General features: G+C 41.8%; 2 protein-coding genes and 1 non-coding gene across 6 annotated transcripts; 2 read left to right on the forward strand and 1 right to left on the reverse strand.

Moving 5' to 3' along the window:
• Positions 1–80,573: 80,573 nt before the first annotated feature.
• LOC126481449 (tubulin epsilon chain-like) lies at positions 80,574–241,634 on the reverse strand. Of its 4 annotated transcripts, XM_050105220.1 has the most exons (11): positions 241,368–241,634; positions 212,191–212,414; positions 211,941–212,056; positions 192,789–192,977; positions 149,996–150,116; positions 136,104–136,231; positions 134,755–134,874; positions 134,057–134,197; positions 93,999–94,173; positions 92,465–92,570; positions 80,574–82,349 (listed from the first exon to the last, which is right to left on the reverse strand). In XM_050105220.1, exons 1-11 carry the CDS (start codon positions 241,390–241,392, stop codon positions 82,321–82,323), a joined length of 1,374 nt encoding a protein of 457 aa, XP_049961177.1. In that variant the 5' UTR covers positions 241,393–241,634; the 3' UTR covers positions 80,574–82,320. The 4 variants fall into 4 exon arrangements, with proteins under 4 accessions (XP_049961177.1, XP_049961175.1, XP_049961173.1 ...); XM_050105218.1 differs by lacking the exon at positions 92,465–92,570 and having other exon boundaries at positions 80,577–82,349; positions 241,368–241,633; XM_050105216.1 differs by lacking the exons at positions 80,574–82,349; positions 92,465–92,570 and adding an exon at positions 84,604–84,996.
• Positions 241,635–241,905: 271 nt separating this feature from the next.
• On the forward strand, positions 241,906–354,231 carry LOC126481438 (nuclear envelope integral membrane protein 1a). The gene is made up of 8 exons (XM_050105194.1): positions 241,906–242,056; positions 242,192–242,310; positions 260,586–260,799; positions 297,060–297,226; positions 304,239–304,454; positions 333,393–333,517; positions 348,560–348,721; positions 353,667–354,231. The coding sequence occupies exons 1-8, from the start codon at positions 241,942–241,944 to the stop codon at positions 353,785–353,787; spliced, it is 1,239 nt and encodes a 412-aa protein (XP_049961151.1). The 5' UTR covers positions 241,906–241,941; the 3' UTR covers positions 353,788–354,231.
• A 136,976-nt stretch (positions 354,232–491,207) lies between these two features.
• On the forward strand, positions 491,208–491,281 carry Trnat-cgu (transfer RNA threonine (anticodon CGU)). The gene has a single exon. It is a non-coding gene; the product is annotated as a tRNA-Thr (tRNA).
• The last annotated feature ends 85,435 nt before the right edge of the window (positions 491,282–576,716 follow it).

A 576,716-nucleotide genomic window follows, 5' to 3' on the forward strand; every position in this document is an offset into this window, starting at 1 on the left:
GGGTGTCACAAGACTTTTCCGTACGAGAGCTGAAACTTTCACGTTGCTTCCCATTCGACTCCTCTCGGACTGGTACTAACATGGGAAAACCCCCATCGCACCCCTCTCAGCTTTAGTGGTAAGAGGGGCCAGCGGGCAACCCGTTAAAAACTGAACACAAATGAAGCAAGAAAACAGGAAGAAACTGTGCTGGAGTGTGAAACAGGGAAAAATAGAAACAGTGAACGCTCCAGGAACAAGAACTGCAATATGGAGCAAATTGAGAGACGGATGATGTCGTGGACGTGGGTGAGTGGTAACGGCGTTGGGCGGCCAACTAGAGGAACCGTATTCAAACCCCCCCCCCCCCCCCCGCGTGCAATTAATTAATTTATTTTTTGCTGCTCGCTTTATTCAAATTTGTGTCTGTGTCGTGGTGTAACGTTCATTTTCAACAGCGAGGTGTAAGGTAGGAACATATAATGACAGTTGACTCTGCCCAATTAATGCATTACCAGCCGAAGGAAGTGACTTCCGAATGGCAACCACGAACGTTTGATCACAAGAAACAAATCAACCGAATCCTCGACCGGAAAACACGTCTGGTGTGTCATACACCGTATTAGTGACAATACGTGTGTCATATGATAGGAATCTCTTATCGACGCATCCAATTTGTACAACTGTTAACTGAGTGAGATATGCCTCCTTGCCCGATATAGGCGTTCGTATGGATGTAAATGTGATCACTTCCAAGAAAATGATGAAAACATAATAGTTTGCCACATAAGCTGCATCAAATGGACGCAGCAGTTTCGCAACCACACAGTTTCTCTGTGCTCTATCAAAACATATGTTTTTAACGTTTTTGAAGTTGCGTTCTGTTTTGGAAGTCTTGGCTCTTGAATTCCTTTCTTGTAATACACTTCGTACCTGGGGTGTAGAAAAATATCCGCTAGCAGTCACAATAAAAGGTTATTTATTTGTCACACGACCGGTTTCGGGCTTGCGCCCATATTCAGGTGTTTATACATTCATGTACATGTTTGTACTTTTGGAGATCACTGTATAAATACAAAAAAATTATTTGCTGGTGACTATACAGATACAAGTGGGACAATTGTAAGTGGTAAGGCAGCATTTGACGAAAATATATCTGTACTTACATAAAGATGAAGCACCATTATTACAGTTATGCTTTGGTGATAGTTTTGCCACTTAGTTACACACTTATGGTCATTTCCACGTCCATATTTAAGTTTTACCAGGTGTAGCTTCATATTACACTATAGTGATGTGCAGTCGTGAAATACACTATGTTTACATACAAACATGTGGGCTGTGGTCAAAGAACTTAGATGTAGCAGATGTAAAGATGTTGCTCACACAGAAACTTGTAGGTAGTTCGACAGCATCCACTACGGATAAAATTCATTCATACTTTGTACCGTTTATGTGTTGTTTTCATTTCTGTGAGACGTCTTTGTGGTAGGTCGTCTGCTCTCACTTTTCATCACATTTACTTGGGACGGTAACGTATTCTTACCACATGACTCATATTCTATAACCAATGTATAGTATGACAACTGCTAAAACTACAGAAAAAGAATAAACATTTCAATGACCAGATGGATATAATATAAAGTTATGATTACAAAAAGCATATGGCACGAGGGACTTTTCAACACGGCTCGCCCCCTTGGCAGTCCAACTCCACGACCGCTTAACCACGACACGACTGCTGTTTCGCGCTACTGTTAATTGCACTTCTTGTTCTCGGGAGGTCACTGTTTCTATTTTGCTTCTTTTCCACAGTCCAGTACACCTTCTTTCTGTTTTCGTGCTCGATCCTTGTTCAGTTTCTGACGGGCTATCCATCGGGCCATCTTACCACTAAACCAGGTGGGTGCGATGGGGAGCTTCCCTTGTAAGCATCGGCATAGCCGTCCGCGGGGACCACTATGTTGTTGAGAAGCAGGGTCGCGATTTTCTGTTTGCTACAAGCGGATATCACCGCACATCTATCCTGCGATAATAGCATTGGCGTAAATAGACTTGGGGACCGGGGATAAGATGCGCCCCTAGCGTCCGAAGGAACGAAAGGAGAAAAATGAGAACAAATTAAAATAGAGAAGAAGAGTGGAAAAACTAGTAAAACCGATCAGTCAAGAGTAATCTTTCGTTATGTCAAAATAAAAAAAGCTGTTTTTAAAAATCCTTCACATGTAAAGATATGCGGCTCACATACCTTCTTCACTCAGGTCAAAGATCAAACTGCATTACCGCTCAAAAATCAATTACTTTAATGTATAGAATGAAACAGTTTACCTGTGAGCAAATACGTATCGGCCACATCTGTGAAGAAGCATCCATTGTGGGTGGTGTATTAAGTAATGTACAAGAAATAATCAAATCAAAATTTAAATTTAATCCATAAAACTGCATTAGCACTCAAATATCAATGATTTTAATTTACAGAACGAAACGGTTTACACATGAGCAAATATATACTGGCTACATCTATCAAGGAGCATCCATCGTGGGAGATGTACACAGTGGTGTACAAAAAAAGAATCGAGTCAAAGTTTAAATTTAATCCATAAAGATACTGTAGAGGCTAAGGGATGATCACGATATAGCCCTGTTCCTCGAACAAGCAACTACATATGTACTGAAATTTATTTCCTATGTCACTTGAGTTGAAATGCTGTTGAGCTATCCATATAGAAGCTGCGTCTTACAGGCCTAAATGGTGCACTGTTTTTTTTTCTTTCTTTTCACGCCACTAAAACCCTTAGCAATTGCGAACCCCACTGTGTTAAAATATACTGAGGAGGAAACACTAACTTTGAAACTTCTCTGAAATTGAAACTCTAGCAGGCACTTTAATGAATGTTTTCTTGACACTGGAAACAAGATGGTCAGCTTCTAGATATTGTGATCTCACAGTTTCTGATACGCATAGTACCCATGGACTAAACAGGTCAAATTTATTAGTTTGGGTTAAAGAGCTTTTAATGGTTTAGTCTTTCTAATAGTATTGGGTTAAAGCTAGTTCGGAGGGCATTTAATTTGTGTGAGTTGCATATATTCAATGGAAAGCACACATTCAGGGGCAAATTATCCCCCTCCACTTAACCTATTGTTATGTTTATTGATTTATGACCCTATAGGGGTTGATTTACAACCCCCTGGGGATAATCTGTACTTCTGAGAGACAACTTTATAAAAATAATTAACTACAGAACCTTTTATACATTTTGGAACGTATAAGTGTTGAATTAAGAAGGATTAATTAACTAAATAATCTGATGCCAAATAAAAACATTGTTTTTACCTGAGTAATGAGTTAAGTGGTGTCAATATGATATGGTAGAGTACAACAGTCCTATACAATTTTCACCAATAGTAATTTGCGTAGTATTCAAATTTTTTTATGTTGATTACCTCTATAATTAACTGTGAGTTTAACTTAAAAAGATCCGTGAGATCGGTATAAAGTTACATTGCTGGAATGCTTACTTACCAATTCGATCAGGTACACGAGTGCAGACTATTTTCAGATTTGCTCACACAGTGCTATCAAGAACATGTTATCTTCTGAGAGGTTACATTGCGCCTCTCCACGAATTATTAGCAAATTTACTGCATCTATATTTAATATTTTTTTCGAGTTCCTATTGTGCTGGGTTGGAGTGATGCCTGGACACTCATAGGCAGCAATTCTAGCACAGTGCAGGGAGAGAAAGAGTGATGACCCTGCCAGAATTCAAATCTGGAATCTCGAAACTATTCAAAATTAATTTTGACATGTTATGCCCCTTCCCCCTCGCTGATATGAGCAACTTTTGATATTAAATTGATATGCTAATTAATTAAATTGATCAATCAAAGCACCCCCTCTCCTCAACCTATTGTTCCACTAAGTGGTTTATGACCTCCTGGGGGTTGACTTACGACTAACAGGGGATAATCTATCCTTCTGAGGAACCCTTCTCGTCTCCTCCTCCTCCTCCTCCACCCCAATGGGGAAGGGACCCTTTTTTTTTGGTTGCTCCTTCCCAAGTCGGTTCTGAGCCTCTTTTCCCTCTCCTGGAAAACCTGCCAGCCCTTCCCTCCCATTCCCCACTCCCCCCTCTCACTCTATTCTGCAGACAAGGATCTCACAACAGGAAATTAAAATCTGTGTCAACTGATATATAACATATTGCTCAGTTCAATCTGCATATACTTCATTTAATCACTTTGGGGGGACAGGGCTCCATCACTTCCTATGATGGAATAGCTGTAAGCAGTGAGGCATGGAATGAAGTATGATATGTTAGCTGCTGTTTTGGATTGCCCGTGCATGTGTCTGTCAGCCAGGCATTGCCAGACACATCTGCATGTTGCGGAGGTCAGGCCACATCTCTCAACTCAAGAAAAAGATGTGTGAAAATAGTATTGTGTCTGCTTATGAAAGTGTAAAATTACTTTTAAATTGGATGAAAAATATATGAATTTTTACTTCACAATCTGTGTATGGTTTGTTTTCACACTACTCCCAGCTTGATAGTACACAAAGTCCCCCAGATATTATGTCTATGATTTTCTTCAAGTGCTGATGATATTATTTTGCTGTATGTCTTTGGAAGCTGACATAGTCACGTACCTCCTGCTCCCATAAGGCAATTTGTGTTGCATAGCAGGCGTAATCCATGCAACCATTCTGTATAATCATTGTTATCCTCCATGGTATATATATATATATATATATATATATGTATATACATATATATATATAGTGTGGTCCATTGATCGTGACTGGGCCAAGTATCTCACGAAATAAGCGTCAAACGGAAAAAATACAATGACCGAAACTTGTCTAGCTTGAATGGCTGGAAATGCTCGCAGCAAAGGGTAGAAAAGCCACCGATTTGCAGGTATCTTCTGGTGGTTCAGGCGAAGGTCCAAATTGGAAAGCACGACGGATCTGTTTATCTGTATAGCCATCCTGCTTGAACACAACCTTGGGATAGTCCAATTCCGTGAAGATAGGAAGAATTCTAAAAATATATAATATCAAAAGTATGTTTCGTCCGCCAGCAAAGATTAGAGCGCTTCTTGGCTCTGTTAAGGATGACTGGGTTTGAGGAAGCCAGGTTTGTACAAAATCTCTTGTCACTGTGGGAAGGCTTATATTGGTCAGACACTTCGGACCATTCACGACCGATGTGTTGAGCACCAGCGGTACACACAGTTGTTTCAGCCTGAGAAATCTGCAGTGGCGGAACACTGTCTCACCGAGGGACATAGAATGCTGTATGACTAGACACAAATGGTTGCCCCCTGCATCTCGCAATTGGGACTGTGTTTTAAAAGAATCCATAGAGATTCGTTTATCTGATAATCTTATTAATAGAGACAAGGGTTACCTTTTAAGTAAGACTTGGAACCCCGTATTATCAGACATTAAAAAACAACGGACTGTGTTTCGATCGTCGGAATAATTTTTAATTTGTGATAGCGATATCTCGATTTTGCCTGTTTCCACCACTGGCGGGCAGTATGTTTACTTGCGCTAGAGGGCAGTTACGGCACCTTCTCGCGCACGCGTTGTGGGCCTTCTGCGTCCTGTATAGGGGCCGCCTCTTGCGCTGGGAAGTCAGTTCCGGCGAGATCGTGTACCAGCACTCTCACCTGAAGATAGCGGCCAGTTGGACCACTGCAATATTGTCTCAAGATGACGTTATGATCCGGCTGCACACCCGAGAAGAATGTTATCAATTACTACACCGGGAAAGCCTTCGTAATCATATCAGCCACTATCTGCTGAAAATTATTCCTCCTATGCTCATCCATTATCACCTCCTTCCATTCCTTGTGTAGGAGGCTATGGACAAAGTCCTCAGCTGTATGCTTCCAGTTAATACCCCTCTCTCAACATCTCCTCAATTGATTTTGACAGCACCTTCTCAGGAGAGCACTACATTCTCAGACTCTGCAGTAACATAGCTCCGAAATGAGCTAAAATATCCAGCAAAATGCATACTGTATCACAATATCTCTCATTTTGTTTACATCATAACACGAGTGCTCCATAGTGAGACCCTTCCTGTCATCACAGACTGACAGATTTAGGGGTGTGAGCCAACTGGAACGCTGCTGCTACCTGGTTACCCAACCCTGGAACTAGAGCCTCAGTAGCATCCCTCTGCAGCATGTAGATGCGTGCACTCACCGTTCTGCCCAGTGCCTGGCCGGCTGACATACATGCGGGCGACCCAAAATGGTGGCTAATATATCGCACCTCATTCCATTCCCACATGCTTACAGTTGTTACGTCATGAGAAGTGGGTACAGATGTGAGCTCTACTCAAGAGAGGGAGACCTGTTTCCCACAAATTGATTAAAAGAATACACAAATTGATCAATATATTATTATGTCAATTGACAGTGATATGAATTTTGTGAAGTGAGATCCTCTCCAGCGGCTCAGCACACACTGTTTTTCCCATCAGTTTCCAGATGGGAGAGGTGAGTGGGGAAGTGGGGGATGGGACAGCTGGAGGATATCCCAGAGGGAGAGGGGGAAATTAATTGATCAGTTTAATGAATTAATCAATTAATTTGATATCAAAAATATACTCATATCAGCGAGTGGGGAGGGATAGGGTTGATGAATTCCCAGAGGAATGGGGGAGAGGGAAGGATGGGGGAGGGATAGGTGTTTCTCAGAAGGGTGGACTATCCTCAGGGTGTCGTAAATCAACCCCCTGGATGTCATAAATCAACCAGTATAACAATAGGCTAAGGGCAGGCAGAGGGTGGTAATTAGCCCCTGAAAGTATGCAACCCGCACAAACAAAATTGCCCAGAACTGGCTTTATCCCAATAGTTCTAATGTTTGAGTAATGACTCATTACAGACAGACTACAAACTCGAATATAGGAATAATGGGGAAAGAAATCGAGCTGTCCTCAAATGAACCATCCCATCGTTTGACTTAAGCCAAGACTGTAGACACCACAGAAACCCTAAACTGAGTGGTCAGATGGGGTTTTGAGCTGTCATTTTTTTCAGCAATGTATATAAGAGGGCCATTTTATCTTTGAGGTATGATTGGTCGCGAAATTAAAACCATAGTGGAAATGCGATGGAGCTCTGCGCATATGTGTTCTGCAGTGTCTCTAGTATACCTGTCGATTGCGTCACGTCACAGTTTCCAGTTCTGGGCGCACGGTGAGCACGTGAAGTTGCCTACAACAATAGTCTCCTGCCAAGTGTGAAGTGGGTGCTGATGGGTTCCGCTTGGTTTCCATGCACCCCTCGTAATTTAACTGTCACTCGCGACAGCAAAGTGCGGCAATAGTGCTTGAACTTTGAATCAAAGCGTACAGACGTTTACGATGGGAAGTGTTTGATAACCTACCATGCAACCCGCATTTGGCTCCTTCTGATTTTAATCTCCTTGCACACATTGAGTGGTGGATATGAGGACAGCATTTTGGTACAGACAGCAAGCTGCAGACCGGGGCAAAGAATTGGCGGAAAGCACAAGCGGTTGCTTCTATGACGAAGGCATTGAAAAATTGATAACAGGCTACGATAAATATCTAAGTCGAAGCGGCGACTTTGCATAGAAGTAGCTGGAAGGCGTAGCTGAATATTGCAATTACAACATTTTTGATTTTCACTTGAAAAGAGAATAGCCGTCATACTATGTGATTTGGTTTTTATGAGGTGTTCTGCATTCTTGAATGGTCTTATCACTATGGATATAGGGAACGAAAAGCATCTATATTTATAAATCTGTCTGCACTCATTTCTATATCTGACTAAAATACTTAACATCCAATTGCCGTTAGTCCCATGTATCAGGCTGTAACTCTAATCGAACCTTTTTCTCTGTTTGCCGATTTGCGCCAACAGAAGTTACTGAAACACTCGTATTGCTTAGTGAGCAAAAAGGCATTAATGAGCAACACTAATTTCAGCCTAAAGAGTAGCCAAAATATACGCAATAAAGCATCGTAGTTCAGTACAAGTGGCTGCTTTTTATAGCAACCTATCAAGATGAAACAGATAAAATAAATTAATCTATAGTAACGAAATTTCGGAAATACATTTGTGTAGATAGCGTATTTAAGTGATTAACTTTACAGTTAAATTCTGGTACATTAATAACCGGTGTAACCGGCAGTATGTTGAATTAAAACGTGCATGTATTGTCATACAGGTGCCGGGCGTCAGTTTGTGGGATGGAGTTTCGTGCTTGTTGTACTTGTTCAGTCAGTACAGGGACGGTTAATACTGTTTGTGGACGACTCTGGAATTGTCACATATCTGGTGACTGAGCAGGTCAAGACACCGTGCCGACATTCTGTAGAGCAAGTTGTGTTGTAACAACAGTATGTGGGCAAGCGTTACCCTGTTGGGAAACAACTCCTGGAATGCACTGTCACCAAGGCAGGACCAGCTTTCATCAGTAAACACAACGGGCCTCAACCCTGCGCTCCAATGAGCTCTCATTAGACACCACTGCAGTAGCAAATGATGGTGGTTCGGGGTCAGTAGAATGCACGCTACAGGACGTCTGGCTCGGAGCCTGCATAACTGATATGTAACAATACGCTGTGTCACTGTGGAGCCAATTACTGCTGCATATGCAGTACGATACGAAAGAGCCATACACCGAACACTATGTTTTCCCTTTTGGTAGCGCCACGTGGCCGTCCGGAACCCGGTCTTCTTGCGAGCGTTGATAATGGTGTGTTTGACGCCTTAAAGGCATTCTTGACTAACATCAGCTCTCCACATCCAAAAGGCATTCTTGACTAACATCAACGCACCGCATTCATTCTCAAAGGTAACTAACACTCACGACCGTTACAGCGTGTCCTTAAAGCAAATCTGATTTGCACCCTCATGGTGGTGCTTCTAGCTTCACTCTTATGTAACTGGTGGTAATATGAATAGACTTCTTTCAGATGTAGAAACACGCCTACCAACTTTTATTTATGTCACACAACTGCTTCTTCGTGTTTCGATTCATTTTCCGTCAGTGAATTTATAAAAGGAGAATTATACTAATACATCTTTCACAGATCCTAAGTGAAATGGCCAAGAACGTGGATGATTTAAAAGTTAGTGGAAAACATGTCACAAACATGTAAATACACTACTGGCCATTAAAATTAACCGACAGGAAGAAGATGATGTGATATGCAAACTATTAGTTTTTCAGAGCATTCACACAAGGTTGGCCCCGGTGACGACACCTACAACGTGCTGACATGACGAAATTTTTCAACCGATTTCTCATACACAAACAGCAGTTGACCGGCGTTGCCTGGTGAAACGTTGTTTGATGCCTCGTGTAAGGAGGAGAAATGCGTACCATCACGTTTCCGACTTTGATAAAGATCGGATTGTAGCCTATCGCGATCGCTGTTTATCGTATCGCGACATTGCTGCTCGCGTTGGTCGAGATCCAATGACTGTTAGCAGAATATGGAATCGGTGGGTTCAGGAGGGTAATACGGAACGCCGTACTGGATCCCAACGACCTCGTATCATTAGCAGTCGAGATGACAGGCATCTTATCCGCATGGCTGTAACGGATCGTGCAGTCACGTCTCGATCCCTGAGTCAACAGATGGGGACATTTGCAAGACAACAACCATCTGCACGAACAGTTCGACGACGTTTGCAGCAGCATGGACTATCAGCTCGGAGACCACGACTGCGGTTACCCCTGACGCTGCATCACAGACAGGAGCGCCAGCGATAGTGTACTCAACGACAAACCTGGGTGCACGAATGGCAATCCAGGTTCTGTTTACAGCATCATTCGTCGTCGTCATACTGGCGTATCACCAGGCGTGATGGTATGGGGTGCCATTGGTTACACGTCTCGGTAACCTCTTGTTCGCATTGACGGCACTCTGAAGAGTGGACGTTACATTTCAGATGTGTTACGACCCGTGGCTCTACCTTTCTTTCGATTCCTGCGAAACCCTACATTTCAGCAGGATAGTGCACGACCGCATGTTGCAGGTCCTGTACGGGCCTTTCTGGATACAGAAAATGTTGGACTGCTGCCCTGGCCAGCACATTCTCCAGATCTCTCACCAATTGAAAACGTCTGGTCAATGGTGGCCGAGCAACTGGCTCGTCACAATGCGCCATTCACTACTCTTGATGAACTGTGGTATCGTGTTGAAGCTACATGGGCAGCTGTACCTGTACAAGCCATCCAAGCTCTGTTTGACTCAATTCCCAGGCGTATCAAGACCGTTGTTGCGGCCAGAGGCGGTTATTCTGGGTACTGATTTCTCAGGATCTATGCACCCACATTGCGTGAAAATGTAATCACAGTCAGTTCTAGTATAATATATTTGTCCAATGAATGCCCGTTTATCATCTGCATTTCTTCTTGGTGTAGCAATTTTAATGGCCAGTAGTGTCAGCTGAGCGTAGCGATTCTCTGATGCCGGTACACAAGAACCAACATGTAGCCAAGGGATTAATGTGGCATCCGAGTCTTCTGGACGGGGGTGCGGCGACGTTACTACGAAATGCGGCCAAACATGACAAAGCGCTGTTATTCTTTTCTTGGCTGTCCAAAGACAAACACTGGTAGATATCCAATGGAGAATGAAGAATGTCTATGGGGCAGCACATTTGTTGAAAACCACAATTGTGCTGCTGCTTCATGATAATGCAAGTCTTCATTTCGCAAAGGTAATGCAGAAGTTCGCAAAGGTAACGCAGGAGTTACGTCAACTCAAGTGGAAGACACTCAAGCACGTGCCCTGTAGTGCTGCTCGCTCCCCATGCGATTATGAAGCATTCGATCCCTTACAAATGGCCTCGAACGTTCGACGATTCCTGTCTGATGAGGACCTACAACAGGCAGCACACAGTTTTCACCAAACAGGTTTCTTAAACCTGGTGCGACGGTGGGGTGCTTGCAATTTTTATGGCGATTCTGCCTGATTGCATGACGATTCTTGACTTGACGGCCTTCGAACAGAGAGTTTTTGATCGCCCCTTATACGAGGTGCATTCAAGTTCTAAGGCCTCCAATTTTTTTTTCTCCGGACTGGAAAGAGATAGAAACATGCGCATTGTTTTAAAATGAGGCCGCGTTCATTGCCAATACGTCCCAGAGATGGCAGCACCGTACGGCAGATGGAATTTTACCGCCAGCGGCGAGAATGAAAACTGTTTTAAATACTTAAAATGGCGACGTTTTCCTTACTTGAACAGCATCCAATCATTCGTTTTCTGAATTTGCGTGGTGTGAAACCAATTGAAATTCATCGACAGTTGAAGGAGGCATGTGGTGATGGAGTTATGGATGTGCCGAAAGTGCGTTCATGGGTGCGACAGTTTAATGAAGGCAGAACATCGTGTGACAACAAACCGAAACAACCTTGGGCTCGCACAAGCCGGTCTGATGACATGATCGAGAAAGTGGAGAGAATTGTTTTGGGGGATCGCCGAATGACTGTTGAACAGATCGCCTCCAGAGTTGGCATCTGTGGGTTCTGTGCACACAATCCTGCATGACGACCTGAAAATGCGAAAAGTGTCATCCAGGTGGGTGCCACGAATGCTGACGGACGATCACATGGCTGCCCGTGTGGCATGTTGCCAAGCAATGTTGACGTGCAACGGCATCATGAATGGGACTTTCTTTTCGTCGGTTGTGACAATGGATGAGACGTGGATGCCATTTTTCAATCCAGAAACAAAGCGCCAGTCAGCTCAATGGAAGCACACAGATTCACCGCCACCAAAAAAATTTCGGGTAACCGCCAGTGCTGAAAAAATGATGGTGTCCATGTTCTGGGACAGCGAGGGCGTAATCCTTACCCATTGCGTTCCAAAGGGCACTACGGTAACAGGTCCATCCTACGAAAATGTTTTGAAGAACAAATTCCTTCCTGCACTGCAACAAAAACGTCCAGGAAGGGCTGCGCGTGTGCTGTTTCACCAAGACAACGCACCCGCACATCGAGCTAACGTTACGCAACAGTTTCTTCGTGATAACAACTTTGAAGTGATTCCTCATGCTCCCTACTCACCTGACCAGGCTCCTAGTGACTTTTGGCTTTTTCCAACAATGAAAGACACTCTCCGTGGCCGCACATTCACCAGCCGTGCTGCTATTGCCTCAGCGATTTTCCAGTGGTCAAAACATACTCCTAAAGAAGCCTTCTCCGCTGCCATGGAATCATGTCGTCAGCGTTGTGAAAAATGTGTACGTCTACAGGGCGATTACGTCGAGAAGTAACGCCAGTTTCATCGATTTCGGGTGAGTAGTCAATTAGAAAAAAAATCGGAGGCCTTAGAACTTGAATGCACCTCGTACAGGGTGGCCAGAAACTGTATGAAAAACTTGTCAGGGTGTTCCAGGATAGGTGAGCTGAGGAATAACGGTTGAGAAAAATAGATACGTTGCGCTGTTTCCGAGTTAATTATCACTGAAGTTAGTCGATAGACGGTTGCGTGAAATTATCATTGAAATTAGCCAACCAAGCCGTTGCGTGGGGAAATTCAAGCGGCCCGCCAGATGCAGTTAGTACGATATTGCATTGCCTTTGTTATTCCGAATAATTACGATCTAATTTTCCTTCGGGCATGTGTTATTCCCAATTACGATGCAATGTCCGAAGGAACATTATGATCCAATGTCCGAGGGTACATTGCATTGTAATTCACAATAACACAGGCACTGCAATGTCGTATTTATTAGCCGACGCCGGGCAAACGACCTTCAATTAAAGTGTCTCCCCTGTACGGAAATATAAATAATGGATGTACGAGTCAGGTTGTTGACACATGGTTGACGACACATGGAACTACGGGTATCGCCGTGAGTAGTCCTGGGATTGCCATTAGGCTAATAGTAAGGCGACCGCTCGCGATAAGTGAGAAATCGGGTTTTCTTTGTCGTCATTATATTATAAGGTTGATGGTTGTCCCTATTCACATATGCAAATAATTTTCATGTATTGATACAATAAGCGTTCGATACAGTTTCGCACTGTCGCCTGATAAACAAAGTAAGAGCCTACGGAATATCAGACCAGCTGTGTGGCTGGATTGAAGAGTTTTTAGCAAACAGAACACAGCATGTTGTTCTCAAAGGAGAGACGTCTACAGACGTTAAAGTAACCTCTGGCGTAGCACAGGGGAGTGTTATGGGATCATTGCTTTTCACAATATATATAAATGACCTAGTAGATAGTGTCGCAAGTTCCATGCGGCTTTTCGCAGATGATGCTGTAGTATACAGAGAAGTTGCAGCATTAGAAAATTGCAGCGAAATGCAGGAAGATCTGCGGCGGATAGGCACTTGGTGCAGGGAGTGGCATCTGACCATTAACATAGACAAATGTAATGTAAAAAATGATTCAAATGGCTCTGAGCACTATGGGACTTAACATCTATGGTCATCAGTCCCCTAGAACTTAGAACTACTTAAACCTAACTAACCTAAGGACATCACACATATCCATGCCCGAGGCAGGATTCGAACCTGCGACCGTAGCAGTCGCGCGGCTCCGGACTGAGCGCCTAGAACCGCTAGACCACCGCGGCTGGCAAATGTAATGTATTGGGAATACATAGAAAGAAGGATCCTTTATTGTATGATTATATGATAGCGGAACAAACACTGGCAGCAGTTACTTCTGTAAAATATCTGGGAGTATGCGTGCGGAACCATTTGAAGTGAAATGATCATATAAAATTAATTGTTGGTAAGGCGGGTGCCAGGTTGAGATTCATTGGGAGAGTCCTTAAAAAATGTAGTCCATCAACAAAGGAGGTGGCTTGCAAAACACTCGTTCAACCTATACTTGAGTATTGATCATCAGTGTGGGATCTGTACCAGGTCGAGTTGGCAGAGGAGATAGAGAAGATCCAAAGAAGAGCGGCGCGTTTCGTCACAGGGTTATTTGGTAAGCGTGGTAGCGTTACGGAGATGTTAAGCAAACTCAAGTGGCGGACTGTTCAAGAGAGGCGCTCTGCATCGCGGTGTAGCTTGCTGTCCAGGTTTAGAGAGGGTGCGTTTCTAGATGTATCGAATATATTGCCTCCCCCTACTTATACCTCCCGAGGAGATCACGAATGTAAAATTAGAGAGATTCGAACGCGCACGGAGGCTTTCCGGCAGTCGTTCTTCCCGCGAACCATAAGCGAGTGGAACAGGAAAGGGAGGTAATGACAGTGGCACGTAAAGTGCCCTCCGCCGCACACCGTTGGATGGCTTGCGGAGTATAAATGTAGATGTAGGTGAATTGTTCTCATGGCGTACATGATAGAGCTGCAGACAGCTCAACTTTTGGCTCGTGTTCGATCCTTACTACTGACCTAAGACCAATTTTTGTATCGGACTTTTAGTAAACCAAACTAAGAATACTTTTGGCGCCACCGCCTCTGGTTGTCCGCTTGAATTTGCGCCCGCAACGGCCTGATTGGCTAACTTCAATGCCAATTAAAGCGGAAGCGGTGCATCGTACACGTAGCAGTCTACATTACTTAATTACGGAGATCTTATCACTGCACTGAAGATGTGCAGAAGTAAAATTTTAATTATCATTCACATTATCTGATATTATTACTAATAAAAGGTTGTTCATAATTACCTCTGGGGTTTCACAAAATGTCTGTGTGAAAACTACAAGACGCACGTTCCGGACCGGGACTCAAACTAGGGACCTCCTGCTTACCAGACAGTTCCGTTAACCACTGAGCAATGCGGACATAGTGTTTCTCGCAAATGCACAGATTATCTCGGCAAGTTCACCGGCCAGCTCTCACTTACACCTAGCACCACCTATCCGCAGTCCTTGTTCTCTCTAATTTTAGATCACCACTGGAGGTCGAACGATATTGTGCATCCGCACAGAAGGTTGTAGGCTCATTGCTCATCAAAGTGCACTAATTATATGAATGCGTGCTGTCTGTACTTTCGGAAGAGTGCATAAGAACAGAGGCCACGCATTCAAGGAATTACACGGGTTGCGAACTTGGTTAATAACCAGCTTTAGTCCTGGATTCTCTTTGGGATATGTCCGAAAGAACAGACACCACGCATTCATAGAAATACATCGGTTGTGGACTCTGATAACAATCAGCTTTCGTCTTGGATTGTTTTGTGTTGCTTGCTGACGGTTCTCGGAATTGATTGACTCGTGATTGATATGGACCATGAGATAGCTCTTAATGAACTTGGTATTCACGGATTTTCGTAGTGTCATTGTGTGAGTATTCGACCGTGAACTAGTTGACACAATACAGTTTGAGTCTCTTCCGGCATATAGGAATGGATTGTGAGTGATGGACCAAGTGGTGGCTGATTCTTTCTTGACTCGATTCAAACATTTCACGCTACTCAAGAAGCATCATGGAGAATCCTTCAGTAGTCACACTGTTGAGTTACAGCTTGCTCTGCCGGCCGGTGTGGCCGTGCGTTTCTAGGCGCTTGAAAGGTGACTACACTGAGCCACTGCGCCAGAGATTGCGCCAAAGAGTATTATTCAGCCGCCTCCACAGTGCTTGTTAAGAACTCGTAGTAGTCTGTGCTGAGATGTCGTAGTGAGGAGTGTTTGTTGAGATGTGCTATTAGGCAGTGCTTGCTGAGATGTGATATTGGAGAGTTCTGGTTGAGATGTGGTAGTAGCGAGTCGGTGTGGAGAGATTGTAATGTCTAGAGTGCTTTTCATCAATATAAATTAAGGTAACAAACTACTTTTCCTTTTTTTTCTCATTATTTCAATGTCCTGAATAATGCGTCATTACAGGTTCAGTCAACAAAGCATCTGGCGTGTGTTCTTGTATTAGAGTGTAATTCTGGGTTTCTTGCGCAATTATAGTATTTCTAACTTTTTTTTATCACGTCAGTATAAATGGTATTTGAAATTTCTTGTCTTATTGAAGAAGAACCGTGCCAGATGTGTACGTTGAGTCATACTTCCACACACAGAACAGTTATACTTGTGCCTTGGTTTTGTAGGTTTTATAGTTGCTGGGGACTTAATTAATTAATTAATTGTGTTAACGAACATTTTCTTTCATTCTTTGTTGTTGTTCTATGCAGTCAGATTGCGTAATAATACTAGTCAGGGCCAACCGTTTACGAGACATAGCGTAATCGGACAGACAGCTACCAAAAACAAAAAAAATATTTGCATTTTATATTTAATTAAGCCCCCATGCACGTGGCGACCGCTGCTTCGGATCGTCCCTTGGAATCTTCTGATTGTAAAAATAGTAGACAGTAGTATTGTTGTAGTATTGTTGTAGTAATTTGTAGTCTAGTAATTGTAGTCTATATTGCATGTGTAGATTTGGTAATTGGCATTCTTCTAATGGTATTTTTCAAAATTTTTTTTTTGTTGTCTTGTCTATGGGTTTGATAATTTAGTGCAATTATTTCAATTTTTCGTTAATCGTGTTTGAGGGAAACATTTCGTGTGAATGATATTGTTGATGATAAAGTGTCGTTGTGTGTAATTTTCATATAGTGACGAATTTTGTATGTTTTGTAAATGATTACGCGATCAATGAAAAAGGCAAAAATGATGAATAGTGAGAATGACGAAATTGTTAACATGGCGAACTCGCCAACAGAGGAAAACAGTGTCATAAATAATGTAGTGGAAAACAATGTAATAAGTCGGGAAAATAGTCCGGAAACAGTTCAAAATTTTTCTCAATCAGAAAATTCACAGAATACGAGATTAACGATAGAAGATTCTGAAATAGTATCGAACACAGATAGCTTTATGGCTATGCAGAAGGAAGTTAGTTTTGTGGGAAATGTTAGGGGTGAAAAGAATTTCGAACCGGCTGATATGGAGCAGTTGATGGGTGCTATATTAAATTTGGGAGCACGAATGGAAACACAGTTTAGATCTGAATTAAAAACACAGATGGGAACGATGGAAACACGGTTAGACTCACTGGGATCACAAATAGGAACAATTAAAACAGAGATGGGAACTTTACGATCTGAATTAAAAACTGATATGGGAACAATGGAAACACGGTTTGGATCTGAATTAAAAACACAGATGGGAACAATGGAAACACGGTTAGACTCACGAATAGGGACATGTTTCAAAAACATGAAAGATGAATTAAAGAAAGAAATCAGAGAAGTACAACCGATTTTGAATGCTCACAATAATAGATTAGTTGCAGTAGAGATTAGACAAAGGGAACAGGATAGAGAACAGGAAGAAAGAGATCGCGTGATAGTACAAAAATTTTCGGAGTTAAATTTACAACGTGCACACGATAAGAAAGAAATATTTGAGAGAATCGAGGAATCCGTACCAAATGACAGAATAAATAATCTAACACAACAATATGAACAGTTAACTACCAAATGTGTCAATACTGAAACCCGAGTTGCGACACTTACGGAAGACGTAAATAAACAGAAAGAAAAAATAGGTGACTTATCGGAAAGAGTTGAGGAGATTTCAGACAAATTGACAAATCTTAGTTTAAATGGGGACAGAGATTCAGATGATACAGCACCATTGCCATTTGCAGAAACCGAAGAGTACCAGAACATAAATAAGCATGTTGAAAGTCAGGGAAAATTTAATGAACGCGTTAAAAAGGAGGTTGAGGCATTACGAAAGCAAGTCAAACAAATCGAAGGCAAAATTGTAGGAAAAGACAGTAGAAGAAATTTAGAATCACAGATAGCAGAGGGGTTTGAAGAAAATAATTTGTTTCATTTACGGGATGCAACAAGAGAGCGCCAGGCGCACGAACTAAACAATAATCGTCATTGGGACTGGGACAGACGCGGTAGGTATAAACACTTTTTGACTGTTGGAAATTTAAGATCTTCCGCAATTCTAAGAATGACATACATCCATGTGCATGGTTAGATCAATTTATGTACGCACTTCCACCAAATTGGCCACTAAGTCACAAACTGGAATTTATGTGTGGATATTTAGAAAACGAACCGGCGACGCGGATGCGCGCACTCATTAGAGATTGTAATAATCTGAATGATTTTTATCATGCATTTCTATCGGCATATTGGTCCGAAAACACGCAAGACAGAGTCAAACACAGTCTTATTATGCAGCGTAATTTCAAACAGTCTGAGTTCCGCACGCCCGCAGAATATTTTAAAGACATGATTCGAAAGAATCAGTTCCTTTCCAACCCTTATAGCCCGACTGAATTAATTCGCATTTGTTTAACTAAGCTGCCACAATCCATAAGACAAATTGCTTTTGGCCGGCCGAAGTGGCCGTGCGGTTAAAGGCGCTACAGTCTGGAACTGCAAGACCGCTACGGTCGCAGGTTCGAATCCTGCCTCGGGCATGGATGTTTGTGATGTCCTTAGGTTAGTTAGGTTTAACTAGTTCTAAGTTCTAGGGGACTAATGACCTCAGCAGTTGAGTCCCATAGTGCTCAGAGCCATTTGAACCATTTTTGAACAAATTGCTTTAGCTGGAAGATGTAAAGACGACATTGAGACTTTTAAGACTTTGCTACAAGAACTCGAGTATGACAATGACGACGGGACTTCCTGTAATTTTTTCAGTAACAGTAATTACAATAGATTTTCAGAGAAAAGGGATAGTGATCGGAACGGACGTTATAGCGGTAATTTTGAGAATGACAGACGTAACAGACAGGACAATAGATACCAGCCTTATGACAATAACAGACGTTCTAACAGAAATTACACAGACAATTATAATAACGGTAATTCCTACCGGAATGATCAATCATACGGAAACAGTAATCGGTATCATCAAGACAGAAATTATTCATACAGTAATAGAAATTCTTACTACAGAAATAACCAGGGTAGTAGATACAACAATAATTTCAGAAGTGACAGTCGAAATTACACAAGAAGTAGTTATGCAGACAGACAGGAAAACAGAAATTTTAATAACAGACACAACCAAGAATTTGCATCTAACAGACAGGAGGGACCTAATTGGCATCCTCCACGTGACAGAACTTCAGAGAGACAAGTGCAAATAGTAGAAATTGATCCGCGAAATGACGCGAATAATCAAAGACGTGACGCAAACAATCGACAATGACTTGCAGCTTCGGCTTCTGGCAGCAATATAGACGGTTCAGAAAGTAATGACACTACGACTTTACACTACGTACGCCTGGAAGACATGAGAGACATTTTGTTAGACGAAAAGGAAAATAATGTAGACGCATTTTTACATCCTGTTATTGAAGTGTGTGTGGGTAAGAATAAGTTCACTGCAGTTTTAGATTCTGGGAGCCCATTGAACGTCATTAGTGAATCAGTTTTTCGTATATGTGTAAGAACTATTGCTTGTCCTGTGTTACCTATTTCTAAAACTACAATTCGAGGAGCGATTTCTGGAAAAAGTGTGGAAGTTAAACAACAGACCAACTTAAATTTCATTTGTCAAGGATACGAATTTTCTGCTAATTTTATTATTGTTCCATTACTCAGTACACAAATTATATTAGGTATGGAGTTTCTTAACGCACATAAGGCAATTTTGAACTTTAAAGAAGGAAGTGTGAATTTGACTGTTGCCGGAATGCCGAAATGTTTGAAATTTTTCGAGTGTTTAACAAGATCTGAGTCAGATATAAAATGTTTAAGGTTTCTTACTTCTGATGTTTTCGTTGAGCATTATGACGACAGTGTGTTTATTCATGACAATGACAATAGATACAGAGACGCGATGGATGATATAATTAATAGCGAAGAATTAATTAATGAAAAGGTTAAGAAAGCTGAAGTGCCAGATGACGTTGCAAGAGAAGAGCTGCACCACATTTTGACTTCACATGCTACAGTGTTTAGTCATCACACAGGAACTATACAAGGCTTACAATATTTATTTAAAGTAAAAGAACACACACCATTTCGAGGAAAAACGTACGCTATTCCTTTGGCTTACAGAGACAAGGTTAAGAATGAACTTCAGTACATGTTAGATCAGGGCATTATTGAGCCAGCAGTCAGTCCTTATACCAGCCCATTACACGTTGTTCTTAAAAAGGATGGGTCAATTCGTTTGGTTCTGGATTCCAGACAGATAAATAACATCATCATTCCTGAAACTGACCGTCCACAAAATTTAGATGAACTTCTTCAACATTTCCATGGAATTAAAGTTTTATCCACGATTGATATGCGCGCAAGTTTTTGGCAAATAGAACTCCACCCTGATTGTAGAAAATATACTGCCTTTTTAGCCTTTGGTAACTGTTACCAGTTTCGGAAATTACCGTTTGGACTTACTGTATCTTCTGCAGCATTCATTCGTAGCTTAAATGAAATTTTACCTGCTTATCTTCGTGACAATATTACTTCATATGTTGACGACATTCTTATTGCTAAACATTCTTGGAGTGAGCACAACAAAATTTTGGATTCATTATTATGTATCTTTGCAAGAGTTGGCATTACAGTAAACTTGGAAAAATCTGAATTTGGTCGTTCTCAGGTGAAATTTCTCGGTCACATTATTTCTACAGGAGGTATTCTTCCTGATCCAGAGAAATTAGACGCTATTCGTAATTATGCTGTTCCTACCGCAAAACGTGATGTTCGGAGTTTCCTTGGTGTCTGTAATTTTCTTAGACGCTTTGTTAGATTGGACAATTTGGCCACACCTCGTTTATGTGAACTATCTGGTAAGAAATCTAATTGGTGTTGGGATGAGGAAGCTCAGTCAGAATTTGAACAGCTTCGTGATGCTTTAGTTGCTGCTCCACTTCTTTCACATCCGGATTTATCTAAAGATTTTTGTTTGGCGACGGACTCATCATACAAAGGCCTAGGTGCACATTTATTTCAAGAGATAGAAGAAAACTGCGTTGTAGTACAGAAAACTATTGCATTTGGAAGTCGTGTTCTTTCTAAATCAGAAAAGAATTATTCGATTACGGAACTTGAAGCTTTGGCTGTTGTTTGGGCTTTCACAAAATTTCGCACATTTTTGTTTGGCAGACATACTAATGTTTACACCGATCATCGAGCTCTGGAATTTCTTATGTCGACAAAATTAACTCATGGCAGATTGTCACGATGGGCGCTGTACCTACAGGAATTTGACTTTAGTATTGTTTACCTACAGGGTTCTTCAAATATTGTTGCCGATGCTTTATCACGTGCACCTATGGGGTTGAAACAAAGTGCTGAAGAGGACTGCAAGGAAAACAATTATTGTTTGATGTATATTGAAGGTGTTGCGTTTGAGAACTTTATTTCGTCTTCGCTCCAGGACATCGCTAAGGAGCAAAATAAGGATCCAATCTGGAAGGACATTAAGGAGAAGTGGAGGAGAAAGGAAAGCGTAGCGATTAGACAGCATTATTTAGTTCGCAATGACATTCTTTTTAAACGAAAATCGGTCGACAACTCTGTTTGGTTAGTTTGTATTCCTGATGAGTGGGTTAATAAGCTGATTTGGCATACGCATTTCAGTTATGCACACTTTGGTCCCAGAAAATGCTTTCATAAATTACGGGAAAATTGCTACTTCAGTAATATGGAAAAACGTATTCGATCTGTTCTGGCCAAATGCAAATTATGTCAAAAGCCTAAGCTACCAACAATTTCTCACAGAGCACCGTTGTTTCCTATCATTCCAGCGAAATTAAAGGACATGGCTGCAGTCGATTTGTTCGGTCCAGTGGTTCGTTCTACTAATGGTTTTGCGTAAATTTTCGTAGCAGTGGAGTTGACATCAAAATATGTGTGTTTTACACCGTTACGCAAAGCAACAGCTCGTTCAGTATCTAATGCTTTCATCAACCATTTTCTTAAAGAAGTTGGTCATGTTGATAAGGTTATATCAGATAATGGATCACAGTTTCGTTCTAAAATTTGGCTTCGTACTCTACGGCGTCGTGAAATTAAACCAATTTTCATTTCACTTTTTCACCCTCAATCTAACACTTCAGAGAGATGGATGAAGGAAATTAATAAATTGTGTCGTCTTTATTGTCATCAGAATCACAGAACGTGGGATCAGTATCTTCACATTTTTCAAAACATTCTGAATGAACTTCCTAATGATTCAACTTCTTTACCGCCTATACTGATATTAAAAAATAAAGCACCGGCAAATCGCATTTCTGAAATCGTTCCTTTTCCGCCTTCACGGAAACTGCGGCATTCTGAATTTGTCAACCTGGCTCTGCAAAATATTGCATCTGCGGCTGCTAGAAGAGAGAAATCAGCTATGTGTCCTGGTCGTTTAAAAATCTTGTCAGTTGGTCAAAAGGTGTTAATTAAGTCTCATCGTTTGTCTCACAAAGGAAAAGGCTTGTTTCGCAAATTTTTTCTGCTTTATAACGGTCCATATAGAATTCGCAAAATTATTCACGATAACACTGTTGAGGTAGAAACTCTTAAATCGCGACGCTCTAAGGGAATACATCATATATCTAACGTAAAAATTTTTGTGGAAATACATACTTGTGAGAAACTAACAGCTACATGTAAACATGCGGAGAGTACAAGGATACCGCGCTGTGTTTTGGCGGCGGCATATACTCAAAGCAACAGTCAAGTCTGCGCACCGCACAAGGCAGTCGTTGACCGCAAACAATCATTTCCCACGTCACGCGCCTACAGCTGATCGAGCGCTCAGTGCGAATGCACTGACAGCCGTAAACAAATACACAGTCTAATTTCTCCGACTGAATTCAATATAAAGCTATAGTGACTTGATGAATTATGTTATTAACATTCAGTATTTTTCAGGATACGGTTCTATAAAATATTTAAGAACTTCAGGTAAATTCTGTGTGTCTCTGACGTTAAGAGGACTTGCTATCGAGAAAATTTCAGAAAGAATGTAATTTCCAAGAAGAAACTAATAAACTAAAAAGGTAACTATTAATTGAGTTTATTTTTCAGGTAACATATTTCCACTTAGGTACGTACTTTAGACGTAATTTGCTGCTCGCAATTACGCGATTCATACTTTGTGCTAATTTTATGTTCTATGAATTTACTTGTGAAGCGACGTGCTTGCGTACGTTAACTGATTTTGACAATGATTATTAATGAACTGGGTTGTAACTTGTGTATATTATGCATCGCTTGGCTGCACTGCTTTTTCACTGATGTCATATTTTTTTTTAATCATGTGCCTGCTGTGCTTATTTATTTAAATTATAATTGTCACCTGATTTATTGTGCTGATGTGGTTAGGTATGTAAGTTATACTTTGTGATTTATCTGCTTGCGCCTTCATGTTTACTTATTAAGATTACATATGAACATTTATTTGCTTATGCTGATATGATGCTAATGACCTGTTTATTATGTTAGATAACATATTTGCTGCCTTGCTTATGGATTGCATATTTACACATTTCTGTTTTGTTGTCATAACTACTCTTTAATTTGGTATATAGAAATGCTGATATACTGTGTATGAACATAGAGTTTAGGTCACATTATTGTATTAATTATAGATTGTTCGCTTGGCAGAGCCTCGTTGTAGGAATTGTGCTGCATCCACTTGTTGACATTCTGTTCTCTACTGGTATATTTACTCGCTATTGCATGTTTTGCTTACGCTCAGTGCATTATATTTTTAAGATAGGAAAATGAACTGCTATAATTCGACATAAACGACATTAGTACAAGAAACTTCATAGAAGTCACATGAGCTGGAGGTTTTATGAAAGCTGTATAAATGTATGCTAATAGGAAGGAAGCTAACGACATGACATACCAAAACTAGGTTTAGACCATTGACAGTTATTACACTGCATTTTTTGTGAGCAATTGAAATAGGAAGTGACACTTGACACAAGAAATACTCCACATGTTTGCTTCTGTTTGCCATAATTCTTGAAGTGGTGTACACACTGTGAAATATTATGATAATTCACACTCCGTAATCGTACTTAATTACTGAGAGTTATTCGAACTAAGTCTGTTAGAGGTCATGTATGCATTTCTTTTGTTTATAATTCATAATGAGTAGAAGATTTGGCTCAGATGGATTACACAGAGGTTGTGTGTTGACAGTGTGTCTTCGGGTTGTATGGGATGATGAGGCTTGCATAAGTATTTATCTGTACTTGTTCGAGGAGACTGACTAGAGGAAAGAGTTGTTATGGAAGCGAAATGATATTGGTAATAAGGTTTATATGTATCGACGTATTGAAGAGGTATTATTGAGGTATTATTGAGATTATGTGAAGTTGATGATTATTGGAGTTTTTGTGGACAAGAGGTAAGGTAAATGATATTGATGATAAGATTTATATGTATCGACGTAAGAGGTATTATTGAAGTATTGAGATTATGTGATGCTGATGATTATTGGAGTTTTGGTGTATAAGAGGTGAAGTAAGTGAGGTGCATATTTTTTTTGTTGGTCTTATGGAACAAGGAGGATGAAGATAGCAGACTAGAACAGTAAAGTAGAAGGAAGATAGTCTATACACACACTTTGTTAAATCACTAAGCAGTATATACTTTTTTTTTGAAGAGAGGAAGTATTTGCATATCTTGGCTCACTGACAGTTGTTCAGCAACAGTACATTTGATCTGGCTTGGCAAACATTGGTCTTGACATGATGACTATGACGTTGACTTAACTATTATTGACTGTTATACATTGCTGCCACTACTACTTGATACACATGATGAACATCAAATTTTGACAGAATTGCTTTTACATAGTTAACACTATTCAATTACACAGTAGTACTTAATGTGGATGAAAGATGAGTGAGTGTGTTTTGTGTGTTTTCCTTTCCTAATCCTACTCACCTATCTCCTAAATATTATTTTATTTTTTTTGTAGTGGCTTGCACTGACACTCATAAATGTTATAGGTTTACTGATATTTGAGTATTTGTAATAGTTAATATGACAATTATCTGATATCATTTGTGTGTTTATTAGAATTTGTATGTTTAGTGTAAGAACATTGGAAAAGCATTTGTATGTGTATTCAAACTATTGTTGATGCTTGAACTGTCTGATTAGTGATGGTGAATATTATGAACTGTACCTGCACTTTTCAACATAATGGGTGCCACTTAGGAATGATTAATTTCTGCTGATGAACTGTGTGATTAGGATTGTGAATATTATGGACTGTTACTTGTAATTTTTCTACATGATTGGTGCCACTAGGACATGTTTAATTTCTGCTTATAAACTCTGATGAACAGTGTGATCAGTGATAGTGAATATCATGGACTGCTCTCTGGACCTGCTCTCATTGCTAGGTGCAACTGATGGACTGCTTGTACTGAAATAATGTCACTTGTTGCTGTCTGCACCTGCTCAACATTGCTGGGTGCCACTGATGAACTGCTTCTATTGAAATGAAGTCACTTGTTGGTGTCTGCACCTGCTCAACATTACTGGGTGCCACAGATGGAACTGTTTTTACTGAGATAATGTCACTTGTTGCTGTCTGCACCTGTTCAACATTGCTGGGTGCCACTGATGGACTGCTTGTACTGAAATGATGTCACTTGTTGCTGTCTGCACCTGCTCAACATTGCTGGGTGCCACTGATGAACTGCTTCTATTGAAATGAAGTCACTTGTTGGTGTCTGCACCTGCTCAACATTACTGGGTGCCACAGATGGAACTGCTTCTACTGAAATAATGTCACTTGTTGCTGTCTGCACCTGCTCAACATTGCTGGGTGCCATTGATGGACTGCTCCTACTGAAATAATGTCACTTGTTGCTGTCTGCACCTGTTCAACATTGCTGGGTGCCACTAATGGAACTGCTTATACTGAAATAATGTCACTTGTTGGTGTGTGTACCTGCTCAACTTTACTGGGTGCCACTGATGGACTGTTTTTTTTACTGAAATAATGTGACTTGTTGCTGTGTGTACCTGCTCAACATTACTGGGTGCCACAGATGGAACTGCTTCTACTGAAATAATGTCACTTGTTGCTGTCTGCACCTGCTCAACATTGCTGGGTGCCACTGATGGACTGCTCCTACTGAAATAATGTCGCTTGTTGGTGTCTGCACCTGTTCAACATTGCTGGGTGCCACTAATGGAACTGCTTATACTGAAATAATGTCACTTGTTGGTGTGTGTACCTGCTCAACTTTACTGGGAGCCACTGATGGACTGTTTTTTTTTTTTACTGAAATAATGTGACTTGTTGCTGTGTGTACCTGCTCAACTTTACTGGGTGCCACTGATGGACTGCTTCTACTGAAAAGATGTCACCTGTTGGTGTCTTTTTTGTATAAACTAATCATTGAAAGCATTTTATGTGAACATTTGTATAAACTGATTTTTTGTGTATTGTGTAAACTGTTATGTAAAGCCACATGTACACACCTGGAAATTGAAATAAGAACACCGTGAATTCATTGTCCCAGGAAGGGGAAACTTTATTGACACATTCCTGGGGTCAGATACATCACATGATCACACTGACAGAACCACAGGCACATAGACACAGGCAACAGAGCATGCACAATGTCAGCACTAGTACAGTGTATATCCACCTTTCGCAGCAATGCAGGCTGCTATTCTCCCATGGAGACGATCGTAGAGATGCTGGATGTAGTCCTGTGGAACGGCTTGCCATGCCATTTCCACCTGGCGCCTCAGTTGGACCAGCGTTCATGCAGGACGTGCAGACCGTGTGAGACGACGCTTCATCCAGTCCCAAACATGCTCAATGGGGGACAGATCCGGAGATCTTGCTGGCCAGGGTAGTTGACGTACACCTTCTAGAGCACGTTGGGTGGCACGGGATACATGCGGACGTGCATTGTCCTGTTGGAATAGCAAGTTCCCTTGCCGGTCTAGGAATGGTAGAACGATGGGTTCGATGACGGTTTGGATGTACCGTGCACTATGAAGTGTCCCCTCGACGATCACCAGTGGTGTACGGCCAGTGTAGGAGATCGCTCCCCACACCATGATGCCGGGTGTTGGCCCTGTGTGCCTCGGTCGTATGCAGTCCTGATTGTGGCACTCACCTGCACGTCGCCAAACACGCATACGACCATCATTGGCACCAAGGCAGAAGCAACTCTCATCGCTGAAGACGACACGTCCCCATTCGTCCCTCCATTCACTCCTGTCGCGACACCACTGGAGGCGGGCTGCACAATGTTGGGGCGTGAGCGGAAGACGGCCTAACGGTGTGCGGGACCGTAGCCCAGCTTCATGGAGACGGTTGCGAATGGTCCTCGCCGATACCCCAGGAGCAACAGTGTCCCTAATTTGCTGGGAAGTGGCGGTGCGGTCCCCTACGGCACTGTGTAGGATCCTACGGTCTTGGCGTGCATCCGTGCGTCGCTGCGGTCCGGTCCCAGGTCGACGGGCACGTGCACCTTCCGCCGACCACTGGCGACAACATCGATGTACTGTGGAGACCTCACGCCCCACGTGTTGAGCAATTCGGGGGTACGTCCACCCAGCCTCCCGCATGCCCACTATACGCCCTCGCTCAAAGTCCGTCAACTGCACATACGGTTCACGTCCACGCTGTCGCGGCATGCTACCAGTGTTAAAGACTGCGATGGAGCTCCATATGCCACGGCAAACTGGCTGACACTGACGGCGGCGGTGCACAAATGCTGCGCAGCTAGCGCCATTCGACGGCCAACACCGCGGTTCCTGGTGTGTCCGCTGTGCCGTGCATGTGATCATTGCTTGTACAGTCCTCTCGCAGTGTCCGGAGCAAGTATGGTGGGTCTGACACACCGGTGTCAATGTGTTCTTTTTTCCATTTCCAGGATTGTATGAAAGAATTTGTATTGCCTACTGTATTTTATATATTAGGTTATTCAAAGGTCAGTGCAAAGCCAAAATTTTAACTAAATATGTGATATTTAGGTATTAATATTATCTTTTATTTTTGTCTGTATTTTTGTGGATGAATTTGGTGGTATTTTCACCGCCAATGCTGGCAAAAATACCATCAAATTCTGGCCTGTGGAGGAGGGGCATATGAAAGGTGGCTACACTGAGCCACTGCGCCAGAGATTGCGCCAAAGAGTATTATTCAGCCGTCTCCACAGTGCTTGTTAAGAACTCGTAGTAGTCTGTGCTGAGATGTCGTAGTGAGGAGTGTTTGTTGAGATGTGCTAGTAGGCAGTGCTTGCTGAGATGTGATATTGGAGAGTTCTGGTTGAGATGTGGTAGTAGCGAGTCGGTGTGGAGAGATTGTAATGTCTAGAGTGCTTTTCATCAATATAAATTAAGGTAACAAACTACTTTTCTTTTTTTCTCATTATTTCAATGTCCTGAATAATGCGTCATTACAGGTTCAGTCAACAAAGCATCTGGCGTGTGTTCTTGTATTAGGGTGTAATTCTGGGTTTCTTGCGCAATTATAGTATTTCTAACTTTTTTTTATCACGTCAGTATAAATGGTATTTGAAATTTCTTGTCTTATTGAAGAAGAACCGTGCCAGATGTGTACGTTGAGTCATACTTCCACACACAGAACAGTTATACTTGTGCCTTGGTTTTGTAGGTTTTATAGTTGCTGGGGACTTAATTAATTAATTAATTGTGTTAACGAACATTTTCTTTCATTCTTTGTTGTTGTTCTATGCAGTCAGATTGCGTAATAATACTAGTCAGGGCCAATCGTTTACGAGACATAGCGTAATCGGACAGACAGCTACAAAAAATTTAAAAATTATTTTCATTTTATTTAATTAAGCCCCCATGCACGCTTCAGTTTGGAACGGCGTGACCGCTACGATCGCAGGTTCGAATCCTGCCTCGGGCATGGATGTGTGTGATGTCCTTAGGTTAGTTAGGTTTAAGTAGTTCTAAGTTCTAGGGGACTGATGACCACAGATGTTAAGTCCCATAGTGCTCAGAGCCATTTGAACCATTTTTTACAGCTTGCTCTGACATTCATAGAAACATATCTATACTATGAAAGCATCACATGAAATAAAATGTGTTTGAAGCTTCGAGGTATTCCGTGTGACAGAAATAAAAGTGCGAGTAACGCGAATCGATGGCAAAAGGCGGAGTCGAAACGGTACGTCGCTAGATAGAATTTATGCCACTACCGGATTGTGCTCCGTCCATTTTCTGTGGCAAATCACGTAAAGCAAACGTAACCGAAAAGAGAGAACAAAAAGTCCGCGTGGACGAGAAAAGCAGTCCTTCCCACGATCGGACAGCAACGAGAGATTTGCAAGGGAAATGCGCGTTCAGAGGGGGCGGTGCCTTTGAAATGCAGAGTGCAGTAAACACCGCGGACGGTGGGAACGAAAGTTCCGCCTGGCTATACTGTCCCGCCTCTCTTTCGGCACTATAAATTTGTTACCTGCCCACTCGACCGTCAACGGTGGGGTCATTAGAGGCGGATTACATTATGTAAGGACCGGAAGGCCGGCGAGCCACGCTCACCACTGCCTCGAACCCGCAAGGATAACACCCGCCGTTGGACAAGAGTCCACCCGTGTCGCCTCGTTAAGAAAACTGGAGATCCGTTCTCGAAGCGACATCTAAAATGCCTCCGTATTGTGATCCCACGCCTCCACCTACGTAGAGAGAAGCGTAAATAAGCAAACATTACTTAAAGTTGCGAATCACTAGCGTAGTAGTTGAATCGCCTTAATGGTGACAGAATATGCTCGATAATCATAGTGCAAGAAATAAATCGATCAAAGAGTACAAAGCAACAGAGCTGCCAACCATAGTCTGTTCAAAATAACTTTAATACTGACGCTTCGACATGGACACACAGAGTCGCGGAGTAGAATTGCCACATCTTGCACAGAACACAGGCGTGATTTCGCACTTCACTCGTTCAAACTCGCAATATAGTTGATGTACAAAGACGCAATTGGCATCAGTGGCTTCTGGAAGAGTTTGCTCGATATTTTCCATCTACTTTTATTTGCTGCAGCAAATTTGTAAGACGATAAATCGAAATTTTACAAAAATGTATTCGTGACGACGTTACCGAATTTTCGACATAAAGGAAACTTTTTTGTTACTGAATTTACGTGGACACACTAAGCGACAGAAATCTTAAGAATATATCATATTTGCGTTTGCTGTAAACCGGAAATGTGTCGAAGATCTCTAACATGAAACAATTTGAGTTAAGTGTGAAGCATGATGCTACGCTTGCGGGTCAAAATCTCTGTGGTCACCAGTTTGGTTTCACTGTGAAAAATAGAGCTCCTGGTTTGTAATTAACCTGTTATTGCGTTTTCTGACCGAACTCCCTACTTATCTATAATGTAACAAAAAATGCATTGATTGACTATTCCGTCAGTTCTTGATGTAATATTCTGCAATATTTGTTTCACCAGCCGGGTTTCGGCTGTTACGCTATCATTAGGTACCATGATGATTGTGTAGCAGCCGAAAACCGGGTCGTGAACAAATGATAAATATTGTAGATAATTACACTAGTGTTGTGTGTGTTTAACTCATAGTAACAAAAAATTATGGCTGTTAATCGATTTGAAGAAATGTATCAGCTTGTAATAAATAAGATCAGTGCCAATAAAATACACAATCTCAGTACTGCAACAATCGTTATGCAGACATTGAGCAGGATTTGTTATTGCGATTGAGTTCTTTAAATGAACTCCTTTCGGACTTCGTTACTGTCAACAGTCTTCATGTTAATAGTTTTGTATACGACAATATAATTGTGTCATACAGGTACTTAAGCACATCAAACACTCGGCTGAAGCTGCAGGTGAATCTCTCTTGCTTTGCTTTTATCATGATACGCTACATATTATTTGCAGCTTTTTTCCAGTCTTCAAATATGACTTTCCTAACGGTTCAGCTACCGAGTACCTCGACTGCAGGTACTACCAATGTACCGTTTAATTTGGGTCCGTATCAGTTCTTTTGGTTTGAAATGTCAGTTCGTCTCTTTCGTGTTTGAGAAATTATGCTTTATGGAGAAGTATTAGATCCATAAGCTCCACCTTTTTAAATTTATAACTCACTCCGATGTTCTGACGCTGGAACCAATCATCTCCTCCATCCGCTTTGCCATGGTAGGCGTCTTAACTGTTACGGCGTAAAGTCAAGCGCCGGCACGCCAGGCGGGAACGTTAGAGCATAATGGGCTGTAAGACGACTGCAAGCTGACCGACCCCTCTCCAAGACGACAATGCGATGGCAGCGCTCTCTACACGAAGAGGACATAAGCACCTCACCACCTACCCGCCCTAGTTTTGCGAGTTCTACAGAAGTGCTACGAGTAGCGACCTGAACAGAAGCATCAGCTGTATTACATCACTTGTACGAGGTGCATTCAAGTTCTAAGGCCTCCGATTTTTTTTCTAATTAACTACTCACCCGAAATCGATGAAACTGGCGTTACTTCTCGACGTAATCGCCCTGCAGACGTACACATTTTTCACAACACTGACGACATGATTCCATGGCAGCGGCGAAGGCTTCTTTAGGAGTATGTTTTGACCACTGGAAAATCGCTGAGGCAATAGCAGCACGGCTGGTGAATGTGCGGCCACGGAGAGTGTCTTTCATTGTTGGAAAAAGCCAAAAGCCACTAGGAGCCAGGTCAGGTGAGTAGGGAGCATGAGGAATCACTTCAAAGTTGTTATCACGAAGAAACTGTTGCGTAACGTTAGCTCGATGTGCGGGTGCGTTGTCTTGGTGAAACAGCACACGCGCAGCCCTTCCCGGACGTTTTTGTTGCAGTGCAGGAAGGAATTTGTTCTTCAAAACATTTTCGTAGGATGGACCTGTTACCGTAGTGCCCTATGGAACGCAATGGGTAAGGATTACGCCCTCGCTGTCCCAGAACATGGACACCATCATTTTTTCAGCACTGGCGGTTACCCGAAATTTTTTTGGTGGTGGTGAATCTGTGTGCTTCCATTGAGCTGACTGGCGCTTTGTTTCTGGATTGAAAAATGGCATCCACGTCTCATCCATTGTCACAACCGACGAAAAGAAAGTCCCATTCATGCTGTCGTTGCACGTCAACATTGCTCGGCAACATGCCACACGGGCAGCCATGTGGTCATCCGTCAGCATTCGTAGCACCCACCTGGATGACACTTTTCGCATTTTCAGGTCATCATGCAGGATTGTGTGCACAGAACCCACAGAAATGCCAACTCTGGAGGCGATCTGTTCAACAGTCATTCGGCGATCCCCCAAAACAATTCTCTCCACTTTCTCGATCATGTCGTCAGACCGGCTTATGCGAGCCCGAGGTTGTTTCGGTTTGTTGTCACACGATGTTCTGCCTTCATTAAACCGTCGCACCCACGAACGCACTTTTGACACATCCATAACTCCTTCACCACATGTCTCCTTCAACTGTCGATGAATTTCAATTGGTTACACACCACGCAAATTCAGAAAACGAATGGTTGCACGCTGTTCAAGTAAGGAAAACGTCCCCATTTTAAGTATTTAAAACAGTTCTCATTCTCACCGCTGGCAGTAAAATTCCATCTGCCATACGGTGCTGCCATCTCTGGGACGTATTGACAATAAACGCGGCCTCATTTTAAAACAATGTGCATGTTTCTATCTCTTTCCAGTCTGGAGAAAAAAAATTGGAGGCCTTAGAACTTGAATGCACCTCTTATTACTAATAGTATATACTGAAGGAAATTCTTATTTCCGTATCACATTTTGCTTACGATACACCTGTATTTCTCAAAGTTAAGTATTGTCATTTATCTTATTGTAATAAAAACTCATTAATACGATTTGCTTGAATTGTTGTCTAGTAGGCGGAGGAGCAGGTTTCTTAGACACCACATATTGGACGAGTAGGTAGGATACAACAATAACTACAACAACAAATGAATGGTCGAGAGCATTATAAAGAACAATTGTTGACAGGCAAGTAATGCACAAACTATTTCTCTCAGAAGATCTCGTACAACAATGTGCTGGCCAAGAGAGCGACTTTGAATATGTCTACCATATAACATTTGACGAACTTGTTCTACGTCTACATCTACATATATATAGTCTGCAAAACACCGTAAGGTGCATGGCAGAGGGCACGTCCCATTTTACCAGTTAATATTGTGTCTTCACGTCCCATTCACGTATAGAGTGCGGCAAGAATGATTGTTTGAATGCCTCTGTGCCTGCAGTAATTATTCTAATCTCATCCTCACGACTGCTATGTAAGCGATATGTAGGGGACTGTAGTATTTACCTATAATCAACATTTAAAGCCGATTCTTGAAACTTTGTTAACAGACCTTCTCGGGATGCGCGCCGACTACGTAGGTGTGCCGCAGCTTGAGCATCCACATAACATATTCTTATGGGTGCGCTGCACACACAAAATTTTTAGTTTGATAAAAACAAAATTCAATAAATATTTCTCATTCGCCTGTACAAAAAAGTATATTGACTGCCAATCACTATAATGTGTATAATCTTTAATAACATTTATCGGTATTAATAAGCTTTGTTTAATACTTTGAATACAGTAAACGAATGATCTCTTTGTTTATATTTTTGAGATTTTACAACACATTCCATTAACTTCCTATTTCTACCTGCTACAATCAAAGTTGTGTTAGTTAGTAATGGGTTATACATTTTATGTGAGTGGGGCTCAGGATTTTTATTTTTGCAGAGGAGCCCTTATCGGGTACAATACGCCTCTGAGTCTGTGGGTTCGTCCAGGTACATTTGAACCCGAATTTGATCTCATTTCTGTTGCTTATAAGTCAGCTGTGTTGTCACTGAGCTAGGGCCGTCTTTACGTATGGTTATAGTACCAGTATATTTTACCTCATCACACCACGGATCTTTATGACACAGACAGTGTTCATAAAAGATTATAAATGAAAGGTAATCATTTTAAAAAATTGTCGAGACTCCCCAGAAAACATATATTACATACCGCCATTTATATGCACCCAAAGAAATTGTAGAAAGTCGGCGCCCTTGCTTGGGTTAGTTTACGTCTATCTTCAAGAGTCTTCTAGTACTGTGCCTTCACTATTTCTGTGGCAGTCTCCCACGGATCAAACAATCCTGTGACCATTCGTGATGCCCTTCCTTCTCTGCATACGTTCAATATCTCCTGTTAGTTCTATTTGGTACAGGTCCCACACACTTGAGCAATATTCTAGAACTGGTCGCGTGAGTGATTTGTAACCAATCTCCTTTGTAGAGTGACTGCACTTCCCCAGTATTCCACCAATTAACCGAGGTCCACCAACTGCTTTAACCACCTCTGAGTTTATGTGTTCACTCCATTTCATATTTCTACAATGTGTTGCTCCCAGGTATTTGTATGATTTTCCAACTCCAACAATCATTCACTGATATTATAGTCATAGGATATCATGTTTTTTCGTTTTGTGAAGTGCACATTTTACATTTCTGACTGCTTAATGCTATTTGCCAGTCTATGCATCACTTCTAAATCTGATCGAGATCTGACTGAATGTTTATGCAGCTTCTTTCAGATAGTACTTCGTCATAGTTAACTGCATCACCCCAAAAAATCTGAAGTTACTATTGATATTGTTTGCTAGGTCATTAATATACAACATGAACAGCAAGGATATTTTCCTGGTGCATACCTGAAGTTACTTCTATATCGGACGATGACTCTCCATCTAGGAGAACATGCTGCGCCCTACCTACCAACCAAATAGTCCTCAATCCAGTCACAAATTTCACTTGATACCCTATATGATGGTACTTTCGACAATAAGCGTAGTTGTGTTCCTGAGTCAACGCTTTTCGGACCTCAAGAAACGCTGCAGTTACCTGAGTGGATTGATCCAAAGCTTTCAGTATGTCACGTGAAAAAAGTGCGAGTTGGATTTCATATGAGCGATGTTTCCAGAATCCATCCTGGTTGGCGTTGAGGAAGCCATTCTTTTCAAGATACCTCATTATTATTGAGGTCAAAATATGTTCTGAGTCTCTACAACAAATCGACGTCAAGGATATTGAACGTTAGTTTTGTGGATTACTTCCACTACCCTACTTCGAGACGGGCATGACCTTTGCTTTTTTTTCAAGAACTGGAAATGGCTTTTTGTTCGATGTATCTACAATAGATTATAGTTAGAAGAATGGCTATCTCAGTCGCAAACTGAGTATAGAATCTGACAGGAAATCCATCAAGCTCTGGAGCTTTGTTCAGTTTTGCCGATTTCAGCTATTTCTCAACACCAGTGACATTGGTACTTGTTTCATTTACCTTTTCAGTGGTATGAATATTAAATTGGGGCAATTCTCCTGGACTTGCTTTTGTAAAGGAACATTTGTAAAGGAACTTTTGCTTTGCTATCCTAAATTTCAGTTCCTGTCCTATTCACTAGAGACTGGATAACTTTGGTGCCAGTAACAGTCTTTACATAAGATCGCAATTTCTGTGGGTTTTGTGAAATATCATTTGACAATATCCTGCTACGGTAGTCACTGAAGGCATTATGCATTGCTCGACAGTCACATGCGTTCCATTCAGCATCTCTCTGCCTATAGCCCTATGCTTTGTTTTACACCTATTACGCAGTAATCACTATTTCTTTAGAAGTTTCTTTACTGTAACTGTATACCATGGATGTCTCTCCGCCCCCCTCCCCACCCGCCCCCCACTCCCCTCCACTGATTATGAAATGTTCTACTGGGTACATATCTATCCAGTGCATGGTCAACTATTCTTTTAAACTTAAGCCAGAGTTCCTTTGGATGCTCCTGACCTTTGATGAAAGTTTCAAGTTCCTCAGTGAGATACGACTCTACTGATTTTTTTATCTAGTTTACTGAACATATATTTTTCTGCTTGTTTTACTTGTCCTTTGTAATTTGGTATCATTGTTACCACAACCGCATCATGGTCACTGATACCATTTTCGACGTGACATGTTCAGAGAGGTCACATCTATTTGTTGACATGAGATCCCATATACATCCATCATGAGTGGGTTTCCTAACTATCTGTTCTAGGTAGTTTTCAGAGAAGGAATTTATTAATGTCTTATCTCACCCGCCACTAACAAAACTGTAATTTCCCTAATTAATTGTTGGATGATTAAAAAATGGCTCTGAGCACTATGCGACTTAACTTCTGAGTTCATCAGTCACCTAGAACTTAGAACTAATTAAACCTAACTAACCTAAGAACAGAGCACACATCCATGCCCGAGGCAGGATTCGAACCTGCGACCGTAGCGGACGCTCGGCTCCAGACTGTAGCGCCTAGAACCGCACGGCCAGCCCGGCCGGCAACCGGATGATTAAAGTCGCCACCGATGCTTAGAGAAGTGAACTGAGGTTTTCTCTAAAGTTTCGGTTACATCAGGAGATGAATCCGGTGGGCGATAGAAGGATCCAGTTATTATTTTATGCCCATCTCTGATACTGAGTCTAGGCCAACAATCTCACATGCAGCTTCAATTTCTACCTAGGTGGATTTGAGTTTCTTGTCTACTGCAACAAATAGACCACCTCCATTTCCCATTTGCCTATCCTTTCGACGTATACTTAAATTTTCCCCAAAAAGCTCACTGCTATCGATTTCAGCTTTCAACCAGCTTCCTGTACCCTGTATTATGTAAAGTACCTCTTATTATGTGAACTTCATCTCTTTTTCTGAGCGCTTCAAACTCTGGCACTTTGTTGCGAATGCTTCAGCGGTTTACCATTAGTATTTTAATACTCTCACCTGTGAGAGACATTTCTTTCGATCTTTGACACTGATACTTCCGGGTTTCCTACAGCTATCGTTATCTGATCGGATGGAAAGGCGCCTAATCTAAAAAAAAAAAACGTTGTGTGCACGCCACAGTCAGTTACCTGAGTAGCAACCTCTGTTGTGTAGTGCGCACCTTACCCATTGCGGACGACCCTACAGTTCTCAACCTTATAGCACAAGTCCAGGAAGTCTCAGCCTAGCTTGTCATAGAGTGTTCTCAACCTTCTCTGTCATTTATAAATAAAATTTGACCCATTTTAGTTGATGCAATACTCTTTCTCTTCTTAGTAACATTCGTCAATCTTTTGAAAATATTCATTCACAGGACACTGATATCGCTGTGATATGTCATACTCTTAGAAACAGAGATACAGTGCTGGCCACAGCAATTTTCTTGTTTCCCACCAGTTTAAGGGATTGCTGTCTCTGAAAATTTGTAGTCTGAAAATCCTTGCCTTTGAATTCGGGGCCCAGTAACGTTACCTGACTGATCAGATTGTGACGGAACCGGTTTATTGTATTTCGTGACTTTAATTACTTATAAATGATATTTCAGGTAGATTATATATATATATATCCAGTTACCTGTTGTCAGCGTAACAATTCGTTTGATCTCAAAAATTATTACCCCGGCTAATATTTGTCTCTCTGCTAAGGAAATCTCCAGTTGACGTTGTGTAGAAATGTTGTCTGTAAAGTCGTGTGAGTGGCACTAAATTGCACATCATTTATCAGGTTTTACACAACTGTTACTTAAGATGGGAGCACCTTCCTCTAGCAAAAGGAACATTTAGTAACAAAAATCCTACCCGCGCAAAACACTGACGTATGTCTCCTATTAAAATATTTCATGTAAATCGTCCGAAATAATTAGACTTCATACATCAGTAAATAAGAAATTGATATTACGAAACGTGCTGTGAGCACTATTTTTAAAGATTCTAGCTGAGTTGAACTCTGTCTTTTAAAGTAGATTCGGGACCACCGGTGCACATTTATTTCCATTCATTTATATCTAACAACATTTATGTGTGTTAAAATTCTCGATTCAAAACTGCCGCGGAGATATTTTTGCTAAGATGGCGGCAGACAGACGATAGTCAATTTGTGTATTGTTGTTGTCGATTTATTTTATATCAAGGTAATATATTTTGATAAAACTCTTTAAGCCTTTTATCTCTATTCTTTAGCAGTTAAAATCATTTTCAATGTAAATACCGTCATATTTTTTATACCAGCTACTAGTAAACTCCGCTGAAAGTTACTAGCTCTACTGGCTGCGTTCCCAATTGCGGAGCTGAAAATTAACACTTAAAACATTAATTAGATTGTATTGCAATTGAAATAAAATACAAATCCACGTCTAGACAATAGCGACTTTATTTTTTCAAATAATAACTAACAATATAGTTGCAGGTTTTCTCTTTACAGACCTCACACCTCTCACGTCCAAACAGTTCATCCGTTAGCACAGGAAGAACAACTGAACCACAATTATCACAGATAACAAAAAAAGACTATAATTATCGTTGTCTATGAATGTAGCTCTCTGAAATTAAATTATTACAGAAATAATGAAATAATTATCGTCATTTTTACACGATAGTCTTTTTATATGTAGTATCGATAATATTGGTTGAAGTTTGTACACTTAGTTCATTTTAACATCTCGTGGCTTGTCGTGGATATTACAAGGTCGTTGCTGGAAGCCACTCTGATAACACTTTAAACAAATTATCAAGCAATGACTCTACTTCTTGAGGATATTCTTTATTTTTGTCTTTAAAAGATTTTAGCTGCCATTCCATTAATCCTGGAAAATATTTTCATTTTTAAAAATTAGACTTTTCTCTGAGGACACTTCTTTGGTTGCCTTATCTAAAACTTTCAAAATCCTTAAAAGGCTGTTGCATTATCTTCCAATCTGTACCTTTTTAAGTTGAAGGTGATCGATTTTTCACCTGAAATAGCGAGGCGAGAAATTATGGGAGCTTTATTTAAAGTAAATCTTTGCAACATTTCGTAAGTAGAGTTCCACCTGGTTTGGGACAGCTTGTTTTATTTTCAGTCGGTCTTTTTTTAAATTTTCTAGCATTTCAGCAAGTTAGCTTAAAGGAAAGGGTCTCTCCTTAAGAAAGATAACAGCTGATTTGACTTCGTCAACAGTTTTCTATATGGACTTCTATATAGCGTGTTGCGCAGTGATGTTTAAAGAATGTGCAAAGCGAGGGATATGTGGAAATTTCAAAAGCATGGAGTTAATTTCATATTTGACGCTTCTTCTGTAATTATGGAAGTGATATTAAAATTGATACTGTATCTGGGATAACAGACTTTACTCACCTAAAACTTCTGGGCTGATAGAGCGTGATCGATGTGTAAAACTCTCTCCTGACGTTTCGTCTCCGATTGCGGGTGACATTCTCCGAGATAAAGCGGCGAACTGCAAAGAGAACTCGAGGAAGTGCTGATTATATAGGCAGTGCAGAGGGCGCCACTGTCCATCACGTGGCGTCGTAGCCTATCAGCTCGGAAGTTTTAACTAATGACAATATCGGCCGTGAAAGCCTGCATTGTATGATCAGACATTACTCAGTTTGTTTTCTGCAGTGTGTCTTCGAATTGTGAGCACTCTAAAAGGTATGACTTTACTTCACTCTTCTCATCTATGAAACGTTCAGCGAGTGCATAGAAACTGATGATATTTACACTCGCCCACGCATCAGACGACAGGCAGACTGGCTTTGCGGTGGTCAAATCATTCTCAATTTTATCAAACAATTCATGAATAAAACTTGGCATTAGAGAGTTTGACGACGTTTTTCGACTTGGTTAATTTGGGCGAATATATATATATATATATATATATATATATATATATATATATATATATATATATATATATCCTTGTCTTGGTGGCGGAGCCTGTGCTTCATGGTGTGAATCACTTTCTCATCGTCCTCAAAATGTGTTCCACGAAAAAAAAAATTACTAACTGTTTATTGTAAATGAAAAGCAGTTGAGGGTGAGGACAGCACTAAAAGAAATAAATCAGGACTTCACTGCTAAAAGATAAAAATTTGGGCGAATATATATATATATATATATATATATGTATATATTCGCCCAAATTACACAGAATATCATCCATTCTCTGTAGTGTAATTGGTTAATTAACCAATATTCTGTGGAAATCATCTTTAAAAGCTGTACATCTAATTCCACACTTTTATTTAATGTGAGCGGCTTTATAATAAGAGGGGTGCCCAAAAAATAATGCACCACATTTTTTCTTCAACAATTCTTTATTGAACATAATGAGAATTACACACACGAAAGAATGGCGTTTTATCTACACACCCTATTTTTCCATGCAATCTCCATCCTGTTCTATGGCCTTCCTCCAGCGCGAAACAAGGGCGTATATGCCATGTTGGTACAAATCCTTGTCTTGGTGGCGGAGCCTGTGCTTCATGGTGTGAATCACTTTCTCATCGTCCTCAAAATGTGTTCCACGAAAAAAAAAATTACTAACTGTTTATTGTAAATGAAAAGCAGTTCAGGGTGAGGACAGCACTAAAAGAAATAAATCAGGACTTCACTGCTAAAAGATAAAAATTTTGAATAATGTGATATCAAAATTTGGGCTACACACCATGTGAACGAGAGATGGCAGGATAATGGTGCGGATAAAGACTGGAAAAAAGCAGTGCAAATGAACTCTAAATACTGTGCTTTAGGAGCTACGAACTGGTCTATTCATGCAGCCACAAGCATGCTCCATGCTCCACAGTTCCCTAAATGTAGACTCCCCTGTCCTAAGACACCGCAGAAACAACAGATTAGTAGGTGGAAAAGTGGCTTACAAATACTTTAACTTATTGCCGACCGTGCTGCTCACATCCATTACTGATGAAGACAAACAAGCCAAATATATGTTTGTAAAATATCAAATCCCTTAAGAAAATTTTCCTAAAGTGCGTTCTCTTCACTTCCGAAAGTAGGTGGGATAGAATGTTTCAAAACTGACCTTTCAAATTTCGATTATACTTGGGAGCATATAAATAATGCTAGGAACACTAACATAAATATTCTGCACCTTCACTGTGAAATTCAACTGTGTAGTTTCTTCTTCAAATGTAACAGTATTTCAGCTTGCACCTACTCATAATGCAACATATAGTCTGGCCCCCATACATATATTTGCCACGAAGTCCACAACCAAAGAAATTTGTACCTGGAATATCAGCTGACAACATAATAATAATAACTTACTCTCTAAACTGCGCATGGAATAAACTACGCCAACATACAGAGACTTTAAATGTATGAGTGTGCCTGAACTTGCAGCGGAGGCACAAGAGATAATTCGGGAGACGACTTTCATACCATTCATGGATGTGAAAGACCAACTCCATAGATTTACTATCAAAGTTACTCTATAAATATGCTCCCCCATAGACCGGAAACCTGAAGGGAGAAACTGCACCTTGGCTAACGGAAGAACGAAAACAGTTCATGAATCTCTAAGACGCTGCACATCGTGCTTACAAACGACCTCCTACCCTTGAAAATAAAATTGACTAGAAGCAGAAAGCAAACAGTCAATCAATCTGAGACAAAGGATAACTAAGACATGTCAGTACATTAATCTAAAACATAAAAACAAGATGCTCTATGCAAAGCATCTGCATCTAGGGAAGAGTAGGCAAGGTAGAAGCTGCAGCTGATCCCGTCGTCCCAACAAAGGAACTAAACCAGTATTTGACTTTGGCGATCACCTTCATTGAACCGTAAACAAAACCTAGACTTACTGATTATTTCACGGAGGTAAATGATAGTAGTAGCGAAGAATTCTTTCTTGAGCTGACAACGCTGTCGAAAAATCTTTCAGCTCAGCATTTACTGTACAGAACGCCGTCGCACTCCATATGATCAAGCTCATTGTTGACCACACACATTCATGGGTGTTGCTACGCCTTTGGAAGTGGTCCCTATTATTCACTGGTTGGTTGGATGTTTGGAGGGGAAGTGGGCAGAGGTAACCAAACAGCGAGGTCATCAGTCCCACGATCTAAGGTGCAGAAACTGAGGGAGGAACAACACCTAAAAGCACATTCCAGTCAATGGGAAGGGAAAATGGGTAAAAAGGCAAAAGGAATATCAATGCAACGGGAAGAGTAAATAATGCAACAAGGAGGGGGGCAGGGGCAGGCGAGAGCAGGGAGTGCCCCAAAGGCTCTAAATGCATTGGTGTGCTGATCCATCCCGATCCCCCCACCATATCACGATAGCGACACAATAGGGACAAGACCAGCGAAAGCAGATGCAAGAAAAGGGGAAACAAAGTGGCATAAAAGACCAGACAAAATGTTGAGAAAAGGGGGAGGGGAATACCTGGCCGACATGGAGACAAGGCTGAAGGCCTCCCAAATCAGTGCCAATGCTAACTGCTAGATTCCAGTTCCAGAAGGAAATTCAAGTGCTTAAATCTTCGCAAAGAAAACTGAGGATAAGCACAACCATGGGAGGGTCATCTGCTAATACCTGGGACAACAAAAGGTGGGACAGTGTATTTAGTGCAAGGGGGCAAATGGCGGGGGAATACTGGCAAAACGTGGATCACCTTCAGGGGCCTCACAACTACAAAGAGGGGCCCGACTCATTATAAGAGGTGCTGACTCACTACAAATCAATAACGATGGCTGAACTTGGTATGGCTGACACAGAAATGGCAGAGGATGGTAGATTGCCACTGGGATAGGTGGAGGACAGAACACCACATTGTGGAAGTCTTCTTGATCTCATAAAGTTTATTAGACAGGGGTAACCCCCCCCCCCCCCCCCCAACTGAGTTAGCCCATGGCTGAGTAAAAAGGAATTTAACGTAAAGTTACAAATCCCCGCCCAGAGAGATCATATGGAAAAGGCACGGGGTAGGTGGCTGCCCCCCCCCCCCCCAACCAGCAAGACAATTGACAAGCTCATTCATTACCTGGGATACCCACATGGCTGGGAACCCAAAGGAAATCAGCCAAACAAGTAACATGGTCAAGATCGGTGATAAGGTCATGAATGGCAAAGATAAAGGAGTGGTGGGGAAAAAACACTGGGTGATAGCCTGAAGGCAACTCATTGGGTCTGTACATAATAAAACTTGGGTGAGTGAGCCTCATTAAATAACGCACAGGACCTGATAGATGGTCATCACTTCTGCAGCAAACACCCCATATGTGGCAGGCAAGAAGTGGTGTTCTGTGCCAGCAAAAGATGCAGAGGCATATACTATTAACTAGAGGTTTTAGAACCGAAACTCCTGTTTGAGTGGGCAGAATGAACAACAAAACACCATCAGAGCAATGGAGGCTTTCGGACCCTGGAAGAGGTCCTTCCGAATATGTGAGCAAGGAGCTAACCATGGGAGGGGGGGGGGCGATGTATGAGGGAGAATGTGGGGAACAAAACAAAGAAGAAGATGGAAACCATGGCAGAGAGAAGTGAAGGTGGGGCCCAACCAGTAAACCCACTCAAGGGTGGGCAGGTGACATCCCAAGGATGCAAAAAAATAATAGGAGAGATTAGCAGGGAAAGGGCAGATAGCAATGGCATCGGAAATCAGGAGCTGGGACTGCCAAACCAAAAGGGGGGGGCAGGGGAGGGGGATCTCAGCATCGACCAGAAGACCACCAACAGGGCTAGTGCAAAAGGCACTAGTGGCCAAATGGATACAACGATTGTCAGCTGGGTGGAAGAGAAGCAGTGAGGAAGGGGCAGCTGATCCATAAACTTTACAACCATAGGCCGGCCGGAGTGGCCGAGCGGTTCTAGGTGCTACAGTCTGGAGCTGCGGGACCACTACGGTCGCAGGTTTGAATCCTGCCTCGGGCATGGATGTGTGTGATGTCCTTAGTTTAGTTAGATTTAAGTAGTTCTAAGGTCTAGGGGACTGATGACCTCAGAAGTTAAGTCTCATAGTGCTCAGAGCCATTTGAACCATTTTTTTTTTTACAACCATAGTCCAGACATGACAGAAATAAAGTATGATTAAGGCCCCCAGGAGGCATAGGTAAGGAAGCAAAGGACATCGTGTTTACAGAAACAGCCAACCTTCAGAATGAGGATGTGGGGCAACACAGTAAACTTGTTGTCAACAAAGGAGACCCAAAAAACCGAAGTGAGGGACCACAATATGGTGCTGGGCATTGAAACACAGCTCCAGATTGGGACAGGCTATAGTACTATGGAAGAAATGCACCATCCTGGATTTAAGGGGGGAAAACAGATAACTTTGTGACAGTATCCATGTGTAAGCGTATTGGATGGCACCCTGGGGCTGTTGTTCCTCAGTGGCCACCAAATTGGGACTAGCCTGAATACAGAAATCATCCACATACAGAGTGGCACTAAAATGTGAAGGGGAACTATCATGAAGAAGGCACAGGTCAAGATCTACAAGATACTACTCTATAAGGAGTCCCTGTCTAAGTGAAAAAGCATTGTCCCACAAGGAATAACAGGCATTAAATCCCCAATGTGGAGGAAGGGAGGTGGAAGTTGCTGCAGAAGGGCCATTAGGTCAACATGTGTAGGTGGTCTGTCAGGAGGAAGAAAGAGATTGCTAACCAAGTGGACCCAGATGGCAACTGCTTCTAATATGGTATGAGGGGGGATCTATGTACTAAAAACACTCATATGGGCCAACATGCAGATACCACTGGAAGCCCTCAAAGGGCTGACCCAGCTCCAACAGAAAGAATGGGACCCACAAACGGTTGGTGAGTGAGCATCAGCGAAATGGGATTTCTAGAGAATGACACTAGCTGTGGCATAAAATGAAATAATGGATTGCAACTCCAGGTGACAGTAGTATCCATTACAGCTCCATTGAATAAGTATGGAATGGGGTTCCAAATGAGAGATGAATGGGCTGAAGTTGGTCACACTGCCAGGTCACCATCCAACAAGGACTTGGTATACAAAAATAAGAGGTCAGACTCAGGTTGTGAGAAAGGAGTCAACACCTCTGGGGGCACACAAGAGGCCTTGTCAGGGACTTATGTTTCCTCCTCTTCTCTTTCATAGATCGAGGAGGGCAGGGTCTGGAGACTGAGCAGATTTCAGGGAGATCTGGAATCAAGAGAGAGTCGGTGACCTTGGGGCACAAGAACTGTGGGTCTCATGGTCGACTTTTGGGAGAAGGTCTCCAGTCTGGGAACACTTCTCTGGCCACATAGGGGAATCAGCACCAGGAGCTGAGGGTGTGGGAACTGCAGGGGAGGAGAGAGGAGAGGTGAGGAGGGGGAAAGGATGTAACACAAGCACAGTTTGATGTAACAGGCACAGGTGAAGCCAATCATATTTCTGATGAGTCTCAGTGTAGGGTCTTTTCCTTTTTATAACCCAGGTAACCCGACAAGTATGGAGAGTGATGAATGTGACAATTAACACATGCAGGCAGCAGAACACCGTCGCCCTGTGGAATGGGTGTCCACATTCACTGCTGGAGGGTCCGCTGTGCAGCAGGAGGACATGTGCCTTGTAACCTCCCCACAAAAAAATGAATATTATTGTGTTAATGATTCCAATTTAAGTGTAACGTCCCCACAAAATTCATTACTTTCACATTTGTAACCTCCCTACAGAAATTCATTCACATTTAACCTCCACACAAAATTTGTTTCCCATTTAATGTAAGCTCGAAACAGAAAAATTCCTAAACCTCATAATAAAAAATAAATTCAGTAACCTGGTAGAATTTGGACGACAGCAGCGCTGCGTCATGGCCCTGTAAGATCATTCTGAATAAAAAAGGAAAAATTCTTACCTTAATAAAAACGGCGAATATATCTGTTCTTATATAAAATATTTCTGGGACAGCTCTGTGCAATGCTGGCTGATAGATTTCTCATTTATGAAAGGAAGCAACTGATTTTTCTTTTGTAACAATAGGAATGATCATGGATTGAAGAAATTAGTAAATTCTTTAAATTGAAATGAATGTTTTTTTAAATTACTTTATATCACCAAGATTATTATTAGGACATTTTTAAAAGATTTACATGGGACTTTACATAACATTACTAGATATGCACAAGGCTGCTTTTTACATTATACAATAATACTCAGGCTCCGACATCGCTGCACTGCGACCGGCCCAGCCAACATGATACACCAGACTAGACTGACAAGCGCAGACAGGCGACTGCTCGCTAGCAACAACTTACTGCTACTGCTACACAGTTCGTACTGCAGTCAACACTGCTCTTTGGTCACAGATTCTCTTATAGCTTACATATCGCAGGCAGCACACACCTCTTACATAACCCTCCACTGAGGGGGGGGGGGGGGGGGGGCAAAAATTTGGCAGCGATGGTGAGTCAATTGGACTTGCCATAAGCAACAAATTTTTCTAAAATCAACTTAATTAACTAAGTTGACAGTCACAGAGTATATACATATATATAAGTGCATAACATGAAATGAAATATAGTGCAGATGCACTGAGTACAGAACATATCAAGCAATGACAAAATGTATACGCAATGAGTACAAATAATATTAACAAATGACATAAAGTGCATACACACTGTAGTACAGAACATATCAAGCAATGACAAAATGTATACGCAATGAGTACAAAACATATTAACAAATGACATAAAGTGCATACACACTGCAGTACAGAACATATCAAGCAATGACAAAATGTATACGCAATGAGTACAAATAATATTAACAAATGACATAAAGTGCATACACACTGTAGTACAGAACATATCAAGCAATGACAAAATGTATACGCAATGAGTACAAAACATATTAACAAATGACATAAAGTGCATACACACTGCAGTACAGAACATATCAAGCAATGACAAAATGTATACGCAATGAGTACAAAACATATTAACAAATGACATAAAGTGCATACACACTGCAGTACAGAACATATCAAGCAATGACAAAATGTATACGCAATGAGTACAGAACATATTAACAAATGACATAAAGTGGATACGCACTGGAGTATTTTTTTCTTTTTTACCATTTTACTAGAACTAGGATAGGAAAGGGAAGGATTGCATCATGGTTGTAGCACATTAGGTTGCACGTAGCTGCACTGAAAGTCCATATCTTTCTACAGAAGCACAACACCAAGTGAGACAATCTGAAGTTTTCTTCCCTGAAGTATTAATCAGTGTAGCCAAGACACTGAAATGTCGTATTAATATTCCATGTTATCAAACTTTGGAACCATAATAACATCTCCATTGTTCAAGGTGGTGGACACCATGATGTGTCAACACCACACTCATTCAACAACGTAGAATTAGTGCAGAAACCAAATATAGTGCTCCATGACCATAAGGATAGACAGGACAAACGTATATTGCAGTAATTTCTGGTAATTAGGTCAGAAGGTGAAGGACATTAAGTCTCATGCTAGTCATCATTGAGAATTACACTAGTCTATCAACCGATTTGACTAATTGTTGGCACTCATTGCCTAGTTACTGAACATTTCTATACTATGTATGAAGTATTACAGAATAATGATCATAAATCATCTGATTACAGTGAACATTGGCACTCATTGGCCAGTTACAAACCATCAGAAGTCATCATTCAAAACAGGAGCTAATGAATGGCATAGTATTAACATAATTCACCTAGTTATAGTAATCATTGACACTCATTGGCTAGTTACAAACCATCAGAAGTCATTATTCAAAACAGGAGATAACGAGTGGCGTAGTATTAACATAATTCACCTAGTTATAGTAATCATTGGCACTCATTGGCCAGTTACTAAACGTATAGCAAGTATTGAATATTACAAAACATTTTTCATCATTCAAGTGAGATATGACATATTTAAAATAATTATTGGCACTCATTGGCCAGTTACTAAACATATAGCAAGTATTGAATATTACAAAACATTTTTCATCATTCAAGTGACATATGACATATTTAAAATAATTATTGGCACTCATTGGCCAGTGACAAACCATCAGAAGTCATCATTCAAAATGAGAGTTAATTATTGGCATAGCATTTATAGAGTATAACAAAAATATTATTTACAGAAATTATTGGCAAGCATGTATGCATTATTACAAAATATCATTCACTATTACTCAGAACTCATTATTCAAGTGACATAGGACAATTTAAAATGTAACACACTGTAACTATTACTCAAGGTCTGCGGTTAGAAAACATCATTCAGTATTACCCGGAACTCTCTTAAACCGGTAGCATTATTTGGGACTGGTAGTACATTTTTTTTGTGCTAGCAATGCATTGCGTTGGGACCGATAATTAATTGCTGGGGTATGAAAATATTTGCTTTTGACTTATTGCTACAAATGAGAATAGGTAACATCATTCGTCATGAGTCAGCTGTAGCAAGTTTATGAAACAAGTAGAGTATATGTGGTCACATTCATGAATGACACACACAAATGGGTAAAAAAAATGCAAGTACTAGAACAGGTTTAATGACTAACTGCTTATAGCACATTAATTTCATGAATAGCTTCTCGTGGAAAAAATGCAAAACAGATTATTAAGCTGAAAGAAGAAACGCATATTATGCTGAAAAGTTGTGAACTTCGAATTAACAGGTAATGAAATGTGTACTCAATATGTATGTACTCTAGCTGTCCTTTCCAAAACATTAAGTCATTATACCATGCAATATAAGACATACTGTCAAAACGAACTGCAACAAATACTTAAGTAACTACATAGCATCTCTTCAGATGGTTCAGATGGCTCTGAGCACTATGGGACTCAACATCTTAGGTCATAAGTCCCCTAGAACTTAGAACTACTTAAACCTAACTAACCTAAGGACATCACACACACCCATGCCCGAGGCAGGATTCGAACCTGTGACCGTAGCAGTCCCGCAGTTCCGGACTGCAGTGCCAGAACCGCTAGACCACCGCGGCCGGCTAGCATCTCTTAATTAATATTAAATATATAAACTTCATCATTATTCTCATCTGCAAAGAAAAACTTAAAAGTGGTGCGTTAAGTGGCCATATAAAATTTATCACTATCATCACCTGCAAAGAAAAACTTCATTATTCATATTAGCATATTCTTCATATAACTATTCATCACCATTCATCATTACTATCATCACCTGCAAAGATTATCATTATTCATATTACCATTTACTTCATACAACTATTCATAGTATAGAGTTTCTTATTTCTACCATATTTCATCACTAAAACTAAGATGTGTAGTTCTGTCTGACAGCCTGCATCAATCACTTCGTATTCAGAAAGAAAAAATTAGTTAAGACTGCTACCATACGATGTGTATAGTATATTCTTGTTAATGCTTATTAATTCTGATCCATTTACTCTTCATGACGAGGTATTGCATCTTCTTTCGTTCATTCCGAAGGTGAAATTCCCATTTCATAGTAATCCACTGTGGTTTGTTTAATTTATTTCTTTTACACGTTATTGATTTCTGAAAATGATGAACAATGATTAATGTCTTGCATTTAAATCATATACCCATTAAATGAAAACTGGTTTCTAGTGATATAATTAAGCATACAGCATAGCATGACAGAAAACGTATTATGTCAAAAACATAGACAGTTTTCAAGTGCAAAAAAAAAGTACACAGAGTATCATAATGTAGTAGCAAAAAAATAAATGTAAAATAGTCACGATGTTGAGATATGATAAGACAAAATGTCAAAGTCAGCTGGTATTTGTTACATCTTAAACATTTCATAGTGCATATAAATAAACAGGAAAACCATCATACATACATGAAAAATGGAAAATGTGCACGGTCTGATGTGTAACGACAAGAAAAGCGACCTGCTAACCTTACCTTGCCGGGCACTTGCCAAGAAAAAAATCCGATAATCATTAGTAAGTAGTCACATAATTATAATTGCATAAGTGGTCATATAAGAATCAGGAAATGGCATTACAGTGTGATAAATCATAAAGTATGTTCATTCAATAAAGGGTTTAATTTTGGAGACATGGTGATTGCCTTTACTTTTTCTGGTTCTCAGAGTTTCGACGTGTACTACATTGGGGTTAGGAATGCTGCGAATTCGATATGGACCTGCATATAGAAGCTCCAATTTACTACATCTATTCTTTCCTCTGTTGGATAGATAGTGTGTACGTACTAATATCTTCTGTCCCATGGAGGTAAGAATAGAGGGAGACGCCGTGACGTCACAGCTGCGAAGCTATGTGAAGCCGAGGGTAGCCATCTCAGTCTGACCAAAACATTGCTGCTGTAAGCTTGTGTCCATAGGCTTGTCGCTCGCTTTTGGAAGAATTTTGCGTTATTATGGTGACTTGTGTGGTGTTCGGATGTACGAATCGTTCTGATTGTGATGCGAAATCGAAGGGAATAACATTTCATGTGTAAGTTGTCTCGTTAAGTGTGATTTTTCAACTTTATTGTGAATGAACGTGTGCTACATCGGTACTTGTACTATAGCGTTTTTTTCTCCTGTATGATTTTAGATTTCCTAAAAATGAAAGTGGGAAAGCTCTGTGGGAGAATGCCGTGAAAAGGAAGAATTGGCGTGCGTCTAAATGGAGCACTATATGTTCTCAGCATTTCCGAGAAGAGGACATAGACCGAACTTCCCTTTCAACAGTAAGGCTCCGAGAAAATGCTGTACCATCAGTTTTCCCTACTCACCCAAAACATTTGCAAAAGGTATGTTAATTCAAAGAATTAAATTCTTAGTTTTCAAGTTCACATTTCAGTATAATACGTACGTATCGTCGATAATCGAAGTGTTGAGTAACTCACTTTGTCTTCATCATGTACCAAATTAAAAGCTAACACTACATTAACTGGCGTAAAGTATAGGCCTAAACAGTACACTGTGTAGATTTGCCATTCTATGTACCGTATTTCAGTAAATATTGGTGGTAATGAACAATGTTTCCAGTAGAGTAACGTAACTGAAATGTCCCAGTACGTATTACAAACAAAATGTATTTATGGGGCTTTGGATGGAGGGTATAGCTAACTTAGTTTTCAGTTTCTATTATTTAGCTCTAACTCCGAAAGTAGTGGAATACACGTGTGAATTAAATTATATCAGTTATGTGAATATTTAAGGCAGTAGTTTGTGCACATCTCACTTTGTCTGGTCTACTGTGTTGTACAACATTTTTATTGCACTGTCTTTGCTAGTTAATGGCAGTTATGTTTTAGAAGTAATTGATACAGCTCCAGTTTTACTTATATATGTTGATTTTGGGAGGATTCCTTCAGGTCATTTGAATACATTGATTTCACTTTCCACCTGATTAGGTGCAATGTTGGCCTATAAATTTGTTATTTATGAAAGGAACCAACTGATTTTTCTTTTGTAACAATAGGAATGATCATGGATTGAAGAAATTAGTAAATTCTTTAAATTGAAATGAATGTTTTTTTTAAATTACTTTATATCACCAAGATTATTATTAGGACATTTTTAAATGATTTACATGGGACTTTACATAACATTACTAGATATGCGTGAGGCTACCTTTTACCTTATACAATAATACTCAGGCTCCGACATCGCTGCACTGCGACCGGCCCAGCCAACATGATACACCAGACTAGACTGACAAGCGCAGACAGGCGACTGCTCGCTAGCAACAACTTACTGCTACTGCTACACAGTTCATACTGCAGTCAACACTGCTCTTTGGTCTCAGATTCTCTTATAGCTTACATATCGCAGGCAGCATATACCTCTTACAGCCTGAACTGCAAACAGTGAAAACACCACAAGGGTCGCAGGACATACTGCTTGACATTACACCAATAAATTACTATCTTGACCTTCTCTGGGAAGGTATCCCCTTCAAATGTCAGAATAAAAGGGCTGGTATCATCCAATGGTCCTTATGGCCTTTCTGAATACGCTGAACAACATGAATGTTCTGACTGCCCCAGCGTTCATCAGTTTCAACGATGAGGTCCCTATGAAAGATGACTTCCTGAGCTATATTGAAAGACTGGTGAGGAGTAATGGACGCTGGGAGGACGCCAAGAAGAGCTGCAGATTGGGCAGCAGGAGAAGTTTCGGTCGACAGCAAAGATGATCGCATCTTACTCACAGAGTCCACTTCACCAAACATGTCCACGATAGTTTCCACGAAAAATAACAGCTTGGTGGTGGTAAAAGTGACACTGTCAGTTCTGGTGCACCCCAACCCAGCGAGCCTAGCGCTCTTCCCAGGGCGTAGCCAGCGAAGGGAAGGCTGCACGATCATAAGAAGCAACATTAAATGCTCCATTGCCAACTAAAGAGAGAGCCGTAGAAAAATGGGCACTTTTTGAAGATTAATGAGTTTCATACGCAAAGCGTCCACTCTGATAAAACCCAGTTTCATCAGGGGCTCTCTACATGCACCCAGCCATAGCAAAGACCGTCTGGCCTAGAGGCCATTGCCAGGGGTTCTGACGCTCCAGAATGACAAGCAACGACTCCTAGGCATATAAGGCATATACAGGGAAGGCAGCAGCTCAGGTATCAGAAGTGTGATCCCTATGTTGTCAGGGAGGAGGAGGAGATTATTGTTTAAAGTCCCAGGTCATTAGAGATGGAGCACAAACTGGGATTAGAGAATGATTAGGAAGGAAATCGGATGTGCTCTTTCAAAAGAACCATCCCGACATTTGCCTGAAGCGATTTAGGGAAATCACGGAAAACCTAACTCAGGATGGTCGGAAGTGGACTTGAACAGTTGTCTTCTCGAACACGAGTCCAGTGCGGTATCACTGCACCACCTCATTTGCTACACGTTGTCAGGGTGCTCACCCAAAAGGGTACATTACAGCCTCGCCACACGGACTGGCTACTTGCTGACATAAAAAACAACGGCGTCAAGGAAAAAATGGAAGAGGCGGTAAGGCCACACGCCGAAGACGCTAAGTAAGGTGTTCTTCCCCAGTTGGCTCACACCACCGAGAGAAAATTTAGAACAGGAGGTCAAATTCTAAAGGGGGACGAAAAACGCCAAAAAGGAAAAAACAAGAGAAACAAAAACTGAAAGGAATACCAGAAACCAGGAGGATAGCCGGGCCAAGGGAGGCAAGGCACCGAGAGAGAGGCAGGAGGGCGCAGAGGGGAAGGAACGAGGACAGGGAGAGAGGGGACGGGGAAGGAAATGCAGCCCGGAAAGAAAGGAAGAGCCGCAAATAGCTTTGTTCCCCGTGTGCGCCACATGCAAAATCACGAAGATACCTTGAGCCCCCTGGAGTGATAATTATTATTAGATATTCTGTGTTATACCACGGCTAATGAAACTTCAAAACGTTTTAAAGCATTAACAGGCAGCAATGGTTTCGCTGATCAGTATGCTAAATGCTTACGCAATGTATTTTGTTATTTCAGATCTCAGTGTACAGTCGCTTTCTCTAAACAATTCGTGCACGACTTTATGGCTAGTTCTGTTCGGTATAAGTCGCCTTGGTTTGCAAATACTCTTGATCTCTCCTTTCAACTAGAAATGCTGAAACGCGTAATTTCTCAGCTTTTGCTTAATAAATTTGAGAAACAAGGCATAGTATCAAACTATCTCCAAATATACACAGTTGTAGTAGCGTATTGGACACAGTAATTGACGCGTACAAGCAAGGTTGTGGGTTGGATTCCAATTTTTTTAAGGGTTATCGAAATGACATCCTGTGTTGTACACTTGAGAGTAGATGAAGTGTGCGGAGGAAGGTCAACCTTTGTATGTGACAATGCACAACTCGCCATAGCTCAGTTTGTACGTGGTGATCTTCCTGTACAAGAGCATTCGGTTATCGTGTCATTCTGAAGAAACGTCTGGGGGGTAAGGGTTTGCAAAGGATCTCTCCCCATGTGAGCGCTGAAGAAAATGACGGGAAGACTCCCCCCTCCCAAAAAAAAAATGCGGGCAGTAATTGTGGTGCTGCTCACACGTTCGTGTTTCCCACATGTACGGCGAAAATGGCTGTTAACTGCATCGTGTTATTTTGTGAAACGCGAAACAGGAACACCGTCAATAAGGGTGAAAAATTTATAGTTCTCGACGTTTTTGAGAAGTTACCGGAAAATGCATCTTCTGCTTCTGTAAAGAAACTTGCAGTTACGACATCCGAGTTTACCGGTGTTTCTGTGACAACTGTAATGAGTTGCAATGTAAAGAAACACAGAAAACAGATAACCTGTCAACTCCAGAAAAAAAGACAGGAAGAAACCAGTCGTACGTTTTAGGAAAATGTGACCATTTCGTTAAAAACGCTGTGGTCAAAGGGGCACACATTTTTCTTCTAGAACGAAGCACCTACAATAAACAAGATACTTCTAACGGTAAATAATCACGATGACTCGCCTACTTTTAGAGGAACGGCATTTCATAAACTGATAAAAGATATTCGTTTTCAGTCCGAAAGCAGGAAACTAAATAGCGTAATTACAGGTAGGGAGGATACTGCTTAGCGGAGGAGGCGTCATCTCCGGCAAATTCAACAGTTCAGATGCGAGAAATGGAAGATTTACTACCTTGACGAAACACAGGTTTGCGCAGGACATGTAACACAAGAAGCATGGACTGACTAAACAGTGATTGAAAAGAGACGATGTTTTGTTGCAAGTCTGTCACGGGCGTTAAAAAATCCGACAGGAAAAGGAAAACAGCTAATTATAGCTCATCTAGGGAGCTCAGTGGTTTTGTGACAGGTGGCTGAATTGATTTTTGAATCAAAGAAGACTGGAGATTATCGAGAAGACACTAATGGCGAAATGTTCCTAAAATGGTTCAAAGATATTCTCCCAGATTAGAGCCCAACAGTGTTATAATTACGGACAATGCTACACATCACAGCGTTAAGGCTGAGCGTAGGCCACAAAAACGTCGGAGGAAGGAAGGCTTTGTAAATCACCACATGTCGATCTTACTGCCATTTAACCTGAATTACAGAAACAGGTTGAAGCTTATGTTGTAGATCAGTAGATTAGTGATGAAACAGCGCAGTCTGTGGGTCACATTGTCGTTAGGTTACTGCCGTACCACTGCAATTTGCACCCTATGGAACTTATCTGGAGCCAAGTTTAAGGATATTTTGCAAGAAATAATACATTTTTTAAGCTACCGGGCGTGCTTAAATTAATGCACGAAGCTCTGTCGCACGTCTCCCCAACACCGGTGGGATGCAGAATAACACTTTGTTAATAAAATAAGAAGATAAAATGTGGCACTTGGGACGTTACACAGGTTGAGCTGTTGATCGCCTACTCATCAGTGCTGAAGTTGGTTGTTCCAGTGATGAAAGTCTTCTTCAGATTGAGATACTGAAGTTCAGGCTTACCACATGACTGAGGTGAGTAATACCTTAAGTGGCTTCAGTATTTCATTATACAACAAATCTCTGCAGTAGTATCTCAAAATTCCATACTGCTCTCACAAATAGCTCATACTGTGTTTATACGAGTATTTGTTGATATTCTTTCTCCAAGCGGAAATATGGTTTCCCGCTAGTTCATTAAGAAGTATATTATCGGAGTATTACTGTGTATTAATGTACCCCTTTAAAAGTTTACATGGCATTTCGAGTTTTATCATTTGTCCGCAGTTTGTCGATTTTATTAATTATCTGCATGTGTAATGTTTGGTGTGATCTGCTTCCGAATGTTTCGTTTAATACCTTTGACTCAAATGATTTCAGTGATCCACAATTTTCAAATACCTTTCTGTGAGAAGTGTTAAAATAAAGCGATTGGGAACAGATTAAACGAACTTCATTAACATTCAGTTGAGTAGTGTCAAATAGACACAAATAAGCTTACATACGATTATCTGTAGTTTTTAACACATCACTGCGGTGCTGATGGACTGGTTTCCCTACGTAAATGCACTGGTCAAGTGTGGGCGAGCTGCACTGCCACATAAAAAGTGCAGGATGCGGCACTTAAATCCGGACAAATGAAACTTTTTTAAAAGCAAATTTATTAAAACAAAATACAAATAAAAATGGAAATCCTTTTACATAGAATCAGTGGTATCTTTCAAGAGTAACATTACTCGATGTAACCCACTTCATCCGCAATAACTGCCTCCAATCTTGTACTGAAGCGATCGCACGCACTCTTTAAAACAACACTGTCCATATTCGCGAATGTTGCTCCTATAGCGCTGCCTAGAAATGCGATATTAAGGTGCCTCGTCTTATTGGTAACTCTTTCGACTACACTCCAAACATTGTAGTTGAGGAGATTCAAATCCGGGCTACTCGGGGGCCAGAATTCCTTTGACCAGAACATGTCAACGTTATCCGAGAGCCAGTTTTGGACTAAATAGTTCATATAAGGTCCTCCTCTACCATCCGACTCATTTCTTGCTCGCTGAAATTTAATACTGGTGCCAATTTAGTCAGCGATTGCCACGGGTCCTCCGAAATTAGCGCTTGAGCCTTTTCAATGAGTGCTGCAGTTCGTGACACGCGTTTCCTCGAATGAGGTTTCCTCGTCTTGTTAGCGGAACTTTCCCCAGACTTCTCCGAAGCATTTTACTTGGCCACAATATCGTACACAGTTGATCGCGGATACCCGAAGAATCGAACTATTTCAATGGGCGAACGTCCAGCGCGAAGACTTTCGATAATCGCGGGTCCTCCGTTGTATTTTGCACTTGCCCGTAACATCTCGGCCATTTTAATCTTCTGACTGTGTACTAGATGCCTATGGCTTTCAAGAACGCCAATCGCGACCTCCGGCAGAACTACGATATGGCGGGAAATTCAAATTGAAATCAGTCCGCATTTACGTGCCACACCCTGTAGGGTTACTATTGCACTCAACTATACACAGCTGAAGCTCCATGGGAAGTAAAATCCAATGCGGTAATACTAAACGCGGAAGATTTAGCAGTGTAATGTTTACATCCGGATTGTTCTTACTATGAACAGACTATAGTAGTGGGGAATGAATTCTCACTATGAACAGACTACAGTGGTGGGGGATGAAGCTTCGCAACCTCAAGTGTTTGCTGTGGCTACAGTTGTGGGATTGGTTGAATACGTAGCGCGCCTTCCTCACCATCTGACGTTACTTGATCGTTGAGGCGCATGTAGGACTGTAGATATTGTCTGCCTTCTTTTTCCTTATGCTTCTTTCTTGATGTTCCTTCTACCTGGCAAAGTTGGCTCGAACTGAACAGTAATCAGGAGTTAATGTTGTTGTGTAAACTACTAATTTATTTCCATTGTTGGTTCCGGCGGCATTTGCTCGCCCTGCAGTTTGTTCCCGGAAAATTCTCTCACATTATCACTGAAAATGACATCCTATACTATTATTCTCCCTTCAGCCCTTCAGGTCTCTCAGAAGCAAAGCATACTTCGCATTTATTGACGTTTTCTGTAATGTCTGGAGCAAATATAGACTTTTGCAAAAAGTCGGAGTTTTCGACACCCTATAACAAAGGCAAACATTGGCTTTTGAAAGGAAAAAAATTCAACAGGTCATGCATGGCAATAAGCTTGATCTGTAACTATAACTTTGGAAAAAGCTCTCCTCAAATATCGAGCGCTGTTTTCTAAGAGACAGTTATCAGTGTATAATAGTGTAAGCTAAAGATGAAAGAAGCAACAAAATTCTCTAAGAGACCCTATCCAATGTCCTTCAGTATATAGGATGTGGGAAGAAGAAAAGGACACAGAATTTCAGCTTGGGGCATTATTGAGAAGTCAAGTAGCTTCTTTAAGTCGATAGGACCGGTCAGAAAAGCCAATGCCGATATTCACGTAGTGCTTGATACCCTAACATTAAATCAGCACATTGAGGCAAAAAGATATCATCCAATGGACACTGAATTGTTAGCCAGATTTACTGGAGTTAAATATTTTAGTTCAATGGGCTTTAACACTGGATACAGGTAGGTAGCACTGGTTTTGAGGGTAAGCAGCCTAAATTCTTATCATTCAAACTTAATATTTCAGTTTCAGAAGTTATACAGGTTCTTGATATGACATTAGGAGATAAAAGTTTGACAAAACGTGGTATACACTGAAGAGCCAAAGAAACTTGCACACCTGTCTAATATCGTATAGCCCCTCCCCCCCCCCCCCCCCCCCGCCCTCGAGCTGGCAGAAATCCCGCAAGACGACGTGGCATGGACTCGACTAATGTCTGAAGTAGTGCTGGAGCGCATTGTCACCTTGAGTCCTGCAAGGCTGTCTATAAATCCATAAGAGTAGGAGGGGGTGGAGATCTTTTCTGAACAGCACGTTGCTCAACAATGTTCATGTATGGGGAGTCTGGTGGCCAGCGGATGTGTTTAAACTCAGAAGAGTGTTCCTGGAGAGACTCTGTAACAATTCAGACTGTGTGGGGTGTCGCATTGTCCTGCTGGAATTTCACAACTCCGTCGGAATGCACAATGGACATAAATAGATGCAAGTTAGCAACAGGATGCTTACTTAGCGCGTCACCAGTCAGACTCGTATCTAGACATATCAGAGGTCCCACCCCACACCGTTACAGGCCCGCCATCAGCTTGAACAGTCCCCTGCTGACATGCAGGGTCTATGGATTTATGAGGTTGTCTCCATACTTGTACACGTCCATACGCTCGATACAGTTTGAAAGGGCCTCGTCTGACCATGCAACATGTTTCCAGTCATCAATAGTCCAATGTCGGTATTCACAGTCCCAGGCGAAGCATATAGCTTTGTGTTGTGGAGTCATCAGGGTACTCGAGTGAGCCTTTGGCTTCAAAAGCTCATAGCAATTACGTTTCATTAAATCGTTCAAACACTGACACTTGCAGACGGCCCAGCATCGAAATCTACACCAATTTGCGCAAGGGTTGCATTTCTTTCACATTGAACGATTCTCTTCCGTCGTTGTTGGTCCCGTTCTTGCAAGATCTTTTTCCGGCCGCAGTGATGTCGGAGATTTGATGTTTCACCGAGTTCCTGATATTGACGGCTCTCTTGTGAAGTGGTCGTATGGGAAAATCCCCACTTCATCGCTACCTCGTGGGTGCTCTGTCCCACCACTCGTGTGCCGACTATAACACCATGTTCGAACTCACTTACATCTTAATAATCTGTCATTGTAGTAGCTAGGCACTTGTTCAAATGGCTCTGAGCACTATGGGACTTAACTTCTGAGGTCATCAGTCCCCTAGGACTTAGAACTACTTAAACCTTACTAACCTAAGGGCATCACACACATCCATGCCCGAGGCAGGATTCGAACCTGCGACCGTTGCGGTCGCGCGGTTCCAGACTGTAGCGCCTAGAACCGCTCGACCACTAAGGCCGGCCAGCATTTGTCTTATATAGGCATTGCCGACCGCAACGCCCTATTCTGGCTGTTTACAAATGTCTGCAATTGAATACGCCTGCCTGTACCAGTTTCTTTGGCGCTTCAGTGTATGTTGTTGTAGTTGGTATGGAGACCTGGAGCGAGCATCTTCACACACTTAAGCTACTGCCTGAGAAGCTCAAGGATTGCAATCAAACTTATTAGGTTCATTTTGTGTGTGTGTGTGTGTGTGTGTGTGTGTGTGTGTGTGTGTGTGTGTGTGCGGAACATTTTTAAGGCATATAATAAGTAAAGAAATTTAAAAGCCCAAGTCAAAAAAGACCCAAATCTTAGTAAAATGCCCCAAATAAAAAATTAAATAAGTAAAAAATAAAATAAAAAAACAGAAGCGACATAAAGCATTTCTACCAGAGATCCTTGATATGTACAAAATCAAGTTTTGAATTGTGTCAAAATGACAAAGTTGTCAAAGAAAAATGTAGGGTAGGAATGGAGGGAAGACAGAGAGAAAGAATTTTGTCAAATTCTAAGTAACCAAAATTTTAAGTAACCTTGTGTTCTCAGACACAGGGATTTAGCTAATACATTACGAGTAACTACAGATACATCGAGATTTGGATTGGGTACTTAGGCCTATCAGTTAGAGAACTTCGGAAACCAAATGAGGTAGAGGACTATCGCATTTGAAAGACACAGGATAAGAGTGATCTAAGTCCAGTTTCATAAATTTTACAGCATATTAATATTTCATTTTAAATCTTTTCTTGAACTTACAGTTCTGTAGCTGCTGTGTCTCACCCAGCGAGATGCCTGCTCCAGATCAACAAGAGAAAGGTTTATAACGAAACAAAAGGACACTGTCAAAACAAGAACTACTTCTCACTCACATTACACACAACTGTCTCAGTCTTCTATCAAGCAGGCACCTGGAAAACGACAAAGTGAATTAAGATGACTGGATGTAGAGATTAATCCAAAGAAGTTTTTCACGAGAAGGAGACAGAGTGTACTCGGCAGAAGCTGCCCAAAAATACTTCTCAGGGGCGATGTTTGAGAGGTCTGAAGTCCATTTTGGTGGCTCCTACTGGGCTCTGATTGAATGGCTAGAATTAGTGGGCACATGAGTTGGTCCAGAACATAGGCAGAGAACTCCCATGAGTGGAGCTGCGCCGCTGTACATAGACGGCGCAGAGGGGTACACTTATGAATCCATTTCCACATACTGTTGGCGCCGTTACCTGAAGTCCTGGGAGGTGACACCTTGGAGGTATGTATGTATGTATGTGATGGCTCTAGGTCTGAAAGGTTGGCGATCTTTCAGGCACACTGCTGATATTCAGCATTTCTCCCCCACAAGAAGAGGAGACAGATAGTAGCCAGTCCTGAGGTCTATCTCGACAACCACAGTGTCAGGAAGTATCCCAGGCATGTGTTGATCCAGGGCATTCTTGTTGTGTCCATGGGGGTTGATTAGGGGGCAGGTGCTGGATGGCCACCATCCGCTGTTAGAGGCAGAGGGGCTGCTGTATGTAGCACTTAGGCGATGCTTCCCAAAGCAGATCTGATGAATCAAATCAAAAAGTATTTGCCGAGCCCAATGGTGGGTTCCTGGTGTGGGCTTGATTTAGATGTTTGCGACAGCAGGAACCATTTGAGAGCTTGAAGTCCATCTTTTCCAATTCCAACAGTCACGTTACTACCACCAGAATCCAAAAGTGGTCGCTTTAGGAGAATGTCAGTACCCATACGTCATTGTGAACGGAGAAACGATGCCAACAACCCCATAAGGTTGGCTCCATTGGCTGTTGTGGCTGGAGAAGGTGAGAGGAATGAACACTGTGACCGCCCATTGAGTCATTCAACTGGACTATCCCCCTCTTGTGAGGTTGTCCGATAAGAGTCCAAAAAGATGGAGAGTGTGTTGCCCAGTAAGTGGTGAAGCCAGAGTTTCAACAGTTAAATGTTGAGATGGAACACTGCCAGACCACTAGAAGTGGGTGGAACAGCACCTTGTTGACGAGAGCGATTACAATGGAATCACAGAAGAATGTGAACTCAGTGAACATAAATTGATGCACAGAGTCCTTGACGATTGTTTTGGGAATACCTTCAATCATGTAGACTCTTGTCAAGGCTTGGATCGTCCGCATAGAGGGCCTAGAAAACATCCAGGAGACGCAGGGAAAACCAGATCCAGTGTCGACCACAATAAACAATGAATAACCCCGAGAAGGGCCCACGAAATCCAGATGGAGCCATGACGATGGCGTCACTGCCTCCAGCCATGGGAAACACTGACACACTAGGACTACATGTTCGCTTTGACAGGATATGCAGCTTGTCACCATTGCAGCAATGACCAGTATACATGCTGATATGCCAGGCATTTTGTTAGAACGACACCCCAATGACCACGGTGATTCAGCTGTAGGATCTGGTATTAGGAGGAGGACGGAATGACCACACGAGTTCAGCCATTTCCGTCCTGGTGCAGCAGAAAACTACTGAAGGCAGAGAATACATGGCTGCAATGCCAGTAACTGTGAATTTTTATGTTGAGCAACTTCCAGCAATCCATTGCCCGTGCCTTCCAGACCAGGAGGAGAAACTTGCGAAGAATCAGGTCTTATGCCAAATGCTAAGCCACTAGTCTCGAATCTACAGGGAGTGAGGCAATGGGTTCTTCATCACCTGCGTCCAGGTGGCAGCATATTTCCAAATCGGTGTTAAAGGAGGATTCCTGACCCACCAGCAATCTTGAAAGAAAGTCACCATTGGCATGGTGAGTCGCAGAACAGTACTGGTAAGACCTGAAAGTAAAGGGAAGGCAGGATTCGGTTACGATTGTGGACAGAGCTGTAATCAGTTACTATTGGTTGCCTTTTACAGTTACACACAATTTATTTTAAGCTAGTAATTCCAGACTCAACAATAAATAAAATACCACATGTTATTAATGAAGGAATAAACAACTGTGTAAATAATAGTGTTTTCAGTGAGCTACAATTTAGCAGATCATCATTCAATACAGATACAACAGTTAATGTTTTAAAAACGAGCCACTGTGATCTGGGCAGAAGGCCTTACACGCCAGGAATGGCAATAAATTAAGAATTGCTTAAAACTCGCTGCAACTTACAAATTACAGATATTGAAATATTAAAGGTAAGTCACCACAAAAACAGCAGAAGGCATCAGATGCCAGGAATGGCAGTAAGTAAGGTTTTAAGGCTTACTGCTAAAATACAAATATCAAATTAGAATTTTAAGGCAAATGACCACAATCATGGCTGAAGGCCTTACACTTCAGGAACAGCAGTAATACAAAAAAAATTAGAAACCTGCTGTAAAACAGCAAATACAGTAGCAAAGGTTAATTAAAAAAAAAAAAAAAAAAAAAAGCAACTGATCACCAAATGGGTGAAGTAAGGTGGTGGTAAACTTTGCAACACAACCCTTAACATCCATTGAACACTACGCTGCTACATTTATTCCAGAAGGCAACCAGAACTATTAACTAGACATATATAACCTTTAATGTAGGCATTACAAGGTATTGTAATAGATAATACAATAATAAAACACAGGAACCAGTACATAAGTTCCTTAAAGGGTACTGAGGCAGATTATAGACGCAGAGGGCGTGGACTGAAGGAGCGTTACACTGAACTACTGTCCATCAGACCTCCTTCTAGAACACACGTCTTACAAGAACCAAGGTGCTCCAGGAATCGACCTCCGAGAAGGCCGGGCAACAAACACTTTCGCGAGCGATGAGTTAGGCAGCCAAGAGTTGAATTCACTCAACAAGGTGGTAACTCAGACTAGTGGCAGTCTAACGAATGACTAATAATAATCTTGCTTTAGCTACCTGACGTCAGATAAACCAAACGCAACGATTGAACAATACACCAATGCCGGAACCGGCAGTCTGCACTATATCCCCAGAATACTGTGTTTAGAGCGCTCGGAACGAGAAAGGAACCACTACCACCAGAGTAGAAGAATCACCAACCGGCCTACAGTCAAGAAAGCTGTCAAAACGCCAAACGGTCGCACTCCACTCGCTGCTCTTCGCCTCGGCGACACTACAAGCAGCAACACGAACGCAAGTCACTGGAGAATCGCGAGATATCACAATGGTGGAGGTTTCTCTAATGGTATTAAAATGCATTCATCTTAAAGCTTTCTGGATTCGGTTTACGACGAGGTCGTGCACCCTCATGACCACAGCCCTTCCATCCAGCAGTCCATGTGTGCCGCCAGTGGTCCCGGCGTGTTCTGGCACTACATGGACCTGGCTCCTCCTGGGTCCCCAACCGAACTGGCCCACTCACACGACCCAGAAAAACAACGACGTCGCCCCATAGATAGGGCAATAGTTACTACACATCGATAACCGCCGCTGCTGCCACTAGCGAACAGGCAATGCTTGCGAAACCGTGTGGCGCCAGTCAACACGAGAAGAAGACAAACAACCGCCACCATGCCAACTAAACTATACCGTCTGGCCTCCAACAGAGGGCAGAAACCTACAAACAGCACCAACGCGGGTCGCAGCACGGTTCAACTGGATATTGCTGGAGTAACTGACAAGAAACAAAGCCCATCATTGAAGGTAGGGAGCTGATTTTTTGGGAATGTTCGCATCAGATCGAAATAAGGGCAGCAATGGTTTTTGATCCGTCAACAGGGTCAAATGGCGACCACACACAGTCATGGAATTATGAAACCAACAAGTATCCCTGTCGACGATGTGAGGGATTACAACTCCTAATCGATAGTCAGATGGGTGTGCTGCGACAGGCACAGGGAATGAGGGATTGTAAACCACCAGACACGTGGGCCAAAGCAATTCCTGCTCAAAGCCCAAAGGCACGGCCACATGCATTGTCCCAGTTCCATGCCACAGTCAAGTATAAGAGACAGTGCGCCAGTTCCTCGACTACTGCAGCATTGGGGATGGACTTACAATAGTAATTAACCTGGCCTAATACAAGCTGAAGTTGCTTCACGTTCTTCAGAGGTGGAAAATCTTGCACAGCTTGGACATAAACTGTGGCATTGCTCGAATACCCATGGTGCTGAATACATGCCCCAAATATTCCACTTGAGAAAAGAAAAACAGGCACTTCTCCAAGCTGCAACGAAGGTTTGCCGCTTGCAGGACGGAAAAAAGGGGGTCCATGTTATCAGTTAGGTGTTGGGCAGACTGCCCTGCAAATATTATCTCATCTAGGTAGTTAGCTGCACGCAGGCCTTCTCATGTACGGTGTTCCAAATATCTCTGAATATCACTAGGGCACTCACGATTGTAGTGGAAGAGACCAAAAGGCGTTTCGATCGCTAGCAATTCCTGCAGCATGGTATCCAAAGGGAGCTATACACATATGGGTCCTTAAGATCAATTTCCATTAAGATTTTATCCTCAGTCAGCCGAGTAAGAATCTCGTCCAACTTCAGGATAGGGTAAGCATAAACGATGGACTGTGCATTAATGATGTTCTCCAAATTACCACTTATACGGAGGAAGCAACCCACTTTGTCGACCAGCATAATGGTCGTTGCTCACTAACTATTGGAAGCAGACGTCAAGATGCCAGTGCCCTGCACACTGCAGCTCTGCTCGCAACATATCCGTAATAAAGAATGGAATGTTCCATGCCTTGAAAAAACAGGGCATGGGTGAAGGTAGGAGGGTTAATACGCTTCAAATCCCGCAATGCCTTAGCAGATGAGTTAAAAACAACGAAACGTCGAGTGCAGTGCGTGTAAGTAAGAATTGTCAGTGCATGGCTGGATGCCATTGACTGGATTATGCATTTCTAGCTCCAAAGCCTCGACGAGATCAAAGCCCAATAAGTCAGTCGCCCATTACATATTGATGACAAGGAGGCGCATCCTGCATGTTGTGGCACTATGTTGGATGAAGTCCGTGAACTAGCCTTTGGCCACCACTATGTCGTTGCTCTCATCAGAATCGACAGCAAACCAACTTCGACTACAATAGCTGAGGCATACATGCCGACGTGGCAAGCCGAATATGAAGAGATAGAAAACTTATAAGAGGATATTGAACTGGTAATTCAGTACCAAATAGGAGAAGAAAATCTAATTGTTAAGAGGAACTGGAATGCGGTTGTAGAGGGAGGAGTGAAAGAAAAGGTTACAGGAGAATACGGGCTTGGTACTAGGAATAAGAGAGAAGAAAGATTAATTGAGTTGTGCAGCAAATTTCAGCTAGTAATAGCGATAATCTGTTCAAGAATCACAGGAGGAGGAGGAGGTATAGTCGGAAAAGGCCGGCAGATGCAGGAAAATTTCAGTTAGATTACGTGATTGTCAGGCAGAGATTCCAAAATCAAATACTGGATTGTAAGGAGCATCCAAAAGCAGATACAGGACCAGATCACAATTTAGTATTGATGAAAAGTAGGCTGAAGTTTAAACTAGTCAGGAAGAGTCTATGCACAAACAAGTGACATACAGAAGTACAGGGTGGCGCAGGGAAATGGGAAATTTCGAAATAACGTCATTTCCATGAATAAATTCATAAAACTAGTAATTTATTAACGACAGTGAATGTATTCAGTATGTCATTACTCAGTATGTTTTTACAATCAAAATGTCCAAAAGTGTCTACTTTTTAAAGATGACATCGGTAAGATGTGCTCCCATTTGGTGTTCACACTCTAACAGCCTGTTATGAAAACTCTGGAATGCGCGGTGTAGCAAATCTTGGGGAATGGCAGTGATTTCGTTTTCAATGTTCTCCTTCAGTGCATGGATTGTTGCAGGACGTGTATGGTACACCTTGCCTTTAAGATATCTCCACAGGAAGAAGTCGCACACACTAAGATCAGGGGATCTCACAGGCCACGCAGTGTCACCGTTACGTGAAATAATGCGTCTTCCAAACAATTGACGAACTGCCGCCATCGATTGTCGAGCAGTGTGTGACCTGGCTCCGTCCTGCTGAAACCACGTTTTCGACGTTAAGATTAAGCTCGTACAGTCTCGGTGTAAAGAATGTTTGAAGCAATTCAACATGTCGAGCCGATGTTACTGTCACTGCACTGCCATCCTCACGTTCAAAAAAATAAGGGCCGATAACACCATGACATGATACAGCACACTATATTGTGACCTTGGCGCTATGTAGTGGTCACTGGTGAAACTCACAAGGATTGTCCTGTGCCCAATAACGAAAATTCTGTTTGTTCACGAATCCGTTCAGGTGGAAATGGGGTTCGTCTGATATCCGTAAGTTACCAAGGAAATTCGCGTCCTCGTTGATTTTAGCCAATATCTGGCTACTAAACTCCATACGTGACGCTGGGTCTCGTTCATGTAAGTGTTGCACAATCTGCAACTTATAGTGATGGAAGTCTAATTCGTGCAGTATTCTTTGTAAGCTTCATCGCTTAATCCCTAGCGAAGATGCATGCTGTCGAACGGAGCGGCGAGGACTTCTCTCGATTGCAGCTCTACCAGCTGCAATGTTCTCTGGGGTAAGTACCGTTGGAATGCCACCTGGAGGTTTCTTTTTCAAGGCAGATCCTGTTTCTTCAAAATTACGCACCCACGTTGTAATCGCATGCGCAGATGGGACACGTCCATGACGTCCAAGCTGGTAATGCTGTCGAAATGTTCTCTGCGCGGCAGTCGCACTATCACCATTTTTGTAAAACGCTCTCACAGCTACAGCACGTTCCGCACCAGTCCAATTCTCCATGATTACTAAATGGCAATGCGTTCACATCAATTGTGCAAAGTTTCGAACATCTGCCAGCGCTACAGTGCTGCCAACTGTAACGTTCAAAATTTCCTGTTCCCCTGCGCCACCCTGTACTAAGGAACGAACGATACACTTGGAGTTCTCTGAGGCTATAGATACTGACATAAGGAATAGCACAGTAGGCAGATCAGTACAAGAAGAATGGACAGCTCTTGAAAGGGCAATCACAGAAGTTGGAAAGAAAAACAAAGGTACCAAGAAAGTACCGGCAAAGAAACTGTGGATAACAGAAGAAATACTTCAGTAGATTGGTGAAAGAAGAAAGTACAAAAATGTTCATGGAAATCCAGGAATACAGAAATGTAAGTTTCTGAGGAACGAAATAACTAGGAAATGCCGGGAAGCTAAGACGAAATGGCTCCATGAAATATGTGAAGAAATCGAAAAAGAAATAATTGTCGTAAGGTCTCACTCAGCATACAGAAAAGTCGAAACAACATTCGGTGAAATTAAACGAAAGGGTGGTAACATTATGAGTGCTGTGGGAAATCTATTGCTAAATGTAGAAGAGAGCAAATAAGTGGAAAAAGTGTATCGAAGGCCTCTATGAGGGGAAGACTTGTCTGATGAAGTGACACAAGGTGAATAGCAGTCAATATATAAGACATACAGGATCCAGTATTAGAATCGGAATCTAAAAGAGCTTCATCGGAATTTCTGAGGGGGAAGTGCCAACAAAACGACTATTCCCTTTGGTGTGTAGAATGTATGATTGGCGATTTACCATCTGAATTTTGGGAAAACATCGTCCACACTGTTCCCAAGGCTGCAAGAGCCGAGAAGTGCGAGAACTATCACACAATCAGCTTAACAGCTCATGCATCCAAGTTGCTGACGAGAATAATAAACAGAAGAATGGAAAACAAAATTGAAAAAGCGTTAGATGACTATCAGTTCGACCTCAGGAAAGATAAAGGCAACAGAGTGGCAGTTCTGACGTTGCGTCTGATGATACAAGCAAGAATGAGGAAAAATCGAGATATGTTATTAGCATTCGTCGACTTGGAAAAAGCGTTTGATAATGTCGGATGGTGCAAGATGTTCGAAATTGTGAGAAAAATTGTGGTAAGCTATAGGAAAAAGACAGGTAATATACAATACGTACAAGAGCCAAGATGGAAAAGCAAGGGATTACAATTCAAGGTGGAAGGATATCACTGATAATTTTTGCTGACGACACTGCTGTCCTCAATTACAGGATGTGCTAAACGGAGGAGGCCAACTGTTGAGTGTGGCAGAGCGGATGGGGAATGCCAGTTACTGGGAGAGGGGGAGAGGGAAACTCCGTGGAGTGTGGGAGCTGCTGGGGTTGCAAGCGGTGAGGGGAGGGGAGGGGAGGGGAGACGGGAGGGGGGGGGGGCAAGACATGACATGGATCACACAGGGATACTGACGCATGAAGGGACTGCTTGAACACCCAGACAATCAGAAGACAAGAGTTGTATGTGGGGTCTTTCAACTTCAGTAAGTCCGTACGAAGCCCCTCAGTGTGGCACACTCCAAGATCATGTACTGAATTAGCAAAATGGGATACAACTGTTGACACTTATAATTTGTGCACTGACAATGGCATTTCCGAGAGACCTACCAATACAATTACTCCTATTGCTTATGGCAGCTTAAGACTTCGTGCTATGCTACCGCAATGTGCACCTGGGTTTAAAGTATTCCTGTAAGCAAAATTTCAGTTCCCCATATGGCAGGGCATGTGATTTAAGTTTATGTTTTAATTGTTGAAGAAGGACATCACTGCTCCAATGTAGATGAAGAGGAATGCCCGATGATGTGCATTGCCAGAGATACCATATGACAGAAAGTGCTGCTTGAGGCAGCCACATAGTTTGCTGAAAGTTGCACTTTCCTCTCAAAGACCAGAAAAGATGGGAGCCCTTTGCCACAACCTTTAGCAAAGGAGTCCATTCGAGAAGGGCACTGCAATCCATTAGAGGATGCTGATGTAATATCCGCCATCCATCATGTTTACCTGCCCTTCCATGATGTGCTGCATACCTCGCAGGAATAGCAACATTTGTTGTGTCTTGTTGCAGGATTTGGGGACCGGGTGTTAGGTTATAGGGAAGCAAGAATATCCAACCTATCTGTAAACCTGGTAAAAGTACAGGACAGAAAAACACACACTTGACCCCTAGGTCCAAAGAAAACCTCATCACCATTGACATATCTCAAATGTTGGAAATCTAAGAGACAACATGTTCCAGATCAACAAGAAAAAGGTTTATTATCAAAACAACAGGATATTGACAAAACAAAACCTCCTTCTCACAAAAAGCAATATGAAATCTCTGTCTTCTATCAGGCATGACCCTGGCAAACAACAAAGTGAATGAAGATGATGGGACTTCGAGACTAATCCAATGAAGTTTCCTACAGGAAGGAAGCAGAGTGTACTCAGTGGAAGTTTGCTGAAGATACTACTCGGGAGTGATGTTGGAGCTCTGAAGTCCAGCTACAGTGGCTTCTACGGGGTTTTGACTGGAGGGACAGGATTAACCAGCATGAGTTGGCCCGGATCATCAGCACATGCAAGAATCATATACATGTGTAGGTCTTATTCAGGCCAGAACATGAACCATAAGAATAGCAAGATTTTACAGGGCCATGTCATCATAATTGTAACAAAATATATGACCCATTGAACAGACACCATCACTACCTTTTTCGGCAACATATTCGGTATAAAGGAAAAATATACTCTCTGCATTTGATAAACAGTGGATTTTGAAAGCATACATAGTTACTGTTTATAGTATACAGCATTAGTTGTAACATTAGCCAGAGACAGATTCTTGCCAAAATTCATACATTTGGCTTTCTTTACCATGCTCTTTCGGCTTTGCTTCTTGGCTTTTTTCTTCCTATCATAAAATGTGTTCTCTTGTAATTTGTGAAAATCATTTAAAGTTTGAAGATTCTTCAACTCAGTCTCAATATCTCATATTTATGCTAGTCCATTTCACTTTGACTGCATATTTGTCATAAGTACTTCATGTATCCCTATGGGGATACCCAATGGAAATACTGAAGTTCGTATTAAATGTGTGTCTATATGTTTCATAAGATGCCTTAACTGTTGGGTAAGCCTCTTTGAATAAACTGAAAATTTTACCTTACATAGTTCCTGTGATTTCCATTGCCTTCTGCATCCTCATATTGTTGATCATTGCTCGTTCTTTCATCCTTAGGGGCAGTTTACCCACCCCAAGAACAAGAGAGTGCCCTGAACTTCTGTCCACTCCTCCACCCTCTTTGACAAGGCCGTTCGCCGAATGAGGGTGACTTCTTATGATGGAAGTCATTGGCTGCCTATGGTAAAGATTTTTATTCAGATTTTAAGCAGTGATGGGGTTTGAACCCAGGACCAATAATGTTTTTATTACAAAGCACAGATGTTACTGCTAGGCCACAAGGACTACTCTTACTTTTTGATATACAGAGCATGCCATAGATGCCTTACGACAAACTAATACTTCTTTCACTCCATCCCCTATTTGTTCACGAACTTTGTACTTGTAGGTTGTATTGTTAAATCTAGCTTCACATTCATTTTTCCTATGCCGTCAATGCTGTATTGGATGTAGAGAAACGAGAGGGCATAAATAAGTGTTCTACAAATCTACAGATTTCAATAAAGTGAATCCTTTTAATATCTTTTAAAATACATTGTCAAAATATTGTAACCTACAATGGCAGTTTTCTCCCATCTCATGAGACATCAAAATAATCTTTTTGTTTACTTCAGATAAGTGGTGATGCTTTTTTTGGTTTCTTTCTTAGTTGGTGACCACCTTCCATACTTTCACTACAGGTATCACTCAACGGCTCATCTCCCTTATCAGTATTTCCACAAAACTGCAGAAACTTTAGTGCACTACATAGAAACCCACATACAAAAGCTTAAGATACCAATATACATACTTTCACTACTGGTATCACTCAACGGCTCATCTCCCTTATCAGTATTTCCACAAAACTGCAGAAACTTTAGTGCACTACATAGAAACCCACACACAAAAGCTGGGATACCAATATACATAATTATAACAATGTTTGACAACCACTGTTTGTCAGGGCTGCAACCTATATCATTATTTACTTTAAAGACCAGCCTTTAATGGACTAAGTCCTTTTCCCTATTTCACATGGACTGAGCTCTTTCTTTTCCTGTACAGCTTCTTTTCAAAGCTCGTTCACAGAGTAACTGAGCTCATTCTTTCCTACTTGCTACAGAAGGAAATATTGGGTCTATTCCATACTTTTATATACCAGCAGAAATTCAAAAATTGTAAAAAAGAAGAAGAAGAGGAGGACCTAACTCTTTCTTTTCCTGGACCATTCATCTGTGAGTCGCTTGCTTACTGCTTGTTAATGAAGTTATTCTCTAACAGAAATCGAAACATTACTGGTGGTTTGTACTTTTAAGTAATTTACTAGCAGGGCACAAAACAGTGGTACAGTCAATCTCTCCAATTCTTAATGCAGAGCAGATTGTTGAACAACTGATTGAAAAGGTGGATACTCTTTCTACCACAACGCACATTAAGTGTGAGATGAAAAAGATTGCTGATGTGCTGTTGAGACTACCTCTAGGAATGAAAGATAGTATGAGTATACGAGAAAGAGACAAGGGAGCAAGAGTTTATTTTCTGAAAAAAGCACCATATGACCGAGATGTGATGGAAATGAAAAAAATCAAGAAGAAACAAGATAAAAAAGTTGGACTGAAAAGAATTATTGGTGAAATGGAAAAAGATACAAAATAAATTAATAAATAAAGGAGAGAGTTATGGCAGATGAGGGAATGGAGAATTTCTAGCATACCATTTTGGTAACTTTGCATCCCAACTCCCTGTACTATGCCTGCAGTTAAAGTACACATACAAGATATAGTCACTATGGTGCAAGAAAATGTACAACTGGCCCACTTCAGAAAATAAAATAGAATACCATCAGACATTATACACAAATTACTTGACAGTTCCAGGAGGAATCTGGGACCTTAGTGTGATAGATTTTTTGGATCCCTTCCTCGTGGGCAGGGAAAAGTGCAATATCTCTCTATATTTTAAAGGAGATGTCCTGACCAACTGACTGACATCACCCAGCCCAAACAGCTAAGGATAGAAATTTGAAATTTGGAGAGGGTGTTTATCTTACACAGTAAGCATCGTTTAAGAAGGGATTTTTCAAAACTACGTCTCTAAGGAGGTGAAATAATGCATGAAAATTTTTAAGAAAATATTTTGCAATATTAAAACATTTTTAAAGCTAAATCTATGAAAAGGAGTACCTTATTTGCTTCTCTCTTTGAAATAAGGAAATATGTGTCATGGGATGAAAGTTTCTATGGAAATTTCACCACAAGAATTCAAACGGCAGGATTAATGAAAACCTTGATTCCAGCTAACAGAATTTGTTTTCGGTCAGAAAGACCATGCTTCTACGGCCTTAATTGCCAAGGAAAGTTTAGAAAGCATTGCAATTTGTGAACAACAAAAATTTGATTAAAGAAAAACAAAAAACTCTTTGCAGGCCATACAGTCTATGCGAGCTAAGCAGCATACACTAAGCTAGTATATTCATAATTTCAGAGATGTGATACGAATGGGTTATGCATTACACTTAGTGAAAGCAGCTAGAAAGGCAGTACTGTAAGTTCGCAAAAACAATTATTCTGGGAGAGTGGGTAAACCCAAGAACCTATCATCAGACAAAAGACCATAATTTACACCCAAAATATGTGACTTTCTCTCAGCAAACAAGTTGTGAAACATTACTCATTTCACAGTTCTGCCTACAGGGCACCCCATCAAAAATTGTTTTAGGATAATTAATTATGTTGATCTGCACCTTCGGTGAAAAAAGATATACCCAATGACCGTAGTATGTTCATGAATCTAAATGACCCTATAAAAGAACAGGACTGTCACGAAGGGTAGCCATATGGGAAAGTATTGAACGAGAGCTAAATTCTGAAAAGGGGAGAATGGTCAGACATTAGTGAGACTAACGAGGATCACTGGACGTTGATTGTCACCAGGAACATGCAGAAGGGGCAGAAAATTATCACGAGATATACTACACTATCTGGTTAAAAATATCTGGACAACCCTAAGTAATGCCGAACTGACCACTAAACATCACAAGAGCTGGACTCGCCAATATAAAAGGAGGTGGGAAATATTGTGTTGTCGGTAGAGAAGCACTAACAGCAGAATGGGTCAGTTAGGATGGCTTAGTGACTTCGAACATGGACTAGTCATTGAATGTCGTAAGTATGAGAGCCATCAGGGACATTTCAACCCCTCTGAAGCTGCCCAAATCTACTGCTGGTGACATGGCTGTGAAGTGGAAACATGAAGGAACAACCTTAGCTAAAGCAAAAGCAGGCAGATGTCATGTACTGACATGACAGATAATGTCATGGATGGCACAAGTAAAAAATCACAAGAAATATGTGGAAGGAATCACTCATTGGTTCCAAAGCGCTACTAACAGTCCAGTTATAGTGCAATGACTGTGCATAGAGGGTTAAAAGGAATGGGGCATAATGGTTGAGAAACAGGCCATAAGCCACACATTTCTGTAGTGAATGTTAAGCATTGACTGAGAAGTCTAAAGAGCAATGCACTGCACAGTGCAGGGAGTAAATGAGTGATAAATCACACTATATTCTGCAGCAATCCAATGGAAGGGTTTGGATTTGGCGGATCCCTGGAGAACATTACCTGCTGTCATGTGAAGTGCCTACAGTGAAGTACAGAGGAGGTGGTATTATGGTATGAGGGTGTTTGTCATGATTGGGAGTGGTCCCCTTAATGCACTTAAGAAAACATTAAATGCAAAATGGTGTGAAAACATTTTACAGCATTGCGTTCTGCATACAGAGGAACAGTTTGGAGATGAGGGTTATGTGTGTCAGCATGACAATGCACCCTATCAGAAAGCTGTGTGTGTGTGTGTGTGTGTGTGTGTGTTCAGTGGATGAGTTAAGAACCTACGCATCACTCCAGACCTCAGTGTCCAACATCACTATCTTCTCTGGCTTTGGCTCTTGAGGAAGACTGAGCTGCCATTCCTCCATGGACATTCAGACAGCTCACTGAAAGTGCCACCAGCGGTGTTCCAGCCACCATAAAGGTGGAAGGTGAGCACTCCCCATAGTAATATCCATAATATGGTGTCCAGATATTTTTGATGGGATAGCCATTTGAGACAAAAGAATAATGACAGACAGTGCTTTTTTCTAAAAAAAGTTAAGGGTACTCCGACATTGGATATAATGCAACAAAAATTACTAATAACTGAAGCATGGGATACCACCCATCTGCTTTTAGCCATGACGTCATCACTTTCGTCATCCACTGATGTTGAACTTCATGGCTTTACACTCGCACACAAATTATTGACAGTTTTTGGTTTTTTAGATGCAGGAGAACAAGTAAAATAGTTTGATAGTTTTCTGCTCATCTCTCACCTCCAACTTAAATCACAGGTTGCTACGAAAGACATGACACACTGTAAAACTTCGCACAACCGACAAGAACAGAACAGCAAACACAAACGAGTAAAGAACAACAAAACAAAGATGGCAATGAATCGCAAAGGATCATGGTAGTGGGACTGTAGAGACATCTATCGCCCACTATTAGCAGGCGATGTCGCTTGTCGAACTGGCTGCCAGCGATTCAGTTGTCGAGAACGGTTGCCGCAGCTTCGAAATGCTTGAAACAGTCAATGACATTGCTTTTTCCCACCAAAAACTGCACTGGTACCGTTCGTGTTGCAATTACCAACACAAAAAAAAGACATAAAAAATTTACGTCTGTGAAATAAATCTTTGGCACTCTTCCAAGTTCTCAACATCTTAAAAAAATTACTTTGTTGATGAAAAAGTTTAGGGGTACGCATCCCCCAGCGTTCCCCGAGAAAAACTGCACTGATGACAGAAAGAATGGATGAAGAAGTAGTATTATAGACGAACTCTTAGCAACATTTTTTCTTTTATTTGTAGAGGTAATAGGTTTTTGTTACATGTAACTCCTTAGTTTTAAGTACTGTATTTCTGTTTTATTGTTTGCATTTGGATGACCTATAATTAATACAGAGAGCTGGGCTGATCACAAAGTATAGAGAGCAGTTAAAGAGAGAGTGAGAGAACCAGAATCTATTTTTACTCCAAGGGCGATGGAGATTGTAGGAAAGGCTGAAGCAGGTCTGTAGAATACCACAGATGAATTATGTTGTGGCTGAGTAACATCTGAAGATAAAAAGAAAAGGAAAGGGAGCACTGAATCTAAAAGGACAGTAGTTCTTCATGAAAGCATAATGGATAGTACATGGGCAGCCTAAGCAAAGTAGTGCTCAGGTGAATGTGAGATGCTGGTCAATCATTATTGGTACAGTGAATAACAGGAGAGGCAACATATATGGATTCGGGAAAGGAATGTATAAGTAATAGATACCAGTATAGATTATTCCATGAGGATCTAAGGATAGAGGACAAATAGGGACTGTAGGAGACAGCTGAGAAGGTGTATTAAAAAGTTAATTAATACAGTAGGTTTGATTATATGTATGATAAAGGGTTGGGTTCGGTTGGGTTGTTTTGAGAGAGGAGACCAGACAACGCAGTCATCGGTCTCATCGGATTAGGGAAGGACGGGGAAGGAAGTCGGCCACACCCTTTCAAAGGAACCATCCCGGCATTTGCCTGGAGCAATTTAGGGAAATCACGGAAAACCTAAATCAGGATGGCCAGACGCGGGATTGAACCATTATCCTCCCGAATGTGAGTCCAGTGTGCTAACCACTGCGCCACCTTGCTCGGTATATGATAAAGGGGATGGGAGAAGCCATAAAGAGGAGAAATGAAAATACAGCGAGTATAGTTTGTGTGGTAGCTATTTTGTGTTATGGTGGATCCAGATCACGTTGTTAAAACCTGGAGTACTTCCACCTTATATACATACTCCATAAGCCACCATATGGTGTGTGGCAGTTGGTAACCCGTACCAATGTTAGTCATTCCCTTTGCTGTTCCCCTTGCAAATGGAATGAGCTTCTATACAAATCCTTATTTCTCTTATCTTGTCTATGTGGTAGCAGTAGGATCATATGTAGTCTCTTGTGAATGTCAGTTCCTTAAACTCTCTTTATAGTCTTGAAATGTATTTACAAATACGGTACCACAACAGTTATACAATTTACTGGGAACTTTGAAAATTTGTGTTGGACAGGGACTCAAACCCAAGTTTCCCACTTGTCGTGATTGAGGACACCAACTATTTCGGCTATTCGAGCATGCTTCCAGGACTGACCCAAATCCCCTCATGTCCCAGTGTCTGCTCATCATAGTACTCGCACAGATATGTGACTTCCGCACAGGGAGACATTTATTTTGCTTGTCAGGTTGCCTTGGTTTTGACATGAAATACCAATTTAATCCCTCCTTATACAGGAATCACATACTTGGGCAAGAACTATGGGAAGCAGGCACTAGGACATATGGAAAGCAACCGCCCACAACAAGAAAGAAATCTGGGTTTGAGTAGTGGTCTGGCACAAATTTTCGTATGTTCCCAGTAAACTGAACAGCTGTTGTGATACAATATTCATAAAATTGCAAATACATTTCGTGATTTAATACTGCTATTGATTGCTGTCAGTGTTTCACTGAACTATACAGACACTATTAAATACAGACAGTACAGTACTGTGTCTAAATAGTGTTTTGTGGAAAGAATATCTTGTTCCCTCTATGGATTCGCATTTCTGTAATATTCATGTGCTGCTCAAACCTACCAGACACAAATCTAGCGGCACACCTCTGAGTTGCCGGGATGTCTTCCTTTAACTTGATCTGGTGAGGATCCCAAAGACAACTTAATGATGTGTGTTGATCAAACATACTGGCATTAGAAATTCTCTCATGTGCCAATAAGCTATGGATAAGTAACCATCCAGAAGCTGACAATATTCGCATGTCTTTATTCCATTTTTTTCCCTCCTCCTCCTTCTTCTTCTTCTTCTTCTTCTTCTTCAAGCAGCAGCAGATGACTGGTACCTGGCGTTACCATAACTACAATGAACTTTACAATGAAGAAATTCCCCACTGGGTGTGATTTGAATTCAGCTAGAGACTGGACATTATCTGTGTAGTGAACATGTTGTGTATCTATAAACTTTTATGTCATTGTCGAATATGTTTTATTAAATTCCCTTATTATGTAAAATTCATAGAATGTAAGTATTAAATTGCACCTACCATTTTGAATCACCTAGTCCACATCAGGCAGGGCAATGTGTGTAAGAGGTCACATGCAGGGGTGTATATTCAATGTGTGCTAGCTGTCCTATGCACACCCTCTCACATTTTGTCCATTTTATGAATACTTCTATTTCTGAAATCTTTGGAAAATATTTAGGAGAGGCACAAGGAACAACAGAGTGCTCTGTTCTGGTCGTGAGTATGTTAACTGCATCATATGGCAGAAAATGAGCTAAGACACTTATTTTATGTGCTGTAGGCAACAGCCCTCTTGTCATCAGACTCGGGGTTAGAGGGAAACACAGAACCCCTGGCCAGCAGGTAAGCTGAGTCTTATGGAGAGGGATGCATTTGCTGGTGAGAAAGTGTGGGCAGAGAGGGTAAAGATGGAAGAGTGCACATGCTTTCAGTTTTCAGGAGGGGATGTGACTCGATGGAGTGTAGTGAAAGTCCTGCACAACTAACTCTGACCAGCTTCCACATGTGGATGTTGCGTATTCTAGACATATTCATTAAGATGGTTTTGGTTTTTGTTTTTAACTGTATATATTTGTGATGATCTAAAATACATTGCAATGTTTGTTACAAAAAATGTGATAATTTCAGTGTTTTTGGTCCAGTTCATAACTGATAATGGAAGTAAATGTAAGTGTGGAACACTTGCTAAAAAAACATATTTTCATGTGATCTGTTCAAGAAAAACTGTAAAAATTTAGAAAAGGTAAGCCGAAGCCACCATTGCCTGATCTACTATCAGAGCATAAGGGCAAAAAAAATTTGCTACACTACACATTTTTCTGTTTTGTACTATGTAAGTGTTGACTGATTGACAGGTTGTCCCAATTTAAACAAACTTTTCTGTTGGCCATGTTTGCTGTTTTGCAGAGAAAAATTGGAATGGAATAAACATAGTTTTTCAGATTTAAATCACTTGTTAGTCAGGCAACAAAGACACCTGAAATCATGATGATGATAATGATGATGATCGGTTTGGGGGGCACTCAACAGCGTGGTCATCAGTGCCTGTACAAAGTCCCGATTATACAGTCCAATTTTTCAATTCTCACGAATCATGATGGTGGTGATGAAATGATGAGGACAACACAAACGCCCAGTCCCTGGGCAGAGAAAATCCCTAACCTGACCGGGAATCGAACCTGGGACCCTGTGATCCAGAGGCAGCAACACTAGCCACCAGACCACGAGCTGCGGACAGTCTGAAATCATAAAATCACATTCAGTCATTTTTGCACTTAAAAATGTTTGGGAAGGACAGAGTTGAATTCTTATCAACTGAACAGCACCAAAGTAATATTAACCAGCAAAACAAACAAACTCAAAGGAACGGCAAATTTTGGAAAGACTCATTAATGCAGTGTGTTATTTTGCTAAAAAAGAACTCTCACTTCGAAGGTATAATGAGTGAGATGCTTTTATCAAAAACAGGAAATTACATGGATTTACTAAACGTTTTGAAAAACGTATGAACCTATATTGGAGGCACACTTGAGTAAACCTATAGTATTTCGAGGAACTTCCACAACTATGGAAAATGACATTATTAAAGCTATTTCTGAGGTAGTCAAAGAATCCCTGGCACAAGAAATAAAATCAGCAGACTTTGTAGCCTAATGTTTGACAAGCTTCTGTCATATCATGTAAATTGCAACTGTCAACAATTTTGAGTCATATTCTTGCAGGTAATGCGAATGAAAGATTCGTTGGTTTTGCTTATGTCAGCGCAGACAGAACAGCTAATGGTTTGTTTGCTCATGTTGACTTCATAATTGATGAATATTCTGTCACAGAGAAGTTGGTTGGCCTGACATATGAAGGAGCACCAGCAGTGAGTGTTCATATTAATGCCAAGCAGAGTAAGATTTTGTCTAAATATCTGGAAGCTATCTTCACTCACTGCTGATTTTCCAAACTCTGAGTGGTCTCCCTTCATTTTTTTTCAGCTTCTACAAGAACTTGCTAATTACAGGAATTTGTTCAAAGACATTCACACAGTTAAAGAACACAGTGTAGAACTATTACAATTCTTTGAGTGTTTCTGTATAACAGTGATAATTGGTACAGCAATGGAGTGGTGAAGTCTCAGGGTTTTTTGGCTTTTCTGAACAATTTTCAATGATTTTTTTTGTTGGAAACATTTTATGAGCTGTTCAGTTACATAGATGTCTTGTATAACATACTGCAAACCTGAAACTATGATGATGAGTATTGCAACAAGAAGATTAAGGAGATTTCAGAACAGCTTTAATTTGACAGGGAAAACAGTTCTGATATTTTGTGGGAAGTGTCTGTGACTCAAAACTGTGATAAAGATTGTAAACAGTGACTGAAGAGACTGTTCAGTCCAGATGTACAGAAATGGACATTTATCATTGTCTATATTTTGAAATAGTTGATTACACCCTTGAGAGATAGGAGAAAGAAAGATACTTTTTTTTTAAGCTGGAATTTTTTCACCTGATTTACTCTTGGAACTATGAAAATTACAAACTAAAATTTCCTGACCATCTTGTGCCCAATTTATGGACTGCTTTTTGACTATGTTGCTTTGAAAAATGAACTCATTATACATTTCACCCAAGATTTCTTCGAAGAATGTGTATGAGGTAGTTTCATTAATGAATGAGTATGGCCTGATTTCAGGGTTCAGTGAAGTGCATTAATTATAAACTTTGAGACTGATAATTCCATGTACTACATCATCAGTGGAATGATCTATCCTGACTATAGCAAGAATCAACACATATCTAAGAAGCACACAGCCACAGGGAAGACTAAGTGATGTTAAGTCTACTTTCCACAGAGAAGCACACCCTTATCATTCTGAAGAGCAACCTCCTGTTTTACGACAATATCATACAGAAATTCTTGTGCTTGTTCCAGGAAAGAAGAATTGAACTGCTGTACGAGTGACTCTTTTGTAAATAAATCCGCCCATTAGTACCTTCTTTGCAAAATTAATTCTGTAGTTGCAAACTGATGCCAAAACTGAAAAAAATGTCATTTCTCTGGAGAGTGTTTCAAAGATAAAAGTTACAATCCACAACCTGTGTACTATCCTACATTATGCCTAGTTTCCTCAGTAGTGGCATTATTAATTTCAGTCACTGTTTGTGACCCTCCCCGCAATGTATATGAGTGTAATTGCTCACTACTCTGGAGACCAGGTTCTATTCCCGATATCTTCAACAATTTTGAAAGGTACAAGCATGGTTGCCCAAATGCTGCCAAGATTAGAAAGGCCTAAGATTGCGGTTTTTTCACCATTTGTCTGCAATTTCAAGAAAAGTGACACTCCTTGGCTGGCAAACATTCGGAAAACCATCGTTAAACTATCACAAACTCCAGAAACTACTACTACAGTGTTTAAAAGTGTGTAATTAATTTTTTAAAAGACATGTGTCTCTTAACATAAATCACAAATGTATTTGTACCTAATTTTTATTTCCCATTATATTTTTACAAAGTTGTAAATATTATCAAATGCTTAAATCCTATATTTGTAAATGTTATTGCAACAAACTGCAACTGTCAGTGCCTAACCACTAACTTTACAAGTAGATCTTATTCTCAAACTTTGTTTTTTGTAAAAACAATTTACAGAATGGTGTTATTTGCTAAAAGAATTTACCATTCAGTAGTCTTGTTGACTAAATGTACTGAAAATGTTTTTTCAGTTCAAAAAACTTATTTCTAAAAAAATTATAAAAGTGTAATAACATAGTCAGAGTAACAAATTGCAGAAAAAAGTGCTGGTGGCTCACACAAAATATTCTTTTAGTCTTTTTAGCAACATTACTGCTAATGCTCAAAGTAGCAAGCATATTAACAAATCAAAATTATAATTAATAATGTGTAACATAGTTGTGGAGGCCACAGCAGTTGTACTGGAGATAACAATTTAGGCGCAAGGTGCATTGGGGCCAGTACAACTGAATACGGCACTGTTGGAGCTTCTTCCTTACAAGGCAGTATATCATAGGAAAACATGTGACTTACTGTCCATTCATAGTAGCCAAGGAGGCCGACCTGGATCAGGTAGTGGTTTTTGAAATGCTTATTAAAAACTATAAGATTAATAAAGAAGACTTGCTGTCCAAAACTTCATTTGTTATGAGAGTCAATTTTCTAGTCTGTTCCACTTATGAGAGGTGATCGCAGAGCGAAGTTTGTACTTCTGCTTGACATTTTGTACCACAGCAGATGACCATCACAAAACACATTTTGACAGTACTACTGCAACTACTACCCTCTTTCTCAGCCCCCCACCCCATTCAATTTGGGATCAAGATAACAGCATGCCCATCACATTTGTTAACAAGATTTCACTGGTCACATGACACAACTCCACTGTAACTTCTGTATGGCCTGTTATGGGGGCATGACCACCCTTGCTGTGCAAGATGGCTGCAGCACATGGACATTGTCACTATTTGTGTAAATATGCATTTATGGACTCTAAATGAGGACAACAGTTTGTAAACTGAGCAACCACCTTTAAGTCCTTGTTTACACCTCTATCTATTGCTCAAAGTAAACACTACACACTGGATAGTTATGTTTACTCATCCTATGGTTTCTATTCAGTACAAAATATTTTAGTATGATATAAAGGTAGAGTAAAGTTAGGCAACAGCCTTAGATAAATTTCTGTCAGTTCACGTTAAGAGAATTGTTCTGAATGCTGCTACTTACACTTCTATCTGCCAACATTTAGCTGACAAGTAATACAGCCTGTTTGCTCACAAAAAATTTAAATGTTAACTCTGATTGTTGTGTTTCAGAATGTATTCAAATTTGCACAGGAGTGTGTTCACAAGATAAATTTAAATAAAGCGAGTGATAAAAACCATTAAAAAAGGGAACAGAATATTATAATAGTAGGACTGTATACTTGTTAACCAACTTTCACCTTCCATTACAGTGTAATTTACAAAATTCAACATTCCAATGCTGACTGTTCACAGTACCATGATTACTTAATAAAACACCAAAGTCAAAAAATCAGAGTGCTGTCAGGCACAAAAATATGCAATATTTACATGTTTGCAACCGTCTTTTATCTCAGCGTTTAGTAAAAATTTATTTGTTTGCATTACAAACACAATCTCACTACAGCACAGATCACACAACCTGTATTCTAGGTATTTTCACAACATCCTGGTGCAATATCTTTTTGTAGTCTGCAGCTGAAGTTTGGAGACTTTCCATACTTGAGAGAAAATATGACTCATCAAACCCATCAACTTGAAGGTAATGATGTGTATGAGCCTGTAAGGTAACACTTCATTCATCATATGAGAATATTAAGAAAATTTATATAATAATCACAGAAAGAAACATACTGAATAGATAAATATACACACAGAGTGAATGAAACATGACATATGACATGACACCATTACAGTAAATGGTATACAATTAACTAATCATAAACCAAATAACAATTACTCTGATAGACTACAGTGTTCTTCTTGTAGAACATAAACCCAAATTGTAAAATGTTCTGTTCTCAGTAACATCTCACAGAACAGTTGGTTGCTGGTATAGGTTCCAACTGACAGATTGGAGGACAGTCAAATGCATCAGTACACCCACTTTCAAAAGCACTTAAAAAAGCTGATTGATAATAGTAATTCTTTTATATCAGAGCATTAGCTGTGTCTGCTCCACTAACTCTTCAATGTTCATACTTTTATCAGTTTTTATATTAAGAGAAATAAGATCATCAGACAAAGTAGTGTCATCTTAATGTTTAAAGGTCCATGAGCCTTGATAGCAGCCACAGCTCACTGGGGCATGAGCCAGAGAACAGCTTTCACAGATGTCTATACCCAACCCACTCATACTGAAACTACTAGTACATGTTGGTCAGAATACAGTGTCTACGTGATGCAGGACTGGCCAATAAAGGTCACAAGTTGCAGATCTTCCAATATACAAGGAGGTGGGAAGTACTGTGTTGTTAACACTAGAACACAAACATTCTTCAATTATCTAATGTTACAAACATTCGTAATTTTTATGGCATAACAAAATGTAAGCAAAATTTGGTAACACATTTTATTATTTATTAATTATCACTAATAAACAATACAGGCCACAGTCTATAATCACAGAAACAATAGTTTTTGACAACAATAACAACATTTATTTCGAACAATTAGTGTATAATTGTGCTCAATGCTCTTTGCAAAAGCCTTACGACAAACAGCACAAAACGTTGTTGTCATTCTTCTCTTTTTTGATGGACATATGTGGCAGATAGTTCTCCTCAGGGCAGATGATATTCCAGCATTTCCACCAATGTCCTCACGATGGTGTTCAATTCCAAGGACAGAATGTATAGCGAGGCGGAGGTCATTTGATACTCCTGGTATGTGTAGCCTGCTTTGCATCCATGGTGAGAGTAGCTCTTCACTCAGTCGTATTACAAAGTTTTTCCTCTTTAGGACATTCTCCTTCTCACGGGTGGTGTTGTGAACGTGACTTACCTGCACCTAATGTTCAAAATTCCGTAAAAGACACACAAAGGCCAGCATTTAGTCTTCCGGCTGCAAGAAATGTTGCACGACATCTGGGCTAATGAATCAACGCCACCTTTTGTGTTGTAGCAATGAATCACCTTAGGTTTCTTAGTTACTTCATCTATTTCAGCTTGGTCGTGCGTCATTGTTAACAGAAGGACTATTTTATTTGCCTTAGATTTATGAGAGACAAGAGTCATTTCCTTGTAAAAGATGAACATAGATGTTCCTATCTCTCTCTTCTTGGTTATAAGTAATTCTGGAGGTATTTCTTGCTTATTGTGTCTCAAAGTACCAACGAGAGCAAGTTTCTCCTTAAGCAGATCATAGGCTAACTTGATAGATGTGAACCAGTTATCAACTGTAACATTTCAGTTAGATCCTCTCATTGTTTTTGAGAGCCCCTTCACTTAGTATTCTCAGACCTTCAGTATCTGTGCTTTGCCGGGATATGGGGAAGCATCAACCATATATTTTGTTCCTGCATCACACGCCATGACAATTTTAATCCCCTATTTAGCAGGCTTGTTGGCTATGAACATATGAAATGGACATCTACCACAAAATGCAAGGAGTTGTGCACCCACTGTAATGAATGAGCCTGGTCTGTAATAGATACAGTAATTGATAACAAATTCATCCTATAATTCCTTTACCATCGAACCTCAGACAAGAAATTAAAAACTCAAATCACTTGAAACTCATGGCTGCTTTATATCTAGGGCTACATGAATTACTGTCAAATAATTCCCAAGTAGATAAATGGTTATTCTTCAAAGCTGATGTCAAGATCAGGATACCACTTAAAGTTTTTAATTCTTCAGTGGAAGTTGTACTCTTGAGTGCTCTTTGGATTTTGATATTTTCCTCATTACCTCTTTATTCATGTGATTTACTATTAATTGTAACATGTCATCTGTGACAAATAAAGAAAATATTTCTAACGGTGTAGCAGCATTTCTAGCACCACTAATAGGGGACTGAATATGATGGATAATATTTTTTTGAGGTGTAGGCACTGTCTTGTTTTTAGGAGCTGAAGATGACCAGCGACGTCCATCCTTACCCTTCAGAGAGATCTTTTGAGTCCAAATGATGTAGTCCTAGCCACCGAAAGATGAAGAAACAATCCTGGATCGTTTTCTTGATCAGAACAGAGTATCGCTCCATTTTTTGCCAGAATTTGGAAGGTCTGCACCAATGACTGTAATTTGGCGATCTTCACTCTCACCATCTGTAAGGTCAATATCATCCTCTTCAATGTTATTGGGTTCATCTTCACTTGTCGGGTCATAAATGTTGCTGTCATTCTCCTCTTGCTCCAGCTCATTAAGTAATTTCTGTATTTTATCTAAAAGATTTGGGCCATTTGCCTTTATTAAATCTGGGATCTGAAATGAAATATGAGATAGTAATACACTGAATTTATAAATGCTCGTATTATCATCTCAGGAAACAAATCTTGGATCACGTATAAAAGTAATCATAAACCCATATTGTGAGCATTACTGGCATTATAAGATGTAACGAAGTTACAAACATTTGTAAAAATGACGACTTTCAGAAAAGCTGCCACTGTTTTCTAAGCAGTGCATGGAGTTTCTTCTTGGCAGTCATAAGCACATCTGAAGCTAGAAAGGTACTTATGAGACGGAAGCGCTTGTGACCTTCCCGCACTTTTCAAGTGACAATGAAAAATTGGCAGTCATAATAATTATGAAAGTTTGTGTTCTAGAGTTAATGTAGAAGCAGGAACAGAAAAATCTGGTTGGTCAGGAGAGCTCAGTGACTTTGAATGTGGACTATTTACTGAAAGTCACACAAGTATGAGATCAATCAGGGATATTTCAATCCATCTAAACCTGACGAAGTCTACTGTTGGTTACGTGACTGTGAAGTGGAAATACGAAGGAGTGACCACAGCTAAACTGAGACGTGACAGGAAACATTGACCACTGCAGAGGGTGGATCTAAAAAAAAAATCACAAGAAATCTGTGGAAGGTCTAACTCACAAGTTCCAATGTGCTACCAACAGTCCAGTTATCACTACTGTTAGTTAGTTAGTTGGTTGCATGTTCCACTGATCAATTGCATGGTACAGTAGCTGCTATCATGTGGAACACGTCAAGTGCACAAGAAATGCACATATGAAACAAGATTCAGAGTTAAAGATTAATATTTCTATTATTTACGCCATTCCCTTAAATGGCACAAAAGGCATAGTATATATTTATAGATTTATTTATTCCTATTCAAGAATTCATCTATGGTAGAGAAGGAGTTGACAAGGAGATATGATTTCAATCTATTTTTGAAGCTATTACTGCTGTCTGTCAGACATTTTATTTCCTCTGGTAATTTGTCGAAAAATTTTATAGCAGCATATTTTACTCCTTTCTAAGCCAAAGATAGGTTCAGTAAAGGATAGTGTAAGTCTTTCCTTTCTCTGGTATTATACTCATGAATGTCACTGTTGTTTTTAAATTGGTCCATGTTGCTGAGAAAAAATTTCATTAGTGAGTAAATGTACTGTGAGGCTGTTGTAAGACTTCCCAATCTTTTAAAAAGATGCCTACCAGATGTGTGACTATGAACCCCACACGTTATTCTAACCACTTTCTTTTGAGCAGTGAATACTTTTTGTCTAAATGTTGAGTTACCCCAATATATTATTCCGTATGACATCAGAGAGTGAAAGTATGCAAAGTATGTTAGCTTACTAATTTCGATATCCTCAAAATTGGCAAATAACTTTTTGCAGCAGAAAATTGGATGTACTGTGTTTTTTCAAAGTTTAGAGAAAGCCCATTTGCAGAAAACCAATTAATGACTTTTTCAAAGACCTTACTTGCATCATTTTCAATTGGAGTTTCTTTTACTGGATTAATAATGAAGCTTGTATCATCAGCAAACATTGTCAGTTCAGCTTCCTGTCTAAGGTAGGAAGGGAGATCTATCACATATATCAAGAACAGAAGGGGACCCATGATTGAACCCTGCGGAACACCTAATGTAATTTCACCCCAGTCAGATGAAGTGGGAAACTTATTTAAATCACTTGACCCACAGAAGGAAACTTTTTGCTTCCTGTTCTGTAGGTATGACTTAAACCACTCATATGCTATTCCATTTATACCATAGAATTGGAATTTCTGTAACATAATTTCATGGTTCACACAGTAAAATGCTTTGGACAAGTCACAGAAAATTCCTATTGGTGACATTTACTATTTAAAGACTCTATTATGTGGACAGTGAAATTGTATATTGCTTTATCAGTGGAACAGCATTTTTGAAATCTGAACTGTGATTTACGAAGTATCCCAGTATTGTTTAGATGGCTAACCACTCGAGTACATTACTTTCTTGAAGATTTTTGAACATTCTGTAAGGAAGGATACTGGCTGATAATTATTGACATCTGTGGTGTCTCCCTTTTGGAAGAGAGGCCTGACAATGGCATATTTTAACCTGTCTGGGAAAATACCTCCAGTTAGTGATGCATTACATGCGTGACTCAGAAGATCAGCTGTAATTGCTCCACATCATTTTAATATCTTATTAGAGATGTCATCTACTCCAACAGAGCATTTATTTTTCAAAGATTTAATAGTTTTACTTATTTCACAAGAGGTTGTTAGGTGAAATGTAATCTGTCTAAATTTTTCCAAAACAGACTCTTAAGAAATGGTTGTTAAATACATTAGCTACTTGTGTACTGTTGGTTAGGATGGTCTCATTCTCTTTAATAGTAATACTACCTACCCCAGTGGTTACTTTTCCCGTCTCCCTTCTAACAACATTCCATATTGATTTGATTTTATTGTCGGAATTGTTAATTACTTCTCTAACATACATATTTCTTGATTTCCTTACAAGTGCTCTGATCCTCAAGTGAAGACACAGAAGTAGTAATTTTACCTGCTGACAAGGGAAATGGTACTGTTCTTCTGACTTCAAAACCTTACTTCGGCAAGATGACGGGTTTACTGGAGGACTCTGTTGTCTCCAGAGGATCAAACTGATGCAGTATAATGGAAGGCATCTGCCCTCCTCAGGTCCAACCAGTTTCCTGAATATCTTAAAAAGAGCTTAGGAGTACAAGTGCAAGTTCCACCATGTCTTTATGGACTCTCTAAGATAAGTACAGAATGAGTTCCGCTTGGCCCTATTGTGAGCAATGTAGAAGCCCCAACACATTACCTGGCAAAATATCTGACTTCTTTACTGAGGAAAATGTGAACATCACATTCAAGAACTCAGAAGATTTTATGTAGTAACTGAAGATTTTGCATCTCAAACCAGCTGACACATTAGTGAGTTTTGATGTGGTCTCTTTGTTCACACAAATACCTCTGGTGGATTACAACTTATTGGAGCAAAGTTGGAGGAGAACATCTTACATCTATTCAAACTTGTGCTCACCTCAACTTACTTTTTATTTAATGAACAATATTTTGAGTAAACTGGCAGAGTTGCTATGGGCAGCCCCTTGTCTTCCACAGTTGCTAACCTTTTTATGAAGGCTTTGAGTAAAAAGCACTTCAGTCAGCAGTACTGACACCTAAATGTTTCTGGAGATGTGTGGGCGACAACCTTTGTAGTATGGCCACATGGGGCAACAACACTTCAGCATTTCTTTAATGTATTAGTTCCCTCCACCCAAGCATTTGCTTCATCATGAAAGTGAAGAAAAATGGAGACCTCCCATTCTTAGATGTCTTCATCTGCAGAGAATAAGACTGTTCCTTGAGTCACAGTGTGTTTTGTAAACCAACTCACACTGACCTATATATATGAGCTATGAGCTGCCATCACCCACCCCAATGCAGTGACATATTGTGGACTCTCATTTATAGGGCTAGAATTATCTCAGATGCAGGGCAGTTATCAGCAGAGCTTAGCCATCTTTGTTCTGCCTTTGTACAAAACGGGTACTCAGACAAACAGGTTCATATTGTATGTCAGCCTGTATGCAATAAACCTCAAGAAAAGCCAGAAGAAATAAAGAACTCCATGAGGATGGTTTTTCTACCCTATGTTGCTCATGTGTCTTTTGAGACTGGCAGGCTGTTCAAGAAACATGAAATAAAATGTGTCCTCCACCCTCCAGTGTGAGTTTATAAGATACTGGGTTCTGTTAAAGAAAACCTAGGTCTATGGAGACCAGGGATATATAAAATCTCGTGCCAATGAGGCAAATCATACAATGGCAATACATGTCACACTGTTACCGATACAGGTGCCAGATTCGGTCAGCCAGAAAAGTTTGCTTAACACTGTCTTGGCACGAGACATAGCACGAACTAAGGAGAGACAAAGATCCTTTCATTTCCTACCACCTACTTCGACTCTGTCATTAAAGAAATAGTTGAAATACATACAAGCAACAGCCTGATTAATAGATACATAGGACTTAAGCTCAGCAAGGCATGGGAATAAGCATGCGTTACTAAGGCATCGACAGCCACCAAGGAGCAAATACCAGTCAACAAAGACAGGAAATCGGAGTCCGCACACTTAAACTGGGCACAAACACTCTGGCTGCATGCGCAGGGCAGCAATTTGTGCCTGCATTTTTCTAATGTCACGCATATGAAGATGCTAGCCTGTTTCTCAGACAGCGGGCACTGGATCTCGCCGTGCTCTATGATTCATCTATGATGTCTGTGCTTTTCTGGCAAGTCAGCATATTTATTGGCAAGCCACTGTAACAAAATGTCAGTAAGCATCTGAAGATGATGAGCAGCTGTCTTGTTCAAATATTGTTCAGCTTCCACAACATTATCCAATATGTAGCCTATGAACCAATGGATTAGGTAAAAACTTTGGCTGAGCCTGTCTCTGGCTTTAGCTAGCTTTCAATACACATAACTATATCTGTTTCAGTGCATTCTATGAGCACTTGAGCTCTGGTCCTTTCCCTACACAACTATGATAATTTGTAACTATAATACCTATGTTTTCTATGTCTACCCTTGTCTCATGTTTGGCCTGCTCTTTTTGAGTCTGTATCACTGTTAGAACTTTTCCAAGACCCTTTAACCTTTATAAAATAAAATAATATGTGCCTAGTCCACAGCACACAGCTCTTGCTACCACAGCAGCCACATTCTGTGTATAAGAACCCTCTGAACCTTTGATTCAGACCCCTTACTCAGCCACGCACCAAAGGTGCACGCTCAGTCCTGTCAGTGATGCTGCAGATGGTGAAATCTGTCTTCATCTTGCAAACAAGATTGGATGTGTTTACTACTTCAGACAGTAAACAGAAATCAGAGCGAATCTCTTCTGATTCAAAGGGGCATACTATGTTAGTACTGAGATAAGCCACCACTTGCAATTGGCTGCACTCATTGCTTGTCATGTAATCTGCAATGCCCTGTTCCACATTTGGGTTGCCTCCCTCTGGTATGTACTCTAAGAGTAAACACTGGATTTCTTCCCCACCTTGGCAGTCATATCCTAAGGGGATCGATTACACACCTAACAGTGGAGCTCCCAACCACCAATAATCCCACCGTTTGTGAATGCCCAGACCTTGCAAGCTGAGAGACAATTTTTGGAACATGACAAACAATTGAAGCTGGCTCAGGATCATTATCAGCCACATACAGCTCCTACCTAAAACCTGTTTGTTGAACAAACATGGGATGCATTTCAGTTTGTCTCCTGGAAAGTCTTACCTTGTCCACAAACGTTGAAAGAACCTCTCACTTGACCAGGGAACAGGGTTCAACCTCAATGCAGCCAATAATGGCTAAACATGGGTAGAGGCCTTTCTGGGGATGCATAGGACATGCTGGACACCCCTTGGATACCCCCAACCGGCACTATGGTGTAGGTTATTGGTAACAGCCTCAAAATTGTGTGACCGAAGCCAGCACTGCCTGGAGCTGTGAGTTTATGGACTGAGTACGCAAACCAAAACCAAAATATCTCAGAAAATGCCACAGGATTATGAAGAGAAAATATTATCTTTCCATTGGTTTATTACTCAACACCAAAAGAAAACCAGTGTGGAACTATGCCAAACAGCGGCACATAACTATGTGTAAATGATGGTTGTTTTTGGAATCATTATGATTTTTCACACTAGAAAAATCAAACATAGGAGAAATTTTACAATTAGTACAACTTTTAAGGTTTGTAAACATGTTAAAGTTAATATAAGGGCTAGTCAAAAAGTATCCGACTTTTATTTATAAAATCAGTGTTTATTCAGATTCAACTGTTTGACACCAGTCACTTTCAAAGTAGTCTTCTCCAAATTCTACACATCTTTCCCAACACTGGTGAAAGCAATGCCAGAAAGTCTTTTTTTGATGTGATGCACAGCTGCTTTGTTGAATTCTGCATAGTGCCTTCCCTGTTCTGAAGTCATAACATTTCCTTGCTCTGAACTTTGATCCTTTTCAGAGTTTTTCCAGTCTGGGGAAAAGCTAGAAGTCACTTGGTGATAGGTCAAGGTAATAGGGAGGCTGACAGACCACAGTCATGTTGTGTTTGGCCAAAAAACTCTGAAGTAACTGAGAACAATGAGCAAGTGCATTATCGTGATGAAGGTACCAACAGCCCACAAGTTCAGCTGTCTTCGCCACTGCTTCATGAAGGCGATGCAGAATGTATTGGCAGTTCTCCTCATTGACATTAGTATCTTTTGGGACTGACTTGTCATGGACAACTCCACATTCACTTTGTTGCAGATGTGCCTTGCTGTTTTGGTCTTCAGGATGCTGGATACTTCTACTGCGATGACTGGAACTTTGTTTCTGGGGCATAACCATAAACACAGGACTTATCAGTGATAACTGGGTTAAGAAAGTTGGGGTTACTGTTCACCATATCCAGCACGCCCTGTGTGATTGCTGAATGAAGTTGATTTTGCTCAGTTGGTTGCAGCTTTAGCATAAAATTTTCTAAGATCCTTCTGAGGTCCAAATGTCCCATTAAAATGGAATCAATGGATCCAGTACTGATTATAATGTCATCTGCAACTTCTCTGATCATAATTCATCTATCCTGCATACCATGATTCTTACATGATCTGTAACAACCTCATTTGTGGATTCTGAGGGCCAACCTGAAAGTGCTTCACTCTTCATTTGATGAGCAGCCACCTATGACATGGTTGTACCACTCCTTTATCTGTCTGGTACCCATTATTTCATCCCAAACACTTGTTGAACCTTGTGGATTGTTCCAACTTGAGAATCACCAAGCTTAAAACAAAATTTCATGCAGTAACATTGCTCCACTTTTTCTGTCATTTTGTCCACAACACAAAATCAGACTACTACCACTTACACGTGTTGACTTGTCCAAAGCTAAGCAGAGACTGGTTGTCCCTGCAGCCATGAAAAAGTCAGGCATACACAATATGCATGTCTACAGACAGAGAGCACGTGACTGGATTCCATTGTTGGTTTCAACAATAAAAAATAAAGTCGGATCCTTTTCGAACAGCCCTTGTAGTAAGTTCACACACCTGCAGATAACATTAAACAAGATGTAGCAGACAGAAAATGCTTGGGGAGTGTAAACTGTTCTTTAGATGATTCATGAAAGTGAAACAGTGCAATGAGTTTCACTTTCCTAGTGTGGAACACATGTTGCAAGGCTTATGTGATGGCATGTCAAAATTGTGATTACCTTTAGGCCTACAAAAGGTAGTCCTTGGCAGGCAGTGAAGATTTAATATCCTATGGCCTTACAGGTAGTCTTATATATCCTAGTCTATAAAGAAATCACCTTATAATTGTGGCTGAAAAATGGACACACTGAGATTGCAGGTTTGTGTACTGGAATTTGTATAAAAATTACACACCTGCACATGACAATACTTTGCTTACTCCTACCTTCAAAGTTTTCTGGTGAAAATGGATACAGATACACCAGTAGCGGACATGGATTTATGCCATCTGTAGCACAGACATCATTGGTTTTGAACAGCTGTTGTAGTTCCTGTAAGGCCCCATCATCAGTTCAAACATCATCAGCAGTGTGGAACATTTGTTTGTTCATTATATGACAAGCTTCTAAGTGGAAGAAAGTCATTTGTTTAGCTTTGTGTGAGTGCTTCTATTGTCTGATCTTTAATTTTGCATGCATTTGTATATTTACAAGGCATAAGCTCGTGCATATTAACTGTATAGTTTAGATTTACACTGTCTTTTGTGACATTGTTTGGTACAGATAGGGACTGGATGTGAGCTAAGCTGAAGCTCAAAACCAAATCCATCCTTAAAATCTGTTAAGTTCCACTGTAGCACTAGCTTATGAGCAGGTATTTGAATCATTTTGACAGTGTCCTTGAATCCATTTCAATAACTCATATTCTAGTTTTAGCCATTTTGCATTCAGTCCTCTATTTACACATTTAGTCTTCCTCTTTTTACCTATATCTTCTTTATTAGTAGGCCAAATGCGAATGGTTTTGTTCTGTTGGCGCAGGACTGAAATGCTGCTCCATGTTCTTTTGCATATGCTATTACTTTCCATTTGCAGCCCACATGATATGAATACTTTTCTTTTTTTCATTACAAAACTAGCTACTAACAGAAATATTGTACTGTTACTGACAACATAAATCATTTTCAATTCAAATTCACTGGCACTGCAGACTGCAATGACACATCATGGCCCAGACAGTGTTCTGGGTTTATGATGGCAGAGCAGGAGGGAGGCATTGTTAGCAAGCTTGTGAATCCCCTGACGTTCATCACATCACGGCACTACAGCTGTCAGCTGAATATGATGTTGCCAGAGAGCGAGAGGTTTCCCACGGCATCAAATATATGACAATTTTTAAGACTGGCCGGAATTTTAAATCAAACATTCGGCATGTTTGTATTAATTTCGAGTGTAAGTCGCACCTCAATTTTGGAGGCAATTTTTCGAAGAAAAAAGTGTGTATTATACTCCATAAAATACAGCATAAATTTTTCCCCACACATGAATTAGCAGTTCTCATGTAAATAAGTCATAAACACAACAGATGAACTGCCTGAATTTTCATTTACAAAAAATATATAGATAAAATCTTGACCCATATTACCACAATACATTATGTAAACCACTGTCAAGTTACATAAAAATGTTACTGCATTGCTTTATATTCCAAATAAAATATGTCTTTCTTGTAAATAACCAACTAGTCATTACTTAGAAAACAAGTTCCCCATTTCCACCCACATATTTTAAGACCATTTAAACTGAACTATGTAAACCGCAACTCACTAGTTTTTTAATTCTACTGTCTGTATGTTTCACCTAGCCTTTTGGGACAAAATATTTAATATCTAAAACACAATCAAGAAATTTCTTACCCACAGCCTACACTGCATAACTTTACAACACTTCTGTTATGAAACTAAATAAGGATAGAGTTACCTTTCGGCTATAGAGTTTTTTAAACTGTGTTAATACGTTCTCAAAAAGATCAGTCATTGATGATGTGTTATAAAGTCCCAAAACTGATGAAGGGCAATAAGCTGGAGGGACAGAACAAAGACCAGTTTTAATTGCATCCTCACTCCATGGGGCAACTTTAATCTTCTTCTGATACCTGTGAACATTTATAAAGAACATGATGTTAGAACATTATTGAGCATTTCCCTCAAATAATTATTTACTAAAAGCACATAATGTCAATAATTTCTCCTGGAAAGCAATTGCACAAACTGGTATCACGGCATTAACAACTCTAGTCCTAAGCTTCCTTGTGAAGGGAAAAGCGAATTATATCTGCTTTCAAGAACAAGTAAAGATCCTGCAGTAGATGCACACTACAAAAACTACTCAAAATTACTAAGAAAAATTCTTAAAAATCAAGGAACATGCATGTTTTGTTCGAAATCAATGATTCCGGCGGCTGACTTAAGGCTACATTAAATGTACTGAAACGAGAGACAGGACAACCAGCCAAAGAACAGGATAATCACCACAATGTAAGGGTTGTAAATGATGCGACACAGGTAGCAAATGCGTTCCATAATCATTTTTTAAATATAGTAGAAAATTCAAGGACAAACAGTTCAAGATAACCACAACAGTATATTGAAAAAGCAACTCTCATAAAATTCAATCATATGATTATAAGACCAACTTCTCCCTCTAAATTAAGAAAACGAATACTCCCTCAGAAATATAAGCTCATATGGATTTGATGGTGTTTCCAACAGAGTGCTAGAGATTCATTCCCATAAAATAAGCCCTGTATTATTTGCAATAAATAAGGCTCACTTACTTGACACATTTTTTCAGAGAGATTCAAATATTCCATTGTTAAACCCCATATATAAGCAAGGTGATCGAAGAGATGTCAATAAATACTTAAACCCAGAACGAGATTTTCACTCTGCAGCGGAGTGTGCACTGATATGAAACTTCCTCACAGATTAAAACTGTGTGCCGAACCGAGACTCGAACTTGGAACCTTTGCCTTTTGCGGGTAAGTGCTCTACCAACTGAGCTACCCTAGCACAACTCACGACCCGTCCTCACAGCTCCAATTCTGACAGTATCTTGTCTCCTACCTTCCGCACTTCACAGAAGCTCTTCTGCGAACCTAGCAGAACTAGCACTCCTGGAAGAAAGGATATAGCGCAGACATGGCTTAGCCACAGCCATCCCCTAGGCTTTTGAAATGACAACGGGAGTGCGACAGGGGGATGGGCTCTGACCGTTGCTGTTCAATTGTGTGCTTGAGAAAGCAGTCAGAGGATGGAACACAAATATTAAGAGTGGTATAAGACTGGGTTCCAAAAAGAAGAACCTTAAAGTAAATTGCATCGCTTTTGCAGATGATATGGCCCTGTTTGCTGAAACAATGCAAGAAGCATGGGAGCAAATCCTTGAACTAAAGAAACAAGCAGCTAAAATAGGTCTTCACATCTCCTTTGAAGAAATTAATATATTGACAAACATCAAGCACTCATGTAAATACCTGTAAGTTCAAGAACAGAAGACTGAAATAGTAAAAAAATTCAAATATCTCGAGAATGGATTAGTTGGAATGCTGGAGAAAGCAAAGCAATGGAATCCAGAAAAAATAAACTTGAATTGGCCTTCCAACTAACAAAAAATACATACAACAAAAAATCCCTTTCATGGGGGTCCAAAATTACACATTACAAGACAGTGATTAAGCCAAAGCACTGTATGCAGCAGAAACACTTAACATGAATTTCAAAGGCCAAATGGAGAAACTTGAGCTAAAGGAAAGAAAAATTTTAATAAAAATCATTGGGCCAAAATTTCAAGACAATAAGATTATATACATCAAAAATGAAACACTCTACAAGAAAACTGAAAAACCTTCAGATCCTATGCAGAAAGGGAGAACCCAGTTCCCTCTGAGCAGCCATAGCGTACGGATCTCCGTGCCGGCACGTTCACAGGAGCTCAGTCCGTCAGTTCACCTGATGATGGCAACATGTATGATCGCCGAAATATTGTGCCCGTTGGACACTATAGACCAGCAGCATACCCGTGGATATTTTGATTATCAAATATGCCGGGAGAAACTCAAGAATCACAAAGAAAATTTAATAGTCGTGGGTGACTGGAATTCGAGAGTAGGAAAAGGGAGAGAAGGAAACATAGTGGGTGAATATGGATTGGGGCTAAGAAATGAAAGAGGAAGCTGCATGGTAGAGTTTTGCACAGAGCATAACTTAATCATAGCTAACACTTGGTTCAAGAATCATGAAAGAAGGTTGTATACATGGAAGAATTCTGGAGATACTAGACGGTATCAGATAGATTATATAATGGTAAGACAGAGATTCAGGAACCGGGTTTTAAATTGTAAGAAATTTCCAGGGGCAGATGTGGACTCTGACCACAATCTATTGGTTATGAACTGTAGATTAAAACTGAAGAAACTGCAAAAAGGTGGGAATTTAAGGAGATGGGACCTGGATAAACTGACTAAACCAGAGGTTGTACAGAGTTTCAGGAAGAGCATAAGGGAACAATTGACAAGAATGGGGGAATGTTATAATGTCACGTTGAACACATATATTTCAAACCAACTCAACACATATAAGTCACTGAGCAAGTTGACAAAGCAAGACATGTGAACACGGTAACATTCGAATGAGCACTCAGTCCAAGTCTAGCGGCCACTGGCTGGCTGGCCGCTTAGGTGGCACGGCTGCTGCATGGCTGGCAGACAGCGCCGCATGTAGAGGACGCACGTAATTGTGCGGTGGCACTTTGAATGATTGGCGAGTCACAACACTTTTCCCCTCTTTGAATTTTTTGCACTGGTCTTGATGGAGGTGGCCTGTAGATTGCTAATGTCCATAGGCGTTGTTTGACTGGCCGTAAAGTCTCGAGGAGGAGGCTTCTCGTACGGACGGAAGTGTCCCCGATGATAACGGGTTGAGATGACAGGAGACGTAGGAGTCGAATCTGCTGGGGCCCCGTGCACCAATCTGCCCGTTGCGGCAAGTCCAGTTGATATAACAGAAGACATGGGCGATGTGTCGGCATCCGTAGGAGAAGGAGGTGAGTACATTGGCTCCGACAGATGATGGTCATCTGGTTCCTGCATAAGCATGTCTCCTGGTGGCGTCCGTTCTTGTACTGGCACCGAGATGATGGTGAGAGGGCTGCTTTGTGAGTAATGAGAGATGCTACGATCCCGACCATCAGGTAGAGCCGAAGGTGGTGTAGCAGCATTTGGAACAGGTGTTGCCAGCACATGAGGCCGAAGCTGGTCCGAATGATGCACTGCAACACCTGTGTCCGTCTGGATTTCATACAGGCATCGGCCACGGTGGCGTAAGATGCGGCCCGGACTCCATTTTGACCGCCTGCCATATCCCCGTACCCAGACAGGGTCGTCGGTGGTGAAACGGCCAAGCGAAGGCACCCTCGGCTGTGAGGTGGAAGGCCACAGAAGATGAAGTAGCGTGCAGGGCTGTCAGCCATGTAAGAGATCAGCCGGGCTGTGGTCGCCCATGGCGGTGAAACGTTAAGATGCCAGTAATTGGAGAAGTGCATCATCAGCAGGAGAATAAGTCAGGAGTTCCCGCATCTGAGCCTTAAAAGTGCGGACCAGTCGTTCAGCCTCACCGTTTGATTGTGGATGGAACGGAGAGGCCGTGACATGCATAACGCCATTACGAGTACAAAAATCTGCAAATTTGGAAGAGGCAAATTTTGGACCATTATCAGTAACAAGAGTAGAGGGAAGGCCTTCCAAAGAAAAAATGCGGGTGAGAGCACTTGTGGTTGCCGCAGTGGTAGGCGACATGCAACAGACAATGAAAGGAAAGTTAGAGTAGGCGTCAATTACGAGGAGCCAATAAGTACCTACAAAAAGGTCCCGCGAAGTCAGCATGAATGCGCTCCCAGGGCGTCTCAGGCGAAGGCCACGGTGACAAAGGTGACTTCGGAGTGGTGGCCTGTGACCCACAAGGGCCAGAGGCAATGACCATGTGTGCTATTTCAGAGTCGATGCCAGGCCAGTACACATAACGGCGCGCCAGAGATTTTGTGTGGTGGTGGTGGTTGTTGACTAAACAGCTAAGGTCATCAGTCCCCCATTCCAAAAACAGGCGAGACATAAAGGCGCGGAGCAGATAAAACCCCAAGGGGAAGGAGACTCCCCCCCCCCAGGCACTAAAGAACACAAATTAGGCAACGAACACTACAGAAAAGAAGAGTACAGACAAACACCAGACAGAAAGAAATACAAGAAAAGAAGAAGGCCAGAGACTGGTTGGCTGACCACAAGAAGAAAAAAAGGGAAAGAGTCAACCATCCGACGACACATCAAAACAGCAACAAAGATTGAGAGACGCGAGGACAAAAGACACAGAAAGGGAAAGGTGCAGAACCCCCCTAAATGGAACCATAAAAAGGACTACCACGGATAAAATGTAAAACACTGTCAGCCATGGAGGCATCGTCGCATAAAATCAAAGGCAAAGTGCCCGGGAGATTAAAAGACTGCCGGAGGGTGCGCAGTTGGGGACACTCCAATAAAATGTGGGCAACCGTCAGCCAGGACCCACACCGACACAGGGGGGGATCCTCCTGACGCAAAAGATGGCCGTGCGTCAGGTAGGTATGGCCGATGCGCAGCCGACACAAGATTACAGAGTCCCTGCGAGAAGGCCGCAGGGAGGAGCGCCACACATCGGTCGTCTCCTTGACAGCCCGCAGTTTATTCGGGGCTGTCATGCCACGCCACTCAACAGACCACATCCCAAGCACCTTACGGCGCAACACCAGCTGCTGATCGCGAGCCGTAAGGCCGATTTCCAAAGCTGGGGCGTCGATCGCCCCTTTGGCCAGCCTGTCAACACGTTCGTTCCCCGGGATGCCAACGTGACCTGGCGTCCAAACAAAGACCACCGAACGACCAGAGCGGGTAATGGTGGAAACAGACTCCCGAATAGAGGACACCAGAGGAGAAGAGGGATAGCAGCAGTCGATGGCCTGGAGGCTGCTCAGGGAGTCACTGCAGATGACGATGGACGTACCTGAGCAGGAACGCATATGCTCAAGAGCGCGCAATATGGCCACCAGCTCTGCAGTAAAAATACTGCAGCCAGCCGGCAAGGAGCGCTGTTCAACATGGGCAGTGTGAGCAAAAGCGTAGGCAGTGCGACCATCAACCAGGGAACCATCAGTGTAGACAGGCTCACAGCCCGGAAATCAGGCGAGGAGCGCAAGAAAACGGCGACGGAGGGCCACAGGCGGAACCGAGTCCTTGGGTCCCTGTGCCAAGTCCAGACGGACGGACGGCCGGGGCAAACACCAGGGAGGCGTAGGTGCACGGACCCGGAAGGGAGGCAGAAGAGGAAATGAGCCCAGTTCCGACAGCAGGGACTGGACACGGACAGCTATGGAAAGCCCAGACCTAGGTCACCGTTCGGGCAGATGGAGGACCACGGCAGGGAAAAGCAGGCGATGATTGGGATGGCCAGGCGAGCAATGCTCGTGGACAGCATAGTCGTCGAGCAGTCGATGGCGGCGAATCCGCAGCGGGTGAACCCCGGCCTCCACCAGTAGACTATCCACGGGGCTCATACGGAAAGCACCAGTTGCAAGCCGAACCCCACAGTGGTGTATGGGGTCTAACAACTTCAACACTGAGGGTGATGCAGACCCATAGGCCTGGCTCCCATAATCAAGCCGGGATTGCACAAGGGCTCTGTACAATCGCAGCAGCGTGCAGCGATCTGCACCCCAAGACGTGTGGCTAAGGCATTGGAGGGCGTTGAGGTGCCGCCAGCATTTTTGCTTCAGCTGAGTAAGATGAGGAACCCACGTGAGCCGGGCATCAAACACGAGTCCTAAGAAGCGGCAAGTGTCCACCACTTCAAGCAGGTGGCCGTCGAGGTAAAGGTCAGGATGAGGGTGGACCGTCCGATGCCTGCAGAAGTGCATAACTCGAGTCTTGGCTGCAGAGAACTGAAAACTGTGAGTCAGAGCCCATGATGCTGCCTTGCGAACAGCTACTTGCAGCCTGCGATCGGCGACTCCTGTAGTCGTGGAGCGAAAGGAGATGCAGAAGTCGTCGGCATACAAAGAAGGAGACACCGACGACCCCACGGCTGCAGCCAGACCATTAATGGCCACGAGAAATAAGGAGACACTCAACACCGAGCCCTGCGGGACCCCATTTTCCTGCATATAAGATTAACTAGAGGCGGCACCCACTTGCACCCGGAAAGAGCGGCGCAATAAAAAGGTTTGAAGAAAAGCCGGGAGCTGACCACGAAGACCCCAGTCATGTAACATAGCAAGGATGTGATGCCTCCATGTGGTGTCATACGCCTTCCTCAGATCAAAAAATACAGCAACGAGATGCTGACGTCGGGCAAAGGCCGTACGGACAGCAGATTCCAGCCGCACCAAATTGTCTGCTGCAGACCGGCCCCGACGGAAGCCACCCTGGGATGGAGCGAGGAGACCGCGTGACTCAAGGACCCAACACAAACGCCGCACCACCATATGTTCGAGCAATTTGCACAAAACGTTGGTGAGGGTAATGGGACGATAGCTGTCCACCGCCAGTGGGTCCGCACCGGGCTTCAAGATGGGGACAATAACACCCTCTCGCCATTGCGACTGAAACACGCCTTCACTCCAAATGCGATTAAATATCGCGAGAATGTGTCTCTGGCAGTCCCTGGAGAGATGCTTCAGCATCTGCGCGTGGATGCAGTCTGGTCCTGGTGCTTTATCAGGGCAATCGGCGAAGGCAGCGAGGAATTCCCTCTCGCTGAAAGGAGCATTGTATTTTTCAGAACGACACGTGTGGAATGAGAACGGTGTCCGCTCGGCTCGCTCCTTTAGAGAGCGAAAGGCGGGGGGATAAGATGCAGTCGCAGAGCTCTTAGCAAAGTGCGCGGCAAGCCGTTCAGCAATGGCGGCAGCGTCCGTGCAGACAGCACCGTCCAAGGAAAGCCCAGGGACACACATAGGGGTCTGGTATCCATAAATCCGCCGGATCCGGGACCACACGAGCGAGGGGGAGACATGGGAGCCCAAGGATGAGACATACCTCTCCCAGCACTCCTGCTTACGCCGTGCACTAAGACGACGGGCCAAGGCACGGAGCCTCTTAAAGGCGATGAGGGTCTCGAGAGACGGGTGCCGCCTATGACACCGGAGAGCCCGCCAACGGTCGCGAATAGCCTCAGCAATCTCCGGCGACCACCAGGGTACAGCCTTCCTCCGAGGGAGGCCAGAAGAACGGGGGATGGCAGCCTCGGCCGCTGAAATGATGGACGTGGTTAAAACACGGACCACCTCGTCAATGTCACCCTGTGGGGGAGACTCAATGGTTGCAGCGGAAGTAAAAGACGGCCAGTCAGCCCTGTGGAGAGCCCAGCGGGGCAGGCACCCAGAAGAATGACACTGGGGCAGTGACAAATAGATGGGAAAATGGTCACTACCACACAGGTCAGGATGCACTCTCCAGTGGAGGGATGGGACAAGTCCAGGGCTGCAAATAGAGAGATCGATGGCCGAGAACGAGCCATGGGCCACACTGAAATGCGTGGGAGCACCGGTGTTCAAGAGGCTAAGGTCGAGCTGAGCCAACACATGCTCCACGGCCCGACCGCGGTCATCGGAGACAGTCCCACCCCAGAGAGGGTTGTGGGCATTGAAATCGCCCAGAAGCAGCAAAGGTGGCGGGAGTTGAGCCAGCAGCGCAGCCAAGACATTGTAGGGAAGCAGCCTACTCACGCTGTAATAAATTCACATCAGTTTCCGTTGTGTGCCAGCCAGTCTGCTGTAACTAGCTCTGACGTCATAAATGTTGCGCAATACATTAAAAATCAAGCAAATGAACTAAAACTTTTCTAGCATGTCAGAAATAATACTAAATTAATGTGTGTTAAATATCAGTTTGATAACTTCAGCCATTTCCGAGATTTGGACGTTTTTCTGGAAAAATCATTGGCGCAACAGAAAAGAGCTAGAGACTTCAAAATTTATATTTAGATTCATCTTTCATAATGATTTAATAAAAACAGTACTTTGAATTTCACAAATTAAGACTTTAGTGGAAATTCATGATTTTCTGGTTTTCATCTCAAAACTGAAGGAAGCAAGATAAATTAAGTAGGCTAGTAAATAAGGCTAGGATGTTTAGATTTAAATAGGTTGGAGGTCCGCTATGATTATGAAAATGTGTAAAGTTTCTTTTTAATACCTATAAAATTATAGCGATAGCGGATCTCAACAGGGCCAGTTCAGAGCTCTTCTGCTGCGTGCAGGGTAATTTAATTAATTCTCTCGCCCAAAGTATTTAACTTAGCCACGTCAAAATTTTATTATCAATACTTACCTGCGTGCTGAATGCACGTTTAAATTAAGAGCTTCTTCGGCCATCAGCCAAAGAAGCTATAAATTATTATGTAACTTGTAGTGGTGCGTTACTAGCCCAGCGGCTAGTCGAGAGAGCCGGAAAGATCAGGCGATCCCTCAGCCGTCCGCACCGCGGCTTTTTATATAAGAACACAGCGCGAGGAAGCAAGGCCCCAGTTCTCTCCAGACGCTGAATGACACGCCATCTGTGTCGGTAGTCGCGTCGCATCAGTGTATCTGCTACAAACAGCCTCGGGTGCCGTATTAAGTTACTAGAGATACGCGGAACTATGAAAACATTTTATGTGAAGTGTTAATTCTGGAATGATTTTCATTATCTAGCTTCAGTTTGCGTAGTGTCGTAATTTTCACGCGCCGTCGCGGGACAGACATTCTACCAAATATTTAGCGTGGCGTTTGATGAAATATTTCATCAAATTATGGCGAGCATTCTTTTTAACATTTGATTCGGACATTTATAGTTGCATCAGCGCATTAGACTCTGAACTGTTCTGTTAGTTAGGTTGTAGGGATACTTGTGGTTTTTATTAGTGAATTTCAGAATATACTCAACTATTTTGGAAAAACGTTTTTGATTAGAAATCCCGGACAATCTCCTAATTCCTCAGAGCTATAAGCTGCAGCTATAAGAACATTCTCAGGTAAAGTGGGCACTAGGATATCTATTTACTGGCTCCAAGTTTTATTAAATCACTTTCTGGGGGTCACGGAGTAAATAGAGAGCCAGTGTTGAGAACGGCAAAAGACAGCAATAACAACATTCTAAAAGCTAGAAACTGATTCAACACGCAAGCGTTTATACAGCATCAGATTTTTATTATTTTTACAAACTTACACATCCGCCGCCCCACATATGGTGCATCGGCCGGGAAATCAACTGAGTGAAAGTGATTTTAACTATTCGGATTCGCGAGTGAAATGCGACACGCAACTGAGAATAGAACAGTGAATGTGTTACGTGTGTGTGTGGACGACGCAATTGGATTAACAACGCATCTGGATTGACGGAGCTGGTACTGAGTCTAGCGGTGCTGCCGGCATCGCGAGAAACCAATTTTCGCCGTACCGCAGTCGTCCGCTGGAGCAGCCGGCGCAGAGCCTGCAATTGCGGGCCACGCAAACACACAACAGCCGTCGGAGAGCCGTCTGCAGTTCAACGTGCCACGTCGCATCAGGAATCCTGGTACGCCGCGCCGGCAACGCCCTACGTCGTGCAGAAGGAACTAAGTTAAGTGAAAAGCTGTTAAAAATTTTACTAACCTGCACTAAAAGACTGTCGGCGATGGAACCGCCAAAAGAAACTGAGGTTAAACTTAAATCAGAACCTATGTCTGTTGAGGGAACTGTAAATACAGACAACGGTTCAAGTGTAAATATGCATGAAAGTAGTAATGTTAAGGTGAAACATGAAGTATTGTCTCCTGACAGGAGTGTGGGAAGGGGCAATGATTCAATAATAGAGACCCCTGTAGTAAAGCGGAAAGTAGAAATTGTAAATTTATTGGATGATAGTTTCTCTGATGAATTAAAAATGAAACAGTCATCAGAGATGGTAGAGTTTAAGAAGGAGAAGTTAGATATGACTAATCAATCAGAAGTTTCATTTAGTTTTGATGATTCTGGTATTGGAGCTAGTTTTTCGTCACCTGAGTGTGATAAAAAGCCAGCTCGTGAGCAACCCAAAGATGCTGGGGCTGTTGATCTAAATGTTATATTACAAGCAATAGCTGCCAGTCAAACAAATTTTAATATGCGGTTTGAGGCAATGGACAATAAATTAGAATCCAATAATGCTGAATTAAAGTCTGAAATAAGTGAGGTCAAGAGCAGTAATGCTAGAATGAATGCTGAGTTAAAGTCTGAAATAAGTGAACAGGTCAAAAGCAGTAATGCTGAAATGTCAGCCAGTAATGCTAGGATGAACGCTGAATTAAAGTCTGAAATTTTGGCCAGCCAAACTAATTTTAATAAACGATTGGAGGTAATGGACGATACCTTCAAGGCTGGTTGCAATAAGTTGAAAGAGGATCTAGACAGTTTGAATTACAAAATTGATTGCAATCATGAGGATATTAAGAAAAAGGTTGCTCAACAGTTTTCTGAAATGTATAAGACAATAAAATCCGAAGTCGCTGAGGTTCGCAAAGACTTCCAAATGGAAGATGCGAAGCTGGAGCACAAGTTAACAGAAAAGATCGAGGCGGAGTCTGAACTGTGCTCAGATAGATTTAAAGATGTTAATATTAAAGTAAACATATGTCAAGCAGACGTAGATGCAATTAAAACTGATACTACTCATATTGTACAAAGAGTAGATAATGTTGAATTGAGAGTAGAAAATATCAGTACTAACATTGCTAACATTGAGAGTAAAGTAGCTTCAGTAACTTCTGGTAATGGTAGTATACAACAAGTTGTAGCTGCAAACGCCGCTTTTATCGGGTGTCGGCAGTTCTTGCGGTTCGATCCAGATAAAAATATCCATCCGCTAGATTTCTGGAACGATTTTGAAGATGTGATTCCACCAACTTGGTCTGAGCGAGAGAAAATCTCATTTATTAGAAGCCATTTAGCAGGTGACGCCATGCGTTGGTCAGCTGATGTTATGTTGAAATGTAAAACATTAGCGGAATTTAAAACAGCTTTTATTAATGAATATTGGTCTAGCAATAAGCAAAATGAAGTGTTGAGAGAATTTTGGAGTGGAAAACGCTTCAATGCAGGCAAGGAATCTATTAAAGAGTTTGCTAGGTCATGGATTTCACGTTTGTCACATTTGGCGGAAAAGCTAAAACCAGAAATGATTATACTAGGTCTGGAAGCCAAACTGCCATGGTACTGGCAAACTAGAATTATATCAGCCCCTAGAGACAATCTGGATCGTTTCATTGAATATTTGGAACGTGTAGAACGTGTTGCTGCCAATGAGGAGCAAGCACGTAATAACCGTAATGCCAATAATAATAATAGTAATTTTAGGAACGAGCAAAATGGCAGTGTAAACATCAGAACAGTAGGTGTTCGTCATCCTAAGAAAGATAGGAATTGGGGAAATAATTATCAGAACCAACAATGGCGTCCAAGGGATAATAATGTTGTTCCAAACAGAAATATGCATGTAAGCAACAGTACGCAAAGTAATGCTATGCCAGCTAACTATAATGAAACTAAAGGAAACAGTAGTATGCCGAGGCAGGAAAACTAGTTCCCGTCTATGAGGACACTGGCGCTCACCAGGCGGTTACTTTTCCTATGCCAGTAGTTAAGGGAAATGGTAAGACAGATCAGAATACTCAAACTGAACATGTGGATGAAGAGTCGGTAGCACCTAAGGATACAACAGAAATATTAGATCACTCACAGTATTTGATAGATACCGTGTTAGAGACGCTTTCTAAGTGGGAAGAGAAAGAGAAGGCGCAGCAGTGTAACAGTAGGGATGAGCTACAGAATACTGAATTGACAGGTGAAGAAGCAGAAGAAATTCATGCTTATATTTACGATGAGGATGATGTGCTCTTATCTAAAGTGCCTGTGCAGGATGTTGATAATGTACTAATAGATTTAGGACAGGAGATAAGTGAGAATGTAGAGGGTAGGCTGTTGAGGGTCGATGAACCCAGTAGCTGTGACCAGTTGTCACTGGAGAAGGAAACCGACGAAAATAGTAAAAGTGGTTTAGCTGTAACTAGTGTTATGCCCGGTCTGGAGGCGCAGAATCGCTCAGACTACAGTAATTTGGGTCATGTTCAGCAAACTAAATGTAATGAAGTCGTGCGGTGTTTCGATTTAAAATTAATAGACCGACTGGAAAAGGCAGCTGAAAATGTAATTCAGGAAACCCCTACACACTGTGACCTAAATGTAATGAAGACAGATGTCGATCACTTTAGTTGGAGACAAATCCAAAAGGAACTACTAGATGAATGTAAGGAACCACCTGTACAACCTAGAATAAGCCATCCTATAATAATAGTGAATATGTTGGGTATCAATGTACGTTGTCTCTTAGACAGTGGAAGTGAGGTGAGTGCAATATCTCAATCCTTCTTTGATGCATTACCTGGTAAAGACAAGCTTACAGTAATGAGGGTATCAGGACTAAGAATAATTGGTGCTACTGGCAAGGTTTCAAAAACGGTAAAGCAAGAAGCTTTACTGCCCTTTAACATTAATGGTAATTTAATTGATCATCCATGTTTAATTGTAAACAATCTCAGTATTGAGGTTTTAATTGGCATAGATTTCTTGTCAAAATATCAGAGTGTTGTTGACTTTGAAAGAAGCCAGTTAAAAATGGTCTTGCCAATAACCGGAGTAATTATAGTACCTTTTAGTGATAAACATGTAGTAACTGATCATGAAACTTGGGAGCTGCCTATACGAGTTCTGAAAAACAGGAGATATTGGGACGAAGGTGTTAATCTTAATAACAATAAGCTGAACACAGAAGAAGAAGAAGAAGCAATTATTTTAGACAAAATAGAAGCTAAATTGCAGGAAATCGATAGGATTTCAGCCAATCAAAAGGAAGAACTGAAACAGGTTCTAAAAAGGCATCATAAAGTATTTTCAGATCGACCTGGCAGATTCATAGGTAGCCAATGAATGCTGTAGGGAGGAGGTTGTTCTTTAACCTCTACACAGTGTGGCAGCTGTGCAGTCCCAGCTGTGTGAGATCTTCTTTCCATTTCAGGTCTCACTCACTCTTCATCTTTTCTACCCACCTAAAATTTCTAACTCTTCTTTACAGCATTAAACCAATGAATGCTGTAGGGAGGAGGTTGTTCTGTAACCTCTACACAGTGTGGCAGCTGTGCAGTCCCAGCTGTGTGAGATCTTCTTTCCCTTTCAGGTCTCACTCATTCTTCATCTTTCCTATCTACAAAAATTTCGACCTCTTCTTTCATGCATTAAAATTTTCCGTTATGACTATCAAGCCATGAGTTATGTAACCATTCTATCTACCGATTAGTGAAGAAAAATACCTAATGTGACAAACCTAATAGTGACAAACAGTAGAGAAGTATGACGTAATGAAGATATAAAATGTATTTGAGTAACAATTATGTATAGTACCCTGGTAATAAAGTAAGTACAAAGTGTTGTTGTATTGGAAATGGTCCACCAACAGTAATTTAAAAAGATATATGAATTCATGTACAAGCAGGATCTGAAGTGGTAGTGAAACCTAGTGTATGCATTAGAGCTAACTAATTAATTATAAAAGAGATTGCTTAGTGTTATGAAAAATATGCAGATAAGTTGTAAGATTAAACTCACCTGGTGTAGTAAGGAAAGGCAATGTAATAGAATTGAGCAGTGTTTGTGGTTGAGACGTGAAGGACACGTCCCTGAAGTATTTATAAGGTTGGAGCTGGCCATTATTTTAGTGTAGTGTGTGATAGGATACACCTACACGTATTGGGGTTATGAGTTGGAGGCGTGAATGCGACCATAGGTATCCTTATGTTAGATGAGACAGAGCAGCTCATGGTGTCCTATAGGTTTAAGGAATTTAGCATTACGTTCGTCCATAATTATTTGATGCAGTTTAGTGGTAGGTCCGAGAGAGACTACCTGAGGTTTCAGCGTTCGATCGAGTGGAAATGGATTGCCACGTGAGCAAACTAATCTGCTGCAATACACTATGAATATGAAATAAATGTGCTATCCTATGCTTTAAATATTAATAGAGTGAGTGTTAAATAAGTACATACACTAGCAAAATAAATAAATAACATACTGACAGATGTGAAACATAATTTTAGCTCAGCATAAATACACTTCAAAGTAAGTAAGTACGTAATTGCAGATGTGGAACTGACAACAGCAGTGGACCAATAAGTGGATTTAGTAGTCAACTAAACGTAGTGTGTTTTGAACACTCAAAACTGTACTATTACCAAAAGTTACTCACATGTACATGGAAGCTGAGAAAACAACCACTAATCATACTCATACTATCTCTAAGAATAAAGTAATCAAAGATGAGTCAGTTAAGTAAATAAGATGCATATTTGTCAGGAATGTACCGAGCATTGGTTCAGTGTTCCGGCCCAGAAATAAGAAATTCAGATTAAATATGATTTATGATTGTATGCCTTAGGAGCATAAATTTTCTCCAGTACGTGACTGACGGCGTTTTGAGCCACTTGTTTAACGATTTTATGACAATTAAGTAACCGCGAGAGTAATACTGAGGAAGCTCTGTTAACTTTGTTCCAGCAACATACTGAAGGATAAAATGTATATATCCCCATTTCATTGTGACCCACCCTTAGATATTAAGTGAACAGAGTCTGAGGCACTCTTTTTGTTTGTTCTACAGGACAAACCAGATAATGGCAGCCTGGTAGCTGCGTGAAAGCGTGGAGTGACTTGGACACAACTCACAGTGACCCCTCCCCTTTCCCCCATGTAATTTAGAGAGAACGAGAAGGACGCACACCATAGCAACTTCCCCTCCTCTACCCTGGTGAATGAAAGTGTAGGACGCCAGCCAAAGCGGCTACAACCACGTGTGTAAAAATTATTTGTGAACTTTTTCTTTCAGGTTTAGAAAAGACTGCTAAGAGATAATCATCGGTTTATGTATCATGTTATTTTCTTTGAATTTGTGTATGGAAAAATGTATTTCATGTATTTAATGGATTTAAGATTTTCATAATTTTTCAATTTGTATGTGTTTGTTTGTCTAAGGCAATATGTATGCCAAAATATTTCATTTACTTTGCTTAAAATTTTGAGTAATGACATTGTTTGAAAGGCAGTGAGCATGCCCACAATTTAAATAATTAATGTAGGTAATCAGTTTTCTTTAATGTTTCTACAGGTTTATATTTCAATTTTGATTTTCATAGGGAGTTAAACTGTACTCTTGCTTCCCTTTTTGTAATTAAATTTTTTTTTTCATTCATTAACATTCATAAACAAAAAATTTAAGTAGAGGGTGATGTAGGGAAGCAGCCTACTCACGCTGTAATAAATTCACATCAGTTTCCGTTGTGTGCCAGCCAGTCTGCTGTAACTAGCTCTGACGTCATAAATGTTGCGCAATACATTAAAAATCAAGCAAATGAACTAAAACTTTTCTAGCATGTCAGAAATAATACTAAATTAATGTGTGTTAAATATCAGTTTGATAACTTCAGCCATTTCCGAGATTTGGACGTTTTTCTGGAAAAATCATTGGCGCAACAGAAAAGAGCTAGAGACTTCAAAATTTATATTTAGATTCATCTTTCATAATGATTTAATAAAAACAGTACTTTGAATTTCACAAATTAAGACTTTAGTGGAAATTCATGATTTTCTGGTTTTCATCTCAAAACTGAAGGAAGCAAGATAGATTAAGTAGGCTAGTAAATAAGGCTAGGATGTTTAGATTTAAATAGGTTGGAGGTCCGCTATGATTATGAAAATGTGTAAAGTTTCTTTTTAATACCTATAAAATTATAGCGATAGCGGATCTCAACAGGGCCAGTTCAGAGCTCTTCTGCTGCGTGCAGGGTAATTTAATTAATTCTCTCGCCCAAAGTATTTAACTTAGCCACGTCAAAATTTTATTATCAATACTTACCTGCGTGCTGAATGCACGTTTAAATTAAGAGCTTCTTCGGCCATCAGCCAAAGAAGCTATAAATTATTATGTAACTTGTAGTGGTGCGTTACTAGCCCAGCGGCTAGTCGAGAGAGCCGGAAAGATCAGGCGATCCCTCAGCCGTCCGCACCGCGGCTTTTTATATAAGAACACAGCGCGAGGAAGCAAGGCCCCAGTTCTCTCCAGACGCTGAATGACACGCCATCTGTGTCGGTAGTCGCGTCGCATCAGTGTATCTGCTACAAACAGCCTCGGGTGCCGTATTAAGTTACTAGAGATACGCGGAACTATGAAAACATTTTATGTGAAGTGTTAATTCTGGAATGATTTTCATTATCTAGCTTCAGTTTGCGTAGTGTCGTAATTTTCACGCGCCGTCGCGGGACAGACATTCTACCAAATATTTAGCGTGGCGTTTGATGAAATATTTCATCAAATTATGGCGAGCATTCTTTTTAACATTTGATTCGGACATTTATAGTTGCATCAGCGCATTAGACTCTGAACTGTTCTGTTAGTTAGGTTGTAGGGATACTTGTGGTTTTTATTAGTGAATTTCAGAATATACTCAACTATTTTGGAAAAACGTTTTTGATTAGAAATCCCGGACAATCTCCTAATTCCTCAGAGCTATAAGCTGCAGCTATAAGAACATTCTCAGGTAAAGTGGGCACTAGGATATCTATTTACTGGCTCCAAGTTTTATTAAATCACTTTCTGGGGGTCACGGAGTAAATAGAGAGCCAGTGTTGAGAACGGCAAAAGACAGCAATAACAACATTCTAAAAGCTAGAAACTGATTCAATATGCAAGCTTTTCCTATGCAGAAAATTATTATTATAACAAACTTAAATAACCGCCGCCCCACAACATGTCGGGGGAGCTCCCCATCCGGAGGAATGTAAACAGAGCAAACAGTAATAGCCGGCGAGAGCGCAACCCCGGCAGCGACTGCCTCTAAAGGCGTCAGAAGGGGTACTGGCGAGCTACAGGCAGAGTGGTGAACAAAGAGGCAAACCCCACCTGACGCTCGTTGACAGGCAGCGCGTTTCTTATAGTATCCCCGATAACCGTGAAGGGCGGGGGTCCGCATTGCCGGAAACCAAGTTTCCTGCAGAGCAATGCAGAGAACAGGGGAAACACTCAGAAGCATCCAGAGCTCAGGCAGGTGGCGGAAATAACTGCCGCAGTTCCATTGGAGAATGGAAGCAGGAAGGGACTGGGAGGGCGTGAATGCGACTAAGAGGGAGACAGCGCCTCAGAGCCAACTGCCACCACCGGGGGAGAGTCAGCTGAGTCCATAGGAGAGGCCCCCAAGGGTTCCGTGAGGGCGAGATCCGCGGCAGAGACGAGGATCTCCACCTCATCCCCGGAGCCAGGACTATGTACAGCAGGCGGTGCTGAAACCGCCGGAACGTCCTTCTTCTTGGACACATGCCGTTCCTTCTTCTCATGTCGGCCCTTAGGGTGAGAGGGCTGGGAGAGCTTCTCTGAAGGAGCGTCGGAGGCTGACGACGACGCAGAAGCCCTACGACCAGCAGGTGGCGGAACCTTCAGCCACTGGCTGACATCCGGCTGGGTAGGAGAAGAAACGGAGGAAGGGAGAGCCCCGAGGGACCCCTTCCGCGAGAGAGGAACTGGCGGAGGCAACGCCGGCGGAGAAGGAGGGGGAGGGATCGAGCCTCCCGGTTGTGGAGCAGATGTCACTCCCGAAGTAAGCGTGGGGGGAGCGACAGAAGAGGGTTTGCCCCCAACTGCTAAGGAGGCAACAGAGGAAGGCTTGCCCCCAGACACGAGAGGGGGCAGACAGAGATACACGGCCCCGAGGCCCACTGAAGGCGGCACAGATGAGGCGACAACCGTCGCTCGCGTGGGAGACGATAACGTGGCTGCAGCATAAGATGTTCGAATGGAAGCAGGATACAACCTTTCATATTTCAGTTTTGCCTCTCGATAAGTAAGCCGGTCCAGAGTCTTAAATTCCATGATCTTCTTATCCTTATGGAGAATGGGGCAATCCGGCGAACATGGAGAGTGGTGCTCCCCACAGTTGACACATACAGGCGGAGGCGCACATGGAGAATCGGGATGAGAGGGGCGTCCGCAATCTCGACATGTAGCGCTGGATGGTCAACGGGAGGACATATGCCCAAACTTCCAGCACTGGGAGCACCGCATCGGTGGAGGGACGTATGGCTTGACGTCGCAACGGTAAACCATCACCTTGACCTTCTCGGGCAAGACATCACCCTCGAAGGCCAAGATAAAGGCACCGGTGGCCACTCTGTTAGTCTTGGGTCCTCGATGTACACGACGGACAAAATGTACACCACGCCGTTCCAAGTCGGCTCTCAGCTCGTCATCGGATTGTAACAAGAGGTCACGATGGTAAATAATCCCCTGGACCATATTTAAGCTACTGTGGGGAGTGACGGTAACAGGGACGTCACCCAGCTTATCACACAAGAGCAACGCTCGTGACTGGGCTGGGGAGGACGTCTTGAGGAGGATGGACCCATTCCTCATTTTAGACAACTCCGCCACTTCCCCAAACTTATCCTCCAGGTGTTCCACAAGAAACAGAGGCTTCGTCGTAAGAAAGGAGTCACCATCAGTCCTGCTGCAGACAAGGTATTGCGGTACGTAAGGCTCCCGCTTGGCACTAGATCGGCGTCCCTCCCATGGCACAGCCAACGAGGGGAACGACTGAGGGTCATATTGCGCAGCATCAAAGTCTACTCTACCTCGCTTAGAGACGCTGGTGGCCGTGCGACCACCAGCTTGGTGTGATTTATTGCGCTTCATTGCGCCACATCCGCCCAGATGCCACCTACTCCGAACGAGGGCTCTCCCCAAGGGCGCCACCCAGCCAAAGCAACGGGTACCTGGCCGATATCCCGTTGCCCGGAGTCCCCGTGCCCCAGACAAGATGGGCACATACTCCTTGGCATGCATGGGGAGGAAACAGCTCTGGCATCTGTAGTGCGATCCCTGCGTGGTCAGGGGGCTACCACCAAGAGGGTACATGACGACCCCACCACAACGGACTGGCTACCGTGCTGGATTTTAGGTGTTGAAAGGGTCCACAGTTGTCGTGGGCGCTAAGAAGAAGAGTGAGCACAAGGCGAGAAGGAGACAACCCAGAAGATGTTGGGTGTAGTCCCCCCCCACACAACAATAGGTAACATGCAAGATGGTGGAGCATGATGGACTAATAGAAAAACACCACGTAAGGTGTCCTTCCCCAAATGGCACGCACTAACAATGGAAATTTGGAAAAAAAAGGAGGTCAAACCCAAGAGGGGACCATCACAGAAGGCCGAAACGTTTGAGACTCCTTTTAGTCGCCTCTTACGACAGGCAGGAATACCGCGGGCCTATTCTTACCCCCGAACCCACAGGGGGAAGATTTTGTGTGAGAGACACCCCAGTGCCCTTGGTGAAGGAGGCGCAAGACCGAAGCACGCAAAGACGCAGGTACCACAACACGCGGCGAAACATTGTCGGTGGAAAGGAGGATAACACCATTCCTCGCCGTGAGGCGGTAGCGCAAAGCATAGTAGTTCCGCAACGGGTCAGAAGTCTTAGCGGACGGACAATCTGGCCAACCCTTCTGAATACAGCGTAAAACCCGGGAGAGGGTAGGATGAAAACCCGTAGCAGCCACCAGCCGGTCCCCGGTGATGGGGAATCCATCCACAACCCGCTGCTCGGCAAAATCCAGGTGGAAACACAAAAGTTCGTCCCTATCGAATGCCAGATCCTGACCCATGGGAAGGCAAGACAGTGAATCAGCATTCGCATGTTGAGCCATCGGCCAGAAATGAATCTCATAATTGAAACGAGACAAGTAAAGAGCCCAATGCTGGAGGCGGTGTGCAGCCTTGTTGGGAAGTGACAATGATGGATGACACAAGGTTGTGATCCGTAACAAGATGAAATTTGGATCCGTAGAAAAAAAACACCAAACTTATGAAGAGCATAAATAATGGCCAAAGCTTCTTTTTCAATTTGAGAATACTTTTGTTGCGCATCCATGAGCGTTTTGGAGGCATAAGCAATGGGTTGTTCAGAGCCGTCAGAAAAACGGTGCGCAAGGACTGCACCGACCCCGTATTGAGAGGCGTCCGTGGCAAGAACAAGATGTTGGCCAGGTCGATAAGTAGCCAGGCACGGGGCATGTTTCAGCATAGTCTTCAATTTCTGGAAAGCTGCATCGCATGACGCGGACCAGTGAAAAGGCACGTTTTTATGCAACAGGCGATGCAACGGCTGAGCCACCGACGCAGCAGACGGTAAAAACTTGTGATAGTATGCTATTGTATGCTATTTTCCCCAAGAAGGCCTGCAGTTCCTTAACAGATGTAGGGCGAGGAAGGGCATCGATTGCAGTGACAGTTTGCTGAAGCGGACAAATACCATCCCGAGAGATTTGAAACCCCAAGTACGTGATAGACGCCTGAAAAAATTGTGATTTCTGAAGATTACACTTAAGACAGGCAGTTTGTAAGACATGAAAAAGTGTGTGGAGATTTTGAAGATGTTCTTCAGTGGTGGAGCCAGTGACAACAATGTCGTCCAGGGACAGGAAGCAATAATTGTTCCAAGAATTGCTGAAAGAGAGCAGGGGCGCTGGCAACCCCGGATGGCAATCGTTGGTATTGATAGAGGCCGAAAGGCGTGTTAAGGACCAGAAACTACCGGGAAGCAGCGTCGGGAGGAAGTTGATGATAAGCTTCTGACAGGTCAATTTTAGAAAAATACTGGCCTCCCGCAAGTTTAGTCAACAATTCTTCAGGTCGGGGCATTGCGCATTTACAGTGGCTTTAAAATCGCTACAGAGACTAATATCACCATTGGGCTTAGCAATGACAATGACAGGAGAGGACCTCTCACTGGAAGTGACAGGAAGCAAGACCCCTGAAGTAGTGAGACGATCCAGCTCCCGATCACGAAGGGCCACAGGAATGGGCCGAGCCCGAAAAAACTTAGGCCAAGCAGTGGGTTTGAGAGTGACATGAGCTTCAAAGCTGTTTGCACGGCCTAACCCATCACAGAGTCATCTATGGAGAACCAAAAACGCGAAAGGCATCAAAACCAAAAAGATTCTCTGCGTTACTCTGATCGACCAAAAATATGGGAACAGTTCGAACGACGGATTTGTAAGATACATCAGCATTAAATTGTCCCAAGAGAGAAATCTTCTGTTTATTGTACGTCCGCAATTGTAGAGTGACAGGTGATAAGAGTGAAGAACCCAACTGAAGATACATCTGAGAATTAATTATAGTGGCAGCAGAACCGGTATCCATCTGCATGCGAACATCCTGACCAAGGATTTGGACAGTGAGGAATAACTTCCCTGAAAGGGAAGAAGTGCAATTGACAGACAACACAGAAGCAGAATCAGCGACACGGTCATGAACATCATGTATTCGGTCAGTTTTGCAAACGGCAGACACATGACCCTTCTTTTTGCAATTATGACACACGGCCCAAAGTTGGGGACAGTCCTCCCGTGAATGTTTCATAAAACACCGCGGACATGAAGGAAGTTGCCGGGTGTTTTGCTGCAGTGTCTTAGAGGGTTGTTTACGGTTAGGCCAAGGCTGCGCGTGGGAGCGTACTGCGGCCACGTCGGCCGGTGGGGACGCACCGCACGCGTCGTCAACAGCGCACAGAGGTTGTATTTCCCAAACGTCACCCCACACCTCTATTTGCGCCCCAGCAGCGCGAGAAATTTCAAAAGACTGCGCGATGGATAGGACTTCATCTAGAGTCAGATTTGCCAACTGAAGGGCACGTTGCCAAACTTCTTTGTCGGGCACCGACCAGATAATGGCATCCCGTACCATGGAATCAGCATAGGATTCTTTGTGAACGTCAGTAACAAATTGACACTTTCAACTGAGGCCGTGAAGTTCAGCAGCCCAAGCGCAACAGGATTGATGCGGTTGTTTTTGACAACGATAAAAGGCAACACGAGAGGCTACCACATGCGTTTGCTTCTGAAAATAGACAGACAGCATATTTCAGCAAAGGTCAAAGACGCAGGATCTTTCAAAGGAGCCAATTGCGACAACAACTGATACATTTGAGGTGAAATCTATGAAAGGAACAGAGACTTACATGTTTGTTCGTCCGTGACATGAAATGCCAAGAAATGCTGTCGAAGACGTTTTTCGTAATCAGACCAATCTTCCGCCGTCTCGTCATAAGGAGGAAAAGGAGGTATACACAACGACGAGAAATGCCCCGTAGTTGATGCCGTGACGAAATCGCGAATCGCCGATGTTAGAAGCGTTTGCTGTTCAATGAGACCTTGGAATAGTTGCTCGACAGTAGCCATGGAAACCTGTGGGTCAACGATGAAAAGGAAAAATCCACTACCTCGTTGCCAATTGTTATAACGTCAAGTTGAACACACATATTTCAAAACGACATTGAGCAAAGCAAGACATGTGAACACAGTAACATTCAAATGAGCACTCAGTCCAAGTCTAGCGGCCGCTGGCTGGCCGCTTAGGTGGCGCGACTGCTGCATGGATGGCAGACAGCGCCGCATGTAGAGGACGCACGTAATTGCGCGGCAGCACTTTGAATGATCGGCGAGTCACAACAGGGAAAGAAGTACAGTAGAAGAAGAATGGGTAGCTCTGAGGGATCAAGTAGTGAAGGCAGCAGAGCATCAAGTAGGTAAAAAGACAAGGGCTAGTAGAAATCCTTGGGTAACAGAAGAAATATTGAATTTAATTGATGAAAGGAGAAAATATAAAAATGCAGTAACTGAAGCAGGCAAAAAGGAATACAAACGTCTCAAAACTGAGATTGACAGGAAGTGCAAAACTGCTAAGCAGGGATGGCTAGAGGACAAATGTAAGGATGTAGAGGCTTATCTCACTAGGGGTAAGATAGATACTGCCTACAGGAAAATTAAAGAGACCTTTGGAGAAAGGAGAACCACTTGCATGAATGTCAAGAGCTTTGATGGAAACCCAGTTCTAAGCAAAGAAGGGAAAGCAGAAAGGTGGAAGGAGTATATAGAGGCCCTATACAAGGGCGATGTACTTGAGGACAATATTATGGAAATGGAATAGGATGTGGGTGAAGATGAAATGGGAGATATAATACTGCGTGAAGAGTTTGACAGAGCACTGAAAGACCTGAGTCGAAACAAGGCCCCGGGAGTACAATATTCCATTAGAACTACTGACAGCCTTGGGAGAGCCAGCCCTGACAAAACTCTACCATCTGGTGAGCAAGATGTACGAGACAGGCGAAATACCCTCAGACCTCAAGAAGAATATAATAATTACAATCCCAAAGAAAGCAGGTGTTGACAGATGTGAAAATTACCGAACTATCAGTTTAATAAGTCACAGCTGCAAAATACTAACACGAATTCTTTACAGACAAATGGAAAAATTGGTAGAAGCCGACCTTGGGGAAGACCAGTTGGGATTCCATAGAAATGTTGGAACAAGTGAGGCAATATTGACCCAACAACTTACCTTAAAAGATAGATTAAGGAAAGGCAAACATGTGTTTCTAACATTTGTAGACTTGGAGAAAGCTTTTGATACTGTTGACTGGAATACTCTCTTTCAAATTCTGAAGGTGGCAGGGGTAAAATACAGGGAGCGAAAGGCTATTTACAATTTGTACAGAAACCAGATGGCAGTTATAAGAGTCGAGGGGCATGAAAGGGAAGCAGTGGTTGGGAAGAGAGTGAGACAGGGTTGTAGCCTATCCCCAATGTTATTCAATCTGTATATTGAGCAAGCAGTAAAGGAAACAAAAGAAAAATTCAGAATAGGAATTAAAATCCATGGAGAAGAAATAAAAACTTTGAGGTTCGCCAGTGACATTGTAATTCGGTCAGAGAAAACAAAGGACCTGGAAGAGCAGCTGAACTGAATGGACAGTGTCTTGAAAGGCCCATATAAAATTAACATCAACAAAAGCAAAATGAAGATAATGGAATGTAGTCGAATTAAATCGAGTGATGCTGCGGTAATTAGTTTAGGAAATGAGATGCTTAAAATAGTAGAAGAGTTTTGCTACTTGGGGAGCAAAACAACTGATGATGGTCGAAGTAGAGAGGATATAAAATGTACATTGGCAATGGCAAGAAAAGCATTTCTGGAGAAGAGAAATTTGTTAACATCAAGTATAGATTTAAGTGTCAGGAAGTCGTTTCTGAACGTATTTGTATGGAGTGTAACCATGTATGGAAGTGAAACATGGATGAGAAATAGTTTGGACAAGAAGAGAATAGAAGCTTTCAAAATGTGGTGCTACAGAAGAATGCTCAAGATTAGATGGGTAGATCACATAACTAATGATGAAGTATTGAATAGAACTGGGGAGAAGAGGAGTCTGTGGCACAACTTGACAAAAAGAAGGGACCGGTTAGTAGGACATGCTCTGAGGCATCAAGGGATCACAAATTTAGCATTGGAGAGCAGTGTGGAGGGCAAAAATCATAGAGGGAGACCAAGACATGAATACACTAAGCAGATTCAGAAGGATGTAGGTTGCAGTAAGTACTGGGAGATGAAGAAGATTGCACAGGATAGGGTAGCATGGAGAGCTGCATCAAACCAGTCTCAGGACTGAAGACCACAACAACAACCACATCATTTTGGCCGCATCACCCATTACATATTTTTAATCAGGAGGCATTTTCTCACAAAGGCTTGCTCATGCAAGATAGTGACTACTGGTGGCTCCTGTAGCTACATGCAGTATACATGATAAAACTTCCTTGGTTTTTCTACCATGGTTGTAGAACCATCTGTGCAAATATCAATAATCTTCTCCCAACCATTCTCACATTTTATAATGTAATCATTAATATAACTGCATATATCTTCTCTTGTAGTTTTTTCATGTAAATATCCACTCATGGGGAACTGTTATTCAATACTTTTATCAGATGTGTAATGAACAAATACTAGTAGTACACCTACTCTTGCAACATATGTGGGTTCATCCATTTGCAGTGTGCCCTCTTTACAAAGCCCAGTTGGTAAATTAGCTCCTTCTCTATGACAGCAGAAACAACATTGATGCATTGCAAAAACATATTATTAGATAGCCACACGGCATCTACTCTTTTTTGATAGCCTGTTCGTTAATAACATGAGTCACTATCTTGCACACAGATTAATAAGTTTTCTTCAATTGAATAAGCTCCACCTTTAAACACAATATAATAACTTGCACGGTATGTGCTTCAGTTAGATTCCCTTTTTCAGTTTTTGTAAAAGTAATTATTTGATGTTTAGACTTTTCTATTGTGTCATGCTGTCTTTTAGAAAAGTGAACTTTTCCCCCTTTGTAATCAGCATGCATTATTTCTAACTGCCTACAAAGTTTGGGTGGGATCAAAGAACTAGTTGCATGTTTTGATTGACACAAAACACACACTGCAACAACAGCAACTGACTCTCCAGTACACATGAACCCAAATTTTCAGTAGCTTTCGTTGTACATCCATTTAGGTCTATTTGTACAGGACACATGTTCTTTCATATTATCTTTTGAAGAAATCCCAGTTTGTGCATCCTTTTCTTCTACAGTAGTAGATGTATCAGTTGAGTTACTATGCCTTCCTTCCCTCAAAGTTCCTCTCTTTAACCATGAATCTATGGACACGTTTTAGCAACATACAAATTCTGTAAAAAGAGAAACAATTTTGTTCAAATATATTATTAATGCTTTAAATAGCATATTTACAAAAGTACATAAAACTCTAACTTGTCAATGCTAAGTTTAAGTGCGGCCTCAAGGGAGATCAGGAAGAGGAGAGAGAATGTGGCCATTGTAAGGTGTATGGAAGTGAGACAGGAACATTGCCATGTTTGTCTTTCAGTGGTGACCATTCAGGCACACACTCACCTCATAACTGCTGCATAAATTACAAATGGAAATAAAAAATTTCGTCAAAGCCCATCACAGAGACACTGAAGTTCTAACACATTATTTACATTCATGTCTCTCCTGACACATACAAAACAACTTCGTCAGGATAGTGCCTCATGTGTTAGATAGCTGAGACTGGCGGCAGGCGGACACATAACACAGTGGATGCAAAGTGTACTGACATGCTAGGTTTGAATCTGGAATGTCGCACAGAGCAAGCCAATGTGAAAACCCATTTAAAAACCTGTTTTCATACTATGTCCGCATATATGCTTTACGCACTTTTGAATGTGTGAAATTTTGAACTTTCTCTCTCTCTCTCTCTCTCTCTCTCTCTCTCTCTCTCTCTCTCTCTCTCTCTCTCTCTCTCTTTTTCCCCATGAACAACAGAGGTAAAACTGTCCCATTTAGTGTGTTCATTCATAGTGCACAGAAATAACCTTGGCCTCAGACTGCTAGTACACTTCTATTACAGATGGACATGTACCATTAGGTTTCAAGGAGTGTGTTTGCTGTTTCTTTGCCAACCTTGCTCTTTCTTTTTTGACTGTTCACTAATTAGGACTGCCTGACAATCAGTTGTACAGTGCATACTATTCTTATTGTTACCTCTATTGTGTGCCTCCTCAGCAACAGTGGTCATTAAATTACACTACGCTTAATTAACAACAGAGTACACATTTTACAACATTGGCAAATCATTGTTGTATGTAATGTAGCTGGTTGTGTAGTAACATTTGTTCTGTAGTGAGCCCACCTCTGTCATGTTAATTTCAAAGTGTTGTATGTATGTACAGTGTATTCAGCATATGTAACTATGTGTTTCTTAATGTTTTAATTTATGCATTACAATGAGTGGTAGGGGTAAGAGAAAATTTGGCCCACTGAGTATGAAACTGCAGGCTTTGAAAAGACTAGACAAAGGAGAAACATTAAAAAAACTTGCTGCTGGGAATGGAGTCAGTAAACTGACAGTTGGAGATTGGCATACAAACAGAGACGAAATTGAGAATTTTTCATCAAACAAGTATTCTATTTCGTCATTTGAACGGGAGTCAATGAAGACATCTCATTATGAGAAAACGAGTGAAGCTTTGTCCGTTCGGTTTACTCAACAAAGACAAAAAGGAAATCCAATTACAGGGCACATTCTCCAAGAAAAAGCAGTACTTTTTAGAAATGAGTTAAGGAATGTGAGGACAATTTTACTACAAGTTCAGCATGGTTGGATAGGTGGAAGAAGCTATACAGTGTAAAGCAGTTTGAAATTTGCAGTGAAAAACTTTCTGCGGATTCTCAAACTGTTACACAATTTTGTGAGAAATTAAGAAAAGTTATACTATGAGAAAATCTTACTCCTCATCAACTGTATAACTGTGACGACACAGGGCTAAATTATAAAATGCTTCCATCTAAAACTCTAGCCTCAAAAGAAGGAAAGGCTGCCCTGAGCTACAAAAAACAAAGTGATGTTAATAATTCTTGCTGATTGAATGCAAGGGAAGGCCATAAACTGAAGCTGCTGGTAAGAGCAAAGTCTGCTAAACTTAGAGCTTTAAAAAATATCACTGCTTCTGCACTGCCTGTTACATACGAGGTCTGTACAAAAAATTCCAGAACTTTGTCCACAAAATTTTTGTATGCTTACCTTTTACTTGTTGTGCATATTTCGAAATACTCTCCTCCACAATTGATACACCGCTCCCAATTCCATTGCGACTTTCAGAAGCAGTCTTGGTACAACTCTTACGGGATTGCATGAAGCGCCATCTGTGAATTTTCTTTTATCTTATCTACCATGGCAAATCTTTGCCCTTTCAATGGGTTTTTTTGACTTTCGGTGTAAAAAAAGAAATCTGCCAGGGCCAGGTCTGGACAGTAGAGAGGGTGAGGCAGCACAGTGCTTTCGTTTTTTGTGCAATAGTCGTGCACTAGTTGGGATAAATGTGCAGGTGCATTATTGTGACGAAAGAGCCATGATTTGTCTCACCACATTTAACGCCGCTTCCTTCTCACATATGTCGCAACACATCGCGATAGTACCACTGAGTACCATTTTGTCACTATAGCGTGAACTCATGATGAATTAGTCCTTCAAAGTCAAAGAGAACTATCAACATGGCTTTGACGTTTAACCTGATCTGATGAGCTTTTTTTGGCCTTGGAGAAGCTTTCCCAACCCATTGTGAAAATTGAACCCCGGACTCAACATCATAACCATAGACCCACGTCTCATCACCAGTTATGATTCTCTTAAGGAACATCTCTTTCTCATCTGTGTGATCCAAAGGCTCTTCATAGACTCCGAAGAAAAGGCCTTTCTGGTCCTGACTCATGAGACATAGGATGAACTTGGTGACAACAAGATGCATTCCAAGATGCTGTGTCAGGAGTTCATGATATGATCCACCTGTAATGTCACATTCTTCTGCGATCTCTCAGTCAGTCAGTCCTCGATTAGCACACACAATTTCATTGATCTTCCTGACATGAGCATCGTTGGTAGATGTTGAAGGGAATCCTGAACAAAGGTCATCTTTAACTTCCATCCCGCCATTTTTAAACTGTGTGAACCATTTGTAACAAGGCATATGGCTTAAGCACTCATCACGATAGGCTTCCTGCATCATTTGATGAGTCTCTGCACAGATTTCATTGAGTTTCACACAAAATTTAATGCGGACGCGTTGCTGCTCTAACTCTGCCACCTCGAAATTCGCAAACTGTATGACACAATGTTCTACTCAGTACACCACTGAACAATAACTAATAGCCATACAACGATGAATCTTCCAGCAGTTACTCATTAAACACAGGTGTCTGCGGGGATGTCAACCGCATTTTATTCCAACACACCATTGGCAAGAAATTAAGAATATTACAGAATTTTTTGAACAGACCTCGTATGTCCACCAAAAATCTGTTTTGATGGACAAAAATGTTTTTAAGAAGTGGTTTTTCGAAGATTTTGTTCCAGAGACCAAAAGATACCTAAAGAAAAAGCGACTGTCTTCCAAAGCCATTTTACACTTGACAGTACTGTTTCACAACCTGATTAGGAAGAATTATAATGTGATGGCATTCGTGCACTGTTCTTACCCCCTAACTTGATGAGTTTAATATAGGCTATGGACCATGGTATTTTATAATTCTTGAAAAACAGGTATCATCGCCATTTGCTACAGACACTTCTACGAACAACAGAAGGTGATTGGTTGGTTGGTTTGTGGGATTGAAGGGACCAGACTACTAGGGCCATCGGTCCCTTTTCCACAAACTTTAAACACCGACAAAGAATAAGAACAAACAATGGTGATGACGAGACAACACAGGACAAGAAAGACACAGACAGAGACCAGAAAAAAGGAATTAAAATCACACCGAGTGTGACAGTGGTTGGCCGACCATAGAAACAAAAAAGGAAAAGCCAACCACCAAGAAACGCACTAAAAACCCCAGTCTAAAATCGTAGGCCAAAGGCCAGACTCAACACAAAAAACAGGACAAACACTTAGATAAGCGATAAAAAACCCCTGCACAAATAAAACTCAAAACTTAACCTGCCATTGCAACGTCATCTGATAAAAGTGCAGGAAGTGTATCAGGCAGTGCAAATGCCTGCCTGAGCAAAGTTAAAAGCCGGCAGTCCAACAAGACATGGACAACCATCAAAGCTGACCCGCAGCGACATAAAGGTGGGTCCTCGCGGCGCAATAAATAGCTATGTGTTATCCAGGTGTGGTCAATGCGCACCAGCACAGGACAACAGAGTCCTTGTGGGAGACCCACAAGGAGGAGCGCTACGCACTGGTAGCCTCCTTGATGGCCCGAAGTTTGTTGGGTGAAGGAAGGGTGCGTCATTCTTCAACCAAGGTGCGAAGTACATTCTGCTGCAAAACAGACCTGAGGTTGCTATCTGAAAGGCCAATCTCCCAGGCTGGTGCACCGACAGCCTGTTTGGCCAGCGCATCAACACGTTCATTTCCTGGGATGCCGACTGTGGTGTCACCGCCAGACACCAAACTTGCTAGGTGGTAGCCTTTAAATCGGCCGCGGTCCATTAGTATACGTCGGACCTGCGTGTCGCCACTATCAGTGATTGCAGACCGAGCGCCGCCACACGGCAGGTCCAGAGAGACTTCCTAGCACTCGCCCCAGTTGTACAGCCGACTTTGCTAGCGATGGTTCACTGACAATTTACGCTCTCATTTGCCGAGACGATAGTTAGCATAGCCTTCAGCTACGTCATTTGCTACGACCTAGCAAGGCGCCATTATCATTTGCTATTTATCTTGCGATGCATGTACCGTCAGACCGATGTTCACCAATTATGGATTAAAGTTAAGTATTCCAGAAGCTACGTACCTTTTTTGCTAGTCTCAATTCTTTGTCATTTTCCAGACCCCACGCCAGTCTGCAAGAGCTTAAACGCATGCCTTTCGGCTACATGTCATAGTGGATTGGCTGTCTTGCCAGTCCACAACACCGACATGACCCGGGGTCCACACAAATACCACAGAGTGGCCGCAACGGGCAAGAGTATGGAGGGTCTCCTGGATACCCATCACCAGACGCGAGCGAAGGAAACACTGCTCGATAGCTCGTAAACCACTCAGGGAGTCACTACAGATAACGAAGGACTCAGCTGAGCGGAGCGGATATACTCTAGGGCGCGAGAGATGGCGACCAGCTCGGCAGTGAAAATACTGCAGCCAGCCGGCAATGAGTGTTGTTCATAATGATCCCCTAGCGTAAGAGCATAACCGACACAACCAGCAACCATCGAACCATCAGTATAGACAACGTCAGAGCCTTGAAATGCAGCAAGGATTGAAAGATAGCAGCGGTGCAGGACCTCAGGAGGGACTGAGTCCTTCGGGCCCTGTGCCAAATCAAGCTGAAGGTGTGAGTGGGGCACACATCACAGGGGTATACGCAGAGGGGCCCGGAAAAGAGGTGGAAGAGGGAAAACCTCAAGCCCAGAGAGAAGAGCTCTGACACGAACCACGATCATACACCCTGGCCGGGGCCGCCATTCCAGAAGATGGACGACTGACTGAGGGAACAGGAGACAATAATTGGGATGCCTGGGCAAGCTACAAGTCCTTCGGGCCCTGTGCCAAATCAAGCTGAAGGTGTGAGCGGGGCAAACATCACAGGGGTATACGCAGAGGGGCCCGGAAAAGAGGTGGAAGAGGGAAAACCTCAAGCCCAGAGAGAAGAGCTCTGACACGAACCACGATCATACACCCTGGCCGGGGCCGCCATTCCAGAAGATGGACGACTGACTGAGGGAACAGGAGACAATAATTGGGATGCCTGGGCAAGCTACAAACGTGTGTAGCATAAGCGGCCAGTAATCGTTGGTGCTGGAACCGCAATGGAGGTACACCTGCCTCCACAAGTATGCTGTTGACAGGGCTTGTCCGGAAAGCTCTAGTGGCAAGTCGGATCCCGCTGTGAAGGATGGAGTCCAGCAACTGCAATGCGGAAGGTGATGCTGAACCATAAGCTAGGCTCCCACAACCTAGACGGGACTGAATTAACACCTGGTACAGCTGTAGAAGGGTACACCGATCAGCACCCCAACTGGTGTGACTCAAGCAACGAAAAGCATTAAGATGCCGCCAGCACGTCTGTTTAAGCTACCAAATATGAGGGCACCAAGTCAACCGGGTACCAAAAACCTATCCCAAAAACCGATGGGTCTCCACCACAGCAAGAGGTTTGCTGTCAAGATAAAGCCATGGCTCTGGGTGAACAGTACATCGCCGGCAGAAATGTATAATGCAGGTCTTGGTAGCCAAAAACTGGAAGCCATGCACTACAGCCCAAGACTGTGCCTTGCGAATAGCACCCTGCAGCTGCCGTTCAGCAGCTACAATGCCAGTGGAGCTAAAGTATAGGCAGAAGTCGTCAGCACACAAGGAAGCTGAGACAGACGTTCCCACCGCCGCAACGAGCCCATTAATTGCAATTAAAAAGAGGCAGAAACTTAAGACAGATCTTTGCGGTATCCCATTCTCCTAAACTCGGGAAGAACTATGGCAGGCAGCACACTTGCACATGGAAGGAACGAAGCAACAGAAAATTTTGTATGATAATCGGGAGCGGACCCCGAAGACCCCAACCATGAAGCATAGAGAGGATGTGATGTCGCCATGTCGTATTGTACGCCTTCCGCATGTCAAAAAAGACGGCGACCATATGCTGATGGCGGGCAAAGGCCATACGGATGGCAGACTCCAAACACACCAGATTATCGGCGGCAGAGTGGCCCTTACAGAACCCACCCTGAGACAGAGCCAGAAGGCCCCGAGACTCAAGTAGCCAACTCAACCTCCGGCTCACCAAGCGTTCGAGTAACTTGCAAACAACGTTGTTGAGGCTAATGGGGCGGTAGCTGTCCACCTCCAGTGGGTTCTTGCCAGGTTTCAACATGGGGATTACGCTGCTTTCCCGCCACTGCGACGGGAACTCACCCTCAACCCAGATACAGTAGTAAAAGTCTAGGAGGCGTTGCTGGCAGTCTACCGAGAGGTGCTTGAGCATCTGACAGTGGATGCGATCTGGCCCGGGAGCTGTATCATGACAAGCGACTAGAGCACTTTGGAATTCCCTCACCGAACGGAGCATTGTACAGTTCAGGTTGGCGCGTGTGAAATGAAAGGCTCCGACGTTCCAACCGCTCTTTCAGGGAGCGGAAGGCCAGTGGGTAATATGCAGAAGCAGAACTCTGAGCAAAATGCTCCACTAAGCGGTTTGCAATTGTGTCGCAGTCAGTACAGACTGCTCCATTCAGTGAAAGCGTAGGGATGCTGGCGGGGTCCGATAGCCATAGAGTCACCTAATCTTGGCCCAAACCTGCGATGGAGAGGTACGGAGGCCAATGGTGGAGACATACCTCTCCCAGCACTCCTTGTGTTGGCGAATGAGGCAGCGGGCTCGCGCACGGAGCCGTTTAAAGGTGATGAGGTGTTCCAATGAGGGATGCCGCTTGTGATGCTGGAGTGCCCGTCTGCAATCTTTAATCGCCTCAGCGATCTCAGGCGACCACCAAGGCACAGTTCTCCGCCAAGGGGACCCAGAAGATCAGGGAATGGCAGATTCTGCGGCAGTAACAAAGCCAATGGTGACCGAGTGAACCACTGCATCAATGGCGTCATTGGAAAGAGGCTCAATAGTGGCAATGGAGGTGAACAAGTCCCAGTCAGCCTTATTCATAGCCCATCTGCAGGGGCGCCCAGAAGAGTGATGCTGTGGCAGATCGGAAAGTGGTCACTACCAGGCAAGTCATCACGCACACTCCATTGGACAGATGGTAATAGGCTAGGGCTGCAGATCAAAAGGTCAATGGCTGAGTACGTGCCATGTGCCACACTGAAATGTATGAAGGCACCATTATGTAAAAGGGAAAGGTCGAGCTGTGCCAATACTTGCTCAACGATGCTGCCTCGGCCTGTTGCCACTGATCCACCCCACAGAGGGTTATGGGCATTGAAGTCGCCCAGTAACGGAAAAGGAGGCAGCAATTGGGCTATCAGCACAGCCAGGACAGGCTGCAGGACGTCACCATCCGGTGTAAGATAGAGACTGCAGACAGTAATAGCGTCATTTAGAGGTCTTCTTCTTGGACTTTTCTGGCTGCTCCTTGGGTTTCACTGGCCGGGAGGGCTTTACCGATTCAGTCTCCGGGACGGAGTAGGACCGCGAAGCCCTACGACCAGCTGCTTGTGGGCACTTATGCCACTATCGGGCGTCATCTTTCCCACTTGTGGAAACCTGGAAAGGGAGGGACCCAAGGAACCCCTTGCAAGCAAGAGGAGCTGAAGAAGTTGGACGCTTCTCTGGCTTAGAAGTGGGGACGGACGTCCGCAATGGGTGGGTGGGTGGCAGGGGGGAGGGGGGGGGGGGTTTGCTCCTGAGGTAGGTGGCGCAGGAGCAACAGGGTGGGTAGCGCCCCCCCCCTCCCCCCATGGGCAAGGGGGCATGTGGAGTTGTACTGCTTGGTGAGCCAACTGGAATTCACTGAACTGATGGGGCTATCACGGTTGTCGTAGTGGTGGCATATGAGGAAGTCATTCGCACAGGATGGAGTCGTTCATATTTCCTCTTAACCTCAGTATAGGTCAGTCGGTCCAGGGTCTTGTATTCCATGATTATCCACTCTTTCTGTAAGATCCTGCAGTCTGGCAAGCAAGGTGAATGATTCTCTTTGCAGTTGACACAGATGGGAGGCGGGGCACATAGAGTATTGGCATCTGATGGTCGTCTCCAATCTCGACATGTGAGGCTGGAAGTACAGCAGGAAGACATATGGCCTAACTTCTAGTACTTAAAGCACTGCGTCGGGGGAAAGGGAGAGGGGGGGGGGGGGGGGGGGGGGGGTGCGGGCGCTCATCATCAGACTGCAAAAGGAGGTCCCTATGGAAAATAATGCCCTGGACCAGCAAGCAGGTAACTTTCTTGACTGCTCTACGAAGAATTGAGGCTTTGTTGATATGAAAGACTCCCCATCAGTTCTCGTACAAACTAGGAACTGGGGAGAATAAGTGTCACTGCCATCCTGAGCCTTACGCTCCTCCCACGGTGTGGCCAGGGAGGGGAACGTTTTGGGATCGTATTTCTGAGCGTTGAATTGAGCCTGAGAACGCTTAGAGACTGCTGGCAGCTGGCCACCAGCGAGAGATGATGTACCACGCTTCATTGCGGGTCATCCCCCCTGATGCCACCCACTCCGACCAAGGGCCTTCCACACGGGCGCCACCCAGCCGCAGCAAGGGCCACCTGACAGGATGGCCATTGCCTGGAGTCCCGATGCCCCATGGTGATAGGCATCTACTCCTTGGCATACGTGGGGAGTCAACGGCACAGGCATCAGCAGAGCGATCCCTGTGTTGTCAGGGGGCTACAACCAACAGGGTACATTGTGGCCCCACCACAACGGACTGGCTACCGTGCTGGATATTAGGTGCAAGGAAGTCCATGATCGTCGTGTCTGCAAAAAGCAACACTGCACAGTGCATGGTGGAAATCACACCCAGGCATGTATCCTTGCCCAAGAGATGGAGAACGATTGGGACAGCAATGCAACGACGAGAAAGCTGGCTAAAGGTCTCAATGCACGATGGACACAATGCACCATGTAAGGCGCCCTTCCCCAATTGGCCTGCTCTTCAGAAGAATTTGGAAAAATGGAGGTCAAACCCAAGAGGGGATCTTCATATATAGGCCGAAATGTTTGAGACTCCTTTTAGTCACCTCTTATGACAGGCAGGAATACCACGGGCCTATTCTAACCCCTGAACCCGCAGAGAGCGGGTGGGTGGGTGGGGGGGGGGGTGGGGGGGGGGGCAATAGAAGGTGAAGGAACCATCAAAGAATTTCTAAAAAGAAAAAAACCTACGATAAAAGATGTAGTTCACTGGATAGCTGATTCATGGCAGAGACTAAAAAAGTTTGGAATCCAATTTTACGGAACGAAACGGATATCTACAGTACAGGCGAAGACGACGTACCATTGGCAGAACTGATGAAAAAGCTTGCTGGATGTGAAAATGCATATACGAGTGATGTTTCAGAATGGATGATCAATGGTGAACAGTTTGAAGTAACCGATCTTGCAATTGTTGAAATGGTTAGTGAGCCCACTGAAGACAGTGACAACAAGGAATTGTCTGAAGAAATTGTACGAGCAATCATTCACACCAAGGGTTTGGCAGCACTAGATGTGGCATTGTGTTAAATTGAGCAGCAAGCAGAAGCTACTCCAACTGACAACATGTTTCTTAGAAGATGAAGCGACATTTCTGCTAAAAAATGATGCTCCATTTTAAAACAAAAGACTATGGACAGTTTCTTTATAATGTAACTTGTGTTTTTGCAACTTGGAAAGGTGTTCCCTACTTACGTACACATAACCCAGGTATGTACTATATTGCTTTTTTATTTATTTGATCATAATTGTACTCATTAAATCTTTAATCATGATTTACCCGTTGATTTAGTGATATTTCTATATTATCTGAGTTTTCTGTAATTCAAGGTAGCCTCAGCCCCAATCAGCTCAAATTACCAGGGCTCTATTGTATACATATATAAAATTTCTTCAACATGAATCAAGTCAGTGGAGAATCAAGATATTGATCAGCTGATTGACTTTTTCGTTCTCCATTGACTTGTTTTACCATGAAGAATTTATTTGGCTGTGGTCAACATCAGAACTTCAGAAATGGCAAATGATAAAATTTTATGTATAAATGTGCTCTTTACTAAGGCATACTCAAATTAATAACCTGTTCAGCAGGTTGCACATGAAATATTGGTAAAGTATTTCGTGCTTCATTTTTTTCTGGTTTTCAACTAACCGTAATTCACTTCTGTTTACAAAGTTCAAAAATTTAGATTTATGGATGTAAATTTTAGAACATGAAATGTATTCGCAGTTGCGAATTCAAACAACCATCAGCTGTACGAGGAAATGACGACAATGAAACTTTGTGTTGGACCAGGACTCATACGTGGATTGCTCACTTCACACAAGCAGTTGCCTTAACCGCTTTGTCTATCCATGCACAACTCATTGCCATACCCAAACTTCCATATGTCGTCATTCCTGTGTCAACCCGTACTCATACATACACTATGTAATTCCCATAGAGGGGAGGACACTTTTATTGAAAGTTGTTGCCTGGTATCAGCAGATAAATACGATATTGCAGTGCCTGTTTTTTTAAGAATGCAATGTTTCTTCGGAGATGCATATATGTCTGAAGGAGCAGGCACTGCAGCAAAAACAGCCACTATGACAAGCATACATATTGAAATTAACTTTGCATCATACTTCTGAACAACACAGGCACTGCAATATTGTATTTATCTGCCAACACCAGGAAAGCAGCTTTCAATTAAAATGTCTCCCCTGTACAGGAATATACTTGATGAATGTACAAATGTGGGTTGTAGAAGCATGGCTGACACCATATGGAAGTCTGGATCTGGCCTTGAGTCATGCTCAGATAGCCTAAAAGTAAGGTGACCACTTGTGATAAGCAGGAAATCCAGGTTCGAGTCCCAGTCTGGAACAAATTGTTGACATTTCATTATACAGCTGATGGTTGTTCATATTCACAAATGTGAATACATTCCATATTTTTCATTTTTTCTTTCGAGTATTCTGGTTATTTTCAGTCCCCCACCCCCAACAACCCTTTTGGGTGCATTTCTGTTCCATCATCCAAGGCATGTGATTCTACACTTCCTGTTGCACAGGAACTTCATAGGGTATGTAGTTCAGCAGGGGGCACCATGGGATCTGCAGCACCACTCATGGAACTATGGAATCTATTAATCCTCAATGTGAAATGAAGCAAGGCAAGTTGATGCAGTTCACATCAGAACTTTCAACTTTAATCATGCTCTTAAAGTTAACACCACTACACCGCAATATCACTCCTGTTTATATTTGCCAACTTCCTTAGGTGAATGCTAGTCTCCTTCCAACCACTGTAACTCAGTCCCCAAGTCAGTTTTAACATATTTCTCAACTTTTGTAACATACTTTCTTCGTACAAAATACTTTCTGCTGGTAGTGATCCACTGGTCTTAAATGATTACAGAAAGACCTCTCAAAATCACGAAAAGCTGTTACATCAATAATTTTTATTATTTTTGACTAGTTTCAGTTTTAAAACTGTCATCATATCAACAAAAATTATCAACATAACATGGAATGGTGGCATTAAAAGTACAGGTAGAACACAATAAGGCACCATTGTTTTAAAATATGTTTTTCTGACATTCCAGAGTATTTGCACTATTACAATGGGTACTCGTAACTTGTTCATCCGATGCCAAAAAACTGAACTATATTGTAAAAACCATGATCCTTGGTAACAGTGAACTCCTCTGTTCTGCCTGCACTTTTGATGTCAATGAACTATTCTTCCATGTTACATTGCTAATATTTTTGTCAACCTGATGATTTAAAATTAAAAGAAGTTGAAAATAACAAACAATTGTTGTAAGAGTTTTTGATGGTTCTAAGATGTCTTTTCTTAAAGAAATAATTTACCATAAGAGTTGACTATATAGTTATGAAGAGCTTGAAAGACTGATCTACATAATCCTGCATATTTTTTTCTGTATTCTTATTGGCAGTTACAACCTTTTTACTTCTAATTTCCCCCTTGCTTTACTTATGTAATATTTTTTACTTTCTTACTGTTCTTTGACATCCCCACTTATTTCAACTCAATTCAGATACACCAACTGCATTTATATGCTATGAGACTGAGAGAAGGGACTTAACTTATACCACAAATTATTCTCATTCACATAAGGAGGCAACCAACAGAAATTAAGCCAATGCTAAATTTTTTTTCTAATTCACCAATGAAACAATGCTGAAAACTGATGAGTGAAATACAATCAGGAAAAGAGCAAAGGTAGCCTTTAATCATATTAATAGCCCATTGAATCATATACAGAAACTTGACTGAAGTGGTTTGGGCCTTTAGTGAGAAGGGAGGGCAGGAGGAAAGTCACAGGGTTGGCGTGGAGTGTAGTGGGACAGGAGCTTGTGGAGATTGAGACCAGAGGAACTGTGGGATCGAAGGATGTGTTGAAATGACAATTCCCAACTACAGCACAAAGTAAAAATTGCCGGAGAGGGAGAGGGGGATCCAGTAGGGTGTCTCCAGATGACAAGGTATGCCTCTGAAATCAAGCAAGTTGTGCTGAAGTACATGCACTGTCACTGCAGGTTCTATTCTTGGCCATGGCAGTGACACTTCAATTGAGTGCACAGCTGGTTCATAGTCATGTTTAAATAAAAGTCTCAGTAAAAGTTACAATAGAGCTAGTATAAGGCATGAGTGCTTCCACAGGTGGCCCTTCCTCTGATAGGATGATGTACACCTTTGACAGGAGAGGAATAGAATGTGATGAATGGGTGCATAGGACAAGTCCGTGAGCTGGGTCCCGTGCAGGGTCATGTGGCAAGAGGTTGGTAATACGGGTGGGATATGGATGGACTAGGATTCAAATGGCTCTGAGCACTATGGGACTCAACATCTTAGGTCATAAGTCCCCTACTTAAACCTAACTAACCTAAGGACATCACACACACCCATGCCCGAGGCAGGATTCGAACCTGCGACCGTAGCAGTTCCGCGGTTCCGGACTGTGGCGCCAGAACCGCTAGACCACCGCGGCCGGCAATGGACTAGGATATTTCACATATTGGGTGAGCAGTAGAAAACTACTTTGTGATAGGTTGAAATGATTATGTGATGCATGTTCTTCACTTCAGGTCGCAAAGAAAGACAATCAAAGACCAGAGGATGTGGTTAAGCTGTTTTAATTGGATATGGTATTGGTTAATAAGGGAGTGTTCCTTTGTAGTTGGTTTGTAAGGTTGGTTGAATAAATAGGAGCATGTGTGGATATGGCTCAGGGGCTGATTTGTGGACTAGATTTGGAGTGTAGTGCATGTCTCTGGAGGCCTTGGTAACACCTTCAGTTTATTGGGTAAGGTATTGCTTATCTCAGTGGAAGTGCCATCCACTGGTGGGTGTAGTGTAGAAGAGACGACAACAAAATGGAGGTACTGTTTTCTCTGAATCTCTGTGTTCCCCTGTTCTATCCTGCCCACAGACGTACTCCTCTCATTGTTCATCGTGTATCACACACAGCTCCATGTGCCCTCATCTGTGAGACGTTGTTGGTGCTAGATTTCAAATGCATTTCTTTGCTGCCTCTCCTTATCCTAGCCATCATCCTGCCTTCGCTTCACCCCTCCCTTGTCATCCCCTTCTCCTAATTCCTCTCACTTAATACCCTCAACACACCCTGTCACCCAAGTCAAGCTGCAGCCCCATGTCAATGTACCCGTATGCGTATTTTTGTTACAAGTTCAACTTTGTTTATTTGCCAGTGTATAACTCAAAGCTTCAACTATAAGGTGTGAAATTAATTTTACTTTTCTTTAAGATACATGGGAATAGAAATAAGCAAAGAAAAGAACTGAAATATTAATCAACTGAGAATAATGTACCTGTCAATATTTGAGCGCATTTCAACAAGAGACACAGCTCCTCTGGCAACAAGAAGAGATGCCATAGTGACTCCTGACACAGGATCAACATTAATTAATTGGTTGTCCCTTGACCAAACAGCAGGAAAAAGTTCTTCTTTCCTGAAAACAAATATTCACATACAAATCTGCAATGGTAGATACACTGGAAACCAGGGAGAAAAAAACACTAGTCATTATGAGACATAAGAAAATGTTCATGATAACAAAGTCAGAGCAAATATGAAATGCCATATTTTTTCAAAGAAACAGCATTGGTAAACAGGTAAGACCTTGACGTAAATGAGATACAGAATGAGTGGATGAAATGAGAGGATGATGGAGTTGTAAATCCGGAAAATTTCATGGAAATTTTGTTAATAGATATGGCTGTTGTTAAGCTTCATTCTCCATTTTTGTGACAATTTTGTTTGAACTTCCTGCTCTTTCAATCATCCCCAAATTAGTAGTATCAAGAGGACACTACAGCTGGAAGGTGAAGTACGACTGGAAATGTGATTTCTTAGATGGCTGATTATCACGAGGTGCTCAGCTGAGAAAGGAGGCAAGAGTGCTGGAGACTGGTAAGACCTTCTGTGTATGAGATGATATAGACAGACAGACAGGGCGAGAGAGAGAGAAGTGTAAATAACAATCATTAATATTTGGAGTGGAATTACCTCAACAGTGCCCCCAGGGGACTAATAGCACTGGAAATATAATGCAGTCCTGGGAATGGCACCATATTAGTTGGAATGTCACCCATATCTACATTGAGAGTCCCAGGAAATCTAGCTCCACTGCAAAAAATGTACTTTGATTAAACATAGTCAATTACTTCAAAAATGTGCATTTCTCCAGCAATATGGAGTTCAGTACATAATCAAACATGACATAATCAGTTAAAGGATAAAAAAGTACACACTATTAAAATTAATTCTAAACTTTTGAAATGAAGAGTTCATCTTTATAATAAGTGCCACAGAATAAGGTGTGCAACGTCTTTAAAGGATTCCTAGGTGAGTTACCCAAACTATGAGGTAATGACAACACACAATGGGAATATGAAATGAATGTTAATAGTGAATGTAAAAACTTTAGATTTTTTAGTAAATGTGCCCATATTGCTCTTCCATATTTCCTAGTCATCTACCCTTCCCAGCAGTTTTCCCCAAGAGGACCTGTCTCCGTCTATTCTTGTTTGTCCTAGTAACAAACAACATACTTCTTCAATTGCTCACTGAACAAACATTTATTTTTGAGTGGTTTTCACATTAGCCCTTGTGAGATGACAGGATTTCAAAGTCCCATTTTATAAAAAAGAATATATAATATTTTTTTGTCATCTGAGGCTTGCTTTGGTATATTGTCAATGTATCGAAGAACTTCCATGGACTTGTTACGTGGGACATCAAAGCAGTTTGAATGTCAGGGCACACAGTTGTAACCATGGATTACACATTTATGAAAAAGTATAACACATCCAAAGTATGACTGTATATCATATCATCATAAATAAAATGTTATGAAATTGTTTTAAGGCACCATTTATAGTGCAAAAGGAAAACAAGATTAAGACAACTGTAGTCACTTGGCATTATGTTGCTCAAATCATTATTTTTTCCTTATTTAAGTAGTAGTAGTAGCTATCTTCTGTACATATTATAAATTGAGGCCCCCCACCATGGTTTTTGTCTGTGTGTTCAGGTTATTCTCAGGTACTAACGTAGAAATTTTGATACCGTTTTCACCAATAGGTATATTGTTCATGAGCAAAATCTGAGTATATCACTACATATTATAAACAAGTCATCCAGCTGTAGATACTTATTGCTACCCATGTGAAGCCTAGGTGGGTTGCTAGTTATTATTTATTTCTAAACTTTAATGCGAATCTGAGTAAAATATTCAAATACAAAAAGAATTAATTCTGCACATGATATTTAAAATGAAGAAAAAGGATCATTATGTAATAATGATACTATTTTTTTTTACTTAATTGTCTAACATTTTATTTGGAATACCATACCTTGTTAAATTGAGAAGCATATGAACAATGATATGATTCATATCCTGAAATGGTTTGGATCTGACAATTCGACGAACCACTTCCTCATCTCGACTTCTGCGCATGCGGCTGCATATATCAATCAGTGCCTTCACATACAAAAAGCATAATTTTAAACAAACATTGTTTCCACAAGTACAGAAATAAACTACTCGTAAAGCATCTCACAAAGTTCTTTCACTGCCTCTTAGTTAGTCCCCATTTCAAACTATAAATATTTATTGCCTGTTTTTCCTTCTACCTTATCTCTTCTTTAGGCAATATGCTATTATGTGTGACACATTAATTGATTTTGTAGTGAGAATTACCGGCAGCTAGAATTGCATTTTCTCTGTTATCTCCATCTGTTCAGTTACATTTTTCATATCAAGAAAACTCAGTTTGTTTGTTGCTTTGTCCACTGTAGCTTTCAGATTCACAGTTAATGTGCTCATTAAACAATTGCTGCGAACCCAGTGTGTTGCAGACTGGTGTGGAGAAGGTCACAGTTTGCTAAAAGTCTGATTATGGTTCACTAGCTTCAGATTAATGTTTTGAGTTGAAACAGTTATGAGGTAAATGGGGGCAACATTCAGAGCACTGTATATCTCTCAGATTACACACATTTTAATTGGGCAGAATCTGGTACTGCTCTAAAAGAATCATGTCATACCTGTCTCATTAAGTGACAAATAATAAGCAAAGGGTGGATGTGGATACTGATGATTTCACAAATGTTACATCCAGTACACTGATGCCAGAAGTGACTCAAGGGACTTTACTACCACGTTATCAGTCCCTCTGCCCTCATGAAGTCTGTGAAAGATGGTACAAATAAGGTGTCTCTTGATCTTACTATTTTTCTCATCTTGAATAGTATCTTTCACATTTTGCTTTCACAAGTTGGGTTAAGAGAAGCAAATACACCCATTAATAGTGGCAAAAGTTGTTAGATCTAAAAGTAAAGCGGATGGGGACTGCTAGTTTGAAGCTGGATGCCCCTTGGTGCAGTGCATTACCTGTGGTAAGAAGCATTTCCCCACCACATTCGCTCCACTGACATAAATACTCATAAAACAGTATTATATGTAAAATGGAAAGGAGCTAGACATGTAGATTCAGGAAGTAAATGTAGTAGGACACATTAGTTGGGGACTGCAGCATAGCTGAGAGCCTATAGAAGTTAAGGTACCAGCAAATGGTACCACCTCCATGCTCACTCTCTGGTTATTCTGAGTTTGTATTCTTCTAATTATTGTTAATGGTCTGCTGTTAATGTTGATGTCTGTGGCTAGCAACTAACTTCATGCTTTCATGCTGCAGCTTTTCTGCAGTTTTCAGTGAGGAAATTCTCATAAATGCAATAACTAAACAAAAGCAATATTTTTTTGCTGGCAGACTTACTTTAATACAAGCTGCTTGTGAAAAGCATTCTCTGTGCTGACTATGTTGTATTCTATAAATGGAATGGATCAAACAAACATTAAGAGTTCGTGTTTGATTTGATTTTACATTTTGCTTTATTTCAGCATATCAGGAAGGAAACGCCCAATAGTGGATGAAAGAGCACGAGTAGTTTTGCCTGAGGCAACAAATCAGGACTGCAAAAGCCATTTTATTTTCCTGCAGTTGCACTACTGTGCAGAAATAAAAAATAAGAGTAAGTGAGAAAGCACATTTACCAACCTAACATGTGGTGGTTCCATGTTACAGAGAGGAGAACTGTGAGAAATATGCCAAGCCGCACTTTGAGTATTAACATTTTGTTGCCCTTCCTTTGTAGGAATACTACTTTACGTAAGACAATGACACTGATGAAAGAATGTAGATGCATATCCAACACTGCAACTCACTGAGTATACTTGTTGTTATTAGTGAAGTGTATTTGAGAAAACAAGTCACTCTCTCATGCTACCATTTCTGCACAGTTTTCAGTATTATCAATGGTTCACCAATGAACAGTTTGTTACTGGCCGACGTAATTTTTTTTTTTTTTTTTTTTTTTTTTTTTTTTTTTTTTTTTTTTTTTTTTTTTTTTTTTTACTTTGAGCAATATTAATGACTCTTGTATAAGTATTATTAAGAAATGAAATGAATAAACAGTAACTGCGAGAGACAAGTGAATAACACATCAGTATTGAGGAGACCACAATAGGTGTGGAATGCAATGAAAATGATTATATGTTCTCATACATATAGGCACTGGCAATTCACTAGCCATGTAGTTGTACGGAGAAATGGAATGAGACGTTCACCACTGACATTTTGTTTCTATTCTAATATTTATCACAGCAAAATAGTGCTTCCAGAATTCACCTACATACAAGTTTTTGTACAAACAATAGTTTACACAGACACCTTTAAACAGGCAACAACAGTTTGCATAATCAATTCCACGTTAAATATTGTAACATGTATGTTGTATAATACTGTGTCAATTTTCTGTTTCCAGTAATCACAAGAATTATCTGCCACCCCCCTCCTCCACCCCCCTTTCAGTACCTCAGAGTTCACCCCATCCAATACAGAGGGAGCCATATATTTCAACAAACAAAAAGCATGAGACAGACAAAAAGATGAACTGGGCACCTCAACACTGTCCACTTTGAAAGGCATTTGAGAGGCAACTGAAGGCAACAAAGATGATGACAAGTTGCAGCAATATGTTGCTGCAGAGTAGAGTACTCAAAAGATGACAACCCGGCAATTAAACAGAAACAAAAGTCAATGTGATGAAGGCCATCACAAATGACATTCAGAAACATATTAACAACTGATTTTAAAATAAAAGTAGCTTTTTTATATTATTAATGCTCAAAATTGTACTTCTTTACTGCTTTCCATTGCCACAGAACAACACCTGTAGAACTGAAATATTTGCAAAACTTCTCTGGCACACAACGCCATGCAATTTCCACTCTGCTGACGTGTGCTTAGAAGAGATTTCTCCACATAACAAGTATAATTGTTTATGGTGTCCAAGTGAAGTGTCCTCTACATCAGCACTTGTGAGGTACATGCTTTCAGATTTTTCAGTTAAGTAATTTTGTCTGTATAATTAATTTCACTTTCTCAACAGGCAGTCAAATATTACTCAGGAGAATTTTATAGCGGCTGGCCTGAATATCATACGTTTTCAGCTAGCCCCCCCCCCGACACACACACACACACACACACACACACACACACACACACACACACACACACACACACACACACACACACACACACACACACACACACACACTTCTAGTGCTGGCAGTCTCTGCTGGGCTTCATGATGTATGGTTTCAGGTGAAAGGCATCATAGACAAGTATCCAATGTGGAAATGTTACGTTATTACAAGGAAGTGAATTTTTGCTGAGGTAAATAAATGTCATGTACCTTCCGTCAATATTCTCAAGTAGTGTGCTGATCTCACATTTGACATATATCCCATCACCACTTGTCCATTGCACCCAACATCAGTTAATAAGAAATGGTATCTAGTAATCACAACAAATGGTAATACAACGCTGTGGAATTTTTTGTAATTAGAGTACACCAAGCCAGCAGTTTGTGGGGGGGGGAAAAATGCTATTTGTTTCCTATCTATTGGATCTGAAAATAAGTTGAGAAGATTATTAAATAATAGCGTATACATTTTTGGAGATTAAGGTAGAAAACAGCCTCAAACACAGTCTGCTCAACTATTTCACTGAAAGTAATATTTTTACTTATTTCCAGATTTTCTCCACATTACATAATTTAATTTTATGGCTTATCAATGCAGTTTGGCAACTGCCACAGCTCAAAGTTATTTTGTCACTTTGTTCTTTTGAGCTTCTGTTGGTATGTCTAACATTTTATATCAATGTAATGTCTCAATGACACATTTACATATTTGACACTCGAAAATATAATGTTGGAAAAAAATTCCAACACCAAGAGGGAGCTGTGTGACAAAAATGAAAACTGGTTGGCACATTCCTACATCTAAAACATGACTTCTATTCAAATTTCATGCCAGTTGCATAAGAGTGGCACTAGCAGAACCACTATGAGGATGCAAATCAGATTTGTTTTAATTACATGCTCTAACAGTCATGAGCATTAGTTACCCTCGAGATTGGTCGCAGTGAGCTGATTTAGTCAAGAAAATCCTTTAAGGCAACCAAAATGCAATTTTCAACACCCCACTGAGTTTGAACGAGGTCATGTAATAAGGCTATGAGAAGCTGGATGTTCCTTCTGCAATACTGCAGAAAGATTTGGCAGGAATGATCCACTGTATGTGATTGCTTGCAGTGGTGGTCACAGAAATGTAAGGTCGCGAGAAGACCTTATCAACATCTCACTGAGATTGAACAGGATTGTGTAATAGTTCTACGAGAAGCTGGCTGTTTCTTCTGTGATGTTGGAGAAAGATTTGGCAGGAACAAACCTCTGTACATGATTGCTGGCAGCGTTGGTCATGGAAATGTACGGTTGCAAGAAGACCGAGCTCTGGATGGCCATATGTCACTACTATCAGCATATGGCTTTGGTTCATCATACTGCAATTGGAGCAGCAGCTGGCACCACAGTGACACAACAAACTGTTACAAAACGGTTGCCTCAAGGACAGCTCTGAGCCAGATGCCTTGTAGCATGCATTCCACTGACCCCAAACCGCCACCATTTGCAACTTCTGTGTTGTCAAGACAGAACTAATTGGAGGACAGGATGGAGGTCTGTTGTGTTTTCTGATAAAGCTGGTTCTGCCTTGGTGCCACTGACAACTGTATGCTGGTGAAGAGGGCCAGTTGAGGGCCTGCAAACGATCTGTCTGTGTGCTAAACACACTGGACCAACACCTGGAGTTGTGTGTCTGGGGTACGATTTTGTATGAAAGCAGGCACACTCTTGTGGTTATCACATGCACCCTGACCACGTATTTGTATGTCAGTCTGGTGACTTGACCTGTTGTGCTGCCATTCATGAGCAGCATTTCAGGGGTGTTTTCCAACAGCATAACATTTCCCACATACCACTGTTGTAACCCAACATGCTCTACAGAGTGTTGACATGTTGTGTTATCCTGCTCGATCACCAGATCTGTCTCCAATCGAGCACATTTGGGATACCATCAGATGACAACTCCAGCACCATCCACCACCACCGTTAGCTGTCCTTGTGTTCATGGAACTCCATCCCAGAAACTGACATACGGCACCTGTACAGCACCTGTGACCAATACATAAGCTGTGCAATCAACATTTGGGCAGTTACACCACCAGTTATAAACATACTAGCATTTTAAATTTGCAATGGCTTATCCTGCACATACATTAACCTGTGGTCTTTCAATGTCAATCACTTGGATATGTTAACTAGACAAAGCCATTCCCGAAATTTCATTACTCTACATTAATTATGTTTTGGTGTTGCAATTTTCTTTTGTCCACCTTTAAGTATTAGTCCTCTGCAGTGTTGTGAATTTTAGTGCAGACACCCACAATAACTTTCAAAATGTTGGGCTTTGATATTCTATTGCTGAAGGCCAGACTCTTAAAACATTTACCAGTTGCAGGAAACATAATGTGACAACCAGACTGCAACACAACTGGGAACGCGTTTTATCAATGATATGAGGTAGTAGGATAACAAAATGTATAAAAAATATGCATATGTACACATTAGATGCATTGTGTAACATGGGCTTTAGATTTATTGTACGCTCTTTTAAAAAATGTAAGATGTGATCAGCAGCTGTTGTGTGCTCTGTTAGCATTTCAGGTACAGGTACATGCAATTAAGAGTTTATTTGTAGGTCAGTTCAGACAGTGTATTCTTTGACTATATGAAGTAAAGTCAATGGAGCTCCACACGCAGAATTGGGGGGGGGGGGGGGGGTAGAGGTTCCTATTTGCAAGTAATATTCTGATATTCAGGTGCAAGTTTGGTGTGACCAATACATAAGCAGCATAGAATGACTGCTGCTTTGCAGGGGGCCAGGAGTGAAGTTCAACACTCTAGTAGTATCTTGTAATGATTCGGTGTTTGTTGGTATGTGCGGTATTTTGCCATTCTGTGTCCCACACCCTCAAGATATGGTGTCTGGGATGTGACCGAATGTCAGTGTCTAGGGCTCTCAGTTGCAATGTTTCTGTTACAGCAAGAACAAACACACTTTTTGGAACATAGTACTCTACAGAGCAATACGTAACATACAGGTTGTTTGTACCACTGAACACATTGACTGTAAAACGGTAATTTAGGGCACAGAATAGGCCAAGCAGTTATTTGTGATTGCTTAAATAATACTTTTTCTTTAGCAGCTCACCAGAGTGTAACTGGGAGTCAACCAAGATAGCCTCTATATGTGGAACTGTGAACTGAATGGAGGTGCAATCTCTGAAACTGCACACATCTTGGGCGAAGGTACATCACTCCTCCCTTCTAGGAGGGAGGAAAACCACATCCACACACAAAAACTATAAGCACAGAAAAATGTAGGGCACAGAAAAAATTCAGGGTACTAAAAAAAAGCACTGCTACCGAAAAAAAGCACTCTGGTACCGAAAAAAGCACTGGTACTGTGAAAAAACGCAATGATCTCACAAGACACTGAGATTATTAGTCATGAAAAATGCCAATGATGGCACTGAAGACCATTCCATCACCCAACAATGGCAGCTGTTGAATCATGTGGGCAAGCACCGGCAAATAGAAGTGGAAGTGATGAGGGGGCAGTTTGGCACATCGTACCTCCTCTAATGAGGAGCCACATGGCAGGACCCTGAATGGCGTCTCCATAGCAATGTCTTTGTCAAGGATAGTGGTCAGCGCCGGAGGCAACAGCAGGGCCACAAGAGACAACAACAGCACCGGCCTCAGCAATGTCGGAGGCAGTGGACACTGAGTCAGATGCAGCAGGTGAAGGAGGGCCCACAGTTGGTGTGCATATAGCAGCTCTACTGAGTTCTTGTTCCCTACCAGAGTGAAATGGTACAAACGCAAAGAACAGTCTAAGGCAGCTTCAAGGGACCTGTTCAAACCAGGCGTTCAGCCTCACCATTACATTGAGGATGACAAGCCTCACAAAAAGATGCAAATTCTTGAGAAACAAGCTAGGGGGGCATTACTGGTAACCGTAGTGTACAGAAGTGCCTCAACTGCAAAAGTCTTAGAAACAGCCGAAATATTGGCTGCCATGGATGTGGATAGACAATGCACCATGTACAGACTCTTGGAATAGGCGTACACTACAATGAGCCAATATTGATTTAGGAAGGGCCCCAGTAAAATCAGCACACAGTCACTCCCATGGGCACTGCCACGTCAGCCCGGGGAAAGCGAAGCCCACGGGGCCACCTGTTCCTGAACACAGCGAGTGCAAGTGGCAATAAGCTGTGTATTGGCCCATCTATGACCGTCCAATACCCATGCTGGCAGGCCATAGTTGTGGTATGAAAGATCCCCCAATGAGTGACACACGAAAGCCACAGTATGTTATGGTCTAAAGAAGTGGGAATCACTACCCGTAGAGCAATGTCCACCAGAGCTAACAAAAGAGCCCCAGCAAATACTAAATTGTGTCCTGGAGTGAGAAGTAATTACGCAAGAGATCCGAGGCAAAACCTGGGGGTTTTTCCAGCCAATCGTACAGCACAAACAAGAGAAACCGATTAAGTACAGGGTCTATGGCAACAGCCGATGCTATCATGGCACTAGTGATGGCAAAACCATTGAACGCATTCTGGTTCTCAGTATCTAAATAGAAACAAAGCAGCTTGTCCTGATTGAATGCCAGGTGTAGATCAATCAAAAGGTGAGACAATGCATCGGTGTTGGCATTTTGCACCGTAGGCCGGTATTGGATTTGATAATTATAACAGGAGAAGAAGAGAGGACTGCTTGTCCAGCACAGAAGCTAAAGGATTATAAAGAGCAAACAACGGCTTGTGATCTGTGATTAAATGGAACTTAGAACCATAAGAGAAGATGTGAAATTTCTTAAGGGCGAAATAATCATTAAAGCCTCCACTTCATCACAGAGAATATCGCTGCTGAGTGGAAAGCTTGCATTTGGTCACAAACTGGGGGCCAGAAAAAAGGCAAATTTTTAAACAAAGTGCGTACAGTAAAAACTTATGGTAGTTCACAACTTTACCTAGAAATGCAGGCAGTTCCTTAATAGAGGTCAGCCGCAATAAAGGTGCAACTACATCAACACGGTGATGCAGTGGCTTGACCCCTGTATGAGAATTCTCAAACCTAGGTACTCAGTTCATGGATGAAAAAATTGAGATTTGGCAAGATTGCACTTGAGACCCGCAGACTGCAAAACAGAAAACAACAATCAGAGATTTCTAAGGTGGTCTTTGGTGGAAGAATCTGAAACATTGATATCATCGAGATAATTAATGCAGCTGGGCAAAAAAAAAAAAAAAAAAAAAAAAAAATTAAACACATGGACTAGTGACACCAAAAGTAAGTGTTGATATTGGTATAGGCTGAAACATGTATTAACAACAAGAAGGCCTCTAGTGGCATCATCCAAGGGGAGCTGGAGGTACACTTTCCACAAATCAATCTTGGAAACGTAGTGGCCACCTGATAATTTTGGGAGCAACTTGTCAGGTCATGACAAAGGATATATATCTATAAAGGAATGTACATTAATCATAACACTGAAATCGGCGCAGAGGCGAAGCTTACCCGTCGGCTTCTTAATGATGACCAGTGGCATAGCCCATTCACTGGAAGAAATAGGCCGAATGACATCGAACATCATCAAACTAGTAGCACAACTGAGCCCCAAGGAAAACAGTCATGAAAACTCAGGCCACAGGGCTCCCGTTGCTGATATAGAATTTGATCAGACACTAAATTTACCTCATGGCAACTGAGAAACTGTAAGCAGTAAATGTATCTAACCTGAAAAGGTCTGTGGTATGGGAATGATCCACAACAAGGAAGGTGAGAGGGCAAACAACAGATTTGTATGATACAGGAGCAGAGAACTTATCTAGGATCAGAATCTGCAGTTTATTGTAACTAACCAACTTAAATAAAATCTATGTGAGGGGAGAGGACCGCAAGTCCAGGTATGTTCTTGTGTTTACTAAAACCACTGCAGCTCACAAGGCCACTTCCAATTTTAAGCGGTTTATTAAACACAAGTGTGTCAAGAAATATTTTGTTCAGGGAGACAGTCATTGCAGAAATAAAGTTGATGTCCATTGGTACTACAGTGTCCGCCACATTTGGAGAAGAGTTACATACTGATGCCATGTGGCCTTAATTTCGACACTTGTGGCAAACAGCCGAAAGCTAGGGGCATGCAACATGCTCGCTGGATGAAGCAGTATGGGCGAGGACGCAAGGGGGGGGGGGGGGGGGGGGGGGGGGGGGGGGATATCGTCTGTTGTTGCTGTGGCCATAACCAATGCTCCCCATGCAATGTTAAGTTGAAGGTTGTACTGCTGCAACAGCTTCCCAATCATCCTCAACACTTGCAGCGAGCCTAACAGGGTTGACTGAGCAACTTCCAATACCTCTCCCCATCGCATTCGGGAGGACGACGGTTCAATCCCGTCTCCAGCCATCCTGATTTAGGTTTTCCGTGATTTCCCTAAATCGTTTCAGGCAAATGCCGGGATGGTTCCTTTGAAAGGGCACGGCCGATTTCCTTCCCCATCCTTCCCTAACCCGAGCTTGCGCTCCGTCTCTAATGACCTCGTTGTCGACGGGACGTTAAACAACACTAACCTAACCTAACCTCTCCCCATGCAGCAAGCTAACTGCCTGCTGCCCACGACACTTCAAAGGACTGTGCTACATTAAGCACATCCTTAAGTGCTAGATTCTTGGATTGAAGTGCTTTTTTGTGACTTTCCCATCCGAAGCTAGATGAATAATAGCATCACGCACCATGTGATCAGTGTAGGATTTGTGATGGGTACTAGTGACAGCTTAACCCGTGTAATTCAGCAGCCCAGGCTTTGTAAGATTGGTATGGGCATTTCTGACAGCAATAAAATGCTACGTGCATTGTATTGACGTGCGTTCAGTCACAGTAACAGGTACAGAGAAGCTTGTACATTTCATCAAATGATAAGCTGTCCAGTTCTTGTAAAGGTGCAAGTCTGCACAACAACCGATACATTTGTTGCAAAAGCTACAAGTGAAAGAAAGCCCTACACAACTTTGCACTGTCCTGGAACTTCTGGCATAACCAAGTCTTGCAGGAGTCCCAATCTTCCGCCGATTCATCGTATGCCAGAGAGGGTGATGGTCACACCATTGGGAATATAACCTACCACGAACATGCAAATACCACTCGATTGAGGGCTGTGGCAAGAGCCTGCTGTTGTTTTGTGAAAGCTTGCTGCTTGGCAATGATATGTTGGAGTGTTTCTTGCATTGAGATGTTTGTCAGGTGACTTAGGATTGACACTAACAAGTGGAGAAAACATAACCCTCACTCAATGCAAAGTTTGTTACAGCAAGAACAAACACAATTAATGGAACTTGGTACTTTATACAGCAACACATAAGATGAAGATTTGCAACGTTAGACAAGATAAACGAAAATTCGCAGACGGCACTTCGTGCGATCCAGCAAGAGGCATACCGAGACTGTTTCCAAAAGTGGAAACTGTGTTGGGAGATGATTATCACTTGTGAAAGATACTATTTTCGAAGTAGACAATGCATGAAAGGTAAGCATAGAAAAATTTTGTGGACCAAGTTCTACTATTGTCTGAACAGAGACCTCATATACGTTTTTAATCCCTTGGACAATCATGATATGCAGAGTTAAATATCCAGTGGTAAGTGATGGGATCTTAGTACACTTGGTGCCGGGGCACAAGTCCACCCACATTACTGGGCTGGGGAGACACCATGCGGGAGTCCAAGATATGGTTATTTGCATATAAGCAGGTCGAGAGTAAGGGGAAGAGGGCAGGGGAGGTGGGGGGAGGGTGGAGAGTGGGGGCAGGAGTCCTCTACACAGGTTCTGAAACTGGACCTCAGCTAGTCCACCTGTTCAGAGGCTGCTCATCAGCAGCCAGATTCTGTCATTTTGGAACAGCATTGGACAACAAGGTCGTTCAGGCTGCTGGTTGGTAGTGACCACATAGTTCATCAGGTGGAGCTGGCATCATTCTCTAAAAGATGTGATGCCTCTTTTGCAAAGGAGGCTATTGACTGGGCTTGTACTGAAAGCTCCAGCTCCTAATCTTACAAGGTCCAATAAGACTATTGCAGATGGTGTTGTTGAGCGATGAGCAACACATACATAGTTTACATGAGACAAAAATTACCATTTTATAAAACCTTAATAAAACCTCTCAATCTGTTCCCCAAGAGGTTTTTGCGAAGAAACACAGAGTGTTTAGTTTCCTCATACAGTTATTCCTGAGTTGTCGTACAGATGGTGTCCACGTTAGTTTACTATCAAATAATAATGTTAACAAGTAGAATTGATCAACTACTTCTAGAAGCTGGTCTCCTAAGTAAACCTGCGGCCAGGAACTTAGACTGAAGTTTGCAAAAATGCACTACACAAGATTTCTTTGGGGAAAAACAGTAGCTTGCTTTTGAGCCCAATCTTGTGCCTTTAGCGTAGCATTCTGAAAGTGCCATTAAACAGCATGGACTAATGTCACGCTGTAATACATACAGAAGTCACGTACACATAATGCCAATGAGACTCACAGACGCCACAGTAGTCATGATATCATTGACTGCAATAGCAAAGAAGTTTGCATGTACCACTGACTTCTGTGGGACTCCATTCTCATGCATTTATCTAAAGGTCAGGCTAACTCAAACACAGAACAGTCTGTGTCATAAAAGGTTTCACATAAAAATGGGAATGCAGACAAAATGTGATAGCACCACATGGTGTTACATACTTTTTTTAAATCCAACAATATGGTAATCAATTGTCATTAGTGTGCCAGGATGCCTCTGATTGCAGACTCTAGTCTCAGCAGGTGGTCAGTGGTAAACTGAGATTCTTGGAAGCTGCACATGAACTGAGACAGGAGTCATTTTGAATTTAAATACCAACATTGTCACCTATTAATCATTCTTTCCAATAATTTACATAAATTAACTGTTAGACAAGTTGGTCTGTTATTATCTGTGTTGTTGGCCCTTTCCCCCAGTTTCAGGATGGGTACTACAATGCTCACCCTAATCCTGGTGGGGAAACTCCCTCTTGCATATTCGATTCAAAATCTCCATGAAACCATTTTTTTGTTCAGTTTTGAAGAACCTGGTTGTGTATTTGTTGATATCTGGGGCTATATCTCGATATGAAGCTAATTGGCTATTGAGTCCCCATTCATTAAAAGGACCAATGTTAAGTTTCTAGATGTTGCAGGTGAAAGGATAAGGTTTTGTGTTCCACTAGATGTGGTAATTTGTAAAGGTATAGTAGCAATTACGGGATGCAGATTTTTCTGTGTAAAGTGTGTGGCAAAAAGTTCATCAATACTCAGGCAGTTGCTAATAATGTCAATTTTATGAGAAATGCTAGAAATTTCTGTGGGTAGTAGCTGCCCACAAATACAGCAAAGTTCAGCCGATATCTGGATGGAACACGTGTCCTCGTAAAGCAGATGTGCTGTTTCCAAGACTTTTTAATTACAAACCTTTCCTTCGCTCTGAGTAATTTAAATGTAATTAACTTTGTCACAGAGGGACGGCATTTATAGTGCTGTAGCACTCTTCACTGTTCTCCAGTTGCCTCAGCTATTTCATCGCACAATCGGCACAAAGATTTCCTATGGTGGTCCTGTGAAAAAAGGTAATGTTGCTTCCGTGGCAGTTAAAATCACAGAAGCAGCATTCTGCACCAACTCACTATTTTCTTTCTCCTGGTAGATTTGAATCTGCACTTTGGAGACATAGGCTGTACTGTTAGCTATTCTAAGAGACCAGTGTTGCAAAAATTTGTCAGTGCTTCAATACAGTAGGGATAGCATGATCAAGAGATGTCACTATTACACAGGTCTCCATGGACATTCCACAACATTACGGTGGTAAGGCTTGGGGTGAATATTGAAAGACAGAGTAGGTAACAAAGGCAGCACTAAAATGCATTGGTATGCCTATGTTTAATAAGCAAAGTTCCAATTCCAAGAGAAGTCTTCCCAATAGTTATCCCCCACCGGTCTTAGCATCACTGGCCCACACAGGATTATGAGCATTAAAGGTGTTCATTAATGTAAAGTGACGGTGTAGTTGTGCTACAAGGGTAGGTATCTCTTGATAAGAGTCACAGATAGGCACAACAAATAGACTGTCAGAAAGTGAGCTTTCAGCCAACAAGACCTTCATCAGAAACAGACAACATACACACACATACACAACTCACACACAAATGACCACAGTCTCTGGCTGCTGAGGCCAGACCAGACTGGCCTCAGCAGCCAGAGACTGCGCAGTCACGTGTGTGTGTGTGTGTGTGTGTGTGTGGGGGGGGGGGGGGGGGGGGGGGGGTGTTTGGCGGGTGGGTGGGTGTGCTGTCTGTTTCTGACGAAGGCCTTGTTGGTCTAAGGCTTACTTTTTGACAGTCTTTTTGTTGTGCCAATCTGTGATGCAGCATCTTCACTATATGGTGAGTAACTACCCTTTTCATATTATTTTGTATTTCTGTTTCTCTGATATGATGTTCCATATCCTTGTGGATCTCCTCACTACAGGGCTACAGAACAAACAGTATATTGTAACTAATCTAACACTCCACAGAATATTTATTCAATGTTGAAGCCTGTAGGAACAGATTCTTTATGATTACATACACAAAATAGTCTAACTAATATGGCTGATGGTTGTCAGAGAGAGAGAGAGAGAGGGGGGGGGGGGGGGTAGGTAATAAGTGTCAACGTACCTTATTTCCAACTGGAAAGACACAGTCGGCATGATCTGTCAATTGTTGTGTGGCTAGAGCAGCATTATAAGGAGCTGTTATAACATCATCATTGCCAGCAGGATAAACACATGTCACCAACCTGGAATGTTGTATGAGAAGCATGCCTGTAAAGTAGTTTGTAGTTCAATATAATTTTAAATCTAAAGCAAATTCGATGACAGGACAGAGAAAGAATTGCAGACATAACTGAAACCCCAACTTAAAATACAAAAAGATTCTAAACCATATTCCATGAAAGAAAACTTTGTTCCTTACTATTAAGCAGAAGTGGAAGGCTATAGGCAAGAGCAGCACCAACACAAAAAATTATCTATCTCCAGTTTTCAAAATTAATATTGTCTTCATCATGAGCTGAAGGAAAAATGAGAAGAAAGAAAATTTTTAAAATATGAAAAAGAAAAAAATATCCTTTAGAAGAATGTCCAGAGAGACATACAGTGTCCTTCGAAGGAAAGAAATAATGACAAAATACACAATTTGAGATGTTCAGAAGCAAAATGTAGAGAGTGCACCAGAACCTTCCCACCCCCCCCCCCCCCCCCCTCCTTCTCCCTTACTTCCTTCGTATGGCAGATATTCAAAATTCCTTTTTGTCATAATTTATGTTTACCTAGTGAGTGTATTTATGACAGTCCTTGAAATATCCAGCTTTTCTTTTATAAATTATAAAGAAAAATAATTTGGATTTGCCGAGCTTTGCATTTGGATCTCCACAGTTTTGCTTATGTAGAGATGACTGTGCATATATTATCATAACATAACAGTAAAAAGACACTTTACTACAAGTACAATGGAGAAAAGAAAAATATTTCATGACAACCAACTGTGATTATGGCGTATATGACATTAACCAAAAATTTGAAAGGAATTAAGCTGTCACAATCTTACAAGTCTAATCCTGTCCAGTCTAAATTACACTGGAACTCACTATCCTTTGGGTGAATTTTAAAGTCAAAGTCCTTCTCACCACAGATTATACTCATGTACAAAGTATGATTTTCATTTTCTTCCCAATTCTGCCTGAAAATAACTTTTGGGCAGCAAATCAACGTCCCTCACTTTTGCTTTCTCTAATGCTCTTCCAATTCAGATGGCATTTGGTCCCATGGACAAATTATTAATTGACTTATGTGAGTTTAGTAGACTGCTAAAAATGCAAATGGTCACAAAAGCTTCAGTGATTTTTAGTAAATGCAAGAACATGCATTGATTTGGGCTCTCCTCCCCTCACACAGGTTCCACAGAAGTTGGTTAGCTACAATAAACAGCAGATTCCAATCCTAGGTCAGTTTTCCACTCCTATATCTAACAGATCTGTTGTTTGCCCTCCCACCTGCCTTGTTGTGGGCCATTCTCATACTGCAGACTTGTTCAGGTTAGATGTGTTTATAGCTTTCCGTTTCTCCATTGCCAATTCGGTAAATTTAGTGTCAGATCAAATTCTGGATCAGCAACAGGAGTACCTCTGGTCTGAGTTTTCATCACTGCTTCCCCCTGGACTCAGCTGTGCTACCAGTTTTCAGGCCCACTTACCATGAGAGAGTCCACCTGCCCTCATTTTTTTCGGGCATGGCAGATGCCTGTTGCATTGCGCAACTCAGTCAAGGCTGAGTTAGAAGGTCTGACATTGTTCAATGTCATTCGGCCTATTTCTTATAGTGAATGAGCTTCGCCACTACATCGTTAAGAAGTCCACGGGTAAGCTTCACCTCTGCACCGACTTCAGTGTCATGATTAATGCACATTCCTTGATTGATACATACCCTTTGCCACAACCTGACAAGTTTCTCCCTAAATTATCACACAGCCACTACTTTTCCAAGATTTATTTGTAGAAAATGTACTTCCAGCTCCCCTTGGATGAGGCCACTAGGTGCCTTCTTGTTGTCATTACATGTTTCGGCCTATACCAATATCAACACTTACCTTTGGTGTCACTAGCGCACCCGCAATTTTTCAATTTTTTTTGTTTTAAGAATTGGTGATGGCCTCTGTGCCCAGCTGCATTAATTATCTCGATGATATCAATGTTTTGGGTTCTTCCACCAAAGACCACCTTAGAAATCTCTGATTGTTGTTTTCTGTTTTGCAGTCTGCAGGTCTCAGGTGCAATCTTGCCAAATCTCAATTTTTTCACCCATCAACTGCATACCTAGGTTTGATGTTTCTTGCACAGGGGCCAGGCCATTGCATCACCATGCTGATGCAGTTGCAGCTTTGCTGTGGCCAACCTCTATTAAGGGACTGCATACATTTTTAGGTAAAGTTGCGAACTACCTTAAGTTTTCACCGGGTGCATCCACTGTTGCTCAGTCTCTGCATGCACTTTATTTAAAAATTTGCCTCTTTTCTGGTCCCCAGGTTGTGACCAATTATAAGCTTTCCTTAAATCAAAGATTCTATCTGTCCCGTTCTCTGACCACTTTTCAGTCAGGTCAGCATCTCGTGTTGGCTACAAATGCCTCTCAGCATGGTCTTGGCATGGGTTAGCACACACATATGCAGACGGGTCTCAACGAGCCACTGCTTACGATTCCAAGACTAACTCCCACTCAGCAACGATGTTGTCAAACTGGAAAGGCATTAACAAGTGTGGTCATCCTCAAGTCTCCTTGTATGGCTCTAATTTCCATTTAATCATGGATTACAAACTGTTGGTTGCTGTTTTTAATCCTTTGGCTTTCGTGCCAGACAAGGCAGCGCATCATTTGCAGCAGTGGGCTCTCTTCCTCTCCAGTTATCATTACCAGATCCATTACTGGCCAACTGCGCAACACGCCAATGCCAATGTCTTATGTAGCCTACCGACTAGGCCAGACTTGGCGTTCGATCAGGACGCATTGTTTTGTTTCTATTTAGACACTGAGAACCAGAATGCAGTTGATGGTTTTCCATCACTATTGCCCTGATAGTATTGACCATTGCCGCCAATCCTAGTTGCGTCTTCTCTTTTGCGCAGCACAGTTGACCGAAAAATCATGTGGGGTGTACCTCAGATCCCTTACATAATTACTTCTCCCTCCAGCCCACCCTTTCTGTGTTTGATGAAATTCTTTTGTTAGCTATGGAGGACACTGCTCCCCGGATTGTGATTTCCGCTTCCTCATGCTGTAATGTACTGTGACTTCTGCATGTCAGTCACAGGGGGCCCTCTCACCCCAAACCGATGGCCCGCCAGCATGTTTGTGATAAGAGCCTGGCGTAACTCCTACATGGACGCCAACCAGAAACCCTTCTCCACCTCCATCAGCTCCTGTGTCCACTGGCGTCACTGGCTCCGTGACAGTTATGGCCAATTGCGCCTGTCTAGGCTTGTAATTTCAGCCCCTGGCTGAACTGGGTTCCTGCCATCATCAAGTGTCGCTAGAACTGGCACTGGCACTGTCCGCACTCCTGACAGGGAGACATTGCATCACTTCGACCAGCTGCAGCCGCACACAGTGGGGGTCTGTTCCAGAGGGCACATTGCTTCACCCGCCCCCAACAATACCCGTTCCTGTGTTGCAGATGGTCCAATCCACACCGCAGCATGGCCATCGGATGGTAGAGCGCTGTCTTGGGCCCCTGCTCCTGGCTGCAGTCACCAGCGCAGCCCCCAAAGCACCTGGTGCCGCAGCCACCGCCACCTCCATTGCTGGGTCCTTTGCAGCCATCATCTCTGACTGGCCTGTGATGCGCTGACTGCTGACCTTGACGGGAACGTGTTATAGAAACACCATCCCCGGTCCTGCTCTACGGCCTGTCACGAAAGGGGGGACAGTGTGCCTAACTGCCCCCTCATCACTCCCACCACTACTTGCTGGTCTCTGTCCCCCTCCCCCCCCCCCCCACACACACCACACGCTCTGTTTTTATGTATGTATGTGTTTTTTCCCATTCCCAAGAAGAGAGGAGTGGTGTACCTTCATTCATTATGCACGCCATTTCAGAGATCGTGCATCCATACCGTTCACAGGCCCACTTATAGAGGCCACCTGGATGGGTCTCCTGGCATGCTCTAGTGAGCCACCAAGTAAACAGTATTATTTAAGCAATCAAAAACAAGTGCTCATCTATTCCTTATACTGTATTACTGTTGTCCATTCAATACGTTCAGTGCTACGCACAACCTGTAGCTTACATGTTGCTCTAAAAAGTACTATGGTCCATAAATTGTGTTTATTCTTGCTATAACAAGAACCTTTTCTATTCAACCAAAAATTCTGGTTACAGTAATGGCCACCATCATTCTGTCTGCCAACTGGTATCAATCACTTGTGGTGGAACAGAGGAAGGCTCTGCGAATGGCCAACTACGAATCCACACAAGACATGGCCAGCTCCCATCTGGTACTCACTGCCAGGCAGGCAGAGCAGGGGCTACCAACATAGACGGCAGCATAGACAACTGAGAACCAGAAGAATGCAGACAAAGCCAACTCCCATCTGGCACTCCTTGCTGAGCAGTCCGTGCTTCAACTTCCACCCGTCACCATGGAGATTACAAAGGACTATTAAGGATTTCTGCAGCACTTCAGACAATGGACGACTGCTGTCTTTACTGTGAGGGTTACAGGAGTCAACAATGTGAGAGTCCAACTTTCAAATGTCGGAGACCTCTAGAGGATCACAAGCAAGACAGCACAGCTCTCTCTTCCTTTCTACACCTAAGCTGTGGTCCCAGACAATTTCATCAAGGTGGTCTTCAAGAGTTTTCCAAATTGTACAGTTCATGACTTCCGAAATTATCCCCTGGAGGGCAATGGATTTGGAGTGCGCAGCACAATGACATGCATCAAATCCACCCAGGTGCAGAGAGTATCATCTTCATTCCTCATGATTGCCAAGAACAATCCCGAAAACAAGCAGCTCACTTCAGAGAGTGCCCAACACTCAGGTTACCATCAGAAGTCTACATAATAAGAAAGGCTCACCCCAGAACTTCCTCCGTCAAGGGGTGGGATAGGTGGCACGCTACTGTACCTTTCCTGAGGCATGCATACACGTATTCCACCATTAATATCCGTAACTATGGAGGAAATGACAAAGCATTCTGCACATTTTACACAACAAAAAGCAAGATAAATGTTCTACATGCACTCACAAGCAAGCCAAATCAAGAAAAACAGATAGGTAACAGGCAGCTTGCTACTGTTTTTTGTTTTACAGTAGCGTGAAGTCTGAAGAACTTGACGAAACTGCCACACACGGACCCACAATTAACGTTTACAAAGTAATACCTTGGGAAAGCAGCATTATTTAGGCAAAATATATAACTTGTACAAAGTGATTTTCGCATCTTCAAAGCTTCTTAGACAATGGCGCTTGCTAAGGATACACTAAGTTCTGTTACTTTGTCAAGCAATGGATTCACTTAGTTTCGCTTTGCAACCACAAGTGGATTCAAGTTTTGCACCTGTAGCCTACTTTGCAGGTTTGTTTTATGGCAGACACAAACTGCTTTGCTTGTGTTTTAAGGACCTAATCAATAGATGATGGCACAGAGAACAAAATGGTGGCAGTAATTCATTTTCAAGAAAAAGTGTATTTACTACAGATTGCTTCTGGACACCTCATTTATCAGCCTTTGCCTTACACCACTTTTCATACATAATACGTCAGTTCTAGTTTCAGTAAAGGCAAGGACATTATTTTGTTATACCATAACGTAGACCAGTTTCACTCATACAGCAAATAACAGACTACCTGAAAGGCAGTGGTTCACATTTCAGTTCCGTTCTAACACATAATTGTAATCTGTCCTGACATATTTACCCAACACACTGTGAACAATAAAGTGGAGAATCTCATTCTGGTACCAACAACAAGAACATGTCTAAGCTCATGTAAACCAGATCCTTTCCCCAATGGGCACTATCACCAGGGTATCCATGCAGTAAAAAAGAAAGGTGGAGGGAAGGTTAAGGTGTAATATACCATCAGCATCAATGTCATTATAAATGGCACAGTAACTCATTTCATCAAAGAAGGAGTAAGAAATTAGACATGGGTTTCTTGGAGGAACAAGATTGGCATTTGCAGACAGTAATTTAGAAAAATCATGAAAAATCTAAATCACACTTAATATTTGTGAATCTGAACCTCACTAGTTTGAGATTCAACTCCAGCTACTTAACCACCGTGTCATCCTATTTCATAAAAATTTTTACGTAAATTCGTAAATCTACTACATCATTGTATGGCTTCAGCTGTGCATTAGCACACGATTCATTCACTGACCTATTTTAGAACAGATCTAAATACGGCAATCAACATCAGTTCTCTCTTGACAAAATACTCTCTTAGCATAAGCAATATTGTTTCTTCATATTTCCATACTGATTCCAACAATGTGTAGTACATAATTTAGGCAGCTCAGTATAGCAGCTACTTTTTGGTCAACGTTCTGTTTCAACATCTTATTCAAGTTCAAGATATTTTCTGTCTTGTAAAAATTGATTAGTAGTAGTTCCAGATGTGCACAATAAAAAGATTGTCACAAATAAATAAAGCTCTCGACCATTAAGGCCTTCGTCAAAACACACACACACACACACACACACACACACACCATTTTTACCTGTGATCCATGCACAACCTTTACCTAGCCGAAAATGGACAATACGGACATAAATTTAAAACCTTATGATATTTTAATGGCGATGGCACTGTAGTAATCTTTTTGAGTGCTAATCACAACAAGAAAATGATACTCTAGATTTATTTAGGCTCCTTAAATCCTTCCAGCAGGCAGATTCTGCCACCTAGCAGATGGAAACTGCATGCTGGACCAAGACTCAAGACTAGAAACCTTGCCTTCCACAAGCAATTTTCTTATCCAATGAACTATCCATGTGTAAATTGTGACCCATCCTCACAACTTCACTTTTTCCAACATCTCTCTCCTACGTTCAAACCTTTACATAAGCTCTCCTGCATATATTGTTGTACCGACACTGCTTGAATGAATCTTTCATTCCAGAAACAATCCCCCACCTTGTGACTAGACCATCTTTCCACAATATCCTTTCTTCTAGCAGCGCTCATCCAGCGGTGTCTGCAGGAGGGCTTGAGATGTGGCAGTGTGTATTAGCTCCACTTGCTACAATTTCACTGTTCTTCTTCTTCTTCTTCTTCTTCTTCTACTTCTTCTCCTCCTCCTCCTCTTCCTCTATCTCTATCTATCTATCTACACATAATTCATATATCATGAATATTTGAAATTGCTGAATTCTTATACATACTGTATTTCACAAAACTTTATTACTCAATTGTACAGTTTTCAGACCACTCATGACAACAACATAGTTATAACACTGTCTACAAAATGCCTCTCAGAAAGTCTGAAAACCACACTGGCTGTAAATGGTACCAAAAAAATTATTTTGGTGACCGAAACAATTGTGCCAGCATTAAACAATAAAATTCGTTTTAAGGAAACATTTTCCTTGATGAGCTACTCTACATTTACATTTCACTAAAACCATATGCTCTTCAAAATTTGAACCGAATAATAATTATTTATTTTAGGACAGACTTACATTAATTGAAAACCTCTCTACTATGTAACAAACAACTTATGTTTTCCAAGAATTGTGTATTTAAAAAAATCATACTTATTCAAAATTATTGTATGCCATAATGCTTGAATTTCAAACATGATCCTCTCAAAATTTCACTATTATAGTATTGTAGCCCTGATTTTTCAGAAAGTGAAAATGAGTAGCTTGCCTACAATAACATGTTAATTTTTAAAATACTACAATTAGACAATTTAACTTTCCAGAAAATTTTTGGCAGGGTATGGAATTCTCAATGCACATTACAACTTGCACTTCATAAAGCAGTAAATATCATTTTTCCATTTTTGGATTGTACAGTTTACAGTTAACTTCACTGCCTACTGCATTTTTTTATTTTTTACTTTTGCTGTCAGATAAGAGGCATGTAAAGCTGGTCAGTAAATATGTAAGTTTATTTAGTGAAGCAGTGTTTCCAGAAAGATTGTAAATCTTAGAAACGAGAGCATTACTTAAAAACAGTGGAAAGCATAAGACGAAAACAATACACCAATATCACTCCCTCAACGTTCTCCTAAATAAGATAAAAATTGATGAAGCACCATATCAACAAATATACAAATGGCCATAAGTTCCTAAGCAGTAATCAGAATGGCTTTCAGACTAGGGATGGTGGTTATAACTGAAACAACCAGTTTTGGGTTATATCACATTTTTTTCCATGCCAGTTTAATCTACTGTTAAAATGCAGAAAATAGCTGTTTCTGTAATCACCGGTTTTTTATTCCTATCATTTCCTGCAATAAATGTAGAAACTGAACATAGCTTGAAAATGTTTGATTCACTCAGTATCAACTTACATAAAATCAAAATACTAAATTGAATAGGCAAATAAAACTTAATCTGCCCACCGTTCACTGCTTTTCTCAGAAGGTTGAATACTATTGATTCTAATTTTTTGAAGCTCTGCTAATAAATCATGTTATAGATCATACCACTATTTGGGCATTACAAATAGTCAGTCAATGCTAAAGGGTGAAAACTGAGGTCAAAGCACTCCGTTTTCCCTGTTAATTTATCTGTTTTCAAGGCTAGAAGTATATGAACACACATTATGTAGACACAGGCAGCAGATCAGCTACTTTCTGTTTTAATTGTATATTAAGAATGAACAGTTAAGTTTTTTAATTTATTACAGTCACTACAATTTCTTTCCTCCTTTGCTACTAATCTTTTAAATTTTTATCTTTTAAAGCAAATGAAGCATTGTCCTTCGCTACTAGGGTTGGTGCCTTTCTGCGATACAACGGATGTCCTGTAACGACAGCAAGAAACTATCACATAGACCAGATGGAGGAGAAACTTGCACACTGCACATATGTGCATACCGTAAGCCATGATACATGGCAACATGGATATTATTGTCTCAGCTTTGCTGAGACCAGTTCTTATACCACAGGTTTGTTGCTTGTTTCTGTTAGCACTGTTATTAAATAGCACCGATTGCTTTCCCCATTTTTTAATATTTTGCATTTAATAATGCACTATTTCAAACCATTATGCAAATTTTACAAATAAAATTTACTCCCTTTTAAAAAAAAATTTAGAAACATAAAATTTTCAGCACTGCTGGCATGGCTAACTGATATTTCATTTCTTACTCAGTTATTAGTAAAAAATAAAAAACACCTAAGATCAAACAAACACCAAAAAATATTGGTTATTCAGAACTAAAATACCAGAATTGTTCTTAACGAGTTGTTTGTTCCCACCCCCATTCCATACTGGTAAACGCAGAAATAGCAGTAATGTGTTGCATTGAACAAATACACAGAAATCCGGAAGAAAAAAAGACTAGAGTAGTGAGAGTTAATTTAGACCTCTCCAAAGCATCTGAAATTGTCAGTCATTGCACCCTTTTAGAAAAATTGGAAGCACTAGGTATTCGAGAGTTTGGCAAAAACTGGATTGAATCGTACATATAAAACTGAACACAGATGTAGGTCTGATGTCAGCTTATTTCAATCACAAAATCAATTTATAACAACGAAAATAATCAATTACACTGTGCAACAATGAAAATGTAAATCACATGAAAATAGCCAATTCCTATCAATTGTAGTGAAGGCAGCAGAGGATCAAGTAGGTAAAAAGACGAGGGCTACTAGAAATCCTTGGGTGACAGAAGAAATATTGAATTTAATTGACGGAAGGAGAAAATATAAAAATGCAGTAAATGAAGCAGGCAAAAAGGAATACAAATGTCTCAAAAATGAGTTCGACAGGAAGTGCAAATTGGCTAAGCAGGCATGGCTAGAGGACAAATGTAAGGATGTAGAGGCTTATCTCACTAGGGGTAAGATAGATATTGCCTACAGAAAAATTAAAGAGACCTTTGGAGAAAAGAGAACCACTTGTATGAATATCAAAAGCTCAGATGGAAACCCAGTTCTAAGCAAAGAAGGGAAAGTAGAAAGGTGGAAGGAGTATATAGAGGGTCTATACAAGGACGATGTACTTCAGGGCAATGGAAGAGGATGTAGATGAAGATGAAATGGGAGATATGATACTGTGTGAAGAGTTTGACAGAGCACTGAAAGACCTGAGTTGAAACACGGCCCCAGGAGTACACAACATTGCATTAGAACTACTGACAGCCTTGGGAGAGCCAGTCCTGACAAAACTCTACCATCTGGTGAACAAAATATATGAGACAGGCAAAATACCCTCAGACTTCAAGAAGAATATAATAATTACAATCCCAAAGAAAGCAGGTGTTGACAGATGTGAAAATTACCGAACTATCAGTTTAATAAGTCACGGCTGTAAAATACTAACGTGAATTCTTTACAGACGAATGGAAAAACTGGTAGAAGCCGACCACGGGCAAGATCAGTTTGGATTCCGTAGAAACATGGGAACACGTGAGGCAATACTGATCCTACGACTTATTTTAGAAGCTAGATTAAGAAAAGGCAAACCTACGTTTCTAGCATTTGTAAACTTAGAGAAAGCTTTTGACACTGTTGACTGGAATACTCTCTTTCAAATTCTGAAGGTGACAGGGATAAAATACAGGGAGCGAAGGGCTATTTACAATTTGTACAGAAACCAGATGGCAGGTATAAGAGTCGAGGGTCATGAAAGGGAAGCAGTGGTTGGGAAGAGAGTGAGACAGGGTTGTAGTCTCTCCCCGATGTTATTCAATCTTTATATTGAGCAAGCAATGAAGGAAACAAAAGAAAAGTTCATAGTAGGTATTAAAATCCATGGAGAAGAAATAAAAACTTTGAGGTTTGCCGATGACATTGTAATTCTGTCAGAGACATCAAAGGACTTGGAAGAGCAGTTGAATGGAATGGACAGTGTCTTGAAAAGAGGATATAAGATGAACATCAACAAAAGCAAAACGAGGATATTGGAATGTAGTCGAATTAAGTCGGGTGATGCTGAGGGAATTAGATTGAGAAATGAGACACTTAAAGTAGTAAAAGAGTTTTGCTATTTGGGGAGCAAAATAACTGATGATGGTCGAAGTAGAGAGGATATAAAATGTAGACTGGCAATGGCAAGGAAAGCATTTCTGAAGAAGAGAAATTTGTTAACATCGAGTATAGATTTAAGTGTCAGGAAGTCGTTTCTGAAAGTATTTGTATGGAGTGTAGCCATGTATGGAAGTGAAACATGGACAATAACTAGTTTGGACAAGAAGAGAATAGAAGCTTTCGAAATGTGGTGCTACAAAAGAATGCTCAAGATTAGATGGGTAGATCATGACTACTATGACAGCTAATGAGGAGGTACTGAATAGGATTGGGGAGAAGAGGAGTTTGTGGCACAACTTGACTAGAAGAAGGGATCGATTGGTAGGACATGTTCTGAGGCATCAAGGGATCACCAATTTAGTATTGGAGGGCAGCGTGGAGGGTAAAAATCGTAGAGGGAGACCAAGAGATGAATACACTAAGCAGATTCACAAGGATGTATGCTGCAGTACATACTGGGAGATGAAGAAGCTTGCACAGGATAGAGCAGCATGGAAAGCTGCATCAAACCAGTCTCAGGACTGAAGACCACAACAACAACAACAACAACAACAAGTACTACTACTAATGTGCTGATCGCAAATATCACAAAGACAATTAAAAATTAGCTCTAGTTTTCATTTTACACTGTTTTATTACAGTGAGATAATTATATATGGATTTTTATGTTAAGTTTAAAATCAAATACCATACTGGTTTGCCAAAGTCATAATGACTTGTAACAATGGAATATATTATTGTCCCTGGTGTTACCTGCGTGCAATATTTTGGATATAAACATTAATAGAAGCCATCAAGTATAATGACTCTCAATGGCATATTTGTGGTGACTTGAAAGTGGTTTCACTGCTATTAGGTATGCAGTTAAAGTATACTAAATACTGCTCCTTTCTCTGTGAATGGGAGAGTGGAGCTCATGCATCTCATTACAGTAAACACAAATGGCCAACCAGAAAATCTCTTCAACCAGGTATAAAGAACATTAAGAGTGAACCTCTAGTAGACCCTAATAAGATTCTGCTCCCACCCCTGCACATCAATTTGGATCTCATGAAAACTTTGTTAAGGGAATGAACAAATATGGTCATGTGTTTAAGTACTTAAGGCAAAAATTCCCTTACTTAAGTGATGCCAAAGTAAAGGAGGGCACCTTTGTAGGCCCACAGATGAGAGCTTTTTAGACCATACTTTTGATGGAATCATACAAGGTGATGAGAAGCATGCATGGGAATGTTTTAAGACAGTCTGTTTACAGTTCTTAGGGAACAAACGAGAAATAAATTATAAGGAAATTCTAGATAACATGTTGTCTTCTTACGAAAAACTTGGTTGCAACATGTCATTGAAAATGCATTTCTTACATAGTCATTTTGACTTCTTTCCCAAAGATTGTGGTGCAGTAAGTGATGAACATGGGGAGCGAATTCATCAAGATATTGCCACATTTGAGAGGAGATATGCCGGAAAGTTGAGCCCTACTATTTTAGCAGATTACTGCTGAACTGTCATAAGGGATGTTCCCAAGTATGTGTATAAATGTTAAGCCAAGCAAAAACCGTCATGTTCTGAATTTATCTTTGAACAGAATATGTAATTGCATATACTGTACATATATAGACATTTAACAGTTGTAATCCTTTATATACATTTGTGACCAGTTAATTTACATATTTTCTTTTGTGCTTTACATAGTTCTGGTACAAAGTAGACTTACAAAGTATTTTCATTCATGTTTTCTCAATACTTTACTTTTGTACTTCCAGAATGGCACTGAAATTTATCATAATATAATTCAAGAACTTATTCACTTAAAATTTGTTATGCTGAATCTTGGAACATGAATGCATACTTAGTTAGTGAGTTATTTATACAAAAATGTAGATTACTTATTTTAAAAATACTAGAGCTAAATATTTATGAAGATGATGATTTTGTATCATTTTATACTGAAATAAACATAACTAACTCAAAATCATGCAATTTACACACTTTCACTTCAAATTTGTTGTTCAGCATTATTGACACTATAATGCATATAATGCAAATAGATAGATAAAAAATCTACTCACCAAGCGGTGGTAGGGGAACACACACACAAAGGGATTTAACTTTTACAAGCTTTCGGAGCCAGTGGCTCCTTCTTCTGGCAGAAGAGCTGAAGGGGAAGGAAGAGGGGTGAAGGGAAAGGACTTGAGGGGTTTAGGGAAAAGGGTACAGTTCAGAAAAGTCACCCGGAACCCTGGGTCAGGGGAGACATACCGGACGGGATGAAAATGATAGACTCTGTGCTGACAGAGTCTGTCAGAACTTGTGGCAACCTTGTCTAACAGATCCTCAGTTTTCTTTTCCATTCATTCTGTATATTATCTTGTCAGCAACTTGAATGCATGAGCTGTTAAGCTGACTGTGCGATAATTATCACACCTGTCAGCTCTTTCAGTCTTATTTGAGCTTAAGTCTCTCACATTCTGATTCTAATACTGAATATCTATCTCTTCTATATCAATTCTTGTTTCTTCTTTACACTGAAGCACTGAAGAAACTGGTATAGGCACGCGTATTCAAATACTGAGACACGTAAACAGGCAGAATACGGCACAGCGGTTGGCAATGCCTATATAAGACAACAAGTGTCTGGCAGAATTGTTAGATCGGTTACTGCTGCTGCATAGGCAGGTTATCAAGATTTAAGAGTGTGAACATGGTGTTATAGTCAGCACAAGAGCGATGGAACACAGCATCTCTGAGGTAGCGATGAAGTGGAGATTTTCCCATACGACCATTTCACAAGTGCACCACAGGTATCAGGAATCTGGTAGAACATCAAATCTCTGACAGCACTGTAGCCGGAAAAAGATCCTGCAAGAATGGGACCAATGATGACTGAAGAGAATCATTCAAAATGACGGAAGTGCAAACCTTCTGCAAATTCCTGCAGATTTCAATGCTGGGCCATCAACAAGTGTCAGCACACGAACCATTCAACGAAACATCATTGATATGGGACTTCAGAGTCAAAGGCCCACTCTGTACCCTTGATGACTGCACAATACAAAGCTTTACGCCTTCCCTGGGACCATCAACACTGGCATTGGACTGTTGATGATGGGAAACACACTGCCTGGTCGGACACGCCTTGTTTCAAATTTCTTTGAGCAGATGGACATGTAGGGGTATGGAGACAACCTTATGAATCTATGGACCCTGTATGTCACCAGGGGACTGTTCAAGCTGATGGAGGCTTTGCAATGGTCTGGGGCGTGTGCAGTTGGAGTGATAGGGGACCCCTGATACTTCTGGATACGACTCTGACAGGTGATATGTATGCGAGCATCCTGTCTGATCACCTGCATCCATTCAAATCCATTGTGCATTCCGACAGACTAGGGCAGTTCCAGCAGGACGATGCAACACCCCACACATCAGAATTGCTACAGAGTGGTTCCACGAACACTCTTCTGAGTTTAAACCCTTCAGCTGGCCATCAAACTCCTCAGACAAGAACATTATCGGGCATATCTCGGATGCCTTGCAACACGCTGTTCAGAAGAGACCTCCACCCCCAAGAGACCTCCATCCCCTCATACTCTTACAGATTTATGGACATCCCTACAGGATTCATGGTGTCAATTCCCTCCAGCACTACCTCAGACATTAGTTGAGTCCATGCCACATCCTATTGCGGCATTTCTGCATGCTCGCATGGGCCCTATACAATATTAGGCAGGTGTACCAGTTTCTTTGCCTCTTCAGTGTATGACATTATCAGACACCTCTTTCCCCTCACAGCAGCTGTCAATGTGCTCCCTCCACCTATCTGAGCACTCCACTGGATTTAACACGGAAATTCCTGTTGCACTCTTAATGTTACCAACCTTGCTTTTAATTTCTACAAGGATTTTCTAACTTTCCTATATGCTGAGTCAGTCCTTCCAACAATCATTTCTTTTTCTATTTCTTCACATGTTTCGTGAAGCCATTTCATCTTAGCTTCCCTGCACTTCCTATTTATTTCATTCGTCAGCTGCTTGTATTTCTGTGTTCCTGAATTTCCCTGAACATTTTTGTACTTCCTTCTTTCATCAATCAACTGAAGTATTTCTTCTGTTACCCATGGTTTCTTTGCACTTGCCTTCTTTGTACCTATGTTTTTCTTCCCAACTTCTGTAATCGCCTTTTTTAGATATATCAATTCCTCTTCAACTGCACTGCCTACTGAGCTATTCCTTACTGTGATGTCTATAGCTTTAGAGAACCTCAAGCATATCTCATCATTCCTTAGTGCTTCCATATCCCACTTCTTTGCAAAACTGATTCTTACTGATTAATCTCTTGAACTTCAGCCTACTCTACATCGCTACAGCATTGTGGTCTGAGTCTGTATCTGCTCCTACATATGCTTTACAATCCAGCACCTGATTTTAGAATCTCTGTTTGACCCTGATGTAATGTAACTGAAATCTTCCTGTATCTCCCAGTCCCCAGTCTTTTCCAAGTATACCTGCTCCCATTGTGATTCTTGAACTGAGTATTTGCTATTACTAGCTGAAATTTATCACACAACTCAATTAGTCTTTCTCCTCTCTGATTTCTAGTATCAAGTCCATATTCTCATGTAACCCTTTCTTCTACTTCTTCCCCTACATCCGCATTCCAGTCGCCTATGACTATTTTACTTTCATCCCCCTTTATGTACTGCATTACCCATTCAGTATCATCATATACTTTCTCTATCTCTTCATTTTCGACTTGCGACATCAGCATGTATACCTGTATTATAGTTGTTGGTGTCGTTTTGCTGCCGATTCTGGTGAGAACAAGCCTATCACTGAACTGTTCACAATAATACCCTCTCTGCCCTACCTTCCTATTCCTATTCATAACAAATCCTACTCCTGTTATGCCATTTTCCATTGCTGTTGATATTACCCTCTACTCATCTGATGAGAAATCCTTGTCTTCTTTCCATTTCACTTCATTGACCACTGCTATATCTCAATTGAGCTTTTGCTTTTCCTTTTTCAGATTTTTTAACTATCCTGTCACATTCAAGCTTCTGACATTCCATGCTCATACTTGTAGAACATTATCCTTTCGTTGGTTATTCAATGTTTTTGTCATGGTCGCCTCCCCCTCAGCAGTCTCCTGCCAGATTGGTTGGTTGGTTGTTTGAGGGTAAAGGGACCAAACAGCAAGGTCATCAGTCCCTTGTTTCAAATAGACTCCATTCTGCTAACGGGACATCTCAGTATAGTCAGAAAAATAAAACAGAAAAAGGGGAAACGTAAAAGGGCAGTCACGTTGTCATTAGTAAAAACAAATGAAGGAAGTAGGCAAGAGAACGGACCCAACACTATGCTGAAGCAGCATAAGCAAGACCACCTGTGTCTTAAAAGGTACAACTGCTATAATGCAGAAAGTACGGATGGGAATAGAAAAACTAACCAAGCCTTAAAAAGAAGGGGTAAAAACAGAGTAAAAGGGAAAGAATAGAGGATTCCGGTCAGGGAGGTGAATCGGGAATCTCTGAACACTGCCTACAGTGGGAGACACCCAAACACTCACCGCCCCGCCCCAACACCAGAGGGAGATTAAAAACTTTAAAACTGAGAATAAAAACCACTCTCCCGGAGGAAACCTAGAACCAGAGAGACCATCCGGGAATCGTCAGCCAACATCAAAGGTAAAGTGTGGGGGAGTCTGTACTTAGCACGCAGAGCCAAAAGAAGGGGGCATTCAACCAAAATGTGGGCCACTGACTGGAAGGCTCCACAACCACAGAGCGGGGGTGGCTCATCACGCAAAAGGAAACCATGGGTCAGCCTGGTATGGCCAATGCGGAGACGACACAGTGTGGTCGAGTCCTTGCGGGAGAGGCTAAAGGAAGAACGCCATGGGCCTGGATTCACCTTAATGGCACGAAGTTTATTAGACAGTGGAGTAGCCTCCCAAGAATTGGCCCATGACTGTGCAAAGTGGGATTTGATGTGAAGCCGTAAATCCGCTGCAGGAGGGATTACAGAAAACGGGGGGTAAGTAACTGCTCCCCCAGCCAAACGATCAGCGAGCTCATTACCCGGGATACCCACATGGCCCGGGACCCATAGGAAATCAATGGAACAAGCAGCACGGTGAAGATCAGCGAGATGGTCATGGATGGCAGAGACCAAGGGATGGCGCGAAAAACACCGGTCAATAGCAACAAGGCCACTCAACGAGTCCGTACATAACAAAACGCGGTTGTGTTGGGATTGTTTAATAAAGGTAAGGGCCTGGGAAATTGCCATCAATTCCGCAGTAAACACCCCACATGAGGGTGGCAGTAGATGATTTTCCGTTCCAACAGAGGACGTGAAGGCATACCCAACATGATCAGCAGATTTAGAGCCATCAGTGTAAAAAACAACAGCATCCCGAAACTCCCATAAAATTTGGCGGAAAAAGGAACGGAACACCACCGGGGGGGTGGAATCTTTCGGACCGCGGCGGAGATCCATCCGAATTCGAGGCCGAGGAACTAACCAAGGAGGGGTGGAGGGGAGGGAGCGAGGAAGACAGGACAAAGAAGGAAGCCGAAAATCACGGGTAAGAGACGCAAGGCGCAGCCCAACCGGTAAACCCGCCCGAGGGCGGGAGTCAGGCGGGCGACGTCCATGGTCTGGGAATAGGATAGAATAGGAAGGATGAGCGGGAGAAGAACGGATAGTAAGGGCATAAGACACCAGAAGCTGGGACCGCCGAACAGAAAGGGGGGGGATCCCAGCTTCAACCAAGAGACTATCAACAGGGCTCGTAGGGAATGCACCGGTGGCCAAACGGATACCACGATGGTGGACTGGATCCAGCACGTGCAGCGTGGAAGGAGCAGCTGAACCATAAACTTGACAACCATAGTCCAAACGTGACAGAACTAGAGCACGATAAAGACGGAGGAGGAGGGAACGGTCCGCACCCCAAGAGGAGTGGGCAAGGAAGCGAAGGACATTGAGTTTTCGGAAACATCCTACCTTCAGGAGTCTGATATGGGGCAGCCAAGTGAGCTTGTTGTCGAAAAGAAGACCTAGGAAACGAAACTGTGGAACCACAGGCAATCTTTGTGCAGCGAGATAGAGCTCTGGATCAGGGTGGACCGTAGTACGGCGACAGAAGTGGACCACCCGCGATTTTAAAGGAGAGAATTGAAACCCGTGTGAGAGGGTCCATGCAGAGGCACGCCGTATAGCCACCTGGAGCTGCCGTTCTGCAGATGGCATCGAGGAGGAACTAACCCAAATGCAGAAATCATCCACATACAGGGCAGGGGCGACCAAGGGACCGACAGAGGCCACAAGTCCATCGATAGCAATGAGGAAAAGAAGAACACTCAAGACAGAACCCTGTGGGATGCCCGTCTCCTGGGTCCGTGGAGAACTAAAAGCAGTACCAACTCGAACTCTGAATGACCGATGGATCAGGAACTGGCGGATAAAAATCGGGAGTGGGCCCCGAAGACCCCACTGATGAAGGGTTAGTAAGATGTGATGGCGCCAGGCCGTGTCATAGGCCTTGCGAAGGTCAAAAAACACTGCAACCAAATGGCGGCGCTGGGAAAAAGCCTGCCGAACTGCGGATTCCAAGCGAAGCAAATGATCGATTGGAGATCGTCCCTCTCGAAAGCCACACTGGTAAGGGGACAATAGATCCCGAGATTCGAGGACCCAAGTGAGCCGACGGGCTACCAGCCGTTCAAGTAACTTACAACCAACATTGGTCAAACTAATTGGCCGATAGCTGTCAACAGATAGGGGGTTCTGACCAGGCTTAAGGACAGGAACCACAATGCTATCCCTCCACTGAGAAGGGAAGTCACCCTGGAGCCAGATACGGTTAAACACCCGAAGAAGATGGTGCCGTTGTGGAGCACTGAGATGTTGAAGCAGCTGGTTATGAATGGAATCTGGGCCAGGGGCCGTATCATGAGAAGAAGATAGAGCAGAAAGAAATTCCCATTCAGTGAAAGGTTCGTTGTAAGATTCTGACTCACAAGTGGTGAAACATAAGGTGACAGCTTCAGCCTGCTGTTTTTGATGAAGGAAAGCAGCTGGATAGGAGGCCGACGCTGATGCCACTGCAAAATGGGTCGCAAGATGTTCTGCGAGAACTAATGGGTCCGTACAAATGCCATCTGGGAGGTGAAGGCCTGGGAGGGTGGACTGCCGATGGCAACCTTGGAGAGAGCGAAGTGTAGCCCATACCCGTGACAGAGGGACAGTGGAACCAAGGGAAGAAACGAATCGTTCCCAACATATCCGTTTGCTCTGTTTAATTAAATAACGGGCTTTAGCGCGAAGGCGCTTAAAGGTAGAAAGGCTGGCTACAGATGGGTGCCTCTTAAAGTGTTGCAAAGCTCGACGGCGATCACGGATGGCAATGGCAATGGCCGTACTCCACCACGGGACTTGCCGACGACGAAATTGTCCAGATGAGCGCGGGACAGCAAGGTTAGCAGCGCGAACAATCGCGGCAGACACGTCACGTAGGACGTCATCAATACAACCCAACAAAGAGGGAGAAAACTCGACCTGTGCAGTATATAGAGGCCAATCGGCGCGGTGGAAAGACCAACGAGGTAACCTGTCCATCGGGGAGCGGGAAGGGAGCGTGATAATCAACGGGAAATGGTCACTATCACAAAGGTCGTCGTGTGGCGACCAGTGTAATGAAGGGAGGAGAGAGGGAGAAGAAAGAGAAAGATCAATGGCAGAAAAGGTACCATGACCAGCACTGAAATGAGTAGGGGAGCCATCATTAAGAAGGCATAGGTCGTGGTCTGCAATAAATTGGTCTATAAGAAGACCTCGTCTAGATGGAAAGGCACTGCCCCACAAAGGATGATGAGCATTAAAATCCCCAAGGAGGAGGAAGGGAGGAGGAAGTTGCTGAAGAAGGGTGGTTAAGGCAGCAGGTGTAAGAGTCCTGTCAGGAGGGAGATAAAGATTGCATACTGTGACTGCAGAGTCTAAGTGGACCCTAACAGCAACCGCTTCCAATGTAGTGTGGAGAGGAATCCACGTGCTAGCAATGTCTGTACGGACTAACGTACAAACGCCACCAGAAGCCCGCAAGGGTCCGACCCGATTTCGACAGAAAGCACGGAACCCACGGAGGGTCGGTGAGTGAGCATCAGTAAAATGAGATTCCTGGAGAACCACACAAGCTGCTGAGTAGGACGAAAGAAGGGATTTCAATTCCGGAAGGTGACGATAGTAGCCATTACAATTCCACTGGAGAACCACAGAACGATGGTTTAAATGAGGGCTGAACACGCTAAATCCAGTCATACCGCCGGGTCCCCACCCGTCACCGACAAGGAGGGGGCGACATCCATAAACGACAGGTCAGAATCCGGTTGTGAAGCCGGGGAAGGGACCTCTGGTGACACCAGAGGCTCCTTGTCCCGGGACTTATGTTTCTTCTTCTTTTCAGGCTGAGATCGAGGAGGGCTGTGTGGCATAATGGAGCCAGCTGCAGCAAGATCAGGAACAGAAAGAGACCGGGCGACCGGGGGGCCGATAGACCGCGGCTCTCGCGGTCGCCGCGCTGCAGCAGACCTTTGACCTGGAAGGTGCCGGGAAGGGGCATCCCGGGAGAGGCGCCCTTGACCGGCAGACGCCGAAGGAGTGGGACACTTCTCCGGCTGGGGAGGGGGAGCAGCGCCCAGAGGAGAAGGTGTGGGAGCCGCAGGGGAGGGGGGAAGGAGAGGGGTCCGGGATGGGGGTAAGGAAGGGGGAGGAAGGGATGAAGATGTAACCAAGGCGTAACTAGATGTCATGGACACAGGGTGCAATCGTGCGTATTTCTTACGGGCCTCTGTGTAGCTTAAACGATCAAGAGACTTATACTCCTGTATCTTTTTTTCTTTCTTATAGACGGGGCAATCTGCTGAACGAGGAGAATGACTACCACGACAATTTACACATACAGGAGGGGGAACACAGGGACTCCCCTCATGGAGTGGACGTCCACAGTCACCACAGAGAGGGTCCTGGGTACAGCGAGAAGACATGTGGCCAAAACGCAAGCACTTAAAACACCGCATAGGAGGTGGGATGTACGGCTTCACATCACAGCGATAGACCATAATCTTAACTTTCTCAGGAAGGGTATCCCCTTCAAAGGCCAGGATAAAGGCACCAGTGTCAATACGATTATCTTTAGGACCCTTCTGAACACGCCGAACAAAGTGAACACCCCGCCGTCCGAGATTGTCCCGAAGTTCCTCATCAGTTTGAAGGATGAGGTCTCTGTGAAAAATCACACCTTGTACCATATTTAGAGACTGGTGAGGGGTAATGGACACGGGAATTGTGCCAAGATGGGTACAGGCACGAAGGGCCGCAGATTGGGCGGCCGAAGCAGTTTTTATCAGTAACGAACCCGACCGCATCTTGCTCAGGGAGTCCACTTCGCCGAACTTGTCTTCAATGTGTTCCACAAAGAATAAAGGTTTGACACTGGTGAAAGTATCTCCATCAGTCCTGGTGCAAACTAGATAACGGGGGAAAGGTTTTGCCCCTAGACGACGCGCCTGACCCTCCTCCCAGGGGGTAGCCACGGAAGGGAAGGCCGAAGGGGCAAGAGAAGCAGCACTTGAGGAATCAGTACCACGCAGAGAGACGGCCGCAGAAGAGCGGCCAGAGTTTTGGACCCGTATGCGTTTCATCTGCATAGCGTCCGCCCTGATACCACCCACTCCGATCAGGGGCTCTCCTCACGGGCGCCACCCAGCCACAGCAAGGGCCGTCTGGCACGGCGGCCATTGCCGGGAGTTCCGATGCTCCAGGATGACGAGCAACCACTCCAAGGCATGCATGAGGAGGTCACAGCTCAGGTATCAGAAGTGTGATCCCTGTGTGTTCAGGGGGCTCAACCAAAAGGGTACATAGCGACCCCACCACACGGGCTGGCTACCGTGCTGGCTATGCACCCTAGCATCAGACAACGACGTAAAAGAAAAGGTGGAATGTACTATGAGGGCACACGTCGGAGACACTAGGTAAGGTGCTCTTCCCCAAATGGCTCACACTACGGAAGAGAAATTTTGGAATGGAGGTCAAACCCCAGAGGGGGACCAAGGAACGCCAAAAGGAGGAGATGATTACGCAAAAAAAAAGCCGGAGTGTAGAACCAACAGAACCAGGAGGATAGCGGGGGCCAACATAAGCAAGGACACCAATAGAGAGAGAGGAGAGGGTGAGGGGAAAGGAGCATGGAGGGGAAAGGAGGGGAAGGGAAAGGAAAAGAAATGCAGCCCGGGAGAGAAAGAAGGCTGCAATGGCTCGGGGCCCCGTGCTCGCCACGCACGTATCCACAAAAGAGTTGTGGACCCCCTGGGGGGGTCTCCTGCCAGAGATCGAAATGGGGGACTATTCTGGAATCTTTTGCCAATGGAGAGATCATCCTTGCACTTTTTCAATTCCAGGCCACATGTCCTGTGAATGGTTTCCATCAGTTTCTGCACCCCTATGCCATTGATCATTGCTGTTTCTTCTGCCTTTAGGGGTAGTTTCCCACACCAAAGGCAAGAGAGTGCCCTGAACCTCTATCCACACCTCCGCCCTCTTTGACAAGGCCGTTGGCAGAATGAGGGTGACTTCTTGTGCTGGAAGTCTTCGGCCACTAATTCTGATTATTATTATAAATTTAAGAAGTGGCGGGGTTCGAACCTGGGACCAAGGACATTTTGATTATTAGTCATTTTGATTATTAGTCAAAGACGCTACCCCTATACCACGGGTGCTCTTACCAACTTAAATCTGGACTCATTTGACCAGCCCACGGTTTTCCAGTCATTTATGGTCCGATCAGTATGGTCACAAGCTCAGGAGGGGCACTGGAGGTGGTGTCATGCTGTTAGGAAAGGCACTTATGTTGGTCATCTGCTGTCACAGCCCATTAATGCCAAATTTCGCTGCACTATCCAAACAGATACATTCCCTGTATGTCCCACATAGATTTTTTTTGTTATTTCATGCAGTGTTGCTGTCTGTCTGCACTGACAACTCTACGCAAATGCCACTGCTCTCAGTCATTAAGTGAAGGCCATCAGCCACTATGTTGTCTGTGATGAGAGGTAATGCCTGAAATTTGGTATTTTTGGTATACTCTTGATACTGTGGATCTCAAAATATTGAATTCCCTAATGATTTCGGAAATGGAATGCCCCATGCATCTAGCTCCAGCTAGCATTCCAAATACAAAGTCTTTTTTCCTGTCGCGCAGCTAAAATGACAGACCTTTTCACATGAATCATCTGAGTACAAATGACAGCTCTGCCAATGCACTGCCCTTTGATACCTTGTGTACATGATACTACCATCAAATGTATATGTGCATATCGCTATCCCTTGACTTTTGTCACCTCAGTGTACGTCGGCTAGTAGCATTTTTCATTGTAGTCCATGGAAAGTTCCTTACTGCTGTGGTATTCTGCCAGCTGTAAAATTTGAATGCATTATCAATATGCACAAGTAAGTTATATTGCCTATCCATAGGAACAGAGGCACAGAGGATCTTTAAGACAACTGCTTTATGGGGGCATCAAATCATCATTAATGCAACCAAGAAGAATTGCCACCTCCAACACAGGGTGAAAGATCATTTCAATCTAGTAATTTGTGAGGATATTCTTTATCTTTGAGGACAAACTTTCTACAGACGACAGCTGCAAGGCTCAAAACCTTGTAGGTCATACTTTGTGATGGAAAAATACATGGATGTTTATCTCACGAAATCTGTATCTCAAAAACAGCATTGGATGCTGGATGATACTTTCAAATAATATTTGTAGAAGAAGTTTCAAGTTAACGCTGTGTCACATTTCAAATAATTTTCTTTAAAATTGGTTGTAGTGTGAACGGGATGCCTAATTAACATGGAATAGCTCTGCTTGCTCTGATAACACTGCTAATATAAATACTATTTTTCCCTGTTCTTATTTCTCTTAAATACTAGATACAAACACTACATATACATAAAGTATCGAAATTCCTTGCTAATCTCTGATTTTATGAGCATTATTGTTAACAGTATATAAGGGGCAGTAAAATGAAAACAAGAAGGATGAAAAAAAAGTAAGCAAGCTTTTTATTATATCAAAAGTAATCACCGTAACTGTCAATACATTTATCCCACTAAGAGAGAAGACAATCAATGCATTCATGGGAAAATATTTGCGGTTGCCTATGGAGATACGATTATACCCAGATATGCACCTCTTTGTCTGAAACAAATCAGTGGCCACGATCTTCACAGTTCCAAAAATTTGGAAATTGCATGGGGAGAGATGGGACTTTATGGAGGATATGGAAGGACTTCCCCACAAAACTTCTGGAGTGTAGTCAAAAAAACCTTGGCACCAAGTGAGTGGGCATTATCTTGCAACAAAATGATTATGTCTTTCAACATTCTTGGGCATTGGGAGTTGAATCTGTGTTTCAGTTTTTGCAAAGAGTCCACTTGTTTCAAAATAGCAGACTTTAAGAGATTGAGGATTTACAAAATTGATGAGCGCTTTCATGGCCACTTGTGATCTTCGGCTGACATTTGTTTAATGATATGTTTTTTTTACCTCTTGTCAACATAAGTGGCAGACATTCTCAAAGATTCACGCACCATTGCTGGTGGCAAACAGGAGATCAGCCTGGGGCCAGTGATTATATACACTATTGATGTTAATGTCCATGAGAGCAAGGTATTTCCATGGTCATTATCACTGTAGCTCGACACACCCAGAATTCGGGGAGGTGCATCTGCACCAGATCAAATCCACCCAGCAGATTAACAATGAGGATCAGCATGCCAGTCAGATTGGACATGGTTTTTAGGTCGTTTCCCACATCCATCTAGGTGAATAACAGGCTGCTATCCATGTCCTCCCCTCAGTTAAATTTGCAAACATCTAGAAAATGCTTGCATGCTTTCACATGGGTTAACACTAGACATTGACAGATGAGGTAAACAAATTCCATTCCAAGGTGGGAAGTGGTGTGTCAGGAAAGGCATCCAGTCACCCTCTACCACTAGCATCACCAAATCCAGTAATTAATATGCTGACCCTGGGCAGATGTGGGATAATGGTCAGGAGGAAGTATGTAACTCATCCAATGTTAAAAGCAATGATCATTCATTACAGTACGAGAATCCAGGATCAAGATGATCTGATTCTGGATTCCTGTGCTTCAACAAAAAACTGTGTATGGTTTTTGAGACAGACAGAGTCAGAATGTCAGTTTTGTATATTTGCACTAATTTTTAAGAGAATATAAAAGTATTACGAAAATACATAATTTGGAGTGTTCTGTTGGAAAACAGAAGCCAAAAGAGATAAGCGCAACACTGTATTAACATGTTCCTATATGTGGACCAAGTAGTACATTATAAGTGGATTTCAGCCTTTAATATTAATAATTACTATTAAAAACAGTCTTGATCACGATTTATTTTATAAGGTGACCGGTTTCGACCACTACTGTGGTCATCTTCAGACCATTGAGTGGGAAGCCCTTTCTGTTGGAGATTCTCCAACAGAAAGGGGTTCCCACTCAATGGTCTGAAGATGACCACAGTAGTGGTCGAAACCGGTCACCTTATAAAATAAATCGTGATCAAGACTGTTTTTAATAGTAATTATTTACAAGACATTGATCACTGCTGTTCCCATAATGCATTCAAAAGTAATTTAATATTAATAATCATTAGAGGCCAGATTTCTAAGTAATTACATATTCTTTTCCTTTTCCCTTATTCACATGAAAAATGTAAGCATTCATGAATTATAGAATGAGATTTTCACTCTGCAGCAGAGTGTGCGCTGATATGAAACTTCCTGGCAGATTAAAACTGTGTGCCCGACCGAGACTCGAACTCGGGACCTTTGCCTTTCGCGGGCAAGTGCTCTACCATCTGAGCTACCGAAGCACGACTCACGCCCGGTACTCACAGCTTTACTTCTGCCAGTATCTCGTCTCCTACCTTCCAAACTTCACAGAAGCTCTCCTGCGAACCTTGCAGAACTAGCACTCCTGAAAGAAAGGATATAGCGGAGACATGGCTTAGCCACAGCCTGAGAGATGTTTCCAGAATGAGATTTTCACTCTGCAGGGCAGTGTGCGCTGATATGAAACTTCCTGGCAGATTAAAACTGTGTGCCCGACCAAGACACGAACTCGGGACCTTTGCCTTTCGCGGGCAAGTGCTCTACCATCTGAGCTACCGAAGCACGACTCACACCCGGTACTCACAGCGTGAGTCGTGCTTCGGTAGCTCAGATGGTAGAGCACTTGCCCGCGAAAGGCAAAGGTCCCGAGTTCGAGTCTCGGTCAGGCACACAGTTTTAATCTGTCAGGAAGTTTCATTCATGAATTATGTTGTCTGCATTGATTACTTTATTTTATCATTGCATATTTTTACATATTTCACTACAATTTCACGATTTTATATATTTTAACTTTATGCTACATAAAACTGCCCTTTTTTTCATATTTCCCCACACATCAGTAGCTCATTCCTTTAGAAAAATACCTGAACCCAAAGTTACATAGAAGATAAATACAGGAAATAAATTATCTCTAAAAATCAAGGTCTAGTGTGATAAAACATGGTTAACGAAACTATAAGTTGGATTATGAAGGATGTTCTTCTACTTCATTTCCCAAGTTTCTGAATTTTAGCCTGATGTTTTCCAATAGTATTGACTTCTACTGATTCAGAACTATGCCAAATAATATGAGTACTTTTTAAAAGTTCCCAACTGTTTGTATTCACAGTGCCTTCTGTTGCACCAAAATTATAATCTAAATTAAAATCTTGGTTTACAATAGATGAAGCTTTCACTATTAACGGAGAGAGTGTTCTATGTCCAGCCTGCAATAAGTAGATCAGGTGCTCTATGAAATCCCAACTTTAGTAAAATGTGCATGTGATGTGCACACAACAGCGCAATCATCAAAGAAGCAAATGTCATTCACTCAGACACTAAAGACTCCCATGATAGAAACTTGAAGTTGCTGAATATGACACGTATCTACACACGTATTCGGGTGACAGATCCCTAGTGAATCAACATAAAAAACTATATAGATTTTTGCTATCAGTAAGCTCTTTAAAGTGTGTGGCGCTACATAATTAACCATCACAAATGGATAGCCACTGACGAAACAGACGTATGTGGATGGTTCACTGGCAATATCATTGGGCAAACGAGGCAGAAAAATGTTCAAAGCAATTTTTTATTTCCTGCAAATGGCTGAAACACACTTCTTTCAACATTAGCTCATTTTGTGAATGACAGTCCCAAAGTGCTGTGGCCTGAGGGAATTCAAGATGAAATCATTTTTGTTATGTATTCAGATGCTACAGCCTGCATTCAGGAGGAGGTAACTATCCTAAGCTTATGCAGTCTCAATTTAATCCACTTCACCTGTCTGGCCAATGCACTATAAAGTATCATCAAAAGAAGTACACAGCAGCTAAGCAGAAGCAAATAAAATAGTTTCAAAGACAAAGAAAGTGTTACTCAAAATCCACCACTGATGTCATTCTGCAGAGAACTGTTCCCGAACCTAGCACTGCCATCTGAACCTCTCCTAATGAGGTGGAGTACATGTTTTCACTGAAGCTAAAATCAAAACAACAACTTTGTCTTCCTTGCCAGCAGCATTAGACAGTTAAAATCCATCGGCTTGCTGTTGCATTTAGATTTTGTTGAGAATGTCAACTGCATGCAGACTGATATTAGAAGTGGTATGGGGCAGAGGGTAGTGAATATGTTTGACCCTTTTGGCAATAAATCCACACTACTTGACTTTTGTTAATATCTGCAACGTCCTCAGTGGGGCAGAAGAAGACACTCCCGTGGACATCTCTGCAGAAATATTTCATATCCTAACATTTGCACCATCAATACATAATAACACAGGGTGTCCCAAAAAGAATAACCCGATTTTAAATAGAATTATTTATTAGGAACAAGGGCTTAACACCCACAAATTGCATACTAAATTACTCAGAAAAGACAGAAGTTCATAAAAATCCATCATAAATGTTCAATATGTCCTCCATTGGCTGCACAGACGACATCTAGCCAACAGTCAAATCCATCCCAAACTGAGTGTAAGGTGTCTTCTGTCACTGAAGCTACAGCAGCTGATGTTCTGGTTTTTAGTTCATCAATGTCACGAGGTAAGTGAGGAATGTAAACACATTTTTTAACATATCCCCACAGGAAGAAATCACATGGTGTTAAGTCAGGGGACCAAGAAGGCCAAGACTGTAAAGCCTGGTCTCACGGTCCTGTATGCCCTATCTAACGTTGAGGCACATTGGCATTGAGGAAACTGCGCACATTGTTATGCCAGTGCGGTGGCATTCCATCTTGCTGATAGATGAAATGGTCAGAGCCAAGTTGTGGGAATAACCAGTTCCATAGCATTGCAAGATATGATTGTCCTGTTACGGTTTCTTCCTCAAAAAAGTAGGGTCCATAAACCTAGCTTTGGGAAACAGCACAAAAACCATTCACTTTTGGTGAATCACATTTGTGTCCAATTGTTTCATGAGGATTTTCGAGCCCCCATATATGCACATTATGACGGTGAACCTTACTGCTAATATGGAAAGTTGCTTCATCACTGAAAATCAACCGTAACATAAAAGTGTCATCTTCCATGTCCTCTACAATAGCACTGCTAAGTCCACTCATTTCACTTTGTCAGTATCTCGAAGAGCTTGTACCAGTTGTAATCGGTATGGTTTGAGGGCTAAATGATGCCGTAACACACACCACATTGTCATGTGTGATAACTCAAGTTCTTGGCTAGCACGACGCGTACACTTGCAGGGGCTCTGCTCAAATGCTCGTCAGATTTGTTCCACTGTTTGTTCAGGACATGTGGCCGGCCAGGACTTTTGTCTTTACAGAGGCACCCTGTTTCTTCAAACTGGTTATACCACCATCAAATGTTCTTTGGTGATGGTGGTTTAGCACGAAATCGAATAGGAAATGCCCACTGAAGTGCAATCACTGATCGAGTACGACTAAATTCAATAACACAATACGCCTTCCATTGTGTGAACGCCATATTGCGTGAGACTGGCTGCACGCTCCAGGTCAGCGCTCGTAGCAACATCTAGCAGATTTTTTCTGAAACTCTAGACCATGCCAATTACACATAGTGTTGTTTCAGTTACCTAGTGACATTTGTCTCAATATTATTGCAAGTTAAAATTGGGTCATTCTTTTTGGGACACCCTGTATAAGGAGATCATTTTCCTCCAACAAAAATGGTCTTTCTGATCAATGACATTCTATAATCACAGAGATCTGTAGAAGTACCCGATTGTTCAAAATTAAATGTAAGGTGGTGGACCCTAGTAATTTCAGTGAAGGTGGACTATTTTGTAAACAGATGTGACCAAATATAATTTTCTTCTGTTAGTGCAGTACAGACTTGAAAAATCAAAAAATAAGCAATGTAAAATGTAACTTCTTAATGCACTATTTTTTTCTTTCTGGGTTATTTAAGTGCATATTAAGACAATATAACATGCTGTGGAGTAATTCAGAAATTGAATTCAGTTTGTATTATTGTTAACAAAACATTTTTGTGATATTACTTATTTTCTTACTTATTTTACTCATTTTCATTACATGAATATGTACATATTTTGCATGTTGATATTACAAAAAACATACATGCTTACAAAAACATACATACTCTAATAAATGTTCGGTAAGGGGAAAACTGCATTACATATTAGATTAAATGCAACCAAAGAGATGTCACCCGCTCAGCTTTGAACTTGGATTTTCTCAAACTGTGGTTAAGTCCACTTATCTCCCTTGGTTTCTAGCCACCTCCAAGGAAACAGAGAGAGAAGTGTCAAAAGGGAGTCAATACAACATTAATACACCAAAACATTAGGGAAGGCAATGTGTATGATGGAGATGGGATATATTAATGCATGGAAAGTTCTGGTTGAGAATAAATAAATAAATAAAAAAATTATAACAACAAAATCAATTACTGACAAAATTATTTAATTGGATAGATAAAAAAACTACTCACCAAGTGGTGGCAGAACACACACATAAAAGACGGTTGTAATTGGCAAGCTTTCAGAGCCAGTGGCTCCCTCTTCAGGCAGAAGGCTTGAAGGGGAAGGAGTTTTCTTATCTGCTACTGCAACAATACCTAACCACAGAACTATGGATATATATCAGAACAACGCCAGTAACAAGTCCTAAGGGTCTTCAAGAAGGTATGGCTGACTAAACTGTTCTTGGTTTTAAAGCTCCATCACCTGAATTACAATTATTAACTTTCAACAGTTGTCATCACCATTGCCTTTAGGAGCTAAAAACCACTGACTGCTGCGAATGGCAGTGTCTTCCACATACGAATGAAGCAGTACAGTTCAGGGGACTGAATTTCCACATAAATGGAAAGGCAAGTCAAGTAATTTGTAGCAGATGTGTTCTTCCACAGGACAATGTGACACCAAGGACTGGGTGGGGTGAACATCTCCTTTGAAACTGATGCTCGACGGATGTAGGAGGTGAGAATAGAGTTCTTTGTAATAATATATGTTTTTGAGTGGGGTCCATCTTTAGCAAAACACAATTTTGTTTTTTGTACCAGACATGTTTCACTGCAGTTGCAGCATCATTAGTGGGTATTTTATTATTCTGGCTATTTAACATAAGGAATGTTCTTTACTGTTTAAATACATACAAATATTAGTTTCTAAATTGTAATTACAGGTTTGCGGAGAGCACATAAAATTCTGTATTCGTACCTTCTTACCATATGGTGTGGTTTTCCTGCTGTATTATATTTTTACAGTGACTGTTTTCCTTTACAGCTTGTCACCTGCACCTATATAACTTAATGTAGTCAAAACATTTATGCTGTTATCGCTATGCCTGAGATTAATAATTCATGTCAAAGGTTGTGTATAAAGAGAGAAAGAGAGAGAGATAATTGGTTTGAGGGTTTGTCATTATAATTATATTTATTTATTTTTTTAATGTGTGTGTGTGTGGGGGGGGGGGGGGGGTAGTTCTATAGGTTGGTATTATCTAATAATTCTTTGAGGGCAGAGAACAGACTTCCATTGCAGAGAGCTGTGTATTCATTTACTACTTGCTTTCCTTCAACTCTGGCTTTTTGTATTTGATAATTTTCTTCAATTATTGGTTTTTGTAGGGGGCTATTGCTGCATTTGAAAATTTTCAAATCAGTGTTGATGTCTGTTGGGCGGTGTCCATAAGGTGTTCAGCAAATGTGGAATGACAGCTGTTGCTTTCTAATGCTCTTCTGTGTTTCTGGTATTAAAGTTTCTGCTTGTCTGTCCTATATAAACTGATTTGCAGTTCTGGGATGTTAGTTGGTAAATACCAGATGTGTTGTGTTTGTCTGTGCTTGTGTTGGTTGTCCTTATTTTCCTCTGGTTGTCCTTATTTTCCTCTGCGTTGAGTTGTCTGTCCTGTAGGCTATTTTAAGCCCTTGTTTTTTGAGTATGTTGCCTATTCTGTGGGCTACTTTGTTGTTTTAGGTGAGAGTGAACCACTTGTTTATTGTTGTGGATTTCTTGTTCATTTGTGTGTTTGTAAGTTAGTGAGAAGGCTTTTGTGTGTTGGGGGTCTTTTTTAATTTTGTTTTAATTTTGTGGTTCAGTTTATCTGTAGTGTTTGTGTCATATCCATTCTCTACAGCTATTTGTCTGATTGTCTGTAATTCAGTGTTATAGTTGCTTTCAATGAGTGGAGTTTTGTTCAGTCTGTGTAGCATATATTGGAAACCAGCTAGTTTGTGTGTAGTCAGATGATTGGAATGTTTGTGAATGGCTGTGCTGGTGGTGGTTCCTTTTCTGAATAAGGAGAACTGGTGTTGGTTGTTGTGTCTGTGTAGTGTGAGGCCAAGGAAATGTAACATTTTCTTGTTATCTGTTTCTAAGGTGGTTTTATATCATTATGGCATTGTTGGATGCAACTGGGTGTTTCATCTAGCTGGTAAACAGTGACAGTGACAACTCAATAATAGAACTTGACAATGAAGAAGATGACAAAAAAAGAAACAGTAAGTGAAAACACACACACACACACACACACACACACACACACACACACACACACACACACACACACACACAACCTTTCACATGACTTATTAATCTCAGGCATAGCCATTACAGTTTAGAAATCGTAATTTTTGAGTAAATGTTTTGACTACATTAAGTTGTATATAGTTGCAGATGACAAACTTTCAAAAAAATAAAAAAAATAAAATAAAAACAGTCACTGTAAAAACGTAACACTGCACGAAAATGACACCGTGTGCTAAGAAGGTATTAGCACTCCGTCTTCAGACCACAAGTGGCCCATCAGGACCATCCGACCGCCGTGTCATCCTCAGTTGAGGATGCGGATAGGAGGGGCGTGTGGTCAGCACACCGCTCTCCCGGTTGTTATGATGGTTGTCTTTGCCCGGAGCCACTACTATTCGGTCTAGTAGCTCCTCAATTGGCATCACGAGGCTGAGTGCACCCCGAAAAATGGCAAAAGCACTTGGCAGCTAGATGGTCACCCATCCAAGTGACAGGCATGCCCAACAGCGCTTAACTTCAGTGATCTCACAGGAACTGGTGTATCTGTTGTGATTCGCCAACCATTCAAAGCTTGGGCTGCTGAGTTTCACGGCCTCAGTCGAAAGTGTCAATTTGTTACTGACGTTCACAAAGAATCCTACGCAGATTCCATGGTACGGGATCCTATTATCCGGTCGGCGCCTGACAAAGAAGCAAGGCAACGTGCCCTTCAGTTGGCAAATCCGACTCTAGATGAAGTCCTCTCCATTGCGCAGTCCATTGAAATTTCTCGCGCCGCTGGAGCGCAAATAGAGATGTGGGGTGACATCAGGGACATACAACCTCTGTGCGCTGTTGATGACGTGTGCGGCGTGTCCCCGCCGGCAGACGTGGCTGCAGTACGCTCCCACGTGCAGCCTCGGCCTAACCGTAAACAACCCTCTCAGAAACTGCAGCACAACCCCCGGCAACTTCCTTCATGTCCATGGTGTTTTACGAAATATTCACGCGAAGATTGTCCCCAACGTTGGGCCGTGTGTCACAATTGCAAAAAGAAGGGCCATGTGTCTTCCATTTGCAAATCCAACCGCATACATGATGTTCATGACCATGACGCTGATTCTGCTTCTGTGTTGTCTGTCAATTGCACTTCTTCCGTTTCAGGGAAGTTATTCTTCACAGTCCAAATCCTTGGTCGGAATGTTCGCATGCAGATGGATACTGGTTCTGCTGCCACTATCATTAATTCTCAAATGTATCTTCAGTTGCATTCTCCACTCCTATCACCTGTCACTCGGCCATTACGGACGTACAATAAACAGAAGATTTCTCTCTAGGGACAATTTAATGCTGAGGTATCTTACAAATCCGTCGTTCGCACTGTTCCCATATTTGTGGTCGACCAGAGTAATGCAGAAAATCTTTTTGGTTTCGATGCCTTTCGCGTTTTTGGGTTCTCCATAGATGACTCTGTCAATATCGTCTCTGATGCTATTCCTTATGCTCAAGTGGATTCCTAGTCGACGACATTTTCGTCCCTTTTTTCTCCTGGGTTAGGCCGAGCAAACGACTTTGAAGCTCCTATCATGCTCAAACCCACTGCTCGGCCTAAGTTTTTTCAGGCTCGGCCCATTCCTGTGGCCCTTCGTGATTGGGTAAAACGGGAGCTGGATCGTCTCACTACTTCAGGGGTCTTGCTTCCTGTCACTTCCAGTGAGTGGTCCTCTCCTGTCGTTGTTGTTGCTAAGCCCAATGGTGATATTCATCTCTGTGGCGATTTTAAAGCCAGTCAATGCACAATGTCTCATCGACACTTACCATATGTCCTGGCCTGAAGAATTGTTCACTAAACTTTCAACTTTCGGGTGGCCAGTATTTTTCTAAAATTGACCTGTCAGAAGCTTATCATCAACTTCCTCTTGACGCTGCTTCCCGGCAGTTTCTGGTCCTTAACACGCCTTTCGGCCTCTATCAATACCAACAATTGTCCTTCGGGGTTGCCAGCGCCCCTGCTCTCTTTCAGCGATTCTTGGAACAATTATTGCTCCCTGTCCCGGGGTGTACCAATTACATGGACGACATTGTTGTCACTGGCTCCACCACTGAAGAACATCTTCAGAACCTCCGCACACTTTTTCATGTCTTACAGACTGCCGATCTTAAGTGTAATCTTCAGAAATCACAATTTTTTCAGGCATCTATCACGTACTTGGGGTTTCAACTCTCTCGGGATGGTATTAGTCCACTTCAGCAAACTGTCGCTGTGATCGATGCCCTTCCTTAACCTTCATCTGTTAAGGAACTGCAGGCCTTCTTGGGGAAAATAGCATACTTTCACAATTTTTTACCGTCTGCTGCTTCGGTGGCTCAGCTGTTGCATCGTCTGTTGCAAAAAAAACGTGCCTTTTCACTGGTCCGCGTCATGCGATGCGGCTTTCCAGAAATTGAAGACTATGCTGAAACAGGCCCCGTGCCTGGCTACTTATCGACCTGGCCAACATCTTGTTCTTGCCACGGACGCCTCTCAATACGGGGTCGGTGCAGTACTTGTGCACCGTTTTTCTGACGGTTCTGAACAACCCATTGCTTATGCCTCCAAAACGCCCACAGATGCCCAACAAAAGTATTCTCAAATTGAAAAAGAAGCTTTGGCCATTATTTATGCTCTTCATAAGTTTTGTATTTTTCTCTATGGATCAAAATTTCATCTTGTTACGGATCACAAACTACTTGTTTGCTTGTTTCATCCATCAACGTCACTTCCCAACAACGTCACTTCGCCGCGTGTTGTGGTACCTGCGTCTTTGCATGCTTCGGTCTTGCGCCTCCTTCACCAAGGGCACTGGGGTGTCTCTCGCACAAAATCTCTGGCGCGCCGTCATGTGTACTGGCCTGGCATTGACTCTGAAATAGCACACATGGTCACTGCCTGCGGCCCTTCTGCATCACAGGCCACCGCCCCGAAGTCATCTTTGTTACTGTGGCCTTCGCCTGAGATGCCCTGGGAGTGCATTCATGCTGACTTTGCGGGACCTTTTTTAGGTACTTATTGGCTACTCATAATTGATGCCTACTCTACCTGTCCTTTCATTGTCCGTTGCATGTCGCCTACCACCGCGGCAACCACAAGTGCTCTCGCCCGCATTTTTTCTTTGGAAGGCCTTCCCTCTACTCTTGTTACTGACAATGGTCCGCAATTTGCCTCTTCCGAATTTGCGGATTTTTGTGCTCGTCACAGAGTCATGCATGTCACGGCCCCTCCGTTCCATCCACAATCAAACGGTGAGGCTGAACGACTAGTCCGCACGTTTAAGGCTCAGATGACGAAACTCCTGACTTCTTCTGCTGCTGATGATACGCTTCTCCAATTACTGGCTTCTTGCCGTTTCACCCCCATGGGCGACCACAGCCCAGCTGAGCTCTTACATGGCCGATAGCCCCGCACGCTACTTCATCTTCTGCGGCCTTCCACCTCATGGTCGCAGGTGCCTTCGCTTGGCTGGTTCACCGCCGACGACCTTGTATGAGAACGGGGATATGGCAGGCGGCCAAAATGGAGTCCGGGCCGCATCTTATGACACCGTGGCCGACGCCTGTATGAAATCCAGACGGACACGGGTGTTGCAGTGCGTCATTCGGACCAGCTTCGGCCTCGTGTGCTGGCAACGCCTGTTCTGAATGCTGCTACACCACCTTCAGCTCTACCTGACGCTCGGATTCTTGACATCTCTCATTACTCACAACACAGCCCTCTTCCCGTCATCTCCGTGCCCGTACAAGAACGGACGCCACCAGGAGACGTGCCCATGCAGGAACCGGATGACCATCATCTGTTGAAGCAACTCTACTCACCTCCTTCTCCTACGGACGCCGACACATCGCCCATGTCTCCTGTTATATCAACCGGACTTGCCGCAACAGGCAAATTGGTGCACGGGGCCCCAGCAGATTTGACCCCTACATCTCCTGTCATCTCAACCCATTATCATCGGGGACACTTCCGTCCGTACGGGAAGCCTCCTCCTCGAGACTTTACGACCAGTCATACAACGCCTATGGACATTAGCAATCTACAGGCCACTTCCATCAAGATCAGTGCAAAAATTTCAAAAGGGGGGAAAAGTGTTGTGACTCGCCGATCAATCAAAGTGCCGCCACGCAATTACGCGCGTCCTCTACATGCGGTGCTGTCTGCCAGCAATGCAGCAGCTGCGCCAACTAAGCGGCCTGCCAGCCAGCGGCCGCTAGACTTGGACTCAGTGCTCACTTGAATGTTATCATGATCACATCTCTTGCTTTGTCAACTTGCTCAGTGACTTACATGTGTTGTGTCGTTTTGAAATATATGTGTTCAAATTGACGTTATAACAGTATCCACTGTGGCAAGGCCGTTGCCTAGGAAGGTAAGAATGCACAATTTTATGTGCTCTTCAAAAACCTGTAATTACAATTTAGAAACTAATATTTACATGTATTTAAACAGTAAAGAACATTCCTTATGTTTAACAGCCATAATCATAAAAAAAAAAAACCACTGATGATGCTGCAACTGCAGTGAAACATGTCTGGTACAAAAAACAAAATTTTGTTTTGCTAAAGGTGGACCCCACTCAAAAACACATGTTATTGTTAAAGCAACCACAGACAAAAGAGCTTCAACATCAAGATGATTAGTGTTCTTTGTGTTTACTTAGTGTCCAAAGCCCACCCGATCTTCCACAAAACTTGTAATTCTAGACTCTGCTGAAATTACTGTGTTTTGGTTTAATTTTGAATGCTTCATTAATAACCAAACTTCAATAAGTTTAATATTTTGCAATAGTGGTCATTCTCTAAGCAGTTTTCCACCACAATCTATTTGGTTCACTTCATTTTATACAGCACATGTTTGGCACAGTGCTCAGAAAAAGAGCAAAAGGTTTCTCTCACTTAAACACTGAGATGTTCACAAGAAATACTGCACACACCTGACACTTGAAACCCCATGTAATGAAATATCAGAATAGGTCAGAATACGAGTCTTCACCAATACCTCTGGAGAACATATCCCATCTTGCAAGTCACTACTTCACAATGTGGAGGAAATGCTGCTAGTTTGGTTTCTTACATTGACATACAATGCATATGTCCCCAACTGCACACGAAAGCATTCAAAACTTCTTATCTGCTGTAGCTGTCACCGCTGAGTGTGCCTTAACTGGAGCCATCTTAGCACTATTTACTAATGTGTTCATGTCAGCAGTAAGTGGCTTTAACTTCTGAAGATTATGACATTGAGAGTTTTGACAGTTCTTGAATTGTAACTCAATTGACACACCATGATAACTGAATGGTTTTTACTCAACACAGGTTACATTTATCATGGTTGCCACAAGTATCCTCAAGTGAAATTCCCTGATATTTCCCTGATTTCCAGACAAGTTTTAGCATTTTTCCCTGACAAATTTTGAGATCCCAAGGGTAAGTACAGACATTAAGTTGACAATCCATCTTTGCAGCTATGGTACACGAAAAATAGTGCCAAACAAGGAAATATCTAAATAAAACTTTCAAGCAGACTGTGTTTCCTAATGTGAGCAAAAATCTTAAGAACTAACATCAACATCTTTTGTAATGAACTGTTTTTAGATGGAGAAAGCAAGCCAAACAGTACATGTGTTTCATTAAGACCACAGATGTTATTGTATTTCAATAAAACAAAACACATTTTGTGACAAAAATAAGCATTTCCTTGGTGTCACAAGACAGATTTAAAATACCTTCACTGATTTCAGAAATAACCTCGGAAAAACATAGGGCCCTTGAAAGTTATGTATAAGGTGGGGAAGAGCTGTGTAACCCAACAATATAGGTAGTTGCCAATAAAATGTTGGTTCTACTATGTTCATTACTGTCGGTTATCACAAACTATGTAACATCTATTATTTTACAGCTATTATGTGATTTTTCTTTTGAGAAATATTTGGGTACACAGCGTACAAACTGCCAGCGACAGCCATATTTTTTTTCTTCTCATTGCACATACTTTCTAATATATAAATTACTTTCAAAATGCCAAAATGTGCTAGAATAAATAAAATGTCCATAAAACGCCACACCTTGCAATGTATTTGAGGTGAGACAGTCGCAATTTTTGAAATTCAATGCCTGTGGCCTCTGACCTGCTGAGGAGCACTAGAGTCCTGGGTCCATGGATAAACCACAAAAATCTGTTGTATTATGCCACATACAAACAGACGCGACCTGCAGGCAGGTCGGTGAGACTAGATCTTATGGGCAGGACACGCACGTTAGTGGGAAACGAAGGGCTTCAGATCGGCAGGCCTGACCTCTTAGAGATACCTGCAGAAATGGCCTGCTGTTTTGACCTGCTGCAGGAATCCAATAGTGTGCCCAGCTATTCAGGAGTCACAGACACCATGTTGATGAAATGGGACCGCAGTGATCAATCCATGAAATGGATAACTTGGGCAAATACTCTGAGGATCAATAATAATGATAGGTAGCAACTCACCGTAAAGATGACCTCTGATCCGCAGACAGGCACATAGAAAAGACAATCGCATTCTCACAACTAAATTTTCGGCCATAGCCTTTGTCAGAAACCGAGAATTCACATAATCACTCAGACAAAACTTACGCACAGATGACCGCCATCTCCGGCCACAGCGTCTACAGTCTCTGAGAATCAGATCCAAACAAACCACTCCTCGTGCCTCCCTGCCTCTCATCCGCAGCTGCTACACTAACAGTGACAAGTGGTGGCAGCATCAACTGCAAGCTGAGGGGATGGGTAGGAAGATGAGAAGCACTAATAATGAGTGAGTAGGGAAGCAACGCACGTGCTCAGCTGCACCCAACCACTGACAATGCATGATGTCTCAGTAAAGAAATCATTTCATCTACTGAGACAAAAATGAGATTTTTTTCAGTGTTTTTTCCCCCCAGATTTCCCTGACACGTTAGGAATTCCTTGATATTCCCTGATTTCCAGAGCCTGTGACAACCCTTTTCATTACTTGATTCTTTCATTTATTAATTATTCACCCAGTTGCATACATTTCATCCTGAAGAAGAAACTTCATGGATGTGGAACTAGTAATGTATACATTAACCACAGGATGTATCTGTCACAAACTGCATCAATGATTAACAACTGTTAAATTTTTCAGTTGTTGTAATCTATTCTCACCAATTCAGAAAGAATCTGGCATAGTGAGATTAACAGGGAAGCTGATAATTGAAAAATACCATAATTTGTAACAGTTAGCTAATCTTGGACTGTCAGGTTAATGCTCAGTGCAACAGATATTCTGATCTTTCCTACACCATAGAGGAAAAAAAATGAAAGCAGTTCTATCCCTTTGGAAGAAATACTTAAAATAGCTATGTCAATTTGAAGCTGCCAGATTTAGTAAAGACAATTGCTCAGCCAATGCTACTGACAAAGGCGTACAAACCACAAAATAAGTTTCGGCAGTCTTGAGAAAAGCAGGCAAACTGAAAAGTTACTGAGTGTAGAACTCACTGTCAAGTGGCTGTTTCAAGACAGTGTATGACATGATGGGTCAATACGACAGAAACTGAGACAGCTGCGAGTTTTTTCAGTTGTCACAAAAGTAAAACAAGAACGATACCCAGATCAGAATAACCAAGTGACTGACAGCGAAGCACATCTGAGTAAGGAAGGGGGCGATGTTGTTGGTTCGTCAGGGCACGTGTGCACAGTATGGCGCAGCAGCGACACCTGTGCTATTCCTTACTGCTCTATCTTCTCATGCTGCCTTTTAATGAAGCTTAACAAACGCATTCCTGCGTATAAAATGATACCTGGCTGCTATTATTTGTATATCTCTTATAAGCAACAGGTAACACACTGTAATGCCACTTAGTTCAGAATCACTTTCGTCCTTTGCACCACTGTTATCTGAGCTCTCGTCCATGGACGAGTCACTGGAATTGTTCAAGGATATAATTCAATTTTCAGACTTACTCTCCACATTCAATTCACTTTTCAATGCTTCTTTAACAACCGTTTCTCTGTGTGGGGCACAACATTACTCCACTTCTCTGGCATCATTTGTGACACTGCTTCCTCTAATGGTCTTTGAATTTCTGTCGTAGCGAAGCTTTTGTTACTTGTTGCTACTTTATGTTTAATCTGTGCCCAAACCATTTTGATGGTGTTGAAGTGGCAGCGGTATGGTGGAAGCTTAAGAACTCTGTGCCCACGTTCTTTAGCTACTTCGTCCACAACATACTGTTCAAACTGTGGCTTTTTTTCTGAGCTGTGCCATACATAAAGGTCCTGAATTTTCACATTAGGGCATTTCAATCATTCAACAGTGGCAGCTTTCTTCATTGCCATCTTTAATAACTGAACTGTAGGGAGGGCCGATTTAGATTTTCCAATAGTTGCCACTTCAACATGGTTTTCTGACAGAATAATTGGCCTTCATCCAGGTTTTGTAGACACACAAAATGCCTTCAAATGGCACATTAATGATATTTCTTAAAAATCAACAATGCCACGCTACACTGTCACCTTTCTCCTTTATAATTTTCTGTCCATTAATTTTTTTGTACAGAATACCGAGGGCTCTGACAATTGTTGACAAAGACATCTTGCTGCCACTGAATAACTCTGCCTCACGAAGAGTGACACACACCTTTTTTTTACAGTTGAATGTTCTTTTCTTAATACCCATATATATGGCGATGAACTGCAACTTGTTGAAAAGGGTCAAAGTTTCTTATACGTGGTTCTGTTCTTTCCGTTTTACTGGGTGTCTGCAGTTTGGATGAACCAAGCTCTTCCCCTTCTGGACAGTATTTCTCCATACAAATTTAACGGCAGTATTTTTGCGTGTCTTCAAAGCATCTACAGTTCTTTCGACTCCCTTCATTACAGGCAATAGAGTACACCATTGCCTCTCTCCTTCTTGAAATATTTTCACATCAAGCACACAAACTCATATGTGTGACCAAGTAAAACATGGGCAGATTGCTGAATTTTCCATTTAGCAACCAAACTTGATTGTACACTTCCACTGCAAGCTTCAGACATTCTGTAGTGCAATATAAATTCCCCACACAGAGAAATGAAGCACACAGCAAAACAGACCACAACTGTTTACATTACCGCTCACGAGCGTCATCTGCAACGAGCTGCAATAGTTGTTACTGCAGTAGCAGAGAGATCTGACAATGGTGAACAGAACAGGAGGTGCAGCCAAATGTGCTCTCAAACTGGCTGTTGCTATGGTTACAGCCATGTAAACAGCTAGATGTCAATCACTTTTATTCTGATCTGGATATAATTAAGTTACCTAACAAACACTGCCACTGAGTAAAAGAATGTTTAAAGATACACGCTGCAGATGAAATATTACATTATCTCAAGTCAATGAAATATGTATATCTATTTTTGTTCTTTACAGATTAATAACTTTCAAATTCATCAAGCTATCAAAACAAATAAAATGTCCACTGACAGCTCTTGACTAGCACTGTCGAAAGAAAGCACTATAATTTTTAATAAGCAAGTACAACTTGAATAGCGAGTTGGAATATTTATTGTGATGATTAAAAAACTCACTTCAGTAATTTAATATGCACAGCAGCAGTATGGAATATGAAAGAGCAATCTGCAAATAAATCATAAATGAAGTGTCCAAGAAAAATACCATCATCACCATGTAAAACCTATTATAGATCTAATCCCGTTGGGTGTGTAACACTATTGTTGGTAATAAGTTTTAATATTATTTATATCTGCTGAAGCGTCCACACATAATGGATGAGAGGCAATATGTAAGATTTACTGTCAATCATATGTCAGAGGAAGCAGTGCATAAGCATGAATTGTGTGTTTGATTTAGATATGCTGTTTTAGTAATAAATGCACAATAAAAGCCTTTTTATGTTTTCCAATGGCAGACTGATGGCTACACAAGCCTTGGTCAGTTTTTTGTATGTGCTGGTTGAGGTAAGACTCGCGCAGATGTTAAGTACATCACACATTCCTAAAAAGAGTTTAAAATTTTTTGTGCAATAGGTCTAGGAACTTACATTTTTTATTTACTCGTGAGGTAAGGAAAGTTTTCTACAGCACATTTTGCAGATTTAACTCTGAACTGCAGTTTGGTGTTCAGAGATCTCTTATGAGTTTACATATTCATAATACTTAAAAATAGATATGTAATGATTTTCACGGAGCACTAATGAACAAAACTTTAAATTATTTTGATAAAGTATAATACTTGTAACCCAGATGCTCAACTGTCGAAGAAAGAGGAAGCATATCAATCCGTCATTGCACTTACAGTGTTTCGAAACATGTTGAAAAGGCACTAACAGATATCCATAGCTGCTTCCCAATGTAACTTGTATTCTTTCCCATATATGAACATTTCAAAGAGTATACAGTTCACATTTCTGTGAAACATTTGTGACTTTTCCATTAACTGAACCCAAAATTCCTTCAATTGTAATTTGTTAATAAATTTTTCTTATCTAATATGACGACAAAAATTTCATAAACCAGGTACGAAATATTTAGTTGTAGTACAGTGCACAGTACCTGTGTACATCTGGAAAAATGTCTGATAATAATGGCAGCAGAGAAGATCCCAGACCAGAGCCTGTGCCACCTCCCACTGAGAAAAGGAGCAAGAAACCATGCAACTGATCGCAAGATTCTGCTGACTTCCGAAGCAAGTTTTCTATCTTGCTTGCGTATCTTCTACCATGAGACAAGTTTCCTTCAGCCCTGAAAGGAAAGAAAAATGTAGAAATCTCTGTTGCATATAATCTCTCAAGAAAATTAAAGGACCAGTCAGGACAAGGTTGTTAAACTTAGTAAACAATTTATTCTATTCTAATCTAGAAGTCATGCTGTAAGGTTATGACTCTTAAAATGTTCAACGCAATATATTTATCAATATTCATCTTGTCAGACAGATGATAACACCAACTCAACTTCCTTCCAGATTTGTTGCAACATCTGTTGGAGACATTGTACTGTCATTTAGAACATTCTTTCTCGAAGAACCAGATGGAACTGTTGAGACATTGTAATGCTAGTGATTGAGTAGAGTGACTGGTAGACCATCAGAATTTACAGCTAATTCGAAGAATCACCGCATGACATGAATTTAATTTTCTTATTCTATCATACGAAAAATGACAGAAAACACTACTTCAAGTATAACTGGTAGGACATGGATATTGAATTGCAGCTGCATGTGTGAATTACTGTAACAAGACCTCCTGCTGTGGAAGATATCATCAAAGGACCTTCTTCAACTCCCTTATATTCCCTGGAAACTCTGAGACACGTATAGTCACAGTTCATACAACAATGATGTGTCACATAAATAGCGGGATGAAGAGAGAAGTAGGTTTAAAATTTTTTCTGCAGCCTGTCTTTGCATATGGCTATCTAACTGCTAGCTTCATCAAGTCAGTATCACTGGTAATGTGATTTATTTTATTTATCGTATCCAAGACATCACCATTTTACAAAAAAAATTATATTACAATGCAAGAGAAACAGTTATAATACAATAATACATGGTTATAAGGTAAATTGATTTAAGTGTCAGGAAGTCATTTCTGAAAGTATTCGTATGGAGTGTAGCCATGTATGGAAGTGAAACATGGACGATAAATAGTTTGGACAAGAAGAGAATAGAAGCTTTCGAAATGTGGTGCTACAGAAGAATGCTGAAGATTAGATGGGTAGATCACATAACTAATGAGGAAGTATTGAATAGGATTGGGGAGAAGAGAAGTTTGTGGCACAACTTGACCAGAAGAAGGGATCGGTTGGTAGGACATGTTCTGAGGCATCAAGGGATCACCAATTTAGTATTGGAGGGCAGCGTGGAGGGTAAAAATCGTAGAGGGAGACCAAGAGATGAATACACTAAGCAGATTCAGAAGGATGTAGGTTGCAGTAGGTACTGGGAGATGAAAAAGCTTGCACAGGATAGAGTAGCATGGAGAGCTGCATCAAACCAGTCTCAGGACTGAAGACCACAACAACAACAAGGTAAATTAACTACAATAATATAGAAAAGTATGTAACATATAATGATAAGCGCTAAGGATGCGAAACAGAGCGATTTTCATATCCCACGTGAAGCCCAATACACTGCAGCTTGAATAGCCTTGTCATTTGCTTCAAATAGGTCTTGAGTCGAACACGGGTTGTTTAGTTTCCTGCAGACCAGTAGGTGTTGTGGGTCTTGCTGTTCTCCACACTCACAGGGCTCGTCTGCACTGATGTAGCCCCATTTTTCCATGTTTGCTCTGCATCTTGATACGCCTGTTCGTAGTCTATTCAGGGCTTTCCAGGTCGTATATGGGAGTTCAGAGCCAGCTGTGGGTTCTTCCCTGGGGCTATTCCCTGGTCTTCCTGGGTCCACATTGTACCACAGCTCTTCTCATCGTGCTCTAGGCGATAAAAGAGTTGCTTCAGTTGTTCGTAGGAAACTCTTCCTTGATTTAAGTCGGCGAGGTTGAAGATTGTATCCAAACACTGGATGCCTGGGATCTGTCTCCTGTTTATGTTTCTCGATTTCTGCGGCAGTCCTTCTTCTGATGTCTGGCGGGGCTATGCCCATGAGGTGGTAAAGCTGCTTTGTGGGAGTTGGGCGGAGGCATCCTGTCACCATGCGTCCAGTCTCATTCAATGCTATATTTACTTGTTCAGCGTGGGTGGAATTTTGCCAAACGGGTGCCGAGTACTCCGCAGTGGAGAAACATAAAGCTAAAGCTGACGTGCGGAGAACTGTAGGTTGCACTCCCCATCTGCTATTTGTTAGCTTGCAGATGATGTTGTTCCTGGCACTCACTTTCATCTTTGTGGCCAAACGGTGTTCCTTGTAGGTGAGAGCACGGTCAAGTTTAATCCCAAGATATTTTGGTGTGTCACAGTGAGATAGATGTTGTCCCTTCCAGCTTATGTTGAGTTTCCTCCTTGCTTCCTTATTACGTAGGTGAAAAGCACAGACCTGGGTTTTTGCTGGGTTTGGCTTGAGGTGGTTATTATCATAATAGTCACCCAGCTTTTCAATCGCTAAAGTTAATTTACTTTCTACCTCTTCAGAGGTTTTTCCCTGGGTGGCAACGACTGTATCGTCTGCATAGATGAAGGAGCGAGCGTCCATGCTGATCGGTTGGTCATTGGTATAAATATTATACAGCAATGGGGCGAGGACGCTACCTTGAGGTAGGCCGTTTTTCTGGGTCCGCCATCGGCTCTTCTTCGACTGCAGCGTGACAAAATACCGTCTATTCTGCAACAGGCACTGGATGAATTGCGCCAGTCGGTAGTCTTTTGTGGTGTTATATATTTTTGATATTAACTTACTGTGGTTTATGGTGTCGTAAGCTGCTGTAAGGTCGATAAAGGTTGCACCTGTAATTTGTTTCCGCTCATATCCATCTTCTATGTACTGTGTAAGGTTGAGGATTTGTCCGCAGCATGACCTTCCTGGGCGGAATCCTGCTTGCTCTTTAATTATATTCTTGTCTACATGTTCTGAGATGCGGTTAAGGATCATTCTTTCTAAGACTTTATAGAGCTGACAAAGCAGGGAGATAGGCCAAAAATTTTTGGGGTCTGTGGGGTTTTTTCCAGGTTTTGGTATAGCTACTATATTTGCCGTCCGCCAAGTCTTGGGGATTTTCATTTCAAGAACACATTTGTTCATCATATCTAGTAACCACCGTCTGGTAACAGGTCCGAACATTTTTATTTATTCTGGGCGTAGATCATCTAGGCCAGCGGCTTTATTAATTTTCATTATGGAGATGGAATCTTCTAATTCTTTCAGAGTAAAAAGGGTGCCTAGGTGGTCTTTTTCTTGAGTGCCTCTCTGTAGTTTCTTTCTTGGGTGCTTCCTGTTGGTTTTACCATTAAGTAGAAGTTGATTTGCTATTTGATTTGGTGTGACCTTATACAAATTTTGTGTATTAGATGAGGGGTCATTATTGATGTTTTTAAGAAGTTGCCAGGCCTTTCGGCTATTCTGTTTCATGTCTAGGTTTGTGATTAGATTACACCATTTCATTGTTCTTGAGGCTGATATGGTCTGGAGGAGATCTTCTCCCGCCATAGTTGTTTCCTCTGAAAAAGGGTTTTCCTCGAAGAGCTGTTGGTAATGTTCCAGAAGAACCTTTGAGTTTCCGTCAAGTCCAGGGATATAACTAGTTCTGCAGCCTCGGGGGATATTTCTTCGGGAGACAGTTTTAACTAATTCAATGAAAGTGTCATATTTTTCCGGGCTAGCATCAAGGTTCTGCACCTCTTTGTCAAGTTCTTCAGAGAATTTGTCCCATAGGGCACGTTTAAAATTAAAACGTCTTTGGAAATGGGTGGTTGCTGGTTTAACAACTGCTTCAACCAGACATAATATAGCTCGGTGCTGTGTATGTGGGAGGGGTTCTCCCACATCCTTCCTGGTTTGATGTGCTACGTTTTCGCTGACAAAGATGTTATCTGGATTGTATCCACGGTTCCACCTGCTGCTGTTGAAGGAATATGGAAGTTTGGGGTCGTGTATTAATTTAAGGCCAGTTGAGTCTGCCCAGGTTTCTAGGTCGTCCCCACTTTTGTATGTGTGCCTGTACCCCCAGGCTGATCCATGACAGTTGAAGTCGCCCATTACTATTTTCGTTGGTTGTGAGTTGAAGTTGGTTGGCTCACTGAATCTGAACTCCCTGCTCGGAGGCTTATATATATACGTCACAGTGCAGGACTGTAACTCTACAGTCAAGATTTTGATGTCTTCTTGAGATGTCAGTTCTGCAGATATAATACCTAAGCCCATTTTGGCGAAGATTGCGCTGCCATATAGCTCATGTGGTCTTTCAATTACTAATTTCATTCTGTGGATCTTTGGTCTTCTATTTGTGGGGCCAATGTGGGTCTCTTGGATTAGTAAGAGATCACAGTTGTGAGTTTTACATGCTACAGCAAGTAGTACTTCTTTCTCATGAGAGAGCCCTTCAATGTTTATGGACATTATATTTAGCGCTGGCTTTGATAAAAGCCTTTTTGTGGTGTCTTGGTGTTGAAAGGATTGGCCGTTAGGCACAGGCCTAACGTTGCCCAGGGCACGCCCGATCGTTGTCATGATCTTTGGGAAGGCTCCTTTCGTGTATCCCATGTGATGACAGAAGAGCAGCACAATGTTTAACAGGTTTACTTTGTTGTTGAACAAGTCACATAAAGATGGTTAATGTATCAAACAATGGAAAATTCAGGATGAAATATAACAATATTATGAAAAGGAAATTTGCTACCCACCGTATGTCTACTTTCGACAAAGACCTTGTTGGCAAAAAGCTTATTTGTGACAGTTTTCTTGTTGTGCCTATCTGCGACTCAGCATTTCCACTATATGGTGAGTAGCAACTTTCCTTTTCAAAAGATGGTTAATGTGTTCTAGTCAGGCACTGTCCAACATTCAGTCCACATTACATGAAGAACTATTTTTAAATTAGAAGTACAGGTGGTGACTTCTACAAATGTGTTTCTTACTATAGGTATATTGTACAAACATAATCAATAAAGTTAGGAATATTATAGGACTTGCAGAGTAAAAATGTAGCTGTAAGCATAATCAAAACATGAAGGAGACGTGTGTTCAGTATCCCATCATCATCAGTGTTATTAGAGAGGGAGTACAAACCCATGTTACGCAAGAAGAAGGAGACTAAGATAGCCCTGTCCTTTTGGACCCAATCAGAACCAGGAAAATCAGTTATTTTCAACCACTCACATTCACACACTGCATACCACTGTGAAGTGCATGGCAGGGCTTCTTCCCATTCCAATCACATACGGACTGCGGGAAGAATGACTGTTTAAATGCCTCTGTGCACCTGTAATTAAGCTAATCTTGACCTTCCAGTCCCTTTGAGAGCCATATGTATGGGTTGTAATATATTCCTCAATTCATCACTTAAAGCTGATTCTTGGAACTTTGTAAGCAAGCTTTCTCACGATAGTTCACATATGTATTCAAGTGCCTGCCAGTTCTGTATCTTCACTGACTCCATGACTTTCTCTCTTGGGTCAAACACACCTGTGACCTGTGATTTGTGGCTTTCCCGGAATATATGCTGCTGACTGTTCTTGGGCGTACTGATGGATACAACTGTCAAAAGCCCATGATGTTTCAGCAGACAACTGTTCCACCACCACCATGTAGCTGATGGAATAAGTGTATGCTACATGCATGGGTGTATTTATATCTGCTGGTCAAGAGACAGGTCTCATCGGTCCTGCACGGTGCTCAGTGGTGGAATCCATGCAGCAAGAACAATGGTAGGCAGAGTCTCAATTGCATTCCACCTGCCATATTTGTTGCATCTTGCATCCAGGTGTCACATTTTGCTTTGACGGAGCTTAGTATTGGGTCCCATGCCGTGCTCAGTTGGAAGCCAGTGTCTCTGTTGATTAAATTATCCATCAATTGAATTTCAATAGCTTCTTCGAACATGCAATCCCAAAATTTATTATGGGTAGCCAGAATTTTTGTTTGCTGGTAACTCATTTTATTACTGTTTTCAATGCTGTGTTCTGCACTGAAGATTGATGTACAGAACGTGAGTGCCATGCCCACTTACTACAGACTAACAACTTTCCTATAGCAGAAAACTGCACTTAAAAAGGACATTAAATGAATTACCAGCAAACGGAAGTCCTGGCCACAACTGATATATTTTAGGGCTACGTTTTATCCAACTGATAATTTCATTTACAGGGACTCTGGCTTCAAAGTGAGCACGGCACAGGAGCAAATACTAAGATTCATCAAAGCAAAACGTGATACGCAGATGGAAGGTGCAACATGGACGGCAGGTGAAAGCCAAATGAGGCTCTCCCCTCCACTATCACAGCTGCACACGCCCTTACTACCACAGGGCCTGAACTCTGGACAGGCAGGTTAAATACTGCAAGCCCACAGCAGACACTTCACTCCATCAGCAGCATCTAATGACAGTGGAACAATAGTCCGCCAATATATCATGGACTTATGACAATCAGCTCTGGCAATACTCTTGAAACCAAGGATGCAAACCTGCGAATGTCTGTGCTGCCATTAAAATAACTGTATACCCAGTAATGTGATATACAGTTAGGATAAATAAGACAGTGTGTTACAGAATAGACACTTCTCAGTGGAAAGCACTTAGAATAATTAAAGAGATCGGCACAAACATTTATGAGAACAGTTCACAACAGATGAGAAGGGATGAAATTTATAATGAACCAAATGCTGACATAAAATTTAATCTATTACATGACAAATTCATACCATTATTTGAAAATAGCTTTCCACATAAGCTAATCAGAAAGGACATTAAACGGCTGTTGTGGGGGGAGGGGGGGGGGGGGGACAAAAGAAAACATGGATCACTAGAGGAATTAAAGTGTCTTGTGAAAAGAAAAGGGAACTGCATCTGTTCGCAACACCAAGTAAAGATTCTGCAGTAGTTGCTGAACATGTAAATCTTTCTACTTGTTTTAGTTGCCTTTAATAGACTACTTTGGTAATCATTGTTGCTGCAACTGCCTCATAGTCACTGAAACCAGTTTCAAATGTGGACATCATCAAAGAGAACAGGTCTATTTGTTGCTATTAGATCCAATTTAATTCCATCATAAGTGGACTTTTGAAGCATTTGGTGTAGGCAGTTTGAAGAGACATCATCCAGCAATGTTTCACAAAACATCTCCTTAAGCCCACCATGTACAAAACTGTAATTTTTCTAATTGATTATTGGACAATTACAGTCTCCTCTGACAGTGACAGTATGATTAGGGAATTGCACACTAGTGGACTTTGGCTTTCTTTAATGTTTTTGGTTACATCTGGAGGTGAGTCTAATGGTCAATAGAAGGATCTGGTAAGAAGTTTATGCCCACCCTTGACATTTAGTCTTGCCCACACAGTCTCATTTGCAGTTTCAATATCTACCTTGATGGATATGAGTTTCTCGTCTACTGTAGGGTTGTCCATTCGTCCCGTTTTTTACCAAAATGTCCCGCTGTCCCGAAAGTTTTTTTGGGGACGCTCAAATGTCCCGTTTTTTTATGACTCTGCTTGGCTAGAGTATTTTACGCTACTGGTTGTTTGACTTGCTATTAATTGCGCAATTATTTACGCTAGGAAGCGTGTGATGACTTTCAACATACCCCAAACATGTACCGAACTGTCAAAAATCGCGAGTAATTTTAAACGCACTATAGGTTACGAATAACAACGAAGATTCTTCTCTTCTAAATCGATCCACTGAATCCATCCTTTCGGTCCAGAGATACTCTACACCAATGATACTTTCTCTCTGGCTTCCGTCACCACACTGTTAATGTTTTGCACTGTGCAATCACTGTTTCATTATGCCAAAACGAAAGTGTAATTTTAACAGCAATGTAAAAAGTGAGTTTCCTTTTATCACTGGTAGTGGAGAAACTGTAAAATGTACGTTGTGCAGATCAAAATTTGCTATTGGTCATGGTGAAAGGTCTGACATTGTGAATCACATTAAGACGAAGAAACAGCGCATGAGTGATCAAACGAAAAGAGCAAATAAATGCGTGAGTGACTACTATGTAAACTTAAAATCAGTAACAGAAATGGATAGGCAGTTGGCAGCACAAGAAGTTAGGTTTCCATACCACAGTGCAATGCATAACCATAGCTTTAAGTCAATGGACTGTACTACAGCAGTTGTTAAAAAACTTTTCAGTCCTAAATTCACATGTGGACACACAAAATGTAATGCAATCATTTCAAATGTTATTGAACCGTATGCAGCTCAGCAGGCTTTAAATGAACTGGAAAGCGCTCGATTCATTTCTGTAATGATTGATACATGGAATCATCTGGATTTGAAGTTGGTTCCTCTCCTTATCAGGTATTTTCACCCTGAAAGTGGCACCACGGTCAAAGTGCTCGAATTGGTTAACTTAGCTGGAGAAACTTCAGATTTACTTCAGAATTATGTGCTGGAGGTTTTAAAGAAATATGATCTTGAGGGAAAGGTGATTGCAGTTTCTTCAGACAACACTAACCCCAATTTTGGTGGTAAGCAGAGGAAAGTAAAAAACAATTTGTTCTATAAACTGCAACAGAACACAGTGAATAATATAGTAGGTGTTGGCTGTCCAGCACATGTGGTGCACAATTCCTTACAAACTGGCTCAGAGTGCCTACCCATCGACTGCCAATTAATTGTAAACAAAATCTACCAGCATTTCCACATATATACAGTAAAGGTTGAATCTCTGACGTCATTCTGTAAGTTTACTGAAACTGAATACAAAACTGTACTTGAGCACAGCAAGACAAGGTGGCTATCTCTGCTACCAGCATTGGAAAGAATTGTAAAGATATTTCCTGCTTTGAAATCATATATCATTTCCCTTGGTAAGTGTCCTGTTGTCCTTAAACAATTCTTTGATAACTCTGTGTCTATTGTTCTTCTACATTTTCTTGTTACCCAGCTAAATCCTTTCTCCACAACAATTAAATGTATCGAGAAACAAGAAATCACAATAATGGAAGTTTATCAATAAACAAACAAATTATTGGGCAAATTACAATGTAGAAAATCTGAAAGATTTCTCACCTCCTTTGTACATGAGAATCTAAGAAAGCTGGAAGAAGAGGGTGAAATTACTGTAGAACAATTCCATATTTACGCTGACATCTTCTATGACTCTTGCATTGAGTATATTAAAGAATGGTGTTTACCATTTGTCACACCTTTTAAAGAATTTCACTAGGTTAATACTGAAAAGAAGCAGGTACAGTGGGAGGATATTCAGGACTGTTGTGTTTTTGTTAAACGTATTGTACCAAATTTTCCTGTTGACGAACACGAACTGTTCGATGAATTTTCATGTGCACAGAACTTCACAAAAAATGAAGGAGACAAAGAAAGTGTTAATGAAACGTGGTGTAAAATATTTGCTTATTTCAAAAGTAAAAACATTAACATGAAAAACATGATTCATTTGATGGAGTTTTGTCTGGCAATTCCTGGGTCAAATGCTGCTGTGGAACATGTATTTTCGTTAGTGAACTCTTTGTGGTCAGATGAAAAAAAAAAAACAGAATGAAAGTTGAAACAGTGAGAGCCTTGCTCATTGTCAAGACACGCTTTAATGGTGTATCATGTACTGACTTTTATGATACAATTTCAAACGAAAATGCACTTCTTTATAAAGTACATAAAAGTGAAAAGTACAGTGATAGTGTGGCAGAATAATTGTAAAAAGTGATTTGGGAGCACCTGAGTGCATGTGTATTAAATTTAGTCAATGCAATATTTATGTCACGTTTTTTTTTTTTCTTCATTGTCCCAGGTTTTTCTCTACTTTACTTTAAATGTCCCCTTTTTCAATGAAAATGAAATGGACACCCTAGTCTACTGTGACAAATACACTGTCTCCATTAACCATTAGCCTATCCTTTTGGTATACACTTCAATTTTTTGCAAAATCTCACTGCTGTCAATTTCAGGTTTTAAGAAGCTTCCTGTAACTTGTATTTTGTGAGCTCCAATGCCTTCAAACACTGATACTTTGTTGTCACACTGGTACTTTGTTGTCAATGCTTCTGCAATTAATAGCTAAGATTTTAAAAGTATTCTTATCTGTAGGGGGCATTTCTCTTGATCTTATACTGACACTTTGTAATGTAGCAGAATGGAATAGTACGTGCTGAAAAGGTCAATGCCAAGCATTTTGGTGGCTGCAATAATATTTATGTGATATTATATACTCACAAACCTTTCAATTGCATTGTCCTGCATGTGCCACATTTATGAACACTGATAATGTGTGCTGAAATTTTGTGCAAATTTAACTAACCTCTGAGATTATTATTTTTGAGAAGAGGATACAGAAAAGCAGTAGTAGCAATAATACCGGAACTCAATGTAAAGAGACTGAAATCATGTTAGTATCAAAAGTCATGGTGCAATTACAAAGCAATTAAGGAATGTAGTCAATCACTTGTTAGCAATACATATTTCATGCAATTTTTATGTAAAACCAGATTTCTTTCAACATAATAATTACTTAAAACTTGTTATCACTATCTGCCAAACTTAAGTCTGTAATCAGTCTCATGAAAGCACTGAGATTTCAATTGTAAGTTTAATTATTACTATATAAAGAATGCTTTTGTAACTGCTGAATGTTTGACAACACCAGTGGCGATAGCTGCACTGCATGTCTTGAACCAGTTTTGTAACCAGTACACCTGTGTCAGTTTTATCTGTGATGTGATGAAATAAACATATTTTACAAGTACTTCTGTGCATTTTTGACTACATTATTTGTTGCTGAACAGAATGCAAAGTGCCTGTCAATGCATAACAACTGCGCCCAGATGATATTTTAAAATGCATTATAACTGAGTTACACACTCAACACCTATTTGACGATCAGCAAGTTAAGAATTTGAAACGTAAAAGAATTTGAAATCTAACCATGACAGCTGCTTACATTTTAACTTCTGGGTCCCCTGTAGTTATCAATTTCTGGACTGGAAGCACAATCGCCTAATCTAAAATGCCATTTCTCCGAAAATTACTTGTTCCAGTGTCTGCCACAATTTGCAGATAGTTACAGCCCATTCCATCGATGGCTGCCAGAACAGCCTCTTCAACATGTTTAATGAGGCCCCCAGGCGCACATAATGAGTGCAGCTGGTGTTCCTTCCCAACACTTGCTCTCACTTCCCTGAGGGGTGCCATTTCCTACCAAGTTTTAAATTTCAAATACCGAACAGAGACCACTGCAACTATGTTCACTAAGTAACATACCATATTTACTCAAATCTAAGCTGCACTTTTTTTCAGTTTTTGTAATACAAAAAAAAAAACCGCCTGCGGCTTAGAATTGAGTGCAAAGTAAGCGGAAGTTCTGAAAAATGTTGGTAAGTGCCATCACAACTAACTTCTGCCGTCGAACATATGTTCTATAGGCATGCTTTGCAGGCACAAAGATAAATATTGGCGCCAAACCTCTGCATAAGTAAATAATTTTTTTTAAAAAAAGGTATTAGACAAGCTATTTTCTCCGCCCCGAGTTCCGACCACTGCATTTTCATATATTATCCAACGAAGTAAATAGGAATTCCGAATTGTTCATCTTCGAATGTAGCAGCTTTTCAAAATTCGTAGCAACAAAAATAAATTTCTTTACATAAAAATATCAACAATGCACAAGGCTTTAGGATTGTTGCACGAGTTGATAGGCTGGGGCTCATTAAGATTTCACGTAGCGGCACCTATTGCTTCGTGGAATTTTGTGAAGTGCTTGTTGGTGTTAGTGAACCATGATGAAACGCTTTCATTATAGTTCCAAATTCAAGAGGGGCATTATTTCTTTTGCGGATCAACGTTCTAATCGTGCTGCTGGTCTGCGATACGGGATTGATGTGACCAACTTCAGGCGATCGCGACTGCAGAGAGACAAATTATTTGAATGTTCAAGTAGGAGGAAAGCATTTAGTGCGCCAAAGTGTGGCCGATATCATGCACTAGAAGTGATTTTAAAACGAATTTGTTAAGGAACAATGTCAGAAATTCCTGCCTGTGAACGCTGAAATTTTAAAAATTAAGGCACATGAAATTGCGAGACAGCAAAAAATCGAAAATTTTAAGGCTAGTCGCAGCTGGTGGTGTTGGTTAGTGTTTAACATCCCGTCGGCAACGAGGTCATTAGAGACGGAGCGCAAGCTCGGGTTAGGGAAGGATTGGGAAGGAAATCGGCCGTGCCCTTTCAAAGGAGCCATCCTGGCATTTGCCTGAAACGATTTAGGGAAATCACGGAAAACCTAAATCAGGATGGCCGGAGATGGGATTGAACCGTCGTCCTCCCGAATGTGAGTCCAGTGTGCTAACCACTGCGCTAGTCGCAGCTGAATTGATCTGTTTATGAAGCGCTGGGGTTTTTCACTTCAGAGGCGAACAGAAGCACAGAAGCTGCCGAAAAATTATGAAGAAAAACTTGTGGAATTTCAGCGCTTCATAATTAGACGGCACACAGAAAAGCAATACCTTCTTGATCAGATTGAAAATGATGACCAACTCCCATATATTTTGACATGCCGTCAAATTATACGGTTGATGCCATAAGAAAGAAAAACATAAGTTTTCTTACATCAGGGGGTGAAAAACAGCAGATGTCCATCATGCTTGGTTGCACAGCAGATGGATATAAATTACCCCAATTCATAGTTTTCTAGCGAAAGACTTTACCGAAATCAGAAGTGTTTCCAAAAACTGTAATTGTACGAGCAAACGAAACTGGGTGGTTTTCGGAGGGCATGGTGCCGGAATGGATTAGGCGTGTGTGGAATCGTCGTCCTGGCGCAATACTTGGTTTGTGCAGTCTGCTGGTATTGGATGCGTACGAAGGCCATACACCAGCTGCAGTAAAACGAAAATTAAAGGAAAGCAAAACGGACTTGGCGGTAATTCCAGGCGGGATGACGTCAATTGTGCAACCACTTGACGTCTGTTGAATAAACCATTTAAGGACAAGCTTAAACGCATGTACACAGACTGGCTTTCGAAAAGCGACAGACAACTGACACCAACAGGGCATGTAAAACGCACAAGTTTGTCACAAGTATGCCAATGGATTTATGATGCATGGAAGTGTGTTCCAAATTAGACTGTGCAACAAGCATTTAAAAAATGTTCGATATCCAATGCACTACAGGTACGGACGACGATGCTCTGTATGAAGAAATACGCAACAAAGAATAGAGTGATACTGATTCAGAATCATGACTGATGTTTTAAAATTTTCGTATAAGATGTTTTACAAACCTAATAAAATTTTGTTTTAAATTTCAGCGTTTAATTTCTAAGTTATTTTCATTCTTATTTTATAAGTGTTGTTACTCTGCATTGCACAGGATAGAAAAGTGTGGAGAGCTGCAGCAAACCAGTCTACGGTCTGAAGACAACAACACACTCTTCATTTGAAGTCATCACTAAAAATCTACTACGGAAATCCAACTGGCAAGACTGTTTGGGATGTGTGTCAATATGGCCAACTCTTACGTTCTGAATTTTTTCCTAACCTGTGACATGAGATGGTTGCTAATAGGAACTTTTACGAATCGTGAATCACTTGCAGTATTCTCTTCACCATAAGAATAATACGAATGTAAACATTATGCCATGTATTCTTTCGTGTTTGCTGCTATCTCATTTAAACCCTGTCTGCCTAATAAACTACGAAACTAGAGTGAGAAAACAGCAAACGCCGAAGAATATATATATCACGTCATGTTTATATATTTGTATTATTCTTATACTGAATAGTGATACAGTCAGAAATGAAGCACGGCAACAGACTAGATTTTTACATCTAAGATGACTAATTTCTGTGCAGAATATCTGCAAAGATTTTCAAACAGAGAAAAATTTTCGCTAAGGCCGGTCCACATGCAACGATCTGTCTGCGCAGTTTACGTGCAAAAGATCGCTGCAAATGTGTTGTTTTCACACGACAAACTCAAATCTACTACTCGCCTGCCATTTGTCGGTGTAGAAAACAAATATCAGTGGCAAGCGACTACACTCGCCGAAAACGTCAGAAGTTTAATTAATTTATTTTGAAATTTAGGAATTGAAGAAATTCTGTTGTGGTCTGTGTTCGCAACTTGTGTTGCAAAAAACAGTCACACAAAACGCAGGAAACAGAGAGAGCGGTCAAAATGGTATACATAGTGGCTGCTAAAGCGAAAGCATTTTTTGCACGTACATTTACTGCGAGAGTTGCAGGGCCACCCTAACGACTGGCGTAATTATTTACAGATGGATGTCGAAACTTATAATTGTCTCTTAACGCTCATAACCTCTCATATTATACAAAATAATACCTGAATGAGAAGAGTAATTTCTCTCCATGAACGGCTGACGGTGACATTAACCCATTACTGGCCATTGTCCCTTTTTTGGGACGCGTATATTTTACTTATTTCTATGTAAGCAATGGAGCTTTTAGCCTTTATTGTTGCACCTGTAGGTTCAACTAACTGCTATAATGCCTGTAAATGTAAAATAAATAACTTTTTTCTAAGTACTTCACGTCAGGAAAATTATAAACTTGCTGATTTTTTGTTCTCGCGCTTGGCAGCACTGTATGTCTGCTGGTAGTTCCTGGACGACAATGAGCTGTGATTTAGTTGTTGGGGCGTGTTTGTTATGAACATATGAATGTCTGTGTAAGATTAAGTATACATCAGATTTTTTCAAGTAAGTGCAATATCGATATATTTTATGCGTCCCAATAATGGGACAATGGCATGTTACACTATCATTTATTGTTGATGTGCCCTATTCTCGTATACACATATTATACAGAGAAGAATTGCATTTTACGTTCTTTATATCTGTTTTTTTTTTCATATTCTATTCGAATTTTACAATTTCAACAGGATAAAAACATGCTGTGTGGACTTACACTTGAAGAAATTCTAGAAGAACTAGAGAACCATCAAGAGAGTGACGATGAAGATGCTGACGTAGAATTGGCGATTATTCCACCCGATGCAGGTGTAATAACAGATGAAGAAGACATTGACGAAAATGTACTGAACAATGAATCTGTTGTACAAGATGTAGCCGGTACTTTAAAGCTCATAACCAGCCGAGATGAAGCTAATGCTACAGTTGTATCTCCAGAAGCCAAAAGAAGGAAAGCATTAGGACATGGAGCAGAAAGTGGTACGTTATCTACAAAAAAATATAAATGTAAGTGGTATAAATGTCAACCAACGTACACAAACACTAGTGAATCAGGGAAGAGCAATGAACATTATGTTGCGAAATGTTTAGCAAATAAGACAGTGTGCCAGGTGTTTGAGGATTTCTTTTTTTTTTTCTGAGAAACTAATAGATATTATTATTGAACAAAGCGAAATCTATGCTTGCCAATTTAACAAAATAAATTTTCTGCTAACCAAAGAAGAACTAAAATCATTTATTGGCATACTACTTCTGAGTGGTTATCATAAGCTTCCCCATGAGAATATGTACTGGGAACAGGCTCCTGATGTCGGTGTTCCTTTAGTCTTCAACTCCATGTCAAGAAATAGGTTTTGGGAAATAAAGAGATTCATTCATCTCAATGACAACTCCAAAATAGACAGAAACGACAAGAGGTACAAAATGAGGTTGTACTTTGAAATTCTGAAAAAGGAATTTGGCATATTTCATTCAGAACTCTCAATTGATGAAATGATGGTATGTTATTATGGCAAACATTCAGCTAAAATGTTCCTGAGGGAAAAGCCTATCAAATTTGGTGTCTCACAAGTTCCAATGGCTTTCTTTATAATTTTTCGCCATACTGTGGCAAGACTGACAACCTTGCCTTTAGGTGCAAGGGTAATAAATGAACTAACCAGCATGATTCCAGAATCAGAGTATCCGAATGATAAGCTTTTTTTTGACAACTTTTTCACCAGTGTCGACACACTGATCACACTCAGAAAGAGTAAAATGAAAGTTACAGGAACAATAAGAGAGATCCGAACTAATGCATGTCCTTTGAATGACTCAAAAAGAATGGCGAAAGAAAAGGAACGAGGATTCTATGACTACATGTTTGACAAAGAGAATGAAGTTCTGGTTGCTAAATGGAGTGACAACACACCGGTATGTGCAGCGACAAATTACAAATTACAATACTATTACTCCTCTGAGTTCTACTAAAAGATACTCATGGGCAAATAAAAGGAAATATCCGTTACAATGCCACATCTCATTGAAGAATACAGTGTTCATATGGGTGGCGTAGATCTACTGGACAAACAGATATCACTTTATAGGACGAGGATAAGGTCAAAGAAATGGTGGTTGCTACTATTCACACAGATGATAGATATCTGCGTAGTAAACACATGGCGTGCATACCAAATTGCTAACTCTAATGAGAAGCTCCCACTTTTGGATGTCCGATGGAGAATAGTGATGTTTTACGTATCAAAGAAAACAGGATCAGTACCAAAAACCAGAGGACCACAAGGAAGCAAATTGATGTGGGGACGGGTGAGCACAGATGTACGACTAGATCCAGGAAATCATTTCATTGTGCCAAGTAAAACACAGAAGAGATGTGCTTACTGCAAGAAAAAAACAACAAAAATTTGTGATAGGTGCAATGTTAGTGTACACGACAAGTGTTTTGCTTCAGTTCATACTGAATAGACATTCAATAATATTAAAACATTCTTTATTGTTTGTGTTGTTTCTTACAATATTATGCATGGAGAATAAGCTTGTGAATTTGGATAGCGCATTTGGCCAATGTCCCAAAAATGGGACAGTCTGTAGTTTTTGTTCTAATAAACTGAAAATTTCCAAAACAACTTTTTCTTTTTATTCAATTAATCGCTCAATGTAATGTATTTATGTATAAAAATTTGCAAAATATGATCCGACAGAGTTCTGGCCAGTAATGGGTTAAGATTCCTGGCAACAGGAAGGAGCTATAAGGACTTTAAATTTTCAGCTGCAATTTCTAAACAAGCATTGAGCGAAATTATACTCGACACAAGTGAAGCTACTTACGCTGTCCTGAAGGATAAGTTCATGAAGGCAAGTAAAGTACATTAATTCTGTCAAGTTACAAATAATATTTTTGCTCATGAAGAATCACAATATTTTTGCTGTTTTAGACGTGTTTGAATTACAAAATACCACAAACTTGGCTGGTATATTTCATCCACTCCAACACCAGATCTTTGAACTTTTGATAATTATTTACAGTAAACAGTCCACAACGATTTTTATTATTACGGTTTCTCAGTTCGCTGGTGCGTCAACTTCTCGTAATTTTTCAATTAATGCATTGTAAGCAGCTGTCTTTTTGTTCCTGTCACTGAACTCTTTACTTTTAATCTTCCACAAACATGGGTCATTTCTATAAAGTTCAATGGATTCACTGATAAACTGTCTAGAACACTGACGAGCGTCAGCCATTTTAATGCTCTGTGCGCACAAAGACAAACACTAGACTGAACAGGCAGCTGCTTCGCACCAGATTTACTCCAACTTGTCTGCACAGATGTGGTTTGAACCCACAGATTTGAGATGATTCGCTCAAGCCTCCAACTCAAACTTCCAGGTTTGCACACACCTCATGTTGGTGCAAATCTCCTGTCCACACGCAACGATCTGTCTGCGCAGAAGTGATGTGCACAGACATTTGCGCAGACAGAGCGTTGCATGCGGACGGGCCTTAAACTCTCGTTCAGAACATCTATCATAAGCAGTCTATTATTTGGTTCTTGTTGATCATTATCAAAGAAAGCAGCAGTGTAAGTAACAACAAATAGCAGTCTATTGCCATTGTTCATTGTTTCGCTAATGGGGCAATCAATCCCCCCCCCCCCCCTCTCTCTCTCTCTCTCTCTCTCTCTCTCTCTCTCTCTCTCTCTCTCTCTCTCTCTCTCCCCCCAAGTGGCGGTAGTGCCCACAACAGCAAACCATGCCCCTAGCGGTGTAAACACTCATTATCTGAATGCGATAAACAATGCATGACACAATGCATTTTCAGCTTAGAGTGACGTCAACACCTTTATCAAAGAGAACGGCACTTATCGGATCAAAGCAAAATAAGCAAGCGATTCAAACCAGAGGAAGCACGTGGAAAAGGAAGGGTATCCGCATAAACACAGACGGAGCGCCTGATGCATAGCAATGGCTACCTGGTAAATCATAACTGCTAGGCTTACAACTCGAACCAAACTACTGTAGCTGTGTCTTCATCCATTCAACCTAAATTTTGTCTCACGTTACAATGGACCAACTTTGTTTCTCTCCCCTTGAATCTCGAGTCTCAAATTTCAGGTGCGGCTTAGATTTGGGAAACACGTTTTTCCTTGATTTCGAGTCTCATTTTTCAGGTGCGGCTTAGATTCGAGTAAATACGGTACTCATCCTTCAAGGATGTCATAAAAAGTAAGATCATTTTATTCATCTAAGAACCTGACATTGGAGGCTATGATTTCAATCTCAGTAAAATGTTAAATACAATTATTCATTGTCTAAGGCACAGTTGAAATTGTTACCCTAAACACAGAATAAGTGCCTGCAGTGAGCAGACTGAGGAACTAAGAAACCAACTACTGCTTTCTTATTGAATGCTGGGCAAGTAAGGTGGCAGTAAGTCAGTAGTAGCACTGGGAATCAATGGGAATGGAAATGAAATGCACAAATGCCTGTGTTGTTCCCAATACAACAGTAGTCTGTATCACCTGCATACTTGGGTCACTGCTGAAGTATTGTGTGAGACATTTGCACTGTCCAGCCACATGATTAGAAACTTAATGTTTACTCATTTGTTTTCCATTATATGTCGCACAGCTGTTGTTGTCTCTCTCCCCTCCCTCCCACGTGACTTCTACGCACGTATCTCCTGAGATTAATTTTGCTTTGTTTCCTACTTGTAGAGAGATTGACTGTGAGTTGTATTGTAGACATGTGGATTAAAACAGAATTGAAATTTTGTAGTTGACCTCTAGCACTGGTAAAGAGTGTGTGTGTGTGTGTGTGTGTGTGTGTGTGTGTGTGTGTGTGTGTGTGTGTGTGTGTGTGTGGGCACATGCATATGGGCATGCGTGCATGCAAGTGAAAGAAATACAGTGCTTGCTATTAGGACAAAATCTCTTACCAATTATTTCCCGAGCCAGGATAATTTGTCAGTAAGCAGGCTTTATCAAATATGTTGCGCAATGGCCCATTTCTGTAATTAGCTACAACACTGTCTTCCATGTCAATGCATAAAGCCTGGAAATAAATATTTTTCATCAAAACAGCACTTGAAATTTGGCTGTAATACACTTTGTTTCCAGCTTACCGAAATATGTTAGCTGGAAAATGGTCACTAACACAGATGCCATGTGCAAATACTTGGAACTTACCCTTGCTTTTACCTTTCCTCTCTCCAAGTCAGCCACAGTTTTGTACGTGGATTCTGTTGAAGATTTGGGTACGGAGAAGAAACTGTGGAGTGCTTTTGATAGTTCCATTTGCTTAGATTTCTGTAGCTTCTGTGTGGAAATTTTCTGATTCTTCCAATGGATACCATGTTCCTGAAGAACAAGTGGCCAGAATTCATTTCCTATCTGATTACCACATTGGCCAACTGAAAAAAGATATAAGGGACCATGCAACACATTGATTATAAATTGTATTTACATTTGCAATGTTGACAAAATAGCATTTATGTTATTTCTAAATGTTTCTTTAAATATGAGGGTGACTGACCGTTCATACTTCAGTTACAATCTTGTTTGTCTTAGCTGTATCACTTTATGCACAGTTCCTCAACCTATGACATATTTATGTACATTTGCCAACTTTTAAGCACTGGGTAAATTTACAGTAAACAGACATTTTCTGTTCACTCCAAAGGAGGGGAAAACTTAGCCATCCAGTTTCTGATATGTGATGGTGCTAGTGGAACCAGATTCCACTGAAAACTATGTGTACAACATAGGGGCAGTGTTTCATCTTGGTGGTGAATAGTTCATCAATGGGTTCAAATTTTGTCATAAAAGCACTAAAAATGGAGGAAATAGGTACATCTAGTCTCAAGCACTATTCTTACCAACTAAAGACTATAACACATATTTACATGTGCTACCTGAAGATGAAGTGAGGAAGTGGATTGGTTGATTGGTTGGGTGGAGAAGGGACCAAACTACGCGGTCGTCAGTGAAAGTGACTAATGACAGGGACGTGAAGGAAAAAGCACAGGAGATAAGAGAAACGCTCAAGACATAACAGACCCCATAAGGAAAGGAGTGGAAAAGCAGAGGGCCGGGGTGAACCACCAAGCCCAGTTGAAGCCAATCCAGTCGGGGCGAAGGAGGCAGCAAGAGGGCCTGCCATCCCCTCCACTCACCGATAAGGTGGAAGGTCCCTACATTAAATAAAGCGATAAAAACCCCCATCACGAATAAAACGTAAAATGAGATCTGCCGCTGAGGTCGTGTCAGTCAACACCAGGGGTAGCGAGTCTGGAAAGCCAAAAGTCCGTCGCAGGGCGACTAAGTTTGGGCAGTCCAATGAGATGTGAGCTACAGTCAACATCGATCCAAAACAACAGAGAGGGGGGGGGGGGGGGGGGGTCCTCACGACAGAGGAGATAACCATGAGTCAGCCAAGTATGGCCGATGCGGAGGCGGCGTAGGACAACAGAGGCCTTACGAGAGGCCCGTAAGGAGGACCACCATGCAGTTGTAGAATCCTTAATCACCCTGAGGTTGTTCAGCAAAGGAAGAGTGTGCCATTCTGCATCCCAAAGGCCCAAAACCTGATGACGTAATGCCGAGTGAAGGTCTATTTGTGGAATGCCAATAACAAGAGACAGCCTGGTAGTAGCTAACTGAGCCAGTCGGTCGGCAAGTTCATTGCCAGGGATCCCAACATGACCCAGGATCCAAATGAAAACCACCAAGCATCCACGTTGAGCAAGGAGAGAAAGGGAGTCCTGGATAGTGATGACCAAGGGTGGCGAGGGAAGCACTGGCCGATAGCGTGCAAGCTGCTCAATGACTCACTACAGATATTGAAGGATAGTCCTGAGCATGAGCGGATATGGTCCAAGCGCGCAAGATGGCTACCAATTCTGCAATAAAAACACTACAGCCATCTGGCAAGAAACAAAGTTCCGTGCATCGCGCAGAGGTGTAAGCAAAACAAGTGCGGCTAGCAACCACGGAGCCATCCGTATAGATCACTTCTCAACCCTGAAAGGAATGGAGGAGACAGTAGAACTGGTGGTGAAGAGCCGTCGGAGGGACAGAATCCTTTGAAGCGATTGAAAGATCAAGACAGAGCTGTGGCTGAGAGACGCACCATGGAGGGGTACATGCGTGAGCAGCGAAAAGTGGCGGTGAAGGGAATTTCTGGAGCTCAGAAAAGAGCGACTGAATGCGGACAGCCATGTTAAGCCCACATCGTGGTCGCCGCTGCAGCAGGTTGATCTCCGTGTCTGGATAAAGACCATACTTGGCGTGCTTTGGGGTGCAGCAAATGCGGAGCGCATAAGATATCAGCTGTTGTTGGCGCAAAACTCGCAGTGGTGGAATACCCGCCTCTGCGAGAAGGCTGGTCACAGGGCTAGTCCAGAAGGCACCAGCTGCAAGTCGGACCCCGCAGTGATGGATGGGGTCTAGTATCTGCAACGTCAAAGGCGACGCAGAACCACAGTCTAAACGAGATTGGACCAGCACTTGATACAATTGCAGGAGAACAGAGCGGTCTGCACCCCAGGTGGTATTGCACAGACACCTAAGAACACTGAGATGGGACCAGCACGTCCTCTTCAGCTGGTGAAGATGAGAGAGCCATGTCAACCGGGCATCAAAGACCAAACCCAAGAAGCGATGGGTGTCCACCACCTCAAGGGGCTGGCCATCAAGGAACAGGTCCAGATGGGGATGGACTGTACGGCGACGGCAGAAATGCATGACACACAACTTGGCCGCCGAAAACTGAAAGCAATGGGAGAGAGCCCATGAGAGCGCCCGGCAGATTGCCCCCTGTAGACGGCGTTCTGCAGTGCCCATTACGGAGGAAACAACATAGATACAAAAATCGTCAGCATACAAAGAGGGGGACACTGTCGGCCCAACAGCTGTCACCAGACCATTAATGGCTATGAGAAAGAGAGGGACGCTCAGCACGGAACCCTGTGGAACCCCATTTCCTTGCTGATGGGGAGTGCTGTAGGAGGAGCCAACTTGGATCCGGAAAGAGTGACAAGAAAGCAAGTTACACATAAAAATGGGCAGAGTGCCACATAGGCCCCATTCATGAAGGGTGGTGAGGATGTTGTGGCACCAGGTGGTGTCATAGGCCTTATGCGGATCAAAGAAGACCACAAGGAGGTGTTGCCGATGGGCAAAAGCTGACCAGATAGCAGACTCCAGGTGGACCAAGTTATCCAACATAGAGCGGCCACAGCGAAAACCACTTTGAGTCAATGACAAAAGGTCGCGGGATTCAAGGATCCAAAACAGCCGCCGACTCACCAAGCATTCAAGGGGCTTGCGGAGGGTGTTGGTAAGGTTAATTGGATGGTAGCTATCCAACTGAAGAGGTGGCTTCCCTGGCTTCAACACCGGAACAATGCTTTCCTGTCACTGGGTAGGAAAGAATCCCTCACTCCACAGACGGTTGAAGAGGGTCAGTATACGATGGAGGCCAGCCACTGGTAAGTGTTGGAGCATTTGGTTATGTATCTGATCCGGTTCAGGGGCCATGTCGGGACAAAAGGCGAGGGTACTGGCGAATTCCCACTCGCTGAATGGGACATTATAGGGCTCCGAGCAGCGAGAAACAAAAGATAAAGTCAGTCGTTCTGAGCACTTTTTCAGGAGAAGGAACATGGGTGGATGCTGAGCCAATGCTGAAGCTTGAGCAAAGTGTTGAGAGAAATTTTCTGCTACAAAGTCCGGATTGGTAAGGACAACACAACGCACAGAAATTCCTGCAACCCCAGTGGGAGGAGGGTGGCCAAAAATTTGCCTGAGTTTCGCCCAGACTTCTGAAGAGGGGTTGTATGGTCCTATGGCAGCTACATATCGTTCCCAGCAAATCCATTCTGAAATCTGATTAGGTAGCTGTCCCAGGCATAGAGTCATTTAAAGGCCAGAAGAAGAGCAGTAGAAGGGTGCCGCATGAAGTGTTGAAGAGCACGGCAGCAGTCTGTTATGGCTGCAGCAATTTCCGGAGTCCACCAATGGACTATCTTCCAATGGGGGGAACCTGAGGAAGAAGGGATTGCTGAAACAGCTGCTGAAAGGATGGTGGCAGTCAAAAAATCTGTGTAGATTCATCAACATTGTCGTGTAGCAGTACAGGGGGGATGGGAGCAGAGGAGAAGGCACCCCAATCACCCTTAGATATATGGCCCACTTGGGAGGGTGACGGAGCGAGAGACGCTGAAGGAAGGTCAAAACAATCAGGTAATGGTCGCTGTCACATAAGTCATGGTGGACACCCCACTGAATGGAGAGAAGAAGGCCGGGACTGCAGATGGAGAGGTCAATGGTAGAGAAAGTGCCGTGCGCCACACTAAAGTGTGTGGGAGTGCCTGTGTTTAGTAAACAGAGGTCAAGCCCTGCCAGAATAGCTTCAACTGTCCTGCCCAGGGCAGTAGTTGTATGACTACCCAAAGAGGGTTGCGGGGATTAAAGTCCCCTAGTGGCAGGAAGGGAGTTGTTGAAGAAGTGTGGTTAGAGCAAGGGATGTGGGCGAGCCTGTCAGGTGGGAGGTAGAGATTACAGATTGTGATTGGAGTGGCTAGATGGACCCCAACAGCAATGGCTTCCAGAGTGGTACGGAGGGGAACCCATTTACTAACAATGTCCTTGCGGGCCAAGCTGCAAACACCACCAGAATACCGCAAGGTGCCAATTTGGTTCCGACAGAAAGTGTGGAACCCACGAAGGGCAGGTGAGTAAGAATTTACAAAATGGGTCTCCTGTGGCGCAATACAAGCAGCAGAGTAGAAGGAAAGAAGGGGCTGCATCTCTGGAAGGTAACGCAAATATCCATTACAATTTCACTGGAGGATTCTCAAACCAGAGTCCAAATGAGAAGCAAATGGATCTGAGTTGGTCACGCCGCCGAGTCGCCATCTGTTACCAATAAGGATATGGTAATATCCATATAGGTGGGGTCAGACTATGTTGATTCAATGGCTGGAGGAGGGGAATGCTGCACCTCACAGGGTACCAGAGGGGCCTTGCCCTTGTTCTTGCGTTTCTGCTTCTTCTCTTGGGAAGAAAGAGAAGGGCAGGCTTCAGCAAGGGCGGGCACGCAATTACACCAGGCAATCTTGGCAGCCACTGGCAGCGGATCACGCTGCCAATGTGGAGCAGCATATCGCCTTTCAGGGGGATGCCAGGAAGAGGAGTCCCGGGAGGGAACTCCAGTACTGGGGGCCGCCAAAGAAGGGGAGCACTTCTCTGGCGGGGGAGCAGCACCCAAAGGGGTAGGTATGGGTACTGATGGGGAGGGGGAGCAGCACCGGGAGGAGTGAGTATGGGTACTGATGGGGAGGGGGAGGGAGAGTGGGTGAGTGAGGAGGAGGCAGAAGGCATGGGGCGAATGGGGTGGGGCTAGGAAGAGGAGGGGGTAGGAGGGGGAGTGGATGTAACTGAAGCAAAAGTAGAAGTCATAGACATGGGATGGAGCCGGTCATACTTTCGATGAGCCTCAGTGTAAGTGAGCCGATCTAAGGTTTTGTACTCTTGAATCCTTTCTATCACAAACACCGGGCATGCAGGTGAACATTGAGAATGCTGTCCACGACAATTTATACACACTGGCGGAGGAGCACAGGCACTCCCCCATGGAGGGGACACTCACAGTCACTGCAGAGGGATCAGTGGTGCAGTGGGAAAACATGTGTCCAAACTGTACGCATTTAAAGCATCTCATCAGTGGTGGAATAGAAGGTTCTACATCACACCGATAGACCATTACCTTGACCTTCTCTGGGAGGACATTCCCCTCAAGGGCCAGGATAAAGGCGCCCGTAGCAGTGCAATTGTTTGGAGGGCCTCGCTGCACACGGCGAATAAAACGAACTCCTCTTCGCTCGAGGTTATCACGGAGCTCCTCATCAGTTTGGAGAAAAAGATCGCAGTGGAAAATAATGCCCTGTACCATGTTCAAAGATTGGTAGGGCGTGACAGAGACTGGGACTTCACCGAGATGGTCACAAGCATGCAGGGCTTCAGATTGGGCAGTAGAAGATGTCTTTATGAGCAAAGCATCGGACTGCATTTTACTTATCAATTCAACTTTGCCATACTTATTTTCAATCGTCTCCATGAAAAACAAAGGCTTGTTGGTGGCAAAACTTGCACCATCCATCCTAGTACAAACCAGGTACCAAGGGAAAGGTTTCAACCCAAGCCGGCAAGCCTGACCCTCCTCCCAGTGAGTGGCCAGGGAGGGGAAGGCCGAAGGATCAGAAGAAGGAGTGTCACGTCTGCTATCACTCTTAGAGACGGCCACAGAATGACCAAGATGGTGAAGCTTTTGTCACTTCATGCGCAAGGTGTCCGCCCTAGTACCACCCACTCCGCTCAGGGGCTCGCCCCAAGGGTGCCAATCAGCCACAGCGAGAGCTGCCTGGCACAGCAGCCATTTCCAGGAGTTCTGGTGCCCCAAAGTGATGAGCATTGACTCCCGGGCATACACGAGGCATTAACAGCTCAGGTACTAGCAGTGTGATCCCTGTGGTTTCAGGGGGCTCAGCCAAGTGGGTACTTAACAGCCCCACCACACAGACTGGCTACCCTGCTGGTGACCCAGCAGGAGGGGGCCAGGGTGCAAAGAGAAAGGGGAGGGGAGGGGGAGAGGAACCTGCAACATGGATGCTAGGTAGGGATTTCATCCTCAAATGGCTCACACTGAACGGAGAATTTTGGAAATGGAGGTCAAACCCCAAAGGGACCAAAAACACTGAAAAGGAGATGGGAACAGTAAACTAAACAATAGCACAGACCAAAACAAAGCCAGGATGGTAGCCAGGTCGACATAAAGTAGTCCACTAAGAGGGAAAACGGGGCAGGGACAAAGGAGCAAGGATAGGGAGGGAGAGGAACAGGGATGGTAATGCAGCCTGGAAGGGAAAGAAGACTGCAATAGCTCGGGGCCCCATGTGTGCCACACACATACCCACAAAAGGACTATGGGGCCCCGGGGGGAGGGGGGGGGGGGGTGATATATATAACAAATATAATTCATAAGATTATCTTCAATTTCCACAGCTTAATAATGCGCAAAGAATGGGCCTGTCCACAAGTCAATTCGTCAGTCAGCTGGTATCACACTGCCTGGCCAAAAAACGAAGCATCAAGAAGGGGAGAAAGAAATGTAATGAAACTTCACAGGTTAAGAGGACATGTGATGTTACTGCAGTTATTACAAAACTGAGACAAATATTAGAACTCAGCAGTATGAACCCACTTATCAGTATGATGTCGCACACACTCATTCGGTTGGAAAGAGTGTCATAAAGCCATTGTATCCTCTCCTAAGGCAAGCTGGCCTACAACTGCTGTAACTGGCCCTTGATATTTAGGGTACTGGCACAGAAATGGAATTGACATCCGAGTTGGTCCCACACTTTCTATCAGGTACAGATCTGGGGCCATTACTGGCCACAGGAGCACTTCAACATCATGCAGACAGTTCAGAGAGACATGTCCCATGTGTGAACAACTGTTGTCCTGTTGAAAAATGGCTCCACGATACTGTTGCTTGAGAGGTAACACATGAGGATGTAGGAAGTTTGTGACACACTGTTGTGCCATCAGAGTTCCCTTAATCACTACTAATAGTCACAGCGGACACCTCCCTGCCCCCTCCCCACAATAATGCGCAAGGCGTAACACCACTGTACCTCTCTAAAATATTGTAAGAGTGAGTCGTCTCTCCAGCTTGTCTCCATACAACCCAACGATGGTTATCCAGAGTAGTGCAGAACAGCGATCAGTTGTTGAACACAATGTAACGCCATTCATCAGCAATCCATGCTTCCCAGTCACAGCATCATTCCATGCACAACGGTTCGTGTTTGTTGTTAACAGCAGCTAATGTATGCAATTTAATTACTTAGTCTGGCTGCTGCTCCAACCAATGGTGCAGGATGACCCAGAATGTTGCAGGGAGTCTATTACTTGTTCTCGGATGGCAGGCACAAATGTGAAGGATTACAAAGTGCTTGGTGCACAATACTGTGATCCTCTCATGGTGGCCAAATGGAACCTTAGCAACTAGTATGCCTGCCCTCACATTTCAATGCAGTCCAACGACAGGCCACTGCCACATCTGAATGCCCCACAAATCTGGATATTGCACAATTTGACCAGCTGGCCAAATTAAGACACACAATGAAGCCCATTAAAACTCTGTCAGATGCTGATAATGCTGTCTCATATGAGTATGCAGCATCTCCATAGCTTTCACGGCAATCGTTCAGCATCTGATGCTGTTCATACCCCTTAACAACATAAACGTCAGTAACGCTAATTGCTCTATGGCTGCCATTCTTACTGACATAGAGAACTATAAGTCTGTAATTTATGTACCTGCCAAAGGCGCTTACATGTACAAAGTTATGGCACAAAATAGCACTGCTAACACTATGAGAATTCTAACAGTACAGTGTTGCAGGGACCAACCGCCAGATGGTGGCTCCGCTGCAATAGTGACGCAAGAGCCATCTTCCACTCTGTTACCAATCAGCCTTGTGTGACCAAGGGCACATTTTAAAAGCATCATCTGCAGATAGCGCTGTTCATGACTACTTCTAGTTGTATCAACACTGTGATCTTCCTGCCCATCTTGCATAAATCAGCGAGAGCTACGTTATGATTTGAAACTTTACTAGAACTAGGTATGGCATACAAACATTTGCCAATTTTTCATGCAGAAATAATATCTCTCTCGCAACTGTACCAACATTTCAGCAGTGATACTGGCCATTAACTTGTGCCACATTCCTCATGCTAATAATTGTAAAGTTTGACACTGAGTTTACCACTTTTTTGGAACTGTATTTCCACGTTGATGACCCCTAGTAGCCACATTCTAAAGTAAATTGATTATTAGGGCACTATATATTCTATTTGTTTCAATATCCGACAGAAAATTAATAAGTTCTGCTCACAAAATTAGCCACTATTCTTCAGTAGGCACTTACTAAAATATTTTTGAGACTATTAAAAGGAGTAAATTGGTCTGCAATGAGAGGTGATTTGTTTGCCTTCTGTTTAAACTGGCACTATTACTGCATACACATTTGAATGTGTTAGGAAATGTGTCTCTAATCATCACCTAATTATAAAATTACCTTGAGAAAGGTCCTTTCAATTCAGCAGTGATTTAAACATGGCAGTTAGCAACCACTATCATAACCAAAAGAACTACTAATCTTTATAGTCAGTTAATGACTTACAAAAATCTGATTATACATTTATTAAACTACGCCTGTTTGTGATGTATCTAACTTTTGATTGTTTACTTATAGGGACAACATTTTCTATCACTATCTGAAATCACTAACAAACTAGAAGGTACCAGATAGTTTATATAATTGTAAGACAGAGATTTAGGAACCAGGTTTTAAATAGTAAGGCATTTCCAGGGGCAGGTGTGGACTCTGACCACAATCTATTGGTTATGAACTGTAGATTAAAAATGAAGAAACTGCAAAAAGGTGGGAATTTAAGGAAATGGGACCTGGATAAACTGACTAAACCAGAGGTTGTACAGAGTTTCGGGGAGAGCATAAGGGAACAATTGACAGGAATGGGGGAAAGAAATACAGTAGAAGAAGAATGGGTAGCTCTGAGGGATGAAATAGTGAAGGCAGCAGAGGATCAAGTAGGTAAAAAGAAGAGGGCTAGTAGAAATCCTTAGGTAACAGAAGAAATATTGAATTTAATTGATGAAAGGAGAAAATATAAAAACACAGTAAATGAAGCAGGCAAAAAGGAATACAAACGTCTCAAAAATGAGATCGACAGGAAGTGCAAAATGATTATGCAGGGATGGCTAGAGGACAAATGTAAGGATGTAGAGGCTTTTCTCACTAGGGGTAAGATAGATACTGCCTACAGGAAAATTAAAGAGACCTTTGGAGAAAAGCGAGCCACCTCTATGAATATCAAGAGCTCAGATGGAAACCCAGTTCTAAGCAAAGAAGGGAAAGCAGAAAGGTGGAAGGAGTATATAGAGGATCTATACAAGGGCAATGTACTCGAGAACAATATTATGGGAATGGAAGAGGATGTAGATGAAGATGAAATGGGAGATACGACACTGCGTGAAGAGTTTGACAGAGCACTGAAAGACCTGAGTCGAAACAAGGCCCCGGGAGTAGACAATATTCCATTAGAACTACTGCCGGCCTTGGGTGAGCCAGTCCTGACAAAACTCTACCATCTGGTGAGCAAGATGTATGAGACAGGCGAAATACCCTCACACTTCAAGAAGAATATAATAATTACAATCCCAAAGAAAGCAGGTGTTGACAGATGTGAAAATTACCAAACTATCAGTATAATAAGTCACAGCTGCAAAATACTATTGCGAATTCTTTACAGACGAATGGAAAAACTAGTAGAAGCCGACCTTGGGCAAGATCAGTTTGGATTCCGTAGAAATGTTGGAACACGTGAAGCAATACTGACTCTACGACTTATCTTAGAAAATAGATTAAGGAAAGACAAACCTACATTTCTAGCATTTGTAGACTTAGAGAAAGCTTTTGACAATGTTTACTGGAATACTCTCTTTCAAATTCTAAAGGTGGCAGGGGTAAAATACAGGGAGCGAAAGTCTGTTTACAATTTGTACAGAAACCAGATGGCAGTTATAAGAGTCGAGAGGCATGAAAGGGAAGCAGTGGTTGGGAACGGAGTGAGACAGGGTTGTAGCCTGTCCCCGATGTTATTCAATCTGTATATTGAGCAAGCAGTAAAGGAAACAAAAGAAAAATTCAGAGTAGGTACTAAAGTCCACGGAGAAGAAATAAAAACGTTGAGGTTCGCCGATGACACTGTAATTCTGTCAGAGACAGCAAAGGATTGGAAGAACTGTTGAACGGAATGGACAGTGTCTTGAAAGGAGGATATAAAATGAACACCAACAAAAGCAAAACGAGGATAATGGTATGTAGTCGAATTAAGTCGGGTGATGCTGTGGGAATTAGATTAGGAAATGGGACACTTAAAGTAGTAAAGGAGTTTTGCTATTTGGGGAGCAAAATAACTGATGTTGGTCGAAGTAGAGAGGATGTAAAATGTAGACTGGCAATGGCAAGGAAAGCGTTTCTGAAGAAGAGAAATTTGTTAACATCGAGTATAGATTTAAGTGTCAGGAAGTCATTTCCGAAAGTATTTGTATGGAGTGTAGCCTTGTATGGAAGTGAAACACGGACGATAAATAGTTTGGACAAGAAGAGAATAGAAGCTTTCGAAATGTGCTGCTACAGAAGAGTGCTGAAGATTAGATGGGTAGATCACATAATGAGGAGGTATGGAATAGAATTGGGGAGAAGAGGAGTTTGTGGCACAACTTGACAAGAAGAAGGGACCGGTTGGTAGGACATTTTCTAAGGCATCAAGGGATCACAAATTTAGCACTGGAGGGCAGTGTGGAGGGTAAAAATCGTAGAGGGAGACCAAGAGATGAATATACTAAGCAGATTCAGAAGGATGTAGGTTGCAGTAAGTACGGGGAGATGAAGAAGCTTGCACAGGATAGAGTAGCATGGAGAGCTGCATCAAACCAGTCTCAGGACTGACAACAACAACAACAACAACAAACAACAAACAACAACAAACAAATTCAACAATTATCAATGTGTCAGCACGTCTGGCATTATTGTCGAGTAACAAAATTTTATTTTCATCATAATGTTGATTTCTGGTTTAATACTGTACTGCTGGAGTGTTTTATTTTCCTAATATCTCTCTACCCATGATACAAAGCCTACATCACAGTTCCATCCTTTCCTTTTCAAGGGGCACAGTAAATCTTTCAAGAGATAGCAGGAAGCTTATCTGGGACAGCAGCTATTGTTGAGGAAAATGTGTTCATGCAGTTGGTGGGTGAGCATTATTCATTTCCACTTTCAGCCTCTCATTAATGGCAGCCTCATCTCTGTGTACCGAAAGAGACATTATTCCCAATGAGTTACAGAACTAGAAGTTGCACAGTGCACTAAACAATAAAAACAAAACAAGGAAATGTATTGTACATGAAGCCCTAACCACAGAATGCAGAGATAATAATGACAAATGAGTGGTGACTATTTTTCTAAATGTTCAGTTTTCTATGTAGAGTTTGCTTAGCAATACAGATATTTATGATTCCTTCGTTTCATAACAAATTGCAGTCAAATTTTCATTATATTGAGAATGTGCAGTTTTTAACACCACATCGCTGTATTGGAAATAACATAAGCTTTATTTCTGTTTACTATTGGTAAAATTTTTGCCTTTCTTGCAGCTAAAGGTACATGAAGTAAATTTCCTTTTCAGTTACGCTCCATGAAAGATGCATAAATAAGGGTTGGAAAGTTGCACATGTCATGCCAAGACACGAGAAAGTAAACAGAATTAAACCATTAAATTACAGTCCCTTATCACGGATGTCGACTTCCAGTAGGATTTGGAACATGTACTGTTGTAGTGATATAGTGATTGACAAATATGTTGGTTGGTTGGTTGATTTGGGGATGATGATGATAATGATGATGATGATTAGTGTTTTAGGGCGCACAACAATGAGGTTATCAGCACCCGCTGTTTGGTTGATTTGGGGATGATGATGATAATGATGATGATGATTAGTGTTTTAGGGCGCACAACAATGAGGTTATCAGCACCCGCTGTTTGGTTGATTTGGGGGAAGGGACCAAACAACGAGGTCATCGGTCCCATCGGATTAGGGAAGGCTGGGGAAGGAAGTCGGCAGTGCCCTTTCAAAGGAACCATCCCGGCATTTGCCTGAAGTGGTTTAGGGAACTCACAGAAAAACTAAATCAGGATGGCCGGACTCATGTTTGAACCGTCATCCTCCCAAATGCGAGTCCAGTGTTCTAATCACTACGCCGCCTCCTTTGGTGGCAACTAAGTGATTGCAACAGTGAAGAGGAGTATATTTTTATAAATTACTTTGTCTTTGTTTTTCTGGTATCTTTTGAGATTGTGCAGTCGAATGTTACTGGATCTACCTCTCCATTTAGCATTCCTACACTGTTGGCCCGACTTTGAATAAAAACACTGACGACTCCAACAGGCAATGGTAGGGTAAAACACAAGGACAGTGGCAATGTTCAGCTCCCACTCCAAACCGCAGGAGCAGATCCTTTCAAGGCCGTATAATGGCAACTTCAAAAGTCTCCAGCACAAGTTATGGCTGCACAGCATGTAAGATTGCCAATGTTCTGGGCATACAGACTTGAACTTTGGTTCTTGCATGTGGGGAGAATTTGGCAGCATAACATTCACAATGACACCATGCCATTCCAATGCATCACAGCACACCTCAGCAAATCACAAACAAGGCTGTTGATGCTGTGCTTAAGAACTACTTAATTGAACACTTCACCCCTATACAAGAAAACAGATTACAGAGGTTAATTACCTACGAAGGCTTGGGTAACAAGTCACACTGTCAACTTCTGTGTAAAATTTGTTTGCCAGGAGAGCCGAATTTACTGCTGGAAAAGTCCTTATGCGTGCTTTGGCTTAAGAGGCTACCAGAAAATATAAGGATAACTATGGCCGGGGACAAAGATAACCCTCTTCAAGTGTTAGCAGAAAAAGCTGGGGCTATGGCGGCATGCTAAGAATTGAAATTTGACACCTCTGTTGATGGCATTATTTCAGCTGGAGGACCCAAACTGAGCATTCCGGAAACAGACATGAGCAACAGCCCCGAAGCAGACATAAAGGGGACAGAACCACCAGCTTCTGCTTTTGAGCAGTTAGCAGAAAGCATTCTGATTCTGGCCAGGCAAGTGGCATCCCTGAAAAACAAGCAGCATGTATCAGGCACAAATTCCAGCGGTTGGCAAAGGCAAGGCAGCAAACAGTGCGACGAGAGGTTAAGGAAGGATAAGACTCTCTGGTGCTGGTTCCATCAGAGATTCACCCTCTCCTATCCCCCTCTGCTGCAGCTACCACAGTGGATCCACAGGGCTCGTTTACAAACAATATTTTCCATAGTGCACATACAGATGTACAGGAAGATGTCTGCGGTGGAAAAGTCAGATCAACATTCTTCATTCACACCCAACTGTTCTAATTGGCACATGTCCCTGAGTTCAATTACAGCAGCAACAGAGGAGTTTGAGCCCATTCCTGGAAGGGAGATAACACACACCCAGTGACACTGAATTTCAGCCACACACAGATGTGAGAGTTTTAGCTTCAAAGGGTCACGATCCTAATGTCACAATCCATCAAAGAGTAATTCTGAATATGAAGGGCAATATCTGAGAGTCATATTTATAACTGTCTCAGAATATTTCCATACAACTGTTCAAAATGGATAGACAGTCAGAAGGGCTTTTTGGTTGACACAGGGTCTGATATTAGTATGTTGCCGAGAGACTTGTTTCACCCAGACATCATGGCGGCACATCTCCATTTAACACCCATGAATAATTCAACAATTACAGCATACAGCAGAATATGGTCTCAGATTTCGGTATAGAAGAACACTTAGTATGGAGCTTCTTGATAGCAAACATCACTGAGCCCACCCTGGGAGCAGAATTTTTGCACTATTTCGACTTCATCGTGTATGTCAAGAGGGGCAACTCAAAAAGGCAATAGTTGTGATGGCTAGTCACAATGAAGTGTGGTGCCTTAATCTCAATGAATTCCTAAGTATTTCTTTTATGTCAAAAACTAGGCAACGGTTCTTGCATAACATAGAGGCTGTGCAACGACTGCTGGGTACTAAGTTCTGGAATGACTCCAGATTGATATCCTGCACCACATGTTATGGACAAACAAGTCAGTGGCAGGCGCAACAATATTCTCCATTACTGATTGCAGCTGCCCATACTCCCTAATTCACGTGGCACCATCTTACACAATCAAGACAGCAATCCCCACACCCCTTGGGTAATTTAAATATTATTATATGGCATACGGATTGAAAAACTCTGCCCAAACATGGCACCATTTCATTCGCCAAGTGCTCCATGGACTCTACTAAATATTCTGTTATATGGACACCACTCTAGTTTTTCGCAGTCTCGAGACAAACAAAAGTCTCTACAGTAAATAAACTGCCTACAAGATGCCAGTGCCATATTCAACAAAGATAAATGTGTTTTCAGCCAGGCCAGCATGAAATTCCTCAGTTCTAAGGTGTCAGCAGAAAGTTCTCACTGCTTGCAGAATACATAACAGCCATTCAAAATGTTCCCTGGTGAAAAACATTCAAAAATCTAAGAACATTCCTCAGAATGCTAAACTATGGTCAGCGGCATTTACTTCAAACCACAACATCACTGGCAACAGTAACAAAACTGCTAAAAGGTTAACACACAGTGGGCTCAAAAAAGGCATCTTGTAATCTCGAACATATAAGAGCATTCAAGAAAGTGAAGAAAGATGCGGTGCAGGCAGTTCTGCTAGCACATCCACAGCTTAAGATGCCTGCAGCTCTCATTGCTGACGCAAGTCAAGTGGCCACGGGGGAGGTAACACAGCAATTTGTTGAGGGTGCTTGGCAATCTTCAGCTTTCTTTTCCCAGCTATTTGCAGACATGCAAAGGTCTTAGAGTATTACTGAAAAGGAGCATTATGCAGTGTATGCAGCAGTCTGACACTTCAGGGATTCAGTCAAGGGAAGAAACTTCATGATTAATACAGATCACAAGCCAATCATGGCTCTATTCAAGAAAGGAATGCCAGACAGTCCTCCAAGGTTGATTAGACATCTGGCTCACAATTAACAACATACACACATAGGCGGCAGTAAAAACATAGTTGCCGCCTGCCTGTCAAGATGTTCTGAAAGCACGGGAACTGTATAATGGGACAAAATTGCCCATGTACAAGCACTTGACCCAGTGCAATGTGCCCTACAGGGGCATGAACTATCCAGTTCAAACCTGAAGTAACTGAAGATACCATCAGTACTTTAACCTTGTGGTAAGATGTTTTGCTTAGGATGATACGGGTTTTCATACTCAGCTTTTTCGGTGCAGACTGTTGCAACAAGGAATATGGACCACTACACGCCTGCTGCCAAAAAAGGTGTCTGGTCTGCAATCAGTAAAGACTGTTGTAAATGGGCACAGCAGTGTGATTGCTACCAGAATTGCAAAGTGGGCACGCATGTTCCACCTACAGCACGGGTTGCACACATCCGTGTTGACTGGGTGGGCTGCTATCATGCTCGGACAGCTGCTGTTATTTGGCTACCATTGCGGACTGTTTCACAAGATGGCCTCAGGCTTTCCCCATCGCTGATCTCACATCAGCGTACCGAGGGAGATGGCACAGTGGTTAGAACACTGAACTAACATTCGGGAGGATGATGGTTCAAACCCATGTCCAGCCATCCTGATTTAGGTTTTCCATAATTTCCCTAAATCGCTTCAGATAAATGCCAGGATAGCTCCTTTGAAGAGCATGGCGACTTCCTTCCCCTTCCTTCCCTAAGCTGATGGGACTGATGACGTTGCTGTTTCCTCCCCTCCCCCAAATCAACCAACCAACCAACCAACCAACCAACCGCCACCACTGCAACTATGTCAAGGATACTACTCAGCTGTTAGACTGCAAGACTTGGCATGCCCCAAACAATAACAAACAACTGAGGTCAACAGACTGAGGCCACATTATTCCAGGAGTTACTTTGCCTGAGCAACTGCATCCACATTCATACGAGTTATCACCCACCCAGCAACAGGGTGGTGGGAAGATTCCACTGCAAACTGAAGGCGGCACTGATGTGTAATGAAGTTACATGGACAGAGACTCTATTGACTGTATTGTTAGCGTTGCAGTCAGACTTCAAGAAAAGCATGGAATATATACCAGCACAGCTGAATTATGGTGAAGCATTATGTCTATCAGCTGAAATGATCTCTGACAAGCCGACAGGTACGCCTTCAATACCGCCGATTTCTGAATTTGGAAGACAGTTCCCTGCAACCACGGGTCTGTGTCAGACCACGGGTCTAAGTTGCTTCGACCAATGGTTCCCAGGCCTCACAGGGACTAACTCATTTTTGTCCACAAGGACTTGTTCAGCTCATTCGACATGTGGCTTCATGACAACTCTGCTCGCCCCCACAATCGCCTCCTTACATAGTCCATTCAAAGTAGTGCAACAGGGGCCACACACCTTCAAAATGTGCTGGAACAGACTGAGGAGGACCCGTTCAGCTCGTTCAACATGTGGCTTCACGACGACTCTGCTCACCCCCCACAATCACTTCCTTACATAGTACCATTCAAAGTAATGCAACATGGACCATACACCTTCAAAATTAACTGGAACAGATGTGAGGAGGTTGTGTGAACTGCGTGTCTTAAACTGGCGCATTTCGATATGGAGGCAAAGCGGGTGATGGCCACCACCCTTACACTTCTGGGCAGTATTATTCCAGCAGTCTACACATGATTGACAGTCAAGATGGGCGACTGCAGCTCAAACACCAGGCACAGGACTCATAAGCAGGCACAGAGGAATTTATGCTGACAACGACGCGAGCCAGATGTGTGATCAAATACCAGTTAAAAAAATTGATGGGGACAGGGGCTGCTGGTGTGGCAGCCTAGCTACCAACAAATAACAAGTATATCTTTTATATAATTGTCTTGTCTTTGTTAAAAAAAATTTTTTGTGCTCTTTTGAGGTTGTGAAATTGAATGTTCATTTGTATGTTGGTGATTATTAAAAGAGTGTTCTCCACATTCATTCAGGTCTGCCAACTGAATCAACCTCTCCTTTTAGCAGTCCCACACTGTATCTGAACTTATGAATTACCTCAATAAAATCGTCTACTGACATGTTGTCAGCACAGATTAAGAAAACATCATTCTTGTGAAACACAACTGGCTCTTTATTCACATAAAGTAATAAGTACTATCGAAGAAGGATCTGACATTAATGGCATATTTCTAATTTGCATACGACTTTTGAGGCCATTCCTCACAAGCAGCTTCTAATTAAATTGCATGCCTATGAAGTACCATCTCAGTTGTTTGTCTGGATTCATCATTTTCTGTTAAAAAGGTCACAGTTGACAGTAACTGATGGAAAGTCATCCAGTAAAACAGAAGTGATATCCGGCAGTCCCCAAAGAATTGTTCTAGGCCCTCTGCTGTTCCTAATCCACATAGACAATTTAGGAGACAATTTGAGAAGCTCTCCTAGATTGTTTGCAGATGACACCGTCATTAAGCATCCATTAATGTCATTAGAAGATCAAAACCAATTGCAAAATGATTTAGACAATATATCAGTATGAGGCAAAAGGTGGCAATTGGCTCTATACAACAGAAAGTGAGAGATTATCCACACGAGTACTAAAAGGAATTTGTTAAAACTTCAATTACACCATAAATTCCACACATTTAAAGGCTTTCAATACTACTAAAGACCTATGGATTACAATTATGAACAACTTGAATACAAGTGATCACATGCACAATGTTGGAGGGGGGGGAAGGGGGGGAGGGGGGGAGGGCCAAAAACTGTACTTTATTGGCTAAACACTTAGGAGATAAAACAGATCAACTAAAGAGACTGCTTGCCCATTGCTTATCTATCCCATTCCAAAGCACAGCTGCGCAATATGGGAACCATGCCAGACAGGAATCACGGAGGACATTGAAAAAGATCGAAGAACAGCAAAAGAAGGGGAGTTCATTTTATATTATCAAGAAATTCGGGAGAGTGGGTGTCACCAATATCATATGTGGACTGGGGTGGCAGTTAGAAAAAAAAGGTGGCTTTTTGTTGCAGTGAAATCTTTTCATGAAATTTCAATCACCAATTTTCTCCTCCATATGTGAAAATATTGTGTTGATGCCCACCTACATAGAGAGAAATGATCACTGTGATGAAACAAGAGAAATCAGTGCTCGCACAGAAAAAATTATGTGTTTGTTTTTCCTGTATGCTATTTGAGAGTGGAGTGGTAAAGAAACAGTCTGAAGGTGGTTTGATGCCCACTCTGCTGGGCAATTAAGTGTGAAATTGCAGAGCAGCCTGCTGTATGTAGACATATTACTAATATGGGAGACTAAACAGTAGTCAACCCCCAAGCAGGCACATTGATTTTTGTAACACGAGTGGATGCAGGGAGTACTTTTCACACAAGTAAAAAATAGTGGTCTTTATGTTACCAAGGTAAACATGTATGAGCAAAATTACAGTTTAATCTTACTTTAATTAAACAACAATAAAATAACTTATATGAGGTAATTAAAAGTAATAAAATAAACTTTCATTGTATCATTCTGATGCTCCACACAAATGTTACCCCACAGTAATGACACATGCAAAGCATTAGGCAGCACAGTTGCATCACATAACAGCCAACAGCTTATCTGACTGCTAACTATCTCGTAGACAACTGCCTCACTGTGGGGTTGAGCCACTGGCTAGGAATCTGCTTCATTTTCTTGCATGAATAGTAAATTTTTTTCTCTCCTAACTCACTGCTTATATTGCTGCTGTTCACTTGGACATATGACAGCACAACTTAGCAGTGTGTCAGCTGAAGCAATAATGAAGGAATAGGTATGGACTCACAATTTTAAAGCAACAACAGAGTGGTAAAAGACAATGTTATTTCTGGTTGCTGCACTTTATACATAGACATTTCTCCTCAAAGGTTAAGTTTAGATAAATGCAAAACACTAGAAAAGTTATGATGACCAAATATTAAAGTGTCATGTGGTTCCAGTCCATAATAAGCCATATCAACTACAACTACCACCTACCAACTACCATTCAAAATTCACAGCTGCGTGTAGGCCTCTTCTACACAGCTCCAGACATTACACTATTTACCCACTTACATCCAACTTGTTCTCCTATCCATCTTCTACCAGGTTAACATCATCAGATACAGCTTACGAGTGGCAAAGGTGGTTGTAGCAGCTGATTTTGCCCTAGGCATTTCAGATACAATGGAAGCTCGGTTCTGATAACGATATTTAGTCTACCACTCACTCATGCTCATATGTATTCTTCTGTTTACTTATTTCCCTGTTCACTCATTTTTTGTCTTGTTGTTGTTGTCATTTTCAGTCCAGAGACTGGTTTGATGCAGCTCTCCATGCCTGTGCAAGCTGCTTCATCTCCAAGTACCTACTGCAACCTGCATCCTTCTGAATCTGCTTATTGTATTCATCTCTTGGTCTCTGTCTACAATTTTTACCATCCACGCTGCCCTCCAATACTAAATTGGTGATCCGTTGATGCCTTAGAACACGTCCTATCAACTGATCCCTTCTTCTAGTCAAGTTATGCCACAAATTCCTATTCTCCCCAATCCTATTCAGTACCTCCTCATTAGTTATGTGATCTACCCATCTAATCTTCAGCATTCTTTTGTAGCACCACATTTCGAAAGCTTATATTCTCTTCTTGTCCAAACTAGTTATTGTCCATGTTTCACTTCCATACATGGTTACACTCCATACAAATACTTTCAGAAATGACTTCCTGACACTTAAAATCTATACTCGATGTTAACAAATTTCTCTTCTTCAGAAATGCTTTCCTTGCCATTGCTAGTCTACATTTTATATCCTCTCTACTTCGACTATCATACATTATTTTGTTCCCCAAATAGCAAAACTCCTTTACTACTTTAAGTGTCTCATTTCCTAATCTAATTCCCTCAGCATCACCTGATTTAATTCAACTACATTCCATTATCCTCATTTTGCTTTTGTTGATGTTCATCTCATATCCCCCTTTCAAGACACTGTCCATTCCGTTCAACTTCTCTTCCAGGTCCTTTGTTTTCTCTGACAGAATTACAATGTCATCGGCAAACCTCCAGGTTTTTATTTCTTCTCCATGGGTTTTAATTCCTACTCCAATTTTTTTTTTTTTTTTTTGTTTCCTTTACTGCTTGCTCAATATACAGATTGAATAACATTGGGGATAGGCTACAACCCTGTCTCACTCCCTTCCCAATCACTGCTTCCCTTTCATGCCCCTCTACTCTTATAAGTGACATCTGGCTTCTGTACAAATTGTACATAGCCTTTCGTTCCCTGTTTTTTTGCCCCTGCCACCTTCAGAATTTGAAAGAGAGTATTACAATCAACATTGTCAAAAGCTTTCTCTAAGTCTACAAATGTGAGAAACGTAGGTTTGCCTTTCCTCAATTTATCTTCTACGATAAGTCGTAGGGTCAGTATTGCCTCACTTGTTCCAAAATTTCTAGGGAATCCAAGCTGGTCTTTCCCCAAGGTTGGCTTCTGCCAGTTTTTCCACTCGTCTATAAGGAATTCATGGTAGTATTTTGTAGCTGTGACTTATTAAACTGATACTTCGATAATTTTCACACCTGTCAATGCCTGCTTTCTTTGGGATTGTAATTATTATCTTCTTCTCGAAGACTGAGGGTATTACGCCTGTCTCATACATCTTGCTCATTAGATGGTAGAGTTTTGTTAGACTTGGCTCTCCCAAGTAGTTCTAATGGAATGTTGTGTACTCCCATGACCTTCTTTCAACATAGGTCTTTCAGTGCTCTGTCAAACTCTTCATGCAGTATCATATCTCCTATTTCATATTCATTTACATTCTCTTCCATTCTTTAATATTGTTCTCAAGAACATCACCCTTTTATAGTCCCTCTATATACTCCTTCCACCTTTCTGTTTTCCCTTCTTTGCTCGGAACTAGTTCTCCATCCGAGCTCTTGACATTCATACAAGTGGTTCTCTTTTTTTCCAAAGGTCTCGTTAATTTTCTGCAGGCAGTATCTATTTTACCCCTAGTGATCTATGCCTCTACATCTTTACATTTGTCCTCTGCACTAATACTTTTTTTTAAAAAAAAAATCTCACGAGATAGATAAGGATGCTTCACAACTTTATAGTGAACAATAAAATTAAAAATAAGAGATAAAGAATCTAAAACTAAGGGATACATAATCAGAGAATCAACACAAAGCATCAGAGTGAGAGAAAGAGAACATCCCAGAGTGCCCCAGAGAGCATAACAGAGTGCACCAGAGAGCATAACAGAGTACCCCAGAGAGCTAAAACACTATGAAGAATCGCTTCTCGGCTTTTGGCAAGATCAATGTGTAGTAGTATTTAATAGATAAGAAAATAAACCCACCCACCTCCCCAGGAGTCGGAACTCATGAAGAAATAATAAATAATATAATAATAATATTAGTAATCAATAAGAACGCAGCATGGCTGCGTAAAACATGCAGTTGCCTCGTGTTAAAATAAATGCAGCAGCTAGATAATACAAATGAACTGAAAGCGTATAAACAAGCAGTAACTGACTGCATGTACTGATAAGAGCTGCGCCATACGTCACACTTCCTGCTGATAATTAGAAGCTCGCTGGGCGCGGCAGGAAGTAGCGCCCCAATAAACCACAATGGCGGCACCGGAAACGGGTCTTTCCAGCAGATCGCGCTTAGCGCGATAGCGCGATCCGCGAGGCGCCTCGTGCTGCGGCTAAGTCCTGCTCAAGGTCACCCGCCAATATGGCAGCGAACATAGCCCCCCCCCCCCCCCCAGTGGACTGCAAGTTCTACCCTACACCATACACATAAAGAGTTTCACCATTATCTATGCAATGGCTTCCCTTGAAGTGAGATGGAGTACCGTTATCCTGTACAGCCACAGCAGAATGTGCATTACCATTCTCATTGATCTTTCTCTTCAAGTCCCATGCCTTTGTTGATGGTGTGGAAAAGCTAATACATCACACTCATTCTTGCCATGACTTTTTGCTCTCTCTAGTAATCTGTACAGCTTTAGCTAGAGCAATGCTACAGGCCGCAAGCTTGTCAGTAGATGATTATAGTAGAACTTTTGCAGATCCAACTGATTATTGCTGATGGGCTAAATGTCACTCCTTGCTCCACCACGGGACTGGTCATCTGCCAGGTTTAATAGACAACTACAGGATAGGCACACCAGCAGCCCTTTGGATGACGGTAGTTACATTTTCTACCATGTCTAGGATGTTGGATTGAAGATGAAATACAGTCAGGTTACTGTAAAGCATCCAACTGGGTTCATTTAACATCCATTTAGATGGCTTAATGACCCATGCTGTCTCGTTTCTCAAGTAGCTTTCATACCACTTGAGTGCACTACCCAGAAACTTTAGCAGACTCATTTTTCTAAGCAGTATGTTCAAAGCTGACTGTATCAAATGCTTCCTGTAAATCATGGGCATGACGTAGAAATTGTCACAAATGTAATTAACATGCAAAGTACATGTAATATAAACATAATAACAGAATATCGCTTAAATAGCTATTGTCAATGCATTTTTGAAAGTACAACATTTGTCATGAACATGTAAATAAATCTTAAGACAATAACTTTACACACACTCAAAGCACTCATCTATGTCATAGGAACTTCTGCTTAAAATATAATTTTTAAGCTCAGTGTTAAATTTTACTTCATCTGTTATTTCTTTCGTGTACACTGGCAGAGCATTGTAAAGTTTTATTCCAAAATAACTTACATGCTTTTGGGTTTGTGTTATCCTTACTCTTTCTACATGTAATTTTTTACTATTGCAAGTATTATAATTGTGGCAGTCCTCATTGGAATGTAAATTGTTTAGGTGTGATCTTGTATGTAAGACACTTTTAAATATATACAGTGATGGTAGTGTGAGCATTTGTAATTTTTTGAAGAGCAGCCTACAATGAGTTCTTGGAGAATTGTGTGTTGTAATTCGAATAGCTCTTTTCTGTAGTTTGACGGTATCTATTAAGGGTGATTTAGTTTCACCCCAGGATACTGCACCGTTAGACACAATAGACTGAACGTAAGCAAAATACACTAAACTAGCACACGCTATGCTGCATACTCTAGACATTATCCTCTATTGTGAAACATGCCAAATTGAGACTGTGGGATAAAAATTCGATATGGTCTTTTCACCGTATGTTTTGATCAATATGCATGATCAGAAACTTTGTGGATTGCACATTCTCTTTGTCACTCAGTTTTAACTGGAGGTCATTTCCTTGGGTTGCTTTGCCATACTGTATATAATTTGTTTTACTTGAGTGTTAACTCATTTGCATTAAGCCACTGTTGTATATATTTCAGGACTATGTCAGTACTGATGGATAGTGATTTTTATCATAATTTTAATTATTCTTATGTCATCTGTGAACAACATAATTTTGGTAGAAATATTTGGATTCTCTGTGTCATTTATATACAGCAAGATAAGGGACCAAGAACACTGCCCCGCGGGACGCCTATTTCCACTTTCTTTGCATCTGAAATCCACTTGATTTTCTGGTTATTATGATCTGAGATGATTTCTATGCCTGAGTTCTGTCTTGAAGGTAAGATTCAAACTATTTCCACACAACCTCTCTTACTCCTATTGCCCCCATCTTGTTTAACAAGTTTTGGTGATTTATTGTATCAAAGCCTTTCGACAGATCTAAGTTAATTCCCACTACATATTTTTTATTGTCAAGATTCCTAACAATCTCTTCAGTATATGCATGGATGGCTGATTCTGTGCTGGGGCCTGAATGGAAGCCACGCTGATTGCAGTTCAGAAGTTTGTATGCATCTAAGTAATTTTTGAGTCTGATTTTCATTAACGTCTCTAAAATTTTGGGAAATGATGGGAGAAGTGAAATTGATCTGCAATTTTCTATCTTATATGGATCTCCTTTTTTTTAAACAGCACTCTAAACTTGAAGATTTTCAACCTCTGTGGAAACACACCTGCACTGAATGACACATTGGCAATATGTACCAGGGGCTTTATAATTTTTTGGGCAACTTTTTAAATTAGTGACACAACACTTCATCCTCACTACCAGATATTATTGAGTTTAGACTCATCACCACCCTTAATATTTCATTTTCATTTGTGGGAGTTAACTTCATACTGCTGTCTACTTTTGAAGCTGTTAATTCCTAATGTTTGGTAAATTTTTTGCTTAATAACACGGGTACTTAAAAAACCATTGTTAATGTAATCTGCCGATTTCATTTTTTAATTCAATATTTTCAGTATTTTTGAGTACTATTTCCTGATCCACAAGGCTCTTACCTGTTTCCCTTCTCACTAGGCCCTATTTCCCAAGCAGTTCTTGAGTTATTGCCTGATTTTCTTATTAATCTGTCATTACTTACCTTTTTATATATTTTTTGTAGTTTATTACATGTTTTTTAAACTTAGTGGCACCACAACTTTTCAATTTAGAGTTCAGCATTTTCATTGGCCCGGAGGAATTTCTAATACCAAGCGTAATCCAGGAATTAGTATGTAAATGCTCGCACGAGTCCATTCTGACAAGTTTTTTAGGACAACACATTTCAAATTTTAACATAAAGAGGGAAGAGAAAACATTACATGCAGCATTTGTGCTTTGTTTGTAGCAATACTTCTGCCCATGATTGATTAACCAGTGTATTCACAAAATAACTGCAACTGTTTGAGGAGAAAGTTCTTTTGTATATTTGATGTGAAGTATTTTCAGTCACTGGGGCTGTGAGAATTTTAAGGATTAGTGCACTGTGATCGGATATTACTAGGTCAACATTAATTACATCTGTATCTATGGCTCTTATATTTGTGAAGAAATTATCCATGAGGCTTGTTGCCAGAGACTGCAGTCATGTGTGTGCGAGTTGCATTTGCGTGAGGCTTTCTGAAGAGTTTGTTACTCTTCATGACTAGTTATATGTGAATACAAGTTGAAGCTCTGCAGAACAATCAGAAACTGATCTTTAGATGCATTTTCGGTTAACAAGTTGACATTAAAGTCTCTACTTATAATTATTGCTATTTTTTATCATATAATATGTTGTGCAATGCCTCTAATTTACTTCTAAAAAGTTCAGGATCACCACACGGTGATCGGTACACTGACGTTAATATTAAATTATTCTTTTGTTTTTTCAGCTGTATTGCTGCAACCTCAAAATGTTTTTCTTCCCTCACAGATTCTGCTGCAGACAAGTTTTTAACTTTTACTCCATGTTTTACATAAATACAAACTTCACCATGTCTTGTATCCTTCCTGCAATAATGACTGGCTAAATTATATAGGGAAATAGGCCTACTAAGGTTTACTAGTTCATTACTCTTGCACAAATATTTTTGAACACAAATGCCATCTATACTAGCTTCACTGGTTGCCATCTTAAGTTCTAATATTTTATTTTTAATACACTGTATATCAAGGCTCCTTATTTTTAAATTATTAAAAATAACTTGAGAGGAGTTCATACTTATGCTATCCAATGTTACCAGCTGTTCCTTGTTGAGGCTGGGTACCGAAAATCCATAAGAATTACACTTTCCTACCCCTTGTATCTCTTACCCTCGGAGGTGCTGCCATTCTTGATGTTGCATCTGATGTTGTAGCTAATGTTTCCATGGATGATGGAATTGTTTCTGTATCTGATGTTTCAATGGATGCTGGGGATGCTGCCAGTTTTGACGTTGAATCCATTAATGCAGCTAATGTTTTGGTGGATGCTGGAATTTTTTTGCAGAAGCTGTAGTTTGAAAGAAAGCTTGCACTGTAGATGCCGCTGGAGTTTCAAAAGATGTTTGTGCTGCAGGTGAAGTAGGTAACTGACACTCTGTTGATGTTGATTTGGCTACTGCTGTCTGTGTGGCAGTTTGTAGCACTGGTCTTGGCTCTGTTCTTCTGATTACTGGCTAGTCACCAATGCTAAACTTGCTGTTGAAACTGATAAGTCTGCAGATAGAGATGGTTCAGCTCTTATTGACGATTTTGACGCCACTGGTGAGTTGTCTGTTGTACTGGGAGACATTTCAGATGTAGATACAAATTGTTTTATTTAGTTTAATGCATATGATTCATTAATTATTACAAATGATTGAAGGACATCAGCTCTTTCTGATATTCCACTGATGCTGATATTGCAGTAAGTTCTTTATGAGACTGTGTAACAGTGTGTTGCACTACTTTTAGAGTATTTGATAGCCTTCAATATTTCAGCACTGATGGCTTCTTTCCCTTTCAAGTTTCTGTGAAGACCATATTTTGTAAGTTGCTCTCTGCAATCACTATTTATCCTTAAATATGTTGCATTAGAATAACCTCTACATATCTTGGCAAAGAGTCTGTAGGCACTAATAATCTCAGTATTCGCGCACGAGTTTTCCGTGATATCATACCTATGAGGAATACTGAGAATGAAAAATTTAACTTCACGCATTTTGCAGATTACTTCCTTTAACATTTTCATAGCATGTCTAGTTTCATTGTGGTATATGCAGTCGACATCTCCAATTATCACACATGTGGTACCACTCATCTGAGATTTTTTTTACAGCTGTTTAAAACTTCACATAGTGGAGTTCCTGGTTTGATTATGCCTGGTACCTTGAATCCTGTTTTATTAGTACTCATAATTTCAGCTATTTCTCTGTGCTATTTTCAAGGAAACTAAACTTATTACTTAGTTCTATAGGAAGTTCTGCAGCTTTTGTTATAGGTCATGCATTGTTTCTTTAGTCTGACACTGGAGAAATGTTGCCTAGATTTTGAAGAATAACTCCCTATTCTTACCAAATTTTCAAGCATTTTGATGTATTTTATGACAAAACCAAGTTCTTTCCTAAGTTTATTCTCTAAATTAACTTGCAAACCTGCACTGTACATTTCAAGTCTCAACCGTTACGGTACAGTATAGTTGCTTTATAGCTGTCTCGTAATATTTCAAGTCACCCGTTAACTCAACTGGTGCAATGTTTGTTCTCTTGTGTTTACAAAAACCAGACAGAGATCTGTTGGATTTGCTTAAGGATTCATTCAGTTGATCATGAACAAGTCACTCGAGAGCTTTGGGTAGAGTTGATAAAAATTATGATTGGACTGTAAACACAAGACGGTTATGGGCTGAGTCAGACTAAGCTCCTTTCCCACTGAATGGAATGCGTCCCATTCACAAACAGAAAATTAAATATGTTTGTGAAGGCATACATCACAGCAGTCACAAAAAATATCATTGTTACTTCCAGCGTAACCTTAATAGCTTGTAATAATGTGCTCAACTGTAAATTCAGACTATATAGACTATAGGTATAACAATGTACTACAGTATTGTTGCCCTCCCTGTCCACCTACCGTTTCATTTCAGCACACCAAAGAAATAACTGGGAAGCCTCAATTTAAGACTTTATGATCCACCCACACAGCTAAGCATGCAAACGCATCTAGGTGAATCTGCCTGGATAAAATCCATCATACAGATTAAGGATGAGGATTGGTGAGCCCCAGAGAGCCAAGAAGAGGTTTTTTGGTGATTCACACATCCAACGAGATGAATACAGGTAGTGTTCCCACATTCTGCCCCTGATACACACATGCAAACATTCAGAAAATGTTCTCACACTTGCACATGTAATTTACTCAAAACACAGACAGATAGGATACATAGATTCCATCCTGGGGAGAGTGGTGGCGTCAGGAAGTGCAGTCAGCTGCTGTCACAAACACTGCCAAAATTGATATAACACATGGTGACCCTGTAGAAGAAAAGATCATTTGAAGATATTATATCGGAAAGCTTGTTCTAATATTCAGTGCATGTAGCCTAATGCGTAAGGAGTGAAAAGAAAAATAAAGAAGTTCAGATAACTGTTCCACCCTTTTCTTGCCTGTATGCAATTACACTTTGCCAAGATCAGTTCTTTTCCGTGATCACAGACTGGAAAAAAATTAACTCAATTATCACGTTGCACACTTTCTAAGTGGCTGTTATGTCATTCTTTGACAAAGGAGTTACAGGATATGGAATGACAGGGCCTGTGCTACAACCATCACTTTCTCAGAATGATATATAGGCTACCATATTCTTAGGAACTGCACTGTCCCTGCCCAAAGTACTGAAATAGATTCAGTTGCACTTCATGCACACGCATTGAAATACTAGTTTAACAGGGAAGTCCTAAATGCATGTAGACTTCACACATCCAATTACAATCCTAATTGAACCACTGTGTTTTCCTTGATTGCTTCCATGAAAGGTGAGTTATGCAAAAAATACATACCACATAGGGCCAATGATGTTGCACCTCATAATTAACAATATGCTTCAAAGAAAATATAAATACATAAATCACGTTTTTCCAAAACCTTTTGTTGTTTTCAAACAATGTGAAAGGGGAAAAATTATACGTGCTTTGGCCGCTACTTAATAAACCAACTCGACAACCAATTAAAAGAAATTTATTATTTGTTAATTGTCAACAAATTCATAAGGTATCTCAATTTTGCACAAACAAACACATATCCCCTCTAATTAACAGCAACGAAAATATCTTCGCATACCTTGGACGATGATGAATTCGCTCATTACTTGCTGCAAGTTTGACAACACAGACACTTCATTTCGGAAAACACTTTCACTAATTTCTTTATTGGTAGATAGTGCAGGATTCTTAGATAACGTACGTACTACAGCGAAGATGTAATTCAAAAGTAGTTACGATGCATTACAGCAAAAATAACCTCCAAAAGTCAGTGAACAAAACACGGAACACACAACACTTTCAAATTTCAATTAACCGCGCTTTGTTGATGTTCAAAGATTGCTAAAATTAGTGGCCAAATATCAGAGACTCGACATACTTCGAAGCCATGTCATCAATGTTTTCATAAGTATGCAACAGGGTAAATATTTAAAAATATATGCTATCAGAGATGCACGATCATTAAACCACTCAAATTACGGATGTTATACTAAATTTGACGATAGAAGAAACATTGACAAATACTTGACACTCTTAGAAAATATTATCAAAGTTCTTAGATGCGAGCTAGTCACACAGACACCGGTGGTCATACAGCCATATACACAAGTCACAAAACGAGTGCAACCTCTGTCCAGATACGATCCTTGAAGATGGCGCTATTCATGAAATTCGTAAACGAACCGATGTGGAAAATTACCTATATTTTATTAATTATTGTTGTCTGTCAGCCAATTTTATCAGAAACTTACACATTACCATTCAAAGGTAAGTAGAATGGGAAGCTGCGAATAATAATATCACTTTTTGTTTCATATTTGGAACAAAGTCTCAACAGTGATTGTGAAAATATCAGTAAAGCACAACTGCTGGATTTAAATATCGAATTATGGTTTCACTTAGTGCATGACATGTATCCTGACGACCACGTGACCTGCGATTGCGCATATGAACGACATTTTGAGATATATTGTTACCCTGGAAAACCGAAGCACGTTCTCCACACCTTCGAAACAGTGACGGTGAGTAGTCGAAACTACTACTCGTTTTGGCCTTTTTATGCTAATGTTCTGTAGTGTATCTCTACTACCATCGTTAAGGAAAGGTTGATTATTGCTGTGCAATGCATTGGTACTTGTTTAGTCACACTATTAAAATACTCGTTGACATAGTCACGGCCGGCCGGGATGGCCGAGCGGTTCTAGGCGCTACAGTCTGGAACCGCGCGACCGCTACGGTCGCAGGTTCGAATCCTGCCTCGGGCATGGGTGTGTGCTATGTCCTCAGGTTAGTTAGGTTTAAGTAGTTCTAAGTTCTAGGGGACTGATGACATTAGAAGTTAAGTCCCATAGTGCTCAGAGCCATTTGACACAGTCACGTAGACCTAGGGTAACATCAGAGATACGCATTGAGTCGAGGTATATAGTAACAGAAAGTAGTTGTTAGAAAATAGTGGTGTACATCATATTAGCACTAAATGATACTGAGCTATTTGACATCTATTGTTGGACAAGGACCTCTTGTGCACTACCGTAATCTTAGCGTTTTGGTTTGTAGTGAAAGGCACCCATGTAGCTCCTACTCTGAGAGTTGGCAGTATCTCTAGTACTTAAACCTTGTTCTTCACGTATAATAAAAATATTCATATACGCAAAACATTACAGAGGACATTCCCAGAGAGCCTGAAATACGTTGTCAGACCACATTTACAAGAAATGTAGTGAGATAGGTATTAATAATAACCTAGCAGTCTCATTACTTACATCCTTATTGAAGGTACTAGAAGAAAATTTGTATAAGAGAACCATACTAAGTTGCCCTCAAAATGAGGTACTTAGCCATTCTGAGCTTATATTTTAAAAAGGGTACCTCAACAATACGTCCGTTTTTCGACCCACAAATTGGATTACACAAAACTGAAATGATAGAACATTGTTTCTGGAGATTTTTAAAGTATTTGATTATGCAATTCGCAGTATTCTCCCAGAGGCTCAATTATTATAGTGTCAGAGATTTTCCTGGTTTTCTGTCTTTAAATAATGATACAGCATCTTCAGAAAAGGAAATGACCACTACAAGTTTATCGCAAGGATCAGTATTGGGTCCACTCTTGTTAATGTAAATGATATTCCTTCATGTATCTAAGAAGTGAATAGTTAACTTTTGCATTGTGAATATCATCACATTCAAGCTAGAAAAATGTCAAAACATAACTGACTTCAACTATGTTCTTTCACTAGTGTTTTATGTCATAATATTCTGGGGTAACTCATCATTGATGCAAAAAAAAGTTTTTGCAGCACAGAAGTGAGTAAAAAGACTGATGTCTGAGGTCCATTCTAGAACCTCTTGCAAACCGATCTTGAAAACAGTTGGGTATATTAACAGCCTCAGAGTCCCTTTACTCCCATATGGAATTAGCCAACAGTCAGTTATAGATTGCAAATAAGACTAAGGATTTGGCGTCTTATATAGAACTGTTCTTATATAGAAGAGTGTGTGTGTGTGTGTGTGTGTGTGTGTGTGTGTGTGTGTGTGTGTGTGTGTGTGTGTGTGTGTGTGTGTGTCCCATAAACCATGGACCTTGCCATTGGTGGGGAGGCTTGCGTCCCTCAGCAATACAGACAGCCGTACTGTAGGTGCAACGGAAGGGTATCTGTTGAGAGGCCAGACAAATGTGTGGTTCCTGAAGAGGGGCAGCAGCCTTTTCAGTAGTTGCAGGGGCAACATATGGATGATTGACTGATCTGGCCTTGTAACACTAAGCAAAACGGCCTTGCTGTGCTGGTACTGCGAACGGCTGACAGCAAGGGGAAACTACAGCCATAATTTTTCCCGAGGGCATGCAGCTTTACTGTATGGTTAAATGATGATGGCGTCCTCTTGAGTAAAATATTCCGGATGTAAAATAGTCCCCCATTCAGATCTCCAGGCGGGGACTACTCAGGAGGACGTTGTTATCAGGAGAAAGAAAATGCATTCTACGGATAGGAGCATGGAATGTCCGATCCCTTGATCGGGCAGGTAGGTTAGAAAATTTAAAAACAGAAATGTATAGGTTAAAATTATATATAGTGGGAAAATTACTGAAGTTCGGTGGCAGGAGGAACAAGACTTCTGGTGAGGTGAATACAGGGTTAGAAGTACAAAATCAAATAGGGGTTATGCAGGAGTAGGTTTAATAATGAATAGGAAAATACGAATGCGGGTAAGCTGCTACAAACAGCATAGTGAACGCATTATTGTGGCCAAGATAGATATGAAGCCCACACTTACCACAGTAGTACAAATTTATATGCCAACTAGCTCACAGATGACAAAGAGATTGATGAAATGTATGAGATAAAAGAAATTATTCAGATAGTGAAGGGAGACGAATATTTAATAGTCGTGGGTGACTGGAACTCGATAGTGGGAAAAGGAAGAGAAGCAAACAGTATGTGAATATGGAATAGGAGTAAGGAATGAAAGAACAAGCCGCTTGGTAGAATTTTGCATAGAGCATAACTTAATCACAGCTAACACTTGGTTCAAGAATCATAAAAGAAGGTTGTATACAAGGAAGAAGCCTGGAGATACTGGAAGGTCTCAGATTATATAATGGTAAGACAGAGATTCAGGAACCAGTTTTTAAATTGTAAGACATTTCCAGGGGCAGATGTGGACTCTGACCACAATCTATTGGTTATGAACTGTAGATTAAAACTGAAGAAACTGCAAAAAGGTAGGAATTTGAGGAGATGGGACCTGGATAAACTGAAAGAGCCAGAGGTTGTAGAGAGCTTCAGGGAGAGCATTAGGGAACGATTGACAGGAATGGGGGAAAGAAATACAGTAGAACAAGAATGGGTAGCTTTGAGAGATGAAATAGTGAAGGTAGCAGAGGATCAAGTAGGTAAAAAGATGAGGGCTAATATAAATCCTTGGGTAACAGAAGAGATATTGAATTTAATTGATGACAGGAGAAAATATAAAAATGCAGTAAATGAAACAGGCAAAAAGGAATACAAACACCTCAAAAATGAGATTGACAGGAAGTGCAAAATGGCTAAGCAGCGATGGGTAGAGGACAAATGTAACGATGTAGAGGTGCATATCACTAGGGGTAAGATGGATAGGCCTACCGCCTATAGGAAAATTGAAGAGACCTTTGGAGAAAAGAGAACCACTTGCAAGAATATCAAGAACTCAGATGGAGCAAAGAAGGGAAAGCAAAAAGGTGGAAGGAGTACATAGAGGGTCTATACAAGGGCGATGTTCTTGAGAACAATATTATGGAAATGGAAGAAAATGTAGATGAAGATGAAATAGGAGATATGATACTGCATGAAGAGTTTGACAGAGCACTGAAAGACCTATGTCGAAACTAGGCCACAGGAGTAGACAACATTCCATTAGAACTACTGACAGCCTTGGGAGAGCCAGTCCTGACAAAACTCTACCATCTAATGAGCAAGATGTATGAGACCGGCGAAATACCCTCAGACTTCAAGAAGAATATAATAATTCCAATCCCAAAGAAAGCAGGTGTTGACAGATGTGAAAATTACCGAACTATCAGTTTAATAAGTCACAGCTGCAAAATACTAATGTGAATTCTTTACAGACGAATGGAAAAACTGGTAGAAGCCGACTTCGGGGAAGATCAGTTTGGATTCCGTAGAAATGTTGGAACACGTGAGGCAATACTGACCTTACACCTTATCTTAGAAGAAAGATTAAGGAAAGGCAAACCTACGTTTCTAGCATTTGTAGACTTAGAGAAAGCTTTTGTCAATGTTGACTGTAATACTCTCTTTCAAATTCTGAAGGTGGCAGGGGTAAAATACAGGGAGCGAAAGGCTATTTACAATTTCTACAGAAACCAAATGGCAGTTGTAAGAGTCAAGGGGCATGAATGGGAAGCAGTGGTTGGGAAGGGAGTGAGACATGGTTGTAGCCTCTCCCTGATGTTATTCAATCTGTATATTGAGCAAGCAGTAAAGGAAACAAAAGAAGGGGGTTTGGAGTAGGTATTAAAATCCGTGGAGAAGAAATAAAAACTTTGAGGTTCACCAATGACATTGTAATTCTGTCAAAGACAGCAAAGGACTTGGAAGAGCAGTTGAACGGAATGGCCAGTGTCTTGAAAGGCCCATATAAGATTAACATCAACAAAAGCAAAATGAAGCTAATGGAATGTAGTCGAATTAAATCGGGTGATGCTGCGGTAATTAGTTTAGGAAATGAGATGCTTAAAATAGTAGAAGAGTTTTGCTACTTGGGGAGCAAAATAACTGATGATGGTCGAAGTAGAGAGGATATAAAATGTAGATTGGCAATGGCAAGGAAAGCATTTCTGATGAAGAGAAATTTGTTAACGTCGAGTATAGATTTAAGTGTCGGGAAGGCGTTTCTGAAAGTATTTGTATGGAGTGTAGCCATGTATTGAAGTGAAACATGGATGATAAATAGTTTGGACAAGAAGAGAATAGTAGCTTTTGAAATGTTGTGCTACAGAAGAACGCTGAAGATTAGATGGGTAGATCATATAACTAATGAGGAGGTACTGAATAGAATTGGAGAGAAGAGAAATTAATGGCACAACCTGACTAGAAGAAGGGTTCGTTTGGTAGGGCATATTCTGACTCGTCAAGGGATCACCAATTTAGTATTGGAGGGCAGCGTGAAGGGTAAAAATCGTAGAGGGAGACGAAGAAATGAATACACTAAACAGATTCAGAAAGATGTAGGTTGCAGTCGGTACTGGGAGATGAAGCGGCTTGCAGAGGATAGAGTAGCATGGAGAGCTGCATCGAACCAGTCTCAGGATTGAAGATGACGACAACAACAACAACAACAACACATATAGAAACATATGTATATTGTACATCTCCTAAACTACTGGGTCAGTTTCAACCAAAGTTGGTAGATGAAGATGGTTCTTACCCCCAAGATGCTTCTTTCCAAATGGTATCAAAGAGGTGAGATGGGGCTAAAAAAGAAGCATAATACACTGTGCACAGATAATCAGACAATATTCATCCAGTATTGGAGAATGAAAGCACTTAGCAACTTTGCAGCAAACCTTAAGCATAATTTCAAAACTTTTTCTCACATACATGCTCAATGTGAGATATGTAACACATTAATTCATTTGCAAAGTAATCAAACGTTTGAATGTTTTTACACAAGGGAGTTAGTTTCTTTAAAGGAGGCGGGCGGGCTTACGTCTCATAGGGGTCGGATTGAAAAGAGGGTTACATTGAAGCATAACTCAGGAACATGTTGGGCAATTTGAGCCTAGCTTGTTAGCTACATGACTTATTATTTGTAGAAATATACTGTGGTTGTAAGATGCTCTACTAGCATTAGGGTGGTGTGGATGAGAAGGGGTGACAAAAAATGTTCAGAAATGACCTTTTGGTATTTATTTCTTGTATTGAGACTGACTTGGAATGCTATTAAAACGAAGAGGAGCAATTTCCCTTTGTGCTGTTCAGCGAGTCAACCAGTGTGCATTAAACATCTCTTCCTAAGGCCATGGATCTGTTCGTGAAACCTTAAACATATTTCTTACTGTCTGGAAAATCCAGATAAGATTATCGGAATTTATGAAAGGGATAGGCCCTAGATTGCTATTTGCCATAGAGGTGACATGTTGAGTTGAAGACCGGCACAATGAAAAGGCAGTTATGCAGTGAGCTTTCGGCCAGATCCTGCTTCAGAAAAGAAAGGAAAATGTGCGCACACACGTACACACTTTCACACCAGCGGGCGCACCTCACACACACATGGTATTATTTCTGGCTGGAGATCGTAGTAAAACATACAGTTTACACATGCATCATTCAGCCATACTATGCCACAGAAAGGAGTGAGGTATTCAGCCTTAAAGTTATTGACCATGTACCCAGTGATGTAAATAATTTAATGAATAGTAGAATTACTTCCAAACAAGCCGACATCATAAATGTTTGACAACTCCTCCAATCCATAGGTCACTGTTTGCACAAAGAAAAAAAATTTAAAAAGTCTCATTGATGGTTTCATATTTGTTTTACATGCCTATCGACCACTCAGTGCTTCAACTTTATAATACAGAAGTGTCTGATTCCACCCATCTGCTTTGACCCATAACGTCGCCAGTATGGCGGAAACGACCATTCCCTACGGTTCCAATATGGCGCGTATGACGTCATTACATAAACATGACAACAAAGACGAATATAGATAGAAAAACTAACACACACATCTTCCTCCAAAAATATAATCAAACTAACGGGACAAGCATGGGAAATTGGGGGTTTTGGGGTGGAGACAAACTAAATTTAAACACAGACCACCATACCAAATGACACAAAACGACGAAATAAATCGACAACACACAATTCCCAAATTCCACTACACACAATATCCCCCGGAATTTGTCACTTCGCTTCACCTATGTAGCTCAACCGCAATTGTCGGTACCACGTTATAAACCTCCAAAAATTACACTAGCACCACAGCTATTGGTACCACAAAACCAACACCTAGACAAGCAAAATTGGAATTGAACACATCCCTTGACCTATTTAGCTCAGCAGCAGCTCACAATACCAAAACACCCATAGCTACAACCATGCATTGTTAGCTCAGCAGCAGCTCACAATACCAAAACACCCATAGCTACAACCATGCATTGGAATCGGACACTTCCCTACACCTATATAGGTTAGCAGCAGTTCACGATACCAAAACACTCATAGCTACGACCGCGCATTGGAATCGGACACTTCCCTTCAACAGCAACTCAAGATACCAAAACACTGATACCACCAAACAACACAGAAGTACCCCACGTACCACCATAACAGGCAAAAAGTACACCGAAAAGCACGACTACTTACCACAAAAAAGTTCCGGCACTGCAGTGTAGGTCAGTCAACAAATATAAACAAAAAAATAAACAAATCTCAATCACACACTACAACTCAACAACTGCAACAAAATAGATCTTCCACAATATAATCAAAAACCAATCACCACCCCTCACCCACCTACCTCCACAAACATTGTCAACTACCCCCCCCCCCCCCCCCCAACAAGCCACAGCCACCAACCCTCACAACACCTCCTTTGGCATATACATTTTTCTAATTGCCCTTAAAAAAAAAAACCTAAAAACGCAGTAGCCCTCAGGTATGCGCTTCCACCAACAGTATTCATCTAAAAGAGACCGAAGGTTAGAAGAGCGACTCTTCCCCTTCCCAATAGCTGACTTAACCGCCCCCCAAAACCCCTCTATCGTATTTGTACAAGCCCCAGTCTCATGATTTTTGAATTCCAAACCATGGTTAACTACTACATGCTGATACCCCTCTTGCCCGACCCTCTATAAGATGAAAAAGCATCTGAAACTACTGTACTGCTCTCTTCAATAAACTCCCCAGTTAATCTCACCAATTCCCTTTTCGTCCGCCCCTCCAAAACCCTAAAAATGCACTCTGAAAAACCATCCCCAGCTACAACAGCCCCCCACTCCCATAAGCCAACCAGAGACTTACCCCACCCATGCTACTTCTTCTCAAACTGCGACTTGTCAACCACCACCACCAACCCAGGCCCACCCAGCTTACCCTTGCACTTACTGTACTCAGAACACACTTCCCTACAAAACGAAAACCAGTCAAGAACTGTCCTCTCTCTCTCTCTCACCAGTCTCACGTGCACAAAAACTGTGAGAGGATCTATAACAAAAATAATACGTCAACAACACAATCTCTGTCATGCCCAACCTAGACCTCTTGAACCAGGTACCACGCCTTATGGAGCGTCATAGGTTGTCCCTACGGCACCGCCACGTGTAGCCATCCCTGGTCCGAGATGCCGGAACTTTTGGCAACTGTATTTCCTGCCGACGCGCGCTGCCCCTAAACACTTCTGCCAGCAGCTCATACAATTGCAAAAATTTTATAAGGGACAACGCATTGCCCCCCATTTCCGCATGCGAACACGCCCACACACACACACACACACACACACACACACACACACACACACACACACACACACACACACACACACACACACAAAGACATTGCTAGAAATGCTTAAAAACTTATAAAAGCTAGTGGTTGAATGTGAGTTTCTTCAGTTGTTTGTGTGTGTGTGTGTCAGCTGTTCTTCATTTATTTAACGGAGGAGTGAAAGTAACAACCCAGGGTCAATGGTGGCGTCAGATCCGGGAATGGGCATGGGAGTGTTCGCGTGCACGTAACATACATATCTCCAATTGAAAAAAAATGTGAGAAATGGAACTGGGTTTCCTGAAAATCGCCAAGGCAGAAATGACATGTTGAAATCTTTGTCCACCAATTGCAGTTTCTTTATTGCTGAACTTATTAAATGAACATCCGAAGGCAAGCACACCACGCATAATGTCAGACACAGTATTCACATCTAACAGACATTAGTTTTAAGAAATAAAGCTACAGAGATCAAATTGTCAGGCTGATAGTAAGTGGTGATTCATCTGGCTGTAATTGTGTTGTTAGTACAGTATCAATAATCTGTCTTTTTAAATCATCCAGAAGGTCAAGATATATTGCTTGATAGACCTAAACATGCCACAGTGATGCTTCAGTCTTTTCAAAGATGCCTCAGAAAGTAGCACGGATAATATATAACCCCCATGCAGCATGACTTGGGAAATTCATCCCCCTCATACAGCCTGATAAATGTTTGCTGTTATCCATTGCATCATCTAGAAATTTTATTGTGTGGATAATAATATTGTATTTAATCAACTTAAATATTATGAAATTAATGGCATTTTTCTTGAATATATGGAGTCCTATCTTCTGTATCTACTTCCGTTCTCACCAAGCCAACATAGAATGTGTGGCAGACATTACACAACAGATCTTAATTTCCCCTTCTTAATCCACTCAAAGCTTCAACTACATAACGAGCTCTTGTTGTAACCAACAGTACAATATGCTATGTTGCAGGCAAAGTTTCTCAGTTTACTAAGTTGGCTACACAACTACTGAGTGACAGAACTGAATCAGTCGCCATATTTATTACAAGTGCAGTAAATACTATTCTAACTCTTCTGAAGAGCATAAATGTAAAACACACAAGTTCACTCATCCCTTGACCACGAGACTGTGAACAAAGTAGGTTACTCATCCCAGAATCTAAATCCATTTGGAGGGCACTGGCTTGCCAGGTCTCATCCAAGAAGCAGACATTCGTAAACCATGTGGAGATCTCTCACTTGTAGACCTCACACACACTCACAAGACTTTTTCAAACACACACTCGGCTAATGCAGTAAAATAATGGCCCACAGTAACTAATCAGCAAATGATTGCTTACACGTATTGTTAACACACTGAAATTTGGAATCGTGTGTTAATCTCTACAACTCACCAGTTCGCTCACTTTTCTTACTACAATTCAGAAATTTGTGTTGCAGCAGCCACATGAATTTGAGAGTCTTAATAATCAGCCAACCTCTCTTTCATCTTAAGTATATTAATTCACTAGGGTCTACTTCGGGGTTAAGTTTATGTATTAGTGTATTGACATCTACACTAGTATAGACGAATAAAAACACTTTCTGCTGCATGTCATCTTTGATTCTGTTTGCACTGAATGCCTTCTAACCTGGCAATGTAGTTCAGCCAGAGCTGCAAATTAGTTTCAAAACATGGGAACAGAGGTGGCAGCAACCATGTAGCATGTGCTATTTCAGTGTCTGGACTGGAGAATTTCGTTAACAAAAGCTCCTGAGTCTCTGCACATTTTGTAACAAGATAAGCACTTGCGTTAGACATTCACCAATGAAATTGCCAAACTGAAACGTAACAAGTTACTGTTACAACAGATGAAGATAACAGAATTACTCCACAAAATTGTTGAAAAATTGCACTGAATTATGTAGCCACAAGTTGATTTTATCACTTGTTTCCAATAATCCTTGTCACAATCTTTGCTGCGACCATTGTCACTGTGTGCTGCATTGTGTGCATAATTTGTCTGTTTTCAATGCGGCTACACAGTTACTGAGTGACAACTGAATCAGTCTCACCACATTTGTTTCAAGTTAGACTTAAAGTTCTAAACAAAGTACTTTACTCACCCCAGAATCTTAGTCAGTACAAGAGACACTGACTTACAGAACATTATCCAAGAAGTGGGCACTTGTAGGCCTTGGTAAGGCTCTGTGACATTCTTTTTACACCCAAGGCAACTCAAAGACAGTTGTCATGAGGTTGTGGGACCCTCTAAACACACAGTGAATGGAAGCATACTGTCACACACTTGTTCAGCATACTTGACTGGCTTTCTAGAATAGTGCGGCCACATTGGCGACCAGTGTCAAGAGTTGATGCCATCAGTGAACCTGACTGGAACTACGCATATGATGATGCTACACTGTTTACATCAGCCAAACAGGCAACCCTGCATACGACTGTATCACGATAGGTCATAGTTTTCCTTGAATGCACATGTGTTAAATATAGGTTTGAGGCTGAAGGTAAGGCCTTTCAGAGAGATGGCGAGTTCTGCAAGGATCAAGGTTTTTGAAGATAGATTGACAATAGTATTGGGAGTCAGAAGAGAGTATATGGGAATAGTATTTTTCATTGGTTATGAAGATATTTGAAGTGGAGTAGATCGTCACAGCGAAGTTTGACTGCTGTGAGGGGTTAACATTGAGGGAATTTTACAGGATTGGTTGGTTATTTGGGAGAGGGGATGGTATTTACAGGCAGGGGTAGGATAAAAATAGGTTTGATGGTTTCTGCAGATGGTGTTGAGTATAGTGTTTCTGATTTGGGGAGTGAGGATCTTTATCCTTCTGAAGGAAGGTAGGAAACTGCAAAAATATTGGAAGTATTTGGCAAAATGATAGGCTTCATGTAGGTCTGTGCTTGAATAGTGTAAAGGACATGAAAAGTGAGGGTTAGGTGCTGATGGAATTTGAAAAATGAAAGTCTTTATAGAACAATGTGTGGTAGATAAAGAGGGAGAGTTTTGTGTAAGCAACTATTACGTACAAAAAGTGACAAGTAGGCTTTCAGTAAGAGTATGACAGGGTAAAATGTGTCAAAGGCAGAGTTCTCTGAACTGATGGAGGTAGAATAAATAAGGATTTATAGTGGGCTGTTCATAGAAAAACCTAGTAATACGAAGGTGGAAAATTAGGAAAATAACAAAGCAAAAATTTAAAGGTTTAAGAGGAGAATTCAGTATCAGGGTCTTGCGACAGTCCCCACCCTCCTTACGAGCATGACCTGTTAGCACCACATTATGACAGTCCCAAGAAACACTCATCACTTTGTCTGATGAAGGTTGAGTATTCACCTTTTTCAGCTGTAGGTTCTGCTTCTTGCTTTACACCTTTATCTACTCTAGGTCATAGTGATACACCCAGAACTCATCCATTGTGATGAGGGGGCTAGAGAAATTACATGGATTGGCTTGACTCAGGTGCACAGTGCCACTGCTGCCTTGGCTCAGCAGCCTTTCTGAATGGTTATGGCCACTCACAGAACCACAAGCAGTGACCTTTGTTATGTTCAAAATGTTGTTCTGTATGTTGAATACTGACCCATGGTTGATCTTCGTTTTCTCCACGATCACCCCTCTTGTGATACACCCACTTTCCTTGAGATTCCCAGGTTTTCATAGAGATGGACTGCCACTTCATCCAAGAGATTTGGCTAACTACACTGGAAGTGTCTGTGACACTTAACACATCTTGTGTGATATAATGGTGCATTATTTCCAGACATTAACTCCATATGAATTGTTGCTGTGTTGTTCCCCTCCAAACACAAAAAAACCAATTACCACGCAATTCTCCACATTGTCAGTGGACTTCCCCATTTTCTTTTGGCTCCTGTAGTGATGTGCTATGGTACTGTGGCATAGGGCTTTCAGTGTGTAGCAGGGCTGTGGATATGTACTGTGAACAAACAAATAAAAATAATTGTTACCTTATTTCTTAAAGACAAAAATAAAAACTTTGACTACAACTTGTATGGAAATAATATGCATTGAAATATTTGTAGATTTGTCTGTTATGCAATGCTGATTTATAAATTTACCTTGCAGTTTTAATTACTTATAGAAAAATGTGTTTCAGATTTTCTTCTTCCAACCAAACACAGAATTTACCCCTCAGGGGCTCAGCATTCGTTTGCTGAGTACGGGCGTGGCGACCCCGGGGTTCCTGAGCTGGGGACTGGTAGGCGCCACCAGTCCTCTGACACCGTAAGCTCTGGTCGTACTTCAACGACCACCCTGCGGCGCGGCGGTGGAACCTCTATTTCAAAAAAAAAAAAAAAAAAAAAAAAAAAACACCTCAGCCTCAAGGTTTGCTACCCGCTGAGGAGGGGAATAGCTGTTGAGGTTAAACAGTCTTTAGCGAGCAACCTCTGGGGCACCTTCCGCACCCCAGTTGAATCAGGCATGCAGGGCTCTGCCTGGGTCAATGGTTGTTTCCCTAGCGTCTTGTGGGATCCTTATGGAACTGTCTCATGAAACTACCACTCCTCAAAGAGAGCTCGGTTGGTCAGTCCTCCCGAAAAGAAGTCTAAGAGTAATAGTAACAGGGCATTAGTGTGCCATAACACTTTCATTGTATACTAAAATGTAGACTTTCACAGCCAGAAATATCATGTCCACTATAATTATCTGGGCTGTTATGCCGTGGTCGGTTGATGAATTTTTTCTCAATTCCCAACTATTCGTCTCCGACTGCGGGAGACATCTTCAAGGGGGTCCGTAGGTCGATGGAAGGTCCAACACACCCACTGGCTCGCTACTGACTGGGTTAGTGTGTTGGACCTTCCATCGACCTACGGACCCCCTTGAAGATGTCTCCCGCAGTCGGAGACGAATAGTTGGGAATTGAGACAAAATTCATCAACCGACCACAGCATAACAGCCCGGATAATTATAATGGACACTTTCATTGTAATCAAGCGAAACGGGGGAAGCTTTGAGAAGATATCCCCTTTCTATATTAACGAGGTATTGGAAGGTATAGCTGGGTCTCTGGAAAGTGTCAAACGACTACGTAATGGAACATTTTTGGTGGAAACCGCTAATTCCACCCAAATATCTAAGCTTCTAGGATGTAAGGCCGTAGGTGACTACCCAATCGAGGCTGAATTGCATAACACCCTTAACTATAGTAAGGGCGTGTTTACCTGCTCCAATATAATGGAGATGGACCCTGCAGAGTTGCGTGAAGAGTAGAAGAATGTGGGTGTCAAAAAGGTGCAGAATTATACGAGGAGAATCAATGGGAAATTGGAAAAATCGGCAAGGTTTATTCTAACATTTAGTACTCCCGAGTTACTGGAATATATCCTTGCCAGTTGTATCCGCCTTAAGGTTCACCCATTTGTTCCTAACCCCATGCACTGCTATAAATGTCAAAGATTTGGCCATACCAATATGGGATGTAACAGGAAGGCTACATGTGGCAGTTGTGGAGGCTCTGCTCACGAGTCGGGGACTTCTTGTACACTCCATCCGAAATGTGTTAACTGCTCTGGGGATCACCCAGTGTGGGGTTTACAACAAGGAAAAGAAAATCAAAGAGTTGAAAGTATAGAGACGCATACCCTATGGTGAAGCTAAAAAGGCTTACAAAGCCATGTAACCACCGGTTTTTGCAACTTCTTTTGCATCAGCCCTTAAAACACCAATAGCTGAATGTGATGCCTTCACACAATCTCGGACCACAGATTCAAGTATGAGCACATGCACTTGTTGCTGTACCTGTGGGGGAAATGCTTCACTTGCAACTGATGTTACTTGGAAGCCGTCAGCAGTAGACTTACCACCTAAGCCACATACCACTCCCCACCTTCAGAAGCCACCTAAGCCATCCCAGCAACCCAGACAGCCTCCTCCTCCTCCTGTCAGTAAAGAAAAAGTTCTTCTAAAAGTAGTTCTAAGTCCAAGAAAGCGGTAGGTAAGCCTTCTGATCGACGAGCACTCTCCCTTTCTGATGGCGACTATGCTCTTGAAGATATGGACTTCGAATCAGAAGAACTAGAGAATGCGGAACCAGCTAATGTTCCCCCTGATCTCCCCGGTAAATCACCGCCTACGATGGAGAAAGGAAAGAACCATCATCGCTAACCAATGGCTTCCATAGGGACTTCTGTGTTGCAGTGGAATTTGAATGGATATCACTCACATTTGGAAGAATTGCATCTGCTGGTCCAGGATAAACCATTCTGCATCTGCTTACAAGAAACGCATTTTAAAGTCACAGGCACACCTACCACGTGTACAGGAAAGATGATACTGCTGTAGGCAGGGCTAAAGGTGGAGTGGCTATTTTTCTTTATGACAGATACCACTCCTCTGCTGTCCCTCTTGCCACAGCCATCCAAGCAATTGCTGTGAAAGTTTTCTCACCATTTACTATCACAGTCTGTTCTTTGTACCCTCCCCCCTCCCCGACACTTCGCACTGGCAGACCTCTTCCAGGCACTTCCACGCCCATTCCTTCTTTTGGGGGACTTCAATCGCCACAATGTGTTGTGGGGCTCGGCTCCAGGGGTAGGCTGATCGAGTGACTCGTCCATTCTGAAGATATCTGCCTTCTGAACGGTCAGGTGACTTACTTTTCCACAGCTACAGGGTCTTTTTCAGCTATTGATCTTTGCTTTTGTTCCTCAGCTATTGCAGATTCAGTTCAGTGGGAAGTGGCTCCAGATTTACATTCTAGTGACCACTTCCCAGTGTGGATTCGTCTGCCACCGACTAACAGGAGACCACGCAGGTGGATGATACAAAGGGCAAATTGGTTACAGTACAGTCAACAGGCTAATTTTGAACGAAAGGATTGTGCACAAGAGGCGGCAGCCCATATCACTCATTAGATCCAAAGGGATGCCACAGAGTCCATCCCCAGGTCTAGTAACCACCTCGGACGACAGCCTGTACCGTGGTGGAATGACAACTGTCGATTGGCAATCAGGCCCAGACGGACAGCTCGTCGGAACTTCAAAATGGTGTCCAACTGCAGACAGTCTTCATGTCTTCACGTCTGTGAGAGCATATGCAAGGCGAGTGATCAAAGAAAGGAAGAGGGCTTCCTGGAGGGAATTAACAACTTCCATTAATCAGTCCACTTCCGTTGCGCACATTTGGGAATCAATAAGACAGATTTCAGGCAAGGGTAATCCACATCCCCTTACGGCCTTGTCACATAATGGGGTCTTGGTGGAAACACCAGAAGAGATGGCTCACGTTTTAGCTGAACACTTCTTTACTGTTACTAAATCATCCAGACAAGCTCCTGTTGTTCAGGTATTCCGTCGGACTGCAGAGATGAGGAAGCTCAATTTTTTCTCACGTAATGTAGTAGTCTACAACCTCCCATTCTCCATGTGGTAACTGGAATCAGCTTTCTCTGCAGCCAAAGACACTGCTCCAGGACCTGATGAGATCCATTATGTCATGCTTCGTCATCTGTGCCCTGAAGCAGAAGGTCAGCTCCTCTCTTGTTTCAATCAGATTTGGTTTGATGGACGGTACCCCATGAGTTGGAAGGAGGCAATCTCAATTCCATTCTGGAAACCAGGTAAAGACTGGAGCGCTCCTAACAGTTATCGGAGTGTCGCTCTTACTAGTTGTATGGGTAAGACTCTTGAATGCATGGTCAACTGCCGCCTCGTTTGGCTGCTCGAATCCTAAGGTTACCTGAGCCACTCCCAGTGTGGTTTCATGTGCTACCATTCCACTCTTGACAACTTAATACTACTGGAAATGGCGATACAGGAGTCCTTCTTACACCGAAACCATTCAGTTTGTGTGTTTTTCGACCTCGAAAAAGCATGACACTACTTGGAGGTACAATATCCTTCGCCAACTTCATGAATGGGAACTACGTGTATGCCTGCCACTTCTGATCCAATCCTTCCTCGAGGACAGGCGTTTTCGTTATCACATTGGCGGTGCCATATCTGATTGCTATGTTCAGGAGAGTGCTGTGCCCCAGGGCAGTGTCTTCAGTGTTACATTGTTTGCCATCGCTATCAATGGCATTTCCTCTGCAGTCAGGAGCCCTGTCAAATGCTCTTTGTTTGTGGATGACTTTGCAATCTTCTGCTCTTCCTCTGGTCTTATGACGATGACAAGGCAGTTACAGCTCAGCATTAGGAGGCTGGAAACCTGGGCCCAGACAACTGGTTTTCGGTTCTCACCTGAGAAGACTGTGTGTGCCAATTTTAATCATGCTCTTCGGAGTTTTAACCAACTATAGCTTACAGTGGGGGGGGGACGTATTTTACTTTTTCAAGACACAGTGTGCTTTTTGGGTCTATTATTTGACTCAAAATTGACATGGCTCCCACACCTGAAAGACCTACGAACAAAGGGCGTCCGCTTGTTGAACATTTTGAAATGCCTTGGCGGAAAAACATGGGGAGCTGACAGGTCCTGCCTCCTACAGTTTTATAAGGTATTTGTTTGATCACGCTTAGACTATGGCAGCATGGTCTATGGATCGACCCATCCTTCCTACCTCTGGATGTTAGATGCTGTCCACCGTGCGGGCATTTGGATATCAACTGGAGCCTCTCGGACCAGCCCAATTCAGAGTCTGTGTGCAGAGGCTGGTGAACCACCACTCTGGATTTGGCGACGTATCCTTTTGGCTTGAGAGGCGCTGAAAATCTCAGCATCACCTCAGTCTTTGGCATTTAGTTCAGTGATCCAACCCGCCTTCGAACGACTATTCAGGAATTGGCCCCACGTGACCCAGCCATTTGGTATACGTGCTATGGCCTGCCTCAAGGATCTGGATCTCTCGGGCATGAAAATACACACCCAGGGATGGAACGCACTGCCGCCTTGGTGTCTTCGGAGGCACAAAGTGATTTTAAGCTTGACGCAGTACCCGAAAAATTGTACTCCAGATATGGTTTTTACAACTTTGTTTTCGTCTATTTTAAGTACGTACCATCGTTTTATCGTTATTTATACAGATGGATCCCGGCAGGGGAATGCTCTTGGTTGTTCTGTGGTTTTTCCCTGATAGGATTTTTAAAGTGCGTCTTCCAGAACAATTTACAAATTATGATGCTGAGTTATATGGCATTCTAATGGCACTGTAGAGGGTTCACACACATCACCATACGAGTTTTTTTGTCTGTTCCAATTCTCATAGTGCACTGCAAGCGCTTCACCAACTGTATCCGGTAAACCCGCTGATTCAGCTGATCCATGACTGCTTACAGCGGCTCCAACGCCATGGCAAGGAGGTGATCTTTTGCTGGGTACCTGGCCACGTTGGGATACAGGGTAATGACATGGCTGATAAAGCTGCCAAGGAAGCATGTTGGGATGGTGCTGTACGTCAATGTCCCATCCCGTTGCATGCCATTATCTCATTTTCTGACAGATGCATCATGCATCAGTGGGAGACTGAATGGTTGCAGGTGTCGAACAACAAACTGTGGTCACTCAAACCGACCACAAAAGCTTGGCGGACTTCGTGTCAGCCTCACCGCTGGAAGGTTTTGCTTACCAAACTGCACATTGGGCATAGCCCTTTCACACATAGCTTCCTCCTCCGGGGGGAGGATCCACCTTTCTGTGAAGTTTGTGGCGTGCCACTTTCAGTTCAGCATATTGTGGTTACATGCGTCCTGTATACTGATAATAGGACAGCCCTTGGTCTCACAGGAGATCTGCCAACCGTCCTCGCAGATACCGATACCAGTGTTAACAGAGTGGTGAAATTTTGTGAACTATCAGGCTTCATCCCTAAACTGGTGGGGAAGGGTGGCAGACTTTAGTACGTTATAAACTGTTCTGCATGTGGGGACAGCCTTCGTCTCCACCCATGAGATTTCCTGTTGATTTTTCATCAGAGCGCTGATGACCGTGATGTTGAGCGCCCCCTCAACCCATATCATCATCATCATCATCATCATCATCATCAAACACAGACTTTAGGCTATGCTATAGATCAGTCCGTCTTCACAAATAAGATTTCGTTAGGGGACCCCATTGCTCTGTATCTGTAATTTATAGTTACATAGCAGGGAGCTTTCATTCCTCACTGGCATAGAAGAAATAGTGACTTGAAATTATTATAAAATAGTATCTTTCTTATATAAATGAAAGTAAAATTAAATTTTTTTTTTCCTCTAGATGCCCATCAGTGCTATGTGGCATATGCCTATAAATATTTGTAACCAGTTTATTGCCTTTAGTAGATAAGTTGTGTGAATTGCATTTTTATAGGAACCTCTTTTTTCTGAAATTGTTCTAAAATATGTTACAGTTGAAAATAAATGTGGATCCTAGTAATTATGATGTCTATTTGGGACACACGCCAGAAGAAGTTGCAGAGCAGCTGGAATTGCAGCAGTCCTCGTGGAGTTTCAGTCTGCTTTCTTCTAAGTCTAATATACACCATCTTGATCCTTTCAACCGCACATGTGTTGGTGTGTACAATATGAAGCGGGGAAAATATACTGTGGAGCTCCTCCATCTGCGTAAGTGCTATTTTTTTCATCAGCTGCAACAAGAGTGAAATGTGTGATATAGAAGGTAACTGAAAAGAGAAAAATGCCACAGTGCTTTAGACAGTATTATTTCAGGACAAGAAGCTTACTAGTCCCTTTAACTGCTGTTCCAACTCTCAGTATGCATGAATTGTGTTTCTGTAGAATTAACAAATCCTGCATGTTGCTTGTATATTTTCTCTCTCCTAAGAGCCACGAGGCACATTTTCTCTGGCCTTTCAGCAGATGCCATTTTGTTTTTGCATTGTGTGGCTGGAGTCAGCCCAAACAAATAGCTCTCACTCCATCTTTTATGCAACACCCAGTGTCCATGAAAATTATCAGTTTGTTAACCATTACAAACAAAATTATTTTTAAAGGGGATTTTATGTGCTAATTAGATAAAGACGTCCCAGATTTGTCATGTTTGATATTTGTTTTAGTTTTATGTACTAACGGGGACAGTAGGACTCAAAGAATATGAGTATTCCAGCGTGACAGCACTGCCTTGGCTCGCACTGAGTGCTACTGCCAAGCATGCATCGCTACTGAGTTGCAGCTAGATTGCTGTTTATTCTTCATGTTTCACTGTCTCTCTTGATACATATTGATAAAACAAATATCAGGCTAGAATCAAACAATGGAAAATCCAGGATGGAATGTAACAAAATTAGAGAAGGAAAGTTGCTACTCACCATATAGCGGAGATGCTGATTCATGATAGGCACAACAAAAGATTCACACAATCATAGCTTTTGGTCATTAAGGCCTTTGTCAGCAACACACACACACACACACACACACACACACACACACACACACACACACACAACTTGCGTGGTTTCAGTTATCTGAGACTGCAGATGTGTGTGCAAGTTGCATTTGCGCATGTGTGTGTGTGTGTGTGTGTGTGTGTGTGTGTCTGTTGCTGACAAAGGCCTTAATGGACAAAAGCTATAAATATCAGGCTAAGCTATTTTGGAGCACTTCATAAAATTGGCACATAAAATTTTTGTTGTAATTAGAAACACTTTCCATTGGCAGTTGGCATCACATAAGACATGATGAGCAGTAATGGTTTGGGCTGACTCCATCTACACAGTGCAGAAACAAAATTGCAAATATCTGCCAAAACACCAGAGAAAATGGCTCTTAGAAGAGAGACCCAATCTGTCTGTGTGTGTGTGTGTGTGTGTGTGTGTGTGTGTGTGTGTGTGTGTGTGTGTGTGTGTATGAATGAGTTCATACTCACCATGATCATTTGTTTGCTCAGAACACACTGTCACTGCCAGTCTCTTTTCCCGCGTAGCCACCTACACTGATAGGAGACACCTCATACTGTGTGCACTTTAGGTGAATTTGACATTTGTGCTGAAATATTGAGTATGTATCAACTATAATAGCTGGTTTCATTTACCAAGAAATCATCTTTTAAGAGTACTGTATATTATAAACGTCTAAACGTTCCTTCAAATAACTTACTCACCTTCTTCACATTTCTTCCCGTTGTGTCTTCAAAGTGAGACAACTCCTATAGAAAATGGGTGAGTGAGGTCTCAAGCTGGCATCTCCACTTGTCCAATTTACTCCATCATGAGGTAAACGGTCTTATACTGGATACGTTCCAACATGATTGCAAGTTTTACTCACAGCCTCACATAAAGGATGGGTAACATCGTTTACAAGCAAGGATATGGTTGAACAGGAGTGTAACTAACCACTGCAGCCTGGAATGTTCAACATACTGGTGCAAAAGGAAAGGAACTAAGTAAGATTATCAGAGTGTACGAGGTAAATACTGTGGTGGTAGCAAATATTCAAATGACTATCGGGTACCAGAGGTTTAGAACACTGCCATATTGTAGATAGGAGTAGGTAAGAAGAAATGAGCACAGTGTGTGGTGGTTACATCAGTAGATGAGAAATATATTAGAGAAACATATTAGAACATGCACATCAATCAGTTGCCAATGACGTTGCTGCAGTGGTAATACCAGTTCCCATCAGATCACCAAAGTTAAGCACTGTCAGGTTTGGCCAGCATTTGGATGGGTCCCCGTCCGGGTCTGCCTAGTACTGTTGACAAGTGGGGTGCACTCAGCCCTTGTGAGGCCAATTGAGGAGCTACTTGATTAAGAAGTAGCGGCACTGGTTATGAAAACTGAGAACGGCCGCATTCAGTGATAGATAAGAGCTGAGGATGCCACGGCGGCCGGTCGGTACCTTTGGGCCTTCAAGGCCTGTTCTAACGGTGTTTGTTTTACATCACTTCAGTTAAGGAATGGCATCATAATTAAAGTTTGATAGGGAACAAGACAGAAACAGCCATGACGCTAAGAAGTGTGGCAGTTTGGTTTGAAATTAAAGATGACCTAGACAGAGTTGTTGTCTTTTAGTAACACTGTTTACCATACATATCAAAAACTCGATAATGAAGATGTTAGGTTTCCAAGAAGAAAGTAGTAAGCAAATGTCATCAGATTGAGTGCATCACATTTGCTGATGACGTGGTGCTACTTGCAGATAAAAGAATCTCTCTTTGGATAATATCTACATCGACACTCATACTTTGCAAACCACTATGAAATGCAAGACAGAGGCCACATACAGTTGCATAAGGTATTAAGACTTTCTCCGTTCCATTCACACATGGAATTTGAGAAGAATGGCTGCTTAAATGCCTCTGGGCATGCTGTAATTAATCTAATCCTGTCCTTGTGTCTGTTTACATCATACTCTGGAAGCCACCTAATGATGTATGGCACAGGCTATTTTTTGTACCACTAACTTAGCCCTCCAACCCTGTTCCACTTGCAAATAGCAGATTAGGAGAATTATTGCAGTAAGCCTTTGTATTGGCTCTAATTTCTTGAATTTTCTCCTCGTGGTCATTACGCAAGACATATTGGGGGGGGGGGGAAAGTGCTCTCTCAAAATTTCAGAAGTAAATCTCTCCACAATGCAAAATGTCTCTTGTAACATCTGCCAATGGAGTTTGTTGAGTATCTCCATAATGCTCTTGCACCCACTAAATGATCGCGTGATGAAACGTCCCACTCTTCCTTGGATCTTCTTTATCTCTTATATCAATCCTACCTGGTAGGGATTCCAGGCAGGTGAAAAATACTCAAGAATTAATTGAACAAATTCTGTGTAAGCCACTTTCATTGTGAACGAGTTACATTTTGTTGACATTCTTCATATGGATCTGTCCGACATTCGCTTTTGCTACTGTTTGTTTTATGTGGTCTTTACACTTCAGGTAGATCTGGATAGTTACTCATAGATGTTTTATGGTAGATACTGTTTCCAGTGATTTTTCATGAATAGTTTAGCTGTACAGTAGTGAATTTCTTTTCCTATGTATGCACAATGTTACATTTATTTACATTGAGGATCAACTGCCACAGCCTGCACGATTCGTCGGTTCTCTGGAGGTCATTCTGCAAATCGTTACTATCTTCTGGCGTCGCTGCTTTGTTATAAGCAACTGATCCCAACAGGAATGAGATGTACGTGGTTGTAGTGTATTCTTGTTGTCATCATTTAAAGCCGGTTCTTTGCATTTTGAAAGTAGGCTTTCTCAGATGTAAACTATCTTCGAGTCTGGTGGTTAAGGTCTTTCAACAGCTCTGTGACACTCTCCTGCAGGCACAAACAAGCCTGTAACTATTTGATCTGCTCTCCTCTGTACATGTTCAACATACCCCATATAGTGTGGTTTGGCACAGATCCCACACACTTGAGCAGTATTATAGGCTGTCACAGAGTGATTTCTAAGCCATCTCCTTTTGTAGACTGATTGCATTGCTGTAGTATTTTACCAGTAAACTGAAGTCTGTTACCCGCTTTTCCCACGACTGAGCCTATGTAATCATTGCATTCCATGTCACTACAAAGTGTTACACCCAGGCATTTATGTGAACGTATCATTTACAGTGGTTACTTATTGACATTATAGTTACAGGAGGCTAAGTCTTTTCATTTTATGAAGCACAAAGTTGTACATTTTTGAACATTTAAAGCAAGTTGCCAATCTTCGCACCACTTTGAAATCTTAAGATCTGACTGAACATTTGTGCATCTGCCTTCAGATTGTACTTCACTACAGAAAACTGCATCGTCGGCAAACATTCTGATGTTACTATTAATATTGTTCACAGGGTCATTCATATTCAACACGAACAGCAAGGAAGCCAACATACTTCCTTAGGGTACTCCCAAAGTTACATCTACATCTGCAATGACTCTCCAGGCAGAATAACTTTCTGCATTCTCCCTACCAAAAAATCGTCAGTACAGTCACAAATTTTGATTGATACCCCGTATGACCATACTTTTGGTAGTGGATGTAGGTGTGGTAAAAAATCTAATACTGTTCAGAAATCAAGAAATACTGCATCTGCCTGAGTGCCGTGGTTTTCAGTAAGTCGTGTGAGAGAAGTGTGGGTTGCATTTCACATTATTGATGTTTTTGGAATCAGTGCTGGTTGGTGTGGAGGAGGTCGTTCTGTTCAAAATACCTCAATATGTTTGATCTCAGAATATATACTAAGATTCTACAACTATAGGTGTCAATAACTGAGGCATTGCATAAGTAAAAGAGAAGATAAACACAGAAAACTAAGGTGAGGAGAATACATGGTATAAGGCATATTAAAGTGAAAACCATATGTGAAATTGGACTGTAAAGATATTTTGGAGCACTCTGATAACTCGAAGAGTGAAAAAGAAATAAGATCAAGAATTGCAATGGCAAATGAAGTGTTCCATAAAAAGAAATGCTTATTATGTATCAAATCGGCATTGGATTTAAGGGGAAGGTTGATTAAATTCTTTATGTGGAGTGTTTTTTCTGTACGGCTGTGAGTGCTGCACTTTGAAGAAGTTGGTATGGAGGAGAATGGCAAAAATAAAATGGATGGGTAAAGTGGAGAACTGTGACTTATTGCAGAGAATAAAGGAACAAAGAACCCTTCTAAACCTTATTGAGAAAAGGAAAGCAGACTGAGTGGGGCAAATATTGCAAGGAAAAGGAATTCTAATGGCTATCTGTCGTGCACTAGGGGGACAGAAGAAAATAGGAAGGAAAAGACAAAAATTCAAGATGAGGTGAAAAGAGAAGATACAATGCTTACGAAGCAGTCATGTTGGAACATTATTAGATGGAGACAACAGTGGTGTCAGAAACCTGCCAATAAGCAGAACATGTGGTGGTGGTGGTGGTGGTGGTGGTGGTGGTGGTGGTGGTATCATCTTAGTTACAGGTACTTAATGCATCAGCTGAAGGGAAAAGGAAGACTGCATCAGCTGAAGGGAAAAGGAAGACACTGACACATACTATGACGAACACTAGAAATAATCTATAAAAATAAAATAATATGGATCATGTAATGATAGTGGTGACAAACATGCTAGAATTGACAGGGAAGTCTCCTCTGTTTAACCCACATACTTTTCAAACCACTTACTGTAATCAAGCATTGATCTCTTTGCAGTTTTCTCCCTTCATAGACCCCATGCGTGCATGCCGCCTCCTCCCCCCTCCCCCCCCCCCCTCCCCACCACACACACACACACACACACACACACACACACACACACACACACACACAGAGGTAGGAACAGAGCAACACCTTTCTAATGCAGATAACAAATGTGGGGTTGGTGAAAAATCCAACAAGTGAGATTGAATGATCAAATAGTCTTCAGAAAACACATGTTGAAAGAAGAAATATCTCTATGAATGAATGCTATTTGTCTACAACCAATACTGACTGAAGAGGATGGTAAAAGGGAATTAAAGAACACCAGAGGAGCCGTTAAAGTAACGTGCCACAAAAGAAAAATAGTGCCTCAAAATTTTGAAATGGTCAGGCGAAAGGAATCTCTGAAGAGAGACAAACTTGAGACATACAGAAGTTTATAACAGCAACAGTATGTTATAGCAAGAAACAGGAAAATTTGTTATGTCAACTACTGATGATGTACATAATAGTGGTACTGGTACCTGCCCTTACGAATGTATAGAATAATGAGATTTTACATTAAAAATTACATGTTAGGTTTAGGATACCACACTGTTACAGAATTCCTCCACTCATGAACACAACTGTTGATTAATAGGTTCTGTAAATACTTCTTGAAGGAACTGTAAAGTAGCTCTTTTACTGCCAGTGGTAGTTTCTTCTGCAGCTTTGTGGCAGTATGTTTAATGTTATTCTAGCACTCACTTAGTCTAATATATTCTAAATCTATATAACTGTGTTAACCCAACAATAGGATGATGCCCTCACCACCTTAAAAAGAGCTCTTTGAGAAATTTTTATTTTGAAGTATTCTAATCAATTTTACAAACTATTTTATTGATAAAAAGTACCTTAAGGTCTGCCAAAAACAGTTAACACTATCAGTTGTAAATAGTCATGATGTTTTCTTACAAGGATATTACCAGCATTCGGATTTCTTGTAACTTTTTGTATTTATGGTATGTGAAGTAAAAGTACGTGAAGTGCTCAACTCAAATATGGAACAGGCAAAGCAGTTTGATGCAATTCTCAAAAATTCTTGAGAAAATTATGTGCGAAATTTTACAAGCCTATTTAATTCCCTAAATAAAGTTCAAAACTCCAAAGGGCTATGTGACTCTGTGGTACAATGTTTGCCTGCAAGATTGGTAACCTGGGTTCGGTTTCAGGCTGATGCAAATTTTTAAACAAATGTGAGTGTTCCACGAGCATTTCCACGAAGTGCAAAGTGCATAAATAAAAAAAGGAAAATGATACCAGCAGTACTTGAGACTGATAAGAGCCATTTTGAGTCTCATTTTGGTTAAAAATTTCCTCCTCCTTCCCTACTTGCTGTTCACTTTGAATACTTATTTAAATACAAAATTCGTCAGTTATATGCTAATTATCAACCATATCATTTTTATGAAAAATAGCATTTCTTTATTTCTATTACATATTGTGCACAAAACTTAAGTTGTAATTGCGAATACAAATTCTTAATTACCAGTACTTAATAAAATACTGTTAGCAAAGATTTTTAAAATTTAAAAAAGTTACATATAATTTTTTTGTATTTATGTATTTTTTGCTTCAGGAAATGCTCATAGGACATGCAGCTTCATTTAAAAATTTACTGTGGGATATTATCCAACACATGCCACCCATGTGGCGGCCAAGCAGAGTACCACAGAGCCACACGGCCCGTCGAAAGAAGTCAACCTTAGTTTAGAGAATTGAAGATGCTCAGAAAACTTCAGTCGATTTTCTCGAGGCTTTTTTAAAGTTTTGTCAAACTGCTTTAGCAATTGATAATTGAGTTCCAATCTTCACGTACCATAAATATAAAAAAAAATTCGGTTGCTGTGTGGTCTCCTTGTCAAAATAAGTATATGATGTTGATGTACTAGAAGTTTCTGATCAAAAGCTGTGGGAAATCGCAGAGCTAGTGTTGTTCTGCTTTATTATGTAAGCATGCCTCTCGTCTTCATTGTCCCACACCAGCTGATACTTGCTTTGAGTTCTACAACGCATGCAGCTGGAAAGTTCCTCTTTATCTTCAGTGCCTTCATTGTGCTAATTTATTAATTGGTAAGCCTCAATTGCATTACTCTAGCACACACTGAACAACTTGCTGTTGTAATTCATTTGTTCCCTTAACAGTATGACATGTAGAACTGATGATCAAGAATTCATTCATTATCTGAGACTACTTTCGAACATCCACTCCAGTGGCATCATACCTTCCTGCAGCATATATGTTTATGTCGTCTGCACCTTGAGTCACAACAAATTTAAAATTACCCTGCGTGAACCAATTATGGACTTGTAGACCCACAGCTCTCAACAGTCACAGCTGTAATTTGCATCCATTATCGATTGCTGCTGTGTATTGTTCTTACAGCATTAAGCAAACTATGTAACAAGAATATGTTACATTCTTGGCTTCTTAGTGCTCAATCTGCAGAAATCGAACCACTTCAGGCCAATAGTGTGCTTCATCATTTGTTGCTAACCATGAAAATCAACAGTGCAATCAAGCAATAGCTGCATTATCACCACTGTTGAACATCATATTTCATTTATTATGCTGTGTTTTGGATTTTTGTGTGAATCAATTTGTTAGAATTAATTTGTTGTCTGTAAAAATATTGCAGAGTACTAGTCAGTAAGAAATTCAGCTCCGTTCAGACTATATTTAGATTCACGTGAACTGTAGTTTAAACATGGTAGATTTTTATAAAAAAGCAAGATGCACATGATGCATTTTTGTGTCTGGCAACACAATGAAATTTACTGCCTGCTTGCTGCTACCTTCCCAACATTCAGCCATGCAAGTGCCACCACACTCCATCACACCCTTCTGAAATCTTCAAATTAAACCTTCCTGTGACTTCAACTACCAAAGCTTCATCAGTGCAAATACGACAAACATTAGCTGTGTCATAATGAAAAAGATTGATCTCAGCAAATAAAGCTTTGTCTGTGGATGTAAGACAACCCTGTATTTTTCAAATGATGAATTTGGGAAAAACCTCATCTTACAGTCAGGTAAATACAATGTTTCTGTTTCTTGTTCCATAATTGTGGATAGAGCTTCTACAAGTTAATACCTGATTTGCTTTTTCATTGAGAAAAAAACAAACTTTAATATTGACGGGAGATATAGTTAGTATTTTTTGTTCTTTGAAATGTGTTCAGCATTACTCCTTCTTGGGAGCACCTGTAACGTTCTCTCTAGGTTTTTTGCAACATAAACACTATTTTTGAATTGTAAGATTTGGTCCTTATAGTATTCTGGAAGTTCAGTGATAGTGGAAGAAAGTATAATGTGAAGGCAGAAGCTATTCATTATTGATGCAAGGTTTTAATTTACATAAAAGTGAATAACTTGTAATTGTTTAATGCACAATTGATCCAGATGTCCATCTCATTTCAATTATGGTTCGAGATGAATTTCTAATAGTCTGACATATTCACACTCATTAACTTTTCAGTCGGTTTATTAAGAATAAAAAATACACTTTCTGTTCTGATTTTATTTTATATTTATTTAGATTTGTGTGGAAGCCCACCCAGACATTTGTTAACTGTATTCTTTAGACTTACTCTTTGTATAAGTACGTCACGTTTTAACATATTTTGATTGATAACAGTTTTATCTCAGCACAGAAACAATAACAATAAAGATCTATGCCTAGAAGACAGTTTATGACAGGCATCAGGATGGTTCCTAGATTGATGACAATAGGAGGGAAAATACAGAAGATGGAGATGTTTAAAATATCTGGTAGAATGTACAGAAACTGGGCTAATAGAAAAGGAAGCAAAGGGAACACAAATAAACAAAATGAATTCAACATACAAACTAGATAAAAGCATCTGCAATAAGTAGAATATTCTATCAGTGCAAAATTGAGACATTACCAGACTTACCCATTATGAAGCCTTATACGCAACAGGAAATTCTTAACCTAGTAAGAACAGGAGTCGTTAGGAGACTAGAACTGGTGGAACGACAGATTCTCAGGAGAATACTGAGATGTAGAACAGAAGAAGATTGTGAATTCAGAAGTCGAGCAAACCAAGAACTCTGTACCAAGATCGAATCTCAGACATCATCAGGAAAAGGAGCATGTTCTTTGGACAGTTCCTTAAAATGGACAGGTAGGAAGGGGGGATTAACAGAGCAAATAATACAATTTCTGGTAAACAAGGGAACCAAATTATATTTGATCCAACAGATATAAAGAGATCTGGAAGAAATGGAAATACAGAAACCAGAGATACACAATAGGGTGACTTTAAAATAAAAATTTGGACTTTCACAGGTTTCGAGGATAGAAATAGACCTAGAATAGAGAAAAAGGTTACAAAGTATGAGAATGAAAGAATATTGGACAAGGAGAAAGACCAGAAGAAATAAAGCTGGCGCGAGTGAATGTGAAATAAATAAATAATAATAATGTAATGGTAAAAAAGTATATACATATTTCCTTTCATAGTATGCTGATGCAATAGCTCCAAACCCATTTTGTGCCCAAGTAGTACATTACAAGACATAGGTTGCTTATCAAAACTTTATCTACTAAATCCCCTCTGCAACCCCTAGAAGCCTGTAATATGAATTGTGAAACACCCTGTATGTTAGAAAAAGAATAGGGCCCCAGGACAGAATGGTGTCACTCCTTACAGTAACAGGTAGGACATTTGATATATAGTTACTTACCAGGGCAACTTACATCCTGTCTAACAGATGCGATTTGATTAATAGTAATAGTAGCCCTTTGTCCTTACCAACATAATGTTCAAATGTAAATGGTAAGATGTCATGTGATACAATATTGAATCGTTTGCTCAGACCAAGGAGCAGAACGCAGGCAAAAGAATGGCTGTCAAAACATTTCAGAATATCTGTAACCAGAGATTCCACATCTTCGATGATGGGTAGACTAGATCTAAAGCCATGCAGCATTCTATACCTTAGATATGAGATGAAAGATATTGGCCATAATAGTAAGTTCTATTTTTTATCTCACTTATAACTTGGGACCACTTCTTAATTCCAAGACATCAGGGAATTTTCCAGCTTAAACACACAGTTTATAAGATAAGCCTGAGGAGACACTATAACATCAATTATGTGTTTTATGGTGTAATTTGAGAAACCATTGATATCTTCATTGTGCAGGTTATCTAATTTAGATACAATTCAGTACCCAGTATAGTAGCTGACCTGAGTCCACTTGAAAGTTATGTGCATCAAATCAGATATGTGTACATATTGTCCAAAGTACCTTCAGAATTGATTTCATCTCTCTCTAAGGTAGCTGATTTCCCACATATTTCACAGCATATAAAAAAGTTATTTGACATTTCAGGTTAAACTAGTCACTTGTGTGGTTGTATTTTTCCTGCAATTGAGTATACTGCTTACCAGGACACAATTTAATACAAGTAAAATAATGATATAAACAAAGACAACAAATCATATATCAGCTAATGAAATATGTCAACAGATCAAAAGAAATATACATTCGAATATAATGTCTGTAGTTTTCAGCCAAGAGAAACGTATCAGATGATTGGTGTATTATTCTAAATCCTTACGCGCAGTTGTGTAGCAAGGGGATGTGCCTCCCTGTATCTGTTGTTTCCAGTTTAATATACATTCTTCAATGATGGTAGGCCTATTCGGCAGTTACGCTGCAAAGAAGAGGTCGGTAGTTCCTTGGTAGCATGTTAGCTTACTGTACTGTTAACTATAGTGTGTGTTGTATTGAATCTCATTGCAGCCTTTTTTCTTAATCACATCAGATGTTTTGTGCTTTATTTACTTTTTGTGATTAAAATATATTTTCCTTTTTTACTTTTTTCATATTCTCATCAGTAAATAATTAATTACGGTTTGTGAATTTGACGTCTAAAAAAATCTTTCCTGGAAGGTAGTATTTATCTGACCTCCCATAACAATAAAAATAATTGTCCTTGGGGAGTGATATTCGTCTGACCTCCCATAAAAATACTAATAATATAACAGCAAGTAAATGTATATTTTGAAATTAACATTGTTGGCCTAATAACTATGTAGGCCTAATACAGAAAAATAAAATAAAATAAAATTAAGAGTAGGCTACGTGTAGCTTCAACATATTGTCCAAATGCTATTGGCATCAAGAACAGCTTGGATCCTTTGAGGCATAGAATGGACGAGTCTATACAAAAAGTCATCATCCATTGTAGTTCTGTCCCATGAAGAATGAACAAAATCCTACCAGGCATTCTCAGTTTATGGAGGAGGGTCTGGCCAATTGGTGCGCAGTCTTCTTAATTTGAGCCCATAGGCACTCTAATGCATTGAGATCAGATGACTGGAGGCCAAGGAAGGCACTGAATAATAATTTCCTCCATTGAAAACAGCTCTGAATCTTAATGCTAGTGTGTGATGAATGATTATCATGTTGGTAAATACAACATCCTTCAGGGTACCAAAGTTAGCCTCCATGGATAATTACATTTCCAAGGAAACATTCATAGTGTGCTGAATTGAACTTGTGTTGGATACATTCTAAAGTACCTGCACCCATATAAGACATCCAGCCCCAACATTTCACACTTCTGTGTCCACTTCTAGCACGTGTGGCCACAAAGCAGGCCCTCTGCTCATGGATTCAGTTGTGCACTTGTCGGAGAAAATGACTGTCCTCCAGTTGACATCTTCCCAATAATTCACAATTGCTAGTCTATCCATGACATGTCGTCTTTGATATGAACATGACAGTTCTTTAATTTTCTGAGAGCAGTTCTCGATGACCCGGGAAATGTGAAGCTATTTAGTTCCTGGACAAGACAAAGGAGCATTCTAGGCTGCTGTGACCAATTCTTCATCTTATCTTCGTGTAGAGAATCATGGTGTTCCAGGTATAGGACTCTCGCGGCCATACCTTTATCTCTAAATCGTCTAATCCATCTCCTTCCTGTGGAAACACCATCATCATAATGATATCTTGGTTCTGATGCACTAAACCATTTCCAGAGAGAGCAGTTATTCTCTCATGAACACTCATGTCAGCCATTTTGAAGCAGACTTGTGATGTGTGCCAATCAGCTGATACTTTGCTCTTAGCTGGAAACTATAGACACACCAGGTAGTCTTCAAAGTAATTACAAATAAATAACATCCATTTTCAATATTTTTACTATGACCATTTGTCTGTTTATTTAAAGATTAGACTATTATAAAATGGAATTCGTTCAAAGAATGTGGAACCTAGAAAAGCTTGCAACTGCATTATTTGTAGTGATTTGAGATTTAAAATATTAACTGCATAGGTCAAAATAAAAAAAGACAATTGACTCCTTTATATTCATAAACTGTCAGCCTGTCCACTCAACGAATGAAACAAAAGTGAAAAGTTAGTCATTGTAGTAATTCTAGTGATGTGAAGTTCTTATATTTCAATCATTTCCACGTGCTCAAATAATGATTTTCAAGAGAAATGATACAAAGAGTTAAACTGCACTGAATCTCAACATATTCTGCATCCTAACTATTATATTGCTTCTATTTGATTATGTAAACACCAAGCTGAAGCTCCACAGACCACTAGAGTTGTGAACATTGGGATTCTGAACTTGGACATGCACAAATCTCTGTTGGCAACATTTTTGCCTCTCATTGTACATTAGACAATTTAAGCAGCACTTGCTACTTGCCAGCATAGTGCAGCGCCTAAAGGTGTGAGCTGCCTGACTGCAACCCGTAAACAATGTTAGCCTTGCTTCAAATATGTTGACCTTCCACAACCACTTACTTGGTGGCATTATGGTCATGCCAGTCTGCCATGAGTATCAAAATCCCTCCAGTAGTACCTGAGAGTAGCCTTCACATACAGGTAGCAGAAATGGTGGGGGCCTGTTGTTCATTATAGTTCAGCCAGTTTTCACCAAATATTTCTAAATTATATACACAAACCTTCCTTGTGAATCATTGTTACCCAGTAATGAAAACATTCTCATAAGCCCTACAGTAGTTCTTGAGATTATCTCTCATTTATAGGCAGAAAAATGTGGTGGGGGCTTAAGTTTATAACATGTATAGTAGTAGAATATATGCATAGATTCTGTTAATTATTTTGTATGGTGTAGTGTCCTGATGCAAGATCACTTAGGCGACTTGTCTCCCTAGCCAGTTATCCTACCAGGAAGAGGCAACCTACAGTTTAATGTGAAGTCTGAAACTTGTTTCATTTATGGCTAATCTCCACATAATTGGTAATTGATTGCTAGGTAAAAAAAGACAGAACTAAAAATCTGTAGTCTGACCAGAATTTGATCCTCCGACTTTTCCGTTACTAAGCTGGCACTTTATCGCTTACCAAACCCAGCTTCGATCCAGCTCTGGGAAAATAAGATCTAAAGTTTAACGTGGAATCCATACCATGTTTTGCTTCTCGTGAATGCCCGCATTACTGAGAGGTTAAAAAAACTGATCAAAACTTTTCAATCACCTGTCAGCACTACGGACTTCATAAGGACTTCATTTAGAATATTCAATCACATTCCCATTCCGATAATAAAACAATTATAAGTTTCTGTTGTGTATTTGACTGATTGTTCACGTAGAGGGTCGCTGATGAACGTCTACAACAACACTGACGTGCCTTTACCTAGGATGGTTCCATTCTAATTGGCCTCTTACTTTCTGCTGTCTATGTAGCAATTTGCGTTAGTTTACAGTACTTGCTTGCATCTAGTAGTGTTTATGTATACCTGATCGGGTTCATCTAAAGGGGTTCGTATTGTATTACATCTTATTCAGATGTAAACAGGAAATTAGAACTGAAAAATATGCTTTAGTTGTAGCTCTGCACCAGGAAGGCTGTTTTAGTAAGACATAGTAACAATGGCCTATACATTGCAGCGGTTAAAGCAAACTGCTGCCAGTGCAAGTGTTTCACGATCTGAAAGACCACAAGTAACATCATACTGGGAAGATCAGTTCATGTATGTACCAAGTCAACATCAGAGAACTCTTATTGCATGTGAAATTCATGAGGAAATAAATACTACGCAAGCAGCTCCAATCTCATGTCTCAGCTGTGCAGGGCTGTTTTTAAAGGGCTGTATAGTGGCCAAAATACCTTTATTACGCAAATAGATTGCACTGGGTGCAGCAACATTAAAACTGGACCGTGCAGGGTTGGTCCAAGGTGTTATTCAGATGAATCTAAGTTTGAAGTATCTGGAAGCCATTGTCAAATGCTTGTTTGTTGACTTAATGGAGAACATATGAAAAGCCAGTGTGTGACACCAATGGTGGAGTGCAATGGAGGGTCTTTCATGGTATGTGGAAGTTTTGAGAGTGATAAAGTCAGTGATGTATTGAGAATTAATGCAACATTGAAAAAGGTGGATAACACAGCATACTGATCAACAATGTAGTTCAAACTATCAGGATATTTATTAGTTGTGGGATTATTCTGCAGCAGGATGATGATCCCAAATGTCCTAATTTGTGCAGGCGGTATGTCAGTAGAAAAGAGAAATTTGGGGAACTGAAGAAAATAATTTGGTCACGTCAGTCCCTTGACTTAAATCCCATTGAACTCTTATGGGGTGAACGTGACAACAAGGTCAGAAAACTGAGGACTTGTAATGTTACAGATAAGTGGAATAATTTACAGGCATGTAATGTAAAAACAGCACAAAATTGTATCTCCAGAATGCCAAGAGTTTGTGCAGCTATTCTGAGGGCAAAGTATGGATCTTTGATGAGGCTAAAATCTACACCATATAGTATTGTCCATAATGATTGAGAAAATATTTATTTTACTGATCTGTTTAGACTATAGCTTTTTTTGTGGGTGATGGAAAACTTTTGACCGGTAGTGTAAGTCAAGTCAGTGGAAAAATCCATGCTCTAACAAGGATTTGATCCAGAGACCTTTCAGTTTTCAGGCACACACAGACCACCAGGTCCAAGTTAGGTTTCGCTCAAGCTTTGTTGGTGTGTGGAGTTGTGGTAGTTGTACCACTAGATGGCAATAGCATAGTTTTCACAGCAGCAGAGGACTTTTTCATAACAGTTCAACCAGTTTCCTTGATATATTTCTGAATTATGTGCATCAACCTTCCTCATGAATCAGTCTATCTTTAAGTCAGAATCAAAATCTGTCCAGTAGTTCCTGAGATGATTAACTCATATGTACAAACAGAAGCAAGCAGGGGACTTAAGTCTATATACATACAAGACATTTATTTGCAATCTAGGCCACTTCTCATTTGGAGCATAAAACTTAAGCCTTATTTGCCAGTTATTGTTTTACCGTTCATGAAGTATTTAGTAAGAATAAGCCACTTTTGCAGTCCCAGAATACACTGGCCAAAACTATTCTGACAAATAAAATCAACTTTTGCCTCTTGTTGCAGTTTTACCATCTTCCAGGTTTTAATTTGTTTCTTTTTGTCACTAAGTGGCAGACTTACATCTCACCTACAGTAACAAAGCAGTACATAAAATCAGTTGGATTCTTTCTGAAATGAGCCAAGTATTCCTGAGAGAATTAGTTTTCACCTTTGCTTTTGGTCAGATATCCAACAAAGGAGGCATCCATCTCGCGAAAAGCTTTCTCATGGTACTGTAATAAGTCTTATGGTAGTCTTCTGAAGTCAAGTTTTCACAGACCCTTAATTGTTGGTCTTTCAGTACCTCACTGTGCACTTTCTCAATATTGTTACCTGCCATTGAGGTTCTGGGATATCCGTGTGAACAATCTTCTGGACAAATATTTGAAATGAGCCATCCGTTTCTTGACTGTTAAAACAATGGAGCACATTCCTCATAAGCCATTACCAATTTTGTAAGAAATTACATTGACAAGACACTAAAATATATGACTGCACAGTATTGCGTAACTATTTTAAAAGGTATGTGAACAATACTATTCCATTTATCAAATTGATACATAGACGTAAAACAATATAACGGAAAAAAATATGTGAAAGCCACCTCAGAGAAGGTTTCACATAGTGCTTCTCTCTCTCTCTCTCTCTCTCTCTCTCTCTCTCTCTCTCTCTCTCTCTCTCTCTCTGCAGTGCGCCCTTTTGCATGGTTGTGTTACAGCTTTTGTTTGGACATGCGCAACTGTAAAACATAAATTCCTCTGTGATTACATAGGTTGTAGTGACACTTCAGACTATTAGGAAGACAAATAAAGCAGATACCTATTTTGTACTACTGTATTTCAAATTACACTTACCTTTTTTTTTTAAGAAAAAAGGGGGATTTTCTTTTTCCATTTTCATGTAACATCATGCTATTACTGGTGATTAAGCTGTGGCAGATCTAAACTTGTTTTACATTACCAGGTGCATCTGCTTTGTCTTGTACTCAGAATAATATAGTACAAGACATGCCATCACTTATTATTATTATTATTATTGTTGTTGTTGTTGTTAATTCTCCGTTAAGGAGAGCACTAAAACACAATCAATTTTCAAGGCTTGTTTTGTCTCTCTTCCTTTATTCTTCCCAAAAGCCTCTCTTACAGTCACTGTGTCTTCTGCTCTTCTGTCCACTTCTTTCCTGTTTTCTTATCTTTGGGCATTTGCTGAAATTTCTGTTTCCTGATCTTTTCCCTCTGCATTTTTCCCTGTCTGTCATGTCTCCTGTGGAGGTGTTCAGTTTCTTGAGGTTTACTATGGTTTCCTTTACCAGTTGACTTTTACTGTATTAGTTGTCACAATGTTAAAAATTTTCTTGGTCTATCTATTTTTGTTCATACCATGTATGTGTCCATAGAACTTTGCCCTTCTTTTCCTGATGTTGCTGGTAATCATCTCTATTTGTACAGCTCTTTTGTTGATCTCTTTATCCAGATCCCCTCTTTCTGAAGATCTGCCGTAGATCTTTCTCAGTATTTCCATCTTCTTAATTTTCACTCTTCCTTTGAGTACTGTTGTTTCTGAGGCATACAAGGCCTCTCATAAGACTACTGGCACTGATGGAAGTACTTCTTTCATTGTAATGGTTCCGTGTAAGTTTGTATACTTTTTGTAGTTTTGTGGTCATTTCTTCATTGGATGTTGCGTTCAGTCCTGTTTTTGTGTAATATCTCCCAGGTATTTGAAACTATCTACTTGTGTTACCTTTCCATACTTCGTTGCCTGTGGGTGTCTGTCTGTGGATTTTGTGTCAATGTATTGCATTTGTTCATATGACATTTATAGTCATGTTTCATGTGAAGATTTTTGTAGTGTCTCTAGAACTTCCTTGGATTCTTTTCTGTTATTTGTTATGATGGCTAGATCATCGGCAAAGGCTAGACATTTTATGTTGATGGTTTTATCCTTATCTCTCCATCTTTACCCCTTTGATTCCTTTGTCCAACGTCCTGATTATTTTCTCTGAAACCAAGTTAAATAGAATGGGTGACATGCAATCTCCCTGTCTCACTCCTTTCTTGATTTTAAATAATCCTGAGATCTCTCCATAAACTTCATTTTGGATATTGTGTTTGTTAATGTGTCCTGGATCAGAATTCTGGAGTTGTTGTCCGCCTTCATTTTTTCCAGTGTGATGAAGTGTATTTCTCTATCTATGGAGTCATAAGCTTTCATGAAGTCAACGAATGTTATTGTGGTGTTCTTGGACTTTCTCGTCAATTTTGGTCTCTGGCACCTAATTGAGGCTCCAGCCAATTTAACAGGGCTTTCGATAGAATTTTTATGTCACTGGCGGTAGTGAAATTCATCTGTAGTTGTTGGGTCTGTTGTGTCTTCTTTCTTGTGGAGTGGGTATATTATTGCTGACTTTCATTCTTCTGGTGCCTTTTCTGTTTCCTAGATGTTTTTGATGATTCTATGTATTTTGGCTGTGATGTGTTTGTGTGGTCTAATTTCCAGATTTCCGCAATCAGTCCATCTTCTCCAGGTACTCTGTGTTTTTCAGTGATTTTATTATTTTCATGATCTCCTTGTGTGTTGGAAAATTGGAATCAGGATTGCGTTCTGGATTCTCAGACTGTAGGATCTGCACCGGTTTATCACAGTTTAGTAGTGTGTCAAAGTATTGCGCCAATATTTCACAGTTCCTTTTTGGGTTTGTCTCCAGTGTTCCATCTTGCCTTTTGAAGCATAAACTTGGTGGTTGGTACCCTGTCATATTTTCTCTGAATGTTCTGTAAAACTTTCATGTGTTACTTTTGTTGAAGTCCCTTCTCTCTCTTTCAATCTGTTATTTTCATCACCTCTTTTTTCACTATGGATTTATTTTTGAAGTAGTCTTCTGCATCTTGTTGAATTTGTTGCATTTCTCAGATGTTCTATGATAAGTTTTTTCCAGGCTTGTTTTCTGTCTTCTATGGCTTGGTCACATCATGTTCAACCATATGTGTTTCCTTTTTCTTGGTGGTTGCCCCAGTTTTATCAGTTCAACTTTTTCTGACAGATCTGACCATTTGTTACTGTTGATTAGCTTAATCTTTTCTATTATTTCTTTCTTGTTTAATTCTAGATACTCCGTTTCTGCTCAGAAATTTGTTGGTTCTCTTGATTTGTCTACTGGGTATAAATTTCACTTTAATTTGAAATAGGTGGTGATCGGATTCAAAAAATCCTTTCCTTGCCCTTTCATCCATAATTTCTCTGATGTTTATCATGGATATCGCAATGTAGTCTATCTGAAATTCTCATAGGATGTTGGTGAGGGATTTCCAAGTTCATAGTTTTTTGTGTGGTTTCGGGAATTGCGTAGACATGTTTAGAGGTCGAAATCCCTGCAAAAGTGTATCAGGTTCTCTCCATTTTTGTTTGTCAGCGTAGGGCCATTTGTTTCCCTGTTGTGAGTTTGAATTTTCTTTCCCAGCCTAATTGGGCATTAAAGTCTCCTAGTAAAACTTTCATGTGCTTCATGGGGACTTTTTGGTGGTTTCTTCCAGATCTCCCCAGAAATCTTCTATCATTTATGGGGACATGTGCATTTATTAGTGTACAAGGTGTGTTCAAAAAGTAAGGTGGCTTTATATTTTTGTGAAAAAATATTTATTTATTCATCAATATTCATGTTTTCCCTTCAGAGTAATCCCCCCAGATACAATACACTTATGCCAACGCTTCTTCCAATCCTCGAAGCATTTCTCATAATCACTTTTTGGTACAGCCTTTAGTACTTCCACCAATGCAGTTTTTATTTCCTCAATCATTGAAAATCTTCGTCCTGTCATAGGTCTCTTCAGTTTTGGGAACAGGAAAAAGTCGCAGGGTGCCAAATCCGATGAATATGGTGGCTGAGGCATGATTGTCGTGTTGTTTCTGGCCGAAAAATCTCCCACAAGCAATGATGAATGATAGGTGCAGTGTCATGATGCAAAAACCATGAATTGTTTTTAGACAGTGATGGACGTTTTTTGCATATTGCTCCTCACAAACGGCGCATAACCTCAACGTAAAACTCCTTATTGATCATATGACCTTGAGGCAAAACTTCATGACGCACTACACCATAGTAATTGAGAAAAAAAAAAAAAAAAAGATAGCAAAATTTTGACAGTTGATCAGACTTGGCATGCTTTTTTTCGGTCTTGGCTGTCTGGTATGCTTCCATTGCGACAATTGGGCTTTGGTTTTGATGTCATAGTCGTAAATGCATTTTTTGTCACTAGTTATGACCATTTTGAGCAAATGAGGATCATCATTGACGCCATTCAAGAGGTCCTGAGCGATGTTCATGTGACGGTTCTTCTGATCAAAATTGAGAAGTTTTGGAACAAACTTTGCTGACACACGTCTCATGCCCAAAACATCCGAAAAAATTGCACGACGCGAGCCGACCGATATGCCAACATCCTCAGCAACTTCTCTTCTGGTAATTCGATGATTTTCCAAAATAGTTTTCTTCAGAGCTTCAACATTATCATCTGTTGTTGATGTGCTGGGGCATCCACAGTGAGGTTCATCGTTGGCATCTTCTCGGTCATCTTGGAAGAGCTTGTACTACTTGTAAACAATTTTTTTACCTAGAGCAGACTCACCATATGCCACTGTCAACATTTCAAATGTTTTAGAGCACTTAATTCCATTTTTCACACAAAATTTGATGCAAATTCTTTGCTCCATCGCCAAGCACACATAAACACACACAACCTTTCTGTATGTCAAAAACAAATGAAACTATGAACATATGTTCAGGACATGTGTACCAACATAACAAAAAAAGATCGATAATCGAATGTATATTGCCCGTACAATTTGAAAAGTCGCCTTACTTTTCCAAGAGCCCTCGTATAAACTTTGTTTACAGGCTGTATTGTGAGCATTGATATTTTTTTCAGGTTTTGAAGTGAAAACTATTAGTGTCCGGTATTGATTTGTGTGCTACAAATTCCATTCCGGAGTGTTTGAGATTTCTCCCATGAATAGTTACGGCTTGTTTCCCCTTGTATATCCTGTAGTTTTCAGAGTCAAAGTGGCTCTCATCTGACAGTCGTGTTTCCTGTATTGCCGGGTTTCTGATACTGAATTTATGCATTATGTTTGTTTCAATTTGCTTGATTTCAGTAGCGTGGTCGTGTTGAGTGTTTCCATGTCAAATATTCTCTGTTTTGAGGTTTTTTGAGAAGCTCCGATTCTTCTCTTCATGACATGCCTGACGCCTTGGAATCCAGTTATAAGGTTTATTACGCGGTCTTTTGGACTGGGGCCCAGGGTAGTTGATTGTTTCCCATTGTTCTGTCATGATATTGGTTTGTGTTGAGGTTTTGGTGGTGAAATCCCAAAGGATTTCATGTAATTTCAACTGAAATTTAGAGTTCCAGAAGACTGAATCACAGCTAAGTTCATAGAGCCAACATATGCTGACCAGAGTACCAGTGGATACCTCACAGATGTTATTATTGTTGTTGTTGAGCTTTACAAGTGAGTCAGGCTCCAACTTCAGTTAGTGACATCGGGAGAGTAACAAGGTATATAGAAGGCTTTTTCTGTATGCTCTTGTAGTTTTCTTAAATTCCTTAATTTGTTAGTATTTAAGAGTTACAGTCATGAATTTTAGTAACTGTAAAATGTAGATTCACACAATCTGTAGTGTAGTTACCATTTGTTTGTTTTGAATGACCAGCACCGCAGCTCAGTAAGGCGCCAGCCTCTGTTGGTGACACACCAGGAGAGTAGTAATAGTAATACTAGGATGAATAGAACTTGTTCATGGCGTATGAATGAGTGGGAGAAGTTGGCCACAGTTGACAAATAGCATCTGAGATGTGGAGATGGCCCTGCCAGCCATTGTCGAGGGTGCAGGGTGCAGTCATCTACAAGTTGTGGCTCGCATTTGCACCAGTTATGTCTGTCACTTGGGTTCTGATGCCATATGTAGTTTGTACAGGTGGCTGGCAGAAGTGGTGATGTTTGCTCGCCTTGCCCGTGGGGTGCAAGCAGAGCCCACAGTTTGCACCATTGTGCACAGAGTTGATAAGTCTTTGTCTGGAGCTCAGTGCAGGGTCCCAACGATAGCCTCAGTCTGTTCTGTGATGCTCTCAGATGCAGATTTCTGGATCTGCATTATGGGATGGAGAATTGTAGTGCTCCCATAGCTCTTTCCACCCTGAGAGAAAATTTCTTAGATCTTTATCTGATATGTACCAATTTCCATACAAAATGACATGTAGAATCAGGTAAAAATGCTGAAAAAAATTCGCTTAGTGATAGTTTGTTCAAGAAGTCACTAACATTATCATGCTACTCGAAATTCAGTAGTGTAAAATGCAGCTAGCATTAGCATATACAATAAGTTACACATTCTCAGTCTAAAATGATGCAGAAATTCCCCTAAACTAGTGAAATGTAGGAAAACGGAGTTCATTGGTTTCGGTACAGCATGGATTTGTCTTCTCGTTAAAGATTTAAATGGTTTCTTTTGCTCTGGTGGTCACAATAAGAAATAAAACAGCTGTCAAACAGAAGCCAGGAACTCTTACCATCATTGCAGTCTGGAGTGGTGCAGAAATGTGATGTAGTTGAACCACGAAAAATTTAAAACCGGACCCGCGCAATCGTGCAGGCCAGGTTGAAAAGGGATAGAAAGGTCAGGTGTACATTACACAAAGAAAGCAACTGCACAGGTAGTAAAGTACTTGTGAAATGCACATGGCAGTCTTTCAGGCTAGACAGTTATTTGAGGTCCTCTGAAGGATGCCTGCCAGTCAGTACGCAGAGACCACACAAAGAGTAAAGACACTTACTGTCAAAATTTTACCAATAAATTGTAGAAGCATTTGTAAAAAAAGTTCCTTAATGGGCTGCTGACCTCCAGGAAAGTTGTGCTCAAATTATTCTCGGAACCATGACTTCGCTGAAACCCGATTTAGGAAACTCTGAAATACTTACAGAGGTTTGTAAACTATATCAAAAAGAGTAGGGGCTGGGGGGGATTCATTGCAGTTGACAGTGGTACTGAATCTGTCAAGGCCGAAATTAAGTCAGTCTGTGAAGTTACATGAGTATTAGTAACAGTCCTAGATGAAGTCAAGTTAATAATGGGATATTTGTACTGAAGCCCCGATTCCACTGTGACAGTTTTAAATTCATTCAAAGAAAGATGCTCAGTAGTGTTGAAGTACTCAGATCATGCGATGTTAGTTGGAGATGACTTTAACCTACAGAGTATAGTCTGGGACTTTGTGGATTCATTTCACGTGGTAAGGACAGTCAGTCTTGTGGAGTAGTTTTGAACACAGCCTCTAAAAACTATTTTAAGCATGTAGTTCAACAGCTCATACACAGTGGAAATACATTCATGTTAAAAAAAAGAACAACTCCTTGAATGACTAAACAGGATGTTCGTATTCACAGGACATCTACATTATTATGTTCTGCAGAAATGATTAGCATTTGAACCATATTGGCCTGCAGGTTTGAGGTCAACATCTATATCGAGGTGCAACACCACCTACCAGTAAAATGTGACTGCGGCTCTTATCACTACAAAACAAAAGTAATGCATCAGTGTGGCTTGAGCAGACATGCAGAATAACTCTCAGACGTATGTGCGAACCGTACTGTCGGGTCAGTGAGTTTGAAGAGGGCACATGATTGGCATGAGAGAATGTGATGCATCCATTCGGGAAACTGCTACTCATGTGGTATGAAGTGTTTCAGCAGCACAACAGATGTGTGTAGAATGGTTCATGGAGGGCTGTAGAACCCCATGAGATGTGTCAGGTCGCACCACCCAGAAGATAAACACCTCATCCGAATGGCACTGCAGGACAGATGTGCATCATCCTCCGCTCTGGGTTGTATAACACATTGTACACTATCAAGGATGGCAGTCAGTCAAATTTTATTACAGCATGGGTAACGTGTGTGTCATCCACTTCACAGCTTACCTTTGATGAATGTGCAGAAACGTGCTAGATGGCAATGGCATATGAAACGACGTCACTGGGACAGGAATCGCATCAGCCAGTGTTTTTGAACAAATTCAGGTTTTGTTTGTTTGAAAATGATGGCTGCATCTTGTTTTACTGTGGAGAGGGGGGGGGGGGGGCGGCTGCAGCGGATTGATGTATTGGCACAAGACATACAATGCGAATGTAAGCCCTTACGGTGTGTGATACTATTGGGTACAACCACAAATCACATCTGGTGCATGTACAGGGCACTATGACTGTGTGACCTTTGTGAATGACATCCTGCAACCCATAGCCATACCCCTTTTGCACAACACCCCAGGTGCTATTTTTCAGCAAGACAATGCACAACCTCGTGTTGCTACATGAACATGTGCATTGTTGGTGTCACAGGATGGCAGTTTTTATCTGTGATGGTTGGCACTGGGTCACAGTGCTGCACCTGTTGTCTCACCCTATCCCACATGTTTTCGGTTGGTGACAAGTCTTTGTCGCCAATTGAAAATGTGTGGGATAAGGTGAAATGATGGGTGTAGTGCTGTGACCCAATGCCAACCACCACAGATAAACTTTGGAACCAGGTGAATGCAGTGTGGATGGCTATACCACAGGACACCATTTAAGCCTTATATATGTCAATTCCATCACACCTTGAAGCTATCAGTGCCTATGGGAGACCCTGTGCCTTCTAGCCAGAAGGACACATGCGAAACTGAAATGACTGAAATGCCAATTATTTCTGCAGAACATACTCCTTCCAAATTAACAATGTAAGTATAGACTGTATGTGGCTTGAATTTAAAGAAATAATATTGACATATTTATACCAAATGAATTAACAAACAATGGAGTTGATCCCCCATGGTACACACAACTGGTCAGAATACTGTGGCAGAAACAGTGAACAAAGCGTGACTACTTCAAAAGAATGCAGAACCCGCAAAGTTGGCAGTCTTTTACAAAAGCTCTAAATTTAGTGCCAACTTAAATGCAGGATACTTACAATAGTTTCCACAATGAAATGAAACTTTGTCGACGGCCAGGGTAGCTGAGTGATCCTAGGCACTACAGTCTGGAACCGCGTGACCGCTACGGTCACAGGTTCGAATCCTGCCTCGGGCATGGATGTGTGTGATGTCCTTAGGTTAGTTAGGTTTAAGTAGTTCAAAGTTCTAGGGGACTGATGACCTCAGAAGTTAAGTCTCATAGTGCTCAGAGCCATTTTTGAAACTTTGTCTTGAAACCTGGCAGAAAATCCAGAGAGATTCTGGTTGTACATAAAGTATGCTAGTGGCAAGACATAATTAATGACTTTTCTACATAATACTACAGCAGAGTTGCTATACACAGCCTTCCAAAATTTCTTCACCAAAGACACCGAAGTAAATATTCCAGAATTTGATCCAAGAACAGCTGCCAACATGAGTAACTTAAAAGTAGACATGCTTGGAGTAGTGAAGCATCTTAAATCATTTAATAAAAGCAAATCTCCAGTCCAGATTGCATACCAATTAGATTCCTTTCAAAATATGTTGATGCCAAAGCTCCTTGCTCAACATTCATATACAACTGCTCGCTTGATGAAAGATCCGTACCCAAAGACTGGAAGGTTAAACAGGTCATACCAATACTCAAGTAAGGCAATAGGAGTAATCCTCTAAATTATAGGCACACATCATTAATGTTGATATCCAGCAGGATTTTAGAATGTTAAGAATTAACTCGAAGAGAACAATCTGTTGACGCATAGTCAACACGGATTTAGAAAACAACATTCTTGTGAAGCACAACTAGCTCTTCACTCACACAGTGTCGAGTGGTATCAACAAAGGATTTCAGATTGATTCTGTATTCCAAGATGTCCAGAAGGCTTTTGACACCATCCATCACAAGCAGTTTGTAATAAAGTTGCATGCTTATGCAATATCTCTATTGTGTGACTGGATTCATGATTTGCTTTCAGAGAGGTCACAGTTTGTAGTAATTGATGGAAAGTCATAGAGTAAAGCAGAAGTGATTTCTGGAATTCCCCAAGTTAGTGTTGTAGGCCCCCTGTTGTTCATTAGGTATATAAATGATTTAGGAGACAATCTGAGCAGACATCTTAGGGTGTTTGCAGATGATGCTGTCATTTATCATCTAGTAAAGTCATCAGAAGATCAGAATCAATTCCAAAATAATTTAGATAAGATATGCAAAAATTGGCAATTGGCCCTAGACAATGAGAAGTGCGAGGTCATGTACGCGAGTGCTAAAGTTACACAATAAATCAATCAAATCTAAAGGCTGTAAATTCAACTAAATACCTATGAGCTAAAATTATGAATAACTTAAGTTGGTAAGAGCACACAGAAAATGTTGTGGAGAAGGCGAACCAAAGAAGGCATTTTATTGGCAGAATGCCTAGAAGATGCAGCAGATCTACCGAAGAGACTGCCTACACTGCTTGTCCATCCTCTTTCAGAGTACTGCAGTGCAGTGTCAGATCCTTGCCAGATAGGATTAACATAGTACTTCAAGAAAGTTCAAAGAAGGGTACCACATTTTGTATTATCTAGAAATAGGGGGGAGAGTGTTGTGGACATGATACTGGACATCATCAAAACAAAGGTGTTTTTTGCTGCGCCAGAATCCTCTCACGAAATTTTAGTCACCAACATTCCACCAAATGTAAAAATATTTTGTTGATGCTGACATACATAGGGAGAAATAATCAACATAATAAAATCAGGGAGATCAGAGCATGCTACATGGAAAGATATAGCTGCTTTTTTCCCCGCTCACTGTTAGTATGTAGAATAACAGAGAATTATTGTGAAGGTGGTTCAGTTAACCCCCTACCAGGCACTTAAGTGTGATTTGCAGATTAGCAATGTAGATGCAGACCCAAGCAACAGAACAATAGCGGAGATTGTGATGTTTGTGAGGGTAAAAGAACAGATCCCCAACATTACAGATCAGGACCCTTAATATTGGTTTTCTGCAGAATTCTTGAACATGTTCAGAGTTTGAATATAATAAATTTTCTTTAGGCGGAAAAGCTTCTGTCCATAAATCAGTACAAATCTAGAAAGCATTTCTCGTGTGACATTCAGCTTGCCCATTCCTCATGTTATCCTGTGAACCATGGGTTTATTGCATCTGGCACATTCCATATTCTTACTTTTCAAAAAAAGATTGACTTTATGCCCACTGCTTACTGTTAACGAAAGTCTAGGTATTCAGATTAGGTTCCAAGATATGAGAGAGGCTTGAAGACTTCTTAAATTATAGAATCCAGTACTATATTATAAAGACTGTAAGTCACACTTTTTTCTTTTTAAAAATTGTCTCCAAAATTCAGGAGCTTCTTGTACTCGAAATTAATATAAAAATCTCCAGTGTCTGATTTAAAATTCCCATCAGTCTTAAAAATGGTCTTATATTCAATGCTGTGGGAAACCTATCTCTGTCTACTAACATTGGATTCAACTGACGGCAGCAGTGCACCGACACGACGAACTTGAGTTGCGGTGATTCACTAGTTTGCTACCACCACCTCCCTCTCGCCCCACCATCACAAACCCAGAACACTGTCTGGCCTATGATGCGTCATTGCCGTCTGTGGTGCCAGTGAACTCGAAAGTTATTTGTGTTATTGGTAACAGTACAATATATTTGTTAGTAGCTTGTTTCATAATGGAAAAAATAAGATATTCATATGGTGCAGGCTATAAATTGAAAGTAAAAGCATGTGCAGAACAACATGGCAACAGAGCAGCTGAACAGCTTTTAGGTCCTCCACCAACAGCAAAATCCATTCGTGATTGGTGGGCTAGTAAAGAACAACTGAAAAAAATGAGGAAGACTAAATGTGCAAATAGAGGACTGAATGCAAAATGGCCAAAACTAGATAGTGACATATTGAAATTGATTCAAGAACACCATCAAAATGGCATTTGAATTAATACAAAATTATTCAAATACACATTCGTAAGCTAGTGCTACAGTGAAATGTATCAGATTTTAAGGCTGGAGTTAGTTTGTGCTACAGGTTTATGGACTGTGAATGCAAAACACCAGAATATCTCAGAAAGTGCCACAGAGTATGAGGAGAAAATATTATCTGTCCATCACTGTATATTCAACATCAAGAGAAAACTAGTGGGAAATTAACCTAAATAACGAATATGGACAAAACTCCTCTGATATGATGGGCCAAGTAACAAAACTGTTGCCATGAAAGGTGCTAAAACTGTAATTATAAAAACAAGTAGACATGACGTATTGTGCTGATGGTACTAAACTTAATCCAATGATCATTTTCAAGTGCAAAACAATGCGAAAACCGTCTGAAATTCCTCCAGGTGTTGTTCACGTACAAGTCAACGGTTGGATGGATGAGGCTGGTATGAAATTATGGATTAACAGTGTGGGGGAGGGAAAGAAAGATGCTTCATTGAAGAAGAGTTCTCTTCTTGTGTTAGATCAGTTTATTAGTTATTTGAAAAATTCTGCGAAAGAGAAATTGAGACAGGGAAGTGCAGAGCTTGCTGTTATTCTGGGAGGTTTTACATCACAATTGCAACCTCTTGATGTCTCCATAAATAAACCATTTAAAGTGTTTAAGAGAGGAATGGAACAAACGGATGATGAATAAACACAACCTGAATTCAAGCCAAAGGGAGCTTTAAAATGACATACAATCAAACAAGTGTGTCACTGGATAAAACAGTCGTGTCTAGAGTAAGAGAAGACATTACTGTTAAATCTTCCAAGGAGTGCAGCATAAGTAATGAAGACCATCTTATATACGAAGAGAGCAATGATGATGACGAAGACGAAGAGGAAGAAGGAGCAAGTTCAGATGACAATTTTTGGGGATTTATTAGATCAGTTTAGTTTCATAAACTAAGATTGCTTGATTTTTTTTTATTGATTTTTGTCTGAGTTTGCAATCTAATAATAAAGTGGTAAAAATTTTATTGAAAAATGCTTAAAATTTAAGGTGTCTTATAGTCCATAAAATATGGTACATTGTCCATGATGGTGAAGTTCATCAGAGACAAGGGTATCATCAAGTATGCCCCAGGGAAGTATGGCTGGACCACTCTTAATTTCTGTCTACGTAAATGATCTGACAGACAAAATGAGCAGCAGTCTGTGGCTATTTGCTGATAACACTTTGGTGTGTGGGAAGGTGCTCTCATTGGGTGACTATAGGAGGATACAAGATGACAGACAAAATTTCCTGTTGGTGTGATGAATGGCAGCTTGCTCTAAATGTAAGAAAATATAGTTAATGCAGACAAGTAAAAAAAAAAAAACATTCAATAATGTTTAGTTACAGCATTAATAGTGTGCTGCTTGACACAGTCACATCAGTCAAATGTCTTGGCATAAAGTTGCTCAGCGACATGAAATGGAACAAGCACATAAGGACGGCAATGGGGAAGGCAAATGGTTGACTTCGGTCTGTTGCAAGAATTTTAGGAAAGTGTAGCTCTTCTATAAAGGTGATCACATATAGAAACAACATGCAAGTATTGCGGAGATGCTTTGTGAACTCAAATGGGAGTCTCTGGAAGAAAGATGACTTTCATTCTGTGAAACACTATTGAGAAAATTTAGAGAAGTGCCATTTTAAGCTGACTGCAGGACAATTGCACTGCTGCCACACACGTTTCTTGTAAGGACCACAAATATAAGAGAATGTAGGACCGGGGTTTACGAGGGGCGTTTGAAAAGTCTGTGCAAAGTCAAAGAGATGGCACCACCAGCACATATTGATGTCATGTTTAGTTAGTAGCATCTTTGGAAAGAACACACACCAAGTTTCAGCCATATTGGTCTATTTTTTTGCGTTTGGCAGTTGTGTGAATCAAGGAAGTAGAGTGATTGTCAAAAAATGGACGAAAAAGAGTTTCGTGTACTGATTAAACATTACTTTCTGAAAGGCAAAACACCCCAGGAGACTAAAGAGAAGCTTTATAATCATTACGGTGACTCTGCACCTTCGATTAGAGCAGTTTATAAGTGGTTTCAAAATTTTCGTAGTGGCCATTTGGGCACAAGTGATGCTAAACGTTCTGGATGCCCTGTGGAGGTTACGACTCCAGAAACCATTGATAAAATCCATGATATGGTGATGGATGACAGGAGGGGTTATGAGGTTATGAACAGGTACATAATATTTTGCATAAACATTTGGACATGAGAAAGCTATCCACAAGATGCGTTCCACGATTGCTCATGCTTGACCAAAAACCCAGTCATGGAAAGTGTTGCAAGGATGGGTTGCAGCTGCTCAGAAAGAATCCGCAGGACTTCAAGCATCGTTTCGTCACTGTAGATTGAAAGATTTGAAAACTGAGCTGCAAGAAAAACGCCGACGACTGGACCGCAAAAAGTTCTTTTCCATCACCACAATGCACCAGCACTCATGCTTGACCAAAAACCCAGTCATGGAAAGTGTTGCAAGGATGGGTTGCAGCTGCTCAGAAAGAATCCGCAGGACTTCAAGCATCGTTTCGTCACTGTAGATGAAACGTGGATACATTACTACACTCCTGAGACTAAAGAACAATCTAAACAATGGGTTACCAATGGAGAATCTGCACCAAAAAAGGCAAAGACCATTCCTTCGGCCAGAAAGGTTATGGCGACTGTATTTTGGGATTTGCAAGGGATAATCCTCATCATCTATCTGGGAAAGAGTAAAACTATTACAGGTGCATATTATTCATCATTATTGGACCATTTGAAAACTGAGCTGCAAGAAAAACGCCGACGACTGGACCGCAAAAAGTTCTTTTCCATCACCACAATGCACCAGCACACACATCAGCAGTTGTGGTCGCAAAATTGATGGAAATAGGATTTCAGCTCTTTTCGCATCCCCCCTATTCTCCAAACTTGGCTCCCTCGGACTACTATTTGTTCCCCAATTTGAAGAAATGGCTGATGGGACAAAGATTTTATTCAAACAAGGAGATGATTGCAGCAACTATTAGCTATTTTGCAGCCTTGGACAATTCCTATTATTCGGAAGGGATCAACAAATTAGAACAGTGTTGGATGAAGTATATAAGTCTAAAAGGAGACTGTATCGAAAAATGAAAAAAAGTTTACCCCAAACTCTTAAGTAGTTGTTATTTTTGCACGGACTTTTCAAACGCCCCTCGTATAAACAGACTTTCTTCCTCCCTCTGTTTGTGAGTGGAAGGGGAAAGGAAATGACATGACTAGTAGCGGTACCTTGTACCTCTGCCATGCACCATATGGTAGTGTACAGAGTTTGTATGTAGGTGTAGTTGAAGGCTCTTTGCTATAGAATGGACCTTATGAAGCCACTTTGCTGTGTTACTAATAATTTTCCAGTCTCTACCCCGTCTTAATTTTTCCAAATCACTTTGAATGTTGTCAAAGTGTCTTTTATGTAGGCATCCAAGAAGTCAGCTTTAATGAGAAGCTCTTCTGTCACACTCTTGATATGTTTGTTAGTGGTCTAATGACATGCGCTATCTGTTGCAATCTATATGTCCTTCTTTGCATATATTCATCATTATATAGCATTCTCCAATCATTATTATTGGTGTCTGTTATGGGTCCAGATATTTTTCTTCAAAATTCGTATTCAAATATATTTTGTACAAGTCCAGATTTCAGACTTATTGTTTAAAACTGATACATCTAATTATTTAGATTTCCTTGAATAATCCAGTCAACAAAGGAATATTGGGGAAAAAATTCATAGAGTTGCAAATTTTTGTACAGTGGTAGGTGGGAGTGTAATGAGTAACATATTAAAAATCCTGATCATTGGGGGTGTGAGCATACATGTGTGTGGGGGTTAAAGGTCACTTTGTTTTTCGTGACTCGGGGAAAACCTCAGGTTCTAGTGAAAATATTTCTCAGTGCAGAATTCATTCAATTTCCTACATGAAAGGTCCCCCTTTTTTTTCTTTTTACTAATAGTTCCCATGTTGCACAGGATGGGACATTGCAGATTATTAAAAACAGTGTTTTTATGGTATAAAATTAATGTATATTGTCAACTGATCTACCAGTGGCCTTGCCACAGTGGTAACACTGGTCCCCAACAGATCACCGAAGTAAAGCACTAACTGCCAAGTGCTGTGGCAAGCAGGGTGCACTCAGTCGTTGTGAGGCAAACTGAGGAAATACTTGACAGAAATAGCAGCTCCGGTCTCTGGACTGAGGATGGCAGGGTGGCCGGTCGGTACCATTGGGCCTTCATGGCCTGTTCAGGCGGAATTCAGTTGTTTTTTCCAATTAATGTGGTTTAAGAACAAATATTTAATGTTTGTACCACATCAAAGGTCAATGGAACTATACTAAGGAATAAATTTTGTTCTGGGGTGTAACAGGGTGGAAAAGTGGAGGTAGAAGTTACAAGCCTGAGCAAAGGTAGTTCACTGGATTGTGGTCATGCACTTCGCTCCTCCATAGTTTCGCAAAATGAAGAATGAAAAGGCAATTCCCCATTCTCTCAACCCCACAGTATCACATAGAGCAACTACAAGATGTTTCACAAAGTTATATCAACCTTTATGCAGCTCATCTTATGATTTGCTTACGACTCAGTGTGCAGCCTGCCAGTGGGGGGGGGGGGGGGGGGGGGGGGGGTGTATTTTCTACAAAGTGTGTTAATGCTACATGGTATACAAGTATGAATTACCAACAGTACTAATGCAAGACACACATATGGTCAGAATCTAGGTAGAACTCTGCATGCGCGTACACACACACACACACACACACACTCTGTTCTACAGTGCTAGAGTGAAATTGATTCTTTAGTCATCCTGTACTGCAGTATGGGAAAGGCCACTTCCCCACCATTAGGGCTGCTCACTTTGCAGTTTATAGCCAGACTATGCCTCCTCAGAATTTCCTGTATGTTTTCCTCATGTGAATAAACAAAACAAATCCATTGAGTTGTGTTGATATAATGGAGTTATTTTCAGGTTATTAAGAAACTTTTGAAATACCCTGCAGCTGCTTTTGGTGGCATAGTGCAGTAGTCTGTGGAATTGCCTGCTTGCACTTCATTTAGCAGACCTATGAAGGAGGGAAGTGCATGATCACAATCTGGTGACTTATATTCCCTCACACTTGTAACCTCCACCCCTGTCTTTCACCCTGTTACACCCACAGAACAAAATTTATCTCTCAATACAGTTATATTGCACTTGCATGTGGTAAACACGTTTAGTATATCTTCTGAGCCCACTTCATTGAACAATAAACATCAATTTTATAACCATTAGAACACTATTTTTAATAATCTATGTTTTTTCCTTTCCCTGCAACACACAAACTATTAGTCAAAGAGGAAAAAATGGGACCTTTTATTGCAGACTATTTAATGTAGATTAATATTTCGCTGGCAAACTTTTTACCAGATGTTTTTGAGATATTAAAAAAAGAAAAAAACTCAAAGTGCCCTTTAAACACACTCCCACCCCCACACTCCCACCCCCACACTCCCACCCCCACACTCCCACCCCACTAGTTCAGGATTTTTAGTATGGTATGTTGTTCATAACACTTCCCCCTACCACTGTTCATAAATATGTGACTATAAGTTTTTCTCATTGGCCAACATTTTGTGGTCTTTTTGGGCTGGACTAAGAAAATACGTTGATTTGGAAAACTGTCAAAGGCTCTAACATTTGTTGGCCTTTTTAATCTGTGGTTCATTTTCAGCTTTTAATCAGTTGCCAGAGGATAACAGTGCTGATATAATTAATCAGTCTTAGCAAAAGTAATGTTATTAGTTTGAAATGCATTGTTATTTGGTTATTGTAAAGTTAAGACAAAAAGCTTTTAACTGTATTCATTTGAAGTTGGCTGCATTTATGAATTGTATTGTAAGAGATTTTTATTAATTTTTATGTTCACGTAATAGAGAAATGGCCTCAGCATATGTGAGCATATTAGTGTTGCTCTTCAGTTGTTCTCCATGTTGAAATAATACAGGCATTATGAAAATTTATTTTGGAATACCCCACGCTGTGGCTAAGCCATGTCTCTGCAGTATCCTTTCTTTCAGGAGTGCTAGTCCTGCAAGGTATGCAGGAGAACTTCTGTGAAGTTGAAAAGATAGAAGATGTGGTACTGGCTGAAGTGAAGCTGTGAGGGATCATGAATTGTGCCTGGATGCTCAGTTGGTGAGCACTTCCCCACGAGAGGCAAGAGTCCCAGGTTCAAGTCCTGGTTTTTAATATGCCAGGAAGTTTCCTATCAGCACACACAATCAGGGGTTAAATTTACTAGTGCCTGTTCTCCAGGTGCCCTCAGATTCTTCAGGACATTACTCAGGAAATAATCCAAGATATCTAACTCCTTTCTTCATTTGAGTTTGTAATAGTAGTAGTAGAAAACAATATTCTGCTTGGAAATAAGAAACTATAGCTTAGAGCTCTAGTGAATTAAATTATCTGACCAAAGCAGCACTCTTCCTGCTACATTGATCAATCATAATACAGGGTGTTACAAAAAGGTACGGCCAAACTTTCAGGAAACATTCCTCAACACAAATAAAGAAAAGATGTTATGTGGACATGTGTCCGGAAATGCTTAATTTCCATGTTAGAGCTCATTTTAGTTTCGTCAGTATGTACTGTACTTCCTCGATTCACTGCCTGTTGGCCCAATAGAAGGAAGTTGATGTTGACTTTGGTGCTTGTGTTTACATGCGACTCATTGCTCTACAGTACTAGCATCAAGCACATCAGTACGTAGCATCAACAGGTTAGTGTTCATCACGAACGTGGTTTTGCAGTCAGTGCAATGTTTGCAAATGCGGAGTTGGCAGATGCCCATTTGATGTATGGATTAGCACGGGGCAATAGCCGTGGCGCGGTACGTTTGTATCAGGACAGATTTCCAGAACGAAGGTGTCACGACAGGAAGACGTTCGAAGCAATTGATTGGCGTCTTAGGGAGCACGGAACATTCCAGCCTATGACTCGCAACTGGGGAAGACCTAGAACGACGAGGACACCTGCAATGGATGAGACAATTCTTCGTGCAGTTGACGATAACCCTAATGTCAGCGTCAGAGAAGTTGCTGCTGTACAAGGTAACGTTGACCACGTCACTGTATGGAGAGTGCTACGGGAGAACCAGTTGTTTCCGTACCATGTATAGCATGTGCAGGCACTATCAGCAGCTGATTGGCCTCCATGGGTACGCTTCTGCGAATGATTCATCCAACAATGTGTCAATCCTCATTTCAGTGCAAATTTTCTCTTTACGGATGAGGCTTCATTCCAACGTGATCAAATTGTAAATTTTCACAATCAACATGTGTGGGCTGACGAGAATCCGCACACAATTGTGCAGTCACGTCATCAACACAGATTTTCTGTGAACGTTTGGGCAGGCATTGTTGGTGATGTCTTGATTGGGCCCCATGTTCTTCCACCTACGCTCAATGGAGCACGTTATCATGATTTCATACGGGATACTCTACCTATGCTGCTAGAACATGTGCCTTTACAAGTACAACACATGTGGTTCATGCACGATGGAGCTCCTGTACATTTCAGTCGAAGTGTTCGTAGGCTTCTCAACAACAGATTCGGTGACTGATGGATTGGTAGAGGCGGACCAATTCCATGGTCTCCATGCTGTCCTGACCTCAACCCTCTTGGCTTTCATTTATTGTGGCATTTGAAAGCTCTTGTCTACACAACCCCGGTACCAAATGTAGAGACTCTTCGTGCTCGTATTGTGGACGGCTGTGATACAATACGCCATTCTCCAGGGCTGCATCAGGGATTCCATGCGACAGAGGGTGGATGCATGTATCCTCGATAACGGAGGACATTTTGAACATATTCTGTAACAAAGTGTTTGAAGTCACACTGGTACGTTCTGTTGCTGTGTGTTTCCATTCCATGATTAATGTGATTTGAAGAGAAGTAATGAAATGAGCTCTAACAAGGAAAGTAAGCGTTTCTGGACACATGTCCACATAACATATTTTCTTTCTTTGTGTGTGAGGAATGTTTCCTGAAAGTTTGGCTGTACCTTTTTGTAACACCCTGTATATGCCATATGCTAATTCCCTTTTTTTCGTGGCTGTCTAAAATTGGTCTTAGTAGTTTGCATCATTGTCATTGGTTAATGAAGTTATTCGCTGTATGACAGCTGATGAATCAAATTAGCTGCATCTGTAAGTTTTGTGTGGAGTGTGTACTCTCCTGTAAGCTCTTGGGAAGAACTATTTGTTAGAGAAAGCAGTTAAATTGTGATTAGCAAAGGTTGCCCTAAGAATGTGAGTAGTAGTCTGATGACCAAACACTCAATTATGTTTACTTTCCAGGTGTTGACTATTGGAGAGTGTTGTTGATTGCTGTTGCTATGCTGACCTTCATGTCTGCCCCTCAGTTAAGCGAAAATTCATTGTTTTATTACATTTGTGGAATATCACTTGGAATAACAGCCAGCTTTCTTATCTTAACCTACTTCATCAGCAGACTGTTTCCTAAGGTAAGTTCATGCAGCATGACAGTTTATTATTGTTTTCATTGTGAATGTTACAGTCTCAGAACTTGCCTGTCATCAGATAACAAGTAGAAAAATCTGTTTACATGTGATCTTATTTAATTCATTGCATGTCCTATGTAGGTAGGTAATACACACTTTATCCACAGTCTTCCATCATACAGTACTCTTTGGTTAGTGCTAAATGACAAACACTCCAGTGATCTCATCCCGGAATGGCTGAGATCAGGTTTAATGAACCAAGGTTTTCAAAATGCATTCTTAATTCTGTCACAGAGTTCTCAGTTTTTTGCTGAAACATCCAGATTGCAGAGATATGTGAGGAGGACGGCGACTTCCAGTCTGAAGGAACAGGATGGATGGGTGTTTGGGCGAAACAGTGAGCAATTTTTGTGCAGCTGTCACATCACACATCTATGAAAGCAAAAGTAGATACTTAATAGGGCACATACACTTTGCCAAACTGACAAGGTTCTTCAAATATCAGTGATATATTTATACAATTAATAGCAAAGTTCTACCACACATAAATACACTCACCAAATCTGTGTAACATATTTTGCAAATGTTCAGTGTGTCCATCATAAATAAATAAATGGCCGACATCTTTGTCAAAATCCATTACCTATAATATCATAGTCGTCTTGATTCATAGTAACATTTCTGGAAATTTTCAAGCCACAATGGCTCAGTCACAGGACCGCCTCTTTCGTCAAGTGATCAGTGTCACTGACTAGAGATACTGGTTCAGTTCCCAGATTACTCATAACACTCAGAGACCCACAAAAATTAGGTCTGACATGTACTTCAAATAGTGTCATGAATTTCCACTGGTAATAAGCAGGCAGTATTTAACACATTATAGAAAACAATGTTATGGTTAGAGGAAGGTTTACATAATAAGTATTGCGAATATTATCCCACCTAAATGTCCAGAAAGGTTCACATGAAAATTCAGGAGAAAAGGTGTCTTGGTTTAAATGTGAGAAATGAGATGCCAAACTGAAGTGTGCAAGAAAAATTTACAGTGCTCTTAAGATTAAAGAGTAAACTGTGCCATACTGGCTGGATACATAACATGGGATGAACGCTTATTCAGAAAAGTCATGTTCTCAAATAAAACAAATGAAGAATAATATGAGAAAACCTTAATGAAATAATTCTTGGGCAGCCTTCCAAAACTGTCATCAAATTACTACAGGAAATCCTACTCCAACTTCTACCCTGAACCTACTGTACAATCCAAACTACAGCTTTATGGACACTCAAGGAAAATGCAATGCACAGAAAATTCCACTACTGAAATGGACGTCCTTTAATTTGATTTACAAAGAGAGTATTCTTAGTATATGTTCCCCAAAGAATGATCATTGTTACTTGGATTCCAGTTACAAGCTTGGAAGCTTGAATGATGATGTCTGGAAGCAGGCGTAGGAGTTCCTGAAACTACATTATGCTTTAAAAATGGGGTAGGTTGGATTGTACTGTTTTAGATGAACTGTAACTAATGTGATTTGAGTTTATAAAAGAAAAATACTGCCAGACAGAAATTAAGAAAAAATATGTGGTCACTATTCTCCTTATGCAATGTGAATCCCTTTGTTCACATGGGTGAATGCCATATTGCAAATCAAAGTAAATTACATGAAATTATTAGTTATGTCATCTTGTACAGAAAAATTAAAGTAAAATTTCAACTTTAATAATTTTAGAACATAATTAATTGTAGCTAATTTCAAATACTTAACAGGAAATTGGGACTGCCAGACTTCCTATTGGTGTGGCCCACTTTTCACAAATATACAGATTACGTCATAGGTTTTTTCTGTATGCACTGTTATAAAGGAACCAGTTATTAATTTAAATTAAGGGTGCCCTTAGGAGAATCAATTACACCATTGGAAACAGAACAATCAAAATAAGAATCAGAGTACTAAATTCTAGTGAAATTTAGTCTAATCCATCCATATCATTTGTTCAAATTGTCCAGAATGTTCTTCAAACCAATCATGAGCAGTTGTGGCCTGGAGACAGTGTGCATTGTCATCCATAAAAATTGCACTGCTCTTTGGAAACACAAGGTCCATGAATGGCTGGAGACGGTCTCCAAGTAGCTGTACGTAACTGTTTCCAGTCAGTGATTGGTTCAGTTAGACCAATCAACACAGTCTATTCCATGTGAACAGCGTCTACGCCATTATGGAACCACCACCAATTTGCACAGTACCTTGTTGACAACTTGGGATCTGCGCCACACTCAGATCCTCCCATCAGCTATTCCCAACTGAAATCAGGACTCATCTGACCAGGCCATGATTTTCCAGTCACATAGGGTCCAATCGACATGGTCACAAGCCCAGGAGAGAATGTGCAGTTGTTGTGCTGTTCGTCAAGGCATCTGTCGTCTGCTGCCATTACCCACTATTTCCAAATGTTGTCACACACTCGTAACAGATACATTCATCTTGTTTCCCACATTGATCTCTGCAGTTATTTCACACACTGTTCCTTGTCTGTTAGCATTGACAATTCTACACAACTGCCGCTGCTTTCAGTCTTGAAGTGAAAGCTATCAGACACTGCATTGTCCATGATCAGAGGTAATGCCCGAAATTTGGTATTCTTGGCACACACTTGACACTGTAGATATTGGAATATTGCATTCCCTAATAATTTCCCCCCCCCCCCCCCCCCCCCCCCCCCCCCCCCCCCCCCCATGAACCATGGACCTTGCCGTTGGTGGGGAGGCTTGCGTGCCTCAGCGATACAGATAGCCGTACCATAGGTGCAACCACAACGGAGGGGTATCTGTTGAGAGGCCAGACAAACGTGTGGTTCCTGAAGAGGGGCAGCAGCCTTTTCAGTAGTTGCAAGGGCAACAGTCTGGATGATTGACTGATGTGGCCTTGTAACAATAATCAAAACGGCCTTGCTGTGCTGGTACTGCGAACGGCTGAAAGCAAGGGGAAACTACAGCCGTAATTTTTCCCGAGGGCATGCAGCTTTACTGTATGATTACATGATGATGGCGTCCTCTTGGGTAAAATATTCCGGAGGTAAAATAGTCCCCCATTCGGATCTCCGGGCGGGGACTACTCAAGAGGATGTCGTTATCAGGAGAAAGAAAACTGGCGTTCTACGGATCGGAGCGTGGAATGTCAGATCCCTTAATCGGGCAGGTAGGTTAGAAAATTTAAAAAGGGAAATGGATAGGTTGAAGTTAGATATAGTGGGAATTAGTGAAGTTCGGTGGCAGGAGGAACAAGACTTCTGGTCAGGTGACTACAGGGTTATAAACACAAAATCAAATAGGGGTAATGCAGGGGTAGGTTTAATAATGAATAGGAAAATAGGAATGCGGGTAAGCTACTACAAACAGCATAGTGAACGCATTATTGTGGCCAAGATAGATACGAAGCCCACACCTACTACAGTAGTACAAGTTTATATGCCAACTAGCTCTGCAGGTGACGAAGAAATTGAAGAAATGTATGATGAAATAAAAGAAATTATTCAGATTGTGAAGGGAGACGAAAATCTAATAGTCATGGGTGACTGGAATTCGAGTGTAGGAAAAGGGAGAGAAGGAAACATAGTAGGTGAATATGGATTGGGGGACAGAAATGAAAGAGGAAGCCGCCTGGTAGAATTTTGCACAGAGCACAACATAATCATAACTAACACTTGGTTTAAGAATCATGAAAGAAGGTTGTATACATGGAAGAACCCTGGAGATACTAAAAGGTATCAGATAGATTATATAATGGTAAGACAGAGATTTAGGAACCAGGTTTTAAATTGTAAGACATTTCTAGGGGCAGATGTGGACTCTGACCACAATCTATTGGTTATGACCTGTAGATTAAAACTGAAGAAACTGCAAAAAGGTGGGAATTTAAGGAGATGCGACCTGGATAAACTAAAAGAACCAGAGGTTGTACAGAGATTCAGGGAGAGCATAAGGGAGCAATTGACAGGAATGGGGGAACTAAATACAGTAGAAGAAGAATGGGTAGCTTTGAGGGATGAAGTAGTGAAGGCAGCAGAGGATCAAGTAGGTAAAAAGACGAGGGCTAGTAGAAATCCTTGGGTAACAGAAGAAATATTGAATTTAATTGATGAAAGGAGAAAATATAAAAATGCAGTAAGTGAAACAGGCAAAAAGGAATACAAACATCTCAAAAATGAGATCGACAGGAAGTGCAAAATGGCTAAGCAGGGATGGCTAGAGGACAAATGTAAGGATGTAGAGGCCTATCTCACTAGGGGTAAGATAGATACCGCCTACAGGAAAATTAAAGAGACCTTTGGAGATAAGAGAACGACTTGTATGAATATCAAGAGTTCAGATGGAAACCCAGTTCTAAGCAAAGAAGGGAAAGCAGAAAGGTGGAAGGAGTATATAGAGGGTCTATACAAGGGCAATGTACTTGAGGACAATATTATGGAAATGGAAGAGGATGTAGATGAAGATGAAATGGGAGATATGATACTGCGTGAAGAGTTTGACAGAGCACTGAAAGACCTGAGTCGAAACAAGGCCCCCGGAGTAGACAATATTCCATTGGAACTACTGACGGCCGTGGGAGAGCCAGTCCTGACAAAACTCTACCATCTGGTGAGCAAGATGTATGAAACAGGCGAAATACCCTCAGACTTCAAGAAGAATATAATAATTCCAATCCCAAAGAAAGCAGGTGTTGACAGATGTGAAAATTACCGAACTATCAGCTTAATAAGTCACAGCTGCAAAATACTAACACGAATTCTTTACAGACGAATGGAAAAACTAGTAGAAGCCAACCTCGGGGAAGATCAGTTTGGATTCCGCAGAAACACTGGAACACGTGAAGCAGTACTGACCTTACGACTTATCTTAGAAGAAAGATTAAGGAAAGGCAAACCTACGTTTCTAGCATTTGTAGACTTAGAGAAAGCTTTTGACAATGTTGACTGGAATACTCTCTTTCAAATTCTAAAGGTGGCAGGGGTAAAATACAGGGAGCGAAAGGCTATTTACAATTTGTACAGAAACCAGATGGCAGTTATAAGGGTCGAGGGACATGAAAGGGAAGCAGTGGTTGGGAAGGGAGTAAGACAGGGTTGTAGCCTCTCCCCGATGTTGTTCAATGTGTATATTGAGCAAGCAGTAAAGGAAACAAAAGAAAAATTCGGAGTAGGTATTAAAATTCATGGAGAAGAAATAAAAACTTTGAGGTTCGCCGATGACATTGTAATTCTGTCAGAGACAGCAAAGGACTTGGAAGAGCAGTTGAATGGAATGGACAGTGTCTTGAAAGGAGGATATAAGATGAACATCAACAAAAGCAAAACAAGGGTAATGGAATGTAGTCTAATTAAGTCGGGTAATGCTGAGGGAATTAGATTAGGAAATGAGGCACTTAAAGTAGTAAAGGAGTTTTGCTATTTGGGGAGCAAAATAACTGATGATGGTCGAAGTAGAGAGGATATAAAATGTAGGCTGGCAATGGCAAGGAAAGCGTTTCTGAAGAAGAGAAATTTGTTAACATCCAGTATTGATTTAAGTGTCAGGAAGTCATTTCTGAAAGTATTCGTATGGAGTGTAGCCATGTATGGAAGTGAAACATGAACGATAAATAGTTTGGACAAGAAGAGAATAGAAGCTTTCGAATTGTGGTGCTACAGAAGAATGCTGAAGATTAGATGGGTAGATCACATAACTAATGAGGAAGTATTGAATAGGATTGGGGAGAAGAGAAGTTTGTGGCACAACTTGACCAGAAGAAGGGATCGGTTGGTAGGACATGTTCTGAGGCATCAAGGGATCACCAATTTAGTATTGGAGGGCAGCGTGGAGGGTAAAAATCGTAGAGGGAGACCAAGAGATGAATACACTAAGCAGATTCAGAAGGATGTAGGTTACAGTAGGTACTGGGAGATGAAAAAGCTTGCACAGGATATAGTAGCATGGAGAGCTGCATCAAACCAGTCTCAGGACTGAAGACCACAACAACAACAACAACAATAATTTTCAAAATGAGATGTCCTGAATGTCTAGCTCCAACTAACATTCCACGTTCAAAGTCTGTTAATTTCTGTTCTGCAGCCATAATCACATCGGAAACTTTTTCACATGAATCAGCTGATGACTGCTCTGCCAATGTACTGCCCTATTATACCTTGGGTACATGACACTGCCACCATCTGAATGTGCAGTACCTCATTACTTTTGTTGCCTCAGTGTGTAAGAACTTGATATCTTAAAATAAATGTTACACGTAAAAAAGTTACATGTAAGTATGTGTTACATGTCAACAGGTAAATATATTGCATGTTTACCCTTATGATGTGTAAGTCACATTACATCCTCTCTGGGAAAACAGAGGGGCTATAACCAAGTAGAATGGCGTCCTGGACCTTTCAAATTATTCTTTCTCACTTACCTGCTCAACCACAAATATATCTATACATATAATAAAATCCCACACACAATTCTTCTGTCTGTATGTTATGGCTGATATCAGGAATCACTGTGGGAACTTAGATACAGTTTTCACCAATAGACTGAGTTACAAGGAAGGTTTGAGTACATCACTACATATTATAAACAAGTCATCCAGCCATAGATACTTTGAGCTACTCGTGCAAAGTCGGGTCTGATCACTATTGTGACTATAAATACAGTATTCCTACCACAGACGTTGTAAGATCTCAATAACAACATTGTTATTATTTCTGATACGGTTACAGTAATGTTTTCCTGTTTTTGGTTTCTGACTAAGCAACACTAGTTCCAGTGTTTTCTTTAAGTTTTAGAACACTTTTATGTTTCTGTATAAAAGAATTTCTTGTATATCACTTTCACAGTATGAATACTTTCAGTAATCATAGTTATTTTTGTGAGTGCTGTAGTATGTTTCTTAAGAAAATGATGAAATGTGTTGGCACTCGCTGGAAACAGTTACTAAATGTGAAACAATTCAATGCTAATGCAATGATTATTTTTAATTTTCAGAGACCTTTAATGTATGGTTTTTTAATTGGTGGATCGACTGTAGGATTGTACATCGTTCAGACCATTTGGGGAAATCTCCAGCTTATTCTGCAGCAGTACCAGAAGTATGTGTTGTTGTATATTGGATGTACTGGACTGATCAGCTTCATTGTATGCTACAGGTTAGGGCCAGTGACTGATCCACGCAGCAAAAATCTCATCAAATGGGCTTTGCAGGTAATTTTATTGAAATTAAAACTGCTCCACATATACAGTTACGTCAGCTGTAAGTTCTTCAAACACATACATACACACACTCTTCGTATAGCTTAAGTAATGCTAGTTTGAAAATACTCTGATGTTGATTGTGTTCTTGCTTGTGCTATAATGAGGAACAGTGATTTGGTATACCTGAATACATACAAATAAATTAGTGAGTGACCTACTCTTAAGTGGCACAGCTGTCAGATATGGTTCTTGATGAAGTGTATATAAGTACTTTCATAGAGACAGGAGATTAATGCTCACTACATGTTTTTTATTCTTATTAAGATTATCGTACGTAAGTTTCTGGGTTGGTAGCAGACAACACTGATTGGGTAGATAAGTTTGTTTTTTATTACTGCTGATTTTAAAATAGTCCCTAGCTACTGCTCAGACCAAAAAAAGTCTGTGATGTGAGTTAATAGCAGATGATACTTGTGTATAAATAAGATGCAGCAGAATGCAGGACTTTTGAAAGGTTGACAAGTCACAGTTCAGAAGTGATATAATTCTGGGTATGCTTGTGTTGCTGTGCGGAGAGTATAAAACAAGCGGACAAGATGTCTAAGGAAACAATAGTGAAGGTGGGGCAGGATGTGAACACAAGCAGACATCTAGTAGAATAGCCATGGCGATCTCTAGTGGATTGTGAGATGCTCAGTTGTTTTATTGTGATATCCTCCAACATCTGCATGTTTTAGGATTCTCAAACATTCTGCAAGAATGAGTGAATGGGCAAATGTCTATAAGGTACATTACATATGTAGAATTGTGGACAGTTGGAAATGTGAATCTCATGGGAAGCGTGCAAGGGATAAGTCCCTGCAGTCGCGCTATTCATCTGGGTCCTTGGTGGCTCAGATGGATAGAGCGTCTGCCATGTAAGCAGGAGATCCCGGGTTCAAGTCCCAGTCGGGGCACACATTTTCAGCTGTCCACATTGAGGTATATCAACATCATCTGTCAGCAGCTGAGTTTCAGTTAGTCATCATTCTGCAAGAAGCTTAGGAAGTTTCGTGTCCATCAATCTGTGGTTCGACAATTGGTATTAGCGTTGATCTGGTCTAATAAACCATCCTCCTTACAAGGCACTGTCCTTGGAGACTGGTTTTTTGTCTTGCACTGTTTTGGGGACAAATCTTGGTTGGAGGCCTTCTTCTGTCAGGTCACACTAATGTCGGTCTGCGACATCCACATTTTGTTGTGCTGCTGACTTAGCCAGTTGTGGGCAGAACACCCTCTTTTCAGAGCAGTGCAGTAATTCAACAACAGATGGTGGCTCCATTTCAGTGTTTGGAAGATCTTTCCTTCAAAGTTCATGTTTATAACTCATCCTTACCTTGACATTTGTTGCTTTCATAGAAATCCATGAAACTCTGCTTTGGTTTAGAACTATCGTGAACAAAAAACTTAGCATCTCTTGAAATGTGAATACTATAATCCTTTGCCACTCACACTTGATAGGCTGTAAAGCAGTCAGAATAGCCTATGGAAATGCCTTGTTTCCATTAGGACTAATGTTTCCCTGTTCGTTGACTTGGCCAGCATGTCAACCTTGTGACCAAATGTGTTAAATTGAGAGGCTGAGTGAGGTATGTTGAAGAATTACATTAATATTGCTCATCAATGGCAGAAGCAGCATTACTAGTTGTCTTTCGTGGCCTTTCGCAGGATTACAATGTAGGAGCATGTTATGAAGCAGTTTGAAGACACGCAAGCGTGGTTTATCAAATGAGGCAGTAGAATGGTTACATAAGAATAAAGATGATTGGAATGAATTTAATTTCCCTTCATTATTACAGCATCTCAGGACTGAGAATCTTTTACACATTTCTGGCTTTCACCTACCATGAGTGACACTAATGATGATAAGGAAGATAAAGAGTGTTGCCCCTCCACTCTGTGGACAATTTTCACAGGCAAGGGAACTACAGAAGTGACCAGGACATCACAGCCAGGACTGATGTATACTGTGTAACATGTTTCACAAGTGCGCTGCTGCCACCAACTCGGCAGCAAACTGTTAAACTTTTGTGGCATGCAACCACTGTCTATACACCACAGAACCTGTAACAAAACTTAACAACCATAATTCAGTCATGGTAAAACAACAATGAGCTTCACTGACTTCATTCTCAGCCCATTCATTCCGTTCCTTCTTCAAAAAGCATTCATGCTCTTTCTCTTTTTATTACAGAAGTTAACATTTGTACAGCAGTTCTGCTTCATTTGTTTTTGGTTTGATTTTTGTTCAAATTTGTCATTTTCATTCACAGCACCTTTTGACATGTTCATGAATGGTTTACAACTTCAACAAACACTGTGGTCCAAGCATTTTCATCATATTCTGAATCCCTGTGTTCAAGTATTTTTAGTTCTCATGTCTCAGCAAGAGAGAAATTGCCGTGAGACTCAATGGATCATCGTAATTGTCTGGAAGACTGCAAAGTAACATCATTGACAATAGATTACGATTAATTTTCAAATCCGTTACTTGTAATTTGTCCACAGAATCAATTCAGCAAGATACTGCATCACATCATTTCCAACTGGCATTTTGTCTGTTGAGAGACTCATAAGCAACATAGCTTTGTTAGTTGGTGCTTCAGATGCATGAAGAAATTCCAATTTAAGCTGTGGCTGACAAAATGTGGTGCATATCATGACTTGTTTTCAGCTCAGTTGGTTCGATGAGTAAAATAGCCTATGCATACTTACATTGTTAGTCGTATTTTATGTACAGTTTCCATAATAGTGAGCAAATTGCCTACACACAGCAAAAGGTTTAAAAACAGGAGAGGATGCATTTATGAATGTTTCTTTGACTTAAGCATTGCACTAACTTTTATGAGGATCCAGCCTGGAGAAGGCTCACATTTACTTGTGAATCCTGTAATAACCCAGCTCCATATTAGGGCTAGATTCAGCAGTCTTTGTCCTAGAATGTTGCACCTGGTCATGCAAGAAAATTACTGGTTTTGGCTATGCAGTAGTCATCTTCACAATCTGTAATAAAAGTAAAAGAAAGTACATTACTAGCTACTACATCAGGAGATTAAACACCAATAACAGCGTTACAACAAAAACACGATATACATCTCATTCCACTGCAGTGCAACAAGTCATGAGACGTAAAAATGAGTCAAAACTACCAAGCGTGCTTCATCCAGTTGCAAATAAGATGCAAAGCGATCATAGAGATCATTGATGCATTCATAACGTACAAATAATTATATGAAGTGATTAAAAGGATGTTCATTTTAAAGTACAGATCTTTAAAATATATTCATTTGTATATAAGAAAGCAAGAGTCTTAAAAATGTTTAACCATATGAAAAAAAGCATTCATCTCCTGACAGTTTAAACCTGGTCAGAATGTAACAGAATTTCAAAAAATAAAAATTGATTATAGAAATTAATGTACAACTAAATACATTTTGATGGCTCTATAATTAGTCTTATAAAGGAACAAGAGGGAATAAAATTGAAGAATGTGCACAGTTTTGAGCATGGCTGGCTTTCAGTAATTGTATATAAGTTTCAACACAGAAATGATACAGCCAACTGGTTGCAAAAAAATTTTTTTAATACATTGACCTAGGTTTCGACACTTCTAAGCATATCTTCATCAGAATGAAATTTTAACAATCATAAATTTACATTGCAGGGAGGCAGTAGTCAAAGATGCGAGCAGACATGCTCAAGGAAAAAATTAAAATGTTCCAGCCTTTGATATGTATACATTGCAACAAACATCATTCTTGCCTTGTAACAATGTAACTTTACGGTTGTTAAAATTTCTTTCTGATGAAGACATCATTAGAGGTGTCAAACCAAATGTGTGTATTAAAAAATTATTTGCATCTGGTTTGCTGTATTATTTCTCCATTGAAATTAAAAGAATGATTCATTACAGTAAATAAGACAGGATTATTTATTGTGGGAAGGTAGAGAAGTGCAGCAACTGTCACTAGAAGGTGCACGTTACTTGTGGTTCCATGTTGCTTTCTCTTGGCTACAGTTCTTGATCCCCCCCAGGGAGCTCACGGTTCTTTCGTGAGTACGTGCGTGGCGAGCACAGGGCCCCGAGCTATTGCAGCCTTCCTCCTTTCCGGGGCTGCATTTCCTTTCCCTTCCCTTCCTTTCCTCTCCTTGCTCCTTCCCCTTCACCCTCTCTTCTCCCTCACTTGGTGTCCTTGCTTATGTTGGTTTTGCAATTTGGTTTTGTTGCATAATCTCCGCATCCTTTTGGCATTCCCTGGTCCCCCTCTGGGGTTTGACCCCATTACTAAATTTCTATTCCATAGTGTGAGCCATTTGGGGAAGAGCACCTTACCTAGTGTCTCCGATGTGTGCCCTCCTATTTCATTCCACCTTTTTTTTCACATCGTTATCTGATGCTAGGATGCATAGCCAGCACAGTAGCCAGCCTGTGTGGTGGGGTCGCTATGTACACTTTTGGTTGAGCCCCTTGAACACACAGGGATCACACTTTTGATACCAGAGCTGTGACCACCTCATGTAAGCCTAGGAGTGGTTGCTTGTCATCCTGGAACATCAGAATTCCCGGCAATGGCCGCCGTGCCAGACGGCCCTCGCTGTTGCTGGGTTGCGCATGTGAGGAGAGCCCCTAATAGGAGTGGGTGGTATCAGGGCAGACGCTATGCAAATGAAATGCATATGGCCGTTCTTCTGCGGCCGTCTCTCTGTGTGAAACTGATTCTTTTAGTGCTGCTTCTCCTACCCCTTCGGTCTTCATTTCCATGGCTACCCCTGGGGGGCAGGGTCAGGCCCATCGGCTAGGGGCAAAACCTTTCCCCCGCCATCTGGTTTGCACCAGGACTGATGGGGATACTTTCCCCAATACCAAACCTTTATGTTTTGTGGAACAGATTGAAGACAAGTTTGGCGAAGTGGACTCTCTGAGCAAGATGCGGTCGGGTTTATTGTTGATCAAAACTGCTTCAGCTACCCAGTCTGTGGCCCTTCGTGCCTGTAACCATCTTGGCACAATTCCTGTGTCCATTACCCCTCACCAGTCTCTAAATATGGTTCAAGGTGTGATTTTTCACAGGGACCTCATCCTTCAAACTGGTGAGGAACTTTGGGACAATCTCGGACGGCGGTGTGTTCACTTCATTCGGCGTGTTCAGAAGGGTCCGAAGGACAATCACTTTGACACTGGTGCCTTTATCCTGGCCTTTGAAGGGGATACCCTCCCTCAGAAAGGAAAGATTATGGTTTATCGATGTGATGTGAAACCGTACATCCCATCTCCTATGAGGTGTTTTAAGTGCTTGCGTTTTGGACACGTCTTCCCGCTGTTTGCAGGCCCCTCTCTGTGGTGACTGTGGATGTCCACTCCATGAGGGGAGTTCCTGTGTCCCCCTCCTATGTGTGTTAATTGTCATGGCAGTCATTCTCCACGTTCACCACATTGCCCAGTATATAAGAAGGAAAAGAAGATACAGGAGTAGAAGTCCCTTGATTGTTTAACCTACACTGAGGCTCGTAAGAAGTATGCACATCTTCACCCTGTGTCCATGACACATGCTTTAGTTACATCTTCACACCTTCCTCCCCTTTCCTTACCCCAGTCCCAAATCCCCCCGCCCCCCTCCCCTCCCCTGCGGCTCCCACACCTTCTCCTCCGGGCACTGCTCCCCCTCCCCAGCCGGAGAAGTGTCCCACTTCTTCAGCGTATGCCGGTCAAGGGCGGCCCTCCTGGGATACCCCTTTCCGAATCCTCGTGGGCCAAAGGTCTGCTGCCCCACAAGGACCATGGTCTGTGGGCCCCCAGGTCGCCTGATCTCTTTCTGTTCCCGATGTTGCTGCAGCTGGCTCCTAATTGCAACACAGCCCTCCTTGATCTCAAACAGAAAAGAAGAAGAAACATAAGTCCCGGGACAAGGAGCCTCTGGTGTCACCAGAGGTCCCATCCCCGGCTTAGCAACCTGATTCTGACCTGTTGTTCATGGATGTCGCCCTCTCCTTGTCAGTGACAGGTGGTGACCCAGCAGCCTGTTCAACCCCCATTTGAATCATTGTTCTGTGGTTATCCAATGGAATTGTAATGGATATTACTGTCACCTTCCGGAGTTGAAATCCCTTATTTCGTCTTACTCTGCAGCTTGTGTGGTTCTACAGGAATCTCATTTTACTGATGATCACTCACCGACCATCTGTGAGTTCCGTGTTTTCTGTCAAAATCGGGTCGGCCCCCTCCGGGCCTCTGGTGGCGTTTGTACCTTGGTCCGTACAGACGTTGCTAGCATGTAGATTACTCTTTAAACTACATTGGAAGCAGTTGCTGTTAGGGTCCACCTGGACTCTGAGGTCACGGTCTGCAACCTTTATCTCCCTGCTGACAGGACTCTTAAGCCTGCTGCTTTAACTGCCCTTCTTCAGCAATTTCCTCCTCCCTTCCTCCTCATCAGGGATTTTAATGTTCATCATCCCTGGTGGGGCAGTGCATTTCCATCTAGACGAGGTCTTCTCATAGACCAGTTTCTTGCAGACCACGACTTGTGCCTTCTTAATGATGGCTCCCCTACTCATTTCAGTGCCGATCATAGTACCTTTTCTGCCTTTGATCTTTCTCTATCTTCTCCCTCCCTCCTCCCTTTATTACACTGGTCGCCACACGACGGCCTTTGTGATGGTTATGAATGGTGGGCTCCATGTGGTTCCCAAGTTGTGCAGCGACCGTAAACCATAACGTAACCAAATAAGCAGCAACCAGTCGCAAAATCATGTTTCATTATTTACTTTTGCAAACCAATTTTAACTGATTAACAGCAATCATCGGTGCTACAAATATAAGAATAAAAATAAAAATAACAGTGACCAAATGAATAAATGTACATAAAGCAATGTAAAACCAATTAAATGTATACATACGCATTAAACCATTTAAAATGCACATACAAATTTACCTTTCAACCAATATGTGTCCTGAGTAGTATGTCCTGAGTAGTAACACTGTCTTACGAAGAGGTCAAACATAAAGTGATACATCGAGAATTGACTATGACAACGAGAAACCATAAGGGGGTGCTGCAAAGCAAACCCTGCCCTCTATGCAAAAAGATACAGCTAAAATAAAAATGAGAAGAAGAAATGACATACAAAGTGAGGTAAAATATAATGATAAAATACTGAAATATTTACGAAAAAAGGATATATTGACAAAGATTTTGTCAACCACATAGTACAGTTATATACTCCAAAAAGTGATTGTACAAACATAGGTGAGAAGCATACCATAGAAAAAAAATTTTAAAAACTTTTTTAAAAAATTTCTGAAATTATTTATCGTATTATCGAAGAGCAAAAGTTAATCATAATGCCAAAACGTAAAACGGTGTTGGCATCCATCTAGCGTACAGTTAATGATATTCAGGAAGATCGGACTTTTTCATCAGATGGCGCCACATTGCTGAATGCACATGTGAAGTAAACTAAGTTGAGATAAGAAAATTACAGACACAAACGAAACAAACGTATTAAAGAAACAAGAACAAATGCAGAAATAAAGTGCTGGCACACTTTGTACATGGGAAAATTAACACAGGCTTGATAGGATGAATTGAGAACTCGTAGGGGCTCTTACGATGTGCTCATATATCATGAGACATAAATCCACACCATATGTCTGTTGTTGCAGCCGACAAGACGGCAAAAGCCCAATTAAAGGGCGTCAACGCAAACTTAGTCACAGTAACATAATTCATATCACCAATCTATTTGTCTCCCCCCTCCTCCCCCCTTTCACTCTTCCCTCCTCCACCCCCCTCTCGTCTTTCCTTGTCCAATCATTTCCATTCCCATCAAGCAATTGCTCGGCAAAGAGCTCCCAAAAATGAACTCCCCTCACATTCACCTGCTCATTGAGAAGGCACGCGCTAGCTGATCTATGATGACAAAAGATCTCCATATCCTCTAGCAAATCAAGATAATTTCCCCTTTTCTGCTCTATGTAATAACCTTGTATGCGTCTCAATTCGAGGAAGTTCATGTCCACTATTTATAATGTGGGCTGCAAAATTCGACCTATCAGCCGCGTCCTTTCTGTCAATGGCGACATGTTCAGCAAATCTAGTTTCAATTTTTCGTCCAGTCTGACCTACGTAACATGCTTTACAGCTTGGACCAAGTATTTTGTAAGCCTCCGACTGGTGTAAAACTTTTACTTTATCTATGCCATAATCTAAAATTTGTCCCAAATTATTCTTAGTTGAAAAAGCAATCTTAACCTTGAGTTTCCTAAAAATAGCTGCAACTTTAAGACTAACTACCCCATAGTATGGTAAAGAAATATATTTCATTGCTTCATTTTTCCCTACAATTACTCCATTTGCTCCCATGTCTTTATATTTATTGGCAAATTTTTCATAAATTTTTTGAACAAAGGGTAGCGGATAATCGTTAGATTTAGCTAGGGAAAAAATAATATCCAACTCAGTTTTACGATCCTCTTAAGAAAGTGGGGTACAGAAAACATGATTAAATGCAAATCTGAAAAACGCCATTTTACGTTGATTAGGGTGGGCTGAATGATAGTTTATGATACAGTCAGTATATGTCTTTTTTCGAAATATGCCAAAATAAAGCCTTCCATCACTATTCCTTATGTATAAATCCAAAAAAACTGTGTGGTTGACAAAATCTTTGAAATATATCCATTTTTGTGAATATTTCAGTATTTTATCATTATATTTTACCTCACTTTGTACATCATTTCTTCTTCTTCTCATTTTTATTTTAGCTGTATCTTTTTGCATAGAGGGCGGGGTTTGCTTTGCAGCGCCCCCTTATGGTTTCTCGTTGTCATAGTCAATTCTCGATGTATCACTTTATGTTTGACCTCTGCTTAAGACAGTGTTACTACTCAGGTCACATATTCGTTGAAAGGTAAATTTGTATGTGCATTTTAAATGGTTTAATGCATCTTTATACACTTAATTGGTTTTACATTGCTTTATGTACATTTATTCATTTGGCCACTGTTATTTTTATTTTTATTCTTGTATTTGTAGCACCGATGATGGCTGTTAATCAGTGGAAATCGATTCGTAAAAGTAAATAAAGAAAACATGATTTTGCGACTGGTTGCTGCTTATTTGGTAACTTTGTGATAGTGACCATTTCCCGTTGATTCTCTCACTCCCTTCCCGCTATCCAATGGATAGGTTACCTCGTTGGTCTTTCCAATGCGCCGATTGGCCTCTATACACTACATACGTCGTGTTTTCTCCCTCTTTGTCGGGTTGTATTGATGTCGTCCTACGTGACGTGTCTGATGTGATTGTTCGTGCTGCTAGCCTTCTTGTACCGCGTTCATCTGGACGATTTCACTGCCAGCAAGTCCCGTGGTGGAGTACGGCCATTGCCATTGCCATCCGTGATTGCTGTCGAGCTTTGCAACACCTTAAGAGGCACCCATTCACTGCCAATCTTATTACCTTTAAACGCCTTTGCGCTAAAGCACGTTACTTAATCAAACAAAGCAAAGAGATGTTTTGGGAACGCTTTGTTTCTTCCCTCGGTTCTGCTGTCCCTATGTCACGGGTATGGGCTACACTTCGCTCTCTCCAAGGTTGTCATCGGCAGTCCACCCTCCCAGGCCTTCACCTCCCGGATTTGCAATGGCATCAGCATGCCCCTCCTATCCAGCTGCTTTCCTTCACCAGAAACAGTGGGCCGAAGCTTCCGCCTTATGTTTTACCCCTTGTCAGTCAGAATCTTACAACGAACCTTTTACAGAATGGGAATTTATTTCAGCACTTTCTTCTTCTCATGATACGGCCCCTGGCCCAGGCTCCATTCATAACCAACTGCTTCAACATATCTGTGCTCCACAACAGCAACATCTTCTCCGGGTGTTTAACCGTATTTGGCTCCAGAGTGACTTTCCTTCTCTGTGGAGGGATAGCATCGTGGTTCCTGTCCTTAAGCCTGGTAAGAGCCCCCTGTTTGTCAAGAGCCATCGGCCAATTAGTCTGACAAATGTTGTTTGCAAGTTACTTGAATGGATGGTAGCCCGTCGGCTCAATTGGGTCCTCAAATCTCAGGATCTATTGTCCCCTTACTGGTGTGGCTTCCAAAAGGGATGGTCTCCTATCGATCATTTACTTCATTTGGAATCCGCAGTTCGGCAGGGTTTTTCCCAGCGCCGCCGTGTGGTTGCGGTATTTTTCGACCTTTGCAAGGCCTATGACATGGCTTGGCGCCATCATGTCTTTCTTATACTTCATCAGTGGGGTCTTCGGGGCCCACTGCTGATTTTTTTATCTGCCAGTTCCTGTTCCAGTGGTCATTCAGGATTAGGGTTGGTACTGTTTTTAGCTCTCCACGGACTCAGGAGAATGTCATCCCACAGGGTTCTGTATTGAGTGTACTTCTTTTCCTCATTGCTATCGATAGACTTGTGGCCTCTGTCGGTCCTTTGCTCGCCCCTGCTCTGTATGTGGATGATTTCTGTATTTGGGTTAGTTCCTCTTTGATGGCCTCTGCAGAGCAGCAGCTCCAGGGAGCTATACAGCATGCCTCTGCATGGACCCTCTCACACGGATTTCAGTTCTCTCCTTTAAAATCACGAGTGGTCCACTTTTGTCACCGTACTACGATCCACCCCGATTCGGAGCTCTATCTCGATGCACAATGATTACCTGTGGTCCCACAGTTTCTTTTCCTGGGTCTTCTTTTCAACAACAAGCTCACTTGCCTGCCACATATCAGACATCCTGAAGGTGGGATATTTCCGTAAACTCGGTGTCCTTCGCTTCCTTGCCCACACCTCTTTGGGTGCGACCGCACCATCCTTCTCTGCTTTTATCGTGCTTTAGTGCTGTCTCGCTTGGACTATGGTTGTCAAGTTTGATTCAGCTGCTCCTTCCGCACTGCACCATCGTGGCATCTGTTTGGCCACTGGTGCCTTCCGTACTAGCCCTGTTGATAGTCTCTTGGTTGAAGGTGGGATCCCCCCTCCCCCTTTCTGTTCAGCAGTCCCAGCTTCTGCTTTATTATGTAATCGCTGTCTGTTCCTCATCCTGACCATCCTGTAGTTGCTGGCTTCAAAGTACCCACTGAACATACATCTGCCTTAGTTGATCAACATCTGCAACCCATAGTACAAAAAATCCCCTTCTTCATCGAAGATACCAACCATTTCCTAGCTCATATGAAATCCGTGCCTGTACCACTCCCACCACACACTTTGCTTGTCATCATTGATGCCACCTTCCTCTATACCAACATCCTCCACGTGCATGGTCTGTCTGCTGCTGAATGTTTCCTCAGTCAGTGCCCACCTGATTCCAAACCTATGACATCCTTCCTGTTCGTCTTAATCAACATTATACTTACCAACTACTACTTCACCTTTGAGGGGCAGACATACAAACAAATCAGGGGTGGTATGGCTATGGGAACCAGGATGGCACCTTCCTATTCCAACCGTTCCATGGGTCGCTTGGAAGGAACTTTCCTGAGATCCATAAGTCTTCAGCCCCTGGTTTGGTTTAGATACATTGATGAAATCTTTACCATATGGACTCATGGTGAGACTGACCTGCTAAAATTCCTGTAATCCCTGAATATCTTCTCCCAATTAAATTTCACATGATCCTGTTCTGAATCCCATGCCACTCTCCTTGATGTTGATCTCATCCTTGCTGAAGGCCAGCTACACACTTCTGTCCACATTAAACGTACCAACAAACAACAGTATGTACATTTTGACAGTTGCCATCCTTTCCGTGTCGAACATTCCCTCCCATACAGCTTTGGCATCCGAGGCAAATGTATTTGTTAGGATGCAAACTCTTTACAGTAATAAACCACCATTCTCACTTCGGCATTCACCATACGTAATTACCCCATCAGCTTAGTTAAAAAGCAGATTTCTCGGGCCATCACATCCAATCCTGGTACTGCTTGCTCATCCCTCCTCAAAACAGCTTCGGAGCACACCAGTGGTGACTCAGTATTATTCTGGTCTGGAATGTGTCAATCAGCTACTTCAACAGGGCGATGATTTCCTAAAATCATGCCCTGAAATGAGATCCATTCTGTCTGAAATATTGCCCACCACACCTAGAATGGCTTTCCATTGTCCTCCCAATCTCCACAATATTCTTATCAGACCCTATGCTGCTTCTGCACTCATCTCCCTACCCTATAGCTCCTACCCCTGTGATGGTCCCCACTGCAAGACTTGCCCTATGCACCATCCTACCACCACCTATAATAGCCCTGTAACAGGCAAAACATATACTATGAAAGGGAGAGCCACCTGCGAAATGACACGTCATATACCAGCTATTACAGGGTGTATACGACCCGGGAGATCTGGAAAATACCCGGGAATTTTTTAGAATTCCAGGAATTTTTCATTGTTTTAGTTTTCAGTTAATTTTTTGTAATGTTGACTCGTAAGAATTGATACTCTAACAAAGGATATTACTGTATCCCGCTACTGCAGAATAATACTGCAGCAACAAAATAGGAATGAGAGAATAAAACTTAAATTGCATAGGAAAAACAACATTAAAAAACAGTGCTCATATAAGAATTTGCCAACGGCAAAATGTGTCAGAAGGTTTTGGAAGACTATGCAATGCTTCGTGACAACGAATTACCTCCGATGAGCGTGACATCACAACTGTTTGCATTAAATTCATGTAAGCAGTTACGAGCGGAATCATGCGCATGCGTAGTTAAGTCGCGTATGAGTAGTACCTCCTCCCGTTTCTGGCTACATAAATGTTGCTGTTGGTTGTGTACGCAGCAAACCGGGGGGGGCACCATCATCTAGTATTGCCCCGGTTCGAAATATCGTAGATCCAGGGCTGATGCGCAGAGCAGTCAGAGTTAAAGTGGGGGGTTTACATTTAGTGATTTTGCTGTAGCCTCTTCGTTTACTGCTCTCACATCACATGAAAAAAAGTGAATTCTGTGGCTGGGAGCTATCAAGTGAATTAAAATACATTCACATGGTTATGGAAGGCTACAATATGTTGTTAGTTACAGATCTTATTTTATTTCCACCTTTCTGACAGTCAAGCATTAATCGCCTTGTAGAAAAATGAAGTTATTTTTGTCGCTTTGCTAAAGAAATTCACTTTTTAATTATCTTTTCCACTGAGGCAGCCAGTTTGTTTCAAATGAAGTGTTTAATTCCACACTATTGGCTAGTTTCAACTATTCACTGCATTTCAAGTGGTCGTTTTCATCTTCTAGCACATATGGCATTATGCCATAATAAAGAAGCAAACATGAGATAATACAGTACTGGTACTAAAAGAAAATTTACATCCCGAAAATCACACTGAAAAGCTTAATATTAGATGGAGGCCTACTTCGCTGGGAATCTGGACATATGAATGTGAACTTTAACGCGAATTATTCATTTCAGTATGGTTCAAGAAATTCCGACTCTCTTGGAGTATCCTCTGATGTCTTGTTTCTTTTATGACGTAATGTAAGATCTTTTAATGTTTTACACATACAAACATATGGGCTTTCTATGTCACCATAGCTGCGCAAGCGCGGGGACGCCTCTTATGTGGCACACTCTGGCAAATGCTGGAACAAATCTATTTGCAACAGATCTCAGGGAAATATTGTGAATTGTGGTTTGAAAAGCGTTATTTTCAAAGTAAATTTCCTTTTGCGCAAGATGAACTATGTGCGAGAATGTGCGATGAATTTCTGAAATCACAGAGCATTTGACTCTTATTTAAAAATCAACTCTTTGATGACAAGCCATCTAGAAGAATTTCGAGCCCAGAACATCAGAGATTTATTTTGGTATTAAATAATTTACTGGCACATTTGTGTGATGTGTCTTATAGTGTAAAACGCGCAAAAAGATCAACATTATATGTGAAAGCTTAGTTTCACTTGTAACTTATTAATCTTTGCAACAAATATTATATATGAAAAGTTTGCTTTTCCTGTATCAACACTACGTATATTAATTTAAACCATTAACTTTTCCTGTTTGTATGTTTGCGCTACGTAAGTGACGTTGCTATTGGCTGACTACATCACGTGTCCTATGCTATGAATATCCGCTGTCATCAGCTGGCGAGATCTCGTGATATGAGCTACGTCTGGCATACAAAAGCGTATTGCAGTCTCGATTTCAATGCTTCGGAAAGTAACATGTGGTTTTTGGTGCAATTCAAATTTATACTTTCGTAATACAAAAATATGCAGCATACATGTTGCTGCACATCAGAGAACTTTCCAAAACGTGGTTTTTCATGCTGAGTTTCGTTTTTTAAAGTGCCGGGAAATTCTAAGCCGCTGTATAAAACCATAACCATTCAAATGACTGATAAATTTTTCAGTTCCGAGGGAACGTATAGTTTCACATAACACGGTAAAAGTGTATTTTCACCTGGGAGAAAGTGTTTCCCACCCGGGAGAAAAATGTATTTTTAACCGGGAGATCCGGGAAAAATCCGGGAATTTTTTTCCCTTGTCCACGTATACACCCTGTATTATGTAAATTGGCATGATTACCACCAACTTATCAGTTAGGATGAATGATTATAGGCAGAGGGTATATACTGGCAACTCACAATATCCTGTTGCAGAGCATGCTCTACAGTATGACATTCGTGACCTTAGCACCTGTTTCGCCACACACGCCATCTGGATTCTTCCCCCAGACACCAGTTTCTCAGAACTCTGCAGGTGGGAACTAGCACTACAACATGTCCTTGGTTCTCGCCACCTGTTGTTGTTGTTGTTGTGGTCTTCAGTCCAGAGACTGGTTTGATGCAGCTCTCCATGCTACTCTATCCTCTGCAAGCTTCATCATCTCCCAGTACTTACTGCAGCCTGCAGCCTACATCCTTCTGACTCTGCTTAGTGTATTCATCTCTTGGTCTCCCTCTACGATTTTTACCCTCCATGCTGCCCTCCAATCCTAGATTTGTGATCCCTTGATGCCTCAGAACATGCCCTACCAACTAGTCCCTTCTTCTTGTCAAGTTGTGCCACAAACTCCTTTTCTTCCCAATTCTATTCAATACCTCCTCATTAGTTATGTGATCTACCCATCTAATCTTCAGCATTCTTCTGTTGCACCACATTTCGAAAGCTTCTATTTTCTTCCTGTCTAAACTATTTATCGTCCATGTTTCACTTCCATACATGGCTACACTCCATACAAATACTTTCAGAAACGACTTCCTGACTCTTAAATCTATACTTGATGTTAACAAATTCCTTTTCTTCAGAAACGCTTTCCTTGCCCTTGCCAGTCTACATTTTATATCCTCTCTACTTCCATTATTTTGCTCCTCAAATAGCAAAACTCTTCTACTACTTTAAGTGTCTCATTTCCTAATCTAATTCCCTCAGCATCACCTGATTTAATTCAACTACATCCCATGATCCTTGTTTTGCTTTTGTTGATGTTCATCTTATATCCTCCTTTCAAGACACTGTCCATTCCGTTCAACTGCTCTTCCAAGTCCTTTGCTGTCGTTGACAGAATTACAATGTCATTGGTGAACCTCAGTTTTTATTTCTTCTCCACGAATTTTAATATCTACTCCGAATTTTTCTTTTGTTTCCTTTACTGCTTGCTCAATATACAGACTGAACAACATCGGGGAGAGGCTACAACCCTGTCTTACTCCCCTCCCATCCACTGCTTCCCTTTCATGTCCCTCGACTCTTATAACTGCCATCTGGTTTCTGTACAAATTGTAAATAGCCTTTCGCTCCCTGTATTTTACCCCTATCACCTTCAGAATTTGAAAGAGAGTACTCCAGTTAACGTTGTCAAAAGCTTTCTCTAAGTCTACAAATGCTAGAAACGTAGGTTTGCCTTTCCTTAATCTTTCTTGTAAGATAAGGTGTAAAGTCAGTATTGCCTCACGTGTTCCAACATTTCTACGGGATCCAAACTGACCTTCCCCGAGGTCGACTTCTACCAGTTTCACCATTCGTCTGTAAAGAATTCGTGTTAGTATTTTGCAACTGTGACTTATTAAACTGATAGTTCGGTAATTTTCACATCTGTCAACACCTGCTTTCTTTGGGATTGGAATTATTATATTCTTCTTGAAGTCTGAGGGTATTTCGCCTGTCTCATACGTCTTGCTCACCAGATGGCTCACCTGGCTTTAATTTATGTTAATTTCTTTTGTCTCTTCTTTTCTTAACTGTAACTACTCTTTGCTTCACTCCATCTTAGTTTTCTACATCTTTCATTGTCTTTCTCCTCTATTTTTCACTGCGCCCCCTCCCACCTCCATTACGTACAATGCTCTTAGCTTCTCACTCTTATAACTTATGCAAGATGTTTTAGTAGTAATCTCTGAATTGCATATCACCCTGTCTTCCACCTTTTAAGCTCTCAGGTTTTCAAATCTCATCTGATGCAGTCCCCAACAATCAGTCTTTCCTTCTCATCCCGTACGGTAAGTCTCCTCTGACTCACAGTTCTGGGTGACTTTCCTAAAATCTACCCCTTTTCCTAGACCTCTACAGTCCTTTTCCTTCACCCTTCTTCCTTCCCCTTCAAACCTTCTGCCTGAAGGAGGAGCCACTGGCTTCGAAAGCTTGCCAATCACAACAGTCTTTTATGTGTGTGTTCTGCCGCTGCTTGGTGAGTAGGCTTTTATCTATCCAATTTATCAATAATTGATTGTTTTCGTTGTTACAAATGGTAGTTTTGGTAGACTGCAACTCTGAGCAGAAGTTTATCCTAAATTGTTTGTGTCATGGCAGTTAAACTGACTGTTCAGCCCTCTGCATGAGCTGTTTATCTGTCATAATAATGCATTGAAAACTTTTAGTAATGGTAGTTTTTGCAAAGCCCAGAAATAATATGGATGTACACTTCAGATATCTCACTAATATGATGTAACCCTGCTTCTAGCCCTTGATAATGGCCTCAGTTTGGCAAGAGAGTGAGTCCACAAGTTTGATCAGATATGCCATATCCAGTTGAAGCCACTCAGGTCATTCTGGAAAACAAGAGTTCATAGCACACTGATGCAAAGATATAATAGAAAGGTCGATAGTTGATCAGCTAGACTGTTGCTACAGTCAGTCAGGTTCTTGTTTATTGGTGCTCTGAATGAATGTGTCCAAGGCATGACATGAAAAGCTTTACAGATCCAACACTGGCCTGAACTAACTCTCCACACTCTTTGGGTTAACCCTTCCACAATTAAATTTGTTGTTGCTGTGGTCTTCAGTCCAAAGACTGGTTTGATGCAGCTGTCCATGCTATTCTGTCCTGTGGAGCCTCTTCATCTCCGAATAACTACTGCAACCTACAGTTTCCTGAACATGCTTACTGTCTTCATCTCCCGGTCTCCCTCTATGACTTTCGCCCCCCAGGCTCCCCTCCAGTACTAAATGAGTGTCCCTTGATGTCTCAGAATGTGTCCCATCAACTGATCCCCTCTTTTGGTCAAGTTGTGCCTCAAATTTCTTGTCTCCCCAATTTTATTCAGTACTTCCTCATTTGTTACATGAATGACCCATGTAGTCTTCACATTCTTCTGCAGCACCAAATTTCGAAAGCTTCTATTCTCTTTTCATCCAAACTGTTTAATGTCCATGTTTCACTTTCATACATGGCTACACTCCAGACAAATACCTTCAGGAAAGACTTATTAAAACTTAAATCTATATTTCATGTTAACAAATTCCTCTTCTCCAGAAATACTTTTCTTACCATTGCCAGTCTGCATTTTATATCCTCTCTGCTTTGCCCATCGTCAGTTATTTTGTTGCCAAAATACCAAAACTCACCTACTACTTTAAGTGTCTTGTTTCCTAATCTGATTCCCTCAGAATCACCTGATGTAATTAGACTACATTCCATTATCCTTGTTCTGCTTTTGTTGATGTTCATCTTATATCCTCCTCTCAAGACCCGGTCCCTTCCATTCAACTGCTGTTCCATGTCCTTTGCTGTCTCTGACAGAAAGACAGTAAAAAGATTCACATAATCATTGCTTTCGGCCATTAAGGCCTTTGTCAGCAGCAGACACACACACACACACACACACACACACACACACACAACACACACACGCACGCGCGCGCGCTCATGCAAGCCTCGTCTGCTGTCTTCACTATTTCATCTCTTAAAGCTACCCATTCATCTTTTACTGTATGCTTTCTGCTGTTCTAGTCAGTTGTTGCATAATGCTGCTTCTGAAATTCTTAACCACCTCTGGTTCTTTCAACTTATCTAGGTCCCATTTCCTTAATTTCATGTATTTTTCCAGTTATTTCAGTTATAATCTACAGTTCATAACCAATAAATTGTGGTCAGAGTCCACATTTGCCTCTGTAAATGCCTTATAATTTAAAATCTGATTCCTAAATATCTGTCTAACCATTGTTTAATAATTCTGAAACCTTAGAGTCTTCAGGTCTCTTTCATGTATGCAAACTTCTTTTATCATTCATAAATCATGATTAAATTATGCTCTGTGCAAAATTCTGCCAGATGTCTCCCTCTTTAATTTCTCTTCCCCGGTCCATACTCACCTACTATTTTTCCCTCTTCCTTTTCATGCTGTTGAATTCCAGTCCCCATCACGATTGAAGTTTCATCTCCTTTAACTATCTGAATAATGTATTTCATCATACATTTCTTCAATCTCTTCATCTAGCTGGCATGTAAACTTGTACTACTGTGGTAGGTGTGAGCTTCGTGTTATCTTGGCTATGGTAATGTTTGCACTATGCTGTTTATAGTAGCTTACCTACGTTTCTATTTTCTTATTCATTATTAAACGTACTCCTACATTACCCCTATTTGATTTTATATTTATAGCTCTGTATTCACCTGACCAGAAGTCCTGTTCCTCCTGCCACTGAACTTCAACAACTCTAACCATTTGCCTTTTTAAATTTTCTAACCTACCTGCCCATTTAAGGGATCTAACATTCCACTCTGTGATCTATAGAGTGCCAGTTTAGTTTCTCCAGATGACTACATCCTCCCAAATAGCCCCACCTGGAGATCCAACTGGGGGCCTTAGTGTACCATATTTACTCGAATGTAAGCCGCACTTTTTTTCCTGTTTTTGTAATCCAAAAAACCGCCTGCAGCTTAGAATCGAGTGCAAAGCAAGCGGAAGTTGTGAAAAATGTTGGTAGGTGCCGCCACAACTAACTTCTGCCGTCAAATATATGTAGTGCTACACAGGCATGCTTTGTAGGCACAAAGATAAATACTGGCACCAAAACCTCTGCGTCATTAAATAAATTTAAAAAAAAAAGGTGGAAGATGAGCTTTTTTCTCTGCCCGAGTTTGACCATTTTCATACATTATCCAATGAAGTAAATACAAATTCCGTATTGTTCATCTTCAATGTAGCGGAATTTCAATGTACTACGAAAATCCGACAGGCAAGACTGTTTGGGATGTTTGTCAATATGGCCAACTCTACGTCCCTTGCTTTCAGCTGTTCACAATATTAGCACAGCAAGGCCTTTTACAAGGCCAGATTAGTCAATCGTCCAGACTTTTGCTCCAGCAAGTACTTAAAAGGCTCCTGCATTTATTCAGAAACCATATGTTTATCTAGCATGACAACGGATGCCCCTTAACTGTGGTTGTACCTACAGTACAGCTATATATATTGCCGAAGCACACAATCCAACCCATGGACAGCAAACAACTGAAAATATTTTACAAATCTGTGCTTTAAAATGAACTTCTTAATTACTTCATGTAAATATTTGTACATTATGCATGCATCAACGATCTCTAGGATTGCTTTGCATCCTATATAACTAGTTGAAGCACACATGGCAGTTTTGACTCGTATTACTGTTACACCTTATTGTCTATTGTCATCTTCTAAGTTTTATCATCTACTGTCTTTTGTGTTTAATCTCTTAAGGTAGTAGCTAGTAATGTACTTTCTTGAAGATTCTGAGCATAGCTTTTGCATGGCTGAAAGCAGTAATTTTATTCAAAAAATTTTGTGATAAAGACAATAGAGTAAAAATTATATACATCATGATCACACTCCAGAGTGTCATTTTATGGCAAATGTTTTCTGTAATAAATAGACATCACTGTAGTTAACTGTACAAAAGAGCCTTTAGAGAGCATGCTGATACATTACTTGATGTTATCCCAAAAGTGTATTGGCCACTCTGCACTGTTAACAGTGTGACATTGTTAGAGGCAGCTATAAAAGTGGCTTTTCTACAGAAGCTGTAGCTGATGTGTCTATACCCATTTTTGTTTCACATTGTAGAATAATACTTGGATCCAGATAGTCAGGCAACTTCAATGATGGGTTATGTGGGTTATCTGCCCATAACACAAACTGGAGTAGAATAATGGTGTCCCTCAAAATAGCATTTTAAGCATGACCTTACTTCCCATTGTATTCTTTAGTATAGCATTCACAATTTAAAAAACTGCCTGCAGTAAGCACAATTAATGGTTTTAAATATTTTTCCGTTCTTTCAACTCTTCACAGCACCCCTACATTTGGGACTTATTTTTATAAGTAGGGAGTAGGCTTATAATAATTTTTTTTAAACCGTTGTTGTTGTTGTTGTTGTTGTCCTCAGTCCTGAAACTAGTTTGATGCAGCTCTCCATGCTACTCTATCCTGTGCAAGCTTCATCATCTCCCAGTACCTACTGCAGCCTACATCCTTCTGACTCTGCTTAGTGTATTCATCTATTGGTCTCCCTCTACGATTTTTACCCTCCACACTGCCCTCCAGTACTAAATTGGTGATTCCTTGATGCCTCAGAACATGTCCTACCAACCAATCCCTTCTTCTGGTCAAGATGTGCCACAAACTCCTCTTCTCCCCAATTCTATTCAATACTTCCTCATTAGTTATGTGATGTACCCATCTAATCTTCAGCATTCTTCTGTAGCACCACATTTCGAAAGCTTCTATTTTCTTCCTGTCTAAACTATTTATCGTCCATGTTTCACTTCCATACATGGCTACACTCCATACAAATACTTTCAGAAACGACTTCCTGACTCTTAAATCTATACTTGATGTTAACAAATTCCTTTTCTTCAGAAACGCTTTCCTTGCCATTGCCAGTCTACATTTTATATCCTCTCTACTTCGACCATCATCAGTTATTTTGCTCCCCAAATAGCAAAACTCCTTTACTACTTTCAGTGTCTCATTTCCTAATCTAATTCCCTCAGCATCACCCGACTTAATTCGACTACATTCCATTATCCTCGTTTTGCTTTTGTTGATGTTCATCTTATATCCTCCTTTCAAGACACTGTCCATTCCGTTCAACTGCTCTTCCAAATCCTTTGCTGTCTCTGACAGAATTACAATGTCATTGGTGAACCTCAAAGTTTTTATTTCTTCTCCATGGATTTTAATACCTACTCCGAACTTTTCTTTTGTTTCCTTTACTGCTTGCTCAATATACAGATTGAATAACATCGGGGAGGGCTACAACCATGTCTCACTCCCTTCCCAACCACTGCTTCCCTTTCATGCCCCTAGACTCTTATAACTGCCATCTGGTTTCTGTACAAATTGTAAATAGCCTTTTGCACCCTGTATTTTACTCCTGCCACCTTCAGAATGTGAAAGAGTATTACAGTCAACATTGTCTAAAGCTTTCTCTAAGTCTACAAATACTGGAAATGTAGGTTTGCCTTTCCTTAATCTTTCTTCTAAGATAAGTCGTAGGGTCAGTATTGCCTCACGTGTTCCAACATTTCTATGGAATCCAAACTGATCTTCCCCGAGGTCGGCTTCTACCAGTTTTTCCATTCGTCTGTAAAGAATTCGCATTAGTATTTTGCAGCTGTGACTTATTAAACTAATAGTTTGGTAATTTTCACATCTGTCAACACCTGCTTTCTTTGGGATTGTAATTATTATATTCTTCTTGAAGTGTGAGGGAATTTCGCCTGTCCCATACATCTTGCTCACCATATGGTAGAGTTTTGTCAGGACTGGCTGTCCCAAGGCTGTCAGCAGTTCTAATGGAATGTTGTCTACTCCTGGGGCCTTGTTTCGAAACTCTTCACGCAGTATCGTATCTCCCATTTCATCTTCATCTACATCCTCTTCCATTTCCATAATATTGTCCTCAAGAACATCGCCCCTGTATAGATCCTCTATATGCTCCTTCCACCTTTCTGCTTTCCCTTCTTCGCTTAGAACTGGGTTTCCATCGGAGCTCTTAATGTTCACGCAAGTGGTTGTCTTTTCTCCAAAGGTCTCTTTAATTTTCCTGTAGGCAGTATCTATCTTACCCTAGTGAGATAAGCCTGTACATCCTTACATTTGTCCTCTAGCCATCCCTGCTTAGCCATTTTGCACTTCCTGTCTATCTCATTTTTGAGACGTTTGTATTCCTTTTTACCTGCTTCACTTACTGCATTTTTGTATTTTCTCCTGTCATCAATTAAATTCAGTGTCTCTTCTGTTACCCAAGGATTTCTACTAGCCCTCGTCTTTTTACATAATTGATCCTCTGCTGCCTTCACTATTTCATTCCTCAAAGCTACCCATTCTTTTTCTACTGTGTTTCTTTCCCCCATCCCTGCCAATGCTCTGCCTGAAACTCTGTACAACCTCTGGTTCTTTCAGTTTATTCAGGTCCCATCTCCTTAAATTCCCACCTTTTTGCAGTTTCTTCAGTTTTAATCTACAGTTCATAACCAATAGATTGTGGTCAGAGTCCACATCTGCCCCTGGAAATGTCTTACAATTTGAAACCTGGTTCCTAAATCTCTGTCTTACCATTATATAATCTATCTGAAACCTTCTAGTATCTCCAGGGTTCTTCCATGTATACAACCTTCTTTTATGATTCTTGAACCAAGTGTTAGCCATCATTAAGTTATGCTCTGTGCAAAATTCTACCAGGCAGCTTCCTCTTGCATTTCTTAGCCCCAATCCATATTCACCTACTACGTTTCCTTCTCTTCCTTTTCCTACTGTCGAATTCCAGTCACCCGTGACCATTAAATTTTCGTCTCCCTTCACTACCTGAATAATTTCTTTTATCTCATCATACATTTCATCAATTTCTTCATCTGCAGAGCTAGATGGCATATAAACTTGTACTACTGTAGTAGGCGTGGGCTTCGTGTCTATCTTGGCCACAATAATGTGTTCACTATGCTGTTTGTAGTAGCTTACCCGCATTCCTATTTTTTTATTCATTATTAAACCTACTCCTGTATTACCCATCTTTGCTTTTGTATTTATAACCCTGTATTCACCTGACCAAAAGTCTTGTTTCTCCTGCCACCAAACTTCACTAATTCCCACTACATCTAACTTAAACCTATCCATTTCCCTTTTTAAATTTTCTAACCTACCTGCCCGATTAAGGGATCTGACATTCAACGCTGCGATCCGTAGAACACCAGTTTTCTTTCTCCTGATAACGACGTCCTCTTGAGTAGAAACTACAGAGAAATTTTTGTTGATTTCTAACCAATCTGCTCATTGTTTTCAGTTATTTACTGCACATTAGTGATACTATTTTAAGATTTAAACACCAATCAATGTTTGTTTCTGTGCTGTTGTAGCTGCCATACTGAAGACATCTGAAGACTAGATCCTCCAGAGCATCAACCTCTGTGAAACACGTTTGTTTAGGACTGATAGCTTAACTACCATTAAGCATTTGTGTGATCCCAGACATATTATGGGTGCATGGTATTGTGATCAGAATACCTTCATATCAGACCAGCATATATACCATAAGGAGAGGCAATTAGACATCTTGACGAACAGCTCCATCTCCAGCCTATGTACTTCTACTTGCTATTTGATAGCATTTTCTCCTGGTGCCCAGTTATACAGGTTCTCACCTTTTCCAAACTTGCTGATGTTCCACACAATTGCTTGTTCTGCCTTGGAACAGATTTCCATTAATAAACCTGTTCTAAAGTAATTTTAGTATGGTGTTACAGGGTTGCCACAAGTTCTGGAAATCAGGGAATTTCAAATGTGTTGGGGAAATCAGGGAAGTATCAGGTAAATTTGAAAAACACTGGAAAAATCTAGTTTTTGTCTCAGTAGATGAAATGGTTTGTTTACCGAGATTTTGTGCATTGTCGCTGGCTGGGTGCTGCTGAGTACATGCACCACTTCCCTGCTCACTTATTTTTAGTGGTCAGCTACAGTGTTGGTTTACACAACTCTTCCCTGCCTTACACACTTCTTTCAAGAGACCTACTTTCTTCTGAGATCGTTTGGGAAATCAGTGAAGGTATTTCAAATCTGTCTTGTGGCTCCAAGGAAATGCATATTTTTGTCACCAAAAGTGTTTTGTTTTATTAAAATAAAATAACAAGAGTTGCTCTAATGACACACATACCATTTGGCTTGCTTTCTCCATCTAAAAACAGTTCATTACAAAAGGTGATGTTAAGTACTTAATATTTTTGCTCACTCTGGGGAGACATCCAGAAATCCTTACATTTTTTTGTCAACTTGTGTCTTTACTTACCTTTAGATCTCAAATTTTGTCTGGGAAAAATTCTAAAACTTGTCTGGAAATCAGGGAAATATCAGAATTTCACTTGGGGAAATGTATGGCAACCCTGTGTGAACCTAGTGACTGGACAGCCTCAAAAATACTTCCAATTTTCTTAGGTATTCTTGAATACATTTACTTAAAATGTTTTATGATCTTTTAAATGAGCGTTTTAGTAATGTGGCAGTTTTCTCATGTTGATTTAATTACGTGATTGGATACAAGCTGCAGGAAACAATCCCTGAGTGGATAATGAGCAATAAAGGTTTATGGACATGTGCCAGAAATGTTCCTACAGAGTTATGTCCACTCGAAGATGGAGAAAAAAGATCAATGACAGTGTAGGTTTCAATTATCAAAAGCACACATGAGAACACACCAGACATGTAAAAATGTTCTGTCTTCTGTACTAGTGTTTCAGTGGTTCATTGGTGTGATAGCAGCAAACCATCAGTACTGGTTCAGCCTCAATGTGCACTTGTGGTAGATGTTCTTAAGATGCCTCCGTACTGGAAGCTAGCTGGAGTGTCGTCTTGTGGTAGCCACATTACCCTTCTTACCACTGAAGGAACATCTTACACCAGGGTAGGCAGTGTCACCTGCAGGAGGTGCAGATATGACTAAGCTGTGGGGCATTGTGGAAGAAAGAAAGGTCCCATGAGGTGGTCGCCAATAATCACCACCCACACATTGAGTTTGAACTGGTATTGATGGTTCACTGTTACCTTACCACAAATGCTAGTACAGACAGAATATTCCCACTTGCCTGGTGTATTCTTATGTGTGCTTTCAGTCATTGAAACCTAAGCTGTGAAAGATTTTTTCTGTCCACCTTCCAGCAGATGTACCTCCCTTGAAACAAGTTTCCAGACAGTCAGAGACACTTTTTTTTTCTAATTACAGTGTTCAGGAGATTTAAATACGAGACTACAAGTAAATAAATTAGATGTTCAATGAAGGGCTCAAGATAGTATTGCTCTGCATACTATCACTCCACTGTTCAGATTTAGAATTAAGTTCAGGTGGAAACAAAAGTAACTGAGATTGAGTAACAATTATCTGCAGCTGATAGAGTAAGTTACTAGGCTGTCATACCTCATTTCAACAACTTGGGTGAAAGGGGCTGAGAGGACACACATTTTTGACATACGGGTTTCTTCTCCAGCCAACAGGGCCATTGTAAAAAATAGATGCCAGGTGCGCGCGCACACACACACACACACACACACACACACACACACACACACACACACACACACACACAGAGCCCAGCAGTCTCTGGCAGCTGAAGCCAGACTATGAGCTATGAGCAGCAGTAGTGCATGATGAGAGAGGCAACTGGGTGGGGTGGGTGGGGGATGGTGAAAAGTGCTGCTGGGGAGCATGCAGGGACAAGGTGGAATGAGCTAGGTGCAATTAGCTGGATAGTTACAGGCGGGGGGGGGGGGGGGGGGGGGGGGGGGGAGCGGAAAAGGAAAGAAGTAAAAAGACTGGGTGCATTGGTAGAATAGAGGGCTGTGTAGTGCTGCTGGAATGGAAACAGGAAAGGGGCTAGATGGGTACGGACAATGACTAATGAAGTTTGAGGCCAGGAAGGTTACAGGAACACATGATATCTTGCAGGAAGAGTTCCCATCTGTGCAATTCAGAAAAGCTGGTGTTGGTGGTAAAAGTCCATATGATACAGTCTCTGAAACATTCATTGAAATGAAGAATGTCAGGTCCGGTGGTGTGCTCAGCAACAGGGTGGTCCAGTTGTTTCTTAGTCACAGTTTGTCAGTGGCCATTCATGTGGCTAGACAGCTTGTTGGTTGCCATGCCCACGTAGAATACAGCAAAGTGGTTGCAGCCTCGCTTGTAGAGTACATGACTGGTTTCACAGGTAGCCCTGCCTTTGATGAGATAGGTGATGTTCGTGACAAGACTGGAATAGATGATGGTGAGAGAATGTATGGGACAAGTTTTGCACCCAGGTCTATTACAGGGATAAGAGCCATGTGGTAAGGGGTGGTGTCAGATCCTTCCCACCAACACCAGCTTTTCTGAATTGCACAGGCTGCAACTGTCTCTGGAATATATCCTATGTTCCCGTAACCCTCTTGGCCCCTACCTTTGTTAGTCATTGTCCTCGCCCATCTAGCCCCTTCCCTGTTCCCATTCCAGCACTATACAGCCCTCTATTCCACTAACGCACCCGTCTTTTTACTTATCTCTTTTTCCGCTAGCTGCTCCCCGTCTCCCTCATCCTCCATCTTAACTTCCCAACTGCACCTAGCTGCCCTGCCCTACCCTCTCTCTGTCTTGTCCCTGCACGCTCCCCAGTAGCTCTTCATTGTCCCCCCCCCCCCCTACCCTGCTATCGCTCCCCCTCCCCACCCCAGCCTTTTCCTTACTGCCACCCAATTGCCTCTCCCATCGTGTGCTGCTGCCACTGCTCGTAGTCTGGCTTTAGCTGCCAGAGACTGTCGTCATGTGTGTGCAAATTACATTTCTATTTTTGACAAAGGCCTTGTTGACCAAAAGCTTATTTTGTGACAGTCTTTTTGTTGTGCCTATCTGCGGCTCATATCCACTATGTGGTGAGTAACAACCATCCTTTTTGTGATGTTGTTATAAAATACAATGGACTTTCTTTAACCAGTTGCCATCCCCTGCGGAATTTCCTTAGATTTCACTAAATGTATGATCTGCTCCCAATATTATTACTGGAGATCTCTCTGCATGTTATCAAGCAAAGTGCTCAACCACCTTTCTCTGTCAAGTTACCATATCTACACAGTACGGTAAAGACAATCTGATGGATGTGGGTGTCAGGTTTGTGACTCTGTTTGCCTTTTTCGTCATTTTATTAGATTGAGTAAAAATGTCCTTTGGTTTATTTCAGAACCTAATGGTACAAGAAACACCAGGCATCATTTCCACATTAGATGTTTTTAGTGATTATACAGACTTTATTACATGTGCCTACTTCACTGGAATATCACTATAAAAATGCTTTTAAGCATTTCCTCAAAGGCTGAGAGAAAGTTGTTAGCTCACAGTTTCACTGTTTAATCTACAGTCTTTGCAGACTACCATACAAGAAAACCAACTCCATTAACTGTTTACCATTCAATATTGTTCTCTGTAATGTTACAGCCTCATGCAACACTATAATAAATACGCAAACTGTAGATAGTGTTTAATCTATGATGGATGATGTTTGCCATACATAACTTTTTTGAGATCACAGAGCAACATTTCATAATCATATTTGATGTTATTACGTAAATGTAGAAAAATGAATTTCTGGGAAATAAACTACTTCAGTTATCATAAACTTTTGCATGCCCCGTCAGCACTTTCGCATTTACTTGTAGATCATAAGATAAGTTCCTGCCAAATATTTTTTTGTTTAAATATTAATCCCTTCCTTCCATGTAAAGTTCATGCACATGTTAGTTTTTGTGCTCAGCCTTAACACACACACACACACACACACACACACACACACACACACACACACACACACACACACACCTACCTTCCAAATCTATCACCTGTATTTGCTAGTATGCCCTCTGCAATGTTCGAACATGGTGATATTATTCTTATTAATAATAAATATGGTAATGGAAAGTCCTGATGTAATGTTAATAATATAAGAAGTAAATATAGCAGCTCACTGCTCAAGTAAGGCAGTGGTTTGTTTAAAGGCATTTAAGGCTGCAAACTGAGCTACCTTTCAGACGAATCCTTTTTCATCAGTCAGCTTGTACAGTATACAACAACGCAGGAAAAGTGGATTGGGATGTACGTTCTCATTTACTGTAAAGCAATCATCCCTAGTTCAGGATCTTGACTAATGCAGATTTATCTAACATTTAAAGCTTCTTTTCTCATGTTGTCTGCTTCAGTGATAACTGTAATTTGACTTTTCATTTGTTGTCTACTGCTTGCAAAAATTTTCACTAAAAAGAACTAATCTCACATCTGCATGACAAAGTACAGTTGGTTAAGCTAAAGAAAAAGGGATGCTTAGAGAGAGAGAGAGAGAGAGAGAGAGAATGTGTGTGTGTGTGTGTGTGTGTGTGTGTGTGTGTGTGTAAAGGGGAGGGGCCACACACACATATTTTTGTTATCGGTAGAGTAGTCTTTTATACTTCTGGAATGTTACAGGAGGATGCATTTTAAGGATTTTTTATTTTTTTTACAAAGAACAAGCATTCCCACTTTACTGCAGTATACTGTGAAATGAAATGCTGAAGTCTAAAACATTTTCAGAATTTTCCACTTCTATACTGTAGCTGCCTCCCCTTTTTTTTTAATTAATTTATTTAGAATATTATTTGCCTGGCCTTGAAAACTGGTAGTTTATAGGTTTCAAAACTTCCTACTAACTATAGTCTTCTTAAATTTCAGGGCATGGGACTCGGGTTGATTTACTCAAGCACCTGTTATCAGGAAGCTGCTGTTGCTTTAATGCTGACTGTTATAATGTGCTACAACTTCCCAAGTGTTTGGATATCAAAACTTCAAGCTGCATGGTGAGAGTAAATGACTGTAATAATCCAGATAGACATAGGAAAATAATATTTGATCAGTACTGAATATTTATATTGCAAAAAGCAAACATCCAAGAAACTATTCCATTATGTTTACTGCAATGCCAGTGCATGTGGCAAATTACGATCAGAATATAAAATAGTGCAATATATATTCGTTAACAGAACAACTGACCTCTTGAAATAAATTTGGTGAAGAACATTTAATAAGATGTATTATTATAGCTTAGCTTGCTTGTGAATATGATGCAGCACTAATCTGATACATTGTGGTTTTCAGTTATTGCGTTATATAGTTATCTGTTCCTATTGTACCAAACACCACTGTGACAACTGAATTCTTTGTATTCTGAATGTCATGAATTTTCCAAAAAATGTACTGTTGATTCCAGATTGTTACTGACTCATTCAAATTTGGCTTTGTAACTATTTGAGAGTTTGGGTGGGAACCATAACTCATATAGCAAGTGCATACTCTAAAATCTGAAATTCATGATTCCATTTTTCTTGGAATTTGAAAGAAATTGTCGTTTAACTGTGGTCTTGAAAAATTCAGAAAGGAACATACTTTTTCCATTTGAAGGCATATCGGCACACAGAAATGACATTCATTGGGTGCATGGGAAAGACTGATTACCAAGCATATGGCTGGGCCTGCATGGGAATAGTGAGCCCTCTCTGAAGCTCAGCTGAGAATCATCCTTTTCTGCATGCATGTAGGCTTCTAAAATTTTGCCTTACCTTCTGTCAGTCATAACACAAACCACAGACATCAATAAGGTAGACCACAGAAAAGTGTGTCTATTGGCAATGACACTCTCATAATCTTAGGGAATGAGAAAGGTAACTGGAAGTGTATTGGCATACATATTAAGTCAAAAGGCAAACAGAAACAGAAACTGTAGAACAGTTACTTTCTTAGAAGAGAGAGGAGTCATAGGCTGTAATCGATTTTTTGTTAATCATTCAAGCTTGTGTAATGTGAAAAAAAAGCTTAGGATTTAATTAATGAATGATGCAAAGGTTTTCCTGTCGATGAAGTATGTGACCCCCCAGAGAAGCCTAATAATCTAGACTAGTTTTTGTATGTTTGTAGATACACATTGTTCACAGAGGTGACATGTGTTGCATTGTTCTGTTATGTTGTTTCTTTTATTTTGTTCATAAGAATTTGTAACTCTTATGGTGGGAAATAATTTGTGAAAAATGTAACAGTTTTTCGTGCAAATTTTGGGGGTTCTGCCCCATTTAACTGAACGAGTAACATAGTTATTGCGGTCTATCTATGACTTTTAGAACAAACTTGTATGAGCACTGTTTTGCCTACAACTACTTAACGACCTGCAATTGTGTGGATCTAGTGCCTGCAATGTGGATTCATCTTTTAATTATGGTTAGAAGCAGCAGAACAATGCAAAGAGAGATTATATAACTGATGGAACAATAGCTATGACCAAACAAGGTATAATATGAACCATAGAGTTGGAACTCACAGTGACAGGTTTACATAGACATTAATTTTGAGATATTCGTGATATTTTGGAATGTTGTAAAGACTGAAACAAGTTCACACTTCTTGAAATGCCAATGTTAGGTGAAATCTGAAAAGCAGATAAAAATAACCTTTGCATCGGTTAAAGCTATAAAATCTTTCCATACTGGTAAGTTACTTTTGAAAATCATTTCAGATGACAGAAAAAATCAGATGTATCTGAGAAGAGAATTTTCTGGTTTTACTTTCCAGTCAAAAGCTGAGGAACGTAAGCCAAATTGTCAATTTTTTTCTTAGAGTCCTTCCCTGAAACAGAATTGGGAGCAAACTAAAATATATTGTTTATAGATAACGGGACAAAAAATGAAATGAGCACTGAAAATTGTTGTTATTTATCCAGTATAGAAAACCTTGTGTTTAAATTGATGTTGACAAAGAATGTGAAGATGGAGGCAGTAGTGGTGGCTCTGGTGGGAGTAGTTAAATAAATGCAATCCAAATGGGCCACAATAAAAGATTGAGCTCACTGGTGATGAAGACAAAAAAAAAAAAAAAAAGTTTGATTCAGAAATAGACGATAAAAGTGAAACACAATTTAGTCGACAGAAAAAAGTGCTAATCCTCAATTTAGTAATGGTTAGTATGATCATATTAGCTATTGTGTTTTCGAATGCATCACACACTATTAACGAATAGTTCTGTATGTACCGTTGGTGCTGTTTGCAGCTATTAGAAATAGACTGTCCCACATTGATCATCAGGGCCACTGCCATGTCAATGGTTAGTCCCTTGTGTATGTGAAATTAGGACAGTTAGTCCTACATTAACATGCCAGTAGGAGACGACAAAGTATACTCTCTTCTATTTGGATATGAATAGGTGATAACTATCGAATATTGTGTAGCATTTTGCTGAATAGGGTGAGCCACAGAGTGGGAGAGTGTTGTTTTTTAGTGTCTCTAGAAGGATACACGATGACTTTGGCAGAATTTATATTAGTGTAATGAATGGCAGCTTGCTCTAAATGTAGAAAAACTTAAGCAAGTGCAGATGAGTAGCAAAAACAAATCTGTAATGTTTGAATACAGTATTAGTGGTATGCTGTTCAACAAAGTCCCATCAACTAAATACCTAGGCACAGCATTGCTATGCGATATGACATGGAATGAGCACTTAAGGATGATAGTAGGGAAGGTGTTCATTCAACTTCAGTTCATTGCAACAATTTTAAGAAAGTGTAGCCCATCTATAAAGGAGACCATGTATAGAACACTAGGGTGACCCATTCTTGAATATTGCTAAAGTGTTTGGAATTCCCACTACGTCAAATTAAAAGAAGACATTGAAGCATTTTAGAGGCATGCTGCTAGACCGGTCAATATGGAAATGCTTCGGGAAATCAAATAAGAATTCCTGAGGGAAAATGTTGTTCTTTTCGTGAAACACTATTTAGTAAATTAAGAGAACTGAAATATGGAGCTGACTGCTGGGTGATTCTACTGCTGCCAATGTATTTTGAATAAGAGTCGAAAAGAGATGTGAAAAATTAGGGCTCATACAGAACTATGTAGACAGAAGTATTGCTGCAGGAAAGGGAATGCCTAGCAGTGTACGAAATACCCTCTGCTATGCGCCATATGGTGGCTTGTAGAGAGAGAGAGAGAGCTCATCCTCTTTTTGCATGCAGGTTATAGTTCCTTGTGTTGTGTGTTCAAGATATTTACCCTGTCTTCGCAACACAAATTGATATAAATGATGGAGACAGTCCAGAATTAACATGATCAATACTAAACTGTGTAGAAACTGCACTCAATCTTTGTGCACAAGTCTTCTTTAACAATGAGCCCAGGTTCAAGTACTGAGCTACAGTGCTTAACAACTTATGTACCTAGAGTATCTACGTTATCTGTACAACGAATGATTGTGTTCTTTCATAGTATTGTTTGTAGTCCATGTAAAATTTTTCATAATTGTATCACTATTACTTTTTTGTGTTTCACTATACAGTACAAAGAAGTAAGTGGTCTGTGTGTAGCTCTTGTTTTTTGTCCTCTGTGCAGTGAAATTTCCCTGAATTGCCAAATTTTGTCTTATAACACCAAGAAACAGTTTATCATATTGTACACTTTTCAAAAAAAATTGATTGGTGTTCCACAAGTATTAGCATTTTACCATAAGTGAAGTACTAATTTTAAAAATTTTTTAATTAATTTATTTTTTCACAAGGCAGTTCCAAATGCACCTTATTTTGTATTTGCTCTTGCAGACATTTCCTTCACTTGACTTTCAGGTCTCTCTAAGCAGCTTTTCCATGTGCTGTATTTATAGTTTAAAAATTGTCCACTAGAATGCTTGCAAGAGATCATTTGTGTTCAGAGACGATAGATTAAATAAAGTAGGTGGTGGTGTGTTTGTGTCTGTTGGTAGTAGTTTATCTTGTAGTGAAGCTGAAATAGATAGTTCCTGTGAATTACTATGGGTGGAGGTTATACTCAACAGCCGTACCAAAATAATGATTGACTCCTTCTACTGAACCCCCCCCTGCCCCTCCCCCCACTGACCCACTGACCCCCCCAACTCAGATGGTATAATAGCTGGACGGCTCAAAGAAAACTTGAATCTCATTACAAATAAGTCCCCCACTTATACAGTTATAATTGGTGGAGACTTCAATCTACCCTCTATTTGTTGGCGAAAATACATGTTCAAAGGCGGTGGTAGACAAAACATCTTTCGAAATTGTACTAAATGCTTTCTCTGAGAATTACTTTGAACAATTAGTTAATGAGCCCACACGAATTGTAAATGGTTGCAAAAACACACTTGACCTCTCAGCCACTAATAATCCTGACCTAATAGAGAGCGTCATGACAGATACAGGGATTAGTGAACACAAGGTCATTGTAGCGAGGCTCAAAACCATATCAACCAAAACCACTAAAAATAAACGCAAAATATATGTATTTAAAACAGCAGATAAAAATTCACTTGATGCCTTTCTAAGAGAGCATCTCCATTCCTTCCAAGCTAATTATGTAAGTGTAGACCAGATATGGCTCAAATTCAAAGATACAGTATATCGACAGCAATAGATAGATGCAAAATGCATAAGTTAATAAGAGAGGGGACTGATCCACCATGGTACACAAAACACGTCAGAACACTGTTGCAGAAGCAACGAAAAAAGCATGCCAAATTCAGAACAACGCAAAATCCCCGAGACTGGCCAAGTTTAACGGAAGCTCAAAATTTAGTGCGGACGTCAATGCGAGATGCTTTCAATAGTTTCACAATGAAACATTGTCTCAAAATATGGTAGAAAACCCAGAGAGATTCTGGTCGTATGTAAATCACACCAGTGGCAAAAAAAAAAAAAAAAAAAAAAAAAAATCAATATCTTCACTGCGCAAATGCGATGGAAATGTTACTGATTATGAGGCCACTAAAGCGGAGTTACTAAATACAGTTTCCTGTAATTCCTTCATGAAAGAAGACAAAGTAAATATTCCAGAATTCGAAACCAGAACAGCTGTTATCATGAGTGACATAAAAGTAGATATCTTAGGTGTTGTGCAAAACAACTCAAACCACTTAAAAAGGCAAGTCTTCCAGTCCAGATGGTATACTAATCACATTCCTTTCAGAGTGTGCGGACACAATAGCGCCTTCCTTAGCAATCATATACAACTGCTCAGGTCTGTTCCTAAAGACTGGAAAGTAGCACAGGTCACACCAATATTCAAGAAAGGAAATAGGAGAAACCCATTGAATTACAGAACCATATCGCTGACCTCAATTTGCAATAGGATTTTGGAGCATATACTGTACTCAAACATTATGAATCACCTTGAAGAAAATGACTTATTGATACATAACCAACACAGATTCAGAAAATATCGTTCTTGTACAACACAGCAAGCACTTTATTCCCATGAAGTAATGAGTGCTGTCGACAAGGGATCTCAGATTGATTCCATATTCCTAGATTTCCAGAAGGCTTTTGATACCTTTCCTCACAAGTGACTATTAATCAAGTAGCGTGCATATGGAGTATCGTCTCAGTTGTGTGACTGGATTCGTGATTTCCTTTCAGAGAGCTCACAGTTCATAGTGATAGACGATAAATCATCGAGTAGAACAGAAGTGATATCTGGCATTTTGGATGGTAGTGTCATAGGCCTGCTGCTGTTCCTGATTTACATACATGATCTAGGTGATAATCTGAGCAACCCACTTAGATTATTTGCAGATGATGCTGTAATTTACCGTCTAGTAAAATCATCAGACAAGCAATTCCAGTTACAAAATGATCTGCAGAGAATTTCTGTATGGTGCGAAAAGTGGCAATTGGCACTAAACAAAGAAAAGTGTGAGGTCATCCACATGGATACTAAAAGAAATCCGATAAATTTTGGGTATACGATAAATCGCACAAATCTAAGGGCTGTCAATTCGACTAAATACCTAGGAATTACAATCACGAGCAACTTAAATTGGAAAGACCACATAGATAATATTGTGGGGGAAGGCGAAACAGAGACTGAGCTTTGTTGGCAGAACAATTAGAAGATGCAACAAACCCACTACAGAGACAGCCTATGTTACACTTCTCCATCCTCTGCCGAAATATTGCTGCACAGTGTGAGATCCTTACCAAGTAGGATTGACAGAGGACATTGAAAAAGGGCAACTCATTTAATGTTATCGCACAATAGGGGTGAGTGTCACTGATATGATACGCGAGTTTGGTGGCAGTCACTGAAACAAAGGCAGTTCTCTTTGCCGCGAGATCTATGTACGAAATTTTAATCACCAACTTTCTCTTCCGAATGCAAAAATATTTTGTTGACACCCACCTATATAGGGAGAAATGATCATAATAATAAAATAAGAGAAATCAGTGCTCAAACGGAAAGATTTAGGTGTTTCTTTTTCCCGTGCGCCATTCCAGAGTGGAATGGTAGAGTAGTAGTATGAAAATGGTTCAATGAACCTTCTGCCAGGCATTTAAGTGTGAACTGCAGAGGAACCATGTAGATGTAGATGCAAAGGTGGGAGTCTAAGTTTAATTTGTTTCTTTCAAGATACTGAGGCATGAAGTTTTCAGTCAGCAGAAGATCTCTACTTGTTCATTCATGACATAGTAAGAAGCGAGACTGATCTTCTTAAGTCTTCTACATGCTTCTCAGATTTGAAGCTCAGTTCTCAGACATCAGGTTCTTAAAACAGTAAAACTATTTAAAAAATGAATCATATATTTTTAAATATTATTTCAATTATAATGTTACTTAAAATCTGTCTTGATTGCAAAATTTTTTTTTATTATTCATATGACCGGTTTCGGTTCATTCAGAACCATCTTCAGATCTGTAAAAATAATTATACTAATTTACTATTTCACGAAAGCAAATCTTTTTCATCCTATCTAATCAACATCAAATGTATCAGAACGTACCTGATATTTCAGTTACAGGAGTAACCCGTCCAAATCCAGCAACTTTCACATGCTACGTCACATAAAATTGGTTGGCAGAGTGCACGTCATTTATATTAATTATAACACTATTACCGACAGGTGGCGTCTGGTACATTTGTTACATTCCATTTGCACATACTGCATTCAGTAGATCTTTTTTATATTAAAAATATTTAATTAAAATATGTAGATGTCAAAGCTAAAATCTGTACGTGTTAGGATTAAAAAACAGTAAAATTATCATTTTTATACGATCTAAAAGGCATAGGGCGATTTATATATCTATGGTGCTGGTGTGAACTTGTTTTCTTCTATGGTCTGCTAACAAGTACAGATTTTAGCTTTGACATCTACATATTTTAATTAAATATTTTTAATATAAAAAAGATCTACTGAATACAGTATGTGCAAATGGAATGTAACAAATGTACCAGACGCCACCTGTCGGTAATAGTGTTATAATTAATATAAATGACGTGCACTCTGCCAACCAATTTTATGTGACGTAGCATGTGAAAGTTGCTGGATTTGGACGGGTTACTCCTGTAACTGAAATATCAGGTACGTTCTGGTACATTTGATGTTGATTAGATAGGATGAAAAAGATTTGCTTTCGTGAAATAGTAAATTAGTATAATTATTTTTACAGATCTGAAGATGGTTCTGAATGAACCGAAACCGGTCATATGAATAATAAAAAAAAATTTGCAATCAAGACGGATTTTAAGTAACATTATAAAATCACTGATTGCTGTTATCCCATAAGACATTGTGTCTGTTTTTGCAATTATTTCAATTTCATATAAGTACAGACTAAAAATACATAAAAAAGTGTTGCTATTAGTGATAATAGGACCATCAGTGCCAAGCACCAAGTGCAGACAACTTTGTTACAACATTCTAAATGTTTTATACTTAACAGCTCCTGTAAATCTTAAAAAAACAGTTTTTTCCAAGTCCGTCAAACTGCTTTAGGAAAGGTAATGCTCATGCACTGACCTTCAGATTGTATGAGTATGAAGAGAATTGAGGAAGGCCTGTTTGTAAGGTCCTCTTGTCAGTGTAAAATAGGCAAGATCTTGTGATAATTGGACTTAACTGGCGTAACCTCGCCAAAAAAATGTCATAAATTTTACCGTTGCCCCAGTTGCTAAGCTTGTTTTATTTGTGCTAGGCCTCCATGTTGTCCCTCTTTTTTCTGTTCGTGTGTAGCTCTTTTTTTTTTTCTTTTTTCAAAATCAGCTAGTAATATTAAAATATTTCTCTCTTGTCATTAAAAACACTCTTTTGCATTAGTTTGGAGTGACTAATGCTTATCAGATGATGTCAGTGCTCGTCACACATTGCATTTGTATCCAAGACCATTCACATTTCTAGTTACAAAATCTTTGTTTTCAACCTCATTTGTTTAAGTTTGGATTAATTGCCTCTTCTGTTCACTCTAGTATTGACTGTGTTTTTAATATGTCATCAGTAAATATTAATAAAAAAATGTGAATAAGTAAACTGTACCAAATGTTGTTATTTTCTAGGTATATCAACTTTGGCAGTACAAGTTTTATTTCACCCCCTCTTACCACTGATTCCTGATCTCCCACTCCACACCCCTGTCCTTCACATGATGTACAGCTTTTTTAAATTGTTTGTCAGAGGACACAGAGGACACAGTTTGTAGATAATGTTGATGTAGTAGTATATGAATGGTGAGTTACCTGTTGTGATGTGCCATAACACATTTTACAATGAAAAATTGTCAGTCAGGCCACCTGCTTGCTGCTTGACATCAATATTTCTCCCCAAAGCTGTCAAACATGTTCCTTTCATCAAAGATATGACTGACAACAGTGACATGTTGATTAGTGACTTAGCTTCATTTACATTAAAGATGTATATCTAACTGGAACTAAAGCCTGATACGCTCCCCGCATCTCAGCTATTACAGCTCATCTCGGGTACTGCTAATCTTTACAACTGATTCGTGTAATTTTGTCAAACCCTGAGAAATTGGTATCCTTGTACAGAAAGGTACTCCAGAGAGTAAGCTAGCATGAAGCCGAGGATGCTCCCTTTAAGTACATGCAACACTGGTCTCTATACTTAGTTATTAGTGACAACTGACAGTCTTTTTTGTTCTGGAACAGTGCAAAAATTGTCTGCAGCCAAGGTATGTTGCAGCTCATTGCCCCCCTCAAAATTGGAGATTGCATACTGAAAATGAAATCTTTGCAAATGACACTCATCACACAGTAATTTAATGTTGTCTGTGGAAAAGAGCTTGCCCCTTGCAATGTATGATTATTTTAATGACAATACTATAGCTTTTACATATACATATTGTTAAAGAAACTATTCATATATCTGACTTTTAAAATTTCCAGATTTTTGTCAATTTGCATAACTTCTGTTACTGCAGGAATGGCAAATAACTTGATAAAATTATGTAAATCCAGTGCAACTGTAAGAGAGTGAAATATTGCACTGGAGCACCAGAAGACTAGTGAAATGCAGGAAGATCAGCAGAGGATCAATGATGGACACAATAGCTGGCATCCATCAGGCACTCATAAAAACAAATGTTCCCTTTACTACATTACTTTCATGTAAGGAACAGTTTCTTTCTCACTATAAAGATTGTCCTCTGAAACACTGTCCTTAAACATCAACTGAAACCCTGTCTGCATTCCAACATAAGAAACATGAGATATGAATCAAGCAATAAAAATGTCCTGTGGCTGCTTGCACTTTTGTGTTTATATCTCATGTCAACATGGAGTGAGTTATGCGGTATTGTTTCTTTGATGACAACATATACTTAACAAGCAACTCTGAAGTAAAGAGGAGTGTGGACAGGCTGTATGTTAATATCACTTAGTGAAAACTACAGTTCTCTGGCAGAGCTATCCAGGCATCATGTTTTTGAGGAGTACTAGCCCAGCAACCTAGCCAGGAGAATTTCTGTGAAGCTTGGAAGGTAGGGAAGAGATACTGGTAAAATTGAGGCTGTCAAGGCAAGCTATGAAGACAATCAACAACTGCATTGCCCGCAAAAGACATCTGTTTGTGTTTGTGTCCCTGGCTGTAGAGTTCCAGTCCAAGAGCAGCAGTTCTCAGTTTGTATACAGTTTAATTTAGTGGTAGTCTTACGTATTCCTGAGTAGCAGCAAATAGTAGCAGTTTACCTGTTTTAGTAGTTGTTAGAGTTGTGAGTTTTCTGTTCATTTTTGTGAAGTTGGTTAAATTTGTAGTATAATTTAGTGCTGCAGTTGTCACTAGTGTCACCTTATTTACTTGATTCTGTGACCTATTTGCATTTGCTGTGGACTGGTGTTGGTGAAAGGCTCAGTGTTTTCTAGTAGCTTGCATTTGTGTATTTAATAAGTTTGGCAGTGCAAATCCTCATCTAAAAGACAACAGGGCTCATTTTCTTCTTCTTCTTCTTCCCCGTTGCTTCATTTGAATTTTAGTAGTAGGATGAATAGGTTCTGTACATGCTATATGCAGACACAGGAGAAGCTGGCTGCAGTTCATGAACAGCTGAAGGTACTGCTGGCCACAGTCAGCTGTCTGCAGCCTGCTGCCTCAGGATGTAGCAGTGATGGAGAAAGTGATGCATTGCACGGTACACATAAGAGGACGCTTGTTTTGCCCAAAGGCTCTGCTGCCGAGGCCCTTCCAATGTGCATGGCCTGGGGGAACCACACTCACTGCAGAGTGAGTGGCAAGTTGTATCACGTTCGCTTCACTCTCCCCTCTCCCATTCACCCTGCAAGTCAACAAGTGGCCACTTCTTGAGCAGGGTCCAAGTAGGCACACAGGGGACTGGTATGCTAGTTATCGAGAGCTCCAGTGTTATTAGGGCACATTATGGAGCCCATTACTGAAATAGCTTCAGGGCTGGAAGTGAGTCCAGTGTGTGCTCAGTATGTATGCCTGGGGACAGGGGGGCTTCCAAGACGTGGAGGCGGTCTACCTCTCAGTGGCTGTGGAGTGTCCTGGGGACAGTGATAAAAGTTGCAGCTCATGTCGGCACCAGTGACACCTGTCATTTGGGTCTGACACCATCCACAGTTCATACAGGTGAGCTGGCCTCATTCGTGCAGTATAAGCTGAGCTCACAATTTGCAGTATCATACCCAGAATTGATCGAGGTTCTTTGGTTTGAAGCTGGGTGGAGGGTCCCAACCAGAGGCTACATTGATTCAGTGACTGTTTTGACTGCTGGACGTGCATTTTGGGGTGGAGAATTGTAGGCTACTCCTTGATGGATCAAAGACACTTCAGATGTCAGAATTCTAGCAGTAAAATGACAAAGTATTAGTAACCAAGTCGCTGAATTTACACCCCTCCTGAAAATTTATTGAACCGAGAGCTGGAGTGAACCCAAAAGAGAAAGCTCTGAACTATTTAACGAGGCCTGGAACATAGATTGAAAAGACAGATTAGATGCATTGAAACGGAGTATTTATTCCAAGGAACAAAAATACTGGGTATATTGATCAAAATTGAGTCTGGCTGTGAAGTTATCTGGACACAAGTAATTAGCTTAGACCAACTCAAGTTAGAATCATTCAGAGTAAGTCTACAATAAGTAGTACAGAAGTACCCCGATCATGTAGTGTTAGTTGGAGGCAACTATAACCTACCAAGTATAGACTACGATGTTAATTGCAGTTGGTATGGACAAACATTTGTGTAAAGCAGTTTTGAACACAGTTTTCCAAAATTCTCTTGAGCATCTAGTTTGACAACCCACACACAATGGAAATATTTTAGACTTTGTGGCAATAAAAACGCCTGATCTTATCAACAGTTTCAACATAGATGCAGGGACTGGTAATCATGATGTTGTCATAGTGATGATCGTAACGAAAGTTTTTAAGTCTTCAAGAAGGCTAGAGTGTTTTTATGCGGGAAGGAGATGATGAGCAGTTCTTAGCATCGTACTTTGGCAATGCATGGACACCATGTAGTTCCAGTATGGTGCTATGAGCAATATATTGTGTAGCACGATGTTATTGTTTCCAAAGTTTTGTTCATCCCTGTGTGTGCAGCTATATTTAACTAAATCTTGTTGAAGATTCGGCACAATAGAACAAACAAACCCTTTTAGGTGTGCCATCTGACTGAAAACAATGCAAGAGATACTCGGGAGTTTTTCTCAAAGAAAAGCTGTACAAAATCCTATTCCTTAATTGCCTAGTCCTCTCCCAGTATTGCATCCATCTATAACTTACAGCTGTTCCTTTCATAATACTGAAGTTGACAGAACTTAGTTTTCTTTGGGGAATCTTGTCATTTATAACTGTATCTGTCAAGAGGCCAAAGTTAAAAAAAAATAAATTATCCCCCCCCCCCTCTCTCTCTCTCTCTCTCTCTCTCTCTCTCTCTCTCTCTCTCTCTCTCTCTTTCTCTCATATATATCCTTCTCCCCCCCACTCCCCTCTCTTGTCCACATCAACACTCTGGCTACCACCTTACTCTCTTCTTTTCATATAAAATGAATAAAATTACTTATAACAAGGATGAGGTCATGAGGATTTCAGCTATTCGACACTACACTCAAATTAAGTGCCAATCAACTATTCATTGCTGATTCTTTTGCATGAGACGAAAGCACTTAATGTTACTGCACAAATTACATTTATCTCATTCTTTCTCCTTTGTATAATTGCATTTAAAGACTTTAAATAAGGAGCAAAATGTACATGTTTACATTTAAGTAGGTGTGAGGTATCTTGACAACTAGTTGTTAGGATAATTTCAGTGGCCAGCAGTTCGTCATTTCACAGAGACAGAATGACTGGCCAGTACTCATCTTCGAAAGTTGAATTTCCAGTAATATCAGTAGAAACATTTTAAAGTGAACAACTATTCCTACTTTCAGAACTATTAGCATATCCATCAGGGAGGAAAGAGGGATAGGCTGGTGAAGATTAGAAAGGAGCAACAGATCACTCAGATTCCAGGATGAGACACACACATGTTGTAAGGAAGAGGGGTTTTCCCTAAGCTCTGTTACACACCTAACACAGGAGTTCCCAGTAACCAGCATTCCCACACTTTGCACTGGTTAAGACCTGTCAGAAACATGAGTCCTGGTCCCAACAGACAAGATTTTTGTACTGGCTCAGGTTTCATCTTAGCAGTGGGTAGCACCTTGGACAAGTTGCTAAGGTGTAAGTGGATAGTTGAGCATTCAGTATCCAAGTTCACCTTCAGCCCAGAGAGTTGCAACTCTGTCACTGGTCATTCCTCCCCCTGGCTCTCCTCCTTCCTGTAACAGAACTGCTCTCATAGGTTATTCTTATGTACCTCCTCCATTTGCAATTCTCAGATACCTAAAAATATCCCCACCCTGTAATCCTTCTATTCCTACTAACCCCCCCCCCTCTCACCCACCCTCCTTATTACAAACATGCTATCTCCTCTCCCTCTCCCCTCCTTCCCTCTCCCCTCCTTCCCTCTCCCCTCCTTCCCTCTCCCCTCCTTCCCTCTCCCCTCCTTCCCTCTCCCCCTCCTTCCCTCTCCCCCTCCTTCCCTCTCCCCCTCCTTCCCTCTCCCCCTCCTTCCCTCTCCCCCTCCTTCCCTCTCCCCCTCCTTCCCTCTCCCCCTCCTTCCCTCTCCCCCTCCTTCCCTCTCCCCCCTCCTTCCCTCTCCCCCCTCCTTCCCTCTCCCCCCTCCTTCCCTCTCCCCCTCCTTCCCTCTCCCCCCTCCTTCCCTCTCCCCCCTCCTTCCCTCTCCCCCCTCCTTCCCTCTCCCCCCTCCTTCCCTCTCCCCCCTCCTTCCCTCTCCCCCCTCCTTCCCTCTCCCCCCTCCTTCCCTCTCCCCCCTCCTTCCCTCTCCCCCCTCCTTCCCTCTCCCCCCTCCTTCCCTCTCCCCCCTCCTTCCCTCTCCCCCCTCCTTCCCTCTCCCCCCTCCTTCCCTCTCCCCCCTCCTTCCCTCTCCCCCCTCCTTCCCTCTCCCCCCTCCTTCCCTCTCCCCCCTCCTTCCCTCTCCCCCCTCCTTCCCCCTCCCCCCTCCTTCCCCCTCCCCCTCCTTCCCCCTCCCCCTCCTTCCCCCTCCCCCTCCTTCCCCCTCCCCCTCCTTCCCTCTCCCCCTCCCCCTCCCCTCTTTCCCTCTCCCCCTCCCCCTCCCCTCTTTCCCTCTCCCCCTCCCCTCCCCTCTTTCCCTCTCCCCCTCCCCCTGCCCCTCCCCTCCCCTCTTTCCCTCTCCCCCTCCCCCTGCCCCTCCCCTCCCCTCTTTCCCTCTCCCCCTCCCCCTGCCCCTCCCCTCCCCTCTTTCCCTCTCCCCCTCCCCCTGCCCCTCCCCTCCCCTCTTTCCCTCTCCCCCTCCCCCTGCCCCTCCCCTCCCCTCTTTCCCTCTCCCCCTCCCCCTGCCCCTCCCCTCCCCTCTTTCCCTCTCCCCCTCCCCCTGCCCCTCCCCTCCCCTCTTTCCCTCTCCCCCTCCCCCTGCCCCTCCCCTCCCCTCTTTCCCTCTCCCCCTCCCCCTGCCCCTCCCCTCCCCTCTTTCCCTCTCCCCCTCCCCCTGCCCCTCCCCTCCCCTCTTTCCCTCTCCCCCTCCCCCTGCCCCTCCCCTCCCCTCTTTCCCTCCCCTCCTTCCCTCTCACACACACCCTTCCTGATATCCTATTCCATTCTATGGACTTGACCTGACTGACTTCTTCCTACTACTTCTACTCCCCTCTGTGGACATCCTCCTATAATTTCTAATCCTTTCTGTGTATTTTCTCCTCCATTTGTCATTGTCCTGTTCCACCCCATATGTTTCTTCCGTGTGTATCTTCCTAGCTTTTTCAAAGTGCTACTACTACTGTGCGCATTCTACTCTTGTTCATGCACACTCAATTGCTTGCTGTCCCACTTCTAATGAAATAATTGTTTGTGTTTCTTGAGTCATTAAAATCATACAGTTTCTGACAACATAATTTAAATTTTGTCTTTTCCGAACAACACACTACACTGATATTCTTCTTCTGGAAATGTTCCTCAGTGTGTTATTCAAAATGGCTGCATGCATTAAAAGACTTTCACCCCTCGTAAAAATTTCATGTTTTTAGGAAACGAAGATTCCCACCAAAGTTAAAATTATTGTCAGAGGAGGAATACTATGAACAGGGTGTTCGTGAAACAAAGAAAGCTCTTGAGGAACTCAGAGGATACTGCTCCAGTCCGGAGTGTGATACATGGAAGACAGTTCTCAAACTGAAAAATCCAGTGAGGTAAAAAAACAGATGCAATAATTATTATTTACATTGTCCCAGATAGAGCAAAACTATAGGAGTACCAATAAATAAATGGAAAAAGTTAGCCCTAAACCATTTCATTCTAACAGTTCACTTTGTGGAGTTCAGTGTACAGGGAAAATGGAACATCGGTTTCAAATCAGTGCCATAAAATTACAGTTCGTGCATTTTTCTGTCAAGATATGTGAAAATAAAGATGATCGCTAATAGACTAATTAATAGCCCACACATAATTTGAGAGAAATTACACACACACACACACACACACACACACACACACACACACACACACACACACACACTTCATACACAGCAGTAACCAAACACTACTGGATACGTTCTCACAAGACGCAATTAGACGTCACATTTGCAGTTGCTCTATTCACAAGGCTCAGCTTACATTAGATAAACTTCTCACAACTTTGCACGAAGCTAAAGTCTTAAAGGCTGTAATTCGTTGTGACTGGGTCACAATAGCCACAAATATAACTACTTTATGCAGTGTTGTGGTGTAGCACAATGTTTAACTCATTAACCTGATGAGTGGAAGGAAGTAGGCTTGAATCTTGTCAAATATAGTGTCTTTTTTTAAAAAACCTAAGCAAAAGAGTTTGATTATTATTTTATTCAGTTAATTGGTTTAAATGCAATTTTTCTAATGTCTAATTCTCTGTTATGTCAATGTTTCATTGTACTGACTTTTTGCATTTGGACTCTGCTTATGTTGTCTGTAATCTGCAGACTAGCTTCAGCAAGGACTGCTCATCGGTTGATAATGCAGCAGCTTGTGTGGACAGTGTGAGGATAGTTTCACATAACCAGTGATAATAAGGAAGTTTGTTACATTCAAGGCTACAGAACGCCTTGTCTGCCACAATTCAGTCATTGGTCACTTACAGTCAATAGGCTCACAGTATCCAGTTTCAACATTGTTCCTCATTACACATTAACACTATTTGTGAAGTGACCCACCATGTTTGTATGTCACCTATAACCGAGCGGTAGCCAGTAGCCAATATGGCAACACTGTAGCAGTAAGTGCAGACATTGACATTTCTTCTCTGCAGGCTACGTCTCCATTGTACTGATCTGTCCAGTCAAAGGAAATACTTTGAAGGTTCATATAGTCTGTTTAGTGTTGTCTCTGTACTTCTCTCGGTTCTTTTTATTGCTGTTATGATGGTGCAATAAGTTGGTCACATTGCATTTAAATGTTCCTAGCAAATTTATGGCTGTTTAGCCCCCCACCCTTACACTTCATCAAATCTTAGAAAATATGACAAGGTACTAACTATTACAGGGAACAAAGAAAAGACCAGTTATTGCAGGTCTATTATTAAAAAAAATACACTCTTGTAATAAACATATCCTTTATTCGAAACTGAAAGTAATGCTTGGTGTCGTCGTCATTGTACCAGTCTGCCTCTTAGGGTGGTTCGGGATATTTTATTAAACTTTTCATGTTGTCCTGTAAATCAACAGTAGCTCTTCTGTTTTCATAAGTAGAATGTCAGAAAGAATTGCAGGAACTGCTCTTTTTTGTGTAGTAGAAATGAGTGCCATGACTTGTACAGTTTATATTTGGAGATGCTAAAAATTTCAAATAATTTCTGTAGACAACACAACATCCTTGCTTGTAGTTATAATAGTTCATATTTCATAGTGTGGGAAGATACAGAAACTGTGGAAGCAGGAAGTCCAGGTAAAGGAAAACACCTTGACTATTAAAATTATTTATTATTCTTTAAACAGTGGAAAGTCAATGTTCGAATATCAGAAATGTAGGAAAAGATATATGGCTACTTAGAGTAAAGATAAAATGTGAAGTTACAGGCAGACACAATAAAGACACTTAAACATAAGTTTTTGGCCACAGCCTGTCATATGAAATAGAAGCAGCAATCTGGAGGGAGTGGAGTGGGAACAGGAGGGGATAGCAGTCTATGGGGGCGGGGGGGGGGGGAGGAGGAGAAGTGCTGTCTGGCAGTGTATGCAGTGTCTAGATTGCCAACAGGTGCAGCTTCAGGAGGTTGTGGGACAGGGAGTTGGAGAAAATGGAGCAAAAAAGGAGAGAAGCAGGGAAAGATAGGCGGGTGAGTTGGCACAGGGCGGCAAACAAAAAGGGTGGGAGATGAGAATGGGGAGAGGGTGATAGGACAGTGTGTTTGGAGACCGTTGGGTGGAGGTTGTGGGGACAGTATGTTACTGTAGGTTGAGGAAAGGGTACTTAGGGGAACGGAGAATGCTTTGCAAGGATAACTCAACTCTCATCTGTGCAGTTCAGAAAAGCTGGTGCTCATTGTCCCACAGGCTTGTTTACTTTGCTCTTGGCCACAGATTAGTGGTGGCTGTTCATCCTGGTGTACATCTGGTTGGTAGTAATATCAATATAAAAAGCTGTGCAATTATTGCAGCAGAGGTGGTATATGACATGGCTGCTCACAGGAGGCTCGGCACCTGATGCAGTGGGATAAACCAGGAAGTGCCTGGTGTGTGGATTGGGCACGTCTTGCACGTGGGTCGTCCACAGGGATATGATCCTTGTGCAAGGGTTTGGGATTTGGAGTGGCATAAGGATGGACTAGGATGTTGTGCAGATTGGGTGGGCAACAGAACACCACTTCAGGAGGGGTTGGAAGGATCTCGTGTAGAATGTCGCTCACTTCAGGTAATCGAACCCAGATACGGTTAAGTTGTTCCAGTCTGAGATGGTACTGGGTGACGAAGGGGGCACTCATTTGTGGCTGGTTTTTGGGAGTGGTGGGGGGATTCGGGATGTGAGGGAAAATGGCATGGGAGATCTCTTTGCAAACTAGGTCTGGGGGATAATGTCTGTCTGTGTAGGTCTCGGTAAGACACTCAGCACACATCGTCTGCAATTACAACAACTCCCTTACCCAGTACGCTGAGGTTCTCATCAGGGCCTTCACAGATAGGCACTATCCCGCAGACCTACTTTGCAAACAGATCTCCTATGCTGCTTCCCACACCTAACCAATCCTCCCAACACCCCCCAAGAACCAGCCACAAAGGTGTTCCCCCCTTTCCACAAAGGTGTTCCCCCTTTGTCACCCAGTACCACCCCAGACTGGAACAGCTGAACCTCTTCCTTTGCCAGGGCTTTGATTAGCTATCATGGGGACACTGGACCCAAGATCCTTCCACCCCTCCTAAAAGAAGTTTTTCGTCACCCACCCAACCTCATCATCATCTTAGTCCATCCCTATGCCACTCCCAATCTCAAACCCTTGCCACAAGGTTCATATCGCTGTGGAAGACTAAAATGCAAGATCTGCCTTCCACCCATCCAGCACTTCCTATTCCAGTTCTGTCACAGGTTTGTCTTATCCCATCAGGAGCTGGTCCACCTGTGAAAGCAGCCATGGCACTTACCAGCTCTGCTGCAAGCATTGCACAACTTTCTATATTGGTACGACTACCAACCAGCTGTCCACCAGGATGAATGGCCACCGCCAAACTGTGGGTAAGAGTAATGTAGACCACCCTAAAGTAGACCACACTGTGGCACAACTGCAGCTGAACATAACTTGCTTGATTTCAGTGGCTCCTTCATTTTTCAAGTCATCTGCATCTTCCCCTCCACCATCAGCTTTTCTTAACTGCACAGATGGGAGTTATCTTTGCAACAAATTCTCTGCTCCCATTATTATACTGGCCTCAACCTATGGTAACATACTGTCCCCAAACCCTCCACCTAACCATTTCTAAACCCTCTGCACTATCACCTACCCATTCTCATCTCCCACACTCTTTGTTTGCCACCCTCTGCCAACTCACCCACCCATTTTTCCCCTGCTCCTCTCCCTCTTCACTCTGTTTTACCCACATTCCTGCTCGACATGCTCCTGTCACTATGCCTGTTCGCAGTCTCTCTCTGCACTCTCTGCCGGACAGCGCTCCTCTCTCTCCCCACCCATAAACTGCTGTACCCTCCCCTTCCCCTCTCTTTCAAGATTGTCGTTTCCATTCTGGTACGAGCTGCCATAGTTGTCGGACGTGTGTGTGAGATGTGCTTGCTTGTGTGACTGACTGTTGTGTGTGTCTCTTTTTCTGATGAGGCTGTGGCCGATAGCTTATTTCTAAGTGTCTTTTAATTGTGCCTGTCTATAACTTAAGGGTTATCTTTATTACTCCATACAAATGTAATCCGCCAGTTCCAGCCCACATGCCAATTTTCATGCATTTTTGTCATATTGAATCATATTTAATATTGCACATGTCATTTGCAAGTGCTGATATTTCTTAAAATGAACATTTTTTTTGGTGTGACTGGCTTACGAACTATTCATTCTTGCTCACTTCATTCTGACAAAAGCAGTTGAAAATGGCCTTGCATGCTGAAATTGTCAGGTTTTATTTGTAAAATGTAGGAAAGACGAAGTTTAGGAGGCTGGATTCCTTGACCAGGTTTTCCTTCATCAATATAAAAATGATTTCAGCATGTACAAAAACAATATTTTTTTATTTATTTATTTACGTTCTTTTTCATCAGAATTTTTTAACTTCACATTTACCCATCGTAACTGCTGGTTTCATTAATTTGTGGCGGAGTACTGTATCTTAATAATGGGGTGTGCGGCTTCTTTACAGTTCATTATGTAAATCTTCGGTATTTGTGAACTGTTTTTGGTATAAGTTTGATCAGCGGCTAGGGAGGACACTCATTGTTTTCTCCAGCAACCATAGAATGTCAGAGCTAAATAATTATCTGCTGTTCATAATTTCTTTCTCTGTTATTGTTTAAAATATTGTCTATTAAAGTTGTCAGTAGTAAATGGGGTATGTTTACTATAGTTCTCTGTGTTGTAGTTTGTTCTTTATGTTCCATGTGTAGTTGTAGTAACACAGATTTAGGTCATTACAAGCTGAGTACTAAGAGGCATATGATTCTCTGTTCCAGATTTGCAGAATTCATGAAAGGAGACTCACATTTAAGTGATGATGAAATGGTTCAGTATGAAGTAGAATCCAGACATTCTACTGCCGACTATGACTACTCTGATGAAGAGGAAGAAGACTGACATTTGCTCTAAAGGGCAGCAAATATGTATTGGTTACTAATGTAATTACTCAGGAGAAATTGATGACTGTGCCAAAAAACTGAATAATTATTTTTATTCTTGGCAATGGACATTGTACCATTGTAGTAATTATAATCTCTGTGAGATGTGGGTTTTTAGAATATCAGATTTTGAATATTGATTAGTGTCTTTATGATTCAGAATGATTTTAATAAAATTTATATGATAAAATATGATGCCACATTATATCTTTATCGTTTTTGTCTTTAAAGTAACTGGTGGGTAAGAAACAAGAAGTTGATTAGACTCTTAGTTGAGAGGGAGAGAAACACTGTCTCAATAAATCAGAGATATTATTTACATAAGGATTCTGAAGTAAGAATGATCAGCAACAACTGAGATTAAAATTGCAAAGTTCATTTAACAAACTGCTGGTAACAGTCATGTCAAAGGAGGTATTTAAAAGATGGTTATAAAGCATTATGAGAATATTCTTTTGTCTCCTTTACAACCATTTACATGTTTAACCCTTTCATGACCTGCAGGATATATCTCTCCAATATCACTTAATCATGCATCATGACCATGGGGCAATACAACCCCAAATCTAAAATGGGGTGCCATCTACTGCTTGAAATTGTTAGACTTGTTCCTGTCAAACAGCTTTATTCTGCTGAAAGTTGTTTGCTGCATTGTATATGTTTGATCACTCGTGTAAAAGGTCTTGCATATTTTTCAACATTTAATAAGCAAGGTAAAGATATTATTATTTATTAGTAAATATTTCTTGGGCTTTCAGTATGGTTTCACCACAGATTCAACACTTTGGCTTTCTCTCTTTCAGTGTGTGATACTATATTGCCTGTCTCAATAGTTTCATAAATAATAATCATTCATCGTACAGCATGGTGTACCAGCGCAATTGCAGACCTTATTTCTGTCTTCTGTTTAGAAATGTCTTGTCTGAATGAGGAAGAACTTCTCAAATATCAGTTTTCACTTACAATAACGAAGAACTTTTGTAGAAAAAAGGTAGTTATGGAGCTGTAAGTGAACTCTCTCCCCTTGATGTATCCGATCATTCGATATCTCTTACGGTGTTGACTGAGCCATGCAGGGATTGTCACTGCAACAGTTGTCAATGTTTGAATGGAGACGGCAGAAAATAAAGTTCTTGTGTGCGCAGAAAAAGATAATGGGCCGAACTTATCAGTGAAACTGAAAGTGAAGTTACTGTGCATGCGGAACAAGAAAATGGGGCCAAACATGCCAAAGAATCTGAAACTAAATGGAGCGATGATTTAACTTATTTTGAAAACTTATCAGCATCTCCTGATGCAAGTGCCAATATAGATTTTGGTTTTTGACAGCTTGATAAATATGAAAATTTTTACAGTTTTTTTTTTGTGATGGCTGGCTGCATAAGATCAATAATGAGACTAACTTATATGCTGATAAAGATGTGAAAAAATCATGAGATGTAAAAGGGTAAGACAGGTTAGTCACAATTGGAAAGACACTGTCGTTGAAAAAACAAAACATCTTATTACCATTTATATCATAATGGGATACATAGGCTAGCCAAGCAATGTCACTACTGGTCCTCTGACCTACTATTAGAAGTATGTATGTAAATGCATTTTCTCAGTTACTGAGTAAAACCAGGTTCAAAAGACTGACTGAAAACACTGATTGCAATGACAGGTAGCAGTACCAAAGGTGAAACTGGCTATGACTGACTACACAAATTGCGGCCAATATGTACACTCTGATAAATGTGCAAAAGAAGTATACAATCTGTCATGCATTATGGCTGTTGACGAGAGTATGGCCCAATTCAAAGGCCGTTCTTCAATAAACCAGTATTTGCCAATGAAGCCGACAAGATGAGGCTACAAAATTGGTGTTTTGGACATTCAAAAACAAGTTTCATAAATGATATTGAGTTGTACAGTGGCAATGAGGACACATCAGTAGTTGTTCAGTTCAGGTAAAAATGTTGCTCTCCAGCTTACTCAATCATACATGCAGTCTCACCAACTGTGTTAGATAACTTCTTCACCTCGTACAGTTGGATGAAGGCACTGACTGGAAGAGGACATAATGGGGTTGGAATAGTGAGGAAGAATAGGAACTTACTTCCAGATATAATCAAGAAACAAGACAAACTAAAATGGGATAGTTTATGTTCAAAACAAAGAGATTTGTGCCAGCAATAAACTTGCAAGGCAACAAGGCTGTGACAGTACCGAGTACTTACCATAGCCCAAAAAATTTAACTTTTGTCAAAAGGAAATACAAAGGTGGTATTTCATCATAGGTCCTCTGCCCTGTAGCAGTTGCAGGGTGTATTATTTAAGGGATTGTAGATTGCATTGATTCTTTAGTGAGAAATATGCAATTGGAAGGCGATCTGCAGAGTGGTGGCATTGGGAGTGGTGACATTGCCTTTTATTTTTCATAATTGAACTGGTAATTGTTAACAGTTTTATAATGTGTAATTGTAAAAATGGAGGAGGTCTTAGCCAGTTATCTTTTCGTCTTTGGCTCATCAGACAACTAACACCAGGTCGTGAAATCAAATGAAGAGGAAAACCAAACTTTCTAACAAGAAACAAGTGAGGTGTGAATAATGTAGCAGATGAACTTTGCCTTCAAACTGTTAGATATTTCCAAGCAATAGGCCCAAGGAAATGCTTTGGATTCTGCAGCACAAAGGAGGAGGAAGCAAGAATCAACATGACATGCATACATTGCAAAGTTCGTCCATGTGTCCATGATTGCTTGGAAAAATTTCGTGAAAGTAAAGGTTCCTGTCATCACCATCATCAAAAATTGACAATACAGCCCTTGTATTTGAATAAACTTGTCATAAAATTTATTTTTTGTGTGTGTGTGTGTGTGTGTGTGTGTGTGTGTGTGTGTGTGTGTGTGTGTGTGTGTGTGTGTGTGTGTAAAAAAATTCTGCTGAAATTAAATGTTCTCCCTTATGCTTACCAAAAACTCCCACTCCAATGGGACATACAAGTCCCACATAAAATATTTTAAAAAATACATAACAATCATAAACTTTCCATACATTCCACTTAAGAAGCTATTCCTTGAAAAAAAATACAAAACAAAAATGTAAAAAAATTGAGCAAAAATTAGTTCGATCATAAAAGGGTTGATTTATGTTACTATACAGATGACATTGCTCAGTGCACACAAAAATATTTGACTGGCTCCTTGTATTATTTGTGTCCTTTTTCCCATTTGACATCTTGATTAACCCATATTCCAGTGAATTTGGTAGTGCTTGGATACTCCAAGTGTTTTCTGTTAAACAGTTCTATAACAGTTGTGTAGTTGTGTTTTGTTTATGCAAACAGAATTTAATATTCTATTGGTGTGTGTGTTAAAGGGTGCTATCGTATCTACAAACTGTAATCACAGAATAGGCTCTGACATGCATCATTTCTGATTGCTATTGATGCACACCAGTGTTTCCAGGTGTATAACATGTATACAGCCTTCTTTCACAATTCATAAATCAAGTCTTAGCTATGATTAAATTATGCTCCGTGCAAAATTTTTCCAGGCAGCTTCCTCTTTACCTTTTTAAATTTTTTAACCTACCTGCCCTATTAAGAAATCTAACATTCAACACTCAGTGGAATGCCAGTTTTATTTCTCCTGATGACATCCTTCTGAGTAGTCCGTGCTTGGAGATCGAAATGGGGGCTGTTGTACCTCCAGAATATTTTAGTCAAGAGGACGCAGTCGTCATTTAATCATACAGTAGAGCTACATGCTCTCTGTAGAAATTATGGCTGTAGTTTCCCCTTGCTGTCAGCCATTCGCAATACCAGCACAGCAAGGCCATTTTGGTTGATGTTACAAATCAAATCATCCAGATCACCCCCGTGACTACTTAAAAGGCTGCTGTTCCTCTTCATGAACCACATGTTTGTCTGGCCTCTTCTGTTGTGGTTGCACTTACGGGACAGCTAACTGTATCACTGAGACATGTAAGTCTCACCACCAAAGTCAAGGTCCATGGTCCATGGGGGGTGATGGGGAGATTAAAATTTATTTACATAAATTTGAAAAATAAAAAGTCAAAGACTCACGTCATTTGTGATAAATAAGATTCTTTCACCAAAAAATTTTAAGCTGCCTTATTTTGAAAATAGGTCAAGTAGGACACGTCTCACAGAGGAACTAGATTCATGTTTTCATGTGAACCTAGGATTTTCACAGAGTTAGATTTGTAATTTAGAATGATTTTATCAGGATGGAAATTATGGGGAAAAAAGTATAACAAATCAGTACCAAAACACATTTCTTATCCTGACATCACGTTTTAAATGGCTTTGATGTACCATACACAAATGTTCCTACAGTGTAGGAAATTTTCTAGGGCATATACATACAAATTATGTACAAATCAGCAGAATTTTCCCCTGTGGTGTCGGGGGCTGGAATAATCTGCATCCTTTTCTTGCCTGTCATTATTATACGATTAATAGGAGTCTCTCTCTCTGTTGGGTCAAGTTTTTTCCTTGGCTGTTCAGATTTTGGGTATTTGCTCTTTTCACTTTTTTAGAAGCTGTTTCCCTCTCACCTTTTTTTAGATTTTTAAATTCTGATCCCCTTTTTGTGGTTGACCTCCACTTGCCAAATTTTACAGAAGTGTGGGCCGTTCCATGAAGGTTTCCTTGCTGTGGTGCATTAACCCTCTACTGTGCACCGTTATCTTTTGCAACTACCAATCAAGTGGATCTACCTCTGCACCGAAAATCCAGTGTGGTAGCCAGTCCATCATGATGGCTTTGTCATGTAATCTCTGTGGTAGCCCTCTGACAGTGCAGGGATCACACTGCTGATGTCTGAGTTGTATCCTGCCTGTGTCAGGCAAGGAGTAGGTTCCTGTCCACTTTGGGGTACCAGAGTTCCGGGCAACAGCTAGTGTGCCAGGTGGCCTTTGTCATGGCGGGTGGCGTCCATAGGGAGATCCTCCGATCAGAATGATTGGCATCAGGACAGATGATCCCCAAGGAAACGAATCAAAATTAATGGTGGCCGTATCAACACGCCCTCCCATCAGTCAGGAACAGTGGTTTTAATGCAAGGTTTACAATCCTACAGCATTTCTGTCATTGACAATGCATAAAGACGGGAGCCTGGCAGGAAGAAATGAAAGTGGACAGTCGGCTGAATTCTTGGTTTGTTTCTGCACTGACAGTGGCTCTTTCCGCTCTTTCACTACAATGAAGCCCATGTTTTTTGATGAAAATATGGAAGAACAGTTCGTAGAGGTTGTGGCAATAGAGATGAAAAATGGCCCTTTGCTGATTAAAATATCGCACACCAACCAATCATGGGCACTTCAGGCCTGTGTCAAGTGAGGAGATATACCAGTCACCATTCTTCCTCATAACAAGCTCAACAAAAATCTTCCATCAGGACCTAGCACTACAAACTGATGAAGTGCTGTGTACTAATATGGTGTGACTTGGAGCCTGTTCTGTTCACTGCATGCAGAAGGGACCTAAGGATAATAGAGTGGGCGCTGGAGCTTTTACCCTAGCTCCGACAGCAAATTTTTATCTGAGGAGGTTAAGGTCATTGTTTGTAGGTGTGATATGAGGCCTTACTTTCCTCCTCCAATGAGATGTTTTAAGTGCCAAAGGTTCAGACACACGTCCTACCATTGTTCTAATGAGACTAATCAACTATCCAGAACCAAACCCTCCTCATTCGCTGCAATGCTCTTTGTTCAAGAGGGAGAAGAAAACTTAAGAGTATAAAATGCTTGACCACTTGTCTTACGTAGATGCAAAGAAAACACTTGAAAAACTTCATCCAGCTGATAAGGTCTTAAATTTTGCAACTGTCATGTTACAGTCCGCACCTCACGCGACAACGTCTTGCAGGACACCTATTAGCACTGGTTATATTATAGAGCCTGCTCTACAATTCAGGGAGGGAATGTCAGCTCCCTCATCCCCTACACCTACATCAGTGGTGGTTCCCACAGCATCGGTGCAGCCAGGGATGCCTAGTCATCCTCTGGTGTCATCAGGGATGAGGGCACTGTCAAGGTGCCCTACAACTCAAGACAGACCAGCACCTATAGGCTGCGAGCCAAAGAAAATACAGTCCTCTTCGTCCCCAGAAGATACAATGTGGAAATCTTCACAGAAATCGAAGCCTCATTAGGATAAGAAGGATAATCTGAAAGATAAACTATGTTCTGAAGCTTTGGCTGTTCCACTCTCCAGCCCTGCAGCGGTCGAGCCTATGCATGCAATCAGGTGGACCACTACCTGGTAGCAAAGTAATTGCACTCATCTTTTCCATTTGCCACTTTGTCAGATCTGACTTCAACGCTCCTTCAACTGGACTGTAATGGCTACTATTGCCATTTGAACGTGAAACATGGCAATGTGCTATGCACGAATGACTACGCTTCAGATAAGCAATAGTTTTAAGAACTTCCTGTGATACCTGTGAATATGAGGTGGCTCCAGAAAGCAACCTGGTTGTTGCAAGGGCAATAAAACTAAAGTTCTAGCCTCTTTATTTAAGCAAGCGCCGATTAGAATGCAGCGGGATGGCAGACAGACAGCCAGAGTGGAGGTAGCATGCCGAAGAGTTACGATAAGAGCTGAGTCGGGCATGGTAAGCCAGCACTGTGACTTGCAAGAATGTGAAGGTGGAAGGACACACAAAATCCAGGAGTAGCTTAGAAATACGACACAGCATCCACAGGCAGACACCCCTTGGGGATGGAGAAGGTGGACTGGTCCAACCGGAGGCTGCCGAAGGGCAAAAAAGTAGTTCATTTGAAAAAACTTTAAATTAGAGCAGAGGGCCAGAGTAAAATTTGCAGAAGAGTATAAATCAAAAGGGTATTTGCACCAAAAGCAACAGGGAAAGTAAAAGGTAAAATGTGTCTGTTATAAGGGCAGAGATGGTGGCTGACATCACAATCGGTTTAGTGGGGGAGAAGAGGCGCACAGCTCGTCAGACCAGACCAGAGAACAGTACCGATGGCCATCAGTCGCGCTCCTGCAAGATTACCAGCTAAGCTCTGCTTTTTGGCGAAATCTGTATAAGACCGTGACAAAGTAATGTTCACATAGGTGGATGGTAGAGTACTTCCCAGTCACATCAACTGAACAGAGCAGCCACAGCTTGCACTGTATACGCCCGCGCATTGTCGTGCAAAATGGTGGGTGGGTTGCGCAAAGCTGGTCACAGGTGATGCTCCAAAAATAATCAGCAATAATGTGCATTGACAGTCTGCTGTGGAGTAACATAATGCGTTTTGCACCATCAACAGAACAGGCTCTGCTGATGGTATACTATGCCTTGCACATCACTGGAACGGGTTCTACACAATGCTGGTGACTACTTTGAAGGAGAGTAACAGGTGCAAACATGTAACACTCTTGTATTGGTTGTGAATAAATAGTTGCCACTGTTTTAAGTTCCAACCCTCGTAGATCTGATTTTTGTGAAACACAAACATTGCACCACACCCAAAGACTTGCTGCCCCAGTTGCTCACTCCCAGTCTTCTATATATCCACTCCGTGTACCATACTATTTTTTCTCAAAGTTCTGAAAGCATCTTGCTACTTGCTAGCACTAAACTGATGCAATGTAGAGGTCTCAACACTGAAAACTCCATATTATTTCAGTGGGACATATGTATCCCATCAACCACAAAAGGGTTAAATGGCATATCTGACCACTGGTGCACGTCATGCCTTGTGTCATTTTAAAAAGAGGCAGAACAGTTATTCTGTAGAGCATATGACATGCCTCTAGTCAGCTGCTGTAGATTTATGGTGGTATGAGGCCCATTGAAGACATGCAACTTTATGATCTTCTATGTAGTACATAATTCAGAGTGTATCACCTACAGTTTACTTTGAAATGTTTATTTAGAAATGGATTGAGGTGAACTTGATTTGAATGACGGCCAGGCTTGAAACTGACAGTCATTGCCATGGCGTGTCACTTGTCTCTAGTCATTACAGTTCTTACACTGTGTTACTTGGATGCAACTTGTAGACCATTCCTTGTAGATACGTTAGTTTGCATTAAAACCCCAACTAATGGGGCAATTTCATTCACTATGTAGTCATGAGCATGTACAAACAGGAGAGATCCTTTCTGCCATTCTGTCAAGTCTCCCCATGTACCCATGTTACTGTCCTAATTCCATGCAACTAACTGACACGCACACAAATTTACTGCCACTGTTTACATCAGAAATGGTGGGTCACATGAGAGCCTGATACAAATTCTACACCAGGGATGTCCAGCCCAATGGCTGTATGCAGCTGAAGCAAATATCAACGCGGCCCAATAAGAGAGTGTCTGTCAATCAGTAAGAAAAAGATACCATTAAATTAACTGTATAGTGGAGATGCTGAGTCGCAGATAGGCACAGCAGAAAAACTGTCACAAATAAGCATTAGGCCAACAAGAACTTTGTGAAAACACACACACACACAAACACTAACACTGCGGTCTCTGGCAGCGGCAGAGCAGCAGTACATGGTGGGATTGCAACTGGGTGGACATGAGGAGGAGGCTGTGGCGGGGAGGGGGGTAGGGTTAGTAGGGTAGGGGTGAAAGATACTGAAGTGCTGCTGGGGAGTATGCAAGGAAGAGGAGGAGAGAGGGAAGGGCAGTTAGGTGCAGTCAGGAAGGTAGGTGGTTGCAGGGGAGGGGTTGGGGAGGGATAGTGAAAAAGGAGAGAAGTAAAAAGACTTGGTGCATTGGTGGAGTGAGGGCTGTGTAGTGCTGGAATGGGAGCACAGAAGGGGCTGAATGGGTTAGGACAATGACTAACAAAGGTTGAAGGTAGGACGGTTATGGGAACATAGGATATATTCCAGGGAGAGTTCCCACCTGCGCACTTCAGAAAATCTGATGTTAGTGAGAAGGATCCATATGGCAGAGGCTGTGAAGCAATCATTGAAATGAAGGATGCCATGCTGGGCAGTGTGCTCAGCAACAGGGTGGACCACTTGGCCACAGTTTGTCGATGGCCATTAATGCGAACAGACAGCTTCTTGGTTGTCATGCCCAGTGGTTGCAGCTTAGCTTGTAGAGCACATGAATGGTTTCACAAGTAGACCTGCCTTTGATGGGATAGGTGATGTTTGTGACTGGACTGGAGTAGCTGGTGGTGGTGGTGGTGGTGGTGGTGGTGGTGGTGGTGGTGGTGGGAGTGGGGGGGGGGGGGGGGCGGCGAGGATGTATGGGACAGGTCTTGCATCTGTGGCTATTACAGGGATATGAGCCATGAGGTAAGAGGTTGGTAGCAGGAGTTGTGTAGGAATGGACGAGTATATTGTGTAGGTTTGGTGGATGGCAGAGTACTGCTGTGGGAGGGGTTTGAAGGATAATGGACAGGACATTTCTCATTTCGGGGCATGGCGAGAGGTAGTCAAAAGACTGCTGGAGGGGAATGCTCCTCTGTGGCCAGACCTTGAGACTTTGGGAGATGGTGGGAGACTGGAAGTATAAGACGTTGGAGACCTATTTTTGCACCAGGTTGGGAGGATAATTACAGTCTGGGAAGGATTCAGCGAGACCCTCGGTATGTTTCGAGAGGGACTGCTTGTCATTGCAGATGTGAGGAATACGGGTGGATAGGCTGTATGGAAAGGACTTCTAGGTATGGAATGAGTGGCAGCTGTGGAAGTGGAGTGGAGGTGTTGCTGGTGGTTAGTAAGTTTGATATGGACAGAGGTACTGATGTAGTCATCTTTGAGGTGGAGGTCAACATCTAGGAAGGTGGGTTGAGTAGGATCAGGTGAACAGGTGAAGCAAATGGGAGAGAAGTTGTTGATTTTCTGAAGGAATGTGGAAAGGTGTCCTCACCATCGATCCAGATCACAAATATGTCATCAGTCAATCTGAACCAGCTGAGGGGTTGAGGATTTTGGGTGTTCAGGAAGATTTCCTCTAGATGACCCATGAATAGGTAGGCATAGGATGGTGCCTTTTGGGTGCCCATAGCCGTACCTGGATTTATTTCTAGGAGGAGAAGTAATTATTGGCAGTTAGGAAGGAGGTTGTTGGTTTGGAGTAGTTGGGCATTGGGAAAGGTAGTGATCAGCATCTGTAAGGCCATGGGCATTAGAGATGTTAGTGTAAAGGGAGGTGGCATCAACAGTGATGAGTAGGACACCATGTAAATGGACAGGATCTGTGGAGAGTTGGTGTAGGAAATGGTTAATACCTTTCATATAGGAGGGTAGGTTCCAGGAAATAGGTTGAAGATTTTCGTCTACGACACCAGAGATTCTCTGTGTGGGCACAGTAAGTGACCACAATGGGGCGTCCTACATGGTTGGGTTTATGGACTTAAGGAAGGATGTAGAAGGTAGGAGTGCGGGGAGTGGTAGGTGTGAGCAGAGAAATGGACTCTGGGGAGAAGTTCTGGGATGGGCCTAAGGACTTAGCGAGTGACCAGAGATCCTACTGGATTTAAGGAATGGGGTCACTGTGGCAAAGTTTGTAAGTGTATGTAGCTGACAGTTGGTGGAGTCCTTCTGCCAGGTAATCCTTGTGGTTGAAAACAACAGTAGTGGAGCCTGCATGTTGAGGGATATGAGGAGTGACGGTGAGGCAAGATTCAAGCTTAAGAAATTAGTGAATGTTAACAGGGGATGATTTGCGAGCAGTGCGGGTGGATCACAGTTGGATGGAGGAGTGAACTGAGTCAGACAAGGTTCAACGTTGGTCTTTGGTTGAGTCTCATTGGTAGGGTTGGTAGCAAAAAAGTGTTTCCACTGTAGGGACTAGGAGAAGGAGAGAAGGTCTTTAGCAAGTCCTGCATTATTGAATTTCTGACTGGGCAAAAGGTGAGGCCTTTGGAAAGGACTGATATTTCTGTGGGGCTAAGGCTTCTGGAGGAAATGTTCATGACTGTGTTTCAGGACTGTATAGGTTCTGGATTCTGTGTGGTGGTGGGAGAGAGTTTTAGAGGGAGGGGTAAATGTAGTATGTCTGTAAGACAGGACCTGTCAGCTATGAGGAGACGTGGTGGTGTTTTGAAGGTTGTTGTGCAGGTGGTGGACAGTGGTACTTCAAAGCGAGATTAAAAATTGAGCACAGTGGACAGTTTTTGAGGTGATGTGCATGTTGCTCCAGTTCCTGGGTGGCAAGAGTTTGTGTTAGTTATGGGTTCCAGGAATTTGGGATTGCATAGCTGTAGAACTTCACAGATGCAGAGAAGGTACTGCAAGAAGGTTTGGGCTTGGTTGATATGGTTTTGCAGGACTATATTGGTGAGGGTTAAGGATTGGCGGGATGTAGACAGATGCAAGTGGTCGTGGAAGGAGAGGTGGCAGTCGTAGATAGGTAATTTAATGGTAAGGCCATTTTGGGGGGATTGCATGAACTGGCAATAACACAGGAACAGTATGTGGTACTGGGTTCTGGCAAGGGATAAGGAAACTTTTCTGTATTGATGCATATGGAAGGGGTAAGGATTCATGTTGGTGGCAAAAATGCGAAAAATTACATAAATAAAGTAGAATTACATCCGAAAAAATTCCCAAAAATACACCCAAATACGTGGGAAAAATTACGAGAAGGATGAAATGAATGAAAAAGGGGGGAACAAGATGAAATCTGAGGGAGTCGACGATAGTTAAGGCAAAACCTCACTAAAATTGGTGTGAAGTCACAATGAGATCAAAGAAATGATTTAAATAATATAAAAAATACATTGCTCCTTCCATCTGCATCAATAAAGAAAAGTTTCCTTATTGTTAGCCAGAACCTAGTCCCACATACTGTTCCTGTGTTATTGCTTGGCTCATGGAATCCCTCCAAATGGCCTTACCATCAAATTACCCTTTTCCGGCTGACACCCCTCCTTCCACAATGACCTCCATCTGTTCAAATTCTGCTCATCCTTAGCCCTCATCAACATAGTCCTGCAAAACCATCTCAACAAACCCCGAACCTTGTTTCAATACCTTCTCTCCATTCGCAAAATTCTCCTGCTATGCATACCCAAATTCCTGGAACCCATAACACACATTGAAACTCTTGCCCTCCAGGAACTGGGGCAACGTGCACATCAGCCCAAAAACTGTCCACTGTGCTCAGTTTTTAATCTCGCTTTGAAGTACCACTGTCCACCACCTGCACAACAACCTTCAAAACACCACCACATCTCCTCATAGCTGACAGATCCTATCTTACAGACATACTACATTTACCCTTCCCTCTAAAACTCTCTCCCACCACCACACAGAATCTAGAACCTTTACAGGCCCGAAACACAGTCATGATCCTTTCCTCCAGAAGCCTTAGCCCGACAGAAATATCTGTCATTTCCAAAGGCCTCACCTTTTGCCCCACTCAGAAATTCAATAATGCAGGACTTGCTAAAGACCTTCTCTCCTTCTCCTAGTCCCTACAGTGGAAACACTTTCCCTACCAACCCTACCAATGAGACTCAACCAAAGACCAATGTTGAACCTTGTCTGACTCAATTCACTCCTCCATCCAACAGTGATCCACCCCCACTGCACCCAAATTGCCCCCTGTTAATTTTCCACAATTTCTTAACCTCGAACCTTGCCTCATCATCATTCCCTATATCCCTCAACATGCAAACTAACCTTTCATCCACAGAAAGAACCGCAGTCCACCATCTAAAAACTTATCTCGGCCTTATAACCCCATCATGACAAAGGCTCCACTACCTGGCAGAAGGACTCTGCCAACTGTCAGATACATCCACCTACAAACCTTGCCACCATGACCCCATTCCAAAATCCAGCTGGATCTCTACACTCCTCAAATCCTTATGCCCATTCCAGAACCTCTCCCCGGATTTGATCTCTTTGCTCACCTCTACCACTCCCCACATTCCTACCTTAGACATGCTTCCTAAAGTCCATAAACCCAACCACCCACTATGCCCCATTGTGGCTGGTCACTGTGCCCCCACTGAGATAATCTCTGCTCTCATAGATCAACACCTTCAACCTATTACATGAAACCTACCCTCCTATATAAAAGATACAAACCATTTCTTCTGCCAACTCTCTACAGTTCCTGTCCTACTCATCACTGTTGATGCCACCTCCCTTTACACTAACATCCCTAATGCCCATGACCTTACCGCTATTGAACACTACCTTTCCCAATGCCCGACGATTCCATACCAACAATCTCCTTCCTAGTCGCCATGCCCAACCGTATCCACACCCATAATTACTTCTCCTCTGAACGTGTTACCTCAAGGCTTCACAACATACGTGCTTGCGGAGCAAGCTGTGAGTAGCAGTGCGTGAGCACGCTACCCCCACTACCGGACCAGAGCAGAGAGTGGGGAGAGTCACGTGGGGCACACAACAGCTGCCGCCAGTCAATGTAAATCTGCGGCCACCTGCAGGGATATCACGAATTATTACTGCCACAAATGAAACAAATAAAGGAGAATGTACACGTGCCACATAATTTTATTAGCTTAGTGTATACCTCTACATCCGTATTAATTTGTGAACTGTTACACAATAAAAGGTGTCACTGAAGTGTGGGATTCTCGGTTATCTTGTACTTTTTGCCCATTACAATTGCGTCTATGTTCAGAGTAATTGTTCTTGTGCATTGTAGGCGCAGCGTGCAGTTTAAATTTCGATCAGACAATGCGTTTCTCAGGCGCGTCTTGTTACATTTCATTGCAGAGAACAGTTGTTCACAAACATACGTGGAACCGAACATTGATATCATTGTAGCCGCCAGTTCGTGCAAACGAGGAAATCTATCCTGAGGGAAGTGTCTGTAGAATTCCAAAATGTTTTCCTTGTTCTGAAATTTGTCTCTGTATTCTGTCACACTGCAGGTCAATAATTTCTAGTTATGTTATGTTATGTGGTTTATTCATCTCATTACATACAATTTTCAAATCATTTGATTTGATGTACAGGAGACATGTCAAGGTTTACAAAAGAAACTTTTTTCACTTTTTTAAGAGAACTACAAAAGTTTACATTATATTTTACATTTCTAAGTTACAGCTACACATGTACATAAAATAATAAATGTATTACAATCCCTGTGTTCAGAGTGTGAAGCTGTCCTCAATGAATTCATCGACAGAATAAGAACACTTTTCCACCAGGAGAGTAAAGAGCAATCTTTTCAGTGAACCAATCTCCATTTTAAATATATTACTGCCTTTTATTTTATTGAAAATTTTTAACCCCATATACTCTGGCGTTTGGGCATAAAGGTTTAAACGATGTGTTGGAAGTTTGAAGTTATTTCTGTGGCGAGTGCTGTAGTTGTGGTCAAAACGGAAATTGTCTAGTGTATGTTGATTTCTATATAGGAACACCACCATCTCATATATGTAAAGTGAGGGGATAGATAGTACTTTTAAATTTTTTAACAGTGGTCGACAGGATTCCCATTTTTTTGCAACACACATGTTTCTAATTACTTTCTTTTGTAATACTAGGAGCCTAGTGACATTTGCTGAATTTCCCCAGAAGATTATGCCATAACGAATAACTGACTCAAAGTAGCAGTGATAAACTATCTTTCTGGTATCTATGTTTGTGGCACCTGACAAAATACACATTGCAAATGCTAAGTTGTTCAGTTGATTTACTAAGTAATCTATGTGTACCTTCCAATTTAAATTTTTGTCAAGATTTAGGCCTAAGAACTTCACGTGGTTTGCTTCTGTGATATCCTGATCATTGCAAGTTATCTTTATTTCACTCCTTTCTACTGATTTAGCTTCAAATTGCATCATTTTGGTTTTAGTTACATTTAGTTTTTGTCCATTTTGATAGAACCAAGATTCAAGTTTTTCTAAAGTGTTTTTGGCTTTTTCTGGAATATTTTCAGATACCTCATTTTCAATTAGAACTGATGTATCATCAGCAAATAAGACTGAATGAACATCAATAGCAAGTGGTAGGTCATTTACGTAAAAAAGAAACAGATAGGGACCCAATATCGAACCTTGTGGGACTCTTTGGGGAACTGTTTTCCAGTCTGATGAATAATTGGTTCCATTTGAAGTTAAAATTACTCTTTGTTTCCTACCTGACAGGTAAGAGCTAAACCATTTTAAAGCAGTGTCTCTGATTCCATACATCTGTAATTTGTGGAGGAGTAATGCATGGTTCACTGAATCAAAAGCTCTTGTCAGATCACAGAATATACCTGTGACCTTTCTACCTTTATCTAACGTGGAGCATATTTTTTGGATAAACTCATTTATAGCATTCGCAGTGCTTTTACCCTGTTGGAATCCGAACTGGTTTTTAAAAATTATATCATTTACAGTAAGAAAGTTATTAATTTGTTTTGCTGCAATCTTTTCAAACACTTTAGAGAAGACCGGCAAGAGAGAGATAGGGCGGTAATTCCCCATATCTTCTGTCGATCCTTTCTTGAATAGAGGTTTGATCTCACCATATTTCAATACCTCTGGAAAGCATCCCTGTTCATAAGATTTATTTATAATAGTTGACAGTGGTTGGGAAATAATATCATACACATACTTGATTACAGATGTTATTTCATCCCACCCATGTGAGGTTTTGTTTTTTAGAGACAATATTTCCTTTTCCACATCCTTTTGGGTTATTTTTTCAAATTGTTTAAAAGATGTGTTCTGGCTGTTTTCCAAATTTGTGATGCCCTGATAGAATGTCATATCCACATCCGATCTTACTACGTTTAGGAAGAATTCATTGAAACAACTTGACATCTGAACAGGGTTTACTATAATTTCATTTTCATGTCTAATTTTCAAAATCTCATGAATTTTTACTTTGGCTCCTAGTTCAGACTGAACAACTGACCACACTGCTTTTGTCTTATTTCTGTGTTCTCGTATGAATTTATTATTTGCCATTTTTTTAGCTGCCGCTACAACTTTCCTAAATACAGCTTTATACTGTTTGACATAAATGACAAAATCTGGATTTCTGTTTGATTTTAACTCATTGTGGAGCTCTCTCTTTCTGGCACTAGAGATCTTTATTCCTGTTGTAATCCATTTGAGTTTACCATTAACCTTCTTTTGCTTATATCTACGAGGAAATGATTCATTAAATACCTCTAAGAAACAATTTAAGAATTTGTCATAGTTAATCGAGCTTGAACTATTGTAGTCTACAGGCCAGCATTATACTTAATTTACTGCGGAATAAATCCATTTTACTTTTACTGAGATCCCTTTTTATACACACTTCTGGAGACTTTAGGTTATTTGCTTTTGGGAGCTCAATAAACAGAGCTGAGTGATCTGAAATACCCAAGTCTAAGCAGTATTTGTGCTTATTTCCACTGTCAAATATGTAGTTAGTAATAATATTATCAATGCAGGTCACTGATCTGCTGTTTTCCCTAGTGCCTTCAGAAAAATTTAGCTTGAAACCAGATTTCTGAATTAAGTCACGAAATTTTGTGGAATCATTGCTTTCAACTAAGACATTTAAGTTGAAGTCTGCTGCTATAACAACTTTTTTCTTACTTTCTTTCTGGAGTTTTTCCAGGAGGCATTCGAATTTGGTTAAAAACACTTTTGTTGCCGCACATCCAGGAATTCTGTAGATTGCTGTAACCAATGTATTCAGATCACTCAGCTCTACAGAGCAACTTTCAAACACGCTCTCTTCATTTAAATAATTAAAACTATCTCTTACTGTATAACTTATGGAAGAATTGACAAGAATGCAGGAGCCTCCACGAGATTTGCTTATTCTACAAAAGCTAGCAGCTACCTTAAAATTATTAATACTATTTAGTACTTTTATACTATCTTCTGTTAACCAGTGTTCATTTAGGCAGATTATTTTAATATTTACGGATTCTGAAAGCAGAATTTTTAGTTCGTCGATTTTTGAGAATTTACGATTTGGTAGTTCTGCCCCTAAGCCATTTATATTCAAGTGCATCAAGAGATCATTTTTTCTTTTAGTTATTTCGCGTGCATCCTTTGTTTGGTACCTAAACTTTTTATTTTCAGTTTGAATTTTTTCTTTGTCACCCCTATCACAATGAATTAGTTTCCCTTGCTTCTTAGGACTTTACACACGTCTATGAACATTTTACTAAGGTTCACAGAGCCTAATCTATTCAAGTGCAGGCCGTCTTTTCCCAGACACTTGCAGTTTAAGAATTTGTTTGGGTCAATGAATACTGCACCGAGTCTGTTGCACTGTTCCCTAATGCCGGTATTTATCCTGTTGATGTAAGTATCACTTATCGATCTTCGATGAATGATTCCACTAATTACCAGCCTGGCTGTTGGGTATACAGTTTTCGCCGATCTAATCAGATTCCGCGTTTCATTCACGATTTCTTCCTCACTGTTACTGCGGATGGAGTTTGTGCCCACGTGGATTAAGACACCTCTGTAATCGTCGGTACTTAAAGTTTTGTTACCAGTTTCGCCCGTGTTTCTTTTCGTGGACAATACATTCTTAAAGTGTTTGTTGAGCTGATGCGATCGGATTCCAGGTCGAACATCGACCTTGCAGTCCGGCACAATAACATTTTTTAATATAGAATCACCTATTAACAGAAAATCGTTTTTGTCATCTTCTTTGTTCGTTGCACTTTTACGTTTGCCCTTCTTATTATAGGAAACTGTTTTCCATTTATACTTATCATTTGTTTCACTGACAGAGTTCTCTGTTGTATTATTTGCCGTATTACACAAATGCGGATGTTTGCCACTTTGTTCAGTAATGGGTTGATTTCTAAACACGCAGGATTTTCTTTCAATAACCAGTTCAGAATTTTCTTGTTTCAATGCTAAAATTTCCGCCTTCAGCGCTTCAATGTCACTTTGAAGCAATTTAATAATTTCTTCTTTTGAGTTCACGGTACTTACGAGTTCGGCCGTCTCCATACGCAAACAATGTGGACACAACCATGGAAACTCGTCTTTTATGAGTTTTAAATTCACTTTCGCGCATTTTTCATGAAACCAGTAGTTACACTTCACACAAAAGATGCCTTTCATGACGCGTTTCGAACATTCCCTACACGATGAACTATTTAATTTAACCTTTTTTGAGGACTGAGATGTGTCACAACACTCTTCTATCGGCGCCATCTTTGAATCTTTGTCTAGTTACAGCTCAGGACAAATCTCTTCAATATTCGCTGAATATGGAGAGGAGAACAGATCAAAATCACTTGTCTAGTGCTGTCAGATCTTGAAAGCGTTGATCAAATTCTTCCTTAAGGGCAACTAAACTATGTCAATAACGTTCACAGTCTTTGTGAACAACTTGCATGGATGATAATATAGGAAAATGAGCTACATTTCCTGTTTCCAGCTGACTCACCAAAAGTGTCAATTTCATTTTACAAGCTCGTATTCGATCTATAAAATGAGTAATTAGCAGATCTTTACCTTGTAGTGAAATGTTCAAAGCATTCAGATGGCTAGTTAATCTGCTAAGATTTCCATGAAGGCTATTTCAATTGAGGAACACACGTGTTATTTATTTCCATGAACGTATTTATCTCATCTAATAGGCAAAAAAATCGATTTAATAATTCGCCACGACTAAGCCAGCGGACCTCGCTGTAATAAGGCAGGCTACCATACTGGCTTTCTACATCCTCAAGAAAGCTTTTTAATTGCCTGTGTTGTAGCCCATGGTTCCTTATATAATTGGTTGTACAAACAACACTCATCACATTTTTTAGAGTGATACTCTTTGCACATAAGTTTTCCTGGTGGATCACACAGTGAACGCCCCTTATTTCATTCGGCACGGTCAGTTTTTGCATTTTCTCCTTCAACATCGCAACGAAACCTGATTTTTTTCCCCGTCATCGCTGGTGCACCGTCTGTAGACACTGAAACTAAAGAATTCCACGACAATCCTATATTTTCAACACTTTCTTCAACACTACTTAAAATATCACCTCCGGTTGTAGTGTCCTTCATGGCTACTACATCGAGGAGCTCCTCCCTCACCTGAAGATCTCTATTAACACCTCTAATAAATATGGCAAGCTGTGCTGTTCCAGTGATATCAACACTTTCGTCCAGAGCTAGAGAATACGCCATAAAATCTTTACAGATATTTGCAAGCTGGCTCTGGACGTCGTCTGCCATCTCCTGTATGCAACGCATAATGGTCATGTTAGATAATGGCACAATCCGAAACTGTTCGACTTGAGATGGACACAAATGTTCCGCTGCAACTACCAAACATTCTTTTATTAAATCGCCATCAGTGAAGGGTTGCAGGGATTTTGCTAAAAGCAAAGCAATTTTGTAACTCACTCTGAGAGCTGCCTCAGTTGATTTTTCTTCGTCGTCCAGATCTTCTTCGGATAGCTTCCTTTTAAGTTTAATAACTTCCTGTGCACGGTCTGGTCCATCACATTTTCCACTTCCGTAGTCTTTCGCGTGGTACGACATATAATGTCGCTGCAAATTAAATTTCCTAAAAGAATTCAGCGTTTTGTGACATACTAAACATTTTGCAACACCATCTTTTTCTGTAAACAGATACAATTCCTCCTAATGGGGGTTGAACTGCGAAAGCATGGTTGTGGTTACACAACGGCGACTTTACATGATTCTTAACCAGTGAAGTGACTGTTAGAGTTGATCGTAGTACTTTAAAAGTTACACAGTCGGCACGAATTCAATAGGCACGCTGCGGCCCTATTCAAACGTGCGCGCGCATTTCCCCCTCCCACCCTACTCCGCGACGTTGCACCTGCTTGCGAGCACGTGCCTGAGCAGACGCGAGTACTCGCGCTCAAAACCGGCCAGTTGTTAAGCCCTGTGTTACCTAGAAAAAAAAATCCGGGTATGGCTATGGGCACCCACATGACACCATCCTAAGCCTATCTATTGATGGGCCACCTAGAGGAATCTTTCCTAAACACCCAGAATCCTAAGCCCCTCACCTGGTTCAGATACACCGATATCTTTGCGATCTGGATCGATGGTGAGGACACCCTATCCACATTCTTCCAGAACATCAACAGCTTATCTCCCATTTGCTACACCTGATGCTACTCAACCCACCTAGCCACCTTCCTCGATGTTGACCTCCACCTCAAAGATGACTACATCAGTACCTCTGTCCATACCAGACCTACTAACCACCAGCAATACCTCCACTTCCACAGCTGCCACTCTTTCCATACCAAGAGGTCCTTTCCATACAGCTTACAAACTCATGGTCATCACAACTGCAGTGACAAGTGGGCTCTCTTGATATATACTGAGGGTCTTGCTGAAGCCTTCCCAGACTATAATTATCCTCCCAACCTGGTACAAAAATAGGTCTCCTATGTCTTACACTTCCAGTCTCCCACCACCTCCAAAAGTCTCAATGTCTGGCCACAGAGGAGCATTCCCCTCCAGCAGGGTTTCGACTACCTCTCGTCGTACCCTGAAATGAGAAATGTCCTGTCCATTATCCTTCGCACCCCTCCCACGGTGGTATTCTGCCGTCTACCAAACCTACACAATACAGTTGTACATTTGTTCGCTTGAGGTGCTGTTGACTAGGCGTCAGCGTCAGTTGATGCTAAGATGGCGACCGCTCAACAGAAAGCTTTTTGTGTTATTGAGTACGGCAGAAGTGAATCGACGACAGTTGTTCAGCGTGCATTTCGAACGAAGTATGGTGTTAAACCTCCTGATAGGTGGTGTATTAAACGTTGGTATAAACAGTTTACAGAGAATGGGTGTTTGTGCAAAGGGAAAAGGCAGCCCGTGACAGAGCACTTCATCACTGGCCTCCAAGAAGCCCTGATCTTACCCCCTGCGATTTTTTCTTATGGGGGTATGTTAAGGGTATGGTGTTTCGGCCACCTCTCCCAGCCACCATTGATGATTTGAAACGAGAAATAACAGCAGCTATCCAAACTGTTACGCCTGATATGCTACAGAGAGTGTGGAATGAGTTGGAGTATCGGGTTGATATTGCTCGAGTGTCTGGAGGGGGCCATATTGAACATCTCTGAACTTGTTTTTGAGTGAAAAAAAACCTTTTTAAGTACTCTTTTTAATGATGTATAACAGAAGGTTATATTATGTTTCTTTCATTAAATACACATTTTTAAAGTTGTGGTATTCTTTTTGAATCACCCTGTATATTCGTCCATCCCTACACTGCCCCTGCTACCAACCCCTTATCTCCTGACTCATATCCCTGTAATAGTCCTAGATGCAAGACCTGTCCCATACATCCTCCCACCACCACCACTACCACTACCACTACCACTACCACCACCACCACCACCACCACCACCACCACCACCACCACCACCACCACCACCACCACCACCACCACCTACTCCAGTCCAGTCACAAACCTCACCTATCCCATCAAAGGCAGGTCTACTTGTGAAACCATTCATGTGCTCTACAAACTAAGCTGCAACCACTGGGCATGACAACCAAGAAGCTGTCTGTCCGTATTAATGGCCACCGACAAACTATGGGCAAGAAATACGTGAACCATCCTGTTGCTGAATACACTGCCCAACATGACATCCTTCATTTCAATGACTGCTTCACAGCCTGTGTCACATGGTTCCTTCTCACTAACATCAGCTTTTCTGAAATGCGCAAGTGGGAACTCTCCCTGCAATATAGCCTATGTAACCATAACCGTCCTGGCCTCAACCTTTGTTAGACATTGTCGTCACCCATTGTGGTCCTTTCCTTTTCCCATTCCAGCACTACACAGCCCTCATTCCACCAATGCACCCAGTCTTTTTACTTCTCTCCTTTTCCACTATCCCTCCCCAAACCCTCCCCTGCCCACAGTCTCCCCAGCAGCCCTTCAGTGTTCCCTCCCCCTCCCCCTCCCTGCCCTAGCCTCCTCCTTACCATCCATCCATTTGCCACTCCAATCATGCACTGTTGCTGCTGCTCACAGTGTGGCTTCAGCTGCCAGAGACTGCAAGCATGTGTGTTTGTGTTACATTTGTGTGTGTGTGGGGGCGGGGGGGGGGGGGTTACATTCACGCGTCTCTGTCATCTATTTCCGACAAAGGCCTTGTTGGTCGAAAGCTTATTTGTGACAGTCATTTTGTTGTGCCTATTTGCGACTCAGCATCTCTGCTATATGGTGAGTAGTAACTTTTCTTTTCATAATATTGTTAGGCCTACATTCCACCCTGGATTTTCCATTGTTTCATACCATAAAATTCCATTTATGTAAAGTTATGATAAACCGAAATGTAATCCAAAAGATGGGATGAAATATGCAGCCATACTTTTCAATTTGATGCAAGGATTTAGAAGTCGATTTCAGGTGGAATGCATAGTGGAAGTCTGACATCCAATTAAAAGAAAAATTTGAATGTTATCTACATTGGGCTTTTACAGATTGTATCTGACGAGACAGAAATATCCCTCACTGTACAGTTTTATGTTAAATATGTCATGTTTGTTTGGAAACAATCGTTTTTTAATTTTATTTTCAATCACATAAAGACTAAAAATAGAACCAAAATCTGAGATAAACGCCTTGACAACTCCCTGGGAAGTGCAACCACCTCAATCGAACCTGATATTAATAAATTAATTACCCAAATTCAAAGTCAAATATCACATTAATTGTATGATTTGTAAGCACTTGTATGTAAAATTATTAATGAAATATGACACATAAAATATCAAATTAATTGCATCTTATATTTTAGAGTAAAGACACGTCAGTTCTGAAGTACTTAAAAGTGTTAACTATATACCTCCAATGCTATTCTTATTTCTTTTTTTCCAGTGGCTATTTTTAGTTTTAAGTATGTTATGTGTGGCCCAAAAGTACTAGTCATCTTCCAGTGTGGCCCATGTATGCTAAAAAGTTGGACAGCTCTGTTCTACATCATCTACAGTGCACCAAAGCAACCAGTATGCCTCTTTTACAGGAATGACTAACATTTTGTCTCATGAGAAAGCAGATAGTGCTATATTGGTTACTTGTTACAACTTTTAATTTTACCGTTTAAATTTCTTGAAAATGTAGTTTGGTAATGAACAGTTGTGGAAACCAGTTAGATGTTTGGCTTGAAGGCAGCATGGTTTGGGCTTCAAATGATCATTACTATGTAAGCCCAATACGTACTACATAAGTACAATGGTAGATCAGTATACTGGGTGATTAAAAAGTGACAGAAGAGGTAAAAAGTAGACAACAATACAGTACTAACAAAGGACCCCGATGTCACACAGGTAGCACTCTGTATCCACATCTGGATGACTTGTCTGATGTAGCAGTAGCAAATTACACACAATTGTTCCATCACCAGTCAGTCTATCTATTAGGGAAAACCATGGCAAAATCCCTACAGTACTTCCTGAGATTAGTGTCCAAAAGCAGCAGACAGACAAAAAAAAAAGACAGTGGAGGGATTTCAATTTATGGTATGTGTATTGTACCAACGTGTGACAAAATTTTCAAAGAAATTCACAGAATTCTCTTGCCACTGCAAGAGAAGCAAAACCCGGTAGTGTAACATTCATGCAGTAATGAACACCTCTGCACACAGCACAGCACAGCTATGATTAAAATTTGGTGTTGTCGCCAGTTGCTAAGCACATTGGACAAACTGAAAGCAACCATCCACCATTGGTCAGTACTGCAAACATATCTTTCCCCTCCTGCATCTTGTAACTTGAGGCTGAATTCAGTACTACAGCACTAGACCAGTTTCCCTTCAGGAAAAGGACTTAAAAACGATAATGATCCTCAAGCAGAAAAAGGGAGAAAAGAAAAATAAGTTGGATTATAATTTAAACAATACCAGTTCTATAGGGAACCATTTCTTTCAAGTCATACGTATTCAGGTTTTGCATACTTTTTTCTTTGTATGTGTTTATTATTATTAATAACACCAGATTTTTGCCTTTTATGTTGATGTAACTACTTGATTGTCCCCCAGGGGGCTCACAACTCATTTGTGAGTGTGTGCATGGTGAACCTGGAGTCTCAAACCATTGCAGCATTCCTACAGTGTGACATTATTCTGACTATTTCTTTCCCTTCAACCTATGCTCAAACGAATGTGCTATTCAGTGTCAACATGGCCCTAATTCTGGTCACTGTTTCCAGTTACTTAAATTTGCCTTTTTGTTTAATCATATGCCCCTTTTGGTTTATTTATAAATAGCCTCAATTACAAGGTTATTTCACATTATGTTTAAGATTCCCCAATAGTGTGGATCATGTAACATATGTCACTGAATACCCAAAATGGTAGCTAGACTGGGGGGGTTGGGGGTCAGCAGTCGCACATTTGTAGGCTCCTGACGACTTAGGGGACACGCTATTGGTGCCTAAGCTTTTCCTTCCCCTTGAATGCTGAAGAGTATGTGTCTGTTATTTGGAATACGATGACTCCAGACAATGACCTATGTGTCAGGTGGTCGTTGCTTAGGTGCGTCGATGCCCATGGGGAGAGCCATCTGTCAAGAGTGGGTGGTGCCATGCTGAGCAAGTGGTGATGAAGAGAATCAAACTAAACCGTCACTGGATGTGCTCTTGGTGCTGTTACTTTAAAAGTGCAGTATACACATTAATTTACAAAACAGTTGATGATACTATGGCTGATCAAACACAGCCAAATTACTACTGAAGGCAGGAGACAGTTTTCAGGTAATTTTGCAGCACCCCAAAGTTACAGTCAACTTTCATGTATAAGTCGTATAAGCAGCTGTGTCGACTACATAATACCAAACCGCCTATACCAGAATCACGTGATGTTCATTGCTACCTTCTGTAGGGCCATCAAGGAAGACTGACAGTTGAGGGAGTTAAAATGACCAGAATTGATTCAACGAATTTCAGACCAGAAAGTGGCAACTAAATTGAAGTCTCCTAGGCAATGATTTCGTCTAACATTGCAGTTAAAACTCTTACGTGCATCAAATCAAAGTCCAGCTCAGCAGTAGTAATGCTGTGAGTTGATCCAAGCAAACATGAATGAGGTGCCAAAGAAAACATCAGTGTGAGTCGCTAGCCCAGGTTTTTCCTCACTTGCAGCCAGGTTGAAAATGCCACCATTATTCATTCATTCTGGAGCATCTGAAAGATGTGGCCAAGACACTGATTTTGGGTAATAAAAAAAAAAGCTTAATCGCTCTGTGAGCAGATGAGATACAGTTTAATACTCACACAGCTCATAATGCTTAGGAGGGCAGTCTCGCCTCTATGTTCGGCAATCGTTATTATATGGTCTTGTGGCAATTAAAGTACACAACATTATGCTACTCTCACTCCCCATTCTCTTCACTTTTAGCCTACTAATGTTACAGAAGACGACACGGAAACACTATTGCTGTTTTGTATCTTGAGTCATAGGACATGCAGAAGTTTATCCGAAATGTGACAAGATTCATTCTAAAACAGTAATTATTCATACAACTGATTTTGTGGGATATGTCGGTCCCCTGAACTAAATTAGTAGGATTCAATAGCAGCAAAGTCAAGGACATTACAAATGTTAGTGCAAAGGGAGGTGGCATCAGTACGGACAAGCAGGGTGCCACGTGGTAAAGGAACAGGAACAGCAGAATTGGTGGAGAAAATGGTTGGTGTATCTTTATGTAGGAGGGAAGGTTACAGCTAATAGGCTGAAAGGGTGGTGTACAAGAGCAGAGATTCTCCCAGAGGGGGCACAGTAACTCTCCACAATGGGGCACCCTGGGTGGTTGGGTTTATCGGTTTTGAGAAGCATGTAAAGTTAAGAGTGTGGGGATGGTTGGAGTGGGGAAAGATTCTGGAATGTACCTAAGTATTTGAAGAGAGACTGGAGATTCTGGTGGATTTCTATAATGGGGTCATTGTGTTATAATTTGTAGGCAGATGAAACTGACAGCTGGAGGAGTTGTTTTGCCAGGTAATATTTGCAGTTCAAAACTGCTGAGATTATGCCTTTGTTAGCTGGCAGGATTATAAGGTCAGGACCAGGTTTTAGGTGGTGAATTGTAGTTCTTTCTGCAGATGTAAGTTTAGCTTCCATGTTAAGAGAATTGGTATGATAAGGCAAGGTTTGAGGCTAAGAAATTGTGGAATGTTAACATGGTGTGATTTGTGGGTAGTTGGGTAAGATCACAGTGTGGTGGAGGAATGAATTGAGTCAAGCAGGGATCAAAATTGGTTTTGGGTCAAGTCTGACTGATAGAATTAGTGGCGAAAAAGTGTTTCCATTGTAGAGACTGGGAGAGGGAGAAAAGTTCTATACTAAGTTCATCATGATCGAATTTTGGAGTGGGGCTGAAGATAAGGCCTTTGGAAAGGGCTGATACTTCTGTGGGATTAACACTTTTAGAGGAAAGGTTCATGACTGTGGTTTGGGTCTTTTTAGTTTCTGGATTCTGGATGGTAGTTGGAGGGAGTTTCAGAGGGTAGGAAGGTAGGTGGTATGTGAGGCAGGGTTTGTCAGCTAAGAGGGGATGTGAGGGAGGTTTGGAGGCTGTTGCAGTGGTGGTGGATAGTGGTAGTCCAAGGTGGGAGTTGGAGATGAACAGGTTGGAGAGTTTTAGAGCTGGCATTGTGCATGTCGCTCTAGATCAGGGCTTAACAACTGGCCGGTTTTGAGCGCGAGTACTCGCGTCTGCTCAGGCACGGGCTCGCAAGCAGGTGCAGCGTCGCAGAGTTGGGAGGGAGGGCAAATGCGCGCGCACGTTTGAATAGGGCCGCAGCGTGCCTATTGAATTCGCGCCGACTGCGTAGCGTTTAAAGTACTACGATCAGCTCTAACAGTGACTTCGCTGGTTAAGAATCATGTCAAGTCGCCGTTGTGTAACCCCAACCATGCTTTCGCAGTTCAACCCCCATTGGGAGGAATTGTATCTGTTTACAGAAAAAGATGGTGTTGCAAAATGTTTAGTATGTCACAAAACGCTGAATTCTTTTAGGAAATTTAATTTGCAGCGACATTATATGTCGTACCACGCGAAAGACTACGGAAGTGGAAAATGTGATGGACCAGACCGTGCACAGGAAGTTATTAAACTTAAAAGGAAGCTATCCGAAGAAGATCTGGACGACGAAGAAAAATCAACTGAGGCAGCTCTCAGAGTGAGTTACAAAATCGCTTTGCTTTTAGCAAAATCCCTGCAACCCTTCACTGATGGCGATTTAATAAAAGAATGTTTGGTAGTTGCAGCAGAACATTTGTGTCCATCTCAAGTCGAACAGTTTCGGATTGTGCCATTATCTAACATGACCATTATGCGTCGCATACAGGACATGGCAGACGACGCCCAGAGCCAGCTTGCAAATATCTGTAAAGATTTTATGGCGTATTCTCTAGCTCTGGACGAAAGTGTTGATATCACTGGAACAGCGCAGCTTGCCATATTTATTAGAGGTGTTAATAGAGATCTTCAGGTAACGGAGGAGCTCCTCGATGTAGTAGCCATGAAGGACACTACAACCGGAGGTGATATTTTAAGTAGTGTTGAAGAAATGTTGAAAATATAGGATTGTCGTGGAATTCTTTAGTTTCAGTGTCTACAGACGGTGCACCAGCGATGACGGGGAAAAAATCAGGTTTCGTTGCGATGTTGAAGGAGAAAATGCAAAAACTGACCGTGCCGAATGAAATAAGGGGCGTTCACTGTGTGATCCACCAGGAAAACTTATGTGCAAAGAGTATCACTCTAAAAATTGTGATGAGTGTTGTTGTTCGTACAACCAATTATATAAGGAACCATGCGCTACAACACAGGCAAATTAAAAGCTTTCTTGAGGACGTAGAAAGCCAGTATGGTAGCCTGCCTTATTACAGCGAGGTCCGCTGGCTTAGTCGTGGCGAATTATTAAATCGATTTTTTTGCCTATTAGATGAGATAAATATGTTCATGGAAATAAATAACACGTGTGTTCCTGAATTGAAAGAGCTTTAATGGAAATGTGATCTCGCGTTCTTAGCAGATTTAACTAGCCATCTGAATGCTTTGAACATTTTACTACAAGGTAAGGTTCTGCTAATTACTCATTTCATAGATCGAATGCGAGCTTTTAAAATGAAATTGACACTTTGGGTGAGTCAGCTGGAAACAGGAAATCTAGCTCATTTTTCTAAATTATCATCCATGCAAGAAGATGTTCACAAAGACTGTGAACGTTATTCACATAGTTTAGTTGCCCTTAAGGAAGAATTTGATCGACGCTTTCAAGATCTGACAGCACTAGACAGTGATTTTGATCTGTTCTCCTCTCCATATTCAGCGAATATTGAAGAGATTCGTCCTGAATTGCAAGTACAAGATAACCGAGAATCCCACACTTCAGTGACACCTTTTATTGTGTAACAGGTCATAAATTAATACGAATGTAGAGGCATACACTAAGCTAATAAAATTATGTGGCACGTGTACATTCTCGTTTATTTGTTTCATTTGTGGCAGTAATAATTCGTGAGTGATACCCTGCAGGTGGCCGCGGATTTACATTGACTGGCGGCAGCTGTTGTGTGCCCCACGTGACTCTCTCCGCTCTGGTCCGGTGGTGGGGGTAGCGTGCTCGCGCCTTCCTGCTCACAGCTCGCTCCGCGAGCACGTATGTTGTGAAGCCCTACTCTAGATTCTGGAAGTAAGAGTTTCAGTATGAGAGATAGGATACAGGAATTTAAGATTGCAGTGCATGAGAATTTTACGAATGGAGAGGAGGTATTGCAAGGAGGGTTGGGCCTGATAATGGTTTTGCAAGATTAGGATGGTGTGAGCTAAGGACTGGCGGAATATGAACAGATAAAGGTCATTGTGGAAGGAAGGGTTGCTGCCAGAGATGGGTAATTTGATGGTAAGGTCATTTAGAGGGATTCCATGAGCCAGGCAACAACGCGAGAATAGTATATGGGACTGTGTACTGTCTATGGATCAGGAAACCTTTTCTGTATTGGAGCAGATGGAAGGAACAAGGATCCATAGTGGAGGATTAAAAAGGCATAGATTACAAAAAAAAGTTTGAAAAACTTGCAAAAATTCGCAGAACACCTAAAAATACACGGAAACATCACAGAAAGGACGAAGTATGGGGAAACAAGGTGAAAACCAAAGGAATAGTGCTGATGCCGAATGGTGAAATGAATTAAAATTTACTTGAAAACACAATGAGATCTAAGAGAAAAATAAATAAAAAGATGATATGGGATGCAGATAGGTGGGCAGACGTGTATGAAGAAGGGGGTCCACCTAACCTCATCCTTCGCTAGTCCCTGTCATTCACCAACCTATCACCTTCCCTGCTCTCACTCCAGCATTACGCAGTTGAGGGGGAGGACATCCAACCACATTCTTCCAGAACCTCAACTATTTCTCCCCAGTTTGCTTCACTTGGTCCACCTCAATCCAACAAGCCACCTTCCTCAATGTTGACCTCCACCTGAAAGGTGGCTACATCAGTATCTCTGTCCACATCAAACCTATCAACCACCAGCAATATCTCTACTTTGATAGATACCACCCACTGCAAATCAAGAAGTCCCTTCAAAATATACCAAGGGCCAGGACCAACCCACAACGACAGCCAAATGCTCAAACACTTAACAGTGGACTGCTAATGTCATATCCTTGCCATTTTCAATTCTATCTGGAATGAGGGTGAGTTCGTATCTCAATGACGAGAAATGTTATCGTCCCTGTAAACGCCCTCTTGAGATCCTAGTTAACACACTCTTGAAATAAAGAGCTATGGCCCAATCAGTGTCACTAATGTTTCCTGCAAGTTGCTCGAACAGCCAACAGCTGTATTGGTCCCTTGCGTCTCAGGGTCGGTTTGGCTCTGTCCAGAGCGGTTTTCACAAAGACCGTTCTACTACTGACAATTAGGTTTGCCTGGAGCCAGCTGTTTGGTCAGCTTGCCCAGTATTCTGCAAATTTTGTTGTTAAACCATAGTGAGTCTTTTCCGTCCTTAGTCCACTTACTCATCACATACTTCTGCAGGGCACATTTACAATCAGTTTAAACTTGACCCGTAGTACATCGGGTTGGAAGCAGATGACGTCTATTCATCGCCTGAGTAGGATGCTAATGACTGCTTATTTGTAATTTCCAGCACAAAAATTCTTCTATAGTAGCCAGAGTATTCAGAAGCATCATTTTACTCACAGACAAGAGACATGATTGCTTGGAATCTTTCAAATGGGAATATCTCAACCAAATTACAATAACTTCAGTTTACTAATTAATTTAATGCATCTGAATCAAAGGTCTGTCTGTATAGCGACCTCTTCATATTACTTTAATTTTGTTTATTCATTTATTCACTGATTTTACTGTAAATATAACAGCTTTAGATTAGTGTAGGGGTGAGTCATTCTGAGTTACCAGCAGGTTATCCGTTACATTCAACAACAGGGATTTCGTCTTTTTCCATATCGCAATGCTATAGGCAAATGCTGGGAAATTCCAGAAATGTAAACACAACAGAAAAGTTACAGGCACACAACGAGCACTACTTTCATTACCTGAAATGATGAGTGCACTAGGTCAACAACTTAATAAACTGCTTAATGGTATAGTAAACAAAAGTGTGTAGACAACATTGCTTAGTAGAATGTTTTATTGTACCCCATCCAACAAGTTAGATATTTGTACGTGAAGTAGCTTATCCTCATCTCGATTCACCATCTGTTTAGCAGAGAGTATTGATACTTTTTTTGCTTTCAGTTCTCAGTTTCTTGTGGATTTGCAACATGGTTCGATGGAGTGTTGGTGGGATGGTTTTTACTTCATGATGACAAAGAAGCGGACCCAGAAAGCAATTTGCCAGGGACGTGCACTATCATCTATTATTTCAGTTAGTTTTAATCCATACATAGAGGACACACTTTAAACTGTTAGAAACAGTTAGAGATAGGTGTAATAATACACGGTGATTCTTAATTAGTTACCTAAAAGTAACATTAAATAATGCAGGAAATTTACTTACTTGAAATAATTTTTCAGTTCTGGAACTGGCAAAACATTGAGTTTCTTTCTACAAATGTTCCATGTGGCTTTATCTTCTCACATGACAGATATCCCATCTGTATGAAATTTCTTCTCAGATACAATGAGAGCATGCCATCATCTACCTTAGCCAGCACACCACTGATGTGTTTGCGAAGCTCGTCAATGGTTGCAGGAAGTGGTGGGGTGGACACCTGGTCTTTAACATATCCTGTAATGTTCCTCCTCGTCCGTCGTCTCGGAGCTTCTATAGCGTCTGGTGAAGTCCTGTGGTGGCCACAACCAGGGACTACTAAGTCAGTCTGATGAAATTGGCACTCGACTTTCGGGAAATATACATTTTTTTTTTTTTTTTTTTTTGCAGTATTTCACAAAGGAAACACTAGAAATAGGGAAATTTTCACGTCGCAAAAAATTATTTGCCAATTTCCGAAAGTGAAATTGTGGTCACAATTCTGAATTGCTCCCCGAGAGTTCTATAGAAAACATTGATGAAATTTTTGGCAGTTAATAGTTTGTGTGATAATCGCAATAATGTGGGATCCATTTTCACTACAGAAAATTTAACAAAATCGCAATAGAGTTCTGATGCAGTTCCGATCACGGTTCTGGATATCGCCCCAAAGCTCTATTGAAAAACCTAATAAACTTCTTGTGAAGGTAATCGTTTATAATTTCAATAATGTGGGACCCATTTCAGTAACATACAGCTATTCGTTCAGAGGCTCAGCTTCGCAGCCCTAGTTGTGACCAGTACATGCAGGTACAGGTCGGTACATACCGTGTCGACTGTCATGTATCCGACTGCTGATAACCTCACTATTGTAACGGTACTTGCCATTTTGCGTCTATTTGTTGCGTTGTAAAACAACTTTAATTTAATTTGATAGCTTTGCTACAGTTAAGTACCAGATTTTAAGATAGCTGTCTCTATAGCTTTCACGAACACCTATTACTTCAGTATTTCATACATACGGGGTTTTCATTTTTTTTTTCAACATTTAACAAGACATGTGCTATTTTTTCACAGATGCGTCGTGCAATTCAAGCACCTTTCGTACCTTCATACCTTCATTGGGGATTGGGGGAAGGATCTTGTTCACTTAGAGCAGGTGAAAGAAAAACTGACTCACATAATTAAATCAATTAATTTACGTCAAATCAAAAGACACGCACTTATAGGGGCAGTAGTCGGTAATCACCTCTTCAATGAGAGGGTGAGTGCTGTAATGGATTCGGCTTACTGCACTACAGCTGCCGGAGAGTATCGTTTGGTGAATATAACTCGGGGCCAGATTTCTGACATAGACAGAGACTTCGAGCTGTCTCTTGTCTCTGCTCACTAGTAGTTGTTCCAGCCGACGCCCAACAGCCTAAGGTAAAGATTGTACGTAGACTTAATTAACATTTTTAAATGATTCCTTTATCCGTGACGTTGCTTTGCCTTCAACAAATGTCATGGACGAAAAGCCTTGAATTCATCTGCATGTCGTATCCAAAAGACATAGGCCTATACAACTACCCGTAAATGTTCTTAGCTCCAGAAAATGTTCACTTCACAATGAATGGCATAAATTAATTATGGCAGTATCATTTTGATATGAAAAAAGCTTATCAGATTTCATTTTTAGCAATGGAATTGGTTTTAATTCATCAGCTCTATTTCTGTGTCACTAGGAATCTGCATTACATTTTGTTCACCAACTAAAAATGCGTTAAAACTTATGAAAACTACTCGCAAAAGACCCTTGCAATATTTACGTTTTTCAATATATGGGGTCAAACTGGTGTCATCCTCAGCACATTCACTCTGTTCTTTCAGGTATGGAATTTGACTCAAATCCTCATTTTATAACTGAGAGATAACCGGTTTTAATAAAATTTTAAATGGACTGACGCTTTTTGCTTTCTTGTTTCAAACTTAGGCTTTCAGTTGGCAACTAACTTCAACTAAAAACACAAATCCAACTGCTTGCTGTCATGTCATAGAATTTATTTTTCAGGTACCGTAGCGTATTTTCCTGGTCTAAAAAACCAAAAGAAGCAATTTTCAAGTTCCAAAATGTATGCAGAAGCTTTCCTTTGGAAATATTGCATCTACTAATGTAGGACAAGTTGACGATGCTCTCCAAATACAATGATTCACAGTACCTCTTGAATTCTCTCGCAGCTAGTGCCGTACCTCTAGGTTTATTCACATATTTCAGAACCGGTGGCATAATATAATGCATATTTAAGGTTTTAAGATTTTTCCACACGGTGAGTCTTGGTGTATAATGCAGTAATATTTTAGCACAGGATGGTTTAAAACATTTTCCAGTAAAGTTGCAGTACCCTTGATTCTACATATCACTGACGGATCTACATCAGCACACATATCGAATGGCTCTATTATAATAGACTTTTAAGCTTCTGTAGGCATAATTTTTGTTTTTCAAATATTTCTGAACCTATTTTTTGCGTATATTATCTCCAGACCAGCAAGATCTTCGAACACATTAAAATTCACATCAATTCCAGTCACAAAAATGATACACCAGGCAACATCGCGTATCTCCGTTGATCCATCCAAAGCTAGAGAGCGGAAACTATAAGAAGGGAAGTCTTCCAGTTGCTGAGATATGTGCCGTCTCGAAACCGTCTGCCTTGATATAAGTTTTTTCGCTTTTGTTTCAGTAGCCTTAGTACCAAGATGGCGTGCAAACACTTGTAGAGCAAGTATGACAAAGTCTTCTCCAACAGGAAGTAGTTTTATCTTATTTCAATAATGCTAAAGAACTTTTACATGACGCTTATGTCATCGCCAACTCTTCTCAGCTAACTTCAGTAAATATAATTTGTCTTTTTCTAGTTCACATATCCTTGGCGTACGTCAGACTCACGTACAAGTATCACTACTTCGTTCGTCTGGGTTTGGGTCGGTGTCTATCAAGACCATGCCTTCTATTATGTGAAAGAGTACTTCAAAAGACAATGCAAAACTCTGTTCCTGATAGTCTTCCTATGAACAAGAATGAGACCTCCAACCTATGGAGTGAATTCCTGGAAAAATTCTGCCGTAGTCAATTTTTGACTTCCATTACGCAGTGAACATTTCCTAAAGCTAAGAACATTTGCAGGTAGTTGTATGGGCCTATGACTCTTGAAGACGACGCACAGATGAATACAAGGCTTTTCATCCATGACATCTGTTGAAGGCAAAACAAAGTTACAGATAAAAGTATCAAATTAATGGTATGTAAGGTTCCTGGCACACACACACACACACACACACACACACACACACACACACACACACACACACACACACACACACTCACTCTCTCTCTCTCTCTCTCTCTCTCTCTCTCTCTCTCTCTCTCTCTCTCTCTCTCTCTCTCTCTTCACATCTAGAATCTGGCCCAGTTATCTTCACCAGACGACACTCTCCGGCACCTATAGTGCCATTAGCGGGGTCCACGATAGCAAAGATGGTTGCCGACTGCTGATGATTATTGTCCCAGTAACCGTGTGTGTTTTGAGCTGACATAAATTGATTTAGTTACGTGAGTCAGTTTTTCTTTACTTCCTCTAAGCGAGCAAGATCCTACCGCTATTCCTGCTTTCCAACCCTGACAATGAAAGTATGTACGTACAAAAGGTGTTTGAATTGTATGACGTATCTGAACTCCGTGAAAAAATAGAGCATGTCTTGCTAAATGGACAGGATGTGTACCGACCTGTACCTACCTGTACCGATCACAACTAGGGCTGCGAAGCTCAGCCTCCGAACGAAAAGCTATATATTAGTGAAGTGGATCGTACATTATTGCAATTATAAACGATTACTTTCACAAGAAACTAAATTAGGTTTTTTGATAAAGCTCTGGGGTGATATCCAGAACTGTCATCAGAACTATATTGCGATTTCGCATGTTTTCTGTAGTGAAAATGGATCCACATCATTCCAGTTATCACATAAACTATTATCTACACAAAAATTTCATTAAGTTTTTCTGTAGAACTCTTCGGGAGCTATTCAGAATTGTGATCACAATTTCATTTTCACAAATTGTCAAACAATTTTTTACAACATTAAAATTTTCCTGTTTGCTAGTGTTTTCTTCGTGAAACTATTCAAATTTAATACAGAGAACTCTAGAGCTATAGCGTATCTACCAAGCATTCTGAAAAAATGTATATTTCTCGAAAGTTGGATGCCAACTATACAGCTAGTCAGCTATTGGAGAATATAATCATAATTTTTACGCGAAATTCTACAGGACCATTCTAAATTTGTTCAAAGAAGTTTAGAACTATATCATATCTATAAAGAACAAAAGAAGTTTATTTATCGGAAATCAGTTGCCTACTTCACAGCTATTCAGTATTGTGATCTTAATCGGAAATCAGTTGCCTACTTCACAGCTATTCAGTATTGTGATCTTAATCTTTTTTTTTTTTTTTTTTCAAAATTATAAACATCTATTAAGAATTTTTACAAATATTCTCTAGAATATATGTACCAAGAACTCTGATACATGACTGTGGAAATGGGTCTCTCATTATTGCAATTATCTCATAAACTGTTAACTGCACAAAAACTGTTACTAGGGTTTTCTGTAGAACTCTTTGGGATCTATTCAGAATTGATTATTTTTTTCCTGCAAATTAATCTTTTTTATTAGATTAAAATATTCCCAAGTATTGTTTTCTTCGCGAAATTCTGCAGAACTATTTAAATTTTGTACAGAGAAGTCTAGAGCTATAGCATACTTACCAAGAACTTTGAAAAAAATGTATATTTCTCGGAAGTCGGGTGACAACTTCACGACTCACGAAATCTTAGCGCCGTGCGGCGCGCGAGACAAATCACGTGACGTGTTGCTCTGTAGACCCCCGCTCAAGCGTTTGTTGGCGAACCTGTATAATTTCTGTGCACTGCTACACCTACGATATGACGCCAAATGAGGGTCGCCAGCCTTGCGTAGACCCACGAGACAGGGTTAAAACAGTCCCTTCCTCTACACCACTATTCAGTTCCCTCAAGCCATCTGACTGCATCAGAAGTTCCCAAGTCTGATCACTGGACTGGACAACAAACACAGCAATCACTCACTACACTGTCACCAACCGGTTTCTCCTATCTCTTTGGTAAAACCACAGGAATATAGTCTAAAGTCAAAGAGTTAAGGACATACACGAGAACGCCATACTTCCAATTTCAATTGGAGCAAAACTCAATTTATTCTTCTTCTAATAACCTTTGCTAAGTGCGCTTCGTTCGTTACACAATGCCTCCAGCTAACCAGCTGCTACGTACTCTTACTTGACAGTCCATGTACGTTCGCTAACATCAACACTCACCTCAAAAACCAGCAATAGATTAAGACGTTTCCCACGTCCGCGAAAGGGAATGCACTTCCGAAAACTTCTCAGCTTTCACATCTAGAGAACAACCTTACTGCTTCCTGACTACGAACTTCCGAAATACCGTTCCGCACCATCTCCGTCCCAGAGGGCTCAAACTCGCCTCATGCACTCTAGTAGGACCACCTACCGACCCGTCAATTTCGCGAGGTGTCCACAGCTCAACGAGACTTCTTTCATATGCTGACGTTACGGCGAATCAGCATCCAGAGCAGAAAGTAGTTACTACGATTGGAATTTCCTTCTCGCGCACGTAGGACTATTGTAAAGTGCTGCTGCCTGTAGACATTTTCAGCGGTTTGTTCCCAAAGGGTACGAGGAAACGCCAGCCACTTCGTGGGAAACAGTCGCCTTTGCAAGCCTCCCGGTCGGGCCATGTCAAAAGCGTTAGCCAGTCTAAGCAACGACCGTCCACTAAGCTCCAGGCATGAGAAGGTAAGAAAACACAGACGGTCGTCCACAAAAGGAGCAGTCTTGTCACGCACATAGATGAGAGCAATAACACGTTACGCTACTGAAGTAAAACGATTACAGGTAAGTCGTTATCAAGCAAATTGTAGGTTTCAATGCAATTTCTCCACGAAGGAAATTGCTTACAAATCCCTTGCATGGCCAATTTTGGAATACTACTCCAGTGTATGGAATCCATATCAGGTTTGTATACAATGAAGGATAGAATGGTGATGGGCTTGTTTGTCTCTTGGAAGAGTGAAATACTCTTGATAAGAAAGAAGACTGGGTTTAACGGATCGTCGACGTCGAGGTCATTAGAGACGGAGCACAAGCTCAGATTGTGTTAACGACGGGGAAGGAAATCGGCTGTGCCCTTTTCAAAGGAATCATCCCGGCATTTGCCTCGAGCGTTTCAGGGAAAGCACGGAAAACTTAAATCTGAATGGCCGGCCCCGGGTATGAGCCATCGTCTTCCCGAATTGGAGCCTAGTGTGTTAACCACTGCACCACCACGCTCGGTGCCCTTGAAACGACACGCGATACCAGGTGGCTACAATTAAACTGACGGTGTTGCGACTGCTGCAGTGGGCCCGTATACAACGCAAGACCCTGAAACACCGTAGGTATGTTCATTAACTGGCGCGATCGCGGTGTATGCTGAAAATTTTCAGTGTACTCTGCGTGCTCACCGACTAATGAATATACCTACAATGTTTCAGCGTCCTGCGAGGTATACAGCCCGCACTGCAGCGCAGTTTAATTATAGCCACGCGGCACCCGGTATATCGCATAAACTAGTTTATGATTCTAAAACTAGTTAACTAGGAAGAATCTACTGTAAAGTCACCTATGTATTGCTCCCACAGGAATCCTAAGGGTAGAGGAAGCCAAACAACGGTGAATACATCAGCTTATTCCCCACGTTTGATCTTTGGACGGAACAAAGAAAGATGAACAATATCTAGACAGCAGAGTAGCATTGTCGGTAACCAAGCAGTCCACTGTCTCAGTGCAAAATCAGAAATACCAAAAGTCATAGTGTTTCACATCTTTTCACTGAACCCAAATGAACTTCGCTACTGTAGAATGCTCTAGGGGAGTCAAAATGTCGACTATCTTATATTCTCCCAACGAGGGCGCTGCAGGAATTAAGCACCCCACCCCCACCCCTTCAGACATAGTCTTTTTCACACTTTCAGTCATTAGTGACTTCTTATTTTCACATAGCATACTTACGTGTCTTTCTGACGTGAATACTTCTTTAAGACCAGAGCCACGTATGGGGCAACTGTCAGTTAAACAAAAGTGAAACATTTTCACTGTAAAACGTTTTGAGTTATAACTCCACAATTAATTAAACAACCGAAGTTATGTTGTGTCACTCGCAGAGTATATAACTAATGTCTGTTTACTTTCTCTCGTTCCCAGAGCGAAGGAAAGAGTGCCGTGCGATACCTGTAGCAACCATCACAGCTGTGTTACTACATTGTCGACGGTATCTTTGCCGCTTCTGCAGTACAGGTCATAGGATAGGATTACATATTCGTGCTTTATTTGTTCAAAAAAAAGTGTAAGTCACCAGTGCCTATTTAGTGTTTCCGAATATCGAGAAGACGTGCCAACCGACATGGTATGACAATGATTTATGGCTCAAAACAAGCAGTTTTGAAAGCACTTCCATTCATTGTAGCGAAAATTAAAGGTCACGTGCTAAATAAAGTCGATGGGACGCAAGCAGTGCTAAATACGACGAAACTGGATAAACAGTTCGTGCACTGCCTTGTCAGCTCCAAAATAAGGTTTGATAGATTTTTTTCCATAATACCTTAAATATTAATATCTATCGATCGAATCTTAAACACTGGGAAAAAAGGAAATGAGGGAAAACTTAAAAGAAGTTACAGACAAAGCACAAGAAATTAATTTAGAGGACCGTGACAAGAAGAGGAGCAATGAAATGGTATTAATGGCAGATCCAAAAGAGAGGTATTGGTGGGAGAAGCATGCCATGCTTCTTTGCACAGGTAAATGACTCTTAAACGCAACGACCGGGTTCGATAGACTGTGGGCTGTGACGGACAGCGCACATTTTACTTACGCTTTATTTATTTATTGCAAGTATCCTTCTCAGCTATACTGCTACCGGTATTTAAAGAATTGTTAGTCCATCATATGCTGATATTTGTCTTTATTTCTTTATTACGAAGTTATCCGCTCTTTTACTGGCTGACATAGGTACATTTTAAATGTTCTACAGGCGCATGGTCGAAACAAGACTGGCAATATTACCAGTAGCCAATCTCCGCTATTTTGAAAGACGCAACCAAGGTGACGAACTCCAGCGCTTCTTTTGTCCTCAGTTTAACAATGGTTCAAATTGCTGTGAGCACTACGGGACTTAACATCTGAGGTCATCAGTCTCCTAGAACTTAGAACTACTTAAACCTAACTAACCTAAGGACATCACACACATCCATGCCCGAGGCAGGATTCGAACCTGCGACCGTAGCGGTCGCGAGGTACCAGACTGAAGCGCCTGGAGCCGCTTAGCCATACCGGCCGGCAGTTTAACAATGCCGTAGACTATTTTCAGTGAGACTAGATTTCATAAGTGATTTATATTTCCGAATTACTCTCACATCTTTTCGTTTATATAAAACTTTAATAGTCTTGTTTACTAGGTCTTTTTGGAAACACATTAAAATTTAGGATTTTGTCGCACGCAAAAACCTACCACACTGCGTGATGGGACAGTTCGTCCCCCCCCCCCCTTCCCCCCCCCCCCCCCCCAAATCCTTCTCTAAAGCCAGCCCCATCGTCTACGTCAAGGGAAGATCGTCTGTGACAAAAGCGGTTTTGCCCTAATATTTTACTGCTCAGACAAAGACCAGAACGGCATCATACTGCCTTGGGATCTCACGTCAGCACAGCGCGGACTGTTCGAATTCCGAGGGTTGCTTAACAGCTCCACACACGAAAAACAGAACACGGCAATATGTCGCCATGTCGTCCGAATAATCCAGAGATCGCAGTGATCGATCGCTGATCGTTTGGAATTCTCATTCAGTCTGATGAATCGCGTGCTGTGTGTGGTAATGTTCCTGATTGGGTATGACTCGTCTGTCTAGTTCGTCAACGTGGTTATGTAGCTTTGTTTCGTTTCGCTTCGTCCACGTTTATTAAGAACTTTACCTTATAATTTATAGTTACTCAGGGACCACGAATCACTCTGAGTAGCGAATTCGGACACGGAGTTGTCATTTATATGAAAAAGTAAGACAAATATTTAAAAAATGACACTCTTCGATTTTGCAGTGATTAGCATTTTGAAGTTTATGCTGTAGAAGTAGAGCTGATGGGGAGTGCTTACTAATATTCATGATACGCTGGACTCCATCCGATGACTTTGAATTTACGAAACAACTAGAAATATTATGTAAGTTTTTCACTTCTAAACAGAAGTATTATGTGGACATATTTTACATCTACATCTACAAACCATCGTGACAGAAGGGGTATGTCCCATTGTACCATTTATTAAGATTTCTTCCCGCTCCATTCACGCATGGCAAAATTAATTGATTGAATGCCTCTGTGTGTGCAGTAATTATTCTAATCTTATTCTCACGATCCCTGTGTGAGCGATACTTAGGAGATCGTAGTATATTCCTAAAGTAATAATTAAAAGCTGGTTCTTGAAACTTTAATAAACTTTTTCGGGATAGTATACGTCTGCATTTAAGAGCCTGCCAGTTCACTTCCCTCAGTATATCTCTGACACTCTTCCATGGCTTAAACAAACCTGTGACCATTCGTGCTGCCCTCCTCTATAGACATTCAATATCCCCTGTTAGTCCCATTTGGTACGGGTCCCACATACTTGAGCAGTATTGTAGGATTAGTCGCACGAGTGATTTGTAAGCATTCTCTTTTGTGGACTGATTGCAGTCCCCAGTATACTGCCAATTAACTGAAGTCAACCACCTGCTTTGCCCACGACTGAGCCTATGTCATCACTCCATTTCACATTCCTACAAAGTGTTATACCCAGGTATTTGTATGAGTTCGCCGATTCCAACTGTGACTCATTGATATTACAGTCAGAGAATACTACATTTCTGAACATTTAAAGCAAGTTGTGAATCTTTGCGCACTTCTCATTTCTTATAATCTAACTCTTTGTTAAGCAATTTATAGCAACAGTTACGTCAATCAGCAGTGCTGCTGTTGACATTTCTATGGAGACGTCGCGGCTGCAAAACAACTGTTGAAAATACTTGATACGGAAATCAACTGCCCATTTCTGCTAAACATAGTTCATTTTCCGTGGTAGAACTTTCGACGTAATAGGTTCCTAGTTCTGGTTGAAATTGCTAGGCAAATCGCTCGTGTATGCTGCTGTTGAGGAGAGCAACCGATTGCAATGAATTCGCTTGCGACCGATCGCTGCGATCCGTCGTTCGCGTGTGTGGCCGGTTTGTGGTGTCGCCCTACCTGTGGCGCCGCCAAGCGGCAGTCAGTTCTGGTTAAATACAAATATGCTCACGTGATGGCGCGGCGATCACCATCGTACGCTCCTATGAACCTGCTGCTGACGGATGTTTGGGAAAAACCGATACGAAATGGACCCTTGCTTCATTCTCTCATGTCATTTAACTGTTTTTAGCTGCCCTGACGGCGCTATAGAATGAATAGTATAAACACAAGCTATTCTCTACAATTACAATACTGCATGTATCTAAAAGCACTGCAAATAAATAACACGATGAAAGTCGTACTCTTTATTTATGTATCATCAGGCTTTTGTTTCATGTGCAATTTACTCGCGCTGTTAAAACCACGATGTCGAACAAAGGTGCAAATAATCTGAAGCGCCTAGTGAGTACATCAAAAAAATCTGTGCATATTAAGGCACTAAGCGAAGAACCAATGCACATCGCATCACTTTCGTGGCGTTCGTTGATAGTTCTCTAGTACCCAGCAGATTTATAGGAACTAATGATGAATTACCTAACTACCTCTGTTGATCTGTTTTCATACGGTTCTTCTAGTTGTGAGGGAAGGGGGTTCAGTCTCGACAGCGCTACCCTTTCGTTACGGAATTTCCTGCCAATGAAGTGCTATTGACAGCATGTCTTAACGAGTCTGTCCAGCTGCCGAAGATACTTGGTATCATTATTTTGGAGAGTTATTTCTGAGGCGAACAAACTGATTACAAAACGGAATAAATGAAATTATATTACGAAACTCCAGTGCCCCTTTCTTTCGTATGAATACCTGCAGATGGAGACAGAAACGGCATCCAGCCACCCTCCACCTCTTTAACATTGTCAAATTCAGATAACATGCAAACTCCGTAATAACATGGGATAATGCCCTGGAAAAAAAGAAGAGAAAGATCAACTCAGCTATTCCTATCCGCCACCTAGGCAGAAGCAGCCACCTAGCCAGAAGCGTACTCTGAAGTCCACGTACACTTAGATGACAAAAGTCATGGGACGCCTCGTAATGTCATGTCGGACCTCCTTTTGCCGGTCATACTGCAACAGCTCCACGCGACAAGGACTCAACAAGTCGTTGGAAATCCCCTGCAGAAATATTGAGCCATGCTGCCTCTATAGGCGTCCACAATTGCGAATTTGTTGCCGGCGCAGTATTTTGTTTGCAGACTGATCTCTCGATTATGTCCCATAGGTACTCGACTGCATTCATGTTGGGCGAAATCATTCGCTCGAAGTGTACAGAATGTTTTTCAAACCAATCACGAAAACTTCTGGTCCTGGTGACATGGTGCGCTGTCATCCACAGAAATCCCGTCGTCGTTCGGGAACATGAAGTCCATTTCCAGTCAATGATCGGTTCAGTTGAACCGAAGGACCCAGTCCATCCCATGTAAACATATTGGACATCTTTATGGAGTCATCACCAGTGCCCGCTGACTAAGTGGGTCTATGGCTTCGTCGGGTCTGCGCCACACTCGAACCCTACCGTCAGCTTTTACCAACTGAAATCGGAACCAAGCCACGGTTTCCCAGTCGTCTAGGGTCCAGCAGATACGGTGACGAGCCCAGGAAAAACACTGCAGACGCAGACAATGCCGTTCTGTTAACAAAGGCACTCGCGTCGACGGTCGTCTGCTGCCAAAGCCTATTAGCACCAAATTTCAATTCACTGTCCTAACGGATATGTTCGTCGTACGTCCACCTTTGCACTTTCATTTCTGCGGTTATGTCACATAGTGTTGCTTGTCTGTACGCACTGACAACTCTAAGCAAATGCCGCTGCTCTCGGCTGTTAAATGACGGCCGTCGGCCACCGCGTTGTTCGTGGTAAGAGGTAATGCCTGAAATATGGTATTCTACCTGTGGCGCCGCCAAGCGGCAGTCGCTTCTGCTTAAATACAAATATGCTCACGTGATGGCGCGGCGATCACCATCGAACGTTGCTATGAGCCTGCTGACGGATGTTTGGGAAAAACCGATACGAAGTGGACCCTCACTTCATTCTCTCACATCTGGTATTCTCGGCTCACTCATGACACTATGGATCTCGGAATACTGAATTCCCTGACGATTTCCGAAATGACATGCCCAATGCGTCTAGCTCGCTCCAAATACCATTCCGCTTCAAAGTCTGTTGATTCCCCTCGTGCGTCCATAATCTCGTCGGAGACCTTTTCATGTGAGTCACCTGAGTACAAATGACAGCTGCGTCGATTCACTGCCCTTTTTATACCTCGTGAACGCGATACTACCGCCATCTGTAAATGTGCATTTCGCTATCCCATGGCTTTGTCACTTCAGTGTATAGCAAAAAGTAAAAGGCAAAACGAGAAAGTTTCTCTACAAGTTGATAATTTTAGCACTATACCCACACAGACACAGTTCCATTTTTGCATAAATGTGCCGCTGATGCCACATTTCTTCAGAATAACGAAAACAAAAATTGAAAAACGCCAACACACGACAATGGTGCCACTGCGGCTAGCGAAAAGGTACGTACAACTGATTCTATGTTGCAACACAATAAACACGAACGTTCCCCCCGCAACAAGTTTGTTGATGAGGCATTTGACCGCAACAATTTTAAATTCAAATGCTCTTTTCAAAATGGTTCATATGGTTCTAAGCACTATGGGACTTACCATCTGAGGTCATCAGTCTCCTAGACTTAGAACTACTTAAACCTAACTAACCTAAGGACATCACACACATCCATGCCCGAGGCAGGATTCGAACCTGCGACCGTAGCAGCAGTGCGGTTCCGGACTGAAGGGCCTAGAACCGCTCGGGCACAGCGGCCTGCTAATGCTCTTTTACCTGTCGCGATATCGCATCTACCATCCAGACTCGTTTTACGTTTCAAGTCATCTTCAGTTGAGTTTTCGTTTGCTTGACTGTCCTGCCAAAATATGCATACTTTCCTCTATTGCGCCCACAGATTAAGGTGAGGCAATTATCATTCATTCAAAAAAAATTCGACACCTATTCGTCTCGAAATGTTTTGGTTTTCTTGTTTTTCAACCTTTTGCTTTTTGTTAAGTAAATGATATGAAGCACTTCACTGCTGATCCGACAATAATTTAATTTTTATAATACAATAAACTGTGACGATTTTTAGTGTAAGGACTGTGCCTCTCAGTCAATGACCACATGGGAGGAAAAGAAGACTTTGGCGGGGCAAAAAAAGTGAGGAAAAAATCCAACGAAGAAGTTAATGTCAAAGGCGAAACGTTCATGGAAGGTAAATATGATAATGAAGGAAGAAAAGGGTGTTTGAATTTATAAAACGAATATTCCATTGTTTGCTGATGATATGCACTAATTGCCAAAGACAGCCGATGCACAAAAAACGGTGAAATAGTGCAGAAACAAACGGGGTAAACTGCATTACAACTTCTTCCGAAAAAAAGACATATAAAAACAGCACCTGATGAGCTTAAAACTAGGCGATAGAGTCTGGAATCGCGCGACCGCTGCAGTCGCAGGTTCGAATCCTGCCTCGGACATGGAATGTGTGATGTACTTAGGTTAGTTAGGTTTAAGTAGTTCTAAGTTCTAAGGGACTGATGACCTCAGAAGTTAAGTCCCATAGTGCTCAGAGCCATTTGAACCATTTTTGAGCTTCAAACTGAAAATAACAAAATTTCGTGGTAAAGAATTTAAATACTTGGGGTGAATGGATCACTGAAAATTATAACAAAAAGGTCACAGAATCGAGACTCCAGAAAATAGAAACCGCATTTCAGTTAGTTAACTGTGAAACTAGGAGCAGCAACATTAACCACTCACGCTGAGAAAACTTGCGAGATTACGCATTTCAGCTAACAAAATGTCTTTACAATACAAAGTACCGTTCCTGCAACTGTAAAATCCGCCATTATACAGCAATGATGAAACTAGAAGTATTCTAAACATCCGAGACACCTGCATTCCGACACAGAACATTAAAACAGCGACTCGAAGTAACAGAATGTAATGTTATGAGAAAACTCACAGGATCAAGAATAAAAAAGAGATATATATACTGTAACACCAAGCTGAAATTACAGGAAAATTCCTAAAATCACAATGCGAAGAATCCAACTCAAGGTACACATAGAAAGAATGGCCCAAACGAGCAGGAAAATATGTTAAAGAATGAAGATGGCAAAATTTATAGGACCCACATACCATCAGGAAAATCACACAAATACGGAGATTCGAAGAAGAAAGATGGACCAAACGGTAGACGTGGATGGAGCAACAGAACACACACACACACACACACACACACACACACACACACACACACACACACACACATGTGGCGTGAAAGAATACTGGGCTAAGAGGAAGGCCAACAAACTGCTGAGGTTCTAAGCGAGCCATTCACGAAAGAAGAAGGGGATAAGGAATATTATCCCTATAGATTGGAATGCAAATGTCTGGGCAGAAAACTCGACTCAGCTGCAGGAGATGGTTCCGCGCCTAATGCCTGGGTGATTATGTTGCCGTCGGCCGAGGTAGATGGCAGCAGAAAAGACAGTAATACATTCGTGATCAAAGGGCGTAACCTCAAAGCAGGCACGTTCTCTTCCCGGCGATAAAAGCTCGAGGCAGATCGCGCTACGAGAAAGCACGTGTAAACGCCCTGCGTGCCTCGCGCTTTCAAGGAATGGCACGCGGACCTGAGGGGTATTGTCCACCAAGTGCGGTGCATGCGCTATTCTCAGCGCGGGCCTTAAAACAGAGCCCGGGGAACAGAGTGGCGACGTGAGAAAGCGTCCCCAGAAAACCCGATCTCCACGGCGGCCGACCTGGCGTTTGTTCGGCCGAATGTTGTCAAACGGCGGTAATATGACACACGTGAGATTTACGAGGCCCGCTTCGCCATGAAAAAAATATTGGCTCTCAGGCCGGGCTAGCGGGCAGCCAGGCGACGGAAACAAAGGCGGGCGCGGGCGTGGTCGCCATCTCCCCCCACTGCCCTCTCCCTCTCGCCCCTCCCCTTCCACAAACACACACACACACACACACACACACACACACAGGCTGCAGACTCCCCAGACTGATTCCTCCTTCCTGTGGCGGCCCCCACAGGATGCTCCAGGTCTCCGGTCTGAGCCAGTCGGACGGACCCCGCTCCACCTTTACATAATCCCATGTTTGCACGCTTCATCGAAACGTGCCGAACGAGGAGACACGGTGTTTCCGTGACTAGCTTCGCAGTCGGGGTGTGTCTCTTCTTCAAGTGCCAGCTCCTCAGTTTTCGTGCACCACAGTACTTCGCAGCACAGATCAAATATCTGGCATCTACAAATAAAACAGTGTTATTTTACCCATGCTGGATCTTGTGAACTCCGCGGCCGTTAATAGCTGGTGAATGACACAACCAGCCACAAATACTTTTTAAATGTTTTATTTTAGTGCCACAACCGGTTTCGGACAAGCATGCTCATCTTCAGGTGGCGAATATTTTTAGTTACACAGATGTGTTGACCAACAGCATGTCGTCTGCTCCTACACTGCCCACGAATATTTTAGTATTTAGCGCCGCTTTATAAGTTGTTTCATTAATAAAAATGCATTAAAATGCTTGCATTTAATTATATATAATACAAAATAGTTGTGTTCACTTACATAATCGCCACTGGAAGTTACCTAAGTGAGCACAACTATTCTGCAACTTACGTAAATAAATTCAAGAACTTAAACTCATCAAAGAAACATTGATCGATACTACCTCCAAGGTGAAATTCATGGGTGAAACATCCGAGCCCTACCTGATGTAAACTGGCGTCCGAGAAGTCGATGCTCTGTCTCCTGTTCAATCTTGTGCTGGACAAAATCATCCAGGAATGGGAAAAGGAACTGAAGAATAAAAACTGCTGAGAACCTATACAGATGAGGCGAGTCAAGGATGACATAAGAATTTCATGTTTAGCTTTTGCTGACTACTTAGCCTTACTAGTGGATGATGAGATAACAGCAATAGAACAGGTTGAAACCCTTAAAGAATGTGCAGAGAAAGTTGGTCTGAAAATATCTATCCTAAAGTCTGAGTTTATCGCCACAAAAACAGACACCCAAAACTTGACTGCAAAATGCAGTCGTACCAATAGAGTCCTATATTTTAAATACTTAGGTGAAGTCCTTGAACCTACGGGGCGAGAGAAAATAGCACAAAACATTCGCCTCCAAAAACTAAAGGGAGCCTATGGAAGAACCTACGAGGTCTACAACAAAAAATGCTTGTCCGAAACACTAAAATTAGGCACTGTAATACAGTATTAAAACATGAAGTCCCATATGTCAGTGAAACTCTGTTAGTACACATAAAAGGTGACCTAGAAAACTTATTAAAGGAAGAACGTGAATCTATGAGAAAGATATTAGGGCCAAGGAAAACAAAAGAGGGCTATATAGACTACAATCTCGTCAAACAACTGAGAGATTGTCCAACCTTGCAGCAGAAATTAGAAAAAGGTGATTAAAATTTTATAGCTTACCAAAACAAGACTTACGCACAACATTCTTAAATACATAAAAGGATTTAAAACTATACCCTGGATGCAAGAGGTCAAAAAGGACGTACAAAAAGCTTAGATAAATTATTCAGATATTTTGGACGGAAAGGTATTTAAGCAGAAAGTTGACAGATGGGAAGTTAAATCAGAGAATGAAGCTCCGAAAAGGAAAGGAAGAGAGCCCATGCAGAAAAAATGAGAGCAGTGTGGAGAAAAAGGAAAGAGAATCGAGAAGCTTTGCGTTATCCAACTGGGTCTAATCGCACATAATAATAATAAATGCAAGAACTTCAGCGTATTTTTATTACTGAAACAACGTTTCCGTAGCACTAAATACTCTAATATTCTTGTGCGGCTTGGGTTGGTGGTTGGTTGGTTGGTTGGTTTGGGGAAGGAGACCAGACAGCGTGGTCATCGGTTTCATCGGATTAGGGAAGGAAGTCGGCCGTGCCCTTTCAGAGGAACCATCCCGGCATTTGCCTGGAGTGATTTTAGGGAAATCACGTGCGGCTTGGGAGCAGACGACATGCTGTTAGTTAAAACATCCGTGTAACTAAAAGTATTGGCCATCTGAAGAGGGGCATGGTAGCCCGTAACTGGTTACGGCCCTAAAATTAAACATTTATAAAGCATTTGTGGCTGGTTGCGTCATTCACCAACAAATAAAACAGTGTTCTGCGTCAGATACTTCATATAAACCTATGCCTGACGAGTAGACCCCGACACTCAACCAAAGCCGAACATAAATATACACTGCTCTGCAAAATTAAAAGAACGAGATGAAGTACCGTAACATACTAACAATTAGGTGGAAATGAATGAAAGTGCCGGAGTATGTTGCCAGGGGCCTACGGGTCGTGCGCAGAAGGCTGGGCAGCACATGGTGTAAAATCAGCGTGCTGTAGTGCCAAATGGGGCTGGCACCGCAAGCTGAAGGAAGAGAGGGTAAGACAGTGTCTGTCAATTAGCCTTCCAAAAAAAAAAAAAAAAAAAAAAAAATGGCTCAAATGGCTCTGAGCACTATGGGACTTGACTTCTGAGGTCATCAGTCACCTAGAACTTAGAACTACTTAAACCTAACTAACCTAAGGACGTCACACACATCCATGCCCGAGGCAGGATTCGAACCTGCGACCATAGCGGTCACACAGGTCTAGACTGTAGCGCCTAGAACCGCTCGGTCACTTCTGCCGGCCTATCGGGAACCTGGAAGAAGCAAAAGTGCGACGAGTATAGCACAGGAGTCTAGTATTGCTCATAGCTTTGTTTCACGTGCATGAGAAGCTTTTCCTGCCAGAGACACTGCTGCCCGAAGGTGGGAGAGGAAGGGGACCATCAGCTGCAGCAGTTGATGGCCACTAACCAGTTAGGTTATTTCGTCAAGAAGGAACTTAAGCCATCAACACACGTCACACACAATTTAAATACAACTCAGAAGTAACACATGTTGAATCAAATTGTAAGAACTGTACTGAAAACTAAGATTTACACACTCACACACACACACAGATATATATATATATATATATATATATATATATATATATATATATATATATATATGTGTGTGTGTGTGTGTGTGTGTGTGTGTGTGTGTGTGTGTGTGTGTGTGTGTGTGTGTGTACTAGGATTTAGTTTCACGTAAATTTAGATGGCGAGAAACACTAAGTCATCACTACATATCCTATACAAATTACCTGGCAAACAAATAACATTACAATTAGATTTAGAAATTATCTGTTCAGGTGTTTTGTCGAGAAGGACCTTACGCCAACAGAGCACATTACGTACAGTTTAAGAATAACGTTATATGTTGTAATCAAATTGTAAGAAAAATGAAAGTAAAATAAAGAATAAACTATGTAAGAACACAGGCCATAAAGAGCCTGCGAGCTGTCCACCTGTCCAGCTGTTCTCCTCGGAAACTGAATCCTCAAGTCAACTGATAGTGTGTTGCGGAGGGTACTTGTACCGCTATGAATTTCCCCTTCTTATTGCATTCACGAACGGTGCAAGGGACGAACAACTGCCTACAAACTCTATATCAGCGGAGTTTATTGAGGATCTCCTTTACTGTTTTCGCCCTTCCTGCTGAAACGTGCCGCTCTTCGTTAGACCTCTGTCTTCTGGTCCATAAACAAAGGAGGTGGCTTACAAAACACTCGTTCGACCTATACTTGAGTATTGTTCATCAGTGTGGGATCTGTACCAGGTCGAGTTGACAGAGGAGATAGAGAAGATCCAAAGAAGAGCGGCGCGTTTCGTCACAGGGTTATTTGGTAACCGTGATAGCGTTACGGAGATGTTTAGCAAACTCAAGTGGCAGACTCTGCAAGAGGGGCGCTCTGCATCGCGGTGTAGCTTGCTCGCCAGGTTTCGAGAGGGTGCGTTTCTGGATGAGGTATCGAATATATTGCTTCCCCCTACTTACACCTCCCGTGGAGATCACGAATGTAAAATTAGAAAGATTCGAGCGCGTACGGAGGCTTTCAGACAGTCGTTCTTCCCGCGAACCATACGCGACTGGAACAGAAAAGGGAGGTAATGACAGTGGCACGTAAAAGTGCCCTCCGCCACACACCGTTGGGTGGCTTGCGGAGTATAAATCTAGTCCAAGCTCAGACTAGGGACGGACAGTAATAGAAATCGGCCTTGTCCTGTTTAAAGGAACCATTTAAGCATTTTGAAGCACACAGACTTGGTCCATCAGTGTCAACCGACCGCCGTGTCATCATCTGCCGACGAGGTCATTGGATGCAGTATGGAGGGGCGTAGGGTCATCATTTCTCTCTACCGGCCGTTGCCAGTTCTGAATCACTCTCCCCTGCTCGCCTCACGAGGCCGAATGCACCTTGATCCAGTCCTCCCAATGAGAAATGCCTGGCAATATCGGGGATCGAACACAGGTCCTCCAGGTGACAGTCAGCCGCACTGATCATTCTGCCACGGAGGGGTTTAGCTGTAGCATTTGCCTTAAGCATAGAAAACGTAAGTGTACGTGGCCGGTCGAGTGCAGAACCAGGGACCTCTCGAATGCGGGTCCACTATAAGTCTATAACACCTCGCTCAATTAGTGAACAAGGCGAGAAAAAGTGTTTACAAGATCCTCTTATACACTCTAATTTAACGTTGGCCGTCCCTATATGAACGCAAGGTTTGCAGTTTCAAGATATCCCAGATTTTACACAGGAACAGTTTCTTGAAAATTAGTCAACTATGGTCTTGCCTACAATCTGAAAATCACTCCAACTGCGTAGTAGAAGGTAATGTTTTTGTACAGTACGATGGCTTTTGTACTGTATGCTGACCGTATAATTCGTCATAAGTCTACTTTTATCTCCTGGTACTTGTGGAAACGGTATGTTGTCTGCAAACAGGCGTAGATTCCACCCACAAAATCAGTAATTCGAAATGTGAAAGTAAGTTACTTCCTTGTTAGTAAGCTTCTTTCTTCGAGTGTCTGCCAGTTTCGAATTTTCGTCGGTTATTATCCTACGATTCATACAAACCTGTAGCATTTTTGTTCAGTATCTCCGTTAATGCATATTGATACAGATCCTTCACTCCGAAATATGACTTCCTTCACTACTGACATCTGTACTATTGATGGGAACAGTCGAATGAAAATAATCGATTCAGTCTGTTGTAGAAAACCAATCGATCTATTGAATTATTTATTCATTCCGTTGAGTGAAATTGCAGTATGTGACAACAACCGATTGAAAACAACCAATTCAGTCTGTAGTAATTTAAGTATCGGCTGAATTTTTATTAATTCACTCCTTTCGAATGTAACAGGTCCGTGGGAGCAACAGTATAAAAACAGTCGACATAATTGCATTTTTGATTATTGACTGAATTATACCGGTACCTTATTTCCTTTCAAGTTAAACTATACTATTATCCTTTTGATGGTTCTGTAGCCCAGTCTGAGGGTGGTTTTTAAGCGGTTTCTCCACACTCGCCTAGACCAACACTGTGCTGGTTAATAATCCAGACCATATTAAGAAATGAAGAACAATTTTCACGAAAAATACTTCCAATAAATGCCAGTCGATATTTAAAAATCAAGGGATTAAGTCACCAAACAATTAAAAAGTCTATCCTAAGTGTTTACTTTCCACGTCACCTCACCGTTTACCGAAAGAGAACTATCGGTGACGAGTAAAAACTGACAGGAAGACAGAGACATTTTCAATAAAATTAAATTAAACAAATAATCGTTGATCTGTTAAACCACAAATGTGCGATCTAGGTCCAGTTATTTGACTAGTCAGACTTGATATTAAATGCTAGAAACACGAAAAATTCGTACTTAAATAAATACATACATTTTTGAAAATACTTCTCTTATAGAAATATTCTTCTCATTATCCTTGAAAAGAGATACTTTGTCACCCAAAAGTTGACTACCGTATTCATGTCTCATGTACAATCGAGAAGCCGAGCTAGTATGTAAGTGAAAATACATCTACCTGGTACCTGAGCGAAAACGTTCATGTAACTGATGTAACGACCAGAGCACCAGATGCTTGTCCGTCAGTTGTGCCCCAATAAACGAAGCCACTCAAATCCGGAGAGTGAGTGAAGAACGTGCATATAGCTGACGTGGCAGTAGACTAATTTCATTCCGTTGTTTCATTCGATTGAAAAAAAAGATTGAACGAAAAAACAACTGACTGGCCAGTCGGTTGTTAAAACATTCGAAGGGCCTTAACCAAATCACTATTTTCCCCCAAATGCTACACAACCGTCTTTGTCTGTTCCTTTCTCCCACCGAATGGCCACTAAGGTTATTTCATTGTGCAAAAGTTGGAGGTCTAATTTGAGTACAAGTTGAATCAGATCTTACACGCCAGAACAAACTTCCAGGATGAGTAGTATAAACAGTTTGCAATCTGTTTCGTCTCCCTCAGTAATCTAACATAGAACTGAATGGTAGAAATTGCTTAACCCACGACTGCATCTGTATTTCGTCTTGAAGTCACCGCTAAGATCTTAAAAACTCCTCTCTTACAAACTACAGGCACAGTCGTACGAAGTTTCTTCATATGGATGCGTTTGAGGAGTGCGTTAGAGCGTTTGGTTCTTTGCTTACAACTTTATTATTTACTGATTACTTATGTCTAGCATTCTGCGTTAGCTCGACATTCCCCCCCCCCCCCCCCCCTAAAGACAGATACAAAAATTCACCTACATCTGGTAACGAAACTTAACAAGGAATTTATTTACGTATTAGAAGTTAACCGTGACCTTGTGGTTTAGCCTTCTGTTAACATAATACGTCTTTCAAAACAGAAGACTTGATTACGTGGACAACATGGAGGGAAAAGCATCACTGTATCTTCTGGAGTGGCAGTTATTGCACCAAACAGCTTCCAAAGATTTGTCACCAGTTATTTGAACACCATTTTTATTTTAAAGAACTTTGTCTGTAGCTGCAACTTAGCTTGTCTGTAATTACTATTCGACAATAGGCAGCGAGAAAGTGAGAGTCGATGGTGTTTCCAAAAAATTGTTCAAATAGCTCTGAGCACTATGGGACTTAACATCTGAGGTCATCAGTCCTCTAGAACTTAGAACTACTTAAACCTAACTAACCTAAGGACATCACACACATCCATGCCCGAGACCGTAGCGGTAGCGCGATTCCAGACTGAAGCGCCTAGAACCGCTCGGCCACACCGGCCGGCGGTGTTTCAAAAGAATCATTTGAAACGTAATAACTGTAATCGAAATCTTTCGTGGGTGCAGAGTGTGAAAGTCGTTGGTTTCATGAGTTGAAGACCAAATTCAATTTTCATGCTACGAAGTAGTAGCATATTTTTGATTGGTGTTTGCGTGCTCGACACCTTTTCATTTCCACCATCACTGATATCGCGTGCCACTCAAAAGAATTGCGATTCAGTAGATTAGAAAAAAAGATAGTAGTAACGTCTGAGTCTTGGTGTAAGGTCGATATCATCACTACTTTTGTAATATTCATGCCAAATAAGAATGAAATGTCATCCTTCTGTTTTGTTTCGATATCCACTACTTTCACAAACCAAACGTGTGATATTCTTGCTGAAAACCGTTAACGCGACCGCAAATAAATTTGTGTTCCCCATTCACAGAAGGAAGATGTGGAGTGGAAACCAGTCAATTTGGTCATTTACAGTGCAGTGTACTGGCCGTCACGTGATGTGAAGCCATAAAATGATGTAAAATAGGGTACTCCATTCAACGTTCCTCCGTTACCTATACTGTGATAAATCCTGCAGAGTGAGTATGCCTACAAAATCCTCGTCGTCAATATTTCTCGTAGCGTGAGCAGCACTGTCGCATTCGCCTCGCATCAGAAGATGTGAAATAATCATGGACTTTTTTCCGATATTGTAACCTGCAAGTATAATTTTCAGATGCAGTGCGTTCCGTCTGTACTAACACAAATTTTTTGTAGCCGTCTGATATATTACTGACGTAACACAACGGTTACTGACTGCCATGTACACCGAATGTAAATAAAATTATAGAGAAGTCTGCTACACTCATTTGTCGAGGCGCCCTGTAAGATTCGCGACAAAAGAAAGTTCTATTTCTTGATAAAATAGACTTCTCTACTTACCTTATTGTTATATTAAGCTAAGCAGAAGAGTTATATCCTTTTGTTGATACAGAAATGGCAATGAGCTTCGTTTTATGCATCGTGGCAATAACAGGAATGAAAATTTAAGGCGCTCAACGGATACATGGCTGGGTACTAAAAGTGAAAGGATTTTTTTCTGTTGCGCAACTGGCTACAAAATGGGCAGTGTTGACAACGCACATCTTCAGCAGAAGGAATCAATTTTTACCAGTTTCGAACGCATGTATTCTTGTCAAGGAAGGTATAATTCTTTTACTGTTCTCGCTAAAATCATTACAAGACACGACTAAGGTTATTCTGTAATGAAAGATGCCTCCCTAATTAGATTAGCACCATTCGTGGCATAAGCATTTCAACCGAGTAAGAAGCATCTAATGAGTGTGATGCATCCATAAACTCCCTAAAGTTGCATACGCAGGTGACCGTTAGCGGTGCTAGACGTGAGAACTGTAAACTTGCGTGTCACTGCTTCACTACTGGTAAAATGACTGGCAGCAAGATTCCGAATGTAATATTTCTACCGCTGGTGTTAATTCCGTAACTTGTTATTTGTGTGTAATTAAAAGAGGTGTCAGCACATTACCACTTTGTGAATGTAAGTGCTGAGCTGCAAGTGAATTAAATCATAAATGGTGGGTCAGTATCGTAGCGATAGGCGACGTCACACACAATAAGACGTGATTATTACCGGCGGCGTTGTGAGCCGCGGCCAGCGGGAGAGGGGTGTTGTGGGAGGAGGAGATTTGGGAGGGAAAGGGGACTAGGAGGAGGGGGCAGGCGAATAAACCACTCTGCAATGCGACCGTGCCTTGCCGATTCGCGCCAACTGCGCGCGATCGTCATGAACCGAACTCGCAGATGGCGGTTGCTCCGTCGAGGACTCGGTGACTGGCGGTTGCTCCGTGCGAGTAGTTCCCGGCACCCGAGCGGCGAGAAACCCAAGACCGATGTCGGCGTTTCGGGTGTGATACAGAACTCCCAAGCCATTCTTTTCGTACATTTTATTCGCCTTTGTGTTAAATCATATTGCTTTACTCTCTTTGATGCCGTTCTCTCAGAAATTTGCATTGTGCCGTGTTTAAAAGCCGAGAGAATTCCGAGATTAATGCGAAGGGGAACGAAAAAAAGAAAACATACGTTGAAACTTTGGTTAGCTTGATGTTTCATGTAAATAAAGTTTATTTCATAGTTTAGTGCCCTCACCTTCACACTGAGGACCAAAATTATTCCTATATGTGTCTGTATATTCCCAGCAACCACCGTCTCTAATCTGCAGTCTTAACTCTTTATGTCAGAAACAAGAGATGTTTGATCTTTGAACCAGAGCTGCAAAATCCTTCATATAAATATTGTTCTCTGTAAATTAAATAGAATGCTTATTCACAAATGAAGAAAAATTCTTTGGCATGTGCATGCGAATTTTTAGAAACGTATTGCAAAGACCTATAATTTCTTGCTCACTTTACATGTTTTCTAGTGCTTACAGCAATACGTTGAGAAACAAGCCTTGCATTCGGAAAACAGCTGCTCCTAAAATCATCATTCGTGAATGAGTGCTTCAGTATTTGTTGTTATTGTAGTCTTTGATCCAAGACTGGTTTAGCGGCGTTTCACGCCTGTTTATCCTATGCACGAATCTTCATCTCCGTATACTGTAACTCGTGGAATCTATGTCTATTAGAATCTGTTCACTATATTCCAGCTTTGGCTCCTTCCATCATCGTACCAAATTATTCCGTGATGCCTCAGCACTCCGCCATAAATGTCTTTTCTCCCTGATTCTCATCTTTAGTTAGTTACCCGGTCTACCCATCTAGACTTCAGCATTCTTCTGTGACATTACACTTCAAAAGCTTCTATTCCTGCCTCTTCGGTACTGTCAGTTGTCCATGTTGCACTCGATACAAAGGCTTGCAAGAAAAAGACTTACTAATACTTATACAGGGTGATTCAAAAAGAATACCACAACTTTAGGAATTTAAAACTCTGCAACGACAAAAGGCAGAGCTATGCACTATCTATCGGCGAATTAAGGGAGCTATAAAGTTTCATTTAGTTGTACATTTGTTCGCTCGAGGCGCTGTTGACTAGGCTGAAAACCAAACTACCCGAGGCAGCCCGTGACAGAGCACTTCATTACTGGCCTCCAAGAAGCCCTGATCTTACCCCCTGCGATTTTTTCTTATGGGGGTATGTTAAGGATATGGTGTTTCGGCCACCTCTCCCAGCCACCATTGATGATTTGAAACGAGAAATAACAGCAGCTATCCAAACTGTTACGCCTGATATGCTACAGAGAGTGTGGAACGAGTTGGAGTATCGGGTTGATATTGCTCGTGTGTCTGGAGGGGGCCATATTGAACATCTCTGAACTTGTTTGTGAGTGAAAAAAAACCTTTTTAAATACTCTTTGTAATGATGTATGACAGAAGGTTATATTATGTTTCTTTCATTAAATACACATTTTTAAAGTTGTGGTATTCTTTTTGAATCACCCTGTATAATAAATTCGATGCTAACGTATTCCCTTTTCCAGACAGACTTTTTCATCACCACTCTGCAATTTCTGTCCTCTTAGCGCACTGTCGTCCGTGATTTGTTACCCAAGTAGCGAAACTCCTACAACACGAGATGGTGTAATTAAACTTTAGCTACTTGAGAAGACCTCCATGAAAAACGAGTGATCACAAGCCAATGAAATTTTTGGAAACATTTATAAGGACATGCGGAAGAGATATAACGAATAATGATTGAAAGAAGCACTTTTTAATTTCCAAATGGGAGGGTAACATCTATTAAAGGGGTGTCATGTTTAATTTGCAGGTTTAAACGTTGCTCAATGTGAAGACCATCTGCATTCACGACAGCCTGGAACCGCACTAGAGACTCCATTTCACAATTATTGTTTGCGGAATTTTTGAGCAATAGACCATGAAAAGTTCAGCTGTCGTGACATAGCTCGCGCACTGTTTGAAGATCGCACATTCTGTCCAGAATTCTAAGCCATGCCAACAACAATTTCAACGTTTTGTGGCGCAATTTCCAAAATCGCCAGTTAATTCAACACAACACAATGTAGCCGCATCAGTAACGGCACCTAGCGGCAAGTCATGACACTAACGCTATTAACAACACAAATCCTACAGTCTACAGTCTTTACATCATTTCTATAAAGCTTAAAACCCATGCGGTAAATAGTTTTCCGTCTACACTGGCTCAATCAGTGAATATTTAATTACAACCAGCCTGTATTTACTGTCTCATTTCCTCATTTAATACCAAGCATCACATAATGTAGGTCAACTATACTCTAATGATCTTGTTTTACTGGTGTTGATGTTCATCTTATAACCTCTTTCGAAGAAAGTATCCAGTCCGTCCAACTGATCTTGACTGCCATTGATGTCCATCTTATATCTTCCGAATAAAGTGTCCAGTCCGTTCAACTTGTCTTCCAAGTCCTTTCTGCCGTCGTTACAGAGTTGCCATGTCATTGTCAAATCTTAAATCTTTTTATTTCTTCTCCGTCAACTTGACTTCCTTCATATTTCCTTTTACCACTTATTCTGTATAAAGGTTGTATAACATGAAGAATATGCTAAACCGCTTTCTCACATCCTATTCAGGAACCATCGCTCTTTCATGTCCTTTTAAAACTGCAGTCTAGTTTCTCTACAAGTTGTAGGTAACTCTCTGCACCTTGTATTTTATCCATGTTAACTTAAGAATTTGAAACAGTGTATTGTAGTTAACATTGTCAAACGCCTTTTTGTAAATCCTCATGGTAGGCAACGAAAACCTCGTAGCTCCACTTTGTTAAATTTTGCAGGAGAAGGAAAAACGGTTACTTAAAAAACAGCATAAAGTGATTATATTTAAAGGTTGGCCGGCCGCGGTGGCCGAGCGCTTCTAGGCGCTTCCATCCTGCCTCGGGCATGGATATGTGTGATGTCCTTAGGTTAGTTAGGTTTAAGTAGTTCTAAGTTCTAGGGGACTGATGACCTTAGATCTTAAGTCTCATAGTGCTCAGAGCCATTTGGACCATTTTGTGTAAAGGTTGAATAACATGAGGAATATGCTAAATCGCTTTCTCACATCCGATTCAGGAACCATCGCTCTTCCATGTCCTTCTTCAAATCTCTCTTTGATAATGGAATTACTGGTTTCTGGAATTACGAAATTTTCACATACATGGAGCTAAGAGGTTTTCATTGCCTTCCATCGATTTGCAACATACATTTTAAGACACACACACACACACAAAAACAAAGACGCGCCACGAAGGAATTATCCTAATGGAATGAATAAATCATCCAGCTTTTCTGAAACTATAATCATTAGTTTGTCTGTACATGTACATCACATCTACCGATTTGCGTACAATTCCTTCGGTCCGCCATCTTTTTTTTCCTTAGAGCGTATATATGAATATTTCATTTCCGAGGAAAGTAGCAAAATTTGATTAGTAACACTACAAAGCAAGTGCTGTATCTCACCGGATGATACATTCATATAAAAGAGTCTATTCGATTTGTGTAACTTTCTTATGTTTCAGTCCGATAATGTAGCTGTTCGACTACAGTTCTTCAGTACCGTCTCTATAAGACGCTTCTCTAAAGAACCTGTTAATTCGTAGTCACTTTATCGTTTTTGCTAGTCTGCTATGCCATTATTCAATGACATTTTTGGGAGAAGGTACTCGTCTTTTCACAGTAAGTAAAAAATTTCCGGAAACTAGCCACCGCCGTTCAGACTGTACTCTTCAAAATGGCGCATTAATAGGGAACGTATGGAAATAGACATGGCTTTCCACAAGTCGAAGTCCAGCTGTCAGAAGAACGTCGACACAGAATACATCTAGTACAAAATGCGCCACTGTTCGGGCTCTCGCGCTCAGAAAACAGAGCAAGCTAGCCGATGGGTCCCAACTTCGCAATAATCGTCTCAGATCACTAAATACGCTGAAATGTCGATATGTATCGCTTCGACATCGCTCTGCAACACTGGAGGCCCACGGGAAAGACAGGCCGCGGCGCGTACGTCGAAGGTAGGCCTGAACTTGCTCGCTCGCTCAGGTTAGCACATAAAATACATTTCTAAACCTGTTAACTCGCAACTGGGTGCGTTCATATTAACGAGAACTGCATCTTCTTCTGGAATCTGGTATTATGAAATCTCACCAATTACTACTCGTACAACAAAATTTAAAATCAGTTGTCGACATAAATGGAATAACGGCTAGTTTGTGGTACCTGAGTCGAAACAAGGCCCCGGGAGTAGACAACATTCCATTAGAACTACTGACGGCCTTGGGAAAGTCAGTCCTGACAAAACTCTACCATCTGGTGAGCAAGATGTATGAGACAGGCGAAAGAAATACCCTCAGACTTCAAGAAGAATATAATAATTCCAATCCCAAAGAAAGCAGGCGTTGACAGGTGTGAAAATTACCGAACTATCAGTTTAATAAGTCACAGCAGCAAAATACTAACGCGAATTCTTTACAGACGAATGGTAAAACTGGTAGAAGCCGATCTCGGGGAAGATCAGTTTGGATTCCGTAGAAATGTTGGAACACGTGAGCCAATACTGACCTTACGACTTATCTTAGAAGAAAGATTAAGGAAAGGCAAACCTACATTTCTAGCATTTGTAGACTTAGAGAAAATTTTGACAATGTTGACTGGAATACTCTCTTTCAAATTCTAAAGGTGGCAGGGGTAAAATACAGGGAGCGAAAGGCTATATACAATTTGTACAGAAACCAGATGGCAGTTATAAGAGTCGAGGGGCATGAAAGGGAAGCAGTGGTTGGGAAGGGAGTGAGACAAGGTTGTAGCCTCTCCCCGATGTTATTCAATCTGTATATTGAGCAAGCAGTAAAGGAAACAAAAGAAAAATTTGAAGTAGGTATTAAAATCCATGGAGAAGAAATAAAAACTTTGAGGTTCGCCAATGACATTGTAATTCTGTCAGAGACAGCAAAGGACCTGGAAGAGCAGTTGAACGGAATGGACAGTGTCTTGAAAGAAGGATATAAGATGAACATCAACAAAAGCAAAACGAGGATCATGGAATGTAGTCGAATTAAGTCGGGTGATGCTGAGGGAATTAGATTAGGAAATGAGACTCTTAAACTAGTAAAGGAGTTTTGCTATTTGGGGAGCAAAATAACTGATGATGGTCGAAGTAGAGAGGATATAAAATGTAGACTGGCAATGTCAAGGAAAGCATTTCTGAAGAAGAGGAATTTGTTAACATCGACTATAGATTTAAGTGTCAGGAAGTCGTTTCTGAAAGTATTTGTATGGAGTGTAGCCATGTATGGAAGTGAAACATGGACGATAAATAGTTTGGACAGGAAGAGAATAGAAGCTTTCGAAATGTGGTGCTACAGGAGAATGCTGAAGATTAGATGGTTAGATTACGTAACTAAATGAGGAGGTATTGAATAGAATTGGGGAGAAGTTTGTGGCACAACTTGACAAGAAGAAGGGACCAGTTGGTAGGACATGTTCTGAGGCATCAAGGGATCACAAATTTAGCATCGGAGGGCAGCGTGGAGGGTATAAATCTTATAGGGGGACCAAGAGATGAATACATTAAGCAGATTCAGAAGGATGTAGGCTGCAGCATGGAGAGCTGCATCAAACCAGTCTCAGGACTGAAGACCACAACAACAACAGGACTGATAACAATAAGGCTCCATAATACCAGATTCTAGAAGAAGATGCATTTCTTGTTTGTACGTACGCACCTAGGTACAGGTGTAGAAACGAAGTTCGTCTGCTCAGCTGAGCGAGCGAGCTCAGGTCTGCCTTCGTGACGTACGCGCCGCGGCCTGTCAGTCTTGCAATCCTCGCCAACGCTAAAGAGAAACTTGACCCTAAATAACGAAAAGTGTGAGGTCATCCACATGAGTGCTAAAAGGAACTCGTTAAACTTCGGTTACACGATAAGTAAGTCTAATCTAAAAGCCGTAAATTCAACTAAATACCAAGGTATTACTATTACGAAGAGCTTAAATTGGAAAGAACACATAGAAAATGTTGTGGGAAAGGCTAACCAAAGGCTGCGTTTTATTGGCAGGACACTTAGAAAATGTAACAGACCTACTAAGGAGACTGCCTACACTATGCTTGTCGGTCCTCTTTTAGAATACTGCTCCGCGGTGTCGGATCCTTACCAGGTAGGACTGACGGAGTTCATCCAAAAAGTTCAAAGAAAGGCAGCACGTTTTGTATTATCGCGAAATATCGGAGAGAGTGTCACAGAAATGATACAGGATTTGGTCTGGAAATCATTAAAAGGAAGGCGTTTTTCGTTGCGACGGACTCTTCTCACGAAATTCCAATCACTAACTTTCTCCTCCGAATGCGAAAATATTTTGTTGACACCGACCTACATAGGACGGAACGATCACCACGATAAAATAAGGGGAATCAGAGCTCCTACGGAAAGATATAGGTGTTCATTCTTTCCGCGCTATACGAGATTGGAATAATACAGAACTGTGAAGGTTGTTCGATGAACCCTGTGCCAGGCACTTAAATGTGATTTGCAGAGTATCCATGTAGATATAGATGTAGAAAATATTAAGCGTTCTCCAAATGAGCGGTAAACGCGGAGCTACAGGTATTGTTTGCAACTCACTCTCGTCAATAGCGTCTATATCTTCGCTGATGTTGTCTTCAAGGCTGGAGAGAGGATGATTTCCAGCACACGTGTATCCCTCATACAGAAAACGAGACTCTAAGAGCCCCGAAAGGTGGCTTTACGAAAACTGTTGGAACGTAGTGATACACAATGGCACAGGATCAAACGAATGGAACTTCTTTCTTTGTATTCTGCCTTACCGAAGGTCTTCTTGTCATGGGGGAACCCTCTTCAGAGAGGTCACCGCATGAGCGTCTAGGGAAGTGATCCCGTTGCCTTCCACTGGTGATGATGAAATGATGGTGAGGGCAACACAACACCCAGTCCGTGAGCGGAGAAAATCTCCGACCCAGCCGGGAATCGATGCCGGGCCCCTAGGCCATGTGAATTCCCCAAACATCAGTATTCCGTACTCTGACAAACGATTTGAAGAAGGGAAAATTTCTGCGGGATGCGTCCCACTGTTTGGTTACCAAAGAGAAGCAAAAACGCCTTGACATTGCAGTCTTGCTCAGACAACGATTCGACCGTGACAGTCAAGGATTCTTGTGTCGAATTGTCCCTGTTTATGAAACGCGGATTGGAGAAATCGAATTGGAGTTGAAATCACAATCCAACGAATGGAGAGCTTCAGATTCTTCACGTGCAAAAAAATATCGACGCGCTCAGTCAAAACTCAAGCAAGTGTAAGTTTTTGCTTATGATCAACAAGCACATTCGACAGACGATCTGAACTGGTGTGCTGGATGGAATAATAGAGCTTCCGAGACGTTGGGATTCTGTCATAGAGAAGCAGGGAGACTGCACCGAAGGACTGTAAAAGAGATACTGAAGAAAACTGTAAATAAAAAAAATAGTGTGCACTATTTATAAAATGTCCCTCTCGTGTAGAAGAACGACAAATGGACGACAAGGAAGAGCAAACTGATACCTCATCCTAAGGAGAAACCTAGGAAATCAGGCGCGGATCCAGAGGGAGAGAGGAGTGTTGACACCCCTGCCTCCAAAGCACATTTACTAAAAGCGTTTGTATTTATACATATATCAATTTCGAAGTTTCTCAGTTAACTTTTAGAAAATAAATTAGCATGGAACTTAAGAGTGTGAAGAGTGGGTATGAATTCTACAAGCTATGTTTCGTAGGTTGAAGTTTAAGAGACTAGTCAGGAAGAAACAATTGCAAAGAAGTGAGATGCGGAAATACTAAAAAAAATGAACAAAGACGCTTGAAAATCGCTGAGGCAATAATGAATAGCTCAGTTGGCAGTTCAGTTGAAGAGGAATGGATATCTCTAAAAACGACAATCACAGAAGTTGGAAAGGAAAATATAGGTAAAAGGAATGTAACTGAGAAGAAACTATGCGTAACAGGAGAAGTACTTCATTTGATCAACGAAAGCGCAAAAATGTTCTGGGAAATTCATGAACACAGATATACAAGTCACTTAGCAATGAAATAAACAGTAAGTGCAAGTAAATTAAGGCGAAATGACTGCATGAAAAATGTGGAAAAATCGAAAAAGAAATGATTGTCGGAAGGACTGATTCAGCATACAGGAGAGTCAAAACAACCTTCGGTGAAATTAGAAGTGCGTTAAGAGTGCAATGGCAATTCCACTGTTAAATGCAGAGGAGAGCGTGGATAGGTGAAAACAATACATTGAAGTTATGTACGAGATACATTGAAGTTATGTACGAGAGGGAAGACTTGGCTGATGACGTGATAGAAGAAACAGGAGTCGAGAGGGAAGGGACAGAGGATCCAGTTTTAGAGTCAGAATGTAAAAGGGTTTTTGAAGGAATTAAGATCAAATAAGGCAGAAGGGATAGACAACATTCCACCGGAATTTTTAAAGTCAGTGGGGGAAGAGGCACGCAACGACTATTGACGATGGCGTGTAAGAATGTATGAGACTGGCGATACACCATCAGACTTTCAGAGAAACATCATCCTCACAGTTCCGAGAATTAACAGCTCATGCATCCAAATTGCTGACAAGAATAATATACGAAAGTATCGAAAAGAAAATAAACCAGTTTGGCTTTAGGAAGGGCATAGGCACCAGAGAGGCAGTTCTGACGTTGCGCTTGATAATGGAAGCAAGACAGAAGAAAAATCAAGACACGTTCATACGATTTGTTGACCTGGAAAAAAGCGTTCGACAATATAAAGTGGTGCAAGATGTTTGAAAGTCTAAGAAAAGTAGAGATAAGCTGTAGGGAAATGTGGGATATATATAATATGTAAAAGATCCAAGAGGGAATACAAAAAGTGGGAGACCAAGAGCGAACTGCTCGCATTAAAAAGGGTGCTAGATGGGGATATAGTCTTTCGATCCTACGTTAAATCTGTACATCGAAGAAGCAACGATGGAAATAAAAGAAAGATTCCATAGCGGGACTGAAATTCAGGGCGAAAGGATATCAAGGTTACGATTCGCTGATGACATTGCTATCCTAAGTGGAAATGAAAAAGAATTATAGGATATTTTGAACGGGATGAACAGTCTAATGAGTGCAGAATATCGACTGAAAGTAAATCGAAGAAAGAGGAAGGTAATGAGAAGCAGCAGATATGAGAACAGCGAGAAGCTCTCATCAGCATTGGGGATCACGAAGCTGACGAAGTCAATGGACTCATCCATCTAGGCAGCAAAAAACCCATAACTGGCGGAGCAAGGAGGACATACAAAAGCAGACAGCACTGGCAAAAAGGGCATTCCTGGCCAAGAGACATCAACTAGTATCAAACATATGCCTCAATTTGAGAAAGAAATTTCTGAGAATGTACGTGTGGAGCACAGCATTGTATGGTAGTGAAACATGGACTGTGGGAAAAACGGATCAGAAGAGGGTGAAGCATTTTAGATGTGGTGCAACAAAACAATGTTGAAAAATAGGTGGACTGATAAGGTAAGAAATGAGGAGGCTCCCCGCAGAATCGGCGAAGAAAGGAATGTATGGAAGACTGAGAAGGAGAAAGGACAGAATGGCAGAACATACGTTAAGTCTTCATGCAATAACTTCCATGGGACTAGATGGAGCTATAGAAGGTAAAAACTGCAGGGGATGACAGAGAGTGAAACACATCCAGCAAGTAATAACGAGGATGTAGGTTGTAAGTGCTGGTCTGAGGTGAAAATGTGGGCTCCGAAGAGGAATTCGTGGCGGGACGCGTCAAAAAAAAAAAAAAAAAAGAAAAAAGTGTTTAACGCAGGACATTTTTCGGTTGCTGACTTGAAGGTTTGTCCACATCGATCCGCCTGAGGTCGGACCATTTGCAGAGAACATTCCTGCCAGGAGTAGACGTTCATCCATAGGCTGATCGTACCTACTGCAAACAACAAATTCAACACGTTTCATAAGTCTACAAGTAGATTCAGCAAAACACATGAAGTTGAATAAAACAAGGCAGAAGGGAAGGAGCCTCCACTATTAAAAGAAAGAAAGACCGACTTTCCGGAACGAAAGTGCAAACTATTGGAAAGGAACAGAATACTCTCAGTTACACATTCACAGAGAAATGGCCTGGAGACCTATGTTCACAATCATCGACCTAAAGGAAATACTGATGACAGTGAACCCACTCTCTGATTTTATGTCAAGTAAGTTATGGCTTTCTGTAAGTTGCGACAGTTTGTGGCTGTTACAGTTCTTAAATTTATTGGCGGGCACATGAACTTTTCAAATTTTTGGACGAATATTTAAAAATGATGAATTTTTTGAATTGCAATTTCTTGCAAGTTATGTTAAAATGATACACTAATTACTAACGTATTATACTATTATCATGATTATATTAAGTCATTTTGTGTATACAGGGAGTTTCTAAAAGAATGGCCTGATTTCAATGGTTTTTATTTAATGATAAAACATGCTACAAATGTGGAATGAATTGCAAAATACAAAACCTTGAAGTTTTAGCTACGCTGTTACAAATGCTCATGTGCCCACCAGCAGCAGCGCGAATTTCTATAGACAATAGCTAACTTCGCCATACTCTTTACACAATGTATCTGCTTTAACAGAAGTTACAGCGGCTGTTACTCTGTTCTTCGCTTCTTCCACTTCACGAGGTAAAAGGGAAGGGACACACACTTTCCTTCACATGTCCCCACAAGAAAATGTCGCATGGGGTCATGTCTGGTGAAGGCCAAGAAAGCAGGGCAGCGTCTCGGTGTCCCATGCGCCGTATCCGGCGTTGACGGCGAGTGTCATTGAGAAACTAGCGTACATTGTTGTGCCAATGTTGTGGAGCTCCATCCTGTTGGAAAATGAAGTCATCGGAGTCCTCCTGCAACATCTCATTTCAGTCGCGGTGCTTTCCTAAAAAAATGGAGGAACCGTGCAGTTTTTCACGAGAAACGACACTTTAGCACTCAGTAATGTCACAAGTGTTCTGGCAACCCCATATGCGTATATTATGTTGGCTTACTTTACCACTAAAATGAAATGTTGCTTCATCACTGAAAATTAAACGTGATAAAAACGTATCTTCTTCCATGTCCACTAGCAAAGCAATGGTGAATTCAGTCCGTTTCCTTTTACCACCAACCCGAAGAGCACGCATTAATTGTAGTCTGTATGGTTTACAGACCAAACGACTCCTAAACACTCATAAGACTGTCGTATGAGGCACTTCCAGTTCTGAGGCACTTCCAGTTCTCTGCTTGCGCGGAGAGTAGATTTTCTTGGACTCCGCTCAAGCGTTTTCCGAATTCTTTCCGCCATATCATCAGAAGCGCCAACGGCCTTAACGCAGCGGTAACACCGGTTCCCGTCAGATCATCCAAGATAAGCGCTGTCGGGCTGGGCTAGCACTTGGATGCGTCACCGTCCAGGTCTGCCGAGTGCTGTTCGCAAGCGGGCTGCACTCAGCCCTTATGAGGGCAATTGAGGAGCTACTTGATTGAGAAGTTTCGACACCGGTCACGAAAACTGACAACGGCCGGGAAAGCAGTGGCCCTCCGTATCTGCATCCGGTGACGCCTAAGGGCCGAGGCTTGTCGGTGCCGTTGAGCCTTCAAGGCCTGTTCGGAAGGTGATTGTTTTTTTATGTCATCAGAAGTACGAGGTCGAACTGGACTCTTGCCTTTGCACAAGCGTCCTATCTTTTCAAATTTGCATACCAACGACGAATGTTTTTGGGTACCGGCGGATCAACATCAAAACGCTGACGAAAAGCACGCTGCACAGAAATCAATGACTCACTCTTTGCAAACTATAGCATACAAAACGCCTTGTGTTGAGCGGACGCCATCTATTTCTACAGAGTGCAAACTGAGAAGATGCAGTAACTAACGTTAAACTGTAATTTTCTGAAATTCTATGGCACACCCATTGAGATAAGACGCATATCCTTGCCGGTACGTCCTATGTTTCGTTATTATTACCGGCGAAAATCGGGTCATTCTTTTTGAAACACACTGTGTTATTACTATTACTATTATTATTATTATTACTATTATTGTGTTGTTGTTGTGGTCTTCAGTCCAGAGATTGGTTTGATGCAGCTCTCCATGCTACTCTATCCTGTGCAAGCTTCTTCATCTCCCAGTACCTACTGGAACATCCTTCTGAATCTGCTTAGTGTATTCATCTCTTGGTCTCCCTCTATGATTTTTACCCTCCGCGCTGCCCTCCATACTAAATTCTCTTCTCCCCAATTCTATTCAATACTTCCTCATTAGTTATGTGATCTACACATCTAATCTTCAGCATTCTTCTGTAGCACCACATTTCGAAAGCTTCCATTCTCTTCTTGTCTAAACTATTTATCGTCCATGTTTCACTTCCATACATGGCTACACTCCATACAAATACTTTCAGAAACGACTTCCTGACACTTAAATCTATAGTCGATGTTAACAAATTCCTCTTCTTCAGAAATGCTTTCCTTGACATTGCCAGTCTACATTTTATATCCTCTCTACTTCGTCTATCATCAGTTATTTTGCTCCCCAAATAGCAAAACTCCTTTACTAGTTTAAGTGTCTCATTTCCTAATCTAATTCCCTCAGGATCACCCGACTTAAATCGACTACGTTCCATTATCCTCGTTATCCTTTTCTTGATGTTCATCTTATATCCTCCTTTCGAGACACTGTTCATTCCGTTCAACTGCTCTTCCAGGTCCTTTGCTGTCTCTGACGGAATTACAGTGTCACTTCGCGAAACTCAAAGTTTTTATTTCTTCTCCATGGATTTTAATACCTACTCCGAATTTTTCTTTTGTTTCCTTTACTGTTTGCTCAATACACAGATTGAATAACATCGTGGAAAGGCTACAACCCTGTCTCACTTCCTTCCCAACCACTGCTTCCCTTTCTTGTCCCTTATTATTATTATTATTAAAATACTAGGCACTGGTGCATCGGTAGTACGCTGAAAGTAGGAGTAACAAGCAAATTATCTTTCGGAGCGGAAGGAGAGAATAAGAAACTGTGAGCCTCCCACTCATCCCCCGAAAAACCCAACCCTAGATTCGCAACTGTGAGGAGATGAAATGGAACACGATTCGTCAGAAGAGGACAAAAGACGTAAGCAAATCATTGTAAGAACACGATGAATACACAAATCCAGGAAACGACGTACAGAGGATGTAAAAAATGCGTAACAGGTACAAGCCACAAGTTCCACTTCAAAAGCTGACTCAAGATCGAGCAGTGATAACACCTAAGTCAGTGATACATCATTGACAGTACTGTTGACAGTGTTGACGTCGTGAAGGTAGCGACGTTTGGGGAGGCTCTGCAGATACCTACTAAGCTCACCTGACAAAAAATTAATCACCCCAGTGCACTCGCAAAGACGAATCGTTTAGCCTTCACAGATGGCGCAGCAACCGAGCCTCGTGCTCAGTCGCGTAAGCACTGCTTCTTCGTGAGCGGAAGGCAGTAACGACCACTGAGCCATTTACGTTTGAAGCATACATTTTACGTAAACAAGGGTAAATGTAAGGACGTGACAGAGCGGCAAAAACGGGCTATGCTGTTTCGCCGTACCTATGGACGTACGGTGTGTGAAATTGCTGGATTTGTTGGTGTTTCGCGGCTGACCGTTCAGGATGTCTACAAGCAATGGTGTAATACACGTGACCACGGAACTCGACGTCAGAATTGTGCTCGGGAAAGATCTCGACTGAGTGGGAGCAAAGACTCGTTTCACGGCTTGTGAATCAAAATCACTACCAAACCCGACGGGAACTGCTGGAGACAGTGAATGAAGATCCATCCCAAACTGTTAGAGAGAGAACATTTCGGAGGTAACTGCATGCTATGAGCATTTGGTGTCGGTCACCTCGCAAGAGGCACATAAAGAAGATAACGGCAAAGTTCTCCAGGTTGGAAGAATATGTGACTGGTTTTTCTGAACACTCTCCCACCCTATTAATACGTTTCTATTTGCGTGCAAGTCACCTGACTTGAACCGCAGAGAAACTCTGTGAGACATGTTGGAACAACGGGTAAAACGCGGACATCAGCACCACCGGAATTTGGTGGAATTGAGCGATCAAATCCACAGCGAGTGGCTTAGCCTGTATCCGACGTACCTGCATAACCTTGTGGACTCACTTCCTGTCCGAATCCAGGCGGTTAGCAAGTCCATGGGCGGAATTTCACGGTATTAAATGACGCTTGTAATGCTTTCTCTGGAGGAGACTAAATTTTTGTCCGGCAACAAAACCAGAAAATGGCACCTGGCAAAGAAGTACCACTGGCTAGTGGCTGGCGTCTACCAATCGACTCGATGAAACGCCAACCACAGCGTTATTTCAATCGAAGTATAATCAGTAATCGTATAGGATGAAAGACTGGTTAGGAAGGTTCCTGCAATCTGACAGCCCACTAACAGTACAAATAAATGACACCCTACAGATAATATTCGAAGGTCACGAAATGAAAGACAACACTGAGAACTTTGAAGATAACGAAACGATGCTCCGTTTTTCTCCGGTACACAAAGAAAATCTAGTTGTAGGAACAACAAAATAGCGCAGATAACCCTTGCACTGTGCGTAAAAGAATTCAGCTCCACTGAAGCTTGAAAGGTGGCTACACTGTGCCACTGCGCCAGAGATTGCGCCAAAGAGTACTATTAAGCCGCCTCCACAGTGCTTGTTGAGAGTTCGTGGCAGAGTGCTTGTTGAGAACTCGTTGAGGGCAGTGTGTGTTAAGAACTCATGGCAGTCAGTGCTAGTAACTCATGGCAGTCAGTGCTTGTCGAGAGATCGTAGAGGACAGTGCGTGTTAAGAGTTCGTGCCGAGATGTGCTAGTGGGCACTGCTTGTCGTGAAATCGGAGGGATATGTTGTAGTAAAGAGTGTTGTTCCATGTTGTATGCAGTTATTTGATGGGAGAGATAGCAGATGTTATTGTAATGAGTGCATTTCGTCAATATATATGAAGGTAAAAACTACAATGTTCTTTTATTAATTGTGTGTCTGAAATAATGCGTCACTACAGGTTCAGTCAACAAAGCATCTGGCTTGTGTTCTTGTATTAGAGTGAATTCTGGTTTTCTTGCGTAATTATAGTTTTCTAATTTTCTTTTGTCACGTCAGCATAGTTGGTATTTAAAAATTCTTGTCTTGTTGGAAAAGAACCGTGCCAGATGTGTACGTTGAGTCACACTCCCACATACAGAACAGTTACTCTTGTGCTTATTGGTGTTGTAGGTTTTATAGTTGCTGGGGACTTAGTTAATTAACTGTGTTTACGAAAATTTTCTTACATTGTTTGTTGCAGTCAGATAGCGTAATAGTACTAGTCAGGGCCAACCGATTACGAAACACAGCGTAATCGGACATACAGCTACTAAAAAGAAAAATCATTTTCAATCTTTTATTTAATTAAGCCCCCATGCACGTGGCGACCGCTGCTTCGGATCGTCCCTTGGATTCTTCTGATTGTAAAAATAGTAGATGGTAGTACTGTTGTAGTAATTTGTAGTTAGTAATTGTAGTCTATTTTGCATGTGTAGATTTGGTAATTGTCATTCTTCTAATGGTATTTTTTTCTCAGAATTAAATTTGTTGTCTTGTCAACGGGTTTGACAATTTAGTGCAATTATTTCAATTGTTCGATTGATCGTGTTTGAGGGAGTCATTGTATTTGAATGGTATTGTTGAGATAAAGAGTCACCGTGTGTAATTTTCGTACAGTGACGAATTTTTTGTATATTTTGTAAATGATTACGCGATCAATGAAAAAGGCGAAAATGATGAATAGTGAGAATAACGAAATTGTTGACATGGCGAACTCGCCAACAGAGGAAAACAGTATGGTGGATAATGGAGTTGAAAACAATGTAATAAGTTGGGAAAATAGTCCGGAACCATTTCAAAATTTTTCTCAATCAGAAAATCCACAGAATCCGAGATTAACGATAGAAGATTCTGGAATAGTATCGAACACTGATAGCTTTACAGCTATGACGAAGGAAAATAGTTTTGCGGGAGATGTTAGGGGCGAAAAGAATTCTGAACAATTTAATATGGAGCAGTTGATGGGTGCAATATTAAATCTGGGATCACAGATGGAAACAATTAAAACTGAGATGGGAACAATTAAAACTGAGATGGGAACTTTACGGGCTGAATTAAAAACTGATATGGGAACAATGGAAACTCGGTTAGGATCTGAATTTAAAACAGAGATGGGAACTTTGGAAACACGGATAGATTCACGAATAGGGACATGTTTCAAAAATATGAAAGATGAATTAAAGAAAGAAATCAGGGAAGAAGTACAACTGATTCTCAATTCTCACAATAATAGATTAATTGCAGTAGAAATCAGACAAAGGGAACAGGATAGAGAACAGGAAGAAAGAGATCGCGTGATAGTACAGAATTTTTCAGAGTTAAATTTACAACGTGCAAAGGATAAGGAAGAAATATTTGAAAGAATCGAGGAATCCGTACCAAATGACAGAATAAATAATCTAACACGACAATATGAACAGTTAACTACCAAATGTGTCAATACTGAAACCCGAGTCGCGACACTTACGGAAGATGTAAATAAACAGAAAGAACAATTAAGTGACTCATCGGAAAGAGTTGAGATGATCTCAGATAAATTGACAAGTGTTAGTTTAGCAGAAGGGTGTGAAGAAAGTAATTTGTTTCATTTACGGGATGTAACAAGAGAGCGCCAGGCGCGCGAACTTTACAATAATCGACATTCGGACTGGGACAGACGCGGTAGGTCTTTGTCGCCACGAGGCGAAAACTTTGACTATAAACACTTTTTGACTGTTCGGAAATTTAAGATCTTCCGTAATTCTAAGAATGACATACACCCATGTGCATGGTTAGATCAATTTACGTACGCACTTCCGCCAAAGTTGCCACTAAGTCACAAACTGGAAATTATGTGCGGCTATTAATGTCCTCAGGGGATTCACTACTCTAAAGTGAATATGTGCCGTAGCGAGCATAGGGCCCCGAGCTGTAGTGGTGCTATTTCTCTTTTAGTTTTCTGTACCGCTGCCTACTCTTTTACTATTCTTTGCATCTGTCAAAACAACTCTTCGACTATCAATCTATCTAGTGAGTAAGTGAACAATAACCGGATATGACTGTTTTACCCAAAAGTGACTTTGGAAATTACCGATTGGACTTGCTGTACCTATTGCAGCATTCATTCGTAGTTTAAACGAAATGTTACCTGTTTTTCTTCGTGACAATATTACTTCATATGTTGACGACATTCTTATTGCTAAACGTTCTTGGAGTGAGCACAACAAAATTTTGGATTCATTATTACGTATTTTTGCACGAGTTGGCATGACAGTGAACTTGGAAAAATCTGAATTTGGTCGTTCTCAGGTGAAATTTCTCGGTCACATTATTTCTACAGAAGGTATTCTTCCTGATCCAGAGAAATTAGACGCTATTCGTAATTATGCTGTTCCTACTACAAAACGTGATGTTCGTAGTTTCCTTGGTGTCTGTAATTTTCTTAGACGCTTTGTTAAATTGGACGATTTGGCCACACCTCGTTTATGTGAACTATCTGGAAAGAAATCTAATTGGTGCTGGGATGAGGAAGCTCAGTCAGAATTTGAACAGCTTCGTGATGCTTTAGTTGCTGCTCCACTTCTTTCACATCCGGATTTATCTAAAGAATTTTGTTTGGCAACGGACTCATCATACAAAGGCCTAGGTGCACATTTATTTCAAGAGATAGAAGAAAACGGCGTTGTAGTACAGAAGACTATTGCATTTGGAAGTCGCGTTCTCTCTAAATCCGAAAAGAATTATTCGATTACGGAACTTGAAGCTTTGGCTGTTGTTTGGGCTTTCCCAAAATTTCGCACATTTTTGTTTGGCAGACATACTAAGGTTTACACCGATCATCGAGCTCTGGAATTTCTTATGTCAACAAAATTAACTCATGGCAGATTGTCACGATGGGCGTTGTACCTACAGGAATTTGACTTTAGTATTGTTTACATACAGGGTTCTTCAAATATTGTTGCTGATGCTTTATCACGTGCACCTATGGGTTTGAAACGAAGTGCTGAAGAGGACTGCAAGGAAAACAATTATTGTTTGATGTATATTCAAGGTGTTGCGTTTGAGAACTTTATTTCGTCTTCGCTCCAGGACATCGCTAAGGAGCAAAATAAGGATCCAATCTGGAAGGACATCAAGGAGAAGTGGAGGAGAAAGGAAAGCGTAGCGATTAGACAGCATTATTTAGTTCGCAATGACATTCTTTTTAAAAGAAAATCGGTCGACAACTTTGTTTGGTTAGTTTGTATTACTGATGAGTGGGTTAATAAGCTGATTTGGTATACGCATTTCAGTTATGCACACTTTGGTCCCAGAAAATGCTTTCATAAATTACGAGAAAATTGTTACTTCAGTAATATGGAAAAACGTATTCGATCTGTTCTTGCCAAATGTAAATTATGTCAAATGGCTAAGCCTCCAACGATTTCTCACAGAGCACCGTTGTTTCCCGTCATTCCAGCGAAATTAAAGGAGATGGCTGCAGTCGATTTGTTTGGTCCAGTGGTTCGTTCTACTAATGGTTTTGCGTACATTTTCGTAGCAGTGGAGTTGACGTCAAAATATGTGTGTTTTACACCTTTACGCAAAGCAACAGCTCGTTCAGTATCTAACGCTTTCATCAAACATTTTCTTAAAGAAGTCGGTCATGTTGATAAGGTTATATCAGATAATGGATCACAGTTTCGTTCTAAAATTTGGCTTCGTACTCTTCAGCGTCGTAAAATTAAACCAATCTTCATTTCACTTTTTCACCCTCAATCTAATGCTTCAGAGAGATGGATGAAGGAAATCAATAAATTGTGTCGACTTTATTGTCATCAGAATCACAGAACTTGGGATCAGTATCTTCATATTTTTCAAAACATTCTGAATGAACTTCCTAATGACTCAACTTCTTTACCGCCTATACTGACATTAAAAAATAAAGCACCGACAAATCGCATTTCTGAAATCGTTCCTTTTCCGCCTTCACGGAAACTGCGGCATTCTGAAGTTGTCAACCTGGCTCTACGAAATATTGCGTCTGCGGCTGCAAGAAGAGAGAAATCAGCGAAACGTCCTGGTCGTTTAAAAACTTTTTCAGTTGGTCAAAAGGTATTAATTAAGTCTCATCGTTTGTCTCACAAAGGAAAAGGCTTGTGTCGCAAATTTTTTCTGCTTTATAACGGTCCATATAGAATTCGCAAAATTATTCATGATAACACTGTCGAAGTAGAAACTCTTAAATCTCGACGCTCTAAGGGAATACATCATATATCTAACGTAAAAATTTTTGTGGAATGACATACTTTGGAGAACTAACAGCTACATGTAAACATGCGGAGAGTACAAGGATACCGCGCTGTGTTTTGGCGGCGGCACATACTCAAAGCAACAGTCAAGTCTGCGCGCCGCATAAGGCAGTCGTTGACCGCGAACAATTGCTTCCTACGTCACGCGGCTACAGCTGATCGAGCGCTCAGTGCGAATGCACTGACAGCCGTAAACAAATACACAGTCTAAATTCTCCGATGAAATTCTGTATAAAGCTATAGTGACTTGATGAATTTTGTTATTAACATTCAGTATTTTTCAGAATACGGTTGTATAAAATATTTAAGGACTTCAGGTAAATTCTGTGCGTGTCCGACGTTAAGACGACTTGCTGTCTAGAAATTTTCAGGAAGAATGTAATTTCGAAGAAGAAACTAATAAACTAAAAAGGGTAACTATTAATTGAGTTCATTTTTCAGGTAACATATTTCCACTTAGGTACGTACTTTAGACGTAATTTGCTGCTCGCGATTACGTGATTCATACTTTGTGCTAATTTCATGTTCTATGGATTTACTTGTGAAGCGACGTGCTTGTATACATTTACTGATTTTGACAATTATTGATTAATGAACTGGGTTGTAACTTGTGTATATTATGCATCGCTTGGCTGCTATGCTTTTTCACTGATGTCATATTTTTTAATTATGTGCCTGCTGTGCTTATTTATTTAAATTATAATTGTAACTTGATTTATTGTGCTGATGTGTTTAGGTATGTAAGTTATACTTTGTCATTTATCTGCTTGCGCCTTCATGTTTACTTATTAAGATTACATGTGAACATTTATTTGCTTAGGCTGATATGATGCTAATGACTTGTTTATTACGTAAGATATATGTTTGCTGCTTTTTGTATGGATTACATATTTACACATTTCTGTTTTGTTGTCATAACTACTCTTTAATTTGGTGTATAGCAATGCTGATGTACAGTGTATAAACATAGAGTTTAGGTCACACTATTGGATTAATTATAGATTGTTCGCTTGGCAGAGCCTCGTTGTAGGAATTGTGCTGCATACACTTGTGACATTCTGTTCTCCACTGGTATATTTACTCGCTATTGCAAGTTTTGCTTACGCTCAGTGCCTTATATTTTTAAGATAAGAAAATTAACTGCTATAATTCGACGAACGACATTAGTACAAGAAAGTCATAGAAGTCACATGAGCTGAGGTTTTATGGAAGCTGTATAAATGTATGCTAATAGGAAGGAAGCTAACGACATGACAGACCGAAACTAGGTTTAGACCATTGACAGTTATTACACTGCATTTTTCGTGAGCAATTGAAATAGGAAGTGACACTTGACACAAGAAATACTCCACATGTTTGCTTCTGTCTGCCATAATTCTTGAAGTGGTGTACACACTGTGAAATATTATGATCATTCACACTCCGTAATCGTACTTAATTACTGAGAGTTATTCGAACTAAGTCTGTTAGAGGTCAGGTATGCATTTCTTTTATTTAATGATGGACAAGGAACCAAAATGTATCTTATAATTTATAATGAGTAGAAAATTTGGGTCACATGGATTACACAGAGGTTGTGTGTGGACACTGTGTCTTCGGATTGTCTGGGATGCTGAATTGAAGTTGCACTAGGATTTTATCTGTACTTGTTCGAGGAGACTGACTAGAGGAAAGAGTTGTTATGGAAGTGAAATGATATTGGTGCTGAGGTTTATATTTATCGACGTATTATTGAGGTATAGAGATTATATGAAGTTGATGATTATTGGAGTTTTTGTGGACAAGAGGTAAGGTAAATGATATTGATGATAAGACGTATTGAAGAGGTATTATTGAGGTATTATTGAGATTGTGTGAAGCTGATGATTATTGGAGTTTTGGTGGATAAGAGGTAAAGTAAGTGAGGAGCATATTTTTTTTGTTGGTCTTATGGAACAAGGAGGATGAAGATAGCAGACTAGAACACTAAAATAGAAGGAAGATAGTCTATACACACACTTTGTTAAATCACTAAGCAGTATATACTTTTTTTGGAGAGAGGAAGTATTTGCATTTCTTGGCTCACTGACAGTTGTTCAGTAACAGTACATTTTGATCTGGCTTGGCAAACATTGGTCTTGACATGATGACTATGACGTTGACTAACTATTATTGACTATTATACATTGCTGCCAGTACTACTTGATACACATGATGAACATCAGATTTAGACAGAATTTCATTTACACAATTAACACTATTCAGTTACACAGTAGTACTTAATGTGGATGAAGGATGAGTGAGTGTGTTTTGTGTGTTTTCCTTTACTAATCATACCCACCTATCTCCTAGATATTATTTTAATTGTTTGTTGGTAGTGGCTTGCACTGACACCCATGAATATTATAGGTTTACTGGTATTTGTGTATTGTAATAGTTAATAGGACAATTATCTGATATCATTTGTGTGTTTGTTATGATTTGTATGTTACTGTAAAAGCATTTGTATGTGTATTCAAACTATTGTTCATGCCTGAACTGTCTGATTAGTGAAGATAAATATTCTGAACTGTTACCTGCACTTTTCAACATGATGTGTGACATTTAGTCATGTTTAATTTCTGCTGATGAACTGTGTGATCAGTGATTGTAAAAAAAAATTATGGACTGTTACTTGTACCTTTCCTTCATGATTGGTGCCACTAGGACATGTTTAATTTCTGCTCATAAACTCTGATGAACAGTGTGATCAGTGTTAGTGAATTTTGTGGAACTGCTTCTGCTGAGAAATGTGACACTCAACATTGCTGGGTGCAACTGATGAACTGTTTCTACTGAAATAATGTCACTTGTTGCTGTTTGCACCTGCTCAACATTGCTGGGTGCAACTGATGAACTGTTTTTACTGAAATGAAGTCACTTGTTGCTGTCTGCACCTACTCAACATTGCTGGGTGCCTCTGATGAACTGCTTCTACTGAAATAATGTCACTTGTTGCTGGGTGTACCTGCTAAACTTTGCTGGGTGCAACTGATGGACTGCTTCTACTGAAATGGTGTCACTTGTTGCTGTCTGCACCTACTCAACATTGCTGGGTGCAACTGATGAACTGTTTTTACTGAAATGAAGTCACTGGTTGCTGTCTGCACCAACTCAACATTGCTGGGTGCCACTGATGGACTGCTTCTACTGAAAAGATGTCCCCTATTGCTGTGAGCACCTACTCAACATTGCTGGGTGCCACTGGTGGACTGCTTCTACTGAAATGATGGTCACTTGTTGGTGTCTGCACCTGCTTAACATTGCTGGTTGCATCTAATGAACTGTTTCTACTGAAATGAAGTCACTTGTTGCTGTCTGCACCTACTCAACATTGCTGGGTACCTCTGATGGATTGCCTCTACTGAACTAATGTGACTTGTTGCTGGGTGTACCTGCTAAACTCTACTGGGTGCAACTGATGGACTGCTTCTACTGAAAAGATGTCACCTGTTAGTATCTTTTTTTTTGTATAAACTAATCATTGAAAGCATTTTATGTGAACATTTGTATAAACTGATTTTTTGTATATTGTGTAAACAATTATGTAAAGCCACATGCATGAAAAGAAGTTGTATTGCTTACTGTATTTCATATATTAGGTTAGTGAAAGGTCAGTGCAAAGCCAAAATTTTTAACTAATTATGTGATATTTAGGTATTAATATTATCTTTTATTTTTGTCTGTATTTTTCTGGACGAATTTGGTGGTATTTTCACCACCAATGCTGGCAAAAATACCATCAAATTCTGGCCTGTGGAGGAGGGGCATATGAAAGGTGGCTACACTGTGCCACTGCGCCAGAGATTGCGCCAAAGAGTACTATTAAGCCGCCTCCACAGTGCTTGTTGAGAGTTCGTGGCAGAGTGCTTGTTGAGAACTCGTTGAGGGCAGTGTGTGTTAAGAACTCATGGCAGTCAGTGCTAGTAACTCATGGCAGTCAGTGCTTGTCGAGAGATCGTAGAGGACAGTGCGTGTTAAGAGTTCGTGCCGAGATGTGCTAGTGGGCACTGCTTGTCGTGAAATCGGAGGGATATGTTGTAGTAAAGAGTGTTGTTCCATGTTGTATGCAGTTATTTGATGGGAGAGATAGCAGATGTTATTGTAATGAGTGCATTTCGTCAATATATATGAAGGTAAAAACTACAATGTTCTTTTATTAATTGTGTGTCTGAAATAATGCGTCACTACAGGTTCAGTCAACAAAGCATCTGGCTTGTGTTCTTGTATTAGAGTGAATTCTGGTTTTCTTGCGTAATTATAGTTTTCTAATTTTCTTTTGTCACGTCAGCATAGTTGGTATTTAAAAATTCTTGTCTTGTTGGAAAAGAACCGTGCCAGATGTGGACGTTGAGTCACACTCCCACATACAGAATAGTTACTCTTGTGCTTATTGGTGTTGTAGGTTTTATAGTTGCTGGGGACTTAATTAATTAACTGTGTTTACGAAAATTTTCTTACATTGTTTGTTGCAGTCAGATAGCGTAATAGTACTAGTCAGGGCCAACCGATTACGAAACACAGCGTAATCGGACATACAGCTACTAAAAAGAAAAATCATTTTCAATCTTTTATTTAATTAAGCCCCCATGCAAGCTTTTCAATTCAAATGACGTGATGTCAAAAGATTGACATGAATTTCCGTAGCTTCTTTCACCTCTGACAATGAATCACATACATGACAACGCCAAGCTGCACCGTGGTTCAGGGTCAGCGTTAAAGTACAGCTTCTCCTACACCTGTCTGCGCAAGTCTATTCATGGGTCAGGGGAATGCAAGGGCATACTAGCTCCAATAGGACGACGCCTATTGAACTGCTGTGCCATTGAAACAACCTTTGGGCGATGACTTCATCACCTTTTCGATCACATTATGTCTGCGTGGACGCCATAGCAATGCATTACAGCTAAATGGATCAGACGAGCAAATAGTGTCCTGCATGATGTCTATCATGTCCCACTTGCCAAGAAATCCTACACGGTATATACGGACGAACCAAGACCGAGTTTTTTACTCAGCCTGATAGATAAAAGGAGCACCCGGAAGATATGGTCGCATGTCAATGTAATTTTGTACACGTACACACCATCAGTGGGTACGTAAATGATAAGTGTTCCAATTTTCTGTGACAGGTGGAATAGTCACCACAGTACCTTAGTGTTGTCCGTGTCTATTGTTGTTTCCGTGCCTTTTATGGCATGTAAGGGACGTGAATAGCGGTAGATACTGAGTGATCACTATGAGGGAGATACAATGTACTCGTGAGAGACAGCATTATAAGGAACATGACAGAGTTTGAAAGGGCCTCATTGTAGGTCTCCATTTGGCGAGCTGGTCAAATCGCGCAATATCTGGATTTATTAGCATTCAGTTGTGACAATTTCCCAATGTTGGACTGCATGGAAATATGAGGCAGGCATACTCATCAAGGTTCCAATTGACCATATCTCTCTACCGCAAGAGAGAAATCACTGTACTGTTCACCAGGCACATTGTAGCCCCTCCACATCGGTACCTACTATCCGAGAACATGCAATGCACTCCTTGCAACATTCTACATCATTCTGCACCATTGACTGTAGACCAGCAGCAGCTAGGCTACGGAATTACCGTCCAATGCGTAGGCTGCCGTTAGTACCTTAACATGAACTGCTGAATTTGGAGTGGTGCTGTGACCAGCAAGCATAGTCGGCTGAGAAATTGCTTCTTATTGTGTTCAGTGATGAATAATGTATCTGCTTTTCTCCTGCTGATTATCATCAGCGAATATGGCGGCGATCTTAGGAGTGGTCCCATGCAATGTTGAAACCTTCCCGTCTCCTCTATACCTCTTTTGTTAATGATAACCTCCCCTTTTACAATAACCTATGTAACCTTCCCTTAGGATTTCTATCTCTTGCTTAATAATAACAAATGAAATCTTCCCTTTGAAATTTATTCTCTTTCTCAATCTTCGCATACAAATTTAATTGCTGCTTATTAAAAGTGATTTACTGATTATTTCGACGAAACATAGAGTATGTCGTCGTCGTGGCCCTCAGTCGTTATCTGCAATAACTCAAAACTGTTCCTTACCTGTTTTTACCGTTACTGGATCGCCATCTGACTGCTACATCGAACTGCGACATGAATATACTTACTCTGGTTTACTATACTCTATTAGCTGCAGGTGGGCTGTCATAATAATTGGCTGTATTTATTACTAAAGCTGACATTCTTTATTAGCAAAGCTGACGTTATTCTTTAATTAATTTGACAAGTTACGTAATTCATAGTTACACTTTTTCTTGACAACAATAAAATTTTGCAAAGTTTTACGTTGATGGTTTTTGGGATGGATTATAATTAGAAACGCAATATTGCTGGCAAAAGTTAATTATATTCTGAATGAAATGATTTTACAAACGTTCAAATGGGACTTACTTTTTACAATAATCTTACAACTAGCAATGCGCAAACATACCTTCAGTAGTCTTGAGTTTCTCAAAAAATTAATTCAATAATATTAGTTCCTGTTATTATAATAGTTAGCTGATGTCTCTGTACTTCCGTTTATAATCTCTTGTAAATCATAGCTAGTGGCTGGCAGGCACACCGCTCCTCTCAACCTCTCGCTTCAGACCTGCTACCAACTCGCTTCACATCTCGCTTACTACTGACTTCCTACGAACGCGAAAGTGCGGTCTCTCCTGCCAACAATGCTTTCTGGTGCAGACAATCCCTGCTACCATTACAAAATGTATCAATGCGCGGTCTTTCCCGCTCTTTTCTTAAAATGTATCTGTACGCGGTTTCTCCCGCCCTTTTTAAAGTTATATCAACAATACTTTGGTGCAGACTATCCCTGCTACCACAATTATTTCCAACATGACAAATATTAATTATTCCTACTTAATCCTATTAATAAAATATAAACATCTTTCATAAACTGTAATTTGACAATAGACAATAGAAATATACATGTCTTACAATGTCTTGGATTTGCGCCGTTACTCCCGGCGTCACAGTATGGAGAGAAATCAGGTATGACTTCCGGTCACAGCTGGTAGTAATTGACGGAACTGTGAGGGTACATTGACACGTCACGGGCATCCTGCAAGTACTGCGGTGCCATTTTCCAATAGGCAATGCTCGATGACTCAACAGGTCTCTCTATGAACCGTTCGTGCGATGTTGAGGTACTCCTGTAGCCAGCAAGATCCCCACGTCTGTCTCCAATAAACATGTGTGGGACCTGCTCGGACGTCAGCTCCATCTCATTGCCAGTATATTAAGAACCCGTTACGGCATATGTGCACCACTTGCCCAAGGAAAGGCTGTACGCAGGGACCATCTTTTTTGCCTCTTTTGGATTCGCAGCAAGCGTGTCGGCCCAGCAGCTGCACTATCAACGTGCCAAAGCAAACCTAAGATATACGCAGCGAAGTATTCTTCTAATACACTGAAACGCCAAAGAAACTGGTATAGGCATGCGTATTCAAATACAAAGATAAGTAACCAGGCAGAATACGGCGCTACGGTCGGTAGCAGCAACAACAACAACAACAACAAGTGTCTGGCGCAGTTGTTAGATCGGTTACTGCTACTACAATTGCAGGCTATCGAGTTTTAAGTGAGTCTGAACGTTGTGTTATAGTCGGCGCACGAGCGATGGGTCACAGCATCTCCAAGGTAGTGATGAAGTGGGTGTGACCATTTCACGAGTGTACCGCGAATATCAGGAATCCTGTAAAACATAAAATCTCCGGAATCGCTGTAGCCGGAAAAAGATCCTGCAAGAATGGGACCAACGACGACTGAAGAGAATCTTTCAACTTGACAGAAGTGCAACCCTTCCACAAATTGCTCCAGATTTCGTTGCTGGGCCAGCAATAAGTGTCAGCATGCGACCCATTCTACGAAACATCATGGATATGTGCTTTCGGAGACGAAGGCTCACTGGTGTAACCTGAATAACAGCGCGACACAAAGCCTTACGTTTCGCCTGGACCCGTCAACACCGACATTGGACTGTTGATGATTGGAAACATGTTGCCTACTCGGACAAGTCCTTTTTCAAATTGTATCGAGTGAATGGACGTGTACAGGTATGGGGATAACCTCATGAATCCATGGACTCTGCACGTCAGCAGGGCACTGTTCAAGCTGGTGGAGACTCTGTAATGGTGTGGGGCGCGTGCAGCTGGAGTGGTATGGGACCCTTGATACGTCTAGATACGACACTGACAGGTGACACATACCTAAGCATCCTGTCTGATCACCTGCATCCATTCATGCCCAATGTGCATTCCGACGGATTTGGGCAATTCGAGCAGGACAATGTGACACTCCACTGTTCTAGTTTACACACTTCCGCTGGCCACAAAACTCCCCAGACATGAACATAATTGAGCATATCTGGGATGGCTTGCAAGGTGTTGTTAGAAGGGATCTTCATCCCCTCGTACTCTTACGGATTTATGGACAGCCCTGCAGGATTCATGGTGTCAGTTCCTTCCAGCACTGCTTCAGACATTAGTCGAGTCTATGCCACGTCGTGTTGCGGCACTTCTGCGTGCTCGCGCCGGTCCTACACGATATTAGGCAGGTGTACCAGTTTCTTTGGCTCTTCAGTGTATTTACGGGACTATTTAGTGCAACACCAATAGATGCATTGGTAGTAATTCTCGGAATATATCTCGCCGATATGATTGCCAGGCACAGACATGCATGCTGTTGGTTGCGAAAAGCGGACACTGATGCATGTCACTGGGAAGCAAATCACGAATACCGTGTAGTTTAAGTCGTGGAGAAACGATACGTTGCAGATGTACTGCGACATTTGAGAAAGGAAGAAACTGCAGCACTTGAATCTAAGCAGAGGAGGCATGACCCATTTCATAACGAAACGTAACGTTAAAACATTCCGCAGTGGACATGAGATGCCGGGATTCATACAGACTGTGAACAGAATGCAACAACATGAGACGTCAAAGCTTGTTGTCGCAAGAATAGCGTTTTGACGTTGGCGTTGGTGTAGAGAGGAGGTTGGGAGGTAACGGATTCGCCATCTTCTAACGTCTGAAGTTAACCACCAGTTAGTATTATTTTAGTACTTTCGCTACGCAGCACGCTATAGCAGTGGGTTTTATGCTTTTGGGTCTTCTTAGTCTTTATTTTTATTCTTTTACTTTACTTTGTTTTCGAGAGACAGCGCGAATGTTCCATGACGACTTGGAAATTTTTTCTATTGAACGTTCTTCCACAAGAGAGGCCAGATATCTGAAAGCGATAAATGATTTTGGTTGTACAGTACCCGAACAGAGAAAAAACCTAAACTCATCATTTAATAACCTTTCTTAACAGTGATAATGTCGGCACTATCGAAATCGAAAAGTACAGTTATGTTTGTACGTTTTTTTTAATCCTTAGAAAAAAAGAAAACCACAATAATAAGGTAAAAAGGATCTATGTACTGCCTTATAAATACTGTTTGGTGTGTTTGTATGTATAAATTACCTCCAGCAAATAAATGTCGAAGTACGGAAATGTTTGGATGGCTCTTTTTTCCGTTGTTCCACTTCTCAGCATTATCATGCAAACTTTATCAAGAATATCTGTTATGAAGTTTGCTTTGGTCATTAATAAACTTCGTTATTGCTGGTTCCTTAATCATGTCACCACATCCCGACTGTTCGAATCACAGACGGTATCCCATAATCTCACTTTCACCGCGCGGTTCCGGGCTAAGCGAAGTGACGTTGAGTTGTGTGAGCACTGAGCTATTTGATGGTGGCTGCGCGCTCCGTTCTGTTCCCTGCCGTTGACGCCCCGTGTGAATCGGCCTAAAATCTTACCCTAGCGTATGCAGGTGGGAGGACGATGTATTATAATTAAGCCTTGTCATGTTGGTTGACAGAAAATTTGTTGTCACTCTACTTTTATTTATTGTGGTTGTGTATTACATGAATGTTTGTTTTGTTTTGTTGTATGTTGAGATCAAGGGCGACACAATACACCTACGATTGTTATCTCTGCTGCGGCAGCCAGAGATGCTGTACTGGCCACTGCCACAAGCCTCAACTGGAGTGATGGCCAGCGATAACAAGATCCTGCTGGCGACTGTTGCTGTAAATGGTTTCCTCTAACGTCTGTTAGTTGTTGTCTGCCCATTGCCATGTGTGTGTTATTGTACGATGATAATAAAATTTTTATGGTGCAAAAATTATTTCTCAGCATAGTTCCTCACGAAGTAGAAAGCAATAACTGTTTTTCAGGAGAGAGTATAAAGACTGTTACTGTGTGGACATATATGGATTAGGCAAGAGTAGCAGGAGAATTTTTTCAGTGTCTGAGTTTATTTGAGAGCGATAATATAGCCTGAAACTACAAAATGTAAAATAAGTTTCTGAGATAAATATTGCTTTTGATCGCTTATCGCGAGGAACAGCAATTTTAGAATAACAAGGAGGAAAACTTGTCTAATCCCATCTCTTCCCGATATTACGGAGTTGCTAACTGAAGAAAGAAAAAATAATGGGTTTATTTCAAGATCTAGTTGTGGCTTACGTTCTTGTTGAAAGAAATCCGAGCATGCTCGAAAATATTAATTGCAAATTCAAATATTTTTGAAACTTCGAACTTCGGAGCCGAGACGTGACGCTGCATCTTCCGCACCAAAATAATCTAGTCAATGATCCCTATTACGCAGTCAAACGTTGTCTGACTTTTTTCGCCTATTTACAAGCGCTGTTACGTTACATTAAGTCATGAGACTTCATTTTTCCCGGCTTTTGTAATGTTTATATAACTTACGGGAATGCAGCCGGGTGACGTCGTCGACAACCGCTGATATTTAGACAGGAGCACATCCCGCCATTTTCAAATCAAAATTGCAGGAAATATGAGCTGTGTTAGATAATTTAAAACCTCGGTTTTCAGAGAAACTCCGGAAAGATAACACTCACACACACTGTAAACACTAGCGCCATCACAAACCAAAGATGATATGGATAGTGAAATCAATAATCAACGGGTGAGATGACATAAACTCTGTCCCTCTGTTTCTTGACAAGGGAGAGTAAGATTTTATGCAGAATTTAATAAAAAACCACCATCTCTATTTATAAGCTTACTTGCTAATTTAATTTCAACGGCTTCCTTAGTAACACCATCCCAATAGCTGGAAGTGAATGCCAAAATCTTCGCGTTGTTATATTCCATAGGATGACGGTGCCAAGTAACCGTTCTGCAATGGTGGATTTGCTTGACTGTTGCTAAGCGTGTGTGTCGCTTTTGCTCTGTACGCCGGTCCTCCACAGCCCTGATAGTCTGACCAATATGTGATATGCTACAACTACAAGGAATACGGTAGACACCCGCCTCACACAAACCAAGATAATTCTTTAAAGAACCTACAAGGACCCTGATCTTAGATGGTGGTCGGAAAACACAGCACAATAAGAATTAAGATCCTAGATAGTCTCCTGCAATAGGGAACTTTTCTTAAGGAGGCCATTAGTATTTCTCTCAACACTTTCTGTGGGGTCAGCACCGATCTTACAATACGCTGAATCAGAGAGTAAACGCTGCATCTTTCGAATGTAATTCTGCTTGTCCAAGATAACGGTAGCATCGCCCTTAAGCGCAGGTAAAATAAGAATACCCGAATCAGTTCTAAGTGAACATAAAGCAGCCTACTCAGCTGATGTGATATTTCTCTTGGGTGGACGCGCCCCAGTCAACACACGACATACCTCTCCCCTAGCCTTCTTTACAACATCAGGAGGAAGTTTAAAAACAGCGTATTCAACAGAACTAGTAATATCAACCACTAGCGAACACTTTGGAGTCGATGCCAAATTTAAACCTTTCCCTATCGCGTATAAAGCTGCGTCGTCAAAAGCTTTCTCCGTGAGGTTTATCGGCAGAACTACGAGATATAGCATTAGACTCCGAGCCACGGAAACGTTCAAACTTCGCCGAATGCCGGGCAATTACAGAATGAAATTCTCAGTCAGACTGCGACCATACAGCACCGTCCAGTCAGTCTCAAGAAAATACTGAAATATTTGAAAGGATCATAAGTGAAGCCTAAACAATTTCTTGGAAACAAAATCCAGCTGTCAACTAGCGTAATGAATCTTTTCACGAACAAGAGCTAGGGCAGCGTGTTGCTCGATGCGATTGACGGCAGGAGAATTAATATGGTGCACAACTTTTGTAAATGTTGTAGCAATATTTTGACACTTCAGCAGAAACAACATTGCAGTCTTGCTATACCGCTGCGAAACTTATCCAGCCTCCGCGAACAACGATACTTACCCTCCCCGCAAAGGTGAACAATGTTAGATCTGAGGTTCTCCCGGCGCATACTGAGTTCAAATGACTTAGGGGAATGCAGCCGGGCGACATCTTCGACAACCGCCGATATTTCGACAGGAGCAGACCCTGCCATTTTCAAGACGAAATTGCAGCAATTAAGCGCTGTGAAAGGGAATTTAGAACTTCGATGTAGTTGCGATTGTCACTTATTATTGTCAATTTGTTTATGGAAGACTTCGAGGAACGTGCCTCGGAGTCGGCGGCTTTGAAACCTGTGTGTTTTTTCAGATACGAGGTGTGGCTAGAAAAAAACCGGACTAGTACTGGTGAAACAATAAAACGAATGCAATAAGGCTGAAAGTCGCGTGGCCTGTCACGTGACTCTCGATCCGCCTACTGCTCGAGTTTCATCTGCCTCCTGCACTCAAGTCTGCCCGTGGCGTCTGTTTTAAGTAGTTGACGTTTTGTCTGTGCGTCGGAAAATGTTGAGTGTACAGAAAGAACAGCGTGTTAACATCAAATTTTGTTTCAAACTAGGAAAATCTGCAAGTGAAACGTTTTTAATGTTACAACAAGTGTACAGCGATGATTGTTTATCGCGAACACAAGTGTTTGAGTGGTTTAAACGATTTTAAGATGGCCGCGAAGACACCAGTGATGACACTCGCACTGGCAGACCATTGTCTGCAAAAACTGATGCAAACATTGAAAAAATCGGTAAACTTGTTCGACAAGACAAGAAGTCAACTCCTGTTAACTCAGACACTGCTCTGATTGTTAAACGGCGATCTTGTCGAACAAGTTTACCGATTTTTTCAATGTTTGCATCAGTTTTTGCTGACAATGGTCTGCCAGTGCGAGTGTCATCACTGGTGTCTTCGCGGCCATCTTTAAATCGTTTAAACCACTCAAACACTTGTGTTCGCGATAAACAATCATCGCCGTACACTTGTTGTAACATTACAAACGTTTCACTTGCAGATTTTCCTAGTTTGAAACAAAATTTGATGTTAACACGCTGTTCTTTCTGTACACTCAACATTTTCCGACGCACAGACAAAACGTCAACTACTTAAAACAGACGCCACGGGCAGACTGAGTGCAGGAGGCAGATGAAACTCGAGCAGTAGGCGGAGCGAGAGTCACGTGACAGGCCACGCGACTTTCAGCCTTATTGCATTCGTTTTATTGTTTCACCAGCACTAGTCCGGTTTTTTTCTAGCCACACCTCGTACGTAGACGATACTTTTGTTGTTTGGCTTCATGGCAGCGAATATTTAAATGACGTTATAGAACACCTGAATTCTGTCCAATCGAATATTTATTTCACGATGGTGGTGGAAAAGGATGGCTGTGCTCCCTTCTTTGATATGTCGATCAGGAGTAACGTGGTTGGCGCGTTGGGGCAAGCTGTGTATAGGAAGCCTACTCACACTGACTTGTATCTGCAGGTTTATAGTTGTCACCATCCGGCTCGACGTAAAGGGGTACTTCGTACCTAGGTTCACAGGGCTCATGTCATCTCCGACCTCTCGGACCCTGAGAGTTTGTCAGCTGAATTAGCCCATCTCGAAGTCACCTTTCGTCGGAATAGTTACAGTGAAAGACAGATCAGACATGCGTTGCGGTATCGACCAATCACGCAATAGGTGGGTGATGATAACACCGAGTTGCCACCGGGGTCTGCTGTCTTTTTGCCTTACGCAGGGAGCATTTCCTACAGGGTTGGTTGTATCTTGCGTAAATCTGATGTGAAGTGTGTTTTTTGACCATTATCTATGGTCAGGATCCTCTTAGGTTCCGTGATGGACGATCTTGATTTTCGCAAGGCGGGTGTCTACCGTATTCCTTGCAGTTGTAGCACATCACATATTGATCAAGCTATCGAGACTTTGGAGGACAGATGGAGGAGGAGGATGTTAGTGTTTAACGTCCCGTCGACAACGAGGTCATTAGAGACGGAGCGCAAGCTCGGGTTAGGGAAGGATGGGGAAGGAAATCGGTCGTGCCCTTTCAAAGGAACCATCCCGGCATTTGCGTGAAACGATTTAGGGAACTCACGGAAAACCTAAATCAGGATGGCTGGAGACGGGATTGAACCGTCGTCCTCCCGAATGCGAGTCCAGTGTGCTAACCACTGCGCCACCTCGCTCGGTCGGAGGACAGATGTCCTGAGTTCAGGGTGAAAAGTATTTAAACCGACAAACTCTGGGAGGTTGTAGGGGACATCAAAACAATTTTTTTCCCCTAATGTAATTTTTTCCTGTGAGGTTTATTTAAACCGGTGGAGGCTGTATTACGCTCTTCAGCTGTTAGAGGCCATATTACGATCTTCAGTTGTTAGAGGGCATATTACGCTCTTCAGTTGTAGGCTACTGCTGTCCACCAGTGTAGTAGTGCATTGTCTCTGTTTACTAATGGAGCGATACACCTGGAGTGAGTACACTGATATGGTTGGTGCGTACTACGTAGTGCACCACAACGGACGACCTGCACTGCGGGTTTATCAACAACAATATCCTAATCGCCGTATCCCGCATCATACGACCTTTGCTGCTGTGTACCAACGTCTGCGTGAGACCGGGTCATTTAGCAGATTACCTGGACACGGACGCCTTCGCACGGCAAGAACGCTGCAGTTTGAGGAAGCTGTCCTGCAGCATGTGGAGCGGTATCCTTCAATCAAAACTCGTGCAATTGCACGTAACATGGGGACGAATCAGAAGAATGTAAGAACAGTCCTTCGAGAGCAATTGTTACGTCCATTTTACTTACAGCGTGTCCACAACCTGGAAGCAGTTGATTATCCACCCAGAGCACAGTTTTAGCAGTGGTACCTGGAACAGTGTGAAATGCATCCTACATTTCCATCCTTTGTGTTGTTTACCGATGAAGCAACGTTCGGGCGTGATGGAGTTTTCAACGTGCACAATTCGCATGTTTGGAGTGAGGATAACCCACATGTCACAGTTACTAGCGCTCATCAAGAGCGGTTCTTCGTTAATGTGTGGCTCGGTGTTGTTGGAGACTGTTTAATTGGGCCGTATCTGCTACCTAGGCCATTAAATGGCAGGCACTATTACAATTTTCTCGCCAGAGCACTGCCAGAATTGTTGGAAGACGTCCCGCTCCCTACAAGACAACGCATGTGGTTCCAACATGACGGGGCGCCGGCACATTCCAGTCGTCGTGGACCGACGGTTCCCAGAAACGTGGGTTGGCAGAGGTGGTCCTGTACCATGGCCTGCTCGATCCCCAGATGAGTCTCCTCTGGACATTTTTGTGTGGGGAGAGAAGCGCAACCTTGTTTACGCAACTCCTGTTGCATCAGAAGAGGATCTGGTTGCCCGGATAAGAGCAGCAGCATGAACAATTCAGGACACTCCGGGTGTTTTTGTCCATGTCAGACAGAACATGATCCGACGGTGTAGCCTTTGTTTACGGGTCAATGGAGGCATTTTTGAAACTCTACTGTAATTGAAATTGGGTTGTGTTAATGTGTTGTCTCTTTGTCATAAAAAAATTGAAAAGTGTTTGTTGGTTTAATTAATTTGCCGCCAGAGAAATCTTCCTCTACCGGTTTAAATACACCTCATAGGAAAAAATGACATTAGGGAAAAATATTCGTTTTGATGTCCCCTACAACCTCCCAGAGTTTGTCGGTTTAAATAATTTTCACCCTGTATAAGCGGCACACACGCATTCAACAGCCGAGCAAATCCGTCGTTGTAAAAAGTTGGGTTGGCGCCAATCATCCTAAGGAATATAACAACACGGATATTCTGGCATGCACTTCCAGTTATTGGGATAGTGTTACTGAGGAAGTTGAAGTTACATTGACAAGTAAGTTTATAAATAGAGACGGTGGCTTTTGTTTAAATTCTTTGTGGAATCCTGCTCATTCCCTTATCAAAAAACAAAGGGACCGAGTTTATGCTAACTCACCCGTTGATAATTAATTTCACTATCGATAAGTTCTGACATCGGTCATCTTTGGTTTGTGATGGCGCTAGGTCTACAGTGTGTGTTAGTGTTATCTCTGAAAACTGAGGTTTTAAATTCCCTTGCACAGCGCTTACTTGCTGCAGTTTTGCCTTGAAAGTGGCTGGGTGTGCTCCTATCGAAATATCGGCGGCTGTCCGGGACTTCACCTGGCTTCGTTCTCCAAAGTTACTTGGACATTCAGTTATGTTTATAGCCAGCTCCAATCTTTGTACCACACACTGATCATTTGCACGTCTTTGTGCTTTTAGTGATAACTTACCAAATCTGTCATCTGACTGGAGGCAAGTGCGTCGTATCATCCGCCCGGTCACGTGTATACTTCGTGTACATCATAAAACTTAAGAGGTACGCTAAATACTACTTTCTCACCGGACGGTGCCTCTCCATTAAACAGCCATATACCAAGTTCTGTCAAGAAGTCTTCAGTACGGTCGTATAACTGTTGGTATAACCCCTATGCAAGTATCTTATCCCCCGTGGCCTAGTCGTCAGAGGTAATTACTGTCTGAATTACCAAACAAGGCAAACTATGCCCCCATACTGTCTACTGTCGCATTTATGTTTGAGAAAGAGACTCATATTTAACCTGCACTTGTGGGAACTTAGGAGTAATGAACTAAAACGATCATAAAGTATTTCAATTAGAATGTGAACGACGCTCTTCTATCCGTATGGACCATGACACCCTACTTGCGTTAGTAACACTTAATCCAACGACTCGGCTCTTTGGTAAGAGCGCTCAGCAAAGAACATTAGTCCAAAGTTGGAACTCTGAAAAATTAACGACTTATCATCAAATCACGTACCTGATTTACAATGCACTAAACGACAAGGGCAACAGCTAGTCACGCAGGACAAGGAAAAAAAGGAGAGAGAAACGGTTTGTGGCAACGAGGCGTTACGAATGAATCACCCGGTTTCATTTCAAAAGAACACCTAGGGTGCACCTTAATAGCCACGGGTGGGGAAGAAAGAAGTGGAAAAAGAAGAGAATTGGCGCTTGTTGTTCACTAATGGATTGCGTGCGGCGGGCAGAGCACAATAGACGTGCTTGAGGTCTGTCCAGGGGTACGGAGAACGGCATTTCGAAACAGCACATTAATTTCTGTGATTTCAACTGCCACACTCAAGTACATTATTTGTAATCAAGCATACCAATTAGTCAGTGAAATGAGATGATCGTATGGCACTGTTGGCCGGGAGACCAAATCTCAGTTTGGCCGCCTAGTGCAAGAACTTCGATTTGACGCCACTCTGGCGACTTGCACTTCGATGACGATGAAATTATAGTGAGGACAACACAGCACCTAGTACCTGAGCGGAGAGAATCTCCAACCTGCCAGCAGTCGAACGTGGGACACTAGGTTAAAGAGACAGCAAAACTAACCATTAGACTGAATTATACACTGATGTGACAATTGTCATGGAATACCTCCTATTATCGTCTCGGGCTTCCTTTTGACCGGCGTAGAGCAGTAGCTCGACTTGGCATGGACTCAACAAGTCTTTGGGAGTCCCCTGCAGAAATATTGAGATATGATGCCTCTATAACCGTCCATAATTGCGAAAATGTTGCCGGTGCAGGATTTTGTGGACTAATTGACCTCTAGTATATGTCCCATAAATATTCGATGGGATTCACTTCGGGCGATCAAAGTGGCCGAATCATTCGCTCGAATTGTCCAGAACGTTCTTCAAACCAATTGTGAACCATTGTGGCCTGGTGACACGACAGTGTCGTCAATAAAAATTCTGTCGTTGTTCTACATCTACATGTACATGGTTACTCTGCAATTCACACTTAAGTGCCTGGCAGAGGGTTCATCGAACCATTTTCATACTACTTCTCTACCATTCTACTCTCGAATGGCGCGTGGGAAAAAGGAACACCTAAGTCTTTCCGTTCGAGCTCTCATTTCTCTTACTTTATTATGATGATCATTTCTCCCAACGTAGGTGGGTGTCAAAAAAATATTTTCGCATTCGGAAGAGAAAGTTGGTGATTGAAATTTCGTAAATAGATCTGACCGGAAAGAAAACCGCCTTTGTTTCAGTGACTGCCACCGCAACTCGTGTATCATATCAGTGACACTCTCACCCCTGTTGCGCGATAACACGAAACGAGCTGCCCTTCTTTGCACTTTTTCGATGTCCTCCGTCAATCCTACTTGCTAAGGATCCCACACCGTGCAGCAGTATTCCAGCAGAGGACAGCCGGCTGCGGTGGCCGTGCGGTTCTGGCGCTGCAGTCCGGAACCGCGGGACTGCTACGGTCGCAGGTTCGAATCCTGCCTCGGGCATGGGTGTGTGTGATGTCCTTAGGTTAGTTAGGTTTAAGTAGTTCTAAGTTCTAGGGGACTTATGACCTAAGATGTTGAGTCCCATAGTGCTCAGAGCCATTTGAACCATTTTTGAACCAGCAGAGGACAGACAAGTGTAATGTATGCTATCTCCTTAGTGGGTTTGTCGCCTTCCCCACAATATTATCTATGTGGTTTTTCCAATTTAAGTTGCTCGTAATTGTAATTCCTAGTTATTTAGTCGAATTGACAGCCCTTACATTTGTGCGATTTATCATATACCCAAAATTTATCGGATTTCTTTTAGTACCCATGTGGATGATCTCGCACTTTTCTTTGTTTAGTGCCAATTGCCCCTTTTTGCACCATACAGAAATTCTCTCTAGATCATTTTATAATTGGAATTGATCGTCTGATGATTTTACTAGACGGTAAATTACAGCGTCATCTGCAAACACTCTAAGGGGGCTGCTCACATTATCACGTAGATCATTTATGTAAATGAGGAACGGGAGAGGGCCTATGACACTACCTTGCCTGTTATCACTTCTGCTCTACGGGATGATTTACCGTCTATCACTATGAACTGTGACCTCTCTGAGAGGGTATATGAAGCCACTGAATTGCTTCAAATGGTTTCCAAGTAACCAAACACAACCATTTCCAGTCAATGATCAGTTCAGTTGGACCGGAGGAGTCCATCCCATGTCAACACGTCACACATTATTATGGAGCCACTATCAGCTTGTCTTGTTGACAACTCGAGTCTGAGGCTTCGTGGCGTCTGCACCACATTCGACCCCTACCATCAGCTCTTACCGACTGAAGTCGCGACTCATCTGACCAAGTCACGGTTTTCTAGTCTAAGTCCCAACCGGTATAGTTACGAGCCCAGGGCAGCAAAGGCACCCGCGTCGGTCTTCTGCTGCCATGGCCCATTAATGCCAGATTTCGCCGCTCTGTCCTAACGGATAACTTCGTCGTACGTCCCACATTGGCTTCTGCGCTTATTTCACGGAGTGTTGCTTGTTACCACTGACAACTCCACGCGAACGCTGCTGCTCTCGGATGTTAAGTGAAGGCCGTCGGTCGCTGCGCTCTCTGTGGTGAGAACTAATGCCTGGAATTTGGTGTTCTCAGTACCTGTTGACACTGTGGATCGCGGAAAATTAAATTCACTAACGATTTCCAAAATGAACTGTCCCATGCGCCTAGCTCCAACTACCATTCCGCATTCAAAGTCTGTTGATGCCCGTCGTGCGGCTATAATCACGTCGGAAACGTTTTCACACGATTTACCTGAGTACAGATGACAGCTCCCTCGACGCACTGCCCTTTTATATCTTGTGTACGCGATACTACCGCCATCTGTATATCTGCGTATCTCTATCCCACGACTTCGTCACCTCGGTGTAAGGCCACCCAAGTTCACGTAAAACAGCTGCCATTAAATTACCTAAACTACAGTATCTGTCCGAGAGTGCCTACTCCAGAGTCTACCAAAGATCCCTTCGACATACTTACTAAGAAAATAAAGCTAGCTACATCCCCAGCGATTACTGTACCATTCTTTGTAATACAGATATCGAAGCGTTCTTGCCGTTGCTAAAAGTACTTACTCCGAAAACTCGGCACTTGATAATGTCCACACTTCATCCGTAGAAACTTCGTTATCTGAATGTTTTGACTTACCTCACTGCCTTAGACCAAAAACTGGCGAGACATAGATGTTAATATGCAACATTAAAGCAGAGTTTCCTAGAATATGGTATTATTTTATACGAGCCAATGGGCGTAATAAGTCAGGGATCAGTATCACAAAAAGCTGGCATCCAACAGTTCTCCTCACCGTTTTTCTTCAGTCTTTACTTGAATGACTCCCTGGAGTAGCCACCATTAGTTGCAAGTCTATGGCAGACGACAAAGCCTTTCTAGTAACATCGTTGGCTGATAATCAGGATAGGACATGCGATTATTTCGATTATTTACTAATAAAATTGCATTGAAGGTAAAATATTCTACAGGGTGGCGCACGAAATGTGTTACTATTTTGTTTTTGAATATAAACTTTATTGTCAATACAATCTGAAAGGAACATATACTACAGTGAAGAGCCGTCCATGGAGATTTGTTCTAACTCAGCACATGCTCAATATGTCCACCATTTCGTTTCCTAACTTCCTTCAAACGAACACTGAAGTTAGTGATTACCCTACGGCACATGTCTTCCGTAATTTCACTGTAAGCTTGAAGAATAAGTCTTCTGAGCTCCATTAAATCACGTGGACGTTTCGGGAAAATTTTTTCCTTGAGGTACCCCCAAAGAAAAAAGTCACATGGATTGAGGTCTGGACTATTGGGGGGCCAATTTTGTACGTCATTGAAGCGACCTGGAAACCTGAGTGAAATGATCCGCATGTCGAAATGCTCGTGTAAAAACTCCAACACAGTGTTTGCAGTATGTGGCCTTGCTCCATCTTGCACGAACCACTGCGTATTGAAGGGCAAGGCAGTAGCAAGAAGGTGTGGAATGAAGCTATTGCGAAGCATGCTCAAATAACGCTCGCTGTTCACAGTTTCTTCAAAGAAAAAGAGTCCAGTAAGTCAGTGACTGGAAATTGCTGCCCACGCTGTAATCCTCGGAGCATAATGTTGTCGTTATGAAGCACTTGAGGGTTTTCAGTTGCCCAAAAGCGTACATTATGTTTGTTAACCACACCGTCTAAATGAAAATGCGCCTTGTCTGAAAACCAAACGTTGTTGAGAGTTTCTTCCCTATCCTCCGCCCACTGAGCAAACAGTAGTCTCTGCTGCTTGTGTTCTTCAGCGAGCTTCTGTACACAGGTCATCTTGTATGGGTTCATATGGAGCTCACTTTTAAGAATGCGTTGAACGGAGCGTCTGGATATTCCCAGTTGCACTGCTGCCTTTCTACACGATTTCCCGGGACTTCTCTGTACAGCAACTCGTACCGCTTCAATATTCTCCGGTGAACAAACAGGCTTAGGCCGAGGTCGCTTCGCTTCCAACACTGTTCCTTCCTGTACAAATTTATCGTACAACCTGTGGATGGTCTTCTTGCAAGGGACCTATCGTGTGTTAAACTGTTGTCGAAAACGCCTCTGAGTCACAACAAGGCTTTTCGTTTCATGAAAAAGTAACACAACTGCCGATCGTTGCTGTGTCGTCGGTCTTCCATTGTCAGCCATTGCTGCTTACTAGTCTCCTAGCGGCAGTATCGTGAATTACACGTCATTTCGTAACTCATTTATTTTTCCAAGCTCTGCTGGTACTGTTGTAGAGATCCAAGCGGGATATCTAATGCGCGGTGTAAATTGTGAAAGAAACAATTGGTAACACATTTCGTTCGCCACCCTGTAGGTTGTTAGGCCGCATCATACTCGTCTTCTTACACAATCGACGTTTCGACAGATCTAAGGAATATTCTTCTTCTGGCGTCTCGGGTTAGCTGAACATTGTCAGAGACCATTTTCGTATTTGCTTATGAAAAGTAGTTTTCTCGTGGCTGTTCCGGAGAAGTGGGTTTATTGACTGAAATTTGCAAGTAGCGCTCAGTACACTACCCAGGAGTGCCTTCTGTATCAATGACAATTACAGCTTGGAATCGTAGCTGGATTTCTTAAAGGATTCACCGAATGTCAACGGCTGTCGTAGTTTGTCTTTAGATAGGGCTTTAAAACGAAATAGTATCAATTATGTCAATAACAAGGGCGAGGAACTGCCTTCTCACTCTGTAAGGTTACCACTCGGTTCTAAAGTTACTATTAGAATAATTCTCCGAAAAATTTGTGCATCGAAAATACCGCACCAGGGAGGGAGCATTGGATGGAAATGAAATTTAGTAGCCATAATGATACAGATCAGAGATTTACTTGGTCCCAAAATCAAGACATATGAACAAATATAGTGATTTTATATACCCAGTACAATGCAACATTGATAACAGGCTGGACCACCTTTTGCTGCAGTACACGCCGCAACACTGGCCGGCATCGAGTTGATTTGACATCTGATGTTGTCCTCAGGCGGAATGGCTCACAAATCTTGAATAGCCGCTTCCAAATCGCGTAGAAAGCGACACGGTGGCATCTGACGTTTCAGCCGGTTCTACACGAGCTCTACAGGGGCAAGTCCAGCCACGAAAGAGTGGGAACACGACGTAGGAAGACTTAAGCAACTCGAGCTGTATGCGGAAGAGCATTGTATTGCTGGAAAAGTGCCCTGGTAGCGAGGATGTGCAGCAAGTAGTTATAGACTTCTTCATGCAGCAAGACATGGTGTTTTACAAAACGGTTATCTTCAAACTGGTGTGTCGGGGGCTGATTGCCTCACTCCTCATGGGGATTTTGCCTGATTGACATACCGCTTCTGGACCGTACGGCCTTCAAACGGAAACTTGTTGGTTGCCTCTTATATAAAGACACTGTGCAGCAAACTTTACTTTGTGGATATACTCCGCTGGGTTTCTGAATTAGATTTTCTAGGTAGTTTCAGAGGGAGCTTTTTCAGCGGATCACGAAAAATGTTGTTTCAGCCGCCACATAATTGCTGTCTTCCATAGCACGACGATTAAAAATCGGGGTACACATTTGAGATAGGTTTGTTAACGAGTATGGAGCAGTAAGTACTGCGTGAATATCTGTAGCGTCCGGGTGAAGTTTCTTTTCTCCGAGGTGCCCCAGCCTCCTTAGACAATCATAATTTGGTCGAAAGAGTAAAAGGACGCTTGCGGCGTCGTCACTTTCTCCATAGGCAACTCGCGACTTCCCAGGTTTTCCTGGATGAAACTACGAGGCGGAACAACAGGGTCACGTCTGCAGCAAGCGCGTGACGAGCAGCGTTGATGATGGCGAAGGAGGACCCTCCATTCTGATCTGCGCGCCGACAAGGACGGCGTATACCAGCAGTCTGTTGAACATGAAACGCATCCGACAGGACAGAGTCACATTACGGCTGCAGTAGAGTCACCTTTCGTCTGTGTTCTCTCATGGAAAATGAAATGAAGTCCCATACTTCTTTACAGAGCGTAGGAGAACGATGCGGGAGACCCGCACCGCCTTACTATGCAAGGTCCTAATGCAGGTGGTTTGCCATTGCCTTCCTCCGACCGTAATGAGAATGAATGATAATGATGAAGACTACACAACAACACCCAGTCATCTCGAGGCAGGAAAAATTCCTGACCCCGCCGGGAATCGAACCCGGGACCCCGTCCTCGGGAAGCGAGAACGCTACCGCGAGACCACGAGGGGCGGACGTTTCATCTACAGCGCGCACACACTTTATTCAACATATAAACATCACTACACATATTCGGATTTAGGTTATGACATGTGAGCCATGCTGCGGCTTGCGTTGGTGCTGTTTATAGGTTTCCACCCTCTGTTGGAGGCCAGACGGTATCGTTTAGTTGGCATGGTTGCGATTGTTTGTCTTCGTTCTCCTGTTGACTGGTGCCACTCGCTTTCGCAAGCGTTGCCTGTCCACTAGTGGCAGCAGCGGCGGTTATCGATATGCAGTAACTGTTGCCCTATCTTTGGGGCGACATCGTTGTTTTTCAGGTCATGTCAGTGTGCAGATCGGTTGGGGACTCAGGAGGAGCCAGGTCCGTGCAGCACGAAACACGCCGGGGCCGCTGGCGGCGCAAATGAACTGCCGGATCGGAGGCCTGTGGTCACGAGGGTGCACGACCTCGTCGTAAACCGGATCCTGCAAGTTTTAAGATGAGTGCATTTCAATCCAAGTAGAGCGGAGATCACGCCGAATGCTTGGGGAAGGAGAATCTGATTAGTTTGGCTCTGAGCACTATGCAACTTAACTTCTGAGGTCATCAGTCGCCTAGAACTTAGAACTAATTAAACCTAACTAACCTAAGGACATCACACACATCCATGCCCGAGGCAGAATTCTAACCTGCGACCGTAGCGGTCGCTCGGCTCCAGACTGTAGCGCCCAGAACCGCACGGTCACTCCGGCCAGCTGATTAGTTTTCCTGGACTTCTAATTACTATTTATTGCTTTCAGTTTGTTACTATGTGTTAAGTTCAACCAGCGGTATTTTTCCTGCCTCGTGGCCGCTAACCCACCAGTTACCTGCCCTGGTAACGGCACTGTACGTTTCCTCGCCTTGCCACTGCTGTCCAATGTGGCTTGTAGTTTCGATAGCTTTCTTGATTGTAGGTTAGTTGGCGATTCTTCTACTCTGGTGGTAGTGATTCCTTTCTCATTCCATGCGCTCTAAGCACAGTATTCTGTGTAAGCTTAGGGACTGATGACCTTAGCTGTTAAGTCCCATAAGATTTCACACACATTTGAACATTTTTTTGAAAAAAAAGACTCGGTTTACATTCGAATAAGGGTCTCTCTCATCGCGTAGTTTGATGGCATTTTTTCGCCAAATAATGGCGACAATAGGTGGTGATATACAGTGGAATGTATTTTGATACATTTATCTCATAACATAATTCTTTTCTCTCTCGACGAGATAAGAGCATATTTTAAATATCGTGATCAAATTCCTTACCCGACGATAAAAACAGACATCGCAGCGTTGGACTAGCGGGGGCTTTTAGAAGGAATCACTTTAATACTGCACGATGGCAATCCTTTCTCATCTTAAAAATGTCATGTCGTGATAGTGGATTTGTCTGTCCTGCTCACGAGCCAATTAACTAAGACAAGAAATTTGTTCTCCTGCTCGTAGGGCTTCATCATGTCAATCAAACGAATTTCTCTATAAGGCTGCCGGCCCGGAGTGGCCGAGCGGTTCTAGGCGCTGCAGTCTGGAACCGCGCGACCGCTACGGTCGCAGGTTCGAATCGTGCCTCGGGCATGGATATGTGTGATGTCCTTGGGTTAGTTAGGTTTAAGTAGTTTTAAGTTCTATGGGACTGATGACCTCAGAAGTTAAGTCCTATAGTGTTCAGAGCCATTTGAACCATTTGTGTACGTTCCGCAGATTTTGATGAAGTAATGACGATATCCCTATATTTTGCCTTGTATTCATCCACCATTCTTTGGATCCTCTGCCCAGAAAGCTAGTACTCTCATGTAGGTATACGTAAACTGTTGACATTAATTATCCAGAAAGCGTCATAGCATATTTCGCTGTGTGCGGTAGGGTTACTTTGTTCATATCCTGTCGTTTCACGAGGACTGCTTTTGCCCGTCGATGGTACAGGGTTGGGTTACAAGTCGACTGGTACTAGCATCGCGGAAAGAGAACACACGGATGACAATATCTTGTTACGCGTGACATCAAAAAGAATATTTCAATTGACGTCAACGAACGAGGATTCTCGACTTAACTGTCTGATCGGACGCTTTAATTACAATCTCTTCTTGGAAAGTCATTTGAAAAGTCCTCGTGGACTTTTTAAGAACAATCCTTTCATGGAAATTTATTTGCAATCCGAGAATTTTCTTTGCCTTTCCTTTTCATACCTTTTACGAAATTGTTAATAAATGCGATATATTGAGCATTACTTCGGTTTATAATTTAAGTAACGTAAAAACTGAATAGAAAAAAGTTTTCCCCAGTGGTATTCGAACACAGGATCCTCGGGTGTACTCTTTTTCCCTGCGCCAATCGCTGGCTGGAAGTTACGTTACCGTTGTCGCTCATGCCTCTCGCAACCTGCACCAAAAATGTTACTTTTTTCTTAATGTTTGGCCATATGGAGCTCTCAGTTTTGTCACTTACATTCGTGCTCAAGCTCTGCATGTACCACAACTTTGGACGACATCGGTGAGGAACACAAATCTGGATGAAATCGGTGAGGACGAGTAGGTGTGGTCCTCTTGTTAGCTATTGCTTGCTCGATTATGCGTAGAGAGAGAGTGTTGCTGAGGGACGAAGGGCATTTAGGCGTCAGTCTGGACGGCGTGTGCTTCCTTTGAAGTCGAACCAAAGCAAACTCGCAACACAGTTCACTTCTATCGCAGGAAAGTCGAGATGCCGAGTTGAAACGCTCTTTCATCTCATCCTCAGATATTCCATGGCGTCACGCAGAGCCACACCTCTGCCCACGGTGCGAACCCACACACCGTTCACCATCGTCACACGGGACAAGGCATCTAATGTTAACGCAGACGGGGTAGCAATCCTCATAAGTCCCAGTGCCTGCGTTACATGGGACATGCTGACGTCCGGTCAAAATTACTTGGTAGTTGATGTCTGTCATTTGCCGCTACAGAGTTTCCATATCGGCTGTCGGCTACCGCTCGGTCATAGATGACACACAACAATGCACGTCACTTCTCAACAATGCTGTTAATGTGTAATGCGGAGTTATTTTGGAAGTGGCCACTGCGGGGTATGATGGAAAAGCGAGATTCTCTGTCGACAGCTGATTTTAAGTGACCAATGACGGAGCGGTGGCAGACGACGCATTTCGTAGCCCTGAATTTAAACTCATGTCCTAAGGTAACCACAACCTCGTGACGTGCAACATATCAGAGAAAACAGCACTCAAGAGTCAGTGGCAGTACTAAAATCATTATCGCTTTGTTCACCGCAATTAAAGCTAACCTATACGTGCAAACTCAAGATAGAAAAATTTCATTTTCAGCGGTAAAAAGCAAACCAATTTATCACTATCATTTATTGGTTACCTGGAACTATCCTCACACATTCTACGCGATCTACCGCTTTACCAACCTACGAGCAGTCCCGATTGGTACTTGGTTGTAGATTATAGACGATACTGGTAGTTTCCAAATGCAAAAAGAAGAAAAGATAGGAAGAGAGATAATGGGAAATAAAAATGTCAATACGATAATGAAAATGATGCGGCAAAGTATTATAAATTAAAAAATACATTTTAGTCAATTAACTGAAAAAATTAATGAAAGTCTTTTGATTAGATTTAGAAATAAGAGAAAAAATGCCTTGTTTCATGAGTTTCGAACCTATGACCTTCTGCAGAGCAGACTAATGGGCTACCATACTACGATGCATAATGCTATTAAATTTATGATTTTAGTCACCCAGCCACAACGATGAATTGCACCCTTCAAAAACTTGGCTTCGCAGAACGCTGTCCTAAGATTTTCTAATGTAAGCCAGTCTCTGTGATTATAATAACTATATACGCAATGCTGAATCACATCTAGTGCGGAAAGATTCAGTAGTGTTTGATTAATGCTGTGTGTGAAATGCACTGTATAGTTAGCATCATTTTGTGTGTGTTGTTCTGTAGTAATCATGTGTGATGAAATATGAAATGAATGGGCCAGATCCAGGATTCGAGATCCAAACACAACAAGAAAGAAAGCTGTATAAGGTGAAATGACCAGCTGATGTGGCAGTTTGGCAATGCCTAAGGGTTCGCGCCTGAAGTTGAGTGCTCTGATTGACGGAAGCCAGTTATAGTCCGTCACGTTTCACCTATCAAATAATTTTAATCTTTTTATATTTAACGTGATTGCGGATGTAGCCCTCTCCAGTGGCAGGTATTGGTTGTATCTGGCTCCCAAACCACATTGTTCTCTTACGAAAATGGACTCGCTAATAATTCTTACATAGACCTAGTAAAACGCACATTTCCTTTCTTGTCCATATGCTAGCTGTGTTGTTCTGTCAGTAGTCTTCTTCTTCTTTTACTTGTGCCTTGTCCCGCAGTTTGCACAGGGTTGGCATTGTTACAGTCGGATTTGGCAAGTTTAATTGAAAGGGGTGGCCGGATGCTCTTCCTGCCGCCAACCCATACGCCCTGGGACAGAATCAGTGTACTCCAGCTGTCTGTGTTTAGTGTAAACCATGAAAGACTGTGAACGTGTTTCAAATGTCTGCGAGTCGTGGGATGTGGGGACCAGCCTGGTATTAACCTAGTGGGATGTGGAAAATCGCCTAAAAACCACATCCAGGCTGGTCGGCACCCGGCCCATGTCGGTAATCCGCCGGGCGGGTCCGATCCAAGGCTGCCTCGCCTGCCCAAGTCCAGGAAGCAGCTCATTAGCGCTCTTGGCTAACCTGGCGGGTTTTATTCTGTCAGTAGCACATCGAATAAAAACTGCGGTTTCCATGAACATTGCATAAGATATAAAGAAGAGTTCTACGGCCAGTCAGTAAGGACTTGAGCCTATAAAATTTCACAAAATCGGACAAACTCACTCGTCAGAGACAGCGCAGTTATATTATTTTACATTTTATTTTTATTAATTTACTAAGAGAGTTTCACAACATTTTGAAAGCGCTAAGGTGAACTGGATGCAGGAGGCTGTGAACCTGTTACACACTGCTTCGTCATTCGGCGGCTTTACCAAGTAAGTTACACTGTTGTTCTGCAACTACATTTGAGGCAGCATAAGGAGAACCCTGACAGGTCGTAGCGTTGTTGCCAGCATTCATGTGCGAAGCGCTAACGGTTGCAGGATAAAACTGTAGCCGTTTACAGCTCTATAACAGCATTGGGGCGTTGCCATAGCGACGTTTACAAAATGCTGTTCTGTTATTGGTTGAGATGCATAATCCCTCGAAGCTTACGCACCCTGCCCACTGCAGCTGCCACTCAAATATCATTGTTATTGTGGTCTTCAGTCCGGAGACTGGTTTGATGTAGCTCCCCATGCTGCGCGATCTTAAGCTAGCCACTTCCTCTCGGAATAACTGCTGCAGTTTGCATCCTTCTGTATCTGCTTACTGTATTCATCTGTTGATCTTCCTCTGTGATTTTTACCCCAAACTGGTGATTCGTTGATGGCTCAGAATGTGTTCTATCAAACGGTCCCTTCTTCTGGTCAGGTTGTGCCACAAATTTCTTTTCTCCCCATTTCTGTTCAGTACCTTTCCAAAACTTGTGTGATCTACCCACCTAATCTTCAGCATTCTTCTATAGCAATACACTTCAAAAGTTTATATTATCTTCTTGTCTATACTTTTTGTCGCCCATATTTCACTTCCATACTACGCTACACTTCATATACATACTTTCAGAAAAGGCTTCCTAGCATTCAAATCTATATTCGATGTTAACAAATTTCTCCTCTTCAGAAACGCTTTTCTCAACTATAGCGACCTTCTATTTTACGCTCTCCCTAAAGTTTCTGTCATCGAAATGTTACTAACTGACATTTCATTGTAACAATTCTTCCCAAGAACGACGCGCTTTTGTTGAATCTTCAGTGTGCCATTGCCTTAAAACGGCATACTTTCGTAGCAAGCGAGCTATAACAGGAAAATGAGTAGGTGAGTAAATTCTTTAACGACCAATATGACGTTTCCCGTCATTTTACTACAGAACATCTCACCAGAACATGTTTTAGATTGATCCTCAATGTGCTGGTGCCTGTAACATATATTATAGTGATAGGGTATAACTTGTAATATAAAAACCATTAACTATGGGATTCAACTGAAAACGACAGCTGGCCACGGTGGCCGAGTGGTTCTAGGCGCTACAGTCTGCAACCGAGTGACAGCTACGTGCGCATGTACGAATCCTGCCTCGTGGATGGATGTGTGTGATGTCCTTAGGTTAGTTAGGTTTAAGTAATTATAAAGTCTAAGGGACTGATGGCCTCAGAAGTTAAGTCTCATAGCGCTCAGAGCCATTTGAACCATTTTGAAAACGGCAAACACAATATGGCGTTTCGCAGGTTCTGCTTGTGACGTAGACAACTTTCTTGCTTCTTATTGGTTCTGTTTTACGTGGCACTTTGCCGAAACATCGCAGAATTTATTTTGTGTTTGGCATGAGGAAATAGCTCCTCAGCATGAATTACGAGGAAATGACGTCACAAAACTCATAGCGTTCCACGTCAACAATAGCTAACATTAATTCGTCGCGTGCGAGGGCGGTAGAGCGACGTGCAACACGCGAGACAAATTACGCGACGTTCTGCTCGGCAGATTTGCTCGGAAACATCTATCGGCGGATCGGGATTAATTATTTGCAGTACTACATTTTGTACACTGTTCTTATGTTCCTGTGCACCAACGTGCAAAGCTTTTATTAACTCGCAATTAAAGAACCAGCGAACTAAATTAATGTTAAAAAAAAAACTTGAAAAGCTGTGTCGGCGTGTTGGTGGAACAATAGTACGAGGAGGTCCGTAAATCCTCACAAAGTCGATACCAGCACAGCAGTAAATAGTCTTTATAACAATCCCTATTCCGGTCCAGTAGAGGGCAGCCAATAGTCTTCACTCGACGAACGATGTATCTAGCGGGACTCCTGGCCACTGTTTATAAAGGCATTCAGGCTGCTAGGTAGGGGGGCAGGCGAGTCATCGGAAGTGTCGCCTATCCCGAGTTGCCATGCATCTTTACCTTGTAAGATCTGAGGAAATAACGCCTTCTTCTTTTCTCTTGCTTGTGCCTTTGTCCCTCGTTGGCATTGTTATTTGCGGACTTCGAATTGATATGCTTAACGAGTGGCCAACGTCCTTCCTTTCGCCACCCTGTTTTGCCCCTCCCCCCCCACCCCCAACCCAAGATAATGTGTACCCTAACTGTCTGTGTATACTATTATTCATGTGAAAGTGGGCGAAATTTTTCCAAATGTTTCCGAATAGCGTAACTGAGGTGGGACTCGTGTAGCTGCCCAGTATTCACCTAATGGCATGTGGGAAACCGCCAAAAAACCACATCCAAGCTAGCCAGCACATCAACTTTTGTCGTTAATCCGCCAGGCATATCCAGTCCGGTACCGACACACCTCTCTGTCACGGAAGCGGCACTTTAATATAGACAGCTATGCACTTGGGTGGAATAATGGTTGAAGTTGCATTAAGGACACGGTACTTATAAATGGTGGAAAATTCGAGTTTTTTTATGACTTTATTAAATTCTATAGTCTTTCCTGATTACATTGATATATACATTATAGGATTTCAAATGAAAAATGGCCTAGATATATATCAAATTTGAAAGTTACGGTCATGTGTGCCACCATGCCCCCTTTATATCTGTTACAGAAATCAGTATTTTTTCGAAAAGAACTGTGAACTTCCTGTTTCCAGCGGTTATAAGTATGATACATTGTATACGTTGGTGACAGTGCAGGGTTCTACTGTCTGTAAATGATTAACTTTGTTAGTATCTAATTTCACTTCGCTGAAGCAGTTTGTTCACATGTTACTGAATGGTTGTTGCCCAAGTGCTACATGTATTTGTGGAAGTACATATCCTTTAGTGTGCAATAAATGGTTCAAATGGCTCTGAGCACTATGGGACTTAACATCTGTGGTCATCAGTCCCCTAGAACTTAGAACTACTTAAACATAACTAACCTAAGGACATCACACACATCCATGCCCGAGGCAGGATTCGAACCTGCGACCGTAGCGGTCGCGCGGTTCCAGACTGAAGCGCCTAGAACCGCTCGGCCACACCGGCCGGCAGTGTGCAATAAATACGAACTATGCCACCCACCGAGAAATTCAATAAAAAAGGAAATTCCATGGTAACCAGTTCACAAACAAAGCAAACCACACTGCTGAAAGTAACCTATGTATCAGTTCTTCAGGGAAGAAACTCCCACATGGCACGCCTCCTGGTGGTTCAAATTTTTGTGTTAACAATGACGCTGACTCTAGTGGAATTGTAGCTGTTGATGTGGGCATCTTATCTTCTTTGATTACGGCAGTGGCGAAATCTAAACAATGTGATGGTATAGGCTGTCTGAAAATAACTGAACAACAAAGTAGCAGGAAGGGTTTAGCGTCAAAATGCCTTGTTCTCTGTAGATTCTGCAATAAATCTACCCCGAAAATGACTTCAAATATTGAGCATAATTCTTAAGATGTGAATTTGAAGTTAGTGTATGCATTGCGTGCAATAGGAAAAGGAAAAAAGGCTGCTCAAACGTTTTGTGATTTGATGGACCTTCCTCCTCCTCCCAGTAGGTTCAGCAAGTCCATAAAAATACTTTTAGGTGCCTTCACGGCTGTGTCTAAAGCATCTATGAAACGTGGAGTTGAAGAAACTGTAAATATTAGTCAAACCAGGGACATTGCTGTTGGACTTGATGGGACATAGCAACGTCTAGCACATTGTTCCTTGAATGATGTCTTAAGTGCTACTTCTCTGGAGAATGGGAAAGTTGTTGATGTTAAGTGCTTATCCAAGTACTGCCGCAGCTGCCATGGTAACAATGAAGGACATATTGGACATCAAATTTCTAAGAATTATGATGGTTACAGTGGAGGTACAGAGTGTGATGGAGCCCTAAAAATATTTCAGAGGTCGGTGTCCGTTTATAATGTTAGATATACGAAGTACCTAGGCGATGGGGGCTCCAAAGCTTTCAATAAAATGAATGAGTTCAATGTTTATGGTGATACCTTGGTAGCAAAATTGGAGTGTTGTGGACTTATGCAGAAGAGAATGGGTGCTAGATTGAGGAATCTACGAAGAGAAATGAAAAGAAAGTTTCTATCTGATCAAAAATCTCTGTCTGGCTGAGCCAGATTGACAGAAACTGAAATAGACCTCCTTCAGAGTTATTATGGACTGGCCATTAGATGAACTGTACCTCTGAATGTTACAGCATTGAGAAAAGCTGTATGTGCCACCTACTTTCGTAAGTTGTCCACAGATTACCGCCCTGCTCACAGACTTTGCATTAAAGGAACAGATTCTTGGTGTGGTTCCCAAAAAAGCAAAAGAAAGTGGTCAAATATACCATCATAAGCATTCTCTTCTTGAGCCTGTTATGAATGAAATAAAACCAATTTTTAGAGACCTGAGTGACCCTATTTTGCTTAGTGAATGTCTTCTTGGGAGCACTCAGAATACAAATGAAAGTTGCAACCATTGCTTACGGGAAAGATTACCCAAGAATGTTTATGTAGGACTAAATACATTGTAAGTTGGTGTACTAGATGCAGTGATATGTTTCAATGGTGGAGCGATAGGAAGGTTGGAAGTCCTGAAAAATTTAGGCATAAAATGTGGCTCTAATATGGAAGATCAATTGCTTATGTGTGACCAACAATGGATGCATGAAGCTGAAAGATTCGCTCTTTACGTTACCAAAGAAGCAAGAAGTGCTAAAAGGAACGTCAAGAGGAAGCTTGAAGAGGAAGAAATGCTGCAGGATGAAGACTATGCTTCAGGAATGTTCTGAGTTACAGTTTAATTGGATTCATGTCTTCATTCACAATTTCATGTGAGTCGTATTTTTCAGAATTCAGTTACAAATATTTCTTAACCATGGCTCTAATTTTTTGCTGTAACTTGCAATAGTCCATACTTATGTAGTAGAATGAAGCTTTATTGCAGAATCAACTAAATTATAGAAAAATAACATTTTTATTAGGAAAAAAATTACAAAAATTAAAACGTAAGAGTAGCTTTGTAATATACATAATAGGTGAAATTAAATAGGTCTAGTAGCTCAGCCATCAATGTCATGCACACCTGGTAAAAATTTGGTCTCCTTCAAATGTATAACATTGGATTAAATGGTCTGAGGAATTTGAGGAAGCATTTTGGAAAAAGAAATTGCATCAATTTCTTTATAATTTTAATAGCTCTAGTCATGTTCAAAAATATTCAAAATACTTCTAATTTGTTTAGAAAGTGTGCTGCACTACCTGATATCAACAAAAATCTGTAAAACATATGCATTATAAAGAGTGTCTGAAAGAAACAGGTGTTGACTTCCACATAATATTGAGCCGGAAAAGTACCCTGTATCCTTAATAATGCAATCTGCGTATGTGAATTGCAATTAAACTACGCCAACACATAATGCAGACCGGATTCAATGAAGTGTTTTAAGAAGCCTATTAGAGTAAATTTAGCAATGAGTGCGCAGTCCTAGAGAGAGCACAGTTTGTGTTTCTGACTGGTGGCCAAACTGATCATCTCGCCATTGTTGTGGTTCTGTTCAGAGCAGTAGCAGAAGGTTATTTGCAGAATACACAAGCAATAGCCTTTAATACCTTACTATATTTTGAAAGACTAGTTTTCAGTCCATCATACTGCATACACATATTTGTAAATGTGATGTGTATTGTCAACTGTTGTTTTTGCTTGTAATAGTTGTTAATAGTAGAAGGACAAAGAGAGAAGTGGCGCAATTTTTTAGTATGGGTTGCCTACATCAGGGGCAGATATACACTCAGAGGCATACCTATTGATCTCCTTTGATTGACAGGTCCTTAGCCTATTCTCCTGCTAAAAGGATCCCTCCTTTTGATTGACAGGCACTTAACCTATTGCTCTCCTACCCCCTCCCACTCCCCTCCCCCCCTCACTGATACAGGTACACTTTAAGCTCTGAGCTATTGGATAACACCTCTCACTCTTATCAATTTGACTGACTACTTCATTAAATTGTTCAATTAATTAACCTCTCGCTCTCTGGTAAACACCCTCCTCTCCCACCCTCCCTCTCAGAAATTGTCGGGAAATAGACTCAGTAGATCGGTCATTTGGAGGGAATTCGATTATAGTGTATAGAATAGTGTTTACACGATTTAGACAATGTATAGAAAATTGTTTAGTTATTTACGGCAATGTATGGAATATAGTTTATTTATTTATTTAAAGACTTTGTCTGGAAATCGATTGCTGTGTATGGAATACTGTTTAAGCAATTTAGACAATGTGTGAAATATAGTTTACTTAAACAATTTATGGGATTCAAAGCAGTGTATGGAATATAGTTTATTTATTTATTTACAGAATTTTTCAGAAAATGGATCACTACTCCAACAACCCCATCTCCGCCCTCCTTGCCCCCTCCCCTACCAGGAAATTGGCCGCTCTGTGGTGGAGAGGAAGGATCTCGTGAAGGGAAATTCAAGGATATATTGTTTCTTTATACATAAAAAAATCAGTTTCCTGGAGTTGGATTTCTCTTACTCATCATTCAATACTGTTTGAAAAGATGCAGGTCTTGTAAGAAGTAATTAATTTTTTTTTATTTACTCATCAAGTTCGGTAGGACCAAATTGAGGAGCAAATCTCCAAGGTCATGGAAAGTGTCAGTACCTTAAATTACAACAAACGTAATAACAGATAAAAATAAATGTTCATGAACCTTAAAAACGTCAATCTAGAAGTTTAAGTAAACGCTATCAGCAATACAATAAAAATCAGCTTAATTTTTCATAAACTCCTTGGCAGAATAGATGGAGTGACCCATGAGGAAACTCTTCAGTTTCGATTTGAAAGCGCATGGATTACTGCTAAGATTTTTGAATTCGAGTGGCAGCTTACTGAAAATGGATGCTTTTTTTTATTCCGATCGCGCAAGGAATACCGTCATGCAACACACATCACACGTAATTACACAGTTAAAAATCGATCGCGAAGCACGCACTGCCCGCCATCCCCTGTCCACAGGACTGCACACGCTGCCAGGAGTCGGGATGCACTGGGGGCCCCCGAAGTGACGATGCCCGTCAGCTGCCGAACCACGCGCAGGTGTCCGTTCTGGTCCCGCAAGGATGAGGCGGCGGCATCCCTTTCATACATGACACCTGAGAAGTACCAGTCGAAATGCGTGTTCACCTAGGCACCATTACTGGCGCGATGACGCATAGCTGCGGGTCCAGTGCTGAGGGAGATGTAAGGGACAGCCTGTCCATTACTTATCAGTCCCTCCCCGGAATTTCTTAAGTGCTGCAGAAAAAGTGAACTGCCGCTTTTGTACGAGCTTTCGTGATGTCTCAGCTTGCCTGCATGGAAATTCTTGTCCTAACAGAACCTGTTTTTGAAAATAGCCCGAATAACACTAAATGCATTCTTCCTTATGATCCTAACTGGACAGCCCGTCTCTTACTGAATTTACCTGTCAAACTGCTGCTGCACTGACAGTTAAACCCTACAAAAAGTGGTCGACAGATCGTCAAATGCATCCCACGTACTTAGCGTGCCACAGTGCGGCGCCGACGAGGGAAACTGCCGCCGTCAACACGGCCCATGACCACAGCCGCAGAAGCACTTGTCAGCCAGAGAGAGGCCAGCCGGCCGTGAACTAGCGCCCTCCCCAGGAGGACTTAAGTAGTAACAGTTCAAACGCTATCAATACTCCCAGCGCAAACACTCATTGTATTGAATCTTCTCAAATTTCCACAGAGTATACACGTGACACACATGGTCCTGAAGGCAACTCAACGCAAACTGGGCATTAGTTCACTATTCACCCTCCCAGCGGGAGCTGCGAGCCAAATCTTCATAAGCCAGAAGCTTGCTTGGGCTCTCTGAACTGCTGTACAAACGGTGGGCAAGCCCCATCTCAGAAGAAAAGCTTCCACAGAGATGCTGTTTCCGGCCTCGACCTGCTTGTTTTTTGCTACGCTTTCTACGGCCATCTCCAGACTCAGAAAAATATTGGGAACTAGGCACATATTTATCAGTGTAACTACAATTAAATAGGATTGCTGCTGCAGTCTGACATAGAGTAATGTAGTGGAAATGTCTCCTCTTGACCACCGTGGTTCTGGAACGAATCTCAATATCTATAGCGCACTTAATTTTCCATGTTGTAACCTCCCCACAAAAATATTAATTAAAAATAAACCATGAATAAACTCCCCACAGAAATAATAATTAAATGAATTTTTTTAAATATTGTTACTTCTGAACAAAATTAGGTTCCCATTTATTATCTCCGCGCAGAAATGCGTACACATTTGATGTACCCACAAAATTCAATTCCTAAACCCCGAAATAATAAAAAAAATTCAGTAACCTGGTAGATTTTATGACGACAGCAGCGCTGCGCCTCGGCCCTGTATTCTGAATAAAAAAAGCAAAAATTCTTACCTCAATAAAAACTGCGAATATATCTGCTCTTACATAAAAATTTTCGGCACAGCTCCGTTCAATGCTGGCCTTTGCTTTGTGATTCATGAAAGGAAAGATAATCCATTGAATAAAATCTTTAAATTGAAATGAATGCTTTTTAAAAAAAAATTACTTTATATTATAAAAATTATTATTGGGGCATTTTTTTTAAGAAATTGGCTGACAGTTAACATACATTACTAGATATGTGCAAGGCTGCTTCTTTACCTTCTACAATAATACTCATCCTCCAGAGTCCCGACCAGAACAGACTGCACACAAGCGCAGACACGCGCAGACTCCTACCGACTACAGCCAACTCACGCAGACTACTGCAGACTACTCAAGACTAGCGACAAGCAACAACTAACTACATACTGCTCTCTGGTCAGAGACTCTCCTATGCCTTGCCTATTGCAGGCAGCGCATATAGCGCATACCTCTTACATAACCTTCCACTGGGGGGGGGGGGGGGGGGGGCAAAAATTTGGCAGCGATGGTAAGTCAATTGGACTTGCCATGAGCAACAAATTTTTCTTAATTAACTAAGTTTACAATCACAGAATATATACATATATATAAGCGCAGAACATGAAATAAAATATAGTGCACATGCACTGAGTACAGGACATATCTATCAAAGACAAAATGTATACACAATGAGTACAAAACATATTAAAATGGCAAAAGTGCACACGCACTGTAGTACAGAACATATCAGGAAATCACAAAATTTGTAGGCAATGAGTACAAATCACATTAACAAATGATAAAAGTGCACACGCACTGTAGTATTTTTTACTATTTTACAAGAACTAGGATAGGACAGGAAAGGATTGCATCATGGTTGTAGCACATTAGGTTGCACACAGCTGCACTGAAAGTCCATATCTTTCTACAGGAGCACAACACCAAGTGAGACAATCTGAAGTTCTTTTTCTTGAAGTCTTAATCAGTGTAGCCAAGACACTGAAATGTCGTAGTAATATTCCATGTTATCATTTTGGTAGTACATTAGGTACGCCAAACAGTGGGTCCATAATAACATCTCCATCGCTCAAGGTGGTGGACAGCATGTCGTGTCAACACCACGTTCTTGTAAGGTACACCAACGTAGAATTAGTGCAAAAACCAAATGTAGTGCTCCATGATCATGAGGATAGACTGGACAAAAGGATATTGCAGTAATTTCTGGTAATTAGGTCAGAAGGTGAAGGACATTAAGTCTTATGCCAGTCATCATTGATAATTACACTAGTCTATTAACTGATTTAAGTAATTCGTGGCACTCATCGCCCAGTTACTGAACATTTCTGTACCATGTATGAAGTATTACAGAATAATGTTCATAAGTTATCTGTTTACAGAGAACATTGGCACTCATTGACCAGTTACAAATCATCAGAAGTCATCATTCAAAACAGGAGCTAATGAGTGTAGCATCAAGCTACTGGTATTCATATATATAGCATGTAAGTGACATAATATAAATTGAAAATATAAGAAACAGTGGCATTCGATGGCCAGCAAGTATTGAATATTACAAAACATTTTTCATCATTCAAGTGACATATGACATATTTAAAAATAATTATTGGCGCTCATTGGGCAGTTACAAATCATCAGAAGTCATCAGTCAAAACAGAAGCTAATGAGTGTAGAGCATGCATGCATTATTACAAAATATCATTCACTATTACTCAAAACTCATCATTCAAGTGGCATAAGACATATTAAAAAATGTAACACTCTGTAAGTATTACTCAAAGTCTGTGATTAGAAAACATCATTCAGTATTACTCACAACTCTCTTAGCATTATTTGGGACTGGTAATACTTTTTTTGTGCTAGCAATGCATTGCGTTGCGATCGATAATTAATTGCTGGGGACATAATAATATTTGCTTTTGACTTATTGCTGCAAATGAAGATGTGTAACGTCATTCGTCATGAGTCAGCTGTAGCAAGGTTATGAAACAAATAGAGTATATGTGATCACATTCATGAATGACATAGGTTTAATGACCAACTGCTTATAGCACATTAATTTCATGAATAATTTCTCCTGCAAAAAATACAAAATGGATTATTAAGCTGAAAGAAGAAACGCACATTATGCTGAAAAGTAGTGAACTTCGAATTAACAGGTAATGAAACATGTATTATATATATGTTCTCTAGCTGTCCTTTCCAAAACCTTCAGTCATCAAACCATGTGACATAAGACATACTGTCAAAACGAAATGCAACAAATAGTTAAATAACTACATAGCATAAATACATAAACTTCAACATTATCCTCATCTAGAAAGAAAAACTTCATTATCATTACTATCATCACCTGCAAAGAAAAACTTCATTATCCATATCACCATAATTCCATTATTATCATCACCAGTAAAGAAAAACTTCATTATCCATATTAGCATATTCTGCATCACTATTCATCATCACTCATTATCATCTGCAAAAAAGTCACTTCATTATTCATTATACAACTATTCATAGTATAGAGGTCCTTATTTCTAGCATATTTCATCACTAAAACTAAGATGCGTAGTTCTGTCTGACAGCCTGCATCAATCGCCTCGTATTCTGAAAGAAAAAATTAGTTAAGACTGCTATCATACGATGTGTATAGTATATTCTTGTTAATTCTGATCCATTTACTCTTCGTGACGAGGTATTGCATCTTCTTTCGTTCATTTCGAAGGTGAAATTCCCATTTCTGTTTAATTTATTTCTTTTACACATTATTTCTTTCTGAAAATGATGAACAACGATTAATGTCTTGCATTTAAATCATATACCCATTAAATAAAAACTGGTTTCTAGTGATATAATTAAGCATACAGCATAGCATGACAGAAAACGTAATATGTCAAAAACATAGACACTGTACAGGTGCAAAAATGTACATGGAGTATTACAATGTAGCAGCAAAAAAATGTAAAATAGTCACGATGTTGAGATATCATAAGGCAAAATGTCAAAGTCAACTGGTGTTTGTTATATCTTAAATATTTCATAGTGCATACAAACAAAACAGTAAAACAATCATACATACATGAAAAATGGAAAATGTGCACGGTCTGATGTGTAACGACAAGAAATGCCTCTCTTTGTTCAGCTTGTATGTTGTGTAGTTGATAGAGGCAAGAGTTGAAGACTTTAATGGAGAAAGAATTTGATAAAATTAATATGTCACTAGATAGAATCGCATAATTGGTCATAAAATATGTAAGTTTATCTGTAAAAATGTGCACGGTCTGATGTGTAACGACAAGAAGAGCGACCTGCCAACCATACCTTGCCGGGCACTTGCCAAGAAAAAATATGATAATCATCAGTAGTCACATAAATATAATTGCATAAGTGGTCATAAAAGGCGTAAGTTCATCTGGAAAAATGTGCACGGTCTGATGTGTAACGACAAGAAAAGCGACCTGCTAACCTTACCTTGCCGGGCACTTGCCAAGAAAAATACGATAATCATCAGTAAGTGTTCATGTGAATATAATTGCATAAGTGGTCATAATAAAAAAATCAGGAAATGGCATTACAATGTGATAAAGCATAAAGTATGTTCATTCAATAAAGGGTTTGATGTTGGAGATATGGTGAGTCCCTTTGGTTTTTCTGGTTCTCAAAGTTTCGACGTGTACTACATTGGGGTGAGGAATGCTGCGAATTCGATATGGACCTGCATATAGAAGCTCAAATTTACTACATCTACTTTTTCCTCTATTAGGTAAATAATGTGTGCGTACTAATATCTTCTGTCCAATGTGAAAGTCACGGCGTGTACAAACCTGTTTTTGCTGTATTCTCCGGCGCTCTGCGGGACGTTTGATGTTGTTCAGCGCAATGTCAATTATTTCATGGTGTCGTAGTCGACGAGATGTAGGAAAGGTTACTAATTCTTTAATTTTGTTACGTGGTTCAACATTTTTCAGCATAACAGACGGAGATAGCATAGTAGATTCATTTGGTATGGAATTAATTACATCCTGGAATGAGAGTATGTGTGTGTCCCAATCAATATGTTTTTTATGGCAGTATATTCTACACAGTTTACCAATTTCTTTCATTAATCGTTCACAAGGGTTCGAAGAAGCATGTACCTGGATATATAGATCGGAGAAATGTTTCTAGCTCGTAACATACGTGTCCATATAGCAGATCGAAACTGTGATCCAGTGTCGGAAATTACTTTCAACACATGCCCTACCTGAAATAGAAAATGTTTTACAAATGCTTTCGAAACAGTTTCAGCAGTAGCTTTGCGTAACGGAGTGAAGGTAACAAATTTTGAAGTGAGTTTAACAGCGACAAAGATGTAGCAAAGACCTCTATAAGTTCTGGGAATCGGACCAAAAATGTCTACAGCGGCCATGTGTCTCAATTTAACAGGTACAATGGGATGTAATGGAGGAATATGTGAAGTCGTATCTGACTTAGCTTTCTGGCAGATTTTACATGACGTTAAAACTCGTCGAATACGTTTCTCCATGTTGGTAAAATAACTGTTCTGTCTCAGTATAAGAAAACATTTTCTGGCTCCGTAATGTGCGTAACTTAAATGAGTATACCAGATTAATTTGTTAACAAATTCGTCAGGAATGCATAATAACCAATTGTTGCTGTCAGGGTGAGAGTGGCGAAACAGAATGTTATAGCGTACAGTGTAATGGTTGCTAATGGTAACATTATTCCTATCTTGCCAAAGGTGTTTAATTTCTTTCCATACGTTGTCTTTACTCTGCTCTAGTGCTATGTCTTGTAATGACGACGAAATGAAATTTTCAAATGCAGCTTGTTGAATGTACATGACGCTGAAATTTGCTTTGCAGAAATTGGTTGCGATGTCTTGCTGAGAGAACGGGATAGTGCGTCTGCTACAATATTTTGTGTACCGGGAATGTGAACAATTGTAAAATTAAATTCCTGCAAATAAAGTTTCCATCTGCTTAATCTGTCGTGTGTAAATTTAGCGGCAAGTAAAAACTGTATCGCTCTATGATCTCTGTAAACGGTCGTATGTCTTCCACAAAGAAAATGCCGAAATCTCGTAAATGCCCTTACAACACATAATGTTTCAAGTTCTGTAACAGAATAATTGCGTTCAGCAGGTGACAGAATGCGACTCGCAAAGGCGATGTTTTTAATTACTGTAGAACCATCTTCTTCAATTTCCTGAAAAATATGTACGCCTAAAGCGGTGTTAGAACTGTCGGCGGCAATGGAAATTTTTTTAGTAAGATCTGGATGTGATAAAAGTGGTGCATTCAACAAACTTCTTTCAAATAACATTCTCGTGAACAAGATTCTGTGTATCAAAAGTATTGTTTGCGTTACTGGAAGATGCAACCTGTACTGTATTTAGTCAAATTCTATGTGATGTGCTGTTATTTTCGGGAGGATGCTGCGGCATTTCCACTATTTGAACTGTTCTGTTACTTCTTCGTGACGTATTACGTTCGGGATGATATCTACTGTCTGGTTCATTCATGATAATATGTTGTTGCGTATGATTTTGCTGCTGATAAGACCGACTGTTACGAAACGTACGCTGAAAATTGTGCTCATTACTTTTACGTCTGTCATGATAGTCATTTCTATACGGTGCACTGCGATAGGAATTGAAATGGTGTGTTTTCTGTACGCAGTTATTTCCTTGTTGCTGTGCATTACTATTTGTTGGAGCTGACGCTATACGTGTAGGCGGCGAAATATTAAAGCTTGGTTGACCTTGTACATTACATTGTTGGTTAGGTATGCTAACCGGTTGGTTTTGTTGCTGTTGCGGAGAAAAACCTCTATTGTTACCAAAATGTGGTACCTGTTGCTGATAATTTTACACATACTGATGATTAAATTTTTTTTGTCTGTTGTTAAAGTTCTCATGGTTGTCGTTTCTGGAGCGTCTAATGAAAAATTGTCACTTTCGGTAAAAGTTGTCTTATCGGGTTTTCTTTACTGATTCTTAATTATAGATAGATCGATAGTTGAAGAGCTGTTTTGATATATAGTAGAAGAAAAGGGAGCAGTGCAGAAAACTAAAAATGAAACAGCACTACCACGGCTCGGGGCCCTGTGCACGCTACGGCACATATTCATTAAAGCGTAATGAATCCCCTGAGGTGAATTACGCGCTGCAAATAAATTTTAGTTTCTGCATTACAGGCAATGCCGGTGAAAATTCAAAAGCAAATTGCTGTATCCATGCCAATTCTAGTTTCTGCATTACAGGCCAAGCTGATGAAAATACAAAAGCAAATTGTCGTACCCAGTCCAAAGCGTGACTCTGTGTTCTGTCATTATTAAATACTTTAAATTTTCTCACGGATAGAAAATGCTTGTAATCAAAATTATCGTCTCTGTATGTCTGAACAGGTTCAGGATTGTATGAGAATCTATATGTCTGTGATGGTTCGGAGTCTACGTCACGTATTCTCTGTAAATTACCTAAATTATACTGGCTGTGTGAGTGTGACAAATGTTCCGAATGTGCCGTATGCTGTGACGTGTTATTGACTGAAACATTTTTCATCTCTATCACTTCTTGCTGTAAAGTTGACAATTCTCTATGTAACGTATTATTGGACGAATCTATCTCACTGATCGTCTGCTGTAAATGTTGGAATTCAGGTGTTTGATTAAACGAAATCGGTGAAGTATCGTCTGATTTACTGTCATTATCACTTTCAATAATGTCAATACGACTGGCCAATTCATCATATTTTTCAGTGAGTATTTTTACCTGATCATCGTTTTTAGTGTCACAAGCATTAATTTGTTTTTGTATTTTACGTGTGGTTTCGTTCAATTTTTTAACATCTGCTTTGATGGCATCGGGATCCTGTATTAGTTCTAATTGTTCAAGTCTGTCGGTCACTGTCTGAAAGTCTACTGTGTGTGTATCTGTTTTTGATTTAAGATCGGAAATTTCGTCACGCAATTCGGTGTTCAGCTGTTTGATAGTATTAATTTCGTCTGATACTGTAGCAATATTTTATCTACGTATGTTTTTGCTTTCGTAAACAATTTACGCTTATCTTCCTGTCTCTGTGTGGTAATTATTTCCATAACTTGTCGCTTTACTTTATTCTGTTCCTGTATGAATTTACCGTAACGCGTTTCACTGTTTTGTAGGTGGTGATTAAAACGTTCGTCAATTTGACTGTTCTGTTGGTCAAATTTCGTGTCTACTTTTGCATCCAGTGTGCACGAAAGTTCTGCTGACATTAATTTAAACTTGTCACGTAACTGTGTTGCGTTTTCAGAGCATTGTTTACCGACTGCACTAATTTCGTCTCTAAGTGATTCTGTTGTAGTTACTTGCGTATTCCTTAATTCTTGAGCAACAGATCTAATTTCTTCACTACTTTTCCTAGCACAAGCCTTAATTTCCTCACGTAATTGTTCTTTAGTATCATGACATTGCGCGGCAATGGCTGTAATCTGTTCACTAAGCTGGCTGGAATTGTTGTCTAATTTTGCATTAAGTTGTTTGTTCTGTTCACTAAGTTGTTTGTTCTGTTCACTAAGTTGTTTGTAATTGCTGTCTTGTCTTTCATTCTGTCGTAGCAATACTGCCATAATTTGATCCAAGCCAATATTACCTACTCTATTCTCTGTGCTGTTTGATGGCATACCTGCAATTGTCACGTTTTGTGTAACCATTTGGTCATTCTGTGATTCTCGAAAAGGTTTGCCAATCGGATGTGCACTGTTGGTCACTAAATCGGAATCAAATAAATCTGTCGTGCTTTGAGTACACTGTTCGTTTTCGTTAGAAAAATTTACCTGTTCACAATTCAAATTTTGCAAATCGGGTATGTTAAACTGGGCAGCGTTCATTGTAACAGAACGTCCCGTGGCATCAATTGTCGTTAAATTAACAGAGGACATAATTGAATTTATTTGTTCATCATTAGGATCAAAATCATTACTAGCGGTCGGTACACACTGATTGTCTGTAAATGGAGGATTGTCACCATTACACTGAGTGTTGCAAATATTATCGGTCAAATTATTCGAGTCGGCTATTTCACTCATTACACATCGCGATGTACTGTTAACAGTTTTTCGCAGCATTTTTCACAAATCAAAATTAAGCACAAATGTAACAAGGACAATGCAAAAATGCAACAAACACAATTACAACAAAGAGCAACAAATTGCCGATGATCTGCGAAAGAAAGAGTGACAAATTAGTAAATGCGTTCCGCCAGATGCAAACTACATTTAAGTAAATAAGAGCAGATATATGACTACTTATCAGAAGATTCACAAAGAAATACGATCCTGGCAGGGTCGCCAAGTGTAACCTCCCCACAAAAATATTAATTAAAAATAAACCATGAATAAACTCCCCACGGAAATAATAATTAAATGAATTTTTTAAATATTGTTACTTCTGAACAAAATTAGGTTCCCATTTATTATCTCAATGCAGAAATGCATTCACATTTGATGTACCCACAAAATTCAATTCCTGAACCCAGAAATAATAAAAAAAATTCAGTAACCTGGTAGATTTTATGACGACAGCAGCGCTGCGCCTCGGCCCTATATTCTGAATAAAAAAGGCAAAAATTCTTACCTCAATAAAACTGCGAATATATCTGCTCTTACATAAAAATTTTCGGCACAGCTCCGTGCATTGCTGGCCTATGCTTTGTGATTCATGAAAGGAAAGATAATCCATTGAATAAAGTCTTTAAATTGAAATGAATGCTTTTTTTAAAAAAATTACTTTATATTATAAAAATTATTATTGGGGCATTTTTTTAAAAAAGAAATTGGCTGACAGTTAACATACATTACTAGATATGCGCAAGGCTGCTTCTTTACCTTCTACAATAATACTCATCCTCCAGAGTCCCGACCAGAACAGACTGCACACAAGCGCAGACACGCGCAGACTCCTACCGACTACAGCCAACTCACGCAGACTACTGCAGACTACTCAAGACTAGCGACAAGCAACAACTAACTACATACTGCTCTCTGGTCAGAGACTCCCCTATGCCTTGCCTATTGCAGGCAGCGCATATAGCGCATACCTCTTACAATGTAAAAAAAAAAAAAAATCTTTCATTCCTCTTACAGCCATCGATGTGCTGAATCTGTACCTCCCTCACGAGTGGACACACAGTCATTTTCTCTGGACATGCCGTAACATGTGTACAGCACCCGACAAAATTATGGCCTGTCCACATTCACACCAGCTATGTGTCTCGATTTTCTTTAGTTCTAGAAAATTATTTGACGTTTAAGTTTTCCAGTCAGTACTTCCAGAAGGTGGTCCTTCCCGTCAAGACTCTCTTAAACAAGTCACAATCAACAACGCTCTCGCGGTCTAAAGGGTTGGAAAGATATCACTGATACGAGTTGGTGTGCTGTAATCAACATCATTGTCGATAATGCGACAAGGAAAACACGAGGTTACGCTTACGGGGTGCCGATGAGGGGATATTTATTTTGACAGCCATATTGCCCGCCCTGTTTGTACACTACAGCAGGTCCAGTTGAGCTCTTGCATTGCTATATTGTGCAGCCGTTTACGAAATGAATCTATCACCCCTTATGTTCGAATGTATTCCTCAATGCATTGAAATCACAATTCACCACGTGAAATGTATCCTTCCCTTACGACTAGACAGACATAATTTTCTTTTTACGTGAATAGTAGTTTGATTACGATCCACAAACGTCTGGTGGTATGTCGGAACATAAGCCACAGTCCCTTTACATTCAAGCAGCAGCATAACACTTCTGACTATCGAATATGGGTATTAAAAAAATTATGATACGTCCACACTTGCACCAGTTGTCATTTTCGCACTGCAAAAAAGCCTTCCGCCATCACATACTTGTTGACGAATAAAGAATGCAATTAAAATTTAAAGAAAGCTGTAGAGTCTTTTCGGTTTATCGATTTCACCGATCCCACGAAACCTTTTGGTATTTTCGACACTTGTAAATACAGCCAACAAACAGTGGCGTCGCTTATATATTCTGACCGCCAAGTCGGTGTTTGTGTCAGAGCGTTCCATGCATAGCTTCCACCACCCAGATGACAGAATTTTCCCCTAACTAAGAAATCGTTGTCCGCAGCTCGTGGTCGGTGGTAGCGTTCTCGCTTCCCACGCCCGGGTTCCCGGGTTCGATTCCCGGCGGAGTCAGGGATTTTCTCTGCCTCGTGATGACTGGGTGTTGTGTGATGTCCTTAGGTTAGTTAGGTTTAAGTAGTTCTAAGTTCTAGGGGACTGATGACCATAGACGTTAAGTCCCATAGTGCTCAGAGCCATTTGAACCATTTTTTTAAGAAATCGTTGTGAGTGCAAAATATACTAGAGTACGTTCATTCAGGGTTAATTTTTACAGGCGGGGCAGGTGGGTGGACACACCGCAGAAACTGTTGTGGCCTACGCGCATTTTTAAGCTCATGTTGCTAAGCACAGTACCTGTTTAATACTTTGGAGCAGGAGAAGGACCACCGCGAGACGGATCTGTTGTTTCAACTGGCGAAATTGAGTTTGTTACGGTAAAACAAAAGAGACTGTTAGAGCGTCATACAAAGATTTTGTTTGTTACATCTGACAGAAACGGTGACTTAGTGACACAGCCCTGTTTAGATCCTATAACGTGTGTGCGGGAGCTGAATTTTCAAAAAGGAATATCATGCTATGTAGAATCCTCCTATAGGCCCGAATGCACAGAATGCTTTATTACAAGCGTGCAACAGACTTTTGTTAGTCTCTTTCAGCGCGCTAGCTTTAAGTTACTGAACAATCACTGTGAATCCACCGTCATTCAGTTACTCAACTTCAAGTCTGTGCTGGATGTCTGTGAATAAGGTAATGCCGTTGTTCTGAGGAGCGGTAGCGAGTGTAGTCTGCAAAGTATGGTCATGCTTTAGTTATCACTATTAAAGGGGGATACTGACTGCGCGACTCTGCTTGTTCAACATCAGAGCTGTAGCCACACATTTGGAAAAACCTTTCCATAGCTCTTACTTACTCAATATGTTACGACAATTAACCTTGAGAACTAAGGATTCAGGGGAAAAGAGAATGTTACTGGTTACAGCGTGTTTGAGGTGGTGAAATCAAGGAATGCGTGTAATGTGTTTTTGTATATTTATATGAAACTGATAAATAGTCGTCGCCACGTGAACGCTGTTGATTATTACATGTTCCATACACAACTTGTAACATTAGTATGTGATGTATACTTTACTTGCCACTTGACGTATGTAAAAATATGAGCCACTTCTTAAGCACTATAACTCGAATGCGCGATGCCACACTGATGAGTCACCATCAATTGAAATGTATTGTATTGGGTGTACAGCTGAAAAGATCAACAATAATAATGTCTGTTCTGTATCCAAGTAAGATGCTATTACTATTTTAATCAACTATTTCTTTACTTTGTGGTTTCTATGATGATGAACGTAGACAGATAATATTAAAGATATGACATACACAGAAGATGCAGGAATGATAGAGACATTCTAAACAAACATTGCATCACCCAGTTCTTTCAAGTATGTGAAGTGTGCTAAGACGTGGAAGAGGGCAAAGTGGTTAACACACTTCTACCATGGAATTCACTTGGATGATCCCAGCATGTGCTATGAAGGTATAGTGACCTCGCTTCAGTTATTCGACCACACAACACCATCATCTATGTGAAAGGGAAGGAGAAGATCTCATGCATGCAACGAATCTTTAAATTTGCTGATATTCAAGATCTGGAATTCTACAGGTGTCCTTCTCTCCATCGACTCAAAAAGATGAAGAAGGAGAAGAAGAAGAAGATGTGTGAAAGTAGTGTTGGTGTGTCTGCTTATGAAAATGTAAAATTAGTTTTAAGTTGGATCAGAAATAAATGAATTTTTACCTCACAACCTCTGTGTTCTTTTTTTCAACCATATTACTGCTTTCACAGTGTTCAGTTTTAGCTGCATGCCACGTCTGTGGTTTTCTTTAAGCACAGGAGATATAATTTTGGACCTGTCTGTTATATGTATGTTTGGAAGCGGACACTGTCATGTGCCTCTTGCTCCTATAACCAAACTCGTGCTGCATGATAGGCGTAGTTCCATGCAACCATTCTATATATCTTGTTATCTTCCATCTTAAACTTCACCTCCTCAATAGCACTCATCTTAAGCGAAACTAATATTATTTGTGACCTGTACAGCTTTTATATACTAATACATACATAATGCAATAGGGGATAGGGGTTTTGTGAATAACAACAACAAAGACGTATGGTGACGAATTTTGTTTCTTCGTTTATTCAGGTCACACAAATACAATATAGTTCTTGAGGTACAATATTATTCTTGAGGTACAATGTAGTTTTTGAGGTACAGTATAGTATTCTTGAGGTATAAACTGACTCTGCTATTCTGACTTGGTGACTTGGATGGCTAGCAGATGATGAAAAACTTAAAAGCTACTCTATTTTACAAGACTCACATGGAGCGTATATATATTTACAGGCTATACATACATTGCGTATGAACAAATAAATCAATATACAAATATTTTTTTCTGTTTATGCTTTCTTTTTTCGTTTATGCTTCTTTTTTTAAATGTTTTTCCTCCTTTCACACACGTGGTGGGCATATATATACTTTTTTTATCCTTTTCTTTCCACACATTCTCTATTTGTATGTACATACACATGTACATAATAAACATAAATATTTACATCACACACACACACACACACACACACACACACACACACACACATATACACATACAGAATTACTTACACTATGATAAAACGGTCATACATACTATTACTCTGCACTCTCTCTCTCTCTCTCTCTCTCTCTCTCACACACACACACACACACACACACACACACACTCACTCACTCATTCAGAGTCCACTACCCCTTCTCTCGCGACAAGTGAGTAGTGTGAGTACGGGAGAGGGGAGTGTTTCAATCCTGTCATCCAAATGACCCTTTTATCGTCATTAGGTGGTAGACCGATTTTAGACTGCAGCACAGTGTATACCTCATGTCTTCTCAATCGAATACTGGTCTGCTGTACCATATGCGGCGGCTGTGGTGCAGCACCGTGAACACCACTGCAAAGGCACCGCAAATAGCCTTCGATAGAGAGGGCTCTCGATGCCATGCGACGCACACCATTAGCCAGCCTCTGAGTGGCACCTTTCATTGTGTATGAGGGCATGTCGAATTCATTACCGTGGCACCTCATTACTTCATATGGATCACAGTTCTCCAGCCAACAGATGAAACTATCTGTATCCATATAAAGTAATTTAGGATCTGCAAAATAAGTTTTCGCAAACTCACAATGAAAGCGGTGCATTTGGAGTTTGGACAGGTCTAGTATCAACATCCCCACATAAATAGGTTTAATAAACTCTACTGCAGTCTTCGCCATCTCCACAGTAACAAAGTTCTTATTGAATATGGTGACCCGCTTAAAATTTGGTCTGGCAATGCATTTTCTTTCGCCATAACGCCCATCATATTCGGTTCTAATAAAAATTTCACGTCGTCCCGTCAAATTCTCCATTGTTTTACCGAAAATTGAATTATTCATTAATTTATAAAAATCTTTCTCAAAGTCACACGTCGTGGAAGCTCTCTTCCTCATATTCAAATCAGTATACTCCTTCAACCAGGGGGACTGATTGAAGGAAATAGCCCAGGTGATTCTAACCAGCTCCATATCCAAGCTGAGACACTGCTGGCGATTACGATGATGAATAATGTGTGTCCACTTGTCCCCCAGCATTGTCATCAGTTTTGGTGTGGAGCTGCCTCGCAGAACTAGTTGCTCTGGACATAGTGGCAAAACGACGTGCACACCACGCAAACTAATAGGGTATGTGAGTTCAACCTCCACCACATACCCTACATCAGAATCAGCTGCCATACCCCCCATGATTTTCCACCTAATCCCTTGCATTCGTCTTCGAGCAACCATTGAAACTTACCAATCGACTGTGATTGCTTCATGCTGTGCTCGTATAAGTTATTAACATCCAAGTACATTATTTAAGTCGAATCAAGAGATGCATCGAACCTGTCACCCATCCATGGGTTATTTGCCTTCGTGTGCCTGTGGACACATTGGAAAAATCCCCCACAGATCCCTCGCTCAAAGAAAAGAAGCATGTCAACATCGGTCAATAATTCAATGCGGCACTTCGTTTTCTTGAGCATTGCGTCCTAAGACAACCCTGGTGCCGTGTTATAAAAAGTGGGATGCAGAGAATATGTGGTCATGCATAGACTCCAGAATTTCTTGAAAACGTCCGAAAGCAAGCGCGCGACCATCTCTGGTTAGCAACGTCAACAACCACCAGTTTTCGTGTGGTTCTCGAGAAATATTAAAAAATATAGATAATTTAGTGTCTGTTCACCTACGAATTAGTGTTTCCGTGTGCTTTTACGGTGTCAACGCATCCCTGAGCAGCGCCAAGTCGTGCTTCGGTGGGCGAGCTGCGCGGACGGGCCTTGTTTACGTGCTCGCTGCGGCCGGCCGCGTGCTGACAAGCACATTAACACCTGACATTACTATCGGTGACGGCAAGCCACGCCATGTATGGTGGGGTGTATGGAGAAGGGGGTGGTGACTTCGACGCCCCTATGGTACAACGTCAACAACAAGCACCTACCCAGCGGCTACATCCAGATGGAGCACCCTTACCAGCTCCTCCAGGAACTACATTGGACAACACGACGGCTGTGATCAGCCACTCGTTTGCAGCTGTTCGGGGAGAATCTAGGATACAGCCGGCAGAAGAGCATATGGATTTATCGGAACAGGATTCTTCCAGCTTCTCCGCTACGAGAAACAAGCGGCAAAGTGAGGTCAGTCTGGATTTAAGAAATTCCAAGACCTTCATAGCAGACGCTAATCAACTCTTACCTGTAACTGACGTTTCAAATGTAGCTGATCCCCTGTAGCAACTGCTTCTGGGCTCACTCCTAACCAACATGTTGCAACTAACACCCCTCCTGTGGGACCTGCACCTACTCCGAGGTCTCTCAACTTTTACAAACGTACAGACAGGGGACCATTCGTAGTTTACATGGAATGTTTGGACAAAAACTTAGGCCGCTTGCACCCTATGGCACTACGGAAATTATTGCATATTTCCTTGTCAGAAGTGAAGAATTCTATACTTAACATCTCCTCAGCAGGAAAAACAAAAGTTAAGGTGGAACTGAAAACCCCAGACAAGGCTAATTTCCTAGTTACCAATGAGGTATTAAAGTAAAAAAAATAAAATATAGAAGCTTACATTCCTTCCTTTGTTGTCCATAAGCTGGGAGTAATCAGGAAAGTAGACACCAACCTTGAAGAAGCGGAGATTTTGGAAATCGTACAATCTCCCTTCCCTGTTGTAGGCTTTCGGAGGTTTACGAAGAGATATGGTAAAGACCAAATCGTTCAATTGCAGACCTGTTTGTTAACCTTCGACTCTCAAACCTTACCGGAAGCCGTGTCTATTCACGGAACAAGATGTCCCGTCGACCTTTATGTACCAACTGTCAGGCAGTGCTTTAATTGTCTTCGTTACGGGCACATCAGCAAACAATGTCGATCTCAGATGAGATGCATTAAATGTAGTGGTCCACATAATGTTGAATCCTGTGTCTTACCTATCACTATTTGCGCTCATTGCGGGGGACAACACGCATCCACGGACCGTTCCTGCCCGGAATACCATATACGGCGACGAGCTTAAGAATTAGCTACGTTCAACAACATTGACTTCAGGGATGCGCTGTCTATTGCTCGTATGCCAACCTATGCATCCGTCACCGGGGTTCAACAACATCACTTGCCGGCTCCGATCATTCCTGCTCCAACAAATTTGAGCTCTCCGGACTTTCAAAACCCACAACTCTTCCCGCCGCTGCCCGCCGCAAGCATGCAGTCAACAACGCGGAAGTGGGGACGCAACTCAATGTGCAACTGTGCCCCAGCAGACACACGTCGCTTACCGGCCTCCCCGGCGGCAGGCGCAAGTAAACAACCAAAGTAACGTTCGTGAGTGGTCTCAGTACCGCAGCCTGTTACATCCCATGCAACATTCATTCACTCCTATCAGCCAAAATCCATACCAGCCTGCTGCCCACAGATTAGCGCCGAATCAACGACAGCCTCAAGGTCATGCTGAACTTATAGATAAGATAATAAATGTGATTGATATTGTCATGCAAAACATGAGACAAAATAGTGCTATGAACAATTCCGATATTCGTCACCTCGTTACGGGCATATTTCAATCTCTCTCTCCCTAAATTATGGCGGCTTTAAAAGTATTGCAGTGGAATGCGAGATCGGCTAATTCTAATAGAGAAAGCTTGCAACGAGAACTGTTCGTAAGTCAGCCTGATATCGTTCTGTTATGTGAAACTTGGTTCAAATTTGAACGAACTGTTCGCTTTCAAAATTATTCTATAGTACGGGAAGACCGTCTCGATGGGTGGGGCGGCGTAGCTATACTGGTAAAAACTTCGCTGCCGCATCGACCACACCCGTTACACGTACCTGTCACCAACCTCGAATTAGTTGCTGTGGAGATACGAACTGCCCACAAAACCTTTACAGTTGTCTCGTTGTATAACGCCCCCGACCACAGTATCGTAGAAGATGACTGGAGGCAATTAATAAGTCAGCTTCGTCCTCCCTTTATCGTAGCTGGAGACGTGAATGCCCACCATGTAGCGTGGGGAGGAGACGTGACAGACAGGAACGGCAGGACCTTGATAAGCGTTATCGAAGATAATAACCTAGTGATACTCAACGATGGCTCTCCTACTATGATAACTTCACCTCTCGGTAGACCCTCCGCAGTTGATGTAACTCTTTGCACCCCCTGCTTTACTGAAATATCTAATTGATGCGTTAAAAAGGATTCAATGGGATCCGATCATCTCCCAGTAGAGTTTCACATTAACATCAACGTCGATACTACGCACATCTGTTACTCTAATAGTACGTGGAACATCAAGGAAGCCAATTGGGCCTCTTATAAGGAAACGGTTCGGCGGGCACTCGCAAATACGAGACGTGACTTACGGGACGAAGATGCATACCCAGTTTTACTCAATGCTATGAACGTCGCAGCTGGCATCTGCATCCCTAAGAAAAAAGAGTTTACGGTAATGAAGCACCGTTCTCCTCCTTGGTGGAAATCTGAATGCACTCGGGAAGTTGCGAAGCGACGGCTCGCCTTGAAAACCTATCGTCAGAATCCTTCATTGGATAACTTCTTGGCTGTGCAAAAAGTGCATGCGCGAGTTAACAAATTCCTGAAGAAAACCAAGAAGTACAGTTGGAAACAATTTTGCCTGTCCCTAAATAATGAAACCAGTATGGCAAGCACCTGGCATAAAATAAAAGCTTTTAGAACAAGAAGACTGTCTTCCTTCCCTCCTGCTACCACGGCCTGGTTAGAGGAATTCATAGCTACAATCGCTCCTCCCACGGTGCCATTTTTAAACAATCGGTTCCCTGCTGAAGAAGACCGCTGTCATGTTCTCCTTCGTCCTTTCTCTAAAGAAGAACTCAACGAAGCTATTAAAGTATCGAGCGACAGTTGCCCTGACATTGATCATATACACTACTCTATGCTTGCACACCTGCCTATAGAAGCGAAAGACTTTCTCTTGAACATTTTTAATCAGTACTGGATGAAGACAGACCTCATATCAACATGGAAGACGCAAGTAATAATTCCAATTCTCAAAAGTGGTAAAGATCCAAATGTCGGTATTAATTATAGACCTATTGCCTTGTCGTCGTGTGTTGCAAAAACACTGGAACGAATGGTAAAAAGGAGACTAGAATGGTGGCTTGAAAAAAGTAATTTGTTGCCTCGGAGTCAATACGGCTTCAGAAAAGGCAAAGGGACCATGGATAACCTGTTTTTGCTTAATATGGTTATCACGTCAGCCTTTCAAACGAAAGAGACAGTAGTGGCAGCTTTTCTTGACGTTAAGGGTGCATATGATCACGTACAAATACCGATACTCTTGGACAAGCTGGCAGGATTCGGAATCCCTTCACGGATGATCTACGGTATCAGTACCCCGATTACTCAAAGAACGATCTACGTCCGTTTCAAAGGTACGATGATCGGACCTTTTTATGTCTCCCAGGGCTTGCCGCAAGGTGCAGTTTTAAGTCCTCTCCTGTATACTCTATATACGCACGACCTAGAATGCATAATTACTCCCCCCACAAAAATCCTACAGTATGCTGATGATATATGTGTTTATTCTACTGCTGCTTCATATCTCCAGGCCAAAACGGCATTAACCACAACCATCGTACACATCGATGAGTGGCTCTCTATCAGTGGGCTGGAGATCTCGGCTGAGAAATCAACAGTCGTTCCCTTCTCCAAGTCGACGACAGCTCGCACTGTAGATCACATTACCTGTGGCAAGTACACCTTCCAAATAAAATCTCACGCTCGATTTCTGGGGATGATTTTTGACTCTCGGTTAAGCTGGGCGCCCCACATCCGATCCACCGTTACCAAGCGAGAAGAAGGTTTAAATGTAATCAGATCACTCACTCGTGTCTGGTGGGGAGCGCACCAGAGTGTTTTACTTACCAAGTACCGAGGGATAATTCGATCTCTATTAGATTATGGCTGTCAATTCTACCACACTGCGTCAATGATTCATCTCTCCAAATTAGATACTCTTCAATATAGAGCCATTCGTACCTGTCTTGGAGCCATGCGATCGACGCCTACCAACGCCCTTTTAATAGAAGCAGGGGAGATGCCCTTGAGCATTAGGCGCCAAATGTTATCGGACAAATTCTACATTCAAGGCATGGCCATTATGGACAGTTCCGTCTATTAAAGTAGAGACTGCATTTATCGACTGTGGATTGCATCCCACAGAAGGAATAAAGTGCCAGCCGTTTGTGCCAGCTTTGACACTTGGTCACCTGTCATACATTCTATACGGCGTTCAGCGCATCTACCTGTTTTTGAATATGATTTTCAAATGCTCTGCTCCCAGATCCTAGTCCATTATTTAAGTACGACCTGGCTGGACAGTACTAATGTCAACGTTGGCTTCAAACGTCTCGTTCAAGCACAATGGCCGGTTTTCTCTGTGTATATACCGATGGCTCCAAAATTCCGCAAGAAGAGTGTACAGGATGCGCTTTTTTCTGCCCTCAGATCCAGATCCGCAAAACCTTCAAACTGCCTACGAGCACTTCTATTTTTACGGCGGAGACAGTGGCAGTTTTGGAAGCACTTAAGTTTGTCTCTAGCACTTCCTTCCCCAAGATATTGATAGTATCTGACTCGCAAAGCGTTCTTAAAAACATTCAGTACAGTCGATGGAACAAAACAACCAACAGTTATATCTTGGATGTGATATCTGAATATATTCGCAGCACACGCACGGGCCGGACGATCCATTTGTTGTGGGTACCTTCCCACTCTGGTATCCTCTATAATGATGAAGTTGATGCATTAGCCAAACAAGCGGCAACCTTATGCAACGTCCTGGATCTGCACCTTCCTTATACAGACTACTTACGTGAAGCCAAGGATCACGCAAGACAACAGTGGCAGGAAATGTGGAACGTTTCTCAACAGACAAAAGGCGGTTATTACGTAGTGCTACAACCTCGGATTCCTTCACAGCCGTGCTTCATGAGGACACATCTGGACCGATCCACGATTTCTACCATCATAAGACTCCGCTTCAATCATGCCTCTTTCCCACAACATCTACATCGGATCAACGTTTATAGCTCACCAGCATGTGAGTGTGATCCTGAGTCGGAAGCTGATGTCAACCACATCTTATTTATGTGCCCCAAATTTGACCGTGAACGGTTGGTCTTTCTGAAGACATTGCTGAGTATGGGCTACCATCTTCCTCAATCAGCTTCTTCTCTTTTGTGTATTAAAGACGTTCGTCTATATAAAGTGATAATTAGCTTCATCAAGAGTACTGGTTACAATCTGTAGGTTTTAATGGTGTACATAAATTATAAATATGTTTTGCTGATGAAGATATTTCAGAACTGGTGTGAATTGTAAGCCAAGATACTTTTAATTATTTTCCAATTCAATTCAATTTTTAAAACATTATGTACAAAACTGTAACAGTTAAGCTTTTTATTCTTTTAAATATGCATTTCTGTATTTGTTTATTCAATTATGTGTACATTGTCACTATGTGTTGCCGATGGCTAAATTGAGTACACACTCAAAGGCCAAATAAAAAAAAAAAAAAAATAAGCAAGCGCGCTTCTGTGTCCATGTAAGGCCATGCGTACTCTCCTAAAGTGGAAATACTTAATTTCCGCCAGACATTCACGGCATGATCATACTCTGCATCCATTATGGCATCGCCTGTTAGGTTGCTGGAGAATGCAGTTATGTCGGGTAGCTTGGTTTCGTTGAGTTTCGCCATACTATCCACATACTCATACGGGAAAACCCCCTTCCTAGTCACAAGTTGAAACTTTTCCTCATTGGGAAATGCAGCTCGAGTGATATGCATTTCCTCCCGAGGTTTCAATGAGTTTCTGGAGTGGCGCCTGCATAAAACGTAGCGTATCAAGGAAGAAGAGCATAATTCTTGGCGTCATTCATTTGGAGAATGAAATGTATTTCTCGGCGCTCTCAGGTAGGGCACTGACCTGATTTTTCTCCCAACCAAAATCAGCCAAGTGCTCAGCTAGAAAGTGAGCGTCATACCCGCTTCAATTATGAAAGAAAACGGGTATGTGTCTTGGTAACTGGTACTTCAAATTGCGCGCTTTGTGAGCTGCTCCATGGAACGTCCCCGTAAGATGACAGTGGTCCCTACGAGGAGTTTCCGTTTTTCTGTCTAGCGGCAGCCCACAAATATGACAATCAACTGCGTTATTATACAAATTTTCATTATTCTTCGATTTGGTCATGGGAACGTTGCCACTGTAAAGCTTATCAACCTCCCATGAAAGTTTTTTGAGCTCAGTGAGCAGCTAAACCGCAGGATTATCCCCGACTTAAGATCTGTAGTGGTTAAGACTGGAATCATAGCATGATACAATTTGGTATGGTGCTGGATATGGTATGTGTCTTTCTGTGAAGGTGGTATGTGAGGCTGTAGGGTTACCTCACAGGAGTGAGGAGGCATTCGAAGCTGATGTACATTACAAACAGGCATCACGCCTGGTGGTGAGCATTCTGAAACTTTATGAAATTGATTTCCTCAATAGGCGTAATAAAACGTACTGGGTCCTTGGAAGCACAGTCTACTAGATGCACCACTAATAACTTGTCTGAGGAAAAGGCATTCAGACACCTTAAGCAAATATGCTGGTTACCATTATGATTACTCGGTTGGGTGGAAAGGAGTCGGGACATGTGTTTGATCCAAACATAGTGATAATTATCACCTTCATAGAAGAACAGCATGTATACGTGCAGCTCACACTCACTGGCAAATTTTGAGAAATGGAGTATGCTTGTCTTGCTCATCTGACTTGCTTTTCTTCTCCAGGCCATAAACATGAACGAATATTCTGATATTCTGCGCCTGAAGTTTAGGTATGTCCTCGATCTCGACGGGGAACTTAATACCATCAAAGTTATAACACTTACGACTGTCAAGGTATCTGCCACACTGAGTTGTGCGTTGCGGGTCTTTTGTGCAGTTTCTCTCGCAAGCCAGGACTGACCATGCAAAACAAGCCTGATCGTTCTTATTTTCGACATTAATACATGCATGCTTATTAGCTATATCTTTAGGGAGCTTGATATAGCTAGACCCTCCATTTACTGGATCATAGTGATGTGTGTGGATGTCCAGGTGTAGTATCTGGCTGAGTACTTTAGCTGGGAAAACTGGGTCAGTATAGCACTCAAGATGGATTTACAAAACCACTTGGCGATTGACGTGCTCCGCGTTATCACGCCATTTTCCCCCCGAAGGATAATGAAGAGTTGTCTTTTCAACACCAGAATCAACAACTTTGGGACGGACAGGGGGCGTAGGGGGGGGGGGGGGGGGGAGGGTGCAATAGTTCGATACAGAGCACCACACTGCGTTTAATGGCGGGATTCTGCGGATCATTGACTGCCTTGAGGAGCTCCGTTTGCATGACAGGAAGACACGTCTTTAAAGAACCAACAGGGTCGCGGTATCCTCCTGCTGAGTTCTCGATCGTGTGAACGAGATTCGCTCTTGAGGAGCGTCTGCAATCACCGAGTACTCTAACTGCGGTATGGTGTGGTTCAAATGGCTCTGAGCACTATGGGACTTAACATCTGTGGTCATCAGTCCCCTAGAACTTAGAACTACTTAAACCTAAGGACATCACACACATCCATGCCCGAGGCAGGATTCGAACCTGCGACCGTAGCAGTCGCGCGGTTCCGGACTGAGCGCCTAGAACCGCTAGACCACCGCGGCCGGCGCGCGGTATGGTGTCACTGACCCGATGTCCTTCACTGAAAGGATGGAAGAGGGGACTGCCACTAGCCACAGAATCTTCTCTATTACTAATTCTATAACTACAACTAGACGATGGGGTTGGCGAGGTGGACAGGGGTGTGTGCTGTACCCCATATGATGGGCGAGGACGTGACGGTGGAGGAGGAGTAGGAGGAGACGCTGCAGAATCTGGCCGCTGCGAGCAGTCTGGTTGCTGCAGCCCTGACCCGCTAGCCTGAGGAAGGGCGGCCCATGGACGCCAGAGCGATGCTATGGCGGCCGCGGCTGGGTCAGGGTAGGGGGCGGGGGCGGCGGCGGCGGCGATGGCGGGGGCGGCGGCGGCGGCTTCCCGCGTGGTGACTAGTGGCGCCGCTCTTGCCGGCGAAGCACGCCGCGCAGATCCTCGTTTAGATGTTCTAGTCTTCGCCGCCCCCAGTGCCCGAGCCACAGTGTACTGCGGGAATTGTTCCCCTGACACAATTCCCTTGACACAACTGCTGTAGAATAATGAAAAGAAGCACAAGTTCTAGACATCGCCTGCTGTCGCTACTGCTGCAGAGAAAGAAAGAATACTGATTATTTGTAAGCAGAGTGAGTATATGTTTTACCTGTTTTTCTCTGGCCCCTTGATATCTCCCTCATTTTCTCACGACGACGATGGTTTCTCTCAAACTCCTCCACCCACTGTGGCATTCCGCTCTCGACTGAAGCTGGGAAGGTTCATCAATTCATTTCCCCTATATCACCTGAAACATACACACTTACATGAGATCTACGATGGTTCCTGGATATCTCGAGCACATACAACCCTCCCTGTCGCCCTTCTTTGTATGCCAGGAAGTCATCTACAACAACAAAGCATATGCATCATATTACATATACGAAGAAATTTAATTGCCTATACACAGTACTATGGAGATGAAAAAAATTAATGGATATATATCCTCAAACAAAACCAAATTCTTATACACTCCTGTAAATGGAAAAAAGAACACATTGACACCGGTGTGTCAGACCCACCATACTTGCTCCGGACACTGCGACAGGGCCGTACAAGCAATGATCACACGCACGGCACAGCGGACACACCAGGAACCGCGGTGTTGGCCGTCGAATGGCGCTAGCTGCGCAGCATCTGTGCACCGCCGCCGTCAGTGTCTGCCAGTTTGCCGTGGCATACGGAGCTCCATCGCAGTCTTTAACACTGGTAGCATGCCGCGACAGCGTGGACGTGAACCGTATGTGCAGTTGACGGACTTTGAGCGAGGGCGTATAGTGGGCATGCGGGAGGCCGGGTGGACGTACCGCCGCATTGCTCAACACGTGGGGCGTGAGGTCTCCACAGTACATCGATGTTGTCGCACCGTTAGGCCGTCTTCCGCTCACGCCCCAACATCGTGCAGCCCGCCTCCAGTGGTGTCGCGACAGGCGTGAATGGAGGGACGAATGGAGACGTGTCGTCTTCAGCGATGAGAGTCGCTTCTGCCTTGGTGCCAATGATGGTCGTATGCGTGTTTGGCGCCGTGCAGGTGAGCGCCACAATCAGGACTGCATACTACGCGGCAGACAGGGCCAACACCCAGCATCATGGTGTGGGGAGCGATCTCCTACACTGGCCGTACACCACTGGTGATCGTCGAGGGGACACTGAATAGTGCACGGTACATCCAAACCGTCATCGAACCCATCGTTCTACCATTCCTAGACCGGCAAGGGAACTTGCTGTTCCAACACGACAATGCACATCCGCATGTATCCCGTGCCACCCAACGTGCTCTAGAAGGTGTAAGTCAACTACCCTGGCCAGCAAGATCTCCGGATCTGTCCCCCATTGAGCATGTTTGGGACTGGATGAAGCGTCGTCTCACGCGGTCTGCACGTCCAGCACGAACGCTGGTCCAACTGATGCGCCAGGAGGAAATGGCATGGCAAGCCGTTCCACAGGACTACATCCAGCATCTCTACGATCGTCTCCATGGGAGAATAGCAGCCTGCATTGCTGCGAAAGGTGGATATACACTGTACTAGTGCCGACATTGTGCATGCTCTGTTGCCTGTGTCTATGTGCCTGTGGTTCTGTCAGTGTGATCATGTGATGTATCTGACCCCAGGAATGTGTCAATAAAGTTTCCCCTTCCTGGGACAATGAATTCACGGTGTTCTTATTTCAATTTCCAGGAGTGTATATACTGAGATGGTATCTGTTCTTGACTATATCAACGCCTGTAAGCAGCTAATGGTGTTCATTTCATTGTAATTTCATTCTAACGAGCTGCATGGTCACCGATGGTATCTGTTCATTCGGAAATGTCCGAAAGAACAGATACCATCTTAGTATATATATATATATATATATATATATATATATATATATATATATATATATATATATATAGTTAAGGCTCACCGGCCACTTAACCATCTTCTTCTTCTTTGCGAGTGCACAAACAGTGCCCGAACTCTTACGGGAATCGGCAACGCGCCGCGATTAATTAGTATAATGGGCGGGGGCACTACGAATGTAGTGCGGGACAATACGTTGAGAATGTGGGTTTCGCGGGAGGCGTCCCAGAGATAAATCCCTGCAGTCGCCCTATCCTCTGTGTCCTCGGTGGCTCAGATGGATAGAGCGTCTGCCACGTAAGCAGGAGATCCCGGGTTCGAGTCCCGGTCGGGGCACACTTTTCATCTGTCCCCGTTGACGTATGTCAACACCTGTAAGCAGCTAAGTGTGTTCATTTCATTGTAACTAAATTCTTACTCAAATGAAAAAGAAGCAGGGTTTTATCGCTTTCGACTCTCGAAATCGTCTATTACAACGCCAGAGACAACATATTATACAAACGATGAAATTTCTTTAGAAAGAAACTACGTATATACGACGTATACTGCAAAAGTACGAAATTCTTAGTGAAACGTAATATTTATCGATTTTGCTCCCTCTAAATCATCTACAACAACCTCTGACGCTTTGTTCACAATACGAGGTGTGGCTAGAAAAAAACCGGACTAGTACTGGTGAAACAATAAAACGAATGCAATAAGGCTGAAAGTCGCGTGGCCTGTCACGTGACTCTCGCTCCGCCTACTGCTCGAGTTTCATCTGCCTCCTGCACTCAGTCTGCCCGTGGCGTCTGTTTTAAGTAGTTGACGTTTTGTCTGTGCGTCGGAAAATGTTGAGTGTACAGAAAGAACAGCGTGTTAACATCAAATTTTGTTTCAAACTAGGAAAATCTGCAAGTGAAACGTTTGTAATGTTACAATAAGTGTACGGCGATGACTGTTTATCGCGAACACAAGTGTTTGAGTGGTTTAAACGATTTAAAGATGGCCGCGAAGACACCAGTGATGACACTCGCACTGGCAGACCATTGTCAGCAAAAACTGATGCAAACATTGAAAAAATCGGAAAACTTGTTCGACAAGATCGCCGTTTAACAATCAGAGCAGTGTCTGAGTTAACAGGAGTTGACAAGGAAAGTGTTAGGCAGATTCTTCATGAAAGTTTCAACATGAACAAAGTGTGTTCAAAAATGGTTCCAAAGTGTCTCACAATTGAACAGAAGGAACGCCGAAGAATGATTTGTTCTGACATCCTGGAAAACATTGAAAGTGATCCCACCTTCTTACAAAATGTTATTACTTGCGATGAATCGTGGTTTTTTACTTACGATCCCGAAACTAAACGCCAATCGATGCATTGGAAAACTCCTGGTTCTCCACGACAAAAAAAAGCACGAATGTCAAAATCGAAATTCAAGGCAATGATGATTGTTTTTTTTGACATCAAAGGGATTGTGCACATTGATTGGGTACCAGAGGGACAAACAGTAAATCAGCATTACTACATTAGCGTCCTGGTTACCCTACGTGAGCGAGTACGGAGAAAACGGAACGATTTGTGGAGAAAAAAGTCGTGGATCCTTCACCAAGACAATGCCCCAGCTCACAGTGCGTTGTCAGTGAAGACGTTTTTGGCAAAGCACAACATTCCCATCTTAGATCATCCACCCTACTCACCTGATGTGGCCCCCCGTGACTTTTTTCTTTTCCCTAAAGTCAAGTCAGCTTTGAAAGGAACTAGATTTGAGACTGTTGAAGCAGTAAAAGAAAAAGCGACGGAAGTAATGTATGGACTTACCGAAAATGATCTGCAGCATTGCTATGAACAGTTGAAAATTCGTATGGAGCGGTGTAGAGACCGAGGAGGAGAGTACATTGAAGGAGATAACATGAAATTGTAAATAATTGTAAATAAATGTTTTTTCCAGCATCAGTCCGGTTTTTTTCTAGCCGCACCTCGTACGTTACGTATACAATGAAAGACATTTATACTTCTAACGATGATATTGCTGCTGTTGCTGCAGCTCATGCCACTGTTGCTGCTGCCACTGCTGTTGCTGTTACTGCCGCAGCTGCAGCCACTGTTGTCGTTGCTGTTGATGATGCAGCTACAACCACTGTTGTTGCTGCCACTGCTGTTCCTGTTGCCTCTCAGCTTCATCAATTGCCAACTGGATATATGCTGAAACAATAAGACATGTATTCGGTACGAAATTCTAATTGAAAAGAAAGTTAATGTTATCGATTTTGATCTCTCGGAATCATCTACAGACTCGCTGACCACACCAGTACTACAAAGATGGAATATATACTTACAATGCTGCCGATGCTGCTGCTGTTGCTGATGCAGTAGCTGTTGCCACTGTCTCTGCTGTTACAGCACAGGGTTCATTTCATCCACACTTTGGTGTTGGTGGATATGCGCTTAAACAATAATAATAATAAGAAGAAATGTATTCAATACTACGACATTATTAAAGGTAGCGAGAAGTACAGTTACCGACTTGAATCTGTACTTACCAGGTAATTTCCCATTCTGCTCTAAAGGTCTCTGCCGTTTGCCGCCAATTGCACTACGGACGGTGCTTGATGCTGCTGCTGAACGTTTCATTTTTTGTACCTAAACCGGTAACACACACGTAAAAAAGGATCAAATCGACGCACACAAATGCGAGCAAGACGATCGATCTCACATTACGAGGTGCATTCCAGTTCTAAGGCCTCCGATTTTTTTTTCTCTGGACTGGAAAGAGATAGAAACATGCGCATTCTTTTAAAATGAGGCCGCGTCCATTGTCAATACGTCCCAGAGATGGCAGCACCGTACGGCAGATGGAATTTTACTGCCAGCGGCGAGAATGAGAACTGTTTTAAATACTTAAAATGGCGACGTTTTCCTTACTTGAACAGCGTGCAATCATTCGTTTTCTGAATTTGCGTGGTGTGAAACCAATTCAAATTCATCGAAGGAGACATGTGGTGATGGAGTTATGGATGTGTCGAAAGTGCGTTCATGGGTGCGACAGTTTAATGAAGGCAGAACATCGTGTGACAACAAACCGAAACAACCTCGGGCTCGTACAAGCCGGTCTGACGACATGATCGAGAAAGTGGAGAGAATTGTTTTGGGGGATCGCCGAATGACTGTTGAACAGATCGCCTCCAGAGTTGGCATTTCTGTGGGTTCTGTGCACACAATCCTGCATGACGACCTGAAAATGCGAAAAGTGTCATCCAGGTGGGTGCCAAGAATGCTGACGGACGGCCACATGGCTGCCCGTGTGGCATGTTGCCAAGCAATGTTGACGCACAACGACAGCATGAATGGGGCATTCTTTTCGTCGGTTGTGACAATGGATGAGATGTGGATGCCATTGTTCAATCCAGAAACAAAGCGCCAGTCAGCTCAATGGAAGCACACAGATTCACCGCCACCAAAAAACTTTCGGGTAACCGCCAGTGCTGAAAAAATGATGGTGCCCATGTTCTGGGACAGCGAGGGCGTAATCCTTACCCATTGCGTTCCAAAGGGCACTACAGTAACAGGTGCATCCTACGAAAATGTTTTGAAGAACAAATTCCTTCCTGCACTGCAACAAAAACGTCCGGGAACGGCTGCGCGTGTGCTGTTTCACCAAGACAACGCACCCACACATCAAGCTACCGTTACGCAACAGTTTCTTCGTGATAACAACTTTGAAGTGATTCCTCATGCTCCCTACTCACCTGACCTAGCTCCTAGTGACTTTTGGCTTTTTACAACAATGAAAGACACTCTCCGTGGCCGCACATTCACCAGCCGTGCTGGTATTGCCTCAGCGATTTTCCAGTGGTCAAAACAGACTCCTAAAGAAGCCTTCGCCGCTGCCATGGAATCATGGCGTCAGCGTTGTGAAAAATGTGTACGTCTGCAGGGGGATTACGTCGAGAAGTAACGCCAGTTTCATCGATTTCGGGTGAGTAGTTAATCAGAAAAAAATCGGAGGCCTTAGAACTTGAATGCACCTAGTACTGTGGGTGACGACAGAATGAGGGCGACTGGGGATGGAGTGGTCTTCATATATCTTCTACCCTCACCACCCATCACTTCCCTCAGGGAGCCAATAGGAACGTAGCATTCCACCCCATCAGCAGGTGAATGCTGGTCCGAGCACGCTGGACGGGTCGGTGCTGGTCTGTGAGCATTGCCTGTGTCCTGCTGGTCGTGGAATTTTTGCTGTTCGTCAAAACGGAACTAAAATTAAATGTAGGCAATGCTCGCTCCCATTTGGCGATAACTGTATGTTCAGCTTTCTATGTATCTAGGGTTGCCACAATTTCTATCTGACAAACCGGGACATTTCTCTCAAATTGACTGAAAATGGACGTAATTTGGGAAGGATAAGTCAAGGCAAAGCGGGCTCTTCTCTTAAGCTTACAATAGCGAAAGATTGGAGCAAATGCTACTTTCAGTTGCGAACAGCTGCAGCAACATATTTGTCTCCTAGTGTCGAGCGCTAACAAGTATTTTAGATTTGCTTTTGAGTTTGTTATGCTCAACGTCCCGCTTTTTGCGGCTTTGGAAGCATTAAACAGTTTGGAGCTTAGCGTGAAAGCAGTTCACCAATTTCTAAGACATGATTATTTTTTACGGTATGACGGCACATTTGTTAATTTCGCTGCTGTTAGTAATTGCCCCCCTCCCTCCCCCGTTTGAATGAATTTGAAACAAAGTAACTGTCCATTTCCTTAAGTGCCTCCAGATTGTGCTTTACGTCAGTTAAACGATACTTAACATCTGCGCCGGCCGAAGTGGCCGTGCGGTTAAAGGCGCTGCAGCCTGGAACCGCAAGACCGCTACGGTCGCAGGTTCGAATCCTGCCTCGGGCATGGATGTTTGTGATGTCCTTAGGTTGGTTAGGTTTAACTAGTTCTAAGTTCTAGGGGACTAATGACCTCAGCAGTTGAGTCCCATAGTGCTCAGAGCCATTTTTGAACTTAACATCTGCTATTCCACCATCCGCATTTTGCTTCATAGTCACCCCTCCCTCGTTTTATGAAGAAACATTCGTCTGACTGTTTTTTCTTGGAATAAAAACTTCCACTTACGCACTTTGAGTTCACTTGAAGCAACCAAACTCGTTATTCACAAATTAACCGCTACTCGACTCAGGAACGAGACAATCACGTTGCTGTAAAGCTTAAATTAAAGTGACATAAGGGACGCTGATGGCAGCCCATCAGTGTGGTATCGCACATTCGAGGCATAGTGCTTAAAGCGTGGCTCATGCTTTGACATACATCAGGTGACAAACAAAATATATATCACGTAGTAATGGTACAAGTTGTGTAGGGAACATGTAACGCCACGCGGGATTAGCCGAGCGGTCTAGGGCGCTGCAGTCATGGACTGTGCGGCTGATCCCGGCGGAGGTTCGAGTTCTTCCCTCGGGCATGGGTGTGTGTCTTTGTCCTTAGGATAATTTAGGTTACGTAGTGTGTAAGCTTAGGGACTGATGACCTTAGCAGTTAAGTCCCATAAGATTTCACACACATTTGATGTGAACATGTAATAATCAAAAGCGTTCACGTGGCGACGACTCTTTATCAGCTTCATATAAATATCCAAGAGCACATTACACTCATTTCTTAATTTCACCAGCTCAAACACGCTGTAACCAGTAACATTCTCTTTTCCCTTGAATCCTTAGTTCTCAAGTTTAATTGTCGTAACATATTAAGGAAGTAAGAACTACGGAATATTTTTTCTAATGTGTGGCTACAGCTATGTTGTTGAACAAGCAGTCACCCCCTTTAATAGCGATAACTAAAGCATGACCATACTTTGCACACTACACTCACTACCGCTCCTCAGAACAACGGCATTACCTTATTCACAGATATCCAGCACAAACTTGAAGCTGGATAACTGACTGACTATGGATTGATAGTGATTATTCAGTTAAATAAAGCTAGTGCGCTGAAAGAGGCAAACAAAAGTCTGTTGCACGCTTGTAATAAAGCATTCTTTGCATTCAGGCCTATAGGAGGCTTCTACATAGCATGATATTCCTTTTTGAAAATTTAGCTTCCGCACACAAGTTATACGATCTAAACAGGGCTGTATCACTAAATCACCGTTTCTCGCACATGTAACAAACAAAATCTTTGTATGACGCTCTAACAGGCTCTTTTGTTTTTTCGTAACAAACTCAATTTCGCCCGATGAAACAACAGATCCGTCTCGCGGTGGGCCTCCTCCTGCTGCAAAATGTTAAACAGGTACGGTGCTCAGCAACATGAGCTTAAAAATGTTCTTAGACTACAACAGCTTTTGCGGTTTCGCTACTCACTCGCCGAGCCCGTGAAAATTAGCTCTGAATGAACGTACTCTGTTATATTATACACTCACAATGATTTCTTAGTCAGGGGAAAATTGTGTGATCTGGTTGGTCGAAGCTATCCATGGAACGCACTGACACAAACACCGACTTGGCGGTTGAATATGTAAAAGACGCCACTGTGTGTTGGCTGGATTTACAAGTACCGAAAATACCAAAAGGTTTCGTGGAAGTGGTGAAATCGATAAACCGAAAAGACTCTAGAGCTTTTTTTTTTTTAAATTGTAATGTCTTTTATTTATCGACGTATGTGATGGCGGGAGGCCTCTTTGCAGTGCGATAACGACACCCAGTTGGTGCAAGTGTGGACGTATCATAATCTTTTTATACACCTATCACTGATAGTCAGAAATGTTATGCTGCTGCTTGAACGTAATGGGACTGTGACTTATGTTCCGACTTATCACCAGACGTTTGTGGGACGTAATCAAACTACTATTCACGTAAAAAAGAAAATTACGTGTGTCTAGTCCTAAGAGAAGGATACATTTGACGTAGTGAATTGTGATTTCAGCGCATTGAGGAATGTATGCGAGCGTAAGGGGTGATAGATTTATTTCTTAAGCGGCTGCACAATGCAGGGTGAAGCGAAATTCGCGCGCTCGTGCTACGCAGCGCGACTCTTCACATACCAGCTATAAAAAAAAAAATTCTCTCACAATATATCGTCTGGCGAGTACATTCGGCAGAAAAGTGACGTTAAAGAGTGGCAGTCTGGCAACACTGTAACCACATCTGTGCTAACTATCTCTGTAAGCAAACCGGCGTGCAGCTGTACCGTTGGTGTAGTGGTTAGAGTTGTAGGCCAGCATGCAGGAGGTCGAGGGTTCGATACTCGGTTGGAGTGCATTGTTTTCATTTGCTAATTTCATTCTGACATTTCATATTACAATATACGGCGTTTCTTAGGTCACATGTATCCTAAATTTACAACATTTTGTAACTCTGAACGTAAGAAGTACGTTCTTAGACTAATAAGAAATAGACAGTTGAAACAAATGACCTGTCGTAGTACAGAATAACTACAAAAACAATATCAATTTCGAGGTGCTAAAGATGATGTGCAATAACACAACATCTACTTGTGATTTATACTGTATGCAATATGCGTGCTCATATGTCGCACATTAGCAACCAGTGACAATTATAATGCCCATATTAATGACCGCACGACCTTCACAACAGAATACGTTGTCCTCAGAACAACAGATGCTGAAAGCGACCTCCCTGCACGTCCAAACATTGCGCATCCCGCTGGATCATGCAGCACTGGACCCTTCGCAGCAAAGCTGCGTTGACAGTAAAAAGAGCAGCATGACCACGCGCTAACAATTCTTCCACATTCGTCTTCGGAGTGGAGTACATGAGCTCCTTCAGGTGTTCCCACAGGACGAAATCCAGGGGATTTAGGTCAGGTAAACGCGGTGGCCCTACAACTGGACCTCGATGTCATAACCATTTCCCTGGAAGTGTTCTGTCCGCCGGCCGGTGTGGCCGAGCGGTTCTAGGCGCTTCAGTCCGGAACGGTCGCAGGTTCGAATCCTGCCTCGGACATGGATATCTGTGATGTCCTTAGGTTAGTTAGGTTTAAGTAGTTCTAAGTCTAGGGTATGATGACCTCAGATGTTAAGTCCCATAGTGTTCAGAGCCATTTGAATCATTGTTTCGTTCTTTCCAAATACTGCCGTACATTAATTCGAGAGTGTGGAGGTGCACCATCATGTTGGAACCATATCCCCTGCAAACATGTAGCGGAACATCTTCCACCACATCAAGTAGATAGTTTAAGAGGAATGCATGATACCTTCATGCAGTCAACCTGTCAGGCAACATGTAGAGTCCCAAACACCTGTCGCCCAATGTTCCAGCCCAGATGTTGATACCAAAGCGAACTTGATATCCACGATCTTTGGTGACGTGGGGGTTAACCTCACACCAATGGTGGGCATTGTGCATATTAAAGACACCCTCATGCATGAATGTTGCTTCATCCGACCACATTAAGGTGTTTCCGAAGCCATCGTTGGTAACCTGATGTTGTAGGAACCATTCACATAAATAAACAATGTACCCTTGAATTTCCCTTTATGAGATCCTTCCTCTCCACTACAGAGCCGTCAGTTTCCAGATAAGGGAGGGGGTGAAGCGGGCAGGGATGGGGTGGTGGGGGTGTTGATCGATTTCCTGAAAAATTCTTTGAGTAAATAAATAACCTAATTCCATACAGTGCCTTGAATCCCCTAAATTGTTTAAATAAACAATATTCCACACATTCTCTAAATTGTTTAAAAGGGGTTTAACAGATGGGGCTAGGTTAATTAATTGATCAGTTTAATTAAGTAGTCAATCAAATTGGTAAGAGTGAGGGGGGTTATCCAATAACTCAGACCTGAAAGTGTTCCTGCAGCAGCGAGAGGGTAGGTTTCCTTAGGGGGAGGGGAGTATATGGCGGTGGGGGAACAATAGGCAAAGTATCTGTCAATCTTGGTGAACCATTCTTTTGGACCCGTTCGCGAACTACCCATCTCTACTCACGACTACTGAGGTTGCTGATATGGAGTACCCGGCAGTAGGTGGCAGCACAATGTACCTAATATGAAAAACGTATGTTTTGGGGGGTGTCTGGATACTTTTGATCACATAGTGTACAACAGTAGCATAAAGATCTATCAGAAATGTAAATGTAAAAACACAAGCCCAGGTGTGAATACGGTATTGGTAACCACCATAGGTTAATGGCCTGTCAATCAAATCAGAACAACATGTTTGCCTCTGAGTGCATACCTGCCCCTATTGTAGGAAACCCGCACTAACAATCGGGCCAGGCTGAAGATTATTACCTAACTTTGCTATTCCTACCACGACACGCCAATTATAAACTTCGGCACCTAGATCGTGGATTCTTTGGACCACTGGAAACTGCACACACCTATGAAGTTGAGAAATGGGTGCATAACTACCCAAGGACTGCAGTTTTGCGAGGTGATATCTGCTTGGTATTATGCCTATGAACGATTTATCACTCTGCAGAAGGCGAAACATTTCTTCTGTGCAAAAGGCGTACACCCAGTCAACACGAATGGCGACAGGCCAGACGATCAGGAGTCATGACGTTCTCTCCCTATCCTTCTACTGTTAATATACAAAAGAATGCGCCACGCTGAGTAGCCACACAGTGTGAGGCGCCTTGCCACGGTTGTGTGGCTCCCCCATCAGAGGTTTGAGTCCTCCCTCGGGCATGGGTGTGTGTATAGTCCTTAGTGTAAGTTACTTTAAGTCAGATGAATTAGTGTGTAAGCGTAGGGAACGATGACCTCAGCAATTTGGCCCCATAAGATCTTAAGCATCACCACCAAAATAGCGCACATATGTTGTACGCAAAGAGTGCGCATGTACGCTTCGTGTTACAAGTGCAAATTTGTACAATGTCTTGCATGTGTTGTGGAGCCTGAAGAATGGATTTTGTTTCATAATGACTTCAATTATGTTCGGCAATCAGACAAGAAGCTCATCTTTTTTCAAGAGCTGCTCAGTGGGACATACAACAAATCGAAAATGTACTAGGCAAACGAAAGATTGCGACTCCTCTTGGGACGAGGGAGGCTACTTTAAGGAAAAGACTGAAAGCTGTGAGTAGAGAACAGATTTTTGGCGTCTACTTATTAAACATCCAGTATAAGAATAAGCACACTATGATCAAAATATTCGTATTATAGGCTGTGTTTTCTTTCAGGCCACTGTACGAATGTAACTGTGACGTTTATAGAAGATTTCCTCAGATGAGCAGGAAAAGGAATTAGAAAATCACGTCAGGGATCTTGATGCTAGGTTCTACAGTATCAGCGGGAAGCAGCTTATGCAACTGGCATATGAGTATGCAGAAGTTAACAAGCTAGATCACCGCTTCAATAAAAACCCAATGATAGCATTACAGCACCGAGCCTAAGATTTTTGGAAAAAGCACCAACTTACACTTCTGACTCCAGAGAACTGCTGTGTAGACAGCGGTATTGGATTCAATAAACCAAAAACTGAGAGATTTTAAAAAATTTGAAGCGGGCGCTAGAAAAGGAAACGTTTCAACTCATCACATCTATGGGATGGAAGAGACATGAATATCTTCTGTTCTAAACAAGATTCCAAAGGTCATAAGTCCAAATTTTTGGTTGGGAAAGTTGTGTCAGCAGAAATAGGCCAGTCACAACTGTATGTGCAATAACTCCTGCTCAGCTGCTTCATACCACCAGCCATAATCTTCCCACGAGAGAGGATGAAGCCTGAGCTCTTCAAAGACGCCCCCGAGAAACTCTTCCCATGGTCTGAGATTGTGGTTTCACAATCTCTGATCTCGTCGTCGACTGGCTAAAACACTTCACTAACTATGCCAAACCAACTAAAGATGATCCAATCCTCTTAACACTCGACCATCACACATCACTGTTGTCTATTGTCGAGGTCGTCATCTAATATTAAATTATGTTGATAATTTTTACTTTTGGACCAATTAATTAGAACTGAATGAAACACAAGTTTCGTGCCATACGCGTTTCGCCTTTATTCTTTGCAAGGCATTTTCAGTGGCAGCTTTCGTGGATGTTCTTCTACGTGTTGTTCAGTTATAATTAGACGGTCCAAAAGTAAAAATTATCAACATGCCGTAATATTATAGGCAACTGAGGAAGACAGGACTTCAAAAGCTGAAGATTATTACCTAACTTTGCTATTCCTACCACGACACGCCAATTATAAACTTCGGCACCTAGACCGTGGATTCTTTGGACCACTGGAAACTGCGCACACCTATGAAGTTGAGAAATGGGTGCATAACTACCCAAGGACTGCAGTTTTGCGGAGTGATATCTGTTTGGTATTGTGCCTACGAACGATTTATCACTCTGCAGAAGGCGAAACATTTCTTCTGTGCAAAAGGCGTACACCCAGTCAACACCAATGTGTTCTCGGAGGAGGAGTTTCTTCCTGCTAATATAAATGATAGAGCCTAGGAAAAACTGACCCACAATTCTGCAGAAACAGATGAACTTCTACCTCAAGAGGCAGAATTTAGCAGCACCACCAATGGTGACCCAGGCAAAAAATCTCCATTTGTGGGAAATGAGAATTTGTGGGAAATGAGAACGCAGCAGAAACAGCAGTGTCTCCAGCAGAAATCTTGCCTTTACCGAAAGCTAAACAAACAATAAAGAGATGGCGACAGGCCAGACGATCAGGAGTCATGACATCCTCTCCCTATAAAAATTGTGTTTTGGAAAAAAATACCAATAGGAAGCAAGTACCTACTAGGACCCAGCTAAAATCGTCGCACCAGCCAAACACTGGGGAGACATCCTGTTCCATAACAGACATTGTTTCGGAGCAGGCACACTGTTCCCGAAGGAGTAGGCCTTACTGTAGCTGAAGGGACAGCAGACAGGTCCGCTATTTTCTGTCCTCGATGTGACGAGGACTAGACGCAGCGCATTAAGTGTGAGAGATGGTGGCACGAACAGTGCCCTTCATTTGAGGGTGGTACTGCGTTCATTTGTGACATGTGCTAAACGCTTTCTCTTTGGGCACGTTTTGTGCGCTCTTAAGCGCAAGGTGACCGAAAGAATGCGCATTCACCATTAATTGTAATTTTGAAAACTTCAGTTAAAGTATTACCTTTCTTCTCCTTTGTTTTCTGAAAATGAAGATTTTGTTTTCCTGTTGATAATAACTCAGCTACTTAAAGTTATTACTCAACTGCACAGTGTTAGGTATATTTCCCCTAAGTGTCATGTTATTATGAACCAACGTGTATCATCATTTCAGTAGATTTAATCAGACGATAATTCAATTTATCTGAGCGCAGATTTCTTTCTAAACAGACACTCACGGATTCTCACGTTCATGGGGAAATAAAATATTAATTACGGGTTAAGCAGAAGTTATGATCACTTATTTAAATTGAAACATTTATTCTCCCCAACCATTTTACGAACATATTCATTACCCTATTTTGTTAAAAATACACTCACTCGTTCTCGGAACCTCTCTATAAACAAACACGCTCAAGAAAGTTATGAGTGCTAAAGGTCAAGGAATTAGATATCGGATACTCTGGGAACAAAACTCAATCGAGAACGAGGTCTAAAAGCGGAAATTCAAGCTGCCACAAAGTGAATTAACTTGGAAAGCAAACCAGTGTATAATAAAATAAGTGGTGCACACCTTCACTGACTTGGATCACCACCGAGCGAGAAATGGTTTCCTTTGGCCATAGGACGCATGGAATCTCACGTCTCCAAATCCACAGTATGACGCCGTATTAACTACAATAAACTAACTCTCCTTGGGCACGAAATATCACAGCAACTGAACTACAAGATATGTGCAAACGAAAGCAGAAGTTTGCAGAGAGATGGAGCAATATCATTTAATTCAGCAGCGATCTCCGAAGACAGGTCTGGTTGGCTCGACGTCAGGGGCAAGAGTTCCTCTCCAAGCTGCCGTTCGAAAAACCAGCCGTTTACACCCACTGTTCCTAACAATACCCTGTACTGACCACGATGGCGCCAGAGATAGATGGATTAATTATGTCGCTGACCCATGGTCACCAGTGCCAACTTGGCGAAATATCGCGGTCTAGCGTGAGTAATCATAATACTCAATTAACAGAGTAAATAAATCTTTAAAAATTCCGGTAAAATTGATGACACGTCACCTACGGATGTTTGAAGTCAATAAAAAGTCACATTTTTAACATACCGACGTATATTGTTTCTTTTCAGCGAGTTGTTTCTTCCTTTACATTGAAAACTCCAACTTCTTACCGTATTTTTAGTTCATATAAATACGTGAAACGAGCATTTTAGCGACTTTTGGTGTCATGTTTGCAACACTTTACTGATACTTTGTGGGTCCTATAGCTCCTAAACCTTGTTCCTCGCCGGCCGAAGTGGCCGTGCGGTTAAAGGCGCTGCAGTCTGGAACCGCAAGACCGCTACGGTCGCAGGTTCGAATCCTGCCTCGGGCATGGATGTTTGTGATGTCCTTAGGTTAGTTAGGTTTAACTAGTTCTAGGTTCTAGGGTACTAATGACCTCAGCAGTTGAGTCCCATAGTGCTCAGAGCCAGAGCCTTGTTCCTCTGCCCCTGAGATTTCGTAGTTTTTCTACTGCTTTCAGAAGATATATGTGTTTCTGGTAAACCGATATCAAAGCAGAGAAGGTTTACTTGTACGATTATAGATGTCCAGTCCCTGCTGACCTAGAAGGAAAGGAAGCTCTGTATAAGAGCATACAAATTTAAGAGAAATGATGTTGGTCAATGGATAATATTGAATGTAAACTACTAGGAGTGGCCGACTTAAGCATGGAAATATGGGTACCACAAATAACATGGATTTATTGATAAGGGCCTCATCTGACTACAAAAGGAAACTAGCAGTTACTGTAACATATGAAACAAATTATTTACCCACCGAACCAAACATGTAAAAATTTAAAATGTGGGCAAAAGGTTATAATTGTGAATTGTAACCTTGGCACAGATGGGTTGATGCACCAAAGCATTATGTGAAACTATATCACAAATATGCGCTCTAACTACGAAAATGGTTAGTGATTCAAAGACAGAACCCTGGGATAGCAAGTACAAACACTAACAGATTCATCTAAGCGTATGATGCCTGCAACAAGGAGGCTGTAAATGTCAAAACTGTGTTGTTTAACCCTGCTGTAAATAACTAGCTTCACATCTCCCTTGGCTCAGTGATTGCATCAATGGCTCATCTTTACCTTTCTTGCATGGAATGAGTGTGTAAGACGGTTGCAGTAGCAACTGGAAATAGTGAGTCCAAACTTGACCTCAGTACTCTGCTCTAACAAGGAGAGGTGTGACCGACTGTTTGCAACTACCGATATGGTGATGTGGGTAGTGGGACAAAGCCGATGTGTCTCCACATTCCATTGTTGCCAAATTTATTCGAGATAGTGGATCCAAGATGAACGCAGGGGTGCGAGCCATTGTTCTCAGGCCGCTGCCGCTTACAGCCAGCAGGTGCAAGTCGCTTCTGTTTTCGGGTATAGAATTCTTTGAGTGATATACTGATATCAAATGTCTATGTAAATAAGCGCCAAGTCACCCTCTGGAAGCACACGGGTTCACCTAATCACCGTGGCTGAGATATACCTGCCAGTCCAGTGTTGAGAGGGATGTTTGCACCCCTCACCCTCGCACATGCAGCTGAAAGGTTCTCAGTGTTATACTGATGTCACAGATCTATCTAAATACGAGCCAAATCTCCCCTCTGAATGTGCTATAGAAATCTATTGGAATGCTTCCCAGAATAGCACAGGGCGCATTCTCCATAGTGATCGTAAAGGGACATGTGAGAGGCTTCTGGCTGCGTACATGTTTAGCGAGCCACCATGCATACCTGCCAGTCTACTGCAGGCCTAACTGCCAAGCAAGAGATGTCTACCTAGCGGCTCACCCACGCAAGTGCAGCTAAAAGGCTGTCAGTGTTATAGTCATGCCTCATGTCTATGTAAGTAACAGCCAGGTTCCCTCTCGGGATGTAATACTTTCAGAAAATGTTAACGAAAATAGTCCAGAATAACGCCGAATGCATTCTTCCTGAAGCTCCTAACGGCAGAGCATGTCCATCACATATCAGCCCCTCGCAGAAATCGTGAAGTGTCGCAGGAATAGTTAACAGTCGCTTTTGTAGGAGCTTTCGTGATGTCTCAGCTTGTCTGCATGGAAATTCTTGTCCTAACAGGAGCTGTTTTCGAAAGTAGCCCAGAATAACACTGACTGAATTCTCCCTGATGGTCCTAATGAGGCACCCTGTCTGTCACGTGTTACCCTACCTGGAAATCGCGACGTCCTGCTTTCAACATATGTCTCAGAAATGTGAACGTTCTCGCCACTATGTAGAGGCTCCTACATCCAAGCACAATGGATGTCTTGTGAATGAATGGAGCATGTGAATGAATTTTATCCGCCGAACTGCTGCTGCTGCAGATGAGACTTTCAGCAGCAAAACTGTTTTGTACTGATCGCCATATTGCACTGACAGTTAAACCCTGCAAAAGTGGTCAACAGATCGTCAAATATGGAAAGACACTTGCTCAATTACACTGTGCTGCCACTGAGGACATTAGTTTGAATATTACAGCATGAAACTGATCTCCAACCCTACAATATATCACCGTGTACCATGTCGATGTAGTAAACATACGATTCGTATCCTGTGCGATACAAAATCGCCTCTCTTGTATCATGCATGTAGCTATCGGCTGCCAGGTACTCGTACATATACTGCGAAGACAGACAGCATAAATACACACTCTGCATATACTCCTCGCAGCACTAGATGTTTCCTGTGAGGTCGGGCAGTCATCCATTACAGCTGGCAGTCACAAGTCATGTGCTCCCGACTTGTGACCAGAGTACCCTCAGCAGACCGAAGACACTCTTTGAACTGTTGTACAAAGTTGGGCTCTTTCACCATTGGTGCAAAGGTGTTACTGTTTCTGGCCCCAACCTGTTTGCTTGCTTGCTTTCCACACCCATCTCCAGATTCTGGGATTGCAAGTACATATGTAATTTCACATGGTTTGCCAGAATATCATACCATTTACGAGATACTTTTCGATATCAAGCACATAGCAATATCGCTTGCTTAGCAGTATCACTCGTGAAACATAATTCCAAAGATATAGTCTGGAAATTATTTCTCTAGAAACCTGAAACTTTATCGATTTGGAGGGTGCTATAAACCACTTAGAAACTAGAAACTTCTCCCACCTGCGAAGACATTTACATGAAAACTAAAAATAAAAAATAAATAAATAGAGAAAACTGATATTTCCACCCATGAGTACCATTGTCGGTGACATAACAGATTCCAAATCATCCCTATAATTTGCGAAGTCAACTAACGTGTTTCTCATGTCTATAGAACCAGCAATCAAGTCTTCCACCTGTCTTTCACTTGCTAGATGCACACATCATAATCGATGTTCTCTTAACTAAATAAAGGTGCGAAATATGCAGAAGCAGTCGACTGGACGATTTACATTGGAGGGAATAATGGTCAAGCACAAACACACGTCCATATCGAATCTTCTTAAATTTCTTCGGACTCACGAAAGCAGTCCAATGCATACTAAGTATCAGTTCGCTGTTCGGCCGTCTAGAGGATGACATGGTTTTGTCAGCTACATTCCTGCATCCCAATGGCCCCTACCATTCTTATGACTTGACATACTTTTCTCTTTGCTATCGCAGTATTCCAAGTCAAATCCATACCTTCCTTATATCTGGACATAGTCATTTCGTTTGAACATGTCGGAACACACACACACACACACATACTTCATAATACTGATGCTCAAGGCGAACCTATGATGCACCGCTACTACTAAGTATAATACTTCGCCAATAACTGATTGCAGCGATACAAAATAAAACTGACCGAAAATCAACGATGGGTGGGCATGTCTCATAAGTTTTTCTTGCGAGTGGTACCACTGTGTCTTAGGAAGAGATACCTAATCGTCTTAGAAACTGTATATGTTAAAAAAACACGATCACAACGACCATATTACTATCACAATCGGTCCTGGTTCTACGGGCGCACACAAGTATCCATGTTAAAAGGTATACTAGCCTTATATATCGAGGTATGGCATTACCTTTCCAGATAAATACCGTGACACTGAAGATAGACGGTGATCGACAGAGTGTATAATATCAGACCAACAGTGCGGTTACATGTCGCCGACGCTGCAACCTCATGATAAAATCACCAAAGTTAGAAAGTGATTCAGCTAAGAAATATGGTACGAAGCCGGTAGTTTCAACTCCCTCACGGCGCCACTAGATATTTCTCCTGTATTTGTAATGTATTCTGCCTCTATGCCACATCAGAGGTTCGGTGATATATCCACTGGGTTATAGGTGATGGTTAATTGAGAAGGTTCACACACAGTAGGTGCTGTGCTGATTGAGGTCGTAAGAAATGTACTCAGGTTTTTCAGATCTCTCGTGTTACGCTCTCCAGTAGAAATACTGTCTGCAATTTCTAATCAAGTCTTTCCATTCAACCACATGTGTGCATTAGATGCTATGGGGAAGTCTTTTAATGATTACATACTCCCGATACTCTCATATCTCGAAACAAGTCACCTTTTTTGAACCTATCTGCTACAGTAAAATTTTAGATAGTCCCTATGCCTCTTGCAACTGCTGCCATTTCTGCAGTTTTGGACATGTTATCATTCCAATTTAAATCGGAACCGTACAGAAGTAGGAGAGAGCCTTATCTACCACCTTCTGCAACACATGTAGAAACAGAATGGCCTGCGTTAGTGCAACAGGACTGTGTTTTGACCATTCGGTGGAAATATTAACATGTTGTCGTAGCTCTGTCAACAGTATACAATGTGTAAGGTCAGCGCCAAACGAAGCCTGCTCCTCCAATACGAGGTATAAAGGACAGTACAGGAACTGGCAGAAGGATGAGGATTTTGCTACTGCATTGTGGTGCTCCCCCAAACTACATACGGGTATTGCAGTCTGAAGCAGAACTGCATCCCTCAGGGCCCATTCACATCTATCACCCCAACATGCTATAACTGTTAATCCGTACCATCCAGCAGAGAAAAATTACGAACTACGAAAGCTCCTCTAACTTCATCTGATAGAGTTTTCAGTAAGACTTTTACCGCATCTCTCTCCTCCCACATATCGAAAACAAAAACTGTCCACATAGCAGCATTGAGCACATGTGATGATCCTATTAAATACACAGGTGGTATTGATCCAGCGGACAGACGAGTGTAAAGTTGCATCGCCTGTACTGAAGGAGGATGACCATATCCCACAAACTATATTATAAGTCGCAAGAGACACTCTCTGTGACACTGTGTCATTGTTTGATACGTTGTTTTTTCTGCTGTAGCACGCTTTGTACACTGCCACACATTTTGTTTTTTCTGCTATGACTTTGAGGTCTATGTTAGGTACTAAACTGACATTAACGCATTCTGATCCATTCCTTCTCACAAAAAACTAGATTTCGCATGGTGTAAATCATGCTGTTACTACTGCTACCATAACACACCAACACACTGGATGATTTTTAAATAAAAGACAGTTACAACATAAGGAAACTGGTAGTGTTTGGCGGCATTGTGGAGCGTTTCCAAACTGCTCTCTGTAGGTGACTGACGACCTCTCTATTTAAACTCATCTATCACAGCGACGGAATAGCTGATGGCTGTCCGCAGCTAGTGGTCGTGCGGTAGCGTTCTCGCTTCCCACGCCCGGGTTCCCGGGTTTGATTCCCGGCGGGGTCAGGGATTTTCTCTGCCTCGTGATGACTGGGTGTTGTGTGATGTCCTTAGGTTAGTTAGGTTTAAGTACTTCTAAGTTCTAGGGGACTGATGACCATAGATGTTAAGTCCCATAGTGCTCAGAGCCATTTGAACCATTTGAACCAGCTGATGGCTGTATGTTCCATTTCGACTGATTCCCTGAATTGCAGTCATCTATGTGATCACTGTTTCGATGCTAGCCATCCCCAGAAGTTATTGCCCCTCCACCAAAACTCTTTCTGCGTCTCAAACAAGTAATGTCAGTCAGTCATTATGTGGTATCCAACAGCGTACTAGTGGACAGACGGGATGGAAAAGACACCGTTGATGTACCATAATAATAAGCATTGCAGTTGACAGTGTGAACAATTTCAGCAATTTTAAAGTAATTTCAACACCAACCAGTGATGTGACAGCGTGTTTCCCAATTTCAGAATCATTGCTAAACTGCCCCTTCTCTAATTTGTGAGTAGCATTGTGAATGTAGATGGATGACTATGCAGTATGTCCATAATTGTCAATTCTCAAACATATACATGATCAAAGTATACCTGTCAGTGCTCTATATTATAGCATCTTAAGCATAGTGCATAATTTACTATCTATCTCTATGCAGATGGGAGTCACTGAGCATTCCCATAATCTTAGGATAAAATAAGAGACTGAAAGACCCTCTCGCACTGTCTTTGAGCAACCCACCCTGCAGCACCGTGACTGAGTTAATCAACAGCTGACGGAAATAGACTGAAAGATTCCACGTCTCATGAATGTCTTTGACCTACCCGCCCTGCAGCACCGGTACCGATTTAATCAGCAGCTGATTGAAATAGACTGTTACATTCCACGTCTCGTTAATGAATGGAGCTTGCTGAGTCCTCGACCATCCAAGTGCACAAGATTTGTCCAGATGTGCCTATGTCGAGGAGGTTAGCACCCCTTGTCGGTGTATAATAGTAGATTTGAAACTGTTGTGATGTAATAGCAGACGGTTAAGAACAAGAAGCAGATGGTTTTTATGCATGATGGAGCTCCAGATAGATGGAGTTTGAAGTATGAATTTTAAAGTATTGTTCTAGTGTCTGGGATCAGAACCAGGGGGGTATTGGTAAGAGAGAACATAAACACATGCACTCCTGAGGGTACATGGTTCTGCACTTAAAACAACCTAAAATATTAGATCGCTTCAGTTTCCAATCTATCAGTCATGTGTAATGCAGCACTGTTATTGTAAGAAATATATTTCCAGCACATGACATACATCCTTCTTGCAGGTTTCTCTACGATATACTATGGTAACAACTGTAAAATGAAAAAACTGCTTCCTTAAAATATCGATTATGTGTGATACGTGCTTATGTAGCTTTCCAGAGGTGTGTAGCATCCGCTGTTCATACCTGATCATGGTTCAGAAATTATACTATGCCCACATCAGTCTTGTATAAAAGATCATTAGTAACGGACAATACCTCTTATAATGAAACAGATAAACGCATAGCAGCGGTGATAGATATGTGAAATTACACGTCATACCGCCACTAACCCTGTAAACAACACATCTGACAAGCAGATGTATATACGGGGATTGCAGTGTCTCGCAAACATCTATAGTTAACTTAGAATCATCTTAGTTGTGAAAGTGAATCCAATATGTGACAAGGGAATGGAGTACATCACATAAATCTACATTCGTTTAGAGGAATGTGTCGAAACAGGATGGTCACATTTCATCACACATGAGATGGAAGTCCTCTGATGACCAAGAGGTTTGCTGTTAACGATCGCAAGTAGACAGTGCTGTAAGTCACTTGCAGAACACGTGGTTGTATACGAGTCGAATGCAGGCTATGTCACGTTCTGACAGAACAGCAGAAAAAATGGTCAAATGACCTGCAGCAACATCTCCCTCCCTCTCTAGAATGCATCATCACTCTGCCATTAAATCGTATCTCGTTACAGCTCCATCTCAATTGATCACTTCATCCACTCTCCGTTATCCTTTAAGGCAGATGCATGTAAGTTTAGAGGCAATTGGTTCTCTTTTTTCCTGAAAAGCATCAAATACAGTAGTCAACTCGCGTGTATCACTGTTACCTCAATAGACATACGGTAGAATGCTGCCTGGATGGAAAAGAAAGTGACTGCTTCCCTTCACTTCCATGTCGATGTTTTATCGAATTCCTCTTGCTCTCGCATACTTGTTCCATGTACAAATTTTTTTACGCTAACCAGATGACACGCAAGTACTTCCTCAATTTCCCCGCATTTCGGTATATATTATCTCAATTTATAAGTATTTTCCGTCATTTTTTGCAATTCTATCGATTTTATGTCAGTTCTACCCTTGCAATCCTTACATAACCTCTCGTTCCGTGTTCTAAAATCGCTTGTAAATGTAGTACAGCTGCCAACACCTAGCAGAAATGCACTATTTTTATGACTGGGGTGCTTAGTGTAGCACTGTACTCGATTACATACAGTCGCCTCTACTCACATATTCCACACTGGCATTGCATTTGCTCCGTTTCTGTATGTACATTTATGTGCATGAGTCACAGATGCCTCCCAGGACCCGGTCCTCCTGCTGGTGGGCCCAACTTCGAACACAGAATAGTCATCAGATGTAAATCACGGTTGGTCCACCTGCGAACCCTATCCCAGATGTGAAGTGTGGTGGATCCACCTCTGAACATTGGTCTAGATATATAGTGCGTGGGTAGATCCACACTCGAACGCTAACTTGAATGTGGTATATTGTGGATCTGCATCCGAACATCGCTCTGTACATTGTATGTGGCAGATCCACCTTCAAACCCTATCTCAGACGTGGCATATTGCGGATCCACATCCCAACATCACTCCAGATCCACACTCAGATGCTAACTCGGATCTACTGCAGGTCCTGGACGCCATCCGTATTTGATGATATGTAGATCACTTTTGCAGGGTTCAAGTGTCAGGGTAATATGGCGACCTGTACAAAATAGTTTTGTTGCTGAAAGTCTCGTCTGCAGAAAAAAATGGCGGACAGTGCTCCCAGACAGGTAGCAGCAGCAGTTTGGCGGATAAATTCAGTAAGAGTCAATCAGAATGCTCCTTTCATTAACAAGAAATCCTTTGTGCTGGGATATACGAGCCTCTACATAGTGGTGAGCATGTTTACTCTTTCTGATACATATGCTGAAAGCAGGACATTGCGATTTCCAGGTAGGGTAACATGTGACGGATGGGGTGCCTCGTAAGGACCATCAGGAAGAATGCGATCAGCGTTATTCTGGGCTATTTTCGCAAACAGCTCCTGTTAGGACAAGAATTTCCATGCAGACAAGCTGAGACATATTGGAAGCTCTGACAAAAGCGACCGTTAAGTATTTCTGATGCACTTTACGATTTCTGTGAGGAGCTGATATGTGATGGATGTACTCTGCCATTAGAAGCATCAGGAAGAAAGAATTTGACGTTTCTATGGACTATTTTCATTAACATTTTCTGGAAGCGTTACAGAAGATTTCTATAGCATGTCACGAGAGGGAATTTGGCTGTTATTTACATAGACATGAGACATGTGTATAACACTGACAGCCTTTTAGCTGCACCTGTGTGGGTGAGTCGCTATGCAGACATCTCTCATTTGGCAATTAGGCTTGCACTGGACTGGCTGGTAAGCGTGGTGGCTGGGTAAATATGGACAGGGCTGGAAGCATCTCGCATGTCCCATTAGGATCACTAGGGAACATTGTAATAGATTTCTATAGCATGTTCAGAGGGGAGACTTGGCTCTTATTTCCATAGATCTGTGACGTTAGTATAGCATTGAGAACCCTTTAGCGAGGGCAAGCCACTATGCAAACACCTCTCTCAGCACTGGGCCGGCAGGTATGCCTCAGCCACTGTGATTAGGTGAACATGTGCATTTCCAGAGGGTGACTTGGCTCTTATTTACATAGACATGTGACATCAGTCTCAAATCATTCTAACTGTCCACCTGAAAATAGACGTGACTTTTACCTGCTGGGTGTAGGTGGCAGTGGCTCACATCCGAAGTTGGTGGTGTTGGCGCGTGCTCCCGTTGGAACTTTTGGTGGGGACAGTTTGCTGATATATCATGGTTGATGATAGTTCGAAAGCTTTTTTTACATGCACTGAGTGATTGTGCAAGGCATTATTTCTAAATGTTTAAGCGTTGTGAGCGTATTTGTAGTGCCTTTTAAATGCATTATTTCGACAATTTGCTAGCTGTTTTCATTTCTGTACATCAGTGTAGCGCATTTACTGCACTATTTCGGTAATTTGCGAGTAGTTTGCAGGTCTGTATGCTGTGTACTGCATTATTTGGACAGCTTAGAATTAGTGAGTTTTTTTGCAGAGCGTTATACATGCATTGTTTTGATAATTTACGAGTTTTTTGCGTGTCTGCACATCAGTGTATTCATTATTTCAGTGACTTATGAGTAGTTTGCAGGTTTGTAGGCTGTGTATTGTGACCCCAGGCACATCAGAGCGAGTGTTTTGTATCAGTGTAATGAATAAGCTACATGAAATCCACCCCTAAATAAACTGTTCTGAAGTAAATAAAGTACACTCCTTCCTATTCAGCCCAGAATAGGCAGAGTCCTTTTCTCGCCATTTTTCCCCTGACTTCCATGGGACAACACTGCCCTCTGGTGGCAGTACTGTGTTCTAGGTCAGTTGGACTTAAGATCTCATGGTGAACACACTGGATTGGGCTACTGCCTCAAATTGTTTAAATAAAAACTGCATGCAAAATAAAGACTTACGACCATCCTATCCAGCAGCCCAGCACAGGCTGCTTCTTTTCCCATCAATTCCAAGGAGGAGGTGGTGGTCGGACGATTTATGTTAGTGAAAGTAGCCCAAGTGCCTATTTCCCGCCATTTTCTTAGGTTAGTGGCTGTAGCCCAAGTGACCTTTCTCCCTGCCAAATTTTGAACTTCCTGCCATTTTCTTAGGGAGGGGGGAGGGGAGGAGAGGTGGGAGGGGAGGAGAGGTGGGAGGGGAGGGGGTTAGATTAGTGGAGGTGGCCGAATTGACCTATTTTCCCTAAAAAAATTTGACTTCCCGCCATGACGTCATTAAGGTGTTGCCATATCTATCACCGCCATATTAGATCTGCCATCTTGAATAAATTTGGCAACAATGCAGTGGGGGCCACATCAGCTTTGTCCCAATACTGATGTGGCTAAGAATCCAGCTATCACACACTGCAGCCATTACCCTGGTAGGCCAGCATTTGTGAGTAACTGAGGAAAAAAAATGGGAATTTTGTGTGACACTGAATAGCATCATAAAAGTTATGAGTATTGTGTGGTTGTGTGGTTTGGTGAATAGATTAACAGCATCACATCAGGAGGACAAAGGTTTATTTTTAAATGGCTTTGATAATTATTTTCATTCAATTAATTGGTTTAAACATAATTTTTTTTACTTTTATTCCTTTTTCAAATCACTTTAATCAGCATATGAACATTTTCGTTTGTTTCATTATTTCCTTATATCATTCTCTTTCGAATCGGAATTTTTGCGAATATGAATTTAATTATATTTATCTATTATAATATTCAGTTATTTGAAACTTTAGATCTATCAGTTAAAAAACAAAAGACGAAATAATATATTTATATTTGGGCAATGGTGTGAAAAATGTATTCTTGTTATCAGATGCCCAAATTTTTTTACAGGGTAATCGTCATTCAGACACTTAAAACATAACCTAAATACCTATTGCCCTATGCACAAAATAACCGCAGATGAAAATTTAAATGAAAGATGGATTTATAAGGAATACAAAATTCACACAAAGTGAGAAATAGATATAATGAGCACACTAATGTGGACGAAAAAACAGGGTGATAAAACAATAGAAATTAAAGCAAAATTAATTAATAAAATTAATGAAAAACACATAAATAAAGATTTCAAGAAGAGAAAAAATGATAGGAAGAAAAATGAAAGTAAATGAAGAAGCTGATACCATGATTAAATTATGTGACAAAGGAATGGAATTAAAAAATTACATTTAAATCAAGTAATTGAATAAAATTGATGATAAAAGTAATTTCAATAAAGACTTAAAAAAATAAAAATAAATTTTATCACCCTAACACCCACATCCTCCCACATTGAAAGCCATTATCAAATTCGTTACACAATGCAACCAAGCTATATAAAGAACCTTTTTTAACGCTGTTGAGTGTCACACAAAATTTCGAATTTTTTTCGTCTCTTATTCGCAAACGAATGTCACCAGGATGAATGAATGCTGAGTATGATACATGGGATCATAACCTACATGACCGTAGAGATAGTTTTAAAAAGTTGATTGCACCATTGTGTACCTCTCCTAGTAAGTGGGAATCTCTCTCTGCAGTACTCTGCAGTGACATGGAGCAAGTGTACTCTTCATTGTCACTGCAGCAAGTGTTTTCTGACTTTCCTGTCCCAAACTCAGCTGGTTCTACCAATGTAGAAATCTCACTGGCCAACTGTAAAGACCTTGTGAATTCTGACCAATAATAATTTTATAAACAAATTTAACAAATTCCTACTCTCATGGGTTATGTCAAGTTTAACCAGAAATAGTGTGGTGAAGGAAAGAAGGTTCCCAATACATGACAGGTCTCCCACCCTAGCCAATCGAAAGTTTTCCATGTAGACACACTTGGAAAAATGCACGTTCTATTGCAATAATTATTGTGAGCCAATCAGAGTTCTGCTTACTTGGATTTGAATGAACAGTCCTGCATGATGCAGCAGTGAACAATGACCTGTCTGGTCTCAAATTGTGAATGTTTCACTAGATTTTGGATCTTTACCTCGCCAAAAAGATTTCTTTCTAGCATCTTGCACAATGCATTTGTGGAATGCATGGCGCCGTCCTATGCCTGCTGTGTCGAGATAGGACTTTTGATTTCCCTGTTCCTTACCTGCTCGAGGGCTGCTTTCAATGCCAAAAAGCTTATGACACTCTGGTCCTTCTAAGCTGACTTCCCTGCTGTGAGCTAGCTAAGGAAAGCTCCCAAGGCTGCAGAAAATAACAGCTCCCTTTCACCATAATAAAGGAAAGGCGAAGTAGAAACAATTAGCTGAGAAAACATTGCCAGTAGTGAATATCATATGCAGTTTTCTTGTACCTTTAAATAATCGACTATACCGACCATTAGGATGAGTATGTTGCACTATAAAACAGGTAGTGTGGCAATTTGGGCATAAACTGCCTCATGACAGAGATCCTTCAACTCATTCTACAACTTGTCCTGGTAAGATCACCATTTAAAATAAATATAACCCGATGTGTCCCACATTGGTTCGCACCACTATATCAGAGTTGTCTTGGTGCATGATGGCCCACTTATTATTCTTTCAAAGTAATGGGCATTGCATTTTCTCATATTGTGTCAATATGATTTAGTTTCTGCAACAAAGCAATGAGTGTTGCATTCACTCATGGTATATCAGCATGAGTTAATGTATCCCGATTTTCAATGTGAATGTAACAAGCTTTGCACTCGCTCATCACTCATCTGTGTGCCCTACTCTTCATTATTATTGTACGACAGTGGCACGTAAAGTGCACTCCGCCACACAACCGTTGGGTGGCTTGCGGAATATAAATGTAGATGCAGATGTAGAAAGCTATCAGCACTGCACATGCCTCGAACTGCACCACTACACATGCATTAGATGTCTATAACAGTTCATGACATCCTGCATTTCAAGTGTTTGTTAAAGCATAATTTCCCTGATACACGTACAAAACAGCTTCATAAAACCGATCTGCGTGACAGATGTGGCATGACCATAAAACATAAGTGATACATTCAAGAGACTAGCCTACACTGAAGTTCAGCACTACAAATGTGTTCACAGAGACTCAACAAATGCCACTAGTTGTTTGTATGCGTTTGTGCATTTCATCAACATCAGTAGCCTTACACTTTAAAATTTAACATGTTTCCATATACAATGATCTGTTTAGAATTAACAGCGCATTACAACTCCCAGTACAAACCCCATTAAAAAATCTTGACCTCAAACAACTGTAGTAGTGATGTCAACCTATGATACGAAGTGAGAAACAGCACCAAAGGTGTCATATTATATTATCAGCAGCCAAAGATGCTGTCGCCTTAGCATTTTTACCAATTTTATTCATGCAACTACCTCTTCATACTGAAAACTGGTGTAATGCATTTTTAGATAATATAAAAGCAGATATCATGTAATCAAAATACCTTTGTGACGGCAGTACGTACATTTGCAACTAGTTGCTGCATTGCACATGACAGTACCGTTATACCATGGATGTCAGCTGACCACAGCGTTTTTAAAATCAGTCTGCTACAAAACTATTAAAATATGACTGTGTTAAAAACTTTTGACAAGGTTAAAATAATTAACAATAATTGTGGTTACAGGTATACGATACCTTGACAGTGACATGCAATGTGATAACTACTTGCTGACTTCCGATCATAGTGTCAGCTCGATAGCTATCCGCTATCTGCTGTGCTTATAAAAAATACAGTATCTGCACAAAATTTCAGACTGTAATGAAAAAATAGAAAGGACAATTGCATCTAACAACTATTAACAAGCACAACCTTCAGTTGGCTACTAAGAATTACATTTCACTCTTAAAAAGAGCAAAAGAATACTGTAGTATTTGAACTCAAACTGTTCATTCATAAATCTGTCAGGCTGTGTTATCTTTCTTTTATAAATCTTCCATTCCTTAACTATATCCATTTTCATTCCTTTAATTGCTACATGTCAAACGTTCATAGTATCTTCAGTACTGCCAGATACATATTTACTACTACGAAAATGATGGCCAAAAGCAGTCTTATTGTTTGGGCCATGTGTTTTTTTTATTTCTAGTTACAAAATGGCGACCAGTTTGGCCAATATAAAAACGCTCACACGTTCCACACTATAGTGTACAGATACCATATGCCTTATACTTTCAATCCTTTTCCCCTCTTTTTTAAAAATGTTTTACGCCTTAATTTAAACCTCAACTGGCCTACTGTACGCCATACTGTGGTAAACACAGCATGCTCCGAAAGTTAGCTGAGAAATTTGGAAACTAATAAACCTCAAAATATAAACGCTTTGACTAAAATGATCTTCGGAGGGTGCCGGGGGAGAATCCCCCGAAATGTTAACTGTTATCTGATCACAACTGTAGTATTTATCAGAGATTATGTGCATCCGTTGTACAGGTAAACTTGCGGCTGTTGAGGAGATATTACATTGGGACGCCCTTTTAACTAACGCATTACACCAGTTAAGGGAGGCAACTTCCCTTATGTAGTTGGCTGTAGGAGCTCTAGCTCCGATGCCAATCGCATAAACAAAAAAAGTCTCGACGTGTTCAGCTAGCTGAGAGATCGAAAGTGACAGTTCTTCAACATTAACGGCGAACACCGCACACGGGGGCTCACAGGAACTTAATTTCATTTTCCCTAGCGCTTGACTGGTCTCTGTCTCTCTCTCTGACGTCATTGTTACTGTATTGCAGAGAAAGAGCTGTGGAGGTTCAACACCCCTGCCCTGGAGAACTGCTCGCAAATTCCGCAAAAAACCTGAGCGAACTATTGCTAAGCTAGGTCGTGCCCCAGATGTTTTTATTTCTCGTTATCTTGTTTTCGCGCACAAAGAAGGCATATACCAAATTACTTCGGCTCCTAGGCAATTCTTTTCATACATTTTCTGAAAGGCATTGCCTCAGTCACAGCGAAATTAAAAAGCTCCCTGTTCCGGCTGCACGTAATTACGTAATGGAACCTTGCCGTACAAACAGCGGCTGCAACTCTTTATGGGGAAAAAAGTGACCTACACAGACAAGACGTAAGTTTTAATTACCTGGTCACGGTTGACTCCCCTATCTCAGAAAATAAAACCGGGCACGTTAGCGATGAGATCAGGACCACAGTTCTGATATTTACATGGTGTCAAACGGGAAGCAATGCACAGTACTTTGACAATACAGGTACAGTACTCTGCGACAATAAAATCAAGTACCAATTGATGGAGTTCAAGCTGATTACGAGTGAAACTAGTGATCAACGTATTAGATAGCTGATTTGATCTCCCGCTGGACAGGCGGCTGTGGCCGAGAGGTTCTAGGCGCTTCACTCTGGAACCGCGCGACCGCCACGGTCGCAGGTTCGAATCCTGCCTCGGGCATGGATGTGTGTGATGTCCTTAGCTTAGTTAGGTTTAACTAGTTCTAAGTTCTAGGGGACTGATGACCTCAGATGTTAAGTCCCATAGTGCTCGGAGCCATTTGAACCATTTGAATCTCCCGCTGGATTCAACTGCTTTTCTTTTACACGCAGGATTCTTTACTTCGTAGATTAAGTCCACTCTCCTGAAAAAATCCGTGTGAAAAACGCTCTAAGAAACACTCCTGGAAATGGAAAAAAGAACACATTGACACCGGTGTGTCAGACCCACCATACTTGCTCCGGACACTGCGAGAGGGCTGTACAAGCAATGATCACACGCACAGCACAGCGGACACACCAGGAACCGCGGTGTTGGCCGTCGAATGGCGCTACCTGCGCAGCATTTGTGCACCGCCGCCGTCAGTGTCAGCCAGTTTGCCGTGGCATACGGAGCTCCATCGCAGTCTTTAACACTGGTAGCATGCCGCGACAGCGTGGACGTGAACCGTATGTGCAGTTGACGGACTTTGAGCGAGGGCGTATAGTGGGCATGCGGCAGGCCGGGTGGACGTACCGCCGCATTGCTCAACACGTGGGGCGTGAGGTCTCCACAGTACATCGATGTTGTCGCCAGTGGTCGGCGGAAGGTGCACGTGCCCGTCGACCTGTGACCGGACCGCAGCGACGCACGGATGCACGCCAAGACCGTAGGATCCTACGCAGTGCCGTAGGGGACCGCACCGCCACTTCCAGCAAATTAGGGACACTGTTGCTCCTGGGGTATCGGCGAGGACCATTCGCAACCGTCCCCATGAAGCTGGGCTACGGTCCCGCACACCGTTAGGCCGTCTTCCGCTCACGCCCCAACATCGTGCAGCCCGCCTCCAGTGGTGTCGCGACAGGCGTGAATGGAGGGACGAATGGAGACGTGTCGTCTTCAGCGATGAGAGTCGCTTCTGCCTTGGTGCCAATGATGGTCGTATGCGTGTTTGGCGCCGTGCAGGTGAGCGCCACAATCAGGACTGCATACGACCGAGGCACACAGGGCCAACACCCGGCGTCATGGTGTGGGGAGCGATCTCCTACACTGGCCGTACACCACTGGTGATCGTCGAGGGGACACTGAATAGTGCACGGTACATCCAAACCGTCATCGAACCCATCGTTCTACCATTCCTAGACCGGCAAGGGAACTTGCTGTTCCAACAGGACAATGCACGTCCGCATGTATCCCGTGCCACCCAACGTGCTCTAGAAGGTGTAAGTCAACTACCCTGGCCAGCAAGATCTCCGGATCTGTCCCCCATTGAGCATGTTTGGGACTGGATGAAGCGTCGTCTCACGCGGTCTGCACGTCCAGCACGAACGCTGGTCCAACTGAGGCGCCAGGTGGAAATGGCATGGCAAGCCGTTCCACAGGACTACATCCAGCATCTCTACGATCGTCTCCATGGGAGAATAGCAGCCTGCATTGCTGCGAAAGGTGGATATACACTGTACTAGTGCCGACATTGTGCATGCTCTGTTGCCTGTGTCTATGTGCCTGTGGTTCTGTCAGTGTGATCGTGTGATGTATCTGACCCCAGGAATGTGTCAATAAAGTTTCCCCTTCCTGGGACAATGAATTCACGGTGTTCTTATTCCAATTTCCAGGAGTGTAGTTAGATGGGTGATCATCTGAGTACGCCGCCTAATCTCACACACACACACACACACACACATACACACACACACACACACACACACACACTTACATATACGATTACAGTTATCTACACTTAACAAATACACTTAGACACACAGCTCTCATATCCGCGAAGGATAGGCGCCTATAGGCACGACGGATAGGAAAACCATTCCAATTTAGCAGCTGAAACTGCCCTTCAGAGTCTCTCAACCATTCATGCAGCACGATTTTATTTTAATTATTACGTAGGTATATCTTTGGAAATTTGTGTTAAGTTCCTATGGGACCAAACTGCTAAGGTCATCGGTCCCTAGGCTTATACACTACTTAATCTAACTTAAACTAACTGACGCTAATCACAACACACACATCTTTGCCCAAGGGAGGACTGGAACCTCCGACAGACGGGGGCAGTGGGGGCGGGGGGGGGGGGGGTGGAGTCGCGCGAAGGGGCGCCTTAGACCTAGACCGCATGGCTACCTCTGCGTGGCTACGTGGGTATCTGAAGCCTTTAGTTCCAACAATCAGGACCTAGATATGTTTACATCGTAAGTGCCTTCCTATGCCTGTTCATCTGATGAGTAACTAAGTAATGCAGTTAACTATGCATTTGTGTTGTGTGAGTTCTGCAACACCGCTACACACAAATAATTAGAACATAAACATTTATTTATTGCAACACTCACACAAACGTATATCCATTTCGGATTAAACACATACGAATCTGTCCAGCCTGAGAACTAATTCCCATAAGTGACCAGTCACTCCTAGAATCAGACACCTACCTGGAGACGAAGTCATCATCATGTCACTACTAAGGCTGTGGTGAATCCTATCTTTGTACTGCAGATTCCAGACCAGTGGCAGCTCTCTTCAGACCGTTACGAATGCAAGATACAGCATGCGTAACTGATGTCCTCTGAACGAGAACAGGTGAGGAGAGACTCCTGGCTGCCGATAACGAACTGCTGGTTGTCGAGGAAGTTTGAACTCCTAGCTCCACCGATGATGAATTCTGCTGAACTCCTGATACACTGTGCTGTGACCTACGGAGCCACGAGTTATACAGTGTTTCGGATTACTACACTCAGTCTGTTCTATTGGCTGATGCTGCGGGTGATAAAGGCGCCCCGTTTGTTGATTCTGCAAACAGGATAATGCCATAGTTATGTGCTGTTGGCAAATACGACGAGGCATGGCAAAATAGTGCAGTCATCGCAGGCAGCATCGGGGGACAACCGCCGAAGATATAGTACACAAGAATTTTTTACAATAATAACCGTGTACAATGGTTTTCGTCAAGATGCAAAGCCTACATCGATGTGGACTTTGCTTCTTGTTGTAAACTGTTGTGCACAGTTATTGTTGTAAAAAAATTTTATGTGCCCTGGTGGGCTCAAAAGAGAAAAATTACTTTTGTTCAAATTATGGTATAACTTTCCTGCCGCTTATGCCAACTAGCTTGATAATGGTCATTTGGCCGAAACTAGTAGCGAATTGTGCAAAATAAGGGACAGCTGAAGGTATCACTATGAATTTTAACAAATGTTTATTATTTTTCTCGGCCATTTGCCCCATACCACATCGCACTGTGTTATCTGCAATGCGTGCATAACAGATGTGTGTTAAGCGTTCAGTTACGTCTTTGCCACCCATTTACTATGCTTCCAGTCCCTCACTGGGGGTGAAAAGATCAGTAGAAGACAGGAAATGATTAAAGCAAAACACTGACAATGAAATAAAGCAGAATCAGATCGGGAGGTTCTGAGAGTGTTCCATTAAGAAGTGAGACACTAAAAGTGGTAGATGAGTTTTGCTATTTCTAAAGCGTTATAACCGACCATGTCGCAAATGGAGGAGATATAGTGCAGACTGGCAGTAGGAAGAAAAGTTTGTTAACAGCGAATACAAATTTAGGTGCTAGGAAGAGTTTCCTGTCACTATGCGCAGGCAGTGAAGGCTTCCATGTAAGTAAAATGTACTCGTATGCCGTAAACAGTGCACACAAGAAGAGAAAATAAGCTTTTGAATCATGGTGTTACAGAAGAATGCTGACGATTAAGTGGATAGATCGGATAACTAAGGAGAGATTTAGTGAGTAAATAAATTTGTGACACAATCTGACCAAAAGAAAGGATCATTTGAAAGCACACATCCTGAGACGTCTAGGTATTGTCAATTAGTTATTGAACAGGATTGCATGGGCGGAGAGGGGTGAAAATTGTAGAGGGAGGGCAGCGCTTGACTACAATAAGGTTCAAAAAATGAAGGTTGTAGCAGTGACACAGAGATGAAGAGATTTGCGCAGAATACTCTAACGCGGGCAATTAGCATTAAATCAGTTTGTGCGTAAGATAATGTTTCTCATCGTAATGTCTTATTTTGTAAAAGCGTAGTAAATAATGAATAATACAAGCGATTAAATAGCACATGTCAGATTAGTACAAGAACAAATAGTAAGAACGCATATTTCAACCTGAGAAAAAACGTACATAATTTCACGCAGCCTTCTAAGCTATGCATTATTCGAATGAACAAAATAACCAGTTGCACTAACGATGTGTTTGCCTGTTGACGCTCGCCTCGGGATCCTTAGCCGACGGATGTTTAGTGGTTTTTCTGACGTTTCGGCAGCACGAGTGGTTAGCATCATCAAAGACGCATCCTCCATGGCGGGCTGGTGGGGGTCCGCCACCGCAGTGGTGACTGTGTGGGAATCCTAGCCGCTTTGTAACATATCATTTCCTGACTGCGCTGTAACATATCTTTCCTTACCGGCAGGCAAAAGTGAAAGAAATTTTTAATTTGATAAAAAATATTCTGTGCATGACTATGAGTTTGTCTCGGCAAAGATACATTATAAGTAAGACGGCCGATGTGGTTAGTAAATTAACGCACATCACTACATATTTAACTCTTTGAAAATTCTGAATCACTGTTGTTTTAAACTTTTTTACCATCTCTTGTTATATTCTTTCGCTGTATCACGTTCTGGTGGTTATTGTGTTTGAAGGCTCGTTTACCGTAAATATTGCGAACTAACATCCCAAAGATGTTAGGGCTCACATGCGGCGGTTCCTCTTGTCTTGGCTCAAACTCGTCTAGGGGTTGAACCACACATTTCGTATTATACGCCCTAAATTAGACACTTGTGAACCTTTGGTTAAATTGTCTGGCTGATGGCAAGTTTGCGAAATTGTATAAAACATTCTATGTTAATGTAACATATAACAACAGTAACTATAACATCAGGAGCTAAATTAACGACCCATAAATGATGTAGGCCACACAGTTACGATTTGGTTAGAATAATGTTTATTCTGAAACCAAACTAATAGCGAAAATGGTCGTATTTAGAATCGCTACACTCATGCTCATAAATTAAGGATAATTGCAGAATATGGTGCCACACAATGTGGCGCTAATAGCATAGGCACACAGGGAACACACACGACACAGATCTGTAAGTCCACGGTAATGGTGATAAGTTGAGAAAACCGTCCCGAAACACACGTGCTGCAAAACGCCACTGTTTCTTGCGCATGTACCCCGACATCAATATGGGATATGATCACCATGCACACGTACACAGACCGCACAACGGGTTGGCATACTCTGGATCAGGTGGTCGAGCAGCTGCTGAGGTATAGCCTCCCATTCTTGCACCAATACCTGTCGGAGCTCCTGAAGTGTCGTAGGGGTTTGAAGACATGCAGAGATACGTCGACCGAGAGCATCTCAGACGTGTTCGATGGGGTGTAGGTCTGGAGATCACGCAGGCCACTCCATTCGCCCGATATATTCTCTTTCAAGGTACTCCTCCACCATGGCAGCTCGGACGGACCGTGGGTTATCTTCCGTCAGGAGGAAGGTGGGACCCACTGCACACCTGAAAAGGCGGACATACTGGTGCAAAATCACGTCCCGATACACCTGGCCTGTTACAGTTCCTCTGTCAAAGACATGCAGGGGTGTACATGCACCAATCATAATCCCATTCCACACCATCAAACCAAGACCTCCATACAGGTCCCTTTCAAGGACATTAAGGGGTTGGTATCTGGTTCCTGGTTCACGCCAAATGAAAACCCAGATAGAATTACTGTTTAGACTTCACCTGGACTCGTCCGTGAACATAATCTGGGATCACTGTTCCAATGACCATGTACTGCGTTCTTGACACCAGGCTTTACGGGCTCTCCTGTGACCAGGGGTCAGTGGAATGCACCTTACAGGTCTCCGGACGAATAAACCATGTCTGTTCAGTCGTCTGTAGACTGAGTGTCTGGAGACAACTGATCCAGTGGCTGCGGTAAAGTCCCGAGCTAGGCTACCTGCAGTACTCCGTGGCCGTCTGCGGGCACTGATGGTGAGATATCGGTCTTCTTGTGGTGTTGTACACTGTGGACGTCCCGTACTGTAGCGCCTGGACACGTTTCCCGTCTGTTCGAATCGTTGCCATAATCTTGAGATCACACTTAGTGGCACATGTAGGGCCCGTGCTACGGCCTGCTGTGTTTGATCAGCCTCCAGTCGCCCTAGTCTTCTACCCCTCATAACGTCATCAATACGTGCTCTTTGAGCCATTTTCAACACATAGTCACAATTAAAACATCTGAAAACGTCTGCACATCGTACTGTGACATGCACCAATACACCTCTGCGTGTGTGGACTGCTGCCAGCGCCACCGCGCGAGCACCGCAAGTCAAATGCACCACATGGTCATACCCCGAGGTGATTTAAATCCGCAAACCGCCCACCAGAGCGTTGTTTTACCATGTATCAGCATTATCCTTAATTTATGAGCATGAATGTATTACACTCGAGCGCATATCGATTTAACCCAGTTCGATCATTCACAACCTCATCGCGAATTACAAGACCAATACTCCACCTTGTTAACTACGCGAAAAGTTAGAGTTCATACCAGGCACGCAGCTGCTCACTGCTCAGAGACTTAGTTCCGCGATACCACACAACGCGAAATTTTCTAAGTCGTTTCACTTCCTAAATGCCTAAAAACTGACTATCCGCTTTCACGTGTCCACCAGCACTGTACCCTTTGGTGTCCACTCTGGTGTCTCCAGCGGAACTGTCCCTCTGCCCGTCGCCGGCCGCATTTCCCACGCGCCGAACATCCTCGCTCAGCTGACTAAGGCAGTTGCCTTTCCTGAAGCCGTCTATCTGATTGGTTGCAGCTTATTCTACATTATTTTACATTTTAACATATTTAAATAATCAAAGCTTGACCACATCCACATTCTAATAAAGTAATAATAATATCCATTACATAATAAACATTAAATTATTTTACATAAAACCAATACAATTTCCTTCTTAGCTTTGAATGTCACGGTCAGTAACCTTGCACCAATGTGCTTTCTGATAAATAAATAAAGAACAAAAGTAACTACTATCCACTGATGATCTGATGCTTAACTGAAAATACTGATAATTTAAATTTACTATATCTTTTAACCAAATAAAGTTACAGAGTTGATATTTACAATATTTGTCATTTTCATAATGCATTCAGATTTTAGCATTCAGGTCTTTGTTACAAAACTTGTTAATTTCTCTTTAACAGTAAATCCTAAACTATTACAGATATGATCAATATTCAAGTTTTATTGGGATCACTATGAAATTTTGTGAAGGATGGTAGATTAAATCACTGTGGCTTCATTCTCTGCACTACTACAGAATTAAATAGTTTTGATAAATGTTTATGGCCGATCTTAGGTCCGCCATATTTAACGCTGCTACGTCTCCTTAGGCACAAATGGCTTCCACTGGGTCTCCTACGATGTAGGTTCTCGTCTGTCTCACTCGCACACTACAGCGCTTAGGCCTGAATAGACAATAGACGCCTGTGCGTTTCCCCGTCTCACAGTGAATCTGCGCCCTTTGTGGCACATGGTCTTGGACGACAGGGTTCTTTCCATAAGTCCTGTAGGCTGACTCTTTCGGCCATATATTTAAATGAGAGCGCAATGCTCGTTAACTCACAAAACACCATTGCGATATCTACGTGGACGATGGCAACGAATATTCAATCGGACTTCGTAAAGACAGGTCTGCAGGTTCGACTTGTGGAGAAAAAAGACTTAAACGACACGACACGACGAGCAGTAGGTCGATTTGTCTTCAAACAACGTGTGCACAATTTCCCGATACATAAAAAATAGATAAATTCATTAAACAAATTCAATATGATGGTATCAAAAGGTTGGCTGCAATGACTGGTAGACAATGATGTTAATGAAAGAAAGTATTGTTGTTTCAAAAAAATTCATAATATGGGATTTTCGGCAACATTACCTCTAAGTAGATCGAGGGCAAAAACAGAAGTGAAACATTAGAAGAGGAAGCCCCCACTTCCTTCAATAATCATTTGTTTCTCTTTGGAAGAATGAACGTAGTTCTCTTATGGATATCTCTTTTTATTTTTCATATATACAGCCTTTGATTTTTATTAACATTGACATTGCCAAATATTCGTAGTATAACAATTATTTATGTTCTGAAATTTCTTTGCATAATAAGAAATCTTTTTACACGATACATTTTAACTTCCACGTGCTCGTCCTGTGGCTGTTGTTTATGTCAGAGCTGATTTCCAGTGCCCATGGGAAAGAGGCTTTCTCCAACCTGAAAGTGATGGGACGGTCTTTCCCTAATCCTCCTATGTGGGCCATGGAGAAAAACTAAGAGGCTGGCTGAAGGGAGAGTGATTTTTGTAGGGTGACAGATGGTCCGCAGCACCTGTTGGAAATACACTTCTGAATAGGCCTGGCAGGAAGCCATGCTTTGCAGTGGAGTATTATTAGTGTGAGTAGGAAATGGCCAACGACATTGCCAGTATGTGGTTACTAAGCCTGACTGACAGAAAGGCAGAGAAGTTAAATCGGCGTCGTGAAGTGTTTAGGAGCTCGCGAAATCGAGGCGTCAGCAGACCGTGCTAATGAGATTAGGACGAAAATAGTTGTGCCTCCTGGGGCAAAGATGGTGTTTTAAAGCGTATAACTTTGTTAACCACCTATTATTTTCTTGAAGAGATCTGAATACATAAAACTATGTCTTCAGATAAAATGTCCTGAATATGTGCCCGTTTTTCCCACAAGATCTTGATCAAAAATGGTTCAAATGGCTCTAAGCACTAAGGGACTTAACACCTGAAGTCATCAGTCCCCTAGACTTAGAACTACTTAAACCTAACTAACCTAAGGATATCACACACATCCATGTCCGAGGCAGGCGAACCTGCGACTGTAGCAGCAGCGCAGTTCCGGACTGAAGCGCCTAGAACCGCTCGGTCATAGTGGCCGGCATATCTTGATCCAAGAAACAATTTGTAGCGCAGTCAGACACATTTTATACACATACTCAAGAGTGCTTACTTTACGCTACTGGAACGTATGGAGGCATACGTGAATTATTGAGTGAAATTTAAGATTGTCGTTCCTTCTAGCAAATTCATAATCTGACTTGAAAAATTTGAAAGCTATCTTCCTTATAAGTACTTCACGTGCAATGAGCAGCTCCTGTTGGATGCAGTTTAAAAAAATTCCTGCCAATTGCAGTTTTGAAAAAGCTTAAGAGGACTGTAGTTTTTCTTCACATTGATCAACGTTCCTACAGAAGACAGAAATCTGATTAAAGCCCGCGCATTAAGAGCAGACTGGAAAATGAATACAAAGGATATAACCAATCGCTTCTTTGAAAGTGAATTTCGTAAGTGACTTTAGAATGAAAACAAATGGTAGACGCTTTAGGAAAATTTATGATTATTGAGACTGAATTCGTAGCCAATAATACGTGAAACATTACAATTGTCCTCACGGGGACCACTTGGCTTACAGGCCACCACATAAAAAAGAAAATCCTAACACATTTAAGCAAACGTAATTATTACGCATATTGTACTATCGTACTAATAGATAACAATGGAAGAATGGAAGTTAGGTTTGCACACAAGGGAAAGCACATACGAGACTGTCTTGGTAAGTAATGATTCCGAATTTTTTATGAGAAAATAATTAAAGCTTTTTAAATTAAACAATCGTTATTGAAATTCTACATCTTTCTTCTTCTTGCCTGCATATTTATTTCTCCACATGGTCACCCTGGCGACGAACACATTTCTCCCAACGAGAGACCAGTGTGTTGATCTCGTCACTGTAGAGTAGTGGTCGTCAACTTTCTTTTTGCTCGAGAGCCAGTACTGCCACTGCGGGGCGGCACCTCAGACCGCACATGTAGCCATCTTATTATGAAATGGTAACGTGGATAAAATAGTACACTACTGGCCATTAAAATTGCTACACCACGAAGATGAGTGCTACAGACGCGAAATTTAACCGACAGGAAGAAGATGCTGTGATATGCAAATGATTAGCTTTTCAGAGCATTCACACAAGGTTGGCGACGGTGGCGACACCTACAACGTGCTGACATACGGGAAGTTTCCAACCGATTTCTCATACACAAACAGCAATTGATCGGCGTTGCCTGATGAAACGTTGTTGTGATGCCTCGTGTAAGGAGGAGAAATGCGTACCATCACGTTTCCGACTTTGATAAAGGTCGGATTGTAGCCTATCGCCATTGCGGTTTATCGTATCGCGACATTGCTGCTTGCGTTGGTCGAGATCCAATGAACATTAGCAGAATATGGAATCGGTGAGTTCAGGAGGGTAATATGGAACGCCGTGCTGGATCCCAACGGCCTCATATCACTAGCAGTCAAGATGGCAGGCATCTTATCCGCATGGCTGTAACGGATCGTGCACCCACGTCTCGATCCCTGAGTCAACAGATGGGGACGTTAGCAAGACAACAACCATCTGCACGAACAGTTCGACGACGTATGCAGCAGCATGGACTATAAGCTCGGATACCATGGCTGCGGCTACCCTTGACGCTGCATCACACGCAGGAGCGCCTGCGATGGTGTACTCAACGACAAGCCTGGGTGCACGAATGGCAAAACTTCATTTTTTCGGATGAATCCAGGTTCTGTTTACAGCATCATGATGGTCGCATCCGTGTTTGGCGACACCGCGGTGAACGCACATTGGAAGCGTGTATTCGTCATCGCCATACTGGCGTATCACCCGGCGTGATGGTATGGGGTGCCATTGGTTACACGTCTCGGTCACCTCTTGTTAGCATTGACGGCACTTTGAACAGTGGACGTTACATTTCAGATGTGTTACGACCCGTGGCTCTACCCTTCATTCGATCCTTGCGAAATCCAACGTTTCAGCAGGATAATGTACGACGGCATGTTGCAGGTCCTGTACGGGCCTTTCTGGATACAGAAAATGTTCGAATGCTGCCATGGCTAGCACATTTTCCTGATCTCTCACCAATTGAAAACGTGTGGTCAATGGCGGCCGAGCAACTGGCTCGTCACAATACACCAATCAGTACTCTTGATGAACTGTGGCATCGTGTTGAAGCTGCATGGGCAGCTTTACCTGTACACGCCATCCAAGCTCTGTTTGACTCAATGCCCAGGCGTATCAAGGCCGTTATTACGGCCAGAGGTGGTTGTTCTGGGTACCGATATCGCAGGATGAATGAACCAAAATTGCGTGAAAATGTAATCACATGTCAGTTCTAGTATGATATATTTGTCCAATGAATACCCGTTTATCATCTGCATTTCTTCTTGGTGTAGCAATTTTAATGGCCAGTAGTGTATGTTATCAGTGCCCCTACAGTCTAATTATACAAACTGTGCGATAAATTTGTTACGGCGTAAAGTCAAGCGCCGATAAGCCAATCGGGAACGATAGACCAGAGAGTGCTGTGAAGACCAACTCCTCTCCAGGACGGCAACGCGACAGCAGTGGCCTCTATGCGAAGAGAACATTAGCGCCGCGCTCGCCTGGCCGCGCCTGCACTTGAAATTTTCGAAATTTGTGGTAAGAACCTATGGGACCAAACTGCTGAGGTCATCGTTCCCTAAGCTTACACAGTAATTAATCTAACTTAAACTAACTTACGCTAAGGACAACTCACACATCTATGCCCGAGGGAGGATTCGAACCTCCGACGGGTGGAGCCGCGCGGACCGTGCCCCAGACCGCGCAACTACCCCGCGCGGCTGCCTGCGCTTGATTTTACGCCGTAACAAAATTTGGCTTTGGGCCACCAAGTGCTGATAGTAAAAGTCGACACCATTCGGGAAACTTCTTGTCAACTGTTCTCTGTTTCAGATTTCTGCCACTCTTAACGATCCCAAAGTTGCGGCACCGGAATTGCATGACAAAGTGTTGTTGTGTTGTCTCTGTAAGCCGATGATCAATCGATTAGCAACATTAATTGTACTTATATATAAATGTGTTTCGCAGTTTGAGGCACGGTCACAAATGCAGAACGAATTTTCACTCTGCAGTGGAGTGTGCGCTGTTTTGAAGCTTACTCTTAAATTAAACCTACGTACCTGACCGGGATTCTAGATCGGGATCTTCGCCTTTCGAGGGGATGCGCTCCTCCGATTTAGCAATCAAATCGCAAGTTACGGTCCTGTATCTCCTCTCTCACCTTCAGGTTCGAGTCCGAGTCCAGCGCACAGTTTGTAAGGTGGGCATGTCATTTTGATTTTTGTAAGTTGTCGATGTGCACATCAGAGAGACAGAAAGTTAGGTTACTGTTAAACAGTCTTTGGTCTTGTTGTGGCACAATCTTTGCCTCTGCGCAGTCTAATACGTTCTTAGTTGAAGTGTGATAGATGATGGACGTATTCAGTAGTGCTGTGTTGGCTTGTGATTGTTTGTATTAGATGAGGAAAGACGTGTTATAAAGGACAGCAAGGATGAATATGATGTATATACTGTAAAACGAAGAGAATATAAATTCTGAATAATGTTATTATTTCTGAAGAGAAGCGGTCTAAGGCGCTGCAGTCATGGACTGTACGGCTGGTCCCGGCGGAGGTTCGAGTCCTCCCTCGGGCATCGGTGTGTGTGTTTGTCCTTAGGATAATTTAGGTTACGTAGTGTGTAAGCTTAGGGACTGATGACCTCAGCAGTTAAGTCCCATAAGATTTCACACACATTTTTTTTTTCTGAAGAGAAGTTCGAGGTAAGATTGCAGCACTGAGCAGTTAATTTGTTTAGAATACTTATTGCCAGCTAGTTAACTTGCTCAGAGCTGAGAGAAAGACCGCTCCACTTCCCTGAGTCATGGATTAAGATATCGACTGATTAAGCTGCTCAGATTTTTATAGAAATTCTCTGTTAACATTGTATCCTTTTCAAATCATTGTACACTTTGTTAAGCATAGTATTGTTCCGACCAGTGTTATGTGTGATGATTACGAGTAACTTGACGCTGTCTTTTGAATGCATACTTCATTCTAAAATCAAATTAAAACTGTGTGCCGGACCGAGACTGGAACTCAGGACCTCCCGAGTTCGAGTCTCGGTCCGGCACACAGTTTTAATCTGCCAGGAAGTTTCATATCAGCGCACACTCCGCTGCTGGGTGAAAATCTCATTCTGCATTCTAAAATCGTTATTTTGGAACATCACTAGGTAGGAATAGTTATCTCCCCGTTCCACTGTTGAAAAATTTACCGTCACACATTACCATATTGCGCCATGTGGTATGCAACTCTTCTAATATTTATTCAGAAATAGAAAGCTAGCTTATCCTCTGCCTGCTTGCTGTTGTGCTTTCGAGAGATCTGCATCAATGTTGGCAAGACGCGAGCTTCAAAAAATGGCTCTGAGCACTATGGGACTTAACATCTATGGTCATCAGTGCCCTATAACTTAGAACTACTTAAACCTAACTAACCTAAGGACATCACACAACACCCAGTCATCACGAGGCAGAGAAAATCCCTGACCCCGCCGGGAATCGAACCCGGGAACCCGGGCGCAGGAAGAAGACGCGAGGTAAGTGGAAATTTTGATTAGGGCCAAATAATTTTTTTTACTGCAGTTGCTCATTTAATAGAAGGACGAGTTGTTTTAAGACCAGTTAGTTCAATTCAAGTTAGGTTCTGTCCAGTCAAACATTAGCATGCGAGATTAAGTTGGGTAACAGTTTGCAAGTTCTTAGTTTTGGTAATACGTAGACTCTTTATAGAGTGAGAGGTAGAGTTGGGCTAAATTTCATACAGAAACACATAGTGGGGAGCTTAGAATTTTAAATCTGCCAGCAAGTTTCACAGTGTACAATTGTTTACTAAATGTTTTGAATGCCATTTCTCTTCTACACGTTGTGTTGTAGTACAACAGCCCCTTTTAATTTCATAATCCTGGTTACAAATATGTATCACATTTGAAGATGACTGTCTGTATGATAATGATGAAGTCCCATACTGCTTGACAAAGCGTAGGGGACGATGCTGGAGACCCGCACCGCTGTACTAGGCAAGGTCCTAGCGGAGGTGGTTTGCCATTGCCTTCCTCCGACCGTAGTGGGGATGAAAGATGATGATGAAGACGACACAAGAACACCCAGTCATCTCGAGGCAGGTGAAAATCCCTGACCCCGCCGGGAATTGAACCGGGACCCCGTGCTCGGGAAGCGAGAACGCTACCACGAGGTGCGGACATTGTGTCTATAATGCACGCTAATGTATCCAACTTACTTCTGCGTCAAATTTTACACGATAGCAGCTGATTGGTACAAGTCGCGGGTGCCCGTGAATTGTCGCTACTGGAAGACGAACAAGAAGACATTCACCCTCTCACCTGTTGTATTCGCCAGTAGCCGTGTCACTGCCGGCCGTTGTGGCCGTGTGGTTCTAGGCGTTACAGTCTGGAGCCGAGCGACCGCTCCGGTCGCAGGTTCGAATCCTGCCTCGGGCATGGATGTATGTGATGTCCTTAGTTAGGTTTAATTAGTTCTAAGTTCTAGGCGACTGATGACCTCAGAGGTTAAGTCGCATAGTGCTCAGAGCCATTTGAACCATTAGCCGCGCCACTACCCTTTGCCCCTGAGGTGAGCGGCCAACTTAGCTCATCGCCCAATTCACCATCGTCAATCAAAATCAAGCACAGCTTAAAACATTACCGTCTCTGTATTTTTGTTTGTTACTGCGCAGGAAAATTACACTCTTAACTTTAGCTCATTTTTGGATTCGGCCGTTAACTGACAGATACATACTATCGCAAAACATGCCGGGAACCGCGACCCGCACGAATACCTCATTCGGGCCGAATGTGGCTGGCGGGCTGCAGTTTGACGACCACTGCCGTAGAATGTTTGACTTTGTTGTCGGAGCCACAATCTCACTTCTGTTTCCACAGCTTCATTATTACAAAGTGAAGTCCTCGAAGGTGTCCTCTAAATTTTGGAAACAGATGCAAATCGGATGGGACCAAGTCGGGACTGTATGGAAGATGATCGATGGCAGTGTTGCAGATGTCTCAGGGCTCGCTTGTTGCCTGGCATTCTCACGCTGAGCGAGGGGGTGCCCCACGTGTCGACGAACTCCTCTAATTCGAAATCCGATTACAGCACGCAGTTTCTCACGCAGCGACATACGTTTCACACCGCCTTGTTACAGGCTGTAATTCGGAGGCGTCTGGTGGCAGCAGGCTTAAATATGTAGACATGAAGAATAAAGGCGTAGAATGTTAATAGCGTTTGTTTTGTTTTAGACAACTTTAACAGTTTTTATGTAAAAAATTGGGAGGCATCACATTTCAGCAATCCCTCTCACAAAGTCCTGAAAATACTGCAAACAGATATTACGTCAAGGTAGAAGACGCACACTGCGAAGCCACCATACTGGTTATAGCCGGTTGCATGAGGACGGCCATCACATAATGATCTCAAAGGAAGCTAACACACCAGTGGCCCGTAGAAAAAAGTAGGAGCAACTGCCAAAAACAGCATCAGTACCAGCGCAGCACACAGAAAGCAGTCTACAAACAGAGTGTTCTCGTTCGAAGGGGCCCACGAACATACCACGCCGTCCAGGCCGGTCCATGACGCTCGCAGCTTCTGAACGAGATTAGAATATAGCGAAGCGCCCTCACACGGAGAAAGTGAGGACTGTCTCCACCATAAAGCTGAGTCTTGGTGAAGTGTTCGTATTGCTGCGTTGTTATTTGACCTCACTTAAAGCAGGAATAAAACATATAGCTGTTTCGCTGCGATGAGTGGGAATTCGCGCTAAACAGTTGTCAGTTTGATTATGAGTATTCATCGCCGAAAGTACATTGTTTCAAAATACATACTCAGAACTGACTCTCAATTCAACGCTAAGGAGTAGGTTTAGCACAGGGCTTTAACTGAGAAAGAGTCTTCTAAGACTAGCTAAGGAAAGCCTACAAGTGTCCCCTTAATCTGAGGAAGAAATTTCTGAGACTGTACGTTGTAACACATCATTGTATGGTAGTATACATGGGCTGTGGGAAACTGGAACAGAAGAGAGTCGAAGCATTTGAGATGTGACGCTACAGACGAATTAGGTATACTGATAAGATAGGTAATATGTAGATTCTTCTCAGAATCGGCGAGGAAAGAAATATATGGAAAATACTGACACGAAGAAGGGACAGGATAATAAGACATCTCTCTCAAGAAATAAGATCAAAGGTACTAGAGGGAGCTGTAAAGGGTAATAACTCTAGATTAAGACAAAGATTGGGATACATCCAGCAAATAACTAAGGACGTTGCAATTGCTACTCAGGGCTGAAAAGGTTGGCACAGGAAAGGAATTCGTGGCGAGCCGCATCAAACCAGTCAGAAAAAAAAGAATCTCCCCAAGATGGCGGACAGGCTTCAACTGATGTCTATGGTCCGCACAGATAACTCCATTTCAAAAGCATAATCGATCCCCCAGTACCAAACATCTTTGCAATGAGATTGAGATTCAGAACTCGGGGATGAATGGATAAGTTTTGAAAGCTGACGTATTATCGAATAGCTTTCAACTTTCTGGAGGCACGAGCTACAGATTCTTGGTGATTACAAAAGCTGCTTTTCAAATACGGAAGGAGTACAGAATCGAAAGCGCATTCCCGAGTGCAGGTGTGGAATTACGTTTAGGCCTTTTTCTGGTTTTGCTAGGCGAGTGTCGTGTATTAGTAAGCGTGCTCATGCGATGTAGGCGGAGTTCTTATATCAGATTGTGATTCCAGTAGCTAGCGGGAGGAGGCGATCAATGGATAAACTGGGCTTGACAAGGCTTAACTGAACCAATAAATTAAATTTTAATCCGTGGGAGTTTGGGAGTGATGTTTTTGTGTGACTTTTTCCCTATTGACTCTGTGGTGTCACTGCCAGACACCACACTTGTTAGGTGGTAGCTTTTAAATCGGCCGCGGTCCGCTAGTATACGACGGACCTGCGTGTCACCACTGTCAGTGATTGCAGACCGAGCGCCGCCACACGGCAGGTCTAGAGAGACTTCCTAGCACTCGCCCCAGTTGTACAGCCGACTTTGCTAGAGATGGTTCACTGACAAATTACGCTCTCATTTGCCGAGACGATAGTTAGTATAGCCTTCAGCTACGTCATTTGCTACGACCTAGCAAGGCGCCATTATCAATTGCTATTTATCTTGTGATGCCTGTACCGTCAGACTGATGTACACCAATTATGGATTAAAGTTAAGTATACCAGCAGCTACGTATTATTTTTACTAGACTCAACTCCTTTAACTGTTCCAGACCTCACGCCAGCCTGTGTGAGCAATAACGCGTGCCTTTCGGCTACCGGTCATAGAGGCTTGGCTGTCTTGCCAAGTCACAACAAATTGGCGACGAGAATTTTGTGTTCGTATTGATTTACTTGTGTAATGGCTTCGCCACATTCTCCAGATGTACTGTCCGAATTTTATCGCTTACAGAATCAGCAGACGCAGGCCATATTGGATGCCCTTGGACAGCTCGTCCAGGGTCAACGTGCACTGCAAAACGATGCGGCAGCCGCCGCTTCACCGCTACCGCAGCCACAACACCACCTTTTCATCCTTTTGATGCGGCACTGGAAAGCTGGACGGAGTGGTCACGCCAATTTGGATTCCATCTCGCCGCCTACAGAATTCAAGGTAATGAGCGGCAGCCTTTTCTCCTTTCCTCCATAGGCGTCCAAACCTACCGTGTGATAGTGAAATTATTTCCCCGACGCGATGTAGCGACTCTGTCCTACGACGAAATTTTGTCTGCATTAGATGCATATTTCAAAGAATCAGTCAATGTAGTTGCAAAAAGGTATACCTTCTTTTGTACAAAACATACGCCAGGTCAGACTAATAGGGAGTGGGTTGCAACCTCGCAAGGCCTTAGTAGGGATTGTGCTTTTGAGTGTCAATGTGGACTCCCTTATTCAGATATTATGGTGCGTGATGCAATTTCACAGAACGTTTCTGATGTTCGTATACGGGAACAGTTTTGAAACTAGTCAATCCCTCCCTTCAACAAGTGATGGACATATTGGATCGGCAGGACACACTTGACTTTGCTCAGGAATCATTTGAAACTTCGCCACCTGTGTGTCACGTTAACCGGCCCGCCGGGCGAGCTGCACAGAACAGTAAACAGTCCTCGCGCCCTGCTGCGCCAATGCCGCCTGGCTCTCAGCCACGTGTCCCGCGTCGGCAAACAAATGCAGTGAAATCATGCCCGCGGTGTGCTACTAGACATTCGCGTGAGAATTGCCCGTCACGCCAGGCTATTTGCTTTTTCTGTAATAAAAAAGGACATGTTCAAAGTGTTTGCCAGAAAAAGCTCCGACCGGACACTCACAACCATTCCAGGCCCTTTGCTTCACGCCGGAATCGGAATCAAACCAAGGATACTCAGGCTCACGACACTTCACCTATGGAAATTCATGTAGTACATGCCACTCCGCCCAGTGCTACTCTCTCTAACAGTGACTGTGTTCGTCCAACAAATAGTGTGCGTCGACGTCGCCAGAAATCCCGTCACGTCGCAAGTGACTTTGTACCAGTGTCAGTTCACGTTGCACGAGACAGTCGCTCTTGTCATCACGAGGACAATAAACTTTTTGTCGACTTGGACATTCACGGCAAAGTGATCCCGTTCCAGCTTGATACCGGAACTGCGGTTTCCCTAATCAATCATGACAAGTACAAACAGCTGGGCAAACCTCTGTTGCATGCCGCCAATGTTAAGCTAACTAGTTATTTAGGTCACGAGCTCCCTGTGTTAGGACGGTGCAGCCTTCTTGCAACATACAAGGGACAAACAAAACTTGTGTCGTTTTACGTCCTTCGTTCTTCTGCTGCAGTGAACTTGTTTGGTTTCGATTTATTTCAGTTGTTTAACTTGTCTATAGTAAATCAGGTCCTATCAGTGAACCAGACTGTGCCTTCAGCCAGTGTTTCTCGTCTATGTGAAGAATTTGCAGACATTTTTGTACCGGGCCTCGGTTGCGCTAAGAACTATAAAGCACATTTGGAACTGAAAGTAAACGCGCAACCGAAATTTTTCAGAGCGCGCAATGTTCCCCACGCATTGCGTGATGAGGTCGCAAAAACATTACACGATTTGGAATCACAAGGTGTAATTGAACGTGTGCAGGCTTCTCTCTGGGCATCACCCTTAGTAATTTTGCAAAAACCTTCCGGAAAATTGAGACTTTGCATGGACTTCAAGGCAACAGTGAATCCACAACTCGTGACTGCAACTTTTCCTTTACCCCGCCCGGAAGATCTTTTTGACAAACCGTGCCCGGGTACATATTTTTCGAAGTTGGACCTAGCAGATACGTACTTGCAAATACCGGTGGACGAAGAATCCCAGCGCGTTTTGGTGGTTAACACGAATCTTGGTTTGTACCGATTCAAACGACTGCCATTCGGGTGTGCATCCGCCCCTGCATTGTTTCAGCAATATCTACAAACTGTTTGTGCGTCGGTCCCTACTGCAGCAAACTACCTGGACGATATTGTGATCTCCGGCAAGACGGAAGAAGAACATTTAGCCAATCTCAGAACATTATTTCAGGTCTTGCGACAAAATGGTCGTCGCTTGCGGAAGGACAAATGTGTGTTTTTTGCTCGTGACTTACCATATCTGGGACACGTACTCAATGCCCAAGGCATACATCCCAGTCCAGAGCACCTCCGTGCCATACAAGACTTGCCTTCGCTGCAGAATTTGAAGCAGCTACGGAGTGTGCTGGGAAGAATCATTTATCATCGCTATGTGCGCCACGCCTCTTCCATTTCAGCTCCGCATCATCGCTTACGCCGTAAAGGTGTTCCGTTCGTCTGGACAACGGAATGCGAACGCGCCTTTCGCCAGTTGAAATCGGCGTTGCTTTCCAATACTTGCCTTACGCCATTCGATCCCCGGAAGCCCCTTTTGTTGATGGTAGATGCATCGGATTTCGGGATCGGTGCTGTGCTTGCGCACAAAGATGGTTCGCACGATCGCCCTATTGCCTTTGCGTCCAAATTGCTCTCGTCTGCACAAAGACATTATTCACAGATCGAGAAAGAAGCAATGGCTCTCGTATTTGGTGTTACAAAGTTTCATGATTTCTTGTATGGTCGTCACTTTACCATCATCACAGACCACAAACCTTTGACATCGCTTTTTCATTCTACCAAGCCTGTACCTCCACGTACAGCGCAGAAATTCATTCGCTGGTCTATTTTCCTCTCGCAGTACCGCTACGATATCTTGTATCGGTCCACTGCTAAGCACGGAAACGCCGATGCGTTGTCCCGTTTGCCTGTTGCTGAGGATAGAGCATTCGATTCCTCCGAACTTGCTTGCATGTTCATTGATTCGGAAACCGATGACGTGGTCGAATCGTTTCCGATTGATTTTCGTCGGGTCGCTACAGCCACAGCTGCCGACCCTGTCCTTGCTACCGTTCTGCGTTTTGTTGCTACGCAATGGCCCTTGTCAAAGTCACGGATCGAGGATCCGTTGGTTCGCCGATTTTTTGCTCACAAGGAGAGACTTTTTGTACGACATGGTGTGTTGCTGTTGCGTTCTGATAATGATCAGTCCAGGGTCGTGGTCCCACGTTCGTTACAGTCCTCTGTCTTACGGCTTCTCCACCAAGGACATTGGGATATAGTGAGAACGAAACAACTTGCTCGTCAGCACTGTACTTGGTTCGGAATCGATGCCGCGATTACGAATAAGTGCTCTTCTTGCGTGGCGTGTGCCGAACAACAATCCGCACCACCGCGGAAATTCGTTGCATGGCCAAAAGCCACTTCCCCTTGGCAACGCTTACACATCGATTTTGCTGGTCCATTCTGGAATGCTCGATGGTTGGTTGTGGTCGATTCATTCAGTAATTTTCCTTTCGTTGTCCGGATGTCTTCCACGACGTCATCTGCCACCATCCAAGCGTTATCCGCTATCTTTTGCAATGAAGGTCTTCCGCAGACTATTGTTTCCGACAATGGCCCACAATTCATGTCTGCCGAATTTCAGTCTTTCTGCAAGGCCAATGGTATTCAACATCTGACGTCCGCGCCGTTTTCGCCACAGTCCAGCGGTGCCGCTGAACGTTTGGTCCGGACTTTCAAGTCACAGATGTTGAAGCTGAAAGAGTCGCATTCTCGGGAGGACGCGTTATTGCTCTTTTTGTCCTCGTATCGCTCTCAGCCCCGAGATGGTCGCTCGCCGGCTGAGTTGCTTCACGGTCGCCCTCATCGCACCTTGATGTCTTTGCTACATCCTCCGCATCAGGTTCCTGTGCAGCGGCAGACACCTGCTTTTGCTCCAGGCGACGTTGTATACTATCGCAACTATCGCGGTTCACGGCGTTGGCTCGCAGGGCGCATTCTTCGCTGCCTCGGCCACGCTATGTATCTGGTTTTGGGTGAGGTGCGTCGGCATCTCAATCAGCTGCGCCTCTGTCGTCGCACGGGTTCTGCCGCTCCCCGTCCGCTTTCAGCGACGGCGCCGTCCGGTCAGCGCCCTGGGGACCCATCTACTGGCTCGCCTCAGCCCCAGGTGTTACCGACGCTGCCTTCCATTTTGCCCCATGGCAACGCGCCGCCACCGCCGCCGCCTGTGCTCCCGCCAGCGACGCCCGCAGTGGACGCGTCGCTGCAACCGCCGGGCGCCTCCCTGGGTCACGCGCCGCCGATCGCTTCCCGTGACCAGTTGTCCTCCGCCATGGAACTCTTGCCCGCTCCGGACCATCTGTCGTCTTCGCCCGTCGGGTGCCCCGCCTCGATGGAGGTCGACCCTTCGGCCCCTCCTGTCTCTCTACGGGCGCATACACCGCATGTTGGCGTGCACCCTGGACTAGGTTTTCAGGCGTTTCCTAGCTCCCCTCGGACCAAATGGCAGGGTGCGGGTGGCACAGCCTCGCCTGTTGTTAGGCTCCCCACCTCGTGGCATACGTCAACATAGGGTCCTCCCCACGGCGGGCGGAAGCCTTATAACACAACCGTACGCCGATTTGCGGGGGAGGAATGTGGTGTCACCGCCAGACACCATACTTGCTAGGTGGTAGCCTTTAAATCGGCCGCGGTCCGCTAGTATACGACGGACCCGCGTGTCGCCACTGTCAGTGATTGCAGACCGAGCGCCGCCACACGGCAGGTCTAGAGAGACTTCCTAGCACTCGCCCCAGTTGTACAGCCGACTTTGCTAGAAACGGTTCACTGACAAATTACGCTCTCATTTGCCGAGACGATAGTTAGCATAGCCTTCAGCTACGTCATTTGCTACGTCCTAGCAAGACGCCATTATCAATTGCTATTTATCTTGTGATGCCTGTACCGTCAGACCGATGTACACCAATTATGGATTAAAGTTAAGTATACCAGCAGCTACGTATTATTTTTACTAGACTCAACTCCTTTAACTGTTCCAGACCTCACGCCAGCCTGCGTGAGCAATAACGCGTGCCTTTCGGCTACCGGTCATAGTGGCTTGGCTGTCTTGCCAAGTCACAACAGACTCTATACTGTATTGCTGTTGTGGAGATCGGCGTAAACGTTTACGAGCCAGCTGGAGGCGGCGTACGAACTGTTAGCGATGTAAAAGTCCCAGTCCAGAAGTCGGAACTCGGAATCTTTCTGAAAGTGGACAGCTACAGAGTTTTTAATCATTTATTTTGTTGTAGTCAAACGTTCAACCTTCCATCACGCCTCAAAACGCGGGCGGCGATCCTTATTTAGACTGATATTGTACGTGGAGCAGTTCAGAGAAATTAGCCGGTCTGTAAATAATGGTCTGCGAGTAACTTTATGGAGCAGTGCGTCGTTTAAGTTGCCTCGCGGGCCCCCTACCGTTGAGACTGCAAGGATTCTGACCGCCCGCCGCGTGTGGCGCCACGGAAACTCCAGTGACGCACGAAGGGGACTAACGTCGGCGAAACGCCGGAGAAACCACTGAACGACTGTCGGGAAAATCTCAAGACGAATGCCAACAGGTAACACGTCAAGAAGTGCCTGCGAAAGACTCGACAATTTTATAATTGTACTAACCTTGTTAAGAGGGACGGTGTAAGTGTGCGGCGACTCGTAGGTCAGACATGCGCTCCAAGAGGTTTAGTTAATGATGTTCGGTTTGTGGGCCCGCAACTTATATAGGTTACGTATCCAATGTTGACCGTACGATGTCCCAATTCTTATATAGTCCAATTTTTACACAATCCAATCGAGTTACTGTCACGAATGATGATGATGGTGATGAAATTATTCCCTGCCGGGAATCAAAACCGGGACCCCGTGATCCAAAGGTCTAACCACTAGACCATGAACTGCGGACAAGAGGTTTGGAGGAAATCTTCCACGTAAGGGATAGAGAGAGCGTGGGGATTGTAAGTAGTACCTGATTTAGATATTTACTTATAGTACGATTTTTTAAGCGCAATATCAACTAAAATACCAGCAGTAGTACATGTACGAGGGTTGCCCAGAAAGTAATGCACCGCACTTTTTTCCTCAGCCGAAAACAATGCTACGAATGCGAAACGTTACGTATGTACACTACTGGGCATTACAATTTCTACACCACGAAGGTGACGTGCTACAGACGCCTAATTTCACCGACAGGAAGAAGATGCTGTGATATGCAAATGATTAGCTTTTCAGAGCATTCACACAAGGTTGGATCCAGTTTTCGTTGAAAGTCAGTGAGAGGCGGTTTATTGGGAGGACGAGGCAACATTGGATGGGTAACCTATATATACACTGTCCGATCAAAAGTAGCCGGACATCCCATTGTAATACGGAATTAACCACTACATGTCACGAGAGGCCGACCCGCCAGTATCTACATCTACATCTACATGGATACTCTGCAAAAGACATTCAAGTGCCTGGCAGAGGGTTCATCGAACCACCTTCACAATTCTCTATTATTCCAATCTCGAATAGCGAGCAGAATGAATGAACACCTATATCTTTCCGTACGAGCTCTGATTTCCCTTATTTTATCGTGGTGATCGTTCCTCCCTATGTAGGTCGGTGTCAACAAAATATTTTCGCATTCGGAGGAGAAATTTGGTGATTGGAATTTCGTGAGAAGATTCCGCAGCAAAGAAAAACGCCTTTCTTTTAATGATGTCCAGCCCTGTATCATTTCTGAGACACTCTCTTCCATATTTCGCGATAATACAAAACGTGCTGCCCTTCTTTGGCCTTCTTCGATGTACTCCGTCAGTCCTATCTGGTAAGCATCCCACACCGCGCAGCAGTATTCTAAAAGAGGGCGGACAAGCGTAGTGTAGGCAGTCTCCTTAGTAGGTCTGTTACATTTTCTAAGTGTCCTACCAGTAACACGCAGTCTTTGGTTAGCCTTCCCCACAACATTTTCTATGTGTTCCTTCCAATTTAAGTTGTTCGAAATTGTAATACCTAGGTATTTAGTTGAATTTACAGCTTTTAGATTAGACTGATTTATCGTGTAACCGAAGTTTAACGAGTTCCTTTTAGCACTAATGCGGATGACCTCACACTTTTCGTTATTTAGGGTCAACTGCCAATTTTCACACCATTCAGATATCATTTATACATAGTTTTGCAATTTGTTTTGATCTTCTGATGATTTCATTAGTCGATAAACAACAGTGCTATCTGCAAAGAGCCTAAGACGGCTGCTCAGATTGTCTCCCAGAACGTTTATTTAGATAAGGAACAGCAAAGGGCCTATTACACTACCTTGGGGAACGCCAGAAATCATTTCTGTTTTACTCGATGACTTTCCGTATATTACTACGAACTGTGACTCTCTGACAGGAAATCACAAATCCAGTCACATAACTGAGACGATATTCCATAAGCACGCAATTTCACAACGAGCCGCTTGTGTGGTACAGTGTCAAAAGCCTTCCGCAAATCCAGAAATACGGAATCTATCTAAAATCCCTTGTCAGTAGCACTCAACACTTCATGTGAATAAAGATCTAGTTGTGTTCCACAGGAACGTTGTTTTCTTAACCGTTTTCTTCGAGATAATTCATAATGTTCGAACACAATATATGTCCCAAAAACGTTAACGATATGGGCCTGTAATTTAGTGGATTACTCCTACTACCTTACTTGAATATTGATGCGACCTATGCAACTTTCCAGTCTTTGGGTACGGTTGTATATGATCGTTAAGTATGGAGCTAATGCATCAGCATACTATGATAGGAACCTAACTATTATACAGTCTGGACCAGAAGACTAGCTTTTATTAAGTGATTTAAGTTACTTCATTACTCCGAGGATATTTACTTCTACGTTACTCATGTTCGCAGCTGTTCTAGATTCGAATTTTGGAATATTTACTTCGTTTTCTTTTGTGAAGGCATTTCAGAAGGCTGTGTTTAGTAACTCTGCTTTGGCAGCACTGTCTTCGATAGTATCTCCATTGTTATCTCGCAGAGAAGGCATTGATTGTTTCTTGCCGCTAACATACTGCACATACGACCAGAATCTCTTTGGATTTTCTGCCAGGTTTCGAGACAAAGTTTCCTTGTGGAAACTGTTACAAGCATCTCGCATTGAAGTCCGCGCTAAATTTCGAGCGTCTATAAAAGATCGCCAATCTTGGGGATTTTGCGTCCGTTTAAATTTGGCATGTTTGTTTCGTTGTTTCTGCAACAGTGCCGTTTTGTGTACCAAGGAGGAGCAGCTCCGTCGTTTGTTAATTTATTTGGTATAAATCTCTCAATTGCTGCCGATTTGAATTTAAGCCACATCTGGTCTACACTTATATTATTAATTAGGAATGAGTGGAGATTGTCTCTTAGGAAGGCGTCAAGTGAATTTTTATCAGATTTTTTGAATAGGTGTATTTTTCGCTTATTTTTCGAGGATTTGGGGATTACAATATTCAATCTCGCTCCGACAAACCTGTGTTCAGTAATCGCTGAATCGTTTTTGATGCTCGTTATTAACTCAGGATTATTTGTTGCTAACAGGTCATGTGGGTTTTCACAATCGTTTACTATTCGCGTAGGCTCATATAAAAGAACGCCAGGAGTACCGTGTTGGCAGTAGAGAAGTACCAATAGTAAAGGGGGTCAGGCAACAGTGATTTGGAACGTAGTTGCTCGATGTCATTTTAGTAAAAAGTCCATCAGGGACATTTTAACCCTTTTTAAGCTGCCCAGGTCGACTGTTGGTGATCTGATTGTGAATTGGAAATAAGAAGGACAACCACAGCTAAACCCAGACCAGGGGCTCTACTCTGTATCGTTTATATCGATCGATGTATTTGGTTCATTTCGGTAGTGAAGTCATTTCGGTTCTTTATCGAAATATCCTATTCAGTAAGCTTCTGAGACCTGTTACCGAACGGTCGTCCCACCGATTTTGCGACAATTGTACCGAGAGGTTTTGGATTTCGGTGTGGCCCTGTCGATCGGTGAGCTGTGGTTATGTACACCAATAATTTGTAAACATATTTAGTGGTTTTAGCTTTGGATTTAGTGATTGTGTTACTAAAGAATCACCAGGTGACGCATCTGGTTGGAAAGTGAGTTCATAATAGACTATTTTCTTTTGTTAGAAATATGGTTAGGTTAGGTTGTTACTGTGAATGATTACATATAAACAGAAAACCTTTTAGGTCAATATTCTCTCAAAATACGTGTTATTTTAATGCAAATAGGAGTTTAAAGATCATTAAATAGCAAGACATCGGCTCTGCTTACATATATTACATGAGTGTGAACTGACATTACTAGTGACTTTGTGTACTTTTTCCCACAAATGGTTTAGTTAGTATTTATCTAAACTTGTTTACAACTTTCAAGTAACAATGGAAAGCAATTACGTGAAGCCTGGTATTGGAAACAATTTCCGCATTTGTGACTTACGCAGCATCGTTTGGCAACGAAGCCAGCCTACGTTCCTACGCAATAGTACAAGAAGTCAGCCATACGTAATTGTTGTTTATCGAGGTTAAGTGGTTGCCGTCACGGTAGCTCAGCGTGTTCGGTCAGAGGGTTAGCTGCCCTCTATAATACAAAAACTGAGTTTATCGATCAACAACGAACTTAAACGGATGTCTTACGACGTCCGCCCCGAGCAGATGCAACGAACAAAACGAGATAGAAAAAAAAAGCGGTTCGCGCGGGATTGCTACACGCAAGGACACGGGTTCGCGCACGGATGGGTGCAAATTTTTTTTTTCCTCTTCATATACGCAACACGTTCTGAGACATTGTTATTCGTGTAAGATTTTTCTGCAATATTACTTACATGCAAGAGCGCATTTCCTCAGTAATGATTACGTGATTTCTGTGTGTTTAAAATACGAAACATGAAATTGTTGGAGATGAAATTGCTGTGAGTGAAACAACCGACAGTGACTTTTATATTTTTTCTTGTCGGAAATAATTCACCATTTTTCCGAATATGTAGTGATTTCCGAGTATGCGGTTAGACAGGACTCGAAGAGCACAACTTACATTACTGGGAATGTAACTAGCAGCAGCCATCTTCATAATCTTGCTTGTCACAAGTCTTTATCTGCGATCGAATCCTCAACAACAGTAGACAGAGATGAAAGATCTCCGTCGTAATATTTTTAGACTGTAGCACCACATATGAAGCATTTTCATTCATGAGATGCATGTTATAAACTTCGACAAACTGCAGGAGCACTCGAAAACGCGTTTCTTCAATTTTATTTTTAAGACGGAAATCGTTGACGTATCATATAGGGAAATGGGCTACTTAATCATTTGGATCTCTAGGAGCGAGTTATAACCACATTCTGTTTATCTTCTCCTTCTTTTAGCACAGGCTACAAATACTGGCCAAAACTGTTCAATAGTAAGTGCCTCTCCGTACCCAAGGTTGCTGTTTTTGTTTCAAATAATATACCCATAGACGTCAATCACAATAGCAATCCTTAACACTCTTTCAGCGTCACTGAACTGTGAACCTACTAACCTCATTTTCGTCCGACATTTCCGCTGGTATTTTAGCAACACTTCGTACTGCGAAAACGCAAGTTCGGTACTGCGAAGAATAGCGCGCCTGTGTCGTCTGCTAGCCGCTTTGTGTTCGTGGCGCTGTGCGCGGTGCAGTGCGCATGCGCGGATGTGTGGCCGCTTGCTTTTGTTTGGCTTGCGCGACGCGAGCCGACAACTGCGCTTCGGTTCTCTAGACCCGAACGGTATCGCTACCGAAATGCGTACTGAATAATGATGGGACTCTAATTCGAGTACTAGACCGTTCGGTGCTCTTGAGTACCGAAACGATCGGCACAATGGCGGAAAGATACAGAATAGGGCCCCAGGCAGACCTTATGTACTGACGGAGTAGGACCGTCGAATACTGCTGAGGGTGGGGGTTGCGGAAAATCTGATGAAATCAGTGGAGGGAATCATTCGTGTGTTCCAAAGTGCTGCCAGTCGAGTTAGCGCAGTGGCTGCGTGTAGGGAGTTAGGGAGTTAAAAAGAATGGGGTGCAACTGTCGAGTAGCTCCTTAGAAGCGTCATATCTCTGTAGCCAGTGCTAAGCGATGCTTTAAGTGATGCAAAGAGCGAGGCCACTGGACAGTGGATGACTAGGAACGTGTAGTTTGGAGGTTGTGGCAATCCAGTTAAAGAGTTTGGCTTTGGCGAACGGCTGGAGAACGTCACCTGCTATCGTCTGTGGTGCCAACAGTGAAGCTTAAGAAAGCACTAAATGCAGAAGGATATGAACAGAGTTTACAGCATACAGTTCGGAATTAATGTCTGTATCGGCATGACGGTGCACCCTATCATGAAGCAGCATTTGTGAGGCAATAACATTCCTGAGCTGGACTGGCCTGCCCAGAGTTCTGATCTGAACTCAGTGGAACACGTTTGGGATGAATTAGAACGTCGACCTCTCTCCAAATCCGGACGTCCAGCAGCACTATCCGGTTTTGGCTCTCGAGGAAGAATAGGCTGCATTTCTCCACAGACATTCAGACATCTTAGTGAAGCTGATCCCCGCAGCCTTTAAGGAGTCATAAAGGCGCAGGATGGACACACCGCATGGCAGTGTCCACCTGTAGGTGTGCAGATACTTTTGATCAGACGGTATAAGCCTGAAGACAGTGGACATCTGCCCTGACCAAGCACATCATAGCAGGGATTCAGCTGATATTTTTACGTCGTTCGGAGGGAATGCGGCTGAATGACTCTGATATTTTAGTAAGTTTTGATGTGGTCTCTCTCTTCACTCGTGTTCCTCTGTCTGATTCGTTGCGGTTAATTGAGGATACGTTGGTGTTGAAATGTGTTGACATCCACTTACTTTTTATTCAATGACCAGTATAACGAGCAGACAGATGGAGTTGCGATGGGCAGCCCGTTGTCTCCTGCGATTGCAAATTTGTTTGTGGAAGACTTCGAGGAACGTTAATTGAAGTCGCCACTTTTGAAACCCACCTGTTTCTTCAGATATGTTGATGATACTTTTGTTGTTTGCCCTCAAGGTGGGGAGAATTTGAATGCCTTTTTAGAACATCTGAACTCGACCCACCCAAACATTCGTTTTACGATAGAGGTGGAAGAGGATGGCTGCCATCCCTTTCTTGACGTTTTGATTAGGAGGAAGGTTGATGGATCATTAGGATATGCAGTTTACCGGGAACGTACTCACACTCACTTGTACTTACAGGCTGATAATTGTTACCTTCCAGCTCAGCGTGAAGGGGTACTTCGTACCTTGGTACTCGGGGCACATGTCATTTCCGTTACGCAGTGAGACTTTGCCAGCTGAGCTGGCCCATCTTGAAGCTATGTTTCGTCAGAATGGTTATAGTGAAAGACAGATTGAACGTGCTTTGCGCTACCGACCAACTGCATCGGGTGACTGATGATAATACTGAGTCGACACCTAAGTCTACTGCGTTTTTGCCTTACGCAGGAAGCACATCCAACAAGATCGGTCGTATTTTACGGAAATACGATGTGAAATGTTTTTTCAGATCTCCCTCTAAAATCAGAGTGCCTTTGGGTTCTGTTAAGGATGATCTTGGTTTGCTTAAGGCGGGTGTATACCGCATTCCTTGCAGTTGTGGCATGGCATACATTGGTCAGACTATCAGGACCGATGTACTGAGCATAAACGACACACACAATTACAACAACCAAGTAGATCTGCTATTGCCGAACATTGTTCGGATACTGGTCACCCTATATTATGTATCAATACCGAGATATTAGCGTGCACGTCCAGCTGTTGGGGCAGTGTTTGTGATGCAATACAAAAGAAAGTGATGTTGTTACTCAATAGAAAAGTTGGAATTTGAGATTTATTTTACTGTTTTATCAATCAAAATTGGCGTAAGAATCATGGCTTGACCATTGTCATAAGATATTGCATTATGAAATGTGAATAGTACTTACCTGGAGTTTCGCGTGGCTTGAGGCAGTCACAGTTAGCGTGCTATTGATTAAGAAATTGCATTATCGTTTTTCTAATTACTTCATGATTGTAGATAGGATCATACCCGGTTGTGAAGTTATCGTTATGACAAAACAATTTCCTAAGTGTCCAGAAAGTTCTTAAGGGCGCAAAAACGACTGTAACATCACACAAAAAGGAATTCAATATTAAAGCTGATGCAAGAAGACGATAAAACAGTTTTTTTTCTATGTAACACTCGCATTGGACTGCTGATCTTGGTGTCTGTAATCTTAGCAAAATGCTTAATTAAAATTAAAATAATACTGAGGAGATGATAGGAATGAGCACTACTAAATGATTGAATATTTCCAGGACAAACATTTATTATAGCTAAAACATATATCGTACCTTATGCGTAGTACAACAATGACGGTAGATTTTTATGTCCGTTTCTTGTCCATTGAGCGCTCTTTTATATAGCCATTGTCCTTTTAAGTCGCCCGTGAGTCGTCACGGTAAGTTATAACAGTCCTTCTTTTACACTTCACTCAAACTCAGACGGAACACGATTTTATACATATAGTAAAAATTAGATCAGACCGCCACAAATCTGCGTCCGTCTTACGTAAGAAAAACAGTAGGTATACAAATGTTCAGCGCTCAAAGCTTCATTTGTTCTCCAGCGAACTAAATAGTGAAGGATCACATATCGATCCGTATTCTTGGCAGTTTATATTGCCGCTCAAAGACGATGAATTACATTATTTAGGAAATTCCACCGTCGCTAAGCCACGCCTTATTATACATTAATCATTCTTTATAAACAAGTATTCGCCTTCTGGCTGAAAGTGTTAACTATTTGCTGTTTTAATGAAGCAAAATATAGCAAATATCACATGTTATTAAGGAAGCTGTTGAGATTAAATTAGCGAGCAACTTTGTAAACAGGGATAGAGGTTTTTGTTTAAACTCTGCTTCGAATCCTGCTCCCTCCTTTTTCAAAAAAGAGAGGGACAGGTCAACGTTACCTCAACTGCTTGTTCGTAGTCTTTCAGCATCGTTACCTCCGACTTTGGTCATATTTGGTGACACTAGTGTTCCGTGTATGTGTGTGTTATCTTTCCTGAATTACTCCAAGAACCGAGGTTTTAAATTTGCTTGTACACCCGCCTGTCCGTTGCAGTTTGTGCCCTGAAAATGGCGTGGTGTACTCCCGCCGAAGTATCGGCGGTCGCTGTAAATATTACCTGGCTGAATTCCCGTAAGCTGTTGGAGAAGCATCGAAACGTACCTCCTGCAGACAGAGAGCCAAAAGGGCGAACCCGGATACATTGTGGAGTAAGCGCAGAGAAAGAAAAGAAGAAGAAGAAGGTGGGTGTGAATGCTACTCTGACAACGTAACCTCCCCATCGCATCCCCCTCAGATGTAGTTATAAGTTGGCACAGTGGATAGGCCTTGAAAAACTGAACACAGATCAATCGAGAAAACAGGAAGAAGTTGTATGCAACTATGAAAAAAATAAGCAAAATATAGAAACTGAGTAGTCCATGCGCAAGATAGGCAACATCAAGGACAGTGTGAGCTCAGGAGCGCCGTGGTCCCGTGGTTAGCGTGAGCAGCTGCACAATGAGAGGCCCTTAGTTCAAGTCTTCCCTCGATTGAAAAGTTTAATTTTTGATTTTCAGACAATTATCAAAGTTCAGGCACTCACACATAATCAACTTCGCTCTCCAAAATTCCAGGACATGTTCAGATTTGCTTGGACATATGCAGGATTAGACGGTCTACACACGGAAAAATTTTAAAACGTTAAAAACATATGTTTTGACAGAGCACAGGGCAAACTGTACGACTGTGAAACTGTTGCATTCATTTGTTGCAGTTTATGTGACAAACTCTTATGTTTTCATCATTTTTTTGGGAGTGATTATCACGTCCACAAGGAAACCTAAATCGGGCAAGGTAGAAGAATCTTTTTACCCATTCGAAGTTAGGTGGGTCGACAACATATTCCTGTCACGTGACGCACATGCCGTCACCAGTGTCGTATAGAATATATCAGACGTGTTTTCCTGTGGAGGAATCGGTTGACCTATGACCTTGCGATCAAATATTTTCGGTTCCCATTGGAGAGACACGTCTTTCGGCTACTAATCGCACAGTTTTGCGGTGCGGTCGCAAAACACAGACACTAAACTTATTACAGTGAACAGAGACTTCAGTGAACGAACGGACAGATCATAATGTTGTGTCTAGACAAGACAGCCTAGACACAATGAGAGGAAGCCGAAAGGCACGCGCTTAAACGCACGCAGGCTGGCGTGAGGTCTGAAACAGGATACGTAATGAATGCTATAAAGAAAAGTACGTAGCTTCTGGAATACTTAACTTTAATCCACATTTGTAGAACATCGATCTTGATGATACATGCTTCAATATTAATTATCAATTGAATACGGCGCCTTGCTAGGTCGTAGCAAATGTAGCTGAAGGCTATGCTAACTATCGTCTCGGCAAATGAGAGCGTATTGGTCAGTGAACTGTAGCTAGCTACGTCGGCTGTACAACTGGGGCGAGTGCTAGTACGTCTCTCTAGACCTGCCGTGTGGTGGCGCTCGGTCTGCAATTATTGACAGTGGCGACACGCGGGTCCGGCGTATACTAATGGACCGCGGCCGATTTAAAGGCTACCACCTAGCAAGTGTGGTGTCTGGCGGTGACACCACACATAACTTTGCAAAAATAAAGAAAGTAGACCTTTCACTCGAGGGAAGACTTGAACCAAGGACCTCCCGTTCCGCAGCTGCTCACGCTAACCACGGGACCACGGCGCTCCTGAGCTCGCGTTATCCTTGATGTTGGATATCTTGCACATGGACTACTCAGTTTGTATATTTTGCTTATTTTTTTCGTAGTGGCACACAACTTCTTCCTGTTTTCTCGACTGATCTGTGTTCAGTTGTTTTTCAAGGCCTATCCACTGTTCCACTGTGCCAACTTATAACTAAATCTGAGGGGGGGGGGGGGAGGGGGGGTGTGATGGGGAGGTTCCCTTGTGAGATGGGGAGTTTAGCACAGGAGAGGAAGTCATGGCGGGTTGCATCAAAACAGTGAGAAGGCTGATGATAAACAATTGAATAGTAAACGCTGCTCTTGGCTGCAGACGCGGAGTGTGAGCGCCGCAGCCGGGTTCCGAGACGTGACCCCTGGTGCACGAGCGGCTGCCTTCGCAGGAACGCGGCCGCGGAAGGCCGGCCGTGACGCAATACTTGGCGAGCTGGTGGTCGCGGCTTGTTTGTCCACAGGCCGCCTCGCGTTTCAACAGCGCCTACTGCGCGAAACATCGGCGTCTGTGGCGGCGGCGAGCGGCGCACATGTGGTCCTGTTACAGGAAACTGCACAGCTGGTGCGAGGGGGAGCTAGCCCCACGTCGCTGCAAACGTCAGGGGGAGGGCTACTTGGCAGATCCTGTCTGCATGTCCCGTGTCTTGTTTCCGCTTCCACGCCCCGACTCTCTAGGACACTGGCTTACAGTGCATGTTACCAGCCAAGTCCGGTCGAATCAGACGAATGACAAGGATGAGTGTTACCAGCCGAAACGTACAGCTGGAATCACGAACGATGGCGATCGAGCTCACGTTTGTTCTGCACAGCTACGTCACGCGTTCTCCGACAGCCTATGAGTGTTTTGAGCGCTCTGCCGTGAATGCGAGTAGTACGCGCGATCGCAACGAGTTATTTAGTGAATTTTTATTACACTTGTTGTGAGTTGTCATGGCTGATGGTGGGTGTGAGCGACAAATTATGCACAAGCAAGCGAGAGACATAATTTGCGGGTTACATGCTTTCAACAAGCGCGAAGCACGTGTCACTTGAAACGGGCAAGAATGCAATGCCTGTCCTTGTCTAGAATTTCGCGAACCGCCACCGTTCTTGGATCGGACTATAGCTGATCTCCCTAGTTAAGATCTTGTTCACCACGTCGATGTTCTCAGATTGATTCTAGGAGTTATTGGGGTTCGGACTGGTGAAAAACAATGACGACAGAGTTGGCTTTACAGTCATAGGGCTGTTGTACATGTGCCCTAATAACAGCACCAATTGCCTGCAGTATAGACGCTGATAAACTGTTCGGGACGTCGTGGTCCAAGAAACTCTTCTATTCCTGACTTTTCGTCCAGGATTGCGTCGGACATACTCAGAGGCGCTCCTCTACTGAGTCTTGCCCACTGACCGGTCGGACTTTCGTGAGCGACATAAACACTGTAGGAAAGGGGTTGTGCTCGAAGTAACACGTGATGAGCAGAGATAATCCTTGTCAGAGATAAAACTTAACTATCAAATGGTTCAAATGGCTCTGAGCACTATGGGAATTAACATCTGAGGTCATCAGTCCCATAGACTTAGAACTACTTAAACCTAACTAACCTAAGGAGATCACACACATCCATGCCCGAGGCAGGAGTCGAACCTGCGACCGTAGCGGTCGCTCGTCTCCAGACTGTAGCGCCTACAACCCCACGGCCACTCCGGCCGGCAGCAGAGGAGCGCCTCTGAATATGTGCAGCGGAGTCCTGGACGAAACATCAGAAACAGAAGAGTTTCTTGGACCACGACCTCACATCCCGAAAGGTTTACAAGCAGCTACGTCATCCGGCCGCAAAAACCTTCATTCTCTGTCTGCTGTATGTTTTGTCAGCAAGTAGCGGTTACTCGTGTGTAGTGTAGTATATATTACGATTGATCACTAATTAAATTATTTAAACAGAATCAATAATAATTCAGTGGAAACAAAATAAAGATGTTTACAGGATGAGTCACCAAAAACTTGCACCGCAGATATTTCGATAATGGATGGCGCCAGACTGGAATGGTTGGCAGGGACCCGCCTATGCAGCATATACGCAGAGTGTTTATTTGTAAATGCTACAAATATTTCAAAGGAACAATGCCGCTTATCAGTTCCACATCAAAGTAGACTAAATTCTTTGCAAGAGTCTAGCGAAAGTACACTCCTGGAAATGGAAAAAAGAACACATTGACACCGGTGTGTCAGACCCACCATACTTGCTCCGGACACTGCGAGAGGGCTGTACAAGCAATGATCACACGCACGGCACAGCGGACACACCAGGAACCGCGGTGTTGGCCGTCGAATGGCGCTAGCTGCGCAGCATTTGTGCACCGCCGCCGTCAGTGTCAGCCAGTTTGCCGTGGCATACGGAGCTCCATCGCAGTCTTTAACACTGGTAGCATGCCGCGACAGCGTGGACGTGAACCGTATGTGCAGTTGACGGACTTTGAGCGAGGGCGTATAGTGGGCATGCGGGAGGCCGGGTGGACGTACCGCCGAATTGCTCAACACGTGGGGCGTGAGGTCTCCACAGTACATCGATGTTGTCGCCAGTGGTCGGCGGAAGGTGCACGTGCCCGTCGACCTGGGACCGGACCGCAGCGACGCACGGATGCACGCCAAGACCGTAGGATCCTACGCAGTGCCGTAGGGGACCGCACCGCCACTTCCCAGCAAATTAGGGACACTGTTGCTCCTGGGGTATCGGCGAGGACCATTCGCAACCGTCTCCATGAAGCTGGGCTACGGTCCCGCACACCGTTAGGCCGTCTTCCGCTCACGCCCCAACATCGTGCAGCCCGCCTCCAGTGGTGTCGCGACAGGCGTGAATGGAGGGACGAATGGAGACGTGTCGTCTTCAGCGATGAGAGTCGCTTTTGCCTTGGTGCCAATGATGGTCGTATGCGTGTTTGGCGCCGTGCAGGTGAGCGCCACAATCAGGACTGCATACGACCGAGGCACACAGGGCCAACACCCGGCATCATGGTGTGGGGAGCGATCTCCTACACTGGCCGTACACCACTGGTGATCGTCGAGGGGACACTGAATAGTGCACGGTACATCCAAACCGTCATCGAACCCATCGTTCTACCATTCCTAGACCGGCAAGGGAACTTGCTGCTCCGACAGGACAATGCACGTCCGCATGTATCCCGTGCCACCCAACGTGCTCTAGAAGGTGTAAGTCAACTACCCTGGCCAGCAAGATCTCCGGATCTGTCCCCCATTGAGCATGTTTGGGACTGGATGAAGCGTCGTCTCACGCGGTCTGCACGTCCAGCACGAACGCTGGTCCAACTGAGGCGCCAGGTGGAAATGGCATGGCAAGCCGTTCCACAGGACTACATCCAGCATCTCTACGATCGTCTCCATGGGAGAATAGCAGCCTGCATTGCTGCGAAAGGTGGATATACACAGTACTAGTGCCGACATTGTGCATGCTCTGTTGCCTGTGTCTATGTGCCTGTGGTTCTGTCAGTGTGATCATGTGATGTATCTGACCCCAGGAATGTGTCAATAAAGTTTCCCCTTCCTGGGACAATGAATCACGGTGTTCTTATTTCAATTTCCAGGAGTGTAGTTTACGGGATAATGTAGTTTGAACATTATAAGCACCGACTGTTGTTTGTTCCATGTTGCAGCGGAGACGAATGCGAATTTCAAATGGGTACGTATACGCAGCACTACACAGATGTTAATCAGTCTCTGGAGGTGTCATGTTGTTAGGTTGGACATTGACTAGGACAAACGAAAGACAAACAAAGGTGAATGCAGTATATCTGTGTGGTCTGACACGTAAAGCACTAATACACAAACACACACACACATACACACACATACAAACAGAGAGAGAGAGAGAGAGAGAGAGAGGGGGGGGGGGGGGGTAAACAGAGTTCAAATTTGCGCCAGACTGAGTACGAAAACAGGTGAACATCGACAGGGACGACACATAAGGCATCAAAACAAATATTGTGTTTTGTGCAGTTGAAAAGCGTAACTTGCGAGTGCAGTTCTTCAGAAACATGTAGCCTATCGCATTTCTGTGTGTGTACGTTTTTCCGGAACGGATGAGTATGCAGTTGGCAGATACTGTGAAAATAACCGTAGGTAACTGCAAAATACACTCACGAAATATCTTCATGCAACAAAGTTACATTTATAGATTAAATGATTTGTTAACTTGTCAAATAAATTACCAATAACATCATTGCTTGCAGATTACAAGCTACTGGTACACAGTAATGTAAAAAGGATGCTACAGAACCCAATATTTTAGAAAATAAAGTACTCTTAATAATCACAGAAAACTGTTTTTAGCCCTAATTTCGTCAGAATAATTATAACTTAAAACATATTTCATTTGAATTTGATGAAAGTACACACCGATGGTGGCACCAAGGTGCCGACGTATATCTGAATGTTTCAAAAGCATAATTGTCTGAATAATAGCCCGACCTGAATTCCCATAATTTAAACTGCTGACACGGCTGCTGCTAGAGCTTCGAAAATCCGGCGACCTTGTTGGTAATTTATTTCTAGTTTCTGCTACCAGTCACTTTTTTATTTTATGTTTAATCTAACATAATTAAACGCGTTTCGAACATGTTCTGTTCATCTTCAGGCGTTTATACATACATACATGCAGAGAAATGTTACTTAAACAGTCTTTAACTAGATTAATGAAGAACTCTTTGGCCATTGTTTGTTACTGTAATGGCTAGTGTGGCATTTCGGGGGGAGGACGGGGCAGTGTATGGCTAGAAATCGAAGTCAGTGTTGTCTTCTGCTGGTTTTCTTCCTTGTGGTTGACTATGTATGATATCACAGCCTGTATAGGATGCAGATGGATTTGCATCAGTTATGTGTTACGAAAATAGTGTGAAAGGCTTTTATGACAGTTGGTCACTTACGATTTCATCATCTTGCTGCTTCACTTGCATCACTGGTGCAATGGTGGAGCTGTTGATTGACATTACACTATTGCACAATGTATTTTGTCACTGATTGCCAACGTTATTCACTACACAAATTGCTTCGACGTTATGCACACAACACAAGATGGCGGATTGTAGCACGTGATTATGGAAGTTTTGAATCGATATTCTTGGTACTGACAGATTTGTAATCAATTATTTACATTAACATATCTTGAATCTATTGAGTTAGAACTGGCTTAAGACTGTTGAAGAATTTTGAGTTTTTGAATTCGGTTATTTCATTAAGAATGCTATCTCCATGCTTTGTTCAAAATGGTTCAAATGGCTCTGAACACTATGCGACTTAACTTCTGAGGTCATCAGTCGCCTAGAACTTAGAAACTAATTAAACCTAACTAACCTAAGGACATCACACACATCCACGCCCGAGGCAGGATTCGAACCTGCGACCGTAGCGGTCGCTGGTCGCTCGGTTCCAGACTGCAGCGCCTAGAACCGTACAGCCACTCCGGCCGGCTCCATGCTTTGTATTGTGCATGAAAATTTTCATTTCTTCCATGGTATCCATTATTTTATTTTTCCTATTTTGTGTAAAATTTCGAGGTTGTCTTTGATTTTCAAAGGGTGGCCTGTTTCTTTAATGTGAGTTGCTACTGCTGATTTGTTACGTTCATCAAACCTGCAGCAATCTAAATGTTCTTTGAATCGGGTTCTGAAATTTCTGCCTGTTTGGCCGATATAATATTTAATACATTCAAAATTGTTCTAATGGCTCTGAGCACTATGGGACTTAACATCTATGGTCATCAGTCCCCTAGACTTAGAACTACTTAAACCTAACTAACCTAAGGACATCACACAACACCCAGTCATCACGAGCCAAAGAAAATCCCTGACCCCGCCGGGAATCGAACACGGGAACCCGGGCGCGGGAAACGAGAACGCTACCGCACGACCACGAGCTGCGGACGTATATTACATTGGCTGCAGGTAATTTTGTAAATGCCAGATGCATCAAGACTTGCGTCTGGTGGTTTTATGTGGTGAATAAGCTTCCTACTTAGGTTGCTGTTGGTGCTGAAGCTGATTTTTACTTATGTGCTTTTGAATAGTCTTGCTAATTTGTCAGATACTACTCCAAGATATGCTGGTCATGTTAGGGTTTGGCAAGCACGAAGACGAGCAGTAGAAACTCCAGCTGTGTTCGGGCAGGGATTATCTTGCTTAAACGTAAGCCCAGGATGGCTTGCCATGAAAGGCAACAAAACAGGGTACGGAATATCGTCGACGAACAACTGTGCTTTAAGGGTGTCGCAGATGACCAGCAAAAGGTTCCAGCTGTGAAAAGAAATGGCGTCCCAGACCGTCAGTCCTGGCTGTCGGGCCGGTCGGCAGGCGACAGTTGGTTTGGTGGAGATTCCAGGCCGAAAACGTGTCAGGAGACGTTCCGGACAGTACGAGGTGCATTCAAGTTCTAAGGCCCCCGATTTTTTTTTCTCTGGACTGGAAAGAGATAGAAACTTGCGCATTGTTTTAAAATGAGGGCGCGTTCATTGTCAATACGTCCCAGAGATGGCAGCACCGTACGGCAGATGGAATTTTACCGCCAGCGGCGAGAATGAGAACTGTTTTAAATACTTAAAATGGCGACGTTTTCCTTACTTGAACAGCGTGCAATCATTCTGAATTTGCGTGGTGTGAAACCAATTGAAATTCATCGACAGTTGAAGGAGACATATGGTGATGGAGTTATGGATGTGTCGAAAGTGCGTTCGTGGGTGCAACAGTTTAATGAAGGCAGAACATGGTGTGACAACAAACCGAAACAACCTCGGGCTCGCACAAGTCGGTCTGACGACATGATCGAGAAAGTGGAGAGAATTGTTTTGGGGGATCGCCGAATGACTGTTGAACAGATCTCCTCCAGAGTTGGCATTTCCGTGGGTTCTGTGCACACAATCCTGCATGACGACCTGAAAATGCGAAAAGCGTCATCCAGGTGGGTGACACGAATGCTGACGGACGACCAGATGCCTGCCCGTGTGGCATGTTGCCAAGCAATGTTGACGCACAACGACAGCATGAATGGGACTTTCTTTTCATCGGTTGTGACAACGGATGCGACGTGGATGCCATTTTTCAATCCAGAAACAAAGCGCCAGTCAGCTCAATGGAAGCACACAGATTCACCGCCACCAAAAAAATTTCGGGTAACCGCCAGTGCTGAAAAAATGATGGTGTCCATGTTCTGGGACAGCGAGGGCGTAATCCTTACCCATTGCGTTCCAAAGAGCACTACGGTAACAGGTGCATCCTACGAAAATGTTTTGAAGAACAAATTCCTTCCTGCACTGCAACAAAAACGTCCCGGAAGGGCTGTGCGTGTGTTGTTTCACCAAGATAACGCACCCGCACATCGAGCTAACGTTACGCAACAGTTTCTTCGTGATAACAACTTTGAAGTGATTCCTCGTGCTCCCTATTCACCTGACCTGGCTCCTAGTGACTTTTGGCTTTTTCCAACAATGAAAGACACTCTCCGTGGCCGCACATTCACCAGCCATGCTGGCATTGCCTCAGCGATTTTCCAGTGGTCAAAACAGACTCCTAAAGAAGCCTTCGCCGCTGCCATGGAATCATGGCGTCAGCGTTGTGAAAAATGTGTACGTCTGCAGGGCGATTACGTCGAGAAGTAACACCAGTTTCATCGATTTCGGGTGAGTAGTTAATTAGAAAAAAAATCGGAGGCCTTAGAACTTGAATGCACCTCGTAATGTGATACCAGCCTGACTGTCACCCACCGTACAGCCCCACAACCAGCAGCTTTTCGTAGCAGAACCCCGTCGGTTGTTGGCCGCGACACCATTACAACACATTGGTTCGTCAAACATATTCTACACCCCGTTTTGTGTTGCCCTTCGTGGCAAACCACGCTGGACTTTCATTGTATCAAAATAATGACCGCCTGCACACCGCAAGGGTTTCTACTACTTATCTTCGTGCTTGCTAAACCCTACCTTGGCCAGCAAGGTCGCCAGGTAAGCTGAAAACTTTTGGAGCGTTATGGGCAGGGCCCTCCAATCACCTCGGGATTTTGACGATCTGACGCTCCAGTTGGAATTTTCGCACGACACCCAACTATTCTATCAACAAATACGATGCCGAATAACCGGTTACCTAAGGGTCAGAGGTGTACCAATGTGTTCTTGACTTGCTCAATTTGTGAAGCTCTTTGTCTTGAATAAATCGTCCAATTTTTCTGAAATTGTTATCATTCGTTTTTCAGTAGATGCATATCACATCTGCTGAGTTTCGTCCCATCTGGGTAATTCCTTTGTGGCGCGTTGTTCTTTTTTTGTTTTAGACTGGAGTCTGTATCATCCGTCAGAGTAAATAAAGAAGGGCCACATGATAGGCTTTTTTAAACTAAAAGATCTGATGTGATGACACGAATATTCGCAGAGACACTACATGAATCCACTGTGTTAGCGAGCACTGTTGCTACGACACATCTGTAGCCTGCTCACTCCAGTGGTGTTCCCTGAACATTCAGAGACAGAAGTGCACTCTGTAAGATCTGAAACCAGTCAGACGTGCAGTAAATCGCATGAACGGTTGAGTGTTCTTTTTTTATTGGCTGTTTGATTTCATGTGTGTTTTGTCGATACACGCCGTAATGTGGAAAATTTACGATTGGTGTTTGTTTGAGCTACTGCAGCTGCGAAGTGTAAATGACATGCTATACAGTTTACGTCTATATACACAGAAACCTGACAGTAAATGTTATGGAGCCAATAACTGCCCATTTACAGCCAGCGCCTTCCCTACAGGCGGCGGCAGCAGGTGACCGTCTACACAACAAAACGAGCTCCCTGCTGTCGGAGACTCGCCAGGTAAGTTGGATCGCTAACGATCGCACAGGTGCGCACGTCATTTGCGTAGTCAGGGACGGCAAATTACTCTACTCTGAGTTTTATTGGTTGTTACCGCCTCCCACTTCACGTCAAGTGCTCAGCAGACGCCAGATGTTCGCAGCGCTAGCTGTCACACGCAGCGCATTGCAGACCAGTCGCTCTGTACCTTCTGATACTGTTATCTAGTCTGACAAAAATGTGCTTCTCTAGAATAATGCAAAAGCATCGCAAACTTTTCTTTGGTGTAGTGTAAGGAATGCACCTATTGTATGATGTTTTATTGTTTCTTATTTTAACATTACGTTAGTAATATTTCCCGTTCCTCATGGAGAATGGTCTCTGGGATATGGAAAAAAGGTCAAAGAAGAGCGTGTAATGTAATTACAGTAGAGTGAAATGACATTTTATTAGTGTATGGCAGTGCTAATTCCAATTATAAATTAATCTAGAAATTTGAGAGTTTATGTGAGGTTACTCTTCAGTGGTAGCCGGCCGTTGTGGACGAGCGGTTCTAGGCGCTTGTCTGGAACCGCGCGACCGCTACGGTCTCAGGTTCGAATCCTGCTTTGGGCATGGATGTGTATGATGTCCTTAGGTTAGTTAGGTTTAAGTAGATCTAAGTTCTAGGGGACTGATGACCTCAGATGTTAAGTCTCATAGTGCTCAGAGCCATTTGAACCATTTTTCTTCAGTGGAGTAAAAGGAGTTGTCGAACAGGAAGTTAGAAGTCAGGACCAGCACGTTTGAGCCACTGTATCGCAGCCTTCACAATGGAGTCCTCATCTTCTATGACATCTTACAGAGATCGCGTTGCCACACTAAAGTTGGCATCGTGAATCGATACCGTAGACTTTACCGACGGCTCGCTGCTATCCGCAACGACGTATGGAAGCCACTCTCAGTGTAGCAGCACCTTCACACTGAGCTCAATATAGTGTCGAGTTAGCAAGAATTCGGCTCCAGTTCGAGACCTCAGTTTCAGCAGTCAACAACATCGAGAAGGACAGTGTTTGTAAAGTTTCAGATGGACATTGCTTTTGTGCTTCAAGAATTTATTAGTTAGTGCACCAAGTGATGCTTTTCTAGTCCATGACAGTTGTAAAGTGTCCAGTACACCTGTGCCAAAGAAGCGTGTCAAAGTTAAGTAAGTCTTCTCTGTGTCTGTTTAATAGCGTGAACTAAAATTTCATGTTTTGTAGTGGAAAATGAACCGTCTCCCAGAGCACTCAAAGGACTCACAGTTGCTGCTGGAAGATTGTAATTTCATCTGGTCACAACATTTTCAAATCTCGTTCTACGAAGGAATTTCTACAGTTTATCCAAGAGGTGGTAATCGCACAATGCCAAGTCAAGGCTGTAAGGAGGGGGGGGGGGGGGCTGTATTTCAATGTTTGTGGGAATCCGTCAACATTCTCGGAACCCAACCGGCGCAAACCCTTTCAACTTCAGCTGTTTCAGTATTCTACACACACTCGCTTACCCTATTCCTAACTGGATTGCCAGTTAGTTCCCTGTTACGTGTTTGTAAGTCAAAATCAGATTGTGAATAGTCTGCACATTGTCTGGAGTATGTAAAGTCCCCGGCCTGCCGCCCACTTTCACCATCTAATCTGCTTGCCTAACCACTGTCCGTATTGCGGTCAACGGCGTCAACCCCATACACCTTTTTCAGTCTCTTGTGAATATTTGTCACTGTCTCGTTCTCACAATACACGAGCTCTTATAACAGCACATTGCTTCGGACTAACATCAAATGCAGCAGAAATCTTTATGGAGCGGTACAACAGTGGTATTTGCGAAAGTAGATTGTATTAAATCTGAATACTAGCGGGCTTTATTGACCTCCGAGAATAGCAATGGTGTAGATCAAAAGTTGAACTAAAAAAAAAGTCATGCATTTCTTTGGACCCTCTTATCTGAGTCCTCTCTTTACTAATGTTAAGCCTTTAAAGTCTTGTGGGGGCTATTTTTTGACCTGATGATTTATTATTTATTTAGCGTATGGCTATACATGCAACATTAATACATCAAGTGTTAGACATTAAAATCTTATAACAATCATAAATATAATTTACGTTTATATTGGTCAGTTAAAAGGTTATATCGAGGTTTGAGATCCATTCTAGCGCCGATGGGGATGCCTCCAGGAAGTCGGACCAGTTCCCTGCATATGCTCGCAAGGAGCATTCACCATGGATGTGTTGGATCGTCTGTCTAGGGGCACCGCAGTCGCATTCTGGTGACATCGCTCTTCCCCATTTGTGTAGTGAATCCGTACACCTGCCATGTCCAGTACGTATTCGATTTAATGCGGACCATGTTTTCCGTGTTAGTTCCATTCCAGAGATGTTGCAGTTATAGCTCTCAAACCAGGTCTGTAGTTGGTCTTTTGTCTTTTGGTTCCAATCTAGTCTCCATTGTTTCATGTGGTCATAGTTACTATTTTGAAGCTGCTCAGCTGTGCGTATGGGTGGCTTTCTTGATTTCAGTCGAGTGTGTCGCAGTTGTGAGAATTCTTCTTTAATTGGTAGTTCTGGTTTTGTCTCAATCTTTCTGAATTCGTGCAGTAGGGCCGCTTTTCTACGCAGGTCCGGGGGCAGGATATTACATAGCGCCGGTAACCAGTACGTGGGCGTTGATTTAACAGTTCCAGAAATCAACATCTTTGTGTTATTTAACTGCCTGTCAATAAGTTTGGTGTGACAGCTATTTATCCAGACTGGAGCGCAGTACTCAGCCACAGAGAACACTAAGGCGATAGATGAGGTGCGTAATGTTTTTGCGTTAGCTCCCCAAGCAGTACCGCAAAGTTTTTGGATGATGTTATTCCGTGGTGCACCCCAGGCAACGTGATTATATCGCGGCTAAATAGTCTACAAACTTGGCTACCAGACTATCCTTTGGGATCTCCTGGTAATTCAAACATGCAACGAAGTGACCAAACGAACGATTGACCTGATGATGATGAGATCCCACACTCCGAGCAGCGCAGGGAACGATGCGGAAGACCCGCGTCGCCGACTAGGCAAGGTCGAAGCGGAGGTAGTTTGCCATTGCCTTCCTCCGACCATAATGGGGATGAATGATGATGATGATAACACAACAACACCCAGCGATCTCGAGGCAGGGAAAATCCCTGTCCCTGCCAGGAATCGAACCCAGGACCCCGTGCGCGGGAAGCGAGAAGGCTACCGTAAGATCACGAGCTGTTAACCTAGTGTTGTATTAACACTGCTTCACAGTCAAGCCGTTTAATAATGCATCAAGCAGTTGCACAAATAATTTAGAGTGACCCGATGGAGCTCTCTACATTGCGACTATTATAATTAAACTTCCGTGAAAATCAAATTCTGCAGCAGCTGGTTCAAAATACTAATTACTGCAGAAGATATTTTTTTTTTTTTAGTTTATTGTTATTTTAATACCTGTACAAATCAGGTAGGCTGTCAGCGGCACACTACGCCGCTCTTCAGCCATAGTGTTGACAATAGTATAAGAACGGAGAATGATAATGAACATAGTGACGGGCAAAAGAGAGAGGACACAAAAAACACGGAGTCGTTCACACACGACGATAACAACACTGAAAACACGTTGACACGGCGCACAGAACACTGATGAATCCGACGGTACAAGTGAACGTAGTAGCGGGACGGCGGACACTAAAAACACTAAACGACGTCACACACACAAGACACAGAAGTCGATGATCTCCGGCGCGCGAATGTTCACTATGCGTGTGCGAGTCCGGGGACCTGCCAAGAGAGGAGGAGGAGGAAGGGGAGTGGGAGAGCGAGAGGGGAGAGCAGAGATGCCACAGGCAGGGGAGAGAGGGGGAGGGAGGAAGGGGGAGGGGAAGCCCGGGGGAAGAGGGGTGGAGGGAGGGGATGGGGGAAAAGGAAAGAGAAGGGAAGAGAAGAGTAGGGAGGGAGGGTGCTGAAAGGAACTGCAGAAGATATGAGATCAATGTTTTTAAATTTATATCCTTTCCTAATGCAAGTGGGAACTTCTTACTCCACACTTAACTTGCAGTTACTGAATGCTGAAATATATCCATCCATGTTTAGCATTCCTGTGTCTGTGATCAAATGATGTTCAGAAATACGTAATAGATATGTCTTAGATACAAAACTCGACCCCCGACAGCTGAAACTAAGTCCAAGGCGTTCACCTAAGGCGACCAGTATAAACGACCGAACCACAGAAGTCTAATTGCGGCCCTATGCACGTTCTGGCAACACTGTAGGATGCGGAAGTGTATAGAGGAAGTACTGTGACTCTTCATGAGGAGTTCCAACGCTGGATCTCCTCCTGTTTTAGTGGTAAGTGTCGCACAATGTGGGTATAAAGTCTCGTGTTCGAGTGCACACCATTCCCTATATTATGAAAACGCATTTCGGTTGACTGCTAAAGTTATAATTTGGATTTAACCTAAAAGATGATCCGCTTCACTTTTCTTGGTTTGAAGCCATAATAAGTCATCACTGTGTGAAGTAGATGCAGGCCTACTAGACCTCTGGCTCCTCCTTCAGCAGTGTTGTCCTGATGATGCTGTTGTTGGTGCTGCTGGTGTTTTCATAATTCTTTGTGCAGTAGTCTTCTCTGCTTTTTCTTCTAGTGCTGGTGCTGTCAGAGTTGATATCTGTTCTGCTGCTGTTGCTGGTTTAGCTGCTGCTGGTGATGGTTTTACTGCTCCTACTGATGTTGATTCTAATTTTTGTGTTTCTTCTGTTTGAGCTAATGTTGTTTTCATTGCTGTTACTTATGTTGGTTGGTGGTGGTAGTGGTGGTGATAGTGTTGTTGCTTCTAGTGTTGTTCCTGCTGTTACAAATTTTCAGTGCTTCAGAAAGCTGCTGGTGTCTCTTGAAATCTAAAAAAAAAAAGGTTCAAATGGCTCTGAGCACTATGGGACTTAACATCTATGGTCATCAGTCCCCTAGAACTTAGAACTACTTAAACCTAACTAACCTAAGGACAGCACGCAACACCCAGCCATCACGAGGCAGAGAAAACCCCTGACCCCGCCGGGAATCGAACCCGGGAACCCGGGCGTGGGAAGCGAGAACGCTACCGCACGACCACGAGATGCGGGCTCTTGATTTCTTCCAGCAACTTTTGTGTCACAAGTTGCTTCCATAGATTACTCGGATGGAGTTCCTATGGAGTGTGAAATCTTCGACCCAGTTTACAAATACCAACAATGCTAACGTTTTTTGAACATTTGCGTGCATTTGAAACACGGTTGTTGGCAACAGTAATTCCTTTGTTAAGGCAAGACCAAGGCGGAAAATTGTGGCGCTGCGGTGTGTTTACGAAGTGCACGTTGTGTGAGCAAGGTGCTTCTCTAATTTCCAGGAAGCTACTGATGTTTCATTCTTGTATAAACCGTTAGCGCCGCAGAACATTGCTATAAAGTCGTCTGAAGCCAACTCGATAGTTTCTTCAGAGTGAACATTCTTAATTATCTCTGAAAGGCACTCACCAGGCTTAGCCAAACGTATCGATTTCGTAACTAGTGTTTCGTTAACAAATGAGGACATTCCCCGTCCATTATCAGCTAAGAGTAAAGTTTCTGCAAGCGATCATGATTGCTGATTCTATCCTTATAGGCCCTTCAAATGAGTTTTCTGCACAAAATTTACTTCACTACATTCACTGTTTTCTCGGGTTTGCCCATCTTCCACATTGATTTTAAGAGTCACTTTTCGTAGCTGCAGTCGCCACATTTCCGTTTGATGGCAAAGTACTCATCACTTTTCATTGAGGCATCCACTTTTCCACAACGATAATGATATATTGCACTGTTAACATTTTATTCCTGATTTAACGATTCTACAACATTTTTTACAAAGATCGGCTTCCTCGGCTGTATTTTGAAGAGGTGCACTGTCCACTGCCTTACTTTTTATACTTTGTTCGTTGTATGTAGGATGCTGTTTCACGTACTTTCATCTTGTTGCTTGCTACTTCATGCTTACGTTTTAAGTTGTTGACCTCGGCTGTTAACATCCTAACGAACTTCTGTATTTCTTGAAACTTCCTGGCAGATTGAAACTGTGTGCCGGACCGAGACTCGAACTCGGGACCTTTGCCTTTCGCGGGCAAGTGCTCTACCAACTGAGCTACCCAAGCACGACTCACGCCCCGTCCTCACAGCTTTACTTCTGCCAGTACCTCGCCTCCTACTTTCCAACCTTTACAGAAGCTCTCCTTCGAAGGAGAGCTTTACTTTTGCCAGTACCTCGCCTCCTACCTTCCAACCTTTACAGAAGCTCTCCTTCGAAGGAGAGCTTCTGTAAAGTTTGGAAGGTTGGAGACGAGATACTGGCAGAAGTAAAGCTGTGAGTACCGGGCGTGAGTCGTGCTTCGGTAGCTCAGATGGTAGAGCACTTGCCCGCGAAAGGCAAAGGTCCCGAGTTCGAGTCTCGGTCGGACACACAGTTTTAATCTGCCAGGAAGTTTCACTGCAGCATAATTTATGTCAACCCAATTTTGTACAATTACGGGCCTGTTGATTGTGGGCACAGGGTTTACACCCGATAGCATGCCAGATGTGTTCCATTGAGTTTACACTGAATTTGGTGGCCAACACTTCATTGTGAATTCAATATCAGGTTCTTCAAGCCACTGCAGCATAATTCATGTCTTGTTACATGGATAGTTATCTTACAACAGGAGAAGGGCATAGAGCATGAAGGGATTAGCAGAGAAGGATGGCAAGGAGATTTGAACAACAGATAATGATCTTATCTCAAGTTTATGTGGAACACCCCTCTGTCGACGTATCTTGGGAAATTACTTGAGGGATATTCAAGGTCACCCACGTATCGTTGGCAGTTGTGTCAGTGAAAAATGGCTAAAAAGTGAAGAGACTTGTAGCCCAGATAATGATCTAAGATGAGATCATCCTTCCCCCCTCTAATCATGGCCAATAGGATAGTTTAAAAAAAAATGATACTCCTCCCTTCTCCCTACCGTTTTTAATACTATTCGACATATGTGAGCCTTGTCAACCTATGTCTGTGCATTGTAGTGGAAGGATCATCACAAAGTGGTAGCAAAGATCAGCCAATGCCCAATCCCCTCAATCAAGGAGACAAGTAATTTTAACCCCTTCCTCTCATAATTAAATTCTATTTGCTATTTGGGATATTTTGTTGCAGTTTTACCAATTTTACAAATACTCATTTTCATCCTGAAATATATGTAAATACAGACCCTTAAATGTTTAACAGTATTGCAGCATATTATTTCAACAAATTATGCAGATGTTCTGCATTAAATAATTTCTGCAAAGCATTATTAGGAACAAATACACTCTCGCTATGATTTTAAACGTTAAGCAAACAGCGCAGTATTATATTTAAACAAATAAATTATTTCCAGGTGCAAAGGTGCAAAATGTACATCCCCCTACATTACTAGCATGTGACATCACAATGTGTGTGTAAACAATGGGCTTGCTGACCAGTTGGCAGAATTGCTATAGTCAAATTACGTCACAGCATTTTGTGTAAGTATCCAGAAAAACAGTGCGTAAGTACAAGATACCTGAATGTTTAACAATTTCTTCAATGCATTATTTAATAATCAATATACTCTTACTAAGTACCAAGTCTGTGTAGTCTCTACAATATTAGTGTATAATGCCACTACCAGAGTGCCCCTAGTACACTTGTAAATAACAACAGAAGAATCCACACACAACATAGCTAAATTTTTATACTGTAACCAAATATCAACATAAATATTACAAAAATGACGTTCGTAGCAGAGTATTGGATAGGAAATAGCAGAGAAATATACTTCATTAAAAAATTAAATACATGCGAGTTGGGGTCCTGCAAGTAACTGTCAATGTGTGACCACCTGATAGCTGGCTGATGAGACACTGCTTTAAGCTCAAGCGCTCTGCCTATGAGAATCTCCAGTGGGTTGCAACAGGTAATTTGCATCTGGGCTGCAACGGCCAGAAGAGAGAGAGGAGAAGACTCCATGACCAATAAGATGATGTATCAGCTGGGGAACACCAACAGTGCTCACTTATTGGCAACATCTGTGATTGTATATCAGTTGCTATGTCAGCAGGAGTAGAGGATGTGGTAAGATCTGTCGAGTCGTCCAACATTAGAGGAGAATGCTAACTATGTTAAACACACTAATAATTTTTATTACGTGCGTATCTAGTTCTCTTTCCCGAAATTAAACATAGCAGAGGATGTGCCATCAAAGCGTCCAGCATCAAAGAAGAATGCAAACGGTATTAAACAATCTAAATATTTTTATTATGTGCTTCTGTAATTCCCGAGGATATTTCCAGAAATTAAACATTACTGACACACAAATACTGCCAGCAAAGTCATCCTGAACAGCAAACTTTTTCTTATATTGTCGACACTACTAAAAAACGTTATAGCACACTGGGGATGACAATTATACAGTGGGCTGTTTCATGGTGACAACCTAACCATCGGGAAGGAATCATCAAAAAATATGCATATTGTTTACACATCCAGTCGTAAACTACGATCATTGCATCACATATAATCAAGCAAGACACATTCCCCACTTGTGCCTACTAAGTATTGCCACATCTCACTACCTACAAAAGCCAAAATAAATAATAAAATTTTTAACAGTTCTTCTTCAATATTACTGTACTCATTGTGTACCTTTTTCTATTTTTCATTTCTTGTGCTCTTGGATAGGGTGATGCATAGCGAAACTCCTTCATTACAGTCAACTCTCGATAAGCTGAGCAAAGTTGGTTTCCAATTGAAGCAAAAAGAAACCTAGCACTTAAATTAATTTTCACACAAAACACTCAAAGAGTAATAAAAAATGGCTACTTTTCCAAACACATCTGTAAATTACTGTAACATTACAAACGACTCTGATAAGTGTTGAAGACACCGCCAAACACCTCGAAAATATACACTTGAAAATCGAAGCTATTTCCAAAAACGTGTCAGGCAGTTGGTAAGTCTTTTTAGCTGTTTTTCATGAATAATACCATGTCCAGCGACGTATTACCAGTAGTGTAACGGGGGTGCAAAACATTTCAACATATACTGGTACGTGGTTATATCATTAGAGCAGTAACAACTGTAACATACAGATAAAGGCAGCACATACCAACCAATCACGTAATGCAATTTTATCAGTAGTGTCAATTTATATTCTACATTTAGAAGTCTTAATCGGAAATGTGGTCATGATCATATTTACATACACATCTGCCTGACCACTCTGCAATTCATAATCAAGTGCAAGGCAGAGCGTTCATCGAATCCCTTCAGACTATTTCTCTAGCGTTTCACTCTTGGAAAAGGTGGTGCAAAAAACAAAATGTTAAATCTTTCCACATGAGCTTTGATTTGTCTTATGTTATAGCAATGATAATTTCTCCCTATGTAGGCTGATGTCAACTAATAAGCACAAAGCATTTTTATAAGTATTTTCTCATCAGTTGTGTGTGCCTTCCAGTCGAAATGCAGACCATATTTAAAGAACAAGAAAACAGGATTGACAAGGTGGGACATCTCTGCAGGATATGCGAGCATTTGTCTATTTCACAGTTCAGCGTGGTAGTTGTTTGGGCATATACATAACATCACTGTACTGGTTTCTGTTTTCCACAGTAAAATGGGGCTCCATGGAAGACTGACAACATAGTTTTTTGAAGCTCTGTTGGGTGAATTTAGAGAATTTGTGTTTGTGGTAGGCTGCATGACAATACTATCCCAGCCATTCTGAGATGATCATAGTGTGTATGCAGGAATTGTGCTGTGAAAATCAGATTCGTAACACCTGCTTGCCGTCTTATGGCATGGACAGAGAGTACATTAATACCCATATTCCTCCATTTATATGGAAAGTAAGGCTGTTGGTAAACATCTGTACTTCCTTGTTGTCACTTACAATATGAGTATGCGATGAAATAATGTATAGCTGCAACATACTCTCCTGGAATTTTTTTCTCAACAGTAACCTCTACGTTATACACAATGTCTCTAATACAGAGTCCACACCAATGGAGGAGATTTGGAGGTATTAAAGTGACGTTTATATCGTAACTTGACAAGTGTATAGCATCCTTGTGCAATAAAACAACACATACTGACTGCACAACCCAAATTTATCTGCAACATTTTTGACACTTGTGGTCCCACATGGACAATGCCTTATTGCGTCCTCTGCTCCCACCGGCATAGTAATTAATGTAGCATCATGAATGTTGCCGACAGCTTTGCATTGTTGTTGTTCCCAGATGCTATATCACTTTAACAGTTGTTGTGCTAGGATTCTGTACCTTTCTCTCTGTTCTTGCCATTGCAGTCAAGATGCAAGATGGCTGTTGTGAGATGCTGGAGGTCAGAGGCACATGAGTTGACAACAGTATCTCATTAGCCAGCTACCACCTAGATCGCACATATATGCTTATATGTGGGACTCCAACTCACATTTTTCTATAGTTTTTTAATAAAATGTATTTCTCTACCAATTCCTATCCAGCACCATTTGTGGCGAAAGGGTTTACAGTGAAATTTTTAGAGACTTGTTGTGAGTCTTTTAGGGACACTTTTATAACGAGATCACATACTAATAATGTAGGGACATTGTAGGCTTGGTATGTAGGAAGAGCTTCAGAAACTGTTAAATATTTAAGTATCTCATATTTACATATGTGTTATGTTTTGAAGAGCTTATAGAAAATGCCATGATGTCATTAGATTATAGTAATTCTGCCAATAGGTCAACGTGACGTTTTTACACACTAAAATGTAACACACTAGTAATGTAGGGGTGATATGGATTTGGCACCTACAAGGAGTTTATTTGTTTAACCCAAAGGAGCGGGCATGCAGCATACTTTATGCACATGGATAGCAGTCTTCATGTTACCAAGGTAAACATGTATAAACAGAATCACAGTTTAATCTTAGTTTAATATAAACTTATATGAGCTAATTAATTAAACTATAATAAAGTAAACTTTCATTGTTGCATTCAAGTGTTGCCACACAGTAACGACCCACTCGAAGCATTAAACAGTGCAGTTGCATCAGATCCCCCCGAAACACTTATTTGGTTACTAATTACGAGTATCTCACAGGCAACTATCTCACTATGCTATTGTGCAGATAGGTCGGAATCTAGGTGATTTTCTTGCACAGATCGTAAATTTTTTCTCACCTGGTCGCTGTTTATTTTATATTACTACTTCTCACTCGGGTGTATAAAAACACAGCTATCACTGTGTCAGCTGAAGCAATAATGAAGGAACACAAGTGGGCTAACAATTGTAAAACAACAATGGAACTGTACAAAACAATATTGTTTTATGGTTGAAGCATTTTATACATAGATACACCCACTAGAGAGTTAAATATTGGACTGTGCTACTTGTTTAACGTTTAAAGTCACAGCAAGTACCTATTTGTTGTTTACAATGGTTTACAGAAACTATTAAACTCGGGATATCTACATACTTTGTATAAATAATGCGCTGCAGTACTGTTAAAAATTCAAGGGCTCCTGTTTCCATAAATTTTAGGATGGTGTTATTGTTGTGGTCTTCAGTCTTCAGACTGGTTTCATGCAGCTCTCCATGCTACTCCATCCTGTGCAAGCTTCTTCATCTCCCAGTATGTAGGGCAGCCTACACCCTTCTGAATCTGCTTAGTGTATTCATCTCTCGGTCTCCCTCTACGATTTTTACCCTCCACGCTGCCCTCCAATACTAAATTGGTGATCCCTTGATGCCTCAGAACATGCCCTACCAACCGATCCCTTCTTCTAGTCAAGTTGTGCCACAAACTCCTCTTCTCCCCAACCCTATTCAGCAATTCCTCATTAGTTATGTGATCTACCCATCTAATCTTCAGCATTCTTCTGTAGCACCACATTTCGAAAGCTTCTATTCTCTTCTTGTCTAAACTATTTATCGTCCATGTTTCACTTCCATACATGGCTACACTCCATACAAATACTTTCAGAAAAGACTACCTGACACTTAAATCTATACTCAATGTTAACAAATTTCTCTTCTTCAGAAACGCTTTCCTTGCCATTGCCAGTCTACATTTTATATCCTCTCTACTTCGACCATCATCAGTTATTTTGCTCCCCAAATAGCAAAACTCCTTTACTACTTTCAGTGTCTCATTTCCTAATCTAATTCCTTCAGCATCACCCGAATTAATTCGACTACATTCCATTATCCTCGTTTTGCTTTTGTTGACGTTCATCTTATATCCTCCTTTCAAGACACTGTCCATTCCGTTCTACTGCTCTTCCAAGTCCTTTGCTGTCTGTGACAGAATTACAATGTCATTGGCGAACCTTAAAGTTTTTATTTCTTCTCCATGGATTTTAATACCTATTCAGAATTTTTCTTTTGTTTCCTTTACTGCTTGCTCAATATACAGATTGAATGACATTGGGGAGAGGCTACACCCTGTCTCACTCCCTTCGCAACCACTGCTTCCCTTTCATGCCCCTTGACTCTTATAATTGCCATCTGGTTTCTGTACAAATTGTAAATAGCCTTTCGCTCCCTGTATTTTACCCCTGCCACCTTTAGAATTTGAAAGAGAGTATTCCAGTCAACATTGTCAAAAGCTTTCTCTAAGTCTACAAATGCTAGAAATGTAGGTTTGCCTTTTCTTAATCTAACTTCTAAAATAAGTCGTACGGTCAGTATTGCCTCACGTGTTCCCATATTTCTACGGAATCCAAATTGATCTTCCCTGAGGTCGGCTTCGACCAGTTTTTCCAATCGTCTGTAAAGAATTCGCGTTAATATTTTGCAGCTGTGACTTATTAAACTGATAGTTCGGTAATTTTCACACCTGTCAACGCCTGCTTTCTTTGGGATTGGAATTATTATATTCTTCTTGAAGTGTGAGGGTATTTCGCCTGTCTCATAAATTTTGCTCACCAGATGGTAGAGTTTTGTAAGGACTGGTTTTCCCAAGGCTGTCAGTAGTTTAGGATGAAAAATGAGTATTTGTAAAATCGGTAAAATTGCAAATAGAATTCAATAACTAGAGGAAGGGTTCAATATTTCTTACATGTCTTCTTATTTTTTTTATCTGTTTGATTGGGGAGCGCTGGCTGGTCTCTGCTAAAATTTCATGATGATCCTTCCACTACAATACACAGACCTAGAATGTTGTAGTGCATACAACTGGAATAGTAATGAAAGGTGAAGTTGAGAAGGAAGGGGGATCTTTTAGCTGTTTTAAGGCATCCTATTGGCCAAAATCATTGGGGAAAAGTGTCCTCTTCTTAAATCATTATCTGGGCTACAATTGTAACAGTGGATGCGTGACCATTCCCCGGAATTCTTACTTTCACATGTGTCCAAATTGTGTGGATGTCCTTGGAGAGGGTGACACAAGACAGGTATCAGGCTACATCAGCTGAACCTGAATTTACCTCATCCAAATCGACCTAGATGTGTAGGTTGAGGCGGTTTCTCTGTCTCCATGAGGTAAGATCATTATCTGTTCTTGAACTCTCCTTTCTATTCCACTCAGATAACCTGAAATAATGTCGATATAGTCCCCAGGTATTATAAGTCATTTAATTACTACCATATCGCCCATGCAAGCCCTGGTGAATGCCCATTGGAGCATAATACTGCTATCAGTGGCCTCCATTTATGGTGCGGTTTAGAGATGTTCATCTTAATCACAGCACATCAGGACATGACTGTCGACCTGGTATGACAATATACTTGAGTCACCCATTGGGCTCTGGACAGCCATGTGGCACTACCGAGAGGAAGGACACTGTGTTCAACATACGGCTCTGGTGCACCGTACTGCACCTGCAGCAGCAGTCTAAGCTGCAGTTGGCACCACAGTGACACAACAAACTGTTATAAATCAGTTATTTCAAGAACAGCTCCGAGCCAGATGCCCTGTAGTATCCATTCCACTGATCCCAAACCAACCACAGTTTGCGATTTCAGTGGCGTCAAGCGAGAGCTCATTGTAGGGTAGAATGGAGGTCCGTTATGTTTTCTGACGAATGCTGGTGCTGCCTTGGTGATAGTGATGGCCGTGTTTTGGTTAGAAGGAGGCTAGTTGAGGGCCTGCAACCAACCTGTCTATGTGTGAGACATACTGGCTCTGCATGTGTAGTTATAGTCTGGGATATGATTCTGTATGAGCGAGGAACATTTTCGTGATTATCCCACCCTTCATGACTGCAAATTTATATGTCAGTCCGGTGATTCGATCTGTTGTGCTGCCATCCATGAGCAGCATTCTAGGGTGTGTTTTCCGACAGTATAACGTTCGACCAAGTACCGCTTTTGTAACCCAACATGCTCTACAGAGTGTCGACGTGCTGCCTTTGCCTGCTCGATCACGAGATCTGTCTACATCTACATCTACATTTATACTCCGCAAGCCACCCAACGGTGTGTGGCGGAGGGCACTTTACTTGCCACTGTCATTACCTCCCTTTCCTGTTCCAGTCGCGTATGGTTCGCGGGAAGAACGACTGTCTGAAAGCCTCCGTGCGCGCTCTAATCTCTCTAATTTTACATTCGTGATCTCCTCGGGAGGTATAAGTAGGGGGAAGCAATATATTCGATACCTCATCCAGAAACGCACCCTCTCGAAACCTGGCGAGCAAGCTACACCGCGATGCAGAGCGCCTCTCTTGCA

The sequence above is a fragment of the Schistocerca serialis genome, chromosome 5 (genome assembly GCF_023864345.2).
Source record: "Schistocerca serialis cubense isolate TAMUIC-IGC-003099 chromosome 5, iqSchSeri2.2, whole genome shotgun sequence".
Lineage (NCBI taxonomy): Eukaryota > Metazoa > Arthropoda > Insecta > Orthoptera > Acrididae > Schistocerca > Schistocerca serialis.

What these genes read in the sequence shown, in the direction of transcription:
- LOC126481449 (XM_050105216.1), bottom strand. Translation starts at nt 241,392, where the DNA reads ATGAGCGAATTCATCATCGTCCAAG. An exon ending in CCTGGCTCGGGAAATAATTG is followed by an intron (nt 192,978 to 211,940) that starts GTAAGAGATTTT and finishes CTTTCCTTTCAG; the next exon opens with GGCTGAAGGAAACTTGTCTC. An exon ending in CCCCTGGGGGCACTGTTGAG is followed by an intron (nt 134,198 to 134,754) that starts GTAATTCCACTC and finishes ATTTGTTTTCAG; the next exon opens with GAAAGAAGAACTTTTTCCTG.
- LOC126481438 (XM_050105194.1), top strand. Translation starts at nt 241,942, where the DNA reads ATGGCGCTATTCATGAAATTCGTAAACGAACCGATGTGGAAAATTACC. An exon ending in ACACCTTCGAAACAGTGACG is followed by an intron (nt 242,311 to 260,585) that starts GTGAGTAGTCGA and finishes AATATGTTACAG; the next exon opens with TTGAAAATAAATGTGGATCC. An exon ending in TCAAAACTTCAAGCTGCATG is followed by an intron (nt 333,518 to 348,559) that starts GTGAGAGTAAAT and finishes TCATGTTTTTAG; the next exon opens with GAAACGAAGATTCCCACCAA.